This window comes from Ranitomeya variabilis, chromosome 4, assembly GCF_051348905.1.
Source record: "Ranitomeya variabilis isolate aRanVar5 chromosome 4, aRanVar5.hap1, whole genome shotgun sequence".
NCBI classification, from domain to species: domain Eukaryota; kingdom Metazoa; phylum Chordata; class Amphibia; order Anura; family Dendrobatidae; genus Ranitomeya; species Ranitomeya variabilis.
This window is the reverse complement of record NC_135235.1, coordinates 270,312,582-270,875,660: the sequence shown is the minus strand read 5'-3', so window position 1 is coordinate 270,875,660 and position 563,079 is coordinate 270,312,582. Positions and strand designations below refer to the sequence as shown.

The 563,079-nt window shown below is 45.0% G+C and overlaps 7 protein-coding genes and 2 long non-coding RNA genes across 14 annotated transcripts; 5 read left to right on the top strand and 4 right to left on the bottom strand.

Moving 5' to 3' along the window:
• The first annotated feature begins 28,477 nt into the window (after positions 1–28,477).
• SCN4B (sodium voltage-gated channel beta subunit 4) lies at positions 28,478–63,358 on the top strand. The gene is made up of 6 exons (XM_077249904.1): positions 28,478–28,722; positions 28,984–29,119; positions 57,871–58,052; positions 60,254–60,494; positions 61,025–61,154; positions 62,672–63,358. The coding sequence occupies exons 2-6, from the start codon at positions 29,047–29,049 to the stop codon at positions 62,754–62,756; spliced, it is 711 nt and encodes a 236-aa protein (XP_077106019.1). The 5' UTR covers positions 28,478–28,722; positions 28,984–29,046; the 3' UTR covers positions 62,757–63,358.
• A 2,725-nt stretch (positions 63,359–66,083) lies between these two features.
• Positions 66,084–107,418, bottom strand: LOC143764379 (transmembrane protease serine 4-like). 2 transcript variants are annotated; one of them, XM_077249901.1, is made up of 15 exons: positions 107,288–107,418; positions 106,379–106,445; positions 106,135–106,275; positions 80,974–81,016; positions 80,129–80,503; positions 77,406–77,558; positions 74,845–74,968; positions 74,129–74,227; positions 73,084–73,124; positions 72,801–72,963; positions 71,565–71,731; positions 69,048–69,146; positions 68,767–68,903; positions 68,188–68,343; positions 66,084–67,344 (listed from the first exon to the last, which is right to left on the bottom strand). In XM_077249901.1, exons 3-15 carry the CDS (start codon positions 106,135–106,137, stop codon positions 67,333–67,335), a joined length of 1,572 nt encoding a protein of 523 aa, XP_077106016.1. In that variant the 5' UTR covers positions 106,138–106,275; positions 106,379–106,445; positions 107,288–107,418; the 3' UTR covers positions 66,084–67,332. The 2 variants fall into 2 exon arrangements, with proteins under 2 accessions (XP_077106016.1, XP_077106015.1); XM_077249900.1 differs by lacking the exon at positions 107,288–107,418 and having other exon boundaries at positions 106,379–106,811.
• On the top strand, positions 74,920–140,112 carry SMIM35 (small integral membrane protein 35). 2 transcript variants are annotated; one of them, XM_077249903.1, is made up of 4 exons: positions 74,920–75,012; positions 123,145–123,255; positions 128,129–128,162; positions 139,480–140,112. In XM_077249903.1, exons 2-4 carry the CDS (start codon positions 123,147–123,149, stop codon positions 139,595–139,597), a joined length of 261 nt encoding a protein of 86 aa, XP_077106018.1. In that variant the 5' UTR covers positions 74,920–75,012; positions 123,145–123,146; the 3' UTR covers positions 139,598–140,112. The 2 variants fall into 2 exon arrangements, with proteins under 2 accessions (XP_077106018.1, XP_077106017.1); XM_077249902.1 differs by lacking the exon at positions 74,920–75,012 and adding an exon at positions 98,277–98,456.
• Positions 140,113–173,176: 33,064 nt separating this feature from the next.
• IL10RA (interleukin 10 receptor subunit alpha) lies at positions 173,177–187,180 on the bottom strand. 2 transcript variants are annotated; one of them, XM_077249898.1, is made up of 7 exons: positions 187,039–187,180; positions 183,905–184,022; positions 180,934–181,106; positions 179,757–179,926; positions 177,781–177,928; positions 176,945–177,069; positions 173,177–175,826 (listed from the first exon to the last, which is right to left on the bottom strand). In XM_077249898.1, the coding sequence occupies exons 1-7, from the start codon at positions 187,115–187,117 to the stop codon at positions 175,113–175,115; spliced, it is 1,527 nt and encodes a 508-aa protein (XP_077106013.1). In that variant the 5' UTR covers positions 187,118–187,180; the 3' UTR covers positions 173,177–175,112. The 2 variants fall into 2 exon arrangements, with proteins under 2 accessions (XP_077106013.1, XP_077106014.1); XM_077249899.1 differs by having other exon boundaries at positions 174,972–175,625.
• Positions 187,181–250,028: 62,848 nt separating this feature from the next.
• On the top strand, positions 250,029–301,244 carry TMPRSS13 (transmembrane serine protease 13). The gene is made up of 13 exons (XM_077257447.1): positions 250,029–250,448; positions 273,679–273,805; positions 277,105–277,209; positions 283,347–283,469; positions 285,243–285,375; positions 286,563–286,661; positions 286,763–286,806; positions 287,787–287,961; positions 290,664–290,830; positions 296,177–296,275; positions 297,703–297,845; positions 299,070–299,222; positions 300,300–301,244. Exons 1-13 carry the CDS (start codon positions 250,434–250,436, stop codon positions 300,315–300,317), a joined length of 1,401 nt encoding a protein of 466 aa, XP_077113562.1. The 5' UTR covers positions 250,029–250,433; the 3' UTR covers positions 300,318–301,244.
• A 21,193-nt stretch (positions 301,245–322,437) lies between these two features.
• Positions 322,438–424,565, top strand: FXYD6 (FXYD domain containing ion transport regulator 6). 2 transcript variants are annotated; one of them, XM_077249919.1, is made up of 8 exons: positions 322,438–322,586; positions 407,849–407,902; positions 411,165–411,206; positions 413,751–413,825; positions 414,780–414,819; positions 415,024–415,073; positions 421,725–421,759; positions 422,339–424,565. In XM_077249919.1, the coding sequence occupies exons 2-7, from the start codon at positions 407,854–407,856 to the stop codon at positions 421,751–421,753; spliced, it is 285 nt and encodes a 94-aa protein (XP_077106034.1). In that variant the 5' UTR covers positions 322,438–322,586; positions 407,849–407,853; the 3' UTR covers positions 421,754–421,759; positions 422,339–424,565. The 2 variants fall into 2 exon arrangements, with proteins under 2 accessions (XP_077106034.1, XP_077106033.1); XM_077249918.1 differs by lacking the exon at positions 322,438–322,586 and adding an exon at positions 368,352–368,656.
• On the bottom strand, positions 366,412–402,809 carry LOC143764396 (uncharacterized). The gene is made up of 2 exons (XR_013213181.1): positions 402,613–402,809; positions 366,412–366,580 (listed from the first exon to the last, which is right to left on the bottom strand). It is a non-coding gene; the product is annotated as an uncharacterized LOC143764396 (long non-coding RNA).
• Positions 424,566–438,085: 13,520 nt separating the features above from the next.
• On the bottom strand, positions 438,086–502,443 carry LOC143764395 (uncharacterized). Of its 2 annotated transcripts, none has more exons than XR_013213180.1 (3): positions 502,323–502,443; positions 439,138–439,233; positions 438,086–438,186 (listed from the first exon to the last, which is right to left on the bottom strand). It is a non-coding gene; the product is annotated as an uncharacterized LOC143764395 (long non-coding RNA). The 2 variants fall into 2 exon arrangements; XR_013213179.1 differs by lacking the exon at positions 502,323–502,443 and adding an exon at positions 480,982–481,031.
• FXYD2 (FXYD domain containing ion transport regulator 2) lies at positions 481,100–494,363 on the top strand. Its single transcript, XM_077255009.1, has 7 exons — positions 481,100–481,104; positions 481,326–481,387; positions 488,385–488,420; positions 492,415–492,489; positions 492,960–492,996; positions 493,100–493,162; positions 493,775–494,363. Exons 1-6 carry the CDS (start codon positions 481,100–481,102, stop codon positions 493,122–493,124), a joined length of 240 nt encoding a protein of 79 aa, XP_077111124.1. The 3' UTR covers positions 493,125–493,162; positions 493,775–494,363.
• Positions 502,444–563,079: the final 60,636 nt, after the last annotated feature.

Here is a 563,079-nt window from a genome sequence, read left to right as displayed (position 1 = left end):
CAAAAGAGGCACTTCTAGCTAAATAAAAAAGGATAGGACAGAATTCTAAGCGGTCAGTATTAAAATCCTAAAAATATCCACAGCAGATAATACAAATATTCTACATCTAACTAAAGACATAGAAAGTATATCTGCATCTCCTGAGAATCCAGCATGACTGAAAAATCCAAACAAAGTATAAGGTGGACAAAAACACAATGAATTGCACTGAATTGCAAAGCACACTGCATGTGTGCACAGAGACAAAAAAACAGACACTTATCTTAGTTGAATTGGCAGCAGGGCATGAGGAGCCAGAGAGAGATGCAATCCCTCCAAGTACAATGGACAACTGGCATGGACTCATGGATCCTGCACACCTAAATACCTAATAGAGCTGCAATCAGCAGAAACACCTGCCCGGATTACAACCCCAAGACAACTGCACTACCACCAACAACCACCGGAGGGAGCCCAAGAGCAGAATTCACAACAGTACCCCCCCTTGAAGAGGGGTCACCGAACCCTCACCAGAGCCCCCAGGCCGATCAGGACGAGCCAGATGAAAGGCACGGACCAAATCAGCAGCATGGACATCAGAGGCAAAAACCCAAGAATTATCCTCCTGGCCATAACCCTTCCATTTGACAAGGTACTGAAGCCTCCGCCTCGAAAAGCGAGAATCCAAAATCTTCTCAACCACATACTCCAACTCCCCATCAACCAACACAGGAGCAGGAGGATCAACCGAGGGAACAACGGGCACCACATACTTCCACAATAAAGATCTATAAATAGAAGTCTTCCTAGACCTGGCCATCCAGCCAAACTGAGCAATTGTGGGAGAAGATCCTTGGTGAGAGAGGTAAAGAAGAACCCCAAGATTACTGCGGCTGAGCTCCACAGATGCAGTAGGGAGATGGGAGAAAGTTCCACAAAGTCAACTATCACTGTAGCCCTCCACCAGTCGGACCTTTATGGCAGAGTGGCTCTACGGAAGCCTCTTGTAATAATTATAGGGAATAACTCAGGAGACTCTCTGCATGGAACAAGACAACTACAGGACACAGTTTTATAAGTGGTAAAGTCTATATTATCACACGGTGATTCAAACAGGTGCAGAGAGAAACTCAAGTCCACAACAATTGGTGTAAATATTAAACGCAGCTTAGCAGTCTATAGGGATCTTCAGAGGAAAATGCAATCACGCAGAAAGTCTATGAAGCACAGTTATTCTTGAGGATACTTGACACGAATAAGTCCTTGTTTTAGTCCAAACACAGATAGATATGCTTATAAGGCAGTTCAAGCAATGTCTTATCTCAACCAGGAAGGCCTGGGTGATAATCTCAGGTTTAAGCAGAGCAGCAACAGCTTACATGTCCAGCAAATGCAGATGGAAGTAAACACGAACAGCAGATGAAGGAGGATTACTGGAAACTGGTGTATGCAGCAGGAACTCAGAGCAGAGTAGCAGGATCTCCACACAGGTTCACAGGAGCAGGTATATAGCCAGGGAGTCACCAGAGTCAGGAGCTGGATGCAAGGCAGAATACTCTAGCACAGACTGAAGGCTGGGGTGGAGTTTTAAAGCAGGAACACACAGTACACATGAGACCAAAGACGCCATCTTGGAAAAGGGCAGTAATGCACAAAAGGTAATAAAAATGTTCAGAGTCCTGACATTACTCCCTCCTTAGAAGTGGCCTCAGGACGATCCTGGACCTGGTTTCTCAGGGAATCTCTGATGAAAACGAGAAATCTTCTGTTGGGCATTGATGTTTTCCACAGGTTCCCAAGAGTCTTCCTCAGGGGGATATCCCTGCCATCTTATCAGATATTGGAGCCGATTCCTGCGAATCCTGGAATCAATAATTTCCTCCACCATAAATTGTTCTTGCCCATCAATCACCACAGGCTGCGGAGGTGGCACAACACATCCCTGGAAGGTATTACATAGATACAGGGATTATTATTATTATTATATTATATTACAGAGATACAGGCTTTAGTAAAGATACATGAAAAACTGGGTGTACCTTCATAGTCCTAGGCAGCTTCAGCCGGCAGGCCACAGAACTCACAATACCGTTGATCTTGAAAGAGCCAATGAATTTCTGTCCAAGTTTTGTGAAGGAACGTTTAACTTTAGATTCTTAGTTGCTAACCACACGGAATCTCCTACCTTGAACATGGGTGCAGGTTTACGGAATCTATCCGCCGATCTCGTATAACGCTCTTTAGCTGTGGTCAGGGATTCCTTCAGAACCTCCAGATTTTGTCTCATTGCAGTCAGCCTTTCCTCCACTGCCGGAACCGGAGAATTAATTGGAGACCTAGGTAAGATACATGGATGATAACCCAGATTGGCAAAGAAAGGTGTAAATTTAGTGGAGGCGCTCTGAGAATTGTTATGTGAAAATTCGGCTAACGGCAGCAACTCCAACCGATCATCCTGGAGATGGCTGACATAGCTTCTTAGATATTGTTCCAGCGTCTGGTTGGTCCGCTCAGTCTGACCATTAGTCTGGGGATGGTAAGCGGAAGAGAGACAGACATTAATATTGAGTGCAGAGCAAAACCCCTTCCAGAATCTCGAAGTGAACTATACTCCACGGTCAGAGATGATCTCATCCGGGACCCCATGCAACCGAAAGACATTCTGTATAACCAAGTTCACTGTATCTTTAGCTGAAGGGAGGCCGTTGCACGGAACAAAATGAGCAGCTTTAGTCAGGCGATCAACTACCACCATGATTGTATTCATGCCCCCCGATGTAGGCAGATCCACAATAAAGTCCATTGATATAGACCCCCAAGGGTGGGACGGAACAGGTAATGGTTGTAGAAGACCCGTAGGTGCCACATGAGGAGTCTTGTAACGAGCACATACCTCGCAAGAGAGAACATAGTCCTTGGTATCCTTCAGGCAAGTTGGCCACCAGAAGAATCGGCTCAGGAACTCTTGTGTCTTCTGTACCCCCCTGTGACCAGCCAACTTGGAGTCATGTACCAACTTGAGGATCTGCAGACGGACGACCTCAGGGACGTAGATACGTCGATCTCTGAACCACATGCCACCCTTAAAGACAAGATTAATATCCATAGGTGGGTTGGCCAGAAATACATCACCGTCATAAGCCTCCCTGCACTCATTCCACAAGTCCTGATTGTGGATAACTCCGATGAACTTGGCATCAGATAGAATGGTCTTGGACGGGGCTCCGGGTACGGAATCCGCAGCATGGATTCGGGATAAAGCATCAGCCTTCCCATTACGAGAACCTGGACGGTACGAGATCACAAAGTTAAATTGATTTAAAAATAAGTTCCAACGAGCCTGACGAGGAAAAAGACATCTAGCGGATCTAAGGAACTCTAAATTGCGATGGTCAGTTAGCACTATGATCTGTTGTGCAACTCCTTGCAGATGATGACTCCATTCTTTGAAAGCCGCAATAATAGCCAGCAATTCCTTGTCTCCCACGTCGTAATTCTTCTCTGCTGAGGTTAGTCTATGGGAAAAGAAAGCACAAGGATGTAGCAGACCCTTCTCTCCAGTTCTTTGGGAGAGAATAGCCCCCAAAGCATTATCATAAGCGTCCACCTCCACAATGAAAGAAAGTGTTGGATCTGGGTGTATCAACAGCGGTGCTGATGTGAAACAGATCTTAAGCCGATCAAAAGCTTCTTGAGCCTGTGATGACCACTTAAAGGGCTTTTCCTTCTTTGTCAAGGAAGTAATGGGACGGACAATATCAGAAAAATTTTGAATGAAGCGTCTGTAGAAATTTGCAAAACCAATAAAACGTTGGACCTCCTTAACGTTCTTGGGTACCGGCCAGTCAAGGATTGCCTGAATCTTACCAGATTCCATGTTCAGCCCCTGGGAGAGATGATATATCCTAAGAACTGTATCTCAGAACGATGGAACTCGCATTTCTCCGGCTTAATATACAGATGGTTCTCTTTCAGACATCTTAAAACAGTTTTGACATGTTCTTCATGTTCCTGTAGAGAGTCAGAAAAGATTAGTATATCATCCAAATAGATCACCACAAATTGGTCCAACAAATCTCTGAAAATGTCATTAGCAATGTGTTGAAATGTTGCAGGGGCGTTACAAAGCCAGAAGGGCATCACAAGATATTCAAAGTGTCCATACCGGCATCTGAATGCTGTCTTCCACTCATCCCCTGGACGAATACGCACCAAATTATAAGCCCCACGAAGATCCAGTTTAGAGAACACCTTAGCATGGCAGACTCTTTCCAGTAATTCGGGAATCAGAAGCAAAGGTAACGGTTTCGTATGGTTACCTTATTAAGTTCCCGATAGTCAACACAGGGTCTCAGGGTCCCATCCTTCTTTTTTACAAAAAATATAGGTGCCCCTGCTGGTGAGGAAGAAGGACGTATGAAGCCTTTGGCCAGATTTTCACCAATATACTCCTTTAAGGCTTGAAGCTCAGGTGCCTCCAAAGGGTATACGTTACCAAAAGGAATAGCTGCCCCAGGAAGCAGCTCAATGGGACAGTCATAATGCCTGTGTGGAGGAAGCTGATCTGCATTCTTCTTGTCACAGATGTCAGAGAACTCTTTATATGCTGAAGGTAAAGTAAATACCTGTACATGTGGTTCCGTAGCCGTGGACTCAGGGACAGCTTCTGTTAACGCTGAGTTGCTCCTTGTTGGAAAGATAATCTCCTTGGTCTCCCAGTTGATAATTGGGTTCTGAGAATGTAACCAAGGAATGCCTAAAATCACAGGAAAATGAGGAGAAGAAATTAGCAAGAAAGAAAGTTGCTCCTGATGATTAGGCTCCAACAAAATTTCAAGGGGTACGGTCTCCTGATCCACAGGCCCAGAGATTAAAGGTGACCCATCCACTGTTTCCATGGTAATTTGAGAGGCTCTTTGCTGAATTTCAATATCATGTTCCTTGGCAAATGCGATATCCATGAAATTGCCACCTGCACCAGAGTCAATCATAGCTGCACTGGAAATCCACTGTCCTGAACACAGGATCTTAATAGGGAGAGAACAGTGAGCGTTCTTCTCCTTCAGCTCCTTGGGGGGGGGGGGAAGTCATAGAAAGTGAATGGAATACAGCGTTTAAAGGCAGGCTACATTCAGAGATGTCAGATTCATCATCACAGTTGTCATATTCTCCTACCGCTGCTAGCACCTTGTTAGGCCGCTTGGGACACTTGGGACAGTTGATTAAAAAGTGGTCAGACTGACCGCAGTAGAAACATATCAAAAATAAAGAAGATGGCTGACAGCACTCACTTGCTGGGACGCCCGTTCAAAGTCCAGGGAACCTTCCAGGACAATCAAGTAGCTTCAAACAAAAGGATTACAGCGCTCCATCCTGGTGTAATAGTTTCAAAGAGGTAGCTTTATTATGCCATCAAAGCAACGTTTCGACCTGATAGGTCTTTATCAAGCATACAAAAGATAAAAAGGGCCGGCCTTAAATAGTGTGGATACCACGCAGGGCACCAATCACCATCCGGCCGCCACCCACAGGACATACATAATATATCAATGTACAAAACAGACATCAAACATCCATACATTAAAAATCAACCATCGCCGATATATACATTAACAATCAAGTGCAAAAATTCTTCAAAATTTACAAAAACAACAAATGTACACAAAATACTGTGCAATCCGCTTAATGCATTCAGGTTGTCATGGAGATATCCACCAATCCGCATAGAGCACAGGCACAATCCGGGCCAATCAAATATCCCCCAGCTCACCGCCAAAATATATCCAAGTGCCTATCAGCGGTCCCAGGACAATCGGTCCCATCGATGTCTCCAATCAAAATTACCGTAACTGCCTCCCAGTGAGCGCCACTGACTTACATCATCATCCGGCGTCCTGCCCCGGTCATCAGGCAGCGGCGATGCGAGTGCGCAGGTGCACCGCAAACCGGAAGAGTCCACATCGTCAGAGCGTGATGCGGACCAACCAGCGATGCCGCCCGCCCACTCCACATCCACCGCATCATGTGACACAGGGCAGCGCCGATCACCAAGGCGACATATAAACATCCGCAACTCCGGCAGATTCTATAGAAAGGGAGATTCCTCCTAAATTGGAAGAATCCAATCTCATACACCCGAATCCATCCTGTATTTCACAAATATAAGAAAACAATAATTTTTTTTATAAAGAATACATACATATAAATGTGCACCTTTAAGCAACAGTCGGGAGGCATAAGGAGGGGAACCAAAGGAGATTACACAACAGTATATGGATACTCAATCCTAAATATTATTCCCAGGTATCCCATTCCTCCTGATAACCGACTGTAGCCATCTCATCTAAGGAAAAAACAGATAAAAAAAGAAAAAAGAAAAAATCAATAATCAAATACATATACCAAAACAGATGTCAAATTTAAAAACAAATACCGCTAAATGACCCCATGTCGTATACTATCCTACTTAGAAAGCACAGGTATGTAAATTGAAATCAATATTTAGGCCCTTTGGTTGTAAAGACCCCAATGTATAAATCCATCGCAGTTCCTTCTTTTTTAAAATTTGTAATCTGTCACCACCCCTCCTGAGAACCGGGACACTGTCTATTACCCTGAACCTAAGTTGGTTCACTGAATGTCTATTTTCAATAAAGTGTTTTGGAACCGGTAACTCAGTGAGACCCGTCCTCACAGTGCTCTTGTGCTTACTAATGCGGGCCCTTACCTCCATGGTCGTCTCACCCACATAAGTAAGTCCACACGGGCACACAACCATATACACTACAAAACTGGAGGAACAAGTATATCTCTCCTTCAAAAAAATCTTTTTGCCAGTGTGAGGATGGTGAAAAAATTCTCTAACATGTTATTGCAACAAGCACAGCCCAAACAAGGAAAATTCCCATACTTGGCTGTGCTTAAGGTTTTTTGGACCAAAGATTTTGAGGGTCCAATATCGGATTTCACCAACCTATCTCTTAGGTTGCGTCCCCGTCTAAACGACATCATCGGGTACATTCCAAAACCCGGAACCGATGGTAGGCCTCGTTGTAATAGAGCCCAATGTCTCCTAAGAATATTGCCAATATCATTACTTGCCGCATTATATGTAGATACGAAAAGAATGCGTTCACATGTCTGTCTGACCCGAATTTTATTCCGAGTACCCGATGATGTCGTTTAGACGGGGACGCAACCTAAGAGATAGGTTGGTGAAATCCGATATTGGACCCTCAAAATCTTTGGTCTAAAAAACCTTAAGCACAGCCAAGTATGGGAATTTTCCTTGTTTGGGCTGTGCTTGTTGCAATAACATGTTAAAGGGAAGAAATATATCTTGGTACCGTGTTAGCCAGTAGATAGAAAAATATTTAGAATTGAGAGTCCTCAGTGGTTGATACCTTTTAATGGCTAACTGAAAAGATGGTAACAAATTGCAAGCTTTCGAGACTACATACGTCTCTTCATCAGGCAAAGACTAAAACAAATTCTGAAGAATCACATATTTATGCACAACATAGTATAGAGAATAAAAAAAAAAAAAAAGAGGGGAAAAAAACCATGGATAAGCCAGGTGACATGAAGCAGAATTACCATGGGTGATAAACAGTTATGTCCATAAATATTGGGCCAATTCTTAGATAAGCATTGTTTTATTGTCCTGTGATTAGGGTCTCTGTTGTGATGACCCCACATGGTCTGATGGGCAAGTTCCTTAATTGATGTAAAAAGACATAAATCCATGTGACACATTCATTCCTGCAGTTAGAGTGTCAAAGGTCGTCATCAGTTTATATTCCCAGACTCTCCTGTCTTTCTGCGATTTGAAGTTACTGCAAATTCTTCCTGGAAAACACAGGGACTGATGCAAATTCTGTGGTGAAACTTATAAAATTCATCCTCACCCACAATTACTTTGAGTTTGACAAGAAGATCTATCTACAGGAGACTGGCACAGCAATGGGAAGTAAAATGGCCCCAGAGTATGCAAATCTTTTCATGGCCAAGCTTGAAAGCGATTTTTTGTCCTCTCCTGTCTTTCTGCGATTTGAAGTTACCTTTTAGTACAAGTAATTTCATGTCCATAATGTTATGATTTGGGAGACAGAAATGTATTGCCACAGGTATATCCATTCTTTTTTCTCTTATTGTATGGCGGTGAGAGTTCATCCTTGTTCTCAGTTTTTGCCCTGTCTCCCCCACATACAGACCCCCAGTTGGACATTTAGTACAAATAATTAGGTACACCACATTAGAAGTGACGCAGCTGAAAGTACCTGGTATCTTGTAGTCCTGATGTGAGTTGGGAATCTTTATCTTGTCCGTGGTCATTATAAATGGACAGGTTTTACATTTTTTCTAGTTGCAAGGAAAGGTACCTGCAGCTGTTGGAGAGGACAGGGAGCTCTTGACAATGATGCTTCTTAGATTTGGGGGCTGCCTAAAACACAGTAGTGGGGGGTCTGGAAAAATGGATTGTAATCGGGCATCTTTTTGCAGTAAAGGTTGTAATTTCCGTGCAGCTCCCCTTAGCACCTCCAGATTTGGATTGTAGGTGACCACTAGAGGTACCCGGTTATTTTCTTCTTTAGTTTTGTAATGTAGCAGGTGATTCCTTGATATTCTGGTGGCTCTTGTGATCTGATTTTCAATTGTTCTTGGATGGTAGCCCTGATTCAAAAAGGTCTTTCTGAGGTGACCCAGGTGTTCATCTCTATCCATTGGGTTGGAACATATACGATTGTATCTGATGGCTTGGCTGTAGACAATGGAGTTTTTTAATGTGTTTTGGATGGAAACTGTCCCATTTAAGGTATGTTGGACGGTCGATTGGCTTCTGATACAGGGATGTCTCTATTTTATTGTTCTGCAGCTTAATGATGGTGTCCAAAAAGTTAATTTCAGTGCAGGAGTAGTTGAGTGTCAAGTTGATGGTAGGGTGAAATTGATTAAAATGTTCATGGAACGTCTTTAGCTGTGGTTCAGATTCCGTCCAGATGATTAAAATGTCATCAATGTAGCGGTAGTACGCCAGAGGCCTGATGGGACATGAGGACAAAAAATCGCTTTCAAGCTTGGCCATGAAAAGATTTGCATACTCTGGGGCCATTTTACTTCCCATTGCTGTGCCAGTCTCCTGTAGATAGAGCTTCTTGTCAAACTCAAAGTAATTGTGGGTGAGGATGAATTTTATAAGTTTCACCACAGAATTTGCATCAGTCCCTGTGTTTTCCAGGAAGAATTTGCAGTAACTTCAAATCGCAGAAAGACAGGAGAGTCTGGGAATATAAACTGATGATGACCTTTGACACTCTAACTGCAGGAATGAATGTGTCACATGGATTTATGTCTTTTTACATCAATTAAGGAACTTGCCCATCAGACCATGTGGGGTCATCACAACAGAGACCCTAATCACAGGACAATAAAACAATCCTTATCTAAGAATTGGCCCAATATTTATGGACGTAACTGTTTATCACCCATGGTAATTCTGCTTCATGTCACCTGGCTTATCCATGTTTTTTTCCCCTCTTTTTTTTTTTTCTCTATACTATGTTGTGCATAAATATGTGATTCTTCAGAATTTGTTTTAGTCTTTGCCTGATGAAGAGACGTATGTAGTCTCGAAAGCTTGCAATTTGTTACCATCTTTTCAGTTAGCCATTAAAAGGTATCAACCACTGAGGACTCTCAATTCTAAATATGTTAAAGGGAGAATTTTTTCACCATCCTCACACTGGCAAAAAGATTTTTTTGAAGGAGAGATATACTTGTTCCTCCAGTTTTGTAGTGTATATGGTTGTGTGCCCGTGTGGACTTACTTATGTGGGTGAGACGACCATGGAGGTAAGGGCCCGCATTAGTAAGCACAAGAGCACTGTGAGGACGGGTCTCACTGAGTTACCGGTTCCAAAACACTTTATTGAAAATAGACATTCAGTGAACCAACTTAGGTTCAGGGTAATAGACAGTGTCCCGGTTCTCAGGAGGGGTGGTGACAGATTACAAATTTTAAAAAAGAAGGAACTGCGATGGATTTATACATTGGGGTCTTTACAACCAAAGGGCCTAAATATTGATTTCAATTTACATACCTGTGCTTTCTAAGTAGGATAGTATACGACATGGGGTCATTTAGCGGTATTTGTTTTTAAATTTGACATCTGTTTTGGTATATGTATTTGATTATTGATTTTTTCTTTTTTCTTTTTTTATCTGTTTTTTCCTTAGATGAGATGGCTACAGTCGGTTGTCAGGAGGAATGGGATACCTGGGAATAATATTTAGGATTGAGTATCCATATACTGTTGTGTAATCTCCTTTGGTTCCCCTCCTTATGCCTCCCGACTGTTGCTTAAAAGTGCACATTTATATGTATGTATTCTTTATAAAAAAAATGATTGTTTTCTTATATTTGTGCAATACAGGATGGATTCAGGTGTATGATATTAGATTCTTCCAATTTAGGAGGAATCTCCCTTCCTGTAGAATCTGCCGGAGTTGCGGATGTTTATATGTCGCCTTGGTGATCGGCGCTGCTCTGTGTCACATGATGCGGTGGATGTGGAGTGGGCGGGCGGCATCGCTGGTTGGTCCGCATCACGCTCTGACGATGTGGACTCTTTCGGTTTGCGGTGCGCCTGCGCACTCGCATCGCCGCTGCCTGATGACCGGGGCAGGAGGCCGGATGATGATGTAAGTCAGTGGCGCTCACTGGGAGGCAGTTATGGTAATTTTGATTGGAGACATCGATAGGACCGATTGTCCTGGGACCGCTGATAGGCACTTGGATATATTTTGGCGGTGAGCTGGGGGATATTTGATTGGCCCGGATTGTGCCTGTGCTCTATGCGGATTGGTGGATATCTCCATGACAACCTGAATGCATTAAGCGGATTGCACAGTATTTTGTGTACATTTGTTGTTTTTGTAAATTTTGAAGAATTTTTGCACCTGATTGTTAATGTATATATCGGCGATGGTTGATATTTAATGTATGGATGTTTAATGTCTGTTTTGTACATTGATATATTATGTATGTCCTGTGGGTGGCGGCCGGATGGTGATTGGTGCCCTGCGTGGTATCCACACTATTTAAGGCCGGCCCTTTTTATCTTTTGTATGCTTGATAAAGACCTATCAGGTCGAAACGTTGCTTTGATGGCATAATAAAGCTACCTCTTTGAAACTATTACACCAGGATGGAGCGCTGTAATCCTTTTGTTTGACGCAGTATAAACATAGACTTTCACGAAGGCGATGCTCCCGGCGCTCATTAATCTCGCGCCTCTGAACGAAATCAATTTGCATGGGCACCTCCTCCACCTCCCGAGAGGTTTTACCTGCAGGCTCTTTGGAAGGAAGGGAAAAGTTAGAAATATGGTTATATGCAGCAAACTTCTCCTGCCTACGCTCAGTAAAGCGAATGTCTATGCACACACAATGCTGTATAAATGTCTCTAGCTCTTGTGGTGACTCGGAGCGAGCTAGTTCATCTTTTACAATACTAGACAGACCCCTTTTAAAAATAGGCAATTGTGCATAACTGTCCCAATTGGTATCTACCGCTAATCTCCTGAATTCAGTGGCATACTCAATAACAGAACGTTTAGCCTGGCGTAAAAACAATAAAGCAGATTCAGCGGTTGCACAGCGATTAGGATCATCAAACATTAATGCCATAGTGGCCAAGAAATCATCCAAGTTATTTAACCGTGGGTCACGAGACTCAATCATTGGATTCGCCCAGGCGAGCGCTTGTGAGGTCTGCAGCATTATTACACACAATACTTTGGATCTATCAGTAGGAAAACGGTCAGCATGCACATCAAAATATAGCATACATTGATTCACAAAGCCACGAAATTTGTCGCGATCACCATTAAATCTGAATGGGGGCAACTTAGGTGGGCTAGCTGGTGGCGGTTGCCCAGAGGGTAAAGTCGCTTGTGCAGCTATTTGCGTGCTTATGTCCTGAAAAGCCCGTCCATACTGGGACTCTATGCCAGCAAGTTTGTTTTCCTGGCCTGCCATGCGAGTGCTTAAGTCCTGCAAAGTTTGTCCAAACACTTGTTGATTGTGTTCAATGCTTCCAAACTTCTTTTGCAGACCTTCCACATCTTTCTGCAGTGATCTAATTATGGAAAACACCTGCTCTAATCTGCTTTCTGCAGTCATTGTTCCAGCAGTCTCCTCTTTTCTCGCTAGAGTATCCTGTAATAATTATAGGGGATAACTCAGGAGACTCTTTGCGTGGAACAAGACAACTACAGGACACAGGTTTATAAGTGGTAAAGTCTATATTATCACAAGGTGATTCAAACAGGTGCAGAGAGAAACTCAAGTCCACAACACTTGGTGTAAATATTAAACGCAGCTTAGCAGTCTATAGGGAACTTCAGAGGAAAATGCAATCACGCAGAAAGTCTATGAAGCACAGTTATTCTTGAGGATACTTGACACGAATAAGTCCTTGTTTTAGTCCAAACACAGACAGATATGCTTATAAGGCAGTTCAAGCAATGTCTTATCTCAACCAGGAAGGCCTGGGTGATAATCTCAGGTTTAAGCAGAGCAGCAACAGCTTACATGTCCAGCAAATGCAGATGGAAGTAAACACGAGCAGCAGATGAAGGAGGATTACTGGAAACTGGTGTATGCAGCAGGAACTCAGAGCAGAGTAGCAGGATCACCACACAGGTTCACAGGAGCAGGTATATAGCCAGGGAGTCACCAGAGTCAGGAGCTGGATGCAAAGCAGAATACTCTAGCACAGACTGAAGGCTGGGGTGGAGTTTTATAGCAGGAAGACACAGTACACATGAGACCAAAGACGCCATCTTGGAAAAGGGCAGTAATGCACAAAAGGTAATAACAATGTTCAGAGTCCTGACACCTCTCCTCAGTGCAAGACATATGATAACCTGCATAGAGTTTGCTAAAAAACACATGAAGGACTCCCAAATTATGAGAAATAAGATTCTCTGGTCTGATGAGATGAAGATAGACCTTTTTGGTGATAATTCTAAGCGGTATGTGTGGAGAAAACCAGGCACTGCTCATCACCTGCCCAATACAATCCCAACAGTGAAACATGGTGGTGGCAGCATCATGCTATGGGGGTGTTTTTCAGCTGCAGGGACAGGATGACTGGTTGTCATTGAAGGAAACATGAATGCGGCCAAGTACAGAGATATCCTGGAGGAAAACCTCTTCCAGAGTGCTCTGGACCTCAGACTTGGCTGAAGGTTCACCTTCCAACACGACAATGACCCCTAAGCACACAGCTAAAATAACAAAGGAGCAGCTTCAGAACAACTCTGTGACCATTCTTGACTGGCCCAGCCAGAGCCCTGACCTAAACCTAATTGACCATCTCTGGAGAGACCTGAAAATGGCTGTCCACCAACGTTCACCATCCAACCTGACGAAACTGGAGAGGATCTGCAAGGAAGAATGGCAGGGGATCCCCAAATCCAGGTGTGAAAAACTTGTTGCATCATTCCCAAGAAGACTCATGGCTGTACTAGCTCAAAAGGGGGCTTCTACTCAATACTGAGCAAAGGGTCTGAATACTTATGACCATGTGATATTTCAGTTTTTCTTGTTTAATAAATTTGCAAAAATTTCTACATTTCTGGGTGGTTTCAGTCAAGATGGGGTGCAGAGTGTACATTAATGAGAAAAAAAAGAACTTTTTTGAATTTACCAAATGGCTGCAATGAAACAAAGAGTGAAAAATTTAAAGGGGTCTGACTACTTGCCATACCCACTGTAGATAATAAGAGCCTTTCTCTCTTTTTGATTCTCATAGTTGTGGTCTACCTATGATGTCAATTACAGGCCTCTCTCATATTTTTAAGTGGGAGAACTTGCACAATTGGTGGCTGACTAAATACTTTTTTTCCCCACTGTAGATAGATATTGTACAATTATTATAATTCCACAATCGAATCACTGTTACTTCTGTGTGTCCAGTGTAATATTAGACAAGATCTATATCTAGATATACAGCTAAAAGCTGTACCGTGTCCCTTGCACTGATAGTGGCGCCATATGTTATGTGCGTTTGGACGTCCCGATTTTACACATTTACCAGAAATATATCTTTGTCTCGTCTGGGTTTTTCTGACACCTGATCACATGCTCTCATCAGTGTTACTACTCATCACATTGATTTATTCCTCCTAATACTATTTGCCATTTCCTTTGGCAACCTAATCTCCTACACAGTCACCAACTACTACAATTAGTGGTTGGTATATACAGTTGTGCTCAAAAGTTTACATACACCCGGCAGAATTTTTGCTTTCTTGGCCTTTATTTTCTGAGAATATGAATGATAACACCAAAACTTTTCTTCCACTCATGGTTAGTGGTTGGGTGAAGCCATTTATTGTCAAACTACTGTGTTTTCTCTTTTTAAATCATAATGACAACCCAAAACATTCAAATGACCCTGATAAAAAGTCCACATACCCTGGTGATTTTGGCCTGATAACATGCGCAGAAGTTAACACAAATGGGTTTGAATGGCTGCTAAAGGTAACAAACTCACCTGTGACCTGTGACAAATGCCAGGAAAATGGTTTGGGATGCAAAGAAATACCCACAAATAACTTCAGCTGAAATACAGGACTCTCTGAAAACTAGTGGAGTGGCTGTTTCAAGATGCGCAATAAGGACATTTGATGGGTTAGGTCCCTCATCAATAAGTTAGAGCAAACAGCATCAACCAACAGTATCAATCCGGAGGACCCAGCACGTCTTTGCGTTACATTGACAAGCTACCGATTCCAAGGGAAAGTGTGTAATACACTATGTCTCCTGTGGAGGCGCTGCAGAGAATCTGAACACTTACTACTGAATTCCCCGGCAGATCACATCTGTTCCCATAGCTTGTGATCTCCTTATTGTTGAAGGATCCCTCTAACAGCAGGCACTACACACAGCAGACATTTCCATTAAACTTTATCGCCAAATGCGTTACTTTAATAATTTAATGTTTTTTAATGAAATGAAAACGTAATAACTTATTAGTATTATTTACTATTATGTTGAAATTCCCTCTCGGAGGATGGGGGTATGTTGTTTACTATGTGTGTTAGGTGACCTCTAGGAGGTGTTACATAGATGACCATATCGGTGACCGCCTGGCTCTGCTCCCACCACCACCCCAGGTGCCTTGATAAGGCTGTGCTGGAGGACTAGCATGTGTCTGGGCACAATTCCCAGATTGTCACCTCCGCAGGATACAGTGAGGAAGTCCAGAAACCTTAATATAACTCGGACTGGATGTCACCATAACATATACAACATCCAAAGCACAAAAAAACGGACAGATGGCTGCAAACTGATCATCACTGAACGGCAACTAGGGAAAGTAGATATCACCTAACTATGGGCTTATATTGCAAGAATAAAAATAATGATGCAATTAAATAAAAAAATTAAAAAAATTATAATATTCATATTCTACCTATCTATATACCTGGTCAGTTTTTTGTAGCATACTACTGGAGGTAGTAACTGCCCCCTTTTTTGGCTTGAGCCTCCTCCTCCCATCAGCCTAAGACGTCATTCACACATCAGTATTTTTCATCAGTATTTCTATGTCAAAATGAGGAGTGTCTCCAAAACACAGAACAGGTGTCAATCTTACAGTTATACTTTTTCTATGGCTCTGGTATCCAAAAACACTGATGCAAAATACAAGAAGCAATGGCGTACCATTCATCAGTCACTTGACTACCGGTCAGGTCACTGATGAAAAGGCTTGATTCATCTAACAGCCACATCTGGTCCCTTCAGAGACCACAGAAGTGGTAAGCAAAGATTATTTTTTTATTTTATAACAAGCTTTACTTTTCCATATTACAATCTACAGTACATAAACAAAGACTAAAAGTTTTCACTTTTACCACCGAGCCTCAAAATAGGTTATGGGTAAAGGAAGAAAGGAAGATTTACTTCCGAGAGAAGCTGCATCTACATCCAACTGGTCCCTGTACAGACTACTCAATCCCTAGCCACATAACTAAAAACACCACCACGGACCTGACTCCCTAAAAGGCCATCGAGGGATTTCTCGTGCCTTCTGAGGAACCGGAGGTGAGGCCCCAACACACTGCCAACAAGGGGAAAGGGAGGTGTGCAGGTGGACACAAAGACTCAGGTTGAGAAATTTAAAGCATGTTAATAAAAGGGGAAAGAGGGAACAGTAAGGAGAACTAAGAATATATGAAACTAGAATAACCTCCCAGAAACCTAACTGTGGTAAAAGGAAAAGGTGCTGGGAAGGTAGACAAGCAGACACACAGCAAGTATATCAGCAGTATTAGTTGAACAGGGTAAATCACTTCACTAAAGGGCTTGAACTCCTCAGCACAAATCCACCTTGAAGTATAGCCAGCAAGGAAGTGCAGTGAAAGCATAATATATAAAGCCACACCCAGAATGTGATAGGGCAAACCAAAATGGGAAAATGGAGAACACCTGAAAAGGAGTGACTTAGAAGGGAGAATGAAGACAGTAGAAACAATCAGCATTTGGACAAAGAAAGAACAGAGCAACAGCTCAGCAGACAGAAGAACTGAACACAAAGCAACCAGTCATTGGATTGAGTCCTCAAACTGAGCCATGATAGTAACACATCTATTATATACAGCTCACCTCCTCCTACTCTCTACACACATCACAGAGCATGTCCACAACATTCTCTAATAGAAAATAAGGAGCAACTCTAGACTTTTGTTTGCCATGTGTTTGTTGGACTGTAATAATATATCTGAAATGCTGCTAGCAGAAGCTCAGACAAGATAGTCAATCCTATTATTTTGCAGCCCCCCCAACAACAAAAAACACCCCAATAATAAATATCTACAATCAGAAAATAAGATATATATAAAAAAAATTCCTTTATTTGTTTTTCATTTTTAAAAATCAAAACGGTGATTTATTTCAATTATTTCACAAATATTTTTGCATTTATTGTTCACTTGAGCATTTTCAGAGTTATATAATTCTTATTTAATTCTGCATTGCAAGGCATTGCACCTTTACGTATAGAACTGACAGCCTATTAAACCCCACATTATGGCTTACAGGCTTACACACATCTCGGACCTCGGGGTCTTCTTTAGGCCCCTACTAGTGATGAGCGAATGTGCTGGTATAAGGTCTTATCCAAGCATGCTCTGGTGCTAACAGAGAGCCTTCAGTGTGCTCGAAAAATATGTTCGAGTCCCTGCGGCTCCATGTCTTGTGTCTGTTCGACAGCCACAACACATGCAGGGATTACCAGTTTGTTAGACAATCCTTGCATGTGTTGTGACTGTCAAACATCCGCGAGACATGGAGCCGCGGGGACTGGAACATATTATTTGAGCACACTGAAGACACTCGGTTAGCACCTGAGCATGCTCAGATAACACCTTATGCCAGCACGTTCGCTCATCACCAGCCTCTATGGGAACTCATCGGTATCCCACAATTGTGCCAGAGTCTCCTCCCTATAATTAATTATTTGCAGCATCTCAGGGTTCAAGTGGCCAAGATCAGAGACATCTCTGATCCCGGCCGTTAAAGCAGAATGTCAGATGCAATATCCAACTATCTCCCACCGCTCCTGGATTCATTGCTGCGCTCTGCATTTTTGGACGTTATGTACATGATAAATGTAAGGCACGTGTTTCCAATGGGTTAAAAGAAACATTGTTGGTAAAGTTTCATTAGCAACTTATAATATTTGGTGCCCCAGATTCTTTTTTTTCTTTGATTTCCAATGGAAATCCAGGAATTTTCTTTCTAAGAGAAGAGCAGTAATTACTCTTTACATTTTCTGTGCCTACAGGATTATTTTGTTCTTCTGCACAATACAATGTATCGCACATGTAACGTACAGGGAAACAATCTGGAAGGATGAACAGTGGTATGAAAGTATTGTACAGACACACTACCAGCCCTTACATCCTCCTCCTCCCCATAGAGCTGCAAGCCTAGAAGCAGGTGGGTATTTTACTGCCCATAAACCTCTAACTAAGCAGTTCAGGGGGAAAAATTGAGCTAAGTAAATAACATCTTTCTTTATGTCAGCAGTAGGGGAGCTTCGTGCATACTGATTTAATACTGAGTCCAATGAAAGGTGCCCAAATGACTTGAGATTTTGCAAAATTTAATTTTCCAGCCTTGGGAAAATTTTCAGCAAGCACTACAGCCTGCCAAATCCTAGGGCATGTGCACATATTAAGTACTAGATGGTAGCCCGATTCTAACGCATCGGGTATTCTAGAATATGTATGTAGATTATTTATGAAAATTTTAGAATAATACATTGAATACACAGGATTCATCCGGCTGCGACCAATTAGCGAAGCGTGGTTCAAATCCCGCGCCAATTCGCGGCCGGACTGTGCCTGTCGCTGATTGTTCGCGGCCAGCCATGTAGTATATAACAGCCCACGTAGTAAATAGCACAGCCACGTAGTATATTGCACAGCCACGTAGTATATTGCACAGCCATGTAGTATATAGTACAGCCACGTAGTATATAGCACAGCCACGTAGTATATAGCACAGCCCACGTAGTATATAGCACAGCCCACGGAGTATATAGCACAACCATGTAGTATATAACACAGCCCACGGAGTATATAGCACAGCCACGTAGTATATAGCACAGCCCACGGAGTGTATAACAGCCCACATAGCATATAACACAGCCACGGAGTTTATAACAGCCCACGTAGCATATAACACAGCTCACGTAGTATATAACAGCCCACGCACGCAGTATATAACACAGCCCACGTAGTGTATAACACAGGCCACGTAGTGTATAACACAGCCCACGTAGTGTATAACACAGCCCACGTAGTGTATAACACAGCCCACGTAGTGTATAAGACAGCCCACGTAGTGTATAACACAGGCCACGTAGTATATAGCACAGCCCACGTAGTATATTGCATAGCCCAAGCAGTACATTGCACAGCCCACGCAGTACATTGCACAGCCCATGTAGTATATTGCACAGCCCACGTAGTATATAGCACAGCCCACGTAGTATATTGCACAGCCCATGTAGTATATTGCACAACCCACGTAGTATATAGCACAGTCCACGGAGTATATTGCACAGCCCAAATGTCACGGGAGACCTAGGCAGGAAAGAGCTAATAACCCGGGCCCCTGCGATTTCCCTCAGACTAGGGAAACCCTGACTGACCCTCTCCCAGAGTTTACACTGATGGTGCGCATGTCTGGGCCTCCACCCTCGCCCTATCTCCTGTTTCAACCCTAGGCTGAAACCACAACCCACCACCCAGTGAAGAGTCCACACTCCAATTCCCACAGTTAGCACAGACAAGGATAACGGAAAAATAAGCACCACGCCGCAGTCACTCAGGAATACACTATAAATGCAAAGGGCAAAACAAATACAAATATAGGAAGGAGCAAATAAGACAAAGGGAAATACACCACCAGCAACGATACTCCAACTACTAGCTCACCACTCCAGACTGAGATAACATGCACAAGACAGAAGCTATAATCGGCGACGCCCAATGTTCAGGAGAACTATTTAAAGGCAGTGGGCATGGCCCAGCTTCCAATCCGAGCACCAGGTAATTTAACCCTGGACCAGCTAAATAAAATCTAGCCGACGCCAATGAGCGCATAGTGGTCAAAAGCGGAATTACCGCTGTCTGTCGAATGACCTGGTCTGAACAGCGTCCGACATGACAGTACCCCGCCTTCTACGAGGGACCCCAGGGCCCTCACGGCTTATAGCACCCGGCTTGTCCGGATGGCGGCGGTGAAAAAACCTGACCAGCCGATCCGCATGAACGTCCGAGGCTGGTACCCAGGACCTCTCCTCAGGCCCATAACCACGCCAGTGTACCAAGTACTGTAAAGTGCGGCGCACTACACGAGAGTCAACCACCTTGGAGACTTCAAATTCCAAATTACCATCCACCAACACTGGAGGTGGCATAGGCGCCGCGTCCACGGAACCCACCACCTTCTTTAAAAGAGACCTGTGGAACACGTTGTGTATCTTATACACCGTAGGAAGCTCCAACCGGTACGCTACTGGGTTAATGACGGCGGTGACCCTAAATGGACCAATAAACCGTGGACCCAATTTAAGGGATGGTATTTTGAGTTTTATGTTTTTTGTGGATAACCACACCCAGTCATCCACACTCAGGTCCGGACCTGGCACACGCCTACTGTCAGCCACACGCTTGTACCTAGCACCCACACTCAACAGGCGCTGTTTAACTCTCCTCCAGACTGATGACAATTGTGCTCCTAACTGGTCTTCCTCCGGAACGCCGGAAGAGCCCCTCTGACTCAAAGTACAAAATTGAGGATGTAGCCCATAAACACAAAAAAACGGAGACTCCCCAGAAGACTCCTGGCGGTGATTATTGATGGCAAACTCAGCCAAAGGAAGGAACGTCGACCACTCCTCCTGGTTATCTGAAACAAAGCAGCGTAAGTACTGTTCCAAATTTTGATTCATACGCTCGGTCTGACCATTTGACTGAGGATGAAACGCCGAAGAATGAGACAACTTGATCCCCAGCCGTGAGCAAAATGCTTTCCAAAACTTTGCCACAAACTGAGACCCCCTATCAGAAACGATGTCAGACGGAACCCCATGAAGTCTGACCACTTCCTGCACAAATACCTGAGCCAGAGTCTTAGTGTTAGGCAACGAAGGCAAAGACACAAAGTGCAACATTTTTGAGAACCGATCAACAATCACCAAGATGACCGTGTTCCCAGCTGAGGAGAACAAGTCAGTGATAAAATCCATGGAGATTTCCGAACATGGCTTACTAGGTACCTCGAGAGGAAGTAGTGTGCCAACAGGACGGGAGCGGGGCGTCTTAGTCCTAGCGCACGTGGTGCAAGCTGACACGTATGAGACCACGTCCTGTCGGATCTTGGGCCACCAAAACCGACGTGACACCAACTCCAAGGTACCCCCAACCCCTGGGTGGCCAGCCAGGACAGCATCATGATGCTCCGCCAAAACCTTTAAGCGGAGATGAAGCGGTACAAACGTTTTGTTAACGGGAAGCTCAGATGGTACCTCCTCCTGGGCCTCGGCAATCTCAGCCTCAACCTCGGTAGTGAGAGCCGAAACCACAACACCCTTTTGGAGGATGGGTACTGGATCTTCCCGAGGCTCTCCCCCCCGGAAAACACCTGGACAGAGCATCCGCCTTAGTGTTTTTAGAACCAGGTCTGTAAGTGACCACAAAGTTGAACCGCGTGAAAAACAATGCCCAGCGAGCCTGCCTGGGAGACAGACGCTTGGCAGACTCCAAATAAAGCAAATTCTTATGGTCGGTAATAACAGTAACCTGATGAACCGACCCCTCCAAGAAGTGTCGCCATTCTTCAAAGGCCAATTTGATTGCCAACAACTCTCTGTTGCCGATATCGTAGTTACGTTCGGCGGGCAACAGTTTCTTGGAAAAATAGGCGCACGGACGCAAACCGCTCAAGGAGGAGCCTTGTGACAACACCGCCCCCACACCAACCTCAGACGCATCGACTTCCACAACAAAAGGTTTCGATACATCTGGTTGCACCAGAATGGGGGCCGAAACAAACCTGTTTTTAAGAGATTCAAATGCGCACACAGCAGCCTCAGGCCAAACGGAGAAATTGGTACCCTTTTTAGTCATGTCAGTTAGCGGTTTAGCAATGACAGAAAAATCCTTGATAAACTTCCTATAGTAGTTAGAAAACCCAAGGAACCGCTGAAGTGCTTTCAGGTTATCAGGCCGTTCCCAATGCAACACCGCTTGCACCTTGGCGGCGTCCATTTTAAAACCAGAAGCAGACACAATATAGCCCAAAAAAGGCAACTTCTGTACCAAAAATACACATTTCTCCAATTTTGCATACAGCTTATTCTCTCTGAGGAGCTGTAACACCTGCCTGACATGATCTAAATGAGTATCACGGTCGCAAGAATATATGAGAATGTCATCTAGGTACACGATAATGAATTTCCCCAAAACATGCGAGAACACATTATTTATGAAATGTTGAAACACTGCAGGTGCGTTTGTCAACCCAAATGGCATCACCACATTTTCAAAATGACCCTCAGGGGTGTTAAAAGCCGTCTTCCACTCATCACCTTGACGGACTCTTATGAGGTTGTACGCCCCCCTGAGGTCAAGCTTGGTAAACCACTTAGCACCTGCCACCTGGTTGAACAAATCTGGTATTAGTGGCATGGGGTATGGATCACGAACCGTAATCTGGTTCAACTCCCTGAAATCCAGACACGGCCGTAGTACACCATCTTTCTTCTTAAAGGGAACTTGTCACCCCCACAATGGCTGGTGAGGTAAGCTCACCGGCATCAGGGGCTTATCTACAGCATTCTGTAATGCTGTAGATAAGCCCCCGATGTTACCTGAAAGAGGAGAAAAAGACGTTAGATTATACTCACCCAGGGGCGGTCCCGGTGCGGTCAGGTCGGATGGGTGTCTCCGGTCCGCTCCGGCGCCTCCCATCTTCATTCCATGACGTCCTCTTTGGGTCTTTACGCCGCGGCTCCGGCGCAGGCGTACTTTGTCTGCCCTGTTGAGGGCAGAGCAAAGTACTGCAGTGCGCAGGCGCTGGAAAGGTCAGAGAGGCCCGGCGCCTGCGCACTGCAGTACTTTGCTCTGCCCTCAACAGGGCACACAAAGTACGCCTGCACCGGAGCCGCGGCGTAAAGGAGTACTATTTAAAGGCAGTGGGCATGGCCCAGCTTCCAATCCGAGCACCAGGTAATTTAACCCTGGACCAGCTAAATAAAATCTAGCCGACGCCAATGAGCGCATAGTGGTCAAAAGCGGAATTACCGCTGTCGAACGACCTGGTCTGAACAGCGTCCGACATGACACCATGTAGTACATTGCACAACCCACATAGTATATTGCACAGCCCACGTAGTATATTGCACAGCCCATGTAGTACATTGCACAACCCACGTAGTATATTGCACAGCCCACACAGTACATTGCACAGACCACGTTGTACATTGCACAGCCCACGTACTATTTTGCACAGCCCAAGTATTATATTGCACAGCCCACGTAGTATATTGCCCAGCCCACGCAGTATATAGCAATGTGGGCATCATGTCCTTGTTAAAAAAAATAATTAAAATAAAAAATAGTTATATACTCACCTTCCGTTGACCCTGGATCCAGGCGAAGCGGTTACCGATGCTCCTCGGGCGCTCTGGTCCCAAGAGTGCATTGCGGTCTCGCGAGATGATGACGTACTGGTCTCGCGAGACCGCTACGTCATCATCTCGCGAGACCGCAATGCATGGAGCAGTCACCGGAGCGTCACGAGGAGCGGGAACGGCCGTTTCTGGATCCGACGGTGAGTATATAACGATTTTTTTTTTTTATTATTATTTTTAACATTAGATCTTTTAACTATTGATGCCGCATAGGCAGCATCAATAGTAAAAATTTGGTCACACAGGGTTAATAGCAGCAGTAACGGAGTGCGTTACACCGTGGCATAACGCGGTCCGTTAGCGCTGCCATTAACCCTGTGTGAGCGCTGACTGGAAGGGATTATGGAGCGGGCACTGACTGCGGGGAGGAAGGAGCGGCCATTTTGCCGCCGGACTGTGCCCGTTGCTGATTGGTCGTGGCCGTTTTGCCGCGACCAATCAGCGACTTGGATTTCCATGACAGACAGAGGCCACGACCAATGAATATCCGTGACAGACAGACAGAAAGACAGACAGAAAGACAGACAGACAGAAAGACGGAAGTGACCCTTAGACAATTATATAGTAGATTTGGTGCAGAAATGTTTGCACTTTCTGGCAGGAAAAACGCTGTGCAAAATAGCGCTTTTGATGAGTCTTTTATACGCATTTTTGGTGCAGATTTTCCCCCACTCCTTAGTACAAGTGAAATCTTCAGAGAAAATGCTTGAAGGGATTGACAGATTTAAATCAGCACCAAATCTGCAAGTAAAAAATAAGCAACGTGTGCATGAGACATTAAGATTTTCATTCACTTTGCTGCCATCAGGAAACCCTTCAGGTTTTGTGACAAACCTGTGCAGAAAAAAACAGGATAAAGACGAGACAAATTTGCAACGTGTTAACAGCCCGTAACAGTGTGCAACGTACACACAGGGTCGGCGGTAGGGGCAGGAAGACTAGGCATCTGCCTAGGGCCCCCACTACTCTAAGGGCCCCCAGCCAGAGTCATGCCGCTAATAGCTGCAGACCACGTGGCTGCGAAGGGACCCGTGAGTTAGAGGGTCCGATACCAGCGCCCCCCACATCGCGCATTCAACTGTACCGGCATCTTAGATTCCAATACAGTTGAAAGCAATGATGGAGGAGAGAGCGTCACGTGATGCCCCCTCTTCCCACCATACCCCTCTGCCTCTTACACAGCGGAAGCAGCGACGTCACTTCATCATGCACCACCACGCCATACTAGGCAGTGGAGCTATTGAGGTCAAGAGATGCTTTACAGCGGGGAACGAGGAGAGGTAAGTATTTATTTTTTTAATCATTGAGAACGTGGTGGCCATAATACTGCAGGACTTTGGTGCAGGTTTATACTCCTATGGGGCTGCATTATACTTCTATACAGCTGCATGATACTATTATAGGGCTGCATAATACTACTTACTAATATGGAGCTCAAATAAACTCCTATTGGGCTGTTTTATGCTCCTATGGGGCTGCATTATACTTCTATATGGCTGCATGATACTACTATAGGGCTGCATAATACTACTTACTAATATGGAGCTCCAATAAACTCCTATAGGGCTGTATTATGCTCCTATGGGGCTGTATTAAACTCCTATGGGGCTTCATTATGCTCTATGGGGCTGAATTATATTCTATCAGGGTGCATTAAACTCCTATGGGGCTGCATTATACTTCTGTGGAGGAATATGTTGTGTATTATACTATGGGGTGTGTATTATACTGTATGGAGCACTATGGGGTGCATTATACTATATGGAGGACTATGGGATGTATTATACTGTATGGAGCACTATGGGGTTCATTATACTATATGGACGACTATGGGATGTACTGTATTATACTATATGGAGCACTATAGGGTGCATTATACTGTATGGAGCACTATGGGGTTTGCATTATACTATATGGAGGACTATGGGATGTATTATACTGTATGGAGCACTATGGGGTGCATTATACTATATGGAGGACTATGGGATGTATTATACTATATGGAGGCTATGGGGTGTGCATTATACTATATGGAGGACTATGGGGTGTGTTATACTAAGCAAGCAAAATGTTGCCTATTCATTGGGTGATTGGATTGCTTATGCCAGAACAGAAATCCTTGTTCACGGCAGCACATCGTTCGGTATAAGCTGCAGATGTGCTGCTGATAACATGATGCTGTATGGGGAGAGATTGATCTACTAGTGACCGTTCTGTGCCCGTCATTGTTCCTCAGCTGATGTAAAGAGAACAGCGAGCAAGAGTTGAATGACTTCAATATTATTGATCACGCTGAACTCAGTATATGTAAATACAACTGAAATGTTGTCTGTGTGATGGAGCAATATGTGAGCATTTGGGGCCCCACTTTAAACTTTTTCCCAGGTCCCCACTTTGTCTAACACCGTCCCTGAATACACACTATCAGGATTCAGCTTCGCTAGTGGCTTTGAATGGTCATCACTTAACCACAAGTGTGTGATTTGCATACACGTGGTCACATGCCGACTAGATGTGCGCAGCCTTGCTCACTGTAAGTGTATTGAGTGAGACTGGATACGTCTAGTCGGAATGTGGCCAGTAGTGTGCAAATCACATTCTTGCGGTCCTTTGACCGTGCACTCCTGGGGCTGGCACCATAGAATCCTGACAGTGTGCATTGCGTGGCTTCAAACTTGTAGCTTGTGATTGGACAACCCCTTCAATCATTTCCTGAAGGTGTTTTGAAGATTTATTAAAAAACATTTTGGATGAGTTTTTGAACCCTGAAGCATTTTTCTTGCAGCCTTTTGATTGGTCAGTGTCACCTTGAACGTTATTCAATGTTTAACATAATATATCACCATACGGTCCCCTGATCAGCTTTTTTGAGTTTTTGATAAAGCAGATTTTCTGCTGGATTTCTGCACCCATTATGTAAGACGGGTTACTTGCATAAAACAGAACACCATGAATAATATTCAGTATTAACCCTTTCATCACCCTAGATCACAAGAGATACCAGATACCAATGTCAACGATTCTCTTCCTATACGAAAGCCCTAAACCACCCTACGTAAAAAAGCACATCTGCATTCACAAAGTTGGTAAAGTGGGCATAAATTTTGTATGTTTTTAACATGAGCACTAATCTATTTGGAAACCCCTCGTTCAAGTGTATAAATCGGACGAACACTATCCAATTTTTTTATTGTATAGCACACTGACCCATCTGTTTGTGAAAAAAAAAATCACACCGTGCTACAACTTGATTCTGAAATCAGATGAGACTGACCCATTCATGTCTCTGCATGTGAGGAAAAAAAAAAAATCAGATGCCATAAGGAATCACATTACAGCATCCAATTTTGACAGCTACATTGCAATAATACAATATAGGAAAATGTAAACGATCAACAGCTTCTACTGTAATAATTGCATACGGTTGACAAGTGAAAAAAATAAAAATTGTCCAACTTTTCTGGACAATTTTTTATACTGCCTTAGTCTGAATTTTCGCCTGAATTATAGTCTAATGCTTACGAATGTGCAGCTTATAAAATTCCCATTTAAACGTCACATCTGTCTATAGAAAAAGTTCCAGGAGGTGCTCAGATGTTGAGATGGGGCAGACATTTTTCTGGGCTTTCTACATCCTGGCTCATACAGGGAACAACAGTTACTTGCAGAACAATGATAGTAAGTGCTGGCTCCAGATAACATTACTAGGCACATGGGAAGTCATACAGGTATGCAGAATTAAAAAGTACAGGATCAACTAAAAAATAATATCAATAATTACAACATGACATGTGTGCTTACCTCTGCACTGTGGTCTGGCAGCTGGTCCTTCTGTTTGGGGTCTTTAAGTATCTACCTCAGTGATACATACTCCTTACTAGTCACAATCCAACTCTTCCTCCAGCTTTCCTGCTCCATGTCTGGTCCCACACTAAAGTCTCTCTACTCATGGTCCTGGCTGCTTCTCCTCTCCCTGTCACTTCCTCCAAATCTGATTACAGGACTTTTCTCCCTGTCTCTCCTCCTCCCTCCTCTCTGTCCCATAAGCTGCTAGCCCCTCTCCCTCCCTCTGTCCTTTACATCCATACACTCATTCCCTGCTCTTCATTATCACATTGCATGCATCTGTGGTTTTTTTTATTCTTCTACTGATACAGTCTTGAATTGATCTTCTCTATAGCTAACCTAAAGATACACTTAACACAGCATCCATTATTCAGAGCATCTGTAATAATAGTCCTGCAGCAGCAATCTGCCTGCAGTTTCTCCATCCTGCACTGAATTTGCCATAGCAGATTTTTTTTTTTTTGTCATTGAATGATTTGCATTTTTTTTCCATGAAGGTAACTACATAAAATCTACCTTCAGATTTACATAAATTCACAGCTGAAATATGATTGAAAATAGAAATAGAGTTCTGCAAAATGATAAATTCAGCTTTACTATAGCTGCATTGACTGCCCTATATCAGTCTTGCATTAATTGCATATTAATCATTATTATCCATCTGCATTAATTGCATAATTATGAGTCTTATTCCTATGCATTCATTTGCCTATTAATCAGTCCTATACATTAATTGCACAGTCTTATTCCTATACATTAATTGCACAGTCTTACTCCTATACATTAATTGCCTAATATTGAGTCTTATTGCTATGCATTAATTGCATTATGATCAGTCTCATTCCTATGGATTATGTGCATAATTATCAGTCTTATTCCAATGCATTAACTGCACAGTGCTATTCCTATGTTATAATTGCAGTCTTTTTCCTATGCATTAATTGCATAATTATCAGTCTTATTCCAATACATTAATTGCATAAATATCAGTATTATTCCTATGCATTAATTGCATAATAATCAGTCTTATTGCTATGCATTAATTGCTTAATAATCAGTCTTATTCCAATGCATTAATTGCATAAGTATCAGTCTTATTCCTATGCATTAATTGCTTAATAATCAGTCTTATTCCAATGAATTAATTGCATAATTTTCAGTCTTCTTCCTATGCATTAATTGCCCAATAATCATTTTTTTGCTGCAGGTGAATAAGCCAGCATGTATCTCTTTTGCACTTGTTTGTAAATAGAATGGTACATATTTGTAAATAGAGTATTGCAGACAGAAGAAGCTCATGATTCAGCTTTTGTAGTGCCCCATGGATTGGCACAGACAGTGCAGCACTTTATGCCCAGACCTTGTGCTGCCTGCATTGAAGTTGCTGCATTGTATAGTGATGGAGAGTATCTCCTACTCTCATACAGAAGACTCTGCAGACAGGGGCAGAGGCAGGGCTTAGTACTCTCCTCCCCCATTAAAACTGCAGAGATGAGAAGTCAGCAGTAGTGTATCTGCACATGGGAAGCAGTCCAGGGATAGAGAGAGGAGGACAGGAGAGAAGAGGGGCAAAGGTGGGGGGGACACACAGACACCCTGCCCTGTACCTACACAGCCAGGTAAGCGGGCAAGCTGCTGGGCACATAATGTCTGGGCCACCTGAGTGCATGCAGTTTGCACATTTATTAGCCACATTAGTGTGAGGTTGGGGGTTTATATATTTTATATTGCACTTTGTACTTATTTGTGAGGATTAAGAAGGTTCTAAAGCACCGAAATATGACTCCAGTCTTTGCCACTTAGGGCTGGCACTGCTTTATCCCTTATACAAGGACATGATGGGTATTCATTTTATGGCACACTCTTCTTATTTCCTTCAGGTTGATCATCACGGCTCTTCCATAGCATTTCGTTTGTCAACTACTTTACTCCCTTGAGAGAAAATGCCCCTGGGACCCCCGTGGGAAAGAGAATTATTCCCTTGTATACGTCAGTCATGGCTCGTCGTGACCCTGGGTAAGTGGCACAGTTGCTTTTAATAATATGAATAATTGACTAAATTACTATACTGCTTAGCAACATTGTCTACCCAGGATAATAGGAAAGTTACTTTCTGGATTCTATGTATAACTCTTCTTGTATTTAAAGTGTATCCGAATCCTATAGACGGGGACTGCAGGGGGACTGCAGGAATTAGACACTACAGGAGGGTGCGGTGTGTGTTACACGGATCGTGTGGATGGAATGCAGGTCTGACATTTTTATGCCCGGCTTGCAATATTCTGTGCAAATCTGGGACATATTAAGGGAGAAAAAAAATCACAAAGTGAGCAGATTATTTGTGCCAATGACTCAGCAGTGAGATCCAAAAGCTAAAGGCTGAGTCAGCAACAGGCCAATTTTGTCACTTGTCATAGGAGTCCGTTACCTGCTGACTGTCCCCAGCTCCGTCCATCCCTAAATGTGGCAGATGCAAATCCGTCTGCTTGGTGCATTGAGGACTATCAGATGTAGAAAACATTATTAGGTGAAAATGTATTCAGATCCCATAAATTAACTATTACCTGGCCTTTCACACTGATATATTATACCCAAAAGTGGTCGGTGCCTTAACACTTATCAGCTCATAAAAAGTGACCTTGGGTTTATTTCCCAATCCTGGGAAATGGAAATTTGGTGACTATCCATTAAAATTTACCAAAATGGACAAAGCCCCTTCTGTCCAAGGGTCTCCTACTGTACGTCTTTGAGGCAGGCATTAAAGACAATAAACATCCATCCTCTGTCTTTTCGACTTCGTGGCTGTTTAGTTTTCTGTGTTTTGATACAATCGCGCTTTATAGATGATATTTAGGAAACTCCACATTTTTCATGGTGTGAAATAAAATAATTATGTGATTAGTCATTGCAAATCATTTCCAGACTTTAAGTACATGATCACGATTTTTAATAAAACTGAAAAAGCAACAACTTTTTTTCACTAATTTGTTTGGACCATTGCAAAAATAATTCCTGGGTCCACGCTGTGTTTCTACTGCTGCTCCGGTGATTGTGCACTGGCTGCAGCGGTGAAAAGTGCTGCAGTTAATCTTATTGCTGTTCTGGTGCTAGGTGAGCCAGTGATTGGCTGCAGCGCTTTTAATATGATGTCACCACTGCAGCCTGTACACTAGGGAGATGTATCACTTGGCATGAGATGATTCTATTATTTTTACCATGTCCACAACTAATTAGTAAGAAAAAGATGAAAGTGTAAGACCCTAATAACTAATGAGTTGTCAGTGCATGAAAGTAGTGTTTCTCTGCACAGCCGCAGTTGTAAAATAATAGCTTGTAAAATGGCACTGCGATGGGGAACGTCAGAGCATTGACTTACTACATAATGTGTAACTGAACCATGGACCATGGGCAGACATATCATTGGCGCAACCTAGGCAGCTGCAAAGGGGCCCAAGAGATAAGGGGCCTATTTGCACCTTTGAATATGTGGAAGCAACAGGCAGACACATAGCAGAGGTCCTGGAAGACCAAAGACAGATAGATGGGGTCCTGGAAGCCACAGGCAGACTGGAGATGTCTGGGAAACCACAGACAAGTAGGAGAGGTAGGGAAAATCACAGGCAGACAGGTAACTGAGGAACTGGAAGCTGCAGTCAGCCAGGAGACGTCCTGGAGACCTCAGACAGGGAATTCTGCACTGACAAACTAAAAGTTTTAATTACAAGACACAGGTGTGTGTGTGTGTGTGTGTGTGTGTGTGTGTGTGTCTTGGGAGGCCTATTGTAGGACTATGAAGTTGAACATACGGCAGCACGCCAGGTTACTTGCAAAGCCCGATGTGGAGCACAAGAAAGTTTCGTGGACTAGGGTATTAGGGAGCAGAGCCCAGACCTGGGACAGGTGTGCAACAATAAGGAGGCATCTTAGCGTGCCTGTTGGTTCAGTGGTCAAAGAGTGGTACAGTGAGCCAGAGCCTGCAGCAAGTAGAGTTTCCCAAACCTAGACACAACTGTTATGAGTTAGGAGAAATGAGGAGGATGTGTGGTTGAAGCCTGTCTTGTTAAATGGAGTAGAGACCCTTGGATCCAACGGCATGTGTATGCATTATCTACAGAATGTATGGTGCACTGCACATGCTTTAATGTTCTGACTTAGGTAAGAGAACTGAGACACTGACCCTGCCAGCCTGCTAAATCCTGTAACTATTTGCCGTTAGTTACATTTTGCACTGTGCTAAGAGACTGTTCCTGTTACTGCTGGTAACTACCAAGTTCTTTGCTTTAACATTTATGTATTACTGCCCTGCTCTGTGTCTCAAGTTTGATGTGTAGCAACCGAGCTCTGTGTCTTTATTCTGTTTAATAACCGTCATATTATGATCAACTTTGAAGAGCGACAGCCAAACTCTGACCTAGTCTCTAGTGTATAGTCACTAAGCTTTGTGCCTTTATGCTGTTGTTCTAGTGCAAAACATTGTATCTCAACTCTGATGTGTAACCATCAAGCTCTGTTCCTCAACTATGATGAGTAACCAGCAAGCTCTGTTCCTAAAATATGATGAGTAGCCATCAAGCTCTGTTCCTCAAATATATGTACCTCAACTATGATGAGTAACCATCAAGCTCTGTTCCTAAAATATGATGAGTAACCATCAAGCTCTGTGCCTCAACTATGATGAGTAGCCATCAAGCTCTGTTCCTCAAATATATGTACTTCAACTATGATGAGTAACCATCAAGCTCTGTTCCTAAAATATGATGAGTAACCATCAAGCTCTGTGCCGCACCTCTGATGTGTAACCATCAAGCTCTGTACCTCAACTCTGATGTGTAACCATCAAGCTCTGTGCCTCAACTCTGATGTGTAACCAACAAGCTCTGTGCCGCAATTCTGATGTGTAACCATCAAGCTCTGTTCCTCAAATAGGATGTGTAACCATCAAACTCTGTGCCTCAGCTATGATGTGTAACCATCAAGCTCTGTTCCTCAAATAGGATGAGTAACCATCAAGCTCTGTGTCTCAACTATGATGTGTAAACATCAACTCTATGCCTCAACTCTGATGTGTAACCATCTAGCTCTGTGCCTCATCTCTGATGTGTAACCATCAAGTTCTGTGCCTCAACTCTGATGTGTAACCATCAAGCTCTGTGCCTCAACAATGATATCTAACAATTAAGCTCTATTCCTCAACTCTGATGTGTAATCATCAAGCTGTGTGCCTGAACAATGATGTGTATCCATCAAGCTCTGTTCCTCAATTCTGATATGTAACCATTGAGCTCTGTTCCTCAAATATGATGTCTAACAATCAAGCTCTGTTCCTCAACTTGGATGTGTAACTACCAAGTTGTTTGCCTTTACTGTGTTGTACAGCCACCAAGCTTTGTAGCTGAATGGGACTCTCATTCTCGATGTCATTGTTTGTCCCAATGGTCGGACACTGAGTGGCCATACAGTTATCACCTATCCATTGGTTAGGTTTTAAAAATATTTACTGGGAATTCCCAGTCAGTGGGTTCCTAACTGTTTATAGCCTTAAGAGTGTGGCGCTGTGCCCCAACCACCACCATCGTAGCGAGAGTGCACCAGCAGGGCAGGCGACCTGGTGCCTCACAGCTCCCATGGTGCAATGGTGATTCCCCAGAACAGTCTGAGAGCTTGGTGAGTTTCGTTTCATCCTTTCACTTGGTGTTGATGGTGTGCAACATTCATTGTTGCTGTGGTTCTGTGCCTGTGCGTTGGTGTGACCTCGAGTAATGGGGACTGTCGCTGGAGCGGTGGGTGGTGCACGGCACTACCCCCTTAGGATACGCTCACACTGGCGTGAATTCTCGGGCCGATTAAGCTAATGACAATTGTCTCGGATCCGAGTGTCATCTAAGCGTGATCCGATTCTTGGGCACGAGAGGACGGCAGCACAGGTGCTGAGAAGATGGAGAACTTAATTTCTCCGTCTTCTCCACTGACTCTGACATCCGAGTGCAGCCTGATGCTTCACACATACCCATAGACTTGTATGGCTGATAGTGATCGGAGCCACAATGCTGAGATTGTTTTCTCGTGTGAATCAGTGTGAGAAAATAATTGCATTTCTGCATTGCCCCATAGTATAACACTGGGCTGATAAAACATTAGCGGCATTAGATCTACGTCTGATTTTTGGATGTGCGGTCCATGTCTTTTTCTGCAGCATTGGTATATTGCAAGGGAAATAATGTTATTTGTGGTTGGGAATTAATAGATTCTCATTCATTAACAAAGGACATCTGGTCGGTAAAGTAAAATACTACAGCAAAAGGCAATGCAAATGTTCCACGTGCACACTACCTATACAAACTAAAATGCAATTCATGGTACGTTCTATTTATACAGGTGCTTCTCACTAAATTAGAATGTCATCAAAAAGTGAATTTATTTCAGTTCACCAATAGAAAGTGTGAAACTCCTATATTACATAGAGTCAATATTTCATGTGTTTATTTCTGTTAATGTTGATGATTATTGCTTACAGCCAATGAAAACCCAAAAGTCGTTATCTCAGTAAATTAGAATAATTAACAAAAAACAACTGTAAAGGCTGATTTCATTAGACTCCTACAGATATATAAATCATTATTGTATGACTTTGTGTCATTGGTATTAAAAAATGCCTCTTATCTACAATTTATTGACTTATGTATTTGACTAAAGGTACCGTCACATTAAGCGACGCTGCAGCGATATAGACAACAATGCCGATCGCTGCAGCGATTGGTCGTTGTGTGGTCGCTGGAGAGCTGTCACACAGACAGCTCTCCAGCGACCAACGATGCCGAAGTCCCCGGGTAACCAGAGTAAACATCGGGTTACTAAGCACAGGGCCGCGCTTAGTAACCCGATGTTTACCCTGGTTACCAGTGTAACTGTAAAAAAAAAAAAAAAACACTACATACTTACATTCCGGTGTCTGTCGCGTTCCCCGGCGTCCGCTTCCCTGCACTGTGTAAGCGCTGGCCCTAAAGCAGAGCGGTGACGTCACCGCTGTGCTCTGCTTTACGGCCAGCCGGCGCTGACACAGTGCAGGGAAGCGGACGCCGGGGGACGCGACAGACACCGGAATGTAAGTATGCAGTGTTTGGTTTTTTTTACATTTACAATGGTAACCAGGGTAAATATCGGGTTACTAAGCGCGGCCCTGCGCTTAGTAACCCGATGTTTACCCTGGTTACCAGTGAAGACATCGCTGAATCAGCGTCACACACGCCGACTCAGCGATGTCAGCGGGTGATCCAGCGACGAAATAAGGTGCTGGCCTTCTAGCTCCGACCAACGATGTCACAGCAGGATCCTGATCGCTGCTGCGTGTCAAACACGACGATATCGCTATCCAGGACGCTGCAACGTCACGGATCGCTATCGTTATCGTTAAGTTGTTCAGTGTGAAGGTACCTTTATTGACTAATGTTTAGCTACTTGGCTGCATTGTATCACAGATCCCTGCTGATCAGATCCGTCATGCAGTGTCCATAGAAATCTATGAGCCCGTCACATGCTGTCCCTCCAATTTTATACAGGACCCCTGCTCCCCTACAAGAGTTGCACGTCATGGATGAACTACTTGGTGACCTATGGATTGGCTATTCTTCTGTAATCAAGGTCTGTAAGGACTATGTGCTGCTGTATAGGTTCTGTGTACGTATATGAGGACTAATTTTTAAAGTTCATCTCAATGAGTTTATGAAATAATAAACAATGATTTACTAAGAGTGAATGTTAGGGAAAAATTTGACACGAGCAACACAGGCGGAGAAATGAAGGAAAAGGAAGTTCTGGTACCTATTGTTCTGGCAAAATACTGATAAAGAAGAACTGCCAATTAAAAAAAAAAAGTGGAAAATCAGGACAGTTCCTGGACCTATTGGTCTGGTATGTGCACCTATAGACCATGCTTTTCTATAGGTTTTGCATGATGGGAAAGGAACTCTTACCAAGTTCTATTGGTGGTCCATTCTGTGTTTTTGACTTCCATGAAGTTGAGCATCAGTTTGTAGACAGCTGGCAGGACAAAGAGGTTTTTGTACATAATGTTCACTGCCTAGCAGCTTATAAGTTATGTATCAGTCATTTTTTTTGCATGGGCTTCTATGGTGGAAGGAATAGGAGATTGCAAATACTACAGTGGGACTTTCAAGGGCAAACATAAAACCCTTCCGGAAGAAGCAGTGCCCTTGAAACGGACTGAATGTTGTGCACAAGGTGACGCAACTCGTGCTACTATATATCAAAGGGAATTAGAAACTGTAAACATAGGCTGATAAAGAGAATATCAAAGGGGTTTGGATACAAGAAGCCGGTCCTTGAATAACACTGAGCGAGAAATTTAATTGAGGGTCAGTCCTTCTGTACCTTGCCCAAAGAGAACTGTGATTGATGGGTAAAGCTAGGGTTTCGGTTGGAGATAGGATGTTCTTTTTTGCAATTTTAGATAGCACAGAGAATACTCCGCATAACAGGGATGTGAGCGAAGGGTCAGCGCATGAACAAAACGGGGAGCGGCGGAACTAGATTGGTGCTTAATTTCTGAAATGTTATATAAAAGACTAAAAGGATAAACCATAAGCTGGAAGTGGAGACAAGAGAACTAATCCTGTGATATTCATTGCTCTGCATCAAGAGAAAATACCAAGATCTATCTGAAAAGTCTCTGTGCATGTCACTGGGTATCATAAAAAATACCGTTTTATTAAAGCTTCAGTGCAAAGCACAAAGAGACGTATAAATGGTTCAAAACACTTAAAAAAGTACCACTATGATAGACATAAAAATCAAACTGGCCAAATGTTCCCCCTACCTCCTGTAACCAAAGGTCTCTGGCCAATGCTAAGAAATAATATAAGAAGTACATGAAATAAAATGCAATTATGTAGTGCAACAAAGTATATCGATATGTTAAATCAAGGAGTCATCCAACTGTCATGATCCAGTCCAGGGTTTGTTTCTGATTATTAACTCCCCAGGATGGTCATGCGGGGGTTAATCTTCCTTGCCTCGTTATGGGATCTGTCTGGCTATTTCAGTCCGCTGTTACCTGCAAGCAGTGTCAGTTATAGTTCCAGTCTCTGGCTTGAGCAGCTGACCCCGTTATACTCTGATTTGTCCTCTGCCCGTTTACCTATGTCCCATTCCTGTTTTCCCCTGTGACTTCGCTCGTCGTAGTATTTGCTCTCTGTGTTGTGACCTCCTGGAATTTGACTTGGCTTGTCCCCTGACCTGTTTGATTGCCTTCCGTCTCTGGCTTTCCAGCTCCCAACTGGCTCTGGCTTCTTTGGCTTGTTTCTGATCACGTGTATTGCTGTGACCTCTGGTACTTCATTCCCTCTCTGTTGCTGACCCGGCTTTTCTGACGACTCTTCCGCCACAAAGTAGCTCCTGCCTGCTGCTCTGTGGTTTCTCTGTGAGTACACCAATTTTCCTTCATCCGAACACCCTGGTGGAGGATTTGTGCTTCTGCTCTGCAGCAGGCTTTACACCTACATCAAGCAAATAGGAATAAATACCATGGAAGGTCAGAAACCCTAGGGAAAGCAGAGGGTCTGTATGTCCCCATTTTAATTGCCACGTCAAACAAGGGAACCTTCAGGAAGTGACATGTAGCGATAAGCAGTTCTCAAAACATTTACCTGTTATTTCAGGTGACTTTTCAGAATAAGACATTGTGTGTAAACAGAAGGAATAACACTATTTCTAGCCATTCTATGACTTGTATCCTGCATTTTCCCCCTTTAGGCTGTGTGCACACGTAGCAGATTTTTTGCGTTTTTTTCGCGGTTTTTCGCTATAAAAACGCTATAAAACCGCGAAAAAAAACGCTACCATTAAGCATCCTATGTAACAGAATGCAATCCGCATTTTTTGTGCACATGCTGCATTTTTTTCCTGAGCAGAATCGCAATCCAGAAAAAAACGCAGCATGTTCATTAAAATTGCGGAATCGCGGCGATTCTGCACCCATAGGAGTGCATTGATCTGCTTACTTCCCGCACGGGGCTGTGCACACCATGCGGGAAGCAAGCAGATCATGTGCGGTTGGTACCCAGGGTGGAGGAGAGGAGACTCTCCTCCACGGACTGGGCACCATATAAGTGGTAAAAAAAAAAGAATTAAAATAAAAAATAGCGATATACTCACCCTCTGGTGGCCCGACCTTCTCAGCGGCTTCCGAGGTGTGTGTGAAGGACCTTCGATGACGTCGCGGTCACATGACCCGCGGTCACGTGACCGCTACGTCAATGGAAGGTCCTGAACACACAGCATTAGGAACGGACGCCGCTGAGGTGAGTATAACCATTTTTTTATTTTTTTTTATTATTTTTAACATTCTATCTTTTACTATAGATGCTGCATAGGCTGCATCTATAGTAAAAAGTTGGTCACACTTGTCAAACACTATGTTTGACAAGTGTGACCAACCTGTCAAACAGTTTTCCAAGCGATGCTACAGATCGCTTGGGAAACGCTAGCATTCTGCAAGCTAATTATGCTTGCAAAACGCTAGTTTTCTGCGGGTATATGCATGCAAATTCTGCATGCGATATACCCGCGGCAGGAGGCGCAGAATTGCCGCGGAAATTTTCGCGGCAATTCTGCAACGTGTGAACTTAGCCTTAGAGTTGGAGTCCAGCTGCTTTGATGTCGCTCATACTCAGTACACACAGATATAAAGAAAATCCTGCTCTCCTGAGCAGAAGCAGAAGCAGTATAGTGGACATTATATAGCACTACTGAGTATTGTAGCAGTAAATCCAGCTCTGGGGTGTAACTGTGTATCTCTCTTCCCCTCTCCAAAGACTTCAATGAGCAGCTGTAACCTGATCTCTCAGTAAGCTAACAATGGTGAGTTCAGATGGCAGGGGCTTGGAGCAGAAGTGGATCATAAGAGAAGAACAAAGCAAACCTCTCTTTATTTCTTCTTTTTATAGCGCTAACATATTACGCAGTGCTTTACAGACATTACCATCGCTGTCCCCGATGGGGCTCACAATCTAAATTCCCTATCTGTATGTCTTTGGAATGTGGGAGGAAACCGGAGAACCCAGAGGAAACCCACACAAATACGGAGAGAACATACAAACTCCTTGCAGATTTCCAAAAAGTTAAATAAAAAAATTCTATTTTTATTAAATACTCAAAAGATTACATAGTCATATTTAATTACATGGGTCTCATACAATATATTGTGAATAACTCCAAAAAGTGAAAAAATAATGACCAAGGGAAGAACGTGTAGGACGGAAAAAATGAGCATCTATGATCCACATAACAAATCACACCAGATGATGGTATGCTAGTTCAGATACTATCTTATGGGCTGCAATTGCAATTCCTTATATCTGCATAACCACATCATCCTAAGTATCAAATCCTATGCTCATAATTCCCTTATATATAATTTAGTAAAGGCAATAATTAGTATAATTACTAAATTATATATAAGGGAACTATGAGCATAGGATTTGATACTTAGGATGATGTGGTTATGCAGATATAAGGCTAGGTTCACATTGCGTTAGGGCAATCCGTTTAGCGCTAGCGCTAGCGGATTGCGCTAACGCAATGTATTTGTAGGGGCCGTGTTTAGGGGTCCCGCTAACGTCACCACTCTCGCAGATCCCCGATCTGCGAGAGCGGGGAACGGACCTCGGGCGCGCCGCGGACGCTGCAAGCAGCGTCCGAGGCGCACCACAAAAGAACGGCACATCGCTAGCGCGAGCCGAAAAAGGCACGCGCTAGCAATGCGCTTCAGGCAGAAACAACATTGCTGTCAATGGGTGCGCTAACGGACCCGTTGCACGGCGTTAATTGCGACATTTTCACCGTGTAACGCTGTCCGTTAGCGATCACCCACCACTAACGCAATGTGAACCTAGCCTAAGGAATTGCAATTGCAGCCCATAAGGTAGTATCTGAACTAGCATACCATCATCTGGTGTGATTTGTTATGTGGATCATAGATGCTCATTTTTTCCATCCTACACGTTCTTCCTACACGTATTATTGATTTGCGCAATCTTTGTGACCATTTAACTTTTTGTGCAGTAGGGTGGCTCAATGGTTAGCACGGGGTCCTGGGTTTTAATTGGGCCACAGGCAACATCTGCATGGAGTTTATATGTACTCTGCACATTTGTGTGGATCTCTTACGGATACTCCAGTTTCTAGCCAAACTTTTCATATATAGTAAAAGGTTAATTGGTTACAAATGTAATTTTAACCTTGATTGTGGCAAAATATTTGGATTTTATAAGAAATTCTATCTTGGAGTATCTCAATACAAAATAACTTCATGATCCAACATTTTGAGGGATTAGTCTTGTCAAACTAATCTGATCAACTTTTGTGAGAAGGTAAAGTTCCAGAATGGATCAGGATAAGGACCTGGATGTTGACTGTCTGGGAAAAGGTTAGCACTTAGCACATAAGATGAGAACAATGGGACAAGGGGAAAACATGTGTAACTGGGTGAACAACTGGCTCAGTGACAGGAAACAAAGGCTGGTTACTAATCGATCACACTCTGATTGGGTCACAGTTAACAGTGGGATACCACAGGGGTCAGTATTGGGCCCTCTTCTTTTAATATATTTATTAACAATTGTAGAGGGCATATAAAGTAGAATGTCAATATTTGCATATGGTCAGAGAAAAGAGGGAGACACAAAAGCGCAAATAGAGTCTTAGCAAATGTTACACAAAGTTGCCCACCAAGAGAACTACTCACCTGGTGAGATTGAAGGAAGGACATATATTAATGGCGGCTGCTGCAGATCCATAGGTCAGTGCATGACCTGATTGAAACACACACTGAGGCCTGTCCCACACGTCTAGATAATTCCGGTACCGGAAAAATCGGTACCGGAGTTATCCGTGTCCGTGTGTCCATGTGCTCACGTGGCACATCAGTGTGCCGACTGGGCACCACACGGACCGTGCAGGAGACAGCGCTACAGTAAGCGCTGTCCCCTCAGCGTGGTGCTGAAGCCGTCATTAATTTCTTCTCTCCAGCAGCGTTCGCTGGAGAGAAGAAATGAAAAATCTTTTTTTTTTTTTTTTTTTTTGCGTTTGAAATAAAGATCTTTGACACCCCCCCTTCCCACCCCCTGTGCGCCCACCCGCTGGAAATTAAATACTCCTCTGGCTCCCTCGAAGCGTCCTCTCCACGCCGCAGCTTCTCCTGTATGAGCGGTCACGTGGTGCCGCCCATTACAGTGATGAATATGCGGCTCCACCTCCCATAGTGGATGATTCGAGGGAGCCGGGTGAGTATTTAATTTCCAGCGGGCGGGCGCACAGGGGGTGGGAAGGGGGGGGGGTGTCAAAGATCTTTATTTCAAACGCAAAAAAAACAACAAAATAAAGATTTTTCATTTCTTCTCTCCAGCGAATGCTGCTGGAGAGAAGAAATGAATGGCGGCTTCAGCACCACGCTGAGGGGACAGCGCTTACTGTAGCGCTGTCTCCTGCATCGCACACGGACTGCACACGGACAGCATCCGTGTGCGGTACGTGTTTTACACGGACCCATTGACTTTAATGGGTCCGTGTGATCCGTGCGCTCCCACGAACACTGACATGTCTCCGTGTTTTGCACACGGACACACGGTCCGTGAAAACATGCTGACGTGCAGAGACTCATTGATTTTAATGTGTCTATGTGTGTCAGTGTCTCCGGTACGTGAGAAAACTGACACCTCACATACTGGAATCACTGACGTGTGAAACTGGCCTTAGGTAGGAAAAAAGGATCATCCCCGCGCTGCCGCAAGAAGAATTCCAAAAATTGTAGAGGTTTCAACGTGGTTTATTCTAGGCGTTTCAGGGATCAGGTGACCCCTTCATCAGGACATACCACAAATATTGTACAAGAGTCATAGGTATACAGGGTTTAAAGAGACACTGTCACCCCCTCCAGCCGTTATAAACTAAAAGAGCCACCTTGTGCAGCAGTAATGCTGCAGTCTAACAAGGTGACTCTTTTAGTTTTTGTTGCTGATATTCCCACAATAAAGGTATTTATAATTTTGCTCAAATACCTATCTTTGTACCTGGAGGCAGGTCTGAAGCCTGCTCTTTGAAGCGCCCAACTGCAGTCAGTCATCTCTGCTGGGGCGATTGTCGCCCCCCCTCAGCACTGTTTTCGTCCGAAATCCGGCGCCTGCGCTCTGCTCTTCTGCCTGGAGCAGGCGCACTGTAACAGTGATGTTTTTGGCTTTTCGCTTGGCAACACGGACTTTCAACTCCCTCCAAAGGTTTTCTATAGGGTTGAGATCTGGAGACTGGCTAGGCCACTCCAGGACCTTGAAATGCTTCTTACGAAGCCACTTCTTCGTTGCCCTGGCGGTGTGCTTTGGATCATTGGCATGTTGAAAGACAGAGCCACGTTTCATCTTCAATGCCCTTGCTGATGGAAGGAGGTTTGCACTCAAAATCTCACGATACATGGCCCCATTCATTCTTTCATGTACCCGGATCAGTCGTCCTGGCCCCTTTGCAGAGAAACAGCCCCAAAGCATGATGTTTCCACCACCATGCTTTACAGTAGGTATGGTGTTTGATGGATGCAACTCAGTATTCTTTTTCCTCCAAACACGACAAGTTGTGTTTCTACCAAACAGTTCCAGTTTGGTTTCATCAGACCATAGGACATTCTCCCAAAACTCCTCTGGATCATCCAAATGCTCTCTCTCTAGCAAACTTCAGATGGGCCCGGACATGTACTGGCTTAAGCAGTGGGACACGTCTGGCACTGCAGGATCTGAGTCCATGGTGGCGTAGTGTGTTACTTATGGTAGGCCTTGTTACATTGGTCCCAGCTCTCTGCAGTTCATTCACTAGGTCCCCCCGCGTGGTTCTGGGATTTTTGCTCACCGTTCTTGTGATCATTCTGACCCCACGGGGTGGGATTTTGCGTGGAGCCCCAGATCGAGGGAGATTATCAGTGGTCTTGAATGTCTTCCATTTTCTAATTATTGCTCCCACTGTTGATTTCTTCACTCCAAGCTGGTTGGCTATTGCAGATTCAGTCTTCCCAGCCTGGTGCAGGGCTACAATTTTGTTTCTGGTGTCCTTTGACAGCTCTTTGGTCTTCACCATAGTGGAGTTTGGAGTCAGACTGTTTGAGGGTGTGCGCAGGTGTCTTTTTATACTGATAACAAGTTTAAACAGGTGCCATTACTACAGGTAATGAGTGGAGGAAAGAGGAGACTCTTAAAGAAGAAGTTACAGGTCTGTGAGAGCCAGAAATCTTGATTGTTTGTTTCTGACCAAATACTTATTTTCCACCATAATATGGAAATAAAATGATAAAAAAACAGACAATGTGATTTTCTGGATTTTTTTTTCTCAGTTTGTCTCCCATAGTTGAGGTCTACCTATGATGTAAATTACAGACGCCTCTCATCTTTTTAAGTGGTGGAACTTGCACTATTGCTGACTGACTAAATACTTTTTTGCCCCACTGTATGTCCCCCATCCTGATATATATACAGGCCCTTCTCACTAAATTAGAATATCATCAAAAAGTTAATTTATTTTAGTTCTTCAGTCCAAAAAGTGAAACTCGTATATTATACTGTATTGAATCATTAGAAATATAGTGATCCATATCAAGCATTTATTTTTGTTAATGTTGATAATTATGGCTTATAGCCAATGAAAACCCAAAAGTCATTATCTCAGGAAATTAGAATAATTAACAAAAAACATCTGCAAAGGCTTCCTAAGCGTTTATAATGGTCCCTTAGTCTGTTTCATTAGCTCCACAATCATGGGGAAGACTGCTGACTTGACAGATGTCCAAAATTTTTGCTGACGCTTCGTTTGACTATCTCAGCACGCTCTGGGATTCTCAAACAAAGCGTCATCAAAAAGGAAGTAGGAACAAAAAACCGTTGGCTGGTGTAGTTAGGAAAGGATGGGGAATTTTTAATTCAAGTACTATATATATTTGAACATAGTTTAGATTATGATATTAGATAGATAGGGATTTAGAATGATGATTAATTTTTATTTCGGGCCACCCCATTAATAATTGTATGTTCAGCTTTTCCCTTGTTAAAGGGTTATTCTCAAAACTACAATATAGTCTTAGAATAATGTACATATATATGTATTTATTTAAGCCAATGTAACTAATTTTTCATTCTGCCGTTTTGCACAGGCTTCTCCTCCAGGCTCTATGTGCACTCCAGTTGCGATTAGCTCCACCTTGCTGTAGTTCCAGTGTTCCTGGTGGATTATGCAGTGCAATCTCTCTCGGCTGACTTCCTGCCAGCGTAGCTCTGCTTTGCTTTACATCATTTTTCTGTTATCTGGTTTTCAGCAGAGATCGACAGTCCCTGCACTGCTGTGTTTGATGCCTGCGGCAGACTGCTCAGTGATGTAAAACTGCAAATTCTGCTCTGCTGATGCATATGGCAAAAGATACAGAGTTAAAGGGTATTTGTCAGCAGGATTTCATGCCCCAAACTATTTATATGTGCATGTAGTTCTTTCAAAGAGAAGTCCAGTAATACTTTTACATGGCCAGTCCTTTTCTCCTTTACTGAGAAATTAGCATTTGAATTGTTATGCAAAGCAGTCTGTACATCTGATGCCTTTGTCACTCCAGCTCTACTCTCCACCCTGCACCACCACTTACTGGTTTACTGATAGCTCCTTTACCTTGCAGTCACACAGCGGATAGGTTGTCAGCCTATCAGGAGGAGGCGGTGTGGGGACGGAGCATGGAGCTGGAGTGACAGAGGTTCCAGATCTACAGCTTGACTTACATATCAATTCAAACTCTTGATTTCTCAATTACAGAGGAACGGACTGGCCATGTAAAGGTATTGCTGGACTTCTCTTTGCAAGAGCTACACACACATGTAAATAGTTTGGAGGGTGAAATCCTGATGACAGATCCCCTTTAATTCTATATTTAGATCAGCTTGATGATATGCCATGTATCTATGGTGGATGCAGCCGAGTCAGAAACACAGAAATGTGTGGATGGTCACTAGCACACAGAAGAGGGAGGGAGGGCTCTGCAGCACTCAGGAGAAGCAGGGTGCTACTGATAAATATAAGAATAGGACCACCTATTTAGCTACGTGATGCTGAATTCACAGAGAGGGCAGACGGAGAGGAAAAAATACAGTAAAGGTATGAGAAAGAAATATTATGTTGGGATTGGACTGCATATTAACAGTAAGTACAATGCATTTACTGTGATTAAAGAAAAATAATGGAATTGGGAGAATAACCCTTTAAGTGGCACTAAATAAAAATACATTTCAGTGGATAATATCATTAAAGACTAAACTAGTAAGGTCAGTGAGAAATCAATACAGTACTCAGGGTCTGTCACAGTGCATTACTGCGGCTAATGGGCTGTCATTTCTGCCGGTCATACAGCCATAGTGGAGAGTTGGAGGCTGCGATGAATAATTGGGTTAGATATATGAACATTTAGCACCAGTGATACATTTTGTCGGATACATTAAAGCCCATTTCTGCAATATATTGCTTACTTTTTGTTTGCAAAGTTTGGGATTATATTTTCAGAGTGAGCTGTTATGTGTGTGTACATGAGGAATGACATTATTTCAGGCCATTATAACAGTTTTTCCCTCTGCAGGCGCTATCTCCAATTTTAAGTTTTCCCTGGGCTAGTGGGTAGAGACTATCTATTATGATGTCTCCCGTACCCAGCGGGCACAGACAGGGAGTCCTGCTCTCCTTTCTCTATGTAGCACATATTCATGGAGAACATTATATAGCAGGACTGAGCAGTAGGTTAGCTTGAATCCAGCTCTGGGGGTGAGATAAAACACTTACTAGAAAGAATAAGCCCCCTCCTCCTCTCAATAGACAGCTCACAGATTCTTCAATGAGTCGGCAGACAGATTCATTTTTCAGGTTGGATAGTGAGTTCAGGAAGCAGGAAGAGGAAAAGAAGTGGCTCAATAGTGGAGAAAGAAGCAGATTTCTCTGATAATGTAATTTACAAAGTTTCTTATATCCGCTTGTACTATTGATCTATGTAAACTTTGGTGGAATGATGGTGATCACTAAGAACTGTTTGGACCACCCACCAAAATGCCCATTTATTGCCCATGGTGTTGCAGTCCAACTGATGAAAAGGTCCAAGCAGAATTAAGACTGTTGTCACACGTGATACCTCAATACTGGACTCATTCTTTGTCTCCAAATATTCTTAGATGTGACCCAAAATACAATTCTACATTGTTCTAACCAATGCAGAGCCATAGTACAGTATGGGAATTGTCCAGTGACATCTATTCGGAATTCTGGGCTCCAAATTAGCATCTGATAGTTCATGATGTGGGTTTTTTTTTTGCATTCCATCCAAAAAGTTGGAACCATTTATGATTATTCACATGTAAAGCGCCATGGAATAAATGGCCCTATAATAATTAATAATAATACAGACATTATCATTCTTGAACACAGGCATAAGAAATGCTCATATGAATTGACCACAAGGAAACCATACGTATTCTATTCCACCTTATATAATGCATGGTCTACCCCGCTGCTCCCCTAATAATGCACCTTGAGCTTATAGGGAAATTTATCATGGCGGCACATTTTTGAAATCCATTATATTTGTGGCTCAATTACCATTATTTGCACCAAATGTATCAGTGTTGCACTATGTTTGATAAATTTGGTAAATTTGGCGCATTTTTCTTTTTTTTTTTCCCACCAAATGGAGTCATATTTGAGTATTTATTTAAAAGGTTCCGATGGCCGGAGATTGTCTAATCTGTGAAAATTGGACCGTTTATGCAAATGACACTGATCAGAGTGCGATCATAGAGTGATCCGATTTTCTCAGTTAACGAGAAGACGGAGACAAAAATGTCTCCATCTTCTCCATTGTGTCAGCGCTTGGAAATCGGACTACACTCAGATGTCCTCTGAGTGCAGTCCGATGTTTTCCACGCACTCGTTTACTTGCTTTGTCGAGTGCGATCTGAATATCGTATCAAAATCGGGCAGACGGCGACTTTTTTGGACTCTAATCTGATGCTAGAACTTGTTAAGTCTAATGTGATCAGGATAAACAAATATTATAGGGTGGTTAGTAATGACCAGGGGCCGACATATGATTGGTGCAACCTGTGTGGCTGCACAGGGGCCCAAGAGGTAAAGGGGACACTATCCCCTCCCAAGCAGGTGGGATTGTGCATTATGAGGAGCTGTTGGGCTGTGAAAGGCCCATATATTGGTTTTGCACAGGGGCCCTCTCCTGACCGTGACCCACAGTGGAGGCTGTAGCCCAAAGGCTCAGAAACCCCTGGGGGTCGGGTTGTGTATCTGTAACCGCATCCATAGGAAAATGCAGATCTTCCAACAATGTGATCTTTGCAGGGTTTTTTTTTTGCATTCACTTGTGCAATTATGATTTATTGCGATCGTGACAGCTACCTGTCATATTAATAAATGGGCAGGTGCAGAATGTATTCTTCTCTTCCGCTGCAGAGCGCCATTCCTGAAAGAGTCCGTATGGACATATTCTGAAAAGCAGGGTGGATTTTCCTGGCTCGGCAGTAACTATTTCTGGTGGATGTGTTTGCATTTTCATGCAGGGGAGAAACACGGTATTCATTACCCTTGAAAGCTCAGCTTCTGTTCACTGGCGTCTGTAGAAACGTTGAAGGTGATCGCTGAAAGGGAAAATATTGAACCTGCTAAACATAGAGGAGTTTACAAGAATGCATTTCCAGATAACAGAAAATGTTACTGTGGAGTGTATTGCATCGATTGTAGTGGAGGAAGGGTAATGCATCCATGTGCTGACTGCTACACGTGGTACGGAGGAGCACGCCATGGGCGAGGGCTGCATGGCAATGTTTGGCTGTATAGCTCAATGCATCCAATAAAAAGGAACAGTCATACCCAGGAAATCTGGAACACGCTGTTATCAAGGCAAATCACAAAAAATACTAATGGTTCTTATATTTTGGGACTTGTCACGGTATCTTGCGACTTGCTTTATACTGTCATGTACGAAGAGATTTGTCAGTTTGAGCTTTGTCAGGGCCTATCGCTGCTCTTTGCAATGGGCACCCACTCTGGCTATTAAAGGGGGTTCTAAAACTCCTAAAACTGGCACATCCCTCTTTGACTTTTAAAGGGAATCTGTTTTTTTTTGCTATGGAATGTGAGAGGAGCATGATGTAGTGCAACTCTGTGACTGTCTTCCGTAAATAATTTATATTTTTAAAATATTTTTTAAAATACAGTACTATAAAGTGATCACTTTATAGTGCTTATTCTTATTGTATGTCTGTTTTTTTTTTGCTACCTGGTGAAGGCTGTGCTGTAAAAATAGCAGCCGAAATGCATTGTACTGTATTTTAAAAATATTTTCAAAATATAATTTATTTATTTTTTTTTTTCCTTTTTTTTGTTTTGAGAAAATAAATGAATTTTTATTAACATTTTTTCACTGTCTTCAGTAAGGAAGGGGGTCTCAAACTGTCCCTGGAACTGGGACACTAAATATCCTTGTCCCGGGGGTACACCAGAAGGTAGAGAGGTCCGAGTCTCTGACTTTACTATGCTCCTGTTAAACCCTGATCTGTCCCCTCACCCAACCCATAGGACAGAAATATAAGGTAAACAAGACACAAAGACAAAACAGGCATAACAGAAAACCTCTATCATACAAAAGCACTAACCAATAATAGGGAAAAAATTAGGGACAGGGAGGAATAAACTAAATGGGAAAAGGGAACAGGAGATAAACACACGTACTACAGCAAACCACACAACACCACTGCAATAACTCTACTCCAACCACTTTGCTTTAGCACACAGCACAGGAAGACAAATATTTTGCCAGCAGGGGCAAGAAGGTCTAATCAGTTTTTATAGGAAGAGGTAATGACCAGATCAGAAGTAGCTGAAATGGGAGCTGCATGTTTCTGACCAGCATAGAAAGGGTTGTTAACCTCTTCAGCACCAGAGGAAGCTAAATCCATTTAATATGGGACACAAATCACACCATTTCTAAAGAAACCCATGAACTGATAAAAAAAGTGACTTATTGGAACAAATGGAAAGAGAAGTAAGGGACAGAAGAAAAACTCTACAAAAAGAAGGCACAAATGCAGTAATGAATAGGGCCCTTAATTCTTTTTATACTGCTGCATAGGAGCTCATCCATGCTATTAGGGTTGTGCCTATTGATGATTGTGTTGACAGGCAGCAGAATTATGAATGCAGCTCTGGGCTGTACAGGCTGTTATCCACAATTTGTGCAAACTTAGAAAAGGCAATGCAAGATATTTACAATCTTTATCAACTTTTTAAGTTGGAGGAAAACAAACAATATATCCTCTGTTGACATATTTTATGTGAATATTTCAATGTCAGCAAAAATGAGAAGCATTAAGTTGTGCAGGCACTTAGGGCCGAGGGTAAATAATTAATAAGTGGTAGCGGCGGCGGCGCATCTGCATCAAAGCTGGATCCAGTGCCGGAGCACTGTGTAAATATCATTGTTGCTCCTGAACCAATTTTCTTTCCAAAAATATCAAAACCTAGATAGCTTTATATTTATAGTCCTGTGGCTGCCGGCTATGAGCCATAAGGAGTCTTATCCTAATCCTAAAAATTGGTTGAAGTTATCGAAACAGGAGGCCGGTCCAGTGGAACACGACAAGAGCTTGTGCAGAATATGACAGATGCATGATACCTGTGTACCCGAGCCGGCAGATATCTGTAGCTGTGACTTTACCAGCCCCGCTCATCTCCGGATGTCGCAGTGGAGCCGGATTACCCCTTTTAGCTTATCTCTGAGCATAGTTAATCGGTTTGGTAGTGACCTTGTGGCCATGTTTTAGACATTATCTTTAGAGGGAGAAGTCCGCTTGTTGGCCATCCAGGCCAGTTGAGCAATGTGACAGTCACCCTTTAAGGAGTTGTCCGGTGAGAACAAATTAACACCTATCTGCAGGGTAGGTGATAACTTGCCGATCGGTGAAGGGTCAGAGCACTGGGACCCAACACCGATCAGCGGAACGGGGCACTTTTGTCTTGGTTATAATAGAACAGCTGCATGCATGCCATACAAAATGAATGGAGTTTTATTTCAGACGTCCGACTTGCCGCACCATCTCGTAATGGGATAAAAGTTACCCATCAGGAGTAAAAGTTCCCCCGGATCAGTGCAGGTCTCATCGGTCGGAGCCCCACCGATCAGCAAGTTATCACATAAAAACGTATTGTAACAAGACAACCCCTTTTATATTAACCTATCCCATATGAACCCTGTTAAAGGGGTTTTCCAATAATTAAAGCTTAGGCTGTAGATCAGTGTCTGATTGGTGGAGGTCTGACAGCTGAAACTCGCCATCTCAAGAGAATGGGTGTCTCCGAGTACCCGGTGTGAATGGAATGGTCCTACACATGTGTGACCACTACCCCATCCACTGTCTAGGGGAATGGAGAAAGCCCACTGGCTACTGGTGCACACTACCAGATGACCATCTCACGTGTGTCCCGATTTTCTCCACATGCCATCTTTTACAGAAAAGAAGTATTGGGTTATGGGATTTCAGCATGTCCAATCCTTTTGATCTCATAATAAAACAAGCCGCCACCAAAGATCTCCAGTCTATGACGGGGTTGGGAGAGATATTCGAGCAAAAACGGCCATATTTTTCTAACCCATTCTGTTTTAAAACCTATTTAACCTCTTAGATATGGATCGAATACGGACCATAGTGTCAATAATGGGCCTTTCTACTTTCTCGCTTGTCCTTTATGCCTCCTTCCCTGTGTAACATTAGAAGACATTGACTAATGACGCTGGGAGGGAGGCGAACCATAAGGGAGATGAAAATAGCTTACTTTATATTTCCTTACAAAAAGGACAATCTATTTTTATTACCGAATAGAAGTAATTTGACCAGAAAACCATCGTCCTGTTCTAGACGTGGCGAGAAAACACCGGAGGGGAGCGATTCATTATTGCATTTCCACTATTTTTTTAAATGTTTTTTGACTGTTTTTCTTTTGCATCTAATTCTTCTATTATTTTACGCATTTTTAAAAAATTATTTTATGTGTTTGCCTGATTTTTTTTTTCTTTCTAAACGTTCATCATTGTGGACAGAGTTTGGGGTTTTCACATATTTTTAGCTGATTAAACATTTTTGCATGAATGTGGTCTAGGTCCCCCACCAACCCCCGGCGTAAGTTCATGCACGTCTCATTTTTGTGGGGTACATTTAGTGATACTTTAGCGGAACATGTAACTTTTTTGCGCTAAAAAGTTATGAGAAAGGATGAAGACTAAAATAAACTGTAATTTTGATTTTGCGCAAAAATTCATGAACCACGTGTGCCATTTTGAAAAAAATATGTCAGTGAATATCACAAGACAAATAAAGAGACGTGACTTGAAAAAAAATGCAAATAACGAATCAAGCCCGGAACCTTTTTTTTATTACGAGTGTAAGTGATAGAGCAAAGCAATTTACATACACACATGGTCAAAATTGTTGGTACCCCTTGTTTAATGACAGCAAAACTCACAATGGTCACAGAAATAACTTGAATCTGACAAAAGTAAAAATAAAAGATCTATGAAAATGAACGAATGAAAGTCACACATTGCTTTTCAACCATGATGTCTACAATCCTGGAATCAGTGAGTGGCCTGTATATAGCGCTACAGATACTGTGCTGTGTGGTGACATGGTGTGTATCACACTCAACATGGACCAGAGGAAGCGAAGGAAAGAGTTGTCTCAGGAGAGTAGAAAGAAAAATATAGACAAACGTGTTAAAGGTAAAAGTTATCAGACCATCTCGAAGCAGCTTGACGTTCCTGTGACTACAGTTGCACATATTCAGAAATGTAAGATCCATGGGACTGTAGCCGACCTTCCTGGACGTGGCCGCAGGAGGAACATTGATGACAAATCAAAGAGACGGATAATACGAATGGTAACAAAAGAGCCAAGAAAAACTTCTAAACAGATTAAAGGTGAACTTCAAGCTCAAGGAACATCAGTGTCAGATCACACCATCCGTCATTGTCTGAGCCAAAGTGGACTTCATGGGAGACGACCAAGGAGGACACCATTGTAGAAAAAAATCATAAAAAAGCCAGACTGGAATTTACCAACCTTCATGTTGACAAGCCACAAGGAATACCGATTGTAAGCTAACTTATCTTTGTTCATGAATAAATATATGTTCACTGTTGAACAGCTGGACTGTACACAGATTAATCCACTGCCCACATAACCTCCTAGCCACCGTGCTGTCCAAGAGCTGTTTACTGGCGAAGTCATGAAAATGACTTCCATCACCTATGAGAAGGTTGTGAAAAGAGTAACTGGTTCCCATTGCAGCCACTCACTTAAATTTTTAAAGTGTACCTGAGAGGGGAAATCTCAGCTCGCTCTGTCCGAATTGAACCCATTGCTTCAACAACATTACTAACCACTGAGCCACCATGCTGCCCAGGAGATTATTTATAGGTAGGTTATCAATATGACTACCAGCAGCAATGGCAAGATCATGAAAGAGAAAGCTAGATGCCCAAGTCATCAAATCAGTTAATTGATTTTAATTTCTGAAGTGTACCTGAGAAGTGGAATCTCATTATTGTTGGTCAGAGTTGAACCAATCACTCTAGTGCTAACCACTGAGCCACCATACTATCTAGCAACAACCACTGTATTACCTGGCAACTGCCATTGTGCTACACTATAAGCATCACCAAGCCACCACCATGCATCACTGTAAGAATCAATAAACTTCCACTATGCTTTATTGTAGACATCCCCAAGCCCCCCGCCATGCTTCACTGTAGGCAGGGTGTTCCTTTCAGTGTATGCTTCATTTTCCCTCCTCCAAACAGTACATAATGACACTGACACTTGGGTTACAGCATAATGACACTAACACTTTGGTTACAGGGTAATGACACCGATACTTTGAATAGGGAGTAATGATGCTGACAATTACGGAACAGAATAATTACACATTGATTCTTGGGATATTCAGTACGATAATGACACTGAAACTTGGGGTTCTCCTCTTTCTGACTGGATGTTCATCTAGATCTTATCATCCATTAGAGAAAATAACCCTGAGTGATGAATGAAGCTACATTGTATCTTGTTGTTTGTACCTCCCCATACTGTTTTAAGAATAGTGAATCTTCTGATTTTTCTTCTTTGTAGTTTATGCTCATCCTGGAGCCGGTCATGCAGATGATGTGATCATCTCCTCTTTGCACAATGATAACAATTATCAATAATCTAAATGTAAACAATTTTTTTGAGGTGTGATATTTATACGAGGTCGAGATCTACACTGTCCTGCAGTCCTGAAAATTATCTACTTTAACAATATGTAGTATATAACCGCAGCTCACATGCAAAACCTGCACTGGACCAGCCGGACACCGTGGTGAACTGTCTGCTGACGAAGTGCGAGGATAAGGTGGTGTCATGATCCATTATTGGATTCGTGGCAGCTCTGGTTCCACTTTGATTTAAATGGAGCTTTTTCCTTGCAGGACCAGCGGGGGTTAATGTCAGATTCCCATGCTGGAACCCTGATGCAACTACAGAGTGGCTATGTCAGCTGATGTGGGTAGTGATCACTCCCACCATCCTTTAAATAGTCACCTGATGCATCCGCTGACTGCCGGTGATAGAGCATTCTATATTGACCAAGCCTGGAGGAAGGAGCTCTCTGGCTGCTGTGGTGTTTCAGCTGGTTTTGTGGTCTGGGTGCCTTTCTTATGCTGTGCAGTGCTTTGCAGAAGAGAAGGCTATTAAGCTAAGTTTGGTGTTTCTGTCCTTTTCTGTCTCATGTTTGTCACTGTCCCTTGTGTCCATTTGTAGTGATGAGGCTAGCGCCCTTGCCGGCCAGTGCAATAGCCAGGGCAGTGCTAGGTGACAGCGAGGGGCGAGGTTGCTGATGGCGGTGGGTGGAAGGACCCACTTAGGGTGTTAGGGGATTACAGGGTCAGTCTCAGATTTGAGCAGGAGGTGTCCATCCCTCATTTCCCTATCAGTAGGGCCTCTCCTCTCCCCATTTCCATCCCGTTGTGTGTGTGTTGTGCCATCCACTGAGCTACCCCCTGCGGAGTCGCTACATATCATGACAGGCGGCCGCAGGGCACAGCGCTTTGTATATCACATCATACATATGCATTTGCAGGACTGGATTGCTTGACATAAATATGGCAAAAATTGTTAACTGGGAAGGAATACACTTTTAATCATTTAATTATTGTGATATCAAAAGTTCTGTAGCTATCTTATATAATCTCTGCTTCAATCCTATCTATCCATAATGCTTCCATCACCCGTCTACGTCATCTATCAGCCATCCATCTTACGGAGCACAGTGCGGCTGTAGAGGACCTGACTGTCATCTCTCATGGCCTGTTTCGTCCCTCTTTCTCCCACATACTTTTATACCAGTTTCTCTTTGCTTCTCTTGGCACCGCTGGGCATGAACACAACTGATGGAGATGATCTTGTTGAAGCTGCTTCACACCTCTTTCCTATTCATCACATGCACTGTGCTGTGCACCAGCTGCAGCTGGCAATAAGAGATAGTCTGCAAGATGGACATGCTGGAACTCTGAGTAGCAAAGTGAGGAAATTGGCTATTGCTGCCAGAACCCCTAAAATTGATTCCATCTTGAAGAGACGTTCTGGAAAAGGGGCAAATGTGGATCAAGCCACTCGGTGGGGCAGCACCTATTTAATGATTGAGAGATTGCTTGAGCTGAAACCCTTCCTTGTAGATATGGCCAACCCTCAGGCAACACTACATGAAGGTCAAAGGACACAGGTGGCTGAATTGAAGGAATTGCTTCATCACCCATTTAACCCTCCGTCAGGGGCAATATGTTTCATAACGAGTTTAGGGGCATTGCGCCTGTCCGGCACAGGCTAGAAAATTGGCTATATTTTTTCCTTTTTTAAAAATTTCAATGCTCTAAAAGTGATCAGTTACCTTAATAGGAATGTAATAAATGAGAATACACATAATCAGGTGGAAAAAAAATAGTTTAATAACCAGAAAAGTAATATGTTTCTATGTCTTGAGCATCCTCCTCACTCTCTCCATCTTGGTCTGTATCAGACACATCTGGACATTCTTCCACATCATCTTCTGAATCAATGTCACTTTCTTCCCCTAAATCTTCTAGCTCTAAGGGGTCTGTCTCATCATCAATCAGTATATTTTGCACTTGCTCAACATGAAGGGCATTGGACAAGTCAAATATTCTCCTCGCCATTTCAGAAGAAAAGCTGAAGCAAGAGAGAGAATGTGTTAGGGCGCAATGTGCCTGAGAAGCACACTCTTATTTCTAACAAAACCTTTTATGACAAATCCACAAATTTAGCACTAGCTATTCATAAAACAAGCTAAAAAAACAATTGGGATGAATAAAAACAGCAAATCCTAACCGTCAAAGGTGTGACGCATTCAGGGGCAATGAGCCGGAGAAGCCAAAACACTATCTGATCTCCTGCAGCTCTGCAGCACAAGAGGCTTCTCAGGTTTCACACAGCCTAGGAAGGTACTGGGAGGAGGGTGTTTCCCAGACAAACCACTGAAAATAGAGAAATGAAACTAAGTGAGCTGCGCCTGTCAGATCAGTTGCCCCTGACGGAGGGTTAAAGGGACTAAAAAGTTACAAGCTGAGGATTTAACTCCTGGCGTTTTTATGAAGGAGTTTGCCTGCCCCAAAGAGGAGGTTTTATCGCAGATGGCATTGCTGCTTCAATGAAACAGAGAGAGGCACTGCTATTAGAAAATAAAATTCTTCTGGCAGCTGTTTATGTGGACCAGAGTCATCGTATATTGCTGGATAACGAACAGCTTACTAAAGGAAAAGAAGCTCTGATTGAGGTAGCAGTTAGGATGAGTAGGCTACAGGACGGCCAAGAGCAAGAGGACTCGGGTCCTGCCAGTGCTGCTGTGGTTTCTTAATCCTCCTCAGATGAGGAGTTTGATTTAGAAAAGTACTTGGACGACATGGAGAAGGCCAAGCATTGCTGCAGGGAAAAAGATTCCACTAGAAAACAGATTGACCATATTTCAGCAACATTTTTCACTTGCTCTCAAAGAAGTAGAAGAGTTCAATGGTTCATCAAAACTGACTGTGCACAAGGCAATTCCTTTATACCCCGAAATTGTTAGAGATGTTGCCCATGTGGTTACTGCTTTGCCACCAACCCAAGTTAATGTAGAGAGGTCGTTCTCTAGCCTTAAAATAATTAGGTCAGATTTGAGGTCATCTATGAAGAAGGATCTGATGGAGGCGATAATATTTCTCAGAACAAATTCATAGACTGCACAAATATTAATCATTATGTTTTTGTTGAAAACTGTTTTTTTTTCCCACTTACGGCAAAATGTATAATAAATTGTAAATATGCAAAAGTTTTTGTTCTAAAGTTGTATTCCAATAAATATATTTTATAATCTATCTAAATGGCTTGATTATTGTATCATAATAATGATTAAAAGCCTGATGTTACCATTTTACTACAGTAAATTTATCACTTAAACATGAGACAGTTGAGGGAGTCTGAGTCGTGGAGTCGGTGTCATGGAAATTGAGGAGTCGGAGGATTGTCTTACCGAATCCACAGCCGTGATTTTGTGTGACTGTGTGGGTTTCCTCCCATGTTCTGAAGACAGACCTGTAGGAGATATGACCCCTGATGGGTGCAGTGATGTCTGTGAAGTGCTGTGCAATCAATATGCTTATTTATTATTCTTCATAAGAACAGTCTCACTTTGCAGACATTATTGCCCCGTCAGGACTCACATCTTAACAGTATGTCTTTGGAAGTGGAGCTGCTCATACTCTGCTCCATTTATTGTTTATGGGACCATCTGGGAAAGCAGAGATCCATTATTTCCAGACAGTCCCGTAGACAATGAATGCAGTGGAGGACAAGCCCGCGCACCTCTGCTCCATTCAAGAATGGGATGGATCTAGGACACTTTTGCACCGAGCTCTGTAGACCGTGTCATGGAGATGTTTTCTAGTACATGGACATGTCCGAAATGTCCCGCAGTGAACGGCCGCCCTCGCCGGTCTCTTGTCTGAGAATACAGAAACTAAAAGCCTTTTGTTCCCATCTCATAGATCGGTGCACAGCCTGCTGTTGCTGGTGGTTAAGCACCCATGGGGCAGCATGGTAACACTGTTGCTTTCTTTTTCTTGTTGCTGTTTTCATTGGTTCAGCTCTGACCAAAAACAATGAGATTCCTCCTCAGTTGTACTTTAGAAATTGCAAATGGACCTGTTCTAGTTTTTCATGACCTGTTGGTAGGCACTGATAGACATATTGATGACCTAGCCATCAAGTAGTTCTATGGTGGCTCAGTGGTTAGCTCAGTAACCTTTCAATGCTTGGGTCCTTAGTTAAATTCTGGCTAAGGTCGGAGTAATTTTACCTTTTAGTTGTACTTTTGAAATTGCAAATGGACCCGCTCTAGTTTTTCATGACCTGTCGGTGAGCACTGATGGACATATTGATGACCTAACCATCTGGTAATTATCAGGCAGCACGGTGGCTCAGTGGTTAGCTCAATTACCTTTCAATTCTTGGGTCCTAGTTCAATTCTGACTATGGACATAGTAATTCTACCTCTCAGGTGTACTTTAGAAATTGCGAATGGACCTGCTCTAGTTTTTCATGACTGGTCGGTGGGCACTGATAGACATATTGATGACCTAGCCATCAGGTAATTCTATGGTGGCTCTCATTTGTACTTTAGAAATTGAAAATGGACCTGTTCTAGTTTTCCTGATCTTCCCATTGGTGCTGCAAGTCATATGAATGATTTGCCAAAGGTCATCTTCCGAGTAGCACGGTGGCTCAGTGGAAAGCACTGGTGCTTCGCAGCATCGGAGTCCAGGGTTCAAGGAGTTTGTATGTTCTCCCTGTGGTCATATGGGCTGCCACCCATGCTCCAAAGACATACGGGTAGGGGCCAGTGATGGAAGTGCTCAGGAGCACAAAGTCGCTGACTCCGTCACTTACCCCAGCAGGCCACGGGTATCATTAGAAATATTGGTCTTGTAGAAAATCTTCCTTTCCTCCATCCAGGGTAATATTAGTAATATATCCAAACTGGTTCATGGGGACAGGGACAACATGGGTCTGTGTGATTTCAAATGCCAGGACTGAATTTCATCCCTAATCCGTACCTGCTCCAGGCCATCTCACGCTCTCAGGATTTGGCAATTTGCAGTCACTATAAGTAAATTTAGCTGAAACCTTGAAACCCCCTTTAATGCTTTGAAAAGTGGGGGTATAGTTCATATATTTCATATATATATTTCATATATTGCCTATTTAAATGAATTCCTGATCTGCAGGATAACTGATGGGTAATCTGGAGGATTTCAGCATATGGTATTGTTTTAATTTTCAGATTTTTATTCTTAGTTATCACTGACTAAGGGCTTTTTGTGAAGGTCAGAAAACAACGGCTTCATCTGATGGGGTTAATCCGCAGCTTAGGATGTGCGGACTGAGCGTGGCTGCAGAGTTGGAGAGTAGCGCACGCTTTATGCTTTTATTACTACTAGTATTATACTATTATACTTCTCTATTATATGCTTCTTTAGGATTTCCATTTTTGTCAGTAATTTAATGTTGAAGCTTACTATAAGGATGATAATTAGCGCTTTTGTCTTTTTCCAGTGGCGTTACTTGCACATACCTGCCTCTCATTGGAAGTCAATGTAGGGAAGAACCCTCAGGTGAAGGCTCGGAATGGGACGGATATCGGCCTCATGTGCATATTTACCACCTGCATTGGTTTTGAGGATGTTACCTTCTCCTGGGAATACAGGGCATTCAATATGTCCACTAAGCCAGAAATCGTAAGTACATCATATAGAAATTACCTTCGTGCTGGACTCCAGGGAGATGTGGCCAGTTTCTATTTTTGCGCTTTCATTTCTTCCTCCTTTTCTCACTTTTTTTAATTTTTCCGCTCATATACCCGTATGACTGCTTGTATGTTTCTTTGTTAGGCACGAGTTGAAGTTTTGAATGACGCCACTCATTTTACCGTACAATGTACTTAAAAGTTAAAGTTTCCTTTTTAACAGCATTCATTGTGCCATACAACTTTCAACATGATCCAAGTGACAATTATGGCGATGCCAAACTAGTATTTTTTTTTTTAAAGATTTCTGAACTTTGTAATGAAAAAAAAAGAATCAAGGACAGGGAATGGTAATCGGGAGCAACTTTCCCCCTTCTCATTCTTAACTTTTAGTGCCACCATTAAGGCTCATTCACACATCAGTTATTCTTGTACTTGCGCAGTCCATTTTTTTCACGCATAATGTCCCCCATTCTGGCTATTTACTGTAATAATGGTCCTTATGCTGTCCCCTTTCTGTAATAATATCCCCCATCTTGGCCCTTTTCTGTAATAATGTACCTTGTCCTGACTCCCACCCTGTAATAATATCCTCCCATCCTGGTCCTTGCTTAGTGTAATGACCCCCATACTGGACCACATCATGGTACAATGATGCCCATCCTGGTATAATGACCCTCATCGTGGTATAATAGGTCTTTTCCTGGTATAATGACCCTCATCCTGGGTTAATGAACCCCATCCTGGTGTAATTAACCTCATCCTGGTATAACAACAGTCATCCTGGTATAATGGGCCTCATCCTGGTACAATGGGCCTCATTCTGGTATAATGACCCTCATCGTGGTATAATAGGCTTCATCCTGGTGTAATGACCCTCATCCTGGGGTAAGGAACCCCATCCTGGTGTACCGTAATTAATCTCATCGTGGTAAAATATCCCTCATCCTGGTATAATGGGCCTCATCCTGGTATCATGGGCCTTATCCTGGTATAATAAACCTCATTCTGGGCCACATACTGGCATAATGACCCTCATCCTGGTATAATGAGCATCATTTTGGTATAATGACCCTCATCCTGGTAGAATGAATACCATCCTGGGCCACATCCTGGTATAATGACCCTCATCCTGGTATAATGAACCTAATCGTAGGCCTCATTCTGGTATAATGAACTTCATCCTGGGCCTCATCCTGGTGTAATGACCCTCATCCTGGGCCACATTCTGGTATAAAGACCCCCATGATGGCATAGTGATCCCCATCATGGCATAATGTCTGTTCTGATGCTCTTTTCCAAAACATAAAAAAAAAAAAAAAAGTCTTCTTACCTTTCATCGCTCCCACAACACTCGGCATCTTCTTCTGTAACTGGCGCAGAAGCCGGCATATAACTTAAGCATGAAACAGACGGGCAGCGCATGACATCACTGCCATACGCAGGCGCGTTCCTGCGAAACAAAACACTTCAACTGAATGTGCATCATCATATACACATCCAGTTGAAGTAGACATGGCTTTGATCGTTATGTCTCTGCCTATTCTAGTCTATGGAGCTGTTCACCTGTCTGTGTATTCTTGTGGACTCTGTGGTCAGCACAAAATCACAGAGACAGGTCTGATCTCGGATCCAAATCAGCAATGTAAATCTACGGGTCTGTCATAAAATCAGACAGCACTCGGATGTCACCCATGAGTTGTCCATTTTTCATGGAAAAGTTAGAAAAACCTACATCAGTTTTTTTTTTTTCATCCGAAAGAAACTGGTGAAACTCTGACCCAACTCTGGAAGAAGTCAGACTTGTATAATTCCTTGATGATCGATTCCATTCCCGGCTCATGGCTGGCGGATAACTATCTTTTATCTTACTGAAAGCAGAGCTGAGGGGAGAGGTTCCTGCTGCAGCTAGTTGTCTTACGACCACACATAGGAAAGTCAGGATTAGGAAGGTCAGATTCTAAGACACCGTAAGAATATTTATTAATATATTTGTCAGTTTTAATTACAATATGAAGATTAAATATAAAAAGCCAAAAAAGGGAGGAGGAGCTGGAATATTCCTTTTTTTTCTTTTTTTAATGCCCTCAGATTCTTATTCGGTGTGTACAATAGAACTATTGACCAAGCTCACTGCTTTCTTTATGATTTATTACCATCTTAATGTCTTTCTGTTTTTTTTAATATTACTAGCTTTATCATGGAAAACTAAAGAACAAGAATTCGCTACCGAAACGCATGGATATTCCAAATAGTTATCGGCACGAACGAATAATACTCCTTCCCAGCAATAAAACCAAGGATTATAATCTCACTTTACTCCTGAAGGATGTGGAATTCGATGACGCAGGATTTTATACCTGTCTTGTGACGAACAAAAAGGAAAAAGACACCAAAAGCAACGCCACCATCTACCTGACAGTGGTGGACAAGTGTGAGTTTCCCCAATCTGTTTTCCATCCGTGATTTTTTTTTTTCCTTCTTCATTTTTGTATCTAAAAGAACAAAAACAATAACATGTATTCCTTTTAAAGATATCTTTTTTTGCATGCGGGATAAATGGATGCCACACCGATGGTAGAAACAGATACATTGACCCAAAAAGAGGCTGAAAATGTGATCAACCACGCTGACAAAAAATAGTTTGTTTTCTCTCGTATGCAAAAAAAAAAAGAACTTTTTCATTGCAGATTTTGATTTGAAATGTCTGCAACTGAAAACAGGTTCTTTTCTAGAAGTTCCTGCACCTATAGTGCTGGCAGAATGCTCATATATAAGAACCACCTACAGAAAAATCTTTTTTTTGTCAAACCCCATACTCATAAGACTGTATTGCTGATCCCACGGATATTGTTGGGTCCAGCTGATGTTAGTCGTATGGGTGCCATAAGGTCTTGATTAGTTTTTCTCGCCGCCTCTTTGCTCTAAGTTTTTGCTGTCTACTCACATTATTTTCTTCCTCAGTTGAGGTTGTGGATAATACTCTGACTGTGATCATCGTGTCCGTTGTTGGTGGCGTCATTGGACTCCTAATACTAATCCTTATCATAAAGAAGACAGTCAGTTTCATTATAAAGAAAAAATGTGACAAAAAGTGAGTTTCTGTTGCTTGTCAATTTTTGCAAAATGTGGCATTTACTGTATTACATGTATGTACTGAGTATCCTCAGTTCTGACAGTTTTATTTTTTTCATTAAAAAAAAGACTCCGCACAGTCATTGGTTGCACTGCTACATCAGATCATCCACATCATTCTATAGTTTATACTCCTCCAGAGCTGTATTCACGATTCTGCTGATCAGTCCTACTTAGCTACTGTAAATGGAAACGGTCAGCAGTGTAATGTTCCCTCTTACCATGTACAACTTGACGTACTGATAGGCTACTCTTTTGTAGTGTGACAAAGCTTGGAAAAAGAGCTGGGGGCAGAGTAAGTGTCCGCAGGCCGCTCTCCTCCAACTTCTTCCCACCAGCTCAGCTGGATTCACATATCTCTTTCTGCACACATATAGAATGGGGGGAACCAGTCACTGACGCGGAAAAGCCAGTGAGAGCCGATTGTCTGCACTACAGCAACATGGACCGTAGATCGCAGATGCCCATTCACTTCTATGGTGAGAGTTTGTGGGCATGCTCTGTCATGGGCATATTTTTGTGATCGAAGGTCATTGTGCAGAGAAGAGGAGAAGGTGAGCTGTGACATAATCTATTGTGAATGGTGGATCCTGTGTTATCTGCTGTATATAGAGGTGTTATCAGTCATTATACATGAGGGGAGGAGGTGAGCTGTGATATCACCTATTGTGAATGGTGGATCCTGTGTTATCTACTGTATATAGAGGTATTATCAGTCATTGTACAGGAGGAGGAGGTGAGCTGTGACATCACCTATTGTGTATGGTGGATCCTGTGTTATCTACTGTATATAGAGGTATTATCAGTCATTGTACAGGAGGAGGAGGTGAGCTGTGACATCACCTATTGTGAATGATGGATCCTGTGTTATCCACTGTATATAGAGGTGTTATCAGTCATTGTTCAGGAGGAGGTGAGCTGTGATATCACCTATTGTGAATGGCGGATCCTGTGTTATCTACTGTATATAGAGAGGTTATCAGTCATTGTACAGGACGAGGAGGTGAGCTATGACATCACCTATTGTGAATGGTGGATCCTGTGTTATCCACTGTATATAGAGGTGTTATCTGTCATTGTACAGGAGGAGGAGGTGAGCTGTGACATCACCTATTGTGAATGGTGGATCCTGTGTTATCCACTGTATATAGAGGTGTTATCAGTCATTGTACAGGAGGAGGTGAGCTGTGACATCACTTATTGTGAATGGTGGATCCTGTGTTATCTACTGTATATAGGAGGTGTTATCTGTCATTGTACAGGAGGGGAGGAGGTGAGCTGTGACATCACTTATTGTGAATGGTGGATCCTGTGTTATCTACTGTATATAGAGTCAATCATGGGGAGAATCTGGCCGGCGTTCACATTACATTCTCCCCTCCTCTGACACAGGAATTGATAATCCATGGGAGGGAGCAGGACGCGCTGTGGGCATGTGATAGATATAAGATCTCATACTGAACTTTTTCTTCTTAGGAAAGACTGTCTCGTGAGCTCTTCAGTCAACGACAACACGGATAATGCCTCAAAGCAAGAATCCAAAGCTAAAGCTAAAGCATGATGTCGGCCTCCCTCCACGGATGAGGACACAAAGGACTTCCACAGAAGGATGTTGGCACACAGATCCCTGATATGGCAGGGACGTTTCTTCAGAGGAGAACCCCTGGTGTTATGGGGGTCTCATTTCTCCACTACATGTTATTATCTTGCACTGCACAGTAATTACATTGCCTCCTTTTAAGCCTTATTTTAGGTACGATAAATACAATCCATCCAGGTGAATGAACAGAGGGACAGACTGAAAGTCCAGCTGGGATTTGTTGCGAGGAGGAAATATTTCACTTTTTTTTCCTATGCATGGGGAGAGAATCACTGCAGCGGACAGTCAGTGAATGTATATATTGGAGTTTATTTCTATAGAATTATATTACACATAGAAATGCATATGATTAATGAATGAAAAAATACTTGATGTTTTTAAAGCGCTTTTACAGCTTGCTGCTCCTCCTCCTCTTACCCCACAGTGCTCCCGGACTGCACATAATGGTCCGGTCGTCGCCAGCCCCTATAATAAATGCTGGCTCCACATATAATGACTGCCGCTCCCCACTGCAGCTGCTGCCTGGACGTTGTTCCTGTAATAAAATGTGTTCTTTAATACAAGTTGTCATCAGTCATTTCTACCCATCGTTTCACATCAAAGAATGGTCTTGCTGCCCCGACCACCTACAACAAAGTAAAAAAGTTTTGGCGCAGATACCAGTCAAATATTCCAATGCTCATACCTCTATAACGAGTCCTCTGCTTTTTTTTTTTTTTGTCTGAGCACTACTTTTATAGCTGTATTCTGCCTGCACTATATGTGTTGGGACCCCATTCAACCTCACTTTCCAAGATGTATTGCTCCTGCTATTATCCAATGCCTTGCTGGCCCAAAATTGAAAGCCGACCTCTCCGTTATGCCTGTAGGCAGCTTCATAGGCAAAAGAGGAGGAGTAAAGTGGCCAAGACTTGCCCCCCCCCCCTTATTGTGGAGAGACAAAATGTTCTTTTGATAAATTTTCCCCACAGGGTTTTTGACAAAAACTGCCATTCCATGTGTCAGTGTTGAATCAAAAGTCCACGACTCTTAATAAATTTGGTTCGTCCTTGATTGTCCTTGGAGTCGTTGGAGGAGGTCTGGATGCCTTTCTGTAGAAATGTATTATAGGTCACAGGCACTAGATTCTGTAATGGGACGTTGGTCCAAGTTTTATTCTAAATTGCCATTTGAAGGTGGCAAGGAAGTTTTTCTATGAGCGAACTGGAATCCCGTTACAGGGCATTTGTAACATCTGGATCAACACAGTAGGTTAAATTAGATATGTATTCTTGGTAAAAAAAAAAATAAAAAAATACAAATCTAGTCAGGATTATCTAATTATATAAAACTAAAGTATCAGAAATCTCACAATTTTCACATTGGCCTCTAGGCGTATTCTAGATGCTCACTTCCTGTTCTGTACATTCTGGGCTCACCTGGTGAGGCGATTCTGTACGCCGTAGGTCAGGACAAGTTAATGCAGCAGTGTTGGACAAGCTAGGTATCACATGGGGCAACAAGGACCAGTAAAGCTCGATATGTTGGATGGGAAGAGGATCATTGGAGCTGGAATGCTGTACGGTACAACAATCAGCAGAGCAGGAAATGCAGGCTGGCACCTTGAAAAAGTTGTGTCATGCTTTGATTGTCTGATTGTTTTCGGTAAGGAAGGGGTCTCAAACTGAACCTGGATCTGGAACCCTAACTATTCCTGTCCCGGGGGTACTCTTGAAGATAGAGAGGCCTGGGTCTCAGACCTTACTATGCTCCTGTTAAACCCTGATCTGTCCCCTCTTCCACCCCAGGAGGCATGGGATAGAAATGTAAGGTAAACCAGGCACAAAGACAAAACAGGGATAACAGAAAACCTCTATCATCGAAAAACACTAACCAACAATAGGGAGGAGAAAAGGGACAGGGAGGAATAAACTAGATGGGACAAGGGACCAGGAGACAAACACACACGTACAACAGCAAACCACAGAATACTGCTACAGCAAATCTACTGCAACCACTTAGCTTTAGCACATAGCACAGGAAGACGAATCTCACCAGCAGGGACAAGAATGTCTGACCAGTTTTTATAGGAAGAGGTAATGACCAGATCAGAAGCAGCTGAAATGAAGCTGCAAGTTTCTGACCAGCATAGAAAGCGTTGTTAACCTCTTCAGCACCAGAGAAAACAAACCATTTAATATGGGACACAAATCACACCATCTCTAAAGAAGACCTGCGATTCATTACCAGATGTGAAAATCTAACTCCAGGTCTTCCAAGGGGACATGACATCCTCGTAAAAAGTTAAATGTGTGGACAGCACCCAGAAACAGCAGAGCTGAGCCAGCACCAAGCATCTACTTCTAGCCAATGCTTAGGAACTGTAGATTTACTAGCAGATGGCTCTAGCTATGACAGAGGGAAGACGCATGGACCTGCCTAGAGCCAGAACAATTAACACTGTACAGATGACAGTCTTATTATCATAACAGACAATTACAGTGAAAGGCAACACTTCTGTATGCATAGTAGATAACAGGCTCCACCATTCACAATAGGTGATGTCACAGCTCACCTCCTCCTCCTCCTGTACAATGACTGATAACACCTCTATATACAGTAGATAACACAGGATCCACCATTCACAATAGGTGATGTCACAGCTCACCTCCTCCTCCTGTACAATGACTGATAACACCTCTATATACAGTGATAACACAGGATCCACCATTCACAATAGATGATGTCACAGCTCACCTCCTCCTGTACAATGACTGATAACACCTCTATATACAGTAGATAACATAGGATCCACCATTTACAATAAGTGATGTCACAGCTCACCTCCTCCTCCTGTACAATGACTGATAACACCTCTATATACAGTAGATAACATAGGATCCACCATTCACAATAGGTGATGTCACAGCTCACCTCCTCCTGTACAATGACTGATAACACCTCTATATACAGTAGATATCCACCATTCACAATAGGCGGTGTCAGAGCTCACCTCCTCCTCCTATACAATCTCCTCTGCCCAGATTAGAGCATTCTCCAATTTCACTCCTATTCATACAGTCTATTGCAGCTACCATCTAATTGTAAGCTTAAAGTGGAAGTCCAAAATTACACCTAGTGGCCAGTGTGAGAATTGCAAGTGTATTTATTTTTTAATGTCTATAGCTCCAGTATCAGCCATAGCTTTCGGACAAGCGAGAGGTTGTCTCTAATCTCACACAGAACCACTTTAAATAAGGGACTTCGATGACAAAAAAAAAAAAAGTCAAGAGCAAATATGAGAAGTAATTGGTTTAGAAGTTATACTTTTTATTAAACAAATACATAAAAGTTACAGTAATAACAACATTTAATTGGCACTAAAAATTATATACACAGCTCACTTAGTTCCTAGATACATTATGTACAAAAATCAGAAGGCGTCTGAACAAGGAATAGCCACAGTGTGGACTGCGATTTACCCTTAGTCTCCTCTCCAGTAATAAAAACACCTGCAAAACACAGCCCATTTCCAATGTCATAAAATGAGAGCACTTTGTGGGGTGCTACACTACAGCTATGAGCTATAAACCTCCAGTGACCCCATTGTGGGGTAGCGCTCATTAATATATCAAGTTATAGGGTTAATCTAAAGAATAAACAAGCACTTCTCCAAGTGTAAACGTCGCTTTAATTTTTCTTTCATAAATCAATAGTAAAAACATAAAAATAAGCAACTTTGTAATATATCTTATCAGAGATATCTGCTTTTTTCTCCTCCTGGACTGATCTTTCACTCTCAATTCACAGGTAAAAGCTATAAATTTTGTATTTAGTGAAGACTGTCATTCCCCTGTTACAGAGATGGGAGATCACAGTTAGTGCTCAAAAAATTCCATGGAGAAAGAGGAGGCACAGACATTCTGCTGCAAGTTCTCCTATTCTCCATAGAACTTTATGAGCACAAACTGTCATCTATCTCCGTAATGGGAAAATCTGTATTTACACATGTGAAGACTCATATTACCAATATATTGAGAATGAATGATCAGTCCAGGAGGAGAAAAATGTGGATTTCTCTGATAAGATTTTACAAAGTTTCTAATTTTCCTTTGATTTATTAAAAAACAAAAATAAAGACGGTAGTGACTCATTAAGTGTCATACAGGATAAATATCAGCAGCTATATTAAAAGTGACTATTGGTAACGGTGCAACCATCTCAGCAATGCCCGGTGCGACGAGCGAGGGCTGAGAAATCCCTGTATAATCTTAATGGAGGTCTGCAAAAGGACAACGTGACTGCAAAACAGCCCGGAGACCGAGGAGGATGACGACGAAGTTCAGGGTTTTATAGTCATCTTATTCCTTGTAATTGGAGAGAACTGAAGAATCAGCAGCTCTGGACCCTCAGAGCGGAGGAGCAAGCCATCATCATCTTCTTAGAGAGACTAACACAGTAGTCATATCTCGTGCTCGACCCATAATCTTCACTAGGTCAGAAGGAGGTGGAAGAAGAAAATGTAATAAATAGGACAGGGGCAGATCCTCTGCAGGGGCTACAATTCTGCCTGAAAAGAAAAATAGAAACATGAATATGGATCAAGCATTCATGTTTGTCTGGCTCCTTCACCCCTCTTCTTCCCCTTTGCCCCTCCTTTCTACCCCTCCTCTTCCCCCATCCTGCTCTTGCTCCTTGTCTCTCACTCCTCTTCTTGCCCCTTTCCTCTTTTCCCTCATTCTACCTCATCCCCCTTTCCACTCCTCCTCTTGCCCCCTCTTCCCACCCATCCTCTTCCCCCCACCTCTTCCCCCTCCTTCCACCCCTTTGCCCCTCACTCGTCCTCTCACCTACCCACCCCTCTTGCCCCTCCTCTCGCCCTTTTGTCCCCATCGCTCTTCCTCTTGCCCCTCATCCCCCTTTACACCCCTCCTCTTGCCATCTCCTCTTCCTCATCCCCCTTGCCCCACCTCTTCCCCCTCCTTTCAGCCCTTTGCCCCCCACTCCTCTTGCCCTCTCTTCCTACCCCTTCTCTTATCCCCCCACCTCTTCCCCCTCCTTACACCCCTTTGCTCCTCTCACTCCTCTTGTCCCCTCTTTCCACCCCTCACCTCTTCCCCCTCTCATGCCCCTTTTTCCACCCCTCATCTCTTCCCCTCCTCTCATCCCTTGTCCGCCTCTTTCCATCCCTCACCCCTTGGCCCCTCTCACTCCTACTCATCCCTCTTCCCCCTTTGCCTCTCTCACTCTTCCTTTTGACCCATGGCCCCTCATCCTGCCTCTCCATCTATCTCCCCTTCTCTGCTCCTAAATTGCCCCTCCTCTCACCACTCCTTTTGCTTCCCCCCCAAATGTAATTTCCCTACAAGAAGAATATTTGTCAGGATGCAGAGCTGTCGGCAGAAGCAGTTACCTTCATTATTCCATACATCCATGACAGAAATGGCGGGACATATGTATATACTCCAACTTTGCTCGGTCGCCCGCAGCCGTCTCCCCAGCTGACAATACCAACTTGTTCCCAGCGTGAATTTTCACCCAAATACACCAAAGGTCCTCCACTGTCGCCCTAGAAAAGAAAGTTTATTTTCATCCTTCTGATACATAAACTGTATATATGATAAAATATGAAAGATTTTGCAGTTTAATACATCAGTGACTTGGCAGTCTATTCTCTCAAATGCCATTAGTGATGGTGGCCAGCTCTGGAGAGCAGTAGGGTATGGGGTCTCATTGGCTTCTCGTCTGTTTTGGGGTACTTTTCCCCTCGTCCCTGTGGAGCCTAAGCAGTGTTAAAGAATTTCTGAGGAGCAACATCCCAAAACAGCCGGCAGTAGATTTGCTTATTACAATCCCGTTGAAAGCCTCGTAAAGGGTTGGACATTGGAGGAAGCAACCTGGAAGTAAAACGATGACACTACCAGAATTATCTTTCCCTCCAAAAGGGAACCAATTTGCCTCAAACTGTGCTGAAAGCAAATGAAAAAGGTACCTGACAAGTGTCGAGCCCACCCGAGAGTCGGCCGGCGCACAGCATGGTATCCGTCACTTGACCGTAATACTCCTGGTTGCAAACACTTCTGGATATTAAATTGATAGAGACTCTCTGAAGGGTGGAGGCCAAGGTTGCTGTAAAGGGGAAAAATTTAGAGAAATGAGCCAAAAAAAAAAAAAAATGAAAAAAATTGATTGGATTAAAGTCAAATTAGAGGAAGGACAGATCTGGAAAAACAAGGCAAAATTTGACAGAAATGACTTCCAACATAAACGTACCTCCTCCTTCCACAGTGTGACCCCAGCCTGTCACCGACAATGGTGCGTTATCCGGCAAGCTGATATCAAACCCTGGAAGACAGATCGCCTGTATGGAATCTAGGATGTCAAAGATGGAAAAAAAGAGTTTGGTCAGTGAAAATAAAGGTGGACACAAACTAGAAGAGCAGGTCTCCTCCATCCATGGTCAGCAAATTCTGGGAGTTCTCATTTAACAACTTTGGTGGTTTGAAAGCTATATACTTTATTTAGCATCCAGCTGAAAAAGACAGCTAAGTGGAGCATTAACTATCGAATGGTACTCTGCTCATAACATTTCTACCAAACGTCTAGGAATAATACACAATGCCCTACATTCTTATCCAGTAGGAGCCCATTATAGAGAAGACCTCTATTTGCAGAATTTTGCATTACCATATTTTATTCACAAATTTTCCATCTAGGCTCAAAGATCCTGCCATTTTAGTTATTTGAAAAAGGAGCAATCCGCTCCCCCATCCAGGTGCTCGGCACTTCAGTAATAGCAACGGTCCAAATGATAGTCGGCACTCACATCTTCTTAAGAGAATTGCTTTTTTGATCCAGTAGTATAAAAAAGGCACAAAAAAAAATAAATGGTAGAACACAACAGCGCAAAAATTAAAAAAAAGTTAGAAAAATATCGGCTGTGCTTCTTGGTCCTTTGTCCTTGACCTTGCCCCATGTAGGTCTGAAATATGTTGCCTGGGAGCGCAGCAGATATTTACTTGCTGACTTTTTAATTTTTGTGATGTTGTACCATTTTTTGTGTCTTTTATAATGAATCAATTCATAAATTCTTTTAAGAAGATGTGAGTGCTGGCTAGTGTTTGAACTGTTAATTTTAGTTATTGACGAGTCTATTCAGGATGGTCCTTTGTGTCTATGTGCAGATTCCTTCATTGGTGATATTTGGGTTTTTTTTTTTCGTTGTGGAATAAGGAAATAGTGCATATATGAAAGAAGGCTAAAAAAATATAAACTGCATAGTCATATAGCATTGTGCCTGGAATGTGGAAGGTGAGAAGACGGATCCAAAAATATCCTGCTTGCTCTTCGGGAACGGTGCACAGTTACATGCAGACGAGTCCATTAATAGAAGCCTCTAACCCAATCCTGTCTAATCTGATGACAATAGCTCCAAGTTATGAGGTCTGTGACGAATGGCCGTGGCACGGATGACACACAGGTCCCGTTTCATTGTACCTCTGCATCCATTGACCAGCCAATCTAAAACTATGCTCAGACAATCCCAACCCCTTTTACTTTTCGTGCTATCCTTTATTCCACCCACATTCCTAAGACCCATTTATTTCTGCACCAACATCACTGTTCGAAGGTTTGGGGTTTTTTGGGGGCTTTTTTCCCTTTTTTTTGCAGAATGAGTTAAAACAAAATGATCCAGCAATATGATTTTCCAAGGTCAGTACAATCACGGAGATACCAAACATTTACAGTTTAAAAAATTAAAAAATAAACTTTGTAAAGCAAGTTTGGTTTGTTTGGCCATTTCTGACGACAACTTTTTCTCTCCTCAATGCAGCTGTGTTAGGGCTTATTTTTTGTGTGAAGAGCTGTAGTTTTTAACGGCAGTTTTGATAACTATATTGCATAGTTTGGTGAGGAGCAAAGCAAGTGGCAAGTTTAAAGTTTTTGTTTTACTGTATTGGTTAACATTTATTTATGGACTCAGTGATACTAAATATTCTTATTTTAACTTTTTTTCCCCTTAATTTTTTTTTAGTCCCCCAAGGGACTTGCTGGCTTATGCTATATAACAAAATACCTTAAAAAAAAATCAGTATATATTAAGTTTAATAAATCTCCCCATAAGCCCAAGGTTGAGCTTCATGCGAGCACCAATATATTGGGCTCATAGTAGCCAGTAGTGATGACCATGGTGTTAGCTGACCATGCTCTGGTGCTAGCCCAGTGTCTTCGGTGTGCTCAAAAAATATGTTCAAGTCCCCATGGCTGCATATCTCGCGGCTGTTCTACAGGCAATCTTTGCATGTGTTGTTGCTGTCAAACAACCATGAGACATGCAGCCGCAGGGACTCTGACATTTTTCAAGCACGCGGAAGACACTCGGTTAGCACCCAAGCATGGTCAGATAACACCTTATCCCAGCACGCTCGCTTATAACTAGTAGGCACCCAAATGCCAACATAACTAATTTACCCAGAGTTGTTAAAACCGCTTAAATGCTGCGATCAGAGACTGGCAGTGGCAGCCAAGTGGTTAAACAGCAGTAATCATCGCTTGCTCCAGTCGCTGCTGTTCCAGCACAGGTGTAATCTGTATAACACCTTCTCTCTAAAGTCTAAAAACATTCAACAGGCGAGACGTTTTGATGGGCGGGGGTTGAGTCAGAAGTGATCAGTCACAAAATCTGGCACGCGTTTCATACACCACATTTTCCAACTGGATTTAGTCTAATTTAGGAATCTTACATCTGAAAATGGTGCAGAATGGACAGTAATAACAAAACATAGTTACCCGAGAAGGTCAGATCGCTCTTCAGTTTAAGAATGGCAATGTCATACGGCCTTAGGTCCAGGTTGTACAAGGTGTGAATGAAGATCTTATCCACTTGTGATGCAAAGAGGTAGGTAAGAGTGGAGAGTCCGGCCTGAACGCGCCATCGGTCCACCTGCTGCTCGCCTCTAGATGCGGAGAAGTTGGAATTATCTATAGGCAACATCACCACGCTGAAATATTATATCTCACTGCCGTGCCGGGGCTTGTTTTATGCAGGACAAATTGTAGATTAGGATGACAATAGTTTACTATTTTAGGTACTGAAAGAGCGAGGGAAAACAGCGAGGGCGAAGGGAGACGGCGATGGCAAGAGGGCGAGGGAAACAGCGAGGGCGAGGGAAACAGCGAGGGCGAGGGAAACAGCGAGGGCGAGGGAAACAGCGAGGGCTAGAGTGAAAATGTATTATATAATATATACATTTTAGATTTTACTTGTTTTAGATAGTGAACTTTAAAAAAAAAAAAAGAAGAAATATGGCAGCTATGGGGGGGGGGGGGGGGGGCTTCAGTAGGATCTTGCCAAGCGACAGTGGCATCTACGGGGTTAAAACGTGCTCAGTCACTGAAGTTAGAGGCAGGTGCCGACTTTGTATGGTTGAGACATGGACTTCTATAATTGTACCGACCCCCTAATGGTGCGAATCTGCGACTAGTGCGATAGCCATCTCGCAGAGGAATGCTAACTAATCTACATTTTTGTTTCCCCTCCCCCAATATGTTGCATCACCGATAAGACACCATATTTGATTGGTCTCTTTAAGGCTCGGGTCACACGACTGTATTTTCTCTCATCCAAGAAAATGGTTCCGATTATGCTTATCGCACTGATCAGAGGAGAGAAGATGGAAATAAAAATCTACATGTTCTCCATTCTCGCAGTCCATGAAAACGAGACTTTAGTTGGAGGTCACCTAAGTGCGGTTCAATTGTTCCCCCATGGACTTGCATGGCCAAGTGCGACCCAAATATCAGATGAAAATTGGGCTGTGATTATTTATCTTCCCTTGAACTGACTGTTAGATGGTAAAAAATAAAATAAAATGGGACATGTGCACGGCCTCCTAGAACATTGGTCCGAGAGCGATCCGATGTTTTGTCAGATCTCACTTGGACCAAAAATACAGGCGTCTGCACCTTCCCTAATGAGAACTGGTATCCATATATACTGTACATATACACAAGACCATGACTTACTTTTGGAAGCAATGTGCCGCACTTAGGATAATGCGGGGAGTAAGGACGCATCCTCCGCACGAGTGCTGCCCCAAGTACTGCAGGCTGACCTGGCAGGGGGAATGCTCGATAGAGGAGTCCTGTCCTCCGATAATTCGTTGTTTATCATGATTAGCACCACAGGCTAAAAAAGGGACAAAGTGAAATAAATGAGACTTAAAGGACTTCCGAAGAATCTACGCACCCAAAACACGCGAGCCGAGGACTAGTCAGGAGATCCGGCATAGACAGCGATAATACTCACTTATACAGCTGAGCGACACAACGCTGCCAGACGAGCAGGTGCTGAAAAATCAGAAGGCACCCCAATGAGCAGAGAGTCTAGGTAAAAGGCAAATACGACCATATCCAATTTTCCCACTGTTCGGCTATGTTCCCACAATGAGCTTTTGGTGAGTTTTTGATGTTGCAGATTTTCAGCACCCATTAAGTAAAATAGGCTACTTGCATCTTTACGCAGCATAAAAAATAAAAATAAAAAAAAAAAAAAAAAAAAAAATCACCCAAAACTCATTGTGGGAATGTAGCCTTAATAGAACTATTCACACTTGTAATTTTTTTTTTAATGGATCCGTGTGCCGAATCCATTTAGCTCATCGTTTGTTCTATTCTCATCCGTTTTTGCAGATCAGAATGAGCCATTTAAGTCCAAGCAGATCTGAAAAAAATTAACCAGCAATTTGTCATCCGTTTTTAGTGGACCAACCATGGAATGAAAAAAAAAAAAAAAAAAAGTTCAAACACTTTATATTTCCTTCAGTTTTATTTATAAAAAAAAAAAAAAGGGAAGCACTATAATGCACTTTACCTTCCATTTTAAAAACTTGGCCCATAAACCAGAGAGACCCCATAATAATCCGCAATGCCCCTTTATTTCCATTTTAAATGTTATGAAACTCATCCGTTTCGAACATTAATTCTGTGTATTCCAAAAAAATGGAACAGAATGTCCAAAAGGAAGTGTGAACATAGCCCAAGGCTAATACAGTCGGAGACCCTAAGTCCTGGCTATGATAAAGAGGATCATCTTGGAGTTTGGTCTACTCCATTTTTTTAGGACCGGACAGACAAAATTAACGTTCAAAACATGGCTTTCTTCGATAAAAGGACCCAAATGGCACCAGGCGGGTCGGGTAAAGTTTCCATTCGGATGGTTTTCATAGGAAAAAAAAAAAAAAAAAGTAGTAGCGCTACATGCTAGAAGAGGCTCCGACCCAAGTGTGAACCTAGACAAAGAGGGATTAATGTGAACGATAACGTACATTGGCTATTTCTAGACTTTTACTCACCCAAAAAGAGGATTGACCTCTATCCCATGACTGCCGAGCTGAATGGTACTGAACGGCCCATTGATATCACTTCTAGTTACAAAGGTAAATGTAGGGTTACTGAAACAGAAGAACAGAATGGGTTTTATTCTCAGCGTCTGCCTCTATATGTGATTCCTACCACAGAGGAGCGGTCATGTGTTATTGTATCGACTACAGACTATTTCATGGATAGGGTGTAAATATACAGAAATAGACTCACAGATCAATAAACAGCACAATGTTGTAGAACTATATACTTTATATTTTACATGCTATAGAGGTTCTGGAGAAGATGCTACTCTAACTGCAACCACTAGAGGGCAGGCGCCAACCTCATTTATGTTATGGAAGGAGTCCTATCTGGTCTGGGACAAGTCAAAGCAAGGAACATTCTTTGCTTTAGGGCTTTACTGCAAATTCTGTAGAGCTGCAAGCCTAAGCAAGCTGTATCTTAAAAGAGGCAAGCAAGATTCTGATTCAGATACAATGCTTAAAAAGAAAAAAAAAAAAAAAAAAAAAAAAAAGTCTTACTCATTGAAATAAAAAAAAAAAAGACAAAAATAAAAACCCCAGACAACTAATTCTTACTGCCCAGATCTGACCTTGCACAAGCCACTTATACACTGTGACCACTTTTATTTACTGGTGATTACAGTCAGTGGTTATTAATCATCATTTCTTTGAATAAAATATACCTAGAGTATCCCAGCTCCGCACAGACAGCTTTAGCTCTTGCAGCATCAAAACCATCATAACAAATGTAGTTCCACCTTCCATAGCCGTAGATCTGTGCGATTGAGTTGGAGTCTGTCAGCCGGACTGTGAAACAAGAACAAACAAACAAGAGTATTGCGCCTGGTAAGGTACGAACTGTATTGTATTATTACTAGTCATACAGTCATGGCCAAAAGTATTGACACCCCTGCAATTCTGTTAGATAATACTCAGTTTCTTCCTGAAAATGATTGCAAACACATTCTTTGGTATTATTTTCATTTAATTTGTCTTAAATGAAAAAACACAAAAAGAATTGTTCTAAAGCCAAATTGGATATAATTCCACACCAAACATAAAAAAGGGGGTGGACAAAAGTATTGGCACTGTTCGAAAAATCATGTGATGCTTCTCTAATTTGTGTAATTAACAGCACCTGTAACTTACCTGTGGCACCTAACAGGTGTTGGCAATAACTAAATCACACTTGCAGCCAGTTGACATGGATTAAAGTTGACTCAACCTGTGTCCTTATGTGTACCACATTGAGCATGGAGAAAAGAAAGAAGACCAAAGAACTGTCTGAGGACTTGAGACACCAAATTGTGAGGAAGCATGAGCAATCTCAAGGCTACAAGTCCATCTCCAAAGACCTGAATGTTCCTGTGTCTACCGTGCGCAGTGTCATCAAGAAGTTTAAAGCCCATGGCACTGTGGCTAACCTCCCAAGATGTGGACGGAAAAGAAAAATTGACAAGAGATTTCAACACAAGATTGTGCGGATGTTGGATAAAGAACCTCGACTAACATCCAAACAAGTTCAAGCTGCCCTGCAGTCCGAGGGTACAACAGTGTCAACCCGTACTATCCGTAGGCATCTGAATGAAAAGGACTGTGTGGTAGGAGACCCAGGAAGACCCCACTTCTTACACCGAGAAAATAAAAAAGCCAGGCTGGTTTGCCAAAACTTACCTGAAAAAGCCTAAAATGTTTTGGAAGAATGTTCTCTGGTCAGATGAGACAAAAGTAGAGCTTTTTGAGCAAAGGCATCAACATAGAGTTTACAGGAGAAAAAAGAGGCATTCAAAGAAAAGAACATGGTCCCTACAGTCAAACATGGCGGAGGTTCCCTGATGTTTTAGGGTTGCTTTGCTGCCTCTGGCACTGGACTGCTTGACCGTGTGCATGGCATTATGAAGTCTGAAGACTACCAACAAATTTTGCAGCATAATGTAGGGCCCAGTGTGAGAAAGCTGGGTCTCCCTCAGAGGTCATGGGTCTTCCAGCAGGACAATGACCCAAAACACACTTCAAAAAGCACTAGAAAATGGTTTGAGAGACAGCACTGGAGACTTCTAAGGTGGCCGATAATGAGTCTAGACCTGAATCCCATAGAACACCTGTGGAGAGATCTAAAAATGGCAGTTTGGAGAAGGCACCCTTCAAATATCAGGGACCTGGAGCAGTTTGCCAAAGAAGAATGGTCTAAAATTCCAGCAGAGCATTGTAAGAAACTCATTGATGGTTACCGGAAGCGGTTGGTCGCAGTTATTTTGGCTAAAGGTTGTGCAACCAAGTATTAGGCTGAGGGTGCCAATACTTTTGTCTGGCCCATTTTTTAAGTTTTGTGTGAAATGATCAATGTTTTGCTTTTTGCTTCATTCTCTTTTGTGTTTTTTCATTTAAGACAAATTAAATAAAGATAATACTACCAAAGAATTTGTGTTTGCAATGATTTTCAGGAAGAAACTGAGTATTATCTGACAGAATTTCAGGGGTGTGAATACTTTTGGCCATGACTGTATATAACTGTGCTTTGGTTTCTTAAGGCATATTTCGGGTCCAACTGGTCTAATTGAGACTGAAATATACAGTCCCTTTAAGTAAAGAGAGAGGGGCCGTTATATAGGGTGACAGAAGCTCATGGGTGGAGCTGCAATATATGTGGGTGACAGAAGCTCATGGGTGGAGCTACTATATATGGGTGACAGAAGCTCATGGGTGGAGCTACAATATATATGGGTGACAGAAGCTCATGGGTGGAGCTAGATAGGGCACTTACTGCAAAATTAAATTTTTTTATTTAATTTTCTCATCAACTTTAAAAATTGCTTGCTTATCTCCTTTAAAAAAAGGAGTGTCTGCCTTGGACAGGTTCCTTTCAATACGAGCTTGGGTTATCTAATGTTGCAGCTTCTAGACAGTGTGGCAGAATGAACTGCTTTGCTTGAACATACAGCAACCAATAATCCTCACAAAATGGATTCCTGTAGAGAACGGACAAAAAAAAAAAAAAAAAGACCCGAGAGGTCATGCAGTAAAAAACCTGCTACACATAGCAACAAACTGCAACAGTTAGCACAGCGCCATCTACTATCCGCTCAAGAAAATTAAAGCATAAGCCTGCAGCTGTTGCACAGTCCAAGGCCTAATTAGCTGTTCAGTGGCTGCGGCTAACAAGCATCCAAATCCCCCATAGCGCCTCCGCAGGTGAAAATTAGCATTACAGTCTATGTAGTGAACGGTGTTGGGGAATACTCACCCATGGAGTTATTGCTATAATCTACTCTCTGAACACAACGCAATTCATCTTCATTGCCGCTACAGTCCTGCACCCCATCACACCATTTATCCAAGGGAATGAACTTAAAGGATTTGGTGCAGAAGAAGTAGTAATTATCTAGGACCACCTTAACTGTAAAGTAAAAAAATGAAACTATTGTAAATGAGTTTTTACCACCTCTACAAAGCGTAAAGTAATAAGAAAAAGTAGTGCTCAAATAGTGTGCATGGGGTACAGTGGACGCTTGGTCCCGTGAGGGTCCCCTGCGATTATCACTTGTCACATAACCTGCAGATAAGAATAATTTGGATCTGTATTCATCAGTCTTCAGTGAGCTCCCCCTTGTGGTGCCTGCGGACAGCACAAGATCTATCTGGAGTATATGACTGACACAGTTATGACACCTGCAGAACCTCCTCTGGGCAGAGAAAGCTGCAAGATAGAGCTCAACAAGATATATATATATATATATATATATATATATATATATATATATATATATATATATATATATACATATATACACACTGCTCAAAAAAATAAAGGGAACTCTTAAACAGAATATAACTCCAAGTAAATCAAACTGTCCACTTAGGAAGCAACACTGATTGACAATCAATTTCACATGCTGTTGTGCAAATGGAATAGACAATAGATGGAAATTATTGGCAATTATCAAGACACCCCCTATAAAGGAGTGGTTCTGCAGGTGGGGACCACAGACCACATCTCCGTACCAATGCTTTCTGGCTGAGGTTTTGGTCACTCCTGAATGTTGGTTGTGCTTTCACACTTGTGGTAGCAGGAGACGGACTCTACAACCCACACAAGTGGCTCAGGTAGTGCAGCTCATCCAGGTTGCACATCAATGCAAGCTGTGGCAAGAAGGTTTGCTGTGTCTGTCAGCGTAGTGTCCAGAGGCTGGAGGCGCTAGCAGGAGACAGGCCAGTACACCAGGAGACATGGAGGGGGCCGTAGGAGGGCAACCACCCAGCAGCAGGACCTCTACCTCAGCCATTGTGTAAGGAGGAACAGGAGGAGCACTGCCAGAGCCTTGCAAAATGACCTTCAGCAGTCCACAAATGTGCATGTGTCTGCACAAATGGTTAGAAAACGACTCCATGAGGATGTTTGCGTGCCCGACGTCCACAGATGGGGGTTGTGCTCACTGCCCAACACCGTGCAGGACGCTTGGCATTTGCCACAGAACACCAGGATTGGCAAATTCGCCACTGGCGCCGCGTGCTCTTCACAAATGAAAGTAGGTTCACACTGAGCACATGTAACAGATGTGAGAGTCTGGAGAGCGATCTGCTGCCTGCAACATCCTTCAGCATGACCGGTTTGGCAGTGGGTCAGTAATGGTGTGGGGTGGCATTTCTTTGGAGGGCCGCACAGTCCATGCTCGCCAGAGGTAGCCTGACTGCCATTAGGTATTGAGATGAGCTCCTCAGACCCCTTGCGAGACCTTATAATGGTGCAGGTGGCCCTGGGTTCCTCCAAATGCAGGACAATGCCAGACCTCATGTGGCTGGAGTGTGTCAGCAGTTCCTGCAAGATGAAGGCATTGAAGCTATGGACTGGCCCGCCCATTCCCCAGACCTGAATCTGATTGAACACATCTGGGACATCATGTCTCGCACCATCCACCAACGTCACGTTGCACCACAGACTGTCCAGGAGTTGGCAGATGCATTAGTCCAGGTCTGGGAGGAGATCCCTCAGGAGACCATCCGCCGCCTCATCAGGAGCATGCCCAGGCGTTGTAGGGAGGTCATACAGGCACGTGGAGGCCACACACACTACTGAGTATCATTTCCTTGTTTTGAGGCATTTCCACTTAAGTTGGACCAGCCTGTAATTTGATTTTCTACTTTGATTTTGAGTATCGTTCCAAATCCAGACCTCCATTGATTAATACATTTGATTTCCATTGATGATTGTTGTGTGATTTTGTTGTCAGCACATTCAGCTTTGTACAGAGCAAAGTATTTAATGAGAATATTTCATTCATTCAGATCTAAGATGTGTTGAGAGTTCCCTTTATTTTTTTGAGCAGTGTATAATATAAAGAAAATAAATATATTTTAATATATTAAAAAAGTTGAAGAAATACTGTATATTTTGTGGCAGGGTGACTGGCACAGTAAGAGGCGAGATGGTTCACTGCGCATGTTGACGTCAGAGGTATGAAACAAGGATATTTTCCTCCAGCACACTAAGTGTTATGAGGGTTAAAGAAAGCTGCATACATGGGCTGGTTTTATGAGAGTACTCAGAGTGGGAGGGTGCTCACCAAATCTCCTCCTGCAGAGCTGACATTGGCATGTGTGTTAACAGGACCTGTGATGAGGTCACAGACAGGTGATCATCACATGGTCTGGGTTAAAAAGCCTGTGTGGAGTGTCAGTGGGGTGTGTGTGTCTTGGGAGAGGAGGTGCTCCCACAGATCTCCAAGGAGGAGTGAAGGACATTGCCAGGTGTGGGTGTCTTGAGAAAGGACTGTTATACTTTGTTTTGCTTTCCATTAAGCCAGGAAGGCTCTGCGTTTGTTTTCTGATCCCTGCCTTGGTGTATGCTGACTTTAATAAACCAGCAGGTGTTTTACCACCAAAGTGTTTGTGTCTACCTGAGGAAGCAGCTAAGCGTGGCAACCCCTCACAATATACACCAAGAAAAAAAAAAGGACTCTTTGTACTTACTTAGAATGCCTATAACGGCGAGAGAAGCCAAGATGAGCACCACAGTTGTGATTGGGACACAGTATCTTCTAAGTGCGGAAACTCTTCTGATCTTGTAGACTAAAGGATTAGCTCCAGGTCTTGTATTCGGCCTTGGGGTACCTCGGACAGGGCCTGGTGTCCTCGTTGGACCCGCCGGCCTAGAGGCAGCAGGTTGGGCAGGTCCTGGTGGTCTGTTGGCCGGAGCTGGATTACGGGCAGGTCCTGGGGTAACACGAGTAGGTCCTGTTAGAGCACTATTAGGTCCTGAGGGTTGAGCGTTAGTCCTTGGGGTGGCTGGTGCTGGCTGCGATGATACAGCCGGCTGCGCAGGGTTGCTTGCTCTTTCATTAGCACCTGTAATGGCCAAAACCAAAGTTACTGGTGGAAAATCAACAGGTCCAATGAGCCACATTCAGCCCCATAGATGACTGACAGGGTCTGTGTGATGTCTGATTCATGAGATTTACGAGGAGCGATCAAGAGTGGAGGTGGGCAGGGAGTGAAAATGCAAGTTTTGCCACGGCAGCAGAACTTTCCTTTGAGATGTATATGGGTTTGTGCCATATGATATGTACACATGGTACAAAACATGTTCGCACCGGCTTCATACAATGGCACCTGCATGACGGCACTTGTAGTTAGTAAACAGCATGTTCTCCAGCGAGGCTCCGTCATCAATAATGGTTCTACATCACTGAGGTCAAGCAGTGCAGGATTGTATCCCGAATAGACCCATTGTGTGTAACTATGGGATAAGGACAGCCATCACACCCCACGAGAGCTCCAAGCCCAGGCCGTCTAGAGAAACACTGGCCTAGTCTTACCTGTACTGTTCAGAGGAGATGCAATGTCCTCCTCGCTCGTACTCTGTAACACAAAAGAATGGAATTAAAAGAGAACATGTCAATCAACCAAAAAAAAATACAGATTAATTCTTGCAGTTTTTATCAGAGCCTCATATTAACAATCTACAATCTGGTTTCCGCCCCCATCACTCAACTGAGACAAACTTGACCAAAATCACTAACGACCTACTTACAGCCAAAGCTAACGGACAATACTCTGTACTCCTCCTTCTAGACCTGTCCTCTGCCTTCGACACAGTTGACCACTGCCTCCTACTACAGATCATCTCCTCCTTTGGCATCAAAGACCTCGCCCTATCCTGGATCTCCTCATACCTTTCCAACCGCACATTCAGCGTCTCACACTCCCACACTACCTCCTCATCCCACCCTTTCTCTGTTGGAGTCCCCCAAGGCTCTGTTCTAGGACCCCTACTCTTCTCAATCTATACACTTGGCCTGGATCCCATGGATTCCAGTACCACCTTTATGCTGACGACACTCAGATCTACCTTTCTGGCCCAGACGTCACCTCTCTGCTGTTCAGAATCCCGAAGTGTCTATCAGCCATATCCTCCTTCTCCTCTCGCTTCCTCAAACTGAATGTGGACAAATTCAGATTTGTGTCTTCATCTTTCCTCCATCCCATAGATCTTCCTTACCTGACCCATCTATCGAAATTAATGACATCATGCTTTACCCCTTACTGGAAGTCCGCTGCCTCGGAATAACCCTCGACTCTGCCCTGTCCTTCAAACCGCACATCCAAGCTCTTTCCACCTCCTGTCGCCTCCAGCTCAAAAATATCTCCAGAAACCGTCCTTTCCTCAATCGTCAATCTACTAAAATGCTTTTGTATGCCCTCATCATCTCCCGCCTTGACAACTGCAACATCCTTTTCTATGGCCTCCCTGCTAACACCCTTCCACCTCTCCAGTCCATCCTTAACTCTTCTGCCCGAATAATTCATCTCTCTCCTCGCTACTCCTCCGCTTCTCCTATCTGCAAATCTCTTCACTGGCTCCCATTCCCTCAGCGTATCCAGTTCAAATTACTAACACTGACCTACAAAGCCATCCATAACCTGTCTCTTCCATATATCTCTGAACTAATCTCCCGATATCTTCCCTCACGTAACCTCCGGTCCTCCCAAGACCTCCTTCTCTCCTCCACACTTATTCGCTCCTCACCCAACCGCCTCCAAGACTTCTCCAGAATATCCCCCATCCTCTAGAATTCCTTGCCCCAATACAACTGACTATCAACCACATTCGGATCCTTCAGACGGAACCTGAAAACTCACCTCTTCAGGAAAGCCTACAGCCTGCACTGACCCCGCTGCCTCCTCATCACTACCGAAGCTACCGCCTCACCAACACCGGAGCTCCTACAACCCTCAACTTATTGTCTCCATCCCCACCATCCTCTAGAATGTAAGCCCGCAAGGGCAGGGTCGTCACCCCTCTATCAGTCTGTAATTGTTAGGTTACTTACTGTAAGTGATATCTGTAATTTGTATGTAACCCCTTCTCATGTACAACACCATGGAATCAATGGTGCTATAGAAATAAATAATAATATTAGGACTGACACTTCCTGCTCTGCAGAGATCAATTCACAACAGTCATGAAATCATAACAGGTAGCAAAATAATAAGTGTTAGTTATTGTAAATAAATAACAGGATCCACCATACACAATAGATGATGTCACAGCTCACCTCCTCCTCCGGTACAATGACTGATAACACCTCTATATACAGTAGATAACACAGGATCCACCATCCACAATAGGTGATGTCACAGCTCACCTCCTCCTGTACAATGACTAATAACACCTCTATATACAGTAGATAACACAGGATCCACCATTCACAGTAGGTGATATCACATCTCACTTCCCTCCCCTCCCTGCATAATGGCCCCTGCACAAGTCACAGAGCATGCCCACAACATTCTCCAATAGGAGTCAACAGACCTGGTTAGTTTCATCCCTTCCCATGATCTATATGGCTGCTGAAAAAGATAAAGAATCTCAATCAGAAGCTCAGATGGCTTCTGGCAGTCATGTAAAGAGTTCTAAAAATCAGAAAAAAAAACACACCAAAAAATACAACAACACAGAATAACCAGTTCAACACAGGGCCACCATGTATCCTAGTTCCTGACCAGGCATATTTTAATTTTTTTTTTTTCGTACATGCGGTTTAAAAAAAAAAAAAAAAAAAGAAAAAAAAAAAAAAGTAAATGATAAATTATTCTCATTTCGGAAAGTCAAATTTTCAGCATTTTTTTTTTTTTTAAATGATGCATGGGGCTTCAGCTTTTCACAATGTCATTCTCTTTTACCAATATTAGGCAATATTTGTGGAAAAAAAAGTGTTTATTTTTCACTATTATGACCAAAAGGAATTACTAAAATTAAAGGTAAATTCTCTCCTTATAGAGAGTGACATGCCAGGTCTGGCATGCCAGTATGAGGAGACAAACGCCACGCATACTCCTCTGGGAAATTAAATATGTAAATTGTCTCTTCAGAGAGGAAGAGGACTTGAACTCTAGTCCATAAACCCGTGACACCATGGTACTTTTACCTTTCTTTTTTAATTTAATTCATTTATTTTACACATAGTGTCTGCAGTAATGTCATAAAATACTTGAGACTGGTGGTGGTGGGGGGGGAAATAAAAAAAATATCGTAGTTACCCATACGTGAAGGGAGGGAATATACGGGTGCCGTCATGGGATCAGAGAAATACCGTTATCGGTGAGTAACTACGATATTCTCTTACCCCCATGACGGCACCACGGAGAGAATTTCAAAGAATGTGTATTTAGGGTGGGATTACTGCCTCCAGAACCCTTCTACCAAAGGTTAAGTCTGAAGAGGGAGATAGGTCGAGTTGGTAGTGCTTAAAAAATGTAGAGGGAGAGGACCAAGTGGCTGCTCTACATATCTGGTCAATCGATGCTCCAGCTCTAACTGCCCAAGAGGTTGCCACCGATCTGGTTGAATGTGCCTTAATTGTCTGAAACCGCTTCCTCGGATGAGGTATATGACAGGGTGATGGCATCTCTTACCCATCTCGCCAATGTGGCTTCTGATGCTTTGTGTCCCTTGTTTGGCCCCTGAAAACAGAAACAGAGCCCTCCCTTTCCTACACTCCCTCGTGGCTGATAAATAATGGATTAGACATCTCTTCACATCTAGCGTGTGCAGAGTTCTTTCTTTTTCATTTTTGGGATTTGGGCAAAAGGATGGTAAGGAGATTTCTTGGGTTCTATGAAATCTTGATGCCACTTTAGGAAGGTAGGATGGATCAGTCCTAAGGACCACTCTGTCCTCTAATATCTGGGTTAGAGGTGGGTAAGCTGATAAAGCCTGCAAATCACTGATCCTGCGAGCCGAGGTTAGTGCTACCAGTAGAGAGGTTTTCAGGGAAATTATTTTTAAGGAAGCCTGCGATAAGGGTTCAAAAGGTGCTTTGGTTAGTGCCAAAAGAACTAGGTTCAGATCCCAGGGAGGAGAATTGTGATGTATGACAGGCCTAGATCTAGTTGAAGCTTTAATAAACCTTTTAACCCAGTGGTTCCCTGCCAAGTCATGGTTATAAAGGGCGCCTAATGCTGCGATTTGAACTTTTAGAGGGCTTGTTGCCAAGCCGTTCTCTAACCCTTTTGGAGGAATTCCAGTACTTCCTGAATTGGGATTTCCTCTGATAGGCCAACACCGGAACTAGAGAGGAATTTTTTCCAGACTTTGCCATATGCTCTCGTAGTTACTGGTTTTCTACTGGCCAACAGAGTTGAAACTAGATTTGGAGAAAACCCCCTTCCCAGTTAAAAGTTCCCTCTCAAATTCCAGGCCGTCATGTGCAAGTTTTTTTATTTGTGGATGATTTACTGGCCCCTGGCGCAGAAGGTTTGGGATATCTGGGAGGACCCAAGGCTCTGATATGGACATTAGGCATAGCCATGGAAACCATGTTCTTTTTGGCCAGAACGGGGCTATCATGATCACTCTTGCTCTGTCCTCCCTGATCTTCTTTAGAACTAATGGAACTAAAGCTATCGGAGGAAAAGCATAAGCTAGTTTGAAATTCCAGGGAATTAGAAAGACGTCTAGGGTCACTGGATTCCCCCGTGGATCTATTGAGCAAAATGCCTGTGTTTTCCGGTTTTGACTGTTTGTGAACAGATCTATATCCGGGCCCCGCCCAACAATCCACTATGTGATTGAATATCTCCGTGTTTAATTCCCATTCCCCCTGTTTTAGTTGCGTTCTGCTTAAAAAATCTGCAGTCTGATTCTCTGTCCCTTTGATGTGAAGGGCTGTCAGGGAGGACAGCTTGGCTTCTACTTAAGTCAGGATGGATTTCGTCACTTTCATCAGAGGTTGTGACCTTGTCCCCCCCTGATGACTCAAATATGCCACTACCACCCTGTTGTCTGTTAGTACCCTTACGTGATGGGAATGGAGGGAGACTAAGAAGTGATTGAGGGCATATTTTACTGCCAAAAGCTCTTTCATGTTTGAAGTGAGGGGTTTTTCTTCCCCTGACCAAGGACCCTGAGCAATTTGATCGTTTAGGTGGGCTCCCCAACCCCATGAGCTTGCATCCGTGGTCAGGGTTACTGAAACCGGAAATACCCATGGAACCCCTCTGATGAGATTGGAGGGGTCTGTCCACCAAGCTTGGGAAGCTATTGTTTGTGAGGATATCGCTTCTCTAAATCTCCTTTTAAGCGGAATTCTGCTTCTAATATTTCCCACTGGAGATCTCTGGAGTGACCCGGAGCCCATTGGACCGCTGGAATGCAAGCCGTCATTGATCCTAGTATGGACATTGCTTTCCTTAAAGTAACGGCTGGAGAATGTCTCAAATGGTCCACTATTCGTATCATGTTGGACACTTATTTCTGGAAGACTGCATTCCTGCTTTGTTGAGTCTATTATTATCCCTAGGTATTGTTGTACTTGTGTTGGGATAAGTCTGGATTTTTCCAGATTCAATAACCATCCTAGATTTGATAGGGCTGTCATTACTCTGTCTAGTTGCTGACTGCAATGGAGAGGAGATCTGCCCATCACTAGGAAGTCGTCCAGATAAGGGACAATCAATATATCTTGCTCCCTTATGTGGGCCATTACTTCTGCCATTAGTTTTGTAAACACCCTCGGGGCAATGGCAAGGCCGAACGGAAGTGCTCTGTAATGTTTCAGTTCCCCTTGTATCATTACTGCCACCCTGAGATATTTTTGGTAATGCGGATGGATCGGCACATGATAGTATGCGTCTTTTAAGTCTATGACGGTCATGAAACAAGACGGATGAAGGGTTCTGACATGATTTTATTGTTTCCATCTTGAACTTTTCTGTCACTAGGTATTTGTTTAATTTCTTCAAGTTTATTATTACTCTGAAAGTTCTGTCCGGCTTCGTCCGAAGAAAAAGAGGAGAGTAGAACCCAGTTACTTCTTACTGTTGTGGGACTTCCTGTAGGACTTTGTCAGGAGACTGAGGACTTCTTTCGGGATGCTCAGCTGTTCGATCTCGGATTTCCTTTGTGGCGTTACTACAAATTGATGGTGTGGCCTTGTATGAAATTTCAGCTTCAGGCCTGTCTATTATATTTAAAGTCCAAGTTCTCCCCGATATTTTTCCCAGGCTTGGAGAAAGTAAGTCAGTCTCCCTCCTACCTGGGGCGCACCTTCATTGGGGCTGTTTTTTTATTATCCGGCTTGTTGAACATGAAGCCTCCCCTTTTAAATTTTTTATCTTCCCATCCATCTTTTTGGTTTTTTGGGGGGACGTCTTCGCATAAATTTCTTCCCTCGAAAGGGCCGCCTATAGGATTGGTTGGGGAATCCTGGAAAAGCTTTTTTCTTATCTACAGCTTTTTCGAGAATATCGTCCAGGGTAGGTCCAAATAAAAATCCCCCCCTCACACGGTATGGAGCATAGCTTTGCCTTTGTTTGTAAGTCACCTGGCCAGCACTTCAGCCATAATGCTCTTCTGGCTGCAATTGAAAATGAAGCTGATCTTGCTGTCAGTCTCACTGTCTATGGAGGCGTCTGCTAAATATGCCGCAGCTCCCCTCATAATTGACACAGAGTCCAATATAGACTTTCTTGGTGTTTTATTTTTTAATTGAGTCTCCAGGTGATCCAGCCAAACCATTAATGCTCTGGCCGTGCATGTAGCAGCTATCCTGGGCTTCAACCCTCCGCTAGCGGCTTCCCAGGATCCTTTTAAGAATACATCCGCTCGCTTATCCATAGGACCAGGGCCGGCTCCAGGTTTTTAAGGGGCCCGGGTGAAAGAGTCTCAGTGGGCCCCCCCCCTTTAACACGATTCATTATCGCATATAGCACAGCCCACGTAGCATATAACACAGCCCACGTAGCATATAACACAGCCCACGTAGCATATAACACAGCCCACGTAGTATATAGGACAGCCATGTAGTATACAGCACAGACATGTAGTATACAGCACAGACATGTAGTATACAGCACAGACATGTAGTATACAGCACAGACATGTAGTATACAGCACAGACATGTAGTATACAGCACAGACATGTAGTATACAGCACAGCCCCCCTCCCCCCAAGAATGGCCCCATAGTCCCGTACTCACTGTTATAGTTGCAAAAAAAAAAAAACACTCCTCACCTCTCAATGTGCCCGTGCAGCTCCCTGCTCCGGTCTCGGCGGCTGCCGCTGCACTGCCTGACATACAGCAAGTGCGCGATGACATCCTCGCACACCCGCAGCGGCATTGTCAGAGGCAGAGTGAGGAATGATGGGAGAGAGAGCGTTAGGTGACGCTCTCTCCTCCATCATTTGCTTTGAACTTTACCGGCAGACGCCGGTATAGTTCAATGCTTCGGCGGGGGAGTTGGCGACAGGCGGGCCCCCCTGCTTCACAGAAGCCCCATAGCGGCTGCATGATGTGCCGCTAGCTGAGGGCCCCTGGGGGAGCGGGGGCCCTAGGCAGCTGCCTGCCCCTAATGCCGACCCTGAATGGGCCCCCCTGTCTTGCCAGGGCCCCGGCACTTGCCAGGGTACTGACGCCGACCCTGCATAGGATCCTTGAGGGTTCCCATATCCTCAAAGGGTAAAGCAAATTTTTTAGAAGCTTTCGCAATAGCGACATCCAATTTTCGTGCTTTTCCCCATGAAGCACAAGCTGGGTCGTCAAATGGATATTTCCTTTTAGGGGTTAACAGGACTTTATCTGGCCTCTTCCACTCCTTTATTAGGGCCTGTATTTTTTCGTTTAACTGAAACACCCTATGTTTCTTCTGTTCTAGGCCACTAAACATAAGGTCTTGTGCGGTTTTTTTAGAACGAGTGTCAGCCAGCCCCATGGTTGTTCTAACCATTTTCACCAACGAATCTGTTTCATCAATGGGGAAACAGTTGCGGCCGCCTTCTGAGGATGCGGAGGATGATGAGGAGGACGACGTAGAGCTATCCGAACTATAATGTGCGCTCTCTTCCTCGCTGGAACTGTACTGTAATCTGGGGATCTATTTTTGCGTTTTCTCTTACGGCTTTTTACACTCTTTAGCGCATCTTGTACTTGGGTTTTAATTAAGTCTTTGAGTTCAGCCGCAAATCTTGGGGTCTCTTCATTTATGGTATTCTCTATGCATAAGGCACAGAGCTATTTTGCCCATGTAGCTGGTAAATCTGCCGAGCAGAGCGGGCACACTGTTTTGTTTTCGCCTGGCATTTCTTCCCCTAAGAAATACAATAAACCCCTATTTAGAATATATACATTCACGGAGGTCACTTACCCTCCGAACGTGAGGAAGATACCGGTTCTTGTCTTGAGGATGTCTCCTCCATTTGAACCCCTGTTTTTCTCCTGGATCCACTGGAGCCTCTGCTGCATTGGGATCCTGAGCTGCGGCGCTGCATAGGTTGATCCTGCTTTTGTGTCCTCTGCGGGCGACGGCGCTCCTGCGGGTCTATTTCCAGAGGGGATTGCGGAGTTTCCTCCACCGACTGCTCTTTTCCACTCATAGTGGTGCTGTTTGAGCAGCGGTGTCCAGTTTCTCCGCAGATTTTATCTCCAGCATGCGGCGCAAGGCAACATCTGGTCTACCCAGAAGTACACTGCGCCGCCCCGGAAGTGATCCCCCGCGCCTGCGCAGTAAGTTGCCGCTGGACCTCGCGCGCGCTTCCCTGGATGCCGGCTCACAGGAGGGACGGAGGGGTCGCCGCAGCTGCTTCTCGTACTGGAGCCTCCTGTCGGTGACCACCGTCACCTCCTCCCATGAGCCCCTCAGACCGGCGGTGTTACACCAGGTAGCCGCCGCTACCTACTACCGGCTGTTGTGAGAGAGAAGAGGCAGACTCGGTCCTCTTCACTGCCCCTTCTCCGCACATACACACAGGGCCCGCCAACCCCGGAATGTGCCTTCAGGGAAGATATCCATCTGTGACCGCGGCAGGGCCCCCCCGCTGCCTGAATTCGGCCCGATGGTCCCTGGTATCCCGCGACGATGAGGTAAGCTGTGAGTTCCCAGTCAGGGACAGGAAACCGAACTGAGGTGGAGAAGAGGTCCTGCCTTTTTAACCTGTGGGTTTCCTGTCCCTGAGGGCGGATCCCTCTCCCCGTGGTGCCGAAATGGGGGTAGGAGAAAATATAATTATATATATATATTTTAATCTCATTTACCTTGTAACTGGGGCCGATATACCGTCCCCAGTTACAAGAGCGATGCAGTCTGTCTTTATAGCAGTGCTGTCTAGGGCTCCCATGACTCAGCAGCTCCTGTCGTTCTGGAGCGCCCCCACACCGCCGCAGGGCCGAGTGGTACCCGGAGCCGGGCCTCTGAGTCTCAGTTCTGGGGTTGTCACGGTGGCTAGACCCGGTCCGTGGCCCTGTCTGTCAGTGGGGGAACGTCCAGTGCAATAAATGATGATAATGGTGCAGTTGTGAAGTGCCGGTCGCAATAAATAACGAGGACACCAGGTTGCAGTCTCTTTACCTCTTTACTGAAGGTTTTGGAGACCTCAGTCCAGAGCGCTGTTAACTGGGTTGTCAGAGACCGGCCGGTCCAAAGGCACATCAGGAGTTCTCTTTACAGGTGGGAATCAGTGTCTACCTTCTAGCGCTGAGTGTTGTAGTTCTTCCCTGCTGAGCTCCCGGGATAGTCCTCACAACTGTTTCTGTCTGTCTCTGATGTTCGTTTTCTCCGTCCCCCAGATGATATGGTAGGATGCACCCGTATGACGGGGTAGGCCTGGAGTTCTTCCGGGACCCTAGAGTCGCCCCTCTCCCACAGCTGCCTCCGTTGTCTGCTTAGGTGTTAAATGAGACAGCCAACCTGTAATTGGCTGTCCGGCCGTGGTTTGCAGTGTACTTAAAGTCTCTTACTTGCTCGGCGTTCCGGCCACCGACTGTTTGCGCCTCAGAAGGATGTTGCCTCGGTCTAACAGCACGACTCCTTCTGGTTCTAATTCCTCTTGCTGTATTCCCGTTGTTCACTGGTTTGTTCTGCTCTGAGGAGTCTGCCAGGATCCCATCCCTGACAGGTCCTCTCACTAGCTCTTCCCAGCTACTTCTCCCTGTCTTCCTGTCCAACCCCCAGTTTTACCATAGTGTGAGGAGTGGCCTACTAGATAGGACCACCCCCCCCTGGTGGCCGGAGTGTGAAGTGTAGTGAGGTGTTACCTGGTCAGAGAAACTCCTTTAGTGCAATCAGACGTACCATAGCTCCCCATAGTGGCGGAGCCACAGTACTGCAACAACCAGGACTCTGGGGTGCTGCAGTTCCATATACACAGCAATTATGTGACTGCTGTGAAGGGAGGAGGAAGCGGTTGTTTAGCGTTGTGTGTACAATGATGGAGAAGGCAATGACGGTAATAAACCATCTCTGCCTTCTTTCTGTATCTGACTGCCAAATCCCTGTTCTCCCAGCTACACGGGATCTATTACTGTGGGTCTCCCTGAAAGCAGCTGATCATAAAAGGGTCTCATCCTATTTCTCCAGGCTCCTCGCTGCTGTTATATGAAGATGCAGAGTCATTGGTCAACGGAACTGAAATCTATGGGCAAATCTTGGTCCTGCAGAGGCCACAATGGCACTGACCAGGTCGCCAAAAGAGTAACATACCAAACAAGCAAAGAAACCACCTTTCAGTGATAGTAGTAACATACAGACTATATCAAACAATGGTGAATAAATACAAAAGTCGAAGAGAAGAAACAACCCAGAAACTAAACGAAGGTCTATATTGGTACAAGTGATCTCTCTTATGAGGTCACACCTAGTTTCATGCCGTTTGGTTGTTTTTGCTGGGTGTCTTAGGCTGAACTTTTGGTTCTACAGACAGACGTGTTTTTCCAGCTATATAATACCCAGAGGAGAAAAAAAAAATCTCTCAGATCAGTGCATTCCGGTAGAGGATGAGTCACACCGGCAGTACACGGGACTGTCATCCTATCTAATTTTAGAATGTAAGATTGTTATGCACATTTTTTACCTAAGTCCTGCTCTATATTTAAGAGGTTAGTTTTAGTAATCATTTATACTACTTCAGACAGTAGTGGGGGGAGGCTCCCGCTGCAGAAAGTTGTCTTAGGCTGCTGTCACACTATCAGTATTTGGTCAGTATTTTACATCAGTATTTGGAAGCCAAAACCAGGAGTGGAACAAGTAGAAGAAAAGTATAACAGAAACATATGCACCACTTCTGTATTTATCACCCACTCCTGGTTTTGGCTTACAAATACTGATGTAAAATACTGACCAAATACTGCTAGTGTGACAGCAGCCTTATAGACACACACACACAAATCTGTGAGGAGGAGGGGAATATGGAAGAAAGACAAAAAAAGAAAAAAAAGGACGAAAAGAAAAAAAAGGACGAAAGGAAAAAGGACGAAAGGAAAAAGGACGAAAGGAAAAAGGACGAAAGGAAAAAGGACGAAAGGAAAAAGGACGAAAGGAAAAAGGACGAAAGGAAAAAGGACGAAAGGAAAAAGGACGAAAGGAAAAAGGACGAAAGGAAAAAGGACGAAAGGAAAAAGGACGAAAGGAAAAAGGACGAAAGGAAAAAGGACGAAAGGAAAAAGGACGAAAGGAAAAAGGACGAAAGGAAAAAGGACGAAAGGAAAAAGGACGAAAGGAAAAAGGACGAAAGGAAAAAGGACGAAAGGAAAAAGGACGAAAGGAAAAAGGACGAAAGGAAAAAGGACGAAAGGAAAAAGGACGAAAGGAAAAAGGACGAAAGGAAAAAGGACGAAAGGAAAAAGGACGAAAGGAAAAAGGACGAAAGGAAAAAGGACGAAAGGAAAAAGGACGAAAGGAAAAAGGACGAAAGGAAAAAGGACGAAAGGAAAAAGGACGAAAGGAAAAAGGACGAAAGGAAAAAGGACGAAAGGAAAAAGGACGAAAGGAAAAAGGACGAAAGGAAAAAGGACGAAAGGAAAAAGGACGAAAGGAAAAAGGACGAAAGGAAAAAGGACGAAAGGAAAAAGGACGAAAGGAAAAAGGACGAAAGGAAAAAGGACGAAAGGAAAAAGGACGAAAGGAAAAAGGACGAAAGGAAAAAGGACGAAAGGAAAAAGGACGAAAGGAAAAAGGACGAAAGGAAAAAGGACGAAAGGAAAAAGGACGAAAGGAAAAAGGACGAAAGGAAAAAGGACGAAAGGAAAAAGGACGAAAGGAAAAAGGACGAAAGGAAAAAGGACGAAAGGAAAAAGGACGAAAGGAAAAAGGACGAAAGGAAAAAGGACGAAAGGAAAAAGGACGAAAGGAAAAAGGACGAAAGGAAAAAGGACGAAAGGAAAAAGGACGAAAGGAAAAAGGACGAAAGGAAAAAGGACGAAAGGAAAAAGGACGAAAGGAAAAAGGACGAAAGGAAAAAGGACGAAAGGAAAAAGGACGAAAGGAAAAAGGACGAAAGGAAAAAGGACGAAAGGAAAAAGGACGAAAGGAAAAAGGACGAAAGGAAAAAGGACGAAAGGAAAAAGGACGAAAGGAAAAAGGACGAAAGGAAAAAGGACGAAAGGAAAAAGGACGAAAGGAAAAAGGACGAAAGGAAAAAGGACGAAAGGAAAAAGGACGAAAGGAAAAAGGACGAAAGGAAAAAGGACGAAAGGAAAAAGGACGAAAGGAAAAAGGACGAAAGGAAAAAGGACGAAAGGAAAAAGGACGAAAGGAAAAAGGACGAAAGGAAAAAGGACGAAAGGAAAAAGGACGAAAGGAAAAAGGACGAAAGGAAAAAGGACGAAAGGAAAAAGGACGAAAGGAAAAAGGACGAAAGGAAAAAGGACGAAAGGAAAAAGGACGAAAGGAAAAAGGACGAAAGGAAAAAGGACGAAAGGAAAAAGGACGAAAGGAAAAAGGACGAAAGGAAAAAGGACGAAAGGAAAAAGGACGAAAGGAAAAAGGACGAAAGGAAAAAGGACGAAAGGAAAAAGGACGAAAGGAAAAAGGACGAAAGGAAAAAGGACGAAAGGAAAAAGGACGAAAGGAAAAAGGACGAAAGGAAAAAGGACGAAAGGAAAAAGGACGAAAGGAAAAAGGACGAAAGGAAAAAGGACGAAAGGAAAAAGGACGAAAGGAAAAAGGACGAAAGGAAAAAGGACGAAAGGAAAAAGGACGAAAGGAAAAAGGACGAAAGGAAAAAGGACGAAAGGAAAAAGGACGAAAGGAAAAAGGACGAAAGGAAAAAGGACGAAAGGAAAAAGGACGAAAGGAAAAAGGACGAAAGGAAAAAGGACGAAAGGAAAAAGGACGAAAGGAAAAAGGACGAAAGGAAAAAGGACGAAAGGAAAAAGGACGAAAGGAAAAAGGACGAAAGGAAAAAGGACGAAAGGAAAAAGGACGAAAGGAAAAAGGACGAAAGGAAAAAGGACGAAAGGAAAAAGGACGAAAGGAAAAAGGACGAAAGGAAAAAGGACGAAAGGAAAAAGGACGAAAGGAAAAAGGACGAAAGGAAAAAGGACGAAAGGAAAAAGGACGAAAGGAAAAAGGACGAAAGGAAAAAGGACGAAAGGAAAAAGGACGAAAGGAAAAAGGACGAAAGAAAATTACCCCTTGGGAATTTGACAAAAATGTAGATCATGGTGAGGTGCCAGTTCCTGCATGACGAGTCCTATTTTAATCATAATTCAGCGGCGCTGTCGGTATAGCAGTGAGAAATGTCAGGAATGGGTCTAGCTTCCTCATTTGGGTTTTAACCACTTAACTGCTGCTGGCAATAGCGACATTTAATTGGTTAGACAGAGGGGAGGGGTCTTTCTATTGCCTACCACTATTGTGATTGTCGAATGTTGATGGTTTGCACTTACTATGGCAGCCAAGAGCTTAACAATTGCTCCCACTTTTGGTACCACTGCTAAAAGGGTTATCGCCAGTTGCAGAGCCTAGAGGTCATCAATTAGACCCTCAGTGATTAATAAGTTAACCCCCCCACCCTACTGGATTCGCCTTTTAAAATTCTGAAGAGGCGGGGTCTAATAAAATGGATGTCAGTTTTACATGAGTTAATCAAGAATATAAAAAAAAAATAAACAAACTTGTTTTGCCCTATATAGACACTAAATACAGAAAATGAACAATTATTCCTGCTTGGATATTGTCATATTGAAAAGCAAAGTGCTCAGTCACAAGGAGAATGCTTGACGTCAATTTATTCATAGATTTCCCAGAGTAACACCAGAGGAACAGAACAACATAATTCTAAGGGGAAAAAAATAAAAAAAATGGGAAAGGAATTCAATACGGGACACAAACCGGTGTCAGAAGAATGTAACAACCATTATAATGAGAGTTTCTATAGTTTATTAGTGGGTAAGACAAAGCCGACAGTCTCGAGACACCGTCCTATTACCCTACAGGCCCAGAGGCCGATGGTTTCACAAGGGTTTCCCAATGTTCTTGATTACAGTACAGAAGAACGTGAGCCGAGCGGCAGACGACGTCACACATGCTCCAAAATGACAATAGCCAACAAACCGGTGTCGTAAAAGCTGTTTTGAAACTTTCCGGCTTATCTTCTGGTAAGGAGATTTACGAAGAAGCTATCAGTGATTCACCGCGTAACACCCGACGGGAATAGAAAATATTTTGTTATTGATTAATCATGCCGGAAACAAGCGTGCGCCGAAATGTTGTGTCACTCGATTTACTGGTAAAGTGCAACTGGATTATTGGGGGGGTTGACCAACGGCAACAGACAGAAGACCTGTTTATGGGGGTTGCGTTGCATCTTCAGAGTGGTACAAAACTAGTCCCCATAATGGTGAAGGGATAGGAAGACATCAGTGATGAGCGAGCGTGCTCGGGTAAGGCGTTATGCTCGATTAAGACACGAGCATGATCATATAACACGCTCGTTCACCATTAGAAGACACCCTCGGGACCAAATTCACCCCATACACAACCAAGGATCACACTGGTCAAAATATAAACAGTGGGGGAACACTTTTTTTTTTTTTTTTTTTATATATATATAAATACAAATGGGGAGAATTTAGGAAATGCTCTACTTATGGTATAGAGAAGAAAAAAAATAGCTAAATTTAAGAAAATAAAATCACTACTTGCAGCACTTAATATTTGTTCTAATAATATTCACAAAACTACCCCTTTTTAAAAATAAAAATTATAAAGTTTGGCAGGGTTCAGAGAGAAATCGACTTCCATGGAATTTACCATAATTTGCACTAATTTCTGGTGTAATCACAGCAAAAACGTATAAATTGCCAGCAAAAGAAAAAGAAAAAGACAATGTGTCTCCTAGCACAATAAACCCAACACAAGGTGGAGATATATGGTGGGGAGACTTTTGGAAAAGGCGCTCACCCTCTAGGGATTTGCAATTTCAAGCATTTATAAATGTGGAACAGTATACTCAATTTCTTTTTTTTAATAAGATGCTTATGATGTGAACATTTACCATAGGACAAAAAAAAAAGAAAGAAAAATGCCTGTACTGTCCCTTGTTGTACAAGGTTTGATACAATTGTGCAATCGCACAATCTTTATAATAAATTACACTCCATGTGCCAAAAAAAAATGCTGAACACTGGGAGATGACAAATATGATAAATGGCAGACATGGAAAGTGTTGAAACTAAGTAAGTGATCTTGTCAATTGCTGAACAGTCACCAGGTGAAGACTAAAGACTATTTATCATAGCTGGCACAAGAAAAAAAAAATTAAAGAAATAATACAAACCAAATTAAAATAGATTTTTTAGACCTGATGAGACTAGTGTGCTTACTATGAAAATACTTCTCTAAATCGTTATTTAACCCTCTTGAGGTTTTAAACTCAATCTCCTTTTGCCTAGCCGGACTGCCAGCTCCTCAGTGTAACTCCTCCGTGCTGCTGCGGAGATTTCACACCGCTCAGTACAAGCTGCAGCTGTTAAGTCAGGCTTGGAGGATGGAGACGGAGATGTGTGGGCTCATGAGGTCTTTAAGAGACTCCTAAAATGCTTTAAAGAGAAGATCAAGATTATGAATTACATAATGACTTCTTATTCTCAGTGGGAATTCTAAGGGATTTTCCCACACAACACTGACACTCACAGTAACAGAAGAAGCTAAATTATCCCGTACCCAGTTTCTCGAGGAGCAGTCGTGCAGCAGAATGTTCTGCTAGAAGATTATTATTATTATGGAACAGTGTGAAAACATGGATGGTCCCAACTTATAGTATAGGTTTTGCATATGGAATTTTACAGTCATGGCAAAAAAAGCAGAATAATTAAGAATAAACAGTAAAAAACAAAAAAAAACAAACGTATATAATTTTTTTATATTTTTTATTTTTTTAAGGGAAAGTTCTCATAGGATGTATACACCGTGTATCTCACAAACTCTCATTCACACACTGCAGAGAAAACGTAAAGCGCAAACTGACCAGTTCCATGGATCTGCGTCTCATCAGGTTACACCGTGAACACAGACATACCAAGATTTGCAACACAAAATTCAACATATTTAAGCCCCACCCCTGAGGGGCCACCTGCCTCCAAAATACCCAGGAATGCCCCCTTTTGTGAGCTCTATGCACAAAAATCAAGAGACGTTTACAAGTATTGCAAAGAGTGAAATGGGAGCAACATCTGCAATGAAATCCTCAACAGTTATCCCCATTACCAATTTCACTGCAGACATTCTAAGACCGGTGTGCACACATTTTTTTTCCCCCAGGCGTTTTTTGGAGTATAAATCTGCAATCAAAACGTGTGTTTTTTTAACTTCTAGTACTTTGAGGAGTTTTTGCTCCGAAAACTCCAGGCGTTTGGGGGGGGGGGGGGGTGGTTGGGGGGGGAACCCACTCCGAATGATCACACTCTTGGGTAGATAGACATTTTTCTGGCTGAAAAATCCAAGACAGAAAAAAAAAAAAATAGTTGGGGTGCACTTTTTGGTCTATGAACCATTTTTTCCCCCTTTCTCAATCAATTCAGCAGTAAAATTTGGAATATTTTATTTTGTAGCAGAAATGCCCCAAGAACAGACCTGTTGCTTCTTTTTTATGATGGAAAAAAACAGAAAACTATTTCTATGTTTATATAATTTATTCAAAGGGAATTTATTAAGAAAAAAAACAAAAACAAAACCACACAACACCACTATCTTTTTAAAGGCAAACAAACGTGGTTTAGAAGTGAAATCCATGTCAGGAATTCATTTAGTTATTTAGGACTCTGCAATGTTTTGTTTTTTTCTCGGTTCAAAATTTTCAAAATCTTGAAACCCTATTATCCACCTCCCCAAAAACAACACCCCACCAATAAAAAAAAAAAATCTTCAAATACTCATTGAATACTCCATTCCATTCCAAAGACATACTGATAGGGAATTTAGATTGTGAGCCCCATCAGGGACAGCGATGATAATGTGTGCAAACTGTAAAGCGCTGCGGAATAGGTTAGCGCTATATAAAAATAAAGATTATTATTATTTATTATTACTCTTCTTACTGACTCCAGTGTGAAATGAAACAGCAGGTTTTTTTTCAATGCTAAAACCACATCAGAATTTACTATCCCAAATTTTGGTTGGTTTTCAAAAATTTGTATTCAGATCACTAGAACTTTTGCACATGACTGCAAAATCTATAAAATAATCATACATCTGCAGCGGCTAAGGAGTTAATTGACGTGTCGCAGAGAGTCTCCGAGGCCCAGAGCATCATGAGTGGGGACCAGGAGACCACGCCGGGTGCTAAGAGACCATGGAAACAAATCACACAATCCTTGGGATTGCGGCGTCATATTTCTCAGCAGATTCTACTTCCTTTGTTCTAAAGGTAACATTATATAAAAAAAAAATATATATATACATACATCAAGGAGGAAAAACACAACACAAGACTGTCTGCCATGAGGACGCACCTGCTGATATCACGCATCGAAAATCACTGAGGGTCTCTGTATTAAGCAGAAGAATATACGGGGTATAAGCCAGGTATGTGCTCCAAATCAATCATATTAAGCCCCCTAATATAGCAGATAGCCATAAAGTGCTACCTAAATATGGAGGGTAAACGTCTGGAGAGCAATATGGAGGATAAACGCAGAGCTCCGCACGTAATGTGCATGCAAACTGGAGATGTAGCGTGGCTGCTCATACATATCAATTCAGAATTATCAGCATTTTTTTGATACCTCACATTTGTTATTTTATTGGGGGGGAAAAGTAAATTCTGCTTTTTGAGTTTTTTCTCCATTGCATCTTTCATGGTGAAATTTAAAGTCAACAGGAAGGCTTAAAAGATTCCGTACAGAGCCTCGGACTTCTCTTGAGCATTTCTGCTTCATTTTATTGGAGGGGGAAGGTGGTGGGGATTTAAAAAAAATAAAAATTTTAAAAAATGGAACATTAAAAAAAGGGTAATGTAGCAACAAATAAACCCTTGTTTAATGAAATAAATATACTGCAAATATTTGTCGTTTGAAGAATAAATAGAAAAAGGATGTGAATAAGACCTAAATCTATAAACATCACATTTATCAAAGTTATTTCTACTTTAATACTTTTCCAAATTACTCTTCTTTTAAGAGATATTATATCCAAGAAATATACTATTTTCTTAAATCTGTTCTCCAAGAACCAATTCCTGTGATGCATTGGTGCGCAGCCAGGACGGCTCTCGGTCAGTCTGGTGTTGTATGACTGGGCACTAGGTGCCGCCATTAATGGAGTTCACAGTACATATGGCCAGGAGCCTTTCCAGCCCCGGTTCATGGCCGGGTCACACTGGAATGTTTTATTCTTGCAGGTGGCAGTGATCGGTATGTCACCCGACAGTAATGACGAGGACGGTTTGTTATGTGTGTCATCATTACCATTTGGCCTGAGAATTCAGCATGGAACTAGAATGTCCAGCTCTCAGCCACGTTTATTGCAACAACCTGATTTCTGATTGCCAAATTTCCCCGTAATACTTCCAAAAAGTCCCAGATTTTCAACTGTGCCCTGGGGCATACCCTGCTTCATCTGCTACTGTTCAAACAGTTGGATGGAGTTAATGAAAAAAATTTGCAAGACGATGGTCCATCAGACACTTTGGTAGTCCATGGCCGCCGGACCAGAACCCTCCGGAATGTCTACTACCTGCACCTTTTTCCATATCCCCAGCATCTCTTCCGATTTGTAGGCTTGGTGCAAAGTCATCATTACGGCATGAAGCATGAATGACTGTGTGGGAATACTAGTAAAAAGAGGTTCTGGGGAGGCCAGCAGGTAGGACCAGGTTTGCGGAGATCTGATCTGGCGGTGCGGACTACCGACCAGGATCCTGATAATGTTTTTGCTCAAAGTGGTGGATTAGTTCCAATTTTTTTTTTTTTTTTATTATTTATTTATTTACTTTTTTTAAGACTGGCATTTTACAGTAGTGCCAGCCACCTTGTAAGTTTATTTTGGTTATTTTGGACCATCCTTAAAATTAGTGGTTTTCCAGTGAAGATAAATTATGGATAGGGGACAACCAATTGTTCATGGAGTTCTGAATGTGGGAACCTACAGAGATTGGTAGAATGGGGCACTTTTATGCCCACTAGCATGGAACAATAAGTAGTACACGCGCGTGATCGCCACTCCAGTCATTTGTCATGGAGCTGCCGAAATTCCGATCATTTTTTTTTTTAAAGCCCTTTTTCTTTTGGAATAACAGAATGGCCTTTGAGTTCAGGCTAGCGATTGGATAATGGCAGCAATGTATACCTAGAAGTGAGGGAAAGGAAGTTCCAGCACCTGTATTGCTGGCAAAATGCTGATGGGAGAGGGGTGGTAAAAAAAATATAAAATTGTGGTAATCTACAGAAATCAGGACAGTTCCTGGACTCCGTATATAAACTAAAAGCAGTTTTGTCTTGTTGCAGTTGATGAGGTTTCCCTCGTAGACTTCTCTAAAATGATCATCTCCAGAAAGCAAAATCTTGTGGAAACAAATTAATTTTACATTGACATCACAGTCGTAAGTGTGCTAACCAAATGAGTCTTACTAATGAATGGAATGTGCTGACATCATTTGGATGTAAGAATAATAATTTTGTCCCAAGTCTCCGGAGGAAGATAAGGAATTAACGCATTACAGGCCATCGCCTTTCCCCCCCCCCCTTCAAGTAAAGATACAAAAATCCATTGCTTTTTGGAGAAGAGTGGAGATCACTCTCACGATAAGAAGGACTGGATTGTTGCGTGGAAGTTTTTCAGGGCATGTTCGCACTGGGACCAATATGCAGCAGAACACACGAGAATGAGGCGACATATTATGCAGCGCCCCAGAGTTCTGGTCGTTGACATTACTGCATTCTTCCACCAGGGGGAGTGATGTTACGTCTGAAGGCAATAAAGGAAATCTCTTTACCAGGTATCACATACAACACAACACACTTCACACTCCAGGCTGCCAGGGGGAGCTATGCTCCTATTTATTAGGGTACTCCTCACAATTAGATAAAACTGGTGGTCCGGACAGGAAGTTAGGCAGAAGCGAGCTGGGCTTGACCCAGTGAGCTGCTATCTGAGCTCCTCTCAGGTAGTGGGTCCCTGACAGGGGTGGGATCCTGTCAGAGACCTAGACAGAAGGCCACGGAGCTGCGCCTGCCCCACATGCGGCAGCATCCTAAGGAAGAGACATTAGAAGGGAATTGTATTGTAGCGAGTGAGAAACCAAGTCATAGCAAAAGGAGAAAACACCGGGAGGAGTTCTGCCCTGCAAGAGGCTGCCTCCTTTCTGAGGCGCAGGAATCTGGTAGCCAGAACACCGAGGGAGGAAGGATCTCTACGCTTTACTTCAGAGACTGGCAGGACCGTTAATTCCAGGTTAGCTGCCGACCTTATACCCAGGAGGCATGGTGGCAACTTGTGGGGGCCGGGGCGTGGTAGAGTCCCTGTAAAAAGCCTCAGGCCACCAGTCATACGGGTTTGTCCTATCCTAACCATCAGGGGGACAGAGAGAAAGAGACTTAACATCCAGAATAGTTGTGAGGACCTTACCGAGAAGCTCAGCAGGGAGGTACTACAACACCCAGATGCTAGAGGAAGGCTACTGATTTCCACCTGGATAAGGGAACTCTGGATGTGCCTTCAGACTGGCCGGACTCTGCCTGCCCTGTGATCTGTGCTCTGGACTGTGGATGCTGAAGCCTTCAGTAAAGGTAAAGAGACTGCAACCTGGTGTCCTCGTTATTCACTGCGCCTCACACCATCCACCATCTACACACTGGGAAGCCCTGGGGATACACTTCACCTGTGGGAAGGTATACCATCTAGCTGCCATAACATCACCCCAGCGGACCCCTCACAGCAGCGTCGGTCACCCTGACCGAATACCAAAGGAGGCGTCACGAACATTATCCCTTTAAAGACCTTTCCCCCATTTTACAACGGACGTCCCTAGGGCCACGGACCGGGTCAGCCATCGTGACATCCCCACCGAGAACCGAAGGGCCCGGTACCGAGTAACCCCTTACCCTTGGGGGCACTTCATATTACAGTGCCTGCATCGGGGAGAAGATTTTCAGAAATCGCATATATTTGCCTCCACTGCTCTGATCGGATCCTTTCCTCCTGCTCCAAGTCTAGTTTCTCAGTCCAAAGGTTGAGGTCACTTTACATTAGGATTATGTACTTGGAAGGTTACTCTCCAAATGGGAACCTACAAGAGTGACATGTTGAGAGGACTCTATACTGATGGAATGGTGGCCGCACATGCGCTTTACTGCGCCATTCATTTTCTATAGGATTGTCAGAAATAGCCGAGCCGCCTCTCTATAGGACTGCTGGGGATAATCAAGTGCAACGGTCCAATCTCTGGACGTCCCGTAAAGAATGAATGGAGATGTGACATTCATGCACAGTCACTGCTCCATTCCACTGTATGGCCCATTCTTGGGAAAAGCAGGGGTCTCAGCAGTCAGATCCTCACCAAACAGCAAGTCATTACCTGTTGTACAGGAGATAAATGATTATCGCCAACATTAAAAAGGTAACGGTGGCATCCAGGTGCTCCGAGGCAGATCACAGTGTGCACCAAAAAGAAGACAACGGTTGTGCCATTATATCAGTTATTAGTCAGATTGCAAAGATTATAGACGGTTTTGGGCACCAGCGTTACTAAAAGTAGTAGTAGACCTTGAGTGGGTTCAAAGGTGGACTTCCAAAGTTATTTGATCAGGCAAAGTGCAGACCCCAAGGATTAGGAGAATTGGCTTTTGTCTTATCAGGGAGATTATCTAGGGCTGTATCAACATTGCAGAAGAATGAACTGAATCGGATGAACTTATGTGCTTCCAGCCTTCACCATCTCAGTGTAGGTCACATCCTGGCACGACTGGTTAGTTAACCTGGAAATCTTACTAGGGACGGGCGTTGTTCTGTTTTACTTGGCTAAAAAATAAAATCAGTGGTCAGAGGCAGAAAACCAGAAATGCAACCAGGAGCGTTTCCCACAGTTGTCAAAACCATTGTGGTCTGAAGCATCAACATGAAGTATTTGTGATGTAGAGATGAAGCGTTTGTAAATGTTTATCCAACTCGAAATAGAACAGAAACCATTGATGAGAAATATTTAATCGATAATGGATTGGGCCAACCGTGTGCCATTTGTAATTCTGGTCAACTTTGGGCATATTTTGTGCAGAAGGACTGTATGTCGAGAGTAGGTACCTCTGGCACGTTTGACAAGTTTTCGTTGGGATACTTCTATATATATTTTTTTTTTATATATACATCCATTAAAAGGGGTTTTTAGAATATTCTGATAAATCTTGTATGACGTCTTCATTGTGCCAACATGGTGGCCAAAAGTCTCCTGATTTTTCTGATACAATTTTGGCAAGAATGGAGTCGTCCTGGAAAAAGAGGTGTCATACTTTTCCGGAAAGGTCATCCCACTCTAATATTTGAGAGTATGGGACAGGTATAAGCGACATCTAACCTCCATGGGCGAAACTGAAGTTTTCGAAATGCTACCAGTCCCTGTGAACAATACTTACGCAGGCAACATGTGGTCCATCGATATGAATGACACGTGGCAAATCTCAGTCATGCAAGAAAATTTGCAGTAGTCCAAACGACAGCTGGCACTCACATCTTCTTAAAAGAATTACATTATTAATCCGGTAGTATAAAAAAAAATTAAAAAAAAGGCACAAAAAAAATAGTTAAAAGCACAAAAATTATGTTGGATTTTGGCTAGTGCAGCCATTGTTTTGGACCATTGATCAAAGAACAGGTCCATTTTTTTGATAATGTAAACGGTGGTCAAAAATAGACCCTTGGCTGAAGGCCACGAGTCAAACAGGTTATGCTAGAATTCAGGTGTAAAACTGTAGCAAGATTTTTGCTCAAAGTTCTGGTTCTGCAAAAAGTTTTTGGCATTTTTACGTCAATCCTGGCCAAGTTTTTGAATAGTGGAAATAACGTTGTAGGAAGGGGATTAATGGCCAGGCGCGGAAAGCAAATTCATCATCATTTATGTCACAAAAGGTGGTGCCAACTATAACAAAAATGCACTCCAGTCTGTGCGGTGGAGCACGGTAGCCAACAGAATCGCCAAATTAATTGACACTTGTGAGCAAAATGCTCATCTTGATGAATTGGGGCAAAGAGTTCTCTGTTTTCTGCTGCCAATTACCAGCACAGAATAAGTCCGGTTTTGTGCGCTACCGAATTTTCAGAAAAATCCAGGTGCTCAGAGCGATGCGTGATTAAAATAAAATAAATAAATGTTGCAAAACCATTGAACAGAACAAAGATCAAACATTAGAAAACCAAAAGGCATTAGGTAAGGACGCAAAAAAATCCATCTCACGTGATATAAAGGTGAAAGTCCGACTATAAACCTGCCGCCGCGTGGAGCATTCGCCACATTCATCCTCTGATTTATGTCACTTTACAATAGAAGGAGCTTTCTGAAAACAGATCCACCTCAATATACAGATTACAGAGCATTTGAAGCAGTTTTAGATGTGGATTTTGAAGCGGATTGGCTTTAAAATTTCATAGAAAAACCTCCGTGTGACCGCACTACTAGGACGCATTCACGCGTGCAATATACAAACCAGATCATTTTGGACCATTTTAGCCTATGAAAACCAATAGGTTGAATTTTAAAATTCTTGTTGGTATTTGTTTACACAGTTTATATTTGCAGAATTGTTTTGTTTTTATCTTCTGCGCTTCAGTAGTTAAAAAAAACAAACACTTAATGTATTAAGAAATAACAGATACAAAGTGAAAACTATAGAAATTAGAACACAAAAGGCAACCAAATATGATACTGTGTGTGTACAAGATTACCAGAATGGTCACACATTCAGGGCGCATTCACACTGCGAGTAGCCAGCGTATAACACTCGCTCCAATCTTAGGCAGCGTTCACACGTTCAGTATTTTACGCCAAAACAAAGAATGGAGCAATCAGGAGGAAAAGTTTAAGAAACAAGGCACCATTTCTGGATTTTTCACCCACTTCTGGTTTTGGCTTACAGATACTGAACGTGTGAATATGGCCTTATACTATGAATCAGTGCCAGCTAGCGTTTATTTTCTCATGTAGAGTCGGCATGAAAAAAAAAAAAAAAAAGTAATAATAATTTGCAGCATTTTGCAATTGGCAGCTTATATCGGACAGCGCTCACCCTTACAAGTCTATGGGTGCAGGGCAAACATCAGACTGCACTTGGATGTCATCCGAGTGCAATCTCTAATACGCAAACTCATACAATGGAGAAATTAAGTTCTCCCTCTTCTCCACACCTGTGATCCGATACTGGCATGCGAAAGAGTCGGATCACAGTTAAATGACAATTCAGTTTATGCCAGGAAAAAAAAAAAAAGTCTGGTTGGCATCGCAGCATCAAAAGCTCATCGTGGGCACACAGTCTTAAATATTACAAATCATGTGAGTTTTCTTTTTTAATTTCAGATGGTACCATACAAGCACATTGTTTTTTTTTCACAATGCACATGTGATACTAACAAAAAAACCCAAAACTCGAGTATGTTGCGATTTTAACATTTTTTAATATATGCTTCCGAAAGTTCCCCCCCAAAAAAAAACAAACAACCAACTAATGCAAAAGTAAAATTACATTCCATTTTGTGCATTAAATCAACGCACAAAATGGAATGTAATTTTACTTTCGCGTTTTTTTTTTTTTTTTTTTAATCAATATGTACGTGTTTTTTTTTCCCTGCTGATTTTCAAAGATCTACAGATAAGTCAAATGGGAAAAAACTCCAAAAAACAACTGCCCCAAACCCTGTAATATGGGGTGTTTAATAAAAAACAAACAAACGCAAAAACTTTCTATGAAGTTATATTATACTACTAACTTTGGCACAACATCTGGCGTTCTCGCCCCAAAAAAGGATGCAAACAACAAACAGCCTGCAAAATGTATCAAGCCATATCTGCAAAAGCAACAACTATGGAGCATCTGCTTGGGTCATGATCACCTCCAGAACTTCCGTAAGGCTGTATCGGTGTCCTCAATCCTATACGGCACTGATCGGACGTGATCGCGACAACTTTCAGCAATGCACCAGGATGGATTCCGACTCCCCAAAGAACCCAACACACAAACACCGGCTACAATTCTTCCTAGAATAACTACCAAGAGCCACTTACCATGGTGATCCTGGACCGTCAACCCTTCCACTTCCCAGATCACTTATGGGACACTAGAGCTGGCGGTTTCTCTGAAGCCCAGACTTGGCTTTAGCTACCTCAGCATGACAGTTTCCTTCTTTCTCTTCCTTATCTGCATGTCTATTTTAGAAAAAAAAGGAGCATAAGAGCATTGAAAGTTGTCAAACTGGTTTAGCCCTGCCTCGCACACCTTGACTACATCGCTCCTTCCGCCCTGACTCACCTGGACATGCGAGAGGCGGCAGAGCCTCCTGACAGGTCTTCAAGCACAGTCAATGGCTTTCAGCTCTCTCCATTGTTAGAAATAAGGAAGTAAATCCAGAATTAGATCACTTATGTTTACCGGAGGTCTTACAAAATATCTCTTGTAGTGACAACTAAGCGGAAAAATGGCGATTTACCGGCAAAATAAAAAATACGCACATCCGGGTTAAATTAAGAGTATCAAACCTGCGGAATGTGTTTTATAGGTAGGCGGAGAACTAATTAATGTCATCTGATAATCATCTCCTACTTAACAAAGCGTTGGCAGAGAAGGCCCCATTCTAGACAACGGCAAAGTTTTAGGTCACACTGACGCTCAGCGAAAACTTTTTTTTTTTGGCGGGGTGCGGAGTTCAAGCAAGATGGAAGTAATTTCATAAACATTTCTGCCCGCCCTGAATATAAAAATTATGCTGAACTCTGTGGGGGGGTTTTATGCACTTTTTTTCCCCTAGGGAGTTTGAAAAATACGTGTAATAAATTAAATTGTGTTTTTAAAGTTTAGAATTTCAGCATTTCTGCACACACACACACACACACTGCTTCAAGTTTGCATCAAAAAGGTAAAAATGGATAAATATCCTCTGCTGTAAAATCAGAGCAGATTGCTGTTCCGGATTTTGAAAAACGCAGGAGGGTGAAACTTATTTTGTGCAAATGGTCTTACGGTGTGAATTTTTTTTTTTTTAAGCTTTTTTTTCCCCAGATGCACATTTTGGAATAAGGGAGAAAAAAGCCAGAGTTCAAGAGGTTTACATTTTCATAATAATAAATAAATAAATAAAATAATAATAATTGTTATTATTAAAGCAAGTTTTGGGTGAAAAAAAACACCCAAGTAAAGATAATAAAAAAAAGCTCAAATTACAATTAAAATATTTCCCCTCCAAAAATAGATGTCAAGTCTGAGAATATGACCCCGAGAGGTGAATTTCCTAAGATCACATTTGGATGGCGTCTATAAACAAGCAGGAGACTATGGTACCTTCTCTTGGGTTTAGATCTAGGAGTCTGTCTAATGCTCTAATTAAAAGCACCTTTAACCAAATGGGAGGGACCGGGGGAAAATTTATTGGATCTTATCTCCTAAATATCAGGCTAGAGTGGCACACAGTGATCTGCAACGTTTTTTGTTGGCGGCTGTAAAACTTAATGCACATACCCTCTGAGCCTAATGTCCGACGTTTACACTCATGAGCCAGAAAAAGTCCAAAAAAACGAGTTTTTTTCCACCTTCTGCTGAACGGAAATATTAAAATATACGGCTAAGTGCATGAATGCAGGGTGCACAGCGTGCTTGTGAAGGATTGCCGTGAAAATGGCTTCAAAATTTGCACCAAATTCTCACGTGTTACTTGCAGATTCCGTCCTTGGATTTGGGGCCAGGTCTAGCAGCGGATTTCTCATATAACATTGCAATGAATGAAGTCCATAAAACCACAGATAGAGCGATGGAGCACACTGGGGATCAGAAAATGTGCAGATGGTGGAGTGGAGAAACTGCAGAGGATTTTTTACGCTGGGGTTTGTTGTACGCCATCTAGTAACATCGCACTGTCCGTTGTTGCAACATGTAATTTGATTTCACAAAGGTTCATTCCCAGGTGAAATTCACGGCTCTCGACAGTCCTAGATCTGCTGGGAAAGTCCCTATTTTATTTTTTAGATTTTTAGGACCATAAAAGCCCTGTCAGAAAGTCGGTGGTCTTAGAAGAGTCTGGATGCGTTCTCCGTGCCGGATTGGGATCGCCTCCTAAACATTGTGGTTCCTCCAACGCTATTTTTTAACAAGTGTTCTAATGATACCGTCTTTGTGCCGCGTGGCTAAATATCGAGTTAAAAAAAAGAAGACCTTTCAAATTGTACTGCAAAAATGCAACGTTTTCGAAGACACAGTCCAAAAATACTGAGCTACAATTTGCAAGGTACAAGTCCAGTCCTCAAATTTTAGGAGATGTACTGGCTGAAGAAAGTTGACTTGAAGGTAGGAATTCCAGAAAACTGGGTAGAAAAAAGACGAGATTTAGTAAAGCCATTGCCAAGAGTTGAGATTGACTGCAATAAAATTTGCAAGATTAGTAAAAAAAAAAATTGGGATTTTTTTTTAAACGAGCGTCAGACAAATTTTCAGCACAAGGCAGGAGAAGTTTGTGAGCACCATAATGTGGACAACACAAATCTATAACACGTGCATGAGCTGTAAATAATGTGGAGCACGGCAGTATCGGTAACACAAAGGAAGGTTAATTATAGACTACAACGTGTCTTTATGGATGGCAGAAACATTTTTTTTCTACTTAAAGGTGTTGTCTAATCCAGGGGCAGACACGGAGGGAAAAGGGTTCTTTGCAGTCCAATAGCTCATTGTAATGCACAATTCCACCTGCTTTGTAGCGGGTAGTGGCTCTTTTACCTCTTGAGCCCCTGTGTGGCTGCACAGGTTGCACCAATGTTATTTCCAGCCCTTGTCTAATCTACTTTTTTCAGGTTCACTCCACTCCTCTGCTTCTCTGCCTCCTGCTTGCCAGAGGGCGGTTGCGCTCCAGAAGACTGACAATTCAGACCAGTGGCATGGTCATCTGAACTACAGGCTTCGGAAGCTCCCAGATAGGCAGGATAGCCAGAAGTTCCCAGATAGGCAGGATAGCCAGAAGTTCCCAGATAGGCAGGATAGGCGGAGGCTCCCAGATTGGCAGGATAAGCTGAGGCTCCTAGATAGGCAGGATAGGCAGAGGCTTCCAGATTGGCAGGATAGGCAGAGGCTCCCAGATAGGCAGGATAAGCGGAGGCTCCTAGATAGGCAGGATAAGCAGAGGCTCCCAGATTGGCAAGGTAGGAGGAAGCTCTCAGATTGGCAGGATAGGCGGAGGCTCCCAGATACCTACAATTGCTCATTTTTCCTTCTATCCAATTAATTCTTCTCTTTTCCATCATGTCTATCTTTCTAAAATCTATTATCTATCTACTGTATCATCTATCTATTATCTATTTATTATCTATATATATATATTATCTTTCTAGCTATTATCTATCTATCTATTATCTGTCTATCTTTATATCTATCTATCAATCAATCAATCTATATCTGTACATGTATCCGGATGATCCATTTCCTGATGAGTTTTTGGTAAGTTTGGCACAGTGTAGCCGAAACAACGCTCCGGTCAATTGGGACAAGGGAGAATGGAGGCAAGGAAACCTCCAAGTGACTGTAAGTTCTTTAGAGCACACATAATACTTCCTTCACACTTGGTTCGTGATGGGATATTATCGTTGGCTACTGTTGGATGCTGATGTGATGACAAATCCCCTATAAAGAAGAGAAATAAGATTGTGTGCCTGTTTAAAAGTATTCGGATGCAGTGGCACTTTGTGGTAGGGTGGTTCCACACTTAGAGATGGCGAAAGAATAGACACCTACAGTTGTCAGTTGAAAAAATTTGGTCACAAGAAGGCAACAGAGTCAACAGGATGGAGAGATAGAGAATTGGCACTTGCAACATTTGGTCTACATTCATAACAACCTGAGTGCGATGGAGGTTCTGCTGAGGAGACTGTCAGAATATTGTTGTAAGTATCAGTAAGTGGTGGAAAGCCAAGTGTTACAAGTGTAAAACCAATTGACCATGGAGAAGGTTGGAACCAGCACTGTGAATGTGTGCTGAGATGCTGAGAAAGCTATCCCTAGGATAACGTCAGCAGATGCCTTGTCCTAAGCACCTATTCTCTAAGTAACGAGCTGAGTGATGGGTGGAGGGTCCGGAATAAGTGCCACAGCTGGAAGAGAGGATGCTAAGCGTGAAGGTCTGGACTGTGATGACATCTGAGAGATGTTTGGGAGCCACCAGTGATACTACCACCATGCCGAATTCAGGCCGATCATTTATTTATATTGCCATAGTGACGATCCGCCATTAGTCATACTTTATAATAGGGACTTGTCATTTCTGCACCATACAATAACATCTAGTCCTCATATAACCTTAAAGTTGTAGCCGTTCCTGCACACAGCGGGGACAGATCACTGGGATCCTCCGTGTAAATGTGTGTCACTGTGTTACTCTCTGTTTGTGTGTGAAATACACAGATTACACGTCAGGATGAGAGAACTGCAGGTGACATGCATCATGAGTGATTGTACCCGAGCTCTCGTAGGACGAGTTTGGTGAGTGATGCATCACCCGAGTTTCTCTGGCAGATCCAGGGCCCCTCACGTGTCTTCATTATTCTCAGGGTGGAAATAGGTCACAGGTGATGACACCTAAGGAGGTGACGATTGTCAATAGCGCTAGCGTAGCCCTCAACTATTCTGAGTATTTATACGCTGTTTACAATCCGTGTGCTCCAGATTTGCCAACTTGAGGACTTTTTCAGGTGTGAATACATCCTGCGCCCCGGATAGCTGAAAGATTACAGCAGTGTGCCGTAGAGTGCTGCATACCATAGGCTGACGTCACGGAGGGCTATAAGTGGTCTGAGTACAGAAAATACAAGTTTTATTTCTTACAGTTACACACCTGTCCCGGGTATCCCGAGCTCTGTTTCCTTCCCCTGATTTCACTGCCCTCTGTTGCGCTCCACATCGGGTTTTGCAGGTTGCTTGGAGTGGATCAGTTGACAATGTCTCCCTAGACTTATTTAGAGTCCACTTAGAGACTCTATCCCTATATTTGGTGAGCACCATCATCTGTTCTTCTGGATTTGTGCTTGCATTCATCCCTGCCAGATATTCTCAGTGTACAGAACAGCACAGCGCCCTACTCTGCATAGTGGTCGTTCTCAGGTACTGCAGCTCCATTCACATTGACTGCAATGAGCGCTGAGCTGTGAAACCAGAACACATGAGCTGCGCGCACGGTGAACAAGCCCCTAGAGACATGTTCACACCACCAAGAGACTTGAAAACACAAAAAAGCACAGTAAAACCAAAAACACTCTGTTGCAAAAAAATCACAGTAGACAGCAAGTGCTGGTAAAAAGATGGAAAAAACAGGGTATTTGGTTGATACGTTTTTGCAAAAAATGTATATTAAGCCGCTCTACCAAACGTCAAGGTATACCCATATCAGAGCAGTCCTAGCTAATGTATGTAATCCCTATCTGATGTATTTAAAACCTGGTCATATGTACAATACCTGTATGAGCAGGATTCAGAAAAGGAATGTCCATGTCCATGTGGACATTTTGAGCTGTGCGCACAGGAGCCGTTCTGTCCAGCGTGTCCACATGGACATTCCTTTTCTGAATCCTGCTCATACAGGTATTGTACATATGACCAGGTTTTAAATACATCAGATAGGGATTACATACATTAGCTAGGACTGCTCTGATATGGGTATACCTTGACGTTTGGTAGAGCGGCTTAATATAATTTTTTTTGCAAAAAACGTATCAACCAAATACCCTGTTTTTTCCATCTTTTTACCAGCACTTGCTGTCTACTGTGATTTTTTTGCAACAGAGTGTTTTTGGTTTTACTGTGCTTTTTTGTGTTTTCAAGTCTCTTGGTGGTGTGAACATGTCTCTACGGGCTTGTTCACCATGCGCGCAGCTCATGTGTTCTGGTTTCACATAATTGTTTTCTTGTGTCCACAAGACTGGGGAGGCCTCCACCGCTCTTTTTTTGAGCTGTGCGCACAGGAGCCAATCTGTCCAGCGTGTCCACATGGACATTCCTTTTCTGAATCCTGCTCATACAGATATTGTACATATGACCAGGTTTTAAATACATCAGATAGGGATTACATACATTAGCTAGGACTGCTCTGATATGGGTATACCTTGACGTTTGGTAGAGCGGCTTAATATACATTTTTTTGCAAAAAACGTATCAACCAAATACCCTGTTTTTTCCATCTTTTTACCAGCACTTGCTGTCTACTGTGATGATTTTTTTTGCAACAGAGTGTTTTTGGTTTTACTGTGCTTTTTTGTGTTTTCAAGTCTCTTGGTGGTGTGAACATGTCTCTACGGGCTTGTTCACCGTGTGCCCAGCTCATGTGTTCTGGTTTCACATAATTGTTTTCTTGTGTCCACAAGACTGGGGAGGCCTCCACCCCTCTTTTTTTGAGCTGTGCGCACAGGAGCCGTTCTGTCGAGCATGTCCACATGGACATTCCTTTTCTGAATCCTGCTCATACAGGTATTGTACATATGACCAGGTTTTAAATACATCAGATAGGGATTACATACATTAGCTAGGACTGCTCTGATATGGGTATACCTTGACGTTTGGTAGAGCGGCTTAATATACATTTTTTGCAAAAAACGTATCAACCAAATACCCTGTTTTTTCCATCTTTTTACCAGCACTTGCTGTCTACTGTGATGATTTTTTTGCAACAGTGTTTTTGGTTTTACTGTGCTTTTTTGTGTTTTCAAGTCTCTTGGTGGTGTGAACATGTCTCTACAGGCTTGTTCACTGTGTGCACAGTTCATGTGTTCTGGTTTCACATAATTGTTTTCTTGTGTCCACAAGACTGGGGAGGCCTCCACCCCTCTTTTTTTGAGCTGTGCGCACAGGAGCCGTTCTGTCGAGCATGTCCACATGGACATTCCTTTTCTGAATCCTGCTCATACAGGTATTGTACATATGACCAGGTTTTAAATACATCAGATAGGGATTACATACATTAGCTAGGACTGCTCTGATATGGGTATACCTTGACGTTTGGTAGAGCGGCTTAATATACGTTTTTTGCAAAAAACGTATCAACCAAATACCCTGTTTTTTCCATCTTTTTACCAGCACTTGCTGTCTCCTGTGATTTTTTTGCAACAGAGTGTTTTTGGTTTTACTGTGCTTTTTTGTGTTTTCAATGAGCCCTGAGCTGTAGTACCCAAGAATGACCACACACAGTGCAGGGCGCTGTTCTTTCTTCATACATTGTGTCCTCCCTGTGGTCATGGCTCCTGATATCAGCTGATTAGTTGGGAGTGCTGGGTGTTGGACCCCCCACTGATCGGATATTGATGACAGTTCTTATTAGTCCTAAAAAAAAACGATTTAATGAAGGAGATACTGTCAGCGATAATTTTTTTTTTCAGTCTTATGCATTCATTTAATGTAATGTTTTTTGCAGGACAGGTCGCATTTATATTAGGAATAAATTTCAGATAGCTATTTAGTAGCATGGGGAAATGCATAAAAAAATATTTATTTTTGTAATGCGTCAAAGCAAGTATATATGTTTAAATAAACTTTAATTATTGCAAAATATTTGTTTATTGTACTTTTTTTGCCTATGTAGTCCAATAACAGAAAATACAGTGATCCATCACTGCACAGGACAGGTCTCGTCCAGAGTCCAGTGGTGGCGGCTTTACACCACTCCATCCGACGCTCGGCATTGTGCTTGGTGATGTACGGCTGCATGCAGCTGCTCAGCCATGAAGCTCCCGGAGGGGCGAGGTGTTTGTGCTGATATTAATACTAGAGGAGGTCTGGACTCTGCAGTTATGGAGTCAGCAGAGCTATGGTGACTTTTCTCTCCTCTGCTCCTCAGCACTCGGCCCCCCGCTCTGTAACATTACAGGGTCTCCACTTTGTGGCTGAGTTACTGCGTTTCCTTCCACTTCTCACTAATGTCACTCACAGGTGATGGAGGAAGATTTAGGAGGAAGAAATGTCTTGACTTGTTATACACTGAAGTCAATGGTGCCGAAGGCTACACACCAGGGGCAATGTGGTTGTCGGAGAAACCTGAATTCAATGAATGAGACGTGTGTCCTATACTTTTAATTAGTATTGCATGTTCATCAGTACAAATAATTAGCACAGATTACTCATTATTACATTCATTAATGAATTTTGCTGTGCTGTAGAGGGCACGCTGCGTACCTGTCAGACTCGGCAGCATTGTTTCTGCATGACCTCAGTAAGGCAGTGGTAAATATACAGTGAGCAGCAGATACAATTAGTGGGTGAGGTCATGTAAATTCTATGTATCCGCATAGTTAATATGTAAATTGGACCAATTATTTCTTGGCTCCAGGAATCTTCTAGTATCGGATTCACCATCACTGGACTCCCTGAGCTGTTTGGCGTCACAAATATCCAATTCTCCATGGTGTCTAACTCTGGGCAGAAGAGATTACCAGTATATGAAATGCTTAGGAATCCTGAGAAGTAAAAAACCATGAAGAAACCTGAATGAAAGTATTCCCTGTCCCAATCAATTAAAGAGCTTGTCCTCTTCCAGAAAACTTTTGCCTGTTAGCTTAGTTTGTTGTTAAAAAAAAAGCGCTTTATGTATCCTCCTGGGTCCTCCCAACTCTGTTGCTCAGCTGCAACGATGATGTCACATCTACAGCGCTGCAGCCAATCACTGAGCTGCTGCACTCAGTGATTGGCTGCAGCACCGTCATCACTGCATCCCATACACAGTCCAATCAAAAGAACGTATCTGCACAAACGTGGTATCATTAAAATCGTCAGCTCTTCTCGCAAAAAAATAAACCCTCACACGGTCATATTGACGGAAAAATAAAAACAAGTTATGGCTCTGGAAAGAAGGTGAGCGGAAAACGAAAAATCGAAAAAAGCTCCGGTCATGAAGGGGTTAAAAACCTTACGTGATACAGACTTTTGGAGCACATATTCATGTTCATCATATCAAAATCTATAAGATACAATAAGATTTTCTCAGGGGATCAAGAACTCCCCTGAAATTTGTTGCGCAGTATAATCTGTGTTTTTAGAATTATAACAGAATATTATAATGTTTCGTAACATTTCTCAAAAACCTTTACGTGATAGGGAAAATCTGAAGTCATTTCTGAAATCAGCATGAAAAAAATCTATCAGGAACACTCAAAATTGTCCGAGGGACAAGACCTTTGTAACACAGTGTAATTAGTGCTTACACATGGGGTCCCCCCATATTTTGGTAACCAGCAAAGGTAAAGCAGATTGCTGAGAGCAGACATTATCAGGCTGGGAAGGTCCCTGGTTATTTGGCCCTTCGCAGCCTAAAAATACCCTCCTACAGCCTCCCCAGAAGAGGCGCATCACATGAGATGCTCCAATTCTGGCACTTCTTGGTGCGTTGGCAATCATAGTAATGGTAGTTGGGGTTGATGTCAGCTGTGAATTGTCCATAAACATTGCTGGCATTTAGCCCTGGGGTTAATAATGAAGAGGGGTCTGTCAGACACCCCCATTACTAACCCAGTAATAAAAAAAAAAGCAACCTCACAAAAAATACTTGATTTAAATGAACACTCCCCAACACATTCCCTGGTTCACCAATTTATTTAACAAAAAATCCCACACAGGTCTGACGTAGTCCAGGGAATCAGACTTAGGGTACCGTCACACAGTGCCATTTTGATCGCTACGACGGCACGATCCGTGACGTCGCAGCGTCGTATGATTATCGCTCCAGCGTCGTAGACTGCGGTCACACGTTGCAATCACGGCGCTGGAGCGATGCCGAAGTCCCCGGGTAACCAGGGTAAGCATCGGGTTACTAAGCGCAGGGCCGCGCTTAGTAACCCGATGTTTACCCTGGTTACCAGCGTAAACGTAAAAAAAACAAACAGTACATACTCACATTCCGGTGTCTGTCCTCCGGAGTCTCAGGTTCTCTGCACTGTGTAAGCACAGCGGCCGGAAAGCGAGCACAGCGGTGACGTCAGACGTCACCGCTGTGCTCGCTTTCTGGCTGGCCGGCGCTCACAGTGCAGAGAAGCTGAGACGCCGGAGGACAGACACCGGAATGTGAGTATGTACTGTTTGTTTTTTTTACGTTTACGCTGGTAACCAGGGTAAACATCGGGTTACTAAGCGCGGCCCTGCGCTTAGTTACCCGATGTTTACCCTGGTTACAAGCGAACACATCGCTGGATCGCTGTCACACACAACGATCCAACGATGTCAGCGGGTGATCAAGCGACGAAAGAAAGTTCCAAACGATCTGCTACGACGTACGATTCTCAGCAGGGTCCCTGATCGCTGCTGCGTGTCAGACACAGCGATATCGTATGGATATCGCTAGAACGTCACAAATCGTGCCGTTGTAGTGATGAAAATGGCACTGTGTGACGGTACCCTAAGTCCACAAATGGAAACTTGAAAAACATAAAAAGAGAGAAATAGAAACAAGACTCCTTTCACCAATTTATTATAAGAAAAAGTTCCCACGCAGCACTGGACTACGTCGGTGTGCCACACTGATATGCCACGTGAGCTCACGGACACACGGACACGGATAACTCCGGTACCGATTTTTCCGGTAACGGAATTATCTGGACGTGTGAGACTGGCCTAAGCTACAGTTTTGGTCTGAGAAAGTGATCCTATATAATCTCATAACAATAAATGAAATATAATTATATACTAATAACTAATCGCCCGTAGAAATGTCATGAATTGTATATGTTTTTATTAAATATTTTCTTTTTTTTACATGAAGCTTTTTCATGTTTTTTTCTTTCAAATAAAATATTGTATAGAAAAAACGCATAAAAAATCCTATCTACATTTAGAAAAAAATGGCAAAATTGGTTAAGATATGCAAATGCAGCAAAATAATTGTAGTTTATTGTACATTTCATATTTCCATACTGTCTTGAACGTAACATCCGGCCGACAATGATCAGACTTAATGTCACCGTTATAGTGGATTTAATTTTCTGTATTGGGCGTCCTCTAGTGGCAGGAAAAGGAGAAGCGAGCAGGCATGGAGGAGCTGTATTCAAGGATGGTGTCATCAGAAATGTACAAGTGATTTATTGAAGAATGCACATGGTAATAGCTAATGCAGTTTAGATAAAGCAGTGATCAACCTCATTTAGCCACTGGGAGGAAGTTTTATAAAAAAAATAGTTAGAATTGTGATGTATTGTGGTAAATTATGTTTTTGCTGTGTGAAAACCTAGATAGGGATCAGGTAGAAAGGGACAATGGCTTGATGGACTGCTAAGCCATGGTCGAGCTGTCGCTCCATTTCATCCTGGTACTTTACAGGAAGTTTGCATCCCAGGCCCAGTGTGCTGTCTATTGTAGGGTGCGTTACACTCACTTGTAGGCTGCAGGCCTCTGCTGTCTTCTGGTCTCCATCTTCAGGAACAGCCGCTCCCATCAGGGGACACCAAGTTTGTTTCAACATTCGAAAGTAACATGCAGTATCGGGCACAGCACCCTCCTGCTTGTATTTCAGTAATAACGTACATTTTCTGCTTCACTCTTAATTCTGCCTGGACTATCCCTGCGCTCACTGATTCCTTCAGCCCCAGGGATTTCCCACCTGGCCCCGCAGTATTAGCGAGATCCGTTTCTTTTTCCTCAAGCAATTCCACATCCATCTTCCTTTGTTCGGAGGGAGTTAAAGTACTCTCCATAGCACCTGTTACAAGCCTTAGGCTCTAGACATTGCAGCAATGTCTGCATGGAGTCTTGCACAGTCTCATACCGCCCCAACACCAACTGTACTCCTCAAACTGTCAGCCCACTGCTCCTTGAACTTGACTTTGTCACTGTCACCAATGAACTCTCTCTCTAACTGTCTCGGGTGTGTCACATGCTTCAGACAGTCGCTCTGCATCTGGCTGCAGAAGGTCTCTGCGTTTGCCATTGCAAACGCCTTCTTAATCCTTCTGACTTTTTTTTGGACCCAATGGCAACCTCCCTCCGGCTCTAATTGACACACCTGGACCTGGGTGTTTATAGACACCCAGTCTACTTCAGGGATTTGCTGGTGATATTCCCATTTTCCCTTGCGAAGCTATATCAGTCAGCTTACTTCCTCTCTGATGCTATTGGAGGACGTATGGTGTTACCTCTCTGAGTCTGCTCAAGCTAAGTTTCTTCCCCTTGTTTGTCTCCCTTTTTATCTTTAGTGTACAGTGCAGACTGACCAGAGCTCATCCCCTCTTCCCTATTCAGGGCCTAGCTCTAGGGATATACAGGGCTAAGGTTCCTGCTTGGCGATTGGTGTGGAACCAATATAGGAACGCTAGGGGAGGTAGGGAGCTATTAGATCTGCCTAGGGGTCTCCACTCCCCCTTTCCCTTCACCTCTTCCCCTCGTGTTGCACTTAGTCTTCCACGCTGTGCGTGACACTAACTCCCTAAAACAGGAAGTGGTTCCCTTTTTACTTACCCAACCTCTTTCTAATCTGGGATAGTCCCAAACACTAACTGTATCTTGCCCTAATGTACCTACAGTCACTACCTATCTTTAACCTAAGCACTAAACTACACTCACCGGCCACTTTATTAGGTACACCTGTCCAACTTCTTGTTAACACTTAATTTCTAATCAGCCAATCACATGGCGGCAACTCAGTGCATTTAGGCATGTAGACATGGTCAAGACAATCTCCTGCAGTTCAAACCGAGCATCAGTATGGGGAAGAAAGGTGATTTGAGTGCCTTTGAACGTGGCATGGTTGTTGGTGCCAGAAGGGCTGGTCTGAGTATTTCAGAAACTGCTGATCTACTGGGATTTTCACGCACAACCATCTCTAGGGTTTACAGAGAATGGTCCGAAAAAGAAAAAAAATCCAGTGAGCGGCAGTTCTGTGGGCGGAAATGCCTTGTTGATGCCAGAGGTCAGAGGAGAATGGGCAGACTGGTTCGAGCTGATAGAAAGGCAACAGTGACTCAAATCGCCACCCGTTACAACCAAGGTAGGCCTAAGAGCATCTCTGAACGCACAGTGCGTCGAACTTTGAGGCAGATGGGCTACAGCAGCAGAAGACCACACCGGGTACCACTCCTTTCAGCTAAGAACAGGAAACTGAGGCTACAATTTGTACAAGCTCATCGAAATTGGACAGTAGAAGATTGGAAAAACTTTGCTTGGTCTGATGAGTCTCGATTTCTGCTGCGACATTCGGATGGTAGGGTCAGAATTTGGCGTAAACAACATGAAAGCATGGATCCATCCTGCCTTGTATGGAGCATCTTTGGGATGTGCAGCCGACAAATCTGCGGCAACTGTGTGATGCCATCATGTCAATATGGACCAAAATCTCTGAGGAATGCTTCCAGCACCTTGTTGAATCTATGCCACGAAGAATTGAGGCAGTTCTGAAGGCAAAAGGGGGTCCAACCCGTTACTAGCATGGTGTACCTAATAAAGTGGCCGGTGAGTGTATGTCCTATTCTGTGCTCACCCTATACTTGTGCTGGAGTATACCTTACTCACACTATGCAGTTCCTACACAGCAGCGCCATTACCTAAAACACTATGCATTATTACACACTATAATCCTAAAACCGCATGACATAGTTTACACTTCACATATCACAATACATGTACAACAATGCATGACACCATTCACGTTGACAGCTGTAAGGGTGTGGACAGCGAGTGTCGTGTTTCTGCCCTGAAGACAACAATCGCGCAGAGATTGATATGAAAAATAGATGTGACATGAATGTCAAAGATGGACCTACAAAATATAGATCTTCCATATACTTGTCTGAGTCAAATTGTAATAAAGAGTCGTGTAGCTGACATAAACCATCTGCCTGCTGCACAGATATATCCACAGATCTTTAGGCATGTCCTGGGACCGGACGGCGCTCTTTATATTAATTAGTTCCCGAGATCGGCCCGTGGGAGCAGAATATCAACTCAGACAATATCACAAAGTGCTTCCTGATGACAGTGACAGCTTAATAGGGATGGAAATGACTCTATCACTTCTTCCTGCAGTTGGGAAGGATTGTCCGCAGAAATCCACAAAATATCTACAGCGTATGATGGCTTTATAATATGGCAATAAGTCTTAGTTACCGACTGAGCCGTGCATCTGCATGGCTGCGTGCAAATGACCACTGCATGGTGTATGTCAGGTTATTTATAGTAGGGTGTATATGGTAAATGTCAGGGTATCTCTAGGCAAGGCTGGCACCCGGCAAACCCAGGCAAGTGCAGGGGCCCTCTGTGTCTGGGGGGTGGAGCGGCCCCCAAATGCAGGGCAGCGGGGTACTCGGTACCGGGTCCCTCGGTCTTGGTTCTAGGGGTGTCACGGTGGCCCGACCCGGTCCGTGGCCCTGCTAAGGGGCCCCCAAATAAAGGTGTAGGTGAGAGTTTGTCAAGTGTTCGTGACGCCACCTGTGGTATTCGGTCAGGGTGACCGACGCTGCTATGGGTCCACTGGGGTGATGGAATGGCAGCTAGATGGTGTAACTTCCCACAGGTGAAGTATGTCCCCAGGGCTTCCCAGAGGTGTAGATGGTGATGGTGGAGGTCGCAGTAAATGACGAGGACACAGGGTTGCAGTCTCTTTACCTTTTTACTGAAGGCTTCAGCATCCACAATCCAGAGCACTGCTAACAGGGCTGGCTGAGACCGGCCGGTCCGAAGGCACATCCAGAGTTCCCTTTGCAAGTGGAAATCAGTAGCCTTCCTAGTTGCGCCTGTGTGTTGTAGTACTTCCCTGCTGAGCACCACGGGATAGTCCTCACAACTGTCGTGTATGTTTCTGTTCTCTCTCTCCGTCCCCCAGATGGTTTGGATAGGACGCACCCGTATGACGGGGTAGGCCTGGAGTTATTTTATAGGGACCCTAGAGATGCCCCTCTCCCACAATTGCCTCCGTTGTCTTCCTTAGGTGTAAAGGTGAGACAGCCAACCTAGAGATAACTGCCCTGCCATAGTTCAAAGTAATGCGTAGAGCCTATTACTTCCTCGGCATTCCGGCCGCCGGCTACGCGCCTCAGAAGGATGTTGCCGATCTTGGGGCACGACTCCTACTGGTTCTATCTCCTTTGTGCTGTGATCTCGTTTCTCACTTCTCCACAATATGCTTCGCTTCGTGTCCTTTCTTAAGATGCCGCCGCAATGAGGTGCAGGCGCGGCTCCGTAACGTTCTGTCTCGTGCTAGGCCACTGTCAGGATCCCAACCCAGACAGGGACCTCCCTGAGTCTTCCCAAGCAACTCTCTCTCTCACTAGATGTTACCTGGGCAAAACCCAGTCAGCTTCTCTCTAACTTCCTATCCGACTCCCAGTTTTACCAGAGTGTGAGGAGTGGCCTAATACATAGAACCTTTTGCTCCCCCTGGTGGCCGGAGTGTGAAGTGTAGTGTGTGACTGTGATACCTGGTCAGGTGAACTCCTCTAGTGCCATCAGACGTACCATCACTCCCCCTTGTGGAACAGCGACAATACTGCAACGACCAGGACTCTGGGGCGCTGCAGGGGCCCAATCGGCCCATGTATGGAAAAAAGTCAGGAGCTGTATTAGGCTTCTATTACACTTGCCGTGGTATTGCATCCAGTTTTTGCAGCCCCAATAGGTTGCAAAAACGGGCCACAATAGTTCCACAGAGCGCCGTATGGCCGTGAGGGCCGTATTTATGGCCGAGAAAAAATATCGAGCCTGCTCGATATTTTTCACGGCTTACGGACACGGCCCCCATTGAAAATCAATGGGGCCACAAAAACAACGGAAGCTTGTTTTTGCGATGTACCGTGAATACCGCTTTTGCGGATCTCCGTTTTTCTTTTCCAGTACTTTTTCCATAGTATTGGAAACCAGAAAAATGGCGATCCGCAAGTTTTTTGCGGTCCGTTTTTGCGGCAAACCGTGAAAATTGTGGCAATACGGCCCGAAAAAATATGGCAAGTGTAAAAGAAGCCTTAGGCTTAGTTCACATTAGGCATTTTTTTTTTTGCAACAAAACCTGCTCTCTTCGCAGTAAAGAAGCAGGTTTTGCTTGTTTTTTTACTATGTTTTTATCAGTCTATATTTGCTATATTTGTGTCTTGTGCATGCTGATAAAGTTTAGTGCAAACATGAAATTGATTTTGGCACAAAAAACGCAGGAAAACCTGACACCTGACAAAACCTATTAAAAATGAAAGACAGGGTCTCGTATATAGAAAAACCATAGGAAAAAGGGGGCCCTATAAAATATAAGTTTTATTAATAATTTTAAAGGACTGTACGAAAATCCCCACACAATCAATACAGGGTGTATAGCAGGAAAAGAAACAGGGTAGAAGTCTATTCGCCAAATAGCAATTATCAATTGCCAAAATGATGTACCCCTAAGATAAAAATCTCAGCATTTAGTGTCATGCTGCTGCAATGCAGGTAGGTGCCGGCTTCACTAGATGGCAGTAGAGAGGAAGCAGGTCTGCACCTAAGCAGGGCTGACCTGCAGTGCAGCAGTGAGGCTACCACAGGTGGCAGCAGAATAGTCACAGAAGCCGGGTCAAATCCTAGACTGTAGCACAGTATCAAAGGAATAAGCAAACTCGCTGTCAGAGACAAGCCAGGGGGTCCGTAACGGTCAGGAGCAGATAAGCTAAAAGGTAAAGGACAGAAACAGGTCAGGATACAAGCCAAGTCAAAACCAGAGAGTCTGCACACTTAAAGGAAACACTGAGTCAAGATGGGAACAGAGGAAAACAGAGACACGGGTTAAGACAGCAAATACAGCAGGACAAATCAGAGCAATCAGAGTCAGCTACAGCAGCACTAGGCAAAAACTATAACTGACATCGCCTGCGATAAATAGCCAACCTGAACCCAGACAGAGGCTGAGAAAGGTTAGCTCTTGACATGACCAGTCCGAGAAAAAGGGAAAATAGGACTCAAAACCCAGTCTGGATCATGACATTTAGTAACTCTATTCCTTCGCTTTATGGAAAAATACCCAAATCGTGAATAAAGTGCAAAAATAGACTTTATTTTGAGGTTTGTGCCTGTCAGGAAGTTTGGCGCGGTCATATAGTAATTGTTATCTCCCTTCTCTCCCGTAGCCATGGTGGATGCGCTAGGTGTCGTGTTGGGCAGTAGTTTGACAGTGATGCTTGGCGCCACGGCCCTGTACATCTTGATTCGCTGGTATCAGAGCGGACGTTGTTGTTATGGTGGGTATAATTGTTTCAGCATGCATCATTTATCAAAACTGTGTTGCCCATAGCAACCAATCAGAGCTCAGCTTTCATTTTATAAACAGCTTGGGGGAAGATGAAACGTGCAATGTGATTGGTTGCTATGGGCAACAATGACAGAAATCCTGACAACAAGTGTCACTCTCGCAGGGTAGTTTAAGGTCACATTTAGGCCGGCGTCACACTCGGCGTAAGACAATACGGTCCGTTTTTTACGTCTGTACTACGGCCGTAATACGGAGAAATGTTCCCAAAATATTGATCCGTAGTCAGGGTGTGTCAGCGTATTTTGCGCATGGCATCCTCCGTATGTAATCCGTATGGCATCCGTACTGCGAGATTTTCGCGCAGGCTTGCAAAACCGACATCTAATGGATTTATGTGCTCAAATGTTCATTAAAACATATATACAGTATATATATATATGTAATTGAGACACATATATATATATATTCTGTATTTAGATTTCATTCAGCGCGATATCTGTGAACAGCCGGTAATTCAATTGCCGGCTTTTCATTTCTCCTGCACAAACCCGACAGGATATGAGACATGGTTTACATACAGTAAACCATCTCATATCCCCTTTTTTTTGCATATTCCACACTACTAATGTTAGTAGTGTGTATGTGCAAAATTTCAGCGCTGTAGCTGCTGAAATAAAGGGTTAAATGGCGGAAAAAATTGGCGTGGGCTCCCGCGCAATTTTCTCCGCCAGAATGGTAAAGCCAGTGACTGAGGGCAGATATTAATAGCCAGGAGAGGGTCCATGGTTATTGGCCCCCCCGTGGCTACAAACATCTGCCCCCAGCCACCCCAGAAAAGGCACATCTGGAAGATGCGCCTATTCTGGCACTTGGCCACTCTCTTCCCACTCCCTGTAGCGGTGGGCTATGGGGTAATGAAGGGTTAATGCCACCTTGCTATTGTAAGGTGACATTAAGCCAGATTAATAATGGAGAGGCGTCAATTATGACACCTATCCATTATTAATCCAATTGTTGGAAAGGGTTAAAAAACACACACACACATGATTTAAAAGTAGTTTAATGCAATAAACACAGCGGTTGTTGTAATAATTTATTGTTCTCTCAATCCATCAGGAACACCCTCGCTTGGAAAAATAATAAACGCACAAGATACATACCTTCTGGTGAACCGTCTCATCCCACGAAGTAATCCATCTGAAGGGGTTAACTAATATTACAGGCAGAGCTGCGATAAACCACTCGCTCGTGCCTGTAATCCCCGGGTGCTGAAAGGAAAGCAGGATCTATACTTACATTGAGTCGCGGTGATGCGCCCCTGCTGGATGTTCTCATGAACTGCAGCCTGGGAACTTTTTCCCACGCTCCAGGTCATATGAGGACATGCACCAGGGGGCGCCTCACCGCAACTGAAGGAAATGTAGGTCAATGACCTACATTTCATTCATTCGCCGGGGATTACAGGCACGGAGCACAGCTGCATTTAGCAGGGCTCCTGCCTGTAATATTAGTTAACCCCTTCAGATGGATTACTTCGTGGGACGAGACGGTTCACCAGAAGGTATGTATCTTGTGCGTTTATTGTTTTGCCAAGCGAGGGCCTGCAAATGGATTGAGAGAACAATAAATTATTACAACAACCGCTGTGTTTATTGCATTAAACTACTTTTAAATCATGTGTGTGTGTGTTTTTTAACCCTTTCATACAATTGGATTAATAATGGATAGGTGTCATAATTGACGCCTCTCCATTATTAATCTGGCTTAATGTCACCTTACAATAGCAAGGTGGCATTAACCCTTCATTACCCCATATCCCACCGCTACAGGGAGTGGGAAGAGAGTGGCCAAGTGCCAGAATAGGCGCATCTTCCAGATGTGCCTTTTCTGGGGTGGCTGGGGGCAGATGTTTTTAGCCACGGGGGGGCCAATAACCATGGACCCTCTCCTGGCTATTAATATCTGCCCTCAGTCACTGGCTTTACCACTCTGGCGGAGAAAATTGCGCGGGAGCCCACGCCAATTTTTTCCGCCATTTAACCCTTTATTTCAGCAGCTACAGCGCTGAAATTTTGCACATACACACTACTAACATTAGTAGTGTGGAATATGCAAAAAAAAAGGGGATATGAGATGGTTTACTGTATGTAAACCATGTCTCATATCCTGTCGGGTTTGTGCAGGAGAAATGAAAAGCCGGCAATTGAATTACCGACTTTTCACTAACACCGCTGCGTATTTCTCGCAAGTCACACTGCTGGTCCGTGTGGAATCCGTATTTTTCTCGCCCCCATAGACTTTCATTAGCGATTTTTTTGCGTAATACGCTGACAAACGCAGCATGCTGCGATTTTGTACGTCCGTAGAAAGCCGTATAAGGGCTGTCCCACACGTCCAGATAATTCCGGTACCGGAATAAATCGGTACCGGAGTTATCCGTGTCCGTGTGCCTGGGAACTCACGGAGGCCATACGAGCGGGACACGTGTGCCGCCCGTATGGCGAGTGGGTACCACACGGAGCGTGTGGTACCCACTCTGCATGGTGCTGAAGCTGCGATTCATATCCTCTCTGCAGTAGCGTTTGCTGCAGAGAAAATATGAAGAATAGTGTTAAAAATATAGATTTAGGTGTCCGCCGCCCCCCCACCCCCTGTGCGCCCCCCCGCTGGTCAGAAAATACTTACCCGCCTCCCTCGCTGCTTCCTGGTCTGGCCGCGGCTTCTCCTGCATGCGGTCACGTGGGCCCGATCATTTACAGTCATGAATATGTGGCTCCACCTCCCATAGGGGCGGAGCCGACTATTCATGATTGTAAATGATCGGCCCCACGTGACCGCATACAGTAGGAGGCGCGGCCAGACCAGGAAGGAGCGAGGGAGCGGGTAAGTATTTTCTGACCAGCGGGGGGGCGCACAGGGGGTGGGGGGGCGGCGGACACATGGATCTTTATTTTTAACACTATTCTTCATATTTTCTCTATAGCAAACGCTGCTACAGGGAAGATATGAATACCGGCTTCAGCACCATGTGGGGGGGACAGCGCTTACTGTAGCGCTGTCTCCTGCACGCACACGGACCCCAGACGGAGAATGTCCGTGTGAGGTCCGTGTTTTACGCGGACCCATTGACTCTATTGGGTCCGTGTAAAACGTGCGCTCCCACGAACACTGACATGTCTCCGTGTTTGGCACACGGAGACACGGTCCGCAAAAAATCAATGACATCTGCACAGATGCATTGATTTTTATGGGTCTACGTGTGTCAGTGTCTCCGGTACGTGAGGAAACTGTCACCTCACGTACCGGAATCACTGACGTGTGAAACCGGCCTAATACTGAACCGTAATATATGGCTAATAGGAGCAGCCCCATTGAGAAGCATTGTGCCGTATGTTATGCGAGTTTTACGGACGTAGTTTCTGCGCTTTTACGTCCGTAAAACTCGCCAGTGTGACGCCGGCCTTAGACGTGCCGACACTTGAGTTAAATGATCGCCGATCGCACCCTTTTGCACTGCAGTCAGCATTTTAGAATTGACCCTCCAATAATACATATTTTCTTAAGGGGGTTTTCCAGGTTACTTTTTTATTTTATAGTTATTTTCTTAGTAAAAAAAATATATAGAATGATTCGTACCCAACCTCCAGTGACGCCTCCAGTCTTGAGCCGATGATATCACGACAACTCCATGTGACCGCTGCCGCCAATAACTGGGTTTAATAGTCATGCCAAGCTAGGTGATTGACTGCATCAGTCAAATGCTTTATTGGTGACATCCTAATTTTAGCCGTGGCAACAAAAACCAGAGGCAGCGCTGGGGCGTGAGGGGTTAAGTAGGGACCATTTAGTTATTTTTAATAAAACGATGCCTTACAAAAAAACACATATGTAACCTGGAAAAACCCCTTTAATGGTGAAAACATTCAGCATAGCTCCATATGTGGCGGATTTTTCTACAGTAAATATACAAACAGCAGAAAAACCTGCATATGATTTTGCTGCTGATTCGCAGAGCGCAGATCACCTGCTACTGGGTTGAAAAGGGTGAAAGATGCAGTAAAAATCTGCAAAAAATCCCAGACATGCTATAGATTTTTTTTTGTTTAATTAAAATCTACACGGCAGAATTTGCAGCATGTGGACAAAATTTGATAAATCATATCCATTTGCCCACTACTGTGATCCATTGCAGATATTAATGGCGCAAATCTGCAGCAATTCTGCCAATTCAATTGGGGTTATTTTGGTAAAATGTGTGAATACTGGTAAGAAAAACAACTAAAAACAGGTTGGATCCCTCTTAAAGGGGTTATCACTTCTGCACTTTGCAATGGTTGGCATTCATGATGTTATATCTTTGTATACCCGCCAGAACACGTGGATCCACGATGCATGATACCTGCCGATTGTGCAGCGGTGTAACTACAAAAGATGCAGGGGTTGCAAACGCACCCGGGCCCTGGAGCCTAAGGGGTTCAAAAAGACATTTTGGCCTATATGAAAAGACCAATATTAGATTTGCAATCATTGGGGGTCCCGTTTATGCGTTTGCATTGGGTCCCATGAGTTTAAAGTTACACCACTGCGATTGTGCACATGTCCCGGTAGATGGGTCATCAGTGCGGCCCCCAAGTGAGCAGCGCAGGACCACCATTTTATTAAATTATATCCAACCTCTCACAATGATGTTCAGTGACTGATTGTAAAATCACACCAGCCAATATAAACAGTAAAAAAGAAACTGCAAGAACGCGCCTCTCGTCAAAAGGCTTTGTGGTGTGCGTGATATTCCCCCCTCCTTACTGTATATGTTAAAGGTTAATCAACATAAATAATGATTTAATTTCTGCTTTCATTTCTAGAGACAAGTTTTGTCTTCAATCTTTACAACATTCGGTAAGTGAGGCAACGGCTCAAACTTTCTAGGGTCTGATTGCTATCAAATTAATCTTGGCTACGGCAGCTACTTAGTATATAACGGGTATGATCGTTGTCATGATGCTGCAATGCAGGTAGGTCTGGGTCCACTAGATGGCAGTAGAGAGGAAGCAGGACGGCAGTGAGGCTACCACAGGTGGCAGCAAAATAGTCAAAATAAACCGGCTCAAATCCTAGACTGTAGTGCAGTTCCAAAGGAATAAGCAAACTCTGGGTCAGAGACAAGCCAAGGAGTCAGTAACTGTCAGGAGCGGATATGGAGCGCCTCCAGACGCAGGGCCGCGGGGATACTTGGTACCGGGCCTCTCTGTCTCAGTTCTGGGGTTGTCACGGTGGCTAGACTCGGTCCGTGACCCTGCTAAGGGGCGTCCAATAAAAGATGTGATGGTGGTGCGTGGTGCAGGTCGCAATGAATGACGAGGACACAGGATTGCAGTCTCTTTACCTCTTTACTGAAGGCTTCAAGATCCTCAATCCAGAGTACTGTTAACAGGGCTGTCTGAGACCGGCCGGTCCGATGGCACCTCCAGAGTTCCCTTTGCAGGTGGAAATCTGTGCCTACCTTCTAGCGCCTGTGTGTTGTAGTACTTCCCTGCTGAGCACCACAGGATAGTCCTCACAACTGTTGTGTCTGTTTCTGATGTTCTTTCCCACAACTTATGTCTGTTCTGATGTTCTTCTCTGTCCCCCAGATGATATGGATAGGACGCACCCGTATGACGGGTAGGCCTGGAGTTCTTCCGGGACCCTAGTGATGCCCCTCTCCCACAGTTGCCCCCTATGTCTGCTTAGGTGATTTAGGTGAGACAGCCAACCTACAATTAACTGTCCTGCCGTTGGTTTGAAGTAATGCTTGGAGCCCAATACTTCCTCGGGCGTTCCGGCCACCGGCTACGCGCCTCAATAGGATGTTGCCTCGATCTTACAGCACGACTCCTACTGGTGTTATCTCCTTTTTGCTTTGATCTCGTTTCTCACTCTCCACAATAAACCTCGCTTCTTGTCCTTTCTTGAGATACCGCCGCGATGTAGTGCAGGCGCGGTTCCTTAATGTTCTTTCCTTTTCGCTAGGCCTCTGTCAGGATCCCACCCCTGACAGGGACCCCCCTGAATCTTCCCCTGCAACACCCTCTGCCACAGGATTTTGCCTGGTTCCAACCCAGTCAGCTTCTTCTTAACTTTCTATCCAACCCCCAGTTTTACCAGATTGTGAGGAGTGGCCTAATACATAGCGCCCTTAGCTCCCCCTGGAGGCCAGGCTATGAAGTGTATTGGTGTCTGTGATACCTGGTCAGGTGAACTCCTTCAGTGCCATCAGACGTACCATCACTCCCCTTAGTGACGGAGCATCAGTACTGCAAAGACCAGGACTCTGGGGCGCTGCACCCCCCCCCCCCCCCCCCCGGTTAAATCCAGTACTCCCGGACTGGGAAGAAAACAACAATACATGTCAGCAAAAAGACATACAAATTTTGCAATGCAATAAACGAGTAATAAGAAATAATAACAGTGCTTCCCTTTATGGGAGGTGAGGACTCTTAAACGTTACAAACAAGACATGGTTAAATATTTTAAATAACACACTATAAATAACTTTTATATCCCAGCCGGGTATTCTACTAAGTGCAAATTCTGAACAATAATATGACTTTGCCTCTAAGGACGTATAAGCTGGATCCACTAAAGGCTTACTATAAAACTCCTAAAATATAAATTAACTTTTCTTCATTTCTCTCTTCTAAGTGCAACACCTTCTTCTTGATTTCTGATTTGTCTTATGCAGGACCGCCTGTCTATCTGCCCAGGCCTACTGCCTCTTTTCTTAGCACAGGAACACTGAACCATCTCTCTATGGCTCCTAGGAGGACTCACCCACTAACCCCTACGGGTTCACTTCCTGTCCTCAATTTCTAACAACATTATCAAACATTTTCTATGACTAACTAGCTACATATAACTTTCTATGTAAAACATTATTACTGTTCACTCTCTTTTAAAGCAACATTGTATATTAAGTGCAAATGGTGAACATTCCCTTTAAGAGGGAACCAAGTCTCTTCGAGGTAGTGCAACTGCTCAAGTTGCAAGTCCGTGTAGGGCAGGAACTCCAGTACTGTTTCCAGGAACAGTTTCTTTGCAAAGAGTTCTGTTTCTTGTAAAACCAGTAGGGGGCACCCTTAATAGGGTGCGAACTATTTACATTGCAGTTTGTGAACCATTCACCGTCCATGATTCGGTAGTCTTTATAACAGGGGTGAACAAGGAGCAAAAGGAAAAATAAAAGCAAAAATAAAAAGTAATAGGGGTCCCGGGTAAACAAAGGGACCCCTTTTAGAACAACCCTGGTCGGGTATTAGCAGTAGGAAACACAGAAGACGAACAGTTAACTATTTACATACGCAGAGCTTTAGGGTTTCATCCTTACTGATCAGGGGGTGGCCTCCTTGTCCCAGACAGGGGTCTGGGTGGCCACCATTTTAGTTCTGACGCCAACTTGGGCACCAGCTACCACCGCGGCCAGGCTTCCGGCCACCACGGTGGTGGTGGTAGCAATGGTGCAGGTTGTGGTCTTTACCACGGTGCAAGTGGGAGTAACCACCGTGGTCTTAGTAGCAACGGTGGATCGGTCGCAGGAGGGTGTCATGATTCCCAGTGGCCGGGAAACATCAGAACACAAAAATAACGGACGAGCTCTGGGTGATGGAATCTCGAGCTGACCGTGAGCTAAATCTACCACACAACTAATAGTAGCCAGGGAGCATACCTACGACTTCCTGGATGCCACGCGCCAGCCGGAGGACTAACTACGCCTGGTAGAGGAAGGAACAGACCTGGCTTACCTCTAGGGAAATACCCCAAAAGATGATAGCAGCCCCCCACATGTAATAACGGTGAGTTAAGAGGAAAAGACATACACAGTATGAAAGTAGATTTAGCAAAGAGAGGTCCACTTACTAGATAGCAGAAGTATACAAAAGAGGACTTCACGGTCAACTGAAAACCCTTTCAAAAAACCATCCTGAAATTACTTTAAGACTCCTGTGTCAACTCATGACACAGGAGTGGCAATTTCAGCCCGCAAGAGCTTCCAGCTACAGAGAATAACAAAAACTGCAAACTGGACAAAAGATACAAAACAAAAGGACAAAGTTCACTTAACTGATCAGCAGACTAGTAGCAGGAACATGCAACCGAAGGCTCTGGTTACAATGATGACCGGCAAGGAAATGACTGGAGAGCAAGGCTAAATAGGAAACTAATATAAAAAAGAAAAAAAAGTGATCAGCACTCACCATTCCTGATGCTATAAAAAGTCTTTATTAGGACATGGACACGGACAGGGAGAGCATGGTGTCCAGGGATGACAGCTGTTTCGCGCTACATGCGCTTCCACAGATCCCGATGTCGGGATCTGTGGAAGCGCATGTAGCGCGAAACAGCTGTCATCCCTGGACACCATGCTCTCCCTGTCCGTGTCCATGTCCTAATAAAGACTTTTTATAGCATCAGGAATGGTGAGTGCTGATCACTTTTTTTTCTTTTTTATATTATTACCTCTTTTTGGTTGAGCACCCCATACGCCCATGCACTGAGTAGGGGGTATAGGAGCTGGTACAGCGTATTGTAGCACGCTAATAGGTGATCGCATGGGACAGCAGTGCGAGTATATTATCTTTTGTTTGGACTAAATAGGAAACTCCCAAACACTGATGGGAGCAGGTGAACTGAGACAGCAAAGCACACACAAGTCACCAGTACCACCAGCAACCACCAGGGGAGCCCAAAAAGCGGATTCACAACAGTACCCCCCCCTTAAGGAGGGGGCACCGAACCCTCACGAGAACCGCCAGGGCGATCTGGATGAGCCCTATGAAAGGCACGAACCAAATCCGAGGCATGAACATCAGAGGCAGTTACCCAAGAATTATCTTCCTGACCATAGCCCTTCCATTTAACCAGATATTGAAGTCTCCGTCTGGAAATACGGGAATCCAAGATCTTCTCTACAACGTACTCCAATTCACCCTCCACCAGCACAGGAGCAGGAGGTTCAGTAGAAGGAACCACCGGTACCTCATATCTCCGCAACAACGACTGATGGAATACATTATGGATAGCGAAAGATGCCGGGAGGTCCAAACGAAAGGACACAGGGTTAAGTATCTCCAAAATCCTATAAGGACCGATGAACCGAGGATTAAACTTAGGAGAAGAAACCCTCATAGGGACAAAACGGGAAGACAACCACACCAAGTCCCCAACACGAAGGCGAGGACCAACACGACGACGGCGGTTAGCAAACTGCTGAGTCCTCTCCTGGGACAACTTCAAATTGTCCACCACTTGTCCCCAAATCTGATGCAACCGATCCACCACCGCATCCACTCCAGGACAATCCGAAGATTCCACCTGACCAGATGAAAAACGAGGATGAAACCCTGAATTGCAAAAGAAAGGAGAAACCAAAGTGGCAGAACTAGCCCGATTATTAAGAGCAAATTCTGCCAACGGCAAAAAGGCAACCCAGTCATCCTGATCCGCAGACACAAAACACCTCAAATAAGTCTCCAAAGTTTGATTAGTTCGCTCCGTCTGGCCATTAGTCTGAGGATGGAATGCAGACGAAAAAGACAAATCAATGCCCAACCTGGCACAGAATGCCCGCCAAAATCTAGACACGAACTGGGTTCCCCTGTCAGAAACGATGTTTTCCGGAATACCATGCAAGCGAACCACATTTTGAAAAAATAGAGGGACCAACTCAGATGAGGAAGGCAACTTAGGCAATGGTACCAAATGAACCATTTTAGAAAAACGGTCACACACCACCCAGATGACAGACATCTTCTGAGAAACAGGGAGATCAGAAATAAAGTCCATAGAGATGTGCGTCCAAGGCCTCTTCGGAACAGGCAAGGGCAACAATAACCCACTAGCCCTAGAACAACAAGGCTTGGCCCGAGCACACACATCACAAGACTGCACAAAAACACGCACATCGCGAGACAGGGAAGGCCACCAGAAGGATCTAGCCACCAAATCTCTGGTACCAAAAATTCCAGGATGACCTGCCAGCGAAGAAGAATGAACTTCCGAGATGACTCTACTGGTCCAATCATCAGGAACAAACAGTCTACTAGGCGGACAACGATCAGGTCTATCCGCCTGAAATTCTTGCAAAGCACGTCGCAGATCTGGGGAGACAGCAGACAAAACCACCCCATCCTTAAGGACACCAGCAGGTTCAGAATCCCCAGGAGAGTCAGGCTCAAAACTCCTAGAAAGAGCATCTGCCTTAACATTTTTAGAACCCGGTAAGTATGAAACCACAAAATTAAACCGAGAAAAAAACAACGACCATCGTGCCTGTCTAGGATTCAGGCGCCTGGCAGACTCTAGATAAATAAGATTCTTGTGATCAGTCAAAACTACCACCTGATGTCTGGCACCCTCAAGCCAATGACGCCACTCCTCAAATGCCCACTTCATGGCCAAAAGCTCCCGATTACCAACATCATAGTTTCGCTCGGCGGCCGAAAATTTTCGAGAAAAGAACGCACAAGGTCTCATCACTGAGCAGTCGGAACTTTTCTGCGACAAAACCGCCCCCGCTCCGATCTCGGAAGCATCGACCTCAACCTGAAAGGGAAGAGAAACATCAGGCTGGCGCAACACAGGGGCAGACAAAAAGCGGCGCTTAAGCTCCCGAAAGGCCTCCACAGCAGCAGGGGACCAATTGGCAACATCAGCACCCTTTTTGGTCAAATCCGTCAGAGGTTTAACAACGCCAGAAAAACCAGTTATAAATCGACGATAAAAATTAGCAAAGCCCAAGAATTTCTGAAGACTCTTAAGAGAAGTAGGCTGCGTCCAGTCACAAATAGCCCGAACCTTGACAGGGTCCATCTCAATAGAAGAAGGGGAAAAAATGTACCCCAAAAAGGAAATCTTTTGAACCCCAAAAACACACTTTGAACCCTTTACACACAAAGAATTCTCCCGCAAAACCTGAAAAACCCTCCTGACCTGTTGAACATGAGACTCCCAGTCATCAGAAAAAATCAAAATATCATCCAAATACACAATCATAAATTTATCCAAATATTCACGGAAAATATCATGCATTAAGGACTGAAAGACTGAAGGTGCATTAGAAAGGCCGAAAGGCATTACTAAATACTCAAAATGGCCCTCAGGCGTATTAAATGCGGTTTTCCACTCATCCCCCTGCTTAATTCGCACCAAATTATACGCCCCACGAAGATCAATCTTAGAGAACCACTTAGCCCCCATTATGCGAGCAAACAAATCAGTCAGCAAAGGCAACGGATACTGATATTTGACGGTAGTTTTATTCAGGAGTCGATAATCAATACAAGGCCTCAGAGAGCCATCCTTTTTAGATACAAAGAAAAAACCAGCTCCTAAAGGTGATGAAGAAGGACGAATATGTCCCTTTTCCAGGGACTCCTTAATATACTCTCGCATAGCAACATGTTCAGGTACAGATAAGTTAAACAAACGACCCTTGAGCAGGTGAACTGAGACAGCAAAGCACACACAAGTCACCAGTACCACCAGCAACCACCAGGGGAGCCCAAAAAGCGGATTCACAACAGGAGGGCGTCTTCACCGCAGGGGGCTGTTTTGCTGGCACCTTGGTTGGGGGTGTCATGGGGTCTCGCCTCTTGTGGACATTCAAAGTGAACCACCCCTTCTCCCCAAAGTGCTGGGTGTAGGTGACTTGGTCCCCTGGGTAGAGGTCCTGGTCCGGATGACCCTCCCTCAGGTGGGCCTCGACATCCCTCCAGTTAACAAACACTTCGGCGTACAAGTCCAGTTCTTTAATAAAGCCCCAGCCCCCACGGAGTTTAAAGGCGATGACGATGCCCTGCCTGCGCGGGGCCTGATGAGTGGTGGGGTCCTTGTGGGCCCGGTCCTTCACGGCTAAGTCTTTTTGGTGATGGGCCTCCAGCCCGGCCTGGTACGCCTCCTCCCGCTTTGCCCACTGCCGTTCTAGCTGGGCCTGATATTGTTCCCAGCTGAGGGCTTGCACCATCTCTCCTTCTTGGGTCGCCACCCCGAGGAACCCCATAAAGTCGGACCCAGGGTTCACCCAGCGGCACACCGTGCGTTCGGCATAGACCACGCCCGGCAGGGTGACTGGCGAAATCGGGGCCTTTAGAAGGTGCTCCATGCCGGTGGCCTGGTCCCAGGGAAGGAGGTGCTGGAGTCGGTAGGTCCCAGGGGGAGGTGGCACTGCAACTGGGCCTATCAGCAGGTCCTCTGCTAATGGGGCAGGGTCGGCGAGCTTACCGGCCGGTGCAACGTCCTCCCGCGCGGCTGGCTCTGCTGGTGGTGATATCGGTGGAGACGTCGGCAGCAACCCGAGCAGCGGTGCAGGGGCCGAGGTCAGGGGATCCTCCGCTGGCGTTTCCTGGGATGCAGACTTGGTTTCCACCCGCAGCTGGAGAAGTTGTTCGATTAGGTCCTCCATCTCGAGTTGCAGGAGACCCACATCGGCTGTGGAGACGGGGCCGCTACGCTCCTCTGGGTAGTTGGGGGAGTTCTCCACTTCAACCCCACATTCTGGGTCTGAGCGATCAGCCATCGCATCCTCCACGTGGGTCACTTCCTGGTCTTTTTCCCGCTCTCTCCTTCGTGGGCGGTTTTGTTTCCTCTGCCTCCGCCCACCATTGAGAATCAGGAGGCGGATCTCGGCTGCTGACGGACACGTCCTCACGGTGCAATAATATTTAGACTGGGCGGCCATTGTCCTTTGCGCTCTTCAGCTCGTTCACGCCTACTTCCACGCCCTTCTTCTTCTCCTGTGCTCCTCTTAGCGCTATAATGGCGGTGGCTTTGGCGGGAACTTTTGGCGGTGATGGCAATGCACAGTCTTTGCAATAAGTCACAGTTTAAGCACAGTTCAATCACAGTTCCAAGGCACACATGACCTGCTTCTTCAGGCTTAAGTAGATCCTGTTCGTGACGCCAAGTTTGGAGCGCCCCCAGACGCAGGGCCGCGGGGATACTCGGTACCGGGCCTCTCTGTCTCAGTTCTGGGGTTGTCACGGTGGCTAGACCCGGTCCGTGACCCTGCTAAGGGGCATCTAATAAAAGATGTGATGGTGGTGCATGGTGCAGGTCGCAATGAATGACGAGGACACAGGATTGCAGTTTCTTTACCTCTTTACTGAAGGCTTCAAGATCCTCAATCCAGAGTACTGTTAACAGGGCTGTCTGAGACCGGTCGGTCCGATGGCACCTCCAGAGTTCCCTTTGCAGGTGGAAATCTGTGCCTACCTTCGAGCGCCTGTGTGTTGTAGTACCTCCCTGCTGAGCACCACAGGATAGTCCTCACAACTGTTGTGTCTGTTTCTGATGTTCTTTCCCACAACTTATGTCTGTTCTGATGTTCTTCTCCGTCCCCCAGATGATATGGATAGGACGCACCCGTATGACGGGTAGGCCTGGAGTTCTTCCGGGACCCTAGTGACGCCCCTCTCCCACAGTTGCCCCCTATGTCTGCTTAGGTGATTTAGGTGAGACAGCCAACCTATAATTAACTGTCCTGCCGTTGGTTTGAAGTAATGCTTGGAGCCCAATACTTCCTCGGCGTTCCGGCCACCGGCTACGCGCCTCAATAGGATGTTGCCTCGATCTTACAGCACGACTCCTACTGGTGTTATCTCCTTTTTGCTTTGATCTCGTTTCTCACTCTCCACAATAAACCTCGCTTCTTGTCCTTTCTTGAGATACCGCCGCAATGTAGTGCAGGCGCGGTTCCTTAACGTTCTTTCCTTTTTGCTAGGCCTCTGTCAGGATCCCACCCCTGACAGGGACCCCCCTGAATCTTCCCCTGCAACACCCTCTGCCACAGGATGTTGCCTGGTTCCAACCCAGTCAGCTTCTTCTTAACTTTCTATCCAACCCCCAGTTTTACCAGATTGTGAGGAGTGGCATAATACATAGCGCCCTTAGCTCCCCCTGGAGGCCAGACTATGAAGTGTATTGGTGTCTGTGATACCTGGTCAGGTGAACTCCTTCAGTGCCATCAGATGTACCATCACTCCCCTTAGCGGCGGAGCATCAGTACTGCAACGACCAGGACTCTGGGGCGCTGCAGATAAACCAAAGATAAAGGACAGAAACAGGTCAGGATACAAGCCAAGTCAAACCAGGGAGTCTGCACACTAAAGGGAAACACTGAGTCAAGATGGGAACAGGGGAAAACAGAGACACGGGTTCAGACTGCAAACACAGCAGGACAAATCGGAGCAATCAGAGTCAGCTACAGGAGCACTAGGCAGAAACTATAAATGTCATGATCTGCAAGACACAGCGGGGCTAAATAGCCAACCTGAGACCAGACTGAGGCTGAGAAAAGTTAACCCCTGACATGATCAGACCGGGAAAAGGGAAGACAGGACTCAAAACCCGATCTGGATCATGACAATCGCGCTGGGATTGTGCACTGAAAATACGCTGCTGATTACAGTATCCGCATTGCGGATGATATGTTACAAATTCTCATCCATGCACGGTATAAAAAATCCACAATGGATTGAGCGGCAAATTTGCAAACAGCAACATGTCAATTTATGCTGCGGATTTTCACATTTTGCAACACATCAAATCTGCAGCATTTCTGCAAAGATATTCCGAGCAATTTTACAGATCAGGTCCAGGGCTGTGGAGTTGGAGTCGTGGAGTTGGAGCCCAGTTTGGTGGAGTCGGAGTCTGTGTCATGGAAATTGAGGAGTCGGAGGTTTCCAATGGTGAAATTTTCCTAATTAATCACACTGTGTTCAAAAGGAAATCTGCAGCTGTATTGACATCTGTGGATATCTCAGACTTTTCTGCTAAAGGAGATGCATAATGAATATATGCCTGGTGTGCACATACCCTAAAGGTTTAGAAAACCAAAAAGGTAATGTTGCATGTAACGGTCAAGAGCATTCGGGATCAGTTATCCTTGTATTAGGTGATACCAATATCAGCACCTGGCTGATATATATTAATGATTCCAATAATTCCCTTTATGAGAAGAAATAAGAAGAGCGGGTACAGGTGGGCAAACTCTACTATTTAGAAAGTTCCCTGACCCCTAGAAGACTTGGAAACTCTCTTAGGTGCCAAAGAAAACCGTCAGAAACCTCCTGGAAAGCTGTGTTCCCCCAACTTATTTTTTGCTGTGACTCCAAGTCATGAAGAACATTTGGAGATGGTCATCTACGTCACTCAGTGCCACAAACTTTGAATGATATGGCAGGATGGATTCTCAACCAGCGCTCCATTTAAGTCTTCCTGGATGTGGTCTAGTTAAAGGGTTTATCCAGGATCTGCCTGTTCTACCTGGCGCCGGCACAGAGCCGCCACCGACTGCTCTTGCCAGCGATTCAGCTGGTCAACGTCAACAGAGAAGCTTTTCCTCTTTTGGGCTGCCCTGTTGATAGGGCATGACTGCTGACATCATTCTCTCTGCAATTAGGCAATCAGCATGATGTTGGCAGTCACTTCCCATCAACAGAGCAGAGAGGAAGACAGGCAGCTGACCCGTCAATGTAACATCAGCGGAAGCCACTTAATCTCCGGCAGGAGCGGTCTGTAACCACATTGTCACTGCGCGCAACAGGTAGGTAGGTACAACTACCTGTTTATTAGTTTTTATACCATTGGCGCCACTGGTGGGCACAGACCGAAGAGGGCCCTTATGCAAGAACAATATATGGGCCCTTTCCAGCCCAATAGCTCATAATAATGCACAATTACACTTGCTACGCAGGTGGAAATGGACTGTCTTACCTCCTGGGCCCCTGTTCCACTGCACAGGTTGCACCAATGATAAGTCTGCCCCTGAGTGGCACCATATACTACCCAGTTAGCAGACCAGCAAAGGTAGAAATGAAGTCCTCCACAAGAGCAAGATTTCGATCACCTCCAAGATGATGTGGGCAGGGTGGAAAATGTCAAGCATACTCAATGAGGGCGGGACTAGAGAGTCAGAGGCCAGACAAGCCCTGGCGGACAAGTCTGAGAAAATTTGCATATACTTGGCGATGGCAAAAAAGTTTGTTTTTGCGGATGAATCAATGACGGTATGGGACAAGGACATGGCTGTAATGCTGGATTGTGGATGCGGTTTGGGAGGTTTGTGGAACCTGACTACATTTTTTGGCATTGATGTGAGCTGGTTAGAATAAGTAAATAACATTTATTCTGCAGTTACAAATGGTCTAATTGTATTATTGTTGTGTCCTTTTCCCTGCAGACAGCTGAAGTCAATGGACCTGGAGCTGGCACCTCCCTTTACCGTCAGCGGCACAATGCACGCGCATGGTCCCATGTCTGGTTACCATTACTCTCAATTCCGGGACAGTGAAGTCTAGGAGCACATGAAAAAAAAAAGAGATATGGGGACGGGATGAGCGAATACATTGCTGCCTTCTCTTTTATGTAAAGTCCTTACTAACAACTGGTCCTGCACACTCATTGTAAAAAGTAGAAGTGAACATCTACTGGTTAACCAGCAATAGTACAAGATCGCTGTCTGTGAGAACGGATCAGATGTGCTGGAGTTATGTGACGGACAGAGACAGACGGGGGTTGAGTAATCCGGCAATACCCAGGGACCCAGCACCTTGGGGGTTGATAGGGGGAAACCCTGATCCCATGTAGAGTACTGTCCTGTACTGTCATTGAGGAACTATACTTTCCATCCATTTTTTGACAATAATTCTCCATTCACATTATCTGCAATGCATATGTTCGGCATAGAAATCTGATGTGTTCTGCCACATATCTGGACTATATATAGATAACTTTATTCCCATCATTTTAATTTAAAACATTGCTGTAATTTTTTCTTTTGCATCTTTTGTATTTAAAAAGTTTTCTGTACAGTTACGGCATCTCTCTTATACCAGGTCCTACGCTTTCCTTTCCTCGCTGAGAATAAACGTCTCCATCTGAATGGGTACCTATGAAAACCTCTTCTTAGACTAACAGAGACGTTTATTCTCAGCGAGGAAAGGAAAGCGTAGGACCTGGTATAAGAGAGATGCCGTAAAGTGGCTACCAGGTACACATAAAACTATGCGCTAAACGCTCTCATTTTTCATATTTCTAGTGCAGTAATGCAGTTTAATTTTCGTATTTCATGTTTGCATGTTTCAGCGCTGCAGTGTGCTGCCTTATTTGCTTGATTGTATAAGAGTTGGTGACTCTAGGTTCAGCACCTGTTCACACTTAGTCTATGTTTGGATGTGACGGTCAGTTTTTTAAAATGTATTATTTAGCCTTCTGACCGAGCACTCCGCCTCCTAGCCACAGGTGTTTTAATTGAAACAGGTCCATTACCCCTCCACAGAGAGAGAGAATGTTAGTCTAAGAAGAGGTTTTCATAGGTACCCATTCACATGGAGACGTTTATTCTCAGCGAGGAAAGGAAAGCGTAGGACCTGGTATAAGAGAGATGCCGTAAAGTGGCTACCAGGTACACATAAAATTGGCCATTTTTATGCGCTAAACGCTCTCATTTTTCATATTTCTAGTGCAGTAATGCAGTTCAATTTTCGTGTTTCATGTTTGCATGTTTCAGCGCTGCAGTGTGCTGCCTTATTTGCTTTACTTACTAAAAACTGGTCCTGCACACTCATTGTAAAAAGTAGAAGTGAACATCTACTGGTTAACCAGCAATAGTACAAGATCGCTGTCTGTGAGAACGGATGAGATGAGCTGGAGTCATGTGACGGACAGAGACAGACAGGGGTTGAGTAATCCGGCAATACCCAGGGACCCAGCACCTTGGGGGTTGATAGGGGGAAACCCTGATCCCATGTAGAGTACTGTCCTGTACTGTCATTGAGGAACTATACTTTCCATCCATTTTTTGACAATAATTCTCCATTCACATTATCTGCAATGCATATGTTCGGCATAGAAATCTGATGTGTTCTGCCACATATCTGGACTATATATAGATAACTTTATTCCCATCATTTTAATTTAAAAAATTGCTGTAATTTTTTCTTTTGCATCTTTTGTATTTAAAAAGTTTTCTGTACAGTTAACAAAAAAAATGACAACATAGTAGGCAAAAGTGTGCCATCTAGCAACTTTATTAGCAAATATTTTACTATTAGGTGATTCATCAATTACTTTGCTATCAACCTTTGTATTTACAGGAGTTAAAGCGCTGAATCTGAGTTTTCTTTAATCACACCAGATGTAATATACAGTGCCTACAAGTAGTATTCAACCCCCTGCAGATTTAGCAGGTTTACACATTTGGAATTAACTTGGCATTGTGACATTTGGACTGTAGATCAGCCTGGAAGTGTGAAATGCACTGCAGCAAAAAAGAATGTTATTTCTTTGTTTATTTTTTTTTTTAATTGGGAAAAGTTTTTTCAGAGGGTCATTTATTATTCAACCCCTCAACCCACCAGAATTCTGTTTGGTTCCCCTAAAGTATTAAGAAGTAGTTCAGGCACAAAGAACAATGAGCTTTACATGTTTGGATTAATTATCTCTTTTTCCAGCCTTTTCTGACTATTTAAGACCCTCCCCAAACCTGTGAACAGCACTCATACATGGTCAACATGGGGAAGACAAAGGAGCATTCCAAGGCCATCAGAGACAAGATCGTGGAGGGTCACAAGGCTGGCAAGGGGTACAAAACCCTTTCCAAGGAGTTGGGCCTACCTGTCTCCACTGTTGGGAGCATCATCCAGAAGTGGAAGTCTTATGGAACTACTGTTAGCCTTCCACGGCCTGGACAGCCTTTGAAAGTTTCCTTCCATGCCGAGGCCAGGCTTGTCCGAAGAGTCAAGTCTAACCCAAGGACAACAAGGAAGGAGCTCCGGGAAGATCTCATGGCAGTGGGGACATTGGTTTCAGTCAATACCATAAGTAACGTACTCCACCGCAATGGTCTCCGTTCCAGACGAGCCCGTAAGGTACCTTTACTTTCAAAGCGTCATGTCAAGGCTCATCTACAGTTTGCTCATGATCACTTGGAGGACTCTGAGACTGACTGGTTCAAGGTTCTCTGGTCTGATGAGACCAAGATCGAGATCTTTGGTGCCAACCACACACGTGATGTTTGGAGACTGGATGGCACTGCATACGACCCCAAGAATACCATCCCTACAGTCAAGCATGGTGGTGGCAGCATCATGCTGTGGGGCTGTTTCTCAGCCAAGGGGCCTGGCCATCTGGTCCGCATCCATGGGAAGATGGATAGCACGGCCTACCTGGAGATTTTGGCCAAGAACCTCTACTCCTCCATCAAGGATCTTAAGATGGGTCGTCATTTCATCTTCCAACAAGACAACGACCCAAAGCACACAGCCAAGAAAACCAAGGCCTGGTTCAAGAGGCAAAAAATCAAGGTGTTGCAGTGGCCTAGTCAGTCTCCTGACCTTAACCCAATTGAAAACTTGTGGAAGGAGCTCAAGATTAAAGTCCACATGAGACACCCAAAGAACCTAGATAACTTGGAGAAGATCTGCATGGAGGAGTGGGCCAAGATAACTCCAGAGACCTGTGCCGTCCTGATCAGGTCTTATAAAAGACGATTATTAGCTGTAATTGCAAACAAAGGTTAGTCCACAAAATATTAAACCTAGGGGTTGAGTAATAATTGACCCACACTTTTATGTTTAAAATTTATAAAAATTTAACTGAGCAACAAAACTTTTTGGTTTGTAAGATTTATGCATCTGTTAATAAATCCTGCTCTTGTTTGAAGTTTGAAGGCTCTAACTTATTTGCATCTTATTAAACCTGCTAAATCTGCAGGGGGTTGAATACTACTTGTAGGCACTGTACATTGCATGAAGCTATTGGTGGGCAAAAAGCTTAAAGGTGTTGTCCACTATGAGACAACGCCATGTTATGTGTCCCAAAAAAGATGGAATAAAAATAGTGATTGGCTGCAGCGTTCACGGTTCATTCGAGTTCAAAGAAACAATGTTATTTCTGCTTGGATGAATTTGCAGACTGTGTAGTGTCTAATTATGGACACCGTCCACAAAGATTTTATGTATTGACCTCCAAATACTGTGCATAATATAGAATGTTCTTCACACTCATTACATTCTGTTACTTTCGTTAACTTCTGCCAGCAAAAATTAACTTTTCGTTCTAATTTTTGCAATAAATGAAACTCCGGTTTCATTTCCCTTTTCAGATAATGTCACTGCCGTCTTCCTGTTTCTTTCATTCTAATACTGTGCAATATGAGAAGTGCTTACATTAAGTGCCTGGCGTCTTCCAGACCTTCTTGTCGCACAGATTCTGTAAAAATTCTTACATTTTCTCGCCACAATTGAACACATTTTTGGATGTTAAAATCTGATTTAAAAAATAATAATACTGGGAACTGAGATGAGATATAGGTAAAAGTTTAGGCAGTGGAATAGCTAGCTGGTTGCGGGGCCCCAAACACCATGGGACGTAACTACATAGGTGCATGGGTAGCAATCACACCTGGGCCCTGGCTCCTCAGGGGCCTGTAAAGTCCATTTTGCCTATCCAAAAAGACCATTGTTATTAAAGACTTGCAATAATTGAGAACACCGTTTGATTTTTTTCTACATTGGGCCCATGAGCTACACTGCCTAGCCCCCTTACATAATAGGGCATATCATTGGGTGGGACTACCACCATAGTATCCATTGTGGCTGCTAAGGTATTTTTGGTGGCCCAGCCCCGTTGTCCTACAGGCTTTCACACTCTAAGAATCTAAGGATTTCCTTGGTTTTTACCATATACAACCCCTGGACTTCACTCTCAGGTTGCATCTGCAGAGTGGCCACCGACTCGTAGAGCAAACTAATTAAAATAACCTACGGTCAGAGTGTGAGCGGGTTTATACACAGCTCAGCATTCATAGCACCGACACCGCTACATTTACAGCAGAGAAAACAGGGTTTGGATCAACACTGCACCAAGAAGTCCAGTAAGTGACACATCGCTGAAATCAGGCTCTGTTCCTGCAGCTCTCAGATTCTGCTGCAAAAACCTGACAGATTCCCTTTACATGAAAGTGAATGTCATATCAGGAGCTTAGAAATAAGAAGTAAGTCAATACCTAGATGGGGATAACCTGCAATTTTGTTTTCATTTTCTTGTAGTTTGACTGATTTTTAGCTCTTTGTTTATAACAAAAAGAGCTTTTATCTGTGACTACAGCTTAGCTACAGTGCCTACAGATAGCTTGTGGTAGTCTGAGACACACTGTATCATGATTGGCTCAGACTGCTGCTCTCTTCTCTGCATCTCTGCCTCCTCAGTGCTCATCACAGTTTAAAAATATAGATTTATCATCACTTGTAGTCATTTGGTGGGAGTTATCTTATAAGACATTTATAGGAAGGAAGGAAGGAAGGAAGGAAAGGTGTGGAGGAAGTGGAGGAGAAAAAAAGGAAGGGGTGGGCTAAGGGAGGTAGAAGGAAGTAGAGGAGGAAAGAAGACGGAAGAGAAGAAGTAGGTGGAGGAGCAAGGAAAAAAGCGGAAGAGGAAAGAGGAAGGGGAGGAGCAAGGAAGGAGAGGACAAAGGAATGGAGGATGTTGTGGGGAAAGGAAGGAAGGAACATAAGGAAGGGGAGAAGGAAGGAAGAAGGAGAGGAGAAATGAAGATAGCAGTGGAGGAAGAGGATGAAAAGGAAAGGAAGTATGAAGAGGTGGAGGAAAGTGTTATGATCTGGTGGCCCAGGAGTAGCATTGGACGTACTCTGGAGAAGGTGGTATCTATACTGACCGCGGACCCTGAACTTAACACCGCAACTAGAAGTAGCCGTGGGATGTACCTACTGATCCTAGACACCTCGACACAGCCGGAGGACTAATTAACCCTATAGATAGAAAAGGGAAAACTATCTCGCCTCAGAGAAAATTCCCAAAGGATAGGCAGCCCCCCACAAATATTGACTGTGAGAGGAGAGGAAAAAACATACACAGGCTGAAAACAGGATTTAGCAAAGGAGGCCAATCTAGCTAAATAGGAAAGATAGGACAGAGAACTATGCGGTCAGTATTAAAATACTAGCAAATATCCACCACAGAAAATACAAAAGACTCCACATCTAACTAAAGATATGGAGGGTGTATCTGCCTCTCCAGAGATTCCAGCTTGACTGCATAAATCCTTACACAAATTAAGCTGGACAAGAAAAAACAAGAAATGCACTGAACAATGAGGCCCACAACATGTGGGCTGCAAAACAAGCAGAACTTATCTTGGTGAAAAGACCAGGAAGCAGGAGAAACCATGAAGGGATGTGAATCCTCCAGAATACAATGAACAACTGGCACTAACTGAAGGGTGAGGCCAGACTAAATAGCCCAGTCCAGAGTGGACACACCTGATAACTGCTGTGAAGGACAGACAGCAGCGCTACCACTCACAACCACCGGAGGGAGCCCAAGAACAGAATTCACAACAGGAAAGGGGGTGGATGGAGGGAAGGAGAGTAGGGAGAGGAGGATGAAAGAAAAGAATGGGATGATGAAGAAAGGAGGGAAAAAATAAAGGGATGATGGAAGAGGAGAAAGAAGAAAGGAGGAGGTGGAGCAAGGAAGGAAGGGAAGGAAGAAGGAGAGGAAGAAGAAAAAAAGGAAGGGGAGGAGGAAAGAAGGAAAGGCAGGAGGATGGGCAGACGGAAGTGAGAACAGAAAAAAGGAAAGAAGGGGATGGAGTAAGGAAGGATCTTTTAGTTTTACTCTGAGTCTCCACAATTAAGATGTACAATATTTTTTTGGGGATATGGTGATACCGTGTTAGCACAAAAAATCTGTGTAAATACTTTTATGCCCAAAAAGGCAAAAATATTTTAAGAGTGATATCATTATTGGCTAACTTCCAATCCAATAACCTCAACTCCAATCCATCCTACACCCTGCTGCCCGACTAATCTACCAGTCTCCCCGCTATTCCCCAGCCTCTCCCCTATGCCAATCCCTTCACTGGCTTCCTATCATCCAGAGATTCCAGTTCAAAACCCTTACTATGACATACAAAGTCATCCACAACCTGTCTCCTCCATACATCTGTGACCTCGTCTCCCGGTACTTACCTACACGCAAACTTCGATCCTCACAAGATCTCCTCCTCTACTCCCCTCTTATCTCTTCTTCCCACAACCGCATCCAAGACTTCTCCTGTGCTTCCCCCATACTCTGGAACTCTCTACCCCAACACATCAGACTCTCGCTTACCATAGAAACCTTCAAAAAGAACCTGAAGACTCACCTCTTCCGACAAGCCTACAGCCTGCAGTGATCCTCAGCCTACTGAACCAGTGTACAACCAACTCTACCCTCTCCTAGAGTATGCTCACCCATCCCCTGTAGACTGTGAGCCCTCACGGGCAGGGTCCTCCCTCCTTATGTACCTGTGTGCCTTTTTTTTTGCTCATGTTATTGTATTTGTCTATATTTGCACCCTTTTCCCATGTAAAGCACCATGGAATAAATGGCGCTATAAAAATGTATGATACTAATAATAATAACTTGAAAAATGATATTTGCAAGCATGCAGAGTACAGAGGCTTCTTTCTAACCTTGCCTGATGAAGGAGTCTCTGTGCTCTGAAAGCTTGCAAATATATTTTTTTCTGGTTAGCCAATACCGGTATTACTCTTAGAATACTTTTCTCCACAATTAAAAAACAAAACCCAATAAACTCACGTCACCGCTCAACTAACTTAGCTCAGCCGCTCCCCAACCGTCCCTCTGCTGGATCACTTCCATTCTCCGGTTCCAGTCTTATCTTCTGTCATCAGTCTTCTTCACTCTTTGGCTCTTCTGGTTCTGAATAGACCTCACATGGAGATACTTGAGGCCTAGGGAGCACCAAAGTTGCCAAAGAGTGTAAAAAAAACTTGAAGACAGAAGAGCAGACACTGGAGCTAGAGAAGAAGCGAAGGTGAAGGGTGAGGCGAGTATAACATTTTTATTTTTTAACCTTTCCGTTTATTACAAGTTTGGAGAGGAGGACAATAAATGGCGTTTCCTGGCCATTTGATTTGCGTCAAATATGTTTAGAACAAGTTTAATTAATCGAATTTGGTCTGATTCACTCATTTCTAGATTATACTGTAATTCTAATAATTAATTAAGATAAATGATAAATTCCTTCTAGACAGGAAACACTGAACTCGGAGACAGAGTTAATATGTGGTCAATGTGTTATCTGTGGTTTTCCACAGAACTGCTGATAAAGCCACTCCATTATCTAAGAATACATGATGCAAGTCCCAAGAATTCTATTACAAACTCAATTCTTTAGAATTTGATTGTTTAATCTTCCCCCTTTTTACATTTGGTTTTACAGGTTTTAACACCATGAAATGCCGTTTTCCATTTTATGTGGTTTTCCTGATATTTAAGAACAATAGACACGTCATTCTGATCATTTTGTTATTAGTCTCCGTTGTGTCCGGATATTTTAGTTTTTTAATATTTGCTAGTATTAGGCAAAGTAAACTGCATAACCTTTCTTACCTGGTATTGGTACATGTACAATACATCTCTGCGGTATCGTGTTTGATCATGTATTTCTCACCTAGGTTATGAAAGGTCCCCAAGGGTGGATGTAATAGATGAAATGATAAGGTGGTAACTTTCCATAGATCACTATTCTACTTTTTGCGGTAAAATAGTCTCTGGTTAGAAGATAGGAGCAATGACACGTTCTGACTGTTATATTGCAGTTGTGCCGCTCTTTTCAAGAACTTTGCCTCCCGACAAGCTCATCGTGACTTACTGATACTCCTACATCTGCCTCTGGGAACAGCACTAATCTCTGAACCAACAATAGTCCCCCCTGTCTAGGGATTCTGGGGGTCCTAGCAATTAGTAAGTGTTGACATATCTTCATCTTTCTTTGGAACATTCCACAACTTGAACTCATCAAAACCTCCGATATCTCATTGTTGCAGGTTTTTATTATTGCAGACATTAATTTTTCGTTTTATTCCATCACTGTGACATTTATTTTCCAGCTTTAAACAATAGTCCAGTCATTTTTTTTCATTCTACAAAGGTGTCCATTTGGTGTAAAAAAATAAAAAAATAAAAAAGATGATATATTCACCTTTTGCACAACTGTCTATGTCCTCCTGACTTCTTCCTACGTGGGACATCATGAGACCACTGCAGCCAGTTAGGGTCCTCCGGGTGTCTGCAACACTCACATTCTATGTGAATCTAAAGACACATTGTTTCTTCCGTCTCAGAATCTGCAAAATCCGATCGGCCTCCTTCTTGGCACACAACGTCCCCCCCGGAAAAAGAAGCCAGAAGACCAGCAGATGACACCAGCAGTGGTGCGGGGAATGGTTGCCAGTCAAGTAGGCGAGTATGAGTATATGCTTTTATTTGATCTTTTTAAACCCACATGAATCCCTTTGTAATATACAAAAGTACAGAACAACCACTTTAATGGCAAGATCTGTGGCCCCACATTCCACTATTTATACCAGTACAAACCCTCCCTCTCCAGTCGTGTATGTGTACTCGGGGCAGGTTAGCTCCTTGGATGGCCATTGATGGTTGGCATCAGGAGAACATTCACACTAACAATGTTTTATTATCTTCATAACCAGCAAAAAGAAAAACAATTACATCACTAGTACAAAAAAACACCCTCCCATCTGAGCAGAAGTCCTTGGTGGTGCGGCGTTCTGTGGGTCAGACTTGTGCAGCTCTCTCGTATTTGGAAGCTACATAAAGTAGACAGTGCAAATGTGAGACAGTTTTCATGCCGTAAAAAATGCATTTGGTTGACCGCCTCTGTGTTTTTTTTTATCATGAAAAGCATGCTAGAGTATTTTTTGACTGTATGATCTAAAATGATCAAGTGACTTTAATCAAGATGTAGTAATGACTAAACATCGGTCAAGAGTGTGCAAAACCGCAACCGGCCTGTATAAGGTCTCACCTGTAGAAGCCAAACCTCCCCTTTCATCTTCTCCTGCTCCTCCCAGCAGCGATGGTGACCCCACTTACATTCCAGATTACTGAGCAGTCTCTCTGCTGAGTCTAGTGTGAGACACTATTACATCAGGTCCCATATTGTGCAACCAAGAATGGAGTGATGGCTGGGCACGCACAGCTTTCTTGATTCACGTCTATGACTATAACGTAACTCCCAACTTTGTAAGTTAGGAAGGAAGGGCTCAGTGCGGGGGTGTTCTGTTGTATTTTATATTTTAAGCTCAATCATTTCCCTAAACTTGCCCTGTACTTTATACGGGTCAGCACAGAAATATTGCTCCTACTGAATCCCATTAGCATTCCCCCAGAATACCATACTCTTCCAAATCCCACACAGTGCCATCTACAGACAGTATGGTGCGCACCTCACAGACTATGATGCCCACACCGTGACCACCAGGCACACGCATACACACTATGGTGCTCCCATTATGCCCACTGGACACACCATCATATCCAGCACAGCACCAACCACACACAATATGCTGCTCATAGTGACTCCCCACATAGTATGATGACCCCAGAATCCCCGACACGCACAGTATGATGCCCACAGTTCCCGCCACACAGTATAATGCACATTAGGATGCCCCTACCATCCCTCACACAATACAATACCCCCACACACCATCATATCCAGCACAGCACCAACCACACACAATATGCTGCTCATAGTGACTCCACCCATAGTATGATAACCTCACATCGCCCCTCAACACACAGTATGATGCACAAGTGCCCCCACACACTATGGTGCCCACAGTCCCCTTCATAGTGTGATGTCCCCACATTGTCCACCCAACACATAGTATAATGCCCTCACCCCCCCCCCCCACAAAGTATGATGGAGTCATAGCCTCACCCAAAAGTATAATGCCCCCACAGTGACCCCCATACAGGCATCATACTTTCCTGTGTCTCCTTTTAAATCTCCGCTCTGTGACCAATCTGCTCTCTACTGCCCAATCTCGTGACCTTAAAAAATGTCATGTGAGCTGGAGGTCCTTGCTGGAAGAGAACGGTGTACCAGGGATCTGCTGGCTCGTTAGGACTCAGATTCAGTTGATGTCGGGACACAGTCCCATCCTCCCAAGACAGCAGGAAAGCTCCCCAAATTCCCGACTGTCCCACTGGATCTGGGAAGGTTGGGAGGTATGCAGTGATAGTTGGGGGTACTTTCATCTGTCCCTACATTTTCTCTACAGTGGCGATACAGGGCATTTCTCCATTGGGGCTCATAAATGGAGATAGAGGCCTCCTTTCTATTTTGCTCACATTAATTTGGACAGAGTTTACCAATGTGTGACAAAGCCTTTTGATTTGTCTTCTAGAGATATGAGAAATGTGGATTTTTTTTGGTAATTTAACATATTTTTTATTTATGGAAAACTGGTAAAAGTTTGATATTAGGCTCTGAATAAAGCTCAGCATGATAATGTTACACTACCAACGAGCAAAAGTGTGACAATGTTTTGAACTTTTGACTTTCAGGCTCCATATCTCACTATCCACTACTGCGTGAGATTGCCATTATTTTATAGACAATCATCTTGGCTATCTCATACATAAATTTGACTTACAACTATTTAGCATATGATTACCGTGGTTATGCAGATTCTTGTCATGTCACTGTATTGTTACTGTTTTGCACGGAAAAATATATTTTAACTATTTTGTAAATCCACCTTTGGCTTTCAACACTGCCTGGATCCTTTTGGGTATGTTCTCGATCAGATTCAGACATGTCCTGACCAAAATCTGATCTCAGGTCTCTTCTACACGTTCCCAAAGTTGGTGCACACTGGTTGACTCACTTGGGTATGTATACAGCTTTTTTTTTTCAACTCTACCCACAAGTGCTCGATTGGGTTGATGTCTGGGGACTGTGGTGGCCAATCCAGCACCTCTACCTCATATCATTTAATCATTTTTTTGTCAATCTCGAAGTTTGCTTTGGGCCGTTTTCCTGCCGGAACACTATGTCATCCTTTTCATCCTATGTCATCCTTTTCATACCCATAGTACTCAAGTGTATGAAGTAACTTATCTTGTAGGATACTTACAGACATCTCAGCATTAAGACCACCATTGATCCTGGTCAAATATACAAAGCCTCTGGCTGTGATACAACCCCATACCATCAGGCGGCTTACACCACCAAACTTGACAGTTCCTTCAATTTCTTGATCCGTTAGCCCCTTTTTCCCTAGTTTCTTCTAGACACATTTGCACCCATCAGAGCCTAGTCTACAGAATTTTTTCTCATCGCTCCATATCACCCGTTTCCAATCTTCTACTGTCCAATTTTTGTACTTTTTTGGCAAACCTGAGCTAACGCTTCTTCATGGAGAAATTGAAGTGGAGGCTTCTTCACCTTTTTTTGGGCCACCATTCCAGACTTATGTAATGTGCGTCGCATGGTGCTTGAATGGACGTCTGTTATCTCACTATTATGAAGCATACGAGCCACCTCCACTGCCGTGTTTGTTGCGCCAGAACTAATAGATTTTGTGACAAGTCAACTCCACCTCTTGGCTTCTGAATGGATGGACGAACTTCATCTCATCTTCTTCCGGCTGTCCTGGCGCTCACATAATGCAGTTTGATAATTTTCTTGGCCGAGAGACCGATATCGATGAGCTGGATGATGTTATCTCTTTTCTTGGGAAATCGTTTTCATGGCTGCTCTTCTATTTAAACCAATGACCTTTCACTTGGGAATCAACCTAATAACACACTGAGCTATTAGGGAATGTGAGAACAGGCTATATTTTGTAGTGTTCAGGAAGAAAAATGTTTCCACCACCAGGAGCAAAACAGTAACAATGCAGTGACATGACAAGAATCTGCATACTAATCATATGCTAAATAGTTGCAAGTCACATTTATATATGATATGGCCAAGATAAGTGTCTATAAAATGATGGTAGTTTCACATTGGAAGCTGTAGTGGATGGTGAGATATGGAGCCTGAAAGTTAAAAGTTCAAAACATTGTTACCCATATGCTCGTCAGTGTAAATTAAGAGTATAGTTGTATTGAACTCATATGGAAAATTCCGTTTTATATGATTCTCTGACATGTCATAGATATGTGTCACCATACATGAATTTCTAGTACTATTGAGAAATTAGAAACTTTTTAACAATGCAGATATACAGTATATTAGATACAGGAAATGTCTGACACATCATCATGGGCAAAATACCATTGATTGAAATGATTACTTGTTTGCAAAGTTATATTATAGATTTTCAATACTGTAAATCTGTTTCTGTACTGCTTTGAGCATATTCTACTTTTGTAGCTAAAGGCCCCGTCTCACTAAGCGATTTACCAACGATCACGACCAGCGATATGACCTGGCCGTGATCGTTGGTAAGTCGCTGTGTGGTCGCTGGGGAGCTGTCACACAGACCGCTCTCCCCAGCGACCAACGATCAGGGGAACGACTTCGGCATCGTTGAAACTGTCTTCAACGATGCCGAAGTCCCCCTGCAGCACCCGGGTAACCAGGGTAAACATCGGGTTACTAAGCGCAGGGCCGCGCTTAGTAACCCGATGTTTACCCTGGTTACCAAAAAAAACAAACACTACATACTCGCCTTTCGGTGTCCAGGTCCCTTGCCGTCTGCTTCCTGCTCTGACTGAGCCGCCGTACACTGAGAGCAGAGCGCAGCGGTGACGTCACTGCTGTGCTCTCACTTCTCACTGTACGGCCGGGAGTCAGTGAGAGCAGGAAGCAGACGGCAAGGGACACCGAAAGGCGAGTATGTACTGTTTGTTTTTTTTGGTAACCAGGGTAAACATCGGGTTACTAAGCGCGGCCCTGCGCTTAGTAACCCGATGTTTACCCTGGTTACCAGTGAAGACATCGCTGGATCGGTGTCACACACACCGATTCAGCGATGTCAGCGGGGCCTCAACGACCAAAAAAAGGTCCAGGCCATTCTGACACGACCAGCGATCTCGCAGCAGGGGCCTGATCGCTGGTACGTGTCACACATAGCGAGATCGCTATGGAGGTCGCTGTTGCGTCACAAAACTAGTGACTCAGCAGCGATCTCGCTAGCGATCTCGCTATGTGAGACGGGGGCTTTAGTTTGCCTAGTTTTTATTCCTGCCTCTGCAGTGTAGCTGACTTTTAATATATCTCCCTTTTGGCCAAAAGACTTTAAACAGTAATCTGTGCTTCCATTATTCAAATTCAGCATTCAGAGTCCTTCGGAAATTCATACCTGGATGCAGAAAATGCTTTGAACAAGTTCGTTGGGGCTAGAAAGTTATTCAGGATAACTTTGTATTTTATAAAATAAGTCACCATGCCTCCTTATTCCAAGCTGTCAGTTAGGATATACTGTATATTTTAGACTTTGTTAGAGTGGAGACCACTCCAACTCAACAATTTCTGAGATTCAGTTTACAACCAGTGATAGTAGAAGAAATATACAGTAATGTGCTTTCCAACAATCTCCAATGAGTTTCTGGAGTTTTTGTATATTTATAGACTTCGTGAATATAGGTGTTCCATACATAAATTTAGCTGGTTTATACATGATAGCATGTTTATAGTTACATAATTAGTAAAACAGACTCCCTGTGTACAGCAGGTTATTCACACCCTTCATCAGTTCTTTGTTCCAGTGTTCTTCAGAGATTTACCACACTCTAAGGGTAAGTTCACATGACCGATTTACCCACATCCAAGAAAAAGCGGTCTGATTATTCTGATCAGACTTTGATCAGAATGGCATCAGGTTTTCTCAGATGTGGAGAGAAAAATAAGGTTTCTCCAGCTTCTCCATCCTGTCAGTCCGTGAAAATCGAACCACACTCAGATGTCCAATTTTTTTTCACAGACCCATAAACTTGCATTACTGATTTTGATCCACCATTCTGATTAGAATATGTCTGATTTCTTTCTTAGTCCGAGGAAAAAATTGGACATTTTCACAGCTCCATAGAATATCATAGGTATTCGTGAAAGCCACAGAGAGCACGCATACAAGAATATCGGTCGTGTGCACGAGCCTTGACTCTGAAATTTATCAGATCTGAAGACAGTAACTGCTTCCAGCCTCTAACAGCTTCTTATCCAAACACTTCTTACTAGCAATGGTACCAGATGGCGCTCCTACTATAGTTATAAGACACTAGCGGAAACTATCTATCAAGAAATATCTACTCATGGAACTAAAGTACGTAGGTACAGTGGAGGTGATATTATACTATCCCTAATTAAACCCTTATGTCACTTCTAAAAGTTCACATCTATTAGTAGTTAGTGATTTGTTTTTTTCATTTTCAGTATCCATATGAAAAAAAATCCTGAAATCTTGCAGTTTTCACTTTGAACCCATAATTAGGCTGATACTTCCTGTATTTAAGAAGTCACTTCTCAGCATTCTTGTAATGACTGTCACTGGCAGGATTACTATAAAAGATAGCACCTATATGTAGATAATACAGGATCTACTATTCATAATAAGTGATGGTCACAGCTCACCTCCTCCCTATCCCTGCACATTGACTAAATTCTCCTGTAGAAGCCAATGAACATCTCCAGATTATTCTTTCCATGTGATTGATAAGCTGTCTGTTAACAGAAGCTCAGACTGCCTCTATATTCATAAAGCTTACACCAGAAAAACAAACATTAATTATTTAAAATCAGATTTTACTAAAGTTCGTTAGTTGATACTGTACACACCAATATTCCAAAATATTATGAAAAACACAGAAAATATTACAGAATATTGGATACAAAGATTTCACAGTGAATCTTTTATATGGATAGCTGGATTGATACAAATAGAGCAGTACATTCCCCTAATTACACTTAGAGGGTCCAAAAAAGGGGGGGAAACAACCAGTTTGTAAACCATATAAACACCCGCCAAAAGGAAGGAAGTTACTCTGAATAAAGAGCTGTCCCTTTATTAAACCCTATACTGCCGAGGTTGGCCCTCTAAATCTCAATGTGGCAACTCAACTCCTCGACGGCTCCTCCTGGAATACTCTGTTTAGTCCCTTTCACAAACAAGAATAATAACACACTAAATGGTCATAGACAGAACAATGGCAAAGGCCATACACAATAGAGACTTGAAAATATCATTAGTGAGTTAGATGGTGCTTATAGTTGTGGTCACGGTGCCAAGTAGTAATGAAAGTGAAATTCTTGCTAAAAAAAGCTCTTGAGATGCAGTCCCCAGAGCGCCACTGCAGTCTGCATTATATACTGACACATTTTTTCCCCATACCAATACTGGGTTTATCAGGGGGCTTGAAATTGCTGATATAAAGGGTAGCAGCTATATCTCAGTATTCAGTGTAAATTCATATGAGCCCCTCAGGGTGGGATATAATGCAGACGAACATAAGGTGTCATCATACGTGTAATAGTCCATACACTGGGCTTTGCTCCCTACACCCTGCTCTACTAAACTTTCTTGTGTTCCATGTGTGGCTTTGCAAATTGCCTGACGAGCTCCCATGGGTTGAGCTTCCTAGGACCTTATAAGGCCTAATAAAACACACTCCTGTGTCTTGGTATTAAGAATTTTAGATTTTTTTGTAGACAGTTTCCTGTTTACGGTCTCCAGGCTGTCTCCTGGCTGCATGCAGCCTCTAATACCTATGCTACTTGTCCCCGGACCTCCAAAACCTCTGCTACATGTCTGCTGTCTTTCAGGATCTCTGCTACATGTCCACCTCCAGATTTCAGGATGTCTCCTGTCCATCTGTGGCTTCCAGTACCTCTGTTACCTGTCTGTGGTCTCCCGGGTGTCTCGGGTCTGCCTGCGGCTTCCAGTATCTCTGCTACTTATTCCCTATCATCCAGGACCTCTGCTATATATCTGCCTACGGCTTCCAGGATGCATACTGTCCACGTGAGGCTTCCAGTACCTCTGCAATCTGTCTTGGTCCTCCTGGATATCTCTGGTCTGCCTGTGTCTACCATTAACTTTGCTACTTCTTCCCAGTCATCCAGGACATCTGTTATGTGTCTGTCTGTGGCTTGCAGAACGTCTCTCGTCTGCCTGCAGCTTCCAGTATCTTTGCTGTCTCCTGCCTGCTATCTCTGCTCTGTGTACCTCACCCATTTGCTGCACCAATGCCCGTGGCCTGTGTGCCCACCCAGACCTTTGGCTTAGAAGATCTACCTCACCTAGTGAGTTCTTGATAGCTGTAAATCTGTTAATTGTGGGACTCAGAAAATAAGGCAAAAACAATTTTTTTAATTTTTGCTTTTTATTTCTCAAAAGAAGTAGAAAAAAAGGTTAAAAATTGGTGTCACTGCAATCATACTGACTTGCAGAGTAAGCGATCTGCTTGGACAGATATATCATGTTTCAGGACAGTAAGACTGAACTGGAGCATTCAGTAGGAGGCATCCCGCATCTCATTACAAGATATGGGGCACTACATCAGTGAAAAAACATCATTGTACAGCACCCATAAACTTTTACAGTTTGCATTTATGTCCGACATCTGTCTTACATTTGTGCGATTTACATCTGGATACCGTTTATATGACAGAAATTAAAAGCGTTGGCTGCTCTTAGAACAACAGGAAACCACAAAAATTCACATTCTCTGTTCCAAGACAGACACTGTTGATATGTCCTCTAACTAATTTTGTATATTTTTGTATATTAATGTTTTAGAATTGTCTATTTTAACTATTTAAAGGGTTTTTTTTCCGGATAGACATTGAAGAAGATTACATCAGAGAATGTTTACATTGTTCCCCATAATGCCTTGCAGCTATCACATCACATGGTGTAACACAACCAATCAAGAAGGACTGTTTTAGACTATATTAAAGTCAAGGCAGAGAATGCAGCTGCCAATTTGTAGTGCATCAGGATTGTGGGAGGACATCAAAGCTACGCCATAGAGATCCGAAAAGAAAGTCATAAAACACTGAAGAAACTGTAAGGACAGTGTTTGTGACAGCACAGCAATGAAAATTAGTGTGTGAGGAAAAGAGGATACTGTCATACACATTTTTCAGGGCAATTGGAGGCTTTGGAATTCTTTAGATTTTCTGTAGATCTAACTTTCTGGGACAATTCTGCCAAACTTGCAAAATCAAATATCAAAAGATTTCGCCATCTCTTGAGGCATATCACTAGAAAGTTGAAATTCTCCAAACTCCTGCAATCACTAGACTTAAAGGGGTGCAAAACTAAAGTCAACCATTGATTACAATAGACTACAAAAGCCGATTGGTGCCGTCAAGAGAATAAATTATGTGCCAGTTTCCTAGCTGAGCTGCCACTTCATTCTAGAAATTGGTAACAACCATCAATCGGCCATTGATGTTACATACTAGTAATATTCCAGCCATGGCTATCCTTAGTGAACCTTTATTGAATGCTGTGAAGAACCCGCACCTCGCAGCCCCGCCTGACGTCACTATTACTTTGGTGGGATGGCGTGGTACAGTCTCCCAACTTTCACCAACGTGAATTCCACACCCCTTGGGGATGCATAAGGTCAGCTTGGCGCAGTTTTACACAGAGACCCCCTGTTCCCACAGGCACAGAGAGGCTTGGGAAGTGAGAGAGTGTGGCCCACGTAGCCACTGACGTAGTACAATGCTCGCTCACAACCCTGATAGGCTGAGAGGCCCCTTTCACTAGCAGCAGTGAAACAGAGCACTGCCATCCCAATAGGACTGTTATTGTAGCGCCCCCACTGTCGCAGGGCCGAGGGGTACCCGGTACCGGGCCTCTGAGTCTCTGCTCTGGGGTTGTCACGGTGGCTAGACCCGGTCCGTGACCCTGCTGAGGGGCGTCCAATGAAAAGTGGTGGTAAATGGTGGTGATGTTGCGGTGCAGTGTAGGTCGTAGTAAATAACAAGGACACCAGGTTGCAGTCTCTTTACCTCTTTACTGAAGGTTTTAGAGTCCTCAGTCCAGAGCGCTGTCAACAGGGCTGTCAGAGACCGGCCGGTCCAAAGGCACATCAGGAGTTCCCTTTACAGGTGGGAATCAGTGTCTACCTTCTAGCGCTGGGTGTTGTAGTTCTTCCCTGCTGAGCACCCCGGGATAGTCCTCACAACTGCTGTGTCTGTCTCTGATGTTCATTCTCTCCGTCCCCCAGGTGATATGGTAGGACGCACCCGTATGACGGGGTAGGCCTGGAGTTCTTCCGGGACCCTAGAGTCGCCCCTCTCCCACAGCTGCCTCCGTTGTCTGCTTAGGTGATTTGTGTGAGACAGCCAACCTATAATTGGCTGTCTGGCCGTGGTTTGCAGTAGTACTTAGAGTCTCTTACTTGCTCGGTGTTCCGGCCAACGACTGTTTGCGCCTCAGAAGGATGTTGCCTCGGTCTAACAGCACGACTCCTTCTGGTCCTAATTCCTCTTTACTGTATTCCCGTTGTTCACTGGTTAGTTCTGCTCTTAGGAGTCTGCCAGGATCCCATCCCTGACAGGTCCTCTCACTAGCTCTTCCCAGTTACTTCTCTCTGTCTTCCTGTCCAACCCCCAGTTTTACCAGAGTGTGAGGAGTGGCCTACTAGATAGAACCATCCCCCCTGGTGGCCGAAGTGTGAAGTGTAGTGTGAGTGTTACCTGGTCAGAGAAACTCCTTTAGTGCAATCAGACGTAACATCACTCCCCTTAGTGGCAGAGCGACATTACTGCAACGACCAGGACTCTGGGGCGCTGCACTCCCCCCCGGTTAAATCCAGTACTCCCGGACTGGGAAAACAAGAACAACATTACATGTTAACTGTTGTGAACTGTGTTTCTGGGCTCCCTCTGGTGGTCACTAACGGTATTGTGTTAGGTATGTCTTGTTGCAGGCCTGAGCTCCAGCTGTGTCGTTAAGCAGCGGGTGTTTCCTATTTGAGTCTCCTCTGGACTCAGTCTCTTGCCTGGCATCGTTGTATCCAGACCTATTTGGTCTCCTCCGGATTCCTTTCAGTCTGCCTCATGCAAGAAAAGCTAAGTCTGTTTTGTACAATTTGGATCATTTGCATTATTCAGTGTTTTTGTCCAGCTTGCTTTACATTTGATTTTTGACTCGCTGGAAGCTCTAGGGGGCTGATATTCTCCCTCCACACCGTCAATCGGTGTGGGGGTTCTTGAATGTTCAGCATGGATGTTTTGTAGGGTTTTCTGCTAACCGCATAGTCCACTATCTATTTTCTGCTATCTAGACTATTGGGCCTCACTTTGCTGAATCTAGTTCATCTCTACGTTTGTGTTTTCCTCTTGCCTCACCGTTATTATTTGTTGGGGGCTTTCTATATCTTTGGGGTTCAATTTCTCTGGAGGCAAGCGAGGTCTTATTTTTTCCCTCTAGGGGTAGTCAGTTCTCCGGCTGGCTCGAGACTTCTAGAACCAACGTAGGCACGTTCACCGGCTACTTTTAGTTGTTTGTGTCAGGATCAGGTATGCGGTTAGCCCAGTTTCCACCTCCCTAGAGCAGTATTTATATTTTTGCTATCTTGCCGGAATATCAGAGATCCTCTGCCATTGGGATCATAACAGAATGCCAGGCCAAAAGAAAATGTTTAATGCATCGCAGAAGCGGGATTCAAAAGAAGTTCTGAGTTTTTGTTTTTTTTTTTGCTGCAGTTTGCCTAGCTTCTTCCATCCCCTTTTTCTCTGAGTGGCTAAACTCTGCTGCAGATATGAATGTCCAGACTTTGACTTCTAGTGTGGATCAGCTTGCTGCTAGGGTGCAAAGCATTCAGGATTTTGTTATCCATAGCCCTATGTCTGAACCAAAAATACCTATTCCTGAGCCGTTTTTTGGAGATAGATCTAAATTCCTGAATTTTAGGAATAATTGTAAATTGTTTCTGTCTCTGAAACCTCGTTCCTCTGGTGATTCCGCTCAGCAAGTTAAGATTGTTATTTCCTTCTTGCGCGGCGACCCTCAGGATTGGGCCTTCTCTCTGGCGCCAGGAGATCCTGCATTGGTGAATGTTGATGCGTTTTTTCTGGCACTTGGTTTGCTTTATGAGGAGCCTAATCTTGAAAATCAGGCTGAAAAAATGTTGCTGGTTATCTCTCAGGGTCAGGACGAAGCTGAGGTATATTGCCAAAAATTTCGGAAATGGTCCGTGCTTACTCAATGGAATGAGTGTGCACTGGCCGCAAATTTCAGAAATGGTCTTTCTGAAGCCATTAAAGATGTGATGGTGGGGTTTCCTATCCCTACAGGTCTAAATGATTCAATGGCTCTAGCCATTCAAATTGATCGACGTTTGCGGGAGCGCAAATCTGATAATCCTTTGGCGGTGCTGTCTGAACGGTCACCTGATTCTATGCAATGTGACAGAATTCTGACCAGAGCCGAGCGACAAAATCATAGACGTCAAAATGGGTTGTGTTTCTACTGTGGTGATTCAACACATGTTATCTCAGCATGCTCTAAACGTTTAAAGAAAAAAGTTAATCCTGTCGCCATTGGTACTTTTCAGCCTAAGTTTATTTTGTCTGTGACTTTAATTTGTTCATTATCTTCTTACTCAGTTATGGCTTTTGTGGATTCTGGTGCTGCTTTAAGTCTGATGGATTTGTCGTTTGCCAAGCGCTGCGGTTTTGTCCTGGAGCCTTTGGAAAATCCTATTCCTCTTAGAGGAATTGATTCTACGCCATTGGCAGAGAATAAACCTCAGTATTGGACGCAGGTGACCATGTGCATGACTCCTGTACATCAGGAGGCGATTCGTTTTTTGGTACTGCATAAAATGCATGATGTTGTCGTTTTGGGTCTGCCATGGTTACAGGCCCATAATCCAGTTTTAGATTGGAAAGCTATGACTGTGTCTAGTTGGGGGTGTCAGGGGATTCATGGCGATTCTCCATTGGTGTCTATTGCTTCTTCTACTCCTTCTGAGATCCCTGAGTTTTTGTCAGACTTTCAGGATGTATTTAATGAGGCCAGGTCCAGTGCCCTTCCTCCTCATAGGGACTGTGATTGTGCTATAGATTTGATTCCTGGTAGTAAGTTTCCTAAGGGACGACTCTTTAATTTATCTGTGCCAGAGCATGCTGCGATGCGGAGTTATATAAAGGAGTCTTTGGAGAAGGTACATATTCGCCCATCCTCGTCCCCTCTTGGTGCAGGATTCTTTTTTGTGGGCAAGAAAGACGGGTCTCTGAGACCTTGTATTGATTATCGTCTTCTGAATAAGATCACTGTTAAATTTCAGTATCCTTTGCCATTGTTGTCTGATTTGTTTGCTCGGATTAAGGGATCCAGTTGGTTCACCAAGATAGATCTTCGTGGTGCGTATAACCTTGTGCGCATAAAGCAGGGAGATGAATGGAAAACGGCATTTAATACGCCTGAGGGTCATTTTGAGTACCTGGTGATGCCTTTCGGATTATCTAATGCTCCTTCTGTGTTTCAGTCCTTCATGCATGACATCTTCCGGAAATATCTGGATAAATTTATGATTATTTATCTGGATGATATTTTGTTTTTTTCTGATGATTGGGAGTCCCATGTGAACCAGGTCAGGATGGTGTTTCAGGTTTTGCGGGAGAATGCTCTATTTGTGAAGGGCTCAAAATGTATCTTTGGGGTACAGAAGGTTTCTTTTTTGGGTTTTATTTTTTCCTCTTCTACTGTGGAGATGGACCCAGTTAAGGTCCGTGCCATTCATGACTGGACTCAGCCCACGTCTGTTAAGAGCCTGCAGAAGTTCTTGGGCTTTGCTAATTTTTACCGTCGTTTTATCGCTAATTTCTCCAGCGTGGTTAAACCTTTGATGGATATGACCAAGAAGGGTTCTGATGTTGCGAATTGGTCTCCTGCGGCCGTGGAGGCCTTTCGGGAGCTGAAGCGTCGGTTTACTTCAGCGCCAGTCTTGTGCCAGCCGGATGTCTCTCTTCCCTTCCAGGTTGAAGTTGATGCTTCTGAAATTGGTGCAGGGGCTGTTTTGTCGCAAAAAAGTTCTGATGGCTCCGTGATGAAGCCATGCGCCTTCTTTTCAAGGAAATTTTCGCCTGCTGAGCGGAACTACGATGTTGGTAATCGGGAGTTGTTGGCCATGAAGTGGGCATTTGAGGAGTGGCAACATTGGCTCGAGGGAGCTAGACATCGTGTGGTGGTCTTGACTGATCATAAAAATCTGATTTACCTCGAGTCTGCCAAGCGCCTGAATCCTAGACAGGCCCGTTGGTCGTTGTTTTTCTCCCGTTTTGACTTTGTGGTCTCGTACCTGCCTGGTTCGAAGAACGTGAAGGCTGATGCACTTTCTAAGAGTTTTGTGCCTGATTCTCCGGGAGTCTCTGAGCCGGCTGGTATTCTCAGAGAGGGAGTAATTTTGTCTGCCATTTCCCCAGATTTGCGACGAGGGCTGCAAAAATTTCAGGCTGATAGGCCTGATCGTTGTCCACCAGAGAGATTGTTTGTCCCTGATGGATGGACCAACAGAGTTATTTCTGAGGTTCATTCTTCGGTGTTGGCGGGACATCCTGGGATTTTCGGTACCAGAGATTTGGTGGCCAGGTCCTTTTGGTGGCCTTCCTTGTCGCGGGATGTGCGTTCTTTTGTGCAGTCCTGTGGGATTTGTGCTCGGGCTAAGCCTTGCTGTTCTCGTGCCAGCGGGTTGCTTTTGCCCTTGCCTATCCCAAAGAGGCCTTGGACGCACATTTCCATGGATTTCATTTCGGATCTTCCGGTGTCTCGGTAGATGTCTGTCATCTGGGTGGTGTGCGATCGTTTTTCTAAAATGGTCCATTTGGTGCCCTTGCCTAAGTTGCCTTCCTCCTCTGATTTGGTTCCTTTGTTCTTTCAGAATGTGGTTCGTTTGCATGGCATCCCTGAGAATATTGTATCTGACAGAGGATCCCAGTTTGTGTCCAGATTCTGGCGATCCTTTTGTGCTAAGATGGGTATTGATTTGTCTTTTTCGTCGGCTTTTCATCCTCAGACTAATGGCCAGACCGAGCGAACTAATCAGACGTTAGAGACTTATTTGAGATGTTTTGTTTCTGCTGATCAGGACGACTGGGTTACCTTTTTGCCACTGGCCGAGTTTGCCCTTAATAATCGGGCTAGTTCTGCCACCTTGGTTTCACCCTTTTTCTGCAACTCTGGTTTTCATCCTCGTTTCTCCTCGGGTCAGGTTGAACCTTCTGACTGTCCTGGGGTTGATTCTGTGGTGGATAGGTTGCAGCGGATTTGGAACCATGTGGTGGACAATTTGAAATTGTCACAAGACAAGGCCCAGCGGTTTGCCAACCGCCGCCGCGGTGTGGGTCCCCGACTTCGTGTTGGGGATTTGGTTTGGTTGTCTTCTCGGCATGTTCCTTTGAAAGTCTCCTCTCCTAAGTTCAAGCCTCGCTTTATCGGTCCTTATAAGATTTTGGAAATCCTTAACCCGGTGTCTCTTCGCTTGGACCTTCCAGCGTCTTTTGCTATTCATAATGTGTTCCATAGGTCCTTGTTGCGGCGGTACGTGGTGCCTATGGTTCCTGCTGTTGAGCCTCCTGCCCCGGTTTTGGTTGAGGGCAAGTTGGAGTACGTGGTGGAGAAGATTCTGGATTCTCGTATCTCTAGACGGAAACTCCAGTATTTAGTTAAGTGGAAAGGCTATGGTCAGGAGGATAATTCCTGGGTTGTCGCCTCTGATGTTCATGCGGCTGATTTGGTTCATGCATTTCACGCTGCTCATCCGGATCGCCCTGGGGGTCTTGGTGAGGGTTTGGTGACCCCTCCTCAAGGGGGGGGGGGTACTGTTGTGAACTGTGTTTCTGGGCTCCCTCTGGTGGTCACTAACGGTATTGTGTTAGGTATGTCTTGTTGCAGGCCTGAGCTCCAGCTGTGTCGTTAAGCAGCGGGTGTTTCCTATTTGAGTCTCCTCTGGACTCAGTCTCTTGCCTGGCATCGTTGTATCCAGACCTATTTGGTCTCCTCCGGATTCCTTTCAGTCTGCCTCATGCAAGAAAAGCTAAGTCTGTTTTGTACAATTTGGATCGTTTGCATTATTCAGTGTTTTTGTCCAGCTTGCTTTACATTTGATTTTTGACTCGCTGGAAGCTCTAGGGGGCTGATATTCTCCCTCCACACCGTCAGTCGGTGTGGGGGTTCTTGAATGTTCAGCGTGGATGTTTTGTAGGGTTTTCTGCTAACCGCATAGTCCACTATCTATTTTCTGCTATCTAGACTATTGGGCCTCACTTTGCTGAATCTAGTTCATCTCTACGTTTGTGTTTTCCTCTTGCCTCACCGTTATTATTTGTTGGGGGCTTTCTATATCTTTGGGGTTCAATTTCTCTGGAGGCAAGCGAGGTCTTATTTTTTCCCTCTAGGGGTATAGGGGTAGTCAGTTCTCCGGCTGGCTCGAGACGTCTAGAACCAACGTAGGCACGTTCACCGGCTACTTTTAGTTGTTTGTGTCAGGATCAGGTATGCGGTTAGCCCAGTTTCCACCTCCCTAGAGCAGTATTTATATTTTTGCTATCTTGCCGGAATATCAGAGATCCTCTGCCATTGAGATCATAACAGTTAACAGAAAACACACAAAATTTTGAAATATCATAAACAATTAAACATAGCAGTGCTTCCCTTTATGGGAGGTGAGGACTCTTGAACGTTGCGAAAATTAGGTCATGCACAGTTTATGACTCTCAGTTCAGTGGTTGAAACAGCGGGGACCCCGGGTAAACAAAGGGGTCCCCTTTTAGAAGTTTTTGGAGCAATTCACCGTCCATTACTCTATTGTCCATTTTAAAACCTGTAACAAAAGATATATACACAAACATTTTCAACTAAATAACAGCCCTTATTAGTATCTCTAAGTTTTGTAGCGGAGGGGAATTTGATTCTGAGTGCTGTGTTTGGACCCTCACAGCACAGGGCTTGCTACTGGCCTAACAGGGCCCACTATACTTGCTACCCCTGGTGTAGTGTACTGCCTTCTAGCTACACTTTCAGTGAGTCTGGGTAGCACTGGCAGGCTGAAGCTCTCAGGGCTGCTGCTGCTGGCAACAGTAGGTACGGCAGGCTCACCGATAGCAGAGGGAGGATTTGCCGGTTCAACGGTGGGCATGGCATCTTCAGGTAGGGCTTGTTGAGGTTGCGGGGCCGGATGATCTGGTACCACCATTGTTTCTGGTGGGTCCGGCTGTTGAAACGTTAGAACAGGTACCACGATGGCCTGATTTATCTGAGTCCAGGACTGGGGGAAGTCACCAAGGACGGTATGGATCATCTTCTCCTTTTCCACCGGCGGGGAGATTCCTGGGGCCGTGTCCCTCTCTCTCAACTTATCGGGGCAGACCTTAAGGTGATGCCTGGATACCGCTGTCGAGGTCTCCCCTCTATCCTTGCTGATGAGACAGACCTTCGTGTTGTCGAAATCGGATGGCAGGATGGTATACGGTTCTGCTTCCCATTGGTCATCGAGCTTGTGTAGTCTCCTCTTTCGTTTAAGTACTTGCTCACCAGGTGACAGGAGAATCGCAGGAGCGTGCTGGTTGTAGTCCCTTTCTTGTTTTTGCCTAGCCTGGGCGAGACTTCTTTCCACGCACTCCTGTACTTTGCGGTACCTTCGCTGCCTTTCTGCATCCCAATCTGCATCCGGCGAGGTATCTTCGGGGACTAGGACCCCCATGTCCAGATCAACAGGTAACTGGCTAGGCCTTCCCCTCATTAGGTACGCTGGAGTACAGTTGGTGGAATTTACTGGGATGTGATTGTAGATATCCACCAAGTCAGGCAACTTTGTCGGCCACAGGTTCCGTTCCTCTACGGGCAAGGTCTTCAATAAGTCGATCACCACCTGGTTCATCTTTTCGCACATCCCATTGGTTTGAGGATGGTACGGCGTGGTTCGGATCTTCTTACACCCGTACAGTTGGCAGAACTCTTGGAACACTTCTGCTTCGAATGCTGGTCCCTGATCAGTCAGTACCTTCTCCGGGTAGCCATGGGGCCTACAAAAGTACTGCTGGAAGGCCTTGGCGGCAGTCCTGGCCGTTAGATCCTTGACAGGTACAACCACCAGACATCTGGAGTAGTGATCTACGATGGTAAGAGCGTAGATATAGCCGGACCGGCTAGGTGTCAACTTCACATGATCCAGCGCGACCAGTTCGAGCGGCCGTTTGGTGATGATAGGCTGCAGGGGAGCCCGTTGGCTGCCACGGTCCTTCCTGCGCAGGCTACATGGACCGCACTCCCGACACCACTTCTCAATGGCTCTCTTCATGCCAATCCAATAGAACCTCCCTCGGAGTAGCCTCTCTAGCTTCCTCCATCCGAAGTGTCCGGCTCCATCGTGGTAGGCTCCCAGAACCATGGGCGCATCTCGCCTTGGCACCACTATCTGCCACACCAATTCATGGGTACGTGGGTCAATGCTCCTCCTGCACAGCTTGCCATCATGGATAAACAGTTTGCTTCTCCCCTTCCACAGCTGTTGGGTTTCCTGTGGATCATCTGGGCCGGGATGCAACCCTGCCTGCGTCAAGAGCTCTTTCACCCGACGGACCGCGGGGTCACCATCCTGAGTTTCCGCCCATCCTTGATGGGGCAGGGGATTCAGCGTGGCATCCGGTTGGTTCCTGTGCCTGTTCTTCACATGATGAGAGTTCTGAGTGGCTTTGGGGCGATGGAGTGCAGGCAGCTCCACCTCTTCAAGTGCCTCCGGGTCTTCTCCCGTTTCTGGCAAATTGGGCATTCGGGACAAGGCATCGGCATTGGCATTCTTGTGTCCTGCCCGGTACTTGATGGTGAAATCGTAGTTGGACAGCCGGGCCATCCACCGCTGTTCCAAGGCCCCGAGTTTGGCAGTATCCAGATGCGTTAGCGGATTGTTATCCGTGAAGACGGTGAATTTCGCGGAGGCCAGGTAGTGTTTGAACCTCTGTCACTGCCCAGACGATGGCAAGGAATTCCAGCTTAAAGGAACTGTAGTTATCAGGGTTTCTTTCCGTGGGACGGAGTTTCCTGCTGGCGTAAGCGATCACCCTTTCTTTGCCTTTCTGGACCTGGGACAGCACGGCTCCTAATCCCACATTGCTGGCATTTGTGTACAGCACATACGGTTGGTCGTATTCGGGGTAAGCCAGTACCTCTTCTCCCGTCAGTGCCGACTTCAAACAAGTGAAGGATCCCTCCAGCTCCTCATTCCAATCAAAGGGGGTGCTCCTCCCCTTGGTCCTTTTTGGTTGGCCCACCAACAGGTTTTGCAAGGGTGCGGCCTTCTTGGTAAAGTCCTTAATGAACCTCCGGTAATAGCCTACCAGCCCGAGGAACTGCCGGACTTCGTGAAGGTCACTGGGCTTTGGCCAGTCCTTGATCACCGTGACCTTGTCGGGGTCTGGGGCCACTCCTTCAGCGCTCACCACATGGCCCAGGTACTGCACTTTAGGTTTCAGCAAATGACACTTGGACGGTTTCACCTTTAAGCCAAAGTTGGACAGGGCTTCAAACACCTCGGCCAGGTGCTTCAGATGGTCTTCGTAGGTCTTAGAGAAGACAATTTCAAAGATAAAGCCGTGTGCACTACTACTGGTGGTGCCCAGGTAGGTTCCCACACCATGTGATACTAAAAGAAAGAACCTGGCACTCAACTTAATGCTTGTGAGATTTTAATCGTAGTAGCCAAAACGTTTCGGTCCTATATCTGGACCTTCATCAGTTACGTACTATGATGAAAAAAGTAAATGACTGTAGTGTCATATAAGGCACAGCATGGTCTGCGTCTGGTATTTGCGCAGATAGGTTTAGGCACACAGAATGGACTTATTCACGCTGATAGGTGCTGTGCTTGTGTCCAGACACGGAATCCCCGCTTGTCAAGACAAGCTGGACACAAGCACAGCACCTATCAGCGTGAATAAGTCCATTCTGTGTGCCTAAACCTATCTGCGCAAATACCAGACGCAGACCATGCTGTGCCTTATATGACACTACAGTCATTTACTTTTTTCATCATAGTACGTAACTGATGAAGGTCCAGATATAGGACCGAAACGTTTTGGCTACTACGATTAAAATCTCACAAGCATTAAGTTGAGTGCCAGGTTCTTTCTTTTAGAGAAGACAATGACATCATCCAAATACAGCAGCACGGTTTCGAAGTTCATGTGTCCCAGGCATCACTCCATCATCCTCTGGAACGTCCCGGGAGCATTGCACAATCCGAAGGGCATGTAATTGAATTCGCAGAGACCCATTGGTGTCGTGAAGGCCGTCTTCTCTTTGTCCGCCTCAGGACAGGAACCTGCCAGTACCCACTGGTGAGATCTAAGGTAGAGAAGTAGTTAGCAGATTTTAAGGCAGCCAGAGACTCCTCTATCCTGGGCAGTGGGTATGCGTCCTTATGTGTAATGCGATTCAACTGCCTGTAATCAACACACATTCTCATTGTACCATCTTTCTTTTTAACAAGGACTAACGGAGCTGCCCAGGGGCTACAGCTGTCTCTCACCACCCCAGCCTCCTTCATTTCCCGCAACATGTCCTTGGCACACTGGTAATGAGCTGGGGGTACAGGGCGATATCTCTCTTTTATGGGTCGGTGATCTCCCGTGGGGATATGGTGTTGGATCCCTTTCACCTGCCCAAAATCTAAGGGGTGTTTGCTGAATACCTGCTTGTACTTGTGTACCACCCTGTAGGCCCCCTGCTTTTGATGGGATGGGGTAGAGTCAGTGCCCACATGCAATTCCCGACACCAGTCTTTCGAGTGCTCTGCAGAACCGTTGTCCTCCGCCACGTTTGACGGGACCAAGGGTTCAGGTGTCTGTATCACACTATTATTAACAGTGAACAATTTGGCAAGCGTGGCATACTTGGTGAGGTGAACCTCTTGCTCCCCACAATTGAGGACACGTACGGGCACTCTCCCCTGGCGAACGTCGACCACCCCCCGGGCTGTCAGAATAGTAGGCCTATTGTCTGAATATACGGGTTCTACCGAGGCCTGGTAGTCCTTTCCCCTGAGGCCTATGGCTGCCCGACACCATATTAACATTTCGCTCCTGGGGGGTATCGCGATGGGGTTTGAATCACTCACAGTGACACGACCAATCTCACCACCAGTCAGCTCTACCTGCTGTCTCTGCATCAGAGCTCTGATTTCCTTCTGCAGGGCACGTTGCTCACTGTGGCCAGCGGTTTCTGCCACCTGTTGCAATAAAACAATAACTTCTGCAAGACAATTTTCTATAACATTAGTCCCAAGAGTCATCATGGGATTACATACTCGACGGTCAATATCAACAATCACAATCCCTTGGGCTTTCAATTCCACCCGCCCCACCTTGATGGTGACCTCCTTATACCCCACTTGTGGCAACGGCTGACCATTACTGGCTATTATGGTGAAATCATCGTCAGGGCCACGAGTAATATCGGTGTCCTCCCAATACCGTCTATAAAGCACGTAAGGTATAGTCGTCACCTGAGAACCGGTGTCCAGCAAAGCGTTCAAGGGGATTCCATCAACCACTACAGGGAGAACTGGTCGTCCTCCAATGTACTTGGTTCTCCAATGCTGCGGGCCTGACCGTCCTACTTCTGGGGGTTGGCCCTTTGCCCCAGGGGTTGCTTGTTTAAAGGACAGTACCTTGCAAGGTGGCCCACCTGGTGACAGCGGCGGCAGATGGGTCGTCCGTCCTGGTGGAAGCGATCGTCGTTCCGGCCTCTGGTCGGCGGAGTCCTCCTCTGTCACATCCAGGGGACATCCTCTGGTCTGGAGGCCAACTGGATCTTCTCCTTGGAGGCCTCCTGTAGGGACTGCACCGTCCGGGCCAGGGCAGCAATGCTCTTGGTTAGCTCCTGCATCTGGAGGCGAAGTCCTGCAGGGGAGTCGTCCTCTAGGCTCTGGGCATCGGTCTCGGCGGCGACAGGGGCATCCGACGCCACCTCCTGGTGGTATGTGAGAGCGGGGCGCCGGGGAGGTGCTGCACGGCTGGGTTGTCGCTCCTGCAATGCCTGGATAGCTTTATCTTTGAATTGCGCAAAAGTCAAGTCTGGATTTTGCATGGCCAGGAAGTGCAATTGGCCCCGCTGGTAACTGCACAGGAGCCCCTCAATGAACCGCTCCTTCAGGAGTTTATCCTCATCCTGCATGCTGCCGGGGTCACTCTGCTTAATGGCCCGCATCGCCTCCTGGAGATTAAGGGCATAGTCCCGTAAGCTATCCTGCGGTCTCTGTTTGCATTTATAGAAAGTCAGTTTAATTTCTGTAGCAGTGTGAGTATCGAAGGTGGCTTTAAGCTTTGCAAAAATCTGCTGTGCAGTTCCCTTATCCTCGGCGGGCCAGGACTTCAATTCTCTCAGAGCCGCCCCAAAGAGTTGGCCGGTTATCATATGAACCTTCTGAGGCTCTGTCAGGGGATAGAACTCGAGCAGGCTGCAGAGCCCTTCCTTAAAGTCAGTGAATGTATGCGACTCCCCGGAGTATCGCGGGAGCCAGGCCGCTCCGGGCAGGTACGGCATAGAGAAGGGCATTATGGCTTTTGTGGTAGCGGCAGTATCCGACTGACTGCTGGGGGCAGCGGGTTCTGCGGCAACCGGTGGTGGTATTAGGGCCGCGGCTTCGCCCGCTGCGGGGCCCGGAGGTGCCCCTGCGTCCCCGGTTGTGGCCTCCTCCTCCGCTCCTCCCGACTCGGACATGGCTGGCCCTTCCTCCACTAACCTGCTGGAGATCGGGGTTCCTCTTCCAGGATCGGCACGTTACCGCGCTTTCTCGTTCCGCGCTTCTTTTGGACGGTTCCGCCCACGAAGCTGTGGCTCCTCCCTCCGCACACTGCGATGGCGAATCGTGGCGGGAACTCTTGGTGGCAATTGTCGACGCACAGTCTTTGCAATAAGTTACAGTCCAAGCACAATAAATCACAGTTCCAAGGCACACATGACCTGATTCTTCAGGCTTAAGTAGATCCTGTTCGTGACGCCAAGTTGTAGCGCCCCCACTGTCGCAGGGCCAAGGGGTACCCGGTACCGGGCCTCTGAGTCTCTGCTCTGGGGTTGTCACGGTGGCTAGACCCGGTCCGTGACCCTGCTGAGGGGCGTCCAATGAAAAGTGGTGGTAAATGGTGGTGATGTTGCGGTGCAGTGTAGGTCGTAGTAAATAACGAGTGCACCAGGTTGCAGTCTCTTTACCTCTTTACTGAAGGTTTTAGAGTCCTCAGTCCAGAGCGCTGTCAACAGGGCTGTCAGAGACCGGCCGGTCCAAAGGCACATCAGGAGTTCCCTTTACAGGTGGGAATCAGTGTCTACCTTCTAGCGCTGGGTGTTGTAGTTCTTCCCTGCTGAGCACCCCGGGATAGTCCTCACAACTGCTGTGTCTGTCTCTGATGTTCGTTCTCTCCGTCCCCCAGGTGATATGGTAGGACGCACCCGTATGACGGGGTAGGCCTGGAGTTCTTCCGGGACCCTAGAGTCGCCCCTCTCCCACAGCTGCCTCCGTTGTCTGCTTAGGTGATTTGTGTGAGACAGCCAACCTATAATTGGCTGTCCGGCCGTGGTTTGCAGTAGTACTTAGAGTCTCTTACTTGCTCGGCGTTCCGGCCACCGACTGTTTGCGCCTCAGAAGGATGTTGCCTCGGTCTAACAGCACAACTCCTTCTGGTCCTAATTCCTCTTTACTGTATTCCCGTTGTTCACTGGTTAGTTCTGCTCTTAGTAGTCTGCCAGGATCCCATCCCTGACAGGTCCTCTCACTAGCTCTTCCCAGTTACTTCTCTCTGTCTTCCTGTCCAACCCCCAGTTTTACCAGAGTGTGAGGAGTGGCCTACTAGATAGAACCACCCCCCCTGGTGGCCGGAGTGTGAAGTGTAGTGTGAGTGTTACCTGGTCAGAGAAACTCCTTTAGTGCAATCAGACGTAACATCACTCCCCTTAGTGGCAGAGCGACATTACTGCAACGACCAGGACTCTGGGGCGCTGCATTATCAGTTCCTTGTTAGTTGTAAGCCCGGTCCATTAACGTTACTATATCTGTCAGAAACCAGCCCCGGTAGCATGGAAGTTAAACTTTCAACACTGGCGTGTGGATTCCTTGATAAAGATAAAAGGACAGCCCAAGGTTAAATTATAAATTGAATCACCTTAAGGGCACACTAGACAAAACACTATATACACGGTGGTTATACATATATATTGGTCATATATGCAAATACAGGAGGTAGAACAAAAAGCATAAGCAGATGACCGGTTTGATGTTTGGCCACATGAGCTCGATCGTATAGAGGTGTGGGCTGCCAGCTGTTTCCAGTTCCTTCCAACACATTACTCGACACAACCCCCCTCAGATGTGAACAGCAAGCAAAACCAAGCAAGAGGCAGCACATTACCTTACACCGGCATTTAAACCCTTGGTTGGTCACTCCCTGTTCCGCTCCCGGCATGGTCCTAATCCCCCTTCCCTGGGTTTCTGTAGCTGAAACTCCAAAACTTATGGAGGATCATAAATTCCCAATGGAAGGTCATAGGGTGGCGGTTTTGGCGCCATCAGATCGAGCTGGGCCCCCATTATTATTGAAGCCCAAACAGTGCTTAGCTACATGGCTCCTACTAGTTGTTATGTATACCTCCATATCCTGGGGTGCAAGAACAGAGTGAGACCCTGGCACATGTTCAGCCAGTTCCAAATACCTAAAAAATGTAACCGGTATGCAGCTAGGACGTATGATAGCTTCATAATCTCTTTATGAAATTCTGACTGGGGAATTGGAATGAAGCAGTTACACAGTGTGGACCTCAGGGAGTCATCCTTTCATGAGATCCTTGGCACAAGCTATGTTACTGGGGGTGTTTTTATCCTTTCTGAAGCTGATGAGGCTGGACCACTTGCTGAACCAGGTTTCCTGTTTCAGCAGTACATTTTGAAGGAAGATTGTAATCTCGGATATGATACAGTTGATGGGCATGAAATTAAATCCCCTCCTCCATATTCTTCACAAATGCTTTAAAAATAATGTTGCTATCGTATTTCATCAAAAAGTCATTGGCAAAGATTTTTTTCTGTAATTTATTCATAAAAAAAATAATATAAATGCAAAGTAATAAAATGTTCAGATGTAAACGTGGCAATAATTAAACATTTTTAACAATATATACAAATAAATATATATACAGTATATACACACATATTACTAGTGTACAAACTGAGACAGTAAAGTGAAATGTCAGCGTGACCAACAGGTGTAATCATCAATGAAGACACACAGTACCAGAACATTGGTGACCGACCACACCCCATAATAAATATCAGTTGTGCTGATCAGTTTGTGTCACCTGGTTTAAAAGTCAATAAAGACTTAATAGTTGTGTGGCTGAAGATTGATAGATATGTTAATACTTAGATTTGCCTGTGTTAACATGTTTTCAGCAAAACTGCAAGAAGTTATGATCATTTCAAACACAGGGTGACTGATCATGTGCAGTCATTAAAACAAACCAGTGACTTTGAAAATGAAGGCCACCATGTTGTAGAGCAAAATGAGCTGAACAGATTGATATATAGTTTTGTGGGAAAAGATTCTTTAGAACTATTAATTAATGATAAAATCCACTGATCATTGTAGGCTTAGGAGTCCAGTGGGCAGTCTTTGTCTAGGACCGCCTACTGGATTCCTAAGCCTAGAGTGATTACATAAAATATTGCTATTTTTACTGAATCTTTTCCCACAAAACTATATATCATTCCGTTCAGTTTAGTTAGCTCTAAATGATGGTGCTGGTAGATTGGACTTAATTTTCAACATGACGGGTTCTGTTTAATATATTAAAGTGCAAATACAGACCAATGTCATTCTTTCATGTTAACTATTTTATCTACTCACTTGTGGCACATACTAATAACAGCACATCAGTCTTTAAAAAGCTGAAATACAGTCCCTTACAGTAAATATAACACTGGCCACATATTATTATTCATCTTATTAGGAAGGTTAATATTTATGACCAAAAATACATTAGTGCCATTACATACAAAGCTACATCAACTTTGTAAAGATAGTTTCCTTGTCAGTTTTTCAATTACTAGTTATAGGCAATTTGGGGATTTTTGGGCTGTCATTTTACAAGTCATACCTCTGTGTGGTAATTTCCTATCCCTTAAATGAAGTGCTACTTTCTTGAAGGTTTCAGGGAGTTTCCTCAAGATTAGCCAATACTAACAGGAGTCTAGGAGGTCTTTCTTTTTTCTGGGAGCCTCCTGGACATTTTGGGTGAGTTGGCAGGTAATGTAAAAAGTCCATGGTATTAGGTTATTATGAGGGTAGATCTTCATAGTTTAGGTACCCTGAACAGAAAAACCTGAGGAGATATAGAATTCCCTCCTCTAACAACTTGGAGGCCCCAGTAAGATATAATATTCCCCTTCAACATTTATCTCAGATTGAACAATTGATCTCCTCCCTCCTGAACCGAAAACCAAATCCCGGGTAAGTGAGTAGATTTATTACTGACACAGTTTTCTCTCCAGTAAAGGAGGCTTTCTAGAGTCAGTCTTTGGGGATTTCTAGCAGAAAAACCAGAGAAATAGAAATCCCTCCTCTAACAGTATATGTAATCTTTCCTGGTACCTCTACTATTTCCTGGCTCTTCTACTTTTTCTAGGTATCTTTACTCTTTCAAGTCACCTCTACTCTTTCCTGTCCCCTTAAGTCTTTTCTGGCACATCTTCTCTTTCCTGGCTCCTCTATTCTTTGATGACACCTTTAGTCTTTCCTGGCACATCTTCTCTTTCCTGGCTCCTCTATTCTTTGATGACACCTTTAGTCTTTCCTGGCACTTCTTCTATTCCCTGGCTCATCAATTCTTTCCTGACACCTTTAGTATTTCCTTAGTTCCCTAGAGTTGAGCGTCTTCACTAACGTCTACAGATGCTTTCTACTTCAGTTGCCTGGTCAACATGCTCATTACATACAGCACCAATATACCTCCCTTTATAAACTCAGGAACTAGTGTCTAGAAGTTCAACATCTCCAAGGGATGGTGCGCTGACACCTAACTCCCAAAGTACCCTACTGAAAGGACTGAAAGCTACAGTAAGGGGTATTGGAGTTTGCAATGTTTCTGGAACTGGAACCCAAGTCTCTTGGAATATGTCAGAGTCTGTTATCGTCTTGCATAGATCATCTGGCCTTTGAGAAAGGTAGTCTTTAATTTGGGGTTTGCATGTGTTCTCCAGTTCTGGATCTTCAAAGGAATCTGGTTTATTCTCTGGTTCTAGTTGTTTCAGGTATCCAAGGCTTACATTAACCTCCATTTTTTCAACAAAACTCTGGGGGTTTCCTCTATAGGGAGTATCGATATAGCTGTTCGTACGCTTGAGGGTTGGGGAACCTGTTGATAGGCTGATACCACTGTCTTCTTCTTGGAGACTTTTATCAGGGATTTCTTCTTGTACGTAAACCTCTATAACATTAGAATTTGTCTTTGGATCATGCACTTTATCTGGAGAGTTCTGCAAGAACGTTGGAGAAGGTTTTAACATGTGTATAAACTGCTGACTTCCAAACCCGCTGTCTGCACTGCTGCGCATGGGAGAGTCTCGTGGCTTGGCCATCAGATGATCTTTCAAGCTAGTCTCCCAGCATAGCATGGTTTCAATAATGGGAGAGGGAGGTTTATCCATCCAGGACCAACTTCTTTGAATGAGAGACTTCTGGTGACAGAATACATGACATTATTTTAGGGATGAATGTGCAGGTACTATGAGCTATACCTAATATAAGGGTGTAGATGCACATATCGGATTTTTACATGACCATATTGCCGTCGTATTTTCATATCTGTATTAAAATTAAGATTCACGCCCAACCATGGGTCTTGTGGCCTGCACCATCTGCGTCGTATATGCCTACAATTTCACTGGCAGTGCTGAGCATTGCATCCATAACTTGAATGACAAAATTTCAGTTTTAATAAAGTAAGGTCGACCTTCTCTAAAAGTTAATCAATGTAAAGGATACACATCAATGTGGCTCAATTATAACAACTGGGGAACTTGAACTAGTGCACTAATTATTGGCAGCCATGCTGGTCGTACCATAGGATAAAAGTTGGTCAAAATGGCCCAAATTGACTATTATGGCTGGCCATCAATTGGAAACTACTGTGTACTTCATGACAGACTATTGACTTCCAGATAAGTGAACTGTCAGATTCGATTTTTGGGGGGCCAGTTAAGTCATTTCATGGTCCGATTTTTCATATGAATGATTCAACTTAAGACTTTATGCTACTCACACAAATAAGATATTTATCTACATGCCAATGATCTCCAGTTCAAAATTTAATGTCAAAAGCCATCTTAATTATTGGAATCATCTACCAAGAACCATTCAAAAGTGTACAAAATGTCCCAGACATAAACCACGTTAGTGATTAATTACCTATGTCTGCAACAATGATAGTATGTATGTCCCAAAGGGTAGTATGTTTGCTTATTTGCATATATTTTAGGCTAAAATGTATATTTGTAATAGAGTCTCATTAAACATGTTGGATTGTTTGGCTTCTACAGCCTCTATGGATCACAGGACCTAGCAGACTATAGAATAAGTTACCAATGAATCCATCAGTGATTGGCAGCAGGATCTCTAACCATTATATGATGGGTAGAGGAGTCACTGTATCCATGCAAGACCTATGGGGTCAATGGACTTGGCATTTTAGACTCTTCACCAATATTCTGTATAATGGGTTATCCCGTGCACATGTTTGGTCTATGTATTGGAACAAAACTGTATATATGCATAGCTATATCATCCATCAACTCACCAGTGTCTTAGGGGTCTTCACAACTCCACGGACGTACAAACAGATGAAGAAATTGACACTGATCAATAGGACCAAAAAGCTCAAGATACATGCGGCCAATACCAGCAGAGTAGTGCTTGCCAACCCTATGAAGACACGGGAAGAGTAGGACGTCAATGAGTGGTAGTCAGAAAATCATAGGCATATGAGATCTTGCATCATCCATAGGATTCTAAAAGATTACTTCTTCTGTATGAAGCTTCATACATGTATCTACCAAAATTTGCCAACATTTTTTTAGACTATGCCAAAAATAAAAAGTAAGAATAATAAGTATTTATGTCATTATAAGTTCATTTTTACAATATATTATAATTAGTGAATAATAACATAACTCAAATTTTTTGTCCATGGTGTTTTTGTACAAAATTGTTTGCAGAGGGCAACCTACTGTGTTGAACAGTTTTACTATTTTCCACTCTCTCTCCATGTCTCTTCTCTGCCCCCTACATTCCTCACACTTCACCCCTCAACTATGTCACTGAACTCCAAGCCACCTCCAGCACCATGCAGAAAAACCTTTTGGAAACTTTTTGTAAAATGTAATTTGGCAAATTTTTGGCCACAACCGTGCCCCCTTATTGAGAGAACGCACCCCTTCTTACACATTTCCTGCCCTCCTAATCCAGAAGCACTTGTTTCTGCAAGCTTCCAGGAATATTTTTGCAGAATGGAAAGAATTTTTGTACTGTAGAGCCAAGGAGGTCTCTTTTTATTCCTGGAGCCTCCTGGACTTTCCGGGAGTGTTGGCAAGCATGAAATAACTGCATTGGTACATAACCCAACCTCTGTCTTACCTTCTTCCGGAAGATAAATGCAAATCTCCGAAGATGCTTCTCCAAGGTTCTGACGAGATGCGATTGCGGGTTCAACGCTCAAGCAATACTCATTCGACCAGGGAAGGTTGGGGATACTGAAACTTTCTTCATTCTTCAGGTGCTGAACCTAGTAAGAGCAAAAGTAAAATTCCAGAAACACACTAGAGCATAAGGGAGGAGAACAGTGCAACTAAAAGAAATTTTGATCCAATTGTCAATATTTGAGTCTACAATTTTCAATGGTTTTGCAAGAGGCTTCAAGAACTTTTCAGGGTGTGAAAATATTTGTGAAGATCGTGGGAGGCTTACATCATAGCAGATTTCCTGGTAGTGAATGCTGAGCTGAGAACAATACATTGTGGTAGAGCTTGGTTACATTGGTCTTGTTCCTGCCTGCATCATCTTGATACAAACTTCTTGGCTAAAGACCAAACCAACGTGTAGTTTTCTACAGTTGCAGACATGGCAGCTACTGCTTGGAAGGTATCCATTAGCAAGGAGCCGATCACTGGAGAGTAAATGATCTCAACTTCCGAACAAACATCAGTCCATGATGCTTATGGGAAGGTGACATATATTCTGCTTCGGGGTCCTGAAAGAGCTTAGAGCAGAGGAAACATCTTGTTACGGCAATCGAGGCCCTTTCGATTTGCTGAATTAAATCTGCTGAACGTTTTGAGTGTAATTACCTGAAACCAATTACAAAAGATTTGCTTATCTCTAGTGGTGGCACATTCTCTCTACCACCTAAGTAAACCCAAAAAAGTGAATGGAGCAAAACATAGTCACTACTGCACACCGTTCCAAATCACAAGGACCCTATTCCTGTCCTTAAGGAGGGTCCCAGTGGTCAGACCTCAATGCATATAATAAATGATTTTAATGGGATAACTCATTTAAGGGTCCCACATCACAATGACAGCATGGCAACACAGAGACACATATAGTATAATCATCTCCCAACTGAGTACCACTAAATAATGTTTTTTTTTTCAAAGCAGGTCATCTCGAGATATATCGTGCCCAATAATAATTAAAATGCATGAAATTGGGACTTTATCAGAGACATAATAATAATAATTTTTATTTATATAGCGCCAACATATTCCGCAGCACTTTACAATTAAGACATGAAGGCATCTGTAAAAGAAGGTGGTGATGGGGTCATTGTGCTGATGCTTGCTTTCATGTTCATGTCTTCAAGCTGTATGGATTTTGAAGGAAGCATTGGGAACGAGCTGATATACTAGATAGGTGGCATGACTATAGGCAGAGGGCAGAAACTGGTTGCAATTTTGAACCTTTTCTATGGCAGTAGTAGAGGAAAAGGGGGCTCTCAAAAGTCTCTACAGTATACGTCAACGTACCGATTTTCCAGGAACCATTGGGAACAAGCTGATATACTAGATATGTGGCATGACTATAGGCATAGGGCAGGAACTGGTTCCAATAGTGAACCTTTCCTATGGGCAGTAGTAGAGGAAAAGGGGGCTCTCAAAAGTCTCTACAGTATACGTCAACGTACCGATTTTCCAGGAACCATTGGGAACAAGCTGATATACTAGATATGTGGCATGACTATAGGCATAGGGCAGGAACTGGTTCCAATAGTGAACCTTTCCTATGGGCAGTAGTAGAGTAAAAGGGGGGCTCTCAAAAGTCTCCACATTATACGTCAATGTACTGATTCATTGCCATTAGCCTCCTCATCAGAATATTTTTCTGTGTTTGCGTCCATTTCGCAATGTGGTATCTTTTATGCAAATAACTTAGCGTTAGTTAAAGAACACACATTTGCACCATTATTTTTCCATTGGTTGTATCTGATCAGCGTCTAGTAACGCCTTTATACAACTTAATCCAAATGTATCTTTTCATTTGAATAATTTTCTCTAAATTTTGTAAATGCAGCAATCTCTAAGAAACGTTGAACTTGCATATGTTTTAGCACTTACCGTGTGATTATCTCTGGTTCTGCGGATTTGCACTTTATAGATGCGGTGGTATGGGAACACATCCTTGTAGTCACGAGTAATGTTGTTCTTTGTGACCCTGGCTAAAGTGAGCTCAACATGTATTGAGGAGCCATTCACAGCAAGAGCTACTGATGGTGGGGGAAGGTTCACTGTGTGAAAATCAGAGGATAATTGGTTATTAAACTCGTAATATACAATGAATCCACTGAAATGGATCTTTGATGGTAAAGAATATGAGGTTTTGCAACTAAATCAGGTTTCATTAATGTGCATCAATTTTTTTTTTGCTGTACTTCAACCGCCTAGCTCTTCCTTTCTTGGGATGAATAAGCGCCATGTGTTTGTACATGAGGAATAACGCTATTACTGGTCATAATATGACTTGTATCCTGCATTTTTCTCCTCTGCAGGCTTTATCTATAACTTTCAGTTGTTTCTGAGCTAGTGGGTGGAGAGTAGCTGCTATGGTATTTCCCTGTGGCCCCTGAGGAAGGCTGGAGACAGGAGAAACGCTTTGTGTTTTTCATAAATTTTATTTTTATTTCAACCATATTTGAGGGTGATTCTCTCACTTTTTATTCATTGTGAAGCGGTTATCACCTGGATCTTCACTCCTGTACCCAGCACACAGACATAAGGGATTCCAGCTCTCCTGTCTCTTAGCATCACATGTACAGAAGCAGCAGCAGTATAGCGGACATTATACAGGTGTATTGAGCAGTGTAGCTGTGAATCCAGCACTACAGTAAGATAAGCTCTCGCTAGAAAGCTGCATCACAATCTGTCTGTTTCTCAAACTCAGCTTCTTCTCCTATTTCTCCATACATTTTAATAGGCCACTGTACTGTTTGGATTTTAGGTCATGGTGAGTTCAGAGGCGGGGGGGGGGGGGGGGGGAGGGGAGGAGGAGGAGAAAAAGTGACTCATAAGTGGAGAAAGAAGCAGATTTCTCTGATAACATATAATATAACGTTTCTTATATTTACTTGAACTATTGATTTATGGAAAGTTTGTTGCAAGAAGTCTGCAAGAAAATGCACATTGAACACTGCTAACAGTTAACCAACCCCCTTTGTCTCAAAATTTTTTTCTTACGAAGGTCACTAAGTATCCAAGATTTATACAATATGAAAACACCACAGAGTGAATCAGTTACCATCTTCAAATTTGTATCGTGTCGATTGAGTCCACTTTGATGTCTGATTTCCAAGAACACTCCTGACCCTTCCAAAATATCCTAAGCTCTTGGGCAGGGTCTCCGCTGTGAGATCGCAGTATCGGTGGCTAATAAAGTGGCAATGAGACACAGAGTTCCAGTTGGAGCCGTAACTGAAAAAAAAGAGAAATTAAATAAAATCGAGAACAATAAACAGAGTTTAAACAATTAAACAAAATACATTGTCTACACTAATTGGCTGCTCGTTAGACTTTCTCAAAGTCCTTGGGTAACTTCTGTTGATTTCTGTAAAGATGAAATATGCACATGCAAAACACCTCCTATGCAAAATATCCAAAAGGGCCCCAAATATCATAGGGCTTTACTAATATTGGTCTCCTCATATGGGCCAAAGAAACCTTCTGGACCCCTTAATCTCCAGGATCCCGGATATGACTGCAACTTCTGCAACCACTACAGTTATGCCCCAGCAATGTCAAGTGGCAGGGAATACTTATGGAGTACAAACTGACTAGTTAAAGTCTGGTTTATGGCTTTGACTTTACAAAGGCAAACAGGATCATGGGGTGCATTAAAAGAGGTCTCGATACACATGATGAGAACATTATACTGCCTCTGTACAAATCCCTGGTTTTACTGTGTATAGCTTTGGGCACCAGTGCTCAGAAAGGATACAGTATAATGGAACTAGAGCGAGTACAAAGGAGGGCAACAAAATTATTAAAGGGGATGGGGGAACTACAATGCCCAGAGAGATTAGCAAAATTAGGATTATTTAGTCTAGAAAAAAGACGACTGAGGGGCGATCTAATAACTGTGTATAAGTATATAAGGGGACAATACAAATATCTCTCCGAGGATCTGTTTATACCAAGGAAGGTGACGGTCACAAGGGGGCATTCTCTGCATCTGGAGGAGAGAAGGTTTTTCCACCAACATAGAAGAGGATTCATAAGGCCATGTGCACACGTTCAGTATTTTTCGTGTTTTTTCGCTATAAAAATGCGAAAAAAAACGCGAAAAAAACTCTTACATATGCCTTCCATTATTTTCAGTGTATTCCGCATTTCTTGTGTAAATGTTGCATTTTTTTCCGCGAAAAAATCGCATTGCGGAAAAAAAAGCAACATGTTCATTAAATTTGCGGAATTGCGGGGGTTCCGCACACCTAGGAATGCATTGATCTGCTTACTTTCCGCATGTGGCTATGCCCACCATGCGGGAAGTAAGCAGATCATGTGCGGTTGGTACCCAGGGTGGAGGAGAGGAGACTCTCCTCCACGGACTGGGCACCATATAATTGGTAAAAAAAAAAAGAATTAAAATAAAAATAGTCATATACTCACCTTCGATGGCCCCCGGAGTCTTCCCGCCTCTCAGCGGTGCATGCTGCCGCTTCCGTTCCTATAGATGGTGTGTGTGAAGAACCTGCGATGACATCGCGGTCATCAAACGTCCTGCACACACACCATCTATAGGAACGGACGCCGCTGAGGAGATCGGCTGTCTGCAGGTGAGTGTAACCATTTTTTTTAATTATTTTTAAACATTCTATCTTTTACTATTGATGCTGCATAGGCAGCATCTGTAGTAAAAAGTTGGTCACACTTGTCAAACAGTATGTTTGACAAGTGTGACCAACCTGTCAATCAGTTTTCCAAGCGATGCTACAGATCGCTTGGAAAACTTTAGCATTCTGCAAGCTAATTACGCTTGCAAACTGCTAAAAAAAACGCGAAAAAAACGGGGGAAAAACGCAAAAAAAAATATGCGGATTTCTTGCAGAAAATTTCCGGTTTTCTTCAGGAAATTTCTGCAAGAAATCCTGACGTGTGCACATACCCTTACTGTTAGGGCAGTGAGAATCTGGAATTGCTTGTCTGAGGAGGTGGTGATGGCGAACTCAGTTGAGGGGTTCAAGAGAGGCCTGGATATTGTCCTGGAGCATAACAATATTGTATCTTACAGTTATTAGGATTTTTAGAAGGATGTAGATCTGGGGATTTATTCTGATGGAATATAGGCTGAGCTGGATGGAGAAATGTCTTTTTTCAGCCTTGACTAACTATGTTACTATGTTACTATTTTGCTGCTGCCTAGTTGGCCGGTCTGCAAAATCTTCCACATTCTACTCCTGCTCCGATCGAGTGATAGAGCAGTGGGAACTGGCTGCCGATTAGAGAGGATAGAGGGGAGAAAGCATTTAAGGAATTAGGGTGGGCAGCTCAGTCAGGATGTAAATAGGGAAGAAAGCTCATTATTCCTCATAAACTCTATAGCTATGTGCACACATTTAGTAAATGGATGCAGAAATTTCTGCATTATTTCTGCATCTCTTGGCACTGGCAGGAAACATTCAGCTGCAAAAACACGTGTTTTTGATGTGGATGTGTTTTTGCCCTGTGTTTTTGGACCGATCTGAATGAGGTCTATGGTGAAAAACGCACAAAGAATTGACACGCTGCAGATTATTTTCTGCACCAAATCTGCAAGTCAAAAATACTCAAAGTGTGCGTGACACGTCAGGTTTCTCAATCACTTTGCTGGCATCAGGATTGCTTCAGGTTTTGCTAACAAATCTGCATGGCAAAAACGCACCAAATCTGCAATGTGTGCATAAGCCCTATAAGGGAATTCAGTACAGGAATGGAGCTGTGTTAATACATGAGAGCTAGTGAAGACTTCAACATCCTAAACACACTGCCCTCACATCTAGGACATATTAATAGGATTCAGTCAGAAAATTAATGAAAAGAACATTGTGGCATGAAAATTATTGCAATGTTTTTATAACAAAAAGTAATCACAAACATGTATAAAAATATTTTTTTTCCATATCAAAGATGCACATGGAGATGGAATTATTTCCTTGAAGAATACTGTCTGTTTTGCATTTTTGAGTCATGGTTTACCTGAGGTTAAGGATTTGTCCATACTATCTTTTTCTTACCTCTTATACTGAATTTCATACAAGATCCCATCATTGGGTTTGTGATGATCCCAGATTAAAACATGGTGAAAAAAATCATTTTGGAAGTTGACATTTGTAGGGGATGTGGGATTTTCTCCTATGAAGAAAACAAAGTGTTAGTATTCACTGTATTGACATCAGAATATGCATCATACATAGTCAGAACCTGTTTTACTACTGAAACTAGTAGTATTGGAATCGTCCAAGTGCCACAATACAAATGATACCTGATTTATAGCAATCTGATGAGAAATCAAGCTGTGAAGCTGTAAGTAAACCAGCCTGGAAGTGCACGGGGGTGTGTGTCAATGTGCACTCCGGGCTAATTTGCATATGAGGGTTCTTAGCTTGATTTCTCAGCGCCGGCACATCAGATTCCAACAAGACAGATATCATGGTTGGACTATGACCAATACAGTCGCACCACTAGTTTTAGTGGTGGAATCTTCCTGACAGATTTCTTTGAACTTTTCTTTTGTCATTTCCACGTCCCTTTTCTAAACAGGAACACGACACAACGTTACCGGACGTCCCTGTACTCGTTTATTTGTAATGAAGTCATTCAAACAAGAGCGGAAGCTGCAGCAGAAACTGTCAATGTCTGCAAAGGAAATGATGTGATGTGATGTGTCACTTGTGGTTTTCTGACACTGGAAATGTAATGTTTTTAAATATATTATTGGAGTCATGGAAAAAAGGATTTGGTTATTTTGTATTTGCCAATTGTTAAATACTGAGGCAAAAGGAGGCGATCTGCTGTACCCGTCAGTGGCTGCTACACACTGAATGGAGCTGCGCTTTGAAAATAACAGCTGATCCTGGACCCTCACCCATCTGATCACTCATCCTACTATTGGGGTCTGCTGTGACCTGACAACTCCTTGGCTTAGTTGTCCTCTGTTGCCTGTTCTCTGGCAGAATTAGGGAAGTATACATTGTGGCTCTGCGTCATCGATCCTGCGTGGGGTTTTCCATTCTTGTACTATCCATCAGTATGTAATCATGGTACTCAGATGAGTGATAGATACTGCGGTTATGGAGTTCAGTATCATACCATTATTATTCCCTGCCGTTGGATTCAGAAAATTATCTTCTGTTACAGTGTGACCAAAATATCTATTACTAGACATTATATTCACTACGTTGTATCCAATCTACAGGAAGTTCTATCTATCTATTTATCTATCTATAGATTATCTATTATCTATCCATCTGTTATCTATCTATCTATCTATCTATCTATCTATCTATCTATCTATTATCTATCTATTATCTATCTATATACACTGCTCAAAAAAAATAAAGGGAACACTAAAATGCCACATCCTAGATATCTTTGAATGAAATATTCCAGTTGCAAATTTTTATTCATTGCATAGTGGAAAGTGTTCAGAACAATAAAACATAACAATTATCAATTTAAATCAAAATGAATATCCCATGGAGGTCTGGATTTGGAATGATACTCAAAATCAAAGTGGAAAATCAAATAACAGGCTGATCCAACTTCAGTGGAAATGCCTCATGACAAGTAAAAGATGCTCAGTACTGTGTGTGGCCTCCACGTGCCTGTATGACCTCCCTATTGTACGCCTGGGCATGCTCCTGATGAGGCGGCGGATGGTCTCCTGAGGTATCTCCTCCCAGACCTGGACTAAAGCATTCGCCAACTCCTGGACAGTCTGTGGTGCAACGTGATGTTGGTGGATGGAGCAAGACATGATGTCCCAGATGTGCTCAATCAGATTCAGGTCTGGGGAATGGCGGGTCAGTCCATAGCTTCAATGCCTTCATCTTGCAGGAACTGCTGACACACTCCAGCCACATGAGGTCTGGCATTGTCCTGCATTAGGAGGATCCCAGGACCAACTGCTCCAACATATGGTCTCACAAGGCGTCTGAGGATCTCGTATCAGTACCTAATGGCAGTCAGGCTACCTCTGGCGAGCACATGGAGGGCTGTGCGGCCCTCCAAAGAAATGCCACCCCACACCATTACTGACCCACTGCCAAACTGGTCACGCTGAAGGATGTTGCAGGCAGCAGATCGCTCTCCACGGCGTCTCCAGACTGTCATGTCTGTCACATGTGCTCAGTGTGAACCTGCTTTCATCTGTGAAGAGCACAGGGCACCAGTGGCGAATTTGCCAATCCTGGTGTTCTGTGGCAAATGCCAAACGTCCTGCATGGTGTTGGGCTGTGAGCACAACCCCCATCTGTGGACGTCGGGCACTCAGACCATACTCATGGAGTCGGTTTCTAACCGGTTGTGCAGACACATGCACATTTGTGGCCTGCTGGAGGTCATTTTGCAGGGCTCTGGCAGTGCTCCTCCTGTTTCTCCTTGCACAAAGGCTGAGGTAGAGGTCCTGGTGCTGGGTTGTTGCCCTCCTACGGCCCCTTCCACGTCTCCTGGTGTATTGGTCTATCTCTTGGTAGCGCCTCCAGCCTCTGGACACTACGCTGACAGACACAGCAAACCTTCTTGCCACAGCTCACAGTGATGTGCCATCCTGGATGAGCTGCACTACCTGAGCCACTTGTGTGGGTTGTAGAGTCCGTCTCATGCTACCACGAGTGTGAAAGCACAACCAACATTCAAAAGTGACCAAAACATCAGCCAGAAAGCATTGGTACTGAGATGTGGTCTGTGGTCCCCACCTGCAGAACCACTCCTTTATTGAGAGTGTCTTGATAATTGCCAATAATTTTCATCTGTTGTCTATTCCATTTGCACAACAGCATGTGAAATTGATTGTCAATCAGTGTTGCTTCCTAAGTGGACAGTTTGGTTTCACAGAAGTTTGATTTAGTTGGAGTTATATCCTGTTGTTTAAGTGTTCCCTTTATTTTTTGAGGAGTGTATTATCTATCTATCTTTCTATCTATTATCTATCTATCTATCTATCTATCTATCTATCTAATCTATTATCTATCTATTTACTATCTATTATCTATCTATCTATTATCTATTATCTATCTAATATTATCTATCATCTGTCTATTATCTATCTATCTATCTATCTATCTAATATTTATCTATCTTCATAGTTCTTAATTCCTCTACAATAATAACAGCAAATCTGATTAATTAAGAGTTCAGAAGTAATTACCTTTGGAGGGTGACAGCGGACACACAGCAGCATTGAGAAATGCCACACATCGGAGCACAGAGAGCCCCAGCTTTGCCATAGGGACTCTCTCTCATCGCTTAGTCATAGTTGTTACTAAGTCAGTCTCAACTTATGCCTCCTGATACTTCCTCATTGTCTTCCACGCCTTAGAGGAGGCGTCCCGATGTCCCACGCAAGGAAATACCAGGGGATATTTTACAGAGACTCATGAGAAACAAAGAAGAGGTTTCTAAGTGAAAGCCATATCTGTGTACAAGGACTTCCTCCAGTGTGCGGGGCGTACAGTGTGAAGACGTCTTGTGTCTGCTCCACTGTATGAAATACAAGGAGCACACAGCAGCCTTTATCTAATGATATTTATAATATAATAACCGAAGATGTGTCCTTCTGTCCAAAACCTGGACGCCTGCGCACTGTGGCGCTTTAATCAGTACATACAGTAGGGAAAAACAGTATTTAGTCAGCCACCAATTGTGCAAGTTCTCCCACTTAAGATGAGAGCGGCCTGTAATTGACATCAGAGGTAGACCACAACTATGAGAGTCAAAATGAGAAAACAAATCCAGAACATCACCTTTTCTGATTTGGCTACTTGGTTAATTTGCATATTATGGTGGAAAATAAGTATTTGGTCACCTAAAGACATGCAAGATTTCTGGCTCTCACAGACCTGCAGCTTCTTCTTTAAGAGGCTCCTCTGTCCTCCAAACATTACCTGTAGTAATGGCGCCTGTTTGAACTTGTTATCAGTGTAAAAGACACCTGTCCACAACCTCAATTAGTCACACTCCAAACTCCACTATGGTGAAGACCAAAGAGCTGTGGAAGGACACCAGAAACAAAATTGTAGCCCTGCACCAGGCTGGGAAGACTGAATCTGCAACAGGCAAGTAGCTTAGTGTGATGAAATCAACTGTGGGAGCAATAATAAGAAAATGGAAGACATACAAGACCATTGATAATCTCCCTCGATCTGGGGCTCCACGCAAAATCTCACCCCATAGGGTCAAAATAATCGCAAGAACGGTGAGCAAAAATCCCAGAACCACACGGGGGCACCTAGTGAATGACCTGCATAGAGCTGGGGCTACCTTAACAAAGGCTACCATCAGTAACACACTACGCCGCCAGGGACTCAGATCCTGCAGTGCCAGATGTGTTCCCCTGCTTGAGCCAGTACATGTCCGGGCCCATCTAAAGTTTGCTAGAGAGCATTTGGATTATTCAGAAGAGTATTGGGAGAATGTCATATGGTCTGATGAAACCAAAGTAGAACTGTTTAGTAGAAACAAAACTCGTCATGTTTGGAGGAGACAGAATGCTGAGTTGCATCCAAAGAACACCATACCTACTGTGAAGTATGGTGGTGGCAACATCATGTTTTGGGGCTGTTTCTCTGCAAAGGGACCAGGATGACTGATCCATGTACATGAAAGAATTAACGGGGGCCATGTATCATGAGATATTGAGTGCAAACCTCCTTCCATCAGCAAGGGCATTGAAGATGAAATGTGGATGGGTCTTTCAGCTTGATACTGATCCCAAGCACACCACCAGGGCAACGAAGGAGTGGCTTCATAAGAAGCATATGAAGGTCCTGGAGTGGCCTAGCCAGTCTTCCGATCTCAACCCCATAGAAAACCTTTGGAGGAAGTTGAAAGTCCGTGTTGCCCAGTGACAGGCCCAAAACATCACTGCTCTAGAGGAGATCTGCATGGAGGAATGGGCCAACATACCACCAACAGTGTATGCCAACCTTGTGAAGACTTACAGTAAACGTTTGACTTCTGTCATTGCCAACAAAGGACATATAACAAAATATTGAGATGAACTTTTGTTAATGACCAAATACTTATTTTCCACCATAATTTGCAAAAAAAATCTTGACAAATCAGAGAAGGAGATTTTCTGCATTTTTTTTCTCATTTTGACTCTCATAGTTGTGGTCTACCTATGATGTTAATTACAGGCCTCTCTCATCTTTATAAGGGGGAGAACTTGCACAATTGGTGGCTGACTAAATACTTTTCTCCCCACTGTAAGTGGTTTTTGAATTGCAGTTTGGTCTCTCGGTCTCGGTCTAAAAGGTTCGCCATCACTGTAGTAGTACATTACTTCAATAAAATGGTGCCGGAGTCAACTCGTGCGCATATCCCAATCTCCGGCGCCATTTTATTGAAGACACTGTATTTGCAAATTCACAAGCATAGTGTCTTCAAAAAATGGTGTAAAATTAAAAATATACCAATAAAAATGCTCACCATCCGGGTGTAGAATGGGTTCAATAGCTGGTTCTGTATATAAGGCAATGATTAGCATGAGCTAACGTTACTGCATTACTTAAAGGGAGTGTGCCAGTCCAAACTGACAGTATATGCTAAGTGCAGCACCCCAGAGTCCTGGTCATTGCAGTAATGTCGTTCTTCCACCAGGGGGAGTGATATTTCGTCTGAAGGCAATAAAGGAGATCTCTTTACCATGTATCACATACAACACAACACACTTCACACTCCAGGCCGCCAGGGGGAGCTATGCTCCTATTTATTAGGGTACTCCTCACAATTAGGTAAAACTGGTGGTCCGGACAGGAAGTTAGGCAGAAGCGAGCTGGGCTTGACCCAGTGAGCTGCTATCTGAGCTCCTCTCAGGTAGTGGGTCCCTGACAGGGGTGGGATCCTGTCAGAGACCTAGACAGAAGGCCACGGAGCTGCGCCTGCCCCACATGCGGCAGCATCCTAAGGAAGAGACATTAGAAGGGAATTGTATTGTAGCAAGTGAGAAAAAGTCATAGCAAAAGGAGAAAACACCGGGAGGAGTTCTGCCCTGCAAGAGGCTGCCTCCTTTCTGAGGCGCAGGAATCTGGTAGCCAGAACACCGAGGGAGGAAGGATCTCTACGCTTTACTTCAGAGACTGGCAGGACAGTTAATTCCACGTTAGCTGCCCGACCTTATACCCAGGAGGCACGGTGGCAACTTGTGGGGGCTGGGGCATGATAGAGTCCCTGTAAAAAGCCTCAGGCCACCAGTCATACGGGTTTGTCCTATCCTATCCATCAGGGGGACAGAGAGAAAGAGACATAACATCTACAATAGTTGTGAGGACCTTACCGAGAAGCTCAGCAGGGAGGTACTACAACACCCAGGTGCTAGAGGAAGGCTACTGATTTCCACCTGGATAAGGGGACTCTGGATTTGCCTTCAGACCGGCCGGACCCTGCCTACCCTGTGACCTGGTGCTCTGGACTGTGGACCCTGAAGCCTTCAGTAAAGGTAAAGAGACTGCAACCTTGTGTCCTCGCTATTCACTGCGCCTCACACCATCCACCATCTACACTCTGGGAAGCCCTGGGGACACACTTCACCTGTGGGAAGGTATACCATCAAGCTGCCATAACATCACCGCAGCGGACCCCTAAGCAGCGTCGATCACCATGACCGAATACCACAGGTGGCGTCACGAACATTTCCCCTTTAAAGACCTTTCCCTTATTTTATCAACAGACGTTCCCCTAGAGCCACGGACCGGGTCAGCCACCGTGACATCCCCCGCCGAGAGAACCGAAGGACCCGGTACCGAGTACCCCATTGCCCTACTGGGGGCGATCCAACTTTGGCATCACGAACAGGATCTACTTAAGCCTGAAAATCGGGTCATGTGCGCCTAAGAACTGTGCCAGAATTGTATTTGAACTGTGATTTACTAAAGAACTGTGTATTGCCATTACTGCAAAATTCCTGCCAAAACCGCCGCCAGCTGACGGAGCCGCCACCTGCAGTGGAGGAGACCGGCCCCGGAGATGCCGCGGTGGCAGGTAAGCAATCCGAACCTGCCCCGGCCTCCGACGAGACCCTCCTAGTGCCCATCGACTCCCTGCCATCGTCACCTAGAGACTCGGAGCTGTTGTCAACAGAGGCTCCACATTGCCCAACATCGCCCTCATCTGGCCAGGTGAGAGAAACAACAACCGCCGCCATTCCTGAAAGAGCACCTATCGTTCTGTGCTCCAGATGTGCTGGTGCCTTAGTGGAGCAAATAACTGTGAGCACACAGACTCCAATTTAGAGCGCAGATGCACTCTATGTGGTACCAGGAAGTCGTCAGTATCCACGAGGACTACCCCCGCCGGTACTACCTCCAGAGCTACTTAACTAAACCTCGAAAATCCGACAGGATGTAAATAGTTTAAAGACATTGCCTTTTCTTTTCTGCTTTTAAACCCGATCAGGGTTATGTCTTAAAGGGGTCCTCAGTTATAGGAGGATTCCAAGTTCTGCACCTGCATAAGTTTTCTAATTGCTTTTATCAAGAACTGCGGAATCATGGCCTGTGCATGATCACAAACTGTCCATTGTAAATAGTTTGCACCTTCTTAAAGGTGCTCCCTACTGGTTTTACAAAGGAGGCTTTTACAGAGACTGCCTCTTAACAGAAACGGCTGTTGATTTTGCTGTAAAATAACTTTGCCTTTCAGACCTGAAGAAAAACCCGTTGGTGTGGCAGAATTCCGGGTCAGGATTACACATCTTGTAGCCCACCCAAGACCAACATTCGGCGGTTCTTCATGGGTCCCTCGCATCACGTCACCTTTAAATAAACTTGAATGTTGATGATGTGATTGTTTGCACTACCTCAGAAAAAGACTCGCCTTTGCCCTTAAAGGGATGGTTTACCTGTTGCACTGTACCAAAAAGTTAATGTATTATATGGTTAGTAGTATGTAGTCAGGAAATTAGTAGCAAAATGTTTGATAATGCATTGTTGAATAAAATAAAGGGAGCTTGTCATGGAACATCAGCTAGGCGGAGATGGTACGTTAGGAGAATAGCTGAGCAGACGTGAGAGTCTGTAGCTCCAGGTAGCACGTTTGATGTATTTAGAGAATAAAATGTTAAATGATGTACTTTAAAGGGAACCTATCACCCCGTTTTTTAAAGATTAGATAAAAATAGTGTGAAATAGGGGCAGAGCTGGGCTTTACATTAGTGCCTTTTTGGTGCCTTTACACCCCCGTTAGGCTGCCGAAATACCTTAGTGAAGTGTCCGTTTTGTCCTGTCACTCAAGCTGGTCAGGTCGGATGGGCGTGGTCACAGCGCTGTTTGTCCCCCAGGATCCTGCTCATCATTACGTTGGTGGCGTAGTGGTGTGCGCATGTCCAGCAGATGAATCCACTGCCCAGGAGATGAATAACGGCGCGGTCTTCGCTATTCAGCCGTTTACCGGTGGGCGCGGCCATCTTTCCTGTGGCCGCGCCTGCGCAGATGGAGCGCTCTGCTGCCTGGGGCTTCAGGAAAATGGCCGCGGGATTCCGCGCGTGCGCAGATGGAGATCGCGGCGGCCATTTTCCTGAAGCCCCGGGCAGCAGAGCGCTCCATCTGCGCAGGCGCGGCCACAGGAAAGATGGCCGCGCCCACCGGTAAACGGCTGAATAGCGAAGACCGCGCCGTTATTCATCTCCTGGGCAGTGGATTCATCTGCTGGACATGCGCACACCACTACGCCACCAACGTAATGATGAGCAGGATCCTGGGGGACAAACAGCGCTGTGACCACGCCCATCCGACCTGACCAGCTTGAGTGACAGGACAAAACGGACACTTCACTAAGGTATTTCGGCAGCCTAACGGGGGTGTAAAGGCACCAAAGAGGCACTAATGTAAAGCCCAGCTCTGCCCCTATTTCACACTATTTTTATCTAATCTTTAAAAAACGGGGTGATAGGTTCCCTTTAAATAAAATTGAGATTTTATGTGAGTAAATTAAAGAAAATGCAGTGAGCCCGTGGGGGTTGATAGACAGTCCTGCATGTGTAGAAGAATAAAGAAAATGTTGATTTGCACTTTGAGGTTCTATGATAGTATACCCTTAGAGGGTACTTGCAGATAATAGATAATATACCTGTACGGGTAGTTATATAGTTAGTCATATTTCAGATGAGCAAGCAAATGTAAATATGTTCTTGTTTGTAACGTTCAAGTGTTCTCACCTCCCATAAAGGGAAGCACAGTTAAATTAATTTGCTTTATAGCATTTCAAAAATTTTGCATGTCTTTTGCTAATGTATTGTTGTTTTCTTTTCCCAGTCCGGGAGTACTGGATTTAACAGGGAGGGGGAGTGCAGCGCCCCAGAGTCCTGGTCGTTGCAGTAATGTCATTCTTCCACCAGGGGGAGTGATATTACATCTGAAGGCAATAAAGGAGATCTCTTTACCAGGTATCACAAACCACACAACACACTTCCATAGCTCCCAACCGTCCCGGATCCCGCTGGACTGTCCTGATTTTGACAGTCAGCCCCGTGATCCCGGGAGGGACATTAGTTGTCCCACACTATGTGCCTAGGGCGGGGACAATGCAGGGGGCGGCACCTGAGCAAGGTTTGTGGCTGTTTTTTTTATTTTTATAAAAGCTGGGTCACCTCCCGACTGACCCCGCCCCCCCTCGCCCCCTGTGTGGCACTGCCACTCTGAGGGAGAGAGCCAGCAGCAATCAAGATGAAAGGTCAGCGACTCAGCATACCGGCCTGTGTGTGCACGGAGCTCCGGCTTCTCCTGCTCTTATCTGCTATCCTGGCAGAGAAGGAGAGACGGGGGAGGTGCCAGGACAGTGCAGAGCTGTGAGCAGGAGAAACTGAAGAGCTGCACATGGGCATCAGCCGCCCCTGCACCACAAAGGAGATTGTGTGATGTGTGTGTGTGATGGCTGCGTGTGTGTGAAGGCTGCGTGTGTGTGATGGCTGCGTGTGTGTGTGTGATGGCTGCGTGTGTGTGTGATGGCTGCGTGTGTGTGTGATGGCTGCGTGTGTGTGTGATGGCTGCGTGTGTGTGTGATGGCTGCGTGTGTGTCTGTGATGGCTGCATATGTGGGATGGCTGCGTGTGTGTGGGATGGCTGCGTGTGTGTGTGATGGCTGTGTGTGTGTGATGGCTGCGTGTGTGTGTTTGGCTGTGTGTGTGATGGCTGCGTGTGTGTCTGTGATGGCTGCGTGTGTGTGATGGCTGCGTATGTGTGATGGCTGCGTGTCTGATGGCTGCGTGTGTGTGATGGCTGCGTATGTGTGATGCCGCATGTGTGTCTGATGGCTGCGTGTGTGTCTGATGGCTGCGTGTGTGTCTGTGATGGCTGCGTGTGTGTCTGTGATGGCTGCGTGTGTGTGTGATGGCTGCATGTGTGTGTGATGGCTGCGTGTGTGTGTGATGGCTGCATGTGTGTCTGATGGCTGAGTGTGTGTCTGTGATGGCTGCGTGTGTGTCTGTGATGGCTGCGTGTGTGTCTGTGATGGCTGCGTGTGTGTCTGTGATGGCTGCATGTGTGTGATGGCTGCGTGTGTGTTTGATGGCTGCGTGTGTGTGTGATGGCTGCGCGTGTGTCTGTGATGGCTGCGTGTGTGTCTGTGATGGCTGCGTGTGTGTCTGTGATGGCTGCGTGTGTGTCTGTGATGGCTACGTGTGTGTCTGTGATGGCTGCGTGTCTGTGATGGCTGCGTGTGTGTGATGGCTGCGTGTGTGATGGCTGCGTGTGTGTTTGATGGCTGCGTGTGTGTGTGATGGCTGTGTGTGTGTGTGATGGCTGCATGTGTGTGTGATGGCTGCGTGTGTGTCTGTGATGGCTGCGTGTGTGTGATGGCTGCGTGTGTGATGCATTTGTGTCAGAGCTGCATGTGTGTGTGATGCTGTGTGTGTGATGGCTGCGTGTGTGTGATGCATTTGTGTCAAAGCTGCATGTGTTTGTGAGCTGCGTTTATGATGCTGTGTGTGTGTGATGCTGCGTGTGTGTGATGCTGCGTGTGTGTGATGCTGTGTGTGTGTGATGCTGCGTGTGTGTGTGATGCTGTGTGTGTGTGTGATGCTGCGTGCGTGAGCTGTGTGTGTGCTGCGTGTGTGTGAGCTGTGTGCGTGAGCTGTGTGTGAGCTGCGTGCCTGTGTGTGAGCTGCGTGCCTGTATGTCATTATACAGTGGGGTTGTGTGTGTCATTATACAGTGGGGCTGTACGTGTGTGTCATTTTACAGTGGCGCTGTGCATGTGTGTGTCATACAGTAGGGCTGTGCATATGTGTCATTATACAGTGGGGCTGAGCGTGTGCCTGTCATTATACAGTGGGGCTGTGCGTATGTGTCATTATACAGTGGAGCTGTACGTGTGCCTGTCATTATACAATGGGGCTGTACGTGTGTGTCATTTTACAGTGGCGCTGTGCGTGTGTGTGTGTCATACAGTAGGGCTGTGCGTATGTGTCATTATACAGTGGGGCTGTGCGTGTGCCTGTCATTATACAGTGTGGCTGTGTGTGTATTATACAGTGGGGCTGTGCGTGTGTGAATGTCATTATGCAGCGTTGCTGTGCGTGTGTGTCATTATGCAGCAAGGCTGTGCGTGTGTGTCATACAGCGGGGCTGTGCATGTGTGAATGTCATTATACAGCGGGGCTGTGCGTGTGTGTCATTATGCAGCGGGGCTGTGCGTGTGTCATTATGCAGCGGGGCTGTGCGTGTCATTATGCAGCAAGGCTGTGCGTGTGTGTCATTATACAGCGGGGCTGTGCGTGTGTGTCATTATACAGCGGGGCTGTGCGTGTGTGTCATTATACAGTGGGGCTGTGCGTGTGTGTCATTATACAGTGGAGCTGTGCATGTGTGTCATTATACAGTGGGGCTGTTACCGCTCCTGTCACTGCGTGCCGCCGCCGCTCCTCCTCCAGGTTCCAGCGCACCAGCTTCTCTCCTGGTGCAATGCCCCATCCTCCTGCCGCTGCGCGTCCCTGCCGCTGCGCGTCCCCGCCGCTCCTCTTCCAGGTCACAGTGCGCTCGTCCTCAGATCGTCTCTTCACTTCCGGTATCTCGCTCTGTCAGGGGCATCCGGTGTTTGCGCAGGCGCTCTGGAATCATCAAAGGACGCATGCGTTCCTCTGCTATTCCTTCTCCCCCGGAGCTCTCCAGTGACAGCCAATCCGGGTAAGACTTCTCCTATAAGAGGCTGACCTTCCTGCTTTGCGATGCCTGATTGTCATATAGCCTCCGCTTGTGCATCTGGCCAGTTCGCTCTACCTGTGCTCTCTGTCTTTTGTGTACTGCGTAGTCCAAGCCTATTGTCCTTGTCCTGCCTGCTTTGCCCCTGTGTTTGTTGCTTTTTTTCAGTTACCCCGCCGTACTTATTTAGTTCTTCTTTATTTCTTTTTTCCTGCAGCCTTCACCTGTCTCGGCTCCCCAGCCTCTCCGGTCTGACGTCCGTCTTCCTGGTCCTGAGGTTCGGTCCTGCCTTCCCGGTTTTCCTTTTTTGTTCTCCACCCTCCTTCGGCCTTTTCCCCTCTGTTCTTGTTTCCTCTCTCTTTAGAGCCTCCCCTCTTGGTTCGGCTACTGTGGTTTTGGCTCCTCTGGGCTTGCCCCTGACGGTCCCTGTATAGGGGTCGGGTCCATAAGGTCAGCTCACCCAGGGGTAGGTCTTTTCCGCGGTCCAGAGGGTCCACTCTCTTCCCTACATGTTCGCGCTACAGTAAAGGAAAATTGGGAAGGCAGGACCGAACCTCAGGACCAGGAAGACGGACGTCAGACCGGAGAGGCTGGGGAGCCGAGACAGGTGAAGGCTGCAGGAAAAAAGAAATAAAGAAGAACAAAATAAGTACGGTGGGGTAACTGAAAAAAAGCAACAAACACAGGGGCGAAGCAGGCAGGACAAGGACAATAGGCTCAGACTACGCAGTACACAAAAGACAGAGAGCACAGGTAGAGCGAACTGGCCAGATGCACAAGCGGAGGCTATATGACAATCAGTGTTGTGAATTCCGTTCTCGGGCTCCCTCCTGTGGTCATGAGTGGTACTGTGTGAGTTTGTTCTTGGGCTCCCTCTGGTGGCCTTTAGCGATATGGCTGGTCTTGGCTGGGCTCAGCTGTTTCATCTCCTGCTAGGCTGGGCCTATTTATCTCACCTGGACCTTTACTTGTCGCCTGCTGTCGGTGTATTCAGTCCTGATCCTGTGCTCTCCTGAATATTCCTTGTGACCAGTCTCCTGCTATGAGAAGCTAAGTTTGCTTTTCAGTTTCTCATTATTTCCTTGAAAACTTTTCTTATTATATTTTGAGTTCAGCCCAGCTTGCTTTTATGTGATTTTTTGTTTGCTGGTTAGTTCTGGGGTGCAGAGTGCGCCCCTCACATCGTGAGTCGGTGTGGGGGTTCTTGTATTCTCTGCGTGGTTTACTTTTGATAGTTTTTGTACTGACCGCACAGACACCTATCTATTTTCTGCCTATCTAGTATTAGCGGGCCTCATTTGCTAAACCTGTTTCATCTCTACGTTTGTGTTTTCCCCTTAACTCACCGTTATTATTTGTGGGGGGCTATCTAAAACTTTGGGGATATTTCTCTGAGGCAAGTGAGGTCTTTGCTTTCTCTCTAGGGGTAGTCAGTTTCTCAGGCTGTGACGAGACGTCTAGGTTTTCAGGTAACGTTCCACAGCTGCCTTTAGTGTGTTTGGATAGGATCAGGATTGCGGTCAGTATAGCTTCCACATCCCCAGAACTTGTCCTATATATTCAGGGTATATGTGTCAGGTCAGTTTGAGATCCTACCACCAGGATCATAACAGTACAGCAGGCCTGAAAGTGTTAATGCAGCAAAAGAGGGAGAAGAGAAATCTTAAGGTCATTTTTTTTTTTTCCCCTCTGCACTGTGTTTAGTCTCTCTCCTCCCCTTAATCTCTGGGTGGCTTTGAACTCAGCTGCAGATATGGACATTCAGAATCTGTCTTCTAGTGTGGTGAAGCCTTTGACGGATTTGACCAAGAAGGGTTCTGATGTTACGAATTGGTCTCCTGCGGCCGTGGAGGCCTTTCAGGAGTTGAAATGTCGGTTTTCTTCGGCTCCTGTCTTGCGCCAGCCCGATGTCTCTCTTCCCTTTCAGGTTAAGGTTGATGCTTCTGAGATTGGAGCAGGGGCTGTTTTGTCGCAGAGAAGCTCTGATGGCTCTGGGATGAGACCATATGCTTTCTTTTCAAGAAAGTTTTCGCCTGCCGAGCGGAATTATGATGTTGGTAATCGAGAGTTGTTGGCAATGAAGTGGGCATTTGAGGAGTGGCGACATTGGCTTGAGGGAGCCAAGCATCGTGTGGTGGTCTTGACGGATCACAAGAATTTGACTTATCTCGAGTCTGCCAAACGGTTGAATCCGAGACAGGCTTGATGGTCGCTGTTTTTCTCTCATTTCAATTTCGTGGTTTCATATCTTCCGGGTTCGAAAAACGTGAAGGCTGATGCCCTTTCTAGGAGTTTTGTACCTGACTCCCCGGAAGTTTCTGAACTGACTGGTGTTCTCAAAGAGGGGGTGATTTTGTCTGCCATCTCTCCTGATCTGCGACGGGTGTTGCAGGAGTTTCAGGCCAATAGACCTGACCGTTGTCCACCGGAGAGACTGTTTGTCCCAGACAGATGGACCAGTAGAGTTATTTCCGAGGTTCATTCTTCGGTGTTGGCAGGTCATCCTGGGATTTTTGGTACCAGGGATTTGGTGGCGAGATCCTTTTGGTGGCCTTCCTTGTCGCGGGATGTGCGTTCCTTTGTGCAGTCCTGTGGGATTTGTGCTCGGGCCAAGCCTTCGTGTTCTCGTGCCAGTGGATTGCTTTTGCCTTTGCCTGTCCCGAAGAGGCCTTGGACGCATATTTCCATGGATTTTATTTCGGATCTTCCTGTCTCTCAGAAGATGTCTGTCATCTGGGTGGTTTGTGATCGTTTTTCCAAAATGGTCCATTTGGTACCCTTGCCTAAGTTGCCTTCCTCCTCCGATTTGGTGCCACTGTTTTTTCAGAATGTGGTTCGTTTACATGGTATTCCAGAGAACATTGTGTCCGACAGAGGATCCCAGTTTGTGTCCAGATTTTGGCAATCCTTTTGTGCTAAGATGGGCATTGAATTGTCTTTTTCGTCAGCCTTCCATCCTCAGACGAATGGTCAAACCGAACGAACTAATCAGACCTTGGAAACTTATTTGAGATGTTTTGTTTCTGCTGACCAGGATGATTGGGTGACCTTTTTGCCATTGGCTGAGTTCGCCCTCAATAATCGGGCTAGTTCTGCTACTTTGGTTTCACCTTTCTTTTGCAATTCTGGTTTTCATCCTCGTTTCTCCTCGGGTCAGGTTGAGTCTTCTGACTGTCCTGGGGTGGATTCTGTGGTGGATAGGTTGCAGCAGATTTGGAACCATGTGGTGGACAATTTGACTTTGTCCCAAGAGAAGGCTCAGCGCTTTGCTAACCGCCGTCGCTGTGTGGGTCCCCGACTTCGTGTGGGGGATTTGGTATGGTTGTCTTCTCGTTATGTCCCGATGAAGGTTTCCTCTCCTAAGTTCAAGCCTCGTTTCATCGGTCCTTATAAGATTTTGGAAATCCTCAACCCTGTGTCTTTTCGTTTGGACCTCCCAACATCGTTTGCCATTCATAATGTGTTCCATAGGTCATTGTTGCGGAGATATGTGGTGCCTGTGGTCCCTTCTGTTGATTCTCCTGCTCCGGTCTTGGTCAAGGGGGAGTTGGAATATGTGGTGGAGAAGATCTTGGATTCTCGTATTTCGAGACGGAGGCTTCAGTACTTAGTGAAATGGAAGGGTTATGGTCAGGAGGATAATTCCTGGGTTGTCGCCTCCGATGTCCATGCGGCCGATTTGGTTCGTGCCTTTCATTTGGCTCGTCCTGATCGGCCTGGGAGCTCTGGTGAGGGTTCGGTGACCCCTCCTCAAGGGGGGGTACTGTTGTGAATTCCGTTCTCGGGCTCCCTCCTGTGGTCATGAGTGGTACTGTGTGAGTTTGTTCTTGGGCTCCCTCTGGTGGCCTTTAGCGATATGGCTGGTCTTGGCTGGGCTCAGCTGTTTCATCTCCTGCTAGGCTGGGCCTATTTAACTCACCTGGACCTTTACTTGTCGCCTGCTGTCGGTGTATTCAGTCCTGATCCTGTGCTCTCCTGAATATTCCTTGTGACCAGTCTCCTGCTATGAGAAGCTAAGTTTGCTTGTTCAGTTTCTCATTATTTCCTTGAAAACTTTTCTTATTATATTTTGAGTTCAGCCCAGCTTGCTTTTATGTGATTTTTTGCTTGCTGGTTAGTTCTGGGGTGCAGAGTGCGCCCCTCACATCGTGAGTCGGTGTGGGGGTTCTTGTATTCTCTGCATGGTTTACTTTTGATAGTTTTTGTACTGACCGCACAGACACCTATTTTCTGCCTATCTAGTATTAGCGGGCCTCATTTGCTAAACCTGTTTCATCTCTACGTTTGTGTTTTCCCCTTAACTCACCGTTATTATTTGTGGGGGGCTATCTAAAACTTTGGGGATATTTCTCTGAGGTAAGTGAGGTCTTTGCTTTCTCTCTAGGGGTAGTCAGTTTCTCAGGCTGTGACGAGACGTCTAGGTTTTCAGGTAACGTTCCACAGCTGCCTTTAGTGTGTTTGGATAGGATCAGGATTGCGGTCAGTATAGCTTCCACATCCCCAGAACTTGTCCTATATATTCAGGGTATATGTGTCAGGTCAGTTTGAGATCCTACCACCAGGATCATAACAAATCAGGCAAGGACAGGCCCCAAGTGATCCCTATCTATGGGCTCCACCAATGGATACTACCGTGGACCCAGACGGCAGCATGGGTACCTAGCCACTGCAGGTCCCAGCTTTGAGAAAGGCTATTATTGCACATACATTGGACTATTGGCCAGCTGAGCACTGGCATATCTGCTCCTCTGATGAGTCTCCGCTATTGGTTATGAAACGCGTTGGGAGAAATACGCTACGGTCCAACTGTTGGTGGAGCCCATAGATAGGGATCACTTGGGGCCTGTCCTTGTCAGGACAGGAGCTGGAACGGGTTGTACAGGGAAGAGAGATATTACCCCACACCCATCCCTATACGTGGACTACGGACCTCCAGTTAAAAATACTGGGAGACTATCACTATGGTGATCACACGTCTACTATTATTGGAGAGGCATTCCGCTCTGCTACCATTGGTGAGATCCAACCAATTTTTACTGTTTGAGCACTGGTTCACATGAGCACTTGTTTTTGGTTTGCGTCGGCTGAGTTTATTATTTTAGATGTTGTTATTAAAAGCTAAGTTTTAATACAGGGATATCCTCCTAGCTATTACATCTTTTTAAAGGTTTCTATGGTAGGTGAGAGCCTGATGTGTTGGGGTAGAGAGTTCCAGAGTAGGAGGGAAGCACGGGAGAAGTCTTGGATGCGGTTGTGGGAAGAAGAGGTAAGAGGGGAGTAGAGAAGGAGAGCTTGAGAGGATCGGAGGTTGCATGTGGGCAAGTACCGGGAGCCCATGTCACAGATGTATGGAAGAGACAGGTTGTGGATGGCTTTGTATGTCATTATAGGAATATCCCGGAAATGATGCACGGCCGCGCTCACGTTCTCTCGGTTGGCACCATTGTAGTCTATGGCCCCATCAGCGCAAATCCTGTTATGCTTGGGGTTCGGACGTAAGCCCCAACAGGCCACAGAGTGGGTGCCTAATTTAGACGACAACATTCATTTAGTAGCTATCAGACAGTGACAATATCTCATTATTACACAATGGATTGTAAGAACTTTTAAAACATCCAAAGTGTGGAAAACCCCTTTAAGCCTTCACAGGAGGAGTAGAGCCAAATAGTTCTTCAGAGAAACCATTCACAGGCTTTTCGGTATGAGTGTAATAGTACGCAGGTACTGAGTATGTCACCATGGAACAGCAGACCAACTGTTGAGGGGAATTTATTAACAGGAGTAAGATTCTCCTCGCAGGGAGTAAACAGGGGGTTAATAGAGATAAATCAAACAGTAAACAGTTAAGCGGAATCAAAAGGGTTAATGAGTGTTCTTGTAACTTATCAGTCCCTGGAGGTCCTGACTGGAGGGTCCTAATTCCATCGTGGGTACAGTCACCAGCAGCACTTGAGATCCTGAAGTCTCTCCTCTGTGTCCTGAGAACTGGAGACTCTGGGGTTAAGTCTTTTCTTCCAGTGAAGCTGAAAGCAGGGAGTAACTCAGCCACTCTGCTGGGAGTCTCTGTATATCAGGCTGGCAGGCTTTCTGCAGTAGCAATGCTACACACACACGCCGAGCAGTTTACTTGTGACACTCAGGGGTCCTGGGCTTGTCACTGCGGTCACCGGGGCTGCACGCTCAGGTCACTATCAGGGGATACGTCTTCTCTGATTATGGAGGCTTCCAAGTCCACACTCTCACATCCAGCCTCCACTACGGCTGGTATCTCAGCCTCAGTGCCCTCTTGGGGAGCACTATCTCTCGGGGAGCGCGGTGCTGCAGCCTGCTCTCTGTCTGGTGCACTGTCCCCTCTGTCTGGCGCGCTCTGCTCTCCCGCTCTGACCACACCCCCCTCTCTTCCTCTCTGCCCCCAGCAGTCACATGGTCTCCTCTGTCCAGGGCAGAAAGTCTTCCCCTCAACAATCCAGCTGTCTGACTAAGTGGTTCCCGGTAAGGAGCAGGGAAAGCAACCTCCTTACATTCCCCCTCTCTTGAAGCTCGCCATTCCACGGGCGAGGACTCTTCGTGCTTCTCTTTGTTCTTTTGAGGGGAGTCAGATACCTGCAATTCTCGCATCTCCTTCTGCCTTTCTTCTTGCACATACTGCCAAACTAAATCGTCTAGGAGCTGTTCATCAGTCAGGTTGAGATATGCTTTCTCTGCTTTGTCAACAACTGCTGTCCTCTTCTTCTTTTTCTTCTTCTTTCTGGCCTTGCCGATAGCAGGTGTTTGCGTAGGGGCTTCTTGCTCGGGCTCCTCATTCTGGGGGCAAAGTACAGGCAATTCTTCTCCATAGCTCCCCCTCTCTTTGACAGGAGCATTCTTGTCAAAACTAGAGTCAGATGAATTAAGATCATGCAGGTCGGACTCTTCGTCATCCGTGCCGGGCTCTCCGGGCATCACTCCACAGGGCTTCTCAGTGTAATACTATTGTAGGAACTCTAAGATTCTGGTAGCATGGGGCAATGAACAGACAGAGACGGGTTTCCTTAGTGCAAATAGTGTATTTGTAACACAGCAAAAACACACAAACAATATACTGATAACTCGCAATGAAACAAGTCCCTTAATCATATACAGCAAAACAGAAGAGTTCTTAGGCCAAAGTCCTTGGCAAGGTGAGTGAGACGGGTGACGTGCAGATCCAAACACAGCTGGTGCAGAAAGAGTCAAATCCGGGTATGAAGTAAACACAGGGAAGTCCAGAAACAAGTCCTCAGGTTAATCCCAGGTGTGGGATGAACATGGGTAAGTCCAGAAACAAGTTCTCCACTTTATCTCAGTTGTGGCATAAACACGGGTAAGTCCAGAAACAAGTTCACATAAAGAATTATACTGGTGTAATTTCCAGTAGCTCCCACCGGGGGGAGTAAATAAGGATTAAGTAGCAAACACAGTCTAAGTCCAGCAGCAAGCTCCAAACACAGTTCCCAAACAGAGTCCTTACCCAGAGGAGAGAACCAAGGGTTAAGTTCCCAGGCCAACAGACTGAGAGCGTAACTTACATAGGCAGAGAATGTCCAGAGCCATGGGTAGAAGTGCAGCAGACAAGCAGCAGAACTGATGGAGAAACCAAGCAGAATACTCCAGCAGAGAGGCTGACACCTGACCCGGGTTTTAAACAAATGAACAGGAAGTAGGGCAGACAAAAACAGCAAACTCCATCTTAACAAAGGGCAAAATCATTCACAAGGTAACTTGGAAAACCCGGAATACTGACACTCAGGCACATTCCCTGTCTCACACAGCTGTTCCATTTCCTCTGTTCGATCAGGATCCTGTGAGCTGACAGCCAGCACACTTTTCACCTCAGGGGACGATATTCGTGGTTCTTCCTTCTCATCAACGAGGGCTTCGAAATCGAGTGCCGCAGGAACACTTGGCACTTTCTCTCCTTCTTCGGTAACTCGTGCTGAGCAAGGTAGTAAAGCACTTAGGTGGTCTTCTCGAGTGGACGTCCCTTTCTTCCCTCCGGGCTGAGTCTCACAGACAGAACCTTCAGACCCAAGCTGGAGTTCCACCAGGCTCGCCTTCACACGTCGGGATAGCGCAGTCATTCCACCAGAGATGCTCGACACCTTCTCCACCTCTCCTTGGCGTCCGACATTGTGGTACTGTCTTGCTCTAGGTGGAACTCTTCTCTTCTTGCCGTACCATTCCCTCCAGGGGCAACGTTCCCTCCAGTTAGCAGGACTTTCAGAGGGGTGAACGGATCTCGGCCACCGCTTTTCTCGGGTAGGGCAATCTCTGGACAGGTGTCCCACCCTTCTGCACGCCCAGCACTCACGTCTGTGTCTGTCTGGAGGGCGCTTTCGTCCGGATCGTCGATCTCGGCGGGAGACATCTCTCATCTGCGGTTGCTCTTCACTCCAGGATACGGAGTTACTCTCTGGAGCCGCCACTGAAGCCTTCTTCATGCTGCGCACCTCTCCTCTATCTCCCTCTGGCTGCTTTCGCACGTTACCTCAGGATATGCCGCTGATCCCCAAGACTGCAGTAAGGGCTCTCCCCAGGCTCTCAATCTCTTCCCAGATTCTTCTTATCTTCAACCGGGAGTCCCGGGTCCATGTCATCTCCTCTTCATTCTGACTGGGTGCTCCGCAATCATAGCATGTAGGCAGTCTTCTTCGCCGAGCGGCACTAGTCTCACTTTGGGAGGCGGTCTCTCTTTCTCGCACCGGAGGGCTGTACTCTGCAGCAGGGGTTTTCTTATATTCAGCCACTTCCTCACGGACCCGCTTAACCTCCTTCTTCAAGTCTTCTACCCATTGAGGGGCGGTTACCTCCCCGCTCCATACCTTCCCCACTGGCACTACCACCCCTTGCTCTTGCTCGCGCGCACGTGCCTCACTCCCGACCTCAGAGAAAGTCATATCTGGCTTTACGCGCATGCGCTCTCGCAGGGCCTGTTTCATCAACACATCTCGCAAGCCTGTCACCAGTTGGTCTCGCAGCACAACGTCAACTGCCCCCACACCTACACCGTCCTTCCGTATGATGACAGTATGAAGCTCCTGCAGGGCACTCATATATTGCGTCATGGTCTCCCCCTCTCTTTGTACCCAGAGAAAGTCGCATGCGCAGCTCCCCTACGTCAGTGGGGTCCCCATGCGTCTCCTCAAGTATATGTAATACTTTGTCCAGGGTATCTCTCACCTGAGGGGGTCTGAGCATAACAGAGTCCCATGCATCCCCCTCTAGGGCCATCACAGCTATTTCCGCCTGCAGAGCCGGTGTCATAGGATGCATCCGCATCATCCCTCGGATGCGCTCCATCCAACTCCACAACATGACATCGCTCCCCGAGAATTTTGGCAGGATAACCAACATGGCTCCCAGAGAGATGCTAGACCTGGGGCCTCCCCAAACTGCTTGGTCTGCCCTTTCTGTGCTACCGTGTGACATCCTGCTGACTACGCCAAATGTAATAGTACGCAGGTACTGAGTATGTCACCACGGAACAGACAGACCAACTGTTGAGGGGAATTTATTAACAGGAGTAAGATTCTCCTCGCAGGGAGTAAACAGGGGGTTAATAGAGATAAATCAAGCAGTAAACAGTTAAGCGGACTCAAAAGGGTTAATGAGTGTTCTTGTAAGGCCATGTTCACACTTTGCGGTTTTTACCGCGGAACCGCCGCGATTTTGATGCTGCGGGTCCGCAGCAGTTTCCATAGCGTTTCCATTTACATGTAAACCCTATGGAAACCGCAAACCGCTGTGCACATGCTGCGGGAAAAACCGCACAGAAACGCAGCGGTTTAAAACCCGCAGCATGTCACTTCTTTGTGCAGAATCGCTGCGATTCTGCACCCATAGGAATGCATTGAACCGCTTACTTCCCGCATGGGGCTGTGCCCACGTTGCGGGAAGTAAGCGGCTAATATGCGGGTGGTACCCGGGGTGGAGGAGAGGAGACTCTCCTCCAGGCCCTGGGAACCATATTTGGGGTTAAAAAAAAGAATAAAAATAAAAAATCATGTTATACTCACCTCTCAGCGCTGCACGCGGCCAGCCGGTCAGAGTTGCTGTGCGAACAGGACCTGCGGTGACGTCGCGGTCAAATGACCGTGATGTCGCGGTCACATGACCGTGACGTCACTAAGGGTCCTTCTCGCACATCATCTTTGGAACCGGACCGCCGGGTGCAGCGCCGAGGAGATCCGGACATCAGAGGGTGAGTATAACCATTTTTTATTATTTTTAACATTACTATTGATGCTGCATATCGCTGCATATGCAGCATCAATAGTATAGGAGTAAACCCACAGCGGAAACCGCGGAACAAACCGCGATAAATCTGCAGGGATAACCGCAGCGGTTTTGCCCTGCAGATTTATCAAATCCGCTGCGGGAGAACCCGCAGAGGGACGCCGCAAAGTGTGAACATGGCCTAACTTATCAGTCCCTGGAGGTCCTGACTGGAGGGTCCTAATTCCATCGTGGGTACAGTCACCAGCAGCACTTGAGATCCTGAAGTCTCTCCTCTGTGTCCTGAGAACTGGAGACTCTCCGGGGTTAGTCTTTTCTTCCAGTGAAGCTGAAAGTAGGGAGTAACTCAGCCACTCTGCTGCGAGTCTCTGTATATCAGGCTGGCAGGCTTTCTGCAGTAGCAATGCTACACACACACGCCGAGCAGTTTACTTGTGACACTCAGGGGTCCTGGGCTTGTCACTGCGGTCACCGGGGCTGCACGCTCAGGTCACTGTCAGGGGATACGTCTTCTCTGATTATGGAGGCTTCCAAGTCCACACTATCACATCCAGCCTCCACTATGGCTGGTATCTCAGCCTCAGTGCCCTCACGGGGAGCACTCTCTCTCGGGGACCGCGGCGCTGCAGCCTGCTCTCTGTCTGGTGCACTGTCCCCTCTGTCTGGCGCGCTCTGCTCTCCCGCTCTTTTCTGACCACACCCCCCTCTCTTCCTCTCTGCCCCCAGCAGTCACATGGTCTCCTCTGTCCAGGGCAGAAAGTCTTCCTCCCGACAACCCAGCTGTCTGACTAAGTGGTTCCCGGTAAGGAGCAGGGAAAGCAACCTCCTTACATGAGCGCCGATGAGCAATCTGAGTATTTTGGATGAACCTGTCATTATGCTCTATTAGGTATATAACTTGTAGACTTTGCGGAATCTGCTCATCTGTAGAATGACTTATTTACTTTTTATTAGATTTTTTGGATTATGATTTACTTTGACCTATACTGGAAAAATTGCTGCAGTTTTCTCTGCACTTCTTTTTTGCTGTTCCCTGTGAGGGCTTGTTTTTTGCAGTATGACTTGTACATTAGAACGACACAATCCATTTTATCATGTGTACTGGAAAGGGGGGGAGGGGAATTAAAAATCTGGCAAAATAGCAAAAAAAGTGCAATCGTGCAATTATTATTTTTTTTTATTTACAGCGTTGATTTTATAGTAAAAATGACTTGACAATATGATTCTCCAGGTCAGTACGAGTACGCAGATACCAAACCTGTACAGTTTTTGCTTTATTTACGGTAAGTGTTGAAAAAAAAATTCTAAAATATGTAAAAGAAAAAAAAAAGTTGCTAGTGTCACCACATTCCGAGAGCTGTAATATTTTCAATTTTTGAATTATAGCGCTGTGAGAGGGATGGTTTTTTTGCACCCCAGAAGGTGCTTTTACTGATATAATTTTGGGGTAGACACAAGGTCTTGATTGCCTCTTTGTTGTGAATTCCGTTCTCGAACTCCCTCCTGTGGTCATGAATGGTACTTCGGTGAGTTCTGTCCGTGGACTCCCTCTGGTGGCTGTGAGTGGAGCTGCTGGTTCTGAGATTCCTTCTCTAGCTGCCCCTGTTTAGGACTAGGCTGGATTCTCTATTTAACTCCACTCAGATCGTTACTCCATGCCAGCTGTCAATGTTCTAGTACTGGTTCAGATCTTTCCTGGATCTTTCTGAGGACCTGTCTACTCCAGCACAAGCTAAGTTCCTGCTTGTTCATTTGTACATATGGTTTTTCTTGCTAAGTTTTAGTCCAGCTTGCTATCATGAAACTACCTGGCTAGCTGGAAGCTCTGGGGGTGCAGAGTGGCACCACCGCATCGTGAGTCGGTGCGGGGGTATTTTTTGCACACTCTGCATGGTTTTTGTAGCTTTTGGTGTTGACCGCAAAGATCCCTTTTCTATCCTCAATCTGTTTAGTTAGACTGGCCTCTCTTTGCTAAAGCCTATTTCATCCTGTGTTTGTGATTTCCTCTTATCTCACAGTCAATACTTGTGGGGGGCTGATTTTACCTTTGGGGAAATTTCTCTGAGGCAAGTGAGGCTTTGTTTCCTTTCTTTAGGGGTAGTTAGCTCTTAGGCTGTGAAGAGGCGTCTAGGCAGAGTCAGGCACGCTCCACGGCTATTTCTAGATGTGTTGATAGGAGTAGGGTTTGCGGTCAGCAGAGTTCCCATTTCCCCAGAGCTCGTCCTGATTCCGTGTTTAACTATCAGGTCATTCCTGGTGCACCTAACCACCAGGTCCATAACAGTACAGCTGGCCAACAAAGTGTTAATGCATCTCAATAGAGGGAAAAGAGAAGTTCTGAGACCATTTTTTTTTTCTTCTCTGCAGTGTGTTTTGCCTTTCTTTTCCCCTTAAACTCTGGGTGGTTCAGAACTTAGGTGTGGATATGGACATTCAAGGTTTGTCCTCTAGTGTAGATCAACTCGCTGCAAGGGTACAAAACATTCAAGATCATGTAGTTCAGAATCCTATGTTGGAGCCTAGAATTCCAATTCCCGATTTATTTTCTGGAGATAGATCTAAATTTCTGAACTTCAAAAACAATTGTAAACTGTTTCTTACTCTGAAACCTCGCTCTTCTGGTGACTCTATTCAGCAAGTAAGAATCATTATTTCTTTGTTGCGTGGCGACCCTCAAGACTGGGCATTCGCCCTGGCGCCAGGAGATCCTGCATTGCGTAATGTAGATGCGTTTTTTCTGGCGCTGGGTTTGCTTTATGATGAACCGAATTCTGTGGATCAGGCAGAGAAAATTTTGCTGGCTTTGTGTCAGGGTCAGGATGAAGCGGAGGTATATTGCCAGAAGTTCAGAAAATGGTCTGTGCTTACTCAGTGGAATGAGTGTGCCCTGGCAGCAATTTTCAGAAAGGGTCTTTCTGAAGCCCTTAAGGATGTTATGGTGGGGTTCCCCACGCCTGCTGGTCTGAATGAATCAATGTCCTTGGCCATACAGATCGAACGGCGCTTACGTGAGCGCAAAACTGTGCACCATTTGGCGGTATCCTCTGAGCAGAGGCCTGAGCCTATGCAATGTGATAGGACTTTGACCAGAGCTGAACGGCAAGAACATAGACGTCAGAATGGGCTGTGTTTTTACTGTGGTGACCCCACTCATGCTATCTCTGATTGCCCTAAGCGCACAAAGCGTTTCGCTAGGTCCGTCACCATTGGTACTGTACAGCCTAAATTTCTTCTGTCCGTTACTCTGATTTGCTCTTGGTCATCCTATTCTGTTATGGCATTTGTGGATTCAGGCGCTGCCCTGAATTTGATGGACTTAGAGTTTGCCAGGCGCTGTGGTTTTTTCTTGGAGCCCTTGCAGCATCCCATTCCTTTGAGGGGAATTGATGCTACGCCTTTGGCCAAGAATAAGCCTCAGTACTGGACCCAGTTGACCATGTGCATGGCTCCTGCGCATCAGGAGGATATTCGCTTTTTGGTGTTGCATAATCTGCATGATGTGGTCGTGTTGGGTTTGCCATGGCTGCAGGTCCATAATCCAGTATTGGATTGGAAATCAATGTCGGTGTCCAGTTGGGGTTGTTAAGGGGTACATGGGGATGTTTCATTATTGTCAATTTCTTCCTCCACTCCTTCTGAAGTCCCTGAGTTTTTGTCGGATTACCGGGATGTATTTGATGAGCCCAAGTCTAGTACCCCACCTCCTCATAGGGATTGTGATTGTGCTATTAATTTGATTCCTGGTAGCAAGTTCCCTAAGGGACGACTTTTCAATTTGTCTGTGCCAGAACACGCCGCTATGTGGAGTTATATAAAGGAGTCCTTGGAGAAAGGGCATATTCGCCCGTCGTCGTCACCATTGGGAGCAGGGTTCTTTTTTGTGGCTAAGAAGGATGGTTCTCTGAGACCTTGTATAGATTACCGCCTTCTTAATAAAATCACGGTCAAATTTCAGTACCCTTTGCCTCTACTGTCTGATTTATTTGCCCGGATTAAGGGGGCTAGTTGGTTCACCAAGATAGACCTTCGAGGGGCGTATAATCTCGTGCGTATTAAACAGGGCGATGAATGGAAAACAGCATTTAATACGCCCGAGGGCCATTTTGAGTACCTGGTGATGCCATTCGGCCTTTCTAATGCTCCCTCTGTGTTTCAGTCCTTTATGCATGACATCTTCCGAAAGTATCTGGATAGATTCATGATCGTATATTTGGATGATATTTTGGTCCTTTCGGATGATTGAGAGTCCCATGTGAAGCAGGTCAGAATGGTGTTCCAGGTCCTTCGTGCTAATTCCTTGTTTGTGAAGGGATCTAAGTGTCTCTTTGGAGTTCAGAAGGTTTCCTTTTTGGGCTTCATTTTTTCCCCTTCTACTATCGAGATGGATCCTGTTAAAGTCCAAGCTATTTATGATTGGACTCGGCCTACATTTGTGAAGAGCCTTCACAAATTTCTGGGCTTTGCCAATTTTTATCGTCGCTTCATCGCCAATTTTTCTAGTGTTGTTAAACCGTTGACTGATTTGACCAAGAAGGGTGCTGATGTGGTGAATTGGTCCTCTGCGGCCGTTGAGGCTTTTCAGGAGTTGAAACGTCGTTTCTCTTCGGCTCCTGTGTTGTGTCAGCCAGATGTTTCGCTCCCTTTTCAGGTCGAGGTTGATGCTTCTGAAATTGGAGCAGGGGCTGTTTTGTCTCAGAGAAGTTCTGATTGCTCTGTAATGAAGCCATGCGCTTTCTTTTCGAGAAAGTTTTCGCCTGCTGAGCGTAATTATGATGTTGGCAATCGGGAGTTGTTGGCTATGAAGTGGGTATTCGAGGAGTGGCGACATTGGCTTGAAGGAGCCAAGCATCGCGTGGTGGTCTTGACAGATCACAAGAATCTGACCTATCTCGAGTCTGCCAAGTGGTTGAATCCTAGACAGGCTCGTTGGTCGCTGTTTTTCTCCCGTTTCAATTTTGTGGTTTCGTACCTTCCGGGTTCTAAGAATGTGAAGGCTGATGCCCTTTCAAGGAGTTTTGTGCCTGATTCTCCTGGGGTTCCTGAGCCGGCTGGTATTCTCAGAGAGGGGGTAGTTCTGTCTGCCATCTCCCCTGATTTGCGGCGGGTGCTGCAGGAGTTCCAGGCTGATAGATCTGACCGTTGTCCAGCGGAGAAACTGTTTGTCCCTGATAGATGGACTAATAGAGTTATCTCTGAGGTTCATTGTTCGGTGTTGGCTGGTCATCCTGGGATTTTTGGTACCAGAGATTTGGTGGCTAGGTCCTTTTGGTGGCCTTCCTTGTCGCGGGATGTGCGTTCTTTTGTGCAGTCTTGTGGGACTGTCGGTCATCTGGGTGGTTTGCGATCGCTTCTCTAAAATGGTCCATTTGGTACCCTTGCCTAAATTGCCTTCTTCCTCTGATTTGGTTCCATTATTTTTCCAACATGTGGTTCGTTTGCATGGCATTCCGGAGAACATCGTGTCTGACAGAGGTTCCCAGTTTGTTTCAAGGTTTTGGCGGTCCTTTTGTGCTAAGATGGGCATTGATTTGTCTTTTTCTTCGGCTTTCCATCCTCAGACAAATGGCCAAACCGAACGAACCAATCAGACTTTGGAAACTTATCTGAGATGCTTTGTTTCTGCGGATCAGGATGATTGGGTGACCTTCTTGCCATTGGCTGAGTTCGCCCTTAATAATCGGGCCAGTTCGGCTACTTTGGTTTCGCCTTTTTTTTGTAATTCTGGTTTTCATCCTCGTTTTTCTTCAGGGCAGGTCGAGCCTTCGGACTGTCCTGGTGTGGATTCTGTGGTGGACAGGTTGCAACAAATTTGGACTCATGTGGTGGACAATTTGACCTTGTCCCAAGAGAAGGCTCAACGTTTCGCTAACCGCCGTCGCCGTGTTGGTCCCCGACTTCGTGTTGGGGATTTGGTTTGGTTATCATCTCGTTATGTTCCTATGAAGGTTTCTTCTCCTAAGTTTAAGCCTCGTTTCATTGGTCCTTATAAGATTTCTGAAATTCTTAATCCTGTATCATTTCGTTTGGCCCTTCCTGCTTCTTTTGCCATCCATAATGTGTTCCATAGGTCGTTGCTGCAGAGATATGTGGCGCCTATGGTTCCCTCCGTTGATCCTCCTGCTCCGGTGTTGGTCGAGGGGGAGTTGGAGTATGTGGTGGAGAAGATTTTGGATTCTCGTATTTCGAGACGAAAACTTCAGTATTTGGTCAAATGGAAGGGCTATGGTCAGGAGGATAATTCCTGGGTTGTTGCCTCTGATGTCCATGCTGCCGATTTAGTTCGTGCCTTTCATTTGGCTCGTCCTGATCGGCGTGGGGGCTCTGGTGAGGGTTTGGTGACCCCTCCTCAAGGGGGGTACTGTTGTGAATTCCGTTCTCGAACTCCCTCCTGTGGTCATGAATGGTACTTCGGTGAGTTCTGTCCGTGGACTCCCTCTGGTGGCTGTGAGTGGAGCTGCTGGTTCTGAGATTCCTTCTCCAGCTGCCCCCGTTTAGGGCTAGGCTGGATTCTCTATTTAACTCCACTCAGATCCTTACTCCATGCCAGCTGTCAATGTTCTAGTACTGGTTCAGATCTTTCCTGGATCTTTCTGAGGACCTGTCTACTCCAGCACAAGCTAAGTTCCTGCTTGTTCATTTGTACATATGGTTTTTCTTGCTAAGTTTTAGTCCAGCTTGCTATCATGAAACTACCTGGCTAGCTGGAAGCTCTGGGGGTGCAGAGTGGCACCACCGCATCGTGAGTCGGTGCGGGGGTATTTTTTACACACTCTGCATGGTTTTTGTAGCTTTTGGTGTTGACCGCAAAGATCCCTTTTCTATCCTCAATCTGTTTAGTTAGACTGGCCTCTCTTTGCTAAAGCCTATTTCATCCTGTGTTTGTGATTTCCTCTTATCTCACAGTCAATACTTGTGGGGGGCTGCTTTTACCTTTGGGGAAATTTCTCTGAGGCAAGTGAGGCTTTGTTTCCTTTCTTTAGGAGTAGTTAGCTCTTAGGCTGTGAAGAGGCGTCTAGGCAGAGTAAGGCACGCTCCACGGCTATTTCTAGTTGTGTTGATAGGAGTAGGGTTTGCGGTCAGCAGAGTTCCCATTTCCCCAGAGCTCGTCCTGATTCCATGTTTAACTATCAGGTCATTCCTGGTGCACCTAACCACCAGGTCCATAACACCTCTTATTACATTTTTTTCTTTTGCATAAAACTGCAATTTTGGCATTTTAATTTTTTTCCTCGTTATGCCATTTACCAATCAAATTATTTTGTATTAGATTTTGATAGCTTGGACTTTTACAAATGCAGCGATACCAAGTATGTGTAATTTTTTATTTCTTAACTTTTAATGGGAGAAAAGAGGGGTGTTTTCAACTTTTATATTTATTCATTTTTTCCTATATTTTTTAGTCCCCTTAGGAGAATTGAATCTGTGATTGCACTAAAGCACTCGCTCCTGCCTGTAAAACCCCGGGTACTGAATGGAATGCAGGGTGACCTGTAGTTTCCTTCAGTTGCGGTGATGCGCCCTCTGCTGGATGTCCTCATGAACTGGAGCTTTGGAAAAGTTCCCACGCTCGAGTTCATATGAGGACATCCAGCAGAGGGCGCATCACCAGCGTGGTGCTGAAGCCCCCATTAATTTGTTCTCTCCAGCAGCGTTCGCTGGAGAGAAGAAATGAAAAATCATTGTATTCTGGGTTTTTTTGCGGTAGAAATAAAGATCTTTGTTTCCCCCCCCACTCCCACCCCCTGTGCGCCCCCCCGCTGGAAAGAAAATACTCACCCGGCTACCTCGAAGCGTCCTCTCCGTGTCGCAGCTTGTCCTGTATGAGCGGTCACGTGGTGCCGCCCATTACAGTCATGAATATGCGGCTCCACCCCTATGGGTGCAGTGCACGACGCTAGTGTGAAAGTAGCCTTACTCGATTAAATTGTATCAGTTTTTTATCTGTTCTTCACTGACCTTGATTAAAAAAAAATACAATTGGGATAAATCGTATAAAAAAAGATCATTCCAGAACTGATGACGATTGACTCAATCTAAAGTACATTTGCAGTAAAGAACTAGCGGAAAGTTCAAAGAACTTTTATTGTAAGTGATAAGAGTCATCTAGATATAGAGTAAATCATAAATTAGTAGAAGAGTCCAAAGTCTTTACTTCTCCAGGGAATTATTTTTTTTCAGTTGAGGTTTCTGGCTGTACATAAAGTCCCTTTCTCACATGTCTAAATTCCTCAGCATTTTAGAAATCCCCGTCAGTTTTCAGGAAATTGTATCCAGAAGATAAAAACCGTACAACCCTTATAAGTCTGGGTGAGTAAACTGAGCGGTTGGACCCCAAGTGACATGACCAGACCTAAAACCTAATCAGTGGGATTCAGCTGGTTCTCCCCAGTTTGATGGAACCGCTTGTTAAAAAAGCAGCTGGTTCCCTGAACCGGGGAGATTCAGAGCCGCGGAGATTCAGAGCCGCGATCCGGTACCACACCTCCCAACCTTCCCGTATCCCGCTGGGGAGTCCCGACTTGAGAGTGCCCCATGGTCCAGCACTGCAGAGCTGCATCCCTCCCCCCACAGAGAGCCGCACATCACATGTATGGCTGCCGCTGCTCTGTGCACACAGGACCTGTGATGAGGTCACAGGAGGGGAGGATTCAGGAGTCACATGATCAGGGGCCTCTGTGTATTGCAGGACTCTGCTGTGCTGTCATGGTGCTAGACGGTAAGCTTATGTGTTGGGTTAGGAGTTGATTACAGTGTGGATGTAGCAGAGCCGTGTGTGTGTATGAGGTGTACAGAGCGGAGCCATGTGTGTATGAGGTGTACGGAGTGGAGCCGTGTGTGTGCGCGAGGTGTATGGAGCGGAGCCGTGTGTGTACGAGGTGTACAGAGCAGATCTGTGTGTGTGTATGAGGTGTACAGAGCGGAGCCGTGTGTGTATGAGGTGTACAGAGCAGAGCCGTGTGTGTATGAGGTGTACAGAGCAGAGCTGTGTGTGTGTATGAGGTGTACAGAGCAGAGCCGTGTGTGTATGAGGTGTACAGAGCAGAGCCGTGTGTGTATGAGGTGTACAGAGCAGAGCTGTGTGTGTGTATGAGGTGTACAGAGCGGAGCCGTGTGTGTATGAGGTGTACAGAGCAGAGCCGTGTGTGTATGAGGTGCACAGAGCGGAGCCGTGTGTGTATGAGGTGTACAGAGCAGAACCATGTGTGTGTACGAGGTGTACGGAGCAGAGCAGTGTGTGTGTACGAGGTGTACAGAGCAGAGCAGTGTGTGTGTATGAGGTGTACAGAGCGGAGCCGTGTGTGTATGAGGTGTACGGAGCTGAGCTGTGTGTGTATGATGTATACGAGCGGAGCCATGTGTGTATGAGGTGTATGGAGTGGAGCCGTGTGTGTATGAGGTGTACGGAGCGGAGCCGTGTGTGTATGAGGTTTACGGAGCGGAGCCGTGTGTGTATGAGGTGTATGTAGTGGAGCCATGTGTGTATGAGGTGTACGGAGCGGAACCGTGTGTGTATGAGGTGTACGGAGCGGAACCGTGTGTGTATGAGGTGTACGGAGCGGAACCGTGTGTGTATGAGGTGTACGGAGCGGAGCCGTGTGTGTATGGAGCGGAGCCGTGTATGCAAGGTGTACGGAGCGGAGCTGTGTGTGTAGGAGTAACTATGTGTGGCCATTATACTGTATGCAGTATCATGTGTGGCCATTATACAGTATGTAGTATCATGTGGGGCCATCATACAGTATGTAGCATAATGTGTGGCCATTATACAGTATGAAGCATCATGTAGGGCTATTATACAGTATGGAGCACTGTGTGGCCATTATACAGTATGGAGCATCATGTGTGGCCATTATACAGTGTGGAGCATCATGTGTGGCCATTATACAGGATGGAGCATCATGTGTGGCCATTATACAGTATGGAGCATCATGTGGTGCTATTATACAGTATAGAGCACTGTGTAGCCATTATACAGTATGGAGCATCATATGTGGCCATTATACAGTATGGAGCATCATGTGTGGCCATTATACAGTGTGGAGCATCATGTGTGGCCATTATACAGGATGGAGCATCATGTGTGGCCATTATACAGTATGGAGCATCAAGTGGTGCTATTATACAGTATGGAGCACTGTGTAGCCATTATACAGTATGGAGCATCATATGTGGCCATTATACAGTATGGAGCACTGTGGGGCCATTATACAGTATGGAGCATCATGTGTGGCCATTATACAGTATGGAGCTTCATGTGTGGCCATTATACAGTGTGAAGCACTGTGTGGCCATTATACAGCATTGAGCATTATGTGGGGCCATTATACAGTATGGAGCATCATGTGGGGCCATTATACAGTATGGAGCATCATGTGTGGCCATTATACAGTATGGAGCATCATGTGTGGCCATTATACAGTGTGAAGCACTGTGTGGCCATTATACAGCATTGAGCATTATGTGGAGCCATTATACAGTATGGAGCATCATGTGTGGCCATTATACAGTATGGAGCATCATGTGGGGCTATTATGCAGTATGGAGCATCATGTCTGGCCATTATACAGTATGGAGCATCATGTGTGGCCATTATACAGTATGGAGCATCATGTGTGGCCATTATACAGTATGGGGCACTGTGTGGCCATATTTTTTTGTTTATAAATATTTTTTATGAAACAGTGTGATCAGCAGTGCTAAATGGCTGTGGTTGGGATGTGGATATGGGTGTGACTAGTTGTGAAATTGGTGTGGTCAGAGGCGTGGATTAAAATTTGCCGCGGCTCGCTGCACGCGCTGCAAAGTTTATCCCTCTTTCCCCTCTTCAAAAGTTGGGAGGTATGGTTTAACTGCGCCCCTACTTGTATATGTTTGAGGAAAAGTTGTGTGTAAATGGGTGTGGCTTAAAAAATGGGTGTGGTTTTCCTACACACAAACACAGAACCTGTTGTTAAAAATTTGAATCCCACCCCTGCTTGCTCTGCTTGTGACTCACTGTTGCTGTGCACGGGCAGTAGTTTGTGCACTCTTCCCAGAGCCTCAGTGATCCGCGGGACTGGGGTTTTACATTACACATGAAAATGGGGGGGTGAGGGAAGAAATTAATTAATCACTGGTCTAGGTAGGGGAAGGGTCCCCCTGGAATAAATGTATTAAAATGATCGATCCACTATATAGGGGGTGGATGGAGATAGAGATCTACAGAGCGCCTGGTACATGTTTAAGGTTATATGGAGTGCACAGTGACATTTGTGCATGCTACGTCTCAGCTAATCACACACTGCCTTACAAGCACATCTGTGATTGGCTGACAGGATGATCTGCAAGTGTCTTCTGTGCAGATATGACATCAATTGCATGACTGCTTTGTGTTATATTCAGTTGTTAAGTATGGAACTTAAATTTATTATTTAGAGTTGACAGTTGTGTTCTAAACTGATAAATATTACAACCTATATGTTTACATAACTTTGTTGCGCTATGGAGGGGGGGGGGGGCCCGGGAAGATTTCTTTCACAGGAGCCCTCTGCAGTCTGTGTCCGCCCCTGTGTTCATCAACCGGTGTCCTGTTAGGAGAACCCTCGTAAAGGGGTGTTCCCATCCCGTACATTCACATAAACATATAGTAGATGTGCGCGCCATCATCTCGAGAACGAGGTCTTTTTCTATGCTCTTTTTCTGATTGAAAAATGCAAAATGTTGCAAAAGCTACATGCATTTTTGGTTATTTTTATGTATTTTTTTAAAGTCTTTTTACGTATTTTTTGAGGTTCTAAACTAAATTTTGGATGGCAGGGGACATTGTGGCTTTCATGATGGCTTTGTGTCTGGAATTGAGGACATGGAGGACATTATGGATGGTTACTAGTGGAATTGTAGTTGTCCTGGGGTCATTGTGACTGTTGTGGGGTATTTGGCCTCCATGAGAGCACTGTGGGAATTTTGGAATTTTTGGCACCATTGTGGCTCGTATTAATGGCATTGGGACTGATTCTATCCATTTGAGTTGAAGGTGGGGAGATTCAATTTGCAGTAATTAAATTAGGTGCAAATCAAATCTGCGAAAAAATAATGAACTGCTATTGCCTGGGTTTTGTCTGTGAAATGGCCACAGTGTGAATGCGCTCTTACACATTTCAAATATAAAAACTTATGCTCCGGCTCGTTTTCTTGGTTTTGCTGTAGTTTTTTGTGCTTTATACAAACAGTGGTGAGGCTCCTTTCTGAGCTAGGCCTTTCATCGGTATAGCTTCCCATGGACCGGAGTGTAAACAGTCAGGGGCTCCTATCGTGGTGTGGAACTGGCAGGAAGGACTCTGTGAGCAAAATGTATCACCAAACCTCCTCTTGAACTGATAGCGTGTCTCAGTCTATGGGCTTGTTTCCACTTGCGAGAAACACGTCCGTGTCTCGCATGTGGAAACCAAGCTCTGGCGCCGGCACTCCAGAGCGGAGCGTGCGGCATCATAGGAACACATGGAGCTGCACAGCTCCGCTCCAAAGTGCCGGCGCCAGAGCTTGGTTTCCACATGCGAGACACGGACGTGTTTCTCGCAAATGGAAACAAGCCCTATAAGCGCAGGTTCAATGTATCAGTCCACACGGGTCAGCTCACAAAGCATTGCTTGGACTAGTATAGTAAGTTCTCAGGATTAGCTCTTTTTAGAGGTGTACAGACTTCAGATAAAAATAAAATTTTGCAACCCTGCACTCAACATTTTTTTTCTTTTATTATTTCACTATTTCCAGCACAAAATGTAATTTGCCTTTCGGCATTATTGCACAAATTTATTGTGAATAAAAAGTTGGACTATTCATAAAGGGGAAGTCGGCCCACGGGAGTCCAGCACTTTGCACTTTATTCTAGAGGCAATGCTCTTTCTAAAGGGAATGTGTTGCTAACAGATTGTTTCTGGGGTGTGCCTCTCAGTGTATGATCCAGCAAGCATACGTGCCCCAGCATACGTCTTGTGGGTTGGTTACTGCTTATAGGGGTAGTCTCATGTTTTTTTCTTCAGGAGCACATTGCTCCCGTCTCCCGGAAAACAGTCAGTGTGCTCCTGAGGATTGATAGTTCGGGCTGGTAACATTGTACTCTCCAATATGGGAAGCTTTGTGGTGGAGCAAAGGGGCTTATTATTATTATTATACATTTTTATAGCACCATTTATTCCATGGCGCTTTACATGTGAACGGGGCAAATATAGACAAGTTCAATAAACATGAGTAAAACAAGACACACAAGTACAGGAGGTTAGAGGACTCTGCCCGCGAGGGCTTGTCTGCAGGGGATGGGTGAGGATACACTAGGAGAGGGTACAGCTGGTCATGTGGCGGTTCAGTAGACTGGGGATCACTGTAGGTTGTAGGCTTGTCGGAAGAGGTGAGTCTTCAGGTTCCTTTTGAAGGTTTCCGTGGCTTATAGCGCCATTAATTCTGCAGCATTTAACAGATATCATCGCTGTCCCCAATGGGGCTCACAAGCTAGATTCCCTATCAGTATGTCTTTGGAATGTGGGAGGAAACTGGAGAACCCAGAGGAAACCCACGTAAACACGGGGAGAACATGCAAACTCCTTGAAGATGTTGTCCTTGGGAACCCAGCACTTCAAAGCAACAATGCTAACCACTGAACCACGATACATAGTGCTAACCACTGAGCCACCGTACATAGTGCTAACCACTCAACCACCATACATAATGCTAACCACTGAGTCACCATACATAGTGCTAACCACTGAGCCACCATAGATAGTGCTAACCACTGAGCCACCGTACATAGTGCTAACCACTGAACCATCATACATAGTGCTAACCACTGAGCCACCATACATAATGGTAACCACTGAACCACCATGCATAGTGCTATCTACTGAGCCACCATACATAATGTTAACCACTGAAGCACCATACATAGTGCTAACCACTCAACCACCATACATAATGCTAACCACTGAAGCACCATACATAGTGCTAACCACTGAGCCACCATACACCATGCTAATCACTGAGCCACCATACATAGTGCTAACCACTGAACCACCATGCATAGTGCTAACCACTGAGCCACCATACACCATGCTAACCACTGAACCACCATGCATAGTGCTATCTATTGAGCCACCATACATAATGTTAACCACTGAAGCACCATACATAGTGCTAACCACTGAGCCACCATACATAGTTCTAACCACTGAACCACCATACATAGTGCTAACCACTGAGCCACCATACATAATGCTAGCCAATGAACCACCATACATAGTGCTATCTACTGAGCCACCATACATAATGCTAACCACTGAAGCACCATACATAGTGCTAACCACTGAGCAACCATACACCATGCTAATCACTGAGCCACCATACATAGTGCTAACCACTGACCCACCATACATAGTGCGAACCATTGAGCCACAGCGCATAGTGCTAACCACTGAGCCACCCTACATAGTGCTAAACACTGAGCCAACGTACATAGTGCCAACCACTGACCCGCCGTACATAGTGCTAACCAATGAGCCACCCTGTGCTCCTTGTTTGAGAAACCATACAAGAAAAAAAGAAAAAAACTTCCACTCTTGAGAACAGAGGATATTTACTAAGATGAACCTTGTTGTTTCATTTTATTATGCCTTGTGCTCTGATAGCTTGCAAACATATTATTTTCTGGTTAGCCAATAAAGGTATCACTCCGAGAATACTTTTGTCATCATTGGGCAGATTTTATTAATAGAAATGATTGGCGGTGATACTACTGTGGACGTTCCTCTTGCACCAGGGTCATCAGTGACGACGGTCGTCATCGCCACCTACCGGCCACTAACAGCTGCCGCGTATATCGCAGCCTTCGCCAGCCGTCAGCTTCACATTGCTCCTGTAGATGTCGTCCTGTGACAACGTTACTCTCGGGTCACACAGGGATTTCGCTCTCGGACCTGTGACTATTCTGTACACGCAGCGACACCGACGAGAGCGAGAAACGTCTACATGTACAGTAAATAGACCCAGAAGAACCGCTTAGTTTTTGGACAGACAAGAGAAATCCTGTAGGAAAGTTTAACTGCGCTGAGCAAAAAAGAAACATATTTACACAACTACAGTATACTGATTAATAAAAGCTGCGAGGAAAGTCCAGGAGGAAGAACATGGAAGACGTTTCTGCAGAACACAGAGAACTGCATGTTATAGTGATTACAGTCAAGTTGTTGTCTGCAGGATTATTTGTTTCTTATGTTCACAGAAAAAAATCAGTGCGGATTATGTTGTGGATCTGCAATAAATTTTGGATCACATTACAAGTCAGCAGGGAGAACGTCCAGACCAATACCTGGGGCAACGGTCCCAAGATTTTGTATCAGATGTAACAATCTCACTTTTGATAAATTAATTAAGCAGAAACTTTTCAATTTCAAAGGAAGGGACACTACAAAAATTGCAATCACGGAGGATTAAACTTTGCCCTGACCCAAAGATATTCAAAGGAACTTAGCAGTGGCAACGAAACATTTTGTAAAAGTGCAAAAATAAATTTCTTGATACAAATGTTGTCGTCCTTGGGATCTTACCAACGTGACAGTTATCAACTCTCTATGGTCAATCAAAGAGATGTCAATAATTAATGACCTTGTGGATGGGATTGAGCGTAAAGCGTCAGTCTTATGCAGGATACTAAAATCTGACCCTGACATTACAATATTACAGAACGATCTAGATAAGACGTCTGATGGGCAAACACTTGGCAAATGAGATGTAATGTAGATAAATGTAAAGTAACGCACTGAGTACAGAGGGATCCTATAGCTGCATATACATTAAACGGGGCCATACTGGGGACTACAGATCTAGAGAAGGATGGGGGATTCTGGTTACAAGTAAGATGAGCAGTTAGAGCAGTCAGAATGTGGAATGCCGACCTCAAGAGGTAGTAATGGCCGACACTATAACAGCTTTTATACAAGGGCCGGATGATTTCCTCAGTACACATAACATTGTGGGTTATAGACAATTTAGGGGCAAAATGGAGAAAGGCTGAACTTGATGGACCAAGGTCTTTTATCCTCCATGGACAATCTAGTTGTTGGTTTCATCATGACTGGCACCGGATAGGCGACTTATTTATTCTTTAACTCCTTTCCTTCCAGGATGACTGGAGTCGCTGGATGAAGAACTTGGACAACTGGATCCTTATCTCCTATCCAGTGGAAAGACGGTAACTTGTAATGGTGGGACAAATTGGAGATGAAGTCACAATCTGGAGAATGGATGATTCTGGCTTGAAAAAGTACAAGTGCTTCAACCACTTCGGTCTCAACCTCATGTGATCACTGAGTCTTCACGACAGACCAAGAATAATTGCAGGATTGTGTAACAGCCACGTGTGGAGTAGCTGGAACTATGAAGATGTAGGTCAAGTGGCATTAATAAGGAACGCTGATTACAGGACCGAAGTATCAGAGGATCAGGGACATAAAAGCTCAAGTTCTCAAAGGCTTTGGATTGGCTAATTTGGGAATGGTGTTCGACATGATCATCAGCATTGCCCAAAATTTACACATTGCTATCATTAAACACATTTAAAAAGTACATTGCACAATCGCTAAGCGTGAACCTAGTGATTTAACATGAATCATCACCAGTCTCGCAGGCGAACCGTGAATTAATTCCCAAAACTAAGTTATCGAAATGAATGTAGAAATTCACGTAGATCCTGATATCTGCTGATCAGCCTAGAATGACAGCTCCATCTTTACTGACGTTCCTAAATAGTTAGCGTTGTTTCAACAAAATTTTAATAAATGAATAATAGAAACACATGTAAGAAACTTGGCAATACATCTTATTACAGAAAAAACCATTTTTTGCTCCATGTATAGGTTCGGACTAGACCACAGGGGAACAGGTGGATTCCCTGGTGGGCCCCATTGCATGAGTATACCATACATCCTCCTATATAAGCAGATTCGCCATGTACAGACAAAGGCGGCATCTCCTCATATATTTAACAAACTACATGGTTTAATAATATATAGATTAGTAAATGAGGGTAATTTAATATTTGCTGGACAGTGCCCCCACAGAGTTGATGTTACTAGTGAGCCCTTGGCATCTCAGTCGGACACTGTCCGTATATGAGCTACTTCAAGTCAGCTCACCGAGGAATCAGGCCTATAGAAGTCTATAAAAAGGTAAAAACACATAGAATTACTGGTGCTGCATTCACAGCTACACTGCTCAATACTGCATGTAGTATAATGTCCTCCATGCTGCTGCTACTTCTGAGGTTGTACTGTAAATAGGGGTGAAGGATCTCCTCATCGCTATGTTTGCAGCATATTGGAGACATCATAGCAGCTAGTCTCTACCCACTAGCTTAGGGACAGTCAAACTGGTTGGATACATTGGATTTCATTGGATTCTGAGAACTTTTTGGTATGAAATGGAAACAAAGGCTAATTTACAAGTAAAAAAAAAAACAAGTTATGATATTTTTATATTTTAAATAATAGGTATTTCAGAGGTCTGGACCATTTGTCCATATGGAGTTGAGATATTTCTATTGTAGGCCCATTATGATAGTGAATAAGACCCCGTCCTAAAGACCTTGATTCAATTGTGCACAGTATTACTTGGTCACCCATTCCGGGGGAAACGAGTTGTCTTCTGCTGTGATCAGTGGGGTAAAGTAAAAAAAAAATAAAAGGACCCTTGTCTATCATGTTGTCCAGCTAGATTCCCATTACTGTTAGATAATAATATTTTTCACAATCGGAGGCACATTCAGTCTACTTAGGCTTACCTTTAAATCACAGGTGATCACTGCGTGTCCCTATAGGACTGGGTGTCCGGGATGTGTTCACGGCTCAAATCTTTAATATTTTTTTCACATCACTGTGTGTTCACTGTCTGGGTTGTTTGTCATACATAAGCATCTTTTCAGGGGTGCGATGTCCTCTTGGGATGTCCCTCATGGAGCTTTAAGGGAGAAGTGTGTGGCCATCAGTTTCTTCAACTTCCTCTTCCCCTTTGGTTCCCTTTTTGGGGTGATGCAGGCCTACAGTAGATGTTTACGTTCCTCACTGGATCTGTGATACTAGCCCAGGGGCTATTCACTGATCACTGGCCTTTGCTGTAGGCGCCTAGAACCTTAGAGTTCATTGAAGGCATCTAGAGCCTTAGAGGTTGCTATAAGCTCCTAGAGCTTTAGACTTGCTGTAGGCTCCTAGAGCCTTAGAGTTTGTTGTAGGCTCCTAGAGCCTTAGAGTTCACTGAAGGCATCTAGCCTTAGAGTTTGATGTAGGCTCCTACAGTCTTAGAGTTCACTGTAGGCTCCTAGAGCCTTAGAGTTTGCTATAGGCTCCTAGAGACTTAGAGTTTGCTGTACGCCTCTAGAGCCTTAGAGTTCCCTGTAGGCTCCTAGAGCCTTAAGGTACCTTCACACTAAACGATATCGCTAGCGATCCGTGACATTGCAGCGTCCTGGCTAGCGATATCGTTGAGTTTGACAGGCAGCAGTGATCAGGATCCTGCTGTGATATCGCTGGTCGTTGGTTAAAGTTTAGAACTTTATTTGGTCGTCAGATCGCCATGTATCGTTGTGTTTGACAGCAAAAGCAACGATGCCAGCGATGTTTTACAATGGTAACCAGGGTAAATATCGGGTTACTAAGCGCAGGGTCGCGCTTAGGAACCCGATGTTTACCCTGGTTACCATAGTAAAAGTAAAAAAAACAAACAGTACATACTCACCTTCTGCTGTCTGTCACACGTCCCTCGCCGTCCGCTTCCTGCACTGACTGAGTGCCGTCCGTAAAGTAAAAGTACAGCACAGCGGTGACATCACCGCTCTGCTGTTAGAGCCGGCGCTCAGTCAGTGCAGGGAAGCGGACGCCGGGGGACGCGAAGGTGAGTATGTACTGTTTGTTTTTTACATTTTACACTGGTAACCAGGGTAAACATCGGGTTACTAAGCGCGGCCCTGCGCTTAGCAACCCGATGTTTACCCTGGTTACCCAGGGACCTCGGCATCGTTGGTCGCTGGAGAGCTGTCTGTGTAACAGCTCTCCAGCGACCACACAGCGACGCTGCAGCGATCGGGATCGTTGTCTGTATCGCTGCAGCGTCGCTTAGTGTGAAGCTACCTTTAGAGTTCAGTGTAGGCTTCTAGGGCCTTAGAGTTTGCTGTAGGCTTGTAGAGCCTTAGAGTTCACTGTAGGCTCCTACAGTCTTAGAGTTCACTGTAGGCTCCTAGAGCCTTAGAGTTTGCCGTAGGCCCCTAGAGCCTTAGAATTCCATGTAGGCTTCTAGAGCCTTAGAGTTCATTGAAGGCATCTAGAGCCTTAGTGTTTGATGTAGGCTTCCAGAGCCTTCTTAGAGTTTGGAAAGGTCATTTTTATGCCCCTTCTCCCTTCAGAAACCTCATGTTTGTGCACTTTTTTTGTTTGACGAGCTACACTTTTTTACCCTTGGGGGAAAAAAGTAATATTTGGGGCTTTCAATTAAAAATAAATTACCCAATCTAATATTATTTTAAGTCAAAATTTTTACCATTCGATTGCTTACCAATTCCATGTAGACATCATTTCCCACGATTATGACGCACATTGAATACACGCATACAGAAGAAGCACGCAGTGGCCCAGAACACGAAGCCACATTCCTCTCCGCGGAGCAGTTAGTCGGGTTCTGTGTAGGAGAGAAGACATTTCTAAGGAGCCCATAATTGAGTCTGATTCATCCAGCAGTCTGCCCAGAAATCTCCACAGAGAATTACCCAGCAGGAATGTTTCCATCATACATGGCCTTCATTCACACAAGTTTACACGCCTACATCATCTTCAGTCACTCTTCAGGAGCCCATGAGGTCGATTACTTTTTTCTTTTTCGACCTCGTTGTTTGTCCAATGGGTTGTCACAATCTTGAAAGACCAAATGCAGAAAAACATTTACCCCTGTGGGGCAAAATTTGTAAGGTTAGAGGGGAGGCCCTAGATAAAGGCGGCAAAGACAAGTAATGGCTGAAATGTTGCAAGTACTTGGGTGAATAAACATTGTTTTCCTTTTGTATCAAACTTAGAACTTTGCCCTATAAAAAGTTTTCAGTTGCTCACACTACACGTTTTTTTCAGCTTTTTTTTCTGCAGCAAAACCTGATCTCTTGGCTGAAAAGAAGCAGCAGAAAAAGCATCTTTTTCTTTATTTTTCGCTGTGTTTTTGATGCTTTTTTTCTGTGTTTTTGCAGCGGTTTTGACATGCTAGATTTGTCTCTTGTGCATGCTGATAAATTTTAGTGTTGAAAAAAGTCATTATTCTATAGAATCAGGTTTTGGCACAAAAAATGCTGCCAAACTTTATACCTGTGTATTTTCGGCGTCCATTCAAGCCAATGGGTGGAAAAACTCTGAAAAAACGCGGAAAGAAGTGACATGCTCTATGTCCAAAACAAACAGGCAATGCACAAAATACTGATGACAATACACTGCGTGCAGATTTATTCGGCAAGTTGTATTTTGATCACATGATACTTTTTATACATGTTGTCCTACTCCAAGCTGTTCAGGCTTGAGAGCCAACTACCAAATAAGTAAATAAGGTGATTTGCATCTCTGTGATGAGGAGGGGTGTTGTCTAATGACATCAAAACCCTACATAAGGTGTGCTTAATTATTAGGCAACTTCCTTTCCTTTGGCAAAATGGGTCAGAAGAGAGCTTGACGGGCTCTGAAAAGTCCAAAATTGTGAGTTGTCTTGCAGAGGGATGCAGCAGTCTTGAAACTGCCAAACTTTCAAGCGTTTCATGTCAAATAGCCAACAGGGTCGCAAGAAGCGTGTTGGGCAAAAAAGGCGCAAAATAACTGCCCATGAATTGGGGAAAATCAAGCGTGAAGCTGCAAAGATGCCATTTGCCACCAGTTTTGCCATATTTCAGAGCTGCAACGTTACTGGAGTAACAAAAAGCACAAGGTGTGCGATACTCAGGGACATGGCCAAAGTAAGGAAGGCTGAAAAACGACTTCCTGTGAACAAGAAACATAAGATAAAACGTCAAGACTGTGTTAGAGGGTGGTGCTGTTATAGACAGTAAGGAACACGCTGTCACTTTAAGAGGCTGCACCCCCTTGTCTGGCGTGATGGAATGTTCTGCTTCTCCCCTGCAATAATCGGTGTAATGAACTAGTCTGAGCAGAGTGCAGGTGTGGAGCTGGAGCAGCGTGTGTGAGCTGTGGCTGCCGCAGAGAGGAGTTTTTGTGCTGATAGCTGAAAGAGAGAAGAACTATGTCCTGACATAGCTGCAAGAGAGCCACGAAGATACAGAGAAAGGGATTTACAGTTACCAGGAGCATCCCTAGGATCCAGAAGCAAGGAGAAGACCACGCTTCACAGAGCTGACAGAAAGCCGTGCGCACCACCATATTAGACTGCTGGGGGCCCCCTGGGACTGGAGCTGATTCTCCAACATCACCGTGAGTTTGTTCCTGTTTGGTGCACCTGTTAAGGCCTACACGGCTCCAATAGTCAGTACACGGGAGCCGTGTGGCCTGCTTAGTAAAGGCCAGGGAGGCTATACGTAGAGTAGCATCATCACTAAAGTTTATAACTCTTGTAAATTGTCTTTTACCATTGCATACCACTGTTTGCATCTTCCTCATTCACTTCGTTCCTTGCCTTCCAATAAATCTACCCTTTGTTGTTTGCACCTCATCTTGTGTACAGTAGTCTTCCTGCACCATGGTGGTCCCCCGGCCATCGCTTCAAGTGGCGCTGCGAGCAGGGTACTTGTCACCAAGATGGAGGCAGCAGACATCAATGGCGGGAATGCTAATGTTAATGGAGATGCTGTGGGCATTGGTGGAACCCCTGCAAGGACACTCCCTATGGGCACCATATTTAGTGTGCTACCAAGGTTTGACGGCAAGAATATGCCACTGTCCGACTGGGTGTCCCGGCTGCAAAGCACCCTGAAGATTTATAACATCAGCCCAGACCTCGAAATGGACATTGCGTTAACTTCCCTAGAGGGAGAAGCCCGTAGAAACGTCTGCCTACAACCAGAACTCACCCGCAGTACCCTGAAGGAGCTAGTGAAGTTCCTGGAAGAGATCTACGGCAAGACTGCTAGCGCCGGAAACCTTCGCGCCAAATTCTTCTCTAGGCTGCAGAAGAAGGAATTTCTCAGTATGCAACAGCACTGCAAGAAGTGTTAGCAGAGGTGCAGAGAAAGGAGGTGGATGGATTTGGCGGCATGGGCTCTAAAGACTGGATACTCCGGGAGCAATTCATTCTGGGACTGCACAGCACATCCTTGAGGCGAGCACTGGAGGCGAGCACTGTCAGAACGAGTCCAGGCAGATCCAGCTCTTACATTTTGTCAAATCCTGGCGGAAACAGCGTCTATGGTAATGCGTGTCCAGGGCGCCAATACCAGAGGGAACCCAAACCATCAGGAGGTGCTGGTCCAGGTGGTGCAGGACTTGCAGCGGTCCCTTGTCAACGTGCAAGAGAAACTGACCCAGATGGAGCAAAGAGTCAGGGAACTACAACAGTCTGACCCACCGTACTCATGCAACCATTCCTCAGCCCGACCGATAAGGGATCAGTGGGAGCAAGCCCCCTCCCATCAGGCATCAGGACAGGCTCGAGGTACCCCCCGGCGAGGAGGAGGCATCCAATGCTGGGAATGTGGAGGATGGGGGCACCTTGCCAGAGACTGTCGGAACTATACTCAAGGCCAGCGGAAGCCGCCGTTAAACTACCAACCCCCGCAGTAGTGCGGCACTATGCGGGGGAGGCGAGGGGAGAGGCCGCTCCATATCATAATGAACACTTGATTGCTGGGAGCCCCATCCTTCGTGCTGAATTCGAAGGAGTTCCAGTGGATTGCCTGATAGATACCGGGTCACAAATGACAGCAATGCCAGAAGCGTATTTCAAGCAGCATTTCCAGGACCTGGCCAAGCCAGAAAAAGAGACATTGATCCGGTTGTTTGCTGCCAACCAACAACCGATCCCGGTCACAGGGGTCGTGTGGATGAATATTCGAATCTGTGGGCAAGAAGTTGGGAGAAAAGGGATCCTGCTAGTCCCTGAGCCTATCAAGGAAGATGTGCCTGTAGTACTGGGAATGAATATCCTACGTGAACTCGATCAGATTATGTTTACCAAACGGGGACCTGGATATTGGAAGAAGGCTACTACACATAAGCCCACTCAAGAAGCCCTTCAACGACTGATCCGCGTCTGTGGGACGCAGAAGAGTGTGCCATCTTATCAGACGGTAGGGGTCATCAGGGCTCCTGGTAAAGAACCTGTAATCCTACCTCCCGAGCGAGAAACTACAGTATACCTTCCAGCGGGGACTCACCGCAACCTTGACGGGTTGGAAGTGGTTGTTCAGCCTTTGGTAGGCGGAGGGGTGGACCAAGTCATGATAGCTCGTACGATAGCTGTGGTCCAGCGAGGACATGTCCCCATAAGAGCTTTGAATGTGGGCCCCGGGGAGGTCACCTTGCCACGAGGGACAGATCTGGCCCTGGTGTACCTAATTAAGGGTGAAGTGGTGAGTCAGAAGGAGATGTCTTTATCACCGAAAGAAGGCGTGGGGTGGACCCTAGCAGTTGCTGCGGGGGACGAAGAGACGCCATCCCCGGAGTGGAGTGGACGGGTCATCCTTGATCAAATGGAAGTGGATGTGAAGGCTCTGGGCCCTGAGCGTGTGCAAGCAATAGAAACTATGCTGTGGGAAAATCAGCCGCATTCGCCCATCACGCCGAAGATTTCGGCTGTACTGAAGCCATCACACATGAGATACCGACTGGGGAAGATCGTCCAATTCGAGAACGATACCGGCAGATCCCGCCCAAGATGTATCAAGAGGTGAAAACATTACTGAGGCAGATGCTGGATTCAGGAGTGGTGCAGAGTAGTCAGAGCCCTTGGGCAGCCCCGGTGGTGCTCGTCAAGAAAAAGGATGGGACCATCCGGTTCTGTGTAGATTACAGGAAACTCAATGCCTGCACTGTTCGAGACTCGTATCCGTTGCCCCACATCGAGGAATCCTTGACAGCGTTGGGGAAAGCCAAGTACTTCTCCACCCTGGATCTAGCAAGCGGATACTGGCAAGTAGCTGTGGCAGAGAAAGACAAAGAGAAAACTGCCTTCATCCTCCCTATGGGGCTGTTCGAGTTTAACCGGATGCCCTTCGGGCTCTCCAATGCTCCAGGCACATTTCAACGGCTGATGGAAAAGTGTTTGGGAGACTTAAATTTTGAGGCTACCCCGATCTATCTGGATGACATCATTGTGTTTTCGGCCTCATTCGAAGAACACCTTGCCTGGCTTGGACAGGTACTTGGAAGACTGCGGGCTCATAACCTGAAGGTGAAGCCAAAGAAGTGCCACCTCTTCAAGAGAGAGATCGAGTACCTGGGCCACATAGTGTCACAAGATGGAGTTATACCCTCGCCAGAAAAAGTGGCTGCTATCCAGAAGTGGCCAGTCCCTCGAACAGTGAGAGAACTCCAGGCCTTCCTGGGACTCGCTGGGTACTACCGCCGGTTTGTTAAAGACTTCGCGAAGGTGGCGGGTCCTCTTAATGAGTTGTTGAGGGGGACCGCTGGAGTGACGAAGACCCAGCGCATCCTCTGGGCACAGGGACAAGACGAGGCCTTCCAGGCTATAAAGAATGCCCTTACTTCAGCCCCGATTTTGGCCTACACAGACTTCGATCAACCGTTCCTGTTGTACACAGATGGTAGCCTTCATGGACTCCGTGCAGTACTTTCTCAGATACAGGATGGACATGAGAGAGTCATCGGGTATGCCAGCAGGTCCCTGCGAGACAGCGAAAGAAACCCTCACAATTACAGCTCCTTCCGGTTAGAGCTCCTGACCCTGGTGTGGGCCATGACAGAAAAGTTTGCAGGCTTCCTGACAGGTACCAAGATTCAAGTTCGAACAGACAATAATCCCCTGGCCCACCTTGAGAATGCTAAATTGGGGGCCTTAGAACAACGGTGGGTGGCTCGCCTAGCCAAGTTCGACTTGATACCTGCAAATACGATGTTGTGACGGCCACCAGTCTTCTTTATCTTTGGACGCTGGCTTATCCATCCGCCTCCTGATGAACTTTTATGATGGAAGGGAAACGCGTTGAGGCAACTATACATTATCTGGATTTCAGATAAGAACCCATTATCATGGCTTACTGGTTTAAGGAAAAACAATAAGGGATTTGGTGCAATATGTTGTGGCTCTACTATTGAGTATATTGTTAGTAAGGACACAGTAAAAGTATTGTGCATCTATGAGTATGTCACGGGTCCACCTCGGTGATCACCTCATTGAGTGATCACTGTATTTTCGTACTGCTTTATTGAAGAGAATTATTTTGAGGGACATATACCTTTTGAGCGCACCAATATCTACTTGTGTAGTCTTTATTCAGAGGCATGTATATATCTTTGGGGTCTCAGTGTTATCACTGTTGTGTATTATAGTGGGGAGAGTGCAATAGCAGAACTAGTGCAATATAGGTAGTATATGCGATCTTGATTGCGGTATATATAAATTTTCTATGAGTATGATACTGGTCTCATTGGTTTATTATTTTTAGTAAATATGTTGTATTATCTACCTTGTTTATATGATATCTAATAAACCTTTAATGCACCATCGCTTTTCTTTTTGGATTCTGATCCCCCTCCTTCACTCACGAATATTGTTTTCCCTCACTTTTTGGTTTTTCCCTCTCACGGTTCTATTTTTTTCTCTGTTTGAGAGCAGAGAGGGTCAACTTTAAGGGAAAGTGAGGGTTATTCGACGGGAGCGGGGGCGCCACATTACGTATCTATCTAGGGTGCCAACCTCCGCTGTCAGGTAGGGAGGACCTGATGAGGGTGAGTGTAGGGAGGAGTACATTAGGCTTTATCGTGCCATTCTCCATCACTGAATTATGTTCAGAGTTATCCGTTTTTTTGATTGGTTTGTTTTTTTTGTTTTTGCTGTGATTTGAGTGTTACCATTTAGCAAAGGTTCCTGATTATAAGCAGGTGGTTATCTAGTTTTATTAATTGATCGAGTTCACCTCCCCTCCTTTTTTCTATCACCACTGCTCAGCTAGTTTATCTATCAATAAGTCATTATCGGCTGTACTCTGCACCCGTGTAGGGAACAATAGGGTGCTTCCAGGGTAAGCTGTCGGTGAGCGGGGGTGCCAATTTGCGTTCAAGCTAGGGTGCCAACCTCCGCTGGTAGGAAGGGTATACTAGGGTCCCTTAGGGCTTTATAGGGATCCACTTATATAGTAACACACAATCACGAGTTTTTACAGGCTTGGTGCTTTTAAGTGTTTGTTTGTCATGCTGAAGTTAGAAAAATTTATATATTTTAGGTATTAGTTTATGTTAGTCACAAATTAATTCGATACCTGTGCATCTGGTTTTTGATAGTCCAAGTTCGACTTTACCATCCGTTATCGCTCTGCTACCGAAAACGCAAATGCTGATGGGCTGTCAAGAGTAACTGTGGAGACTCCAGTGGGGGATCTTGATGAGCAACTCAAAGAGGAGGAAACCCCAGGCATTTGCAAGTTTAAGCCCCCAATGGTTGCAGCCCAGTCAAGAAGGGAGGCCTGCGCATTACCCTGGTCCCTGGGGAGAACAATGAGGAATGGGGACACGTTCAGGATGAAGACAAAGGGCTGAGACAGATGAAATGGTGGTTAAATCAAAAGCGGAAGCCTGGCAAACAAGAGAGAGATGATCTGGACTCTGAAATGAGGAGTGTGTTACATCAGTGGGATAGACTGGAGGTGCGAGAGTCAGTGCTATATCGTAAGAGGCAACAGCCAAAAGATATGGAAGTAAGGTGGCAAGTTGTCATCCCAGGAAGAATGGCTCAAGAAGTAGCTAAAGAAGCCCACGAATTTGGAGCGCACTTCGGCCCCACAAGGCAAGGTGATGGAAGAATTGTACCATATGTATGGCATTGAGCGGTCCCGCACCACCCCTTACCACCCTCAAGGCAACGGAGCTTGTGAATGCTTCAACCGAACCTTACTTCAAATGCTGAGAACGTTGGAGGAGGATAAGAAGGCGTGTTGGCCAGACTATCTGCCGGAATTGGTCTGGACCTACAACAATGGGGTCCACTCCACCACGGGTTATACCCCCTATCTACTGTTGTTTGGAAGAGCTGGACGAGAGATCATTGAGCTGAATTTGGTACAGCCAGAGGAGCTGATGGAGCGAACTGTCACCTCATGGGTGAAAGAGCATCGGCAACGATTGCAAACGATATGGCGGTTGGCGGGTCAGCAGCTGCAAGAAAAAGAACATACGGGCCGCAAACCGACTCAAGAGTTACCGCTCCAACCTGGAGACCGAGTATTAGTCAGAGAGAAACGCCCCAAGGGAAAACTAAGTGAGAGATGGGAAGTACAGCTGTACAAAGTTATCGAGCGAGTGTATGCTAGTGGCCCTGTCTACAAGGTACAGATTGAAACTGGGGCATCCGCCCCTAGAGTACTTCACAGAAATATTCTGCGGCCTTGACGGTCTGAGGTCTGTTCTATGCCATTGTCGCCTGAAGGTGCTACTCCACTTCCTGAATCTGTCATGCCTGATGGTGAAATTGATGATGAGTGGTGGACCATCCCTGACCCAGTAGGGGGTCCTCAGCCGCATAGAGACGGTAATCCCATGGATGTACCAGTACCGCCATGCGAGGACGAGACCAGACAAGAGCTCACGATGTCTCCTGCAACAAGTGTTCCTCTGGAAGATAGTCAAGCCTTGCCTGACAGCCAAGAGCTTCGGAGATCCCAGAGGTCTAATGCTGGGGTTTCACCAGTTCGATATGTAGAACAGTGTGCTCTGTCTGTTTTTACACCTTTGTTGCCTCCTCTATAGGTGCTGTTTCCGCATTGCATGTTCCTCCATTACACTTTGACCCTGATGCTGTGATGACCGAGGACGACCATCATTAAGAAGGGAGGCATGTAAGAGGGTGGTGCTGTTATGGACAGTAAGGAACACGCTGTCACTTTAAGAGACTGCACCCCCTTGTCTGGCGTGATGGAATGTTCTGCTTCTCCCCTGCAATATTTGGTGTAATGAACTAGTCTGAGCAGAGTGCAGGTGTGGAGCTGGAGCAGCGTGTGTGAACTGAGGCTGCTGCAGAGAGGACTTTTTGTACTAATAGCTGAAAGAGAGAAGAACTGTGTCCTGACATAGCTGCAAGAGAGCCACGAAGATACAGAAAAAGGGATTTACAGTTACCAGGAGCATCCCTAGGATCCAGAAGCAAGGAGAAGACCAAGTTTCACAGAGCTGACAGAAAGCCATGCGCACCACCATATTAGACTGCTGGGGGGGGGGGGGCCCCTGGGACTGGATCTGATTCTCCAACATCACCGTGAGTCTGTTCCTGTTTGGTGCACCTGTTAGGGCCTAGTGTAGGCTTCAATAGTCAGTACACGGGAGCCGTGTGGCCTGCTTAGTAAAGCCCAGGGAGGTTATATGTAGAGTAGCATCATCACTTGTTTATTGTTTACGTTTGCTGGTTAGACATATTTTGAGTCTGTAATAGTTGGAGCACCGTGCTATTTTACGGAAAAGATAAAGTTTATAACTCTTGTAAATTGTTTTTTACCATTGCATACCCCTGTTGCATCTTCCTCATTCACTTCGTTCCTTGCCTTCCAATAAATCTACCCTTTGTTGTTTGCACCTCATCTTGTGTACAGTAGTCTTCCTGCACCGTGGTGGTCCCCTGGACATCGCTTCAACTGGGCCAAGAAATATCTTAAGACTGACTTTCCAAAGGTTTTATGGACTGATGAAATGAGAGTGACTCTTGATGGGCCAGATGGATGGACCAGAGGCTGGATCAGTAAAGGGCAGAGAGCTTCACTCTGACTCAGACGCCAGCAAGGTGGAGGTGGGGGACTGGTATGGGCTGGGATCATCAAAGATCAGCTTGTGGGACCTTTTCGGGTTGAGGATGGAGTGAAGCTCAACTCCCAGACCTACTGCCAGTTTCTTGAAGACAACTTCTTCAAGCAGTGGTACAGGAAGAAGTCGGTATCATTCAAGAAAAACATGATTTTCATGCAGGACAATGCTCCATCACATGCCTCCAACTACTCCACAGCATGGCTGGCCAGTAAAGGTCTCAAAGAAGAAAAAATAATGACCTGGCCCCCTTGTTCACCTGATCTGAACCCCATAGAGAACCTGTGGTCCCTCATAAAATGCGAGATCTACAGGGAGGGAAAGCAGTCTACCTCTCGGAACAGTGTCTGGAGGCTGTGGTGGCTGCTGCACGCAATGTTGGTCGTAAACAGATCAAGCAACTGACAGAATCTATGGATGGAAGGCTGCTGAGTGTCATCATAAAGAAAGGTGACTATATTGGTCACTAATTTTTTCGGGGTTTTGTTTTTGCTTGTCAGAAATGTTTATTTCTAAATTTTGTGCAGTGATATTGGTGATATTGGTTTACCTGGTGAAAATAAACAAGTGAGATGGGAATATATTTGGTTTTTATTAAGTTGCCTAATAATTCTGCACAGTAATAGTTACCTGCACAAACAGATATCCTCCTAAGATAGTCAAATCTAAAAAAAAAACCACTCCAACTTCCATAAATATTAAGCTTTGATATTTGCAAGTCTTTTGGGTTGATTGAGAACATAGTTGTTGATCAATAATAAAAATAATCCTCTAAAATACAACTTGCCTAATAATTCTGCACACAGTGTAAAAGCAATGTGTGTGCAGGAGATTTCTGAAAACTCATAGGCTTTGCTGTAAAAAGCAGCTGAAAATTGGCATAAAAAAGCAATAAAAAGGCAGCAAAAACGCCCAGTGTGAACTTAGCCTAAAACTGCAAAAAAAGGTCCGACGACACAAAAGTTTCTATGGAGACTACTACAGTGCAGGCACGGGATCCCTGATTCAAGTGATGCATCATTTACTAGGCTGCCTGTTTTGATAAAATCCCTGTTTTCTCTGCTATAGATATCACGTAGCAGTACTATGACTGCTGTGTATGACCCCGCCCACATCACTGATTGGCAGCCTGAACTGTGGCAGCTTCCTTTGCTTAATCAGTGGTAGGGGCGGGGTTACACAGATTAGCCAAACTGACTTGCATGTGACACCTAGTCCGGCAGTGATAATCTCCTGCTGATAAAACACTGATTATATTGAAACTACAGCAAGCTGCTGAGCAACTGACATATCCTTGGAATCAGGGTCTCTGTCCCTACATCATGCTGCTCTCAGATTACATGCTGCTGACAGATTCCCTTTAAATGGTCCAATAATAGAGTAGTGGCGGTTTAATGAGTGATATCCACATGACATTATGGAACAACAAGATCCAGGGTGTAAAGTTTCACTTTGTTTATATAAAGTATAAATCACAAGGTTCTGGCCATAATTACAGTATAAAGGTGCTGGAAAATAAAACACAATGACACAATGAAAAGGTAATAATGCCAAAGCCACAGGAGCAGAAACCTGACCGCACAGAGGAAGGCGCAGCTCTAGGAGACGCAGGGCAATAAATATCGCTCTCACCATCTCGTAGCAATAGGAGATCTACCACAATTACCGTATTTTGGTAAATTGGAGCAATTTGTGGTAACGGACAATTCAAAGTGAACAGCAATGGAGAAATAATGAGAAAATGTAACTGATAGTTTTAACGTTACAATTTGTATACTTTGCAGATTCTTAGAAAGTCAGTGCTATTTGATATCTTATTGTTACTGGCAATGAGGCCATTTACAGGTCCACAATTTAAAATGTAACCTAAGGGATATTTTTTTTTCCCCCAATTTATTTGGGGTTAAAGAAAACCTTTTGGCAATTGTGTTTCGTTATTAATTTTGCACCATTTGGCTTTTACAGGCTCTTTATTCCCGGCACATTCAACTTTCATGTGGTCTGTGGTCATAAATCAGTTTTGATAAAGATAAACAAGTTAAATACCTCCCATCAGGCCTTCAGAGCTCACTGATGGATCCTCAGTTAACTCATTCTGCAGCCAGTAAGGGTATGTTTCCACGGTCAGGAAACGCTGCTTTTTTGACGCTGCGCAGAGCTGCAGCGTCAAAAAAGCAGCGTCCAGATGTTCCAGCATAGTGGAGGGGATTGTATGAAATCCCGTCTCCACTCTGCGTGGAAACCCGCACGCGGCGGCCCTGCGACTCCGGACATGCTGCGCGTCTTTTCAGATCGCAGCATGTCCGTACACCTTGCGGGGACGCAGCGTCCCCGCAAGGCATATCACAGGGCCCTATGGGACAGAGCGATCATCCCGGATGTGAAGAGTTAACACATCTGGCATGATCGCGTCCCAGAAAGGGGGCGGGGCTTAGCGCCGAGCGGCTTCGCTGCTGCGGCGATACCGCCGGCCATCCTGAACGTGGAGACATAGCCTTATAGACAGTACAACACAGAGGCTATAAAAGGCAAAGGGTGCAACATTTTTAATGAAAACCAATTGCAAAAATTATTTTACATGCATTTCATTAAAAAAAATGTGGACAAAGCCAGAATGGTGTAAGTAATTAAAAAAAACCCCCTATGCTTACTACTGGACGCTCCTCCACTCTCGGCGATGTTCCACCATTGTTCTTTCTAATAAATGTTTTCATTTTTCCATTTGGGTTTCATTCATAATTATGCACAGTTTGGCTTTTTACAAGCTGTTTCCCTGCACGTTCAACTTTGATGTGGTCATAAATGAGCTGAGAGAAGCTATAAATGTGAGTCAAATATATAAATAAAGTTCAACAAAGACAGATAAAAGCGTTAAAGACTGTCAGAGCTCACTGATCGTTTCTCAGTTAACTCATTCTGCAGCCAGTAGTAGACAGCACAACACATACGCTATAAAAGGCCAAAGGTGCAACATTTTTAATGAAAACCAATTGCAAAAATTATTTTACATGTATTTGAGAAAAAACTAAAAACAAAAAATTAAAAAAAACTATGCTCATTACTGCATACTTCTCCATAATGTTCCACCATTGTTCTCCTGGTATCAACATCTAGAGGGGAAAAGGGTCACATGACTGCAGAAGGCTGCAGCCGATCAGAGGCTGATGATCGTCTGCAGCCGTTATGTGCAGCATGTGGATGCAAGTAGACAAGCAGTATGAGTGAGGATGAGCGGCCATCGTCATTGGTCAGGTACATGAGATTAGGATTTTTGTTTTCTTACACCACCCTTTAAGGTTAGCTTTTAAAGTAGTTTAGAATCCCTTTAAGAACAATTAATCACTTTATAGTAGATTCCTAATAATTTACGGAACAGCTGCAGTTTTCTTTCCTATAGAGAAGCCGATGGTAAAACGCATGAAAAACACATTATACGTAGAGAATATCCCCCCAAAAAATGCAGCTAGAGTGGCAAAAAACACCTAAACTAAAATAATTGTGAAATAAAGGAATTGTAAAAAAGTGTTCATTGATTTTCTATCAAAATTATATTTGGTATTTGTTAATTATATTTCCCATCACATACAATAAAATAATCCAAAAAGAATACAATTGCATTATTGAACGCAGCGGCATTATATTGATCGGATGCAGTAGTGCGGGGGTTAAACCCCGGTTCCTCCCCCCATATAACCTTACCCGATCCCGCGGGTCATGTGACAATGGGAAAATCCATGGACCGGTCCCGCCAGTGTGATCAGCTGTCTGTGAGGATCATCACCACCCAATGAATGAGGACGGAGCGCTGACAATCGGGGCATTGTATCCGGACGGAGGATGGAAACCATCAGAAGGCATCGCGGCGAAACCTTATCCCACAGGTCGCTGCCACTACACCGTCCGGGATGGGAACCCTGCTCAGCCCTCGTCTGGGGGCATGTAATATGATAAAGGAGGGCAGACCGCTCCGCAGACAAGGCGCATCATGTTCTCTGACGCTTTCGATCCATTTTTCCCTTTTTATTTGAGCCATTATTACTTGTTTCTATTATTGGAAAAACAAAAATAATAGAAAAAAAGATAAAAATGTGCAGGTTCTTCTACAAGATATTCATTAACGCAGAACCAGAGGGAAAACCCGGACTGCTCATCACATTCTGTCACTTTAGTAAAAGCAAATGGCATGGCGGGGGGGGGGGGGGGGGGTGAGGAGCCGGATGTTATACTCCAGGGGTGAGGAGCCTGATGTTATACACCAGGGGTGAGGAGCCGGAGGCTATATACCAGGGGTGAGGAGTCGGATGTTATACACCAGGGGTGAGGAGCTGGATGTTATACACCAGGGGTGAGGAGCTGGATGTTATATACCAGGGGTGAGGAGCCGGATGTTATACATGAGGGGTAAGGAGCTGGATGTTATACACCAGGGGTGAGGAGCCGTATGTTATACACCAGGGGTGAGGAGCTGGATGTTATATGGAGCGCCCCCGTTGGGCTATAGGGTACTCGGTACCGGGCCCTTCGGTTCTCAAGGGGGATGTCACGGTGGCTGACCCAGTCCGTGGCCCTAGGGACGTCCGTTGTAAATGGGGGAAACGTCTTTAAAGGGATAATGTTCGTGATGCCACCTGTGGTATTCGGTCAGGGTGACCGACACTGCTGTGAGGGGTCCGCTGGGGATGATGTTATGGCAGCTAGATGGTATACCTTCCCACAGGTGAAGTGTACCCCCAGGGCTTCCCAGAGGTGTAGATGGTGGATGGTGTGAGGCGCAGTGAAGAACGAGGACACAAGGTTGCAGTCTCTTTACATTTTTACTGAAGGCTTCAGCATCCACAGTCCAGAGCACCAGATCACATGGTAGGCAGAGTCCGGCCGGTCTGAAGGCAAATCCAGAGTCCCCTTATCCAGGTGGAAATCAGTAGCCTTCCCCTAATGCCTGGGTGTTGTAGTACCTTCCTGCTGAGCATCTCATAAGGTCCTCACAACTGTTGTAGATGTTCTAGATGTTATGTCTTTCTCTCTGTCCCCCAGATGGATAGGACAACCTGTATGACTGATGGCCTGAGGCTTTTTACAGGGACTCTAGCACTCCCCAGCCCCCACAAGTTGCCATCGTGCCTCCTGGGTATAGGTCGGGCAGGTAACCTTGGAATTATCTGTCCTGCCAGTCTTTGGAGCAAGGCATGGAGACGATTGCTCCCTCGGTGTTCCGACTACCGGATCCTGCGCCTCAGAAAGGAGGCAGCCTTTTGCAGGGCAGAACTCCTTCTGGTTTCCTCTCCTGTGCTATGACTTCGTTTCTCACCCTCCGCAATACAATTCTCTTTCGTGTCCTTTCTTGGATGCTGCCGCACGTGGGGCAGGTGCAGCTCCGTGGCCCTCTAGCTAGGCCTCTGACACATACCTCCCAACTTTTGAAGATGGGAAAGAGGGACAAAGTTTGCGGCACGCAACGCGGCAAATTTTAGGCCATGCCTCTGACCACACCCATTCATAATTAGTCACACCCATATCCACTTTCCAACCACACCCATTTAGCACTGCTGATCACAGTTTTATATACAATAATTATAAACAAAAAAAATATGGCCACACAGTGCTCCATACTGTATAATGACCCCACATGATGCTCCATACTGTAAAATGGCCACACACAGTGCTCCATACTGTATAATGGCCACACAGTGCTCCATACTGTATAATGGCCACACATGATGCTCCATACAGTATAATGGCCACACATGATGCTCCATACTGTATAATGGCCACACATGATGCTCAATACTGTATAATGGCCACACATGATGCTCCATAGTGTATAATGGCCACACATGATGCTCCATAATGTATAATGGTCACACAGTGCTCCATACTGTATAATGGCCACACAGTGCTCCATACTGTATAACAGCAACACACAGTTCTCCATACTGTATAATGATCCCACATGATGCTCCATTCTGTATAATGGCAATTGGCCACACATGATGCTCCATACTGTATAACGGCCACACATGATGCTCCATACTGTATAATGACCACACATGATGCTCAATACTGTATAATGGCCACACAGTTCTCCATACTGTATAATGATCCCACATGATCCCCCTCACTCCTGTATGCATGGCTCATATTCCCCCCCCCTGTATACATGGCTCATCTCCCTCCCATCCCATATACATGGCTCATATCCCCCCCTCCTGTATGCATGGCTCATATTCCCCCTCCTGTATGCATGGCTCATATTCCCCCTCCTGTATGCACGGCTCATATTCCCCCCCCCCAAATTCATGGCTCATATTCCCCCTGTTATGATCCCAATGGCAAGGATCTCAGAGATTACAGCAAAGTCTGCAAACATAAATACCAGCTCATAGGGACGTGGTAACTAGGCTGACCATATACCTGATCCTAGCACAAACACTAACAGTAGCCAGGGAATGTGCCTACGTTGATCCTAGACGTCTCGCGCCATCCGGAGAACTTACTAACCCTATCAGGGAAAATAAGACCTCTCTTGCCTCCAGAGAAAAGACCCCAAAGTAATACAAGCCCCCAACAAATAATAACGGTGAGGTAAGAAGAAAAGACAAACGTAAGAATGAACTAGATTTTAGCAAAGAGAGGCCCACTGACTAATAGCAGAAAATAGTAAGATGACTTATATGGTCAGCAAAAAACCCTGCAAAATATCCACGCTGAATATCCAAGAACCCCCAAACCGACTAACGGTGAGGGGGGAGAATATCAGCCCCCTAAAGCTTCCAGCAATATCAGGAATCACATTTTGTACAAGCTGGACAAAATATGAACAAGCAAAATAACAAAAAATAAGAAAGCAGGACTTAGCTTATCTTGCAAAGAACCAGGACCTGAAGACAGGAGCAAACAGAAAAGAACTGATTACAACGATGCCAGGCACTGGACTGAGAATCCAGGAAGTTTAAATAGCAACACCCCAGGCCTAACGAAGCAGGTGAGTACCAACCTGGTAAAAGACAATCAAAGTGCCAAATCACTAGTGACCACAAGAGGGAGCCAAGAAGTATAGTTCACAACAGTACCCCCCCTTTAAGGAGGGGTCACCGAACCCTCACCAAGACCACCAGGGCGACCAGGATGAGCAGCTTGGAAGGCACGAACCAAATCGGCCGCATGAACATCAGAGGCGGCCACCCAGGAATTATCCTCCTGACCATAGCCCATCCATTTGACCAAATACTGAAGCCTCCATCTAGAGAGATGAGAATCCAAGATCTTCTCTACCACGTACTCCAACTCGCCCTCAACCAACACCGGAGCAGGAGGCTCAACAGCAGGAACCACAGGCACAACGTACCGCCGCAACAAAGACCTATGGAACACGTTGTGAATGGCAAACGACACCGGAAGATCCAAACGAAAATAAACCGGGTTAAGAACTTCCAAAACTTTATAAGGACCAATAAAGCGAGGCTTAAACTTAGGAGAGGAAACCTTCAGAGGGACATACCGAGAAGACAACCAAACCAAATCCCCAACACGAAGTCGGGGGCCCACACCGCGGCGGCGGTTGGCAAAACGCTGAGCCTTCTCCTGTGACAACTTCAAGTTGTCCACCACATGATTCCAAATCCGCTGCAACCTATCCACCACGGAATCCACCCCAGGACAGTCAGAAGACTCAACATGACTCGAGGAGAAACGAGGATGAAAACCAGAGTTGCAGAAGAATGGCGAAACCAAAGTAATACAAGCCCCCAACAAATAATAACGGTGAGGTAAGAAGAAAAGACAAACGTAAGAATGAACTAGATTTTAGCAAAGAGAGGCCCATTGACTAATAGCAGAAAATAGTAAGATGACTTATATGGTCAGCAAAAAACCCTGCAAAATATCCACGCTGAATATCCAAGAACCCCCAAACCGACTAACGGTGAGGGGGGAGAATATCAGCCCCCTAGAGCTTCCAGCAATATCAGGAATCACATTTTGTACAAGCTGGACAAAAATATGAACAAGCAAAATAACAAAAAATAAGAAAGCAGGACTTAGCTTATCTTGCAAAGAACCAGGACCTGAAGACAGGAGCAAACAGAAAAGAACTGATTACAACGATGCCAGGCACTGGACTGAGAATCCAGGAAGTTTAAATAGCAACACCCCAGGCCTAACGAAGCAGGTGAGTACCAACCTGGTAAAAGACAATCAAAGTGCCAAATCACTAGTGACCACAAGAGGGAGCCAAGAAGTATAGTTCACAACATCCCCCCCCCCCGGAATGCATGGCTCATATTCCCCCCCCTGAATGCATGGCTCATATTCCCCCCTGAATGCATGGCTCATATTCCCTCCGCCCCTGAATGCGTGGCTCATATTCCCCCCCCCCCCCCTGAATGCATGGCTCATTGTCTCCCCCCTGTATGCATGGCTCATATTCCCCCGCGAATGCATGGCTCATATTCCCCCCCCCGAATGCATGGCTCATATTCTCCCCCCTGTATGCATGGCTCATATTCCCCCCCCCCTGAATGCAAGGCTCATATTCTCCCCCCTGTATGCATGGCTCATATTCCCCCCTGAATGCATGGCTCATATTCCCCCCTGAATGCATGGCTTATCTCTCCACCCCCCCGCTCCTGCTCCCATCTTGCATGGTGCGCCGGCTTGTGTCCTCCTTCATCCCCCCGTCCCCCGTCCCTCATACTCACCTGTCCCTCATACTCACCTGTCTCACATCGCGCGGCCGCGCCGACATCCCCCTCGCTCTGTCCCGACTCCCGGCGCAGCACCTTCTTCCTGCGTATATTCATGACCTTAATGAGCGGTACCACGTGACCGCTCATTCAGGACGACCTGTGTACGCCGAGACCAGGCATCGCTGGAGCAAGGAGAGGTGAGTATCGTCTTCAAGGAGGAGGGCGGGCGGGATCAGAGCGTCCCGTGCTGGACAGCGGGGCGAAGCAACAAAACCGGGACAGTCCCGCACAATGAGGGATGGTTGGGAGCTATGCTCTGACAGGATCCCACCCCTGTCAGGGACCTCTCTGTCTGCAGCTCTTGGATGTTCCTCCTTCCCCTCTGGCTGCCTGACAGGGTGCTGCCTGGATGAAGCCCAGTCAGCTTCTGCCTAACTTCCTATCCAGACCACCAGTTTTACCTAATTGTGAAGAGTGCCCTAGTAAATAGGAGCATAGCTCCCCTTGGTGGACTGGAGTGTGAAGTGTGTTGTGTTGTTTGTGATACCTGGTAAAGAGATCTCCTTTATTGCCTTCAGACGTAACATCACTCCCCCTGGTGGAAGAACGACATTACTGCAACGACCAGGACCCTGGGGTGCTGCATATATACCAGGGGTGAGGAGCCGGATGTTATACACCAGGGGTGAGGAGCTGGATGTTATACACCAATTGTGAGGAGCTGGATGTTATACTCCAGGGGTGAGGAGCCGGATGTTATACACCAGGGGTGAGGAGCCGGATGTTATACACCAGGGGTGAGGAGCCGGATGTTATACACCAGGGGTGAGGAGCCGGATGTTATACACCAGGGGTGAGAATCCAGATGTTATACACCAGGGGTGAGGAGCCGGATGTTATACACCAGGGGTGAGGAGCCGGATGCTATACACCAGGGGTGAGGATCCGGTTGGGATCCCGTAGTTCAGTGAATAAGCTGTGTGTCTCGATGCTTCCCCGTATAGATACCTATCATACTCGTCCAGTCCGGCAGATTACTCTCTGTTCTCCGTTCTTTTGTTTTGTGATCGGCCCATAAACTTGTTGCACCACAAACACAAGGTCAGAAGAGATTCTAGCAGTTGTGAGGATCGGGTCCACGCCCGGCCCGGTGAGTAACGAGCGGCAGGATGGTGACTTCACCCGTCTGGGTTTATAAGCCGTTTACCAAATCCTAATACTAACGAGGACGAAGAGATTAACCCCTTCACATCCACAACCAGCAGCTGATAAGATATTTCGGGAGAGGCGGCCATGGCGCTGTCATCCATGATGTAACGAAGAAAATATTTCCTCTTTTAACCAACAAAAGATGAGGATTTATAAAAACACATGAGTCATGGCCTCCTCCTATCCGAGGATTGAGCTGGGGCTGAAGGATTTGTATTAGTCCCTTTAACTCTCCTACCCGACCATTGGCCCGTGTCAACATGGTGGCCGTCCTCAGAGGATCTAGCACTTCTTTATTGGCTGATCACATATTCTATGTGGTGTGAAAAAATAATCTGCCTTTTGTCACCAGGAAGTGTGAGCGCTGCAGCCCATCATCAGCTATTGACAACCTGCAGCGGTCACAGGGGCTGCGCTAGAAGAAGGAGGTGAGTATCTGTTATTTCTATTTTACATGAGGGACTACAGAATTTACAAAGGGGTTGCCCAAGTATTGTACAGCCCCTTTAAGGCCATGCCCCCCATGTAGGATAAATGATAAAAAAACACCCCCCATAAATGTGTCATATTTTGGTGTGGTTGAAACCCCCTTATTATGTCCCCCGCCGGTCTCTTGGCTTCCTCTTCCTGCAGGCAGCGCTGGAGAACGCTGATTGGCTGCAGCAGCAGCACTAGGAGACTGGCAGGCTACACATGCCATAGTACAAGCTGGGGACAACCCCTTTAAGAAAAAGGAGTGCATGAAGGCCAGCAATGACATAATTTTTCAGATGGGCAGAAATGATTTTCTGGTGCTCGGCCTCTACATTAGCCATAGAAATGAATGTAGAAAACATGTGAGTGGTGATAAATGTGTTTTCCAAGAACTCCACATTATTCTTGCAGATGTCATTTTGTGACCGGGATTGTTGTTCTGCAGCTTTGGGTGAGGTTGTGAATCATTCGGCTGTCGCAAAGGTTTATGCGCCTGGTTCAGGCCACACGTCCTAATAACATGGAGAATCCTGCAAATAACAGGAGTACTAAATCTCAGCTCTGATCACTGAATGCAATCTACTGGCCTCTGACACTGGCTCAGGTCAGTAGCTAAGCCAGCCCCCTTCCCTGTTTTTTTTTTTGCATAAGGTGAGATGGATAGAGAGGCTGGCTTGGCTACCACATTGAGCCATAAAGTCAGCCACCTTCTCTGTTTTCTTTTGCAATATATGTGGTTGAGAAAGAGGCTGGCTTAGCTTATAAACAGAGCCAGGTAGTCAGCCCAATTCTCTGTCTTTGCATAAGGTATAATGCAGAAGGAGGCTGGCTTAGCTAATAAATTGAGCCAGGCAGTCAGCCTCCTTTTCTGTTTTTTTTTTTGCATTGTGATAGAGAAGGAGGCTGGTTTTGCTAATTCATTGAGCCTGACAGTCATTCCCCTTCTATGTTTTGCAATAGATATAATAGAGGAGGCTGGCTTAGCCAATAAATTGAGAAAGGCAGTGAGCTCAGTTTTCTGTTTTTGAATTAGGTGATATGGAGAAGGAGGCTGGCTTAGCTACTAAATTGAGCCATGCAGTCAGCCTCCTTCTCTGTATTTTTGTTGTTTTGCTTTTGCATTAGGTGAGATAGAGAAGGAGACTGGCTTAGCTTATGAATTGAGTCTGGCAGTCAGCCCAGTTTTCTGTCTTTAAATAAGGTGTGATGGAGAAGGAGGCTGGCTTAGCTAATAAATTGAGCCAGGCAGCCCACTTCTCTGTCTATGCCTCCCCTGAAGGAGAAGGGTGTTGGCTTAGCTAATAAACTAAGCTAAATAGACAGACAGCCCCCTCCCCTGTCTCTGAATCAGGGGTGACAAATAAGGGGGTTATCTTAACTAATAAACTAAGTGAGGCAACCAGGCTCATGCTCTATGTCAGTTGATAAGGAAAAGTGGGCTGGCTTAGCTATTAAACTTAGCCAGGCAATCCACTTGTTTCTCTCTCACTCTGCATCAACCATGATTAAAATGGGTAATGGTTTAGCTAATAAAAGCCAGCCCCCTTTAGAAATATCTCTAAAATGAGAGGTAGAAAAAACTCTCCACTGGTGTTATAGATGGGGAGCTGCTACAGCCACAAGACAGGCGCTGAAATCAGGACATCAGGGCAGAGACTATGATTAAAGGACTGTATAATACTAGATTTTATCATGCAAAAAAACTTTGTATGTCCACAGACAATCCCTTTAATAAAGAAGCCCTCAGTTCACAGCCTTCATCTTGCAGAGAGTTTGCAAAGTGTTTTGCTCTGATGGATCTGCCGGATCCCAGTGTGGAGCCTGGTTGCTCTCCAGCAGCAGTCTGCGCTCTGCTATGTACTGTGATACATAGAGGCTGTAGAAGACAAACATTGCTTTCCTGACCACAGTTTACATTTTATTTAATACCCATGTCTTAATGATTCACCGTTTCTTATATCATCATGGATTTCTCCTGAAGTGTAAACTCTTTTCCGCTGAGTTCTTCCTTTTTAATACTCCTTACATTCAATTATTAATTACATTCCCCTGACAGATTATACTCCTGGACAGATGGATTATACATAGTATGTTCGCAGAGGACTTCCTGCAAGAAATTCTTCTTTTACATGATGATTTCTTTTACTGCATATTTGGGAATTCTTTCCTTAGTCAGATTGCTGCAATTTTCGCATGACTAATATAAAGAGCCTCCTTACCTGCTAACACACTGTGCCCAATCCAAGCAATGAGTTTATTTTCATAGTGTCCCTGTATATAGTTATATTATGTATCCAGAAAGGATCATAGAAATGGATCTAAGGAGATAAATCTTCTTTGTAACATCCACCATCCGCGGTCAGAGTCACCTAGAGCAGCTCTAGGAGCCGCCTGCGCTTTGTTACATTGTTTCTGATATTTGTGTCTTTGTTTTGTTTGTTTACATAACACAGTAATTAAGTTGGAAAGATTGTTTTGTTATGTTTTTATACCATTTTGTATTCTGTAGTCACATAGTAATATGCTGAAGTTTTGGGCTATGGGTATTAAAGCGGATGTCCAGGTAAAAAAAAAAAAATCTTATTGTTATATTAGAATAGTGGGATTGCCGCTCACTTCTGCATCAGAGAACAGCCATGCTGGTGACTTTACAATCCCACTTACCTGCTAAGACATATCCACTGGTCATTACAATACTAAATGTCCGTGATATCTGCCATGTCCATGTGTTTCGGCAGGACTGTCAGATCGTAACTTCATAGGTACTAATCACCTCCAGTTTCGGCAGTGATGGACAACCCCTATAAATTAATACATTCTGCAACTTCACATCTGAAGATTCCGTAATCTGCGGCCACATTCTCCAGGTCTGCGCATGTTCACTTTTAGATTGTAAAACTAAAAAAAATTGAGCCGAACTATAAACTGGTATATGTGGAAAGTGTAAGGCTATGTGCACACGCTGCGGATTACTCTGCAGATTTTTCCGGACTGATTTTGGTAAATCCGCAGGTAAACCGCTGCGGAATCCGCACAAAGAATTGACATGCTGCGGAATAAACAACGCAGCGTTTACGCACAGTTTTTTCCACACCATGTGCACTGCGGATTTTGTTTTCCATAGGTTTACATGGTACTGTAAACGTATGGAAAACTGCTACGAATCTGCAGCGGCCAATCCGCTGCGGATCCGCAGCGTGTGCACATACCCTAAGAGTACGTTCACACTGTGGTCATTTCACAGACAAACCCCAAGAAAAAAGCAAAAATGAGCATATACCCTACATCAAGTGAATCTGTAAGTGGTAATAGTACATGTAAATAACATAGGGGACTTAATTAACACTATTTTGATTTTAAAAAAAGCATAAAAGCCATCCCACCACCATAAGGTGTACCCATAGGGACGGTCCTAAACTAGAGGCAGGTAAGGACCGTTCCGATGGGTACACGTTATTGTGGTGGGATGGCTTTTATGCTTTTTTAATCAAAATAGTGTTAACTAAAGTCCCCTATGTTATTTACATGTATTATTACTGTTTACTGATTTACTTTCTGTATGGTATATGCTCGTTTTTGCTTTTTTGTTTTTCTTTCTTGGGTTTTGTCTCTTTTAGATTGTGTCTAACATAGGACATTATTTCCTCTCTCGGGTCCTAAAGAAAGCTGTTTGTGAAGGAGGCTGGCTGCCTGTTTTTTTTCAATAGCTAAGCCAGCCCCCTTCTATACCTACGTATTGGCTGTGAAACACAAAGGAGCTGGCTTAGCAAATAATACAAATCAATCACTGAGATCCCTGCTTGGTCATGTACTGACACATATTGGAGACAATCTAAAAGAGGAACCCGGATCGAAGCTTATGAAGTTCTTCCCATCATAAAAAGTCTTCACTTATCCAGCAGTCGGATGCCCAAAACCCCTGATAATGGGGCTCTGGAATGCCCATTTTCTATGGCCCTACCGGGGAGTTATGGACGACCATCTCACCTCCAGAGGCAAAGAAGCCACCACTCACTTCCAATGGTGCATTTTAGAGCCCCATGTGCTAGATCAGTGGGGTCACTGTGGTGGGTTGATGGAATCTTAGGTTTGGAACTTGTGTGGTTGTCCCCTGTAGTCATAGCCCACAAAGCCGTACTTGGCCAGACCTAATATATGAATTATTCACGATTCCAAGAAGGTGTTGACCATTTTGGCTCCTATTTACCGGTGTTGCCATGTAGCCTTATGAAAGTGATACATTGCACTTTCCTCTTGAATTGTGCCACTATGCTGGATGCCACCCACAGCTTACTTGTGAAGAAGTAGGAGCAGTGGAGCGATGACAGGACTCGGATGATGCCAGAGGCCGGTGTGACAGGTTGGGTGAGTTTGGGAGGGGATGAGGACAGGATTGAAATTACCTGGGAGGGAGGAGAGCTGGGATGCTTCTTGGGACAGGAAAAAAGGCAAAGCAATACAAGAGAAGAGGACTCCTTGTGCCCGGGACAGAGAAAGGGGGAGGAAGAAGAGGGTTGGCACCAACCGAAACACAAAGGAGACGCACTTTACCTCTGACCACAGAGGACATAAGTTAAAGCGTTACCTGGAGAAAAACAAATATCAGTGGTGTAACCTATTCCACGATTACTTACAAGTATCACCACCCTATAGCAAAGAAACGGAGATAAAACTGAGTCCATACGAGGCAACCAGAACCAGCGGCAGGCCAAGAAAGGAAACTAAAGAGGCCAAAAGTTTTACTTGAGTTTTCATTAACTCAGGTTTAATCCGAAACAGAGGAAAGACTGACATGAACCATCTTCTTCTCATCTGATCTTCTCGCCTTCATTAATGGACAACGCTCCAGTAAGTACTTGACTTTGCAACCAGACTCGATTCCTCCGCTGTAGGATGAACCCATTTCAGATATTCTTAGAACTTTGCATAATACTGTCGTTGTGTTTCTTATTATTACATTTGATTGTTTATTTAGTCAAGATAGAAAAAGTAGAGAAAAGCCAATGTAGATATTTTGTATTCCGTCCTTGTGTCCAGCCTTTAACCTCCATTACTATTATAGCCCGTGAAGATGTCCTCCACCAGTGTCTTCTTGGAGAAGCTGGCACTAATATTCCAATAAGAACCATATTTGTCCTTGTTGTTATCTGGGAGTTTCCGGAAAGTGTTTTGTTTCTACCTAGGTTTACTCTAAATAATACTTCCTGGCAGGAATACGTCAGCTCAAAATGGGCATCTCTGGGCAGACTTCGTGCTGGCCACGGTGCCTAGCAGGTCCCATACAAGGATCTCTATGGGGCTCCTGAAGAAGAAGTTGGATAACTTTGAGAAGCGTGGAGAATAAACCGTAAAGTCAACATGTCGGATCAGATCCGGAGAGACTGGAACATAGACAAAATCAGAACCAAAGTATAGTCAAGGGAAATTAGGCCATAATAAAATAAACATAGAGCGATTGAGGCTGGGCAGTTAAGTGGTCAATTTACTAGGGTATCTAGGGGTTAGATAGGTGAGGATCGCTGGGAGAATTTAAATAGACCACCCGTTGGCCCACCGAACCACTAGCTGATTGGTCCCGTAGAGATCGGTTGGTCAGCTGGACCATTAGTGATGCTGACAGCCCCATCATTCCTACTGGCTGGGTGTGATCAGGTTGGTCCTCACTGTTCTAGAGATTAAAGTATTAATAGAAGTTTTAAAACCAGATCTACCAATTTATGCTGGATCTGGGGCGCCCTGGGTTCAAATTGCCACCAAGGACAACATCTGCAAGTTGTTTGTTCTCTTTACACAAGATATCAATGGACTTCCTATGAAATTGACTGCAAAATTGTTCTAAATAGGGAAGAAAACCGTGATCTGCATGATGACTTGTATGAGTAAGTAACAATATGTCAGTGCATTATGAGGAATTGGTCATGAACAATACAGTATCTATGGAGCCTAGTCCTAGTGTGAAGGATTGGTTGAAGTGTAATTTCTATGACTATGATAAAGTCATGCAGAATAAACGGGGGCCAGAGATCTGCTCGATCCCCCATACAGAGACACACGTCTCCGTCTGGTCATTTTCAGTTGCCGGCAACACCTTATATATTAATTTGGAAATCACTGGGTTAACCGTGAAGGATCACTTTAAATCCTCCCTCAACACTATCACTTCATGCACTTCATTCTGAGCGGGTCTCATGGATTGTGGATAGTTCTCCTAGGCACTTCAACCATTGCAACTAATTTCAGGATATAAAGCTGATCATAGACAGTGTAACTACTCAATCAGGAAAAATAGGTAACACACAAAAAACTGCAGCTGACCCTGCCAATTCCTATACAGACTAGAGGTCCTGACCCCGCAGCCACTACTGGTACCTGCGTGAGCCAAGATAGCCATAACCACAGACTAGAAGATGGAAACTTGGACCTAAGCTGCCTGAAAGGCTGTCGAGCACTTCATGTTCCTCCTAAAGAACCTAAGTGCAGAGCAAAGAGTTAGTTACCTACAGAAGGGAAAAGAACATAAAAACGCAATGAGATTAACCCTAGCTGGTCTTATACTGACTGGCTTAGAATACAGCAGTATGGCTGAACATCAAAATGAGACTATCACCAGAAGGAAGAACCAGCAAGGGGAAAGTATATAAAGCCACACCCAAAAGGTGATAGGGCAGACAAATTAGTAAATTAAAATATGTTACCTTAAAAAGACTAAACACCCAGAGAAAAGGTGTATCTGCTGTGGCTCTATGGACAGAGAAGCTTACCACAAAGCACAGGTTCAAGGGTTCAAACACAGACTCATGACGTAGACTTTGTGATTGTCATTAATGACCAGACTCGGACAGGTGAATCCCCTGGTGGGTCCCCATGCAGGAGTAAGTCACCCATACACCAACCCGAGCAGTCATTGGCACAGTACACTTAATGCAATATGTAAAAACAAAAGAAGCATCTCTCATTTTCCAAACTGACCAGCAGAATCAAATTTGTTAAAAAGGGTCAGGAAATATTTCATGTGACTGAGCAGCTGACCCAAAGAATCAGTGTCACCGGTGGGCCATTGGGAGCTCAGTCTGGCGCTGATAACGAATAACATTTTTTCTTTACATAGTCCTAATAGTGACTTTATACAGAGGATTCTTAAAGTGCGTCTCGACTTTGCAGCTTTTTTAATATTTTGTATGTCAGAGCATGTAAGAGCAGTGTACAGACTCGATACAAAGTCTCTGGGCCTGCACTCTGCTCTGTGCACACGATGAGCTTAGTCAGGGGCCATCATTCTGGGCCAAGAACCCCGGTGATCTGCAGGATAAAATACAAAACGAAGTTCGAGCTGCAAAGTGTTGTTTTGCTGGTGGTTTATTTATGCAGCCACATGTTACTTTAAAGTCTTTAATGCTGCATACAAACTAATTTTGTGTTGTGTTTGGGCATTTTTGTTCTCGGATTGTAACATTTTCAGGAAATGCAAATTTTTGGGGTGTTTTTTTTACCTATAGGACCTAAATAATGTCAGAAAACAATGCACCTTAAAACTTGATGTTTTCTTTAAGCAGTAACACTAGGGTCCTGAAATTGAATCTGACCGAGGATAGCATGTACATAGAGTATGCATGTTCTTCTTCAGGATCAAGGGGACATATCACTTGGTGAAAAGTGCCAAGTTCTTCCTCGTACTATATTCCCACTGCTCCCCTGAGTGTGCAGTGTTGTTTTGTTTTTAAATGCCTTATGATTCCATAGATATGGGTCTTTTTATTTAGATGTAATTTTTATGCCCTGCAAGGGCGGTGCTTGCAGAGTAATCATGCAGAGCTGCATAAACAAACGCCCCAGAGGATCCTGTGAGCTCCACCCCCTTGGGAAAGACCATGAAAAATGGCAGTAAATAAAGAGGTTCATATCTCTGGAACCGTATGGCTCATTTAAAATAAAAAAAACAGAGTAAATAGGGGAATATATAAGGGAAATAAATGAATAATTAAATAAATAATGCTTCAAAAATTTATAATTTGGTGGTCTCATACAACCCAATGAAAGTATCATATTTTTGGAATGATTTTATCATGGCAATTAGACCTTACCAACAAGAGTCCTCATATTGTGGAGGAGGTGGGGAGATTCTCGATTTCTGGGGCAGCTGTTCCTCACTATAGAGCCTAGGGCTGATATATTCTATAGTGACTGTGGATAGTTTGTGCAGGGACATTGTATATGTTTCCATGCTGGCTGGCAACATTCCCCAAACTGTAACACAATATCACCCGCTATTCGCCCCGTTCCTTTGTTCTGTAAATCTAGTGTTTGCTTATAAAGAGAATCATCTTCCTGTGTCCCTGATATTACAGAGAGCAGGTTACACATCAGTAGGATGGCGGAGACGCCTAACCAGAATGATGTATCCCACCGGTGCTGACACAAGAACGATGAGAAGCGCAATCAAGATTTTATGCTAATTGTATTTTTTTTGAAATATTTGATAAATGTGTTTGTAATTTTCATATCACTATTATGTATATATTACAAAAAAGTCCTTGATATCACCTATTGTGAATGGTACATCCTGTGTAATCCACTGTATATAGAGGTGTTATCAGTCACTGTATCGGGGGAGGAGGTGAGCTGTGACATCACCTATTGTGAATGGTGGATCCTGTGTTACCTACTGAATATAGAGGTGTTATCAGTATTTTGTACAGGAGGAGGAGGTGAGCTGTGACATCACCTATTGTGAATGGTGGATCCTGTGTTATCTACTGTATATAGAGGTGTTATCAGTCATTGTACAGGAGGAGGAGGTGAGCTGTGACATAATCTATTGTGAATGGTGGATTCTGTGTTATCTACTGTATACAGAGGTGTTATCAGTCATTGTACAGGAGGAGGAGGTGAGCTGTGATATCACCTATTGTGTATGGTGGATCCTGTGTTATCTACTGTATATAGAGGTGTTATCAGTCATTGTACAGGAGGAGGTGAGCTGTGACATCACATATTGTGAATGATGGATCCTGTGTTATCTACTGTATATAGAGGTGTTATCAGTCATTTTACAGAAGGAGGAGGTGCGCTGTGATATCACCTATTGTGAATGGTGGATCCTGTGTTATCTACTGTATATAGAGGTGTTATCAGTCATTGTACAGGAGGAGGAGGTGAGCTGTGACATCAACTATTGTGAGTTGTGGATCCTGTGTTATCTACTGTACATAGAGGTGTTATCAGTCATTGTACAGGAGGAGGAGGAGGTGAGCTGTGACATCACCTATTGTGAATGTTGGATCCTGTGTTATCTACTGTATATAGAGGTGTTATCAGTCATTTTACAGTAGGAGGAGGTGAGCTGTGACATCACCTATTGTGAATGTTGGATCCTGTGTTATCTACTGTATATAGAGGTGTTATCAGTCATTGTACAGGAGGAGGAGGTGAGCTGTGACATCATCTATTGTAAATGGTGGATCCTGTGTTATCTACTGTATACAGAGGTGTTATCAGTCATTGTACAGGAGGAGGAGGTGAGCTGTGACATCATCTATTGTGAATGGTGGATCCTATGTTATCTACTGTATATAGAAGTGTTATCAGTCATTGTACAGGAGGAGGAAGTGAGCTGTGACATCACCTATTGTGAGTGGTGGATCCTGTGTTATCTCCTGTACATAGAGGTGTTATCAGTCATTGTACAGGAGGAGGAGGAGGTGAGCTGTGACATCACCTATTGTGAATGTTGGATCCTGTGTTATCTACTGTATATAGAGGTGTTATCAGTCATTTTACAGTAGGAGGAGGTGAGCTGTGACATCACCTATTGTGAATGGTGGATACTGTATTACATACTGTATATAGAGGTGTTATCAGTCATTGTGCAGGATGAGGAGGAGGTGAGCTGTGACATCACCTATTGTGAATGGTGGATCCTGTGTTATCTACTGTTTATAGAGGGGTTATCATTCATTGTACAGGAGGAGGAGGTGAGCTGTAACATCACCTATTGTCTTCTGTAGTGTCTAGAGTGTCTACTATGAAAACGACAAAAATTGTCCTTGTTTTTACATAGTTTGTGTTATGGAAGTTTGAATAAAAACATTGTCAAAAATTAAAAAAATACATTTAATGTAAAATCCTGATTTAAACAGCAGATCGTTTTCTGATGAGATATTCCCTTTAATTCAATGGGAGATATGTTGCTGCCAGACTCCATTACCCTGCAGTGAGTTATATCCCAGTAACACAGCGGTCTGCCAAATCCTGGGTAACCCGATCCTTCTCTTTTCCGAGGGCGACTGGACTCGACCACATTCATATTGGGTCATTATCAGAACCTGCAGATTTCACTTTTGTTCTGGATTTTACACTGTTACCAGTCACAGGTGATGGCCTGCGGTGTTTCTGGAGAACGTCCAAGGTGACAAATCTGTGGCAAAATAACAATGGAGACTTTGTTGCATTCATCTGGAGTTTGCGGAAATAAAACCTCAATTCATTTATAGAAGAATAGACGGAGGTTATTATGGTGGGTTTATTTGCTATTTAATGCAAGGAACAGGAGGAAGAGTGACAGCTACTCTGGGACAAACAGCGAAACTAATTGTTTTTTTTTTACTTAAAGGGGTTGTACCCTATAGGAAAGTACCAAACCAAAGTGCGCAACCTCTTTCGGCCAAGCGCCCCTGTGTTCTCTACGAGAAAGTCGCTCACTGGTACATCGGCTGGTGGCTGGGACAATGTGATCGGAAGTCTGAAATCAGACATGTTCCATCGATATCTTAGTAATTTAGCCGGGGCCCCCCATACTCATTACACCGTCAGCCAAACCGATCCACCAATTAGTCTAATGTGTATGGTGGCTTTACTCACCTTCCCCAGGTCCAACACTCAGTCTCCATCACGATTCCTGGCATCTGATATTGGCTCCAGCCTTGACGTGGCGTCAACAGAGGGGCAGCCAATCGCTAAGCTCAGCAGCTCTGCCCATGTAGACAAAGCACCCGTATCAGAGCAGCTGATTGGCTGCCACACTGTCGACATAACGTCAAGCAGTGGTGGAGACACAGCGATGGACCTGGGGAAGATGAGTAACAAACAGCCTGGGAATTGAGTGGTTTTCACAGAATTTGGTGCCAATCCTGCACCATCGCTGGTCTGAAATGTGTCAGTACTTTTCCAGAGATCTGACTGCTGCTTTTAAGTTTGGTTTGAAGGGAACCTGTCATCTAATGTATGCTGCATAAATCAGCAAGGTCTATTTTCTATTAAATGCTCAGAGAAGGTCTATTTAGAGCATCCAGACACAAGAGTAGCCCGGCACCACCACTAGATGGCTCTTCCCAGCGCTGTTTTAGGTGATTGACGGTTCTTTCCATATGTACCTATAAGGGAAAAACCTGTCAGTCATCTCAAGCAGCGCTAGGAAGAGTTGGCCGGTGAGAGGGCTGGGCTTGTCTCGTCTCTGGATTCTCCAGCTATACTTTCTGGTCTGGTCTTCATCTATCGTCCCCTACTGTCTCTTTAAAGTATTTCCTCGATGAACTGCTGGAACATTTCAGAGATTAATATGCCTGGTTACAAAGGATTTTGTCCCTTTTGTCGCTATAGTTGAAGCAGAACCGCACAGATCACACTACAGGCAGAACGCATTTGAGTATTTATTTTAATTGACAATCATTATATTGCAGGAGTGCTCCTTTAATTATAAGATGTGACATAAGGACCTTTTAATGGGTGAATATTATTTTTATACAGGAACTCAATGTACAGGTGCAGCATTGTGACTTTAAAAAACCCAGACACCAATGTATCTGTTGGAAAAGTGTAAATTGATAATAGCATTTCAAAGAGATAAGTTCGAGGATGATTAATTACATAAACATTCCCCCTATTATGATTCAGTCTACGTTGTTGCACCAAAAACCCAACTGGAAAAGTCCCAAAAATTACGGAGATTACCTGCACGCAGGTAAGTGTGTGATGTAAAGGCTCAGTACCTGGAGGGTCCCTTACTTAAAGTAGTTTTGCCAAAACTGCAAGTTATCTCCAGTCTGTAGGATGGTGGATCACATTGTGAATACTGGGGGTCCAACCTTCCGAGAATAGAGCTCTGAAAAGAAGGGTCTTGAATGGAGCTGGGTTGCACATTCTCAGCCTTAGCTCCATTCATTGTCTATGAGACTGCCGGAGAAAGTCAACTATCGTGCTCCAGTACTTCCTGTAAACAATGAACAGGGTGGAGGTCCAGTAAATGCTCCTTTTAAGATGGGAGAGATAGCAGTCACGTTCTTGGGATCACTAGATAACTGTTGGATAACTGTTGGACACCCAGTAATCAGAAAAGGGATATTTTGCCATTTTGGCAAAACTTTTTAATGAGTTTGACAAAGACAAAGTGGTTGAGCTCTGTGCCTCGACTCTGAAGTGCAACCTCCAATCTCTGTACCATCATTCTGTGCGTAACCACTAAGCTCTGTACCATCATTCTGTGCATAACCACCAAGCTCTGTACGATCATTCTGTGCGTAACCACCAACTTCTGTACCATCATTCTGTATGTAACCACCAAGCTCTGCACCATCATTCTGTGCGTAACCACAAAGCTCTGTACTATCATTCTGTGCATAACCACCAAGCTCTGTATCTTCATTCTGTGCGTAACCACCAAGCTCTGCACCATCATTCTGTGCGTAACTACCAAGCTCTGTACCATCGTTCTGTGCGTAACTACCAAGCTCTGTACCATCATTCTGTGTGTAACTACCAAGCTCTGTACCATCATTCTGTGTGTAACTACCAAGCTCTGTATCATCATTCTGTGTGTAACCACCAAGCTCTGTACCATCATTCTGTGTGTAACTACCAAGCTCTGTACCATCATTCTGTGCATAACTACCAAGCTCTGTACCATCATTCTGTGTGTAACCACCAAGCTCTGTACCATCATTCTGTGTGTAACTACCAAGCTCTGTACCATCATTCTGTGCATAACTACCAAGCTCTGTACCATCATTCTGTGTGTAACTACCAAGCTCTGTACCATCATTCTTTGCGTAACTACCAAGCTCTGTACCATCATTCTGTGCGTAACTACCAAGCTCTGTACCACCATTTTGTGCATAACCACCAAACTCTGAACCATCATTCTTTGCATAATTACCAAGCTCTTTACCATCATTCTGTGCGTAATCACCAAGCTCTGTGCCATCATTCTGTGCATAACTACCAAGCTCTGTACCATCATTCTGTTCGTGACTACCAAGCTCTGAACCATCATTCTGTGCGTAACCACCAAGCTCTGTACCATCATTCTGTGCATAACCATGAAGCTCTGTACCATCATTCTGTGTGTAACCACCAAGCTCTGTACCATCATTCTGTGCATAACCACAAAGCTCTGTACCATCATTCTGTGCGTAACCATGAAGCTCTGTAACATCATTCTGTGTGTAACTACCAAGCTCTGTACCATCATTCTGTGCATAACTACCAATCTCTGTACCATCATTCTGTGCGTAACTACCAAGCTCTGTACCATCATTCTGTGCGTAACCATGAAGCTCTGTACCATCATTCTGTGTGTAACTACCAAGCTCTGTACCATCATTCTGTGCATAACTACCAAGCTCTGTACCATCATTCTGTGCGTAACTACCAAGCTCTGTACTATCATTACTATCATTCTGTTTGTAACCACCAAGCTCTGTACTATCATTCTTTGCATAACCACCAAGCTCTGTACCATCATTCTGTGCGTACCTACCAAGCTCTGTACCATCATTCTGTGCATAACCACCAAGCTCTGTACCCTCATTCTGTGAGTAACCACCAAGCTCTGTACCATCATTCTGTGTGTAACTACCAAGCTCTGTACCATCATTCTGTGCGGAACTACCAACTCTGTACCATCATTCTGTGCGTAACCACCAAGCTCTGTACCATCATTCTTTGAGTAACCACCAAGCTCTGTACCATCATTCTGTGCGTAATGTTATGTTCCCAGTGGTAGAGGATCTCTGATATTCCGGCAAAATAGCAAAAACCAAAATACTGCTCTAGGGAGGTGGAAACTGGGCTAACCGCATACCTGATCCTAACAAACAGAACTAAAAGCAGCCGGTGAACGTGCCTACGTTGGTTCTAGACGTCTCGAGCCAGCCGGAGAACTGACTACCCCTAGAGGGAAAATAAGACCTCACTTGCCTCCAGAGAAATTGAACCCCAAAGAGATAGAAAGCCCCCAACAGATAATAACGGTGAGGCAAGAGGAAAACACAAACGTAGAGATGAACTAGATTCAGCAAAGTGAGGCCCACTAGTCTAGATAGGCAGAAAATAGATAGTGGACTATGCGGTCAGCAGAAAACCCTTCAAAAACATCCACGCTGAATATTCAAGAACCCCCACACCGACTGACGGTGCGGGGGGAGAATATCAGCCCCCTAGAGCTTCCAGCGAGCCAGAAAAACAAATGTAAGCAAGCTGGACAAAAATACTGGAAAATGCAAATGATCAAAAGTACAAAAACGGACTTAGCTTTTCTTGCATGAGACAGACTGAAAGGAATCCGGAGGAGACCATATAGGTCTGGATACAACGATGCCAGGCAAGAGACTGAGTCCAGAAGAGACTTAAATAGGGAACACCCGCTGCTTAACAATACAGCTGGAGCTCAGGCCTGCAACAAGACATGCCTAACACAATACCGTTAGTGACCACCAGAGGGAGCCCAGAAACACAGTTCACAACAGTACCCCCCCCTTGAGGAGGGGTCACCGAACCCTCACCAAGACCCCCAGGGCGATCAGGATGAGCAGCGTGAAAGGCATGAACCAAATCAGCCGCATGAACATCAGAGGCGACAACCCAGGAATTATCCTCCTGACCATAGCCTTTCCACTTAACTAAATACTGGAGTTTCCGTCTAGAGATACGAGAATCCAAAATCTTCTCCACCACGTACTCCAACTCGCCCTCAACCAAAACCGGGGCAGGAGGCTCAACAGCAGGAACCACAGGCACCACGTACCGCCGCAACAAGGACCTATGGAACACATTATGAATGGCGAATGACGCTGGAAGGTCCAAGCGGAAAGACACCGGGTTAAGGATTTCCAAAATCTTATAAGGACCGATAAAGCGAGGCTTGAACTTAGGAGAGGAGACCTTCAAAGGAACATGCCGAGAAGACAACGAAACCAAATCCCCAACACGAAGTCGGGGACCCACACCGCGGCGGCGGTTGGCAAAACGCTGGGCCTTGTCTTGTGACAATTTCAAATTGTCCACCACATGGTTCCAAATCCGCTGCAACCTATCCACCACAGAATCAACCAGGACAGTCAGAAGGTTCAACCTGGCCCGAGGAGAAACGAGGATGAAAACCAGAGTTGCAGAAAAAGGGCGAAACCAAAGTGGCAGAACTAGCCCGATTATTAAGGGCAAACTCGGCCAGTGGCAAAAAGGTAACCCAATCGTCCTGATCAGCAGAAACAAAACATCTCAAATAGGTCTCCAACGTTTGATTAGTTCGCTCGGTCTGGCCATTATTTTGAGGATGAAAAGCCGACGAAAAAGACAAATCAATACCCATCTTAGCACAAAAGGATCACCAGAATCTGGAAACAAACTGGGATCCTCTGTCAGACACAATATTCTCAGGGATGCCGTGCAACCGAACCACATTCTGATAGAACAAAGGAACCAAATCAGAGGAGGAAGGCAGCTTAGGCAAGGGCACCAAATGGACCATTTTAGAGAAACGGTCGCACACCACCCAGATGACAGACATCTTCCGAGATACCGGAAGATCCGAAATGAAATCCATGGAAATGTGCGTCCAAGGCCTCTTCGGGATAGGCAAGGGCAAAAGCAACCCACTGGCACAAGAACAACAAGGCTTAGCCCGAGCACAAATCCCACAGGACTGCACAAAGGAACGCACATCCCGCGACAAGGAAGGCCACCAAAAGGACCTAGCCACCAAATCTCTGGTACCGAAAATCCCAGGATGTCCCGCCAACACTGAAGAATGAACCTCAGAAATAACTCTGCTGGTCGATCTGTCAGGGACAAACAGTCTCTCCGGTGGGCAACGATCAGGTCTATCAGCCTGAAACCTCTGCAGCACTCGTCGCAAATCTGGGGAAATGGCAGACAAAATCACTCCCTCTCTGAGAATACCAGCCGGCTCCGAGACTCCCGGAGAGTCAGGCACAAAACTCCTAGAAAGTGCATCAGCCTTCACGTTTTTTGAACCAGGCAGGAACGAGACCACAAAGTCAAAACGGGAGAAAAACAACGACCAACGAGCCTGTCTAGGATTCAGGCGTTTGGCAGACTCGAGGTAAATTAGATTTTTATGATCAGTCAAGACCACCACACGATGTCTAGCTCCCTCGAGCCAATGACGCCACTCTTCAAATGCCCACTTCATAGCCAATAACTCCTGATTACCAACATCATAGTTCCGCTCAGCAGGCTAAAATTTTCTTGAAAAGAAGGCGCATGGCTTCATCACGGAGCCATCAGAACTTTTTTGCGACAAAACGGCCCCTGCACCAATCTCAGAAGCATCAACTTCCACCTGGAAGGGAAGAGAGACATCCGGCTGACACAAGACTGGCGCTGAAGTAAACCGACGCTTCAGCTCCCGAAAGGCCTCCACGGCCGCAGGAGACCAATTAGCAACATCAGAACCCTTCTTGGTCATATCCGTCAAAGGTTTAACCACGCTGGAAAAATTAGTGATAAAACGACGGTAAAAATTAGCAAAGCCCAAGAACTTCGGCAGGCTTTTAACAGATGTGGGCTGAGTCCAGTCATGAATGGCACGGACCTTGACTGGGTCCATCTCTACAGTTGAAGGGGAAAAAATAAAACCCAAAAAAGAAACCTTCTGTACCCCAAAGATACATTTTGAGCCCTTCACAAATAGAGCGTTTTCACGCAGAACCTGAAACACCATCCTGACCTGGTTCACATGGGACTCCCAATCATCAGAAAAAACCAAAATATCATCCAGATAAATAATCATAAATTTATCCAGATATTTCCGGAAGATGTCATGCATGAAGGACTGAAACACAGAAGGGGCATTAGATAGTCCAAAAGGCATCACCAGGTACTCAAAATGACCCTCGGGCGTATTAAATGCCGTTTTCTATTCATCTCCCTGCTTTATACGCACAAGGTTATACGCACCACGAAGATCTATCTTGGTGAACCAACTGGCACCCTTAATTCGAGCAAACAAATCAGACAACAATGGCAAAGGAAACTGAAATTTAACCGTGATCTTATTCAGAAGACGATAATCAATACAAGGTCTCAAAGACCCGTCTTTCTTGCCCACAAAAAAGAATCCTGCACCAAGGGGAGAAGAGGATGGGCGAATATGTCCCTTCTCCAAAGACTCCTTTATATAGCTCCGCATCGCGGCATGCTCTGGCACAGATAAATTAAAGAGTCGTCCCTTATGAAATTTACTACCAGGAATCAAATCTATAGCACAATCGCAGTCCCTATGAGGGGGAAGGGCACTGGAACTGGCCTCATTAAATACATCCTGAAAGTCTGACAAAAACTCAGGGATCTCAGAAGGAGTAGAAGAAGCAATAGACACCAATGGAGAATCGCCATGAATCCCCTGACACCCCCAACTGGACACAGTCATAGCTTTCCAATCTAAAACTGGATTATGGGCCTGTAACCATGGCAGACCCAAAACAACAACATCATGCATTTTATGCAGTACCAAAAAACGAATCACCTCCTGATGTACAGGAGTCATGCACATGGTCACTTGCGTCCAATACTGAGGTTTATTTTCTGCCAATGGCGTAGAATCAATTCCTCTAAGAGGAATAGGATTTTCCAAAGGCTCCAGGACAAAACCACAGCGCTTGGCAAACGACAAATCCATCAGACTTAAAGCAGCACCAGAATCCACAAAAGCCATAACTGAGTAAGAAGATAATGAACAAATTAAAGTCACAGACAGAATAAACTTAGGCTGAAAAGTACCGATAGCGACAGGATTAACAATTTTTTTTAAGCGTTTAGAGCATGCTGAGATAACATGTGTTGAATCACCACAGTAAAAACACAACCCATTTTGACGTCTATGATTTTGTCGCTCGGCTCTGGTCAGAATTCTGTCACATTGCATAGAATCAGGTGACCGTTCAGACAGCACCGCCAAAGGATTAACAGATTTGCGCTCCCGCAAACGTCGATCAATTTGAATGGCCAGAGCCATTGAATCATTCAGACCTGTAGGGATAGGAAACCCCACCATCACATCTTTAATGGCCTCAGAAAGACCATTTCTGAAATTTGCAGCCAGAGCACACTCATTCCATTGAGTAAGCACGGACCATTTCCGAAATTTCTGACAATACACCTCAGGTTCGTCCTGACCCTGAGAGATAGCCAGCAACATCTTTTCAGCCTGATTTTCAAGATTAGGCTCCTCATAAAGCAAGCCAAGTGCCAGAAAAAACGCATCAACATTTATCAATGCAGGATCTCCTGGCACCAGAGAGAAGGCCCAATCTTGAGGGTCGCCGCGCAAGAAGGAAATAACAATCTTAACTTGCTGAGCGGAATCACCAGAGGAACGAGGTTTCAGAGACAGAAACAATCTGCAATTATTCCTAAAATTCAGGAACTTAGATCTATCTCCAAAGAACGGTTCAGGAATAGGTATTTTAGGTTCAGACATAGGGTTATGGATAACAAAATCCTGAATGCTTTGCACCCTAGCAGCAAGCTGATCCACACTAGAAGTCAGAGTCTGGACATTCATGTCTGCAGCAGAACTCCAACCACTCAGAGTAAAAGGGGATGAAAGAAGCTAGGCAAACTGCAGCAACAAAAAAAAACAAAAACAAACAACTCAGAACTTCTTTTTAATCCCGCTTCTGCGATGCATTAAACATTTTCTTTTTGGCCTGGCATACTGTTATGTTCCCAGTGGTAGAGGATCTCTGATATTCCGGCAAAATAGCAAAAACCAAAATACTGCTCTAGGGAGGTGGAAACTGGGCTAACCGCATACCTGATCCTAACAAACACAACTAAAAGCAGCCGGTGAACGTGCCTACGTTGGTTCTAGACGTCTCGAGCCAGCCGGAGAACTGACTACCCCTAGAGGGAAAATAAGACCTCACTTGCCTCCAGAGAAATTGAACCCCAAAGAGATAGAAAGCCCCCAACAGATAATAACGGTGAGGCAAGAGGAAAACACAAACGTAGAGATGAACTAGATTCAGCAAAGTGAGGCCCACTAGTCTAGATAGGCAGAAAATAGATAGTGGACTATGCGGTCAGCAGAAAACCCTTCAAAAACATCCATGCTGAATATTCAAGAACCCCCACACCGACTGACGGTGCGGGGGGAGAATATCAGCCCCCTAGAGCTTCCAGCGAGCCAGAAAAACAAATGTAAGCAAGCTGGACAAAAATACTGGAAAATGCAAATGATCAAAAGTACAAAAACGGACTTAGCTTTTCTTGCATGAGACAGACTGAAAGGAATCCGGAGGAGACCATATAGGTCTGGATACAACGATGCCAGGCAAGAGACTGAGTCCAGAAGAGACTTAAATAGGGAACACCCGCTGCTTAACGATACAGCTGGAGCTCAGGCCTGCAACAAGACATGCCTAACACAATACCGTTAGTGACCACCAGAGGGAGCCCAGAAACACAGTTCACAACAGCGTAACCACCAAACTCTGTACCATTATTCTGTGTGTAACTACCAAGCTCTGTACCATCATTCTGTGCGTAACCACCAAGCTCTGTACCATCATTCTGTGCATAACTACCAAGCTCTGTACCATCAATCTGTGCATAACTACCAAGCTCTGTGCCATCATTCTGTGCATAACTACCAAGCTCTGTACCAACATTCTGTTTGTAACCATCAAGCTCTGTACCATCATTCTGTTTGTAACCACCAAGCTCTGTACCATCATTCTGTGTGTAACTACCAAGCTCTGTACCATCATTCTGTGTGTAACTACCAAGCTCTGTACCATCATTCTGTGTGTAACTACCAAGCTCTGTACCATCATTCTGTGCGTAATCACCAAGCTCTGTGCCATCATTCTGTGCATAACTACCAAGCTCTGTACCATCATTCTGTTCGTGACTACCAAGCTCTGTACCATCATTCTGTGCATAACCATGAAGCTCTGTGCCATCATTCTGTGCATAACCACAAAGCTCTGTACCATCATTCTGTGCGTAACCATGAAGCTGTGTAACATCATTCTGTGTGTAACTACCAAGTTCTGTACCATCATTCTGTGCATAACTACCAATCTCTGTACCATCATTCTGTGCGTAACTACCAAGCTCTGTACCATCATTCTGTGCGTAACCATGAAGCTCTGTATCATTCTGTGTGTAACTACCAAGCTCTGTACCATCATTCTGTGCATAACTACCTAGCTCTGTACCATCATTCTGTGCGTAACCACCAAGCTCTGTACTATCATTCTTTGCATAACCACCAAGCTCTGTACCATCATTCTGTGCGTACCTACCAAGCTCTGTACCATCATTCTGTGCATAACCACAAAGCTCTGAACTATCATTCTGTGCGCAACTACCAAGCTCTGTACCATCATTCTGTGCGTAACCACCAAGCTCTGTACCATCATTCTGTGCGTAACTACCAAGCTCTGTACCATCATTCTGTGCGTACCTACCAAGCTCTGTACCATCATTCTGTGCGCAATTACCAAGCTCTGTACCATCATTCTGTGTGTAGCCACAAAGCTCTGTACCATCGTTCTGTGCGTACTTACCAAGCTCTGTACCATCATTCTGTGCGTACCTACCAAGCTCTGTACCATCATTCTGTGCGCAACTACCAAGCTCCGTACCATCATTCTCTGCATACCTACCAAGCTCTGTACCATCATTCTATGCGTAACCACCAAGCTCTGAACCATCATTCTGTGCGTAACTACCAAGCTCTGTACCATCATTCTGTGCATAACTACCAAGCTCTGTACCATCATTCTGTTCGTGACTACCAAGCTCTGTACCATCATTCTGTGCATAACCATGAAGCTCTGTGCCATCATTCTGTGCATAACCACAAAGCTCTGTACCATCATTCTGTGCGTAACCATGAAGCTGTGTAACATCATTCTGTGTGTAACTACCAAGCTCTGTACCATCATTCTGTGCATAACTACCAATCTCTGTACCATCATTCTGTGCGTAACTACCAAGCTCTGTACCATCATTCTGTGCGTAACCATGAAGCTCTGTACCATCGTTCTGTGTGTAACTACCAAGCTCTTGTTGGGGTGGTCTGCAAGTCAGACCAGTCAGGGATATTGGACGGCTGCCGAATTGGAGGAACCTTTCCGGAAAGTGATGGACACAGACAGATGTGGTATCTGATCAGGCCATAAAACCTGGTTTATTAGACATGAACTTATATACACATTTGAGTAGGCGTATACATTGTCCGAGCGCCAATCAGCTGTTTATTACATATGAAATCATTCTTAAGATATCAGGTCTAATTCCTAATAAGGTTATCTTGCTGGTCAGGTGAGTCTTACATAAGGGGGTAACTCAAGTTTAGCCATGTCACAAGCCAAAGGTCTAAGTCTCATCTTTATTAGACTTAGTCAACAATATTAATTAGCAGTCAGCAGGTCTAATCAATTATCACGTTGTCAGCAGATATGACTTAGCAGAAGTCTTCAGACATGTCAAGACATATTCCTAATAGTCACGTATATGAATTATGAGATTCAAGTAAGGTGGTCCCTGATTTCCCTATCACTCTGTACCATCATTCTGTGCATAACTACCTAGCTCTGTACCATCATTCTGTGCGTAACCACCAAGCTCTGTACTATCATTCTTTGCATAACCACCAAGCTCTGTACCATCATTCTGTGCGTACCTACCAAGCTCTGTACCATCATTCTGTGCATAACCACAAAGCTCTGAACTATCATTCTGTGCGCAACTACCAAGCTCTGTACCATCATTCTGTGCGTAACCACCAAGCTCTGTACCATCATTCTGTGCGTAACTACCAAGCTCTGTACCATCATTCTGTGCGTACCTACCAAGCTCTGTACCATCATTCTGTGCGCAATTACCAAGCTCTGTACCATCATTCTGTGTGTAGCCACAAAGCTCTGTACCATCGTTCTGTGCGTACTTACCAAGCTCTGTACCATCATTCTGTGCGTACCTACCAAGCTCTGTACCATCATCCTGTGCGCAACTACCAAGCTCCGTACCATCATTCTCTGCATACCTACCAAGCTCTGTACCATCATTCTATGCGTAACCACCAAGCTCTGAACCATCATTCTGTGCGTAACTACCAAGCTCTGTACCACCATTTTGTGCATAACCACCAAACTCTGAACCATAATTCTTTGCGTAATTACCAAGCTCTTTACCATCATTCTGTGCGTAATCACCAAGCTCTGTGCCATCATTCTGTGCATAACTACCAAGCTCTGTACCATCATTCTGTGCGTAACCACCAAGCTCTGTACCATCATTCTGTGCATAACCACAAAGCTCTGTACCATCATTCTGTGCGTAACCATGAAGCTCTGTAACATCATTCTGTGTGTAACTACCAAGCTCTGTACCATCATTCTGTGCATACCTACCAATCTCTGTACCATCATTCTGTGCGTAACTACCAAGCTCTGTACCATCATTCTGTGCATAACTACCTAGCTCTGTACCATCATTCTGTGCGTAACTACCAAGCTCTGTACTATCATTACTATCATTCTGTTTGTAACCACCAAGCTCTGTACTATCATTCTTTGCATAACCACCAAGCTCTGTACAATCATTCTGTGCGTACCTACCAAGCTCTGTACCATCATTCTGTGCATAACCACCAAGCTCTGTACCCTCATTCTGTGAGTAACCACCAAGCTCTGTACCATCATTCTGTGTGTAACTACCAAGCTCTGTACCATCATTCTGTGCGGAACTACCAACTCTGTACCATCATTCTGTGCGTAACCACCAAGCTCTGTACCATCATTCTTTGAGTAACCACCAAGCTCTGTACCATCATTCTGTGCATAACCACAAAGCTCTGAACTATCATTCTGTGCGCAACTACCAAGCTCTGTACCATCATTCTGTGCGTAACCACCAAGCTCTGTACCATCATTCTGTGCGTAACTACCAAGCTCTGTACCATCATTCTGTGCGTACCTACCAAGCTCTGTACTATCATTCTGTGCGCAATTACCAAGCTCTGTACCATCATTCTGTGTGTAGCCACAAAGCTCTGTACCATCATTCTGTGCGTAACCACCAAGCTCTGTACCATCATTCTGTGCGTAACTACCAAGCTCTGTACCATCATTCTGTGCGTACCTACCAAGCTCTGTACCATCATTCTGTGCGCAACTACCAAGCTCCGTACCATCATTCTCTGCATACCTACCAAGCTCTGTACCATCATTCTATGCGTAACCACCAAGCTCTGAACCATCATTCTGTGCGTAACTACCAAGCTCTGTACCACCATTTTGTGCATAACCACCAAACTCTGAACCATAATTCTTTGCGTAATTACCAAGCTCTTTACCATCATTCTGTGCGTAATCACCAAGCTCTGTGCCATCATTCTGTGCATAACTACCAAGCTCTGTACCATCATTCTGTTTGTGACTACCAAGCTCTGTACCATCATTCTGTGCGTAACCACCAAGCTCTGTACCATCATTCTGTGCATAACCACAAAGCTCTGTACCATCATTCTGTGCGTAACCATGAAGCTCTGTAACATCATTCTGTGTGTAACTACCAAGCTCTGTACCATCATTCTGTGCATAACTACCAATCTCTGTACCATCATTCTGTGCATAACTACCAAGCTCTGTACCATCATTCTGTGCATAACTACCTAGCTCTGTACCATCATTCTGTGCGTAACTACCAAGCTCTGTACTATCATTACTATCATTCTGTTTGTAACCACTAAGCTCTGTACTATCATTCTTTGCATAACCACCAAGCTCTGTACCATCATTCTGTGCGTACCTACCAAGCTCTGTACCATCATTCTGTGCATAACCACCAAGCTCTGAACTATCATTCTGTGCGCAACTACCAAGCTCTGTACCATCATTCTGTGCGTAACCACCAAGCTCTGTACCATCATTCTGTGCGTACCTACCAAGCTCTGTACCATCATTCTGTGCGTACCTACCAAGCTCTGTACCATCATTCTGTGCGCAACTACCAAGCTCTGTACCATCATTCTGTTTGTAGCCACCAAGCTCTGTACCATCATTCTGTGCGTACTTACCAAGCTCTGTACCATCATTCTGTGCGTACCTACCAAGCTCTGTACCATCATTCTGTGCGCAACTACCAAGCTCCGTACCATCATTCTGTGCATACCTACCAAGCTCTGTACCATCATTCTATGCGTAACCACCAAGCTCTGTACCATCATTCTGTGAGTAACCACCAAGCTCTGTACCATCATACTGTGTGTAACTACCAAGCTCTGTACCATCATTCTGTGCGGAACTAAGCTCTGTACCACCATTTTGTGCATAACCACCAAACTCTGAACCATAATTCTTTGCGTAATTACCAAGCTCTTTACCATCATTCTGTGCGTAATCACCAAGCTCTGTGCCATCATTCTGTGCATAACTACCAAGCTCTGTACCATCATTCTGTTTGTGACTACCAAGCTCTGTACCATCATTCTGTGCGTAACCACCAAGCTCTGTACCATCATTCTGTGCATAACCACAAAGCTCTGTACCATCATTCTGTGCGTAACCATGAAGCTCTGTAACATCATTCTGTGTGTAACTACCAAGCTCTGTACCATCATTCTGTGCATAACTACCAATCTCTGTACCATCATTCTGTGTGTAACTACCAAGCTCTGTACCATCATTCTGTGCATAACTACCTAGCTCTGTACCATCATTCTGTGCGTAACCACCAAGCTCTGTACCATCATTCTGTGCATAACCACAAAGCTCTGTACCATCATTCTGTGCGTAACTATGAAGCTCTGTAACATCATTCTGTGTGTAACTACCAAGCTCTGTACCATCATTCTGTGCATAACTACCAATCTCTGTACCATCATTCTGTGCGTAACTACCAAGCTCTGTACCATCATTCTGTGCATAACTACCTAGCTCTGTACCATCATTCTGTGCGTAACTACCAAGCTCTGTACTATCATTACTATCATTCTGTTTGCAACCACTAAGCTCTGTACTATCATTCTTTGCATAACCACCAAGCTCTGTACCATCATTCTGTGCGTACCTACCAAGCTCTGTACCATCATTCTGTGCATAACCACCAAGCTCTGAACTATCATTCTGTGCGCAACTACCAAGCTCTGTACCATCATTCTGTGCGTAACCACCAAGCTCTGTACCATCATTCTGTGCGTACCTACCAAGCTCTGTACCATCATTCTGTGCGTACCTACCAAGCTCTGTACCATCATTCTGTGCGCAACTACCAAGCTCTGTACCATCATTCTGTTTGTAGCCACCAAGCTCTGTACCATCATTCTGTGCGTACTTACCAAGCTCTGTACCATCATTCTGTGCGTACCTACCAAGCTCTGTACCATCATTCTGTGCGCAACTACCAAGCTCCGTACCATCATTCTGTGCATACCTACCAAGTTCTGTACCATCATTCTATGCGTAACCACCAAGCTCTGTACCATCATTCTGTGAGTAACCACCAAGCTCTGTACCATCATTCTGTGTGTAACTACCAAGCTCTGTACCATCATTCTGTGCGGAACTACCAAGCTCTGTACCACCATTTTGTGCATAACCACCAAACTCTGAACCATAATTCTTTGCGTAATTACCAAGCTCTTTACCATCATTCTGTGCGTAATCACCAAGCTCTGTGCCATCATTCTGTGCATAACTACCAAGCTCTGTACCATCATTCTGTTTGTGACTACCAAGCTCTGTACCATCATTCTGTGCGTAACCACCAAGCTCTGTACCATCATTCTGTGCATAACCACAAAGCTCTGTACCATCATTCTGTGCGTAACCATGAAGCTCTGTAACATCATTCTGTGTGTAACTACCAAGCTCTGTACCATCATTCTGTGCATAACTACCAATCTCTGTACCATCATTCTGTGCGTAACTACCAAGCTCTGTACCATCATTCTGTGCATAACTACCTAGCTCTGTACCATCATTCTGTGCGTAACTACCAAGCTCTGTACTATCATTACTATCATTCTGTTTGTAACCACCAAGCTCTGTACTATCATTCTTTGCATAACCACCAAGCTCTGTACCATCATTCTGTGCGTACCTACCAAGCTCTGTACCATCATTCTGTGCATAACCACCAAGCTCTGAACTATCATTCTGTGCGCAACTACCAAGCTCTGTACCATCATTCTGTGCGTAACCACCAAGCTCTGTACCATCATTCTGTGCGTACCTACCAAGCTCTGTACCATCATTCTGTGCGTACCTACCAAGCTCTGTACCATCATTCTGTGCGCAACTACCAAGCTCTGTACCATCATTCTGTGTGTAGCCACCAAGCTCTGTACCATCATTCTGTGCGTACTTACCAAGCTCTGTACCATCATTCTGTGCGTACCTACCAAGCTCTGTACCATTATTCTGTGCGCAACTACCAAGCTCCGTACCATCATTCTGTGCATACCTACCAAGCTCTGTACCATCATTCTATGCGTAACCACCAAGCTCTGTACCATCATTCTGTGAGTAACCACCAAGCTCTGTACCATCATTCTGTGTGTAACCACCAAGCTCTGTACCATCATTCTGTGCGGAACTACCAACTCTGTACCATCATTCTGTGCGTAACCACCAAGCTCTGTACCATCATTCTGTGAGTAAACACCAAGGTCTGTACCATCATTCTGTGCGTAACCACCAAACTCTGTACCATCATTCTGTGTGTAACTACCAAGCTCTGTACCATCATTCTGTGCGTAACCACCAAGCTCTGTACCATCATTCTGTGCATAACTACCAAGCTCTGTACCATTATTCTGTGCATAACTACCAAGCTCTGTGCCATCATTCTGTGCATAACTACCAAGCTCTGTACCATCATTCTGTTTGTAACCACCAAGCTCTGTACCATCATTCTGTTTGTAACCACCAAGCGCTGTACCATCATTCTGTGTGTAACTACCAAGCTCTGTACCATCATTCTGTGCGTAACCACCAAGCTCTGTACCATCATTCTGTGTGTAACCACCAAGATTCTGCCTGCAGAGAGAGACTGTAACCTTGTCATGTGCTGAAGCCTTCTGTAGGTAATTCTTGCCATCTCTGTGTGTGTCACTGCACCAGACTTAAATGCGTTTTCCAGGTAGTCTATCCTTGGGACAAGTCATCAACATTTATTTCTGTGTCCCGACACTCAGCACCCCCACAATCAGATATTCGAAGATGCTGTGAGCTGTTTGGAGGGGGCAAAAGTTGTATATTGATGGAAAGACCATCAATATTTTGAACCGTGAAAACCCCTTAATGGCTGTAAGCTACAGATCCAAAACTGCCCATCTTACCATCCATGGGCAAAAGTATTAGTATTAATGTAGCACATGTTGACATTCTATAAGATGTTAAAGCGGTTGGCACCTCTGGGGACAATTCATTTTTTTTTGTCAAATGCAAGTAACATCAAGTTTGCAATTAGGTTTCCATAAAATGTTGGCATTTTGCTTTCTGGCCCAATTTATTTTTTGTGATCATAAATCAGCTGAGAAGAGCTCAGAAAAAGACTGATATAAGAGTTGAAAACTCCTCGTCTGATTGTCATAGTGAGCTCACTGATAGATTCTCAGTTAACTCATTCTGCTGCCAGTTCAATACCAAGGCCATAGAAGGCAAATGGTGCAAAATGTTTAATGAACCCCAATTGCAAAAATGATTTTTAGCCCCAAATGCATCGATTTAAGTAAAAAAATAAAATTGATTCAAAAGGCGGACCAGCCTTTTATAAGACGCATTTACTTCTTTTATTTCAATTTCACTCTGATTTCTGTGTTTTGCAGCGTTACAACAATGCCCCTTATCCACCATATTCAGGATTTAATCCGCCAGGAAACTATGGAACCAACTACCAGCCATATACCATTCAGCCAGGTCCCCCGCCGCCATCCTACGTGATTGAGAGGCCATGTGAGTATCTTACACATTAATATGTAGCAGAAGAGTAACGACTACTTTCCTGGATACAATGGAATTATATCACTTATTTCACTTCTAGAGTTTCAACCAGTCTGTTGTATTATTATGAAGAATATGATATAAAAAGTGCGTGATGGTGAAAGGTTTATTCCGTGTAAGCTCTGGGGATTTGGAGGTTTCCTAAACATAGATATTAATTATAGGTTTATATAACAAGTAATTATCATGATCTTCATCTTCATAGCAGAAACCACAACAAAGTCTACAATAACTAGTACAAACTTTTCCTTACTCGTAGCAGACAACAATATTTCGCCAAAATGCAACTCTGGGATGAAGGAAAACGCTTTTCGGTTACTTTTTCTTGATCCCACGGTTGCATTTTGGTAAAATATTGCTGGTGATCAATATCAGATGGGTGGGGAGTCCGATACCCGGCATCAGGACGATCGTCTGCCATCTTCTCCTGCCGCTGCCAGATGTACACCGTGTCCGTTGTTGGAACAGCGCTGCCCCGTATACTGTGTGGTGTTCATTCAAGAGTACCCCAGATCAGAACATGTGATCGGTTGTGTGTTAGGTGTCGGACCACCGATCTGACCTATTGTAAGAATAGGTAATCCATATCCCAGTCCAAGACGACACCTCAGATGCTTCTATCTAACGTAACCCGGAATCAAACGATTAAAAATATCCCCTTGACCATATTCCTTATGGTCTATCCAACACCAAGTTCTACTTTCCTGCCCCTTTGACTGTCTTTCCTTAAAGTAAACCTATCAGACACTTCTGACCCCCCCAAACCGTATATGACTATTTAAAAAATAAGCCAGTCGATCCCTTTATGATCACAAAATGCTGCTCCAGCATTGAGAAATCAAATTTTGAGATTCAATATACATCAGTCTGGACGTGCGTCGGGGCCATGACGATGCACTTCCAGATTCTCAGACTCCCGCTGTATTCCCTGCCTAGCGGAACCTTCCTTTGGTTGATTGACAAGTCGAATGCTCTGGTTCATGGCCATTGAAATGTCAATCAGTCATAGGAGGGCAGCACTAGGCAGAGAATACAGCGTGAGGCTGAGAAGCTGGAAGTGCATTGTCATGGCCCCGACGCGCGTCCAGACTGATGTATATTGAATCTCAAAATTTGATTTCTCAATGCTGCAGCAGCATTTTGTGATCAGAAAGGGATCAACTGGCTCATTTTTTAAATAGTCATATATGGTTTGGGGAGGGTCAGAAGTGTCTGATAGGTTTACTTTAAGGAAAGACAGTCAAAGTGGCAGGAAAGTAGAACTTGGTGTTGGATAGACCATAAGGAATATAGGTGTCTGACAGGTTCCCTTTAAGGGAGTATTACATTTTTTGGGCAATTCTTCCAAAGAAAAAAACATGACAATTAGCTGTCTCACTGAGGGTGCTATCAGACAGCCGTAACACGGACTGAGATTGGACCGTAATGCACGGACTGGCCGGCAGTTCTATGAAGCTGTCACACTCGGGAAAATAGAAAATTTGCCCATTTTTTGCTGTATAGAGAAATATCCCTTGTAGGATCCCTTGGTTTATTAATGCTCAGGAAGAAAAGTGAGCTCAAATAGTGGAGAGAATGAATAGAAGTGCGGAATCTCAGAGAAAGTAAATAAAATGTCGGGGTAAGAAGAAGCCAAAATTAAACTTTCCAAAAGTTTTCCAACTTTTGCCCATATGGAAAACTTTTTGTGTTCCTCCTTGAATTGTTATATAACTTACATGTCCAGGATCTGGTGTCGCCAACTTCACAGTTTACACTTTATGATTACTCTTTAATACTCCCCTCATTTTGGAACCATATTATTTCACTGAACATAAAAACTCTAGAGTTATAATTATTACCGCAAACTTCGGCTTCATTAATTTCTTATGTAATTTTTGAACTTGTCGTTAATTATACGAATTATATAAGAAGAAGCTGGACACACTGATACTTTTTCTTGCACACGTGAAGGAATCCTGGCTATAAAATAAAGGATAGCTCAGTGTACAGAACATTTATTAGGATGATGTAAGCTCCGGAATTAATTCTAATCATTTTACCTATGAGAAAAAAAAAGATCAACCGGTCTGAAATCAAATATTTTGAAAGCAGATCTGTCACCAGATGTTTTCATTATTATTGTAAATTATTTTTAGTTTATTTAATTTATTAAGAATGATTTTTTAAATTTCTTTGTCCTGGTGAGGCAGATGTACTTACATTTTACCAACCCTTTCCAAAGTAACGTATAATCTTGATATGGAAATGAGCATTTTTTTTTTACTCCAGCTACAAGTCCTCATGTTAATATTATGGTATAGAAAATGTAAAGCACAGCCTAGAAGGGGAGGTGCACAGTCATAGCTTCCCAAACCTTAACGTATATATGCAAGTGACTAGCACACTCCGAAGTGTTGTGATGCAAAAAAGGGAGGGTTTATTTACATACAATGATCACTGTGATCATTGTATGTAAATAAACCCCCCCTTTTTAGCATCACAACACTTCGGAGTGTGCTAGTCACTTGCATATATACTCATGTTAATATTAGGCTTGGCAACGTTCAAAAAAAGCATTGTACAGTCATTCTGACATGGATTTTCATAGTGAGTACACCAGCCTCATCAGATCTAAATACAGTTTATAAAGTAAAATCTTGCAATACATCCACATTTAATAAATCTTTGGAGCCTTTCTATCGAAATGCAAAAAAATCCCCAAAATATAAGCCCTATAATTATCTATTGAGCTTCTAAGTAATTTCTTCATTGAAAGGCCAAAAATTGCTCTGTGCGGATACTACATCACATCGTAATGCAGGTGAATGGAGTCACCTTGTTACCATGACAAGCAAGTCATTAAAAGTCAGGATAAGTTGGACTATTCACAACTTGCTTGTTGTAGTCAAGGTACCTTGAGGGCCACAATGGAACACCATTCATCTGCATTACACTGTAATGTAGCATCCGTACAGAGCAATCTTTGGATTCACCAAGTGTGTCTGAGCCAAAGAAGACCCATTTGATGTATACAAACCAATAGACAAAAATCTGAGAACTAACAAATCCACTGCATTAGATGAGCCCATTAGATGTTGTAAAGGATGTGTCCAAAAATTATTTTGTCCAAAAACAAACAGCAGAATTGTGACTTCAGCTCTGGGATATAATTCAGGCTGTACTGACAGATCAGTGCAAGATATGTGAGATATAGTAAGTCATTGGACAATTTCGAGTAGAGTAATTAATCTGATCTCTTCTGCTTTCAGCTACAAACAAGTTTCCATTTTCCTTCTTTTCGCACCGGGGCTCCAGCATCTTTGTCATCCTCGTCATTGTCGTCGCACTTATTGGGATTGGCCTCATCACGGCATGTGAGTACAGCGGCTCGTGTTACCTGCTGACCGGGGCAGAGTATCCCCAGCCGATAATCAGCGATACACGTTATATACATCTTGTAATCACATTTATTAGGATTGGCCTCGGTATAACACTCACATCTGGATATAAGGCTGGGATCTGTTCCTGACATTTGGGGAGAGTATCGCATTCTTACGTGCAGAGTATGTGTATATGTGTCTGCTGCCGGCAGCTGACAGGCGCTCAGAGGAGCTCTAGGTGACCGGATATTTTCAGGGATTATGTCAGCGTGCGCTCATTGATTATACTAATGTATTAATGTAGAACTCCACCTGGGTCTGTGCTGACTGCAAATAATCTACCCCGCTATACAGACCCCTAGAGAATAACACCACCACATTACAGCTCTGGAAACACTGGAGCCAAGACTGCCATTATTATTTGATGATCCACTGTGATCTGTTACAATAAACCATGATCTAATATGATCGGTTAGAATCCACTATGATCCATTATGATACATTTGTGTCTCACAAAATTAGAATATTGTCAAAATGTTAATTTATTTGAGTTTTTCAATACAAAAAGTGAAACTCACATATTATATAGAGTCATTACACACAGAGAGATCTATTTTGAGTGTTTATTTCTGTTAATGTTGATGATTATGGCTGACAGCCAATAATAAACCCAAAAGTCATTATTTCAGTAAATTAGAATATTTTTTAACACCAGCTTGAAAAAATGATTTTAAAATCCAAAATGTTGGCCTACTGAAATGTACGTTCAGTAAATGCACTCAATACTTGGTCGGGACTGCTTTTGCATCAATTACTGCATCAATGTGGCGTGGCATGGAGGCGATCAGCCTGTGGCAGTGCTGAGGGGTTATGGAAGCCCAGGTTGCTTTGATAGCAGACTTCAGCTTGTCTGCATTGTCGGGTCTGGTATCTTTCATCTTCTTCTTGATAATCCCTCATGGTCCCTTCTGATCTGTTACAATCCCTCATGGTCCCTTATGATCTGTTACAATGTCTCACAGTCCCTTATGATCTCTTACAATCCCTCATGGTCCCTTATGATCTGTTACAATCTCTCACAGTCCCTTATGATCTGTTACAATCCCTCATGGTCCCTTATGATCTGTTACAATCCCTCCCAGTCCCTTATGATCTGTTACAATCCACTATGATCCAAATTGCGGCTACATGGGAGCCATCTAATGTGTATTATTCTATTTCTGGAATCATCATCCTATATGAATGCCACACTGCCAGTAATGCAGACGTACCTGTCCTGCTCCATCATTAGGGCATTATCATACTGGTTTTACCAGTGCAGCACAATACATGCATGGTCAACACCTTCATCTTGGTAAACCACAGATTGACTGAAGAACTGACTGAAGAACTACCTCTAAAGGAGGCCATACATGTTAGATAACTGTCAGCCTAGTGCTCAGACAACTATGTATCTATTCTCTATGGGGAGAGAGGAAAAAGCTGCTGCCAGACACTAGCGGCAGAGGCTTTTGTCACATGTAAAAAAAAAAGTATCAGGCATATTGAAATTCAACATGCTCAATCCTTATTTCCTCTCCCCTACTTTTATTGGAGAGTCAGGTCACTCACTTGCACATTACATGACTTTCCGATCCTTCCAAAAAAGAACAGGTACGGCTGACATTCATCTAATGTGAATAGGCACCTTAATGGTCTGGTTTTGGGATGTAGAATATGTAATAAGGAAATCCATCAGAGATTTAAATAAAAAAAAAAGCCATGCAGAAAAAGTTATAGGAGATGAACATCTTTGGGGGTATTTTTTTTTTACTTAAAGGGGTTGTCTCAAGAACAAAGGTACATTTTATTCAATAGATCATAGAATATTAAGAAGTTCCACAACCGGATGTGTTTAAGAAAAATGTTCCTGTGCTGAGATAATCCTATAAAGGTGTCCCTGCTATGTACTGTTTAATGGCTGTGTCTCACCATGTAGAGATGCTATAGCTGATAGTTGCACAAACACGACTTTTGGCAAGGAGAGGAAGCTTAAGTGAATATACCGATATCAATGGCAGAGATTCTTTCATCTGCTTCTTCTGAGGTAAGACATTTGGTTGGACATAGCTAGTATACCTAATCTATTGAGTAAAATGTACATTTGTTCATGGGATAACCCCTTTAAATTCTTATATCTTGGCTTCCAATAAAAATGTTGGACTGTTTAGTTCCTACAGCCTCTGTGTATCATAGTGCATAACAGACATGCAGAATGAGTTAACAGTGAATCTGTCAGTGAGACTGTTCCGAGGGCAGGGTAAATCAGTTTAGAAGATGGTTGGGGAGAAGAGAGATAAGAGTTACAGATTAGAGCGAGCTCACAGATGGATTCACCAGTAGCTCATTCTGCAGTCTGCTATGTACTGTGATTCAAAGAGGCTGTAGAAGCCAAACTGTATATTTATAATGAAACTCAATTGAAAAAATAAAATTCAGCCAACAAAAAAAACAAGCATTTAAGTAAAAAAATTCTCCCGGTGATGTGAGTATCCCATGATTCCTGTGCAGACTTTGCATCCGTTGTGACTTTGCTGGTTGTACTGACTCGCTGATCTTCTGCAGAGCCTCCATAAGAGTAATGTAATGAGAAGTGGCAGCACCCTTTCTAATCTTCATTATATTTGATAACAATGGAAGGTGACAGGTTCTCTTTTAGGATTACATTAAAGATCATCAAACCCCTAATAGCGATTTTATTGGAACCATTCCTTGCATACAGGAAAAAAAATTTGAATACCTGTAGGACTGTGAAACCCTTAACGTAGCTGCAGACTTAGCGGAAATTTCCATCACGTTTCCAAAACGCAGAGCATCTGTGGCAAATTCTGTTTGCCATGATTTTGCTGAAAATTTGCAGCCAAATTCCTTGACCAATTTGCCACTTTTGACCCTGGATGTAAACTTTGGTATTTTACAGCAGCTTGGCCATTAGAATCCATGTTTGCAGAACACTCAGAAGATACAAAGACAGTAGGTTTTATTGTACACTGAGCTATCGCATTAGTAGAAGCTATTGTCAAATAGTTGCCACACTTTGACGTTTTTCGGCAAGGAAGGGGGGCCTCAAATTGTCCCAGAACTGGGACCCTAACTATCCCTTTCCCAGGGGTACTCTTGAAGGTAGAGGCCTGGGTCTCTGACCTTACTATGCTCCTGTTAAAGGGATCTGTCACCACTTTTTTGGGATATCATGTAAAAATATCATTCAATTTAGTGTCACCTATGCACTATTCCAGTACTTTTGATACCCCTCCACTCCCCACATATGATCCATAAATACCATTTATACTTCTCCCACAGTGTATGTAAATCCGCTTGGTCCGGTACGGTGGGCAGGGCTTATTGTTCGTCCCTGCACATTACCCCGGAAGAATCGGAAAGTGAATCTCTGAGAACTTTCCGATTCTTCCGGTGTAATGTGCAGGACCTTTGACAGATTTCCGGCGTGAGGGAACACACAATTGCATTGCATTACTTCCAGGACATAGAACGTAATGGAGTATGGCGGCATATGCGCAATACTGATTTTATGCTTTGCCCACACGCGAGAGGACATTTGAATGCGCATGCAAGCTGTGATATTCACAGAAAATAATACGCACAGCAAGCTGAGGAGGGGGGTGGAGATGGACAATAAGCCCCGCCCATCGGACCGAGCAGATTCAGAAAACCTGTATCATACAAAAGTGCTAACCAATAACAGGGAGGAGTGTTATGATCCTAGTGGCAAGGATCGCAGGTAGGACTAGCTAAGTAACTGAACAGACGACTAGCTCTGGGGAGGTGGTAACTAGATTGACCGCAACCTGATCCTATTCGCAAACAACTATAAGTAGCCGTGGAACGTTACCTGAAATCCTAGACATCTCTTCACGGCCTGAGAAACTGACTATTCCTGGAGGGAAAGAAAGTCCTCTCTTGCCTCAGTGGAATGACCCCAAAGATATAGAATAGCCCCCCACAAATATTAACGGTGAGTTAAGGGGAAAGCACAAACACAGAGATGAAATTAGATTTAGCAAATGAGGCCCGCTAATACTAGATAGCAGAAAATAGGAAGGGAACTGTGCGGTCAATAAAAAAACCCTATTCAAAATATCCACGCAGAGATTGCTCGAGCCCCCGCACCAACTAACGGTGCGGGGGAAGCAACTCCGACCCAGAGCTTACCAGCAACAAGAAATCACATATTAGCAAGCTGGACTAGACTCATCATACACAGAAATCATATTGCAGGCAGATGAGCAAAAAATATTCAAACAGAACTTAGCTTATCCTGAAGAGGCAGAAAACGAGATAGTCAGGAGTAATCAGAATAGCACTGAATACATTGACAGCCGGCAACAAGTGGAAGTGAAGCAGAGCTAAATAGGAGCCTCCCTGGTGAATAACGAGGCAGCTGATCCAGCCAGACCCGCAGGATAATAAACCAAACCACCAGGGGGAGCCAAAAAACCAAAGTCACACAATACCATCTGTGACCACAAGAGGGAGCCTGAAAACGGAGTTCACAACAGAGGAGGATAGGGACAGGGAGGAATAAACTAAATGGGAAGAGGGACCAGGAGATAAACACACGCGTACTACAGCAAACCACAGAACACCACTACAATAACTCTACTCCAGACACTTAGCTTTAGCACACAGCACAGGAAGACAAATTTTTCACCAGTAGGGAGAAGAAGGTCTGAACAGTTTTTATAGGAAGAGGTAATGACCAGATCAGAAGCAGCTGAAATGGAGCTGCATGATTCTGACCAGCATAGAAAGGGTCATTAGCCTCCTCAGCAACAGAGGAAACCAAATTTATTTAATATGGGACATGAATCACACCATCTCTAAAGAAGACCTGCCATTCATTACTAGACATGATCGTCTAACTCCAGGTCTTCCAGGGGAACATGACACTCTTGGCACAGAATAAAGGCTATGTACACCTTCACACATTTTGTTTTTAATGTTCACTTGCTTTCTAAATGTAAAGTTATGCAACTTTCTAAATAGTCTTCATCACAAATTTACTACCATTTAGCTGATACAGAGTGTCAAAGTGCTTTATCTAGCTGAGTGCTCTGCAAAAAAAAGTTACAAATCTGTCAGAGCTCTTGCTCCAGGTTCTGAGGTCTCTCTCTGTTTTCTCCCTGCCTTCTCTCAGTGTTAGAGATAGCAGGAAGGATGGAGAAGGGTTGTATACAGATTTTCACAGTTTGGACATCGAAGAATCAAAGAAAATAAATACAGTTTCCGAAATGGCAGAGAAAATAGGCTACAGATAAGGAGCAAATTATTGCAGGATAGAAGGTGATTTCAATGCCGAGAAATCCAGGCAAATACTTATCCATCATGTAATACCATCAGGGAGGTGTCAGATTGGCTCCAATTTAATTCTGCAGCAGAACAGCGACCCCAAACATCCAGCAATGTCAATAAGAATGTTAAGTCTTGGAAGTAAAGTTCTGACCCCAGAGAGCCCTGAGCTTTACATTTTTGAGTCTGTCTGGAATTACAAGAAGAAACAGAAGGATCTGCACAAGACTCATACACAGAACATCTGTGGTTAGTTCTCCAAGATGTTTGGAACAAAGTCCCTGCTGAGTTACTTGAAACACACAGTAGTATTGTATCTCTATATAGTGATAAATCAAATATAGGGATAACAGTGTAGACAAGTAGTGACAGTCCATTAATGTCTCTCAGTAGTAGGACAAAGCTACTGAACCAGAACTGTCACTCGGAGAAAAGTGCTCGCCCCCCCCCCCCCCCCGCAGCAACAAGGAAGTAAGGAGACTGGAGAGTTGTGTGCTGCTCAAGACACAACTTGAGCAAAACCCTCCAAAACATGTTCCTATATGGACTGTAAAGCAGTGTATAGGCTTTACCGATACATTAAAGTAGAAATCAATCTGTTAAACTCCATCCTACAGATATTTGGAGCAGCCACATGTTAGATGGAGTTGGCGGTACACATGCTCGGCATTGATGTTGAGGTGACACCAGATAAAACCAGTCTGTGTAATACAACTATGTCCTGCATCATGAGCCCAGCACCAGGAGCTTGACACCATTATTGCTTTCTTCTTTTTTTCCAGATAAACTTAATGCATTCGGGAGCTCGAGTTCATCGGGCCAGCCCAAGGAGAAATGCTTTCCCAACAAGACTTTGTGCAATGGGATCGCCGAGTGTTCAGAAGGAGGAGACGAGGCCGGATGCGGTAATGTCACTCTGCTTCACTTGTCATATGAAGAATGTATCACGGAATGTTAGAGTTGGAAGGGACCTCCAGGGTCATCGTGTCCAACCCTCTGGTGGTTAGGTGGTTAGAAACAAAGATTTGGGTGAAAACATGTTCACAGAGATATCAAGAAAATCGGATTCCCCCCGAGTGCCCAATATAATATGACTACCATGAGATATAATGGAGAACATCTCCGCGACTAATCAGTGGTCGGCTTTATGGTTACAACAACAATATACAGAGTTCTACAAACAGCGTAGACATCTAAGAAGCAACACTCCAGACTATGTTGGTTCATTCCTGATCGGAGCTCCGTTACAATAAAAAATATTAGGTATTATTGAGTAAATGCACACTTCCCAGGTGATCTAGGGCAATAGTAGCTCAGGGGTTTGTGTCTATTTAGCTGCCTAGAGTAGTGCAGAAATTAATGGCTGTGTCCCTGGTGGTCTAGGGTAAGAGGTGGGTTTGAGCATTTTTCCCTTGCTGATAAAGGCAGTGTAGAGGCTATCGTTGCATACCTGGTGGTCTAGAGTAATAGATTTGTAACTTCTTCTTAGCCATTTAGGGAAGTTGAAAGGCTAATGGCTGCTTCCCTGTTAGTCTAGGGCAGAGTCTAGAATTCTTGTCTTATTACCTACCTGTTTAAGGTTGTTAGAGGTTAATAGAACTTCCCTGGTCATCTAGAGTAATAGATTTGTAACTTTTTCACTAGCTATTTAGGGTATTTGAAAGATTAATGTCACCTACCCTGGTGGTCTAGGGCAATGTCTACAGGCTATGATGTCTTCCATAGCTGTTTAAGATTGTTAGAAGTTAATGGCACTTTTCCTGGTGGTCTAGAGTAATAGATTTGTAACTTCTTCCCTAGCTGTTTTGGGTAGTTGAAAGGTTAATGTCTGCTAATGTCTGGTGGTCTAGAGTAATGTGTAGAATCTGTGTCTTCTTCCCTAGCTGTTTAAGGATGTTAGAGGTTAATGACATTTCCCTGGTGGTCTAGTGTAGTAGAGTGGCACATGCCTTCATCTCTAGCTATGATAATAGAGATGTTAATTAATTGTTCCTTCCCTGGAAGTCTTTGATAACAAAACAATTAATAGGTTAATAGCTTCTTCCCAGGTAGCCCAGGGTAGTGAAGGGATTAATGGATGTTCCTTTTAGTTTAGAGTTTTTTGGGTTTTTTTGCGTTTAGCCTCGATTGGTCTAGGTTAGAGAAAGTGCTAATACTTCTGCACAGTCCAATTTTGGCAGGGTCCTGCCTCTGTAAACCGAAGTTGGACATGATGGGCTTTCCTTTTTTTTATTTGCACTGATTACGAAGGTGAGTCCAGGCTCGGACTGGCCCATAGGAGAAGGGGGGGGATCCTCCGGTAGGCCCCCTGTGAAGTAGTGCTAATTCTATAAACTTCATTCACAATTTACAGAAAAAGATTTAATCTACAAGCTAGCCAGGCTAATATTACATAGAAGCAAAAGTAAATTTGTGTAGTAGGGTCAGGTTATTTTTGCCTGTAACTGAACAGCTGGCCCTAAGAAACAATGTTATTGTCGCGCCTTTGGTGGCCTTTCCACGGACTGACACAGTGGAGAAGATGGAGAATTTTTTTTTCCATCTTCACGCTATGATCACACACTGTTCATAGTGCGACTAGCATAATCGCGCCGATCTTCTCGGATGACCCCAGCCTTAAAGTGAACGCAGCAGAGGACATTTTCATTGTCCTGACCCCGATATTTTACTCCTAACAGTTCGCTTTATGTGGGATAATTCACAACTCCAAGTCATGTCTCGAAACCAGGAGAACCTGTGGTTACCAGTCTGCTCTACTGGGGTGGATAGAAACTTTGCCTCGTACGTGTGCCAACGCTTCGGCTTTCAGGAGTGAGTATTAACGTAACTTTGACATTTTCTTCATCACATGAGTCCTGAGCGGAGCGCCTATGTGCACCTGTCTGAGACTTTTGGCCACTTTTTCCCTGTTTATAGAGCATTTAGCCGCTTTTTTGCCCTTTTTTGCTCATGTCACATGTGATCACTGCAGCCAATCAGTGTCCTCCATGGTCATGTGCTCCAATCACTGAGCAATTATGCCAGTAGTGCAGCATGTATTAGAAGAAACAACCGCACTCAGAGGATGAATTTAGAATGTGTCATATACGTGAAATTTTATTGATGAACACCACAGTAATTAGTAAAAGTGTTGAGGTAACGTTTCGACCCCTTGATGGGTCTTTATCAAACCTCACTTGAAGATGAAAGTAATAGGGAAAGAGGAGGACGCCGTCCTGGAGACAGACACAAGCGTTCCAAAAATGATAGACGGTGCGACACACCACCACAGATCTCCCTGTCTGCAGACCCACAGTCGCTCTTGGGATTTTGTTCCCTGTCCGTGCCGTACCGGATCCTCACACCCTCTATCATTTTTTGAACGCTTGTGTCCGTCTCTAGGACGGTGTCCTCCTCTTTCCCTATTACTTTCATCTTCAAGTGAGGTTTGATAAAGACCCATCAAGGGGTCGAAACGTTACTTCAACACTTTTACTAATTACTGTTGTGTTCATCAATAAAATTTCACGTATATGACTCGTTCTAAATTCATCCTCTGAGTGCGGTTGTTTCTTCTAATACATGAGCCTACTGGATCAAGTCCAGGTTCAGCCTGCACCAGCTTCATACCCCCAGAGTGCACACCTTTCTCCTTAGTATCAGTAGTGCAGCATGTGACCACTGAAGACACTGATTGGCTGCAGCGGTCATGTGCTGGCCTCTTGATCTCTCCTGATGGTGCGGCAGGCATTTTATCATTTAAAAGGGTTGTCCATTTTCAGTAGTTTTGGCAGGTAAGTTTGGAAAATAACAAACTTAGCAGTGCTTACCTTTTGAAGGCTCTGCTGCTACAGCGCGTTTCTATGTTGTTCCCACCATCATCCTGACAAATTCCCTTTACAGATCTGGCTCATTCTTCCCTCTTTATGGCATTACAGTATGAGTTTCTTTTTTTACTAATGCTCATCCTACAACGTATTACTATATTATATGACATCATATTTTTTGTCCCTCTCTAGAAACCCAACCGTAACCCCGGTGGCCATGAGTGACAACCCTAACAATGTAGGGCTTTTTGCCTCTAGACCATCCGACACCATACAAGGAGGTCTGGACAGGTATGAATATTTATTTTTTTCCTCTTTATTAAGCTCCTAATTGACTTTTTAGTTGTAATTCATTGCACAACTATTTATTTTTGCCCTTTCTATTATCTCAGTCAATTTTGTTCGAGCGGCCAGTACCTGTCTGTGAGATGCTCAGGTAAGAGGCACAGTTCTCTGTAGCTACATACGCTTCTTAAGCTAGCCCTGTAAATATTTGCTAGAGATGAGAAAATCTAAATTAGTGGCAAATTTGAGGAAATTCATTGAAAAAATGTTCACTGAAATTTTACAAAAAAAACCCAGAAAATTGCATCAGCTTGAGAAGGCCTACATGACCTCAGACGTGGCCGTGCCGCCAGAGACTGTGGCACTCGTCCACACTGCCCGTTTCCCTACTCGCCATCTGCCTCCTCTGATAGTTCACTTTTGCCATTACTGTATTCTCTCGGGCGGCGCAAGCACGGAACGATAGTCCGGCTCTCAAAAAATTATCAGGACTAGCGATGAGCGAACATGCTCGGGTGGTATACGAGTACTTTGTAGTGCTCGTATATTATGTTCGAGTCTGCGCGGCTGCATGATTTGTGGCTGTTAGACAGCCTCAACACTCGCTGGGATTCCCTACCAAACAGGCAATCCATGTCTAACAGCCGCAAATCATGCAGCCGCGCGGACTCGAACATAATATACAAGCACTACAAGATACTCTGATATCATCCGAGCATGCTCGCTCATGAATAATCAGGACCTTACTGGGCACGCAAGCCTCCAGGGAAAGATGTGCCAGATCTCGGGCAGGGGACACAAGAGTGACTGGCTAGTCACTGACAGGAGGCCGGCAGTGGGCAGGGAAAGAAGGAAAGAGGTTGGAGAGCTGTAAGTGCAGTGCCAATCCCGATGTATTTACGGCTCATTTGCATAAAAAATTGCCAATGAATCTCTGAAAAACTAAAATTAAAGTATGGATTTAATCAACATCACAGTGACTTCTCATAGATGACAGTTTGGGTCTTAAAAACCTGCTAACAGGTTCCCATTTAAAAAGCAGAAGATGCACAGGTCGGCGGGTTATTGATTCGTTATTCTTGGAGGATTTATCTCATTTCTTCATTTAACAATGAATTATTTACTCTACAGACTGTGGGCAGCAGAAGAAGAGCAGCAGGATCATCGGCGGTACCGAAGCCAACCTTGGTGACTGGCCTTGGCAAGCGAGCTTGCAGATCCGCACAGAGAGACAATATGAGCATGTATGTGGAGGGACAATCATGAACAACCAGTATGTGCTGTCTGCAGCTCACTGCTTCACCGGGTAAATAGAGGACGGACTGTTTTGATTCAATCCTATGAATATGTACTATGGGAAGGGTTTGTGATGTACATACAACACACTTACAAGTGTCTCAGTTAGAACCAATCTCCTTTTGGTGTCTACACCCCATCAATCTTTGGAGCACTGTGTTATTAGGCACAGGAATTTTTTTGGATGTGCTTGCCTTTAGGTTTTTAGGAGCCTCCTTTAGGTTGTGATCAAGATAATTTTTTAGGTGGTGATCGAGAGCCTCCTTTGGGTGGTGATTGAGAGCCTCCTTAGGTGGTGATTGAGAGCCTCCTTTAGGTGGTGATTGAGAGCCTCCTATAGGTGGTGATTGAGAGCCTCCTTTAGGTGGTGATTGAGAGCCTCCTATAGGTGGTGATTGAGGGCCTCTTTTAAGTGGTGATCGAGAGCCTCCTTTAAGTGGTGATCAACAGCCTCTTTTAGGTTGTGATCGAGAGTCTCCCTTAGGTTGTAATCAAGAGCCTCCTTTAGGTTGTGATCAAGAGACTCCTTTAGGTGGTGATTGAGAGCCTCCTTTAGGTGGTGATTGAGAGCCTCCTTTAGGTGGTGATTGAGAGCCTCCTTTAAGTGGTGATCGAGAGCCTCCTTTAAGTTGTGATTGAGAGCCTCCTTTAGGTTGTGATCGAGAGTCTCCCTTAGGTTGTAATCAAGAGCCTCCTTTAGGTTGTGATCAAGAGACTCCTTTAGGTGGTGATTGAGAGCCTCCTTTAGGTGGTGATTGAGAGCCTCCTTTAGTTGTTGATTAAAAGCTTTCTTTAGGGGGTGATTGAAAGCCTCCTTTAGGTGGTGATTGAGAGCCTCCTTTAGGTGGTGATTGAGACCCTCCTATAGGTGGTGATTGAGAGCCTCCTTTAAGTGGTGATCGAGATCCTCCTTTATGTGGTGATTGAGAGCCTCCTTTAGTTGGTGATCAAGAGCCTCCTTTAGGTTGTGATTGAGAGTCTCCTTTAGGTTGTAATCAAGAGCCTCCTTTACGTTGTGATCAAGAGCCTCCTTTAGGTGGTGATTGAGAGCCTCGTTTAGGTGGTGATTGAGAGCCTCCTTTAGGTAATGATTAAAAGCTTTCTTTAGGTAGTGATTGAGAACCTCCTTTGGTCACAAGTCTTGGTGTGATCATGGGTCCAATGACCAAAACAAATGGCCTCTTAGGGATCTATGGCCTCCATTAGGTGGTGATTGAGAGCTTTCTTCAGGTGATGATTGAGAGCCTCCTTTAATAAATGATTGAAAGCCTTTTTAAGGTGGTGATCGAGAGCCTCCTTTAGGTGGTGATCAAGAGCCTCCTTTAGGTGATGATTGAGAGTCTACTTTAGGTTGTGATAGAGAGCCTCCTTCAGGAGGTGATCGAGAGCCTCCTTTAGGTTGTGATCGAGATCCTCCCTTAGATTGTAATCGAGAGCCTCCTTTAAGGTAGTGATCGAGAGCCTCCTTTAGATGGTGATCGAGAGACTCCTTTGGTCAATGGTCTTGGTGTGATCATGGGTCAAATAACACAAACTAATGGCCACTTAGGGATCTGTGGCCTTTTTTAGGTTTTGATTGAGAGCTTTCTTCAGGTGGTGATTGAGAGCCTCCTTTAGGAAATGATCGAGAACCTTTTTAAGGTGGTGATCGAGAGCCTCCTTAAGGTGGTGATCAAGAGTCTCCGTTAGTTGATGATCGAGAGCCTCCTTTAGGTGGTGATCGAGAGCCTCCTTTGGGTGGTATCAAGAGTCTCCTTTGGTCACAAGTCTTGGTGTGATCGTGGGTCCAATGACCCAAAGTAATAAAGTAATGGCCTCTTAGGGATCTATGTCCAAAACATGATATGGAAGGAAGGCCAACCTCATGCGTTACCCTATGTCTCTTTTAGAAAAAGTTTATTGTTATCGTGTTATACCTGGATGAAAAGAGGAACAGAATAGAGTATCAAGTATTGGCAGCACTGCTAGAAGTCAATATTGACCCTATAAAGATCGTTGACACATAACTTAGGACAAAAGCCAAACCAGAATCTTCTCCAAAAGGAAAAGACACCCATGTGCAGACAGCTGTTTTGGGATTTGTAACTCTCATCAGTGCAAAGTGGCATCTTGTCTTGTCCTATAGGTCTTCCTATGCAGATCTGGTGCTCTTAACAAGGAGAAAGTTATCTCCCACAGCTTTGTCAAAGACCCTTCACCCAGCCAACCAGTCTTTTACATTTCACTGATGAGGAGCAAGAATGCTGAAACAGCTGTCTGCAAATGGAGACCTTTTCATTTTGGAGTAAAGTCATGTGGCAAAGCTTTTCATAGGGTCAATATTAACTTCTAGGATTGTTATCTCCATCAGGTGGCACTAAAGATCATGTTCTCTCCTTTTAAGTTTTCCTTACAGCCATAGGGCTCATTCAGACGTTCGGGCAAATCGGTCAGCGGTCCGACTGGCTGTGGGTTGCATGACAGCTTCGTATATTTCTATAAGGCTACCATGCTTGGGTCGGAAGAGCCGTGGCCAGTCCATACATTTTGGTCCATTTTCAGATGAATTTGCACCAACGTTTGAATGAGCCCTCGGTGAATTGGCAAAGATCTTTAAAGGGGCAATATTCTTTTTCTTCTTTGTAGAGGCTATGTGCACACTTTTTTTTTTTATTTTCTTTTAAGACTGTTGCATAACTTCGTTGATTGAACACATCCGATTTCTCCCAACAGTAAAGATCCCCTTCATTACTGGAGGATAGTGACCGGCACGGTCAATCTGGCCGAGTCTGGCATCGTGTCATCTATCGCGGCTGTGATTAGGCACGAGAACTATAACGACCGCACGGATGACTTTGATGTGGTCTTGCTGAAATTAAGTAACCCGCTGACTTTCACAGGTAAAAGAAAAATAGATATTTGTGTTTCAGTCATTGAATTATTTTATTATTTTTGCTCCGTCAGCACACTCTGGAAAATATCTGCTCGGGATAATGATGATTATTATTATTGGATGGAGCAAATTTCTCTACACTGTGCACGTGCTAATCCGCTGCAGAAATCTGAGTTTCATTTATGGATTTCTTCCCAGTGGGGTACAGCTGATAACGGCAGACCATGCGGCTGCTACAGGGCCCGAGAGTCTGGGGAGCCCGGTGCCAGCGCCATCTCCTGCCCCCTCCGCTCGACTTTCAACTGTATCCACATCCTGGGTGCAGATACAGATGAAATTAATGATGGAGGAGGGAGCCATTTGCTGAATATGCCTCCTCCGTCATTCTCCCTGTTTGTGTGATGTCTCAGCACAATGGGCACAAAGGTGTCATTACATCATTTTACTGAGCAGTGCAGACCCAGACCACAGGCTGCAGAGACCCCAGCAGCGGGGGAACTGAGAGAGGTGAGTGTTTTAGATTTTTTTCTATTTATGTGGCCATCCTACTATGTGGTGGGCTGTTTGTAGGGCCATCATACTATGTGGTGGGCTATTTGTGGGGCCATCATACTATATGGTGGGCTATTTGTGAGGCCATTATACTATGTGGAGGACTATTTGTGGGGCCATCATACTATGTGGGGGACTATTTGTGGGGCCATCATACTATGTGAAGGACTATTTGTGGGGCAATCATACTATGTGGAGGACTATTTGTGGGGCCATCATACTATGTGGAGGACTATTTGTTGGGCCATCATGCTATGTGGTTTGGCTATTTGTGGGGCCATCATACTATATGGTGGGCTATTTGTGAGGCCATTATACTATGTGGAGGACTATTTGTGGGGCCATCATACTATGTGGTGGACTATGTATGCAGCCATCATACTATGTGGGGGACTATTTGTGGGGCCATCATACTATGTGAAGGACTATTTGTGGGGCAATCATACTATGTGGAGGACTATTTGTGGGGCCATCATACTATGTGGAGGACTATTTGTTGGGCCATCATGCTATGTGGTTTGGCTATTTGTGGGGCCATCGTACTATGTGGAGGACTATTTGTGGGGCCATCATACTATGTGGAGGACTATTTGTGGGGCCATCATACTATGTGGTGGGCTATTTATGTGGCCATCATACTATGTAGTGGACTATTTGTGGGGCCATCATACTATGTGGTGGGCTATTTGTGGGGCAATCATACTATGTGGTGGGCTATTTGTGGGGCCATCATACTATGTGGTGGGCTATTTGTGGGGCCATCATACTATGTGGAGGGCTATTTGTGGGGCCATCATACTTTGTGGTGGGCAATTTGTGGGGCCATCTATATGGTGGGCTATTTATGCGGCCATCATACTATGTGGAGGACTATTTGTGGGGCCATCATACTATGCGGAGGACTATTTGTGGGGCCATCATACTATGTGGTGGACTATTTATGCAGCCATCATACCATGTGGAGGACTATTTGTGGGGCAATCATACTATGTGGTTTGGCTATTTGTGGGGCCATCATACTATGTGGAGGACTATTTGTGGGGCCATCATACTATGTGGTGGGCTATTTGTAGGGCCATCATACTATGTGGTGGGCTATTTGTGGGGCCATCATACTATGTTTCTGTGCAGTTTGTGGGGCCATCATACTATATGGTGGGCTATTTATGCAGCCATCATACTATGAAGTGAGCTATTTGTGGGGCCATCATACTATGTGGAGGACTATTTGTGGGGCATTCATACTATGTGGAGGACTATTTGTGGGGCCATCATGCTATGTGGTGGGCTATTTATGTGGCCATCATACTATGTGGTGGACTATTTGTGGGGCCATCATACTATGTGGTGGGCTATTTGTGGGGCCATCATACTATGTGGAGGACTATTTGTGGGGCATTCATACTATGTGGAGGACTATTTGTGGGGCCATCATACTATGTGGTAGGCTATTTGTGTGGCCATCATACTATGTGGAGGACTATTTGTGGGGCATTCATACTATGTGGAGGACTATTTGTGGGGCCATCATGCTACGTGGTGGGCTATTTATGTGGCCATCATACTATGTGGTGGACTATTTGTGGGGCCATCATACTATGTGGTGGGCTATTTGTGGGGCCATCATACTATGTGGAGGACTATTTGTGGGGCATTCATACTATGTGGAGGACTATTTGTGGGGCCATCATACTATGTGGTAGGCTATTTGTGTGGCCATCATACTATGTGGTAAACTATTTGTGGGGAAAATCAAAAAACCTTATATATTCAGATCCTGGATAAAACCAATTCTTTATTTATATCTCTAAAAACATAAAACACTAACAATCAACACACAAGCAACCGTGCTGGACTGAAACTGCCCCTTACACTATGTATCCTGAATTGCCCTGCCTTGCAGCGGAGGTTGGCACCCTAGACAAATAAACGAGATAGGCGCCCCCGCTCAACGTCGGCTATCCACTATTTCTCCTATCTGTCATCTATACAATGTGGTACATTTATGCCATCATTCTGACAGCAATAGATAAAGGAAAATCTTGCCAACTAATATTTCAGGGCATTGATGGCAGCTAATCACCAGTGTGATAGAGGTGCAAGACACCATACCATAAAGTGCAAAAAACAGTGCTAAACATGCACCAAATACCTCGCTATGACTGCTCCCTGCCAATCTGACTCCTGCCTGCCAGTGGGGGTTGGCACCCTACTGTGAAGCGGATATGGTGCCCCCACTCCACGTCAGCTGGCCCTAAGAGCAAGCCCTACAAGTACTACTTATCACCACAATGGCAATAGCTGCAGCATCTGTCTATCTAAGCCTCCTGATGAGCCACATTGGTGAAACGCGTCGAGGCATTTGAATACATCAGAAATGATAAGTACCTGGCTACTATAACTGTCATATATGTAAATTATAGAATGGGGTCACAGTTATGCATCAATACTGTACCCATATCTCCTGCCTGAAGCCTAGGTGTTTGGCCATAAAAAAGCTGTTGGGGCCATATCGTGTGTGAGACACCATGTGGTGATAAGTAGTACTTGTAGGGCTTGCTCTTAGGGCCAGCCGACGTGGAGTGGGGGCACCATATCCGCTTCACAGTAGGGTGCCAACCCCCACTGGCAGGCAGGAGTCAGATTGGCAGGGAGCAGTCATAGCGAGGTATTTGGTGTATGTTTAGCACTGTTTTTTGCACTTTATGGTATGGTGTCTTGCACCTCTATCACACTGGTGATTAGCTGCCATCAATGCCCTGAAATATTAGTTGGCAAGATTTTCCTTTATCTATTGCTGTCAGAATGATGGCATAAATGTACCACATTGTATAGATGACAGATAGGAGAAATAGTGGATAGCCGACGTTGAGCGGGGGCGCCTATCTCGTTTATTTGTCTAGGGTGCCAACCTCCGCTGCAAGGCAGGGCAATTCAGGATACATAGTGTAAGGGGCAGTTTCAGTCCAGCACGGTTGCTTGGGTGTTGATTGTTAGTGGTTTATGTTTTTAGAGATATAAATAAAGAATTGGTTTTATCCAGGATCTGAATATATAAGGTTTTTTGATTTTGCTTAGTTTTTGAACCTTAGTTTAATATTCTACTTAGTTTCCTAAACTATTTGTGGGGCCATCATACTATGTGGTGAGCTACTTGTGGGGCCATCATACTATGTTTCTGTGCAATATGTTGGGCCATCATACTATGTGGTGGGCTATTTATGCAGCCATCATACTATGTAGTGGGCTATTTGTGGGGCCACCATGCTATGTGGTGGGCTATTTGTGGGGCCATCATACTATGTGGTGGGCTATATGTGGGGACATCATACTATGTGGAGGACTATTTGTGGGGCCATCATAGTATGTGGTGGGCTATTTATGTGGCCATCATACTATGTGGTGGGCTATTTGTGGGGCCATCATACTATCTGGAGGACTATTTGTGGGGCCATCATACTATGTGGTGGGCTATTTATGTGGCCATCATACTATGTGGAGGACTATTTGTGGGGCCATCATACTATGTGGTGGACTATTTGTGGGGCCATCATACTATGTGGTGGGCTATTTGTGGGGCCTTCATACTATGTGGTGGGTTATTTTTGGGGCCATCATACTATGTGGAGGGCTATTTGTGGATCCGTCATACTATGTGGAGGGCTATTTGTGGGGCCATCATACTAAATGGAGGGCTATTTGTGGGGCCATCATACTATTTGTGGAGCTATCATGCTATTTGTGAGGCTATCATACTATGTGGAGGGCTATTTGTGGGGCCATCATAGTATGTGGTGGGCTATTTATGTGGCCATCATACTATGTGGTGGGCTATTTGTGGGGCCATCATACTATGTGGAGGACTATTTGTGGGGCCATCATACTATGTGGTGGGCTATTTATGTGGCCATCATACTATGTGGAGGACTATTTGTGGGGCCATCATACTATGTGGTGGACTATTTGTGGGGCCATCATACTATGTGGTGGGCTATTTGTGGGGCCTTCATACTATGTGGTGGGTTATTTTTGGGGCCATCATACTATGTGGAGGGCTATTTGTGGATCCGTCATACTATGTGGAGGGCTATTTGTGGGGCCATCATACTAAATGGAGGGCTATTTGTGGGGCCATCATACTATTTGTGGAGCTATCATGCTATTTGTGAGGCTATCATACTATGTGGAGGGCTATTTGTGGGGCCATCATACTATGTGGAGGGCTATTTGTGGGGCTACCATGCTATTTTTGGGGCTATCATACTATGGGGAGGGCTATTTGTGGGGTCATCATACTATTTGGAGGGTTATGTGCGGCCATCATGCTACTTGGTGAGCCATCATACTACTTGGAGTGCTATGGGGGTTATTATACTGTGTGGAGGGTTGTGGGGGGTATTATACTGTGTGGAGGGTTGTGCGGGGGGCAATATACTGTGTGGAGGGTTGTGTGGGAACTTTTTTACTGTCCAGTGGGCTATGTGTCCATTATACTGTTGGGAGTGCTAGTGGGGGCCATTATAATGTGTGGGAACACTAAGTGGCTTCTATAGGGACAAAATTACTTTCTAGGGGTTGCAAAATTGTACTATATGCTCTTCTGTGCCCCCGCCGAATGTTTTTTCCTTGATTGGGCCCAATTAGGACTTTTGCTATGGTGCCCCATAATTTCTATGTACACCCCTGTTTCTGCTGCATCTTAAATAATAAGTTTCTTGTGCAAATTCTGAGCCTAGACTTTTAAAAGTTTGCAGAATCATTTATGAAAAATAATTTGATTTCCTCTTGATATGTCTTCTAGCTGTGGTTCAGCCTGCCTGCCTTCCAATGATCCGGCAGACGTTTAACCCTAACACCCGATGCTGGATTAGCGGCTTTGGAAAAACTGTCGCCTCTTCGAGTAAGTAACATAAGATAACAGTGGCACAAGTGGTCAGACATCTTTCATAAACCGAGGGCGCTTGTGCTTGTGGGAAGGAGTAGATAGACCACCACACTATTCTTATGCTCATTCTATCCGCATGTCTCCACCCGTATCATATGTATGCAGAGGCATTATACTATTTGGAGTGCTATGGGGGCCATTATAGCATGTGGAGGATTGTGCGGGAGTCATTCCTGACTCTCCACAAGTCGAGATTCCATGTGTATAGGGTCTCCCGACCCTTCCTGAATTCACGGTGCATGGGTAAGAGAGCTTCTCAATGTTCCCCAAATTAAAAATGAATGTGTATTTGGCCTCCCGACCCTCTCCGAGTTGAGATTGCATGTGTGTGGAGACTCCCGACCCTCCTCGAGTGGGAAATGCAAGTGTATGGGACCTCCAGACACTCCCTGAATTGAAAGTGCATGTGTATTGGGGCTTCCCAATCCTCCCTGATTTCGACTGCATGTTTATGGGGCTTCCCAATCCTCCCTGATTGAGAGTGCATGCGTATGGGGTCTACTGACCATCCTCAAGATGAGAGTGCATGTGTATGGGGTCTCCTGACCCTCCCCGAGTTGGGAGTGCATGTGTATGGGGTCTCCTGACCCTCGCCGAGTTAGAAATGCATATGTATGGGAGACTCCCGACAATCCTCGAGTTGGGAGTGCATGTGTATGGGGGTCTCCTGACCATCCTCAAGTTGGGAGTGCATGTGTATGGGGGTCTCCTGACCCTCCCTGAGTTGGGAGTGCATGTGTATGGGGGTCTCCTGACCCTCCCCGAGTTGGGAGTGCATGTGTATGGGGGTCTCCTGACCCTCCCCGTGTTGGGAGTGCATGTGTATGGAGTCTCCTGACCATCCTCAAGTTGGTAGTGCATGGGTATGGGGTCTCCCAACCCTCTCTGATTTGGGAATGCATGTGTATGGAGGTCTCCTGACCCTCCCTGAGTAGGGAGTGCATGTGTATGGGGGTCTCCTGACCCTCCCCAAGTTGGGAGTGCATGTGTATGGGGGTCTCCTGACCCTCCCCGAGTTGGGAGTGCATGTGTATGGGAGTCTCTTGACCCTCCCTGAGTTGGGAGTGCATGTGTTTGGGGGTCTCCTGACCCTCCCCGAGTTGGGAGTGCATGTGTATGGGGGTCTCTTGACTCTCCCTGAGTTGGGAATGCATGTGTATGGGGTCTCCTGACCCTCCCCGAGTTGGGAGTGAATGTGTTTGGGGGTCTCCTGACCCTCCCTGAGTTGGGAGTGCATGTGTATGGGTCATCTCGTCCTTACCTTTGTCTAGTGTGTAGGTAGTGGGTGAGATAACTATTTGGTCAGCCACTATATGAGGTGTATGGACACTTTAAGAGCAGGCCGATAATGACAAGTAATCTCCATGTTTTCTGTGTTGCAGAGGATACATCCCCGGTGCTGATGAATACGGAGGTGTATATTATTAGTACTCCTGTGTGTAACAGTACGAGCGTTTACAATGGTGACATTACTAACAGGATGATGTGTGCCGGCGACCTCCGGGGGGGAAGAGATTCCTGCCAGGTACGTACTGCAAGCGGACGACCTCAGAAGTGCAACGACAAAAAGAGCGAACAGAGACTGCACCAAGGCCACGGCCTCTTCTACCATCACCTCTAATATTCCCCTGTTTTTTGGGACAAAGGCAATAACAGGAACCGATCACCAATAGTCTCCATCCAAACTGCACTGATGGTCCCTCACTACTCACAGAACATAACTTCTTTTCCCATCATGGCATGTCAAGTTGCTGATTCTTTTTCTCTATTTTGCTATTATTTTTGCATACGCCTAAAATAAAGAGCCCGATTCATCATTCCACTTGCACCTTTTTTAATCCATTTTTTGTGTTTTTCTCTTGTTTTTCATTCTACTTTTAATTTGCATCTTTTTTTAAGTCAGTTTTATGTGCTCAACGTTTTTTTTTTTAATCCAAAAAAAGAAAATTGTCCACAAAATCCAGAGTGAATGGAAAATATTCTTTAATTTAGCATCCATTAAAATTCAAAGGGCATCGTGGCGTTACATAGTGTTTGACGCATTTTTTACATTAAGGTCTTATTCATAACATTGTATCATCACCACAATGCCCTTTGAATTTTAATCGATACTAAATAAAAGAATACCGAAGTTTCTCTTAAATTGGATTTTGCACCAATTTTCTTTTTTCGGATACTTTGCCTCAATAAGCCGATGGGCCTGCTGCCATCCCAAGTACTATGTGGTTGTGAAAATACCTGAAGTGTTGAGCTAATATCCCCCTTCTTGTCTTGCTTTTTTTTGTTTGTCACTGTGTGTGTGTGTTTGGAATTTCCAGATGTTTTTGACTAATTTACCAATTGCAACTTTTTAAAAAAGTTGCAAAATTATATGCAAATGTACTCCAGTCTCTGCCTTGGAGTGATTTTTTCTACTCCAGCTATTTGGTTGCAAATTTTCGATTATTTTGCAAAATGGTTGATTTTGGCGCAAACATTTTGAAGAATTTCACACAATAAATATCAATGAAAACCAAAAGCCAAAAAAGTTAAGTGACAAACTAAAGTGTTACACTTAAAGTGTTTATTTTTTGGTCCCGTATGGCTTATTTTTCAGGCCCCTACTCATTAACAAATATACTTCAGGATGGTGTGGACTAAAATAATGGCCAGATAATGAGTAGAGTAAATAATATTATATAATCATATATATAATACAGCCATTTTGTGCAGTGTATATGAGTCTATACTTTCTGTCAATTGTTTTCAGGGGGACAGTGGAGGACCCCTGGTTTGTATGCAGGAGGATCGCTGGTACCTGGCTGGGGTGACAAGTTGGGGCACTGGATGTGGACAGCCTAATAAACCTGGGGTGTATACTCGTGTTACTGAGATCCTGCAATGGATATATATCAAAATGGAGGTAAGAAAGAACACTTGTAAGAAGAAAGTGTCCTGCTCCTGGGTTCGTACCCTTGAGCCTGTGTTTTATCATTGTCTTCTCTGTCTGCCAAGCCACAGCAAACACACCTTTTCTCCACGTATTTAGGTTTTGTTATTCTGACTGCATCCTGTTTAGCACAGGTATTCATTTGTCTGGTTTATCACCTTTCGGGTGCGGCTTTATGTTATATCTCCCTGATGACATTTCCTGATGGTGATCGTTTCATGTCGATGTTCAAACATTCTGCTGTGGTTTAAAACCAGTCAGTGAAATACCAGCTAGGGTTTATCTCTTAGCTGTTTCTGTTATTTACTCTGCACCTATCTTGTTTCCTTTTAGGACAAGTAGGCAGCATATTAGCTAACAGTACTTACTTAATACTTTATTTTGTATTTTGTGGTTTAGTTTACTCACTCCGGGATCTTTCTTTTTTTTCAGTACACTTTCCCTTTTGTTGGTAATTCACACTCTGCTCTGCCCTCTGGTTCTTTAGGACGAACATGAAGCACTCGACAGCCTTTCAGGCAGTGTAGGTCCGAGCTGCCATCTTCTAGGCTGTGGTTAGGGATATCTCTGATCACGCAGGTACCACTGGGGACTGCACGGGTCAGGGTTTCTAGTCTTTACAGGAACCGGAAGGGTCAGTGGCAATTTTTAGCTTTTCTAGTGAATTGCTTCACTAGCATAATAGAAAGTTAAAAAATATTAGTTAAAATATTTTAATAGGTAAAAATCTAGAAATATCTTCACAAGAGAGAAGGAAGCCTTCAGTACTAATTACTAAGACTAAAAGCATAAAATAGCATAAATGAAAACGTATATATGGCTCAAAATGAGGTTTTTCCATTTTTTTACTATGTGTTAGAGCTAATAATGTATAGAGGATTTTAGACCGAGTGCTGGATGCACCTGCTGGAGCGATACAGCTGACTTTTTTCATTATTTATTGATCGTGATTTAAAAAATGTAGAATTTTCTATCCACCTGCATCAATAACTAGTAATAGGAATCATGTTTTGGAGGAATTTATGATCATCAATATCCATCTTTTTACAGATGGAGAGGAATCGGTGACCCTAAAAGTGCAGTGGAGGAAGAGGACTCACTTCACTGTGACACAGAAGAACTACAGTAGAGGGGAAAAATGTGAGGAGGGGTATTTATAAGACATGGACACATAGTAGCATTCAATATACTCTGAATCAAAATGCCATAAGAAGAAATAACCAAGAGTCGAAGGCGAGGAAGTGTGCAAGAGTACATACTGTAGCCAGAATGGAGACGCCAAAAGATTTGCAGTCATGTAATAGTTTGTGTCTAGGATCTTAGTTTTCCTCTTAGATGTAAAAAAAATAAAGTTTAGATCCAAACTTTAAAATTCTGAGATGCAACATCTCTCATTTTGGAGGACCCACCGAGATCGTGCCTTACACAGGAGCTTGTTGATTCAGCTGGGAAAATATTTTGTTTCCCCCAGAAGTGGCACTGCAAAGAAATGTGACACTTTTTCTCGCTGATCATTAGCAGGAGATCGATCCGTGATCGGGGCTAACAAAAAAAAGGACTGAAATGCAGACAACCTCTCTATGTATTGATGATGGGAGTTGGAAGCGATTGCAGAACAAGACATGGATGCAAAGCTGGAAAATTTAGGGAAAATTGCAATATGGCAGCATGAAGTTGGGGAAGGGGTGATCTGGAACATCTGAAAGTTAGCTCAGGGGGTCTGGTGCAAAGAAGAGCAGGGTTGGCAATGGTTTGGCACATATTGGATATACATATATATGTGGATAGTAGTATATCACCAGTCTTGGAGGAAAGCTATTGCCATTGTTCATAATGACTCTTAGTAATCCATCTGCTACTAAACAGACTGCAAAATGGTCAGCGTCTCGCCATATCATGTGCAGATTACTTGAACTTCTGCATCTTGTATATTAATAGTAAATACGATTAAATTAATTATGTTTTGAGAAATCTGTAATAAATGTATTTTCATAGATGTCTTGGTGGTGCAATTCTGCGTTGGTCGCCTTTTCGCTCAGAGTCTTATGAAATTGCTGCTATGCACAATCAGTAGTGCACATAAAACCATTAAAAATCATATTTTATTAAGTTTAGATAAAACTGCACCCAAACCCCAGTGCATTGTGAGGATCTAAGATCATAACAGCTTGCTACAGTTCTTATAAATGTATGTACCTTACTTATATAGCAAGTGATCAGGCTGCCGATCTCATCACTTTTTTGTGTCAACAAGACTTTCTATCATAAAAGATGTTCTGGAAAATAAATTCCAACAATCAGTAGATGCAGATACAAGCATAGACTGGCAGATTGGATACAGATATAATGACGTATCTTAGTGTGGAGTCAGATCATTCCCATAGATTCTTGCAGTCATCAAATATAGATACAGATATATAAATGCATTGTAAATAACGCATAATAAATAATAAATATATAAAAGTGTACAAAGATATAATGTGTCATATTCATTCAGGATTAGTTATCCTAGGTATTATCCCAATTATCACATGATTGTATCACAATGGGCACACCATCATCCTGCATCTAATGTCTGTCATTACTTTTTGTACCTGTTGATTCTGCACATGGAGAAACAGGTTGAGGCATGAGCTGTAGAGACTGACATCATAACAGAACAACTAAATGATAAGTCTTTAATCTTTTATTGGGTGTGCTTCATTACTATAGAATAGGATTACTTTGTCTAGAATAGAATGTTGTTTACCCTAGCATCAAGGGAATAAATAGGGCGAGTAAGGGCGAGTCACAGTGGAGCGGGGCGCCAAGCCTCGTGTAATAGGGTGCCGACCTCTGCTGCTAGGCAGAGACCGCCTCGGGGACACTATAGGGTTGTATGGTCCCAATAATTGGGATAATACCTGGGATAACTAATCCAGAATGAATATGACACAGCCAGGATTTGAATGCATACGAAAATGTCAGTGTATCTTTGTATAATGTATTTATATATCTGTATCTACATTTGTTGACTAGCAAGCTGTTATGATCTGAGGTCCTCACAATGCTAAACTTAATAAAATATGATTTTTAAGGATTTTATATTCACTACTGATTTCACCCTTGATAAAAATAATTCTCTCCTATGCTTTACTGTTATGCACAACTCAAACACAGCTTCCATGGGCAGACATAATGGAAGCAGGTCCATTCAGCTGGTCCCAGGGACACAACCATGTTCAATCTTTTATCCCTATACAAGAGAACTGGACTTTGCTGCAAAGACCCCTGGATTGCAACCACAGAACCTAGGGTACTGTCACACAGTGGCACTTTGGTCGCTACAACAGCACGATCCGTGACGTTGCAGCGTCGCTTGATTATCGCTCCAGCGTCGTAGACTGCGGTCACACTTTGCAATGCACGGCGCTGGAGCGATAATTTCATGATGTAGTTGCGATGTAGAAGTCATACGGGACATTGGGAATATCGTGCACACCTTTTTACACGCTGCGATCATGCCGCCACAGCGGGACACTTGACGACGAAATAAAGTTTCAAACGATCTGCTACGACGTACGATTCTCAGCGGGGTCCCTGATGGCAGTAGCGTGTCAGACACAGCGAGATCGTAACTATATCGCTGGAACGTCACGGATCGTGCCGTTGTAGCGACCAAAGTGCCACTGTGTGACAGTACCCTTAGGAGCCAACCTGCAGCCAACGTCCTCCTCCTCCTGTACAATGACTGATAACACCTCCATATACAGTAGATAATACAGGATCCACCACTCACAATAGGCGATGTCACGGCTCACCTCCTCCTCCTGTACAATGACTGATTACACCTCTATATACAGTAGATAACACAGGATCCACCATTCACAATAGATGATGGCACAGCTCACCTCCTCCTCCTGTACAATGACTGATTACACCTCTATATACAGTAGATAACACAGGATCCACCATTCACAATAGGTGATGTCACAGCTCACCTCCTCCTGTATAATGACTGATCACACCTCTATATACAATAGATAACACAGGATCCATAATTTACAATAGGTGATGTCACAGCTCACCTCCTCCTCCTCTACAATGACTGATTACACCTCTATATACAGTAGATAACACAGGATCCACCATTCACAATAGGTGATGTCACAGCTCACCTTTTCCTCCTGTACAATGACTGATAACACCTCTATATACAGTAGATAACACAGGATCCACCATTCACAATAGGTGATGTCACAGCTCTCCTCCTCCTCCTGTACAATGACTGATAACACCTCCATATAGAGTAGATAACACAGGATCCACCATTCACAATAGGTGATGTCACAGCTCACCTCCTCCTCCTCGTGTACAATGACTGATCACATCTCTATATACAGTAGATTACACAGGATCCACCATTCACAATAGGTGATGTCACAGCTCACCTCCTCCTCCTGTACAATGACTGGTAACACCTCCATATACAGTAGATAACACAGGATCCACCATTCACAATAGGTGATGTCACAACTCACCTACTCCTCCTGTACAATGACTGATATCACCTCTATATACAGTAGATAAGACGGGATCCACCATTCACAATAGGTGATGTCACAGCTCACTGCCTCTTACTGTACAGTGACTGATATCACCTCTGTATACAGTAGATAACACAGGATCCACCATTCACAATAGGAGATGTCACAGCTCACCTCCTCCCCTCCTGTACAATGACTGATAACACCTGTATATACAGTAGATAACACAGAATCCACCATTCACAATAGGCGATATCACAGCTCACCTCCTCCTTTTTTGTACAGTGACTGATAACACTACTATATACAGTAGATAACACAGGATCCACCATTCACAATAGGTGATGTCACAGCTCACCTCCTCCTGTACAATGACTGATAACACCTCTATATACAGTAGATAACACAGAATCCACCATTCACAAGAGGTGATATCACAGCTCACCTCCTCCTCCTGTACAATGACTGATAACACCTCTATATTCAGTAGATAACACAGGATCTACCATTCACAATAGATGATATCACAGCTCACCTCCTCCTCCTCCTGTACGATGACTGATAACACCTCTATATATAGTAGATAACACAGAATCCACCATTCACAATAGGTGATGTCACAGCTCACCTCCTCCTTATCTTGTACAATGACTGATAACACCTCTATATACAGTAGATAACACAGGATTCACCATTCACAATAGGTGATGTCACAGCTCACGTCCTCCTTTTTTGTATAATGACTGATAACACCTCTATATACAGTAGATAACACAGGATCCACCATTCACAATAGGTGATGTCACAGCTCACCTCCTCCCCTCCTGTACAATGACTGATAACACCTTTATATATAGTAGATAACACAGGATCCACCATTCACAATAGGTGACATCACAGCTCACCTCCTCCTCCTGTACAATGACTGATAACACCTCTATATACAGTAGATAACTGTTATGACCCCAATGGCAGAGGGTCTCAAAAGTACATACCAAGTCTGCAAACATAAAAAACCAGCTCATAGGGCAGTGGTAACTGGGCTGACCATATATCTAATCCTAGCACCACAAATAGCAGCAGCCGGGGAACGTGCCTACGTTGGTTCTAGACGTCTCGCGCCAGCCGGAGAACTAACTAACCCTAGAAGGGAAAAGATAGACCTTTCTTGCCTCCAGAGAAAAGACCCCAAAAGTTGGATACAAGCCCCCAACAAATAATAACGGTGAGGTAAGGAGAAAAGACAAACGTAAGAATGAACTAGATATTTAGCAAAGAGAGGCCCACTGACTAATAGCAGAATATAGTAAGATGACTTATATGGTCAGCAAAAACCCTATCAAAATTTCCACGCTGGATATTCAAGAACCCCCGAACCGTCTAACGGCCCGGGGGAGAACACCAGCCCCCTAGAGCTTCCAGCAAAATCAGGAATCACATTTAGTACAAGCTGGACAAAAAATAAGAGCAAAGCAAATAACCAAAAAACAAGGAAGCAGGACTTAGCTTAATTTTGCAAGATCCAAGACCAGCAGACAGGAGCAAACAGAAAGGAACTGATTACAACGATGCCAGGCACAGGACTGAGAAACCAGGAAGTTTATATAGCAACACCCCTGGACTAACGACCCAGGTGGGTGCCAAACTGAGGAAAGACAATCCCAGAGTCATATCACTAGTGACCACAAGAGGGAGCCAAAAAAGTCTAATTCACAACAGTACCCCCCCTTTAAGGAGGGGTCACCGAACCCTCACTGTTGTGATTTTGCTTTTTGCTCCCTCTAGTGGTCATTAGTGATTTGACTCTGGAGCGTCTGTCTTTTCCTATATCCTCACCTGGGCCGTTAGTTCAGGGGCGTTGCTATATAAGCTCCCTGGACCTTCAGTTCAATGCCTGGCATCGTTGAAATCAGAGCTAATCTGTTGTGCTCTTGTCCTCTGATCCTGGTTCCTGTTTTTCAAGCTAAGTCTGCTTCTTTGCTTTTTGCTTTTGTTTTGTTTGGTATTTTTGTCCAGCTTGTTCCTATCTGTATCCTGACCTTTGCTGGAAGCTCTAGGGGGCTGGTGTTCTCCCCCCGGACCGTTAGACGGTTCGGGGGTTCTTGAATCTCCAGCGTGGATTTTTATAGGGTTTTTGTTGACCAGATAAGTTATCTTGCTTTATTCTGCTATTAGTAAGCTGGCCTCTCTTTGCTGAACCTGGTTCATTTCTGTGTTTGTCATTTCCTCTTACCTCACCGTTATTATTTGTGGGGGGCTTGTATCTTGCTTTGGGGTTCCTTTCTCTGGAGGCAAGAGAGGTCTTTGTTTTCTTCTCCTAGGGGTAGTTAGATTCTCCGGCTGGCGCGAGTCATCTAGCGATCACCGTAGGCATGATCCCCGGCTACTTCTAGTGTTGGCGTTAGGAGTAGCTATTTGGTCAACCCAGTTACCACAGCCCTATGAGCTGGATTTTTGTATCTTGCAGACTTACACGTTCCTCTGAGACCCTGTCCACTGGGGTCATAACAGTATGCCAGGCCAGTATTAAATGTTTAATGCATTGCAGAAGTGGGATTATAAGAAAGAACATTTTGAGTTTTTTTTTTTTCTCCCTCTCTCATTTTTTTTTTTTCTTTTCCCCTTTACCTCAGAGTGGCTTAAGCTTGCTGCAGACATGAATGTCCAGACCTTGATTACAAGTGTGGACCAGCTTGCCGCTCGTGTGCAGGGTATACAAGATTATGTTACCAGAAATCCTAGGTCTGAACCCAAGATTCCGATTCCTGAACTGTTTTCAGGAGACCGATTTAAGTTTAGGAATTTCAGGAATAATTGTAAATTATTTTTGTCCCTGAAACCTTGTTCGTCTGGAGACTCTGCTCAACAAGTAAAAATTGTTATTTCATTCTTACGGGGTGACCCTCAGGATTGGGCTTTTTCGTTGGCGCCAGGAGATCCGGCATTGGCTGATATTGATGCGTTTTTTCTGGCGCTCGGTTTACTTTATGAGGAACCCAATCTTGAGATTCAGGCAGAGAAAGCCTTGCTGGCTATGTCTCAGGGCCAGGACGAGGCAGAGGTGTATTGCCAAAAATTTCGGAAATGGTCCGTGCTGACACATTGGAACGAGTGTGCACTGGCCGCTAATTTTAGAAATGGCCTTTCTGAGGCCATTAAGAATGTTATGGTGGGTTTTCCCATTCCCACAGGTCTGAATGATACCATGTCCCTGGCTATTCAAATTGACCGGCGGTTGCGGGAGCGCAAAACCGCAAATTCCCTCATGTTGTTGTCTGAACAGACACCTGATGTGATGCAATGTGATAGAAAAACCGCAAATTCCCTCATGGTGTTGTCTGAACGGACACCTGATTTGATGCAATGTGATAGAATCCTGACTAGAAATGAGAGGAAAATTCATAGACGCCGGAATGGCTTGTGCTACTACTGTGGTGATTCTACACATGTTATCTCAGCATGCTCTAAACGTATATCTAAGGTTGTTAGTCCTGTCACCGTTGGTAATTTGCATCCTAAGTTTATTCTGTCTGTAACTTTGATTTGCTCACTGTCATCTTATCCTGTCATGGCGTTTGTAGATTCAGGTGCTGCCCTGAGTCTTATGGATCTCTCATTTGCTAAGCGCTGTGGTTTTATTCTTGAACCATTAGAAAATCCTATCCCTCTTAGGGGTATTGATGCTACGCCATTGGCAGAAAATAAGCCGCAGTATTGGACACAGGTTACCATGTGCATGACTCCTGAACACCGCGAGGTGATACGTTTTCTCGTTCTACATAAAATGCATGATTTGGTTGTTTTGGGGCTGCCATGGTTACAGACCCATAATCCAGTCCTTGACTGGAAGGCTATGTCAGTGTCTAGTTGGGGCTGTCGTGGTATTCATGAGGATTCCCTGCCTGTGTCTATTGCTTCTTCTACGCCTTCGGAAGTTCCGGAGTACTTGTCTGATTATCAGGATGTCTTTAGCGAGTCCAGGTCCAGTGCATTGCCTCCTCATAGGGAATGTGACTGTGCAATAGATTTGATTCCAGGCAGTAAGTTTCCTAAGGGAAGACTGTTTAATCTGTCGATACCTGAACATACCGCTATGCGTTCATATATCAAGGAGTCTCTGGAGAAAGGACACATCCGTCCGTCTTCTTCCCCTCTTGGTGCGGGATTCTTTTTTGTGGCTAAAAAGGACGGATCTTTGAGGCCTTGTATTGACTATCGGCTTTTAAATAAGATCACTGTCAAATTTCAGTATCCTTTGCCGCTGTTGTCTGACTTGTTTGCCCGGATTAAAGGTGCCAAGTGGTTTACCAAGATAGACCTTCGTGGTGCATACAACCTTGTGCGCATTAAGCAAGGGGATGAATGGAAAACCGCATTCAATACGCCCGAAGGTCATTTTGAGTACTTGGTGATGCCTTTTGGGCTCTCTAATGCCCCTTCAGTTTTTCAGTCCTTTATGCATGACATTTTCCGGAACTATCTGGATAAATTTCTGATCGTTTATCTGGATGATATTCTGGTTTTTTCTGATAATTGGGACTCGCATGTGGAGCAGGTCAGGATGGTCTTTAAAATTTTGCGTGAAAATTCTTTGTTTGTCAAGGGCTCAAAGTGTCTTTTTGGTGTACAGAAGGTTCCCTTTTTGGGGTTCATTTTTTCCCCTTCTGCTGTGGAGATGGACCCAGTCAAGGTCCGAGCTATTCTTGATTGGACTCAGCCCTCGTCAGTTAAGAGTCTTCAGAAGTTCTTGGGTTTTGCAAACTTCTACCGTCGTTTTATCGCTAACTTTTCTAGCATTGTGAAACCTTTGACGGATATGACCAAGAAGGGCTCCGATGTGGTTAATTGGGCTCCTGCTGCCATGGAGGCTTTCCAGGAGTTGAAACGTCGGTTTACTTCGGCGCCTGTTTTGTGCCAGCCTGATGTCTCGCTTCCCTTTCAAGTTGAGGTGGATGCTTCAGAGATTGGAGCAGGGGCCGTTTTGTCGCAGAGAGGCCCTGGTTGCTCTGTTATGAGACCTTGCGCCTTTTTCTCTAGGAAGTTTTCGCCTGCGGAGCGAAATTATGATGTGGGCAATCGGGAGTTGTTGGCCATGAAATGGGCATTTGAGGAGTGGCGTCATTGGCTCGAGGGTGCTAAGCATCGTGTGGTGGTCTTGACTGATCACAAAAATCTGATGTATCTCGAGTCTGCTAAACGCCTGAATCCTAGACAGGCCCGCTGGTCATTGTTTTTCTCCCGTTTTGACTTTGTTGTCTCGTATTTACCAGGTTCAAAGAATGTGAAGGCCGATGCTCTTTCCAGGAGCTTTGTGCCTGATGCTCCTGGAGTCGCTGAACCTGTTGGTATTCTTAAGGATGGTATTATCTTGTCAGCTATTTCTCCAGATCTGCGACGTGTGTTGCAGAGATTTCAGGCTGATAGGCCTGATTCTTGTCCACCTGACAGACTGTTTGTGCCTGATAAGTGGACCAGCAGAGTCATTTCCGAGGTTCATTCCTCGGTGTTGGCAGGTCACCCAGGAATTTTTGGCACCAGAGATCTGGTGGCCAGATCCTTTTGGTGGCCTTCCTTGTCTAGGGATGTGCGGTCATTTGTACAGTCCTGTGGGACTTGTGCTCGAGCTAAGCCTTGCTGTTCTCGTGCCAGCGGGTTGCTCTTGCCCTTGCCTGTCCCTAAGAGACCTTGGACACATATCTCCATGGATTTCATTTCTGATCTTCCGGTGTCTCAGGGCATGTCTGTTATCTGGGTGATATGTGATCGCTTCTCCAAGATGGTCCATTTGGTTCCTTTGCCTAAACTGCCTTCCTCTTCCGATCTGGTTCCTGTGTTTTTCCAGAACGTGGTTCGGTTGCACGGCATCCCTGAGAATATTGTGTCAGACAGAGGATCCCAGTTCGTTTCCAGATTCTGGCGATCCTTTTGTAGTAGGATGGGCATTGACTTGTCGTTTTCGTCTGCTTTCCATCCTCAGACTAATGGACAGACGGAGCGAACTAATCAGACTTTGGAGGCTTATTTGAGGTGTTTTGTCTCTGCTGATCAGGACGATTGGGTGACCTTCTTGCCGTTAGCTGAGTTTGCCCTTAATAATCGGGCTAGTTCCGCCACCTTGGTTTCGCCGTTTTTCTGCAACTCTGGTTTCCACCCTCGTTTTTCTTCGGGTCATGTGGAACCTTCTGACTGCCCTGGGGTGGATTCTGTGGTGGATAGGTTGCAGCGGATCTGGAATCTTGTGGTGGACAACTTGAAGTTGTCACAGGAGAGGGCTCAGCGCTTTGCCAACCGCCGCCGCGGTGTGGGTCCCCGACTACGTGTTGGGGATTTGGTGTGGCTTTCTTCCCGCTTTGTTCCTATGAAGGTTTCCTCTCCCAAATTTAAACCTCGTTTTATTGGTCCTTACAAGATATTGGAAATTCTTAATCCTGTGTCCTTTCGCCTGGATCTTCCTGTGTCGTTTGCTATCCACAACGTGTTTCATAGGTCCTTGTTGCGGCGGTACGTTGTGCCTGTGGTTCCTTCTGCTGAGCCTCCTGCTCCGGTGTTGGTTGAGGGCGAGTTGGAGTACGTGGTGGAGAAGATCTTGGATTCTCGTCTCTCCAGGCGGAGGCTTCAGTACCTGGTCAAGTGGAAGGGCTATGGTCAGGAAGATAATTCCTGGGTGGTCGCCTCTGATGTTCATGCGGCCGATTTAGTTCGTGCCTTTCACGCCGCTCATCCTGATCGCCCTGGTGGTCGTGGTGAGGGTTCGGTGACCCCTCACTAAGGGGGGGGTACTGTTGTGATTTTGCTTTTTGCTCCCTCTAGTGGTCATTAGTGATTTGACTCTGGAGCGTCTGTCTTTTCCTATATCCTCACCTGGGCCGTTAGTTCAGGGGCGTTGCTATATAAGCTCCCTGGACCTTCAGTTCAATGCCTGGCATCGTTGAAATCAGAGCTAATCTGTTGTGCTCTTGTCCTCTGATCCTGGTTCCTGTTTTTCAAGCTAAGTCTGCTTCTTTGCTTTTTGCTTTTGTTTTGTTTGGTATTTTTGTCCAGCTTGTTCCTATCTGTATCCTGACCTTTGCTGGAAGCTCTAGGGGGCTGGTGTTCTCCCCCCGGACCGTTAGACGGTTCGGGGGTTCTTGAATCTCCAGCGTGGATTTTTATAGGGTTTTTGTTGACCAGATAAGTTATCTTGCTTTATTCTGCTATTAGTAAGCTGGCCTCTCTTTGCTGAACCTGGTTCATTTCTGTGTTTGTCATTTCCTCTTACCTCACCGTTATTATTTGTGGGGGGCTTGTATCTTGCTTTGGGGTTCCTTTCTCTGGAGGCAAGAGAGGTCTTTGTTTTCTTCTCCTAGGGGTAGTTAGATTCTCCGGCTGGCGCGAGTCATCTAGCGATCACCGTAGGCATGATCCCCGGCTACTTCTAGTGTTGGCGTTAGGAGTAGCTATTTGGTCAACCCAGTTACCACAGCCCTATGAGCTGGATTTTTGTATCTTGCAGACTTACACGTTCCTCTGAGACCCTGTCCACTGGGGTCATAACACCTCACCAAGACCACCAGGGCGATCAGGATGAGCAGCGTGAAAGGCACGAACTAAATCGGCCGCATGCACATCAGAGGCAACCACCCAGGAATTATCCTCCTGACCATAGCCCTTCCACTTGACCAGATACTGAAGCCTCCGCCTGGAGAGATGAGAATCCAAGATCTTTTCCACCACGTACTCCAACTCGCCCTCAACCAACACCGGAGCAGGAGGTTCAACAGAAGGAACCACAGGTACAACGTACCGCCGCAACAAAGACCTATGGAACACGTTGTGAATGGCAAACGACACCGGAAGATCCAAGCGAAAGGACACAGGATTAAGGATTTCCAATATCTCGTAAGGACCGATGAAGCGAGGCTTAAATTTAGGAGAGGAGACCTTCATAGGAACAAATCGAGAAGACAGCCATACCAAATCCCCAACACGAAGTCGGGGACCTGTTATGGTTTCGAATGGCAAGGAAACATCAGAAGCATAGAATAAACGGACAAGCTCTCGGGTGATGGAAACTAGAGCTGACCGCGATGCTAAACCTACACACCACACTAGAAGTAGCCAGGGGGCATTCCTGCGTTGTCTCTAGATGCCGCGCGCCAGCCGGAGAACTAACTACCCCTGGTAGAAGAAAACACAGTCCTGGCTTGCCTCCAGAGAATGTCCCCACAGGAGATAGCAGCCCCCCACATATAATAACGGTGAGAGCAGATGAAAGGACACACGTAGTATGAAAGCAGATTTAGCACAGAGAGGCCCGCTAACTAAATAGCAGAAAGATACAACAGAGGACTTCGCGGTCAGCTGCAAAACCCTTCAAAACACCATCCTGAAATTACCTTAACTCATGTGACAACTCATGCCACTGGAGTGGTAATTTCAGCCCAACAAGAGCTTCCAGCTGCAGAGATTCACATAAGTGCAAACTGGACAAAACATACAAAAATAGACTTAAGGACTAAAGTGTCCAACTTAGCTGAGCAGAAAACTGGGAGCAGGAACATGCAACAGAATCACTCTGGATACATTGATGGCCAGCATTAGAATGACTGAGGAGCAAGGTTAAATAGGATACTCCCACATCCTGATAGGAACAGGTGAACTGAAGGCAAAGCTTGCAGGACACCAGTACCACAAGAGACCACCGGGGGAGCCCACGAACCGAATCACAACAGTACCCCCCCCCCTTAAGGAGGGGGCACCGAACCCTCACAAGAACCACCAGGGCGATCTGGATGAGCCCTATGAAAGGCACGGACCAAATCAGAAGCATGAACATCAGAACCTGTAACCCAAGAATTATCCTCTTGACCGTAGCCCTTCCATTTCACCAGATATTGAAGTCTCCGTCTGGAAACACGGGAGTCCAAGATTTTCTCCACCACGTACTCCAATTCACCCTCAACCAGCACAGGAGCAGGAGGCTCAACAGAAGGCACAAGTGGTACCTCATACCTCCGCAATAATGACCGATGGAAGACATTATGGATAGCAAAGGATGCTGGGAGGTCCAAACGAAAAGACACAGGGTTAAGAATTTCCAAAATCTTATAAGGACCGATGAACCGAGGCTTAAACTTAGGAGAAGAAACCCTCATAGGGACAAAACGGGAGGACAACCACACCAAGTCCCCAACACGAAGACGAGGACCAACACGACGATGGCGATTAGCAAAACGTTGAGTCTTCTCCTGGGACAACTCCAAATTGTCCACCACCTGCCCCCAAATACGATGCAACCTATCCACCATGGTATCCACTCCAGGACAATCCGAAGACTCCACCTGACCAGATGAAAAACGAGGATGGAACCCTGAATTGCAAAAGAAAGGGGAGACCAAAGTGGCAGAACTGGCCCGATTATTAAGGGCAAACTCAGCCAACGGCAAAAAGGAGACCCAGTCATCCTGATCAGCAGACACGAAACACCTCAAATAAGTCTCCAAGGTCTGATTAGTACGTTCCGTCTGGCCATTTGTCTGGGGATGAAATGCAGACGAAAAAGACAAATCAATGCCCATCCTGGCACAAAACGCCCGCCAAAATCTGGACACAAACTGGGATCCCCTGTCGGAAACGATATTCTCCGGAATACCATGCAGCCGAACCACATTCTGAAAAAACAGGGGCACCAACTCAGATGAGGAAGGCAGCTTGGGCAAGGGCACCAAATGAACCATCTTAGAAAAGCGGTCACACACCACCCAAATGACGGACATCTTCTGAGAAACAGTGAGATCAGAAATAAAATCCACAGAGATGTGTGTCCAAGGCCTCTTAGGAACAGGCAAGGGCAACAACAACCCACTAGCCCGAGAACAACAAGGCTTGGCCCGAGCACAAACATCGCAAGACTGCACAAAAGTACGCACGTCCCGAGACAGGGAAGGCCACCAGAAGGACCTAGCCACCAAATCTCTGGTACCAAAAATTCCCGGATGACCTGCCAACGCAGAAGAATGAACCTCCGAGATGACTCTATTGGTCCACTCATCCGGCACAAACAATCTACCAGGCGGACAACGATCAGGCCGATCCGCCTGAAACTCTTGTAAAGCACGTCGCAGGTCTGGGAAGACAGCAGACAATATCACCCCATCCTTAAGTATACCCGTAGGTTTAGAATCACCAGGGGAATCAGGTTCAAAACTCCTAGAAAGGGCATCCGCCTTCACATTCTTAGTACCTGGCAGATACGAAACCACAAAATTAAACCGGGAGAAAAACAATGACCAGCGCGCCTGTCTAGGATTCAGACGTCTGGCCGACTCAAGATAAATCAAATTTTTGTGATCAGTCAAGACCACCACCTGATGTTTAGCACCCTCAAGCCAATGACGCCACTCCTCGAATGCCCACTTCATCGCCAAAAGCTCCCGATTACCGACGTCATAATTTCGCTCGGCGGGCGAAAATTTTCGAGAAAAGAACGCACAAGGTCTCATCACTGAACAATCTGAACTTTTCTGCGACAAAACCGCCCCCGCTCCGATCTCGGAAGCATCAACTTCCACCTGAAAAGGAAGAGAAACATCAGGCTGGCACAACACCGGAGCAGAAGAAAAACGGCGCTTAAGCTCCCGAAAGGCCTCCACAGGCTGGCCATACTGTTATGGTTTCCAATGGCAAGGAAACATCAGAAGCATAGAATAAACGGACAAGCTCTCGGGTGATGGAAACTAGAGCTGACCGCGATGCTAAACCTACACACCACACTAGAAGTAGCCAGGGGGCATTCCTGCGTTGTCTCTAGATGCCGCGCGCCAGCCGGAGAACTAACTACCCCTGGTAGAAGAAAACACAGTCCTGGCTTGCCTCCAGAGAATGTCCCCACAGGAGATAGCAGCCCCCCACATATAATAACGGTGAGAGCAGATGAAAGGACACACGTAGTATGAAAGCAGATTTAGCACAGAGAGGCCCGCTAACTAAATAGCAGAAAGATACAACAGAGGACTTCGCGGTCAGCTGAAAAACCCTTCAAAACACCATCCTGAAATTACCTTAACTCATGTGACAACTCATGCCACTGGAGTGGTAATTTCAGCCCAACAAGAGCTTCCAGCTACAGAGATTCACATAAGTGCAAACTGGACAAAACATACAAAAATAGACTTAAGGACTAAAGTGTCCAACTTAGCTGAGCAGAAAACTGGGAGCAGGAACATGCAACAGAATCACTCTGGATACATTGATGGCCAGCATTAGAATGACTGAGGAGCAAGGTTAAATAGGATACTCCCACATCCTGATAGGAACAGGTGAACTGAAGGCAAAGCTTGCAGGACACCAGTACCACAAGAGACCACCGGGGGAGCCCACGAACCGAATCACAACAGGGACCCACACCGCGGCGGCGGTTGGCAAAACGCTGAGCCTTCTCCTGTGACAACTTCAAGTTGTCCACCACATGATTCCAGATCCGCTGCAACCTATCCACCACGGAATCTACCCCAGGACAGTCAGAAGGCTCCACATGTCCCGAGGAAAAACGAGGATGGAAACCAGAGTTGCAAAAAAATGGCGAAACCAAAGTAGCGGAACTAGCCCGATTATTAAGGGCAAACTCAGCCAACGGCAAGAAGGTCACCCAATCGTCCTGATCTGCAGAAACAAAACACCTCAAATAAGCCTCCAGAGTCTGATTAGTTCGCTCCGTTTGTACATTAGTCTGAGGATGAAAGGCAGACGAAAACGACAAATCAATGCCAATCTTAGCACAAAAGGATCGCCAGAACCTGGAAACAAACTGGGATCCTCTGTCAGACACAATATTCTCAGGAATGCCGTGTAAACGAACCACATTCTGAAAGAACAAAGGAACCAGATCGGAAGAGGAAGGCAGCTTAGGCAAAGATACCAAATGGACCATCTTGGAAAAGCGATCACATACCACCCAGATGACAGACATGCCCTGAGACACCGGAAGATCTGAAATGAAATCCATGGAAATGTGTGTCCAAGGCCTCTTCGGGACAGGCAAGGGCAAGAGCAACCCGCTGGCACGAGAACAGCAAGGCTTAGCTCGAGCACAAGTCCCACAGGATTGCACAAATGACCGCACATCCCGTGACAAGGAAGACCACCAAAAGGACCTAGCCACCAGATCTCTGGTGCCAAAAATTCCCGGATGCCCTGCCAACACCGAGGAATGAACCTCGGAAATGACTCTGCTGGTCCACTTATCAGGAACAAACAGTCTGTCAGGTGGACAAGAGTCAGGTCTACCAGCCTGAAATCTCTGCAACACACGTCGCAAATCCGGAGAAATGGCTGACAGGATAACTCCCTCTTTGAGAATACCAACTGGTTCTGCGACTCCAGGAGAGTCAGGCACAAAGCTCCTTGAAAGAGCATCAGCCTTCACATTCTTTGAACCTGGTAAATACGAGACCACAAAGTCAAAACGGGAGAAAAACAATGACCAGCGGGCCTGTCTAGGATTCAGGCGTTTAGCAGACTCGAGATACATCAGATTTTTGTGATCAGTCAAGACCACCACACGATGCTTAGCACCCTCGAGCCAATGACGCCACTCCTCAAATGCCCACTTCATGGCCAACAACTCCCGATTGCCAACATCATAATTCCGCTCAGCAGGCGAAAACTTCCTAGAGAAAAAAGCACATGATCTCATTACAGAGCAACCAGGGCCTCTCTGCGACAAAACGGCCCCTGCCCCAATCTCAGAAGCATCCACTTCAACCTGAAAGGGAAGTGAGACATCAGGCTGGCACAAAACAGGCGCCGAAGTAAACCGGCGCTTCAACTCTTGAAAGGCTTCCACGGCTGCAGGAGCCCAGTTAGCAACATCAGAACCTTTCTTGGTCATATCCGTCAAAGGTTTAACAACGCTAGAAAAATTAGCGATAAAACGACGGTAGAAGTTAGCAAAACCCAAGAACTTCTGAAGACTCTTGTCTGACGTGGGTTGAGTCCAATCATGAATAGCTCGGACCTTGACTGGGTCCATCTCCACCGCAGAAGGGGAAAAAATAAAACCCAAAAAGGGAACCTTCTGTACTCCAAAGAGACACTTTGAGCCCTTAACAAACAAAGCATTCTCACGCAAAACCTGAAACACCATCCTGACCTGCTCTACATGCGAGTCCCAATCATCAGAAAAAAACAGAATATCATCCAGATAAACAATCATAAATCTATCCAGATACTTCCGGAAAATATCATGCATAAAGGACTGAAACACTGAAGGAGCATTAGAGAGCCCGAAAGGCATCACCAAGTACTCAAAATGACCTTCGGGCGTATTAAATGCAGTTTTCCATTCATCTCCTTGCTTAATGTGCACAAGGTTGTACGCACCACGAAGATCTATCTTGGTGAACCACTTGGCACCTTTAATCCGGGCAAACAAGTCCGACAACAGAGGCAAAGGATACTGAAATTTAACAGTGATTTTATTCAGAAGCCGATAGTCAATACAAGGTCTCAAAGATCCGTCCTTCTTGGCCACAAAAAAGAATCCCGCACCAAGAGGGGAAGAGGATGGACGAATATGCCCCTTCTCCAGAGATTCCTTGATATACGAACGCATTGCGGTATGCTCAGGTACAGACAGATTAAATAATCTTCCCTTAGGAAATTTACTACCTGGAATCAAATCTATAGCGCAGTCACAGTCCCTATGAGGAGGAAGAGCACTGGACCTGGACTCGCTGAATACATCCTGGTAATCAGACAAATACTCAGGAACTTCCGAAGGAGTAAAGGAAGCAATAGACACCGGCGGGGAATCACCATGAATTCCCTGACAGCCCCAACTTGACACAGACATTGCCTTCCAATCCAAGACTGGATTATGGGTCTGTAACCATGGCAGACCCAAAACGACCAAATCATGCATTTTATGCAGAACAAGAAAACGAATCACCTCCCGATGTTCAGGAGTCATGCACATGGTTACCTGTGTCCAAAACTGCGGTTTATTTTCCGCCAATGGCGTAGCATCAATACCTCTAAGAGGGATAGGATTTACCAACGGCTCAAGAACAAAACCACAGCGCTTGGAAAACGACAAATCCATAAGACTCAGGGCAGCACCTGAATCCACAAACGCCATAACAGGGTAGGAGGACAATGAGCAAATTAAAGTCACAGACAAAATAAACTTAGGTTGCAAATTACCAATGGCGACAGGACTAAAAACCCTAGTTAGGCGTTTAGAGCATGCTGATATAACATGTGTAGAATCACCACAGTAAAAACACAACCCATTCTGACGTCTATGATTTTTCCGTTCATTTCTAGTCTGAATTCTACCACATTGCATTAAATCAGGTGTTTGTTCAGACAACACCACCAGAGGATTCGCGGCTTTGCGCTCCCGCAAACGCCGGTCAATTTGAATAGCCAGCGCCATGGAATCATTCAGACCTGTAGGAATGGAGAAACCCACCATCACATTCTTAATGGCTTCAGAAAGGCCATTTCTGAAATTTGCGGCCAGAGCACACTCATTCCACTGAGTAAGCACGGACCATTTCCGAAATTTTTGGCAATACACTTCAGCTTCATCCTGACCCTGAGAAATAGCCAGCAAGGCTTTTTCTGCCTGAATTTCAAGATTGGGTTCCTCGTAAAGCAATCCGAGCGCCAGAAAAACGCATCAATATTTGCCAATGCCGGATCTCCTGGCGCTAGCGAGAAGGCCCAATCCTGAGGGTCGCCCCGTAAGAAAGAGATAACAATTTTTACTTGCTGAGCTGAGTCTCCAGATGAACGGGGTCTCAGAGATAGAAACAATTTACAATTATTCCTGAAATTCCTAAACTTACATCGGTCTCCAGAGAACAGTTCAGGAATAGGTATTTTAGGTTCAGACATTGGACTACTGGTAACAAAATCTTGTATGCCCTGCACACGAGCAGCAAGCTGATCCACACTTGTAATCAAAGTCTGGACATTCATGTCTGCAGCAAGCACAAGCCACTCAGAGGTAAAGGGGAGGAAAAAAGAGAGGAAAGAAAAAAAAAAAAAAAAAAAACTCAGACTTTCCTTTCTTGTAATCCCACTTCTGCAATGCATTAAACATTCAACCTTGGCCTGGCATACTGTTATGACCCCAATGGCAGAGGGTCTCAAAAATACATACCAAGTCTGCAAACACAAAAAACCAGCTCATAGGGCAGTGGTAACTGGGCTGACCATATATCTAATCCTAGCACCACAAAATGCAGCAGCCGGGGAACGTGCCTACGTTGGTTCTAGACGTCTCGCGCCAGCCGGAGAACTAACTAACCCTAGAAGGGAAAAGATAGACCTTTCTTGCCTCCAGAGAAAAGACCACAAAAGTTGGATACAAGCCCCCAACAAATAATAACGGTGAGGTAAGGAGAAAAGACAAACGTAAGAATGAACTAGATATTTAGCAAAGAGAGGCCCACTGACTAATAGCAGAATATAGTAAGATGACTTATATGGTCAGCAAAAACCCTATCAAAATTTCCACGCTGGATATTCAAGAACCCCCGAACCGTCTAACGGCCCGGGGGGAGAACACCAGCCCCCTAGAGCTTCCAGCAAAATAAGGAATCACATTTAGTACAAGCTGGACAAAAAATAAGAGCAAAGCAAATAACCAAAAAACAAGGAAGCAGGACTTAGCTTAATTTTGCAAGATCCAAGACCAGCAGACAGGAGCAAACAGAAAGGAACTGATTACAACGATGCCAGGCACAGGACTGAGAAACCAGGAAGTTTATATAGCAACACCCCTGGACTAACGACCCAGGTGAGTGCCAAGCTGAGGAAAGACAATCCCAGAGTCATATCACTAGTGACCACAAGAGGGAGCCAAAAAAGTCTAATTCACAACAGATAACACAGGATCCACCATTCACAATAGGTGATGTCACAGCTCACCTCCTCCTCCTCTTGTACAATGACTGATGATAACACCTCTATATACAGGAGATAACACAGAATCCAGCATTCACAATGGGTGATATCACAGCTCGCTTCCTCCTTTTTTGTACAATGACTGATAACTATTCTCTACTGTCTATAAAGGTTTAATTAATTCTGTTTTCATTGTAAGATACAAATAATATAAGCAAACTATTTTGACATGTAAGTGATGGAGAGTAATAAAGGAAATGAGGGATCTCTTACGCCCCACTTCTGAGAAAGGTACAAGAAGAACAACCAAATTTCTTTGATCATGGGTGCAGTACAGTGACTCATAGATATCAGCTATAAGCTGCCATGTGTGTACATGAGAAATAATGATCTCTGCTCATTATATGACTTGTATCCTGAATTCATTTTAACAATTTTATCATCTGTCGGCTTTATATCTAATTTTCAGTTGTCACTGAGCTACTAGATCAAGTCTAATTGTTATGAGGCTTAGAATGCCAAGAATGGAAGACTTTATGCAGCAGTACTGAGCAGTGTAGCTGTGAATCCAACTCTGGCCTGAGCTAAAATACTTGAAAGCAGGATCAGCTCTGCTCCTCCACCAATCTAAATAAACTTTATGAGGTTTTTGCTGTCAGTCCTTCTTGTCTTGTATTTCAGAGTGTATGAGTTCCTGAGGCAGATGGATTAGACAAAGTGGCTCATAAGTGGAGAAAGAAGTATATTTTTCTGGTAAAATATATTACAAACTTTCTTATATTCAGTTGTACTATCGATGTTTGATAACTTTGTTAAAACAACAGCCACCATTTACATATCAGCCCTGGCACCTGCTCGATGCCTGGTACAGGCGCTGTTTCTGTCGCTCCAGTGTAAATACTATGACTTTGGTTTCATTACAGTGGAATCTGACCTTGATATCGGTTCCCAGCGTCAGTTGTGTGTACTGTAATTATCAGGTATTCAGAAATTCAGATAAACATGTTATAAGGCAGCCAAATACTGAGTGCAACAAACGTCACTGGGTATGGAGTCTGAGACACGACGGTTGGCGGCTGCAACAATTTTAGAGTCAATGTTTGCTCATCTCACACCTGCTTTATTCTGCTAGTCAGTTTTGTTTCTTTGTGGCTTATCCACACTCACATTGATGGCTCCCACAGTGCCCATTACATATTGTTATGGCTCCATTGTACCCCTACTGACATGATCCCCCCACAGTGCCCCCTAAATATGTTGACCCAAAGTGTTCCCCATACAGTATGATGCCCCAACAGTGATCATTACATATGATGATGGCCCCCACAGTGCCCATTACATATTGTGATAGCTCCACAGTACCCCCACTCACATGATCCCCCACAGTGCCCCCTAAATATGGTGACCCAAAGTGCTTCCCATACAGTATGATGCCCCCACAGTGCCCATTACATATTGTGATGGCTCCACTCACATGATCCCCCCCCCCCACAGTGCCCCCCATATAGTATAATTATCCCACAGTACAGTGTCCCCATACAGTATAATGCCTCCACAGTACAGTACCTCCATAGTGCTACTACACATAACATGATGCTCCACAGTGCCCCCAGACAGTATAATTACCCCACAGCACAGTGTCCCCATACAGTATAAGGCCCCCACAGTACAGTATCCCCATGCAGTATAATGCCCCCACAGTACAGTGTCCCCCATACAGTATAATGCCCCCACAGTACAGTGTCCCCATACAGTATAAGGCCCCCACAGTACAGTGTCCCCATACAGTATAATGCCCCCACAGTACAGTGTTCCCATACAGTATAATGCCCCCACAGTACAGTGTATAATGCCCCCACAGTACAGTGTCCCCATACAGTATAATGCCCCCACTGTACAGTGTCCCCATACAGTATAATGTCCCCAAAGTAGTGTCCCCATGCAGTATAATGCCCCCACAGTACAGTGTCCCTATACAGTATAATGCCCCCACAGTACAGTGTCCCCATACAGTATAATGCCCCCACAGTACAGTGTCCCCATAGTGCTGCTACACATAGCATGATGCTCCACAGTGCCCCCAGACAGTATAATTACCCCACAGTACAGTGCCCCCAGACAGTATAATTACTCCACAGTACAGTGCCCCCATACAGTGTAATGTCCCCACAGCACCGTGCCCCCATAGTGCTAACACACAAAGTATGATTCCCCCACACTCTTCCCTCTAGTATATTGCCCCTTCACCCCACTCAGAATAGCACATCGGCTAAACAGTAATAATCCTCACCCACCCCATGCCCAGTGCTGTCACTATTTTGCCCTTCCATCGGGATACAAGAACCAGATTTGTATGTGGAATTAAACTAAAAAGCTGATGAACAGTGCGTTCATTTCATATTCGGAGGGTTTTTTCCAGTGTCCAAAAAAATGTTGTTTGTGTGATTTTTGGAGTTGTTAAAACAATAAATAAATAAACAAACAAAAAATGACAAAATCTGCAATATTAGTATCTAAATTGTAATGTTTCTCTTCTCGGTTTGCATTTATGTAACAGACAATGTGGCAATAACCTTTTACTGTTACAAGAACTTAGTGGAACTTCCCACCAGTTTCCTAGGATCGCCCGGAGACTGACACTTGTATCTGTTATTTTGGTACAACGAGTTAAATATATCCCATAGTTCTCGGCTCGGACTGATTCTACTTTCCATAGTGGAGATTCCAGAATGTGGGAAAAGTGCAGCTGTTTGATTAGCACATGCAGCTGTCGTGTAATGTGTGTCATAGGGACAGAAGAGAGGAGTGTCCGCCCAAGAAAGTAACCTGCAAGGCTCGTTTAACCACCGGACTGTGCATTTAGACGTAAACTCTGGTGGATAAAAGTAAGGCAGAAAGTGGAGACAAACTTCAAGAGGTAAGTGAGGTGACCTAGAAGAGACTGCAGGAGAGAGACACAGACTACTCTTCTCACTACTCTTCTCACTCCATCTATGGCTGGACGAAGCTGGCTATGAAGCATGGCTGGGTGGTTATACTTGAGGTTTGGTGGATAAAGATGGCATCTAAAGACATAATTTAGAATGAGAATTTTTTCAGTTGAGGGACAGTTGACAAGATGTGTAAAGAGTCTACAAATAAATCTGTATTTGCAAATCCTTCATTTTTTTATGGAACCAGTACCTGCCAACCTGGACAGTATAGATTACTATTATGTGCAACATTGTCTTTGCGATTTGCAGTTACAATTTATTACTATCTGTTACCAGCCATTTTAGATACAGGGTACTGCCATGGGGTCAATATCTACCCCTATGATCACTGCTTTATCTTATATATGTGAATGATGGAAGCATATCTCTGATGTGTTGCAATATGCAATGAAGCACAGAAATATTGCAAACAGATGGAAACATAAATAAAGATGATAGGCTACAACTGCATAATTTTACAGAAATGTTTTTCATTAATGAGCAGCTTTATGGTTTTCAAGCTTTGACTATTCAGAAGAGAGGCGGCATAGAGTTCCCATGACACATTGTATCCCTGCTGATCAGTGACTGTACAGCAGCAAGCGTGTCCTTGCAATGTACCCTCCAACCCCAGCTCTAAAAGAGAAAGAGCCATCAGAAAATGGTACAGTGTTTAAAGGGGATCTGTCACCAGGTTTCATAATACAAACTACATACACTATTAGATACATATCTTAGACTTAATGTAACTGGTGTATTTGCTGTGAAAATCCATGTCAGAATGGATGGGTATTCCAGTAATCCTTGTATTTGTAATAAACACCTTATTTAAATGTTCAGATGGTAAAACATTCATAAGGGATTGTACATCCTTTCTGGTGTAGATTTTCAAAGCATGTACACCAACATCATCAGGTCTGCAATATATATTTAATATTGTATTCAGTTTGCAATGTGCAATCTGGTGACAGATAAGATTGGAATCAAACCTGTATGTTAAACATTTAAAAGTAGAAATTCATTTTTAATTCTTCATGTCATCATCTACATAAAAATACTAAAATGTTGCAGTTTTATCCCTGGTCATCCATCCATAATAGATGATGTCATAGCTCACCTCCTCCTCCTGTACAAATGACTGATAACACCTCTATATACAGTAGATAACACAGGATCCACCATTCACAATAGATGATGTCACAGCTCACCTCCTCCTCCTGTACAATGACTGATAATACCTCTATGTAAAGTAGATAACACAGGATCCATAATCCACAATAGGTGTTGTCACAGCTCACCTCCTCCTCCTGTACAATGACTGATTACACCTCTCTATACAGTAGATAACACAGGATCCACCATTCACAATAGGTGATATCACAGCTCACCTCCTCCTCCTGTACAATGACTGATAACACCTCTATATACAGTAGATAACACAGGATCCACCATTCACAATAGGTGATGTCGCAGCTCACCTCATCCTCCTGTACAATGACTGATAACACCTCTACATACAGTAGATAACACAGGATCCACCATTCACAATAGGTGATGTCACAGCTCACCTCCTCCTCCTCCTGTACAATGACTGATAACACCTCTATATACAGTAGATAACACAGGATCCACCATTCACAATAGGTGATGTCACAGCTCACCTCCTCCTCCTGTACAATGACTGATAACACCTCTATATACAGTAGATAACACAGGATCCACCATTCACAATAGGTGATATCACAGCTCACCTCCTCCTGTACAATGACTGATAACACCTCTATATACAGTAGATAACACGGGATCCACCATTCACAATAGGTGATGTCACAGCTCACCTCCTCCTCCTGTACAATGACTGATAACATCTCTGTATACAGTAGATAACAGGATCCACCATTCACGATAGGTGATGTCACAGCTCACCTCCTCCTCCTCCTGTACAATGACTGATAACACCTTTATATACAGTAGATAACACAGGATCCACCATTCACAATAGGTGATGTCACAGCTCACCTCCTCCCCTTACTGTTGTACAATGACCTCTGCACAGTGTACACAGCATGCCCACAACATTGTCCTATAGAAGTGAATGAGTTAGAGCCTGTCTATTGATGTATATGGTCTATGTGGCTGCTGTATACCTCTATATACTATTAACATAAGCTCCGGAAAGATGGTGACTCCCATTAACATGTAAAGAAAATAATATAAAAATACTCCAAGCAGGAGATACATCTATTGATACAGCATAAAGCCGACAATTATGGCAATCCATTCCAGGATTATCTTCTACTCCTAATGATGACACTGATGATATCTGTGTTTCTCATGGTTTCGCCTCTCAGTTGCTGACTGTCCATAATGCAGAGGACCAAAGGATTCATCTGCTCATCAGTTTCATTTGCTGCTGCTGCTGATTTAGTAAAAAGGGTGATCCTTTGTCCTACTACAGACAGGGCAGAGGGGAGAGGCTCCTGCTGCAGCCAGTTGTCTTATGGCCACACACACAGCGGGAAGGAGGAGCATAGCTGAGCTCTTTAGTCTCAGAGAAGATTTCTTTATACATTCTCACCTTTATTGTCAAAGGTAGGGATTAAAGCAGCTGCAGCCAGTTGTCTTATGGCCACACACTGGGCAGGGAGGAAAGACATAGATGAGCTCCTGAATATCACAGAGGAAACGTCTTTACATATGTCTCAGTTTTAATGTAAAAGGAGGGGATTAAAGGAGGAATTTTCAGGGATTTTTTTTTACTTTTTAATGCATGTTCTATGTTTAACGCTGCTTTATTTATGACAATTGTTAAGGAAAATAAATAAGTTACTACAAACAGGGCAGAGGGGGGAGGCTCCTGCTGCAGGCAGTTGTCTTACGGCCACACACTGGGCAGGGAGGAAGGACATAGATGAGCTCCTGGGTATCACAGAGGAAACTTTTTTTTACATATTTCTCCGTTTTAATGAAAAAGGAGGGGATTAAAGGAGGAATTTTCAGGGATTTTTTTTTTACTTTTTAAAGCATTTTCTGTGTTTCGTGCTGCTGTATTTCTTACAATTGTTAAGGGAAATAAATCGGTGAAAACAGATGAATGATTAATCACAAGAAAATGTGTAAGCCTTTGGCTGGAAGAATGAAAGTGGAGCAGCATGAAGTGATCCGATTCTTAATGATTTATGCAGTAATTGGCAGCGGTTGTCATATACACCATAGCGAACGCTTCAGCCATTCTCCGGAGGTTCCTCCAGTATTTATAGGGTTAAGTAGTCCCACAGTCATCATCAAGGTTCTGCTGTCCTTCAGCTTCACACTAATCCTCAAGGTTCTCATTTTATTCCTACCACTGTCTTGGCCGCATGATCCGTGGTACTCCCTCCCTCTCTGAATGTTCCAGCACTGCTCTGGGCTCGAGTCCTCGTGGTAGCCGCCTGCCCAAATTTGCGTTTCTAGTCTGCGAGTCCTCACCACAATCTACTATTTATAGGATAAGTGCCAGGAAATCTGAGGTCTGTGGTAGCAAGAAGAACACAACACAGAAAAAGCCAGAGAGGCTCCAAGATAAGGGTCCTATGAAGAACGCAATGCATTTGTTACTGGACCAGTAAATCAACCATCAGAATATCACAATAAACCCTGAGCTCGAGGCCACCATTGCATATTATTATGAGAAAAACACTGCAAACAACATGGTGAAATAGCAGGTGAATAATTCCGGCCAACTCTACCAGGATGTCCAGAGGTTGTCAGGACTCATTGGAGATTAGGCAAATGTCCTGGGCACATACTGAGTTCTCCAAAAACAGTTTTGAAAGGTTTATTCCAGGAAAAGGGCTTGCCCCCACAGGGCAGGCAAGATAGACATGTGGAGGGCATGGAAGAGGCAAATAGGAGGCACCAAAGGGATATAGAGGGTATGGAAGTGGCACAGAGGAGGCATAAAAGAGATGTGGAGGGCATGGAAGAGGCACAAAGGAGGCATGGAAGAGGTGTGGAGGGCATGGAAGTGGAACAGGGAGGACAAGATAAAAGTGTGGAGGGCATGGAAGAGGCAAATAGTGGGCATGAAAGAGGTGTGGAGGGCATGGAAGAGGCACAGAGGAGTCATGAAAGAGATGTGGAGGGCATGGAAGAGGCACAGAGGAGACATGGAAGAGGTGTGGAGGGCATGGAAGAGGCACAGAGGAGACATGAAAGAAGTGTGGAGGGCATGGAAGAGGCACAGAGGATGCATGAAAGAGATGTGGAGGGCATGGAAGAGGCACAGAGGAGACATGAAAGAGGTGTGCAGGGCTTGGAAGAGGCACAGAGGAGGCATGAAAGAGGTGTGGAGGGCATGGAAGAGGCACAGAGGAGATATGAAAGAGGTGTGGAGGGCATGGAAGAGGCACAGAAGAGGGATGAAAGAGGTGTTGAGGGCATGAAAGAGGCACAGAGGAGGCATGAAAGAAGATGTGGAGTGCTTGGAAGAGGCACAGAGGAGGCATGAAAGAGGTGTGGAGGGCATGGAAGAGGCACAGAGGAGGCATGAAAACGATGTGGAGGGCATGGAAGATGCACAGAGGGGGCATGAAAGAGGTGTGGAGGGCTTGGAAGAGTCACAGAGGGGGCATGAAAGAGGTGTGGAGGGCTTGGAAGAGGCACAGAGGGGGCATGAAAGAAATGTGGAGGGCATGAAAGAGGCACAGAGGAGGCATGAAAGAGGAGTGGAGGGCATGGAAGTCGCAGAGAGGAAGCATGAAGGAGGTGTGGGTGCATGGTCAGAGAGAGGCATGGCGGTGGGGATAAGTTTGCATCGGAGCATGTAATGGCCAAGTTTAATGTGAACGTGAGATGTCCTTACATGTCTTCTTGAGGATAATTAGCAATAACGGGAATTGTTCCTTCCCCTGGATCAATGCTCCATTATTGTAGATTGAAAAGTTTTGTTGTTTTTTTACTTTTTCCTTCTCATTGTGTAACTTTGTAAACACCTTAATGATCTCCCGCTCTCCACGGCATTAAACATAAATGCTTGGCCAGGAGACCTCTAGATAGTAATAGACTGTGAGGGAAGGACCATGAAAGCTCCATTATGGATAGATCCAGCCTCTCCAATACACTTTAGTAATCATTAATGGTGACAAGCTATTACTGTCAGATGTTCATTAAAAAGTGGTTATGTCCGGAAGGAGTCTGAGGGTCTTGGGTGTCATGAATCCCAATGGCTAGGGATAGCAAGGGACAAGCAAAGTAATACAAAATATCGGACGAGCTCTAGGGTGATGGAACCTGGGCTGACCGCGGCCCTACGCCTGACAAACGCAACTAGAGATAGCCAGGGAGCGTGCCTACGTTGGTTCTAGACGCCACGCACCAGCCTAAGAGCTAACTAGTACTGCAGAGAAAATAAAGACCTCACTTGCCTCCAGAGGAATGAACCCCAAAAGGTATAGTTGCCCCCCACATGTATTGACGGTGAAATGAGAGGAAGGCACACACATAGAGATGATATATATAGGTTCAGCAAATTGAGGCCCGCTGTAAACTAGAAAGCAGAACGATACAAAAGGGGTCTGAGCGGTCAGCAAAAAACCCTAATCAAAAAACCATCCTGAGATTACAAGAACCCATGTGCCAACTCATGGCACATGGGGAGAACCTCAGTCCACTAGAGCTACCAGCTAGCATAGAGACATAATAAGCAAGCTGGACAAAAAACCAACAACTGAAAATCAGCACTTAGCTTATCCTGAAAGATCTGGGAGCAGGTAGGCAGGAACCAAACAGAGCACATCTGAATACATTGGTAGCCGGCAAGGGAATGACAGAAAGGCCAGGTAAAATAGGAACCACCCAGCCTCTGATGGACAGGTGGAAACCAAAGGCCGCAACCCACCAAAGTCACCCAGTACCAGCAGTAACCACCAGAGGGAGCCCACAAACAGAATCCACAACAGTACCCCCCCCTTGAGGAGGGGTCACCGAACCCTCACGAGAACCCCCAGGGCGATCAGGGTGAGCTCTATGGAAGGCGCGGACCAAATCAGTCGCATGAACATCGGAGGCGACCACCCAGGAATTATCCTCCTGACCATAACCCTTCTACTTAACCAAATACTGGAGTTTGCGTCTGGAAACACGAGAATCCAAGATCTTCTCAACAACATACTCCAATTCTCCCTCCACCAGCACCGGAGCAGGAGGCTCAACCGAAGGAACAACGGGCACCTCATACCTCCGCAACAACGACCGATGGAACACATTATGAATAGCAAACGATGCTGGGAGATCCAAACGAAAAGATACAGGGTTAAGAATCTCCGAGATCCTATAAGGACCGATGAACCGAGGCTTGAACTTAGGAGAAGAGACCTTCATAGGGACAAAACGAGAAGACAACCATACCAAATCCCCAACAAGAAGTCGGGGACCCACGCGGCGACGGCGATTAGCAAACTGCTGAGTCTTCTCCTGAGATAACTTCAAATTGTCCACCACCTGATTCCAAATCTGATGTAGCCTGTCCACCACCACGTCCACTCCAGGACAATCCGAAGACTCCACCTGACCAGAGGAAAAACGAGGATGAAACCCCGAATTACAAAAAAAAGGAGAGACCAACGTGGCAGAACTAGCCCGATTATTAAGAGCAAATTCGGCCAGTGGCAAAAAAGCAACCCAGTCATCTTGATCAGCAGAAACAAAACACCTCAAATAAGTCTCCAAGGTCTGATTAGTTCGCTCCGTCTGGCCATTCGTCTGAGGATGGAATGCAGACGAGAAAGACAAATCAATGCCCATCTTGGCACAAAACGTCCGCCAAAATCTAGACACAAACTGGGATCCCCTGTCAGAAACGATATTCTCCGGAATCCCATGCAAACGAACCACGTTCTGAAAAAATAAAGGGACCAACTCAGAGGAGGAAGGCAACCTAGGCAAGGGCACCAAATGAACCATCTTAGAAAAGCGGTCACACACATCCCAGATAACGGACATTTTCTGTGAAACCAGGAGATCAGAAATAAAATCCATGGAAATGTGCGTCCAAGGCCTCTTCGGGATGGGCAAGGATAACAACAACCCACTGGCCCGAGAACAGCAAGGCTTAGCTCGAGCACACACTTCACAAGACTGCACAAAGGTACGCACATCCCTAGACAAGGAAGGCCACCAAAAAGACCTGGCCACCAAGTCTCTAGTACCAAATATTCCAGGATGACCAGCCAACACAGAAGAATGGACCTCGGAGATGACTCTGCTGGTCCAATCATCCGGAACAAACAGTCTTTCTGGTGGACAACGATCCGGTTTATCCACCTGAAACTCCTGCAATGCACGTCGCAAGTCTGGGGATACGGCGGACAATATTACCCCATCCCTAAGGATACCAGTAGGCCCAGAGTCTCCAGGAGAGTCAGGCACAAAACTCCTGGAAAGAGCATCTGCCTTCACATTCTTTGAACCTGGCAGGTATGAAACCACGAAATTGAAACGAGAAAAAAACAACGACCAACGAGCCTGTCTAGGATTCAAACGCCTGGCAGACTCAAGGTAAATGAGATTCTTGTGATCAGTCAAGACCACCACACGATGTTTAGCACCCTCAAGCCAATGACGCCACTCCTCAAATGCCCACTTCATGGCCAAAAGCTCCCGATTACCCACATCATAATTGCGCTTGGCGGGCGAGAATTTTCTAGAGAAGAATGCACATGGCTTCATCACCGAGCCATTAGAACTTCTCTGTGACAAAACCGCCCCCGCTCCAATCTCGGAAGCATCAACCTCAACCTGAAAAGGAAGTGAAACATCTGGTTGACACAACACAGGAGCAGAAGAAAACCGGCGCTTAAGTTCCCGAAAGGCCTCCACGGCCGCAGGAGACCAATCAGCAACATCAGCACCCTTTTTAGTCAAATCAGTCAAAGGTTTAACAATACTGGAAAAATTAGCAATGAACCGACGATAAAAATTAGCAAACCCCAAGAACTTCTGAAGGCTCTTAACAGATGTAGGTTGTGTCCAGTCACAAATCGCCTGAACCTTGACGGGATCCATCTCAATAGTAGAAGGAGAAAAAATGTACCCCAAAAAAGAAATCTTCTGGACTCCGAAGACACACTTTGAGCCCTTCACAAACAGAGAATTGGCCCGCAGAACCTGAAACACCTTCCTGACCTGTAAAACATGAGACTCCCAGTCATCAGAAAACACCAAAATATCATCCAAATACACAATCATAAACTTATCCAGATATTCACGGAAAATATTGTGCATAAAGGACTGAAAGACTGACGGAGCATTGGAGAGTCCAAAAGGCATTACCAAATACTCAAAATGGCCCTCAGGCGTATTAAATGCGGTTTTCCACTCGTCACCCTGTTTTATCCGCACCAGATTATACGCACCGCGAAGATCTATCTTAGTGAACCACCTAGCCCCCTTAATGCGAGCAAACAAATCAGTCAATAATGGCAGTGGATACTGATATTTGACTGTAATCTTATTCAGAAGGCGATAATCTATACAAGGCCTCAGGGAACCATCTTTTTTTGCCACGAAAAAAAAAACCTGCTCCCAGAGGGGACGAAGATGGACGAATATGTCCCTTTTCCAAGGACTCCTTAATATAATTCCGCATAGCAGTATGCTCTGGCAGTGACAGATTAAATAAACGACCCTTAGGGAACTTACTGCCAGGAATCAATTCTATAGCACAGTCACAATCTCTATGAGGAGGGAGCGAATTGAGCTTAGGCTCCTCAAAAACATCCCTATAGTCAGACAAAAACGCAGGGATCTCAGAAGGAGTAGATGAAGCGATTGAAATCGGAGGTGCATCATCATGAACCCCCTGACATCCCCAGCTTAACACAGACATTGTTTTCCAGTCCAGGACAGGATTATGAGTTTGTAACCATGGCAGACCAAGCACTAGTACATCATGTAAATTATACAGTACAAGGAAGCGAATCACCTCCTGATGAACGGGAGTCATGCGCATGGTCACTTGTGTCCAATACTGCGGCTTATTCATAGCCAATGGAGTAGAGTCAATTCCCTTCAGAGGGATAGGAACTTCCAGAGGCTCCAGACTAAAACCACAGCGTTTAGCAAATGACCAATCCATAAGACTCAGGGCAGCGCCTGAATCCACATAGGCATCGACGGAAATGGAAGACAGTGAAAAAATCAGAGTCACAGACAAAATGAACTTAGGCTGCAGAGTACCAATGGCAAAAGATTTATCAACCCTTTTTGTGCGTTTAGAGCATGCTGATATAACATGAGCTGAATCACCACAATAAAAACACAATCCATTTTTCCGCCTATAATTTTGCCGTTCACTTCTGGACTGAATTCTATCACATTGCATAGTCTCAGGTGCCTGTTCAGAAGACACCGCCAAGTGGTGCACGGGTTTGCGCTCCCGTAAACGCCGATCAATCTGAATGGCCATAGCCATCGACTCATTCAGACCTGTAGGCGTAGGGAACCCCACCATAATATCCTTAATGGCCTCGGAAAGACCATTTCTGAAGTTTGCAGCCAGGGCGCACTCGTTCCACTGAGTAAGCACCGACCATTTCCGAAATTTTTGACAATATATTTCCGCTTCATCATGCCCCTGAGAGAGGGCTAATAAAGCCTTTTCAGCCTGAATCTCCAGGTTGGGTTCCTCATAGAGCAATCCCAATGCCAGAAAAAACGCATCCACATTGAGCAATGCAGGATCCCCTGGTGCCAATGCAAATGCCCAATTCTGAGGGTCGCCCCGCAGGAAAGATATTACAATCTTGACCTGTTGAGCAGGGTCTCCAGAGGAGCGAGACTTTAAAGAAAGAAACAATTTACAATTGTTCCTGAAATTCAGGAAGGTAGATCTATCTCCAGAAAAGAACTCTGGAATAGGAATTCTAGGTTCAGACATGGGAGTGTGAACAACAAAATCCTGTATGTTTTGAACTTTTGCCGCGAGATTACTCAGGCTGGAAGCCAAACTCTGGACATCCATGTTAAACAGCTAATATCAGAGCCATTCAAGGGTTAAGAGGAGGTAAGAAGCAGCTAGACAGCAATTAAGGGCTAGGCAGCAAAACTCTGAAGGAAAAAAAAAAAAAATTTCCCTTAAACACTTCTTTTTCTCCTGCTTCAGCCCAAACAATTAACACTTTGTGGGCCGGCTATACTGTCATGAATCCCAATGGCTAGGGATAGCAAGGGACAAGCAAAGTAATACAAAATATCGGACGAGCTCTAGGGTGATGGAACCTGGGCTGACCGCTGCCCTACGCCTGACAAACGCAACTAGAGATAGCCAGGGAGCGTGCCTACGTTGGTTCTAGACGCCACGCACCAGCCTAAGAGCTAACTAGTACTGCAGAGAAAATAAAGACCTCACTTGCCTCCAGAGGAATGAACCCCAAAAGGTATAGTTGCCCCCCACATGTATTGACGGTGAAATGAGAGGAAGGCACACACATAGAGATGATATATATAGGTTCAGCAAATTGAGGCCCGCTGTAAACTAGAAAGCAGAACGATACAAAAGGGGTCTGAGCGGTCAGCAAAAAACCCTAATCAAAAAACCATCCTGAGATTACAAGAACCCATGTGCCAACTCATGGCACATGGGGAGAACCTCAGTCCACTAGAGCTACCAGCTAGCATAGAGACATAATAAGCAAGCTGGACAAAAAACCAACAACTGAAAATCAGCACTTAGCTTATCCTGAAAGATCTGGGAGCAGGTAGGCAGGAACCAAACAGAGCACATCTGAATACATTGGTAGCCGGCAAGGGAATGACAGAAAGGCCAGGTAAAATAGGAACCACCCAGCCTCTGATGGACAGGTGGAAACCAAAGGCCGCAACCCACCAAAGTCACCCAGTACCAGCAGTAACCACCAGAGGGAGCCCACAAACAGAATCCACAACACTTGGGGTGTGGTGGTCCCTCGGTGGTGGAAGCTCTTCTGCAGATGCCCATTTTGCCCTCTATACAATCTGGTCTTGGCTTGCAGTGTAAATATAATGTAGTCTTTGTTGGATTTTTCCATTCCAAGGCAAACAACTTTCACACCCATGACAGGAACAATGAAGGCTGGGAACAATTAATAATACATTCAGTGAGAACATGACAGGTTCTATTTTTGCCGAGGTGCAACCGGAGGTGAGCAGTGAATCCCGTAAGTGTAAAAGTGTCACAACACCCTCAGAGTTTGCATTTTTAGATCTTGTTTTATTTTTAGAACCCCTATCCTTATTCGCATCTCTCGAGGTCTAATGTGAACACCAACCCATCCAGGACAAGAGCAGGATCTTCAGCCATTGCACCGTCCAAATAGATTCATAATAATGACCGTTACCAGAATAGAAAGATGTCCTTTATATCTGACAAAGGTTTCTACTAATGGCTGAGTGGATGACGTGTATTGTGATACTGTAGCACCGGCATCGCTACATGCTTCTTCCCTCACCTGCAGGGTCACTAAATCACCACCCGGCCCCTGTCACACACTTGCTCCTCCTCCAGCTGCTGCCCGGGGTCTGTGCACCACTCGCCGATCTGTGCCATCTTAAAGTGTCCCCAGCCAGTGGCTGGAAGACATTTATTATTTAAGGCACCTCCTCCTGAATGGAGGTGCCTGAGCAATGTGTCAAGTCAGTTGTCTCATCCCCAGTATATGCCAGTCACTTTACCTGTCCTGTACCTATCTGCCCGTAGTTGCTTTGAGTCCCTATATTTCAGCCATGCCTACCTGTACCAACCTGCCTGTATATGAGCCATGACCACTTGCACCAACCTGCCTGTATATCAGCCATGACCACCTGCACCAACCTGCCTGTGTCACAGCCATGACCACCTGCACCAACCTGCCTGTATATCAGACATGACCACCTGCACCAACCTGCCTGTATATCAGCCATGACCACCTGCACCAACCTGCCTGTATATCAACCATGCCTGCCTGCAAAAGCCTGCCTGTATATCAGCTGTGCCCGCCAGCACTTGCCTGCCTGTATATCAGCTGTGCCCACCTGCACCAACTTGTTTATCAGCTTTGCCTGCCTGAACAAGCCTGCCCATATATCAGCTGTGCCCACCTGCGCCAACTTGTATATCAGCTTTGCCTGCCTGCACAAGCTTGCCAGTATATCAAACATGCCCACCAGCACCTGCCTGCCTGTATATTAGACTTGCCCACCTGCACCAGCATGTCTGTATACCAGTTGAACCTTCCTGTACATGCTGTGCCAGTCTGTATACCAGCTGTACCTGTCTACACCTGCTGTGCCTCCCAGTATTACTGTTGTGCCGATGAACCGAGGCTTGAACTTAGGAGAAGAGACCTTCATAGGGACAAAACGAGAAGACAACCATACCAAATCCCCAACAAGAAGTCGGGGACCCACGCGGCGATGGCGATTAGCAAACTGCTGAGTCTTCTCCTGAGATAACTTCAAATTGTCCACCACCTGATTCCAAATCTGATGTAGCCTGTCCACCACCACGTCCACTCCAGGACAATCCGAAGACTCCACCTGACCAGAGGAAAAACGAGGATGAAACCCCGAATTACAAAAAAAAGGAGAGACCAACGTGGCAGAACTAGCCCGATTATTAAGAGCAAATTCGGCCAGTGGCAAAAAAGCAACCCAGTCATCTTGATCAGCAGAAACAAAACACCTCAAATAAGTCTCCAAGGTCTGATTAGTTCGCTCCGTCTGGCCATTCGTCTGAGGATGGAATGCAGACGAGAAAGACAAATCAATGCCCATCTTGGCACAAAACGTCCGCCAAAATCTAGACACAAACTGGGATCCCCTGTCAGAAACGATATTCTCCGGAATCCCATGCAAACGAACCACGTTCTGAAAAAATAAAGGGACCAACTCAGAGGAGGAAGGCAACCTAGGCAAGGGCACCAAATGAACCATCTTAGAAAAGCGGTCACACACATCCCAGATAACGGACATTTTCTGTGAAACCGGGAGATCAGAAATAAAATCCATGGAAATGTGCGTCCAAGGCCTCTTCGGGATGGGCAAGGATAACAACAACCCACTGGCCCGAGAACAGCAAGGCTTAGCTCGAGCACACACTTCACAAGACTGCACAAAGGTACGCACATCCCTAGACAAGGAAGGCCACCAAAAAGACCTGGCCACCAAGTCTCTAGTACCAAATATTCCAGGATGACCAGCCAACACAGAAGAATGGACCTCGGAGATGACTCTGCTGGTCCAATCATCCGGAACAAACAGTCTTTCTGGTGGACAACGATCCGGTTTATCCACCTGAAACTCCTGCAATGCACGTCGCAAGTCTGGGGATACGGCGGACAATATTACCCCATCCCTAAGGATACCAGTAGGCCCAGAGTCTCCAGGAGAGTCAGGCACAAAACTCCTGGAAAGAGCATCTGCCTTCACATTCTTTGAACCTGGCAGGTATGAAACCACGAAATTGAAACGAGAAAAAAACAACGACCAACGAGCCTGTCTAGGATTCAAACGCCTGGCAGACTCAAGGTAAATGAGATTCTTGTGATCAGTCAAGACCACCACACGATGTTTAGCACCCTCAAGCCAATGACGCCACTCCTCAAATGCCCACTTCATGGCCAAAAGCTCCCGATTACCCACATCATAATTGCGCTTGGCGGGCGAGAATTTTCTAGAGAAGAATGCACATGGCTTCATCACCGAGCCATTAGAACTTCTCTGTGACAAAACCGCCCCCGCTCCAATCTCGGAAGCATCAACCTCAACCTGAAAAGGAAGTGAAACATCTGGTTGACACAACACAGGAGCAGAAGAAAACCGGCGCTTAAGTTCCCGAAAGGCCTCCACGGCCGCAGGAGACCAATCAGCAACATCAGCACCCTTTTTAGTCAAATCAGTCAAAGGTTTAACAATACTGGAAAAATTAGCAATGAACCGACGATAAAAATTAGCAAACCCCAAGAACTTCTGAAGGCTCTTAACAGATGTAGGTTGTGTCCAGTCACAAATCGCCTGAACCTTGACGGGATCCATCTCAATAGTAGAAGGAGAAAAAATGTACCCCAAAAAAGAAATCTTCTGGACTCCGAAGACACACTTTGAGCCCTTCACAAACAGAGAATTGGCCCGCAGAACCTGAAACACCTTCCTGACCTGTAAAACATGAGACTCCCAGTCATCAGAAAACACCAAAATATCATCCAAATACACAATCATAAACTTATCCAGATATTCACGGAAAATATTGTGCATAAAGGACTGAAAGACTGACGGAGCATTGGAGAGTCCAAAAGGCATTACCAAATACTCAAAATGGCCCTCAGGCGTATTAAATGCGGTTTTCCACTCGTCACCCTGTTTTATCCGCACCAGATTATACGCACCGCGAAGATCTATCTTAGTGAACCACCTAGCCCCCTTAATGCGAGCAAACAAATCAGTCAATAATGGCAGTGGATACTGATATTTGACTGTAATCTTATTCAGAAGGCGATAATCTATACAAGGCCTCAGGGAACCATCTTTTTTTGCCACGAAAAAAAAAACCTGCTCCCAGAGGGGACGAAGATGGACGAATATGTCCCTTTTCCAAGGACTCCTTAATATAATTCCGCATAGCAGTATGCTCTGGCAGTGACAGATTAAATAAACGACCCTTAGGGAACTTACTGCCAGGAATCAATTCTATAGCACAGTCACAATCTCTATGAGGAGGGAGCGAATTGAGCTTAGGCTCCTCAAAAACATCCCTATAGTCAGACAAAAACGCAGGGATCTCAGAAGGAGTAGATGAAGCGATTGAAATCGGAGGTGCATCATCATGAACCCCCTGACATCCCCAGCTTAACACAGACATTGTTTTCCAGTCCAGGACAGGATTATGAGTTTGTAACCATGGCAGACCAAGCACTAGTACATCATGTAAATTATACAGTACAAGGAAGCGAATCACCTCCTGATGAACGGGAGTCATGCGCATGGTCACTTGTGTCCAATACTGCGGCTTATTCATAGCCAATGGAGTAGAGTCAATTCCCTTCAGAGGGATAGGAACTTCCAGAGGCTCCAGACTAAAACCACAGCGTTTAGCAAATGACCAATCCATAAGACTCAGGGCAGCGCCTGAATCCACATAGGCATCGACGGAAATGGAAGACAGTGAAAAAATCAGAGTCACAGACAAAATGAACTTAGGCTGCAGAGTACCAATGGCAAAAGATTTATCAACCCTTTTTGTGCGTTTAGAGCATGCTGATATAACATGAGCTGAATCACCACAATAAAAACACAATCCATTTTTCCGCCTATAATTTTGCCGTTCACTTCTGGACTGAATTCTATCACATTGCATAGTCTCAGGTGCCTGTTCAGAAGACACCGCCAAGTGGTGCACGGGTTTGCGCTCCCGTAAACGCCGATCAATCTGAATGGCCATAGCCATCGACTCATTCAGACCTGTAGGCGTAGGGAACCCCACCATAATATCCTTAATGGCCTCGGAAAGACCATTTCTGAAGTTTGCAGCCAGGGCGCACTCGTTCCACTGAGTAAGCACCGACCATTTCCGAAATTTTTGACAATATATTTCCGCTTCATCATGCCCCTGAGAGAGGGCTAATAAAGCCTTTTCAGCCTGAATCTCCAGGTTGGGTTCCTCATAGAGCAATCCCAATGCCAGAAAAAACGCATCCACATTGAGCAATGCAGGATCCCCTGGTGCCAATGCAAATGCCCAATTCTGAGGGTCGCCCCGCAGGAAAGATATTACAATCTTGACCTGTTGAGCAGGGTTTCCAGAGGAGCGAGACTTTAAAGAAAGAAACAATTTACAATTGTTCCTGAAATTCAGGAAGGTAGATCTATCTCCAGAAAAGAACTCTGGAATAGGAATTCTAGGTTCAGACATGGGAGTGTGAACAACAAAATCCTGTATGTTTTGAACTTTTGCCGCGAGATTACTCAGGCTGGAAGCCAAACTCTGGACATCCATGTTAAACAGCTAATATCAGAGCCATTCAAGGGTTAAGAGGAGGTAAGAAGCAGCTAGACAGCAATTAAGGGCTAGGCAGCAAAACTCTGAAGGAAAAAAAAAAAAAATTTCCCTTAAACACTTCTTTTTCTCCTGCTTCAGCCCAAACAATTAACACTTTGTGGGCCGGCTATACTGTCATGAATCCCAATGGCTAGGGATAGCAAGGGACAAGCAAAGTAATACAAAATATCGGACGAGCTCTAGGGTGATGGAACCTGGGCTGACCGCTGCCCTACGCCTGACAAACGCAACTAGAGATAGCCAGGGAGCGTGCCTACGTTGGTTCTAGACGCCACGCACCAGCCTAAGAGCTAACTAGTACTGCAGAGAAAATAAAGACCTCACTTGCCTCCAGAGGAATGAACCCCAAAAGGTATAGTTGCCCCCCACATGTATTGACGGTGAAATGAGAGGAAGGCACACACATAGAGATGATATATATAGGTTCAGCAAATTGAGGCCCGCTGTAAACTAGAAAGCAGAACGATACAAAAGGGGTCTGAGCGGTCAGCAAAAAACCCTAATCAAAAAACCATCCTGAGATTACAAGAACCCATGTGCCAACTCATGGCACATGGGGAGAACCTCAGTCCACTAGAGCTACCAGCTAGCATAGAGACATAATAAGCAAGCTGGACAAAAAACCAACAACTGAAAATCAGCACTTAGCTTATCCTGAAAGATCTGGGAGCAGGTAGGCAGGAACCAAACAGAGCACATCTGAATACATTGGTAGCCGGCAAGGGAATGACAGAAAGGCCAGGTAAAATAGGAACCACCCAGCCTCTGATGGACAGGTGGAAACCAAAGGCCGCAACCCACCAAAGTCACCCAGTACCAGCAGTAACCACCAGAGGGAGCCCACAAACAGAATCCACAACACTTGGGGTGTGGTGGTCCCTCGGTGGTGGAAGCTCTTCTGCAGATGCCCATTTTGCCCTCTATACAATCTGGTCTTGGCTTGCAGTGTAAATATAATGTAGTCTTTGTTGGATTTTTCCATTCCAAGGCAAACAACTTTCACACCCATGACAGGAACAATGAAGGCTGGGAACAATTAATAATACATTCAGTGAGAACATGACAGGTTCTATTTTTGCCGAGGTGCAACCGGAGGTGAGCAGTGAATCCCGTAAGTGTAAAAGTGTCACAACACCCTCAGAGTTTGCATTTTTAGATCTTGTTTTATTTTTAGAACCCCTATCCTTATTCGCATCTCTCGAGGTCTAATGTGAACACCAACCCATCCAGGACAAGAGCAGGATCTTCAGCCATTGCACCGTCCAAATAGATTCATAATAATGACCGTTACCAGAATAGAAAGATGTCCTTTATATCTGACAAAGGTTTCTACTAATGGCTGAGTGGATGACGTGTATTGTGATACTGTAGCACCGGCATCACTACATGCTTCTTCCCTCACCTGCAGGGTCACTAAATCACCACCCGGCCCCTGTCACACACTTGCTCCTCCTCCAGCTGCTGCCCGGGGTCTGTGCACCACTCGCCGATCTGTGCCATCTTAAAGTGTCCCCAGCCAGTGGCTGGAAGACATTTATTATTTAAGGCACCTCCTCCTGAATGGAGGTGCCTGAGCAATGTGTCAAGTCAGTTGTCTCATCCCCAGTATATGCCAGTCACTTTACCTGTCCTGTACCTATCTGCCCGTAGTTGCTTTGAGTCCCTATATTTCAGCCATGCCCACCTGTACCAACCTGCCTGTATATGAGCCATGACCACTTGCACCAACCTGCCTGTATATCAGCCATGACCACCTGCACCAACCTGCCTGTGTCACAGCCATGACCACCTGCACCAACCTGCCTGTATATCAGACATGACCACCTGCACCAACCTGCTTGTATATCAGCCATGACCACCTGCACCAACCTGCCTGTATATCAACCATGCCTGCCTGCAAAAGCCTGCCTGTATATCAGCTGTGCCCGCCAGCACTTGCCTGCCTGTATATCAGCTGTGCCCACCTGCACCAACTTGTTTATCAGCTTTGCCTGCCTGAACAAGCCTGCCCATATATCAGCTGTGCCCACCTGCGCCAACTTGTATATCAGCTTTGCCTGCCTGCACAAGCTTGCCAGTATATCAAACATGCCCACCAGCACCTGCCTGCCTGTATATTAGACTTGCCCACCTGCACCAGCATGTCTGTATACCAGTTGAACCTTCCTGTACATGCTGTGCCAGTCTGTATACCAGCTGTACCTGTCTACACCTGCTGTGCCTCCCAGTATTACTGTTGTGCCTGCCTGTACTTATACAGCCCATCTGGTCTTGGCAGTTCCTTCTACCTGCCCCTTTGGGGGTCCAAGGTCTGTCCCAGAATAACACCTCACGTCCATTGGGAGCCAAGTCTAACCCCACCATCAGGGCTATAGCGAAAGTCAGGTGCAAACGCTGGTCAAAATTGTGCCTGACACAAGAACTGGCATTATTGACTTGTCTGCTTTTGTCGTCCTCGTCCAACACCATGCAGATTCACAGATGCTCTCTGTCCAACTCGGCAGCCAAGTTGTTGTACATCAAATCCCAGACTAGACACCAAAATGAATTTAGGCCTCAGAGAAGACCCTTCAATGCTGACTTTGGGGAACCAAAGCTGTGAATGATAGGATTGTTAGAGGAGCAATCTGGAGAACATACTCTGGCAAAGTTTTTACTGGAAACCATGTGTTGATCCATGCCCAGTATAGTGTCACTACACAGGGAAAATCAGAGGTGCACAGGCTCAATGCAGCCAAAATATGGGAACATAGCCATTTGTAAAGATTGTAAAGATGCATTATAATTGGCATAGCCGTTGTATTACATAGCGGTCAGGGTTAATTGAAGTCGCCAACTGATTGTCATGTTTAACATGCTGCAAGGCAAGTCTAATTATGCTGAGAACCAGATCTTAATGCTGTAGGGCATTTATGTCAGTAAGCTGCCTGTAAAGCCCTGGAAAATTGTAATGCTGGTGGATATCTATTGATGTCAGTAAGCTGCCTGTAAAGTCCTTAAAAAATGTAAAATTGGAGGACAACTAGTAATGTCAGTAAGCTGCCTGTAAAGCCATGAAAAATGTAATTCTTTAGGATATCTATTGATGTCATAAGATACTTGTAAAGCCATGAAAAAATGTAATGATTGAGGATATCTATTGATGTCAGTAGGATGCCTGTAAAGCCGTGAAAAAATGTAATTCTTTAGGATATCTATTGATGTCAGTAAGATGCCTGTAAAACCCTGGTAAAATGTAATGCTGGAGGATATCTATCAATGTCAGTAAGCTGCCTGAAAAGCCCTGAAAAGAATGTAATGCTGGAGCATATCTATTGATGTCAGTTAGATTGATTCTTAGGAATGTTTCACAAATAACATAGCGGGAATCTATCAGTCGATGCAACTTCTGTGTCTTCTGTACTATTGTAGATAGGACATAGGGGGAGGCTTCTGCTTCAGCCCATTATCTTACAGTCACCTCAGTTAAGGCTGAGTCACACATAACGATATCGTTAACGATATCGTTGCAACGTCACGCTTTTGGTGACGTAGCAACGATCCCGCTAACGATCTCGTTATGTGTGACAGCGACCAACGATCAGGCCCCTGCTGGGAGATCGTTGGTCGATGGGAATGATCAGGACCATTTTTTTGTCGCTGATCACCCGCTGTCACCCGCTGGATCGGCGTGTGTGACGCCGATCCAGCAATGTGTTCACTTGTAACCAGGGTAAATATTGGGTTACTAAGAGCAGGGCCGCGCTTAGTAACCCGATATTTACCCTGGTTACCATTGTAAAAGTTAAAAAAAACCAGTACATACTCACATTCTGATGTCTGTCACGTCCCCCGACGTCCACAGGGTTAAAACTGCTTTCGGCAGGAGCGCTGGTAATGCACGCACTGCTGCCGAGAGCTTCCCTGCACTGACTGTGTCAGCGCCGGCCGTAAAGCAGAGCACAGCGGTGACGTCACCGCTGTTACTGCCGGCGCTGAACCCTGTGGACGCCGGCGGGGGACGTGACAGACATCAGAATGTGAGTATGTAGTGTTTTGGTTTTTTTTACTTTTACAATGGTAACCAGGGTAAATATCGGGTTACTAAGCGCGGCCCTGCACTTAGTAACCCGAAGTTTACCCTGGTTACCCGGGTGTTGCAGGGGGACTTCGGCATCGTTGAAGACAGTTTCAACGATGCCGAAGTCGTTCCCCTGATCGTTGGTCGCTGGAGAGAGCTGTCTGTGTGACAGCTCCCCAGCGACCACACAACGACTTACCAACGATCACGGCCAGGTCGTATTGCTGGTCGTGATCGTTGGTAAGTCGTTTAGTGTAACGGTACCTTAAGGAGGAGGAGTGGACATGGCTAAAATTCTTAGCCACACAGAGTGGGTTTTCTTGAAATCCTGCAGAGAACTAAGGTGTAGTGTCCACGTTCAGGAAACGCTGCGTGTTTGACACTGCGTAGAGCAGCAGTGTCAGACCCGCAGCGTCCAGATGTTACAGCATAGTGGAGGGGATTTCATGAAATCCCGTCTCCACTATGCATTAAAAGACGCATGCGGCAGACCCGCGGAAACGGACATGCGGTGCGTCTTTTCAGAACGCAGCATGTCTGTTTACAGTGCGGCGACGCTCCGTCGCCACGCCGTAAATTTCCCATAGATAATCATTAGATGCGGTAAAACCTCATCTAATGATTAGTGAAATGTGTAGAAACTGCGTTAATGCAGATTACGACTCATGTCTGCCAGCTCACCTGTCCCGCCACCGGAAGCCCCGCATCCACTGCAGTTTTCGCGGTAAGATAAGTTCTCGCGATACCTTAGCTTACCATGAGAACTGCCGTGCACGTGACCGGGGGTTATCTCCGGTCACACTAGGCTGGTTCTCACGGTCAGCTGACCGTGAGTGCTAGAATGTAGGTGATCGCTGGGGAGTTATCTCCAGCGATCATCTACAAGCTCTGCTATGTCTGGATGTCAGGCATCCAGATGTAGCAGAGCTGGAATCGTCGTGAGACACTCATTATGGGATATCTGCGGACAGGGAGTAAGAATTTGGTTTGTTTTTGTTTTTTGCTTTTTTGCAGGATGAGGGTCTTCAAGAGGATTGAGCCTACAATAAAGATATGGTCAAAAAGTGTGCGTAATCATTTCATTAAAATACTTTTTTCTAGTGTCTGTTTTATTTACACTTTACTAGGATTAATAATGGATAGGCGTCTTATTGATGCCTCGCCATTATTAACCGGGCTTAATGTCATGTCACCTAAGGTGTCATTAACCCCTTATTACCCCATATCCCACCGCTACTCGGGAGTGGGAAGAGAGGGGCTAAGCGCCGGAATTGGCCCGCAGCCTTTCTGGCTATAAGTTATAGGGGGACCCCACATCATTTTTTGGGGGGTTCCCCCTATGTTTATAGCCAGTAAAGGCTACGCAGACAGCTGTGGGCTGATATTCATAGCCTGGGAAGCTCCATGGGTATTAACCCCTTCCCAGGCTACAAATATCAGTCCCCCAGTCGCTGGCTTTCCTTCTCTGGAGCAGAAAATTGCGCGGGAGCCCACGCCATTTTTTTTAATTTTAAATTAAACATATTGCATTTAAGGCCAGGGTCAATACCCGGCACTGCCGCCGGCACTCAGGACCGGAGCGTTCAGCTGCATAGAAATACATGCAACCACACACTCCGGTCCCGAGTGCCCGCGGCAGTGCCATTTATTAAGATACGAGACTTGTCCGAGTTTCTCGCATGTGTGATCCATCTATCATATCTACCGTATCTATCGTATCCATCCATCTATCGTATCCATCTATCTATCTATCTATCATATCTATCATATCTATCGTATCTATCTATTAATCTATTATCTATTTATCTATTATCTATCGATATATCAATATCTAGATAGATATATTTATAGATAGATACATCAGTAGATAATAGATAGATATATTGATAGATAGATACCATAGATAAATACGATAGATAGATACAATAGACAGATATGATAGATAGATAGATAGATAGATAGATAGATAGATAGATAGATAGATAGATAGATAGATAGATAGATACAATAGATGGATACCATAGATGGATATGATAGATAGATATGATAGATAGATAGATAGATAGATATGATAGATAGATAGATAGATAGATAGATAGATAGATAGATAGATAGATAGATAGATAGATAGATAGATACAATAGATGGATACCATAGATGGATATGATAGATAGATATGATAGATAGATAGATAGATAGATAGATAGATAGATAGATAGATAGATAGATAGATAGATATGATAGATAGATAGATAGATAGATAGATAGATAGATAGATAGATAGATAGATAGATAGATACGATAGATGGATTAGATAGATAGATACGATAGATAAGATAGATATCTATCTATCTAGCTGTGTGTGTAAACATTATTCTTCAATTGAGTATGTAAATGAAGAGGTTGGACAAGAAATGACATCATAATTCTTTTTTTTTGTATATCTTTATTTAGCTTAAAAAAACGCACACAAATCCGCATGAAAAAAAAAATGCATCAAAAACGCAGGTGACCTGCCAGTGACCTCAGGTGCAGATTTGGTGCAGATTTAACCTGCGTCAAATCCTGAGCAAATCCTGATGCAATCCTGAACGTGGACACATACCCTTAATCTCCTGCTGACCAGTTCTTCCTTAACCTTTTTGCCAAAGGATGAAGCTTAGTGATCCACGGGGAGAGGCTCCTGCTGCAGACAGTTGTCTCACAGCTACACACAGGACAATGAGGATATGGGTGGACACAGACTATGATTTTATGCATTTCTCATTTTTTATTATAATATTAGTCATAATGGGATCCAATAACAGTAGGACATTAAGAGAGAAAGTTCTGGAATATTTTTTGGTGCATTTTCTGTGTTTAGAGTTCATTTTACATGTTTACATATAAAGCCGCCATCTGTTTGATTTCCGTTGAATTCACTGACAAAAATGAGATCTGGCATCACTTTTAGCAATAAGGCAGAAAGAGAGCAGGCAGAATTTTTGTGTTATATTCCTTTGCTTATTTTAATTCTGCAGCATGTAGAGGATGAATGCAGCCACAATATGGGAGCAGAGCCAGGTGAATTGCAAAGATGTATTATAATTAGTATAATCATTGTATTACATAGAAGTCCGGGGTTAATGTGAAATCACCCACAGGTTGTCTTGTTTAATGTTTGAATTTGTACAGGAGCAGATCTAAATGCTGTAAGACAGCTACTGATGTCAGTAAGCTGCCTGTAAAGCCCTGGAAAAATGTAATGCTGGAGAATATCTACTGTTGTCAGCAAGCAGTCTGTAAAGCTCTGAAAAAGGTAACACCGGACGATGTCTATTGATGTCAGTTGGCTGCTTGTAAAACCGTAAATAAAAGTAATACCAAAGTATACATAGTGATGACAGTAAACTGCCTGTAAAGCCTGAAAAAAATGAAATGATGGAGGATATCTATTGATGTCAGTAAGCTGCCTATAAAGCCCTGAAAAAAGTAACACTGGAGGATATTTATTGATGTTAGTAAGCTGCCAGTAAACTCCTGAGAAAAATGTAATGATGGAGAATATATATTATTATCAGCAAACTTTCTGTAAAGAACTGAAAAAAGTAATACTGGAATGCTGTATAATGCCCGTGAAGCCCTGAATTTTTTTTTAAAACTGGAGGACATCTAGTAATGTCAGTAAGCTGCCTGTAAAGCCCTGAAAAAAACATAATGCTGGAGAATATCTATTGATAAAAACAACAAAGGTACACCGGCGCTGTCCTAAACTCCTGTCCTGTGTGAGCTGCTGGCACCCTGGCAGGTGGGATGTGCAAACCTGTCCAAATAAATAGCTAACCAGAAATACAACAAAGGACTGCCGCGCTCTAACACAGCTATGTGACCAAATGACTAACGTAACTTTGCCCTTTGGGCAAAGTTACGTTAGTCATTTGGTCACATAGCTGTGTTAGAGCGCGGCAGTCCTTTGTTGTATTTCTGAATATCTATTGATGTCAGTAAGCAGCCTGTTAAGCCCTGAAAAACATGCAAAATTGAAGGACAACTAATAATGTCAGTAAGTTGCCTGTAAAGCACTGTAAAAAAAACATAATGCTGGGGAATATGTATTGATGTCAGTAAACTACCTGTAAACTCCTGAGAAAAATGTAACGATGGAGAATATCTATTATTGTCAGCAAGCTTACTGAAATGAATTGAAAAAAGTAATACTGGAAAATACTGCCTGTGAAACCCTGAAAAAATGTAAAACTGGAGGACATCTATTAATGTCAGTAAGCTGCCTGTAAAGCTCTGAAAACATGTAAAGCTGGAAAATATCTATTGATGTCAGTAAGCTGCATGTGAAGCCCTGAAAAAATGTAAAATTGGAGGACAACTAGTAATGTCAGTAAGTTGCCTGTAAAGCACTGCAAAAAACGTTATGCTGGAGAATATCTATTGATATCAGTAAGCTGCCCGTAAAGCCCTAAAAAAAAATGTAATGCTGGCGAATATCTATTGATGTCAGTAAGCTGCCCGTAAAGCCCTAAAAAAAATGTAATACTGGAGAATATCTATTGATGTCAGTAAGCTGCCTGTAAAGCCCTGAAAAAGTATAATGCTGGAGAAAATCTATTGAAGTCTATAAAATGATTGTAAAGCCCTGAAAAGATAGCTAATTTTGGAATGTCCCAAGAATCTCCTACCCACTGTTATGATCCAGGTCGGGGTTTGCTTCTTGCTTCTCTTTCCCTGGCCTGGTAATGGAGGGGTTAACCTTTCCTGCCTCTCTTTGGCTCGTGGGTGGCTATTTATTGGTGCCATTCCTGGTAGCTGTCAGGACTCTAAACATTTTTTATTACCTTTTTGTGCATTACTGCCCTTTTCCAAGATGGCGTCTTTGGTCTCATGTGCACTGTGTCTTCCTGCTATAAAACTCCACCCCAGCCTTCAGTCTGTGCTAGAGTATTCTGCCTTGCATCCAGCTCCTGACCTCTGGTGACTCCCTGGCTATATACCTGCTCCTGTGAACCTGTGGGGTTATCCTGCTACTCTGCTCTGAGTTCCTGCTGCATACACCAGTTCCAGTAATCCTCCTTCATCTGCTGCTCGTGTTTACTTCCATCTGCATTTGCTGGACATGTAAGCTGTTGCTGCTTTGCAAGAACCTGAGACTGTTACCCAGACCTCCCTGGTTGAGCTAAGATATTGTTTGAACTGCCTTATAAGCATATCTATCTGTGTTTTGGACTAAGCAAGGACTTATTCGTGTCAAGTATCCTCAAGAATAATTGTGCTTCATAGACTTTCTGCATGATTGCATTTTCCTCTGAAGTTTCCTATAGACTACTGAGCTGCATTTGATATTTGCACCAAGTGTTGTGGACTTGATTTTCTCTCTGCACCTGTTTGAATCACCGTGTGATAATATAGACTTTACCACTTATAAAACTGTGTCCTGTAGTTGTCTTGTTCCACGCAAGAGTCTCCTGAGTTATCCCCTATAATTATTACAGGATACTCTAGCCGAAAAAAAAAGAAAAAAGGAGACTGCTGGAACAATGACTGCATAAAGCAACTAGAGCAGGTGTTTTCCATAATTAGATCACTGCAGAAAGATGTGGAAGGTCTGCAAAAGAAGTTTGGAAGCTTTGAACACAATCAACAAGTGTTTGGACAGACTTTGCAGGACTTAAGCACCCGCATGGCAGCCCAGGAAAACAAACTTGCTGGCATAGAGTCCCAGTATGGACGGGCTTTTCAGGACATAAGCACGCAAATAGCTGCACAAGCGACTTTACCCTCTGGGCAACCGCCACCAGCTAGCCCACTGTTGTGAATTTGGATTCTGGGCTCCCCCGGTGGCCGCTTGTGGAATTGCACTTGTCATCCTCTTTCCTGTTTCACCTGGTTCCATCAGTAGTGGGTGTCGCTATTTAAGCTCATTTCTCTGGTGGTTTCTTGCCGGTCAACAATGTTATCTGATGCCTCTCAGTGCTTGTTCCTGCTTCTAGACAACTACTAGATAAGTTGGACTTTTGTCCATGTTTTGTTTTGCCTATTTGTTCCAGTTCACAGCTGAAGTTTTGTTACTGTGTCTGGAAAGCTCTCGTTGATCAGGGATTGCTACTCTGGCGTTATGAGTTAATGCCAGAGTTTAAGGTAATCTCTGGATGGTGTTTTGTTAGTGTTTTTCTGCTGACCATGAAAGTATACTATCTGTCTTCTGCTATCTAGAAAGCGGACCTCAAATTTGCTAAGACTATTTTCCTGCTGCGTTTGTTGTTTCATCTGAACTCACCGTCATTATATGTGGGGGGCTACTGTCTTCTTTGGAATATTTCTCTAGAGGTGAGCCAGGTCTTATATTTCCCTCTGCTAGCTATTTAGGTCTTAGGCCAGAGCTGGGCATCTAGCGATTAATAGGAAATGCTACCTGGCTATTTCTAGTTGCGCGGCAGGCTTAGTTCATGGTCAGTATAGTTCCATCTTCCGAGAGCTTGTCCCTCTATAGGCTTGCTATGATCTCTGCCTGCAGAGATCATGACAGTTTGACCGGCCAATAAAGTGTTAAAGACCCAGGTTGAGAAAGGAGAGTTATAAGAAGTCTGCTGGAATTTTTTTTTTTTTTTTTTTTTTTCCTCCAGTCTGCCTTGCTGCAGTCTTTTTTCTCTCTCTCCTCCTAATCTCTGTATGGCTCTGTGTGCACCTGACAATAATGGATCTCCAGAGTGTAACTGCGGGTTTGAATAATCTCATCACGAAAGTACAAAATTTACAAGATTTTGTGGTACATGCTCCGGTATCTGAGCCGAGAATTCCTTTGCCGGAGCTCTTCACAGGGAATAGAGCTAGCTTCCAGAATTTCCGAAATAATTGTAAGCTTTATTTGTCCCTGAAGTCTCGTTCAGCTGGAGACCCTGCTCAGCAGGTTAGGATTGTGATTTCCTTGCTCAGGGGTGACCCTCAAGATTGGGCCTTCTCATTGCCAGCAGGGGATCCTGCGTTACGCGATGTGGATGCGTTTTTTCTGGCCTTGGGCTTGCTTTATGAGGAACCTCATTTGGAACTTCAGGCAGAAAAAACTTTGATGGCACTATCTCAGGGGCAAGACGAAGCTGAAGTTTTCTGCCAAAAATTCCGTAAATGGTCTGTGCTTACTCAGTGGAATGAGTGCGCCTTGGCGGCAACTTTCAGAGAAGGTCTCTCTGATGCCGTTAAAGATGTTATGGTGGGGTTCCCTGTGCCTGCAGGTCTGAATGAGTCCATGACAATGGCTATTCAGATTGATAGGCGTCTGCGGGAGCGCAAACCGGTGCACCATCTGGCGGTGTCTATGGAAAAGACGCCAGAAAGTATGCAGTGTGATAGAATTCTGTCCAGGAGCGAGCGACAGAATTTTAGACGGCAGAATGGATTGTGTTTCTATTGTGGGGATTCTACTCATGTTATATCAGCATGCTCTAGGCGTACAAAGAAGCTTGATAAGTCTGTTTCCATTGGCACCATTCAGTCTAAGTTTATTTTGTCTGTAACCCTGATTTGCTCTTTGTCATCCATTGCCACGGACGCCTATGTTGACTCTGGCGCCGCTCTGAGTCTTATGGATTGGTCCTTTGCCAATCGTTGTGGTTTTGATTTAGAGCCTTTGGAGACTCTTATTCCTCTGAAGGGGATTGACTCCACCCCATTGGCTAATAATAAACCACAATACTGGACACAAGTAACCATGCGTATCAATCCGGATCACCAGGAGATTATTCGTTTCCTGGTGCTGTATAATTTACATGACGATTTGGTACTGGGATTGCCATGGTTGCAGTCTCACAACCCAGTCTTGGACTGGAGAGCAATGTCTGTGTTGAGCTGGGGATGTAAGGGTATTCATGGGGACTTACCTTTGGTTTCTATTTCGTCGTCCATTCCCTCTGAAGTCCCTGAGTTCCTCTCTGATTATCAAGACGTCTTTGACGAACCCAAGCTTGGGTCGTTACCTCCGCACCGTGAGTGCGATTGTGCCATAGATTTGATACCGGGTTGTAAATATCCAAAGGGTCGTTTGTTTAATCTGTCTGTGCCGGAACATGCTGCTATGCGGGAATATATAAAGGAGTCTTTGGAAAAGGGACATATTCGTCCATCTTCTTCTCCCTTGGGAGCTGGGTTTTTCTTTGTCTCAAAAAAAGACGGCTCTTTGAGACCATGTATTGATTATCGGCTTCTGAATAAGATCACTGTTAAGTATCAATACCCATTGCCATTGCTTACTGATTTGTTTGCTCGTATAGAGGGTGCTAAGTGGTTCTCTAAAATTGATCTTCGTGGGGCGTATAATTTGGTGCGGATCAGGCAGGGGGATGAGTGGAAGACCGCATTTAATACGCCCGAGGGCCACTTTGAGTATTTGGTCATGCCTTTTGGTCTTTCTAATGCCCCTTCAGTTTTCCAGTCTTTTATGCATGATATTTTCCGCGATTTTCTGGATAAATTTATGATAATATATCTGGATGATATTCTGATTTTTTCTGATGACTGGGACTCTCATGTCCAGCAGGTCAGGAGAGTTTTTCAGGTTCTGCGGTCTAATTCTTTATGTGTGAAGGGGTCTAAGTGCGTTTTTGGGGTCCAGAAAATTTCCTTTTTGGGGTATATTTTTTCTCCCTCTTCCATTGAGATGGATCCCGTCAAGGTGCAAGCTATTTGTGACTGGACTCAGCCCTCCTCTCTTAAGGGTCTTCAGAGATTTTTGGGCTTTGCCAACTTTTACCGCCGATTTATTGCTGGTTTTTCGGATGTCGTTAAACCACTGACTGATTTGACCAGACAAGGCGCTGATGTTGCTAATTGGTCCCCTCATGCTGTAGAGGCCTTTCAGGAGCTTAAGCACCGTTTTGCCTCTGCCCCTGTGTTGCGTCAGCCTGATGTGAATCTGCCTTTTCAGGTTGAGGTTGACGCTTCGGAGATCGGAGCTGGGGCAGTGTTGTCGCAGAAAGGTTCCGACTGCTCCGTCATTAGGCCTTGTGCCTTCTTTTCTCGCAAATTTTCGCCCGCAGAGCGGAATTATGATGTTGGGAATCGGGAGCTTTTGGCCATGAAGTGGGCGTTTGAGGAGTGGCGCCATTGGCTCGAGGGGGCTAGGCATCAGGTGGTGGTATTGACTGACCACAAAAATTTGATTTATCTTGAGACTGCCAGACGCCTGAATCCTAGACAGGCGCGCTGGTCTTTATTTTTTTCTCGCTTTAATTTTGTGGTGTCATACCTACCGGGTTCTAAGAATGTTAAGGCAGATGCCCTTTCTAGGAGTTTTGACCCGGACTCTCCTGGTAATTCTGAACCCACAGGTATCCTTAGGGAGGGAGTAATTTTGTCGGCCGTTTCTCCTGATCTGCGGCGGTCCTTGCAAGAGTTTCAGGCGGATAGACCGGATCGTTGTCCGCCTGATAGACTGTTTGTTCCGGATGATTGGACCAGCAGAGTCATCTCTGAGGTACATTCTTCTGCATTGGCAGGTCATCCCGGAATTTTTGGTACCAGGGATTTGGTGGCAAGATCCTTCTGGTGGCCTTCCCTGTCACGAGATGTGCGAGTCTTTGTGCAGTCATGTGACGTTTGTGCTCGGGCCAAGTCTTGTAGTTCTCGGGCTAGCGGACTGCTGTTGCCCTTGCCTATTCCTAAGAGGCCTTGGACACACATCTCGATGGATTTTATTTCAGATCTGCCTGTTTCCCAGAAGATGTCTGTCATCTGGGTGGTCTGTGACCGTTTCTCTAAAATGGTCCATTTGGTTCCTCTGCCCAAGTTGCCTTCTTCTTCTGAGTTGGTTCCTCTGTTTTTTCAGAATGTTGTCCGATTGCACGGTATTCCTGAGAATATTGTTTCTGACAGAGGTACCCAATTTGTGTCTAGATTTTGGCGGGCATTCTGTGCTAGGATGGGCATAGATTTGTCTTTTTCATCTGCTTTTCACCCTCAGACGAATGGCCAGACCGAGCGGACTAATCAGACCCTTGAGACATATCTGAGGTGTTTTGTCTCTGCTGACCAGGATGATTGGGTTGCTTTTTTGCCATTGGCAGAGTTCGCCCTCAATAATCGGGCCAGCTCTTCCACCTTGGTGTCCCCGTTTTTCTGTAATTCGGGGTTTCACCCTCGATTTTCCTCCGGTCAGGTGGAATCCTCGGATTGTCCTGGAGTGGATGCGGTGGTGGAGAGATTGCATCACATCTGGGGGCAGGTTATGGACAATTTGAAGTTGTCCCAGGAGAAGACTCAGCGTTTTGCCAACCGTCATCGTCGTGTTGGTTCTCGGCTTTGTGTTGGAGATTTGGTGTGGTTGTCTTCTCGTTTTGTCCCTATGAGGGTCTCTTCTCCTAAGTTTAAACCTCGGTTCATCGGCCCTTATAGAATATTGGAGATTCTTAATCCTGTTTCTTTCCGTTTGGACCTCCCTGCGTCCTTTTCCATTCATAACGTTTTTCATCGGTCGTTATTGCGCAGGTATGAGGTACCTGTTGTACCTTCAGTTGAGCCTCCTGCTCCGGTGTTGGTTGAGGGTGAGTTGGAGTACGTTGTGGAGAAAATTTTGGACTCTCGTGTTTCCAGACGGAGACTCCAGTATCTGGTCAACTGGAAGGGTTACGGCCAGGAGGATAATTCTTGGGTCAATGCATCTGATGTTCATGCTTCTGATCTTGTTCGTGCCTTCCATAGGGCTCATCCTGGTCGCCCTGGTGGATCTGGTGAGGGTTCGGTGCCCCCTCCTTGAGGGGGGGGTACTGTTGTGAATTTGGATTCTGGGCTCCCCCGGTGGCCGCTTGTGGAATTGCACTTGTCATCCTCTTTCCTGTTTCACCTGGTTCCATCAGTAGTGGGTGTCGCTATTTAAGCTCATTTCTCTGGTGGTTTCTTGCCGGTCAACAATGTTATCTGATGCCTCTCAGTGCTTGTTCCTGCTTCTAGACAACTACTAGATAAGTTGGACTTTTGTCCATGTTTTGTTTTGCCTATTTGTTCCAGTTCACAGCTGAAGTTTTGTTACTGTGTCTGGAAAGCTCTCGTTGATCAGGGATTGCTACTCTGGCGTTATGAGTTAATGCCAGAGTTTAAGGTAATCTCTGGATGGTGTTTTGTTAGTGTTTTTCTGCTGACCATGAAAGTATACTATCTGTCTTCTGCTATCTAGAAAGCGGACCTCAAATTTGCTAAGACTATTTTCCTGCTGCGTTTGTTGTTTCATCTGAACTCACCGTCATTATATGTGGGGGGCTACTGTCTTCTTTGGAATATTTCTCTAGAGGTGAGCCAGGTCTTATATTTCCCTCTGCTAGCTATTTAGGTCTTAGGCCAGAGCTGGGCATCTAGCGATTAATAGGAAATGCTACCTGGCTATTTCTAGTTGCGCGGCAGGCTTAGTTCATGGTCAGTATAGTTCCATCTTCCGAGAGCTTGTCCCTCTATAGGCTTGCTATGATCTCTGCCTGCAGAGATCATGACAGCCCACCTAAGTTGCCCCCATTCAGATTTAATGGTAATCGCGACAAATTTGGTGGCTTTGTGAATCAATGTATGCTATATTTTGATGTGCATGCTGACCGTTTTACTAATGATAGATCCAAAGTATTGTGTGCAATAATGCTGCTGACCGCACGAGCGCTCGCCTGGGCGAATCCGATGATTGAGTCTCGTGACCCACAGTTAAATAACTTGGATGATTTCATGGCCGCTATGGCATTAATGTTTGATGATCCTAATCGCTGTGCAACCGCTGAATCTGCTTTATTGTCTTTACGCCAGGCAAAACTTTCTGTTTTTGAGTATGCTACTGAATTCAGGAGATTAGCGGTAGATACCAATTGGGACAGTTATGCACAAGTGCCTATTTTTAAAAGGGGTCTGTCTAGTATTGTAAAAGATGAACTAGCTCGCTCTGAGTCACCACAAGAGCTAGAGACGTTTAGACAGCATTGTGTGCGCATTGACATTCGCCTTACTGAGCGTAGGCAGGAGAAGTTTGCTGCATACAACCGTATTTCTAACTTTTCCCTTCCTTCCAAAGAGCCTGCAGGTAAAACATCTCGGGAGGTGGAGGCAGTGCCCATGCAAATTGATTCCGTTCAGAGGCGCAAGATCAATGAGCACCGGGAGAATCGCCTTCGTGAAAGTCTATGTTTCTACTGCGGCCAGTCTGACCACTTCTTGATCAATTGTCCTAAGTGTCCTAGACGGCCTAACAAGGTGCTAGCAGCAGTAGGGGAGTATGACAACTGTGATGATGAATCTGACATCTCTGAATGTAGCCTGCCTTTAAATGCTGTATTCCATTCACTTTCTATGACTTCACCCCCCAAGGAGCTTAAGGAAAAGAACTCTCACTGTTCTCTCCCTATTAAGATCCTGTGTTCAGGACAGTGGATTTCCAGTGCAGCTATGATTGACTCTGGTGCAGGTGGAAATTTCATGGATATCGCATTTGCCAAGGAACATGGTATTGAAATTCAGCAAAGAGCCTCTCCAATTACCATGGAAACAGTGGATCGGTCACCTTTAATCTCTGGGCCTGTGGATCAGGAGACCGTACCCCTTGAAATTTTGTTGGAGCTTAATCGTCAGGAGCAACTTTCTTTCTTGCTAATTTCTTCTCATTTTCCTGTGATTTTAGGCATTCCTTGGTTGCGTTCTCAGAACCCAATTATCAACTAGAAGACCAAGGAGATTATCTTTCCAACAAGGAGCAACTCAGCGTTAACAGAAGCTGTCCCTGAGTCCACGGCTACGGAACCACATGTACAGGTATTTTCTTTACCTCCAGCATATAAAGAGTTCTCTGACATCTGTGACAAGAAGAATGCAAATCAGCTTCCTCCACACAGGCATTATGACTGTCCCATTGAGTTGCTTCCTGGGGCAGCTATTCCTTTTGGTAACGTATACCCTTTGGCGGAACCTGAGCTTCAAGCCTTAAAGGAGTATATTGATGAAAATCTGGCCAAAGGCTTCATACGTCCTTCTTCCTCACCAGCAGGGGCACCTATCTTTTTTGTTAAGAAGAAGGATGGGACCCTGAGACCCTGTGTTGACTATCGGGAACTCAATAAGGTAACCGTACGAAACCGTTACCCTTTGCCTCTGATTCCCGAATTACTGGAAAGAGTCTCCCATGCTAAGGTGTTCTCTAAACTGGATCTTCGTGGGGCTTATAATTTGGTGCGTATTTGTCCAGGTGATGAGTGGAAGACAGCATTCAGATGCCGGTATGGACACTTTTAATCTCTTGTGATGCCCTTCGGGCTTTGTAACGCCCCTGCAACGTTTCAACCCCTTGCTAATGACATTTTCAGAGATTTGTTGGACCAGTTTGTAGTGATCTATTTGGACGATATACTAATCTTTTCTTACTCTCTACAGGAACATGAAGAACATGTCAAAACTGTTTTAAGACATCTGAAAGAGAACCATCTGTATATTAAGCCGGAGAAATGCGAGTTCCATCGTTTTGAGATCCAGTTCTTAGGTTATATCATCTCTCCCCAGGGGCTGAACATGGAATCTGGTAAGATTCAGGCTATCCTTGACTGGCCAGTACCCAAGAACGTTAAGGAGGTCCAACGTTTTATTGGTTTTGCAAATTTCTACAGACGTTTCATTCGAAATTTTTCTGATATTGTCCGTCCCATTACTTCCTTGACAAAGAAGGAAAAGCCCTTTAAGTGGTCATCACAGGCTCAAGAAGCTTTTGATCGGCTTAAGATCTGTTTCACATCAGCACTGCTGTTGATATACCCAGATCCAACACTTTCTTTCATTGTGGAGGTGGACGCTTCTGATAATGCTTTGGGGGCTATTCTCTCCCAAAGAACTGGAGAGAAGGGTCTGCTACATCCTTGTGCTTTCTTTTCCCGTAGACTAACCTCAGCAGAGAAGAATTACGACGTGGGAGACAAGGAATTGCTGGCAATTATTGCGGATTTCAAAGAATGGAGGCATCATCTGCAAGGAGCTGCACAACAGATCATAGTGCTAACTGACCATCGCAATTTAGAGTTCCTTAGATCCGCTAGATGTCTTTCTCCTTGTCAGACTTGTTGGAACATATTTTTAAATCAATTTAACTTTGTTATCTCGTACCGTCCAGGTTCTCGTAATGGGAAGGCTGATGCTTTATCCCGAATCCATGCTGCGGATACCGTACCTGGAGCCCTGTCCAAGACCATTCTATCTGATGCCAATTTCATCGGAGTTATCCACGATCAGGACTTGTGGAAGGAGTGCAGGGAGGCTTATGACAGTGATGTATTTCTGGCCAACCCACCTGTGGATATTAATCTTGTCTTTAAGGGTTGCATGTGGTTCAGAGATCGACGTATCTACGTCCCTGAGGTCGTCCATCTGCAGATCCTCAAGTTGGTACATGACTCCAAGTTGGCTGGTCACAGGGGGGTACAGAAGACACAAGAGTTCCTGAGCCGATTCTTCTGGTGGCCAACTTGCCTGAAGGATACCAAGGACTATGTTCTTTCTTGCGAGGTATGTGCTCGTTACAAGACTCCTCATGTGGCACCTGCGGGTCTTCTACAACCATTACCTGTTCTGTCCCGCCCTTGGGGGTCTATATCAATGGACTTTATTGTGGAGCTGCCTACATCGGGGGGCATGAATACAATCATGGTGGTAGTTGATCACCTGACTAAAGCTGCTCATTTTGTTCCATGCACTGGCCTCCCCTCAGCTAAAGATACGGTGAACTTGGTTATACAGAATGTCTTTCGGTTGCATGGGGTTCCGGATGAGATCATCTCTGACCGTGGAGTGCAGTTCACTTCAAGATTCTGGAAGGGGTTTTGCTCTGCACTCAATATTAATGTCTGTCTCTCATCCGCTTATCATCCCCAAACAAATGGTCAGACTGAGCGTACCAACCAGACGCTGGAACAATATCTAAGATGCTATGTCAGTCATCTCCAGGATGATTGGTTGGAGTTGCTGCCGTTAGCCGAATTTTCATATAACAATTCTCAGAGCGCCTCCACTAAATTTACACCTTTCTTTGCCGGTTCCGGCAGTGGAGGAAAGGCTGACTGCGATGAGGCAAAATCTGGAGGTTCTGAAGGAATCCCTGACCACAGCTCAAGAACGTTATAAGAGATCGGCTGATAGATTCCGTAAACCTGCACCCATGTTCAAGGTAGCAGATTCCGTGTGGTTAGCAACTAAGAATCTGAAGTTAAACGTTCCTTCACAAAAACTTGGATAGAAATTCATTGGCCCTTTCAAGATCAACGGTATTGTGAGCTCTGTGGCCTGCCGGCTGAAGCTGCCTAGGACTATGAAGGTACACCCAGTTTTTCATGTATCTTTACTAAAGCCTGTATCTCCTAATACCTTCCAGGGATGTGTTGTGCCACCTCCGCAGCCTGTGGTGATTGATGGGCAAGAACAATTTGTGGTGGAGGAAATTTTTGATTCCAGGATTCGCAGGAATCGGCTCCAATATCTGATAAGATGGCAGGGATATCCCCCTGATGAAGACTCTTGGGAACCTGTGGAAAACATCAATGCCCAACAGAAGATTTCTCGTTTTCATCAGAGATTCCCTGAGAAACCAGGTCCAGGATCATCCTGAGGCCGCTTCTAAGGAGGGAGTAATGTCAGGACTCTGAACATTTTTTATTACCTTTTTGTGCATTACTGTCTTTTCCAAGATGGCGTCTTTGGTCTCATGTGCACTGTGTCTTCCTGCTATAAAACTCCACCCCAGCCTTCAGTCTGTGCTAGAGTATTCTGCCTTGCATCCAGCTCCTGACCCCTGGTGACTCCCTGGCTATATACCTGCTCCTGTGAACCTGTGGGGTTATCCTGCTACTCTGCTCTGAGTTCCTGCTGCATACACCAGTTTCAGTAATCCTCCTTCATCTGCTGCTCGTGTTTACTTCCATCTGCATTTGCTGGACATGTAAGCTGTTGCTGCTTTGCAAGAACCTGAGACTGTTACCCAGACCTCCCTGGTTGAGCTAAGATATTGTTTGAACTGCCTTATAAGCATATCTATCTGTGTTTTGGACTAAGCAAGGACTTATACGTGTCAAGTATCCTCAAGAATAATTGTGCTTCATAGACTTTCTGCGTGATTGCATTGTCCTCTGAAGTTTCCTATAGACTACTGAGCTGCATTTGATATTTGCACCAAGTGTTGTGGACTTGATTTTCTCTCTGCACCTGTTTGAATCACCGTGTGATAATATAGACTTTACCACTTATAAAACTGTGTCCTGTAGTTGTCTTGTTCCATGCAAGAGTCTCCTGAGTTATCCCCTATAATTATTACAGTAGCATTTGTCAGTGATAGTTCCAGTCCCTGGCTTGAGCAGCTGACCTGTATACTCTAGTGATCCTTCTGCCTCTGACTACCCGTATTTGTGCCTGTCCCATTCTCTATGCCTCACTTAGTGTGTGTTTGGTGGTTTCCTTACAGTGTATGACTCGGCTTAAATTGAACTGAACCCCGCCTCCTGCTTTCCGTCTCTGTTACTACGTTCCCTTTTGGCTTTGACTCTCTGACTCGGACCCTGACTACGTCTTCTGTCTTACAATTTGGATCCCATGCTCCCGTCTGGTTCGGGTTTCTGGCTTGTCTCTTACCATGTGCATTGCTGTGACCTCTGTCACTTCGTCTTCCTGTTTGTTGCTGACCGGCCTGTCTGACTTCTCTGCTGCACCCTAGTGGCTTTGCACTGTGGTGCTACATGGCGAGTGAAACCTTTTCCCCTTACGTTCACCCCCTGGTGGAGGTTGTGTGCATCTGCCTTGCAGTTGCATTACACCCACTTTATACAACCGGTTGAACTCATGGGACTCACAAACAGAGTTGACAGCTGCCCAAAGTGTTTCTTACCGTGCTGCAGAGTGAAGGCTAGCCATCAGATAGTGGCCTGTGCGCAGCTTTAGACAGGAGACATTTGCTGTTACAGAGATATGCCTACGCTTTCATGGCTTGTACCATCTATTTGGATCTTTGAAGTTTTGCAGTTGTTTTCCATCCTCCATGTGAAACCAATAAATAGGTCAGAGACTAAAGGACTGTATATTATAATAATATTATGAACCCGGGTGATGAATATTCACATATGCTGTAAGCAAACAGGACAGGAGTGTAATAATTCTGACGTGTGTATGTGATCACCATCAGTACTTAGTATTAGCACATTACAATTCTCTGAACTCCAGAAGGAAAGCCTCCGGCAGCCGCAGGATTAAATATGTCCTCACATTCCAGCTGCTCTATTTGTGGGATTTCCATATTTCCACCCTGGTTACGTTAAGTTTTATTTCCATTAATTTTGCACCCGGTAAGACAAAGTTGATCGCGGCAGCAATATTTCCTGCGCTTTTGAGGGAATGAGAAAAATTCTTTGATCTGAATTGCTTATCAGGCGCATTTAGTGAAAGCTGCTTGGGAAGGAGCCAAGAAAAGAATTTAGTAAAAGGCAGAGAGGGGATTTTTTTCCCCTAACTGGTAATTAACATGCACACAGTTGATAGACAAGCTTTTAATAGCATGGCTGCAGATTCCCTCCTCCCTATATACATGTGCACAAGGCTACAGCTGAATCTCAACTAAACACAGAAAATGCACCAAAAAAAAAAACAAAAACATCACAGCTCTTCCTGCATCAATCTGCTTTGATCCCATATTGGCTGAGATTACAATTAAAATTGGGAAATAGCTTTAAAAAAAAACCTATGTCTCTGTGTGTCTCTGCTGCCCAACCATATTCCTTCCTCACTTTCACATTTATGTGTCTTTCTGTAAGGTATCTGTCTGCAGCAGGAGCCTCTCCCCTTTCCGTGCCTGCTAACAACCACCTATTCGTTTCAATCTGCCACTAGAAGACAAATTAGCTAATCCACAGAGGATCACTCTAAAATCTTGACAAGTATAACTTTGTTACATGAGAAGTGTTTTTGTGCTGATCAATACGTTTCTGTTTTACTGATTTTTAAAGAACAACTGTCTCAAAATGTTCAAATATGACCTCCATACATAATTAAAGATCTCTCTTAGACCTGATGTGACTGGTGCAATTACTTTGAAAATGCAAGTCAGAAAAGCTTAAACTGAACCTCCACCCACCTAGCCTGATTCATATATGCTCAGTTTCCTTCCTACTTGTTGCTGAATTATTTCCCATGTAGCCTGATTGGCATCTCCTCAGTATTCTTCTTCCCTGTTGCTGAATTTCTTCCCATGTAGCCTGATTGAAACATTCCTAAGTGTCCCTCCACCTTACTGCTGCAGAATCTCTGCCTAAATAGCATGATTGACAGCTCCACAGTGTCCCTCCTCCCTGCTGCTGTATCTCTTCTCAAGTAGCCTGATTGACAGCTCATCAGGGTCCTTTTTGCTACTGATCTCTTGATCATTAAGCTTGATTTACAGATCCTCAGTACTGCCGCATCTTTGCCCACCTAACCTGATTGACAGCTCCTCAGTGTCCCTCCTCTCTGCTGTCCAATCTACGCCTATCTATATATCTCTGTATGCTGGCCATGTGTACTTGCACTTGCACATTAATTTAATGCACTTGCACATTAAAATGACGCTGTTATATCTTCTGACAGCTCCTCAGTGTCCCCCTCCCTGCTGTTGAATCTATGCCTACTTATCCCGAGTGACAGCTCCTCAGTATTCTGCCAGTACATGGTTGCTTAGTGTTTCTATATATCTCTGTATACTGGCCATGTGTATGTGCACTTGCACATTAATTTAACCCAATAGTAGTGTTGACGCTGTTCTATCTTCTGACAGCTCCTCAGTGTCCCCCTCCCTGCTGTTGAATCTATGCCTACATATCCCGAGTGACAGCTCCTCAGTATTCTGCCAGTACATGGTTGCTTAGTGTTTCTATATATGTCTGTATGCTGGCCATGTGTACGTGCACTTGCACGTTAATTTAATCCAATAGTGGAGTTGGCTCAATTCTATCTTCTGACAGCTCCTCAGTGTTTCTCCTCCTTGCTGTTGTATCTCCTACCTGGCCTGGTTGACAACTCTTCAACATCGTTACTGCTGCTAAAACTATAATTTATCGTGTCATACTAAAGTATGAAAATATTTCAACTTTTTTTTTTCTTTTGGTATGTACCGTATGAATTTTTAGGTAATGTATCATTTTTGTTCATGCATTGCCACAATAGACACATTGTTTTGGTGTATAGTTGCATGTGACTGTAACATGTCAAAAATAGTTTGTTTGTTTTTTTTAAGTTTAACTACCCTTTGCTCAATATTCATTTTAGTTGTTGCACATTTTGCTTAATAAATCCCTCTGAAAGCTCAGACTTGACTAATCTCAGGAGCCAACTAGTGGGACCCAAGCTTACATTTTTATTTTGTCTCCATTTTTATGTCTGACGATTCCCACTGAAATGAGACAAAAAACTAAAGTGATACAGTCATTTGTTCATCCTGTTTCAGTGTTCTACAGGAAGGCTACTGTTTGATAAACAAAAGGAAGAAACGTTTACTCAACCAAAGAAAGTATGTGCCGCCTAGAATGTGGGCGTGAAAAGCAAATATTAAAAACTGCTTCAACAAACTGCTGTGAAAGGTGTGTATGTAGGAAATCCATACAGCTGCCAGGTCTGCACTTTGCCGTGGATTTTGACCACTATGTTCTGGCTGGTAAAATTTGAGAAACCCCGCTGTAAGGCCATAGCTTTAGAAATAGATTTGCAGGAGCTTCCGAAGCATGACCATTGATCAGGTTTTTCATACCTCGCCCCTAATTGTGAGGTGGTATGGTGAAGGATACCAGCTCCACGCACAAACCTTCCACAAGTGCTTTCTAAGAGGTTTTGGGAGATTTTGCAAACTTTTCCTGGAGTCTGGAAGGTCTCCCCTTTTTTTTTACAGGAGCCTCCACACTCCCTGCTTACTTTTAGGTACACACTAAGTGCTGCTCTATAAACTTGTGACTTCATAGTATAAGTAGTGTAAAGGACTCTACCCGAGTTCTGGTGGTGCGCACGGTGGAGCAGGATGTCTGATGGCCTCCTGCACTTGTTCCAGAGTTATCCTATTGACTACAATTGCACAGATAGGGGAGAGAGGTACCAGGGTGGACATATCATTGATGCAACATGTGCAGCCACACAAAGAGGTAAGATGACCCATTTACAGAAGGGATTATGCATTATGATAAGCTATGAGAATGCAAAGGGCCCATTGTTCTTGCATAGGGGCCTATTTCTTTTTTTGTGTCAGGCAATGGAGAGGTGGCTTGGAGCTACTCTACGTGTCTGGGATCTGTCCTGTTCCTCAAGGCAGAGGAAGGTGATGGCCAGACTGGGAGCTACTACCCATGTTTGGGTGCTGTCCTATTTGCTGCTATTGCACAGGAAAGTGGAGGCAGGATGCAGATTTATCTTATTTGCTGCTAAAGCACAGAGCAAAAAGCGGAGAGCTACTCAGCATGTCCAGAAACCATACTATCCACTGCTCTTACACAGGGCTGATGAGGGGCTTGGGTAGGGAGCAACGGGCTGATGAGGGAGTAACTGCATTTTTGAGAGACATCCTATTTGTGTCTTTAGCACAAAGCAAAGGAAAAAGGTGGCCTAATGGAGAGGTACTGGGCAGGTGCAACTGATACACACTCTCAAAAACCTTGTACCCATAGATTTCAATACAGAGCCATCTCTACAAGACTAGTGTCATGTTTTGAAGGTCTCAATAAGGAAGGGGGCCTCATACTGTCCCTGGAACTGGGACCCTAACTATCCCTGTCCTGGGGGTACTCTTGAAGGTAGAGAGACCTGGGTCTCCGACCTTACTAAGTTCCTGTTAAACCCTGATCTGAACCCTCTCCCACCCCATGAGGCATGGGACAGAAATGTAAGTTAAATAAGACACAAAGACAAAACAGGAATAACAGAAAACCTCTATCAAAACAAAAGCACTAGCCAACATTACAGAGGAGGATAGGGACAGGGAGGAATAAACTAAATGTAAACAGGGACCAGGAGATAAACACACACGTACTACTGGAAACTACAGAACACCTCTAGAACTCTACTCCAACCACTTAGCTTTAACACACAGCACAGGAAGACAAATCTTTCGCCGGCAGGGACAAGAAGGTCAGACCAGTTTTTATAAGAAGAGGTAATGACCATATCAGAAACAGGTGCAATAGAGCTGCATGTTTCTGACCAGCATAGAAAGGGTTGTTAACCTATTTAGCAACAAAGGAAACTAAATCCATTTAATATGGGACACAAATTACATCATTTCTATAGAAGACCTGCGATTCATTACGCGAAGTGATGTCTAACGCCAGGTCTTCCAGGGGGACGTGACACACTCATGACACCTAGCCTCTGCTGCAAGCAAGAAGATCAATATTCTGGAAACAGCAAAAAACAAGGGTCATTCAAAATATTTCTACTTTGTCATATGGGACTATTTGATATGTGATTGTCGAGATTGGGACTAAATTCTTTCACTCATTTCTCATCCATAGAGTATGGACATAGCTAGTGCGGACTGGCAGGCTTTATGCCTGGAGCCAGGGGGACACCACTCGGCTTCGGTCATGATGTCTCGATACCTGGACAGGGCAGCAGAGTTAATATTTGCACCAAGTAAGGAAAAACCTAATTACAATTCCGATCAGAAGTACGTGGCTTTATGGTTCTTTCTATCTAAAGTCCACAGGATAAAAATATATAAATAAGGTGGGAAAACCAAATAAATGGGGGCGGCCGTTTTATTTAGATATAGACGTTTGTGTTGTGGAATACTAATTTATGATCAGAATGAAAGCCAGGCCCAGAAGAGACATGAAAGGCAGAATTTCATTTCCAATCCCAGACTTCTTTGATACAGTAGTGAATATTTATAAAACTGGCACCGTACCCACTGCACCAGCTGCCACCAGATTGCAAAAATGCAAATGTTCAAACGAACCATGTTTTCTGCACACATTGCACACAAACACATCCATATGTTCTCAGAAAAGGGAAAATACGCTGAAAAAAGGGACATTTCCCAACAATAATGCCAGACAATAGGCCAAGTGTGTGCCAACCACAGTTACCCCATAAATCCTCTGCCAAGATGACCCACCATGTGCCTCAGCATCATAATCCCCATACATTGTTGCATTGGCCGGATATAACCCGCATTGATGTCCTATCTAAAGAAGCAAGATGTTTTTGTACTATTTGCTCTATAATTATTGTTACCTTAAAGGGACAATATATCAGAAAATGGCCTATTGCTTTAATCAGGTTTTTGTATTATATGTATTTTTAAAAATATGTTACCCCTTAGACTTCACTTAGAGGTCTCTTATACAGCCACATCATATCTCTTGCTTTGCACTGAGGAGGGGCAACACCCTGAAACACATTTCTGGTTTGGTTTGTATCCTGAGTCATGTGGCAAGGCTCATTAAAAGGTCGATATTGACTTTTAGGATTGTTACTTCCAATAAATGGCACCAGAGATCAAGTTATTTTCTTCTATAAAGAGGCGATTTTCATATTTAATTTCCCAGAGGAGAATTGCATGGCTTTTAAGTCTCCTTACACTGTCATTTTCAGATTCCACAAGGAGAGGGGTTACCACTTAGACTTTAAAAATGTTGACAACTTCTTTTTCTTTATCATGATCTTTATTAACAAAAATATGTAATGTTGCAGTTTTAACACTGGCCATTCTAACTTCCTGTTTCAGGAAACAACACATGTAAGTTAGTAGTAATAATGAATGGCCATCAATGTTAAAGTCCCAGACAACTCTTTTAAAAATACAAATTAGAAATATTATAATTTTCACACTGACCAGGGGCTTTTTTAGATTCTAATTCCTGTTTCCGGAAACAACACATGTATGTTAGTAGTAATAATGACAGGCCATCAATGTCAAAGTCCCAGACAACTCTTTTAAAAATAAAAATTAGAAATCTTGTAAATTTCCCACTGACCGGGGCTTCTTTAGATTCTAACTTCCTGTTTCATGAAACAACACATGTACATTAATAGAAATAATGGCAGGCCATCAATGTTAAAGTCCCAGACAACTCTTTTTAAAATAAAAATTAGAAATCTTTTAAATTTCACAATGACCAGGGGCTTTTTTAGACTCTAACTTCCTGTTTCAGGAAACAACACATGTATGCTAGTAGTAATAATGACAGGCCATCAATGTTAAAGTCCCAGACAACTCTTTTAAAAATAAAAATTTGAAATCTTTTAAATTTCACACTGACCAGGGTTTTTTTAGACTCTAACTTCCTGTTTCAGGAAACAACACATGTATGCTAGTAGTAATAATGACAGGCCATCAATATTAAAGTCCCAGACAATTCTTTTACAAAATAAAAATTAGAAATCTTGTAATTTTCACTCTGACCAGGGGCTTTTTTATATTCTAACTTCAAGTTTCAGGAAACAACCCGTGTATGTTAGTAGTAATAATGACAGGCTATTAGTGTTAATGTCCCAGTCAATCCCTTTAATACAAATTGTGTAGTAACCTGGCTCACGGAGACACCACTCAGTGACACATGGTATGTTTCCAGGACTGGATAGATCAGTTTGCTTTGGAAAGTATGAATATGCCAATGGAGGCTGAGCCTTCATAACCATTTATACAAAGTTGCAGATAAGTAACAATAATAATTTATATCAATAAGAATCAAAATCAGTTTTATTTGTAGCACGAAATATTATACAGAACATAAGAAAGACGCTTGAGTCGATTTACAGAAACGCGGAAGCGCCACACTATGTCTTGGGCTGACAAATGACAGGTGACGTCGCTGACCTCTGTGGAAGGCTTGTGGAGAACTTTGACATGTCTGGAAAGAAAAAGTGGAGATAAGTCTTTAAACCAGAGAATTTTTACTCATAAATTCTAGCATCATTGTCATAGTGATTAAACCTGTTGTGGTGCTGAAAGCTTGTACTTAGCCGATTCCCGGGGGGATCTGAGAGCAACGGCCATGGTGACAGTGTGTTTACAAGGAAAAAACTATGTTCAAAGGTAAGAAAAGCTGGATCTAGTAAGACTCAATCCCATGAGGGATAAAAGGGAAGGAAAACACACATATTATACATATTTTCACAGATTTGGCCTTGGGGATCCATTTACAGGATAGATCTATGCACATGATTATTCCACAAATTACAGAACTTCCTACCCTAGGTTAGAGGACCTGGCATTGTCCATAAAGATGTTTTGGTTTTTTTTTAACTGGTGTAAATGCCGCTGTTCTCCTTAATCCGGCGTTGTTTTTCTTTTGTCCGTGCGCCTCTCCGTTCCTAAGATATGGCCTTCTCTTCCATGTCTGGAAATTAAGTCTTTTTAGCCAAGTGGGCGTGATTGCTCAGCTCTTCTCTGTAGGTTCCTTCTTGAGGGCCACACCCTCTTTGTTAAAAATATTAGATTTATAAGCAGGAAGAGGAGGCCATATCTCATGAATGGAGAAGAGCAGGAACAAAAGAAAAACTGCGCCGGATTCAGGAGAACAGCGGCGTATACATCCTGAGGATGCAGTTACCATTGAAATTGTGACGTCAGGCAGGAGACGTGAAGAAGGGAGGTCGTAAGTCAGGAGGTCCTCATACACATAACTTGTAAAGAATCTCGTATATATAAATCAGGATGACTCCATGAACACAGAATAGTTGAAAAGCATTATTCTAAAGTATATGAGGGTTATTCCCATTTCATATCCATGGCATATCCCCTGTTGATTTTCTAATTCCCATAGAAGTGAATGGATAGACATTGTGTGCATCCATCTTTCGATTCACAGTGGCTGCAAGATGGGTGTTGGGTAGGACCCCTGTTCTAAAGATAGTTGCAGGTCTCATAGGTAGGACCTAAATTTATCTTGCAAAAAAATGAAATATTCAAAGGAGTGGTCCAGGATTAGGGCTCATAGAGCGACTGCAGACTTGTGATCCTCACAGTGCGCACAGTGTATGCTGTCAGGATTCTCCATTGTCGGTGATAGGAGAGGGTGGGAGCTTAACTGCAAGTATGCGATTTCTAGACGTGCAGTCACGTGCCGACTAGACGTGCTCAAGACAAGTGAATTGAGTTAGGCCAGGCACGTCTAGTTGGAATGTGTCCAGAGGTATGCCAATAAGTCTGCAGTCGCTCTGTGAGCCCCAGGCCCGGCCAACCAGTTTAGACACTTTTCTCGTGCATTATAGTAATCTTATAGGGAAGGCGTACCTATAGCGGCATGACATATATAATGCCCGTAATGGCGGTCCACCAGGTAATAAGGAAGAAATATTGACTCCTATTAGATCCACAGAGCATCTGCAGCCACGACTATAGTTCTGGGAATTAATTTACTAAAGTGATTCACTAAATTAATAGACTCGGTTGAGCTACATCTAATAATGAACAGACGTGTGAAATCATAAGCAATCATCAAATGCGACAACTTGATTCATGCATTTCAGTAGTGCACACTTATTTAGCTTCCTTGGGAAACTTTCTCTACCCAGGAGATTTCTTCAAGGCTGGAATCTATACACTGACAAGTAGAACCATGGTGTGATAGTTATAATGGGGCTGGTAGGAGGTGGAGTAAGAGCTCCTTAGGTTACAGAACACATCTCATCTTAAGGAAAGGGTAAAAAAAAAAAAAAATTCAAGCACATAACCATAAGCCTTGTTCTCAGCCAGAGTCACACAACACACACATATACACCCCCTCCCATTGCTGGTCCATAAGGAAGACTCTCCCTCCCTTATAGGATGTGCCATTGAGCTGCACAGCAGCCTCCATCCATCCTTACCAGCAGTGGTACACACACACACAGGCAGGCAGCCACATACTCACTGCTCTGACAGCACAGTCCAGAGAATATACCCACCTGCTGATCCCACCATCAGGGAACATCACTGCAACAAGGTAACAACAACAAAAAACAATGTTGTGCTGTGGATGTGTCTATGCAGCAGTATAGTGAAGGGGCTTACAACCTGCACAATGCAATATTAGTGAATGAATGGTAGTGGTGCTGGCAGACCCTGGATTGTGTGCTACAATTGTAACAAATGATTAATTGCAGTCTTAGATTCTGTGCAATCAGATTGTATTTGGAGGAAGTAACCAAGACTAGAGATTGTTCCATTGTGTGCAAGCAAATATGCAACATATAGCTGAGATACATTGTTTCTGCTCTGTTCTCCCTTCTTCCCTCCTTCTCCATTGTCCCCTCTCTTTGTCTTTTCTTTGCCCATTCACACAGGTGTTTGCACCATGACATTACAGAGATTTGATGATTTAGTTAAAGAGGTTTATCTCTAGTAATCTTCTCATCTATGCTGGTATAGAGAGGGGTGTTTATGCCAGTTCTTTGTGAACCCCCCACCCCACGCCCTCCCTCCTTTATTCCTAGTTAAATCCTAGAAATCCCTTTCTCCTTCTTTCTTCTTGAATATGCTCCAGATTTCTGCAGATGACAATGTAGGGCATAGATATGATGGAGCAAAGTGCTTTGTATTTACCTTGTTTACTAATATTGATCACTTTGTAAACATTATCATTAGTATTAGGGTATTTTTATTGCTACTGTTACATTTGAGTTTCATGCGCTCGGAAGTATTTAGGGCAAAATGGCAGCTAAGAGGTTAAAAAAAAGGAAGTGGTGCACAAGAAATCAACTTGGTGCAATTTACTGTAAATGCACATTACCTTACAATAACCCATTATAAAGCCCATATGTGAGCCTGGATCAGCAGAGTGTAAAGTAGTAAACAAGTAGTGGAAATGCACACTATTACTAACATTGCCACCATTTTTTTTTAAACACATCTTTTGTCTGGTAGGCTACAATGACTATATAAGAGATAATATGTAGCAAGGAGGGATCACTGTAGCTGGATTTCTTCTTTTTTTTTTTAAAAGGACCATTGGCTATGGAATGAGATCACATCAGCGCAGATAGTGAAGAATTCTGCACATGGGTGTAAACATTCACACGCCAGCTTCTCCTCCACGTCCAATGCATAGAGAATACCCTACAGACAAGGACAGATTGATGATAATAACACATGCTTTTTTCACAGAACTATTTCCTCCCCATTCGTATACATTATGAGAATATTTTCATGAATGCTTTTTTTCTCTTCCTGTTGGCTGGGGATTTATCAGACTGCCAATTTAGCTTACAAATACTGAGGTAAAAATACTGACCAAATAACGTGTGAACGCGGTCTAATACAGGAGGAGATGACACACAGATATATACTATATACGGGGGAGATGACACACAGATATATACTAAATACAGGAGGAGATGACACACAGGTATATACTATATACAGGAGGAGATGACACACACATATATACTATATACAGGGGAGATGACACACATGTATATACTATATACAGGAGGAGATGACATACAGGTATATACTATATACAGGAGGAGATTACATACAGGTACATACTATATACAGGGGAGATGACACACAGGTATATACTATATACAGGGGAGATGACACACAGGTATATACTATATACAGGAGGAGATGACATACAGGTATAAACTATATACAGGAGGAGATTACACACACACACATATATACTATTTACAGGGGAGATGACACACTGGTATATACTATATACAGGGGAGATGACATACAGGTACATACTATATACAGGGGAGATGACACACAGGTATATACTATATACAGGAGATGACATACAGGTATATGCTATATACAGGAGGAGATGACACACACACATATATACTATATACAGGGGAGATGACACAGGTATATACTATATACAGGAGGAGATGACACACTGGTATATACTATATACAGGGTAGATGACACACAGGTACATACTATATACAGGAGAGATGACACACAGGTATATACTATATACAGGGGAGATGACACACAGGTATATACTACGTATATACAAGGGAGATGACACACAGGTATATACTATATACAGGAGGAGATGACACAGGTATACTATATACAGGGGAGATGACACAGACATATATACTATATACAGGGGAGATGACACACAGGTATATACTATATACAGGAGGAGATCACACACTGGTATATACTATGTACAGGGGAGATGACATACAGGTACATACTATATACAGGAGGAGATGACACACACATATATACTATATACAGGGGAGATGACACAGGTATATACTATATACAGGAGGAGATGACACACTGGTATATACTATATACAGGAGGAAATGACATACAGGTATATACTATATACAGGAGGAGATGACATACACATATATACTATATACAGGGAAGATGACACACAGGTATATACTATATACAGGAGGAGATGACATACAGGTATATACTATATACAGGAGATGACATACAGGTATATACTATATACAGGAGGAGATGATACTCACTGGTATATACTATATACAGGGGAGATGACATACAGGTACATACTATATACAGGGGAGATGACACACAGGTATATACTATATACAGGGGAGATGACACACAGGTATATACTATATACAGGGGATATGACACACAGGTATATACTATATACAGGAGGAGATGACACACAGGTATATGCTATATACAGGAGGAGATGACATGAGGTACATACTATATACAGGAGGAGATGACATACAGGTACATACTATATACAGGGGAGATGACACACAGATATATACTATATACAGGAGGAGATGACACACAGGTATATACTATATACAGGAGGAGATGACACACAGGTATATACTATATACAGGGGAGATGACACACGTATATACTATATACAGGAGGAGATGACACACAGATATATACTATATACAGGAGCAGATGACACACAGGCATATACTATATACAGGAGGAGATGACACACAGGTATATACTATATACAGGAGGAGATGACATACAGGTACATACTATATACAGGAGGAGATGACACACAGGTATATACTATATACAGGAGGAGATGACACACGGGTATATACTATATACAGGAGATGACATACAGGTACATACTATATACAGGAGGAGTTGACACACAGGTATATACTATATACAGGAGCAGATGACACACAGGTATATACTATATACAGGAGGAGATGACTTACAGGTATATACTATATACAGGAGGAGATGACACACATATATACTATATACAGGAGGAGGTGACATAGAGGTATATACTATACACAGGAGATGACATACAGGTATATACTATATATAGGAGATGACATACAGGTATATAGTATATACAGAAGAGATGACATACAGGTATAGTATATACTATATACAGGAGGAGATGACACATAGGTATATACAATATACAGGAGATGACATACAACAGGTATATATTATTTACAGGGGAGATGACGTACAGGTATATACTATATACAGGAGATGACATACAGGTGTATACTATATATAAGGGAGATGACAAACATGTATATACTGAGGGGAAAATGAGAGGTGTGAGGTGAAAATGAGGGGTGTGAGGTAAAAATGAAAAGGTGTGAGTGCCAAATGAGAGGAGTGAGGGAAAATAGTGGGGTGATCGGAAAATGACAGACGTGAGGGCGAATTGACAAGTGTTAGGGGGGAATGAGAGGTGTGAGGGGGAAAATAAGAGGACTGAGGGGGAAAATGAGAGGTGTAAGGGAGAAAGTGAGAGATGTGAAGGGGAAAATGAGAGCCGTGATGGGAAAATAAGAGAAGTGAGGTGCTATAACTAACCACAGATATTTACTATGCCCAGGCAACGCTGGGCTCTTCAGCTAGTAGATATATATAGGATGTGGTCAATGGACATATATAATACTGAGTATAGACATTAGATAGTGATACCAGGATTGGTCAAAAATCGGATATTTATCAATCCAGCATGATGTATTCTATTAGGAGGAAGTAGGACCAAAATCAGGGGCAGACAGGGGCGTAACTACAAATAGGTGCAGAGGTCGCAATCGCACAAGGGCCCTGGAGCCTAAGGGGCCCCACTAGCCTCTTTGACCTTTTATGAAAAGACCAATAGTAATAAAGACTTGCAATAATTGGGGGCTCCTTTGGAACATTTCCATTGGGGCCCATGAACTTCAAGTTATGCCACTGGGGGGCGGACATGCCATTGGTGCAACCTCTGCAGCTGCACAGGGGTCCAAGAGGTAAGGGGGCAACTTCCACCTCCAGGTAAGGGGCAACTACCACGTCCAAAACAGGTGCATTATGATGAGCTATTGGACTGGAAGGGGCACATATATTGTTAAGGAGACGTTGGGGGACAGTTGCCGTACATGAGATTATCAGCAATGCCGACAACATTTCTGTGTTCTGCATAGTCAGACATTTTTATCATATCTTCTATTTGCTAGATAAAATGTAGGAAACATTCTTGTTGTAGCAGATTGGAAATCAGTGGTCAATTTTGAAAGTAAGTTCACCGATTCTTTATCTGCCTTGAACAAAGTAGATAGATGGAGTAATCATAACTGCCTAATGTGTCGTACCCCTGCATGCCTCTGATATTGCTCTGACGAACTGAGGCATGGACGGTACAAGACCTCTGGAGGTGTCCGGTGGTATATGGCACAAGATATCAGCAGGAGATCCCTTAAGTCCTGGGCGTTCCTCTGTGAGACAACCATGGATCAGACTTGTTTTTCCCGCACATCCCACGGATGATCGATCAGATTAAGATACAGGGATCTCCAGTTGGAGACAAGTAATCCGCGTTATCTCAATGTCCTTCATGAACTGTTTTTGTAGCGTGGCAGGGACATTATCCTGCTTAAAGAGGTACTGCTGTTGGGGGGTACTCGGTATGTTCAATGTTAGGTAGGTGGTACATGTGAAATCCACACGAATGTCAGGGCACAATGTTTCCAGCAGTACATTGCCTGAATCATTACACTGCCTCCGCCGGCTTGTCTTCTTCCCATAGCGCATCCTTGTGCCATCTCTTTTATAGGTCATCGATGCACACGCAGTCGGCCCTCCATATGGTGGCATAGATAATAAGATTCAGCAAACCAGGCCACCTTCTTCCATTTCCCCACAGTCAAGTTCTGATGCTCATTAGAGGTATTCATTAGTGGACAGGGGGCTAAGGTTCCCCAAACACCGCATACTGCCATGCTCTTTGTGTTCCCCACCTTTTCATCATGGGAAGCAGTGATTATGCTACAGAAGCTCATCTGTGGCATTGGCCCAGATGGGTTAGCCATTGCCCCATGTGCATGAACAAGATTTGGGCAACCACAGTCCAGTTATCACTTCACTTTTGGTGGGTACCATTGACAGCCATGAGGGCAGTTTCTCTTTCCATGTCGGGCAGTGTGTGCCCACCCAATAAGTCTAAAAAATTAGACTGGAACCTTCTTCCAGGTTTGGCAGTGCGTGCTCTGCCCACCCAGTTTGACAGACATAGCGAGCAACTTCTATGATGGTCCTGCCAAATATCAGGACAGGTCACTTGTCCAACCAGCAGGCAGTGTGATGGAACAATAGGAGCACTTGTCACCAGATATTGTATTCATTAGCAGGGATTTGCTGCCTTATTGTGGATTGACCACCAATATTGGACTTGGCTCATCCCTCTTTATTTTGCCTTTTAAACCTTTTGTTGTCCTTCTGGAATTGACCTATGGAATTACCTGATAACTAGTGATGAGTGAGTATACTCGTTGCTCTGGTTTTCCCGAGCATGCTCGGGTGACCTCCGAATATTTGTGAGTGCTCGGAGATTTAGTTTTTGTTGACGCAGCTGCATGATTTGCGGCTACTAGACAGCTTGATTACATGTGGGGATTCCCTAGCAACCAGGCAACCCCCACATGTACTCAAGCTGGCTAGTAGCTGTAAATCATTCAGCTGCCACGATGAAAACTAAATCTCCGAGCAGTCACAAATACTCGGAGACCACCCGAGCGTGCTCGGGAAAACCAGAGCAACGAGTATACTCGCTCATCACTACTGATAACACTTTTTTTCCTAAAGTCACTCCCTGACGTCCTGGACTTGAACCGGACTATTTGATATTTGGTTCTAACTATTAAATTGAACCGTTCTCTTTGGTTTTAATCCATCTACATGTTATTTCCACAACTCACTCCACAGTCTGTCCTTGGATGTCCATTTGATTTGATGGATATCCTAAAAAATCTATTTACCCCTCGGTCTTGCTGGTCATCCAGCATCTTCGTCGCCCATCACACAACATCCTCTTTGACCTTCTTCACTCTATTCTGGGTCTTCTGAAGTCACTGTAGACTTCTAATTTCAATGATGTCACGACATTATGATGTGCGTCACCCAAGGCTTAGTCAGAGCCTCAGGCGATGCACGTACCAATGTCATAATGCTAGAAAATATGCAAGACGTCACAACGTGTGCCATGACATCAGAGGTCTTCTCGGTGCCTGAAGCCCTGGTGCAGATTGAGAAAGGCTGAAAAGGATGTCTTGTGATGGTGGAAGAAAAGACGAATCTGCTCGGAGGATGAAACAACAGACGTCGGCAGTGGAACACATGAGTGTTACGTCTGTCAGAGGCAGCAAGCTCAAGATGGTTACCTTGGACAGACTTGGTGCAAGTCACTCCATTTGCTAGATTTCGGATGAACTCTGGCCTTCTCCCTTTAATCCTCTGACAGGGATCTGGACTTAAAACAGGATCCACTGGATTGCTTACACGGAAGATCTGCTATCCAGAGGCAAGAGAATAGTTGGGTAGCTGAGTCAGAACCGGGATGTCTGTGTAGGGGCAAAATCACAAAGAATGAGAATACGGTAATCAATAAGCAAGGCTAGGTCAAAAATCAAGACTGTCCACTGGGAAAAAGCAAAGCTAGTTACACAGGAGCAATGCAAAATATAACTGGCAGTGGACAGCAGGATTTCCGGAGCTTAAATAGCTTGCATCACCACCCAAACCACACAGCAGTTAACGCTATATCTCTCAGTATGGATGGGACTGAAAGTCCCAGGGAGCAAACAACCAGAACTTCTGCCCCAGTCACCTGCAACGAAAGCGCAGCGCTGCCTAGCGACAGAAGCAGGGGCAGAAAGTGCAGGCACTGACACAGGTGTCACAATTATAGGCTAGGTGAGTGTACATTGTTTTAAGCCTTTCATTAGTCCTTTACAAAAGCCGGTTGTCCACCATTTTGCTGAATTTGTATGAAGTGAATTGCAAAAAATGGATTCAGAAGATTCTAATTTTTTATTACATTTTTTTTTATTTGCTCATCTCTAGACGATCTTGTGTTTATAGTGGAATTTCAAGCGAAAACATCTTAACAAATAGACAGGTGTCTAACAGATGGAGGAGAGTGGGCATGTTGTTATGGGGTTTGTATTTATTATTATATTTATTTGTATTTATTTTACTCACTGATATAGTGCCATTAATTCCACAACGCTTTACAGCTTTTCTATGTATTTATTTTGATATAGACACATGCTGGCGATAACTGTACCACTGGGTCACAGGCGGTATACCCTGGCAGGCAGTAGGCTTATAGGTTACATATCCAGAATATAGACCATACGCTGTGCCTTCAGGATTAGAAAAGAGATGTGTTTTATCTCGGATAAGAGGGGTGTGCCTGAAGACTGTATTAGAAGACAGCGCATCTTATCTTCCCCCTCCTTTTGGGAACTTTCAGTGTTTTTTTGATAGCAGATGTTTGCTCCATCCTCCACCCACCACCTCCATTCCAGTTCTCTTTGTATCTACCCCACCCCCTCTTCGTCTTTTTATTGTTTCGTTTTAGACTATTGATGATTATCCTTCACCTTTTACAAGAAGCCATGTTATTCAGATATGCCATAGGAAATAACATCGTGTACTCCCCTATGTGTGACACCTCCAGTCGATATATGAATTATGACTATGAGATATTTAGGCAGCGCTTTTGGGGGGTTGTCCAGTTTGGACAGCTTTCCTAACACATAACTGGTATTTTGATGATGAGCTGTCTTCATTTTCCTGCAAAGCTGAAATCAATTGACCATCCTTGCAACCAAAGTCCTCGCTCTTTACAGAGGCAGACTTCTCTCTGACATTCATATGGCCCTAAGGGGGTTGTCCAGGACTTAGCTATTGATGTCCTATTTTTGGGATAGGTGATCAATATCAGATTGGTGGGAGCGCGGCACTTGGCCCCCCAGCAGTCAGCTGTTTGCTGGTCTTGTAGCGTCTGGATGTAAAGTGCATATGGATCTGGGACACCCCCCAACTCCTACTGTCCCGTTGTAGTGGAGGTGATCTCAGATACGTGGTAGAAAACGGCCACTACATACTGTATAGTACATTGCTTGTGCAGCGCCCCAGAGTCCTGGTCGTTGCAGTACTGTGGCTCCGCCACTATGGGGAGCTATGGTGCGTCCGATGGCACTGAAGGAGTTCATCTGATCAGGTATCACAGACACCAATACATTTCACAGCCGGGCCTCCGGGGGGAGCTAAGGGTGCTATTCATTAGGCCACTCCCCACCATAGTGGGTAAACTGGGGGTCAGGCAGGAAGTTAGATCAGAAAGCTGACTGGATTGGAACCAGGCAACACCTTGTGGCAGAGGGTGTTGCAGGGGAAGATACAGTAGGGTCTCTGTCAGGGGTGGGATCCTGACAGAGGCTTGGCAACGAGAACGAACGTAACGGGACCGTGCCTGCTCTGGGTAGCGGCGGTGCCCAAGAAAGGATTAGAAGAGAGATAGATTGTGCTGAGTGAGAAACGGGATCACGCAAAGGAGAAATACCAGTAGGAGTCGTGCTGTAAGACCGAAGCAACATCCTACTGAGGCGCACTACCGGTGGCCGGAACGCCGAGGGAGTAGAACAACATTCAGCTTCAAGCAATACTCCAAACAGCGGCAGGACAGTCAGTCTCAGGCGGGCTGTCTAACTCAAATCACCTATGAAGTCTTGGGAGGCAATTGTGGGAGAGGGGCGTCTCTAGGGTCCCGGAAGAACTCCAGGCCTACCCGTCAAACGGGTGCCGTTCCTACCCGAACCTCAGGGAGGGACGGAGGATTAGCAGAACATCATCTAGTCGAGTTGTGAGGGAACATCAGAAACAGACACAACAGTTGTGGGGTACTTTCCGTAAGCACAGCAGGGAAGGACTACAACACATAGCGCTAGGGGGAAGGCACAGATTTCCTCCTGTGAAGAGAACTCTGGAAGTGTCATTGGACCGGCCGGACTTGCGCAGCCTGGTGAGCCGTATTCTGGATTGAGGACCCAGAGATCTTCAGTAAAGAGGTAAAGAGACTGCAACCTGGTGTCCTCATTATTTATCGCGACCTGCACCCCACAACTGCACCGTTACAACACCACTTATTGCACCGGACGTCCCCCACTGACAGACAGGGCCACGGACCGGGTCTAGCCACCGTGACAACCCCAGGACTGAGATCCCAGAGGCCCGGCTCCGGGTACCCCTCGGCCCTGCGGCGGTGTGGGGGCGCTCCAACTTGGCGTCACGAACAGGATCTACTTAAGCCTGAAGAATCAGGTCATGTGTGCCTTGGAACTGTGATTTGTTGTGCTTGGACTGTACTTTATTGCAAAGACTGTGCTGCGCCATTTACCGCCAAAAGTTCCCGCCAAAAACCGCCGCCATTGCTACGCCAGAGAAGCAGGAGGGCGTGCCATGGGAGGGGACTACCAAAGTGGCGCCAGAAGCGGTGATCGCTCCCTGCGCCTCTTGTTGCAAAGCGATGACCTGCCTCAAAGCAGAGAACCGCCCCCTGACTTGCGATGGCGGGAACGAGGTGAAGGAGGAGCTCGACCTTGGAGAAATGGCAGAGTCAGATGCATGCATTGCCGCCGAATGCCGGACAGCGACGATGAACAGCAGGTGCCCGAACAACGGCGAGGTGATCCCGGTTTGTCCTCACCCATCAGAAGAGGACTCGCGTCCACCGCCGGTGAGGGACCTGGACTCCTTGGAGACACCAGTGGAGGAGCCGAGCCTGCCTATCCTAGTCACGGAATCATGGAGGGCGGAGTTACGTCAAGAGATGACTCCGGAGGAGCCGCGGTCCGGGCTGCAGCCGATTCCAGTGTCCTTGTCAACGGACCGGAGCGACATCGGTGGAATCACATCAGGCGCAGGTATGGACGACATCCCTACTCCCCTGGCCGATTCTGCTCTCCCGACCGATCCGGCTCCCCTGATCGATCCCACTCCCGTGACCGCTCCCCACCCCGGCAATGATCGTTCCTTCTTGGTGGAGCGGGTTATCCTCACCTCCAACGCGATGGGGAAGCTAGTGCCTCCGCTACCAACCAAGATGGGAGAACCCATAGGTGTGGGCCTAGACGGGGTGATCCTTCGGTGGGACACCCCCTGGACAGGGCCGGATGGGACCCGGGAGGATGGCCTCACCCTTGCGGTACTTACCTGGGAGCAGTATAAGCAATGTCTGATCCAACACTGGAAAGATCGGGACGAGACCGAACCACCTGACACGCAACGTAAGAAGTCTGCTCCCGGCAGGAAAGACGTGGTAAAGCGGGGAACTGTACTGGCCTACCACCCGAAGAGGGGATGGGGCTCCATACAGGAACCGGGGCTACCAACTGATGTCTTTGTCACTGGCTATAATGTGAAGACCCCCTGCTGCAGTCGAAATGGTGACCCGTTACAAAGAGGGGATCAGGTGACTTACACCCGCCATCGGAGTGCACAAGGATGGTGTGCCCGGAACGTTCGACGGTGTGAGCCTGAGAGAGCGCCCCCTGTTGTCCCGATCATGACTGATCCCGATTTGCCGGACCTCGTTCCCATCACCACGGTACGTCTTGTAGCGGCTACCGAACTCGCAAGCAGGATTAGCCTTCAAATCCAGGCACCGGCTGATCTGATGGCATCTGAGAGACCAACTACCAGTACGGGTGCCACGTTGGCTGGGGGACAAAGACCGCCCCCAGACTTAGAAGAATAAACCTCGATACCATGAATCTGTAAATAGTTACTGTTTTCCTGTGTTCTGCTAAACCCGTCCAGGGTAAACTTTTAAAGGGATCCTTTTGTTGACCCGGGATCCCTAGTGTTTTGTTTTGTTTGTCTTTCCAAAGTTTTTGCACAAGTCTTAAAAACTGCCGCAATCATGAACAGTGCATGATACAAACTTCTTGTACATAGTTTGCACCTTATTAAAGGCGCTCCCTACTGGTTTTACTTAAAGAAGGACTCTTTGCGAAGATACCGCACTGGAACCTTTGCTGAGTATGGACTGGTAGCTTGAGAAAATACGCTACCTCACAGAGACTTGGTCCTCTCTTAAAGGGGATGTTCATTCGCCGCATTTCGATAGAAATATTGCTTAAGACAAGTAGCAATAATGTTGATGAGAGAAAAGTGATGATAATGTTGTACGAGAAAGTTATATGTGTTTAATTAGTTAAATGTGAAGAAATACTGATGATGTGCTCTGAGAAGTAAAAATGTGAAAGGTAGAAGAAGGATGCAGTGGACCCGTAGGGATAGACGTGGAGTCCAGCATGCATGATAGAAAGAAAGATAATGAGAAGGCTTAATGTTCAGAAGAAAATGCTTGATAATGTTGATAGATAGTTAGGATAGAAGGTAAACCCTGAGTCCTCATAGGAGTCATGTAGAGATGGCTCAGTGCTCTTAAACTGAAAGTAATGTTATGTTCTATACTGTGTATAGTAGTTGAAAAGGCAGTAGGCCCTGGCTGAACGGGGCGGTCCTGTAACAGAAAGGAGAGGCAGTAGGTCTGGTGCCGATAGGACAGGCGGTCCTGCAGATTGAAAGAAGGAGAATGAAAAAAGTTAATTTACCTTATAATGTGATTATAGGAAGGTCTTTGGTGGATACAGAGTGTATGTCCTTAAAGGCAATGTTAAAGTATTGTTCAGCAATTTTTGCACTTAGTAGAATACCCGGTTGGGTAACAGGAGTTATTTATAGCCTGTAATTTATAATGTTTAATGTTTAACCATGTTTTGTAACGTTCAAGTATTCTCACCTCCCATAAAGGGAAGCTTGTTCAAGTATACGTATTGTTATTTGCACTCAACAAAAATTGTATGTCTTTTTGCTAAACTTGTATTGTTGTTTTCTTCTCAGTCCCGGAGTACTGTGTTTAACCAGGGGGGAGTGCAGCGCCCCAGAGTCCTGGTCGTTGCAGTACTGTGGCTCCGCCACTATGGGGAGCTATGGTGCGTCCGATGGCACTGAAGGAGTTCATCTGATCAGGTATCACAGACACCAATACATTTCACAGCCGGGCCTCCGGGGGGAGCTAAGGGTGCTATTCATTAGGCCACTCCCCACCATAGTGGGTAAACTGGGGGTCAGGCAGGAAGTTAGATCAGAAAGCTGACTGGGTTGGAACCAGGCAACACCTTGTGGCAGAGGGTGTTGCAGGGGAAGATACAGTAGGGTCTCTGTCAGGGGTGGGATCCTGACAGAGGCTTGGCAACGAGAACGAACGTAACGGGACCGTGCCTGCTCTGGGTAGCGGCGGTGCCCAAGAAAGGATTAGAAGAGAGATAGATTGTGCTGAGTGAGAAACGGGATCACGCAAAGGAGAAATACCAGTAGGAGTCGTGCTGTAAGACCGAAGCAACATCCTACTGAGGCGCACTACCGGTGGCCGGAACGCCGAGGGAGTAGAACAACATTCAGCTTCAAGCAATACTCCAAACAGCGGCAGGACAGTCAGTCTCAGGCGGGCTGTCTAACTCAAATCACCTATGAAGTCTTGGGAGGCAATTGTGGGAGAGGGGCGTCTCTAGGGTCCCGGAAGAACTCCAGGCCTACCCGTCAAACGGGTGCCGTTCCTACCCGAACCTCAGGGAGGGACGGAGGATTAGCAGAACATCATCTAGTCGAGTTGTGAGGGAACATCAGAAACAGACACAACAGTTGTGGGGTACTTTCCGTAAGCACAGCAGGGAAGGACTACAACACATAGCGCTAGGGGGAAGGCACAGATTTCCTCCTGTGAAGAGAACTCTGGAAGTGTCATTGGACCGGCCGGACTTGCGCAGCCTGGTGAGCCGTATTCTGGATTGAGGACCCAGAGATCTTCAGTAAAGAGGTAAAGAGACTGCAACCTGGTGTCCTCATTATTTATCGCGACCTGCACCCCACAACTGCACCGTTACAACACCACTTATTGCACCGGACGTCCCCCACTGACAGACAGGGCCACGGACCGGGTCTAGCCACCGTGACAACCCCAGGACTGAGATCCCAGAGGCCCGGCTCCGGGTACCCCTCGGCCCTGCGGCGGTGTGGGGGCGCTCCACTTGCATCTGTTTGTCACGCTAACTTATGCATATAAATGTTTCAGGAACGTAAAACTCTACATGAGATAAAGATTTCCTTGAGATTTTACCTCTAAAACCCTTTTTAAGGACCTCCAGCCAACTTCTCCTTATCCTGAGGCTGCCAACGACGGAAATCAATAATTGAAGTGGACAGAAATTGCAGATAAAATAGATTTTAGGATTGTTTTACTTTTAAGGTTAGTTAAACATATCGGTTTTGGTGGTATTTTATGGGTATGGAAGTCACTCAGCTCATCCACACCTGATGATGTCAGAGAAAAAAAGGATTGGGCATGTTTAGTTTCGTCACGTTCAATCCTTTGTTTTAGGGGGAAAAAAAGCCACCAGAAGAATATCGTGTTTGAATCACATGTGTGTACGGGGGTTGCGGGTGATTGTTTTTTTGAACGGCCTTTGGCTTGATCTCGAGCCATAGCGACTTGATGGATGAACGATCTTTAGGAAGGAAATAAAGAACGTCACTACACCAATATTGTTCTGGATACACTGGAAAGTTGATTAATGGGTGCCAATTCCTGCTGGTGAAGCTCAGCTATTGTAGAATGGAAGAAGATTAAAGGATTTTCTGGAAATTCCATCCATAAAATTAATCTTTTTATTAGAAATTAATTTAAAAACAGGAGGATTAATCATGAGGATATGGATCCTCCTTTTTTAAATGAATTTCTAATAAAAACATACATTTTTGGAAGTGCCGGAAAATAGTTTTTTCTTCTTTGATCTATAGGAACATTGATGTTGTCCAAGCCTAGATAGGTCCACCAGGGTCTTCTCCACCCTCTATCCAACCATCGGGTTGCTGGTCTTCCTCTTCGCCTTGTTCCTTCTATTCTTCCAACCATGATGTCCTTCTCCAGTGATTGCTCCCTTCATATGATGTGTACAAAGTAGACAAGTCGTAGTTTGGTGATCCTTGCTTCCAGTGACATGTCTGGTTTGATTTGATCCTAAATTGATTTGTTTCTTCTTTTTGACGACCATGGTATTGATAACCTCCTCCTCCAGCACCACATTTCGAAGGATTAGAATCTCGTCAATTAGGAGGGTGATGGAAAGGAATAATTTTTGTCTGAATGAGCATTTAGATGACAGCAATCAAAGGATATGGCTTCCTTAAGTTTTCTAACATTGTAATAATCCATGTTTCAGTTGGAGAACATAAAGACAACGCCTTGCATGGGTTGTGTGGTTTAGAAAACCCATTTTCAAATATATATCAAAGTTAATTCCTAAGTTTAGGCCCCTTGCCTACAACCTTACTCAGATACTACTATGAATGAATTGCTCTGAAGGAATGGCACCCCCATGTATTACATAGAACAGTCATAGATGTCTATGAAAATTTTATAATTCTTCTTTCCTCCTCTCGTGACGCTGTAGTACAATTAAAGACTTGCCGCTGGGTTCCCAAAAAATAACAGCCAATGACCAGATGTCTCAGTAGCATTCTGATAATGTTTATTGTAAGTGGAGGAGCAAAAATCCTGCAAAAATGGATAATCAAAAGTAGACAACTTTTTAAAGAAATGTCTAGTGAGGTAGCAAGTGCGTGTGTATGAGATGAGGGTGGAGGATAGGAGGACAATGGGTCGTTATCTTGGGTGCCAAATTTTTTGGAGGTGCACATTTTGAACACTTTTCCAACCTTAAGCTTAGGGCTGGGGGTGGGGGATAGATTTAGATTGAGGTCTAGGGTGAAGGCTAGAGTTCGGGAAAGGGATAGGGATAGGGTTAGAGATGGGGCTAAAAAATTAAAAGCAAAAAACCTGAAAATGTATAACTGTTCATTTTCAACATATTATGTTGGTTCTTAGTAAAAAAAAAAAAAAAAAAATGACAACAGTTTCAAAGGGCAAATTGTAATTACACCAATATTTTCTTTAACTACAATATGTATACTCAGGAGATAAGAGGTTGAATAATGGACTAGTGGAAAAAACACTAATGGTCCATGGGATAAGGGGTACAATATATCTGCCTTGAACTTGGCGTTGGCAATCCATGCTAAGCCGCTGGATATACCTATATTTCTCCACACAACTGGGTCCTTAAGCATGGTCTACACGAAGATATTCCTACCATGGGGACCAAATTTATCAAACTGAATGTCGCCTTTAATATCATGCAGAAGAAGAAAATTGTATTAGTGTCACTGGCACTTTGTGGTTACAGAGCATATCTCCAGGGCCTCGGAAATTACACAGACCCATTTTGTTCCAAGTTACAGGGAGATATCTGATATACTGTATGGTAGCAGTAAAAGCAAAAAAATCACATCAGCTCAGCTTTATTACTCAAGGCTAAATTAACTAGATCACCCCAGTCATACTGGCATGCCCCGTGCAGTCTCTGAAGCTGGTGTGCTATTTCTAGAGCCATCAAATGGTCACAGTAGGTCAGACCGATCAATAATGTTGCAGAGACGCTATGTAAAAACTGCCAGTAAGTGATGTCAGTGACATGCACACAGCTTAAAACAAACATCTCTAATACCAAAGACTGATATAAGCCACCACATCTCACCAGTATATGTGCCCCAGCCATGGAGGATGCTGTCCTTGTGGATTAAGGATAATCAGTCAAGTGTTCAAATGTTCCCATTTGTTGCCCCATGTAAACAATCAGCCAACAAACAAGCAAAAAGCTCTTTTATCGACTGATCATTATGATCATTTTGTGTAAAGGGATGTGCAGCCAAGAGAGGAAAAAACAATCGAACAAACTATCAATTGCACAAATCCCCTTCCAATCGTTGCTAGGTGAAAATTATCTATAACGAGCAATGATCAATTATAAGATGATGTGACGTAAAGGATGATAATCCTCAACACTGTGCGGTTGTTGTGTATGAGGACTGCCATCTACTGCTATCTACTGTCCAAACGGGACCCTGCGGAACCGACTGGAAAAGGGAGAGTTTCAGGAGGGCTGAGTTTGGATGGAGCACCGGGTCAGGTGACTTTAATGATGCAGTTCCCTGGTATAAAAGGCCAGTGCACCAAAACGGGAGTGCCAAGAGAAGGGACAGTCAGGACACGTGTTGAGGAAGACGCTGATGCCGAGGTGCCAGGCCGTGGCAGGAAGCATGAACCAGCGTCTTAGAAGAGAAACCAAGGCTGCGCCAGACAAGCTCCAGAATCCAGACAACATTAATCAAGGCCTGAAAACCAAACCTGTGTTGGTAAAGACCCGGAAACCAGACTACACCAGTCAAGAACCAAGGCCCAGCCATGATACCACCGGGTATGAGAGACATCTACCATTGGTTAAGCACCAAAGATCTGTGAGAAAAGTCCGCTCAAGAGTGAACGTCTGCGGTGGTGAACGAAAAGTATGAGTGATCCGGGCTGTCACTCCCAGCACTGACATATGGTACAGGCGTTGCTCTAGACTAGCAAAACAGACAGAGCGTGGACCGGTGGAAGTGAAGGAGGCCCAATAAGCCTTGTTAGACTTTGTCAGGAATAATTGTGGCCTAGCGGGAAGAACCGGAGACCCCCGCTAGAGCCTGTGTTAGAGGAAGAAGCAGTACAGTGCCTCTCATAGTACCGGGATTATTATCCCTGCTAGAAAGTTCTAAGATTATATAACAAGAGTGTTGTAATAGAGTGAACCTGAGGATTCATTGCATATCTGATATTCTATATTTCACGCTGTAATTACTCTGCTTTTCACTATTCACCATTGTTATAGTTTCCGCAGTTTCCCTCCACATTAGAGAAATAAATAGTTTAATTGGTTACTTCCGACTTGTCCTCTTCTGCGTGTTGCGTCCGGTCACCTGCTTACACAACTAGCAACCACAACTATCAATGATCTGAGATCCTCATGAGCAGTGTTTGTGCAATTTCCCTTGTAATGCACGTTACATCATTATACTGTATGGTGGCACTGCTATGTTGGGATAGATATTAGATTTAAGACCTGGGGAGAGCGCCTTTTTCTTGTCGTGGAATTCATTGGATGAACAGAAATTTATGTTTTGGGTTTTTTTTGTATCTGCTTGTTTAATTATTTTTTTTATGTGCACACAGAGATTATTTTTTCCAGTTTTGGACCAGAAACTGAGCGGAAACTATCCAAATCCTCCTCCAAAACTCTTCTATAACTTGGAGGTTCTGCTCTGTTTCTGCTCCAAAAACTCTACAAAAATATTCTGTATGCACGTTATGTGACTGGACCAATGTTGATTCTCTGCTGCTTTTTTAACAGTCTTCTGTCTGGCCAGTGACTGACTTCGGATGTATTTCTCTATCTTAGCCAGAAGAAACAGTCGCCTAGCTCACTCGCCTGGCTCAGACAAAACATCAATGCGTCAGCCAATCAGTGATTGCTGATTGTCTGCAGCAGTCACATGGGGTCTAAAAGAGGAAACAATGGACATGGGAAGTGGTGCTGAGCAATGGCAGGGTCCAATAAGTATGGTTATATATTTCTTTAAGGACCACCATGGGCCTATTTGTAAAAGAAAATGTAATAGTGGACAACCACTGGGTGAACTCATTGCAAAAGGATTAGGCTACTTTCACACTAGCGTCAAGCGCCGCACAACGGGGGCAGCGGATGCTGTTTTTCAACGCATCCGCTGCCCCATTGTGAGGTGTGGGGAGGCGGGGGCGGAGTTCCGGCTGCGCATGCGCAGTCGGAAAAGACGGGAACGATGCACCAAAAAACGTTACAAGCAACGTTTTTTGGTGGCGACTGTCCGACACAACACTACGCAACCGTCGCACGACGGTTGTGACATTTGGCAATGCGTCGTTAATAAAAGTCTATGGAGAAAAAACACTTTTGCAGGGTGCATTTTTTCTCCAAAACGACGCATAGCGACGTGCAGTGCACGACGCTAGTGTGAAAGTAGCCTTACAAGTTGCTTGACCACAGCAGACATAAGTGTCATTACTGGCACACTCAGCAATCAGGAGAGCTGAAGAAGGGTTTGTAATGTGACACATATAAACTCAGCTGCGCTAACTCTTCCCCCACACTGACTAATGCAGGAGGTTAGACAAGGCGATCAGGGTGGCTATGGTGGGGGCACGTCCTTCTTTCCTTTGAGTGTTGCTGCCTGCTTATGATTGGTCAGAATCATACAGGGAGAAGAAGTACACACCTCCAGTGAAAACTATCTGATAACACCCACTTGGACTTAAGAAAAAGTTAACTCATTAGGTGTCAAATATTTTGTTTGCTAACATCTCTGCAAAATTAAAAAGAAAAAGAAAAGAAAAAGCAGCCACTATTACATTATGTGTCTAATTCAACATAAAAAAAAGGTGCAAGGTCCTTTTAAGCCATTATATTCTCATGTCCAGTAATAAATCTTAGACCACCCTTGACCTTGACAATGTATCATAAAATCAAAACCCTGAAAAAAAAAATGGGTAACTCCACAAATAAAAAATAAATACAAAAAAACATTTGTGGGGATTTGGGCAACAGCAACCCAGTGTACTCCTTTTATTTTTTTTTTGGTTGATACGAGCTATAGTTTTTATCATTATCATTTTGGGGTCCAAACCACTTTCTGGTTTCCTTTATTCCATTTTTTGGGGAGACAAAGTGATTTTGATGTTTTTATTTTATATTTTAATTTTGGCGTTTACCATATGGGATAAATATAATATTTTAATTGTTCAAACATACACAATACACAGCAATATTAAATATTTACGATTTTATTTATATTTCTGGAAAAGGGCAGTGATTCAAAAAAATTTTTTAGATTTTTATATTTATTGATTTATTTACATTTCTTTATACTGTACATCCCTGTAGGTTGTAAGGCTGTCAGGGCATGGTCCTGTTCCCTCTGTACCACTCTGTTAGAGGCTGTACACATTTTACAGGTGTGTGTGGTCAGAGGAAAAAAAAAATTGCAGGATGTACGATTTTCTGCCAAAAATGGTATTGCACTCACTAATTCAAGTCTATGGGTCTGTGAAAAAAATCGGACTGCACTCAGATGACATCCGAGTGCAGTCTGATTTTCACGGACTGACATATTGTAAAAGGTGGGGATATTTTTTTTCTCCTCAAGTTCGACAAAGTTGGATCCTACTCTGATTAAACTCTGGCAGACACAGGCGCCTTGACTGCCATGACAATGCCATCAATCCCCATTTCCAACCTCTTAAATGCCGCTGCCACAAATTACAATGGCATCTGAGGTGGTTAAACTGGTTGAATCGGACCTAGTTTAGATCGCAGATGTTGGACTTGTATGCTGGCACTCTATAGAGGGGGCCTCCTAGATGTAGAGGGTCCAGATATTTGACCAGGTTTGCCGGTTGCTGTCGCTAATTCAGCAAGAGAGCAAGTCAGCCATGCTGAATAAGTGCTATTAGGCCCCGTGCCCCTCAATTATCATCATCCATCATTAGCTGTATTAATACCTTGACTATAAAACTTTTCTTGTTTCTCATGGCAACCAATCACAGCGCAGCTTTCATTTTTCAAAAGCAGAATATGAAATGAAAGCTGCGCTGTGATTGGTTGCTATGGACAGTTTCCTAATCAAACGATGGTTGCTAACGATTTTTATTTAGAAGGAATGTGATGATAATTACACAGACGGAGTCTGTATCAATACTGCGTGATTGGTGAGCACGATAGGCAGGGCAGCCATGTTATTTATTGCGATGGCGACGCGAAAACGCCCGACTCTACGAGACAAATTAGATCCCGTTGCCCTGTCACTAGGTTAATCCGAGCGAGGAGGATGCCGGGAGATAGTCCATATTTGTTTTGTCTGTGTTACCATCTCCTGCTGTTGCCATAGCAACCTCTCCTCCCCACGTTGCTATGGAGATGGGATGTGCGAGGACCACATCTGCACGCAGGGACACAGATAATAGAGCAGACTTGCTTGTGTTTTCCTGCCGTGGTGACTCTGGAGAGCGGGGAGATAGGCCAATGTATGCATGAATGAAGCCTGGGATTACAAATTAGTCTTCAGATACTGACGTGGCACCAGCTACATCACTGCTATTTAACCCTTTAAGTACGAGGCCTATTTTGGTGCTGAATAATTCTGCAAAAAATTTTTTATTTTTTTATTTTTTTCATCAGTGCATTTTGGGAGTCTTAACTATATTTATAATTTTTTATATTTTTTTATTATTATTTTGAGGTAAAGATATCGTATGTTTAATTTTTTAATTTTTTATTTTTTTTAAAGCAAATGGTGAAAAAAAAGAAAGAAGCACAAAAAAACAATTTCCATTGTATTTTTGTATTTTTTTGTATTTTGTTTCTCACCCATTGGTATATACAGTCATGGCTGAGAGTGTTGGCACCCTTAAAACTGTTCCAGAAAATGAAGTATATATCCCAGAAAATTACTGCAATTACATATGTTTTGTTATACACATATTTATTCCCATTGTGTGTATTGGAACAACACAAAAAAAAAGTAAAACAGAGCAAATTGGACATAATTTCACCCAAAACCCCCAAAATGGGCCAGACAAAATTGTTGGCACCTTTCTAAAATTGTGGGTAAACAACTTTGTTTCAAGCAGCATGTGATGCTCGTTCAGACTCACCTATGGCAAGTAACAGGTGTGAGCAATATGAAAATCACATCTGAAACCAAATAAAAAGGGGGAAGTTGACGCAATCATTGCATTGTATGTGTCACCGGTTTACTACAACAGAGTGGGGCCAGAAGACTGTTGTGTCTGATTTCATGTACTCCTGCACTAATTAGAAGCACTTCACCATCCTATTAAACAGTGCAGGTTTCTGCTAGCAGTGCATGGGTTAATGTGTTCAGTTGAGAGCTCCTAGAGCTTTCTTGCTTTGATGATCTCAGCTGTTTAGTGTTGACCACTCCCCTCTGCTATATATATATACTCGCTTCTAGCAATCAGGGATTGACAGCGTTAGTTTCATACTGCCTGGCTCTGGAGTTAGAGGTGTTGGTTGCTTGATGAGGCGTTTGGAGAGTTATTCAGTAGCATGTTGCTTGGTAATTTGTCTGTGTTCATATCCTCATCCTCTCCTATTTGGTTTTTCCTTGCTTTACTTCCCGGTTCTCCACTCTGTTGGTTGTGAGTGCATATTTGTATGATTAGTACTTTCAATTATCCCTGTATGTCTTCCCTTGTTAGTCTGGTTTGTGTATTCTTATACACTACAGCTCCCCACTTCCTTGGGGGAGGAGACAGATAACGGCTGATTTAGGAACTCAGCAAGGCACATAGTCCCAGAGTCTTCACCATCAGAAGAAATCCAGGGAGCTGGGATGGCTACAGCACCCTTAGCTTTAGGGATAGGGAAGGAGCCTCTAGCCCCGAGATATCCTGCAACAGAGCCGTGATAGTATGTCTGTGTCTGCCACACTGAGCATGGAGAACAGAAAGAAGAGAAAAGAACTGTCTGAGGATTTCAGAAGCAAAATTGTTGAATAATATCAACAATCTCAAGGATACAAGTCAATCTCCAGAGATCTTGATGTTCCTTTGTCCACAGTGGGCAACACAATCAAGAAGTTTACAACCCATGGTACTGTAGATAATCTCCGTGGTTGGCAGAGAAACATTGATAAAATGTTGCCATGCAGGATAGTCTGGATGGTGGATAACTAGCCTCAATCAAGTTCCAAAGAAATTCAAGCTGTCCTCCAGGCTCAGGGTGCATCAGTGACAGAGCAAACTCTCTTGTCGACATTTGAATGAAATGAAACACTATGGCAGAAGACCCAGGAGGACCTCACTGCTGACCCAGAGACATAAAAAATCTAGACTGCAGTTTGCCAAAATCTATGCAAGACAAAATCCTTCTGGGAAAGCGTCTTGTGGACAGATGAGACCAAGATAGAGCTTTTTGGTAAAGCACATCTTTTTACTGTTTACCGAAAATGGAATGAGGCCTACAAAGAAAGGGACAAAGTACCTACAGTCAAATATGGTGGTGATTCAAAGATGTTTTGGGGCTGTTTTGCTGCCTCTGGCACTGGGTATCTTGACTGTGTGCAAGGCATCATGAAATCTGAAGATTACCAAATGGGTCACAATGTAGTGTCCATTGTCAGAAAACTGAGTTTGCATCCTAGTCATGGGTCTTCCAGTAGACTAATGACCCCAAACATACTTCAAGAAGACCCCAGAAATGGATGGAAAGGTAGTTCTGGAGAGTTCTGAAGTGGCAGCAATGAGTCTGGATCTAAATCTCATTGATCATCTGTGGAGAGATCTTACAATTACTGATGGGAGAAGGTGCCTTCAAATATGAGAGACCTGGAGCAGTTTACAAAAGAAGAGTGGTCCAAAGTTCCAGGTGAGAGGTGTAAGAAGCTTGCTGATGGATATAGGAAATTATTGATTGCAGTTATTTATTCTGAATGATGCGCAAACAAATATTAAGTTCATGGTGCTAAGTTAACAATTTTCCCTGGCCCATTTTTGGAGTTTTGTGTGAAATTATGTCAAATTTGCTTTTTTTTCTGTTTTTTTCTGTTCTTCCAATGCACACCAAGGAAATAAATATGTGTATAACAAAATGTGTAATTTTAATAAAATTCTAAATAAAATAAGTAATGAAGCGCAATCGCAACCCGGGGTCCACCGTGCAGAGATGGAAAACTGCTGCTAGTGTACAATGACGGAACACACAGCAAGCAATTACTTGCACACACTGGGTTAACGCCACTCAGTGTGAACAGGATGCTGAGTTCCAAACTCTGTTACTTCACAGGAAGGAACAGTGCACACGAGTACTAAGTGCTTTGTCCTGTTAAATGGCACAGGACTAGCAGGTGAACTGAACTCGCACAAAGAAAGGAAGCAGATGCTCTGAAACTGAGCTGTGTCACTCTCACACAGAAACGAAACAGATGCTCTTCAACTGAGCTGTGTCACTCGCACACAGAAACAAAAGAGATGCTCTGCAACTGAGTTGTGTCACTCGCACACAGCAATGAAACAGATGCTCTGAGCATAATACCCTGACTAGGGTTGAGCTTGCTTTGGAACTCTACTGTGCTAACCACACACATGTAGGTAACAGATGCTAAGCCAAACGGCTAATTTCCCCCACCGATGCTATCTGCCTGCCTAAGTGTACAGTCCTGAAGCATAGACAGACATACAACACTTGCAGACAGAGTGGAAGCGTCTATACTTGCAGAGCCCCAGAGTCCTGGTTGTTGCAGTAATGACGCTCTTCCACCAGGGGGAGTGATATTACATCTGATGGTACTAAAGGAGTTCACCTGACCACCTGATCACAGTCACACACTACACTTCACACTCCAGTCCACCAGGGGGAGCAAAGGTTCTATCTACAAGGCCACTCCTCACACACGGGTAAAACTGGTGGGTTGGATAGGAAGTTAGTCAGAAGCTACCTGGGTTTGACCCAGAGAGGACCTGTCAGGCAGACAGGGGGAGAAGGAGGAACATCTGAGCTGCAGACAGAGGGTCCCTGTCAGGGGTGGGATCCTGACAGAGACCAAGCACGAGATAGAACGTTACAGAGCTGCGCCTGCACCCATTGCGGCAGCATCCTAAGAAAGGACACGAAGCAAATTGTATTGTGGAGAGTGAGAAACAAAGTCACAGCACAAGGGGATAATACCGGGAGGAGTTCTGCCCCAAGATCGGCAGCCTCCTTCTGAGGTGCGTAGCCGGTGGCCGGAACACGGAGGGAGTAATAGGCTCAACGCATTACTTCAGAGACCGGCAGGACAGTCGATTCCAAGTTGGCTGCCCGACCTTAATACCTATGAAGACACGGAGGCAAATTGTGGGAGAGGGGCGTCTCTAGGGTCCCTATAAAATAGCTCCAGGCCTACCCCGTCATACGGGTTGTCCTATCCATATCATCTGGGGGACAGAGAGAGAGAGAGAACATCAGAAACATCCACGAAAGTTGTGAGGACTATCCCGTGGTGCTCAGCAGGGAGGTACTACAACACACAGGCGCTAGTAGGAAGGCTACTGATTTCCACCTGGATAAGGGAACTCTGGATGTGCCTTCGGACCGGCCGGACTCTACCTGCCCTGTGAATGGTACTCTGGACTGTGGACTCTGAAGTCTTCAGTAAAAGGTAAAGAAACTGCAACCTTTGTGTCCTCGTTATTCATTGCGCCTTACGACGTTCACCATCACCACCTATACAACTGGGAAGCCCTGGGGACATACTTCACCTATGGGAAGGTACACCATCTAGCTGCCATTCCATCACCCCAGCGGACCCTTAGCAGCATCAGTCACCCTGACCGAATACCACAGGTGGCGTCACGAATACCGTACAAACAAACTACACCTTTAATTGGACGCCCCTCAAAGGGCCACGGACCGGGTCGGGCCACCGTGATATCCCCAGAACCCAGAGGGACCCGGTACCGAGTACCCCATTGCCCTACACGTGGGGGCGATCCATCTTCACTTAGCCACACACAAATGATACTAGCGCGCACGCGGGCGCCATTGGAAGCCTTTTATTCACTAGGCTCATGTCCAGTCGGACAGGACCTTGCCCGTGGACCAATCCGGCACTGCCACATCACCAGAGCAGCTGACGACCGACCACCAATGCGAAGACGCCACATCACGGACATGCACAGCAAGGTGATTTCTGGACTTAGGCTCCAGAGTGGCAGGTTGTTCCAGTATAACACTGGTTACAAAGGCCTTGGCTGGATAACCTGCAGTAACCAACAGTATACCACGAGCCTGAGCTAGACGCTGGGACCGACGTCTGTGCTGAGCAGCAATCGCCGAGCCCGAATGGGAGACCACTGAGACAGACAAGGCCCGGGATCTACCCTGTGCAGTGGGAGAATCCCGGCGCCTAACAACTTGTATCATGGACTATGGAGGCAAGTTGGTGTAATGGTGACATTTTTGTATGGTAACGCGCCACCTCTTTGTCCACTTCTGTATATTTTTCATTATCAAGAGGAGAAAGTGTCATTAAAAAAATACCTGCCAAAATTGGCTCTTTCTCATAGCAAAGTTGTTTTTATTGCATTTATTGTTTTTGCAACTTCAGTCCTACAGAAATGAGTTGTAATATCAAGAAGGGATGACGTTGTGCGGCGTTGTTTTTTCTTTTATGGTATTAATGGCTGTGTCTAGCAGGAATGCCCTTGAATGTTTCATTAGGTTTTCATACCTGAGAAAGAAATAAAATAATGTTAAAGGAAAAAAAACATATAAACCTTTTCAAACAAGGTTTATATGAGCGCTAAGCTTGCAGGCATTGAAAATTGCAGATGTGACTGGCTCCGTGTGCAGCTTCATTTGCTCGTCTGCGCAATGGACGGTGCGGGAGCTGCCTGCAGATCACCTCCACCAGTCCGGTCTCTTATAAGACCACAGGGGCACAATTTTTTCAACGCGGGATGAGGAGTACATAAAGCTCTTTGGTTGACATTGGTCTATATACTAACCACTGTGCAAACCGACAACACATGGATCGAAAATCCATTCATGTGAATATACTCCTAGGTGTCTGCTTACATCTGGATGTAGAGAATAGCTGCCAGGCTTGTAAGTGACAGCTGACGTCCCACTGATAATTCTGCCTGTCGTCAATGTGATTGCTACCTGAGACATGCTTATTATATTGTTGCAAGGATTATGAGTAATGTCCCAAATGAAACACGTTCTGCACCAGTAATACATCTTTATTTTTTTATTTTTTTTACTAACAATCTTTTTATTTTTTTTATATAGCGCTAACATATTCCGCAGCGCTTTACAGTTTGCACACATTATCATTATTGTCATACATGTGCTCTGTTATTATAACCACTCTTTATTTGGTACACCCCATTTAAAACTTTCAACATGAGCCTTATATTCCAGTATTTTAAAAGCTTCATAAACATTGTAGAGAAATACAAAATATATGGAGTAAACAAAATATCCATCATAATTTACATTGGACACTATTCTTATATTTATACTTGTAATCTCTAGACCAGATCTACCATTCACAATAAGTGATATCACAGCTAATCTCCTCTTGAGAAAGCATGGCGTACTGAACAAGCGAAACGCGTGTCGGGGTTGATAAATGTCTGTGTGATTTGCCCTAAAGTCTATTGATTTAGGTAAAATGATCCATTCTACAGTATACTGCCTTATACTATGTGGTAACTTAGGTTACAGTGCATGTCTAACCTTTTCAGTGACTGACTGAGTACACCTTTACATACCATTGATCCACAAATACTAAGACCCCTTACTAGTGTGGGGCATGTGGTTAACGTTTAATTAGTGGCACTTTTTCATAATGGTTTATCTATACAGCAGATCTTACCTTTTTACTTAATGATGTATTCTAGCAGTTGATGACTACAAGTTTATATACTGCTGGGTACCACTACTGCGTGTCCTTTTTTGCCGTTTTTACATGTTATGTTATTGTCTATCCAATTGTGTTAATAAAATTTTGTATGCATTAAAAAAAAAAAAAACACTGTGTTAGGGTTGGCAGATTGCACTAAATAAAATCTATATATATAATTGTCTAAGGGGTACTTCCGTCTTTCTGTCTGTCCTTCTGTCTGTCTGTCGGCAACTTCCGTCAAGGTTATTCATTCGCTGATTGGTCTCGCCAGCTGCCTGTCATGGCTGCCGCGACCAATCAGCGACGGGCATAGTCTGATTAGTCCCTCCCTACTCCCCTGCATCCTCTGCAGTCACTGCCCGGCGCGCACTCCATACTCCCCGCAGTCACGGCTCACACAGGGTTAATGCCAGCGGTAACGGACCGCGTTATGCTGCGGGTAACTCACTCCGTTACCGCCGCTATTAACCTTGTGTGACCAAGTTTTTACTATTGAGGCTGCCTATGCAGCTTCAATAGTAAAAACATGTAATGTGAAAAATAATTAAAAAAAAACCAACAAATCATTATATACTCACCTTCCGCCGCCTTCCTGACGCTCCGATGACCGGTCCATGCAAGCGGCAGGTTCCGGTGCTAAGCTTGGTGTGCGACAAGGACCTGCCATGACGTCACGGCCCTGCGCGAAGAAGCTGCGGTACCATGGGACAGGCAGGGACATCATCAGGAGCGCCAGGAGCAGGTGAGTATTTCATATTCACCTGTCCACGTTCCATCCGCCGGGCCTCGCTCCGTCTTCCCGTCCTCTTGCACTGACTGTGCAGGTCAGAGGGCGCGATGACGTATTAGTGTGCACGCCGCCCTCTGCCTGAACAGTCAGTGCGGAGAGATGGGACGCTGAGGAGCAGCGACGAGAGGTGAGTATGTGATTTTTTTTTTTTATTGCAGCAGCAGCAGCATTACATGTGGCACAATGCTGTATGGAGCGTCTATGGGGCCATAAACAACTGCATGGAACATTATATGGGGCATCTATGGGGCCATAACTGCATGGAGCATTATATGGGGCATCTATGGGGCCATAACTGCATGGAGCATTATATGGGGCATCTCTGGGGCCATAACTGCATGGAGCATTATATGGGGCATCTATGGGGCCATAACTGCATGGAGCATTATATGGGGCATCTATGGTGCCATAACTGCATGGAGCATTATATGGGGCATCTATGGGGCCATAACTGCATGGAGCAATATATGGGGCATCTATGGGGCCATAACTGCATGGAGCATTATACTACATGACTGGGCAAAATACTACGTGACTGGGCAATATACTACGTGGACATGCATATTCTAGAATACCCGATGCGATAGAATCGGGCCACCATCTAGTTAATAATAAAATGCAATCGCAACCCAGGGTCCACTGTGCAGAGATGTTGAACTGCTGCTAGTGAGCAATGACGGAACACACGGTGAGCGATTACTTGAACACACAGAGTTAACACCACTCAGTGTGAACAGGAGGTTGAGTTCCCAAGCTCTGTTACTCCACAGAGGGGAACAACACAAACCAATACTGAGTGCTGTGTCCAGTTAAACATCACTGAACAAGCACATGGACTGACCTCGCACTGCAACAGAACAGTGTCACTCGCACACAAACGAAAAAGCAGCTCTGCAACTGAGCTGTGTCACTCACACACAAAAGAAAGAGCTGCTCTGCAACTGAGCTGTGTCACTCGCACACAAACGAAAGAGCTGCTCTGCAACTGAGCTGTGTCACTCGCACACAAACGAAAGATGCTCTGCAACTGAGCTGTGTCACTCGCACACAGAAAGGGAACAGATGCTCTGTATACTACCCTGACCAGGGTTGAGCTTGCTCTGGAACTCTACTGTGCTAACTGCACACATGAAGGAACCAAATACTAAGCCAACGGCTAATTGCTCCCACTGATGCTAGCTGCCTGCCTACGTGTACAGTCCCCAAGCTGCACAGACACACAACACATGCAGACAGAGTGGTAGAGTATAGATTGGCAACTGCCACATATAAATGATACTAGTAGCACCACCTCTGAGAGCCTTTTATACACTAGGCTCATGTCCAGTCGGACAGGACCTTGCCCGTGGACCACTCCGGAGCTGCCAGATCACCAGAGCAGCTGACGTCCATACACCAATAGGAAAACGCCACATCACGGACATGCTCAGTAAGGTGATTTCTGGGCTTAGGCTCCAGAGTGGCAGGTTCCTCCTGTTTAACACTGGTTACTATGCGTTTGGCTGGAGAGCCTGCAGTAACCAACTGTATAGCGCGAGTCTGAGCTAGATGACCAACATCTATGCTCACACACTACTTCTCCTTTTTTGCTATTCTATTTTTGGACTGGTTTTTCTTTTGTGGCTAAGTGTACCTTTGTACTTTGCTCACAAGTTACTATGGACTGGGTTTCTGTTTAGCACCTCTATATACAGTAGATAACACAGGATCCACCGTTCACAATAGGTGATATCACAGCTCACCTCCTCCTCCTGTACAATGACTGATAACACCTCTATATATAGGAGATAACACAGGATCCACCATTCACAATAGGTGATGTCACAGCTCACCTCCTTCTCCTGTACAAAGACTGATAACACCTCTATATACAGTAGATAACACAGGATCCACCATTCACAATAGGGGATGTCACAGCTCACCTCCTCCTCCTGTACAAAGACTGATAACACCTCTATATACAGTAGATAACACAGGATCCACCATTCACAATAGGTGATGTCACAGCTCACCTCCTCCTCCTGTACAATGATAACACCTCTATATACAGTAGATAACACAGGATCCACCATTCACAATAGGTGATATCACAGGTCACCTCCTCCTCCTGTACAATGACTGATAACACTTCTATATACAGTAGATAACACAGGATCCACCATTCACAATAAGTGATGTCACAGCTCACCTCCTCCTCCTGTAAAATGACTGATAACACCTCTATATACAGTAGATAACACAGGATCCACCATTCACAATAGGTGATGTCACAGCTCACCTCCTCCCCCTGTACAATGACTGATAACACCTCTATATACAGTAGATAACACAGGATCCACCATTCACAATAGGTGATGTCACAGCTCACCTCCTCCTCCTGTACAATAACTGATAACACCTGTATATACAGTAGATAACACAGGATCCACCATTCACAATAGGTGATGTCACAGCTCACCTCCTCCTCCTGTACAATGACTGATAACATAGGATCCACCATTCACAATAGGTGATGTCACAGCGCACCTCCTGCTCCTCCTCCTGTACAATGACAGATAACATCTCTATATACAGTAGATAACACAGGATCCACCATTCACAATAGGTGATGTCACAGCTCTCCTCCTCCTCCTGTACAATAACTGATAACACCTGTATATACAGTAGATAACACAGGATCCACCATTCACAATAGGTGATGTCACAGCTCATCTCCTCCCCCTGCACAGTGACTGATCACACCTCTATGTACAGTAGGTTAAAAAGGATCCACCATTCACAATAAGTCGTGTCTTTCCCTCCCTTCAAAATGACCTTTGCATGCGCTTATTAAATGCTTCAATGCAAATGTCATGTTTCGAGTCAGTATATTGCTGCTAATGTACATGTCAATTTCCTATTGGATTATTTTCTGATGACACATTCTCTATCATTTAGGCTAAATCATGATAGCCCTATCTCTGTCTCTGCAAGCAAATATATCTATTTTATAAAAAAAAAAAAAAAACCATAATCAGGTTCCTCTCATCATGTTCTCATACACTTTATGCAGTCAATAGCCTCCGTGTCTGTACTGCTACATACTTAGGCAGTTAACTGGTTCATGCAGCTTTACATGAACACACGAGCCTTAAGGTACCGTCACATTAAGCGACGCTGCAGCGATAGCGACAACGATGCCGATCGCTGCAGCGTCGCTGTTTGATCGCTGGAGAGCTGTCATACAGACCGCTCTCCAGCGACCAACGATGCCGAGGTCCCCGGGTAACCAGGGTAAACATCGGGTTGCTAAGCGCAGGGCCGCGCTTAGTAACCCGATGTTTACCCTGGTTACCAGCGTAAAAGTAAAAAAAACAAACAGTACATACTCACCCAGCGTCCCCCAGCTTCTGCTTCCTGACACTGACTGAGCTCCGGCCCTAACAGCACAGCGGCTTTCACTTTCACTTTAGGGCCGGCGCTCAGTCAGTGTCAGGAAGCAGACGCTGGGGAAGGTATGACGCTGGGTGAGCATGTACTGTTTGTTTTTTTTTACTTTTACGCTGGTAACCAGGGTAAACATCGGGTTACTAAGCGCGGCCCTGCGCTTGGTAACCCGATGTTTACCCTGGTTACCAGTGTAAAACATCGCTGGTATCGTTGCTTTTGGTGTCAAACACAACGATACACGGCGATCGGACGACCAAATAAAGTTCTGGACTTTATTCAGCGACCAGCGACATCACAGCAGGATCCTGATCGCTGCTGCGTGTCAAACTAAACGATATCGCTAGCGAGGACGCTGCAACGTCACGGATCGCTAGCGATATCGTTTAGTGTGACGGTACCTTTACACTATGGCTGGTCCGAATAACTAAAGCAATTGTTACCATCCACCTCTCGTGTCTCCCCTTTTCCTCCTAGTTTGTAAGCTTGCGAGCAGGGCCCTCATTCCTCCTGGTATCTGTTTTGAACTGTGATTTCTGTTATGCTGTAATGTCTATTGTCTGTACAAGTCCCCTCTATAATTTGTAAAGCGCTGCAGAATATGTTGACGCTATATAAATAAAATTATTATTATTATTATTATCTACCAGAAGACAAATCAGTGTCAAAATAATATCAGCCCCTCAGCTGTTTGCTTTGCCTTATCTAGTTATTAAAAATAAGGGGGGGCACACATCATATTTTTAGGACCTCGCCATTTTTAATATCTAGCAAAGGCAAAGCACACAGTTGGGAGCTGATATTAGTAAGCTGGGAAGTGCCATAAATATTGTCCCCTTCCCAGCATAATAAGACCAGATCACAGCTATCTGCTTTCCCTTGGCTGGTTATTAAAAATACAGAGGCCCCCATGTCGTTTTTTAATTATTTATTTTACACTGTCCCCCACTCAAGCATAGCTGCCATCTGTGATCCGGCGGTAATTCAGGGTCACGGGTGGTCCAGACCAATCACAATCATGACAATACTTGGCATGACTGTGATGACTCCGGAAATGCCCACAGCTTAAAAGCTGTTGATTGGCTACACTGCAGCCTTTCAACAAGCTTTATTAAGCATCTGGACTTCGAACAGTAACACGGACTTCCGGGAAAAGTTACCGTTTGGGTTTGCTCATCCTTAAGGCCCCGTCTCACACAGCGACGCTGCAGCGATACAGACAACGATGCTGATCGCTGCAGCGTCGCTGTTTTGTCGCTGTGTGGTCGCTGGGGAGCTGTCACACAGACAGCTCTCTCCAGCGACCAACGATCAGGGGAACGACTTCGGCATCGTTGAAACTGTCTTCAACGATGCCGAAGTCCCCCTGCAGCACCCGGGTAACCAGGGTAAACATCGGGTTACTAAGCGCAGGGCCGCGCTTAGTAACCCGATGTTTACCCTGGTTACCAAAAAAAACAAACACTACATACTCGCCTTTCGGTGTCCAGGTCCCTTGCCGTCTGCTTCCTGCTCTCACTGAGTGCCGCCGTACAGTGAGAGCAGAGCGCAGCGGTGACGTCACTGCTGCGCTCTCACTTCTCACTGTACGGCGGCAGTCAGTGAGAGCAGGAAGCAGACGGCAAGGGACCTGGACACCGAAAGGCGAGTATGTAGTGTTTTTTTTTTTTTACATTTACGCTGGTAACCAGGGTAAACATCGGGTTACTAAGCGCGGCCCTGCGCTTAGTAACCCGATGTTTACCCTGGTTACCAGTGAAGACATCGCTGGATCGGTGTCACACGCACCGATTCAGCGATGTCAGCGGGGCCTCAACGACCAAAAAAAGGTCCAGGCCATTCCGACACGACCAGCGATCTCGCAGCAGGGGCCTGATCGCTGGTACGTGTCACACATAGCGAGATCGCTATGGAGGTCGCTGTTGCGTCACAAAACTTGTGACTCAGCAGCGATCTCGCTAGCGATCTCGCTATGTGAGACGGGGCCTTTACTTAGGAGTCCAGTGGGCGGTCACTCAGATAGGTATCTCGGCACATCAGTATGCATACTTATACAATGCACTCTGTCAATCACTAATTAGTACCGCCCCCATGTCTGAAGCTCCAATTTATACTGAATCTTTTCCCATAAATCTGTATAGTAATCTGCCCAGCTTCTCCCGTCCTGTACAGATATTTCCTATTCGTCATTCTATTCTTGAATGAGAATTATATTGTGTATTTGTGAATGATCCCAGAACCGTAGTACTGCCCACCAGCACGATATAGGTTGAACCTGCATAATACTGCAATGTAGGGAAGCCACAGAAAATCTGATTTCCAAGGAGTGGAAAGGGGGACTATTTAGGTTTACAATGGCAATGGCTTCTAGTTATAATATGAGTACTAACATTATGAAAAAGAATTTTACAGAATGCAAAGTGTTAATGTTAATGATAACTCCAGACAATAGATTTGTAGAAATTAGGTCTATCCTTCTGTATAGTAAGATACACTGTATGTATGTCAGCATTGCATGTGATAACATTTAGGACTGACTTGCCAGACCCCCTAAACTAATTGGGTCCAATTTTAGTACCACAATACTCAATATAACCCGCATACTGGAGCATAAGAGACGTAACTTGAATTTCCTGGGCAACGATAGAAAATCTGTCATTGGGTCCTTCAATATCATACTAGTAGGAACGTCCTGCACCCCCAATATTTACACCCCTGAGCCCAGTGCGATCCCTGCCAATCATGTAACCATGTTCCTGCCATAAAGGAGACAGTATGCAATATTAGGGTGCTGTGCCCCCTTAGCCATTTCCTTGGCATTGTACATGCAGATGAAAAGATGAGGGTGGAAAGTCCTGGTGCAGTAGAATAAGGCAGGGGACAAATACCAGAACGTGAAGGTTAAACTCCGAGCAGGAAGGAGACATTGGGAAACAGGAAAAGACTTAATAAGGAAGGACAATGCGAATCAGTATGGAGCGCAGATGGTAACCCTTGTAAAGTGTCAGTACCTGCATCATGACTGCTGTGTGCCATTTCTTCGCATCCCTTAGCCGGCTGTGTTCCACATCCTTGTAATGTCCTGAGTCAGGGATATGGCAGAGCACGCCTCCTCCCGCACTTCTTCCCACTACTTGGGATCTGCAGAAGTCTGCAGTGCAACATCCAGGCAATCCTTCAAAGCGACCGTCCCTGACAAGGCAGCAGGACATCCCCAGCTCCTATAGCATGATATCATTGCTTTCACCCAGCATGCCTGGGGTTAATTATTAATGCTCCTAATGATGCGGCTCCGGCATTTGTTGCCCTTTTAACGGGGATTTATTCTGATATAGGGAATCACTGAGAAGCAGAGATGAGGAAAACAATTTGTAACAAATAAGTTTGTTCCAAATTTTACCGAAAATGTCAGATTCTTGCAACTTTCAAATATTACTATGAATTTTTATATGAGACTATAACCATACCATAAGAAGAAACGTTACCCCTTAGACCCCAGTCCAGAGCCTCTCACCTAGCCAAATCAGTTCTCATGCTTCGCACTGACGAGGGCCAACAGCCGGAAACACCATGTCTGCGAATTGAGATACTGGTTTGGCTTTTATCCTAAGTCATATTGCACGACTCGTTAAAGGGTTGATTGTGACTTGTAGGATCGCTACTTCCAACAGGTGGCGCTATAGAGTTTAAGTCCTCTTTTTCTCAGAAGAGGCAATTTGCATATTATATGAGACTAGACATTCACCATTTTGCTAGAATATATTCATATTTGGCTCCTAACACGATCACATGGGGGGGGCAACGCGACCGGGTCACGTGACCCTATGGACTTTTGCAATGGGAGAACCTGGTCCCATGCGGAGGATCAGGGAAGCTGCAGCAACTGCAGTGGGGGTGTAAGTAGCCAGGTGAGGGCCAATGGGTATGATTTTTGTACTTTTTTTTATTTTCCTTGGATCTGGAGGAACCTCATAGCATCATAAACATTCTTTCGAATCGTTTGATGCAAATAATTCTTAGGTCTTATACCCTAGTGCAGTGGCTTAGCATGGGGTGGTGCAGGGATTGGTGGCTGCCCCGGGTGCCAAAGTTTATGAGGATGCAAAATAGTCGGACCTGACACTCTTTTTGTCTAAAAGTATAGGGGATAGCTTATGTTGTCTTGTGCCCCAGGTGAATGGAGCCGAGGTCCATCATGTGCCTTACCACTCCATTCATTCTTAGACCAACTGAATGCAGCACTCGGCTATCTCCAGTGGTCCCATTAAGAATGGATGGAGCAGTGGGGCATATGATCAACCACTGCAGTCCCCCAGTTCTTGAGATCAGTGGGGGTCCCAGCGATTGGAATCCCAACGATTGTGAAGTTATCCACTATCCCATAGATAGGGGAAAACTTCCAAACTTGACAATACCTCTTTAAGTTTGAGTGAAGCTGTTGGACTTTATATTGTCTGTGTTGGTGTAGTCAAGGTCAGAGACACAGAGAAGTCAAGAAGAGTTGCCTGACCTATTGAATTCATTACTAGGCAGCCTAGGATTTAGTTTTCTTTGTGAGTTGCCTTGTAATGTATGATGATAAAAAAGCTCAATGTAAATGTTGACTCTAATCCACTGTGTTGTAGTGAAAGTTGTTTTTGTACCAGTTATCGCCCCGATGATGGTGCCCCATGATGAGCTAAATTACACCCTGCCGGTCATAATAGATATAGCAAAGCTCAATTTTTCATGTAACTCTTGCTGGCTGCATTGTTCTGACATTGGCTGTACTTGTTTCTGTATCTGTATCTTGTACTGTATCTGTATCTTGTACCGTATCTGTGTCTAACATATCCCAATTGAAGTGGTAATGCATCCAAATTACCAATGGCCGTAATCAGCACCATCTATAAACACTAACAGTATTCAGAGATTTTTTTGTGAAGTCTGTATGGCTGTGCTTGTATCTGTATCTGTACTCGTACCTGTACCATGTGTTACATATTGTTCGCTGTACACCTGTGTATATGTAAAGGTCAGTGCTGCTCACCCAATACTGCTGCAGAAGCTGAGAAATACATGTTCATTACAAGGAACCTGTCACAGAGGGGAAAGCTGCAGAGATCGTGCACCTTGTACCTCTGGGAAGAATACAAAGCTTGTGTCCATTTTTAGGGAATCAGAGTCATATCCAATATCGGGACCAATATGCACTGCTACATCTGTCATCAGTGCCAGTATGTAGAGCCATATATATATACTAGATGTTTCCAGCCAGCTAACGCTCGGCACGCTCATTGCTATCTAATTAACGCTGCTAGTGATTAAACTAAAGTAAATAATGACAACATTCAATAGCGCTTACGCAGGTGGTAAATTAACTTAAAATGAAGTTAATAACAATAGTGTGGTGATGTGTTGGGGGCGGGATTGTGTGTGGTGATGTGGTGGGGGGGCGGGATTATGTGTGGTAATGTGGTGGGTGCGGGATTATGTGTGGTGATGTGTTGGGGGGCGGGATTATGTGTGGTGATGTGGGGGGCGGGATTATGTGTGGTGATGTGGTGGGGGGCAGGATTATGTGTGGTAATGTGGTGGTGGGGCGGGATTATGTGTGGTGATGTGGTGGGTGCGGGATTATGTGTGGTGATGTGTTGGGGGGCGGGATTATGTGTGGTGATGTGGGGGGCGGGATTATGTGTGGTGATGTGGTGGGGGGCAGGATTATGTGTGGTAATGTGGTGGTGGGGCGGGATTATGTGTGGTAATGTGGTGGTGGGGCGGGATTGTGTGGTAATGTGGTGGGGGGCGGAATTATGTGTGGTGATGGGGTGGGGGGGGCGGGATTATGTGTGGTGGGGTGGGGGGGTGAGATTATGTGTGGTGGGGTGGGGGGGCGAGATTATGTGTGGTGGGGTGGGGGGGCGGGATTATGTGTGGTGGGGTGGGGGGGCGGGATTATGTGTGGTGGGGTGGGGGGGCGGGATTATGTGTGGTGGGGTGGGGGGGCGGGATTATGTGTGGTGGGGTGGGGGGGCGGGATTATGTGTGGTGGTGGGGTGGGGGGGCGGGATTATGTGTGGTGGGGGGGCGGGATTATGTGTGGTGATGGGGTGGGGGGGCGGGATTATGTGTGGTGATGGGGTGGGGGGGCGGGATTATGTGTGGGGATGGGGCGGGGGGGCGGGATTATGTGTGGTAATGTGGTGGGGGGCGGGATTATGTGTGGTAATGTGGTGGGGGGCGGGATTATCTGTAGTAATGTGGTGGGGGGGCGGGATTATGTGTGGTAATGTGGTGGGGGGCGGGATTATGTGTGGTAATGTGGTGGGGGCAGGATTATCTGTGGTAATGTGGTGGTGGGGGCGGGATTATCTGTGGTAATGTGGTGGGGGGCGGGATTATGTGTGGTAATGTGGTGGGAGGGCGGGATTATCTGTGGTAATTTGGTGGGAGGGCGGGATTATGTGTAGTAATGTGGTGGGGTGGCGGGATTATGTGTGGTGATGTGGTGGGGGGCGGGATTATTTGTAGTAATGTGGTGGGGGGCGGGATTATCTGTGGTAATGTGGTGGGGGATGGGATTATCTGTGGTAATGTGCTGGGAGGGCGGGATTATGTGTAGTAATGTGGTGGGGTGGCGGGATTATGTGTAGTGATGTGATGGGGTGGCGGGATTATGTGTGGTGATGTGGTGGGGGGCGGGATTATGTGTGGTGGGGGGTGGGATTGTCTGTGGTAATGTGGTGGGGGGGCGGGATTATGTGTAGTAATGTGGTGGGGTGGCGGGATTATGTGTGGTGATGTGGTGGCGGGCGCGATTATGTGTGGTAATGTGGTGGGGGCGGGATTATGTGTGGTAATGTGGTGGGGGGCGAGATTATCTGTGGTAATGTGGTGGGGGGCGGGATTATCTGTGGTAATGTGGTGGGAGGGCGGGATTATGTGTAGTGATGTGGTGGGGTGGCGGGATTATGTGTGATGATGTGGTGGGGGTGGGATTATGTGTGGTAATGTGGGGGGCGGAATTATGTGTGGTAATGTGGTGGGGGGGCGGGATTATGTGTAGTGATGTGGTGGGGGGCGGGATTATCTGTGGTAATGTGGTGGGGGGGCAGGATTATGTGTAGTAATGTGGTGGGGTGGCGGGATTATGTGTGGTGATGTGGTGGGGGGGCGAGATTATGTGTGGTAATGGGGTGGGGGGCAAGATTGTGCGGTGATGTGTTGGGGGCAGGATTATGTGCGGTGATGTGGTGAGGGGCAGGATTATGTGTGGTGATGTGGTGTGGGGCGGAGCTACTGTGCAGGGGGTGGGATTAGCGAGTAATTAGTGCCTCTTATGTATATAGATGTATACCATCATGGCTCATATGCATGACTGTGTCAGGCTCCAGAATCAGCAGTATATGGTCAAATCTAATCTAATGGGTAATGTCACATTTGGCACCATATGTATATCCATGCCAGTGTCAGGACCAATAAGCCAAGTTACACGTCGTTCATACCATGGTTATATGATAATATACTCAGTTACATGTAATGCCGTAGGTATTATGCGCATTTGTATTTGGTGCCAGGACCAATTTGCACAGCTAATCTGCATGCACATCTGGTGCCAAATCTGATAAGAAAAGTTAGCTCCGATGTAGCAATTTAATGCTCTGGCCATTTTCCTACCACATAATATGTTAGATTTATTTTCGGATTATATAGTTTCAGGCTAATAGATGGGTTTTCTCATATTCTAATGTTTAAAATTGCAAAGCTCTGGTAAAAACAAGCAACTTTACAATTTACCTCTTATTAAAAGTCCTCTCCCTTCTCAAGAACTTTTCAAGAAGAGAGGGATTTGTAACCTTTTTGCTTACTGCTCATCGCCTATGTTACTGGCCACCACTGCAGTCTATCGGCGGTGGCCGGTCTCCTAAGCAAGCAGCACAGCGCTTACAAGCTCTTGCTAATAGAACTTGTAAGCGCTGCTTTGATGTTGGCCGGATCGCTATCCCTGCACTCTTTTGATCCTGTAATGATGAAGCTGCCTCTGATTGCAGCATGAGACATGTACAGTGGCTATGCGCTGGTCCAAACTGTCAATCATCAGGAGCACACCGTCCCCTGACGAGCAGAAAGCCGGGATGCCGGGGAGGGGTGCGATCCTGAACAGACAAGATAATCGTACTCCGTTCTGACCATATTATGTTTGTATATACTCTTGATGCACGCATTGCGTTCGCCTTCTCAACAACATCTTTCTGTTTCTTTCAGGGCTCATGGAGACTGCTCTGATTTTCCTCTGTTCTGTCTTGGTACCAGTATTGGGTAAGAGCAATGCATACATCATTTCTTCTGTCTGCACAATTTATTGAATCTGAACAGCAGCATTAATAAATAGAATGTCAATAAGGATTGCAGGGATTGTAATCAGTCATGACATTTAGCCAATATGAAAACAACATATATATATATATATATATATATATATATATATATATATATATATATACTGTATATATATATATCCATATGCCTTGTGTCATGGTCCAGAAAGTGCTTTGGGTCTGGTCTCTCCTTTCCCGGTCTGGTCATGTCAGGGGTTAACTTTCTCTGCCTCGTTCTGGTTTTGGGTCTGCTATTTCTCTGCGCTGCATCCTGCAGTCAGTGCCAGTTATATTTCCTGCCTACGGCGTGTGTAGCTGGCTCTGGTGAAACCCTGATTTGTCCTGCTGCGTTTAGCTGTCTTTGCCCGTGTCTATTCATTCATCTATTCCTGCCCCGACTCTGTGTTTCCCTGTGTGTTTGGACTCCCTGGTACTCTACTCGGCTTTGGCTCTGACCTGATTCTGTCTCTTCCTTCTGGTACTTCTGCTTCGGACTGCTACTGACCTTTTGGTGCTCCTCTGACTCTGTGTTTGGAATTCCCCTTGGTACTACGCTACTCTCTGGTATCGACCTGGCTTGTTTGACTATTCGGCTGCCACCTGGTGGTAGTGTAGCGCCCCCACTGCCGCAGGGCCGAGGGGTACCCGATACCGGGCCTCCGAGTCTCTGCTCTGGGGTTGTCACGGTGGCTAGGCCCAGTCCGTGACCCTGCTGAGGGGCGTACAGTAATAGATGTGGATAGTTGATGGTGGTGGTGATGCTGTAGTGGTGCGGTGCAGTAAATAACGAGGACACCAGGTTGCAGTCTCTTTACCTTTTTACTGAAGATCTCTGGGTCCTCAGTCCGGAATCCGGATAACCAGGCTGCGCAAGTCCGGCCGGTCCAATGGCACCTCCAGAGTTCTCTTAACAGGTGGAAATCTGCGCCTTCCTGCTAGCGCTATGTGTTGTGGTCCTTCCCTGCTGTGCTTACGGAAAGTACCCCACAACTGTTGTGTCCGTTTCTTAAGTTCCCTCACAACTCGATTAGATGATGTTCTGCTAATCCTCCGTCCCTCCCTGATGTTACGGTTAGGACGGCACCCGTATGACGGGTAGGCTCGGAGCTCTTCCGGGACCCTAGAGTCGCCCCTCTCCACAAGTTGCCCCCCAAGACTGCATAGGTGATTTAGGTGAGACAGCCCTCCTTAGACTGACTGTCCTGCCATTGGTTTAGAGTATTGCTTGAAGCTGAATATTGTAATACTCCCTCGGCGTTCCGGCCGCCGGCTGTGCGCCTCAGTAGGATGTTGCCTCGGTCTTACAGCACGACTCCTACTGGTATTCTCCTTGTTGCTTTGATCTCGTTTCTCACTCAGCACAATCTATCTCGCTTCCAATCCCTCCTTGGGTACCGCCGCTATACTGAGCAGGCACGGTCCCGTTACGTTCGCTCAAGTTGCCAAGCCTCTGTCAGGATCCCACCCCTGACAGGGACCCTACCGAATCTTCTCCCACAACACCCTCTGCCACAAGGTGTTGCCTGGTTCCAACCCAGTCAGCTTTCTGCCTAACTTCCTGCCTGACCCCCAGTTTACCCACAATGGTGGGGAGTGGCCTAATGAATAGAACCCTTAACTCCCCCTGGTGGCCCAGCTGTGAAATGTATTGGTGTCTGTGATACCTGTCCAGATGAACTCCTTCAGTGCCATCAGATGTACTATAGCTCCCCTTAGTGGCGGAACCACAGTACTGCAATGACCAGGACTCTGGGGCGCTGCAGTAGCCTTGCTGCAGTTCTTCTGGTCAGCTCTGAGCAGGATTTCAGCCCTCTCTCCACTCTGATGCCATCTAGTGGAGTTTGCATTTACCTGCAGAGCTGCAGCATGACACCTCGTGCCCAAATAGTAAAACATCCCGGTAATGGGTCATCACCATAGGGTATATAATACGACACCATGTCCTCCATGATGTTCAATCTTAGAAGAGCAGCAGAGAGTAGCAAAATGATTCGCACTGCTCTGGTCCAGCGTCCACTTCCATACTCTGTAGCAGCCGGATCAGGGCAGTGCAAACTTCCTTGGCCGGCTCTCGGTTGCCAGCATTCTTGACATCTCTTGCAGTTACTTGGCCCCTGTTATTTTATAACATTGCATGACGTCTCGTCACTAGGTCTGGTGTGACGTTCTGACACGCTTCATGCCTTAGCGTCACAAGGACATAGTAATTGCAAGAGGTGCCCAAGATTCCGGCATTCGAGTGCTGGCCGAGGACGTTTGCAATGCTGTAGTCCGGCTGCTACAGAGTACCAAAGTGAATGCCAGACCAGGGAAGCATCTGTACAAAGCAGTGACTGTAAGCATCATGGAGGTCCTCTGTCCAGATCTCTAGTTGGCACATGCCAAAAAGCCTGGCAATGACTAAACTTCCATTTGGTGGAAGCATAGTTGTGGTCGGGTGGTTATTTTATAGTGTAAGTCAAATTTAAAAAACAAAAATTTGATATGTCTTAGCAACATGTTAGAACTTTTAATCGAGGGGGGTTCAGGTTCTGAGACCCCACTGATCACTGAAACGAAGGAGCAGAAGAGCTCAGCTGTTCCAGAGAGAGTGGACAGAGCGATATACGGACTCGAAGACTTACTAAACCTTGATTTTAGAGATCAAAGGGGGTCTCCGGACTAAAATGAAAGACATTTTGCTCAAACATGTTCAAACTTTTTTTTTAAGGCTAGGTTCACATTGCGTTAGGGCAATCCGTTTAGCGCTAGCGCTTGCAGATTGCGCTAACGCAATGTTTTTGTAGGGGCCGCGTTTAGGGGTCGCGCTAACGTCCCCGCTCTCGCAGATCCCCGATCTGCGAGAGCGGGGACCGGACCTCGGGCGCGCCGCGGACGCTGCAAGCAGCGTCCGAGGCGCGCTACAAAAGAACAACACATCGCTAGCGCGAGCCGAAAGAGGCACGCGCTAGTGATGCGCTACAGGCGAAATTAACATTGCTGTCAATAGGTGCGCTAACGGACCCGTTGCACGGCGTTAATTGCGACATTTTCGCCGTGCAACGCTGTCCGTTAGCGATCACCCACTAACGCAATGTGAACCTAGCCTAAGGTTTAGGTACCATGAAGTAACTGAAGATACTGAAGTTGTAGTAAAAGTTACACATATAGTCATATAAATCTATGTGTTGAGACATTGTGATTTTTTTCTGTTTTCCATGCAGGTGTCGGAGAAGATAAAAAGGAAACAAATCCATTTATCTACGGTAAGGGAACCAGTCAACATCATCCCGTTGTAACTTTAAAAAAAAAATCCAAATTGAATACAGTTAAGGGACTGTTCACAAGCTGCAATCACGTTGGATTTGGCTTTCTGAAGTAGTGGTAGAGACGTATTGTTTTGCAGTGATTTTCAAAAATCGAGGCAAAAAGTGCTGCAATTATTTCCTGTGAACATGCCCTGCATACGGTATTCATTTTTATATGTCAGCAGTAAATAAAATTTACAAGACCAAATACAGTTTCCCAAGTTAATAATTGCAATGTGTTAAACAAAATCGGTTTCAATACTCTATCAGCATGGGATCTGTTTTCCTTTACGCACCCATAGACTAGAGTAGGCGAGTTTTATCAAAAATATGTACGGTAACGGTATAGTGCACATGATTTTCAGCAAGAACACTCAGACCATGTGAAAACAGTCTCATTTGAAAAGCCCAATTCAATAATATTGGTCCATGTGATATCCGATTCTATCAAGGAATAGCACACGTATGTAAAATCATAGAATTGGGAGGGACCTCCAGGGTCCAACCCCCTGCTCAATGCAGGATTCACTAAACCATCCCAGACAGATGCATGTCCAGCCTCTGCTTGACGACTTCCATTGAAGGAGAACTCGTGGCCGCCTGTTCCACTCATTGATCACCCTTGCTGTCAAAAAGTTTTTTCTAATATCTAATCTGTATTTTCTCCCTTTCAGTTTCATCCCATTGCTTCTCATGTTTCCATGTGCAAATGAGAATAATGATGATCCCCCTACACTGTGACAGCCCGTCAGATATTTGTAGACAGCTGTTAAGTCTCCTCTTAGCCTTCTTTTTTGAAAGCTAAACATTCCCAGATCCTTTAACCGTTCCTCGTAGGATATACTTTGCAGTCCGCTCACCATCCTGGTAGCTCTTCTCTGAACTTGCTCCAATTTGTCAATGTCTTTTTTAAAATGTGGTGCCCAGAACTGGACACAGTATTCCAGATGAGGCTTGACCAAGGAGGAGTAGAGGAGGAGTATTACTTCACGTGATCTAGACTGTATGCTTCTCTTAATACATACTAGAATTGTGCTTGCCTCTTTCTGCTGCTGTATCACACTGTTGACTCATGTGCAGTCTATGATCTATTAGTATACCCAAGTCTTTTTCACACATGCTGTTGCTTAGTTTTATTCCTCCCATTCTGTAGACATCATTTTTTTTTGCCCAGATGTAGAATCTTGCATTTCTCCTTGGTAAATACCATTCTATTAGTTGCTGCCCATTGTTCCAACTTATATAGATCCTTCTGAATCCTTTCTGTGTCATCTCTAGTATTAGCTATCCCTCCTAGCTTTTCATCATCTGCTAATTTGATTAGTTTTCCTATCTAGATCATTTATAAAAATGTTGAACAACAGGACAGAGCCTTGTGGTACACCACTTGAAACACTATTCCAATTGGATGTGCAACCATTTATTTTCACTCATTCAGTACGATCACTGAGCCAGTTATGAATCCACCTAACCGTAGCCTCCTCAATCCCATACTTGGTCATTTTTTCAATAAGTATAGTATGAGACACTTTATGAAATGCTTTACTGAAGTCGAGATATACTATATCAACCATATTTCCCTGATCTACAAAGTCAGTGATTCCATCATAGAAGGAAATTAGATTAGTTTGGCATGACTTGTTTGCTACAAACCCATGCTGGCTCTGGTTAATTACTGTATTCTTATCCAAGTACTTACATACATGCTGTTTAATAATTTGTTCAAATAGCTTTCCTGGTATAGAAGTAAGGCTCACTGGCCTGTATTTTCCATCTTCTTTTCTTTTTTGAAGATAGGGATAACATTCGCCCTTCTCCAATCTTCTGTGACTTGTCCTGTACCTCAGGATTTTGTTAAAGATCCTGGCTAGTGGCTCTGCCATTTCCTCTGCTAACTCTTTCAGTATAATATTATAATATATCAGTATAATATTTTAATATTATCTTTCAGCTAATATTCTCATTTGAACAAGATCTGATCCAACTGCAAGTGGAAATAGGATTTTGCCTCTAGAAAACTGTCATTCAAACATATCCCAAGGTTGGAATCAGACAAACATTTTTTTTAGCTATGTAGTAGTAATATAATGACTGTCATGATTCCTCCGCTCAGTGTGTCTTGAGCGTGCAGGGCCGTGCTGAGCTGTGGGTATTTTGATTGACAGATCAGCCACCCAGTCTGAGACTGGGAGGTGCTGAGCCTCCTTCAGGTGTTCCCTGTTCTAAATGGTTACCCAACTACTGAACTAAGCTGTCAGCCCCAAATCTCTGCCAATTGTAGCATCTGCCCCGTGATTTTCCTTGCATTTCTGTGCTCTGTTTGTTGATCTATTGCTGCCTGTCTTGGACCTTGTTCTGACAATCCATTTGCCTCGCTCTTCCTGGTTTTCTGATCTGAAGCCGTTACCTGACTACGCCTTTTTCTTTTCCCTTTTGTTTGCTATGTGGTATCTTGGTAAAATGTTGCATTGAGCTGATGTAATATGGTTGCTCTTTCCTCAGATTATGAGAGCCTGCGGATTGGAGGTCTGGTGTTTGCAGTCGTCCTTTTCACACTGGGGATTCTGTTGATTATGAGTAAGTTGCTTTATGGTGAAAAGTTATTTTTTTTATAACAGACTACAGCGCCCCCTAGTGGTCTGCAGCAGGAATAGATGGTTAGGGAAAGTTTCAAGAGCGAAACGTGAGCAGTGGAACCATTCACCCGTCCATTCTTGCATGTCACATTTTCATTTGTTTTTGCAGATTAGACTTTGCCATCCAAGTCTCTGAGGATCCATTAAACATCCATTTTCCAACTAATTTCCATCTGTTCTCTATCCATTTTTAACTAATCCATTGCCAGGTGTCAGGCCTCATTCTGATGCCCAGTTTTGATCAGATCGAACAGAGTTTGATCAGTGTTTTTGATCCGATTTTCTCCAATGTTCGGTCAGTGTATCAGGTTTTACCGTCAGTGATATTTTTGGATGCTGAAAAAAAAATGTCTAAACTTTTCCTACACAATGCAATGTTAATAACATACAGCGCACAGATTGCACACTGATGGCATCTGAGGGCCCATAGACTTGTATGTGTAATCCAGGACTTGCACCAAAAACAGGCGCGTCTGGGTAACTTTATGATGGGTGTGTGCCTGAATAATGGACACATATGGATGATTAAAAAAGAAATGCAAAATGGATGTGGCCTGACAGCTTTGGACGTATTTTAAATAATTTTGTATTAAATGCTTTTGTAGCTCAAGTGACAGGGAATATGTGTGAGTAAAAATGGTCCGATCTGCACCAAAATGTGCGAGCAAAAAAAGTGGAGCAAAGTAATACGGATAGTACGGATAGTAAGTGTAAAACCAAAGAGAATGTCTAATGTTGTTCCAAATGTATCATCCGGCACGAGCCGCTGTTATAAATTTGCTGCATTTTCAGACTGTCTAGTCTAAGTTTGCACTAAACGTTGCACAGGATTTGTAAATCCTGAGAATATAGAAGAAAATATGGGATAAATGATGAGATGTTTTTCTTTGTGCAGGTCGAAGGTGCAGATGCAATAATCTGAACCAGAAACAGAGGTAAGGAATGGTCCCCACGAAAGGAGAAAAGGAAACAGGTCCTCTGACTTATAAAAGTACTCGTCCCCAGTATAAAGGACATTACAGACATGTGTACCACGGGTCCCTGTACGTTCGTGTGTGCCCGAGGAATGACAGGCAGAATGGATTCTCTTCTAAATTATAGAAGGTTTAATTGAATTACGTTTTTCTTTTATTTCTTAGGGCTCCCGGTGATGAAGAAGCTCAGGCAGAAAACCTTATTGTCTCAAAAGGTGGTTTATAAGTAATGGAAACCGCACACACATATGCAAATGTACATTATTATTATTATACATTTTATAGCGCCATTTATTCCATGCACCTAAATCTAATATATAAAGCTGAATGTGTGTATGTACAGTTAGGTCCATATATATTTGGACAGAGACAACATTTTTCTAATTTTGGTTATAGACATTACCACAATGAATTTTAAACAAAACAATTCAGATGCAGTTGAAGTTCAGACTTTCAGCTTTCATTTGAGGGTATCCACAATAAAATTGGATGAAGGGTTTAGGAGTTTCAGCTCCTTAACATGTGCCACCCTGTTTTTAAAGGGACCAAAAGTAATTGGACAATTGACTCCAAGGCTATTTCATGAACAGGTGTGGGCAATCCCTTCGTTATGTCATTCTCAATTAAGCAGATAAAAGGCCTGGAGTTGATTTGAGGTGTGGTGCTTGCATTTGGAAGCTTTTGCTGTGAAGTAAACATGCGGTCAAAGGAGCTCTCCATGCAAGTGAAACAAGCCATCCTTAAGCTGTGAAAACAGAAAAAAACAAGCCGAGAAATTGCTACAATATTAGGAGTGGCAAAATCTACAGTTTGGTACATCCTGAGAAAGAAAGCAAGCACTGGTGAACTCATCAATGCAAAAAGACCTGGGCGTCCACGGAAGACAACAGTGGTGGAGGATAGAAGAATAATCTCCATGGTGAAGAGAAACCCCTTCACAACAGCCAACCAAGTGAACAGCACTCTCCAGGAGGTCGGCGTATCAATATCCAAATCTACCATAAAGAGAAGACTGCATGAAAGTAAATACAGAGGGTTCACTGCACTGTGCAAGCCACTCATAAGCATCAAGAATAAAAAGGCTAGACTGGACTTTGCTATAAAACATCTAAAAAAGCCAGCACAGTTCTGGAAGAACATTCTTTGGACAGATGAAACCATGATCAACCTCTACCGGAATGATGGAAAGAGAAATGTATGGCGAAGGCGTGGTACAGCTCATGATCCAAAGCATACCACATCATCTGTAAAACATGGCGGAGGCAGTGTGATGGCTTGGGCATGCATGGCTGCCAGTGGCACTGGGTCACTAGTGTTTATTGATGATGTGACACAGGACAGAAGCAGCCGAATGAATTCTGAGGTATTCAGAGCCATACTGTGTGCTCAGATCCAGCCAAATGCAGCCAAACTGATTGGTCGTCATTTCATACTACAGATGGACAATGACCCAAAACATGAAGCCAAAGCAACCCAGGAGTCTATTAAAGCAAAGAAGTGGAATATTCTTGAATGGCCAAGTCAGTCACCTGATCTCAACCAAATTGAGCATGCATTTCACTTGTTAAAGACTAAACTTCAGACAGAAAGGCCCACAAACAAACAACAACTGAAAACCACCGCAGTGAAGGCCTGGCAGAGCATCAAAAAGGAGGAAACACAGCGTCTGGTGATGTTCATGAGTTCAAGACTTTAGGCAGTCATTGCCAGCCAAGGGTTTTCAACCAAGTACTAAAAATGAACATTTTATTTAAAATTATTGAATCTGTCCAATTACTTTTGGTCCTTTTAAAAACAGGGTGGCACATGTTAAGGAGCTGAAACTCTTAAACCCTTCATCCGATTTTAATGTGGATACCCTCAAATGAAAGCTGAAAGTCTGAACTTCAACTGCATCTGAATTGTTTTGTTTAAAATTCATTGTGGTATTGTCTATAACCAAAACTAGAAAAATGTTGTCTCTGTCCAAATATATATGGACCTAACTGTATGTGTGTGTGTATGTCTGGGATTGGCATCTGCACCGTTGCAGCTACAGCCACAAAATTTAGCACAGTCACACGTCTGAACCCCGAGAGCGTCATAGGCTATGTTGTGAGGCAAAATTTTAACCCCGCGCTTTCCAATTCACCAAACAATTTTGCCCCTATCTACATAATGGGGAAAAAGTGAAAGGAAAAGTGTTGGAGGCAAATTGACAGCCAGGAGGAGATGGCATACAGGTATATACTATATACAGGGGAGATGACATACACGTATATACTATATACAGGAGGAGATCACATGCAGCTATATATTATATACAGGAGATGACATACAGGTATATACTATATACAGGGGAGATGATATACAGGTATATACTATATACAGGGGAGATGACATACAGGTATATACTATATACAGGGAGATGACATACAGGTATATACTATATACAGGGGAGATGACACACAGGTATATACTATATACAGGGGAGATGACATACAGGTATATACTATATACAGGAGGAGATGACACACAGGTATATACTATATACAGGGGAGATGACTTACAGGTATATCTAATATATAAAGCTGAATGTGTGTGTGTATGTGTGTATGTCCGGGATTGGCATCTGCACCGTCGCAGCTACAGCCACAAAATTTTGCGCAGTCACACGTTTGGACCCTGAGAGCGACATAGGCTATGTTGTGAGGCGAAACTTTAACCCCGCGCGTTCCAATTCACCAAATAATTTTGCCCCTATCTACATAATGAGGAAAAAGTGAAAGGAAACGTTTTGGAGGCAAATTGACAGCTGCCAGATGTGAACAAGGGGGACTTAAAGAGTGAGAGCGATGGCGCCAAAGAGTATATACCGTACAGTTGCTAAGGTGGGGCCCCGACATGGGATACTCACTACACAAGGGGATATGAACACACACACAAAATGCGCCACACACTACCACGTGCTTGAACACATATCACCCTCAGCACACATTTCACCACACATACACCAACCTCGCCACATACAAGTCGAAACACAAAAGTTACCGCTCAAAACTCACCACGCGCAAAACTCGCCACATGCAAAACTAGGCTCACGCAAAACTCGCCACACGTGCAAAACTCGCCACACGTGTAAAACTCACCACACGTGCAAAACTCACCTCATGGAAAACTCGCCACACACAAAATTTGCACACGCGGAAAAATTGCCACATGCACAAAAGTTGCAACACATGCAAAAGTTGCCTCACACAAAACTTGCACATACTCAAAACGCACCACACATAAAACTCGCCACGCGCAAAACTCGCCATGCGCAAAACTTGCTGCACACAACTTGCTACACTAACCTGTCACATGCAACTCGACACACAAAAAGTTGCTACACGCATGTTGCCACACAAAACTCATCTCACAAAAGTCGCTACATGCATGTCGCCACACGCAACTCAACACACACAACTTGACACATGAAACTCGCCCTAAAACACACACAAGTCTGGTATTATCCTTCAAAAATAAAAATCTGATTAATAAGCAGACAAACTACAAGAGCAACAACTGTATCATATAGGAAATACGGCAGCTGTCAGTCACATCACCTGTCTATTATGTGTATGTGTGAGCTAATATATACTGCCAGGGGGGAGGGCTTCCTGTTGGCTGGGGATTTATCAAGCTGCCAATTTAGCTTACAAATACTGAGGTAAAAAAACTGAGCAAATAACGTGTGAATGAGGTCTAATACAGGAGGAGATGACACACAGATATATACTATATACAGGAGATGACACACAGGTATATACTATATACAGGGGAGATGACACACAGGTATATACTATATACAGGAGGAGATGACATACAGGTATATACTATATACAGGAGGAGATGACACACACATATATACTATATACAGGGGAGATGACAAACAGATATATACTATATACAGGAGGAGATGACACACTGGTATATACTATATACAGGCGGAGATGACATACAGGTACATACTATATACGGGAGGAGATGACATACCGGTACATACTATATACAGGGGAGATGACACACAGATATACTATATACAGGTGGAGATGACACACAGGTATATACTATATACAGGAGGAGATGACATACAGGTGCATACTATATACAGGAGGAGATGACACAGGTATATACTATATACAGGAGCAGATGACACACAGGTATATACTATATACAGGAGGAGATGACTTACAGGTATATACTATATACAGGAGGAGATGACACACGTATATACTATATACAGAAGGAGATGACATACAGGTATATACTATATAAAAGAGGAGATGACACATAGGTATATAGAGGAGGAGATGACATACAGCAGGTATATACTATATACAGGGGAGATGACATACAGGTATATACTATATACAGGAGATGACATACAGGTATATACTATATATAGGAGGAGATGACATACAGGTATATAGTATATACAGAAGAGATGACATACAGGTATATACTATATACAGAAGGAGATGACACATAGGTATATACAATATATAGGAGGAGATGACATACAGCAGGTATATACTATATACAGGAGATGACATACAGGTGTATACTATATATAAGGGAGATGACAAGATGACAAACATGTATATACTGAGGGGAAAATGAGAGGTGTGAGGTGAAAATGAGGGGTGTGAGGTGAAAATGAAAAGGTGTGAGTGCAAAATGAGAGGAGTGAGGGAAAATAGTGGAGTGATCGGAAAATTACAGATGTGAGGTCGAAATGACAAGTGTTAGGGGGGAATGAGAGGAGTGAAGGGGGAATGAGAGGAGTGAGGGGGAAAATAAGAGGAGTGAGGGGGAAAATGAGAGGTGTAAGGGAGAAAATGAGAGATGTGAGGGGGAAAATGAGAGGCGTGATGGGAAAATAAGAGAAGTGAGGTGCTATAACTAACCACAGATATTTACTATGCCCAGGCAACGCCGGGCTCTTCAGCTAGTATATTTATATTTACTCAAACAGAATAGACATACATAGATAAACACACGTCTACATACACTATATAACTCCAACATACATATATACTATACACACATACAATATAAATGTACATGTATACATATATCCATACACACTATAAATACACATACTTTGATACATACAAACTTACATAATGAACATATATTACATACATAGATACACATATACAAAAAAAGGAAGCCAAGAAGCCAGCGCTGCCTATGGTTAGCACGCAATACATAAAGTGCACATGCTCATATTGATTTCTAACTGTACTTTAAACTGAGACATTTAGCAAACAATTGATCAATTCTTTGAGCCACACATAGTGGAATGTGTTGAGAACAAGAAAACCTAAAAATTATCAATGTAAATCACAAGTAATATCCCACGGAGGTCTGGAGTTGGAATGATGCTCAAAATCAGTGGAAAATGAAGTTACAGGCTGATCCAACTTTAGTGGAAATGCCTCAAGACAAGGAAATGATGCTCAGTAGTGTGTGGCCTCCACGTGCCTGTATGATCTCCCTACAACACCTGGGCATGCTCCTGATGAGGGGGCGGGTGGTCACCTGAAGGATCTCCTCCCAGACCTGGACTAAAGCATCCGCCAACTACTGGACAGTCTGTGGTGCAACGTGACGTTGGTGGATGGGGAGAGACATGATGTCCCAGATGTGTTCAATCGGATTCAGGTCTGGGGAATGGGCGGGCCAGTCCATAACTTCAATGCCTTCATCTTGCAGGAACTGCTGACACTCCAGCCACATGAGGTCTGGCATTGTCCTGCATTAGGAGCAACCCAGGGCCAACCGCACCAGCATATGGTCTCACAAGGGGTCTGAGGATCTCATTTCGGTACCTAATGGCAGTCAGGCTACCTCTGGTGAGCATATGGAGGGCTGAGCAGCCCTCCAAAGAAATGCCACCCCACACCATTACTGACCCACTGCCAAACCAGTCATGCTGAAGGATGTTGCAGGCAGCAGATCGCTCTCCACGGCATCTCCAGACTCTGTCATGTCTGTCACATGTGCTCAGTGTGAACCTACTTTCATCTGACAAGAGCACAGGGCACCAGTGGCGAATTTTCCAATCCTGGTGTTCTGTGGCAAATGCCAAGCGTCCTGCATGGTGTTGGGCTGAGAGCACAACCCCCATCTGTGGACGTTGGGTACTTAGACCATCCTCATGGAATCGGTTTCTAACCGTTTGTGCAGACACATGCACATTTGTGGCCTGCTGAAGGTCATTTTGCAGGGCTCTGGCAGTGCTCCTCCTGTTCCTCCTTGCACAAAGGCTGAGGTAGCGGGACTGCTGCTGGGTTTTTGCCCTCATACGGCCCCCTCCATGTCTCCTGGTGTACTGGCCTGTCTCCTGGTAGCGCCTCCAGCCTCTGGACACTATGCTGACAGACACAGCAAACCTTCTTGCCACAGCTCGCATTGATGTGCCATCCTGGATGAGCTGCACTACCTGAGCCACTTGTGTGGGTTGTAGAGTCCGTCTCATGCTACCACAAGTGTGAAAGCACAACCAACATTCAAAAGTGACCAAAACATCAGCCAGAAAGCATTGGTACAGAGATGTGGTCTGTGGTCCCCACCTGCAGAACTACTCCTTTATTGAGGGTGTCCTGATAATTGCCAATAATTTCCATCTGTTGTCTATTCCATTTGCACAACAGCATGTGAAATTTATTGTCAATCAGTGATGCTTCCTAAGTGGACAGTTTGATTTCACAGAAGTTTCATTTACTTGGAGTTATATTCTGTTATTTAAGTGTTCACTGTATTTTTTGAGCAGTGTATATATACATAGATAGATGTATGCTGTCATAATATGCTAACTTGTTTCCCTTTTTTCATAGCTCGAGGAGCTCAGAAAACAGAGAACTAAAAACTTGTGAGTTTTGCTTAATGTTGTTTTAGACTATATTCACACAGTGGTAAATTTGCATGCAAAAAATCAGATGCATATTACACAGTACCAGAAAAGTGGATCAAATTATAGGAAATCTCATCCACTCGAGAAAATCTGCAACAGAAATTGACCTGTGATATAGACCTGAAATCTGCAGCATAAAATAACAAAGGGGTAAATCTGCATCATATCAATGAAAATGATAAAATCTGTAGCATTTCCTCAAAGAAATCCACAGTGTTTTTTACTTTTAAGGATTTCGCTGCACATTTTCCACTGTGGAAAGTCTGTAGCCATAAAGTCCCCATGTTGACGATCCCTTAAAATGTCCAGTGCCAAAAAGTAGTTGACTTGCTAGAAGGAACTTCAGTTTTTCTTTGCGGACTATTAGGATTTTTAGGTTGTCAATCATCTTTGCTCTTTTTGGAACTAAGAACTAAAAGCAAATGCATGGGGACTTTGCGCAAAAGGGGTCAAATATGGCACTTTAGGGAACTGCTGTATGTAGATGCCTCCTATATTATACAGAATATAATGCCGCCTTTCTGGTTTCTTTCTTAGGACCCCAGGGATTAACAGAGAACAAACTACGCAAAAAATTTACAGAGCGCTTTACCCTCTACCACCTATCGTAACCAGGCCTCCCCTCTCCGCCATATTGTGCGTCCGCGCCACGTGTGAACTTTGTTTCTCAGTGCCGTCACTTGTAATGTCTTAGCACTCGGTGGCAGAAATTTTCGTAGAGGTTTTGTAGCAGCGGAGATGTGGGTACTGTGCGGTCAACTTTTTGGTCCGGTTCTCTAGAGCAGGGAATTTTGCCGGCCATAGCACATGTATTCCTTTCCGTTCGATCTTCTCATACCATTTACCTCCAAAATCCAAACTTTATGAAGACAGTCGTGGAGAACAGTCTACTTCTATATGCCCTGACAGCCAGATCAAAAGTGTGCTTGTGCCTTTAAATATTCTTGTTAGGTGAGCACTGTGGAGCGGCACGGCAAATACTGCGAAGCCATTGACCCCTGTGTGTTTAGGATATATGTTATGTGTATGTGATCATGCATACGTAGTCATATACAAAGTACTGTGCACCTGTGAGCTGCAGAACACTGTGTACAATATTACCATATGCCCAACAGTGTAAGAATCACTCACGCGGCACTGTGAACCCTACGCAGAGCATCGTGCCGCAGACTAGCACTCAGTCTATACTTTCCTAGGAGTGAACACAATGCTGTAATACTCTGCACTGCTGCACAATGCAACTGAAGAGAGCACCAACCCACAAGAGTGAGTCCACGGATACAAGTAGCATCGCCAGACTTTATAGTCAAGGTTTCTCAAATGGAAGAGCCATATATCAAAAGTGCAAGTGCAAGGAAACAGTGGTGACGCCCATGGCCACCAATCAAAAGTGCAAGTGAAAAGAAATATGGTGATGCCCATGGCCACCAATCAAAAGTGCAAGTGCAAAGAAACAGTGGCGATGCCCATGGCCACCAATCAAAAGTGCAAAGAAACAGTGGTGATGCCCATGGCCATCAATCAAAAGTGCAAGTGCAAAGAAACAATGACGATACCCATGGCCACCAATCAAAAGTGCAAAGAAACAGTGGTGATGCCCATCAATCAAAAGTGCAAGTGCAAAGAAACAGTGGTGATGCCCATGGCCACCAATCAAAAGTGCAAGTGCAAAGAAACAGTGGCAATCCCAATGGCCACCAATCAAAAGTGCAAGTGCAAAGAAACAGTGGTGATGCCCATGGCCACCAATCAAATTCCTTTAATTAAAAAAATAATAATTTTTATGGATGTTATGGAAAACTTTTCATTTTGCGATACTCTGCCAGATGTTTTTTTTCCTGTAAGTCTCTATATGTGGCCATCTAGTGGTTGTGAGGTGAATTGCAGCCTTCAAACGTTTTTAAAGAGTAACTAAACTTTTCATATTTTTTTATAATTTTGTCCATCGTGGAACGTTATGATACTTTGCAAATCACTTTATTAGGGGAATTATCTTCATTTCTGCATGTATGTGACTTCCAAATCACTGCTTTTCCCCATCTCTTTACTGCCTTCAGCTGCATTGATTACATGTGGAGTACAGCTGATGGCAGTGATGGGTCAGCTCAGCACCTGTGTCAGTAATGCTGGAGATGCTGCTGCAGGAGATTGTTCTGATAAGCAAAACACTCAGGAGGAGACAGGCGCTTAGCTAACCCATCACTGCCATCAGCTGTACTCCAGTACATTCTGATATCAATGCAGCTGAAAGCAGCAAATATACTGCGAATAATCAGAGGTTTGGGAGCCACTTATATGCAATTTTTGTTTTTATTTTTACTAGAATTAAGACAAATCCTGTAATAAAGTGATTTGCAATGTTTCAGAATTTTCTGTTCTGGACAAAATGATAAAAGAAAAATAAATAAAAGTTTAGTTATTTTTTTTAACAGATTTTTCAGAAAGGTAAGAGCGACACATCTGTATAATAAAAAGAAGCGCTATACTCCACGTTATCCGAGGTACTAAATCTTGTGCTGTGTCCCCGTCGCCCGGCTTTGTCTTCATTTCCAGCCCTCTTCCTCCCTGGTCCCTGTACAGACGTGGCTGTTTCTGTGGCATGTTCTTAACACAATCAAATCTATGTTTCCTAAAATATGTACCGATCTCGCTGTGATTCTGGGGCAGCCCCTGCTCCTCCTCTGAGAGAACACAAGCATCTTTTTCTATTGTATCTGTATATTTAGTGACGTCAGAACAATGTGAAATAAACTTGTATATCTGACCCTCCGCGCCTTACTCTGTACATTCCTGGGCAGCCGCCGGCCTCGAGATCAATGGGTAAATTCCACCACGTGACATTTTCCTATAACTCTTCCTATCGATCCCATAACTGCTTTTTGCCTCTCGTCTCATTGGCGCACATGGCCTCTCCTTTGTTTGCCTATTGCATATAAATTCTGTGGTTTTCTATAATCTCTACTCCATATAACCTGTATTTCTCTATAAATCCTCGTATTCATGCATAGGACAACCATTTACAACTGATGTTGACCATACATGTTTACTCCATCGATTCTTGTTGGGTATTATAGGCGTTGACACTACTAGGGTTTTTATGACCCCATTATTGGAATGAGATAGTTTAGTGGGAAACATCTGGTATATATATATATATATATATATATATACTGTATATATATATATATATATATATATATATATATATGAGAATGCTGAGAATGAGATGAAGCAGAGAGGGCACTCACCGGTCTTCTTTTAAAAACACTTCTTTATTAGAAACTAGACATCCAGAGTAAAGGCAGCGGCCGGGGGAGAGAGAAGGAGCAGGGGTGGACGACGGCCGTTTCGCGCTTGTCCTGCGCTTCTACGGGTCCCGTAGAAGCGCAGGACAAGCGCGAAACGGCCGTCGTCCACCCCTGCTCCTTCTCTCTCCCCCGGCCGCTGCCTTTACTCTGGATGTCTAGTTTCTAATAAAGAAGTGTTTTTAAAAGAAGACCGGTGAGTGCCCTCTCTGCTTCATCTCATTCTCAGCATTCTCACATAGACTTTGTTTTCCAATGAGGAGCACCGTGGTCGCACTAATTTTTGCATTAAGGGGTTCCCAATCTGAGTTTCCTCACAGAAGTGATTGCCTGTTTTTTCAATAGATGGGACTGTGCCGCTCATTTTTTTCTTTCTGTTGTACATATATATATATATATATATATATATATATATATATATATATATGTAAATGAAGACCAAGAGTCACCTCTGCTTCTGAGGATAAGTTTATCCGAGTCACCAGCCTCAGAAATCGCAGGTTAATAGCAGCTCAGATTAGAGACCAGGTCAATGCCGTACAGAGTTCTAGCAGCAGACATGGAGCGGCCCCCAGACGCGGAACAGCGGGGTACTCGGATCCAGGTCTCTCGGTTCTGAGGATGTCTCGGTGGCCCGACCCGGTCCGTGGTCCTGCTAAGGGGCGCCCAATAAAAGGTGTAGGTGGTAGTGTAGGTCGCAGTAAATAAGGAGGACACAGGGTTGCAGTCTCTTTACCTCTTTACTGAAGGCTTCAGCATCCGCAATCCAGAGCACTGCTAACAGGGCTGGCTGAGACCGGCCGGTCCGAAGGCACATCCAGAGTTCCCTTTGCAGGTGGAAATCTGTGCCTACCTTCTAGCGCCTGTGTGTTGTAGTACTTCCCTGCTGAGCACCACGGGATAGTCCTCACAACTGTCTTGTATGTTTCTGTTCTTTCTCTCCGTCCCCCAGATGATATGGATAGGACATACCCATATGACGGGGTAGGCCTGGAGTTATTCTGGGACCCTAGAGACGCCCCTCTCCCACAATTGCCTCCGTTGTCTTCATTAGGTGATTAAGGTGAGGCAGCCAACCTAAAATTAACTGCCCTGCCGTTGGTTTGAAGTAATGCGTAGAGCCCAATACTTCCTCGGCGTTCCGGCCACCGGCTACGCGCCTCAGTAGGATGTTGCCGATCTCGGGGCACGACTCCTACTGGTTCTATCGCCTTTGTGCTGTGATCTCGTTTCTCACTTCTCCACAATATACTTCGCTTCATGTCCTATCTTAAGATGCCGCCACAATGAAGTGCAGGCGCGGCTCCGTAATGATCTGTCCTTTTCGCTAGGCCTCTGTCAGGATCCCACCCCTGACAGGGACCCCCCTGGATCTTCCCAAGCAACGCTCTTCTCTCACTAGATGTTACCTGGGCAAAACCCAGTCAGCTTCTCTCTAACTTCTTATCCAACCCCCAGTTTTACCAGAGTGTGAGGAGTGGCCTAATACATAGAACCCTTTGCTCCCCCTGGTGGCCGGAGTGTGAAGTGTAATGTGTGACTGTGATACCTGGTCAGGTGAACTCCTTTAGTGCAATTAGACGTACCATCACTCCCCTACCATCACAGTACTGCAACGACCAGGACTCTGGGGCGCTGCAGACACATCTCTACAACAACTGTTAAGAGGAGACTTTGTGCAGCAGGCCTTCATGGTAAAATAGCTGCTAGAAAACCACTGCTAAGGAAAGGCAACAAGCAGAAGAGACTTGTTTGGGCTAAAGAACACAAGGAATGGACATTAGACCAGTGGAAAGCTGTGCTTTGGTCTGATGAGTCCAAATTTGAGATCTTTGGTTCCAACCACCGTGTCTTTGTGCGACGCAGAAAAGGTGAACGGATGGACTCTACATGCCTGGTTCCCACCGTGAAGCATGAAGGAGGAGGTGTGATGGTGTGGGGGTGCTTTGCTGGTGACACTGTTGGGGATTTATTCAAAATTGAAGGCATACTGAACCAGCATGGCTACCACAGCATCTTGCAGCGGCATGCTATTCCATCCGGTTTGTGTTTAGTTGGACCATCATTTATTTTTCAACAGGACAATGACCCCAAACACACCTCCAGGTTGTGTAAGGGCTATTTGACCAAGAAGGAGAGTGATGGGTTGCTACACCAGATGACCTGGCCTCCACAGTCATCAGACCTGAACCCAATCGAGATGGTTTGGGGTGAGTGGACCGCAGAGTGAAGGCAAAAAGGCCAACAAGTACTAAGCATCTCTGGGAACTCCTTCAAGATTGTTGGAAGACCATTCCCGGTGACTACCTCTTGAAGCTCATCAAGAGAATGCCAAGAGTGTGCAAAGCAGTCATCAAAGCAAAAGGTGGCTACTTTGAAGAACCTAGAATATAAGACATATTTTCAGTTGTTTCACACTTTTTTGTTAAGTATATAATTCCACATGTGTTAATTCATAGTTTTGATGCCTTCAGTGTGAATGTACAATTTTCATAGTCATGAAAATACAGAAAAATCTTTAAACGAGAAGGTGTGTCCAAACTTTTGGTCTGTAGGTAAATTTGTGAACAAGTGTAGTGTAATATTTGTATGCAGGTGAAAAATGGGACCCTTAAAGTCAATGTAAGGCTGGTTTCACATTTGCGTTTTTTGCCGCTGCGTTTTAGCGCAAAAAACGCATGCGTTTTTTTCCTATATTTAACATTAAAAACGCATGCGTTTTTTTGTATGCATTTTGCCGCGTTTGACAACGCATGTGTCTTTTCTATGCTTGCGTTTTGTTGCAGAAATGCAACATGTAGCAATTTCTAGAGGCGTTTTTTTGCGGCAAAAAAACGTATTGCTGTCTATGTAAACGCATGCGTTTTTAAGCACATGCGTTTGGTTGTGTTTTAAACGCATGCGTTTCAATAGAAAAAAACAAGAATACACACTGATAAGCCACCCCCCACCATCAAGGTGATAAAGGGATCCAAACCCTAACCCTAACCCTACCCCTAACCCTAACCCTAGGGATCCTAACCCTAACCCTACCCCTAACCCTAACCCTAGGGATCCTAACCCTAACCCTAAGGCCGGGGACACACTTAACGTATAAAAAAACGGTCCGTTTTTCACGGCCGAGAATCGCACAAATGTTTCCAAAACAGTGATCCGTGTGCAGTGCAAGGATGCGATTTCCTCGCATCAAATGATCCGTGTGACATCCGTGTGACATCCGTATGGCATCCGTATGCCGAGATTTTCTCGCAAGCTTGCAAAACCGACATCTAATGGATTTATGTGCTCAAATTTTCGGGAAAACATATATACAGTATATATATATGTCATTGAGACACATATATATATATATTCTGTATTTATATTTCATTCAGCGCGATATCTGTGAAAAGTCGGTAATTCAATTGCCGGCTTTGCATTTCTCCTTCACAAACCCGACAGGATATGAGACATGGTTTACATACAGTAAACCATCTCATATCCCCCTTTTTTTGCATATTCCACACTACTAATGTTAGTAGTGTGTATGTGCAAAATTTGGCCGCTGTAGCTGCTAAAATAAAGGGTTAAATGGCGGAAAAAATTGGCGTGGGCTCCCGCGCAATTTTCTCCGCCAGAATGGTAAAGCCAGTGACTGAGGGCAGATATTAATAGCCAGGAGAGGGTCCATGGTTATTGGCCCCCCCGTGGCTACAAACATCTGCCCCCAGCCACCCCAGAAAAGGCACATCTGGAAGATGCGCCTATTCTGGCACTTGGCCACTCTCTTCCCACTCCCTGTAGCGGTGGGATATGGGGTAATGAAGGGTTAATGCCACCTTGCTATTGGAAGGTGACATTAAGCCAGATTAATAATGGAGAGGCGTCAATTATGACACCTATCCATTATTAATCCAATTGTATGAAAGGGTTAAAAAACACACACATATGATTTAAAAGTATTTTAATGCAATAAACACAGCGGTTGTTTTAATAATTTATTGATCTCTCAATCCATTTTCAGACCCTCGCTTGGCAAAACAATAAACACACAATATACATACCCTCTCTGATGTCCTATCACGTCCCACGAGGTAATCCATCTGAAGGGGTTAACTAATATTACAGGCACGAGCTGCGATAAACCACTCGCTCGTGCCTGTAATCCCCGGGTGCTGAAAGGAAAGCAGAGTGATCTATACTTACATTCATTCGCGGTGATGCGCCCCTGCTGGATGTTCTCATGAACTGCAGCCTGGGAGCTTTTTCCCACGCTCCAGGTCATATGAGGACATCCACCAGGGGGCGCATCACCGCGACTGAATGTAAGTATAGATCACTGCTTTCCTTTCAGCACCCGGGGATTACAGGCACGAGCGAGTGGTTTATCGCAGCTCGTGCCTGTAATATTTGTTAACCCCTCCAGATGGATTACCTCGTTGGACGTGATAGGACATCAGAGAGGGTATGTATATTGTGTGTTTATTGTTTTGCCAAGCGAGGGTCTGAAAATGGATTGAGAGATCAATAAATTATTAAAACAACCGCTGTGTTTATTGCATTAAAATACTTTTAAATCATGTGTGTGTGTGTTTTTTAACCCTTTCATACAATTGGATTAATAATGGATAGGTGTCATAATTGACGCCTCTCCATTATTAATCTGGCTTAATGTCACCTTCCAATAGCAAGGTGGCATTAACCCTTCATTACCCCATATCCCACCGCTACAGGGAGTGGGAAGAGAGTGGCCAAGTGCCAGAATAGGCGCATCTTCCAGATGTGCCTTTTCTGGGGTGGCTGGGGGCAGATGTTTGTAGCCACGGGGGGGCCAATAACCATGGACCCTCTCTAGGCTATTAATATCTGCCCTCAGTCACTGGCTTTACCATTCTGGCGGAGAAAATTGTGCGGGAGCCCACGCCAATTTTTTCCGCCATTTAACCCTTTATTTTAGCAGCTACAGCGGCCAAATTTTGCACATACACACTACTAACATTAGTAGTGTGGAATATGCAAAAAAAAGGGGGATATGAGATGGTTTACTGTATGTAAACCATGTCTCATATCCTGTCGGGTTTGTGAAGGAGAAATGCAAAGCCGGCAATTGAATTACCGGCTTTTCTATAGAACACCGCTGCGTATTTCTCGCAATGCACCCGCATGGTCCGTGTGTAATCCGATTTTTTCTCGCACCCATAGACTTGCATTGGCGAGTCTCGGCCGAGATACGCTGACAATCGCAGCCTGCTGCGAGTTCCCTCGGATCCGAAATACGGTGGAGAAAATATCGGATGATGGGAGCTGAACCATAGATTAACATTGGGCCGAGTGCTATGCGATTTTTTATCGCATAGCACTCGTCCGTATTACGGTCTAGTGTGACCCCGGCCTTACCCTAAGGATCCTAACCCCAACCCTAACCCTAGGGATCCTAACCCTAACCCTAACCCTAACCCTAACCCCAACCCTAGCTATTTCTATTTATAGTGGATTTTCTAGATGATTTTGATGATTGGCAGCTGTCACACACTTCTCAGCATGCGTTTCAAAAATGCAAACGCAGGAAAAAACGCATGTAAACGCGTCAAAACGACGTTTTTTTTTTACCGCATGAGAAAACGCATGCGTCTAAAAAACGCAGCGTTTGCATGCGTTTACATGCGTTTTTTTCACCACCTGCATTTGCGTTTTAAACGCTGCGTTTTTAAACGCAAATGTGAAACTAGCCTTACTGGTGGGCCCTTAGCACCCCAGTCCGACACTGCACGCAGTATAATGCCCCCTCAGTGCATTCCTCTTAAACACTTAAAAGTTTTTTATAAGTTGTAACCACTTAAAGGTTCTTTAGCTCAGTGGGAGTCTGCGTCCTTAGACCACCACGACTGTTCAAAAGAACTCCTGGATGAGTTTTCACAAGGCAGTGTACAGACCTATAGACTTCTAATTGAGCCAGTACACCACAGTCTAGTGTGTGCACCCATGCAGGAGCTCAGCTCTTTGGGACAATATTTTGGGAGACTGGTCTGGGTATATGAACTCAAATCCTGACCAATCCAAAGAACATTAAAGAGGCTACAAGATGTAAAAAAAACAAAAAAAACTTTTAGAAGTTTGGTTACACTTTAGCTATTTTAACATCATTTCATGTAAAGTTGATAAATACTTTTTTTTTTAATTATCTTCGGGAGCTAAGCGATTTTTTTAAATCTCTTTTATCCCACATAGTACACAGTTGTATTAATCTTTACCTTTTCCAGTATTTGCATTGGGTGTCCTTCCAGGTAAGAGTGATTAATTCTGTAGCAAAGCAATGGACCGCGCACTGGGAATGTGTGACAACATTAGTGGTCACAAGTATTCGTCAGGTGCAGGTGAGAACCAGCTCAGAGCAGCTATAAATTCAGCCAGAATTAGCGTCATGTACCAAAGAGATCACGGCACAAAATCATTAATAAGGTTCATGTGCCGTGTCCACAAAGAGTCCTAGGGAGTCAATGACTTTCAGCGTAATTCAAGGACATTCGAGTCATTTTCTTCCTTCACTTGCTGTGAGTTGTCCTCACCTTCTTTATTAATTACACCGAAAGTGACAAGAATATGATCAATTTATACTGGCACTGACCCTTCCCTACACCCACTGGTAACACATCACTCCCGTCCAATAAGGCCTGTTTCACACCTCCCTCTTTCTTTTTCCGTCACAATGCGTCCTTTTGTGAAAAAAACGGATCCAGCAAATGTTTCTGCTGGATCCTTTTTTTTTCTCATAGACTTGTATTAGCGACGGATTGTGACGGATGGGCATCTGTTTCATCCGTCGTGCACTGGATCCGTCGTAAAATTGCTGTCCGTCGGGCGGAGACAACCGACAGAGAAACGTTTTTTCTGTACGTCGGAAAATCGTTAGCGACAGATCCTGCGCTGTCCGTCTTGGCTATAATGGAAGCCTATGGACGCAGGATCCATCGCTGACTGTCAAAAGCAGGAATCCAGCGACGGATGCCGTCTTTTGAAACTGAACTTGCGAGGAAGAATTTCCCGTCAGAGAAATTCTCTCTCGCTCTCTCTCTTTTTAGGGTATGTGTCCACGTTCAGGATTGCATCAGGATTTGGTCAGGATTTCTCATCAGTATTTGTAAGCCAAAACCAGGAGTGGGTGATAAATGCAAAAGTGGTGCATATGTTTCTGTTATACTTTTCCTCTAATTGTTCCAGTCCTGGTTTTGGCTTACAAATACTGATGAAAAATCCTGACCAAATCCTGATGCAATCCTGAACGTGGACACATACCCTTACTATTGATGCTGCCTATATGCAGCAACAATAGTAAAAAGATATAATGTTAAAATAATTTAAAAAATTTAAAAAATGGCAATATTCTTACCTTCCGGTGTCCCCCGCAGCCTTCCCGATGCTCGTGATGCTGCCGGCGGCTCCCATTCCCAGCTTTGGGAAATGACCCGATGACGTGCAGTCTCGCGAGACCGCTACATCATCACAGGTCATTGTCTCGCTGGGCATTACTGGGAACGGGAGCTGCCGGAAGCATCGCGACCATTGGGAAGGCTGCGGAGACCGCAGGAAGGCTGCGAGGGACGCCGGAAGGTAAGAATATCATGATTTTTATTTTTTTTAATTATTTTTAACATGGGTTGTGTTGTGTATGTGTTTTTGCAGCGGAAAAATGCAGCGAAGACGCATACACAATGTGTGCACATAGCCTCGACGGATCCGCAAAAAAATGGACACAGTGCATCCGTTTTTCACAATCTGCACAGGATCAGACTTTTCAACATTTTGACGGAATGTGACTAATTGTAAAAAACAGAAGTGTGAAAGGGCCAAGGGCCTAAATAAATCATATCAGTGAAGGTGCTAAAATATTCAAGAATTTCTATTTAAATCTCAATACCTGGTACTAAATCACAAAAGTTTTCCATGTCAACTCTACTGGAAGATCCAGGAGGCTCCCTGGTAAGGGCAACCTCTTAGATTCCCAGATGAGCTGGCAAATCTTAATCACCGCACTGCCGTGATCTTATATTTTTTAGTAATTGGAAGAGACTGACGAGTCAACTCTGTCCCATCCACAGAAGAGCTGCAGGACAAAAATTGTTGAAAAAAGTTCATGCTAGCTATGAAAGAGTGTGTTAGAAAGAGAGTCCTAACTAAAAAGGAGTTAAAAACCCAGCTCAGTGCGTAACTGAACATCATGTCCTGAAGAAGAGCCCATGCTGACCCCTGTTCATCTCCAAAAGTGGCTGTAATGGGCAGGTGGACACCAGAACTGGTCAATATATATCCATCACTTACCTGGAAACATGATGCACTAAGGGAAAAAGAGAAACTCCTGGTATAGTCCATGAGCCGGGCCAGATATCGGTACCACCCGGAGTGACTAATTTTCTTTGGTATTTTTAGGTAGATGCATGTCTGTAGTTTATTTTTTGATATGATAGCCCTTACATATACGTAGCTTATTAACCCCTTCAGCCCTAGGCCTATTTGTACCCAAGTGCCTAAGCCAATCTGACCTGTGCCACTTCATGGGCTAATAACTTTGGAACGCTTTCACCTATCCAAGCCATTCTGAGATTGTTTTCTCGTGACATATTGTACTTCACGTCAGTGCTAAATGGGAGTCAATATATTTTACCTTTCTATATAAAAAAATGCTAAATATTCGGAAATTTTGGAAAAATCGGCAATTTTTTAACTTTGAAATTCTCTGCTTTTTACAAAAATACTGATACCCCCCATAATAGTTATTAATTTACACTCCCCACATGTTTACTTCATATTGGCATCATTTTGAAAATGAAACCTTATTGTTTTACGACGTAATAGGGCTTATAGTTTTATGCGCAATTTTTCACATTTACAGCAAAACCCACTTTTCAAAGGACCAAGTCACTTCTGAAGTCACTTTAAGGGGCTTACATAACAGAAACCACCCATAAATTACCCCATTTTGCAAACTACACCCCTCAAGCTGTTCAAAACTCATTTTTAAAAACTGTTAACCCTTTAGGTGTTCCACAGGAATTTTAGCATGAGCCAAGAACCAAATATGACGATATCGGTACCACCCGGAGTGACTAGATGTAGTATTTGTAACAAAATTTAATCCAAGTTATGTAAATACACACTGAACATGTCATGTGCATATATATATATATATATATATATATATATATATATATATATATATATATATATGTTACTCCATAATATCTTCAACATCGGACTCTGAATCTGACTGTTGTTCTACTGGCTCGTCTTCAGTACCCTTGTTCTGGCATGTCTGTAATCTGCACATGTCTGTGCACTTCAGGCCATTGCTGAGGCAAGTACACTGAGGAAGTTCACATGACCGCACACACTTGCAGGACAGTAGCTGTATAATAGCTTCTGGTGCTGGTGCCCCTTGCATCCACTTGACAACAAGCTTTCCGTCGTTATCTATCATCCAACCGCAGTCTGTTGGGTTTGCAACCCATGGCTGGCTCTGCAGACTTCTCCTCCAGATCGCAGCCTGGTAGTTTGCACGCAGTGCATGCATGAAAAGGCAGTCCTGGCAAGGAGGGAGTTGACTTGACTCTACCACTCCACGTCTGGCACAGAACAGCTGATAACGGAGCCTGTTTACCTCAGTTGTTTGGGTAGTTGGCAGGTACATGTGGCAGGTGATTTCCTGTAACTTCTCAAAAAGTTCGGTAGACACTTCCCATGAACGACCAACTTCCTGAAAGGCATCCTGGTATGTCTTGTTCATCTTCAACTGCTTGAGTGTCGTCATCTTCCCACGGCCAGCGAATGCACTGACGGTGTCACAGCCTGTAAATGCATGCATACCAATCAATGAATCACATACGCTGCCTCCCAATGTTCGGCTCAGAGTGGTGATATCCAGGAATCTTGTCCGGTTCTGTGTACCGCATTTCTGGAACAGGTGGGATGGGATTTTGTGGCACATGCCCAGACACAGGACCATGACATCAGTATCCTCCGAAGTGATGATGACCGACTTGTAACCAGATTCTGCTGCATGAAGAGCATGGAGAAGGAGGCGTGTGTCTGCTTCTTCTTGATTTGACTTAAGGTCAGCAGCCTCTTCCCACTGTTCTTTGGTGATCTTAAAGCAGAGCTGCTCACATGTGACATACAGCTCCTTCTCCTCAAGCTTCTCCCTGTGGTGTTTCGCCTTCCATTCTTCTACCAGAAACTTTATGAGACTTGCCTTGTTGGAGGAACTACTTAGAAGCTTTTTCCACTGCTGGATGTTGTGCCCATGTTGAATGTTCTTGAAATGGATCCCTGTGCCTTCATATCTGTTGACTCTTTCTGTATCTTTGATGGATGTCTCCTTGTAGACGTCAAAGACAATATCAATGCGCTTGCTCTTAGCACCCTCATGGATAGCGCGACTCATTGCTGTGCCTGCTAGCTGGCCAAATGTTGCATTGTTTCCCTTCAGTTTCTGAACCAGGCTCATCCCATCAATGATGGTTGCAGAGGGCTCGGGGATCACTTCTGCAGGACGAGCATTCCTCTCCAACTCCCTTGCGAGGGCAGCCTTGTTGGTCTTGCGGATAGACCCATCACCATTGGCAAGTGCCCATGGCAATGGACCCAGGGGATGAGTCAAGACATCACTCATTTGTAGCTTTCTGTTCTCAGCTACAAGTATCATCTGGCCAAATAGGTTTCTGTCAGCCTTCAAAATTACCTCCTTGCCAAGACCTTGTCTGCGTGTCTTCATTTGGATGTTAGAGAACGTTTTAAGTTTGTTCTTCGTCATCTTGTCATGAAACAATGTAGTTGGCTTATCGGTACCCAAACGCTCATCCTTGAATGTTTGATATGCATCCTCTCCTTTGATATGCTTCTTTTCTTCGACTTGGTTACATCTGGCAGGACTTTCTTTGTCACAGAGCATGCAACATTGGACTGAACAGCAATGCCATTGACTCTATGAGATGTACCTGCTCCACTTAGTGTCTCCTCAAGTCTGTCAATGTTATCCCAGGCCAGGGTTGTGAACACACCTGGGTAGATACTTGCTGGCATTGGGATGTCATCCTTTGAACATTCCAACTTCTGGATACAAAGGGCTGTATCGATCTCCTCAGCCATTGAATATGACACACAGTGGCCAAGACGATTCAGAGTTCGAATCAGTTCTGTATTGCCGGTCAAAGACTTAACTGCAAAGGATAGCAGTACGTGCTTTGGTGGCTTTGTCTTTCCATTGGTAACAGCAAAAACCAAGTCACTGCCGAAGGATGTGGCAAGACGTTGAGCTCTTTCACAGGTAGTTTGGCACTCACAATCTCCTGTAAGCAGGGTTTGCAGGAATTGAGTGACTAATGCAGGAACGACATTCTGATCTGTATTGGGAGGCCATGGCTGACTCACATCTTGCTTCTTGATCTCATTCCTTAGCTGCATTGCTGCTTTGGTTACGATATCTCCAGAGTTAGCAGCTCTTGCTTCTTGCAGATCTTTTTTCAGTCACAAGCCTGGGAGGTGTCAGCCTCTACAGAGGGAGATAGGAGCTCTGCAGAGAAGACCGGAGAGTCCTGTTCAGCACAGAACGTGTATGTGTCAGTGTGTGTGCGTGTGTTGGGGCACCTCAGGGTGTCTTCAAATGTGACATAGCCCCCTAGATTTCTTCCAGTAAAATTTGCACTCCAAAAGTCATTTGGCGCTCCTTCCCTTCCGAGGCCTGCCGTTCCCCAATACTGCAGTGTACGACAACATATCGGGTGTTGTTGTGTTCGGGAGAGATTGGTGAACAAATAGTGGGGTGCATTTTTTGCTGGTACACCTCTTAAAAATAAAAAAATGAGCCTAAAATGACACCTTCATGTAAAAAATGCACTTTTTCCATTTTCTCAACCAAGTGTTTCCAACTACTGTGAAACACTGGTTGGGTCAAAGTGGTCACTATACCCCCTAAAAGATTCCTTGGGGGTGTAGTTTCCAAAATAGGGTCACTTTTTGGGGTTTCCACTGTGGGGGTACCTCAGGCAGCCTTCAAATGTGACATGGCCCCCTAGATTTCTTCCAGTGAATCCGCCACCCAAAAACCACATAGCGCTCCTTCCGTGTTGAGCTGTGCTGTGTGCCCATACTTTAGTTTACGAGTACATGTGGGGTGTTTCTATAAACTGCAGAATTAGGGTAACCAAGTTTGGGTTTGCCGTTAACCCTTGCTAGGTTGCAGGTAAAATTGGATTACAATGTAATATCTGGAAAAAAAATGAAATTTTGAAATTTCGCCTTCATTCTGCTAAAATTCCTGTGGAACACCTAAAGGGTTAACAGTTTTTAAAAATGAGTTTTGAACAGCTTGAGGGGTGTAGTTTGCAAAATGGGGTAATTTATGGGTGGTTTCTGTTATGTAAGCCCCTTAAAGTGACTTCAGAAGTGACTTGGTCCTTTGAAAAGTGGGTTTTGCTGTAAATGTGAAAAATTGCGCATAAAACTATAAGCCCTATTACGTCGTAAAACAATAAGGTTTCATTTTCAAAATGATGCCAATATGAAGTAAACATGTGGGGAGTGTAAATTAATAACTATTATGGGGGGTATCAGTATTTTTGTAAAAAGCAGAGAATTTCAAAGTTAAATAATTGCCGATTTTTCCAAAATTTCCGAATATTTAGCATTTTTTTATATAGAAAGGTAAAATATATTGACTCCCATTTAGCACTGACGTGAAGTACAATATGTCACGAGAAAACAATCTCAGAATGGCTTGGATAGGTGAAAGCGTTCCAAAGTTATTAGCCCATGAAGTGGCACAGGTCAGATTGGCTTAGGCACTTGGGTACAAATAGGCCTAGGGCTGAAGGGGTTAATAAGCTACGTATATGTAAGGGCTATCATATCAAAAAATAAACTACAGACATGCATCTACCTAAAAATACCAAAGAGAATTAGTCACTCCGCTTGGTACCGATATCGTCAAATTTGGTTCTTGGCTCATGGACTAGTAATGTTCTGCTGGAAAGCCTTGGGTACGCGTACTCTTCTCCCTTAATGTTAGCATTATTCCCTGACGGCAGTGACTTCTTCCTCAGCAGGATTAAGCTTGAGAAAAGTGTAATACATTATAATACATGAAGTGAAAAGATCTAACAGACATTCAGGAACAAAAAAATAGCAATATGCTGAGATTGGATAGATCGTCATTTCTTACAAGGCTTCCCAGAAGCAACAGGGGACATGACTGTGAGTGGGGCAGACCTACAACTCTTGCAGTTCATAAGTCTCCTACACTGGAAAGGAATCGTAGCATGGTGGTGCAGTGGTTAGCCTTGCAGCGCTGGAGTCCTGGGTTCAAATCCCACTAAGGACAACATCTGCAAAGAGTTTGTATGTTCTCTCCGTGTTTGCGTGGGTTTCCTCCCACATTCCAAAGCCATACTGATAGGGAATTTAGATTGTGAGCTCCAACGTGGACAGCTATAATAATGTGTAAAGTGCTGTGGAATATGTTAGCGCTATATAAAAGAAAGAATTCATATTAAAGACTACATTTATGTCATGGAAGCCAATGGATAAGTCAGAGGCACATCTGGGTTATATTTAAGGCATAAGCCCTGCCAGAGTGAAGACCAGACACAAAACCATAATGCACCATTTGACTCTTACATGCTCTTTGTGTACCTGCATATTCAACCTTGATGTGTCCTGTGCTCAAGATCAGCTAAGTAGAATGAGCTCACCAATGGATTGTCAGTTAAGCCATTCTGCAGCCAGCAAAAAACCATCCAACACCAGACAATAAAAGGCAAACGGTGCAATATTTTGAATTAAAGCCAATTGCAACATAAATTTTAATAAAAAATACAAGCTTTTAAAAAGTTCCCAAAGGTGGACAACCCCTTTAAGGTGGAGTAAGGATTTATTCCATATTCCAAAGTCATTTGTCTTTAAACCATATGACTTGATAAGAGGTCGGTTCTGTATAACAGGCTTACAATACCTACTTTTGCAATCTAACCCTGTTTTACTCTTCTTCACAACTTTATCCCTTACCTGTCTGGTTTTGTCTCCTTGGTTTTCATGATGCTGCTTGGTTCCTGATGTTCTCACACAAACCTCTGAGGCCATCACAGAACAGCTGTAGTTATACTGAGAAGAAATTACACACATTTACTAATTATGTGATTTCTGCAGGTGATTGGTCTCTTAGGATTTTATGTAAGGGTATCAGACTACAAGGGGCTGAATACAAATGCACCTCACAATTTCCAGATTTATATGTTTAAACTATTTAGAAAACCCTGTATCATTTCCTTTACACTTCACAAATACTTGCTACTTTGTGTTTATATATCACATAAAATACATTTAAGTTTGTGGGTATAATGTGAAAAAATGTGGAAAAGTTCATTGGGTATGAATAATTTTTCAAGGCTCTGTATGTTATAAATAGAATGGGCCAAGGAGAAAGCTTATCACTCATCCACACATGAAGACAAAAGGTAGATTGTATGAGAACAGTGAATATCTCATAGGATCTACTGTAGGTGGGAAGGAATCTGGAAAGTGGTCATCAATGTCATAGAGGAAGGACACATCTAGAAGACTTAAGGTACCGTCACACTAAGCGACGCTGCAGCGATAGCGACAACGATGCCGATCGCTGCAGCGTCGCTGTTTGATCGCTGGAGAGCTGTCACACAGACCGCTCTCCAGCGACCAACGATGCCGAGGTCCCCGGGTAACCAGGGTAAACATCGGGTTACTAAGCGCAGGGCCGCGCTTAGTAACCCGATGTTTACCCTGGTTACCAGCGTAAAATGTAAAAAAAACAAACAGTACATACTCACATTCGCGTCCCCCGGCGTCCGCTTCCTGCACTGACTGAGCGCCGGCCCTAACAGCAGAGCGGTGACGTCACCGCTGTGCTGTACTTTCACTTTCACTTTACGGCGCTCAGTCAGTGTGGGAAGCGGACGCCGGGGGACGCGAATGTAAGTATGTAGTGTTTGTTTTTTTACATTTTACACTGGTAACCAGGGTAAACATCGGGTTACTAAGCGCGGCCCTGCGCTTAATAACCCGATGTTTACCCTGGTTACCAGTGTAAAACATCGCTGGTATCGTTGCTTTTGGTGTCAAACACAACGATACACGCCGGTCTGACGACCAAATAAAGTTCTGAACTTTGTTCAACGACCAGCGATATCACAGCAGGATCCTGATCGCTGCTGCGTGTCAAACTAAACGATATCGCTAGCCAGGACGCTGCAACGTCACGGATCGTTAGCGATATCGTTTAGTGTGAAGGTACCTTTAGGATGGAATAACAGCCTTCAGGATTAGACAGTAGGTCATGGTTATAATCCCTTGTAAGGGCCCCTACACAAAAGATAGCTGAATGCTCTTATTCGGGTTGAAAACATGCAGCGATCAACTAAAGAAAGTGTCCACATAAGCCCTTCTTCAAGGGTTCTTCACATTAGTCTTCAGGAGTCCACCTGGGTGGCTGTTCATGCTCAGGAGCTGCTCTATAATGGGGCAGGGTAGCGAGGTGGCCAGAATCAGGAGCTAGTGCACATGCACAATTTTGAGATCCCGGCCGAACTCAGTGGAAACTTCTAGCTAGGAACTCCACACATCCAGCCACGGCTACGATACAGCATTGGTGGTCGGTCTCCTTCGCAATAGAAGGCACAGTAGAAGAACGGAGATAGATAGATAGATAGAAAAAGCAAATAAATTGCAAACCTTCTTATTTTCCCACTGTCTATCTGACTACACTAATCATTTTAGCATGGGAATAACCCCTTTTTTGTCTTCTTCGGTTGTATCATAGCATAACGTAGAGTTCTCCAATCCACCCCTTTTGGCTTAGATTTCTTCCCGTGATTACCCTAAATATCCCTTAGTAGCTCCTTAAGACGTTCCATGCTTCGCTGCCTTTCACATTGCTAAGACTTTGGGCCCTTGGGGTTTACATTTTGACGGTGATGGGAGGGAATTTAAGGAGGTGGAGGGTTATAAGTAGATTTGATAAAAGGCTTGGTAAGGAACATTACCCTTGACAGACGCATGAAGGACAGAAGGATGTCTTCAAGTCCTCCAAACTTTGTAAGTAATATTTTCCCATTACAAAATACTGGTGTCATTATATCGTGCCTTACATCACCGGATACCGTCCATCTTCAGCACACATCGTCATCTTGCATCGTTTTATTCCCAGTGATCTCCAGTTCGGAGAATGATCAACCAGGCTTGTTCCCACTCCTATCTACACGGCGCTAACTTATGCCATAAGGTGACTTTCTTACCATTAATGGACATGGAGAGGAGATTGGTGCGCACTGACTATAACTATTGTGAGGCTTGGAAACGAGCAGTTATTTATTAAGTACGACGTGTTCTTTGGCATTGGGAACCAGTCCTGGAGGTCAGATACATGTGATTGTGTTTTCCTGTCTGTTTTTTGTTGGGTGAAGTTTTATATTGTAAGAAAATCAATACTCGGAAACCTTGAATATAATGGACTCCTTTAAGGGCAATTAATTTCTACGTAAATGCATTTAATTTTGGCTTAAAAAAATTTTTCTGGATATATAAAGTGGAAAAAATTTAAAACTGCTTTTAAAGACAAGGGACTTTGAAATTTACCTCTTATTAAAATTTTTCTCTGTTCTTAAAAACTATCAGAGGTCCCCCTCGCTTACAAGCTCTTTCCTATAGAGTTTGTAAGTGGTGCTCCTATACTGCAGAGAAATAGCCTGGCCACAGCACTAGTCCAAACTGTCAATCAATCAGAAGGACACCTCCCCCCAGTAAGGAGGAAGCCATGCAACTGGGGAGCGGTGCGCTCCAGCTAAAAACAATCGTACAACCCTTTTAAAAACATTTTTACAATAGGGTTTCATTAAGCATTTTGGACTGTTTACAGCCTCTATGTATAATCGTACATAGCAGAATCCATAATGAGCTGACAATGAGTCCTCTGCAAGCTCATTCTGACATCAGAGTCTGTAACTCTTACCTCTCTTCTACTTAACCATCTTCTAAGCTCAGGTCATAAATCAGCTTAGAAGTATTCAATAGAAGAGAGATAAGAGGAACAGACCCCAAAAGTAGAACAATTTTGCGAAGAAGTCAATTTGTGTAAATATTTCTTAAAGAGAAATTCCAGCTATATATAAATGAAGCGAGGGCACTAAGTAGTGGGTAACTGGATGACTTTCATACTCTATTAAATGTTCCAAGAGCTCTGCCTTAGGTCAGTGAATATGGCCATTCTTGCTCACATCCAGGGGCCGATAACTTGTACAGATTTGCTCTTTTTTAAACCTGTTTTTGCAAAATAAAAGCTGCAGATCCGATGCCAGACCCACCATGATATAATGACCGGATGAAGGGAACTTAATGCTGTGGCTATGAATTCATTAGCACAAACTTAAAGGGAACACATCAGGCAATTCCTAATACTTGTGGTATGAGGCCAGGAACATTATTCTTTAAAACACTCCAGCATTTCGGAAAAAATATATCTTAAAGTTTTTCACTCCTCCCCTTGCTGGCTCTTCTCAGCACTGCTAGACATGATTGACATCTCTCTTCCTGTATACACGCAAGGGAGAGACCTGTCAATCACCTCTAACAGTGCTAGGAAGAGCCGGCAAGTTTCATAGAATAATATACCAGGCTGCGATTCAGGCTGCCCGTGAATCAGATGACCCCTTCCCTTTAAGAAGTAAGTAGCTTTCCATTACATGGCTGTAAGATTCTGACTTGGAGAGGGCCATTTCCTCTTCGTATCTTTTTATAGTCTTCTTTTAAGCTGAGAGATGGAAACCTCTGTATGTAGTCTGGGGAATCCTCCGCACAATAGCAGCAACGCACAACTCTCTCAGACGCTTGTGAAGGAAGGGAGCCCAGCTTCAATCCAAAAAAATCATATCCTTTATTTCATGAGTTAAATAGATATGGTGACACTAAAATATTCCTAGGCATGATTGGGGATGAGGGGTGCAAGGAGGTGAAACTGGACGCGTTTCGAATGACTGTTGCGTTCATAAACTCGGTCTGATGAGTTTAAGGATGCAGATTAAGGTCGAGTTTAAGAACGCAGCAGTGGATCGAAACGCATCCGGTTTCACCTCCTTACACCCCTTATCCCCAATCATGCCTAGGCATATTTTAGTGTTGGTATATCTATTTTAAATACTCTTTTAACCCGCCCCTCCACACTATAATTACTGGGGAGTGCGCTTATTCGCTCCATGGCCACCTAGATTTCCGGTCCTGCGCAGAGAGGAACATGCGTTCCACACGTGTGTTCCAGCGCGGTGTCCGGGAAGTCTTTATTATACAGACGGGAATGGCTTGACAGAGCGGACATGCGCAGCAATTCCCAAGTCATAGGTATGTAAGAGGGTGGTGCTGTTATGGACAGTAAGGAACACGCTGTCACTTTAAGAGGCTGCACCCACTTGTCTGGCGTGATGGAATGTTCTGCTTCTCCCCTGCAATAGTCAGTGTAATGAACTAGTCTGGCAGAGTGCAGGTGTGGGGCTGGAGCAGCGTGCGTGAGCTGAGGCTGTAGCAGAGAGGACTTTTTGTGCTGATAGCTGAAAGAGAGAGGAACTGTGTCCTGATATAGCTGCAAGAGAGCCACGAAGATACAGAGAAAGGGATTTACAGTTTCCAGGAGCATTCCTAGGATCCAGAAGCAAGGAGAAGACCACACTTCACAGAGCTGACAGAAAGCCGTGCGCACCACCATATTAGACTGCTGGGGGCCCCCTGGGACTGGACCTGATTTTCCAACATCACCGTGAGTCTGTTCCTGATTGGTGCACCTGTTAGGGCCTAGTGTAGGCTTGAATAGTCAGTACACGGGAGCCGTGTGGCCTGCTTAGTAAAGGCCAGGGAGGTTATACGTAGAGTAGGATCATGACCTGTTTATTGTTTACATTTGCTGGTTAGACATATTTTGAGTCTGTAATAGTTGGAGCACCGTGCTATTTTACGGGAAAGATAACGTTTATAACTCTTGTAAATTGTCTTTTGCCATTGTACACCCGTTTGCATCTTCCTCATTCACTTCATCCCTTGCCTTCCAATAAATCTACCCTTTGTTGTTTGCACCTCATCTTGTGTACAGTAGTCTTCCTGCACTGTGGTGGTCCCCCGGCCATCGCTTCAAGTGGCACTGCGAGCAGGGTACTGTCACTAAGATGGAGGCAGCAGACAGCAATGGCGGGAATGCTAATGTTAATGGAGATGCTGTGAGAATTGGTGGAACCCCTGCAAGGACACTCCCTATGGGCACCATATTTAGTGTGCTACCAAAGTTTGACGGCAAGAATATGCCACTGTCCGACTGGGTGTCCCGGCTGCAAGGCACCCTGAAGATTTCCAGACCTCAAAGTGGACATTGCGTTAACTGCCCTAGAGGGAGAAGCCCGTAGAAACGTCTGCCTACAATAAGAACTCACCTGCAGTACTCTGAAGGAGCTAGTGAAGTTCCTGGAAGAGATCTACGGTGAGACTGCTAGCGCTGGACACTTTTGCGCCAAATTTTTCTCTAGGCTGCAGCGGGAAGAAGAAGGAATTTCTCAGTATGCAACAGCACTGCAAGAAGTGTTAGCAGAGGTGCAGAGAAAGGAGGCGGATGGATTTGGCGGCATAGGCTCTAAAGACCGGATACTCCGGGAGCAATTCATTCTGGGACTGCACAGCACATCCTTGAGGCGAGCACTGTCAGAGTGGGTCTGGGCAGATCCGGCTCTTCCGTTTCATCAATTCCTGGAGGAAACAGTGGCCCGAAGTAAAGAAGAGAGCTATGCGTCTGGGGTGATGCGTGTCCAGGGCGCCAATACCAGAGGGGACCCAAACCATCAGGAGGTGCTGGTCCAGGTGGTGCAGGACTTGCAGCGGTCCCTTGTCAATGTGCAAGAGAAACTGACCCAGATGGAGCGAAGTGTGGGAGAACTACAACAGTCTGACCCACCTGTCATGGTTCCCAATGGCAAGGGAACGTAAGAAACATATAAGTAACGAATGAGCTCTCGGGTGATGGAAACTCGAGTTGACCGTGAGCTAAATCTACCACACAACTAACAGTAGCCAGGGAGCATACCTACGGCTTCCTATATGCCACGCGCCAGCCGGAGGACTAACTACGCCTGGTAGAGGAAGAAACAGACCTGGCTTACCTCTAGGGAAATACCCCAAAAGATGATAGCAGCCCCCCACATGTAATAACGGTGAATTAAGAGGAAAAGACATACACAGTATGAAAGTAGATTTAGCAAAGAGAGGTCCACTTACTAGATAGCAGAAGGATACAAAAGAGGACTTCACGGTCAACTGAAAACCCTTTCAAAAACCATCCTGAAATTACTTTAAGACTCCTGTGTCAACTCATGACACAGGAGTGGCAATTTCAGCCCGCAAGAGCTTCCAGCTACAGAGAATTACAAAAACTGCAAACTGGACAAAAGGTACAAAACAAAAGGACAAAGTCCACTTAGCTGATCAGCAGACTAGTAGCAGGAACATGCAACCGAAGGCTCTGGTTACAATGATGACCGGCAAGGAAATGACTGGAGAGCAAGGCTAAATAGGAAACTCCCAAACACTGATGGAAGCAGGTGAACAGAAGCAGCAAAGTGCAAACAAGTCACCAGTACCACCAGCAACCACCAGGGGAGCCCAAAAAGCGGATACACAACAGTACCCTCCCCTTAAGGAGGGGGCACCGAACCCTCACAAGAACCGCCAGGGCGATCTGGATGAGCCCTATGAAAGGCACGAACCAAATCCGAGGCATGAACATCAGAGGCAGTTACCCAAGAATTATCTTCCTGACCATAGCCTTTCCATTTAACCAGATATTGAAGTCTCCGTCTGGAAATACGGGAGTCCAAGATCTTCTCTACGACGTACTCCAATTCACCCTCCACCAGCACAGGAGCAGGAGGTTCAGTAGAAGGAACCACCGGTACCTCATATCTCCGCAACAACGACCGATGGAACACATTATGGATAGCGAAAGATGCCGGGAGGTCCAAACGAAAGGAAACAGGGTTAAGAATCTCCAAAATCCTATAAGGACCGATGAACCGAGGCTTAAATTTGGGAGAAGAAACCCTCATAGGGACAAAACGGGTAGACAACCACACCAAGTCCCCAACGCGAAGGTGGGGACCAACACGACGACGACGGTTAGCAAACTGCTGAGTCCTCTCCTGGGACAATTCCAAATTATCCACCACTTGTCCCCAAATCCGATGCAACCGATCCACCACCGCATCCACTCCAGGACAATCCGAAGATTCAACCTGACCAGATGAAAAACGCGGATGAAACCCTGAATTGCAAAAGAAAGGAGAAACCAAAGTGGCAGAACTAGCCCGATTATTAAGAGCAAACTCCGCCAACGGCAGAAAGGCAACCCAATCATCCTGATCCGCAGACACAAAACACCTCAAATAAGTCTCCAAAGTTTGATTAGTTCGCTCCGTCTGGCCATTGGTCTGAGGATGGAATGCAGACGAAAAGGACAAATCAATGCCCAACCTGGCACAGACTGCCCGCCAAAATCTAGACACGAACTGGGTACCCCTGTCAGAAACGATGTTTTCCGGAATACCATGCAAGCGAACCACATTTTGAAAAAACAGAGGGACCAACTCAGATGAGGAAGGCAACTTAGGCAATGGCACCAAATGAACCATTTTAGAAAAACGGTCACACACCACCCAGATGACAGACATCTTCTGAGAAACAGGGAGATCCGAGATAAAGTCCATAGAGATGTGCGTCCAAGGCCTCTTCGGAATAGGCAAGGGCAACAACAACCCACTAGCCCTAGAACAACAAGGCTTGGCCCGAGCACACACATCGCAAGACTGCACAAAAACACGCACATCTCGAGACAGGGAAGGCCACCAGAAGGATCTAGCAACCAAATCTCTGGTGCCAAAAATTCCCGGATGACCTGCCAGAGTAGAAGAATGAACTTCCGAGATGACTCTAGTGGTCCACTCGTCAGGAACAAACAGTCTACCAGACGGACAACGATCAGGTCTATCCGCCTGAAATTCTTGCAAAGCACGTCGCAAATCTGGAGAGACAGCAGAGAAAACCACTCCATCCTTAAGGACACCAGCAGGTTCAGAATTCCCAGGAGACTCAGGCTCAAAACTCCTAGAAAGAGCATCTGCTTTCACATTCCTAGAACCCGGTAAGTACGAGACCACAAAATTAAACCGGGAAAAGAACAACGACCAACGTGCCTGTCTAGGATTCAGGCGCCTGGCAGACTCCAAATAAATTAAATTCTTGTGATCAGTCAAAACTACCACCTGATGTCTGGCACCCTCAAGCCAATGACGCCACTCCTCAAATGCCCACTTCATGGCCAAAAGCTCCCGATTACCAACATCATAGTTTCGCTCGGCGGCCGAAAATTTTCGCGAAAAGAACGCACAAGGTCTCATCACTGAGCAGTCGGAACTTTTCTGCGACAAAACCGCCCCCGCTCCGATCTCAGAAGCATCGACCTCAACCTGAAAGGGAAGAGAAACATCAGGCTGACGCAACACAGGGGCAGACAAAAAGCGGCGCTTAAGCTCCCGAAAGGCCTCCACGGCAGCAGGGGACCAATTGGCAACATCAGCACCCTTTTTAGTCAAATCCGTCAGAGGTTTAGCAACGCCAGAAAAACCAGCTATAAATCGACGATAAAAATTAGCAAAGCCCAAGAATTTCTGGAGACTCTTCAGAGAAGTAGGCTGCGTCCAGTCGTAAATAGCCCGAACCTTGACAGGGTCCATCTCAATTGAAGAAGGGGAAAAAATATACCCCAAAAATGAAATTTTTTGAACCCCAAAAACACACTTTGAACCCTTTACACACAAAGAATTCTCCCGCAAAACCTGAAAAACCCTCCTGACCTGCTGAACATGAGACTCCCAGTCATCAGAAAAAATCAAAATATCATCCAAGTACACAATCATAAATTTATCCAAATATTCACGGAAAATATCATGCATTAAGGACTGAAAGACAGAAGGTGCATTAGAAAGGCCGAAAGGCATTACCAAATACTCAAAATGGCCCTCAGGCGTATTAAATGCGGTCTTCCACTCATCCCCCTGCTTAATTCGCACCAAATTATACGCCCCACGAAGATCAATCTTAGAGAACCACTTAGCCCCCCTTATGCGAGCAAACAAATCAGTCAGCAAAGGCAACGGATACTGATATTTGACTGTAATTTTATTCAGGAGACGATAATCAATACAAGGCCTCAGAGAGCCATCCTTTTTAGAGACAAAGAAAAAACCGGCTCCTAAAGGTGATGAAGAAGGACGAATATGTCCCTTTTCCAGGGACTCCTTAATATACTCGCGCATAGCAGCATGTTCAGGTACAGATAAGTTAAACAAACGACCCTTTGGAAATTTACTGCCAGGAATCAGATCTATGGCGCAATCACAATCCCTGTGAGGAGGGAGTGAACCAATCTTAGGCTCTTCAAAAATATCACGATAATCAGACAAAAATGCCGGAATCTCAGATGGAATAGATGACGAACTGGACACCATAGGAGTGTCCCCATGAGCCCCCCGACATCCCCAGCTTAACACAGACATAGCCTTCCAGTCAAGGACTGGGTTATGAGACTGTAACCATGGTAATCCAAGCACCAAAACATCATGTAAATTGTACAACACAAGGAAGCGAATCACCTCCTGATGGTCTGGAGTCATACGCATAGTCACTTGCGTCCAGAACTGTGGTTTATTACAAGCCAAAGGTGTAGAATCAATACCCTTCAGAGGTATAGGGACTTCCAGAGGCTCTAAATCAAACCCACAGCGCCTGGCAAAGGACCAGTCCATAAGACTCAGAGCGGCGCCAGAGTCCACATAGGCATCCACGGTAATAACTGATAATGAACAAATCAAGGTTACAGACAAAATAAATTTGGACTGTAAAGTGCCAATTGAAATGGACTTGTCAACCTTCCTAGTACGCTTAGAGCATGCCGATATAACATGAGCAGAATCACCACAATAGAAGCATAACCCATTTTTACGCCTATAATTCTGCCGCTCGCTTCTGGACATAACTCTGTCACATTGCATTTTCTCTGGCGTCTCTTCAGAAGATACCGCCAAATGGTGCACGGGTTTGCGCTCCCGCAAACGCCGATCAATCTGAATTGCCATTGTCATGGACTCATTCAGACCTGTAGGCGCAGGGAACCCGACCATAACATCTTTAACGGCATCATAAAAGGCCCTCTCTGAAATTTGCCGCTAAGGCGCACTCATTCCACTGGGTAAGCACAGACCACCTACGAAATTTTTGGCAGTATATCTCCGCTTCATCTTGCCCTTGAGATAGGGCTATCAAAGCTTTTTCAGCTTGAATCTCCAAATTAGGTTCCTCATAAAGCAACCCTAAAGCCAGGAAAAACGCATCCACATTGAGCAACGCAGGATCCCCTGGTGCCAATGAAAATGCCCAATTTTGAGGGTCACCTCGCAGCAAAGAGATTACAATCTTAACCTGCTGGACAGGATCTCCTGAGGAGTGAGGTCTGAGAGAAAGGAATAATTTACAATTATATTTGAAATTCAAAAACCGAGATCTATCTCCGGAAAACACCTCTGGTGTAGGGATTTTAGGTTCAGAAATAGGAGCATGTATAACAAAATCTTGTAAATTTTGAACCTTCGTAGCAAGATTATTTAAACCTGCAGCCAAACTCTGAGGATCCATCTTTAAACAGGTGAGCTCAGAGCCATTCAGGGATTATAAGGAGAGAAAGGCAAAGGCTGTAATTAAAGCTGAAATACAACTGATCCAACTATGAAGCAAGCATAGAGGAAAAAGGGAAAAAAAAAATAAAATGTACAGACTTCTTTTTTCTCTCCTTTCTTCTGCCAATAAGTTTAACACAGGCCGGTCATACTGTCATGGTTCCCAATGGCAAGGGAACGTAAGAAACATATAAGTAACGAACGAGCTCTCGGGTGATGGAAACTCGAGTTGACCGTGAGCTAAATCTACCACACAACTAACAGTAGCCAGGGAGCATACCTACGGCTTCCTATATGCCACGCGCCAGCCGGAGGACTAACTACGCCTGGTAGAGGAAGAAACAGACCTGGCTTACCTCTAGGGAAATACCCCAAAAGATGATAGCAGCCCCCCACATGTAATAACGGTGAATTAAGAGGAAAAGACATACACAGTATGAAAGTAGATTTAGCAAAGAGAGGTCCACTTACTAGATAGCAGAAGGATACAAAAGAGGACTTCACGGTCAACTGAAAACCCTTTCAAAAACCATCCTAAAATTACTTTAAGACTCCTGTGTCAACTCATGACACAGGAGTGGCAATTTCAGCCCGCAAGAGCTTCCAGCTACAGAGAATTACAAAAACTGCAAACTGGACAAAAGGTACAAAACAAAAGGACAAAGTCCACTTAGCTGATCAGCAGACTAGTAGCAGGAACATGCAACCGAAGGCTCTGGTTACAATGATGACCGGCAAGGAAATGACTGGAGAGCAAGGCTAAATAGGAAACTCCCAAACACTGATGGAAGCAGGTGAACAGAAGCAGCAAAGTGCAAACAAGTCACCAGTACCACCAGCAACCACCAGGGGAGCCCAAAAAGCGGATACACAACACCCACCGTACTCATGCAACCATTCTTCAGCCTGACCGATAAGGGATCAGTGGGAGCAAGCCCCCTCCCATCAGGCATCGGAGGCACGAGGACAGGCTCGAGGTACCCCCCAGCGAGGAGGAGGCATCCAATGCTGGGAATGTGGAGGATGGGGGCACCTTGCCAGAGACTGTCGGAACTATACTCAAGGCCAGCAGAAGCCGCCGTTAAAGTACCAACCCCCGCAGTAGTGCGACACTCTGCGGGGGAGGCGAGAAGAGAGGCCGCTCTATATCATAACGAACACTTGATTGCTGGGAGCCCCATCCTACGTGCTGAATTTGAAGGAGTTCTAGTGGATTGCTTGATAGATACCGGGTCACAAGTGACAATGATGCCAGAAGCATATTTCAAGCAGCATTTCCAGGACCTGGCCAAGCCAGAAAAAGAGACATTGATCCGGTTGTTTGCTGCCAACCAACAACCGATCCCGGTCACAGGGGTCGTGTGGATGAATATTCGAATTTGTGGGCAAGAAGTTGGGAGAAAAGGGATCCTGCTAGTACCTGAGCCTATCAAGGAAGATGTGCCTGTAGTACTGGGAATGAACATCCTACGTGAACTCGATCAGATTATGTTTACCAAACGGGGACCTGGATATTGGAAGAAGGCTACTACACATAAGCCTACTCAAGGAGCCCTTCAACGACTGATCCACGTCTGTGGGACGCAGAAAAGTGTGCCATCTTATCAGACGGTAGGGGTCATCAGGGCCCCTGGCAAAGAACCTGTAATCCTACCTCCCGAGAGAGAAACTATTGTATACCTTCCAGTGGGGACTCATGGCAACCTTGACGGGTTGGAAGTGGTTGTTCAGCCTGTGGTAGGCGGAGGAGTGGACCAAGAAGTCATGATAGCTTGTACGATAGCTGTGGTCCAGCAAGGACATGTCCCCATAAGAGCTTTGAATGTGGGCCCCCGGGGAGGTCACCTTGCCACGAGGGACAGATCTGGCCCTGGTGTACCTACATAAGGGTGAAGTGGTGAGTCAGAAGATGTCTTTATCACTGAAAGAAGGTGCCGGGTGGACCCTAGCAGTGGCTGCAGGGGACGAAGAGACGCCATCCAGTGGAGTGGACGGGTCATCCTTGATCAAATGGAAGTGGATGTGAAGGCTCTGGGCCCTGAGCGTGTGAAAGCAATAGAAACTATGCTGTGGGAAAATCAGGCCGCATTCGCCCGTCACGCCAAAGATTTCAGCTGTACTGAAGCCATCACACATGAGATACCGACTGGGGAAGCTCGTCCAATTCGAGAACGAGGCAAATCCCGCCCAAGATGTATCAAGAGGTGAAAACATTAATGAGGCAGATGCTGGATTCAGGAGTGGTGCAGAGTAGTCAGAGCCCTTGGGCAGCCCCGGTGGTGCTCGTCAAGAAAGAGGATGGGACCATCCAGTTCTGTGTAGATTACAGGAAACTCAATGCCTGCACTGTTCGAGACTCGTATCCGTTGCCCCGCATCGAGGAATTCTTGACAGCATTGGGGAAAGCCAAGTACTTCTCCACCCTGGACCTAGCAAGCGGATACTGGCAAGTAGCCGTGGCAGAGAAAGACAAAGAGAAAACCGCCTTCATCCTCCCTATGGGGCTGTTCGAGTTTAACCGGATGCCCTTCGGGCTCTCCAATGCTCCAGGCACATTTCAACAGCTGATGGAAAAGTGTTTGGGAGACTTAAATTTTGAGGCTACCCTGATCTATCTGAATGACATCATTGTGTTTTCGGCCTCATTCGAAGAACACCTTGCCCGGCTTGGACAGATACTTGGAAGACTGCGGGCTCATGACCTGAAGGTGAAGCCAAAGAAGTGCCACCTCTTCAAGAGAGAGATCGAGTACCTGGGCCACATAGTGTCACAAGATGGAGTTCTACCCTCTCCAGAAAAAGTGGCTGCTTTCCAGAAGTGGCCAGTCCCTTGAACAGTGAGAGAACTCCAGGCCTTCCTGGGACTCGCTGGGTACTACCGCCGGTTTGTTAAAGACTTCGCGAAGGTGGCGGGTTCTCTTAATGAGTTGTTGAGGGGGACCGCTGGAGTGCCGAAGACCCAGCGCATCCCCTGGGCACAGGGACAAGACGAGGCCTTCCAGGCTATAAAGAATGCCCTTACCTCAGCCCCCATTTTGGCCTACGCAGACTTCGATCAACTATTCCTGTTGTACACAGATGGTAGCCTTCATGGACTCAGTGCAGTACTTTCTCAGATACAGGATGGACATGAGAGAGTCATCAGGTATGCTAGCAGGTCCCTGCGAGACAGCGAAAGAAACCCTCACAATTACAGCTCCTTCCGGTTAGAGCTCCTGGCCTTGGTGTGGGCCATGACAGAAAAGTTTGCAGGCTTCCTGACAGGTACCAAGGTTCAACAGACAATAATCCCCTGGCCCACCTTGAGAATGCTAAATTGGGGGCCTTGGAACAATGGTGGGTGGCTCGCCTAGCCAAGTTCGACTTTATCATCTGTTATCGCTCTGCTACCGAAAACGCAAATGCTGATGGGCTGTCAAGAGTGACTGTAGAGACTCCAGTGGGAGATCTTGATGAGCAACTCGAAGAGGAAGAAACCCCAGACTTTCGTAAGTTTAAGCCCCCAATGGTTGCGGCCCAGTCAAGAAGGGAGGCCTGCGCATTACCCCGGTCCCTGGGGAGAACCAATGAGGAATGGGGACTCGTTCAGGATGAAGACGAAGGGCTGAGACAGATGAAATGGTGGGTAACTCAAAAGCGGAAGCCTGGCAAACAAGAGAGATGATCTGGACTCTGAAATGAGGAGTGTGTTACACCAGTGGGATAGACTGGAAGTGCGAGAGTCAGTGCTATATCGTAAGAGGCAACAGCCAAAAGATATGGAAGTAAGCTGGCAAGTGGTCATCCCAGGAAGAATGGCTCAAGAAGTAGCTAAAGAAGCCCATGAATTTGGAGCACACTCCGGCCCCACAAAGACCTACTAATGGTTACAGCGGTATGTGTATTGCCCCCGGTTGGAGTTTGTGGTGGAAGAGGTTTGTCGGCAATGTCGAGTATGTGACCTAATTAAGAGTACCGAACAGAGGGTACCCATCCAAACCATACAAACTAAGGAACCGCTAGAAGTCTTGATGATCGACTATCTTCTCGTGGGACACTCGGCCCAGGGGCTGCAATACTGTTTGGTGATGACCGATCATTTCTCTAAGTTCGCAGTAGTCACTCCGACTAGAGATCAGACTGCGGAATTGGCGGCGCGAGCCATCTGTCAAGACTTCATCCGGGTGTATGGATGCCCAAAGCGCATCCACTCCGACCAAGGCGCATGTTTCCAAGGCAAGGTGATGGAAGAATTGTATCGTATGTATGGCATCGAGCAGTCCCGGACCACCCCTTACCACCCTCAAGGCAACGGAGCTTGTGAACGCTTCAACCGAACCTTACTTCAAATGCTGAGAACGTTAGATGAGGATAAGAAGGCGTGTTGGCAAGACTATTTGCCGGAATTGGTCTGGACCTACAACAATCGGGTCCACTCCATCACGGGTTATACCGCCTATCTACTGTTGTTTGGAAGAGCTGGACGAGAGATCTTTGAGCTGAATTTGGAACAGCCAGAGGAGCTGATGGAGCGAACAATCACCTCATGGGTGAAAGAGCATAGGCAACGATTGCAAACAATACGGCTGTTGGCGGGTCAGCAGCTGCAAGAAAAAGAACATACGGGCCACAAACCGACTCAAGAGTTACTGCTCCAACCTGGGGACCGAGTATTAGTCAGAGAGAAACGCCCCAAGGGAAAACTAAGTGAGAGATGGTAAGTACAGCCGTACAAAGTTATTGAGCGAGTGTATGCTAATGGCCCTGTCTACAAGGTACAGATTGAGACTGGGGCATCCGCCCCTAGAGTACTTCATAGAAATATGCTGCGGCCTTGCCGGTCTGAGGTCTGTTCTACGCCATTGTCGCCTGAAGGCGCTACTCCACTTCCTGAATCTGTCATGCCTGATGGTGAAATCGATCATGAGTGGTGGACCGTCCCTGACACAGTAGGGGGTCCTCAGCCACACAGAGACTGTAATCCCATGGATGTACCAGTACCGCCATGCGAGGATGAGACCAGACAAGAGCTTCCAATGTCTCCTGCAACAAGTGTTCCTCTGGAAGATAGTCAAGCCTTGCCTGACAGCCAAGACCTTCGGAGGTCCCAGAGGTCTAATGCAGGGGTTCCACCAGTCCGATATGTAGAACAGTGTGCTCTGTCTGTTTTTGCAACTTTATTGCCTCCTCTATAGGTGCTGTTTCCGCATTGAACATACCTCCATTACACTTTGACCCTGATGCTGTGATGGCCGAGGATGACCATCATTAAGAAGGGAGGCATGTAAGAGGGTGGTGCTGTTATGGACAGTAAGGAAGATGCTGTCACTTTAAGAGGCTGCACCCCCTTGTCTGGCGTGATGGAATGTTCTGCTTCTCCCCTGCAATAGTCGGTGTAATGAACTAGTCTGGCAGAGTGCAGGTGTGGAGCTGGAACAGTGTGTTTGAGCTAAGGCTGCAGCAGAGAGGACTTTTGTGCTGATAGCTGAAAGAGAGAGGAACTGTGTCCTGATATAGCTGCAAGAGAGCCACAAAGATACAGAGAAGGGATTTACAGTTTCCAGGAGCATCCCTAGGATCCAGAAGCAAGGAGAAGACCACGTTTCACAGAGCTGACAGAAAGCCATGCGCACCACCATATTAGACTGCTGGGGGCCCCCCTGGGACTGGACCTGATTCTCCAACATCACCGTGAGTTTGTTCCTGTTTGGTGCACCTGTTAGGGCCCAGTGTAGGCTTCAATAGTCAGTAAACGGGAGCCGTGTGGCCTGCTTAGTAAAGGCCATGGAGGTTATACATAGAGTAGCATCATCACCTGTTTATTGTTTACATTTGCTGGTTAGACATATTTTGAGTCTGTAATAGTTGGAGCACCGTGCTATTTTACGGGAAAGATAACGTTTATAACTCTTGTAAATTGTCTTTTGCCATTGTATACTCGTTTGCATCTTCCTCATTCACTTTATCCCTTGCCTTCCAATAAATCTACCCTTTGTTGTTTGCACCTCATCTTGTGTACAGTAGTCTTCCTGCACCGTGGTGTTCCCCGGCCATCGCTTCAGGTACGGCAACCAATAACCAGTAACGGAGGCAAATTTAAAGAACACCTGACCACCATGCCATTAATGCCATGTTTTTTGAGAAAGCTTTGGCGAAACAGCGTCATCGGGGTAGGAGCGCGCGATGCACAGAGTAGAAGCACAGGTTATTCGGGGTTTGGGAAAACACCTGTCCCTCTCATATACTTTGTCTTGTACAATCTCTATGTATATTGTTTTTTATACCTTTGTTCTTAGGTCTTCTTTAACGTCTTTGGTTATGCATTGAGACACATACAAATAACCGTTCCGTCCTTAGAGTCTGCCATTTAGGCTAATATATCTTTAAGTTTACACTATGCACTTTGACTATTGTAATTGATCCCTCTAGGGCTCAACTATATTTTGCGTCCTTATAGACAATAGACTTACTTAATCATTAATCCCTTCAGGTTAACAAATAAACCAGTTGTTAACATTCAGTAGCTATTCCTCCAGATAGACCCCGATGTCAGCGCAATTCCTTTTTGTTTTCCATTCTTGAATTTTTATTATTATGTTTTTAAAAATGTATCATTAAAACTGTAAATTTTAATAAATACATTTATTTTGTAATTTAACATCTTTCTCCTCAATTCAACGAATAAGGTTGCGTGAAAAAATACTGTTTGGCGGTGTATCGCCCTATTTCTATAAAAGATTGTGTTAATACGTAACTATTTTAATCATGAAATAAAGGATTTGATTTTTTGGGATTGAAGCCAGACTTACTTCCTTCACAAGCAATATCAACGTCTGTCAGAGACCAGACTTCAGGCTTCTCCCAACCAGAAACTTAACTGGTTTGCATCAAGGGTGAGCTGAACACCCAGAGTAACAGTCCAAACAATAACCGGCACTCACATCGTCTTAAAATATTGCTTTATTGATCTAGTAGTATAAAAGTCACAAAAAATAGTTGAACACAACAACACAAAAATTAAAAAGGCAGAAAAGAAATATCTGCTGCGCTCATAGGCAACATGTTTCAGACCTGCCTGGTCTTTTGTCAAGCTTGGCTTCACAAAAGTCCATGCAGGTTTGAAACATGTTGCCTGAGAGCACAGTGGATATTTCTTTTCTGCCTTTTTAATTTTTGTGCTGTTGTTTTCAACTATTTTCTCATCAAAGCTGGATTCACACAATGCCATTGTGACACATTGATACATTCAGCTTTTGTTTAAGATGTAATGATGCAGCTCTTATCTAATTCCAGTTCTAATCATGCAGGATAATTTGTGTCCTACATCTGTTTATACTTTATATCCAAAAATTACGCACAAAATCCAATGCAAAAGATACAGAAGTGCATCCAAGAACTGAGCCCATAATACTGTACACACCATATATATCATATAGGTGGCTACTGTGAGGTCCATGAAAGAAGGGGACCCATATAATAGCAAATGGGAACTTTTCCATGGGAAGTGAGAACAAGCACAAGGCTCCAAATCTGTAAATGAAGGTAAGAAACTACCAGACAGAGATCCCAAAGTTCTCCTAATTCCAAAATAGAGGTAAGAAGATTAAAAAGGTTGTCCACTACTTTATCACTAATGACCTATCCTCAGTATAGGTCATTGTGGAGACATGGGGGTTGTCTGGCGCTATGGTCCGCTAGCCGAAACTGTGTGCACTGATCGCCCACTCTCCCTTTAATATGGGCATAATGCTACCCAGACAACACAGGGTGAGGGTAAAACAGTGTGGCAATGTTTATTGAACAACAAAACAGGCAGATAATAGATAGAACAGTCCCAGCAAAATACCCAAGATGGTGCACACTACAGAGTCTCTCCCTTCCACTGGCTCGCCGGGATAAGAGCAGCTGTTACTTCAGATCTTCCAGGGTCGACTACCCCACAGAGATAAGGTAACGACAAGTGTAGGAAGATGACAGTTCATTCAGGTACAAGTGGCAGTTGACTGGAGGGTCTCAACCTGGCTTCATCTTTTAGGGTCGACTACCCTACCTGTGGCACACGCAGAGAGAAGGTAACAACAAGCTTAAGAACACCACAGTCCATTGAGATATAAGGCCAGTTGGCAGGAGGGTCACAACCTGGCGTCTCCAAACATCTCCATGGAGCCAGGCGACTGGCAGGTCCCAATCCTGGCTTTCTTCAAACTTACCCATGGATTCACGATGGTCAATGGAGCAGACATGTATTCTTCCAGCCGGGGCCGAGGTCCCCTAAGCCGGCATCCTGTAGAATGATAAATCTGTGTCCCTCGAGATGGAGCCATGATGTATTGGCTGCTGTCCTGTTGAGACTCTCTGGATGTCTGGATCTCTTGGCGGAATCTCTGGCAGTCTCTTTATATAGTTCACAACTGGCCTTCAACCTGCATCCAGAGGTCAGAGAGAGATGTGAATGAGGCCAATCTGCATTGTTCGACTATGTAATGTATTTGCACAGCCCCTCCATATCTGTTTGAAATGCCAACAAACTGGTTGGTATGGACAATGCATGTAATCAACATATCAGCAAACATCATTGTTCAGTGGCCATGCATTGCTGTTTTGCAAAGATAACAGAAAATAAACTGTAAGAGATAATATTAGAGGTAAATATTCATCCTAAAAGAAGAGTCAATACTTCAGACAACAGTTTATGATTCTGGGCCTACTGAATTTGCGTCTGGCATGCTTAAGATACAATGCTGTGTCCTGACAGTCATCAATGTCTGATCGGTTGGGGCCCGACACCCAACACCCTCGCCTATCAGCTGTCGGGTGTGGCCGCTGGCTGGAAATTTTCAATTGAGGAGCTGCTCCATCTACGGAGAACAGCAGACTGGGTGCCAGGTGTTGGCCCCCAACATATCAGACATTGATGACCTATCCTAAGGATGATAAAGTAGTGGATGACCTCTTTAACAAATGCCATACTGTAGGATGGCACGGAGCAGCTATGGGAGGGGCCATATTTTGCTTTTGATGGCTCCTGCACCCCTCTTTGTTCGCCTCGGTAGGTGCAGCAGTGTAAGCCACACATTATAATGCCCGAGCGATAACAGCTTCACTGTCGCTGATCCAATCCTCTGTGTAAATTGTTTCCATTGTAGAAAATAGCAGCGTGAGACAAAGAATATATCGACCCTGGCTTACAGCTTTATGTCACCTTTTTACGGCTCCCTGTTTTATGCCTGTGTCACATGCAGGATGTCTGTAAATGTTTTCAGTTTATTGCAACTACAAAAACCGCGTGTGTGGATATAGTGTCAGCTGTAGGTCAGAGCTGCGGACAATGCTGAGGGTCATACTCCGCACCTAAAATGCACCTTACAGGCAGAGCACAGCGGATCCCTCCTGAATATGGGCTCCATGTTTGGGCTCCATGTTTTAAAAAGGAATCAAAGGACGTGAGTGGAAGAATCAGCCTTGTTGAGCTTGATGGAGATCTTTCTTTTTTCAATGCAGATTTCTATACGACAAACGCAACCGACTGGGGCCCAATCGAGCCTAGAATACCAACATATTGGACTGAAAGACCCAAAAGTAAGAGGCTATGCCAGCATTCCCAATATGTCAGGATTAAGTAAATTATTGTATTCTTCGTGAAATAAAAATTCTACTGCACATCCCATAGAAAAAGGTAAATGGTAACACCCACTAATCAATTTATTAATACATTTTTTTTAGGAGGAATAACAGAACAAAGCAGGGTGATAGACACTGTCTCTTTAAGAAAGTGCTTGGTTTACTGAAGACAGCATAAACCAAGCTTGGGAAAGTAAACACAGCCCGCTGGGGAAAAACAGCAAAACAAAGAAACAAAAAAAAACACAGTCCTTTTCCCAGCGGGAATCCACCTGCTCACAGGCAGCAATGCCCACGGTTCAGGTTTAGCACACACTTTCCTGGAGTCCTCTCTCTCTCCAGACTTACACTGAACACCAAAAGCTCTGGCCTTCAGCCATTTAAGCCCAGACTACCTTGTGACTCCTCCATCATGTGATTGATCACATGATCCTGACATCACACAGGTCCTGTCAGGACTCTGCATGTGGAGATATGGTGGACCCCCTCCCACCCACTTTATGGAGGTCCTCTAAAAACCTCCAATAACATAACTCTCAATAAACCGTCCCAACACATAGTGTGATGGAGAAAACTATTCTGATTTTACATCCCTGACGCCATCATGCGCAGTGACACGTATCTCCCCTCCATCACTTCACCAGTGACTCTGTCACAATAGATAGATAACAGTTAGATAATAGATAGATGGATAAGAGATAGATTAATAGATAGATAAATAATAGACAGATGATAGATAATAGATAAATAAATAGATAGATGATAGTGTGGTGATACGCTACCTGAGTGTGTTGGGGGACACTCGCTTGGCATAGGATTCAAGCACTCAGGCACGGTACCTGACACAAATCTGGTCAAATCTGGTTTATTACACATCATAAACCACATGACGTACAGTCCATTGTGTTACATTTCATGAACTTATCACGACCCCAGTCCGTTCATGCAGCAGATAGGCTTCTCTGCTGTATATTATAATCCCCTTGTCCGGGGTTACCTCTCAGGAGTTCCACTCCTCATGCTGATTTCACGTCAGTCCCAGGTCCTCAACAAAGACCGTCCAGGTCTACGGTCTCCATGTGCTTCCAGGACGACTCCACTCCCAGGAGTCTCCAACACTGACCGTCCAGGACCTACAGCACACAGGCCACTCTGCAGTGTCCAGCCAGGACACATGGAAGTGTGTCCACCCTGACAGACTCCCAAAACACTCCCACCATGTGCTACACACACCTCCTTTACATAGGTGTAACCACACCCAGGTACCTGTCACATGGCCAGTCAGGTGAGCGTGACATCACCACAGGTCCTTAAACACAAAACCATCTTAGGTGTTCAGACATGCATCTTTGGGTGGGTTTGTAGGTGACTGGACCCACCCATCTCTCCAATCACCTGGAAGCCATCCCAATGTAAACAAATCCCTCAGCAGTAGATCTGCTTGAGCAAAACATACCCAGGCTTCCATCACAGGGCCACCCACCTCTGCGATACATATCTGTTATGATTCTAGTGGTAGAGAATCTCTGGTATTCAGACTAAGTCCGCAATAACATAGAACTGCTCTAGGGAGGTGGAAACTAGGCTAACCGCATAACTGATCCTAACACACAACTAGAAGTAGCCGGTGAACGTGCCTACGTTGATTCTAGATGTCTCGAGCCAGCCGGAGAACTGACTACCCCTAGAGGGAAAATAAGACCTCACTTGCCTCCAGAGAAATTAACCCCAAAGATATAGAAAGCCCCCAACAAATAATAACGGTGAGGCAAGAGGAAAACACAAACGTAGAGATGAACTAGATTTAGCAAAGTGAGGCCCACTAATCTAGATAGGCAGAAAATAGAAAGTGAACTATGCGGTCAGCAGAAAACCCTGCAAAAACATCCACGCTGAGTATTCAAGAACCCCCGCACCGACTGACGGTGTGAGGGGAGAATAACAGCACCCTAGAGCTTCCAGCGAGCTGGAAAATCACATTTTGAGCAAGCTGAACAAAAAAACACTGATAATGCAAATGATCCAAAGTATGCAAACTGGACTTAGCTTTTCTTGCATGAGACAGATGGCAAGGGAATCAGGAGGAGACCAAATAGGAATGAATACATCGATACCAGGCAAGAGACTGAGTCCTAAGGAGGACTAAATAGGGAAAACCCACAGCTTAATGAAACAGCTGAAGCCCAGGCATGCAGAAAGACATGACTCATACAATACCATTAGTGACCACCAGAGGGAGCCCAGAAACACAGTTCACAACAGTACCCCCCCCCTTGAGGAGGGGTCACCGAACCCTCACCAAGACCCCCAGGACGATCAGGATGAGCAGCGTGAAAGGCATGAACCAAATCAGCCGCATGAACATCAGAGGCGACAACCCAGGAATTATCCTCCTGACCATAACCCTTCCATTTAACCAAATATTGAAGTCTACGTCTAGAGATACGAGAATCCAAGATCTTCTCCACTACATACTCCAACTCGCCCTCAACCAAAACCGGAGCAGGAGGCTCAACAGCAGGGACCACAGGCACCACGTACCGCCGCAACAAGGACCTATGGAATACATTATGAACAGCAAACGACGCTGGAAGGTCCAAACGAAAAGACACCGGGTTAAGGATTTCCAAAATCTTATAAGGACCGATAAAGCGAGGCTTGAACTTAGGAGAGGAGACCTTCAAAGGAACATGACGAGAAGACAACCAAACCAAATCCCCAACACGAAGTCGGGGACCCACACCGCGGCGGCGGTTGGCAAAACGCTGAGCCCTCTCCTGTGACAATTTCAAATTGTCCACCACATGGTTCCAAATCCGCTGCAACCTATCCACCACAGAATCAACCCCAGGACAGTCAGAAAGTTCAACCTGACCCGAGGAAAAACGAGGATGAAAACCAAGATTGCAGAAAAAGGGCGAAACCAAAGTGGCAGAACTAGCCCTATTATTAAGGGCAAACTTGGCCAGTGGCAAAAAGGTCACCCAATCATCCTGATCAGCAGAAACAAAACATCTTAAATAAGCTTCCAACGTCTGATTAGTTCGCTCGGTCTGGCCATTAGTTTGAGGATGAAAAGCCGATGAGAACGACAAGTCAATACCCATCTTAGCACAAAAGGATCGCCAGAATCTGGACACAAACTGGGACCCTCTGTCAGACACAATATTCTCAGGGATGCCGTGCAAACGAACCACATTCTGAAAGAACAAAGGAACCAAATCGGAGGAGGAAGGCAACTTAGGTAAGGGCACCAAATGGACCATTTTAGAAAAACGATCACACACCACCCAGATGACAGACATCTTCTGAGATACTGGAAGCTCCAAAATGAAATCCATGGAAATGTGCGTCCAAGGCCTTTTCGGGATAGGCAAGGGCAAAAGCAACCCGCTGGCACGAGAACAGCAAGGCTTAGCCCGAGCACAAATCCCACAGGATTGCACAAAGGAACGCACATCCCGCGACAAGGAAGGCCACCAAAAGGACCTAGCCACCAAATCTCTGGTACCAAAAATCCCAGGATGACCTGCTAACACCGAAGAATGAATCTCGGAAATAACTCTGCTGGTCCATCTATCAGGGACAAACAGCCTCCCTGATGGGCAACGATCAGGTCTATCAGCCTGAAATTTCTGCAGCACTCGTCGCAAATCTGGGGAGATGGCAGACAAAATCACTCCCTCTCTGAGAATACCCGCCGGTTCCGAGACTCCCGGAGAGTCAGGCACAAAACTCCTAGAAAGCGCATCAGCCTTCACGTTCTTCGAACCAGGCAGGTATGAGACCACAAAGTCAAAACGGGAGAAAAACAACGACCAACGAGCCTGCCTAGGATTCAGACGCTTGGCAGACTCGAGATAAATCAGATTTTTATGATCAGTCAAGACCACCACACGATGCTTAGCTCCCTCGAGCCAATGACGCCACTCCTCAAATGCCCACTTCATAGCCAACAACTCCCGATTGCCAACATCATAGTTCCGCTCAGCAGGCGAAAATTTTCTGGAAAAGAAAGCGCATGGCTTCATCACAGAGCAATCAGAGCTTCTCTGCGACAAAACGGCCCCCGCAACAATCTCAGAAGCATCAACTTCAATCTGGAAGGGAAGAGAGACATCCGGGTGGCACAAGACTGGTGCTGAAGTAAACCGGCGCTTCAGCTCCCGAAAGGCCTCCACGGCCGCAGGAGACCAATTAGCAACATCAGAACCTTTCTTGGTCATATCCGTCAAAGGTTTAACTACGCTAGAAAAATTAGCGATAAAACGACGGTAAAAGTTAGCAAAGCCCAAGAACTTCTGAAGGCTCTTAACAGACGTGGGCTGAGTCCAGTCATGAATGGCACGGACCTTGACTGGGTCCATCTCCACAGTAGAAGGGGAAAAAATAAAACCCAAAAAAGACACCTTCTGTACTCCGAAGAGACATTTTGAGCCCTTCACAAACAAAGCATTATCACGTAGAACCTGAAACACCATCCTGACCTGGTTTACATGGGACTCCCAATCATCAGAAAAAAACAAAATATCATCCAGATAAACAATCATAAATTTATCCAGATATTTCCGGAAGATGTCATGCATGAAGGACTGAAACACAGAAGGGGCATTAGAGAGTCCAAACGGCATCACCAAGTACTCAAAATGACCCTCGGGCGTATTAAATGCTGTTTTCCATTAGTCTCCCTGCTTAATGCGCACAAGGTTATACGCACCACGAAGATCTATCTTGGTGAACCAACTGGCACCCTTAATCCGAGCAAACAAATCAGACAACAATGGCAAAGGATACTGAAACTCGACCGTGATCTTATTCAGAAGACGATAATCTATACAAGGTCTCAAAGACCCATCCTTTTTGGCCACAAAAAAGAATCCTGCACCAAGAGGAGAAGAGGATGGACGAATATGTCCCTTCTCCAAAGACTCCTTTATATAACTCCGCATAGCGGCATGCTCTGGTACAGACAAATTAAAGAGTCGACCCTTAGGAAATTTACTACCAGGAATCAAATTTATAGCACAATCACAGTCCCTATGAGGAGGAAGGGCACTGGACCTGGGCTCACTAAATACATCCTGGTAATCTGACAAAAACTCAGGGGTCTCAGAAGGAGTGGAAGAAGCAATAGACACCAACGGAGTATCACCATGAATCCCCCGACAACCCCAACTTGACACAGTCATAGCTTTCCAATCCAAAACTGGATTATGGATCTGTAGCCATGGCAGACCCAAAACGACCACATCATGCAAATCATGCAGAACAAGGAAGCGAATCACCTCCTGATGTACAGGAGTCATGCACATGGTCACTTGCGTCCAATACTGAGGTTTATTCTCCGCCAATGGCGTAGCATCAATTCCTCTAAGAGGAATAGGAAATTCCAACGGCTCCAGGACAAAACCACAGCGCCTGGCAAACGACAAATCCATCAGACTCAGAGCAGCACCAGAATCCACAAAAGCCATGACTGAGTAAGAAGACAATGAACAAATTAAGGCCACAGACAAAATAAATTTAGGCTGTAAAGTACTAATGGCGACAGGATTAACAACTCTTTTTAAGCGCTTAGAGCATGCTGAGATAACATGCGTTGAATCACCACAGTAAAAACACAACCCATTTTGACGTCTATGATTTTGCCGTTCGGCTCTGGTCAGAATTCTGTCACATTGCATAGGGTCAGGTGTCCGTTCAGACAGCACCGCCAAAGGATTAGCAGATTTGCGCTCCCGCAAACGCCGATCAATTTGAATGGCCAGAGCCATTGAATCATTCAGGCTTGTAGGGATAGGAAACCCCACCATCACATTCTTAATGGCTTCAGAAAGACCATTTCTGAAATTTGCGGCCAGGGCACACTCATTCCATTGAGTAAGCACGGACCATTTCCGAAATTTTTGACAATATACCTCAGCTTCGTCCTGACCTTGAGAGATAGCCAGCAAGGCCTTTTCGGCCTGATTTTCAAGACTAGGCTCCTCATAAAGCAAACCAAGCGCCAGAAAAAATGCATCAACATTCACCAATGCAGGATCTCCTGGCGCCAGAGAGAAAGCCCAATCTTGAGGGTCGCCACGCAAGAAGGAGATAACAATTTTAACTTGCTGAGTGGAATCCCCAGAGGAACGAGGTCTCAGAGACAGAAACAATTTGCAATTATTCCTAAAATTCATGAACTTAGATCTATCTCCAAAAACAGCTCAGGGATAGGTATTTTTGGTTCAGACATAGGACTATGAGTGACAAAATCCTGAATGCTTTGCACCCTTGCAGCAAGCTGATCCACACTAGAAGTCAGAGTCTGAAAATCCATGTCTGCAGCAGAGCTCAAAACCACTCAGAGTATAAGGGGAAGAAAGAAGCTAAACAGACTGCAACACAAAAAAAAACAACTCAGAACTTCTTTTTAATCCCGCTTCTGTGATGCTTTAAACATTTTCTTTCAGGCCTGGTATACTGTTATGATTCTAGTGGTAGAGAATCTCTGGTATTCAGACTAAGTCCGCAATAACATAGAACTGCTCTAGGGAGGTGGAAACTAGGCTAACCGCATAACTGATCCTAACACACAACTAGAAGTAGCCGGTGAACGTGCCTACGTTGATTCTAGACGTCTCGAGCCAGCCGGAGAACTGACTACCCCTAGAGGGAAAATAAGACCTCACTTGCCTCCAGAGAAATTAACCCCAAAGATATAGAAAGCCCCCAACAAATAATAACGGTGAGGCAAGAGGAAAACACAAACGTAGAGATGAACTAGATTTAACAAAGTGAGGCCCACTAATCTAGATAGGCAGAAAATAGAAAGTGAACTATGCGGTCAGCAGAAAACCCTGCAAAAACATCCACGCTGAGTATTCAAGAACCCCCGCACCGACTGACGGTGTGAGGGGAGAATAACAGCACCCTAGAGCTTCCAGCGAGCTAGAAAATCACATTTTGAGCAAGCTGAACAAAAAAACACTGATAATGCAAATGATCCAAAGTATGCAAACTGGACTTAGCTTTTCTTGCATGAGACAGATGGCAAGGGAATCAGGAGGAGACCAAATAGGACTGAATACATCGATACCAGGCAAGAGACTGAGTCCTAAGGAGGACTAAATAGGGAAAACCCACAGCTTAATGAAACAGCTGAAGCCCAGGCATGCAGAAAGACATGACTCATACAATACCATTAGTGACCACCAGAGGGAGCCTAGAAACACAGTTCACAACACATATCGGCCATTCACAACGCTGCCAGTCACTGTTTCACCACAACTATGCCTCCAAGTGCATCTTGAAGTGCACACACAGCACCCCCTGGCTGTAACATTGGTCACTGCACCACAATAGATAATAGATAATTAAATAGATAGATAATAGATAGATAGATAGATAATAGATAGATGATACATAGATAATAGATAGATGATAGATAATAGATAGATAAATAATAGATAGATGATAGATAAATAGATAATAGATAGATAATAGATAGATACATAATAGATAAATAGATTTATAAATAGATAGATAATAGATGAATAGACAATAGATAGATAATAGAGATAGATAATAGATAGATAGATGAGAGATAGATAATAGATACATGATAGATAGATAAGATAAATAAATAGATAATAGAGATAGATAGAGAATAGATACAGTACATAATAGAGATAGATAGAGAATAGATATGGAGCAGCCCCCAAACGCAGGACAATGGGGTTCTGAGGATGTCACGGTGGCCCGACCCGGTCGGTGGTCCTGCTAAGGGGCGCCCAATAAAAGGTGTAGGTGACGGTGTAGGTCGCAGTAAATAATGAGGACACAGGGTTGCAGTCTCTTAACCTCTTTACTGAAGGCTTCGGCATCCGCAATCCAGAGCACTGCTAACAGGGCTGGCTGAGACCGGCCGGTCCGAAGGCACATCCAGAGTTCCCTTTGCAGGTGGAAATCAGTGCCTACCTACTAGCGCCTGGGTGTTGTAGTACTTCCCTGCTGAGCACCACAGGATAGTCCTCACAACTGTCGTGTATGTTTCTGTTCTTTCTCTCCGTCCCCCAGATGATATGGATAGGACGCACCCGTATGACGGGGTAGGCCTGGAGTTATTTTATAGGGACCCTAGAGACGCCCCTCTCCCACAATTGCCTCCGTTATCTTCATTAGGTGATTAAGGTGAGGCAGCCAACCTAAAATTAACTGCCCTGCCGTTGGTTTGAAGTAATGCGTGGAGCCCAATACTTCCTCGGCGTTCCTGCCACCGGCTACGCGCCTCAGTAGGATGTTGCTGATCTCGGGGCACGACTCCTACTGGTTCTATCGCCTTTGTGCTGTGATCTCGTTTCTCACTTCTCCACAATATACTTCGCTTCGTGTCCTTTCCTAAGATGCCGCCGCAATGAAGTGCAGGCGCGGCTCCGTAACGATCTGTCCATTCGCTAGGCCTCTGTCAGGATCCCACCCCTGACAGGGACCCCCCTGGATCTTCCCAAGCAACACTCTTCTCTCACTAGATGTTACCTGGGCAAAACCCAGTCAGCTTCTGCCTAACTTCCTATCCAACCCCCAGTTTTACCAGAGTGTGAGGAGTGGCCTAATACATAGAACCCTTTGCTCCCCCTGGTGGCCGGAGTGTGAAGTGCAATGTGTGACTGTGATACCTGGTCAGGTGAACTCCTTTAGTGCCATCAGACGTACCATCACTCCCCTTAGTGGCGGAGCGACAGTACTGCAACGACCAGGACTCTGGGGCGCTGCACTCCCCCCCGGTTAAATCCAGTACTCCCGGACTGGGAAAGAAGAACAACAATACATGTTAGCAAAAGACATACAAAATTTTGAAATGCAATAGCAAGTAAATTTAACAGTGCTTCCCTTTATGGGAGGTGAGAACACTTGAACGTTACAAACAAAAACATATTTACATAGTACTTCAGATTTTTAAATAACATTTATTAAATAACTGAATATAAATAACCATTATCACCCAGCCGGGCATTCTATCTACTAAGTGCAAATTCTGAACAATAATTTAACTTTTCCTTTAAGGGCGTAAGGCAGGAACCCACTAAAGGCATACTACAAAACTAAAAGTGCAAATCAATATTTTCCTGAGCTCTCTTTCTCCTATGTAGGACTCTCTCGTCTACCCCCATGGGCCTACTGCATCTTTCCTTGGCTCTCTATCATTAGTTCCGATAATCACTTTAACTTCAATTTTATTCACATGTCATTATCAACAGTTCGATTCCTTATCATTATCTTTTTACCTACATACCACTATGTAAAACATTATTACTATCCAACTTTCTTAAAACATTATATCTTGGCTAATTGTAACAGTGAACATTCCCTTTAAGAGGGACATTTCAAGTCTCTTTGAGGTAATGCAACCCTCAAGTTGCAAGTCTGCAGTAAACAAGAGCTTCTGCGCTGTATCCAGGAACAGTCTCTTCAAAAAGCTCTTTCCTTTGTAAAACCAGTAGGGGGCACCTTTAAGAAGGTGCAACTATTTACAGCAACAGTTTGTGAATCATTCCCCGTCCATGATTCGGCAGTCTTTTTAAAACAGTGATGCAAAAACAAACATAAAGCAATAGGGATCCCGGGTAAATGAAGGGACCCCTTTAAGAACTAACCCTGGTCGGGTTTAAGGCAGCAAGGAAAACTCACACAGTTAACTATTTACAGTTTCATTGTTCCAAGGTTTATCCTCATAGTAGGTTGCAAGACACCAGCCGGTAGCGAACACTTCCTGACCGGGGAAGCCCCGATTCCCTGTTCTCGGAAGATGCGGTGTCAGTATCAGTGGTTCATCTCTCAGGTGCGGTCAGGTCACCCGGTGTCTGGATTCGAATGTCGGCTTTGGTTGCAAGTTCGGTAGCGGCAATTACGCACACAGTGGTGATAGTGGTAGAATTTGTCAGGTCGGAGTTAGTCGTAGTCAGGACAGCAGGTGGCACCACTGCAGGCTCGTATCGTTGGACGTTCCGAGCGCACCATCCCTGCGCACTCCGATGGCGAGTGTAGGTCACCTGGTCCCCTTTACATAGTATTGGATTGTCACATCTGTTGCGGAACGGGGTCTTCACATTGTAGCTGGTAAAGAAGATTTCAGTCGGCAGTCCCGGTTCTTGTATGGAGCCCCAACCCCTTTTCAGGTGAAAGACTAGTACAGTCCCCTGTTTTACCAAGTTTCTCTTGCCGCGTTCAGTCTTTGAGTTTTGTACTTTCGGTGGGTCACTTTGTTCTGTCTCTTTTCGATTTTTCCAGTGTAGAATTAGGCATTGTTTATATTGTTCCCAAGTGAGCACAGCAATGCTGAGGCCCTCCTGTCTGGCCCCGTCTGGTCCAACCCTCGGGGTATCCCAGTGGAAGATCACCCCCTCCGAGCTCACATCAAGCGGCTCTCCCATAGTTGTCGGTAACGGAGGCACCAGCTTCTCCATAGTGTCGGGGGTTACCACTACTAGCTCAGCGGAGAGGAATCGGTCACTGTCGGGACGGGGAGCGGTCACGGGAGCAGGATCGGTCGGGAGAGCAGGGGTGCTTTCCATACCTGCGTCTGATGTGGTTCCATCGATGCCGGTCTGTCCCACTGACGATGACACTGGAGTCGGCAGCGGCTCGGACCGCAGTTCCTCTAAGGCGTCTCTCCGGCACGGCTCCGACTTCCATCGCTTTGCATCTACTGGCTCCGTGTTCGGGATAGGTTGACTCGGCTCCTCCGCCTGTGGCTCCAAGAGGTCCGGATCCTCCAGCTGCGGTGGGTTCGGATCCGCCTCCGGTCGGTGGAGATTGTCCGGGATCACTTAGTCGTCGTTCCGGTACTCGCTGGTCACCCTCGCTGTTTCGCAGTCGGCAGCTGCAGATGCATGAGGCTCCGCCATTTTCCCAGGGTGGAGCTCGTTCCTGTCTTGGTTCCCGCTGTTGCAAATCAGGGGGCCGTTCTCCTCTGCTTCGGGGCAGGTCGTCATCTTGCAGCAATAATCGGAGGGGGCGGTCGCCACTTTTTGGCGCCACTTTGATAGTCTCCTCCCATGGCACGCCCTTCTTCTTCTGCGCTCCTCATGGCGCTGCAATGGCAGCGGTTTTGATGGGAACATTTGGCGGCAAATAGCAATACACAGTCTTTGCAATAAATCACGGTTCAAGCACAATTCAGTCACAGTTCCAAGGCACACATGACCTGATTCTTCAGGCTTAAGTAGATCCTGTTCGTGACGCCAAATTAGAGTGGCCCCCAAACGCAGGACAACGGGGTACTCGGTACCGGGTCTCTCGGTTCTGAGGATGTCACGGTGGCCCGACCCGGTCCGTGGTCCTGCTAAGGGGCACCCAATAAAAGGTGTAGGTGGTGGTGTAGGTCGCAGTAAATAATGAGGACACAGGGTTGCAGTCTCTTTACCTCTTTACTGAAGGCTTCAGCATCCGCAATCCAGAGCACTGCTAGCAGGGCTGGCTGAGACCGGCCGGTCCGAAGGCACATCCAGAGTTCCCTTTGCAGGTGGAAATCAGTGCCTACCTACTAGCGCCTGGGTGTTGTAGTACTTCCCTGCTGAGCACCACGGGATAGTCCTCACAACTGTCGTGTATGTTTCTGTTCTTTCTCTCCGTCCCCCAGATGATATGGATAGGACGCACCCGTATGACGGGGTAGGCCTGGAGTTATTTTATAGGGACCCTAGAGACGCCCCTCTCCCACAATTGCCTCCGTTGTCTTCATTAGGTGATTAAGGTGAGGCAGCCAACCTAAAATTTACTGCCCTGCCGTTGGTTTGAAGTAATGCGTGGAGCCCAATACTTCCACGGCGTTCCGGCCACCGGCTACGCGCCTCAGTAGGATGTTGCCGATCTCGGGGCACGACTCCTACTGGTTCTATCGCCTTTGTGCTGTGATCTCGTTTCTCACTTCTCCACAATATACATTGCTTCGTGTCCTTTCTTAAGATGCCGCCGCAATGAAGTGCAGGCGCGGCTCTGTAACGATCTGTCCTTTCGCTAGGCCTCTGTCAGGATCCCACCCCTGGCAGGGACCCCCCTGGATCTTCCCAAGCAACACTCTTCTCTCACTAGATGTTACCTGGGCAAAACCCAGTCAGCTTCTGCCTAACTTCCTATCCAACCCCCAGTTTTACCAGAGTGTGAGGAGTGGCCTAATACATAGAACCCTTGTCTCCCCCTGGTGGCCGGAGTGTGAAGTGTAATGTGTGACTGTGATACCTGGTCAGGTGAACTCCTTTAGTGCCATCAGACGTACCATCACTCCCCTTAATGGCGGAGCGACAGTACTGCAACGACCAGGACTCTGGGGCGCTGCAGATAGATAGACTAAATGGAGAAAAGTATGTGTCCACTCCACATTCATCATCAGGTGGTATTCTTACCCCCCATCCTACACCCATAGACATAATATGGAATCGCTCCTCTGCAGATATAAAAGCTCTCGCTCGTCTCCATTATGGGTGTTGGATGGGGCGGAGGTCGGGGCTCTGTGCTCATGTTCTCCCCTCCATGTCTGTATGGACCTCGTGCACTGGGCACAATCATGGGGAACAGTAAAGGGGGCGAATCCCAAACTGTTCCCACAAAGCTGAAGCCACAGTTGTCCACAATATCTTGCGATGAAGATTAAGATTTCCCATCACTGGAGCTGAGGGACCGAGGTCGCCCCCTGATAACAGCCCATAGCATTATCCTCCACCATCTGTACAGCAGCACAATGCAGTCAGGGGGTAACGCCCTCCTGGAATCACTAAACCCAGACTCGTCCATCAGACGCAGATAGAGAAGTGCGATCCGTCACTTCACAGAACACGTCTCCTCCAGAGTCCATTGGTGGCGGCTTTACACCACTCCATCCGACACTCGGCATTGTGCTTGGTGATGTACGGCTGCATGCAACTGCTTGTCCATGAAGCTCCCGGCGGGGGTGCAGTGTTTGTGCTGATGTTATACCTGAGGAGCTCTGTACTCTGCAGTTATGGGGGCAGCAGAGCGTTGTTGACTTTCCGCCCCCCCGCTCTGTAACTGAGTGGGGCACACTTTACAGCATGGCATCGTGTGTAATGTGTAAAGATAGAAAATAAACCTAAAGGAGAGATATAATTGCTGTTTTCCTCTTACAGCTGGATATGATATCCTCCGGTGTTTTTACAGAATATCAATGTGCTGGACATCACAGAAATAGCTGCAGGAAGATCACCATAACATCACACGCCTGATAAGTATGGGCTAGTGGTGAGGATGTGCACTCAACTGACTCTGTCACCAGCGAGCCACAATTATACAGCAACACGGAATGTTAAGATTTTGCAGCACTATGTGCGCACCGGCACTGACACTGTGAGTGTGCCGCTGGGCTCCGCTGTGGTCAGTGCACACATGCAGGGTGCGCTCACTGTGAGAAAACCAGCACTGTCACTGTCAATGGAAGGTGTAACGGATCACCCAGCCATTGGCCACACCAAGGGTGCACCGCAGCACTCTCATTTGCATGTGGATTAATGGTTAATTGTCCAGCAACTACACTGTTCAAATTTGAGTTACTGGTGTGTCTTTTATAGGGGCTGAATGCAGCGCCCCAGAGTCCTGGTCGTTGCAGTACTGTGGCTCCGCCACTATGGGGAGCCATGGTGCGTCCGATGGCACTGAAGGAGTTCATCTGATCAGGTATCACAGACACCAATACATTTCACAGCCGGGCCTCCGGGGGGAGCTAAGGGTGCTATTCATTAGGCCACTCCCGCCCATAGTGGGTAAACTGGGGGTCAGGCAGGAAGTTAGAGGAGAGAGCTGACTGGATTGGACGGGGCGGCGCCTAGTGGCAGAGGGTGTTGTGGGGGAGGAGACGGTGGGGTCTCTGTCGGGGGTGGGATCCTGACAGAGGCTTGGCATTGAAAAGAACGTAACGGGTCCGCGCCAGCTCCGGGAAGCGGCGGGACCCAAGAAAGGACTAGAAGCGAGATAGATTGTGCTGAGTGAGAAACGAGATCAAGCAATAGGAGAATACCAGTGGGGGTCGTGCTGTGGGACCGGAGCGACATCCTACTGAGGCGCACTACCGGCGGCCGGAACGCCGAGGGAGTATTTCATTAGACAGCTTCAAGCGATACTCTAAACAGCGGCAGGACAGTCGGTCTCAGGCGGGCTGTCTCACCTAAATCACCTGTGGAGTCTTGGGGGGCAGTTGCGGGAGAGGGGCGTCTCTGGGGTCCCGGAAGAACTCCAGGCCTGCCCGACAGACGGGTGCCGTTCTAACTGTAACATCAGGAAGGGACGGAAGATTAGCAGAAGATCAGTTAATCGAGTTGTGAGGGAACACGAGAAACAGACACAACGGTTGTGGGGTACTTTCCGTGAGCATAGCGGGGAGGGACTACGACACATAGCGCTGGGAGGGAGGGCACCGATTTCCGCCTGTGAAGTGGGCTCTGGAGGTGCCATTGGACCGGCCGGACTTGCGCAGCCTGGTGAACCGTATTCTGGACTGAGGACTCAGAGATCTCCAGTGAAGAGGTAGAGAGACTGCAACCTGGTGTCCTCGTTGTTTACCGCGACCTGCACCCCACAACTGCACCACCAACATCCACACCTATCATTCACTGTGCGCCCCACGGCAGGGTCACGGGCCGGGGCCTAGCCGCCGTGACAACCCCAGAAGCAGAGACTCAGAGGCCCGGTACCGGGTACCCCTCGGCCCTGCGGCAGTGGGGGCGCTACAACTTGGCGTCACGAACAGGATCTACTTAAGCCTGAAGAATCAGGTCATGTGTGCCTTGGAACTGTGATTCGTTGTGCTTGGACTGTACTATATTGCAAAGACTGTGGATTGTCACTTGCCGCCAAAAGTTCGCGCCAAAACCGCCGCCATTACAGCGCTAAGGAGAGCGCAGGAGAAGAAGAAGGGCGTGGAAGTGGGCGTGAACAAGCTGAAGAGCGCGAAAGACAATGGCCGCCCAGTCTAAATATCTCGGCCCCTTGAGGACGTGTCCGTCAGCAGCCGAGATCCGCCTCCTGATCCTCAATGGTGGGCAGAGACAAAGAAAACGAAACCGCCCACGAAGGAGAGAGCGGGAAAAGGACCAGGAAGAAGAAGTGAGCGACATGGAGGACGCCATGGCGAGCCGCCCGGAGCCGGAGCGTGGGGTCGGAGCAGAGGACTCCCCCAGCCACCCGGAGGGGCACCGCAACCAGGCCTCCACCGCTGATGCTGAATTCCTGCAGGCCGGAGTGGACGAGCTCAGCGACCGACCCCGGCGGACGCAGCTGAGCACTGAGGCCGGGTGGAAGAAGGCTATCATCAGGAGCCTCACCAGACATCTGTCGGCAGCCTCATCTGGTCCGGAGCAGGAAAGAAGTCCCAGCGCTCCGAAGCTGGAAAGCAAGGCCCTGCCGAAAAGCGAGATGCTGCGAGCAGAGATGACAACGTCGCAGCACAAGGCCCCGCAACCAGCGTTCCAGACCCCAGCGGAAACGGAGCAGACCGGCACCGGAGGGACCACGTCTGAAGCAGGTATGAAGGACGACCCTGCCCTGACAACTGACACCACTCCCGCGACTGCTAGTGCCACAGCTGCTGACTCCGTTCCCGTGACTGATCTTGCAGCAGCCGCTACCTCTGCTGCAGCAAATGTCCATACTCAAGCTGCGCAGATCTCCATCGCTGCGCACGATTTAACAGTACATGCAAGACGGATTAACGGCGTTTGTTCAGCACTGGGTGTAACCCTGGACCTCACTTTGCCAGGCCAAGAAGGGTTAAGTGCCAGGTGCAGCCCTGGAAGCCGTCCAACTAAGCCTCGGAAACCTGAAACTGTAAATAGTTAACTGTTTATTTCCTTGCTGTTTTGCTGCTAAAACCCGTCCTGGGTTAACTCTTAAAGGGATCCCTTTGTTCACCCGGGATCCCTATTGCTTTTTATTTTTGCTTTCACTTTCATTTTTGCTTTTTTGTTCCACAATGTTATAAAAACTGCTGAATCATGAACAGTGCATGATACAAACTTCTTGTACATAGTTCACACCTTCTTAAGGGTGTTTCCTACTGGTTTTACTTAGAAAGAGACTCTTTGCGAAGATACCGCACTGGAACCTTTGCTGAGTATGGACTGGTAGCTTGAGAAGACGTGCTACCTCACAGAGACTTGGTCCCCTCTTAAAGGGGATGTTCATTTGTCGCGTTTCGATAGTAATATTGCTTAAGACAAGTAGCAATAATGTTGATGAGAGAAAAGTGATGATAATGTTTGTACGAGAAAGTTATATGTGTTTAATTAGTTAAATGTGAAGAAATACTGATGATGTGCTCTGAGAATTAAAAGGTGAAAGATAATGAGAAGGCTTAATGTTCGATAGAAAATGTTTAGATAATGTTGATAGATAGTTAGGATAGAAGGTAAACCCTGAGTCCTCATAGGAGTCATGTAGAGATGACTTAGTGCTCTTAAACCGAAAGTAATGTTATGTTCTATACTGTGTATAGTAGTTGAAAAGGCAGTAGGCCCTGGCTGAACGGGGCGGTCCTGTAACAGAAAGGAGAGGCAGTAGGTCTGGTGCCGATAGGACAGGCGGTCCTGCAGATTTAAAGAAGGCGAATGGGAAAGTTAAAATACCTTATAATGTGATTATAGGAAGGTCTTTAGTGGATTTAGAGTGTGAATCCTTAAAGGCAATGTTAAATTATTGTTCAACAATTTTGTACTTAGTAGAATACCCGGTTGGGTAACAGGAGTTATTTATAGCCTGTAATTTATAATGTTAACCATGTTTGTAACGTTCAAGTGTCCTCACCTCCCATAAAGGGAAGCTCTGTTCAAGTACACTTATTATTATTTGCACTCAACAAAAATTGTATGTCTTTTTGCTAACTTGTATTGTTGTTTTCTTCCCAGTCCCGGAGTACTGTGTTTAACCAGGGGGGAGTGCAGCGCCCCAGAGTCCTGGTCGTTGCAGTACTGTGGCTCCGCCACTATGGGGAGCCATGGTGCGTCCGATGGCACTGAAGGAGTTCATCTGATCAGGTATCACAGACACCAATAGATTTCACAGCCGGGCCTCCGGGGGGAGCTAAGGGTTCTATTCATTAGGCCACTCCCCACCATAGTGGGTAAACTGGGGGTCAGGCAGGAAGTTAGAGGAGAGAGCTGACTGGATTGGACGGGGCGGCGCCTAGTGGCAGAGGGTGTTGTGGGGGAGGAGACGGTGGGGTCTCTGTCGGGGGTGGGATCCTGACAGAGGCTTGGCATTGAAAAGAACGTAACGGGTCCACGCCAGCTCCGGGAAGCGGCGGGACCCAAGAAAGGACTAGAAGCGAGATAGATTGTGCTGAGAAACGAGATCAAGCAATAGGAGAATACCAGTGGGGGGGTCGTGCTGTGGGACCGGAGCGACATCCTACTGAGGCGCACTACCGGCGGCCGGAACGCCGAGGGAGTATTTCATTAGACAGCTTCAAGCGATACTCTAAACAGCGGCAGGACAGTCGGTCTCAGGCGGGCTGTCTCACCTAAATCACCTGTGGAGTCTTGGGGGGCAGTTGCGGGAGAGGGGCGTCTCTGGGGTCCCGGAAGAACTCCAGGCCTGCCCGACAGACGGGTGCCGTTCTAACTGTAACATCAGGAAGGGACGGAAGATTAGCAGAAGATCAGTTAATCGAGTTGTGAGGGAACACGAGAAACAGACGCAACGGTTGTGGGGTACTTTCCGTGAGCATAGCGGGGAGGGACTACGACACATAGCGCTGGGAGGGAGGGCACCGATTTCCGCCTGTGAAGTGGGCTCTGGAGGTGCCATTGGACCGGCCGGACTTGCGCAGCCTGGTGAACCGTATTCTGGACTGAGGACTCAGAGATCTCCAGTGAAGAGGTAGAGAGACTGCAACCTGGTGTCCTCGTTGTTTACCGCGACCTGCACCCCACAACTGCACCACCAACATCCACACCTATCATTCACTGTGCGCCCCACGGCAGGGTCACGGGCCGGGGCCTAGCCGCCGTGACAACCCCAGAAGCAGAGACTCAGAGGCCCGGTACCGGGTACCCCTCAGCCCTGCGGCAGTGGGGGCGCTACATGAATATCCTCTTTAAATGTTTTTTTTCACTTGGGGGGTGACCGACTCCCTGTAAACGCACCACATTTTCTGAACACAAAAAAACGCAGCATGGCTCATGGGCCTCAGGGTCTCCTCACACATTGCTTCTTTAGGAAAATCACATTGCTTTTTGCTGTAATTTCCGGAGCGGTTTCGCAGTGTTACACCCTGGCCCCCTCCTTTTTTTTCTGGCTTGGATAATAATCTTAGGTACAACATCAGGACAATCCTGTTTTCTCAGCCCGGTGCACAGAACTAGTGACACAATTGACACTCATGAATTGTTCCAATTAGTTGCTCTCACAGTCGGCCGCGTCCTCGGGAGGTAACAGATCACCTATACAGCGGTGTCATATTCTTGCGTGAAGGACTAAACAATGCCACCAAAGTAATACCAGCAACATAGAATTTTCCACAATATTGTGTAAGTCCTATATCTATCCCCGGGATCAGCCTTTGGCAACCTGGCATCCTGTGCAGGATTATTTTGACACCCTTCCTCCACCTGAGATTACAACCACCATAGAAGGAAACTAATTAAATTCTTTGTCTTCATTCACTCCATTTTTTTTCTAATGTAAACACAATGAAAAACTGAGCAACTTTGCAAACAACCTTTCTATTTTCTATAGGTTTTTAGTCAAAATTCTTATAAAGTTCTATGTGTCTCCATGGTAACAGACTACAGAAAGGCCCTGCGTAGTCTGATGACCCTGCAGTTAAGCATTTTTCACTTTTTACCTACTCAATGTAAGGTCCGTTTATCCCTTTCGTCCTATAATCTTCCTCCTCCATGCTGTTTCTCCCACACCCAGGATCATTTCACCCCCTGTACCCCTCTTAGGTATCACACAAACTGCACTCTGTGAGTATTTTGGCGCTTTCACTGCATTGTGGACTGGTGTACTTACTCTTCGCATCCTCCTGGTGTGTGTGGTGTGGTGCAGTGACCCACGTTACAGCCAGGGGGCCCTGTGTGTGCGCTTCAAGATGCGCTTGGAGGCATAAATGTGATGAGACAAAGTCCGGCAGGAGTGTAAATGGCCAGTGTGTGTGTTGCACAGGAAGACACTCTGCGCTGTCAGTCTGAAGTTAAGTTGGTGTGCTGGGACCTGTAGTCCCACAAGTAATTGTGTAATGCTAATGGGAGACTGGCAGGGCTAGTTCTGAGAGATGGGAGGGTCAAACTAGCCACACACACCCACACTCCCATCCTGTGTGGTTACAGGTAGATAATGTGACCAGGGTGTGGGTCACATGTTCCTGTGTATGGATCCGTTTGCTCCATGTGCAAGGTCCTGGACGGTCAGTGTTGGAGTCTCCTGGCATTGGAGAAGTCCTGCAAGCACCTGAGACCATGGACCTAGTAGACGGTCAGTGTTGGATTGTCCTGAAGTGGGCTGGAGTCCTGGAAGCACTGCTGAGGCTATGGACTGAATGCTTGAGGGTGTTGGATTGTCTTGGGATGGACTGGAGTCCTGGAAGCACCTGGTAAGAGTGTGAGTCCTGGAATGGTCAGAGTGTTGGATTGTCCGCGGATGGACTGGAGTCCTGTAAGCACTTGGTAAGATCATGGACTGATGGCCTGTGTGTTGGAAGTGCCTGTGATTGGACTTCCTGGAAGTGCATGGAAAGGCTGCATCTACAGAGCCTGGGACGGTTTCTGTGTTGGGGAAGCTACAGTTCCTACTGTGGGTCTGGACTATCTGAGGTGCCCTGGTCACAAGGATGGTGATCCCAGTGAGGCAGTTTCCCGGTGAACCAGCACTGGCAGGAGTCAGTGTGTGGAGCCGGAGCTCCTGAGAGGTAACCCCTGGTATGGGAAAAACCTGTGATATACGGCAGAGACGTATCTGCCATTGGAACAGACTGTTGGGGTTTAATATGTTCCGTTGATGCATGTAATGAACTGTAATGGAGAGAAAAGACGTGACTACCGAATGTTTTGTAAAGCCACACGTGTTAAAGTAACACACTGTGTGTAACCTGGCTTACGGTGCGGTTTATGACGCTTTAATAAAACGGAATGAACTTAATTTGTGTGAGATATCGTGCCTGTATGCGTTATTCCCGTGCAAAGCGAGTGTCCCCCCAAGACCCGAAGTAAGGGAAGCGCTACAGAGGGTACACGGGAGGAGGCTGTCGATTTTGCTGACCATATCAATAACAATGATTGTAATTTGAAATTCACTTATTCTTTTGAGAAAAATTGTATTAATTTTTTAGATTTATCACTTCGGGGTGATTCCATTAATCATTCGGTTATAATTTCACCATACAGAAAATCATAAGCCAGCAATTCTATATTACCAACCTACATATGAAAATGAGTGCACACAAGGGTCTCATAAAAGCGAACATTTTATTAAATATACTTAAAAAAGATTTAAATACAAAAGACATACATATACCAAAACAGAAGTGGCACCAGTAACATGTACAAAGTGAGAGATGTAAAGTAACACGACAGATTCCAAATAGGACAAAGAACCCCATCAACATAATAATTCAAGTCAACTAACAAGTGTCATGACTAGTGCTAAATGCATAAGGTAAGTACTTACTGGTACATGCATCCTGGTCCAGCAGCCCCAACGCACGTTTCACCCAGAGGCTTCGTCAGGGGGCGTCACTTCTAGGAACAATCTGTTTTGGTAAATGTATGTCTTTTGTATTTAAATCTTTAAGTATATTTAATAAATTGTTAGCTTTTATGAGACCTTTGTGTGCACTCGTTTTCATATGTAGGTTGGTAGATTGGTAGATTAGTTTCGGAGCATGTCTCTCTAATACTTTCCTTTTGTTTGCTTAGTCTTTTGTGTTGGTATTCAGCTAAATCATGTCACCCTCCTCACGTTGTTAGAAACATTTCTTATGGTGAATTAATTCGACTTAAATGCACTTGTACGGGTACAGAAACTTTTTTGAAGGAGTCTAATAATATTTGTGACAGACGAGCATAGCGAGGTTGTCCTAAGTGGAATCTCGATAAAGCCAGAAATACAGTGATCAAAATGGACTGTAATAGATTATTGGGAAATAAATATCAACATAACAGGAGCATTCATAACAATAATTCTGGTGTTATATTTACAAAGCAATATAGTCCACAATATAATAACATAATAACAATCATAAACAAATACTTTCAAATGATCGATCAAGATGATAAACTGAGAATGATCCTACAGCCAAAAAAGCCCCCCTTTAGGTTCACTTCTTTCCCCAAGTCTTTTTTGCAGTAATCCAAATACATCTTGTATACAAAAAAACTGGCTTGATGTAAAAGGTTTCTTTAAATGAGGAGCTATAGGACTTAATTAAACAATATTAAAACCTCCTTGTGTTTCATTTCAGTTAATATTGATGTAGTCTTACCGGCATGGTTTTCCATTCCATTATATCTGCTACGTATCCTTCAGTCTTTTGTATATCTATGTTGGTTTTAATTATGTTAAACACGAGGTTGAATTTGTGTATTCTAATTATTTGAATCATGTGGCAATAGGATTGTTAGACACATTATTTAAGGTTTTCTTTTCTGTCAAGAGGTTAGATCGTGAGTAAGACGCATGTCGAAACGTGCTGATCTGCCCTAATTGTGTACAGTGCCCGTCAATATTTGTTTTTCACTGTTTTTATAACTTTACAATAAAAGTTATGTTTTAGCCACCCCCGCACATCGCTGGATAATTTTTTTCCTTTGTTCCCTAATCATTAAGGCTGCTCACCCTGATCGGTGCGAGGCGTTGGCTGGCATCACGGAGTCCAAACACAGGCTACGGTAAGCTGACTACACCTTTCTTATTCTTAGCATTTGGCACAATCTTAAACGGCTTTTGCCATAATCACAATTTATTCTCCTATTCATATTCATAGGGTAGGGGGATAACTTGATGATCGTTGTGAGTCTGACTGCTGCGACCCCCAGCGATCCTGAGAATGGGGTTCCGGAACTCCAAAAACAAGGTTCCTGCGGAGACTGGAGAAAGCCAGAGGTCAGAGCACTGAAGAGACGGACTTTGGATAGAGTGGAAATTGTGATTTTGGGAAAACCCCTTTAAGTTCAGACTCATAGCTGATAAATGTGGATGAAAATCAATCATTTGAATTGGCAAATTAACTTTCACTGGTGATTGTGGTGTCCGTGTGCTGAGTGATGTGAGCAGTCTGGCGCCTCCACACACATTAGACCGTCGGCCGAACCGGTTGATATTGGCGGCTTCAGCCAACTTTGGTCTGCTGTGTATGGGGAGACTACGTCTAGACTCACACAACAGGTATTAGAGATTTATTTATTTGCTCCCCTCGGACGTCTGCACATTGCGCGGCGCACTGAGCCTCATGCAGTGAGCAGTCCCATGTAAACCAGCAATGTTATCATCTGACCAATTCAGATATTAAATCCCATAAGCTCTCAGCGCTTCGTCACTTTCTAATTTATGCTCAATCTATTTTATTAAACATTTTATAAACAAAAAATATATTATATGAAAAATGATAATATATAGAATCATAGAAAATATCTAGTGTTCAAAATGAGAAAACCACTTTTAACAGTAAGTCAGACATACCATGGCAGACAATAAGAGTACCCACATGGCGAACGCCAACAAGGTATTCAAGAAAGGAAGTATCCTCTATATTATGTAGAAGAAAGACATGGGATAAGAAAAAGAGGGAAAGAAAGACAAGGGAAGAAAAAAAAGGGGGAACAAAAAGGGGTTATGGATAAAGGGGTTATATATTAATGCGCAAATTCTTATGTAACTGTAAAAGTCAGTGGAACAAATTATGGAAATCGGGTTCTAATTTAAAGATGAAAATTGGCGACAGCTTAAAAAACAAAATGTGATCCGTCAATCAGAACACAGGAGAAATGTGAATTTATTTAAAAATAAAACATGAGGAAAAATCGTGAAGATAAAACGGACAGCAAAATCCGGACTAAGGAACACAGAAAAGCCACCAAACGTGGACACACATAGGAATGGGAAGGGCATTCAATGTTGGATTTTTCAGGATGGAAATCAGCCGGTTTTGACGCTGGTTGTCTGAATAAGCCCTTAGGCTTGGAGGAAACAATGAGAACCTCTTCCTTCACCGTTTTGCCTCTTCTTTGCCTCCATTGTCTGGAGATTAGAAAGTGTTCTTGTAATTTTCCAGAACCTCTCCCCATTCTCCTCTATCCAAATCCAGCATCCTCGTGACTGCACGAAATATTACTCCGGGGTGGTTAATGTTTGATGAAGGCTGTCTTTGAATATTTGTCCTATCTGCGGAGTCACAGCGGCCATTGTGCACTTGGACTGGTGAAGAGGCAGGCACACCTGAGGCATGGCTGATGGTAAGAGGAGATGCTGGAGCCACCTGCTCGCTATTCTTCTTCTGTATATAGTCCCCCCAGTCTTCTGTATTCTGACCGTCCCCCCTTATTAGACTTTTCTTCTTTCCAAGGTGATGCATTTTCTTACCGTCTTTTAACTCTAGAATTCTAAATTCTGAAATTCTAAAAGTTCCCATCTTCATAATAAGATGCAGCAGAGATGATTCCGCAATGTGCCACAATGTATCGTAATATCAAAATGATGCTTTCTAGTATTTACATAGATTGCTACATTATTTTAAGGCTATATTCACATGACCATATCGTCAGGAAGGGTCTTTATTTTTTGGGGGCCAAAAGTGGAAGAAAATCTACTTAATAACTAATAATTCAAACTTTCTTTAAAGTTTTTCTAACTTTTTTTGGGGGAAGTAAAGTATAGAAATTTCACATAATCATGAGAGTTCTGTTTAATCAAGCAGTGATGCAGTGGATCCAGATCCAGAATCAGCTCTGCTACATCTGTACACACTGTAAAATGGCATTAGTATAGTATACATAGGTGACAACTATTGGAAATTTTAGGCAAGGTTCAAATAGAGGATTAGGTTTGGCAGGACGGTATGAATCCCGGGTAGATCTTTTGTCTTCCATATTTAGTCTTCTTTACCATATTTGTACATTGCGGTTCGATTTATATGATCGTCTGAATGCACCCTATGAGACATCCATGTATCAGAATTTTCCCCGGGTCGTCCTCTCTTTCCTGTACCCTTCTGTTGCGTAGGTCAACGAATGGGGGGAAAAAAAACGCAATTAAAAATGCATCAAAAGCGCACTTAAAAAAGGCGTTAAACAGTAAGTGTATTATGCATTTTTCCAGCCCACACTAAGGTTTTTGGAGCAGAAATCCGCTGAAAATAATCAATGTGTGAACATAGTTTTAGTAGCGGGTCACACAAAAAAGTTTCTCTCATCGGAGAAATCGGGCCGATTATGCCAATCACTCGCTCATAAGAGTCTGATCCAATTTTCTCAGATTTGAAGAATTTAAAGAAAAAAATTCTCCATTCAGTCTGTCCGCGAAAATTGGACTGCACTCAGATGTCATCCAAGTGCAGTCCGATGTTTTCCATAGACATGAATGGCCAATTGTGGTCTGAATCGGATGCAACTCGTGCATGACGTGATTTTTTCCTTGGAACGACGCAGTCCGTGGGAAAAAAAAAATCAGGCATGTGCACAGCCCCATAGAATAACGTGGAGACAAGTGCGATCCATCAAAAGGATGGATAGTAATTGTCTGGTTTTTACAGTCTTGTGCACAAACCCTTACACATAGGGATTTACAGTCAGAGCTTGTGCAAAATGTGTCTTCAGAGAGGAAGAGGACAAGAACTCTAGCGCCACCTATTGAAAGCAGCGATCCCAAAAATCAATATTGACCCTCTAACGAGCCTTGTCACATGACTTAGGATAAAAGCCAAAATCTCAGTTTGCAGACACTGTGTTTCGGGGTTCTGTCCTCATCAGTGGGAGTGTAGACCACCAAGCTGGTATCAGGAAACTTATGCTAGATGCACATATTCCGTATTTGGAGCAGGTTTTATGCATGGATTTGTAAACTGAAATCTACGCATATATTTTGGACTTATTTATCCAGTTTTTAAATTTATTTATCTTTTTCTTTGTACTGTAGAAACACTATACAAACTGCAACAAAACAATGGCAGACTAGCGGTGTAACCTTCTGATTTAGGATTCCCAGTGAAAAGAATGAGTAAAATCTGTAACCAAAAATGTGAATTTTTCCAACTGAAATTGACATGCTGCAGATTTAGAAAAAAAATGTAAGAAAAGTAAGTTTTCCGCATGGATTCTGCAACAAAAAAAAAAGAAATGTAGCAAGTAACTGAGATAAAGTTAAAACTCATCCACTTTGCTGGTACAGTAAAATTCTGCAAATCTGTGCAAAAAAAAATCAGCACAAAATGTGAACCCAGCCTTAAAAGGTCAGTCAGATAATGTTTACTGTGATGCACGGACCGGCCTCGCGTCTCCTAGCCCCAATGTAATCATTTCATAGAAGTAGATGAGGCTGTGAAGTTCAGGTCAGGAGATCTGTGGACAGTCCATGCTGAGCAAGCATCTCAAAGAAACTTTAGAATAAGATTAAAAAAAAGTCTTAGAACAAAACATCAGTCTTCTTCAAAATGAAAAGACCCCCATTTGTGTAGTCAGTTTTTTTGAGGAGTGCAGAGTTTTTGGGGAACTTTTCTTTTCCTGAAGCAGTTTTGAACTATTTTGGAAAAGTTTTTTTTCCTGAAACTTTTTTTTTATTATTTATTTTTTTGTTTGCAGCCTTTTGATTTGACATTACCTAGATTGGTGTGAATTCTATCAGGATCCGCTTCAAACAAGAGACATACTTTTTTTCCACTAGATGTTTTTAAAAACGTCTTTTAGAAAAAATTGAAAAAAAGTCCACAAATGGATTTCCCATTGAAATGAGTAGGAAGTGTTTTCCAAGCTCTTTTGAAGCAATTTTTTAGGAGGATATTAGAGCAGGTCAGAAGCTCTCTGCGAACGTAGCTTTGGGGTTTGACCCTCGTAAGTACAAACATTGGGATTGTTGACCCTTGTAAGTTCAGAAGCTCCATGTGAACATAACTTTGGGGTTATTGACCCTCATAAGTACAGTTTGACCCTTGCAAGTTAAACATTGGGGTTCTTGACCATCATAAAAACAAACTTTGGGGTTCTTGACCCTTGTAAATACAGTTTGACCCTTGTAAGTATAAACATTGGGTTCTTGACCTTTGCAACTACAAACTTTGGGGTTCTTGACCCTCGGAAGTACATAAGCTCCATGTGAATATAACTTTAGGGCTCTTGACCCTTATAAGTACAAATTTTGGGGTTCTTGCCCCTCGTAAGTACAGTTTGACCCTTTCAAGTATAAACATTGGGGTTCTTGACCTCATAAAAACAAACTTTGGGGTTCTTGACCCTCGTAAGTACGTTTGACCCTGCAAATACAAACATTGGGGTTCTTGACCCTCGTAAGTACAAACTTTGGGGTTTTTCACCCTTGTAAGTACAAACTTTGAGGTTCTTCACCCTTGTAAGTACATTTTGACCCTCATAAGTACAAAATTTGGGGTTCTTGACCCTCGTAAGTACAGTTTGACCCTTGCAAATATAAACATTGAGGTTCTTGACCCTTGTAAGTACAAACTTTGGGGTTCTTGACCCTCGCAAGTACAAACTTTGGGGTTCTTGACCCTTGTAAGTACAAACTTTGGGGTTCTTGACCCTCGTAAGTACAGTTTGACCCTCATAAGTAAAAAATGTGGGGTTCTTGACCCTCGTAAATACAAACTTTGGGTTTTTTGACCCTCATAGGTAGAGTTTGACTCTTGTAAGTGAAAACTTTGGTGTTCTTGACCCTCCTAAGTACAGTTTGACTCTTGTAAGTGAAAACTTTGGTGTTATTGACCCTCGTAAGTACAGTTTGACCCTTGCAAGTATAAACTTTGTGGTTATTGATCCTCATAAATACAATCTTTGGGTTTCTTGACCCTCATAAGTAGAGTTTGACTCTTGTAAGTACAAATTTTGGGGTTCTTGCCCCTCGTAAGTACAGTTTGACCCTTGCATGTATAAACATTGGGGTTCTTGACCTCATAAAAACAAACTTTGGGGTTCTTGATCCTCGTAAGTACAGTTTGACCCTTGCAAATATAAACATTGGGGTTCTTGACCCTCGTAAGTACAAACTTTGGGGTCCTTCACCCTTGTAAGTACAGTTTGACCCTCATATGTACAAACTTTGGGGTTCTTGACCCTCATAAGTACAAACTTTGAGGTTCTTGACCCTCGTAAGTACAGTTTGACCCTCATAAGTACAAAATTTGGGGTTCTTGACCCTCGTAAATACAAACTTTGGGTTTTTTGACCCTCATAGGTAGAGTTTGACTCTTGTAAGTGAAAACTTTGGTGTTCTTGACCCTCCTAAGTACAGTTTGACTCTTGTAAGTACAAACTTTGTGGTTCTTGATCCTCGTAAATACAAACTTTGTGTTTCTTGACCATCATAACTAGAGTTTGACTCTTGTAAGTACAAAATTTGGGGTTCTTGACCCTCGTAAGTACAGTTTCGCTTTGGAAAACTGCTTTGGTAGACTAGTGTCTACCTGTGCCAGCTTTGCAGTCTCCAAATAGTCACTTCAGTTATTAACCTGTCAGATAGCCAACCAGTCCTGTCCTCCAATAGTTAAGGTTTGTTCACAAGTGCAGGTCTGTGTGCATTAACTTTTAGGTAAAGTTTACATGTGACAATTTCAAAGCAGCATAAAAAAAAGACAGACTGTATAATAACAAAAGAGTTTTTGTATCAATGATACAATGATATCTATGCAAATTCCCTTTTCAGAAAGGAAAAGGACTGGAACTCTATAGCGCCACCTGTTGGAATTTTGCAAAGTTGTTTTATTTTTTTCATTTTTTATTGCACATTTTACCATTTTTGCAGGATGCAGGCAGGCCCCATTTTTGTTGGTTGGGTGAATTAGGGTGTCTGTCCTTGTGTGGTGTACTAATTTAGTGATGTACAGCCCACCTGATATAATATTATGGGCATCATTAATAGGCTGTAAGCCGGACACTGTGCATCACACGTACCTGTGTGACTGGTGTTTTATTCAAGCCTCATTTCTGTGCATTTTTTTACCAGACAGCCGACCCCTCCATGATTTGGTAGGTTTGTGAGTGGCTGCTTTCATCAGTATTTTGCCCCCGCCTTTATAATGGGGGTCTGCTGCATCCTGCTTGTGCAATTGTGATCTGACTTGCTGTTTTTTCTGGTTTGTTTTTTCTTTAATTTATCTTCTTAAAGTTGTTTCCTTGCAGAAAAACTAAGAAATATTTATTGTCTGCACTGTGTGTACAAGTGCATTGTATGGCATTGATCGATCATCATGAAGCACGAACCAGAAATCATAAATTCGGCTCTGCTCCATTTTACCCCAGGAAGCCTCAATATCTGGAGGTTGTGGTGGTTTATAGGTTACTAGGGTTTTTCCGCTTAGTGAGCCTGTAACCGGCCTGTAATGCACTAATTAATCCATGGTCTGACTTGCGCCCCTGTATGATCCTCCTGACTCTGGATGTAAATGGCAAACGCTGAGCAAACAGAAATAAAGCACATAAGCGACCAAACATAAAGGATAAGGACACAATGTGACACACTTATGCCGCTAAGTTATATATTATGAAGGCAATGATCTGCAACAGATGGCAGAGCCTGTACTCAGCGGATGGTAAACAGACATTATCTCTGTGGACAGAACATTAGTTCCCTCTCGGACCCGCGACACCTTAGCAGCAGCTGATGGCGCCTCGCTCTTTTATCCATTGTAATGGTCATCAAGCTTCACTTTCTTTATATTTACAGATCTGGCAGGAGATACATCGGAAAGATTCTTCTATGGTAAGTAGCTCTGAGGGCCCATGGTGACCATATACAGGAGACCCCAGGAGACCTGATAGTGACCGTACACAGGAGACTTGATAGTGACCGTATACAGGAGACCATATAGTGACCGTATACAAGAGACCCGATAGTGACCATATACAGGATGACGGATAGTGACCGTATACAGGAGACATTATAGTGACCGTATACAGGAGACGTGATAGTGACCGTATACAGGAGACACGATAGTGACAGTATACAAGAGACCATATAGTGACAGTATACAGGAGACATTATAGTGACCGTATACAGGAGACACGATAGTGACCGTATACAGGAGACCCGATAGTGACCATATACAGGAGACCGGATAGTTTCCATATACAGGAGGACGGATAGTGACCATATACAGGAGACACGATAGTGACCGTATACAGGAGACACGATAGTGACCATATACAGGAGACCATATAGTGACCGTGTACAGGAGACATGATAGTGACTGTATACAGGAGACCATATAGTGACCGTGTACAGGAGACACGATAGTGACCGTATACAGGAGACCCGATAGTGACCATATACAGGATGATGGATAGTGACCGTATACAGGAGACATTATAGTGACCGTATACAGGAGACATTATAGTGACCGTATACAGGAGACATGATAGTGACCGTATACAGGAGACCATATAGTGACCATATACAGGATGACGGATAGTGACCGTATACAGGAGACATTATAGTGACCGTATACAGGAGACATTATAGTGACCGTATACAGGAGACGTGATAGTGACCGTATACAGGAGACACGATAGTGACAGTATACAGGAGACCATATAGTGACCGTATACAGGAGACATTATAGTGACCGTATACAGGAGACATTATAGTGACTGTATACAGGAGACCGGATAGTGACCGTTTACAGGAGGCCGGATAGTGACTGTATACAGGAGACATGATAGTGACCGTATACAGGAGACATGATAGTGACCATATGCAGGAGACATGATAGTGACCGTATACAGGATGACGGATAGTGACCATATACAGGAGACCTGATAGTGACCGTATACAGGAGACACGATAGTGACCATATACAGGAGACACGATAGTGACTGTATACAGGAGGACGGATAGTGACCTATACAGGAGACATTATTGTGACCGTATACAGGAGACCCGATAGTGACCGTATACAGGAGACCCGATAGTGACCATATACAGGATGACGGATAGTGACCGTATACAGGAGACATTATAGTGACCGTATACAGGAGACGTGATAGTGACCGTATACAGGAGACACAATAGTGATAGTATACAGGAGACCATATAGTGACCGTATACAGGAGACATAGTGACCGTATACAGGAGACATTATAGTGACCGTATACAGGAGACACGATAGTGACTGTATACAGGAGACCGGATAGTGACCGTATACAGGAGACACGATAGTGACCATATACAGGAGACCGGATAGTGACCGTATACAGGAGACCAGATAGTGACCGTATACAGGAGACCAGATAGTGACCGTATACAGGAGACCTGATAGTGACCATATACAGGAGACCTGATAGTGACCGTATACAGGAGACCGGATAGTGACCGTATACAGGAGACACGATAGTGACCATATACAGGAGACACGATAGTGACCATATACAGGAGACACGATAGTGACCATATACAGGAGACACGATAGTGACCATAATAATAATAATAATAATAATAATTTTATTTATATAGCGCCAACATATTCCGCAGCGCTTTACAACTTATAGAGGGGACTTATACAGACAACAGACATTACAGCATAACAGAAATCACAGTTCAAAACAGATACCAGGAGGAATGAGGGCCCTGCTCGCAAGCTTACAAACTATGAGGAAAAGGGGAGACACGAGAGGTGGATGGTAACAATTGCTTTAGTTATTTGGACCAGCCATAGTGTAAGGCTCGGGTGTTCATGTAAAGCTGCATGAACCAGTTAACTGCCTAAGTATGTAACAGTACAGACACAGAGGCTATTAACTGCATAAAGTGTATGAGAACATGATGGAGGAACGTGATTATGTTGTTGTTTTTTATTAATAGGCCACACAGGGATAATTAGGTTAATGCGTTGAGGCGGTAGGCCAATCTGAACAAATGAGTTTTTAGTGCACGCTTAAAACTGTGGGGATTGGGGATTAATTGTATTAACCTAGGTAGTGCATTCCAAAGAATCGGCGCCGCACGTGTAAAGTCTTGGAGACGGGAGTGGGAGGTTCTGATTATTGAGGATGCTAACCTGAGGTCATTAGCAGAGCGGAGGGCACGGGTAGGTTGGTAGACTGAGACCAGAGAGGAGATGTAGGGTGGTGCTGAGCCATGGAGTGCTTTGTGGATGAGGGTAGTAGTTTTGTACTGGATTCTGGATTGGATGGGTAGCCAGTGTAATGACTGGCACAAGGTAGAGGCATCGGTGTAACGGTTGGCGAGGAATATGATCCTGGCAGCAGCATTCAGGACAGATTGGAGCGGGGAGAGTCTGGTAAAAGGTAGGCCAATTAGTAGAGAGTTACAATAGTCCAGACGAGAATGAATAAGTGAGACAGTAAGAGTTTTTGCAGAGTCGAAAGTAAGAAAAGGGCGAATTCTGGAAATGTTTTTGAGATGCAGATAAGAAGAGCGAGACCATATACAGGAGACACGATAGTGACCATATACAGGAGACACGATAGTGACCATATACAGGAGACACGATAGTGACCGTATACAGGAGACATGATAGTGGCCGTATACAGGAGGCCGGACAGTGACCTATGCAGGAGACAAGATAGTGACCGTATACAGGAGACATTATTGTGACCGTATACAGGAGACATGATACTGACCGTGTACAGGAGACCCGATAGTGACCGTATACAGGAGACCAGATAGTTACCATATACAGGAGGACGGATAGTGACCATATACAGGAGACCCAATAGTGACCGTATAAAAGAGACTGGATAGTGACCGTATACAGGAGACTGGATAGTTACCATACACAGGAGGACGGATAGTGACCATATACAGGAGACCCGATAGTGACCGTATACAGGAGACCCGATAGTGACCGTATACAGGAGGACGGATAGTGACCATATACAGGAGACCGGATAGTGACCGTATACAGGAGGACGGATAGTGACCGTATACAGGAGACCGGATAGTGACCATATACAGGAGGACGGATAGTGACCGTATACAGGAGACATGATAGTGACCGTATACAGGAGACATTATAGTGACCGTATACAGGAGGACGGATAGTGACCGTATACAGGAGACCGGATAGTGACCGTATACAGGAGACATTATAGTGACCGTATACAGGAGGACGGATAGTGACCGTATACAGGAGACATGATAGTGACCGTATACAGGAGATCGGATAGTGACCGTATACAGGAGACATTATAGTGACTGTATACAGGAGGACGGATAGTGACCATATACAGGAGACATGATAGTGACCGTATACAGGAGATCGGATAGTGACCGTATACAGGAGACAAGATAGTGACCGTATACAGGAGGCCGGATAGTGACCTATGCAGGAGACAAGATAGTGACCGTATACAGGAGGCCGGATAGTGACCTATACAGGAGACATTATTGTGACTGTATACAGGAGACATGATAGTGACCGTATACAGGAGACCCGATAGTTACCATATACAGGAGACATGATAGTGACTGTATACCGGAGACATGATAGTGACCGTATACCGGAGACATGATAGTGACCGTATACCGGAGACATGATAGTGACCGTATACAGGAGGACGGATAGTGACCGTATACCGGAGACATGATAGTGGCCGTATACAGGAGACATGATAGTGACTATTATTACTGGTCCTGTTCACACCTTTTACTTATGTTTCTTGCACTTTTATTCTTGTTTAACTTGGTTATTTTCTGACTAACAAAAAACTTTTTGTGCTTTTTCTTGTGTCCGCAGATTATGAGGCTGTCCGGCGCGGGGGTCTCATCTTTGCCGCCATAGCGTTTGTGGTGGGGCTGCTGGTCATCTTCAGTGAGTCTCTGTGTATTACATCCTCCATAATCAGAGAACAATCCCCGGGAATCTGATTTACGACTCAGAAGTATAATTGATATCATTGCATCCACGTCGCGCATTGCACTGATGATGTAACTATTAGTCCGGGGTCGACATCAATCTTGAGCCTTGAGTTGGGGTCTCGGGTCCCCACCAATATGTTTCCAATTTCCTGTGTCTACGTGTGACTTGAGCCGTGTGTGAACAGACCGATAGCTTTTTTTGTAGAGGAATCTAATATAGAAGCCATATGTAAAAAAGGCTGAGAGTGCATTTGGGCGTGTCCTCACGGTTTCCTCCATGTACAGTAACACGCCCCCACTGCACTTCCAGCCTGATTTGCATATGACTTCTATGTTAGATTTCTTATGACCAGCACCTCAAATATTATAGGTGCACACACGCAAATCTACACCCTTCCAATTTCAACATTTGGTTTCTTGTAGGTGGCAGATTCCGCTGTGGAAGGAAAAAGCAGCTTGGGTAGGTGTAAACCTCCGCGCCAACTATTATTTGGCATATTGCAGTGCAGATACATGACCAGCAGGTGGCAGCCTTTTCACATGATTGTGCCTTTTGCTCCCAGCAGAGCCATGGCTGATGATATGTGATCTTAAGGACAGGGTATGACATCCATTCTCCAGGAAAGGTAAGTGAGCACCTTACAAGCCTGGACGTGTAAATGTAAGAATTCATTTCTTGTTTCACGTTACTCGTGTAGCCATTTTTAAGCCTTGTAAGAACTTTTATCCAAGTGTTGCAAAGTTATACAGGTTGGGTGGCACAATGATAATCTCTGCACTAGTACTACTCCTTTAAAGAGGACCTGTCACTTGCCAGAAATATGTACTTTTGGTCTGGGGTAAAAGCTGCTGTTCTCCCGAATCCGACACTGTTTTCCTTTTGTTCCTGCGCCTCTCCATACCCGAGTTATGGCTTCATCTTCCCTTTCTATAAAACTAGTCTTGTTAGTCAAGTGGGCGTGGTACTTAATGCTTCTTCTTGGAGACCACCCCCTCTTGACCAACAAGACACGATTTTGATACAGGGAAGAAAGGGCCCATATCTCAGGAACGGAGAGGTGCAGGAACGAAAGAAAAATGACGCCGGATTCAGGAGAACAGTGGCATTTACACCGGGTAACAAAAATTACATATTTATGGTAAGTGACAGATTCTCTTTAAGTCATATTAAAAGCTGGAAAGCCGCTCTTATACAATGTGGATTAAATATTAACTCATCTCTGTTTTATCTCTCATAGGGAGCCACCCAGCTGTACAGACGTCTTCTGCATTGTACTGCCCCCTATCCGCTGTGGTGATATCGCAGGAAACATATGTAAAGAAATATAAGAAGTCTCATCCTGCTTCACTGCTAAAGAAATGTACAAAAAGATTTCCTTATTCATGCTGATGTGTATCGGAGGCGTTAAAGAAGAGCTGATTTAAAGGGGTTCAATGAGGTTAAAAAAATGTGGCTACTTTCTTCAAGAAAAAGCGCCTCTCTCGTCTATGGGTATGTGCGGTAATGCAGCCAAGGTCAGCTACACTACCTGGTAGATAAATGTAGTATTATATGTGGAAGGAAGCCGCCATGTTTTTCAAATTTCATACAATCCCTTTAAGGAATTATCTGACAGGTACATAGGGAAGATAAGGAGAGCGGTATCTGCACCCCCGGGGTGATCATTACAACGTACTATACCCCATAGACACCTGTTATGGGACGCCCCGCTGTGTACAGCGCAGCCTTCGTTGCTCTCACTTCCTTGGATGGATCCAGCTCCGTGCAGAATTATCTTTCATTTATGTTGTGTTTATTGTATTATTAAAGTTGAATACTTTGTCTGCCAGCATGCTGAAATCCGCTTGTCCATAGAGACACAATGGATCCTACGCTGCACGCGCCCCATTGATCGCAGCTAGAATATGCCCTAAGTTGTTATGGACACTTGCTGATAATTTATGTGTCACCTATGTGATACATTGATGGGTTTTATATAATACTATTATATTCTGCGACACTAAGCACATTGCAACCACTCGACAATCTAATTTACTTATATGTGACAATACACGGAGCATAGCCATCAGATATCATCGCATAAAGACGCACACGGGGTAAATGGCTGCTCAGGGTTTATCTGTTCAAAAGCCCTTGAACCTTGGAACCTTAACATTAAAGCCGTTGATATTCACAAAAAATTTGGCTTCCTAAATGCAAAGTTAAGTAACTTTCCAAATAATCTTCATGAAAACTTTACTACCATTGAAAATCCAAAATCTGAAACCATCAAAGATCCTGCTCCTGGTTCTGATGTCGCCCTTCTATTAGTATTGGAGAAAGCAGCAGGGAGGGGGTTGTGCACAGATCTGCAGTAAAGAAAAAGGAAAGTATCTACAGTCTCAGAGAGGGCAGAGTAAACAGGTTGTAGATAAGGAGGAAAGCATGTGAAGATGAAGTGAGTACAGGATAGAAGCTGTGCTGATTGTTGGGCAATCCCTACATGTGTTGCGGCTGTCAAACAGCCGTGGGGGCTCAAACATATCTTTCTAGAACGCCGAACACATTTAGTTAGCACACGAGCATGCTCAGATAACACTTTATCCGAGCACATTCGCTCATGTCTAGTGCTGATATATGAGCTAATGATATACACCAGCACCCTGGATACACACAGAGCTCATGTGTAGCCTATATTACTGGGAAAAACACTCCAACAGAAAAATCGTAAACGTAGGTCAGGCTGCAAATGGCATATCAAGAGGGTATGAGAATAAACAAAGAAATGAAGACTGGAGAGTGAAACTAAGTGCAACTAAACATAACTACTATCACATGTAAAAATTATTGCTTTTCCTCGTCAAAGGGGTCCGTAGCCTTTAAGGTTTTTAACATTTAGAATAAAAAAAAAAAAAAACTTGAGTACTTTCTTTCTAAAAACAGTGCCACATCTAGCTACAGGTTGTGTCTGGTATTACAGCTTAGCCTTGTAGATCTGAGCTGTAATAACATAGATAACCCAAGGACAGGTGTGGCACTGTTTTAGCAAGAAAGTAGTCATGTGTTTAACAATCCTGAAATCCCCTTTTATGCATACTATAGTATTACAAATATACACTCACCGGCCACTTTATTAGGTACACCATGCTAGTAACGGGTTGGACCCCCTTTTGCCTTCAGAACTGCCTCAATTCTTCGTGGCATAGATTCAACAAGGTGCTGGAAGCATTCCTCAGAGATTTTGGTCCATATTGACATGATGGCATCACACAGTTGCCGCAGATTTGTCGGCTGCACATCCCAAAGATGCTCCATACAAGGCAGGATGGATCCATGCTTTCATGTTGTTTACGCCAAATTCTGACCCTACCATCCGAATGTCGCAGCAGAAATCGAGACTCATCAGACCAAGCAATGTTTTTCCAATCTTCTACTGTCCAATTTCGATGAGCTTGTACAAATTGTAGCCTCAGTTTCCTGTTCTTAGCTGAAAGGAGTGGTACCCGGTGTGGTCTTCTGCTGCTGTAGCCCATCTGCCTCAAAGTTCGACGCACTGTGCGTTCAGAGATGCTCTTAGGCCTACCTTGGTTGTAACGGGTGGCGATTTGAGTCACTGTTGCCTTTCTATCAGCTCGAACCAGTCTGCCCATTCTCCTCTGACCTCTGGCATCAACAAGGCATTTCCGCCCACAGAACTGCCGCTCACTGGATTTTTTTTCTTTTTCGGACCATTCTCTGTAAACCCTAGAGATGGTTGTGCGTGAAAATCCCAGTAGATCAGCAGTTTCTGAAATACTCAGACCAGCCCTTCTGGCACCAACAACCATGCCACGTTCAAAGGCACTCAAATCACCTTTCTTCCCCATACTGATGCTCGGTTTGAACTGCAGGAGATTGTCTTGACCATGTCTACATGCCTAAATGCACTGAGTTGCCGCCATGTGATTGGCTGATTAGAAATTAAGTGTTAACAAGAAGTTGGACAGGTGTACCTAATAAAGTGGCCGGTGAGTGTATATACGTGTATATATATAAATAAATAATTTAATATAGCCTCCTCTTCCCTGAGTATAAATGTAGACATTTTAGCCAAGAAGGTGTGGTTTTTAAGAAAACTCCCGCCAGCTTGGCTAAAAAAAGATGAAATTTATATACAGAGAAGATGAGGCCCTTACTGATGAGCGAACGTGCTCGGATAAGGTGTTATTTCAGCATGCTCGAGTGCTAACCAAGTGACTTTGGTATGCTCGAATAATATGTTCGAGTCCCCGAGACTCTGTTGTCAGGTGTCCCGGGAACAGGGGCTCCTTCCCTGTCTCAAACACTAGAGGGCGCTCTAGCTCTCCCTGTTCCCCTGATTACTTCTGATGGTGAAGATGCCGGGGCCATGTACCTTGCCTTAGCTCCAAAATCCACCCTCAGTCTATACCCTTCCCCCACCCAGAGGAGAGGGGAGTAGTAATGTATTGTAATACACCAACCAGACAAGGTAATATGAACAGGGACAAAGGAAAATATCAATCATACAAATATACTCACAAATGCAATAGAGGTATGCAACGAGGAGTGGAGGATGGGGTAAAAGCAAAGTAGGAGAAGAAGGGAAATTATCACACACTCAAAACCTAGCAACAGTCTCAGATAAATCCACCAAACACCTTCTCCAATAACAACCACCAACAATCTCCAGCTATGCAGCATAAGCTAGCTCTGACAATGAGTGCTAGTCAGAGTCAAGATTGTATAGGCGATGGAAGTGGCTAACAGTGAAGAGCTGAGAGCCTTAAAGGGAACCTGTCACCCCGTTTTTTCGGTATGAGATAAAAATACTGTTAAATAGGGCCTGAGCTGTGCATTACAATAGTGTAGTTTGTGGACCCCGATTCCCCACCTATGCTGCCGAAATACGTTACCAAAGTAGCCGTTTTCGCCTGTCAATCAGGCTGGTCAGGTCGGATGGGCGTGGTGTCTTCCCCCAGATCTTGCGTAGTTTTCCGTTGGTGGCGTAGTGGTGTGCGCATGTCCAAGGTCCTGAATCCTGCACAGGGGTGGGAAAATAGCAGCGATGTCCGTTATTCCATTGGTGGTCGGTGGGCGCGGCCATCTTGCTTTGGCCGCGCGTGCGCAGAAGCGGCGCTCTGCTGGCCGCGGCTTCAGGAAGATGGCCGCGGGTATCCGTGCGTGCGCAGATGGCTATCGCGGCGGCCATTTTCGTGAAGCAGAGTTTGCATCTCGGCTTCACGAAAATGGCCGCCGCGATAGCCATCTGCGCACGCGCGGATGCCCGCGGCCATTTTCCTGAAGCCGCGGCCAGCAGAGCGCCGCTTCTGCGCACGCGCGGCCAAAGCAAGATGGCCGCGCCCACCGATCACCAATGGAATAACGGACATCGCTGCTATTTTCACACCCCTGTGCAGGATTCGGGACCTTGGGCATGCGCACACCACTACGCCACCAACGGAATACTACGCAAGATCTGGGGGAAGACACCACGCCCATCCGACCTGACCAGCCTGATTGACAGGCGAAAACGACTACTTTGGTAATGTATTTCGGCAGCATAGGTGGGGAATCGGGGTCCACAAACTACACTGTTGTAATGCACAGCTCAGGCCCTATTTAACAGTATTTTTATCTCACACCGAAAAAACGAGGTGACAGGTTCCCTTTAATGCAAGAAAGCTCCCAAGAGTGATCAACTGAGCAGATTAACCCCTGCAATGCTAAAAGAAACCTGCACCATTTAATATGAAGGTGAAGTGCTTTCAATCAGTGCAGGAGTAGGAGAAAGCAGACGTTGCGGTCTTCTGGCTCCTCTCTTGTGGTAAACCCATGACATTGCTGTCGAACAGCCGTAGCAACTTGAACATATTTTTTGAGCACCCCGAAGTCACTCGTTTAGCACCTTATCCGAGCACCTTCGCTCATCACTAGAGGCATCCTCTTCTCTGTATATAAATGTAGTCTTTTTTAGCCAAGTGGACGTGATGCTCAACTCTTTGGAGGAGTTTTCTTAAAAACCACACCTTTTTGGCTAAAATGACTACATTACTACATTTATACACAGACAAGAAGAGGTCATATCTCAGGAATGGAGAAGAGCAGGAATAAAAGAAAAACATCACCGGATTCAGGAGAACAGCGACATTTACACCAGGTAAAAAAAGCCATATTTATGATAAAGGACAGGTCCTATTTAAACTCCTGTAATGTTTCCAATGCTGGTAAATAGGCGGAATTAGCTGGCAATAATATCAGAGTCTTTGGCTGCCGTCATTTGAATATTACTTGGGTTTCGGGTGTAATACGGTGAGAGCTGATGATGTGCACAGGATCTATGCCGCACATCGCTCTGAGCTGGGCTTAACATTTAGGGAATGCAGCTGCATCAGCAATGAATACAAGGTTTACTGAACCCTGCAAGAATTAAATCAGCTGCTCCTGTTTACAGTGAACGCTCAGCGGAGATACATGGCCATGTGTGAACATAGGTCAAAGCAACTATGCCTCACCCGAGGGACAGTGTGTGCAGGCCGTTCAATGGGAAGTCCAGACAGCAGAGGTCAGAACCTGTATGGACCCACAAAAAAGATTCGAGAGCAGCAACACATGCAGCGGTGGGGACTTGAACATATTTTTCGAGCACGCCGAAGACACTCTGTTAGGATCTGAGCATGGTCAGATAACACCTTATCCCAGCACGTTTGCTCCTCACTAGTCATGGTCAGGCTGGCGGACATTGGCCATTATGTAGGATACCACCAAGCTGAAACAGGGAATGGAGGATAACCTGATAAAATGACCTACAATGATGAATCTTAGAAGTCAGCAAACCATAGACTGGAGCCAGGGCTGGATTGAGGATGCACACATTACCAAATGTAAACTGCCTTTAAGAACTCTGCAAATCCCTTTTAAGAAGTCACTGTCATTTCTAGAAACTTAAGTTCATATGATAACCAAACTGCTAAGTGCTTTATTTATCCAAAGTGAGAGGTGGTCATAAGAACTATAAACTATGAACTATAAAGTTCAGGGCAGAGAAATCATTGGACAATGCAAAAACAATGCATACTGGTAAATAGGGGTAAGCAAGCTGCAGCACATATAGTGCTGGTAGAATGCTGATTGTTTCTGGACACATTAGACTTGGGAAATGAGGGAAATTAGATCATAGTTTTAGGGCTCATACTCACTTGCGAGCAAAATGGACGAGTGCAATCCGATAAAAAAAAATTCGGATTGCACTCGGACCAATGTTAGTCAATAGGTGACATCTCATTTGCAATTTATTTCTCAGCCGAAATCGGACTGAGAAAAAAAATCTCAGCGTGAACTTCCTTCCCTAAAGAAGCCACATTTTTAGTGGCGATACGCGTGGGGTTCACCCGCTACTACCCTTTGCTCACATGGCTCTTTGCTGGGCACTTGCATACCCTAATTGCGGGGTCTGAGTTCTGGCCGTTCCTTTTCCTTACCTTTAGGTGGATAACAGGTTTTGTATATCAACAGAGATGGATGTTTTTTTACCATGTTAGATTCTGTATTTATGTCAATGACTAGGACACCTTATTAGGGCTGTCCCACACGTCCAGATAATTCCGGTACCGGAAAAAATCGGTACCGTGTTATCCGTGTCCGTGTGCCCGTGAGCTCACGTAGGCCATACGTGCGGCACACGTGTGCCGCCCGTGTGCCGAGTGGGTACCACACGGAGCGTGTGGTACCCACGCGTGTGGTACACTGCATCGTGCTGAAGCCGCGATTCATATCTTCTGTGCAGCAGCGTTTGCTGCATAGAAGATATGAATAATAGTGTTTAAAAGAAAGATCTATGTGTCCGCCGCCCCCCCACCCCCTGTGCGCCCCCCCTGAAAATACTCACCCGCTTCCCTCGTTGGCTGTCGATGCTTCCTGGTCTGACCGCGCCTTCTACTGTATGCGGTCACGTGGGGCCGCTCATTTACAGTCATGAATAGGCGGCTCCACCCCTATGGGAGGTGAAGCCACCTATTCATGACTCTAATCGGCGGCCCCACGTGACCGCATACAGTAGAAGGGGCGGCCAGCACAGAACACTGCGAGGGAGGCGGGTGAGTATTTTCAGAACAGTGGGGGGGCGCACAGGGGGTGGGAGGGCGGCGGACACATAGATCTTTCTTTTAAACACTATTATTCATATCCTCTATGCAGCAAACGCTGCTGCAGAGAAGATATGAATGGCGGCTTGAGCACCATGTGGGGGGGACAGCGCTTACTGTAGCGCTGTCTCCTGCACGCCACACGGACTGCACATGGAGAAGGTCCGTGTGTGGTCCGTGTTTTACACGGACCCATTGACTTTAATGGGTCCGTGTAACACGTGCGCTCCCACGAACACTGACATGTCTCCGTGTTTGGCACACGGAGACACGGTCCGCAAAAAATCAATGACATCTGAACAGATGCATTGATTTTAATGGGTCTACGTGTGTTAGTGGCTCCGGTACGTGAGGAAACTGTCACCTCACGTACCGGAGCCACTGACGTGTGAAACCGGCCTTAGGTGTATCCAGCTGGGTTTGTTTGGATGGTTGTATTCTAGGATTTTAGGATTTTACTTATCTCTATCTCCATTCACATTATATTGCTTACTTACCCGGACATGGTCTTTATTGCTTTCCAGACCTGTTGATATATATGTATGTATGTGCATATATCTTTGCACGGGCATACATTGAAAAACATTTTTTTCTGTTCCACCACACAATTTATATGGTACTGTGAATAGATGGGATCGCTCATATCTATATATCTTTATATATGACATTATAATGTTTATTGCTTAGTCCATGTTTACAACATTGAGCATATCTAGGTAGTTATGGGGTGTCCATGTTCCATACTATTGGGCATTGGTCTTTTTGGATTTTCATAAACTGTTTTAAATGATTTTAAATTGTAGTCCTCTGAATGGACACTGTTTGGCAACTCCCAATAAACTCTAGTGAATACTAGAGGGTCTATTTCTATCTTAGGAGAGGCTAATTTATACATTTTTATAGCCAAAGGAATTAGCTATTTGTGTGCATGGTGGTGGGTTTTGGGTTGGGTAGCTGACAGGGCCTTCAGGGATAGCAGGGACAGCCGTCGCGGAGTGGGGGCGCCGTGTCGAATTTAGGGTGCCAACCTCCACTGGAAAAGTATGTCAGTACCACCAATCAAAAGAATTATATCAAAGCAGGGTGTGATTATAAATTCAATAAAATGTAACTTTTAATAAATACTATTTAAAAAATGGTAACCATTAGTAACCAAACAAAAAGGGACTCACAAGAAAAAACATCCATAGGAATGCCTATATAAAAAAACACATATCCCAGAGATCTAGAGAGTGTATAACCCAATAATATTTGTCTCCGGGGAATCAGATCTCTTACCACACGAGATCTTTAGGTATACAATACCCTTCAGTCCTATATTCCATATCAATAATATGTTCAAATTGCAGGAATCACGACTGGAATAAAAATTGGAACGATCTCACCTCTTTCTTTCTTCCTTCAGTATGGATGAGATCACCTGGCATTGGCACTATATCCGAGGGGGGGGGGCACTTTTCGCCACACACTAACCCACGCTGCCAATGAAACGATCAACCCCAAAATAAACCATGCATTTTCCCTACGCGTTTCGTGTATACTCATCAGGTGAAAAGAAGGGGTACACAATGACCTCCCCAAATTTTTGGGAGGGTTTAGCTGCGGGGTATAGAGATTACCACCCCACGGTGATCGCTGCTATTAAATAGCCCGCCGAGCACATACCTGCGCTCCCGGGCTCACGTCATTTCCTGAGCGTCCAGCATGTAACTCCACGCTGGACCATGCACGTCACTTCCGGTGACGCGGTGTATTGCTTCCATGGCAGCGCGCCACATGACCATCCTACATACTGCTGGTCTGGGCGTCTCCGTTGCTAGGTGACTTCTGGAGTCCAAATATGACGCTGCCGCAGGTAAGGTGGAAAGAAGACCTGCGGCTGCGCCATTATCCACAAAATGTATTAACCCCTGCGTCATCGGAAAATAGCACAGATGCGTGCCTTTCCAAGCTCAATGTTACAAGGGCATTTCTACCTAATACAGATTCTACCCGAACCTCCACAATCGGAGGGGGAATCTAAGTACAGGACACATGCGAGTTAAAAACAACGAGGGGGAGAAAAATGAATCAAGAGGAGGATGACATCAAGCCTCCAATCACAAGAAATGGAGATAATAGCAAAAAATGGTATTACAATATATCCCTGCTAAAATTAGGACATTGTGCTTATTTCAGACCACCGTTTACCACCATCCAGAAAGCAGAGGTGTACACATTAATAAGGCCATGTTTGACCATAGACCGAGGACAACTGGGAGACAAAGGTGAGAGACCAGAACACAAAATGGAGACATTATAGAGACCCATACCTAGCGGACTAGTGCACCGAAATAATCAGTTAGAGGGATAGTGTTATGTGCCAATCTCAAAGCTAGCCCTACACAAGCTCCTATTTTCTTAAGCCTGCCTAGCATATGGAGGTTGGCACCCTAGGACAGATAACGCAGAATGGCGCCCCCATTCCACGACGGCTAGCCCTATTACCGGCCCCTATAAACCCTAATGAAAGAAGCAGACAGAAGGAAGAAAAGAGTTTATATCATCTAATTATATTTAGCCTTCCAAAAAACAATTGTATGTCAATATTTCATTCAGGCCTCTCGGTGTTTGCGTCTTTAAGCGAAAGATCCACCTTGTTTCGCACTGTAATAACATCTGGTCCCAATTCCCTCCCCTCCTAGGTGCACCAATCCTGTCAATTCCCATAAATCTCAAATTTAGTGTGTCACCATTGTGTTCATTGTTTATATGCCTGGCTAGGGGTGTTTCTCTCTTTAGGGCTATGTCCCTTAGATGTTCTCCGACATGTCTTCTGAATTCTCGGATTGTTTTGCCCACATATTCCAAACCGCATGGGCATACTGCTCTATATATTACCCCCTTAGATCTGCAGTTTATGAAATGGTAAATCTCATATTCTCTCCCAGTTACTCCACTAGAGAATTTAGGTCCTGTTGCAATTACGGGACATGCCACACAGCCACTACATCTGTGGCACCCTTTCGGTAAACTGGGGAGCCACGTATCCTTCACCGGTGGTGTATAGTGGCTATGTATTAGTCTATCACCAACAGATTTACCTGTTTTGAAAGTAATGCTGGGTACAACCCCCACCATCTCTCCAATGTCCTCGTCCATGGCCAAAATCGGCCAGTGTCTCTGCAAAACAGTCCGTATTTTCTGAGCACCATTATTATACGTAATGACATATCTGAACACAGAAGTATCTTCCCTTTTCTGGGCTGGCACCAAAAGACTACTCCTACTGATTTTGTTGGCCTCATTATACGCCTTTCTAAGGACCCCCTCCGGGTATCCCCTGGCCAAAAAACGCATCCGCAGGTCATCTGCTTGTTTTTTATATTCCTCCTCCGAGGAGCAATTCCGCCGTGCTCTCAAATATTGGCCTTTAGGAATGCCCTTCCTCAGAGGCGTTGGGTGTTGACTATCCCATCTGAGGAGGGCATTCGTTGAGGTCGGTTTCCTATAAGTTTTGGTGCTCAAGTGTCCATCTGGCCCTTTCTGGACACATAAATCCAAGAATGGTAACTGTTCCCTGTGGTATTCAAACGTGAAAAATAGACCCAAATCATTATTATTTAATTTTGACACGAAGTTCGTCAAGCCTATTACATCCCCATTCCAAATTAACAGCACGTCGTCAATATAGCGGGACCAAAACACTATATTGGTTTGCTCTTCCATAAAGAGGTCCCCAAACACAATGGTCTCCTCCCACCAGCCCAGGAGCAAATTTGCATACGTAGGTGCACAAGAATTACCCATTGCAGTGCCCCTGAGCTGGTGGAAGACCGAACCGTTGAACAAAAAAAAAATTTTTTGTCAAACAGAACTCAAGTAGATCCACAATGAACCTGTTGTGTCCCAGATATTGTTGGCCCCTGCTTCTAATGAAGTACTCCACAGCCCGCAGGCCATCATTATGATTTATAGATGAATAGAGTGCCTCCACATCGATACTACAGAGCAGGGCCCCTGGTTCCAAAACCAAACCGTCTATTTTTCTTAACAGATCCATTGAATCTCTTGTATATGAATTTAAAGATGTTACATAATTCTTTAGAACTTCATCAAGATAGATCCCAACATGGTGACACAGGCTATTGATCCCAGAGACTATGGGTCTCCCCTTCAGGGGGACCAGTCCCTTGTGGACCTTTGGCAAACAATAAAAAGTTGCCGTCACTGGGTGCTGAGGCAAAAGAAAATCATATTCGTGTTTGTCAATCAAACCATCAGATAGGCCTTTATCAAGAATCATCTTGAGTTGTTTTTTAAACAGGGAAGTGGAGTTTAGAGAGATCTTTTCATAATTTCTAGGATCTTTAAGAATCTTTTCACACATAACCACATAATCCTCATGATTCATGATAACCGTGTTTCCCCCCTTGTCTGAGGGTTTAATTATGATCTTGGGGTCCTTCTCTAGGCCCCTTAAAGTCTCCATCTCTTTTTTAGAGAGATTAAATTTCCCACCCATTGGTTCATTTTCCAATCTTTCCAAGTCTCTGGTTACCAACTCTTCAAAAATGTCAATTGCAGACATGTCACTCTGCGTTGGGGGCATTTTTCTGCTCCTATTTTTGAGCTTAGTGAATGGACCCGCCCCTGTGGACTCTGGAATGGAGTCTGCTAGGTTATACAAAAATCTCACATCTGCTAATAGGGAATCTGGTATATCCATATCCCTGCACGTCCGTTTGTCCTCTCTAACAAAAAACTTTTTCCATTTAAGCTTTCTTGTGAAGAGGTGTAAGTCTTTAATACCTTCAAAGCTTTGAAAATTGGAGGTAGGTACAAAGTTAAGACCCTTATTCAACACCCCAATTTCTAAATCATTAAAATTTCTAGAAGAGAGGTTTATCACTTGGGGGGCAGTTGTGGGGTGCAGGTCGCGGTAAATAACGAGGACACCAGGTTGCAGTCTCTTTACCTCTTTACTGGAGATCTCTGAGTCCTCAGTCCAGAACACGGTTCACCAGGCTACGCAAGTCCGGCCGGTCCAATGGCACCTCCAGAGTTCTCCTCTCAGGTGGAAATCTGTGCCTTCCTTCTAGCGCTATGTGTTGTAGTCCTTCCCTGCTGTGCTCACGGAAAGTAACCCCACAACGGTTGTGTCTGTTTCTTAAGTTCCCTCACAACTCGATTTGATGTTCCTCTGTAATCCACCCCTTCCCTGTATTCAGGTTGGAATGGCACCCGTTTGTCAGGTAGGCCTGGAGTTCTTCCGGGACCCTAGAGTCGCCCCTCTCCCGCAATTGCCCCCCAAGACTTCATAGGTGATATGTGGTAGACAGCCCGCCTGAGACCGACTGTCCTGCCGCTGTTTGGAGTATGGCTTGAAGCTGTATTCTAATCCACTCCCTCGGCGTTCCGGCCACCGGTATTGCGCCTCAGCAGGGTGCTGCCTCTTTCAACAAAACCCCTGCTGGTATTCTCCTTCTGCTTGATCTCGTTTCTCACTCAGCACAATCTATCTCGCTTCTAGTCCTTTCTTGAGTCCCGCCGCTTCCAGGAGCCTGCGCGGACCCGTTACGTTCTTTCAATGCCAAGCCTCTGCCAGGATCCCACCCTTGGCAGAGACCCTACAGTCTCTCCCTTCACAACACCCCCTGCCACAGGGTGTTGCTCCGTTCAATCCCGTCAGCGTTCTCTCTAACTTCCTGCCTGACCCCCAGTTTTACCCACTATGGTGGGGAGTGGCCTAATGAATAGCACCCTTAGCTCCCCCCGGAGGCCCAGCTGTGAAACATATTGGTGTCTGTGATACCTGATTGGAGGAACTCCTTCGGTGCCATCGAACGTACCATGGCTCCCCTTAGCGGCGAAGCCACAGCACTGCAACGACCAGGACTCTGGGGCGCTGCACATGCATGCTCAGTATGGCCACTTGCTATTCCTCCTGACTCCCCCACACACGTGCATGCTCAGTATGGCCACCTGCTATTCCTCCTGATTCCACCATACACGTGCATGCTCAGTATGGCCACTTGCTATTCCTCTTGACTCCCCCACACACATGCATGCTCAGTATGGCCACTTGCTATTCCTCCTGACTCCCCCACACACGTGCATGCTCAGTATGGCCACCTGCTATTCCTCCTGACTCCCCCATAGACATGCATGCTCAGTATGGCCACTTGCTAGTGCAGCGCCCCAGAGTCCTGGTCGTTGCAGTACTGTGGCTCCGCCACTATGGGGGGCCATGGTGCGTCCGATGGCACTGAAGGAGTTCATCTGATCAGGTATCACAGATACCAATACATTTCACAGCCGGGCCTCCGGGGGGAGCTAAGGGTTCTATTCATTAGGCCACTCCCCACCATAGTGGGTAAACTGGGGGTCAGGCAGGAAGTTAGATCAGAAAGCTGACTGGATTGGACGAAGCAACACTCAGTGGCAGAGGGTGTTGTGGAGGAAGAGACAGTAGGGTCTCTGTCAGGGGTGGGATCCTGACAGAGGCTTGGCATTGGAAAGAACGTAACGGGTCCGCGCCAGCTCCGGGAAGCGGCGGGATTCAAGAAAGGACTAGAAGCGAGATAGATTGTGCTGAGTGAGAAACGAGATCAAGCGATAGGAGAATTCCAGCAGGGGTCGTGCTGTAAGACCGAAGCAACACCCTACTGAGGCGCACTACCGGTGGCCGGAACGCCGAGGGAGTATTATAACATTCAGCTTCAAGCAATACTCTAAACAGCGGCAGGACAGTCAGTTTAAGGCGGGCTGTCTAACACATATCACCTATGAAGTCTTGGGAGGCAATTGCGGGAGAGGGGCGTCTCTAGGGTCCCGGAAGAACTCCAGGCCTACCCGACAAACGGGTGCCGTTCTAACCGTAACATCAGGGAGGGACGGACGATTAGAAGAACATCATTTAATCGAGTTGTGAGGGAACTTAAGAAACAGACACAACAGTTGTGGGGTACTTTCCGTAAGCACAGCAGGGGAGGACTACAACACATAGCGCTAAGAAGGAAGGCACCGATTTCCACCTGTGAAGTGAACTCTGGAGGTGTCATTGGACCGGCCGGACTTGCGCAGCCTGGTGAACCGTATTCTGGACTGAGGACCCAGAGATCTCCAGTAAAGAGGTAAAGAGACTGCAACCTGGTGTCCTCGTTATTTACCGCGACCTGCACCCCACAACTGCACCGTTACAACACCACTTATTGCACCGGACGTCCCCCACTGACAGACAGGGCCACGGACCGGGTCTAGCCACCGTGACAACCCCAGGACTGAGACTCAGAGGCCCGGCTCCGGGTACCCCTCGGCCCTGCGGCGGTGTGGGGGCGCTCCACTATTCCTCCTGATTCCCCCATACACGTGCATGCTCAGTATGGCCACCTGCTATTCCTCCTGATTCCCCCATACACGTGCATGCTCAGTATGGCTATTTGCTATTCCTCCTGACTCCCCCATACACATGCATGCTCAGTATGGCCACCTGCTATTCTACCTGACTCCCCCATACACATGCGTGCTCAGTATGGCCACTTGCTATTCCTCCTGATTCCCCCATACACGTGCATGCTCAGTATGGCTACCTGCTATTCCACCTGACTCCCCCATACACATGAGTGCTCAGTATGGCCACCTGCTATTCCTACTGACTCCCACATACACACGCATGCTCAGTGTGGCCACCTGCTATTCCTCCTGACTCCCCCATACACATGCATGCTCAGTATGGTCACTTGCTATTCCTCCTGACTCCCCAATACACATGCATGCTCAGTATGGCCACCTGCTATTCCACCTGACTCCCCCATACACATGCATGCTCAGTATGGCCACCTGCTATTCCTCCTGACTCCCCCATACAAATGCATGCTCAGTATGGCCACTTGCTATTTCTCCTGATTCCCCCATACATATGCATGCTCAGTATGGCCATTTGCTATTCCACCTGATTCCCCCATACATATGCATGCTCAGTGTGGCCACCTGCTATTCCTCCTGACTCCCCCATACACATGCATGCTCAGTATGGTCACTTGCTATTCCTCCTGACTCCCCAATACACATGCATGCTCAGTATGGCCACCTGCTATTCCACCTGACTCCCCCATACACATGCATGCTCAGTATGGCCACCTGCTATTCCTCCTGACTCCCCCATACAAATGCATGCTCAGTATGGCCACTTGCTATTTCTCCTGATTCCCCCATACATATGCATGCTCAGTATGGCCATTTGCTATTCCACCTGATTCCCCCATACATATGCATGCTCAGTATGGCCACCTGCTATTCCTCCTGACTCCCCCATACACATGCATGCTCAGTATGGCCACCTGCTATTCCTCCTGACTCCCCCATACACATGCATGCTCAGTATGGCCACTTGCTATTCCTCCTGATTCCCCCATACACGTGCATGCTCAGTATGGCTACCTGCTATTCCACCTGACTCCCCCATACACATGAGTGCTCAGTATGGCCACCTGCTATTCCTACTGACTCCCACATACACACGCATGCTCAGTGTGGCCACCTGCTATTCCTCCTGACTCCCCCATACACATGCATGCTCAGTATGGTCACTTGCTATTCCTCCTGACTCCCCAATACACATGCATGCTCAGTATGGCCACCTGCTATTCCACCTGACTCCCCCATACACATGCATGCTCAGTATGGCCACCTGCTATTCCTCCTGACTCCCCCATACAAATGCATGCTCAGTATGGCCACTTGCTATTTCTCCTGATTCCCCCATACATATGCATGCTCAGTATGGCCATTTGCTATTCCACCTGATTCCCCCATACATATGCATGCTCAGTATGGCCACCTGCTATTCCTCCTGACTCCCCCATACACATGCATGCTCAGTATGGCCACCTGCTATTCCTCCTGACTCCCCCATACACATGCATGCTCAGTATGGCCACCTGCTATTCCTCCTGACTCCCCCATACATATGCATGCTCAGTATGGCCATTTGCTATTCCTCCTGACTCCCCCATACACATGCATGCTCAGTATGGCCACCTGCTATTCCACCTGACTCCCCATACACATTCATGCTCAGTATGGCCACTTGCGATTGCTCCTGATTCCCCCATACACGTGCATGCTCAGTATGGCCACCTGCTATTCCTCCTGACTCCCCCATACACATGCATGCTCAGTATGGCCACCTGCTATTCCACCTGACTCCCCCATACACGTGCATGCTCAGTATGGCCACTTGTTATTCCTCCTGATTCCCCCGTACACATGCATGCTCAGTATGGCTGCCTGCTATTCCACCTGACTCCCCCATACACATGCATGCTCAGTATGGCCACTTGCTATTCCTCCTGATTCTCCCATACACGTGCACGCTCAGTATGGCCACCTGCTATTCCTCCTGACACCTTCATACACATGCATACTCAGTATGGCCACCTGCTATTCCACCTGACTCCTCCATACACATGCATGCTCAGTATGGCCACCTGCTATTCCTCCTGACTCGCCCATACATGTGCATGCTCAGTATGGCCACATGCTATTACTACTTACTCCTCCATACACATGCATGCTCAGTATGGCCACCTGCTATTCCTCCTGACTCCAACATACACGTGCATGCTCAGTATGGCCACTTGCTATTACTCCTGACTCCTCCATACACATGCATGCTCAGTATGGCCACCTGCTGACTCCCCCATACATGTGCATGCTCAGTATGGCCACTTGCTATTCCTCCTGTCTCCCCCATACACGTGTGGTATCCCAGTGCCTGTTCTACTGCTGCTGAGTGAGGCAGTTGTTGTGTGGCAGTAGATTCATTCCAGTGTGTCAGAATAAGTTTGGGCTATGTAAGTTAGGAGATGTAATACATTGCATTGTATACCAACAACTCATAAATGTTCTTTTCTGCCATCTACTGACCAATGTGTGTATGAAAGCTAGGTGATTATTCTCCTCACAACAAGCTGCCATCGAAATGGCTGGCAGGAGCCTCCCAGCTCAGGGCTCACACACTCTTCCTGAGGTAATTCCCAGCTCAGTGCTCACACACACTACTGAGGTAAATTCCAGCTGATGACTCTCACACTCCCTGAGGTAATTGCTAGCTCAGGTCTCTCATACTTCCTGAGGTAATTCCCTGCACAGGACTCTCACACTTCCTGAGGTAATTCCCAGCACAGGACTCTCACACTTCCTGAGGTAATTCCCAGCACAGGACTCTCAAACTTCCTGAGGTAATTCCCAGCTCAGGGCTCACACCATTCCTGAGGTAATTCCCAGCACAGGACTCTCACACTTCCTGAGGTAATTCCCAGCTCAGGACTCTCACACTTCCTGAGGTAACTCCCAGCACAGGACTCACGCCATTCCTAAGGTAATTCCCAGCTCAGGACTCTCACACTTCCTGAGGTAATTCCCAGCTCTGGGCTCACACCATTCCTGAGGTAATTCCCAGCACAGGACTATCACACTCCCTGAGGTAAATCCCAGCTCAGGGCTCACACACTTCCTGAGGTAATTCCCAGCACAGGACTCTCACACTTCTTGAGGTAATTCCCAGTTTAGGGCTCACACCATTCCTGAGGTAATTCCCAGCACAGGGCTCACACCATTCCTGAGGTAATTCCCAGCTCAGGACTGACTGACACTCACTGAGGTAAATTCCAGTTTTGGGCTGTTCAAGCTCCCTGAGGGAGCAAACACTACTTTTCCCATCATAGTTTTCCATGAGAGCCCAAACTGAGGGGACATCTTTCTCCACAAAGGAGTGCAGTCATCCTGTCAGGAGAGATAACGCTGCCCATGTGCTCTCCTGCAGGTTTGCTTCTAGCCAGGACCAGATCCACGTGGCTGCCACGCCACCGACTTTGCTAACCTACCCCCTGCAAAATGGAACACTAGGCTAAAAACCGTGAGTACTTCCACACTTTAATGTGTTTCCACAGAAAGTCAATCTGTGAAGGTCCCTTCATCAGTGTAATATTTCTTGGACTGCGCATAGCACTTCCTCTAATAGCAAGTGAAGAGAACTCTGCTCCAGCCATGCTGACAGGCCATAACCTCACTTGTCTCATGAGGAGAGAACCATTACTTTCATATGCACAAAATACTGTGAACTTTGCCTTTAAGGCCGGGGTCACACTTGCAGGTGTAATGCAAGAAACTCACGCATCAATACCCGGCATTCGAGACCGGAGTGTGCGGCTGCATGTATTTGTATACTCCGGTCCCAAGTGTCGGGTATTGATTCAAGAGACTCATGCGAGTTTCTCGCATTACACACACAAGTGTGACCCCGGCCTAAGAGAGAGACTGGACCCCATTACCGCTTTCCGTAAAATTATGTTCACAAGTTCACCTGCGTGTCCGGCTGTTTGAGATTGCACAAACACCACGGTCGCTCCAAACCCTGCACCCAGACACCACCGCTACAGGAGTGCCCCCGAGGGTCTCATACCGTCCACATGTGCCACCTCTCGCTATTGACAATTGTTGTAGACACAATGGAAGTATTGAGGGGTCTAGCGACCCACTTCAGCTACCATGACATCATTATCTGCTGCCAGTCGGACAACATGCCCCAGCAGGACCCTCTGCAACATCTGTCACCTCCCCGTGGCCCACCACTCGTGCATGCTCAGTTGGGCCACCAGCTTTTCTTCTCGACTCCCCCATGCATGCTCATTTTGGCCATTATTTATTTCTTCTGATTTCCCTATACACGTACATGCTCTTTTAAGCAAAGAGTGCATGTATTTTGAATGGAGTGGTGGGGATAGGACGCTGACGCACACCTCTGTCAAAAGATTATCTATTGTAAAAAAAAAAAAGATCAGGCTCTGAAATTCGACATTCCTGACTCTTCCTGGCAGATATTTTCCCCCTTGTGTATGGGCACGTATGTAATCATGCACATTAGATCCAGTGGATTATGTGTTCTTAGAACGTGGATCTTGAGACGGAGTCCTAGACACATATGTAGCTGTTGAGTTCGGCTCAGGAGATCCACAGCCGTTCGTGCACCGTGGTCTACATTGGAACCACAAACCACGTATGTGTGAATCTGGGCTTAGGATCAGTCTTATAGGGAGGTAAAGTTTAGAAGAGGTGTGAGGGTCTCCAGGCTGCACCCTAATCGTTACTCTAATCTCTTAAAAAGGGTCTCCTCTTGGATGTTCTGGAAATCTTCTTTGCCTCCTCGCTATTATCCATAATTGGGAGTCTCACAATTTAATCCATCTAGCGTTTTTGTGTAGTTGTATTATTTTGTTCCGAGGCAACCTGGTGTTCTGGGAGTCACACCTGTCTGTAGCCATCTGTCTGTATCTCCCGAGTACCCGACTGACTGTCCAATGAAAAGTTACAGAAGACCGCCCACCGCCCTATAATTCAGTCTGTACATGTGTTCACCTGGCGAGGTGGATCCTAGAAGCCCTTGGTCCGGATGAGCAGTACTAATCCAGCACAGACAAAGGGTGCTGGTGCAGCAGACAATCTAGATGGAACTGTGGTTGCATACGTGGCAAGAGCTGAAAAAAAACAGGAACTGGAACAACGGAAGCAGAGCTGGAACAGCGATGTAGCAGAATTGACTCAGACGACGAAAAGGTGTAGCATAGCTGAGTTTGCAACTCAGACTTGATGCATCAAAGCTGGCACTGGTTAACTCACATATATGGCAGAGCTGAAAAACCAGGAATATCGGAAGCAGAGCTGGAACTGCTATGTAGCAGAATTGATTCAGAGACGACAAAGAGGTGTAGCAGAGCTGATTTTGCAACTCAGACTTGAAGCATCAGATATGGCACTGGTTGACTCAGCAATGTGGAGCTGATATAGCAGAAGTGAATTTACAACTGAGGCAGATAGGCAGCAAATATTTGATGTAGCGGTGCTGGAACACGAAAAAGAGAAACTGTACATCAGAGGTTGATATAGCAGTGCTGAAAGCATGGAATAGCAGGGTTGTACACAGCAGCTTGATGTAGCAGTCCTGGAAGCACAAAAAGTAGACTTTTTCAGCCTAGTTTTGAAGTAGTGCAGCGCCCCAGAGTCCTGGTCGTTGCAGTACTGTGGCTCCGCCACTAAGGGGAGCTATGGTACGCCTGATGGCACTGAAGGAGTTCATCTGACCAGGTATCACAGACACCAATACATTTCACAGCCGGGCCTCCAGGGGGAGCTAAGGGTTCTATTCATTAGGCCACTCCTCACATACTGGTAAAACTGGGGGTCAGGCGGGAAGTTAGAACAGAAAGCTGACTGGGTTGGAACCAGGCAACACCTTGTGGCAGAGGGTGTTGTGGGAGAAGATTCGGTAGGGTCCCTGTCAGGGGTGGGATCCTGACAGAGGCCTGGCAACTTGAGAGAACGTAACGGGACCGTGCCTGCTCAGCATAGCGGCGGTGCCCAAGGAGGGATTGGAAGCGAGATAGATTGTGCTGAGTGAGAAACGAGATCAAAGCAAGAAGGAGAATACCAGTAGGAGTCGTGCTGTGAGACCGAGGCAACATCCTATTGAGGCGCACAACCGGTGGCCGGAACGCCGAGGAAGTATTACTATATTCAGCTTCAGGCAATACTTCAAACCAACGGCAGGACAGTCAGTCATAGGCGGGCTGTCTCACCTAAATCACCTACGAAGACATAGGGGGCAACTTGTGGAGAGGGGCGACTCTAGGGTCCCGGAAGAGCTCCGAGCCTACCCGTCTTACGGGTGCCGTCCTAACCGTAACATCAGGGAGGGACGGAAGATTAGCAGAACATCATCTAATCGAGTTGTGAGGGAACTTAAGAAACAGACACAACAGTTGTGGGGACTTTCTGTAAGCACAGCAGGGAAGGACCGCAACACATAGCGCTAGCAGGAAGGCACAGAATTCCACCTGCAAGGAGAACTCTGGAGGTGTCATTGGACCGGCCGGACTTGCGCAGCCTGGTTAACCGTATTCCGGATTGAGGACCCAGAGATCTTCAGTAAAGAGGTAAAGAGACTGCAACCTGGTGTCCTCGTTATTTACTGCACCGCAACACCACCACCATCCACATCTATCATTCACTGTACGCCCCTCAGCAGGGTCACGGACCGGGCCTAGCCACCGTGACAACCCCAGAGCAGAGACTCAGAGGCCCGGTACCGGGTACCCCTCGGCCCTGCGGCAGTGGGGGCGTTACAACTTGGCGTCACGAACAGGATCTACTTAAGCCTGAAGAATCAGGTCATGTGTGCCTTGGAACTGTGATTTATTGTGCTTGGACTGTGATTTATTGCAAAGACTGTGCTGCGCCATTTACCGCCAAAATTCGCCGCCATTACAGCGCTGAGGAGAGCGCAGGAGAAGAAGAGGGGCGTGAAGTGGGCGTGAACAAGCTGAAGAGCACGAAAGACAATGGCCGCCCAGTCTAAATATTTCTGCACTGTGAGGACGTGTCCGTCAGCAGCGGAGATCCGCCTCCTGATCCTCAATGGAGGGCGGAGACCGAGAAAACGACACCGCCCACGAAGGAGAAAGCGGGAAAAAGACCAGGAAGCGACCCACGTGGAGGACGCCATGGCCAGCAGCTCTGAACCCGAAAGTGGGGTTGAAGCGGAAGTCTCCCCCAACTACCCGGATGAGCACAGCAGCCCGTTCACCGGGGACAGCACCGAACTCCTGCAGGTCGAGATGGAGAACTTGCTCGACCAGCTCCTTCAGCTGAATGTGAAGGCCCAGGCTCCGCACCAGGCGGCGCCGGACCGCAGTCTCCTAGCATCAGATCCGATACTGCTGCCGGGGTCCTTGCTGACATCGCCAGAGGAACCCGCCGCGGAGGAGGAGCCTGCATCGGCTGGTGAGTCCGCCGACCCTGTCCCGCCGGCCGAGGGCTTACTAGTAGGCCCTGTTGCGGCACCCCCTCTCCCTGGGACCCATAGACTTCAGCGCCTGTTGCCATGGGAGGAGCCCACGGGTATGGAACACCGCCTGAAAGCCCCGCTTCGACCCACTGCTCTGCTGTGTGAAGTCCGTGCAGAGCGCACAGTGTGCCGCTGGGAAAACCCAGGGTCCAATCTTATGGGGTTCCCCGGGGTGAAGACCCAGAAGGGAGAGATGGTACAGGCCCTAAGCTGGGAGGAATACCAGGTCCAGCTAGAGCAGCAATGGCAGGAGAAACAGAAAGAATACCTGGCCGGGCTAGAGGCCTACCACCAGAAAGATTTGGCGGTCAAGGATCGGGCCCGCAAGGACCCCACCACTCACCAGGCCCCGCACAGGCAGGGCGTTATCACCACCTTCAAGCTCCGCGGAGGCTGGGGCTTCATTAAAGAACCGGGCCTGTATGCGGAAGTGTTTGTTAATCGGAGGGATGTTGAATCTCATTTGAGGGAGGGTCACCCGGACCGGGACCTCCACCCAGGGGATGAAGTTACCTACACCCGGCACTTTGGGGAGAAGGGTTGGTTCACGTTAAATGTCCACAAGAAGAAGCTGGTGGAACCCTCGACTAAGGTGCCGGAGAAGATCTCTCCCGTAGCCAAGGTGCCCCCTTGTGGTCGACCCACGATCACCACCGAGACCACCATGGTCACCCCAACGGGCACGATCGTGAAGACTACGACTTGCCGCGTTATAACCTCCACCGCTGTCGTGGCCACGCAGATGCCTCCTCAGGTGACCCGCGTGACTACTGCCCCGGAACTGAAGACTGTGGGTACGCAGACCCCCAGCTGGGATAGCAGACCCCCTTATGCAGTACCGGGCGGTTCGCAATACCCACAGGGGTTGCCTCCGCCGGTGCTGCCTCCTGATTGGTTCAAATAAATGTTTTAGTATTCTGAACATGTACATAGTTCCTTAAACTGTTTGTTTCCTGATTTTGCTGCTAAAACCCGTACGGGGTTAGTCAGTGAGTCCTCTTGGGAGCTATGTAAGGATGGCTCAGTGATTTCAAACTGAAAGTAAATGTTATGTTCTATACTGTGTATAGTAGTTGAAAAGGCAGAAGGCCCGGGCTGAAAGGGGCGGTCCTGTAAAGAAAGGAGAGGCAGTAGGCCTGGAGCAGTTAGGACAGGCGGTCCTGCAGATTTAATGAAGGAGAATGAAAGAGAAAGAGTTAATTAATATTATAATGTTTTATAAGTAAAGTCTTTAGTGGATAGGAAGTGTACGTCCTTAAGGACAATGTTAACTTCTTATTCAAAAGTTTGCACTAAGTAGAATACCCGGTTGGGTAACAGGAGTTATTTATAGCCTGTAATTTATGTTTAACCATGTTTGTAACGTTCAAGTGTCCTCACCTCCCATAAAGGGAAGCTCTGTTCAAGCTTACTTATTGTTATTGCATTTTCAAAATTGTATGTCTTTTTTGCTAACCTGTATTGTTGTTTTCGTCCCAGTCCAGGAGTACTGGATTTAACCGGGGGGGAGTGCAGCGCCCCAGAGTCCTGGTCATTGCAGTACTGTGGCTCCGCCACTAAGGGGAGCTATGGTACGTCTGATGGCACTGAAGGAGTTCATCTGACCAGGTATCACAGACACCAATACATTTCACAGCCGGGCCTCCAGGGGGAGCTAAGGGTTCTATTCATTAGGCCACTCCTCACATACTGGTAAAACTGGGGGTCAGGCAGGAAGTTAGAACAGAAAGCTGACTGGGTTGGAACCAGGCAACACCTTGTGGCAGAGGGTGTTGTGGGAGAAGATTCGGTAGGGTCCCTGTCAGGGGTGGGATCCTGACAGAGGCCTGGCAACTTGAGAGAACGTAACGGGACTGTGCCTGCTCAGCATAGCGGCGGTGCCCAAGGAGGGATTGGAAGCGAGATAGATTGTGCGGAGTGAGAAACGAGATCAAAGCAAGAGGGAGAATACCAGTAGGAGTCGTGCTGTGAGACCGAGGCAACATCCTATTGAGGCGCACAACCGGCGGCCGGAACGCCGAGGAAGTATTACTATATTCAGCTTCAGGCAATACTTCAAACCAACGGCAGGACAGTCAGTCATAGGCGGGCTGTCTCACCTAAATCACCTACGAAGACATAGGGGGCAACTTGTGGAGAGGGGCAACTCTAGGGTCCCGGAAGAGCTCCGAGCCTAGCCGTCATACGGGTGCCGTCCTAACCGTAACATCAGGGAGGGACGGAGGATTAGCAGAACATCATCTAATCGAGTTGTGAGGGAACTTAAGAAACAGACACAACAGCTGTGGGGACTTTCTGTAAGCACAGCAGGGAAGGACCGCAACACATAGCGCTAGCAGGAAGGCACAGATTTCCACCTGCAAGGAGAACTCTGGAGGTGTCATTGGACTGGCCGGACTTGCGCAGCCTGGTTAACCGTATTCCGGATTGAGGACCCAGAGATCTTCAGTAAAGAGGTAAAGAGACTGCAACCTGGTGTCCTCGTTATTTACTGCACCGCACCACCACCACCATCCACATCTATCATTCACTGTACGCCCCTCAGCAGGGTCACGGACCGGGCCTAGCCACCGTGACAACCCCAGAGCAGAGACTCAGAGGCCCGGTACCGGGTACCCCTCGGCCCTGCGGCAGTGGGGGCGTTACAGTAGCAGCACCAGAATCATAGTTAACCAGCAGAGCCCGATGCAGCAGTGCTGAAACCATGAGATAGTACAGCTATACAGTAAAGTAGCAAATTTGAGGCAGAAAAAACTCCAAACACCTGTAGTGGCAGAACAACAACTACATCCTGCCCCCTGCGCCAGACTACATGGCCTTGGAGAGTAACATCACAAGATCGCATCAGTTTGCCACGGCATCCCAGCATGAATGGAGAAAATTATTTTATTAACGTTCCTGTTAGTATTTTTTTTAAACCCCAAACAATTTCTCACCGTTTTAAATGATCTTTTACATCCAGAAACTCATTTTGCAGGAGTCCATTTATTTCTTCCTTTTTAGGAGGGCTAATTTTCTTTTTTTTACCATGGATCATTGCCTGTGAGTCTTTTTAACGAGCCTCAATATTCTACTATGTCTTGTCTTTAAAAAAATGACAATTTTTTTTTCCTTTTTTTTGTTTTTTTACATATAAATCCTTCTTCCTAGCATTGCATATCTCTGAGCCACGATAACACACCGACACTGCAAGAATAAGCACAAATCTCCTCTAATGCTGTTTTACAAGTAGATGCTAATGGAATCGATGAATAAAGGACGCAGACACGTGATAAATCCAGGTAGCACTTTACAGAACAGCGAATAGCACTCAGCACCGGAGATAAGAAAGTGGAAAATGGCACGTATTACAATGTAGCACAGCGCTACATAGTCTCCAGCTACAAGACTGACAGAAGAACAACTCAGTGACATCCCCACAGGGACCTCGAAAGATCAGTGTCAAGGGTTGGGTTAGTACCGTAGGGCAGCCACTAGAGGGAGACAAAGACTAGAATCCGCAGGCTTATTCCGCTGGCTAATGTGGGGAGCGCAGTCCTATAAAAATGCGATTATGCTTCCTAACATCTGTCCTGGAGAACGACAAATAAAATTTATCAGAGAAAAATCCAGAAGTTGCAGTAGATTACCCGGTAGTCCCAACAACCATTTTTCCCTAAGCGTTTTGGAAGCAAATGTCATGGAGATCGGTTTTTTTTTCATGCAAATTAGTTATGCCGCGAGCTTACGAGTGAGCGGTTTGTAGTCTGTTGCTAAGTAGCAACCAAAAGGATTTTGCAAAATGTTCCAAGGAACCTCAAAAAAGTGAGACTTTCCCTTAAAAAAAAACTCTCCAGAATCTTTTTTGCAAATATAATGCATATTCATCATTAATATTCTTGCTGATTTATTTTATCCAAAAATCTTCATTATAGGAAATTAGGCCGTGTGACAACTAGTCCGGTACATCAGCTAATGGGTAGACAGGAAGTCAGTCTTTGAAGGCTTTGCCATTCACTTCAATGGGACCTGAGCTGCAGTACCCAGGAATGGCCACTACAGGGCGTACGGCGCTGTGATAGACCAATTCTGCACACTTTGTACATCCCGTCGCATCGGGGGCTGCATATAGCTGATCAGTGGTGGTGCCGGGTATCGGACCCCCACCAATCTGATAATGATGACTTACCATAAAGATAAGCCAGCAATGTCTAAATTCTGGACAATCCCTTTAAACTGATCATTTCCATGGCACGCACTTGTTGGTGGATTATTAAGGAGCCAGAAAGGTGGGATGCTCTACAATGGGCTATGGGAGATCAAGGTCTGAGTAATGAGCAGGTCTGAGAGATATAACAATGATAATAATAAAAACAATAATTTTTATTTATATAGCGCCAACAAATTCCGCAGTACTTTACAATGATGAAACCCCCCATCCAGGTCCATAAAAATTGAATTTTTATCATACTGACACACAAAAAGTGAAAATAAAAAAGTGATCAAAAAGTCCAATGTATAATGGTAACACTGAAAACGTCAACTCAGTGGGCAAAAGACGAGCCCTCTTCACAGCTCACAGAATACGGCGGTGTGGAACCAAATTTTTATTTATTTTTTAAAATAGTTTTTAGTGTGCAGAAGTAGCAAATCAGAAAAAAAATACTATAGGAATCTGGTACTTAACCAACAAAATATAAATTTATTAAAAAAAATCCTAAAATCTGTATTAATGTAGTCAAGAACTGTTATGCAACCTGAAATGGTACCAAGTGAAACTATCAAGTATTCACTTGGTACCAAGATGGAACACAGGAGTCCAAAGTGATTCCGAGGGATCCGTCAGGAGTTCTGATGGAATCTTGTATCTTGGGGAGTTAGATGGAAGCCCTCGTGTAAAGTGCTCAGTGTGCAGCACAGGATAAACGTGGACTGAGCATTAAAAGTGATAACAAAATGTTAAGCATCCCAAAATGGTACCAAAAAAAAATCCTTTGACTCATCCAACAAGGAAACAAGTCCCCATTTAAGTTTGTCATCTATCAACAGAAAATGTTGGGTTTCCACTATACTCGCAGCACAAAGGCTCTGGAAAATGGACATGCTCCCTCTGACAAAAAAACAAATCTGTGCTCCGAAATCTAAATGTCCAAATGCTTCCTCCCTTCTGAGCCCCAGATTCCATCTAGAACACAGGGTACTAACTAGGGCACAATGTATGGGCACTCATTTTTACTCCACAATTTCCACTGGGTGCTCGTTTCTGGAAAACACCTGCGGTGCCAAAACAGTGTCTCCATCCATAGCTGAACTCACCAAGGAAGTTTAATTTCCAAAATGTTATCACCTTTTAGGTTTCGCGGCTGTTCTGACACCTCAGGGGCTCAGTAAATGGCAGTCACAAACAATTCCAGAAAGATCTCAGCTGCAGTATTAATTTTTATTATAATCTCATAATCTTTTTTGGTTAGCCCAATTTTTATGTCTTTATGTCATATTTCGTACATACAATGTTGGACAGTTTCTTTCTTTTGCGTCAATGTTTCAGATGTCTAATTCCTTTAAGATTAGGCTTTAATGTGTAAAACATTTCTTCACCTCACACTTAGTGCTGGTTAATGCTCTTATAACCTTACGTCTCCAAAGTGTCCTGACCTCAGAGAACAGACAACCTCTAAAGCCACGGACCATCTGCATCTCCTGTACTGTCTGTCATCCTTGTTCACTCACTGGAGGACACTTTGCTCCTAACCCCATTGATTAGTGATGAAGAACGTGTGTATATGTTCTTGTTCACAGCTTTCACAGTCATTGAAAGGCAATTATAATATATATTTCCAAATCAAACTCCCCCCCGCCATGTCTGTATGGACCTCGGGCACTGGGCTCAGTCATGGGGAACAGGAAAGGGAGAACTCCAAACTGTTCCTACAAAGCTGAAAGGGAACCTGTCACCTCGTTTTTTCGGTATGAGATAAAAATACTGTTAAATAGGGCCTGAGCTGTGCATTACAATAGTGTAGTTTGTGGACCCCGATTCCCCACCTATGCTGCCGAAATACGTTACCAAAGTAGTCGTTTTCGCCTGTCAATCAGGCTGGTCAGGTCAGATGGGCGTGGTGTCTTCCCCCAGATCTTGCGTAGTTTTCCGTTGGTGGCGTAGTGGTGTGCGCATGCCCAAGGTCCCGAATCCTGCACAGGGGTGTGAAAATAGCAGCGATGTCCGTTATTCCATCGGTGATCGGTGGGCGCGGCCATCTTGCTTTGGCCGCGCGTGCGCAGAAGCGGCGCTCTGCTGGCCGCGGCTTCAGGAAAATGGCCGCGGGCATCCGCGCGTGCGCAGATGGCTATCGCGGCGGCCATTTTCGTGAAGCCGAGATGCGAACTCTGCTTCACGAAAATGGCCGCCGTGATAGCCATCTGCGCACGTGCGGATGCCCGCGGCCATTTTCCTGAAGCCGCGGCCAGCAGAGCGCCGCTTCTGCGCACGCGCGGCCAAAGCAAGATGGCCGCGCCCACCGATCACCAATGGAATAACGGACATCGCTGCTATTTTCACACCCCTGTGCAGGATTCGGGACCTTGGACATGCGCACACCACTACGCCACCAACGGAAAACTACGCAAGATCTGGGGGAAGACACCACGCCCATCTGACCTGACCAGCCTGATTGACAGGCGAAAACGACTACTTTGGTAACGTATTTCGGCAGCATAGGTGGGGAATCGGGGTCCACAAAATACACTATTGTAATGCACAGCTCAGGCCCTATTTAACAGTATTTTTATCTCATACCGAAAAAACGAGGTGACAGGTTCCCTTGAAGCTACAATTGTCCATAATGTTTTGTGCTGATGTAAGGAGTTAAAAGTGTAGCGCCCCCACTGCCGCAGGGCCAAGGGGCACCCGGTGCCGGGCCTCTGAGTCTCTGCTCCGGGGTTGTCACGGTGGCTAGGCCCGGTCCGTGACTCTGCCGAGGGGCGCACAGTGTAATAGGTATAACGGATGATGGTGTTGAGGCTGTAGTGGTGCAGTGCAGTAAATAACGAGGACACCAGGTTGCAGTCTCTTTACCTCTTTACTGAAGATCTCTGGGTCCTCAGTCCAGAATACGGTTCACCAGGCTGCGCAAGTCCGGCCGGTCCAATGGCACCTCCAGAGTTCTCTTCACAGGTGGAAATCGGTGCCTTCCTTCTAGCGCTATGTGTTGTGGTCCTTCCCTGCTGTGCTTACGGAAAGTCCCCACAACTGTTGTGTCTGTTTCTTAAGTTCCCTCACAACTCAATTAGATGATGTTCTGCTAATCCTCCGTCCCTCCCTGGTGTTCTGGTTGGGACGGCACCCGTTTGACGGGTAGGCTCGGAGCTCTTCCGGGACCCTAGAGTCGCCCCTCTCCACAAGTTGCCCCCCAAGACTGCATAGGTGATTTAAGTTAGACAGCCCGCCTTAGACTGACTGTCTTGCCGCTGTTTGAAGTATTGCTTGAAGCTGAATGTTATTATACTCCCTCGGCGTTCCGGCCACCGGTAGTGCGCCTCAGTAGGATGTTGCCTCGGTCTTACAGCACGACCCCTACTGGTATTTCTCCTTTTGCGTGATCTCGTTTCTCACTCAGCACAATCTATCTCGCTTCTAGTCCTTCCTTGGGCACCGCCGCTATGCTAAGCAGGCACGGTCCCGTTACGTTCGTTCAAGTTGCCAAGCCTCTGTCAGGATCCCACCCCTGACAGAGACCCTACTGTATCTTCCCCCACAACACCCTCTGCCACAAGGTGTTGCCTGGTTCCAACCCAGTCAGCTTTCTGACTAACTTCCTGCCTGACCCCCAGTTTACCCACTATGGTGGGGAGTGGCCTAGTGAATAGAACCCTTAGCTCCCCCCGGAGGCCCGACTGTGAAATGTATTGGTGTCTGTGATACCTGATCAGATGAACTCCTTCAGTGCCATCAGACGCACCATAGCTCCCCTTAGTGGCGGAGCCACAGTACTGCAACGACCAGGACTCTGGGGCGCTGCACTCCCCCCTGGTTAAACACAGTACTCCGGGACTGGGAAGAAAACAACAATACAAGTCAGCAAAAAGACATACAATTTTGTTGAGTGTAATAACAATAAGCATATTTAAACAGGCTTCCCTTTATGGGAGGTAAGGACACTTGAACGTTACAAACGTGGTTAAATATCATAGCAACATGCTACAAATAACTTTTCTTACCCAACCGGGTATTCTACTAAGTGCAAAATTGTTGAACATTAATTTAACATTGCCTTTAAGGACATACACTCTAAATCCACTAAAGACCTTCCTATAATCACATTATAAGGTAATTTAACTTTTTCATTCTCCTTCTTTAAATCTGCAGGACCGCCTGTCCTAACGGCGCCAGACCTACTGCCTCTCCTTTCTTACAGGACCGCTCCTTTCAGCCCGAGCCTTCTGTCTTTTCAACTACTATACACAGTATAGAACATAACATACTTTCAGTTTAAGAGCACTGAGCCATCTCTGTATGGCTCTTATGAGGACTCAGGGTTTACCTTCTATCCTAATTATCTATCATCTATCAACGTAATTAACCATTTTCTCTACACAACATCAAACCTTCTCATTATTTTTCTTACTGACATGTATGCTGGGCACTACGTCTACCCCTACGGGCCCACTGCATCCTTCTTCTAGCTTTCACTTTCTTTCAGGGAACATCATCAGCATTTCTTTAAAATTAACTAGTTGGATACATATAACTTTCTCACATAAACATTATCATCACGTTCTCTTTATCAAAACATTATTGCTATCTCTCAGTCTTAAAGCAATACTATTCTCTAAGTGCAACACATGAACATCCCCTTTAAGAGGAGACCAAGTCTTTATGAGGTAGCGCAGTTTCTCCAGCTACCAGTCCGTACACAGTAAGGACTCCAGTGCGGTATCTTCACAAAGAGTCCTTCTTTTATGTAAAACCAGTAAGGAGCACCTTTAAGAAGGTGCAAACTATTTACAAGAAGTTTGTATCATGCATTGTTCATGATCCAGCAGTTCTTTCAGTGATGAATAAACAGGAAACAAAACAAAAAGCAGAAGAAGGGATCCCGGGTAAACAAAGGGATCCCTTTAAGAATAACCCAGGTCGGGTTTAAAGTAGCAAAAAGCAGGGAAACAAACAGTTAACTGTTGTGAATTTGGTTTTTGGGCTCCCCCGGTGGTCGCTGGTGGTACTGGACTTGTGTGCTTCACTTTCTCTGTTCACCTGTTTCCATCAGGATGTGGGAGTATCCTATTTAGCCTTGCTGCTCAGTTATTCTAGTGCCGGCCATCAATGTAACCAGAGCCTTTCTGTTGCATGTTCCTGCTTCTAGACTACTATCAGCTAAGTTGGACTCTTAGTCCTAAGTTTGTTTGCATTTTTGTTCCAGTTCACAGTTATGTTATTTTTCTGTAGCTGGAAGCTCTTGTGGGCCGAAATTACCACTCCGGTGTCATGAGTTGACACATGAGTCTTAAAGTAATTTCTGGATGGTATTTTAATAGGGTTTTCAGCTGACCGTGAAGTTCCCTATTGTATCTTCTTACTATCTAGTAAGCGGACCTCGCTTTGCTGAACCTACCTTCATACTGCGTATGTCTTTTCCTCTGAACTCACCGTCAATATATGTGGGGGGCTTCTGTCTCCTTTTTGGGGGAATTTCCCTAGAGGTAAGCCAGGTCTGTTTTTTCCTCTATTAGGGTTAGTTAGTTCTCCGGCTGGCGCTGGGCGTCTAGGGATAAAACGTAGGTACGTCACCCGGCCACTGTTAGTTGTGTGGTAGGTTTAGCTCACGGTCAGCTCGAGATTCCATCACCCAAGAGCTAGTCTGTTATTTAAGTTCTCTGACGTTCCCTTGCCATTGGGAACCATGACAGTATGGCCGGCCAAGGGTTAAAACCGTTGGCAGAAGAAAGGAGAGAAAAAGAAGTCTGCAGATTTTTTTTTTTTTTTTTCTGAGCTTGCTCTATAGTTTACTCAGTTGCATTTCTGCTCTAATTGCAGCCTTTGCCTCTCTCTCTCCTTCTAATCCTTGAATGGCTCTGATCTCACCTGATTAAAATGGATCCTCAGAGTTTGGCTACAGGTTTGAATAATCTTGCTACGAAGGTTCAAAATTTACAGGATTTTGTTATTCATGCTCCTATATCTGAACCTAGAATTCCTATACCAGAATTTTTCTCCGGGGATAGATCTCGTTTCCTGAATTTCAAATATAATTGTAAATTATTTCTTTCCCTGAGATCTCGCTCCGCTGGAGATCCCGCACAGCAGGTTAGGATAGTAATTTCCTTGCTGCGGGGTGACCCTCAAGACTGGGCATTTGCATTGGCACCCGGGGATCCTGCGTTGCTCAATGTGGATGCGTTTTTTCTGGCTTTGGGGTTGCTTTATGAGGAACCTAATTTAGAGATTCAGGCTGAAAAAACCTTGATGGCCCTATCTCAAGGGCAAGATGAAGCTGAAATATACTGCCAAAAATTTCGTAAATGGTCTGTGCCTACTCAGTGGAATGAGTGCGCCCTGGCGGCGAATTTCAGAGAGGGTCTCTCTGATGCCATTAAAGATGTTATGGTGGGGTTCCCTGCACCTACAGGTCTGAATGAGTCCATGACAATGGCTATTCAGATTGATCGGCGTTTGCGGGAGCGCAAACCTGTGCACCATTTGGCGGTGTCTTCTGAGAAGGCTCCAGAAAATATGCAATGTGATAGAATTCTGTCCAGAAGCGAGCGGCAGAATTTTAGGCGAAAAAATGGGTTGTGCTTCTATTGTGGTGATTCAACTCATGTTATATCAGCATGCTCTAAACGTACAAAAAAGGTTGATAAGTCTATTTCAATTGGCACTTTACAGTCTAAGTTTGTTTTGTCTGTGACCTTGATTTGTTCATTATCGTCAATTACCGCGGATGCCTATGTCGACTCTGGCGCCGCTTTGAGTCTCATGGATTGGTCCTTTGCCAGGCGCTGTGGGTTTGATCTAGAGCCTCTGAAAGCTCCTATACCTCTGAAGGGTATTGACTCTACACCATTGGCTAGTAATAAACCACAATACTGGACACAAGTGACTATGCGTATGAATCCAGACCATCAGGAGACGATTCGCTTCCTTGTGTTGTACAATCTACATGATGTTTTGGTGCTCGGATTGCCATGGTTACAATCTCATAACCCAGTTCTTGACTGGAAAGCAATGTCTGTGTTAAGCTGGGGATGTCGGGGCTCATGGGGACGTACCTTTGGTTTCCATTTCGTCATCTATTCCCTCTGAGATTCCGGAATTTTTATCTGATTATCGTGATGTTTTTGAGGAGCCTAAGCTTGGTTCACTACCTCCTCACAGAGATTGCGATTGTACCATAGATCTGATTCCGGGCAGTAAATTTCCAAAGGGTCGTTTATTTAATCTATCTGTACCTGAACATGCTGCTATGCGAGAATATATTAAGGAGTCCCTGGAAAAGGGACATATTCGTCCTTCTTCATCTCCCTTAGGAGCCGTTTTTTTCTTTGTATCTAAAAAATATGGCTCTTTGAGGCCATGTATTGATTATCGACTCTTGAATAAAATTACAGTCAGATATCAGTATCCTCTGCCACTGCTTACTGATTTGTTTGCTCGAATAAAAGGGGCTAAGTGGTTCTCTAAGATTGATCTCCGTGGGGCGTATAATTTTGTGCGAATTAAGCAGGGGGATGAGTGGAAAACCGCATTTAATACGCCCGAGGGCCATTTTGAGTATTTAGTAATGCCTTTTGGTCTTTCTAATGCCCCTTCAGTCTTTCAGTCCTTTATGCATGACATTTTCCGGGAATATTTGGATAAATTCATGATCGTGTATCTGGATGATATTTTGATTTTTTCGGATGACTGGGATTCTCATGTCCAACAGGTCAGGAGGGTTTTTCAGGTTCTGCGGGCTAATTCCTTGTGTGTGAAGGGTTCTAAGTGTATTTTTGGGGTTCAAAAGATTTCTTTTTTGGGGTACATTTTTTCCCCCTCTTCCATTGAGATGGATCCTGTCAAGGTTCGGGCTATTTGTGATTGGACGCAACCTTCTTCGCTTAAGAGCCTTCAGAAATTTTTGGGCTTTGCTAATTTTTATCGTCGATTTATAACTGGTTTTTCTGATGTTGCTAAACCTTTGACTGATTTGACCAAAAAGGGTGCTGATGTTGCTGATTGGTCCCCTGCTGCTGTGGAGGCCTTTCGGGAGCTTAAGCGCCGCTTTTCTTCTGCCCCTGTGTTGCGTCAGCCTGATGTTACTCTTCCTTTTCAGGTTGAGGTCGATGCTTCCGAGATCGGAGCTGGGGCGGTCTTGTCGCAGAAAAGTTCCGATTGCTCCGTGATGAGACCTTGTGCGTTCTTTTCTCGAAAATTTTCGCCCGCCGAGCGAAATTATGATATTGGTAATCGGGAGCTTTTGGCTATGAAGTGGGCTTTTGAGGAGTGGCGTCATTGGCTTGAGGGGGCTAGACATTAGGTGGTGGTATTGACCGATCACAAGAATTTGATTTATCTTGAGTCTGCCAGGCGCCTGAATCCTAGACAGGCGCGCTGGTCGTTGTTTTTCTCTCGGTTTAATTTTGTGGTCTCAAACTTACCAGGTTCTAAAAATGTGAAGGCGGATGCCCTTTCTAGGAGTTTTGAGCCTGATTTCCCTGGTGATTCTGAACCTACAGGTATCCTTAAGGATGGGGTGATATTATCTGCTGTTTCCCCAGACCTGCGACGGGCTTTGCAGGAGTTTCAGGTGGATAGACCTGATCGTTGCCCGCCTGGTAGACTGTTTGTTCCTGATGATTGGACCAGTAGAGTCATCTCGGAGGTTCATTCTTCTGCGTTGGCAGGTCATCCCGGGATCTTTGGTACCAGGGATTTGGTGGCTAGGTCCTTCTGGTGGCCTTCTCTGTCTCGAGATGTACGAGTTTTTGTGCAGTCTTGTGATGTTTGTGCTCGGGCCAAACCTTGTTGTTCTCGGGCTAGCGGATTGTTGTTATCTTTGCCTATTCCAAAGAGGCCTTGGACTCACATCTCTATGGATTTTATTTCTGATCTCCCTGTTTCTCAGAAAATGTCTGTCATCTGGGTGGTGTGTGACCGTTTTTCAAAGATGGTTCATTTGGTGCCCTTGCCTAAGTTGCCGTCCTCTTCCGAGTTGGTTCCTCTGTTTTTTCAAAATGTGGTTCGCTTGCATGGTATTCCGGAGAATATCGTTTCTGACAGGGGGACCCAGTTCGTGTCTAGATTTTGGCGGGCGTTCTGTGCTAGGATGGGCATTGATTTGTCTTTTTCGTCTGCGTTCCATCCTCAGAATAATGGCCAGACTGAGCGAACTAATCAGACCTTGGAGACTTATTTGAGGTGTTTTGTGTCTGCGGATCAGGATGACTGGGTTGCCTTTTTGCCGTTGGCGGAGTTTGCCCTCAATAATCGGGCTAGTTCTGCCACTCTGGGTTCTCCTTTCTTTTGCAATTCGGGGTTTCATCCTCGCTTTTCTTCTGGTCAGGTGGAGTCTTCGGATTGTCCTGGAGTGGATACTGTGGTGGATAGGTTGCATCGGATTTGGGGACAGGTGGTGGACAATTTGGAGTTGTCCCAGGAGAAGACTCGGCATTTTGCTAACCGCCGTCGTCGTGTTGGTCCTCGTCTTCGTGTTGGGGACTTGGTGTGGTTGTCTTCTCGTTTTGTCCCTATGAGGGTTTCTTCTCCTAAGTTTAAGCCTCGGTTCATCGGCCCGTATAAGATTTTGGAGATTCTTAACCCTGTGTCCTTTCGATTGGACCTCCCGGCATCTTTTTCTATCCATAATGTCTTCCATCGGTCATTATTGCGCAGGTATGAGGTACCGGTTGTGCCTTCCGTTGAGCCTCCCGCTCCGGTGTTGGTTGAGGGTGAATTGGAGTACGTTGTGGAGAAGATCTTGGACTCCCGTGTTTCCAGACGGAAACTTCAGTATCTGGTCAAGTGGAAGGGCTACGGTCAGGAGGATAATTCTTGGGTGACAGCCTCTGATGTTCATGCCTCTGATTTGGTCCGTGCCTTTCATAGGGCTCATCCTGATCGCCCTGGTGGTTCTTGTGAGGGTTCGGTGCCCCCTCCTTGAGGGGGGGGTACTGTTGTGAATTTGGTTTTTGGGCTCCCCCGGTGGTCGCTGGTGGTACTGGACTTGTGTGCTTCACTTTCTCTGTTCACCTGTTTCCATCAGGATGTGGGAGTATCCTATTTAGCCTTGCTGCTCAGTTATTCTAGTGCCGGCCATCAATGTAACCAGAGCCTTTCTGTTGCATGTTCCTGCTTCTAGACTACTATCAGCTAAGTTGGACTCTTAGTCCTAAGTTTGTTTGCATTTTTGTTCCAGTTCACAGTTATGTTATGTTTCTGTAGCTGGAAGCTCTTGTGGGCCGAAATTACCACTCCGGTGTCATGAGTTGACACATGAGTCTTAAAGTAATTTCTGGATGGTATTTTAATAGGGTTTTCAGCTGACCGTGAAGTTCCCTATTGTATCTTCTTACTATCTAGTAAGCGGACCTCGCTTTGCTGAACCTACCTTCATACTGCGTATGTCTTTTCCTCTGAACTCACCGTCAATATATGTGGGGGGCTTCTGTCTCCTTTTTGGGGGAATTTCCCTAGAGGTAAGCCAGGTCTGTTTTTTCCTCTATTAGGGTTAGTTAGTTCTCCGGCTGGTGCTGGGCGTCTAGGGATAAAACGTAGGTACGTCACCCGGCCACTGTTAGTTGTGTGGTAGGTTTAGCTCACGGTCAGCTCGAGATTCCATCACCCAAGAGCTAGTCTGTTATTTAAGTTCTCTGACGTTCCCTTGCCATTGGGAACCATGACAGTTAACTATGTACAGTTTCAGGTTTCCGAGGTTTAGTTGGACGGCTTCCAGGGCTGCACCTGGCACTTAACCCTTCTTGGCCTGGGCAAAGTGAGGTCCAGGGTTACACCCAGTGCTGGACAAATGCCGTTAATCCATCTTTCATGTACAGTTAAATCATGCGAAGCGATGGAGGTCCGCGCAGCTTGAGTATGGGCATTTGCTGCAGCAGAGGTAGCGGCTGCTGCAAGATCAGTCACTGGAACGGAATCAGCAGCTGTGGCACTAGCAGTCACTAGAGTGGTGTCGGTCGTCAGGGCAGGGTCGTCCTTCATACCTGCTTCAGACGTGGTCCCTCCGGTGCCGATCTGCTCCGCCTCCGCTGGGGTCTGGAACGCTGGTTGCGGGGCCTTGCGCTGCGGCGTTGTCATCTCCGTTTGCAGCATCTCGCTTTCCGGCAGGGCCTTGCCTTCTGGCTTCGGAGCGCTGGAACTTCTTTCTTGCTCCGGACCAGACGAGGCTACCGACAGACGTCTGGCGAGGCTCCCGATGATGGCCTTCTTCCACCCGGCCTCAGTGCTCAGCTGCGTCTGCAGGGGTTGGCGGATCAGCCTGTCCGCTCCGGTCTGCTGGAGGTCAGCGTCAGCTGTGGAGGTCTGGCTGTGATGCCTCCCTGGGTAGCTGGGGGAGTCCTCGGCTCCGACCCCACGCTCCCGCTCCGGGTGGCTCGCCATGGCATCCTCCATGTCGCTGACTTCTTCTTCCTGGTCCTTTTCCCGCTCTCTCCTTCGTGGGCGGTTTCGCTTTCGTTGTCTCCGCCCCCCATTGAGGATCAGTAGGCGGATCTCGGCTGCTGACGGACACGTCCTCAAGGGACAGAAATACTTAGACTGGGTGGCCATTGTCTTTCGCGCTCTTCAGCTTTACGCCCACTTCCACGCCCTTCTTCTCCTGCGCTCTCCTTAGCGCTGTAATGGCGGCGGTTTTGGCGGGAACCTCTGGCGGCAAGTGGCAACACACAGTCTTTGCAATAAGTCACAGTCCAAGCACAATAAATCACAGTTCCAAGGCACACATGACCTGATTCTTCAGGCTTAAGTAGATCCTGTTCGTGACGCCAAGTTGTAGCGCCCCCACTGCCGCAGGGCCGAGGGGTACCCGGTGCCGGGCCTCTGAGTCTCTGCTCTGGGGTTGTCACGGTGGCTAGGCCCGGTCCGTGACCCTGCCGAGGGGCGCACAGTGTAATAGGTATAACGGATGATGGTGATGAGGCTGTAGTGGTGCAGTGCAGTAAATAACGAGGACACCAGGTTGCAGTCTCTTTACCTCTTTACTGAAGATCTCTGGGTCCTCAGTCCAGAATACGGTTCACCAGGCTGCGCAAGTCCGGCCGGTCCAATGGCACCTCCAGAGTTCTCTTCACAGGTGGAAATCGGTGCCTTCCTTCTAGCGCTATGTGTTGTGGTCCTTCCCTGCTGTGCTTACAGAAAGTCCCCACAACTGTTGTGTCTGTTTCTTAAGTTCCCTCACAACTCAATTAGATGATGTTCTGCTAATCCTCCGTCCCTCCCTGGTGTTCTGGTTGGGACGGCACCCGTTTGACGGGTAGGCTCGGAGCTCTTCCGGGACCCTAGATTCGCCCCTCTCCACAAGTTGCCCCCCAAGACTGCATAGGTGATTTAAGTTAGACAGCCCACCTTAGACTGACTGTCCTGCCGCTGTTTGAAGTATTGCTTGAAGCTGAATGTTATTATACTCCCTCGGCGTTCCGGCCACCGGTAGTGCGCCTCAGTAGGATGTTGCCTCGGTCTTACAGTACGACCCCTACTGGTATTTCTCCTTTTGCGTGATCTCGTTTCTCACTCAGCACAATCTATCTCGCTTCTAGTCCTTCCTTGGGCACCGCCGCTATGCTGAGCAGGCACGGTCCCGTTACGTTCGTTCAAGTTGCCAAGCCTCTGTCAGGATCCCACCCCTGACAGAGACCCTACTGTATCTTCCCCCACAACACCCTCTGCCACAAGGTGTTGCCTGGTTCCAACCCAGTCAGCTTTCTGACTAACTTCCTGCCTGACCCCCAGTTTACCCACTATGGTGGGGAGTGGCCTAGTGAATAGAACCCTTAGCTCCCCCCGGAGGCCCGACTGTGAAATGTATTGGTGTCTGTGATACCTGATCAGATGAACTCCTTCAGTGCCATCAGACGCACCATAGCTCCCCTTAGTGGCGGAGCCACAGTACTGCAACGACCAGGACTCTGGGGCGCTGCAAAAGCACCAGAAGAGTCTGGGGGCGGTTACCTTCTCGGCTCTGTGCCCGGAACCTTTGAGCTGTGCCGCAGGTTCCCTAGGGGAGACACTTGTAGACTGGGACAAGAGGGAAGCAGCCAGAGAGCGGGAAAGGGACGCATGCAGGAGAGAGAGCAGCTTGCAGAGCAGCGTGCAGAGCCGGGTGCAGCTGCGCTCCAGAAGAGAGAGAGAAAGAGACTGCCCAGAAAGACTGCATCTTGTAGAGACTGCCCAGAAAGACTGCATCTTGTAGAGACTGCCCAGAAAGACTGCATCCAGTGAGTACTTAAAGCGGACTCTGCTGTGACTTTAGGGGGGCGCTTTGAGACCCGTTGAGAGACTACTACACCCTGGCCCCTGACTCCTGGTACAGAGACTTAACAGTGCAGAGCCCCTGTTTTCCTGGTACAGAGACTTAACAGTGCAGAGCCCCTTGTTTTCCTGGTACAGAGACAACCGTGCGGAGCCCTGATTTTCTGGCTGTGCTATAAAAGTTAAAGACTCAGAGCCTGTGCATACCACATTAACTCCCGAAACCCCAGGCAGCAGGCTCTCAGAGACTACTCTGCTCACGGACCACAGAGGGACGACAAGTGCCACTGGTTCTCGGCGCCTACGTTGGAGAAGACGAACCTCCAAGCAAGTCCTCATGAGACTGATAAGTGTTCTTTTCTCAAGAAATCCTGCTTAATTCTGTTTTATTGTTTAACTCCCGTATTCTTGCATTGTTTTATTGTTAGTTATTTTCCATTGCTTCCTCCCTGCGAGGAGAACCTAATTCCTGTTATTAAACCCCTCAACTGTTGGTCTGCCTATTCCGTGGTGACATATTCACTACCTGCACGTTATTACATTTGGCGTAGTCGGCAGGATGTAACACGGTAGTGCGGATAGGGCAGACCAAGCAGCGGGGGAAGTTCCCAGGTCTAGCATTTCCCTGGGAGCCATGTTGAATAATTTGCCAAGGTTCACTGGGAACAATGTAATGTTGTGGAGTTGGACAGAGCGTATCCGGGGAATGATGCGGATGCACCCCATGACACCAGCCCTGGAGGCAGAAATTGCATTGATGGCTCTGGAGGGGGAGGCGCGGGATTCTGTCATGCATAGGTCCCCCCGGGAGAGAGATACCCTGGACAAAGTGCTGCGCATACTTGAGGAAACGCATGGGGACCCCACTGACGTAGGGGAACTTCGCATGCGACTGTTTCACCGGGTACAACGGGAGGGGGAGACCGTGACCCAATTCATGAACGCCCTACAAGAGCTTCACACTGCTATCAGACGAAAGGACGGTGTAGGGGTAGGGTCAGTTGATGTGGTGCTCAGAGATCAGCTAGTGACAGGACTGCGTGACGCAATGATGAAACAGGCACTGCGAGAGCGCATGCGAGTAAAGCCAGACATGACTTTCTCTGAGGTTGGCAGTGAGGCGCGTGTGCGAGAACAAGAACAGGGAGTGACGGGGCTGGTAGGAAGGGTGCAGAGCGGGGAGGTAACCACCACCGCAGGCAATATTCCCCAGTGGGTGGAGGACCTGAGAATGGAGATTAGACAGGTCCGTGAAGAAATGGCGGCCTCCAGAAGAACTCTGGCAGAGGGGCCCGGCCCTCTGGTGCGAGACAGAGAAGCTGCCCCCCGAAGGGAGGGTGAAACTACCAGGAGGAGAAGCCCTCTTACATGCTACACTTGTGGAGAGTCCGGCCACATTGCTCAATGGTGTCCCCGGCGGAGCCGACCATCCCCGCATCCTCCTTTAAACTAGGTGGCTCTGGACTTGAGGGGCGCCGCTCAGAGCGTGAAGAACAGAGGAGGAGGAGTAAAAGTCCCCACAGCCTTGTTTCCACGTGCCCTCTGGTCTGGGCAGAAATCAATGGAAGAGCAGTGCGATGCTTGATAGACACCGGCTCACAAGTGACCACCATGCCTGAGAGATATTTCCGCCATCACTTCACAGAGGCGCTACGGCCCGAATGGGGTCCTGTGATCAAACTTATGGCGGCCAATCACTTGCCCATCCCGGTCGCAGGGGTGGTATGGATGAACATAGAGGTCTGCGGAAAAGACCTCGGGAGGAGAGGAGTGGTATTGGTGGATGGAGAGGTAGCTAAAGACCATACCGTGACCCTGGGCATGAATGTGTTAAAAGACCTCGGAAGCCTCGTTTTCAACGAGTCCCCGGAACAGTTCCTACAACAATGGAGCGACCAAACTCCCCAGAGAAGGGTCTTCCAACAACTGATATGGACCGCCCAGGTCCGGGAAGCATACAGCGACGGAAAGGAACTCGGCAAAGTCGTCGTCCCCGCCTCAGTCAATCGAGTGTTGCCCCCTGGGCAGACAGTGCTTCCCCTGCCTGTACGAGCTGGCATCCCGCTGGAGGGAGTCGAAGTCCAAATTGAGCCCAGCAGAGCCGACCAGCTGCCATCAGGAATATTGGTCGCACGGTCCCTGGCTACCGTGCGGGATGGAACTGTCCTTGTGCGCTGCATCAATTTGGGGGAGACAGATATAACTTTGCCCCCTAGAAGCAAAGTCGCTCAAGTCCTGGGCCTTCCAGACGAATTGGCCCCCACTGAGGCGGTACAGCTGACAGCAAGGCCAGAAGATCCGTGGCTGGTGACCGTCAAGGCGGAGGCAGCTCCGGACCCCAGGTTAATGCAAGAAGGGCGCCAGATACTGGAAGGCATGAGGGCGGAGCTCTCGGAACTTACTCCGCAGCAGGTACCTCAGGTAGAAGCTGTATTGGGGAAATTTCAGGATGCGTTCGCCAAAGATGAAGATGACTTTGGACGTACCACGGCCATTACCCACGAGATACCCACCGGGGATGCGGCGCCAATCCGGGAACGGTACCGCCAAATACCTCCACAGATGTACCAGGAGGTGAAGGGAATGCTGTCACACATGCTGAAGAAGGGAGTTATACGTGAGAGTCAGAGCCCGTGGGCTGCCCCTATCGTCTTGGTGAGAAAGAAAGACGGGTCCCTGCGGTTCTGTGTGGACTATCGGCGGCTCAATACTTGCACAGTGCGGGACTCGTACCCACTGCCCAGGATAGAGGAGTCCCTGACGGCACTAGGGAATGCCAGATATTTCTCCACGTTAGACTTGGCCAGCGGCTACTGGCAGGTGCCCATGTCTGAGCAAGACCGAGCCAAGACGGCCTTCATCCTTCCGATGGGACTGTATGAGTTTGACCGGATGCCCTTCGGCCTAGCAAACGCCCCAGGAACATTTCAGCGACTCATGGAGAGATGTCTGGGAGACCTGAACTTTGAAGCCACTTTGATCTACTTGGATGATATCATTGTCTTTGCCCCCACCTTTGAGGAGCATCTGCAGAGATTAGAGCAAGTTCTTAGTCGGCTACAGAAGTATGGCTTGAAAGTGAAACCCCAGAAATGTCACCTCTTCCGTACCGAGATTGAATACTTGGGACATGTTGTCTCCGCTGAAGGGGTGAGGCCTTCCCAGGAAAAGATTGCTGCGGTACAAGAGTGGCCAACTCCAAAAACGGTGAAAGATGTGCGTGCATTCCTGGGACTCACGGGATACTTCAGACGCTTTGTAAAAGACTTTACCCGCCTTGCTAATCCACTCCAGGAGTTGTTGAGGGGAGTGCCCTCTTGCGCCAAAAACAGGAACATACAGTGGGGGAAGCATCAGGAGGAGGCATTCTTGGCTTTGAAGAAGGCATTGACGGAGGCCCCCGTGCTGGCCTACGCTGACTTCACACAACCGTTCATCTTGCACACTGACGGGAGCCTGCAGGGCCTCGGGGCTGTACTGTCGCAGATGCAGGACGGGAAAGAGCGCGTCATTGCATACGCCAGTCGGTCTCTGCATGACTCAGAAAGGAATCCAGAAAATTACAGTTCATTCAAGCTGGAGTTGTTGGCGCTGGTGTGGGCAATGACTGAGAAGTTCGCGGAATATCTGGCTGGCTCAGAAGTTCATGTACGCACCGATAACAATCCGTTGGCCCATCTCGAGAATGCCAAGTTAGGCGCCCTAGAACAACGTTGGGTAGCCCGAATGGCCAAGTTCCGATACAGAATTTCGTATAAAAGAGGAGCTGAGAATGTACATGCGGATGCCCTCTCTCGAGTAAACTATTGCAAACCAGCACCCAGCCAGGATGAAGAACTGGAAGATGTAGAGGTTCCAGGTTTTGGAAAGACTGCCAGGACGGTGGCAGCGGCGCGGGAAATTGAACAGGAAGAGGCCTGTGTGAATTTGCTGGAGCAGCCCCGCGATGAGTGGGTCCGAGTACAACAGGAGGATCCGGAGCTAGCTCAGTTGAGAAGGTGGGTCGTGTCTGAACAAATGCCCAATCGACGTGAGAGGAGGTCCATGTCACCTGAAGTACTGAAGATGCTACGCCAGTGGGAGAGGCTCGAGTTGCGGGATGGTATCCTGTACCGGAAGGTATTCCTGAAAACAGAACTCAGTCTTGTATGGCAGACAGTGATTCCCTCGTCCATAATAGACCAGGTGGCTAAGGAAGCACATGAGAAAGGAGCACACTTTGGGCAAGAAAAGACTTTCCAGTGGTTACAGCACCTATTTTATCACCCCCACTTAAGGAACACTGTGGATAAAGTATGTCGGCAATGCAGAAGTTGCGAGCTGGTCAAACCACCAGAACAAAGAGCTCCCACAGAGACGGTGAGGTCTTCTGGCCCCATGGACCTACTGGCAATAGATTACTTGACAATTGGACCAGCACATCAAGGTTATGAGCATTGTTTAGTGATGATAGACCACTTTACTAAATTTGCCGTAGTGACGCCCACGCGGGACCAAACTGCCGAGTCTGCGGCTCACGCAATCTGCAAACACTTCATTCAGGTGTACGGGTGTCCCAAGCGCATCCATTCTGATCAAGGGGCCTGCTTCCTCGGAAGAGTGATGGAGGAGCTGCACCAGCTGTACAAAATAGATAAGTCCCGGACCACCCCTTATCATCCCCAGGGGAATGGGGCTTGTGAAAGATTTAACCGCACTCTGATTCAAATGCTGAGGACTCTGGAGGAGGACCAGAAGGCGAAGTGGACTGAGTCTGTCCCTGAATTGGTGTGGGCATATAACAATCGTAAACACAGCACTACCGGATTCACCCCCTACTCTCTGTTCTTTGGCCGACCCGGGAAGGGACTGGCAGAGCTGGCGCTGGAACCCGAGGAGGACTACCCACGGACGGGGGTGTACTCCTGGGTTCAAGAACATCGTCGTCGGCTGCGAACAATTCAACGTCTAGTGCAGGACCGGCTACAAGAATTGGAGCATCCCCAGGTAGCTCCTAGAAAGGGGACAGCCCTGTGGCCTGGAGACTGAGTCTTAGTGAGGGAAAAGCGCCCACACAACAAACTGGAGTACCGATGGGAGAAAAGGCCGTACCGAGTGAAGCGGCGGCTCGGCAACGGGGGTCCCGTTTATGAGGTCCAGCCCGAAACGGAAGAAGGGACTCCCACCCGCACAGGAATATGTTGCGTCCATGTTTGTCTCGAGATCCTGAATCAGTCCAATTGGCTCCAGCACCCCCACCGGCTGCGCCAGTGATCAATGTAGATGTGGAAGATGAGGAAGACTTCGAATCTCCTCCAGTGAACCCAGAAACAGGGCTGGTGCCAGATTCTACCAACGTATCGGAGGAAGCCTCGACTCCTCCCACAGCAGCTGACACCACCGCCCCTGCTGGTTTTAGACGCTCTGAACGTTCAACGGCTGGTGTACCCCCTGTTCGCTACAATCAGGATGAGTTCATCTGGCAGCAGATTGTGCAAGGACTAGAAGATTGCCAACAGGAGCTCCTGAAGATCTCGCCCGTGGAATGGCAAGCAGAAAGAGGGGGGGAATGTAAGGAGTTAAAAGCACCAGAAGAGTCTGGGGGCGGTTACCTTCTCGGCTCTGTGCCTGGAACCTTTGAGCTGTGCCGCAGGTTCCCTAGGGGAGACACTTGTAGACTGGGACAAGAGGGAAGCAGCCAGAGAGCGGGAAAGGGACGCATGCAGGAGAGAGAGCAGCTTGCAGAGCAGCGTGCAGAGCCGGGTGCAGCTGCGCTCCAGAAGAGAGAGAGAAAGAGACTGCCCAGAAAGACTGCATCTTGTAGAGACTGCCCAGAAAGACTGCATCTTGTAGAGACTGCCCAGAAAGACTGCATCCAGTGAGTACTTAAAGCGGACTCTGCTGTGACTTTAGGGGGGCGCTTTGAGACCCGTTGAGAGACTACTACACCCTGGCCCCTGACTCCTGGTACAGAGACTTAACAGTGCAGAGCCCCTGTTTTCCTGGTACAGAGACTTAACAGTGCAGAGCCCCTTTTTTTCCTAGTACAGAGACAACCGTGCGGAGCCCTGATTTTCTGGCTGTGCTATAAAAGTTAAAGACTCAGAGCCTGTGCATACCACATTAACTCCTGAAACCCCAGGCAGCAGGCTCTCAGAGACTACTCTGCTCACGGACCACAGAGGGACGACAAGTGCCACTGGTTCTCGGCGCCTACGTTGGAGAAGACGACCCTCCAAGCAAGTCCTCATGAGACTGATAAGTGTTCTTTTCTCAAGAAATCCTGCTTAATTCTGTTTTATTGTTTAACTCCCGTATTCTTGCATTGTTTTATTGTTAGTTATTTTCCATTGCTTCCTCCCTGCGAGGAGAACCTAATTCCTGTTATTAAACCCCTCAACTGTTGGTCTGCCTGTTCCGTGGTGACATACTCAGTACCTGCACGTTATTACACTGAAGTAGTAAGATTTCTCTTCACTGGAACGGAGGTCTCGGGGCCGCCCCCTGATAGCAGCCCATAGCATTATCCTCCTCCACCATCTGTACAGGGGGCACAATGCAGTCAGGGGGTAACGTCCTCCTGGAATCACCAAACCCAGACTCCTCCATCAGATGCAGATATAGAAGTGTGATCCATCACTGCACTCATAGGTGATGGGGGAAAATTCAGGAGGAAGAAATGTCATGGACGGGGTTGTTACCCAGTGACTCCTATTACAGGACCGCACTGGTATCAGTGAGCTCTGAACCACCGACCATTATGTCACATGTTAGTAAAGGCAGACAGCATGGCGGGGGACCGGAAGTTATACAACGGGGCTAATGGGGCTGGATGTTATACACCAGGGACAATGGGGCTGGATGTTATACACCGGGAGTGAGGGGGCCAGATGTTATTCACCAGGGGTGAGGGGCTGGAGGTTATACATTTGGGAATGAGGAGCCAGAATACACTGGGGGGGGGCAGGAAGTTATACACTGAGGGGTGAGGTGCCGGAGGTTATACACTGGGGGTGAGGGTCCGGAAGTTATACACTGGAGGGGTGAGGGTCAAGAAGGTACACACCGGGGAAGGTGAGGGGGTCGGAGGTTATACACTGGAGGGGTAAGGGGTCGGAGGTTAAACACTGGGGATGAGGGGCCAGATGTTATACACTGGGGCGTGAGGGGGGGGTCGAAGGTTATACACTGGAGGGGTGAGAGGTCGGAGATTATACACTGGGGGTGAGGGCCAGGAAGTTATACACCAGGCGATGAGGGGCCGGAGGTTATACACTGGGGGGGTGAGGGGCAGGAAGTTACACATCTGAGGGTGAGGGGCAGGAAGTTATACACCGGGGGTTAGGGTTCGGAGGTTATACACGGGGGGGTGAGGGTTCGGAGGTTATACACTGGAGGAGTGAGGGGCCAGAGGTTATAGACTGGGGTGGTGAGGGGCAGGAATTTATACACCGGGCATAAAGGGCCGAAGGTTACACACTGGGGGGGTTGAGGGGCCGGAGGTTATATATTGGAGGGATTGGAGGGGTGAGGGGCTGGAGGTTATACACTGGGAGGGTGAGGGGCTGGAAGTTATACACTGGGGTTGAGGGTCTGGAGGTTATACACTGGGGGGGTGATAGGTCAGAAGTTATACACTGAGGGGAAGGAAGTTATACACCGGGGAGTGAGGGGTCAGAGGCTGGATGTCATACACTGGGAGGGGGAGGGGCCAGTTGTTATGCACCGGGAGCAATGTGGGAACCGAATGAAGAGCTGTCTGGTATGGAAGTGTTCTGAAGCATTACAATGAAACCCTGCAAAGTGCCCTGGATGAAGCTGCACCTCCTATACATAGAACAACTCGGCACAGACGGCGACAACCGTGGCACACGCTGCAAACACGTTTCCTGCAGCGGTGCTCCAGGTGCGCCGAACGTCTGTGGAGAAAATCTAATCTGCCCGAAGATTTCATCCATTATAAGTTCATGTTAAAAACATACAACTCTGCCCTTCACCTCTCCAAACAAACCTATTTCAACACCCTCATCACCTCGCTGTCCAATAACCCTAAACGTCTCTTTGACACTTTCCGGTCCCTACTCAACCCAAGAGAGCAGGCCCCAACCACAGATCTCCGCGCTGACGATCTGGCCAATTACTTCAAAGAAAAAATTGACCACATTCGACAGGAAATCATTTCCCAATCTCTTCATACCAAGCACTGTCCTCCCTCCCCCACTGCATCTAGTTCACTCTCTGACTTTGAACCAGTTACAGAAGAAGAAGTAAGCAGGCTCCTTGCATCTTCTCGCCCGACCACTTGCACCAGCGACCCCATTCCGTCGCATCTCCTCCAGTCCCTTTCCCCGGCTGTCACCTCTCACCTAACAAAAATATTCAACCTTTCCCTCACTTCCGGTATTTTTCCCTCCTCATTTAAGCATGCCATCATACATCCACTACTTAAAAAGCCCTCCCTCGATCAAAATTGTGCCGCTAATTATAGACCTGTCTCTAATCTTCCCTTCATCTCTAAACTCCTGGAACGCCTGGTCCACTCCCGTCTTACCCGCTATCTCTCAGATAATTCTCTTCTCGACCCTCTTCAATCTGGTTTCCGCTCTTTACACTCTACTGAAACTGCCCTCACTAAAGTCTCTAATGACCTACTAACAGCTAAATCTAATGGTCACTATTCCATGCTAATTCTCTTGGATCTCTCCGCAGCATTCGACACTGTGGATCATCAGCTCCTCCTCACTATGCTCCGCTCCATCGGCCTCAAGGACACCGTTCTCTCTTGGTTCTCCTCCTATCTCTCTGGCCGATCCTTCACTGTTTGTTTTGCTGGTTCCTCCTCCTCTCACCTTCCCCTTACTGTTGGGGTTCCTCAAGGATCAGTCCTAGGCCCCCTCCTCTTCTCTTTGTATACTGCCCCTATTGGACAAACAATCAGTAGATTTGGTTTCCAGTACCATCTCTATGCTGACGACACCCAATTATATACCTCTTCTCCTGTTATCACGCCGACCTTTTTAGAAAACACCAGTGATTGTCTTACCGCTGTCTCTAACATCATGTCCTCCCTCTATCTGAAACTGAACCTGTCAAAAACTGAACTCCTCGTGTTCTCTCCCTCTACAAACCTACCTTTGCCCGACATTGCCATCTCTGTGTGCGGTTCCACCATTACTCCAAAGCAACATGCCCGCTGCCTTGGAGTCATCCTTGATTCCGAGCTTTCATTCACCCCCCACATCCGATCACTGGCTCGCTCTTCTTATCTGCATCTCAAAAACATTTCCAGAATTCGCCCTTTTCTTACTTTCGACTCTGCAAAAACTCTTACTGTCTCACTTATTCATTCTCGTCTGGACTATTGTAACTCTCTACTAATTGGCCTACCTTTTACCAGACTCTCCCCGCTCCAATCTGTCCTGAATGCTGCTGCCAGGATCATATTCCTCGCCAACCGTTACACCGATGCCTCTACCTTGTGCCAGTCATTACACTGGCTACCCATCCAATCCAGAATCCAGTACAAAACTACTACCCTCATCCACAAAGCACTCCATGGCTCAGCACCACCCTACATCTCCTCTCTGGTCTCAGTCTACCAACCTACCCGTGCCCTCCGCTCTGCTAATGACCTCAGGTTAGCATCCTCAATAATCAGAACCTCCCACTCCCGTCTCCAAGACTTTACACGTGCGGCGCCGATTCTTTGGAATGCACTACCTAGGTTAATACAATTAATCCCCAATCCCCACAGTTTTAAGCGTGCCCTAAAAACTCATTTGTTCAGATTGGCCTACCGCCTCAACGCATTAACCTAATTATCCCTGTGTGGCCTATTAATAAAAAAACAACAACATAATCACGTTCCTCCATCATGTTCTCATACACTTTATGCAGTTAATAGCCTCTGTGTCTGTACTGCTACACACTTAGGCTGTTAACTGGTTCATGCAGCTTTACATGAACACCCGAGCCTTACACTATGGCTGGTCCAAATAACTAAAGCAATTGTTACCATCCACCTCTCGTGTCTCCCCTTTTCCTCATAGATTGTAAGCTTGCGAGCAGGGCCCTCATTCCTACTGGTATCTGTTTTGAACTGTGATTTCTGTTATGCTGTAATGTCTATTGTCTGTATAAGTCCCCTCTATAAGTTGTAAAGCGCTGCGGAATATGTTGGCGCTATATAAATAAAATTATTATTATTATTATTATTCTATCATTGTGATACATATATATGACAAATCCATGTTTCGAGAAGAGACCGTAATTTCTGTGCCGTAATAGGGTTGTCTGGCTTAGTAAGCACAATTTCTAATATATATTGAATTAATATAGAGAGTCCCAAGTTTAGGATCATTAGTCTGCTGAGAACACAGCTGCACAGAGTGTCGTACCCAACAGATTAGTGATTCAATAAGAATTGTGCAATTCTACTTTACCCCTGTGGTGGCGCTGCAGAAAAATAATAGACTTGTTGCAGGGATTTCCGGAATCCTTTAGATTGGCTTCTGGACTATGACTTTAACTGTCCTAATAATGGCCTCATTTCATAATTTATAGAGGGCGTCTTTCTACATTGCGTTACTTGAATGAGACTTTGACAGCCTCTAATTAATTTTTACAAAAATGGTCGGAGTATCACATTTAAATTACAGATGTTGGATGGTGACAGCCATAGTCGTGCCTATGTGGATGGCCGGTCTGCTTTCTATAGATCTGTAAGGGCTGATAAATCCGTATTGTCATGAATTATACTTCTCTGTCCTTCTCCGGCTTTCTGACCCCACTATGCTTCGCTATTGTGGTCTAGACAAACTACTCATAGATCTTCTGGTTGGAACAGGAAAAATCTTTAGTAATGTCTTTAAAAGCCATTTTCCAAGGAAGGAGGACAGAAACACATAAACCACGATTAGCCGTAGTTTCCTATGATAATGTATAGCTATATGTATCTGCAATAATCAGGGTGGTTTACTGCTTGATTGGACATTATATGTAAATTATGCAATGCCGTAGATTGTTTTTGCAGTGTATAGGCGTGTTAAATAACCTACGGACATAGGAACCTTTGGGCTTGGGAACCTACAGACATGGGAACCTACAAACATAGGAACGTGCGGGCATGGGAACATACGAACATGGGAACCTACAGGCATGGGAACCTACAGACATGGTAACCTACAGAGATGATAACCTACGGGTATGGGAACCTACAGACATGGGAACCTACAGGAATGGGAACCTACAGGAATGGGAACCTACAGGCATGGGAACCTACAGACATGGTAACCTACAGAGATGATAACCTACGGGTATGGGAACCTACAGACATGGGAACTCCCTCTTAAACCCCTCCTATAATCTGATCTTGATTTCAGGACTGAGACCTATGACAAACTACATCCCGGATATACTATCATGCGATGTGTGTTTTTCGTTAGGCTTAATGGGATACCCATCTTAGCAAGTTATCCCCTATCAAAATAAATTGCTACTTACTGGGGGTCTGACCATTAGGGACCCCACCGATCCCCAGAATCGGGCTCTGAAATGCTCCATTTAAATGGTGTGGTGTATATATATATATATATATATATATATATATATATATATATATATATATATATATATATATACACTCACCGGCCACTTTATTAGGTACACCATGCTAGTAACGGGTTGGACCCCCTTTTGCCTTCAGAACTGCCTCAATTCTTCGTGGCATAGATTCAACAAGGTGCTGGAAGCATTCCTCAGAGATTTTGGTCCATATTGACATGATGGCATCACACAGTTGCCGCAGATTTGTCGGCTGCACATCCCAAAGATGCTCCATACAAGGCAGGATGGATCCATGCTTTCATGTTGTTTACGCCAAATTCTGACCCTACCATCCGAATGTCGCAGCAGAAATCGAGACTCATCAGACCAAGCAAAGTTTTTCCAATCTTCTACTGTCCAATTTCGATGAGCTTGTACAAATTGTAGCCTCAGTTTCCTGTTCTTAGCTGAAAGGAGTGGTACCCGGTGTGGTCTTCTGCTGCTGTAGCCCATCTGCCTCAAAGTTCGACGCACTGTGCGTTCAGAGATGCTCTTAGGCCTACCTTGGTTGTAACGGGTGGCGATTTGAGTCACTGTTGCCTTTCTATCAGCTCGAACCAGTCTGCCCATTCTCCTCTGACCTCTGGCATCAACAAGGCATTTCCGCCCACAGAACTGCCGCTCACTGGATTTTTTTTCTTTTTCGGACCATTCTCTGTAAACCCTAGAGATGGTTGTGCGTGAAAATCCCAGTAGATCAGCAGTTTCTGAAATACTCAGACCAGCCCTTCTGGCACCAACAACCATGCCACGTTCAAAGGCACTCAAATCACCTTTCTTCCCCATACTGATGCTCGGTTTGAACTGCAGGAGATTGTCTTGACCATGTCTACATGCCTAAATGCACTGAGTTGCCGCCATGTGATTGGCTGATTAGAAATTAAGTGTTAACAAGAAGTTGGACAGGTGTACCTAATAAAGTGGCCGGTGAGTGTATATATATGGGGCAGCTTCCGACTTCTTTTGACAGCCCTTTCTCCTCGCTCTAAGATGCCCTGTTCTCGGGATCAGTAGCGGACTCCTCTCCGGTAGATAGAGATAACTTGCAAACATGGGAACATCCATTTAACATTCATCAAACAGGGAGCGATTAACACTCAGGTCAGCATTAAGAGATAAAAGTCTGACATGTTTCTAGAATCAGGCCCAGTCTTGTTTCAGCTGCAGTACCACACAAAGCCTATGGACAAGAGTGGCGCTGTTCCTGCAATCACAACCTATTAAATGAGCAAATCAGTATTGGTACAATTTGACCAAACAATAACTTGATTTTCCGTGCAGTAGCCGGCCACCCTGATCCTCTGACTTATCGGTGTATCCTGCTTCTCATCCTGCCCTACCCCTGCACCTTGATGCTGTCGGTCCTCCCTATCACTTCTGTCCATACTTTCCCTGCTACATTTTCCCTTCCACCGTGGGAACCAGGTGTACCGGGTATGTACAGAGTTGGCTGTTTCCGGATGGAGCCTTTGTAACCACAATATTGACTTTTGCTTGAGTAAAGCTGCAGAGCATTAGGGTCAGAGGTCGCTGCTGCGTCGGCCGCATTATTTTATTTGCATTTTCTTTTTAAATCTAAAAATAATGAAGTCTGTGAATGGTTTATATGATTCCTCCCGTGCTGTCCTAGTGCTCTGCTTTGCATTAGAAACTTCCTCCAGAAGAGGTAACGTGGAACTTCTGGGACACTATGCAAAATTTGCTACACAACCCTCAACTATTACTGACATTCTCCAGGGACCAGATGTGAGTGTGACCTCTCTACACCCCTTTTAGTTACAGTCCTGCACCTAAGAGCACATTTTGGGACTTCTTGCACTGTGTGAGTGTCTAATCAGCTCCCTAGGGGCTTCCTAGAACCACAGTAGAACAGAAAGCTTTATAAGGAAGCGGCGGTCTGGGTTAGGGGCTTCAATGTTGCCGGATGTCCCACCAAGTCTGCCGGGCGGCTCACAGTGGGTCCTACTGTGCCGTTATGGATCTCTCAGAGGTTCCTCTCAACCAGTGATGACCCCATCTGGAGGAATTGCACCAGAAGACATCTAGCAATATAGCACTGCCCTTGCTTTAGACTTGAGGCTAATAACAAGCCTGAAAACCATGTTTCACTGTGATCAGTGGCCCCTATAGGTATTCAAATTTGTTTTTTTCTAGAAGGAAGAAGACTTTTTCTCCAGTGACACCTATTGGATGTAGCCATCCTCCAACTTTGACCCTATAGTGAGCTTTGCCGCATGGCTTAGGGTATTCAGCCAAATAAAAGTCCTCCATCTATAGTCAGCTGTTTCAGGGTTCTTCTCCTCCCAGAGCTGATTACTGGTTGGCTGGGTGAGAATCCTTTCTTCTTCCTTTGGAGTGAGGGCTAATTTGCAACTCAGTAACACCAGTAGGATTTGGAGTCGTCGCCGGGTAAAGCAGCCTGCTAGGAAAAAGGAAATCTCACAAGTCACATAAGCGAAGAAAATAACAGCCACCCTCCTGATAAGGTTACTCCTAAACGCGACCTTTCTCATGGTGATATCAGTAAGGTTAAAGCAGTTCACAGCTGACGGATCACACAGAGTCTGAGACCTGCAGTAACCTCGATGATGTCACCGTTTGTCACTGCAGCCGGGTTCTCATGCTCCTCTCAGTGTGTACCAGCGGCCGTGGTGAGCGGTAACATTACTGATGTCACCGCTCATCACAGCCTCCAGATGAGTCGAGAATCATAGTGGGATGTCCAGATTATGGATTACAGGAAAACCTTTGGATTACATTTCCTTTTGATAGTATTAAATGGATAAAAGAGGGTAATTGTTGGGGAGTGCTTTGTACAAATAAACAACGTTTCTCGGTGTGTTTTTTGCTTTAAACTTACAGTGTTAGTAATGGGGGTGTCTTACAGACGCCTTCCATTACTAACCCCTGGGCTTGATGTCAGCTGGCATTACAAAGCTGACATCAACCCCAAAACCATTACCCCGATTGCCAACGCACCAAGGCAATCGGGAAGAGCCAAAGCTAAGCACCAGAAATGGCGCATCTAATGCATGCGCCGTTTATGTAGCGGCTGAGGGCTGGTTTTATTAGTAAAGGCTATGCAGACATGTGTGAGCTGATAGGAAGCTCCATGAATATTGGCCCCTTCCCAGAATAATAACACCAGCTCTCAGCTGTCTGCTTTCCCTCTGCTGGTTAATAAAAATAAGGGTCAGCCCACACCATATTTTTTTTTCATTTGTTTATTTATTTAGAAATACAAGGACAGAAAAATACAGTACACATGCACTGATTCTATATCTCACTGACATCTTTATATCTGTCTGATCTGATGGTTCAAGCTGTGAATTAACTGTACTCGGCTGATGAAATGTTGGGTTTCCTATGAGAAATGGTCCCTGTGCCGTCCAATTTTTTTTTTTTCCCTCGCACCCTTTGACTTGCATTGGTGAGTCTCAAGGCCCCGTCTCACATAGCGAGATCGCTAGCGAGATCGCTGCTGAGTCACAAGTTTTGTGACGCAACAGCGACCTCCATAGCGATCTCGCTATGTGTGACACGTACCAGCGATCAGGCCCCTGCTGCGAGATCGCTGGTCGTGTCAGAATGGCCTGGACCTTTTTTTGGTCGTTGAGGCCCCGCTGACATCGCTGAATCGGTGTGTGTGACACCGATCCAGCGATGTCTTCACTGGTAACCAGGGTAAACATCGGGTTACTAAGCGCAGGGCCGCGCTTAGTAACCCGATGTTTACCCTGGTTACCAAAAAAAACAAACACTACATACTCGCCTTCTGATGTCCGTCAGGTCCCTTGCCGTCTGCTTCCTGCTCTCACTGACTGCCGGCCGTACAGTGAGAAGTGAGAGCACAGCAGTGACGTCACCGCTGCGCTCTGCTCTCACAGTACGGCGGCTCAGTCAGAGCAGGAAGCAGACGGCAAGGGACCTGGACACCGAAAGGCGAGTATGTAGTGTTTGTTTTTTTGGTAACCAGGGTAAACATCGGGTTACTAAGCGCGGCCCTGCGCTTAGTAACCCGATGTTTACCCTGGTTACCCGGGTGCTGCAGGGGGACTTCGGCATCGTTGAAGACAGTTTCAACGATGCCGAAGTCGTTCCCCTGATCGTTGGTCGCTGGGGAGAGCGGTCTGTGTGACAGCTCCCCAGCGACCACACAGCGACTTACCAACGATCACGGCCAGGTCGTATCGCTGCTCGTGATCGTTGGTAAATCGCTTAGTGAGACGGGGCCTTCAGCCATTGTACACGGCCATAAACAGCATGCTGTCATTTTTTCCTCACCCCAACTCCAGCTGAGGAAAAATTCACAGATCAACACTGCCACGTTGAATAACATTGTTGCGAGTGCAACCTGATTTTTTCTCACATTGCCCTCGCCGGTTTTAGACAAAGATGTGAGCGAACCCTTAAAATGTAGCGGATCTCCAATAACCGGCAACAAGCTGTTTTTCTAATCTTGAACAATTCCTTTCAGAAGATGTTCACACTTATACTGTCCATTGTATCTATAACCAAATTATTTACAGAAAATATTTTTTTTAACGGATTTTTTTTACCTATTTGACGTAGAAGTTTTAGAGACAACTAACGTGATATTTGCAATGTGAAAAATATGCACCAGACAGCATGCATGGAGATTTCCATATCTTCCCTTTATCTCTACTGATAATTGTCCCTTTTGATCCCATTTCTTAACCATCTCAAGACTAGGCCCTTTAACCCCCATTCCTGCCCAGGACCATTTTCATGTTCTTTTTTTTCTACATGCAATGCTACAAAAAAAAATCATATTCTGATGTTGAAATCATTTTTGCATCTTTTTTTCATTATACGTGCGGTTTAATTTTTTCTGTTCTTTTTATATTCTCCTTTTTTATATTCTATTTTTTTGCTGATGTCAGTGGGAAAATAGAGGAAATATTCTGTTGTCTGCTTTTCACATTTTGTTTATGACCACAATTTGTTCCTCTTTCCATAATATTTGTTTTTATATAATCAGATACTTTTTTTTTTTTTTCAATGGTAGCAACAGCGATTTGGATTGGCAGCAGCTTTTATTTTATTTATTTATTTATTTTCTCCCATGCTGTTTGTTTATTTATATATTTCTTTATTTTTAATTTCATTTAGACAATAAGGTCATCAAAAACATTTGGGGCGGAATTTGAAGGTGTTTTCCTACAAACAAAAGTTAATTTTAATTAATAGATCTGGTAATAATAATAATTTCCACAAATGTTAGACCATGTGCCTGCATGGTCAGACACAACCATTACACAGTACACAGCAGGGGCACATTTGTAAGATTATCTCAGCAGAGGAACATTTTATTTAAACACATCCAATTGAGGAAATTATTATTATTCCAAAATCAATTTTTGTTCATGCGAAAACCACTTTAAGCATTTAAATACTTTTTTTTATCTTTCACCTGTAACTGGGGTTGGTACATTAGCCCCAGTTACAGGGGAAATTCAGCCTCCTGACTGCATAGTGGAGCTAATTTTCTCCTATTTTCTGGGAATTATTTGCATGTGGTGCAGTAAGATGAGCATTTTCACTGAGCAACACAGCAGGTGCAGTAATATCAATAAATATGGCATCAATCGGCTCCGCATTGGGGAGTAGAAGCAGGATGGATAGTTTGTGAGCGCTGCGAATAGTTGATGATGCTGCTATAAATGTGAGAAGTGAAATGTGTCTGTGTTACAAACTCTGCAGACAAGTTGCAACTAAAAGAAGTTGTCGTGATGGTCTGGGCCAGAAGGAAGTGACTGCAAAGACTGAAAAAGTGAATGACTGAGTTGCGCCTTTGCATAGAGAAAGCGAGAGCCAGTAGGAAGGAAAAGCGCTTCTTCTGATCCACGTGATACACAGAGGCTGATTCCAGTGGGGGCCACAAAAGTTTTATTTTTTGCAAAAGAAAATGATGATTGGCTGATCACTTCTCCAAGTAGCAGGACATCTACGGAGAACAGGTTATGTGCAAGGGGAGAAAAAAATAATAGGAGGATGATTGACGGTTCCTTGTATTAGGGAAGCTTTCCCAACATTATAAATATACACTCACCGGCCACTTTATTAGGTACACCATGCTAGTAACGGGTTGGACCCCCTTTTGCCTTCAGAACTGCCTCAATTCTTCGTGGCATAGATTCAACAAGGTGCTGGAAGCATTCCTCAGAGATTTTGGTCCATATTGACATGATGGCATCACACAGTTGCCGCAGATTTGTCGGCTGCACATCCCAAAGATGCTCCATACAAGGCAGGATGGATCCATGCTTCATGTTGTTTACGCCAAATTCTGACCCTACCATCCGAATGTCGCAGCAGAAATCGAGACTCATCAGACCAAGCAACGTTTTTCCAATCTTCTACTGTCCAATTTCGATGAGCTTGTACAAATTGTAGCCTCAGTTTCCTGTTCTTAGCTGAAAGGAGTGGTACCCGGTGTGGTCTTCTGCTGCTGTAGCCCATCTGCCTCAAAGTTCGACGCACTGTGCATTCAGAGATGCTCTTAGGCCTACCTTGGTTGTAACGGGTGGCGATTTGAGTCACTGTTGCCTTTCTATCAGCTCGAACCAGTCTGCCCATTCTCCTCTGACCTCTGGCATCAACAAGGCATTTCCGCCCACAGAACTGCCGCTCACTGGATTTTTTTTCTTTTTCGGACCATTCTCTGTAAACCCTAGAGATGGTTGTGCGTGAAAATCCCAGTAGATCAGCAGTTTCTGAAATACTCAGACCAGCCCTTCTGGCACCAACAACCATGCCACGTTCAAAGGCACTCAAATCACCTTTCTTCCCCATACTGATGCTCGGTTTGAACTGCAGGAGATTGTCTTGACCATGTCTACATGCCTAAATGCACTGAGTTGCCGCCATGTGATTGGCTGATTAGAAATTAAGTGTTAACAAGAAGTTGGACAGGTGTACCTAATAAAGTGGCCAGTGAGTGTATATCACCCTGCCCATTCGAACCCAAAATACAGAGTGGGCCACAAAAAAAAAAACAGAAGGTGGGTTTGCCCTGTATGGTTGACCTGCAGACATCACTTTCATGATGCTCTCCTGGGGCTTCTCATAATCCTCTCTTGGACGTCGGGAACAACGATGAGCGTCTGACCAGTCGTGTGACGATGGACAATGGAGGAAGTGTCTTTACTGTAAGTTCTGAAGAAAGAGGCCTAAAAAGCGTCATCCAAACCACAAAGGGGAAATGGACAATTTTTTTTTTGCATAACTGATTCCTTATCTCCGATAATGGCCCTCTCCTACTTTACATAGCGGTACCATAAATTGAATGGCTTTTCATGGCGGAGCTGACGGTACATTTCTGCCGTGTTTTTGGATAAGCCTCCAGCGAAGCAGCCAGAAATATAAAATAGAAGTGTTGCTGGAACAAATTTACAATATGATTTAGAGTATTTGATGTACTATTCTTTTTTAATAAAATGTTTAACCGTAGTGATAAGAAAAATTTATGAACTTGTTCTGCGTGTTTGATCATCTCTCCTCTCCACAGAATAAGTCATTTCATTCAATTATTTCAGCAGAAGCTTAACATTATTAACCCCAGAAATGCAGATGATCCAAAAAGTGCTGATCCAGGCCCAATACTACTAAATTAGAGAACTGCATTCACAGCAATTCTCTTTGAAATAAGGAATGCTCAAACCACTTCCTTTCAAAGAGTAGAGAAGCAATGGTAAGAACAGATTTGGGGGGGGGGGTGCAGAAATAAAGCCAGGCTTAAAAACGGCACACTCAGAAAACAGTGTCGTCATTTTTAAATACAGTCTAAAGCCTCTTTCACACGTCCGTGTCCCTGGTACGTGTGATGATAGTTTTCACATGTACCGGAGACACGTACACACGTAGACCCATCTGTGCACATGTCTGTGTGCTTCCTCGGACCATGTGTTTTTTGGCGTCAGCACCAAAACGTCCCTCACACACGCACACAGAGAACACGCATTGATGTCCTCCATGTGACACGCATCGGCACCGGGGAAGAAGCTCTACTGTACGCGCTGTTCCCCGGCAGCAGGTGCTGAAGCCAGCTCTCATCATTCTCCCCTGCTCTGCCGACAATCAGCGCGAGTAATAATAAAATCCGAGCTATGACAGCAGGTGGGGGCTATTGGGACTCTTACTCCCATCATCCAACACCTGCTGCCGCTAATAACAGTGACAGCAGGAGCGAATGATCGGGGTATCCCTCAGCCACCGCCTGCGATCTAATGAAATAAATGAATGAAGAACATGATGTGGACTCCCCCTATTTTCTTGAACCAAGCAGGCAAAACTCACAGCTGGGGGCTGCAACCCACAGCTGTCAGCTTCAGCAAGGTTGGTTATCAAAAACAGAGGCGTCCCCACGCTGTTTTTATAATTATTTAAATAAATTTTAAAAAAACAGCATGGGGTCCCCCATTTTGGACAACCAGCCTTGCTAAAGCAGACAGCTGGGGGCTGGTATTCTCAGGCTGGTAAGGGGCCATGGATATTGTTCCCCCAGCCCAAAAACAGCAGCCCGCAGCTGCCCAGAAAAGGAGCATCTATTAGATGCGCCTTTTCTGGCGCTTTGCCTGGCTCTTCCCACTTGCCCTGTAGCGGTGGCAAGTGGGGTTCATATTTGTGGAGTTGATGTCACCTCTGTAATGTCAGGTGACATCCATCCCATGGCTTAGTAATGGAGAGGCATCTATAAGTCACCCATCCATTACTAATCCTATAGTTATATGTTAAAGACACAGCCAGAATAAAATCCTTTATTTGAAAAAATGACACGGACACCTTTAGTATTAAACCATACTTACTGCAACACCTAATTCCCCGAAGCCCTCAATCTCCTGTAATAAAAATAAAATAAAAAACAACAAAATACCATATCTGTCAGTCTTTGTGTCCCATGATGTTATCCATATCTAGGGGCTAAATAGTTTTCAACCTGGACGTTGCCAAGATGCGACCATCCTGACTGAAAACCACTGGAGAATGAGATGTTGAGAGCGCAGCATCATTCACCAGCGGTGACATCATCAAGGTCGGGCTGAACTGTGGTGACTTCAGGACCGTGGGAAAATGCCAGTGATGATGTCACCGGGAGCTCTTCTCCCTGTATGGAATATTATGATGCGTTACTGTCATTTCAGAAGAACTTGCAGTAGAATGCATGTTCCTCTGGCTCTTCCCCTCCATAGAATGTTGTGACTTGAATCTGTCATTTCAGGAGAACTTGCAGTGAAATGTCTGTGTTCCTCTGGCTCTTCCCCCTCCATAGAATGTTGTGACTTGAATCTGTCATTTCAGGAGAACTTGCAGTAGAATGTCTGTGTCTTCTAGCTCTTCCCCCTGCATAGAGAGTTATGACTTATAGCTGTCATCTCCTATATCAGTAATGTAAATAATCAGTCTTCACTGAATACAGATTTTACCCAAGCAGCATTCAGAGTGAAAGGAGGAGAAAGAAATGGATTTATCCAATAAATATATTACAAAGTTGCTTATTTTCATATGTACTATTCATTTAGGAAATAAAAACGTTGGTTACCCCGTAAACCCCTCTGGTGTAATAAAAGCTGTGCTGTGATTGCTCACTATGGTCAGCAAAGACTGTTTTTCTTCTACAGGTTTTTAATAAATCTTCCCCAAAATCTTCAAGAACAACTGTAATTTATCTACAATCTATACCATTAAATTCACAGCATATAAAAACATAAGATAGGTTAAGAACATCATGTTAATTAAAACATGTGGTCCCCATAAGTTTTTTCAATTGGGAGTAATGTTTGGAATTATCTACAAGCTGTCAATTGTAGGGCGCCTTTAACTTGACCAGTCCATATTCAGCCATACGAACACAAGGGATGATGGTACCAGTCCGACTATATATAAAGACCAGTAACACATCCTTAATGCCTACATTCACAGGCCAGGTTCTACTTATCAGCTCTTCATCTCCTGACATCTCCCACTAACCTTGCGTCACGAACTTTGGCTTCAATTTATGCCTAGCTTTTCTTACAGGGCAACCTTGCCTTACCTTTTGCAGAGAACCCATTGCAAACCCCAAGCACAGGTATGTACTCACTTTAGGGCAGGTGATGTAAACCCCTAAATGACTTTGACCCTGGCACCTATATCTCTCTTTCTCTTTACCGGTTGGCCGACACGTTAGTCACACGTCTCCTCACACCAGTTACATATCGGCATGTCCTAATTGTTGCACTTGTCAGGTGTGTCTTCGAGTGCCCAGAACCTCCCATGGGGTGTACTTGCCTGGGCCCCTTTTTGGTGCTGTTCCTAGGTTTCAGTGGCCACTGTCATCATGGCCATCTTTGGTATCTTCATCCATTTTGCAACGGTCCAATCATGGACTCTAGGGTGCAGAATAATCATGACTGAGCTCTGGCCACAAGTCTACAAAATAGCCTCAGTGACCATCAGAGACTAATAAAAAGACTGTCCATCCATGTACTGCATGGGTCCACGAAAACGGCTCACCACTCTAGATCCAGAGCTAAGGACCCAGTCCATATTACATTTTAGGACATTTGGACATGGATTGTCGTGGGGTGAAACAAACTCCTTTAGTACATGACATTTTTTCTTATATGTGAAAATTTGCAAAGTGCACGTCCAGTAATTACCATGAACTGCACGTTAATGTATTTTTCTCACGGTATAATCAGAAAATACGACGATACAAGTCACAAGCAAAACCACAATGGAAATGTGATTAAAAAAAAATGTCACATGGTAGCACATGATAATTACTCTAGAAAGTGCAGTGAATTCATAAAACCCAATGTAGATGGCATCATAAGATCAAATCAACCCACAAACACATCTGGATTCCATGCCTTGTGATTAGGGGTACTTGATCATGTGCGGACATGTCCATCAGCCCCCTGGGTCTCTTCCTTTAAGAGAACACTCTCTAATTGCAGAATTTTCACCTCCTCATTTCTAATTTGCATGATCTGCACAGTATGACGAGGAGATGTTCAGTATAATCATCAGTAGACAGGGTTTATGTGATGTATAACTGTACAGCAACATTCCTATAATCCAAAATTTGCAAAGATTATTTTAAGTGATTATTGATGTGGATTTTGGAGCAGATCTGCTTCAAAATCTTCATTAATAGACTCTGGAATATACCCTCAGGGTATGTGCATACAAAGTTTACTAAATGTTTTTGTTTTAGAGTGAATCTGCTCCAGAAGATGCCTGAAAAAAATATCCCAAAAACCGCTTTAATGACTCTTCCTGTTCTTCTCTATTTTAAGACTACTTTGCCGTTCATATATTTAGTCTTTGGAAAGTTCCTTCCGCTTTAGGTTATGAAAAACGCCTGGTAGGAAAAAGAAAGAGCAGGTCATTTCTTTGAAACATGTTCTGATGAAAAATGCTCCAAAATAGGAACAAGTCCAATCAGAATGATGCAAACACAAAGCTCTTAAGGTTAAAAAAAACCTCTGCAAATCCGCTTCAAAAAGTGTTCAAATCCTCTTCAGAAGAAGTATTAGGAAATGAAAAACTGCTCAAAGAAGGAAGTGATGTCCACTAGAAAACTCATGGGTTTTAACTGCTTTTAAAAAAATCTGTGTGCACATATCCTTCCCTGGCCGAGGCAAACTGTGTAAAGGTCCCTATACAGTTTCCATACTGTTCATAGAATGCATCATTAACAAGATGAGATATGAGACTATGATGTTTTGGCCTCATAGATGATCCAGTTAGCTGAGGAACGTGCGTTTAACATGTTGACATGTTCACAGGGAATGATTGTTCATACAAAATGTTTGACCCATGTAAAGGGGCGACACATTGGACAGTTTCTTATGTCACAAGGACTCAAATCAGATCTTACAATGTATCATACCCAATCCTTTTTTCACCAATATCATACATCGAGGGAGGGCCAGAAGACCCCCATGCACAATGGATGGTCAGCCAGTCCCACTAAAATTTTTAAAGGTTCGGCCGACACGTATGCCATGTTTATAGACACTTTTTGTTTGAAAGCCAGTGGAGAAACTTGAAGCTAGTGGACACAATCCAAAATTGCCACCAGGGGCAGGTCTTTAATAGTATGGGCTGTCATGATCTCAATGGCAAGAGAACATAGCATCAGCATATATATGAACTAGCTCTTGGAAGATGGGAACTGAGCTGACCATGAGCTAAACCTAACGCACAACTAGCAGTGGCCGGGTAGCATGCCTACGTTGATTCTAGATGCCCAGCACCAGCCGGAGGACTAAATAAAGCTAGCAGAGGAAAATATTAGTCCTAGCTCACCTCTAGAGAAATACCCCGAAAGGAGACAGAGGCCCCCCACATGTATTGGCGGTGAGTTAAGAAGAAATAACAAACGTAGTATGAAAATAGGTTTAGCAAATTTGAGGTCCACTTACTACATAGCAGAAGACAGAAAGGACACTTTCATGGTCAGCTAAAAACCCTATCAAAACACCATCCAGAAATTACTTTAAAACTCTGGCATTAACTCATAACACCAGAGTGGCAATTCCTGTTCACAAGAGCTTTCCAGACACAGTAACGAAACTACAGCTGTGAACTGGAACAAAAATGCAAAAACAAACATGGACAAGAGTCCAACTTATCTAGTAGTTGTCTAGGAGCAGGAACAAGCACAGAGAGGCTTCTGATAACATTGTTGACCGGCAAGCAACTAACAAAGCAGCAAGGTTATATAGCGACTCCCACATCTTGATGGGAACAGGTGAACAGAGAAGATGAAGACACCAGTTCAATTCCACCAGTAGCCACCGGGGGAGCCCAGAATCCAAATTCACAACAATGGGCCAAACTGACTTTTTAGGCATCCACATTGCAGTTATGCCTCTTTTGAATGCTCGTTTAACGAGATTTTCCTTCCAGACCCCCTATACACAGGTTCTGATAGGGATGTAAGGCATTGACAGAGCCTTCCAGTGACAACAAGAACAAAAGAAATCTGCATTTTGGAGAACAAACGAGTTGGCATATTGGGGAACAAGCGAGTCGGCGTGATGGAGAACATACGAATCAGCGTGTTGGGGAACAAATGAGTCGGCGTGTTGGAGAACAAACAAATCGGCGTGTTGGAAAACAAACGAGTTGGCGTGTTGGAGAACAAACGAATTGGTGTGTTGGAGAACAAACGAATTGGTGTGTTGGAGAACAAACGAATTGGTGTGTTGGAGAACAAACGACTCGACGTGTTGGAGAACAAATGAATTGGTGTGTTGGAGAACAAACAACTCGACGTGTTGGAGAACAAATAAGCCAGTGTGTTGGAGAATATACGCATGTTTAAATCCAACATCTTGGTTTTCTATCCACCAACATTTACCAATACTAATAGTCAGAACAGTCTCATAATGTGGTAGGCTGACAGAGCCTTCCAGTGACCGCAAGAACAAAAGAAATCTGCATTTTGGAGAACAAATGAGTCGGCGTATTAGGGAACAAGCAAGTCGGCGTGTTGGCGAACAAACAAGTTGGCGTGTTAGGAACAAACGAATCAGCATGTTGCAGAACAAACAAATCAGGGGGTGGGGCAAACAAACGAGTTGGCATGTTGGAGAACAAACGAATCGGCGCGTTGGTCAAACAAACGAGTTGGCATGTTGGGGAACAAACGGATCGGCATGTTGGGGAACAAACGGATCGGCGTGTTGGAGAACAAACGGATCGGCGTGTTGGAGAACAAACGAGTCGGCGTGTTGGAGAACAAACGAGTCGGCGTGTTGGGGAACAAACGAGTCGGCGTGTTGGGGAACAAACGAGTCAGCGTGTTGGGGAACAAACGAGTCGGCGTGTTGGGGAACAAACGAGTCGGCGTGTTGGGGAACAAACGAGTCGGCGTGTTGGGGAACAAACGAGTCGGCGTGTTGGGGAACAAACGAGTCGGCGTCTTGGGGAACAAACGAGTCGGCGTCTTGGGGAACAAACGAGTCGACATGTTGGAGAACAAATAAGCCAGTGTGTTGGAGAATATACGAATCGAGTGTTTAAATCCAACATCTTGGTTTTCTATCCACCAACATTTACCAACGCTGCAAGTCAGAACACCCTCATAATGTGGTAGGCTGACAGAGCCTTCCAGTGACCGCAAGAACAAAAGAAATCTGCATTTTGGAGAACAAATGAGTCGGCGTATTAGGGAACAAGCAAGTCGGTGTGTTGGCGAACAAACAAGTTGGCGTGTTGGAGAACAAACGAATTGGTGTGTTGGAGAACAAACGAATTGGTGTGTTGGAGAACAAACGAATTGGTGTGTTGGAGAACAAACGACTCGACGTGTTGGAGAACAAATAAGCCAGTGTGTTGGAGAATATACGCATGTTTAAATCCAACATCTTGGTTTTCTATCCACCAACATTTACCAATACTAATAGTCAGAACAGTCTCATAATGTGGTAGGCTGACAGAGCCTTCCAGTGACCGCAAGAACAAAAGAAATCTGCATTTTGGAGAACAAATGAGTCGGCGTATTAGGGAACAAGCAAGTCGGCGTGTTGGCGAACAAACAAGTTGGCGTGTTAGGAACAAACGAATCAGCATGTTGCAGAACAAACAAATCAGGGGGTGGGGCAAACAAACGAGTTGGCATGTTGGAGAACAAACGAATCGGCGCGTTGGTCAAACAAACGAGTTGGCATGTTGGGGAACAAACGGATCGGCATGTTGGGGAACAAACGGATCGGCGTGTTGGAGAACAAACGAGTCGGCGTGTTGGAGAACAAACGAGTCGGCGTGTTGGGGAACAAACGAGTCGGCGTGTTGGAGAACAAACGAGTCGGCGTGTTGGGGAACAAACGAGTCGGCGTGTTGGGGAACAAACGAGTCGGCGTGTTGGGGAACAAACGAGTCGGCGTGTTGGGGAACAAACGAGTCGGCGTGTTGGGGAACAAACGAGTCGGCGTGTTGGGGAACAAACGAGTCGGCGTGTTGGGGAACAAACGAGTCGGCGTGTTGGGGAACAAACGAGTCGGCGTCTTGGGGAACAAACGAGTCGACATGTCGGAGAACAAATAAGCCAGTGTGTTGGAGAATATACGAATCGAGTGTTTAAATCCAACATCTTGGTTTTCTATCCACCAACATTTACCAACGCTGCAAGTCAGAACACCCTCATAATGTGGTAGGCTGACAGAGCCTTCCAGTGACCGCAAGAACAAAAGAAATCTGCATTTTGGAGAACAAATGAGTCGGCGTATTAGGGAACAAGCAAGTCGGTGTGTTGGCGAACAAACAAGTTGGCGTGTTAGGAACAAACGAATCAGCGTGTTGCAGAACAAACAAATCGGGGGGTGGGGCGAACAAACGAGTTGGCATGTTGGAGAACAAACGAATCGGCGCGTTGGTCAAACAAACGAGTTGGCATGTTGGGGAACAAACAGATCGGCGTGTTGGAGAACAAACGAGTCGACGTGTTGGAGAACAAACAAATTGGTATGTTGGAGAATATATGAATCGAGTGTTTAAATCCAACATCTTAGTTTTCTATCCACCAACATTTACCAACACTGAAAGTCAGAACACCCTCATAATGTGGTAGGCTTATGCCACCAAACTGGCAGATTCGACCAACGTTTCTTCTAATTTGAGTGGTCAGCTTTATTAAAGATCCAGTTGAATATTGAGAATTATGAGATGGTTGCTGTAGGAGTAATGATTATTGATTGTGAATGATGTGCATCTGTCATCGTTATAAGATGGCTCCTATGAGATGCTCCATCTTAATTACAGCTGCAAGTGCTCATGGCTGCATTCACGGCGCTTAAGGGTTTATTTGCAGGTCCCAGTTTTCTTACACTTTTCCCTATCATATTTTTAAAAATCACATGAAAACTGTTGCAGGTGCCTTGGGTTTGGTCCTACTGGACCACTAGATATCTCCAATTTCATATGGAAAAATCAGAAGTTTTTAATCCAACCCAAAAAACTGTTGGCGTTCTCCATCTGTCAAGGTATTACGGAAGTGTTCTCCACTAGAAAAACTGCTTTCATGGAGTCAAAAAGGATACTTAGCGCTGCCGTATATCCTCCGTCATACTGCCATGTGCAGGAGGAGTCATTTTTCAAGGATTTTCTTAAGGCAATTTTTAGGCAATTTGCATATTTAATTTCCCAAAGGAGCATTGCATGGCTTATAAGCCTCCTTACACTGTCATGCCAGGCATGCCACTCTCCACAAAAAGAAACCCTGGGCCTTAGAATCCCTTCAACATTTTGGTAACTAACGGGAACAAAATCCCAAATTTTAAAGTAGGTAGCCACACACAGGTTAGGCTGGGTTCACGCAGACACATTACTTTGCTTTTCAATGAGCGATGTATTGAAACGTAAAGCAGTGCTTCCTCTTATGTCTAAAACGTGCACATTTTTAATAAGTTGCTCCTTCGCGTCTGCAGGCCAATGCCAACTATATAGGCATGTACCAGCGTTGAGCAGTAACCATGCAGGTTGTCCACAGAAATCTTCTGCCAACAATTAATTTTTAGGCTCCATAAAACATGCGGTCGGCCAATGAACATGCAATTCCCCGTTGGTCGGCTGATCGCTGCCATGTGTACAATGGCCAATGGGTAGAATTGATTACTAGTCCACCTCTGTCTTATCTATGGCATTATTTCTGTGCTGTGTTGTGCATAATTGTGATTCTTCAGATTTTGTATTAGTCTATTCCTGATGAAGAGACCTGTGTAGTCTCGAAAGCTTTAAATTTGTTACCATCTTTTCAGTTCGCCATTAAAAAGGTATCAACCACTGAGGACTCAATTCTAAATATTTTTCTAGTCCATGTTAAAAGGACCTTAAGGTAGTCCCCCTGACATGTCCAGTGGCAGGTCCAGGCATGTCCAGGGCATGTCTACATCACAGCCTGCCCTAAATCTGAGTATTAATCCCATTTTGTCACATTCCTAAGGCCACACATCAACACTTAAAAGCACCAAGTCCTGGGCTGACAACTCTTGGTTTTACTAACAATAAACATTTATTGATTGTTGTCAGCTTAAATACTATTGTGTTTTGGCAATTTTCTTCAAGTGTGGAAGTTCCTTCATCACCTGGTGACGAGGATGTTCCCTTCCAAGACATTGTGGCTTCATCTTTATGGGAACAGTTTGGGATTCGCCCTTTTCTGCTCCCCATGATTGAGCCTAGGGCACGAGGTCTATACAGACATGGAGGGGAGAACATGAGCACAGAGTTCGGACCTCCGCCCCATCCTATAATGGAGATTGTGAGCCTGACGTGCCCCCAACATCAGGATCTGACCCCACAAATGATCTTCTGGATAAAAGGGAAAAAAATTCCAGAAAAAATTACAAAATCTAAATTACAGCAATAAACCGAAAACTTTTGGCCTCGAGAGGAAAAAATAAAATGTCCAGGTAGTTGCTATATAAACACAAGGCATTCAATGCCCTGTAGTAAAGTTTGTAGCTCTGCCCCAATGCGTAATAGACTAACGCATCATAGCAAACGTTTACGGTGTACCGTACAAAGTGAGCAAGTGGTTTACATAACGAGCCGCGTATTTACTGTATACATGGAAGGAATGTGGGGGTGAAGTGTGTGAAGGTCTCACCCATACTAATACCTTCTAGCAGAAGGATCAGGACTCCTATCTTACACATGTGACATGTAGGGCAGATATCACCTTTAGGGCTCGTGCACATGGCGTATTATCAGTCCGAGTGCAATCTGACAAAACATCGGATCGTACTATGTGGCCATGCACATGTCCAATTTTTTCCCCTGAGTCTGGAAAAAAAAATAATGACTTACCCGAGTTCAATCGGATTATCAGATCACATTCGGCCATGCAAGTCAATGAGTCCATGGAAAACAAATTGGACTGCACTTGGATGACATTTGAGTGCAGTCTGATTTTCACGGACCGATAACATGGAGAATTTTTTTTTTCCCATTTTTAATCCTCATCTGAGAAGATCGTATCACACTGATCATAGTGTAATTTGCTCATAATCTGCCCAATTCTCACGGATGAGAGAAAATACGCTGTGACGACATGGCGAGATTGTCCCTCCAATTTACCTAGTTAACTCTTGTGCAACTGAACAGATTATAAATATGCTATTTGTTGCCCCTTTCCTAAATATAGAGAGAAGACGGGAACAATGCATGTCAAAACCACACACTGACTCCATACTGTATGGCGCCTCCGCTCTTATGCAAGGCTATATTAATAAAACTATAAGGAATGTCAACTGTTTTCTGTGGAATGACAGCTGTTTGTTTTTTTTTTACGAATACTCGTACAGAAGAAGTGGACGGGAAGACATCAAAAGGCAGCTGCTTTTTACCAGATTTCCCAAAACCCATATACACGATCCTATTGCATTTTACTGTATTTAATAATAAACCAACGCGAAAAAAAAAAACAACGATGGCGCTCATTCACATTAAGTTCCAATTAGTATATACCGAAATAGTAGACATCTCTGAGCTTTCAGGCTGGA

Excerpts from the sequence above, each read along its gene's own strand:
- TMPRSS13 (XM_077257447.1), top strand. Across the intron at positions 285,376-286,562 it reads CAACGCTTCGGCTTTCAGGA|AAACCCAACCGTAACCCCGG; the intron begins GTGAGTATTAAC and ends GTCCCTCTCTAG. Across the intron at positions 290,831-296,176 it reads TAACCCGCTGACTTTCACAG|CTGTGGTTCAGCCTGCCTGC; the intron begins GTAAAAGAAAAA and ends TATGTCTTCTAG.
- FXYD6 (XM_077249919.1), top strand. The coding sequence starts at position 407,854 with ATGGAGACTGCTCTGATTTTCCTCTGTTCTGTCTTGGTACCAGTATTG. Across the intron at positions 411,207-413,750 it reads AACAAATCCATTTATCTACG|ATTATGAGAGCCTGCGGATT; the intron begins GTAAGGGAACCA and ends CTCTTTCCTCAG. Across the intron at positions 414,820-415,023 it reads AATCTGAACCAGAAACAGAG|GGCTCCCGGTGATGAAGAAG; the intron begins GTAAGGAATGGT and ends TTTATTTCTTAG.
- LOC143764379 (XM_077249901.1), bottom strand. Across the intron at positions 74,969-77,405 it reads TTATAGCAATAACTCCATGG|TCCGGCTGACAGACTCCAAC; the intron begins GTGAGTATTCCC and ends CTTGTTTCACAG. Across the intron at positions 68,344-68,766 it reads GTGGGCTCGACACTTGTCAG|GGCGACAGTGGAGGACCTTT; the intron begins GTACCTTTTTCA and ends TTTCTTTTCTAG.
- SMIM35 (XM_077249903.1), top strand. The coding sequence starts at position 123,147 with ATGGTGGATGCGCTAGGTGTCGTGTTGGGCAGTAGTTTGACAGTGATG. Across the intron at positions 123,256-128,128 it reads GAGCGGACGTTGTTGTTATG|AGACAAGTTTTGTCTTCAAT; the intron begins GTGGGTATAATT and ends TTTCATTTCTAG. Across the intron at positions 128,163-139,479 it reads TTCAATCTTTACAACATTCG|ACAGCTGAAGTCAATGGACC; the intron begins GTAAGTGAGGCA and ends TTTTCCCTGCAG.
- IL10RA (XM_077249898.1), bottom strand. The coding sequence starts at position 187,117 with ATGGCAAAGCTGGGGCTCTCTGTGCTCCGATGTGTGGCATTTCTCAAT. Across the intron at positions 184,023-187,038 it reads TCCGCTGTCACCCTCCAAAG|GAGAAAATCCCACATCCCCT; the intron begins GTAATTACTTCT and ends TTTTCTTCATAG. Across the intron at positions 177,070-177,780 it reads CATTTATCTTCCGGAAGAAG|GGTTGGCAAGCACTACTCTG; the intron begins GTAAGACAGAGG and ends GTGTCTTCATAG.
- FXYD2 (XM_077255009.1), top strand. Across the intron at positions 481,388-488,384 it reads GAGTCCAAACACAGGCTACG|ATCTGGCAGGAGATACATCG; the intron begins GTAAGCTGACTA and ends TTATATTTACAG. Across the intron at positions 488,421-492,414 it reads ATCGGAAAGATTCTTCTATG|ATTATGAGGCTGTCCGGCGC; the intron begins GTAAGTAGCTCT and ends TTGTGTCCGCAG.
- SCN4B (XM_077249904.1), top strand. The coding sequence starts at position 29,047 with ATGCCCCTGGGACCCCCGTGGGAAAGAGAATTATTCCCTTGTATACGT. Across the intron at positions 29,120-57,870 it reads ATGGCTCGTCGTGACCCTGG|TGGCGTTACTTGCACATACC; the intron begins GTAAGTGGCACA and ends GTCTTTTTCCAG. Across the intron at positions 60,495-61,024 it reads CCTGACAGTGGTGGACAAGT|TTGAGGTTGTGGATAATACT; the intron begins GTGAGTTTCCCC and ends TTTCTTCCTCAG.